This window comes from Homo sapiens, chromosome 4, assembly GCF_000001405.40.
Source record: "Homo sapiens chromosome 4, GRCh38.p14 Primary Assembly".
NCBI classification, from domain to species: Eukaryota; Metazoa; Chordata; class Mammalia; order Primates; family Hominidae; genus Homo; species Homo sapiens.
In genome coordinates, this window is record NC_000004.12 from 5,014,101 (window position 1) to 5,517,616 (window position 503,516).

General features: G+C 43.0%; 2 protein-coding genes, 1 long non-coding RNA gene and 1 pseudogene across 11 annotated transcripts, besides 15 other annotated features; 1 reads left to right on the top strand and 3 right to left on the bottom strand.

Annotated features, from left to right (window-relative positions):
• On the bottom strand, positions 486 to 5,358 carry CYTL1 (cytokine like 1). 2 transcript variants are annotated; one of them, XM_017008299.2, is made up of 5 exons: positions 5,193 to 5,358; positions 4,141 to 4,255; positions 3,035 to 3,079; positions 2,736 to 2,864; positions 486 to 1,134 (listed from the first exon to the last, which is right to left on the bottom strand). In XM_017008299.2, the coding sequence occupies exons 1-5, from the start codon at positions 5,343 to 5,345 to the stop codon at positions 1,112 to 1,114; spliced, it is 465 nt and encodes a 154-aa protein (XP_016863788.1). In that variant the 5' UTR covers positions 5,346 to 5,358; the 3' UTR covers positions 486 to 1,111. The 2 variants fall into 2 exon arrangements, with proteins under 2 accessions (XP_016863788.1, NP_061129.1); NM_018659.3 differs by lacking the exon at positions 4,141 to 4,255.
• STK32B (serine/threonine kinase 32B) lies at positions 5,286 to 486,889 on the top strand. 7 transcript variants are annotated; one of them, XM_047415924.1, is made up of 14 exons: positions 5,286 to 5,535; positions 5,823 to 5,896; positions 16,219 to 16,309; positions 125,805 to 125,860; positions 154,199 to 154,350; positions 317,120 to 317,293; positions 384,107 to 384,144; positions 402,745 to 402,834; positions 432,573 to 432,676; positions 442,707 to 442,823; positions 446,003 to 446,128; positions 452,603 to 452,734; positions 453,906 to 453,970; positions 484,845 to 486,889. In XM_047415924.1, exons 1-14 carry the CDS (start codon positions 5,385 to 5,387, stop codon positions 484,981 to 484,983), a joined length of 1,509 nt encoding a protein of 502 aa, XP_047271880.1. In that variant the 5' UTR covers positions 5,286 to 5,384; the 3' UTR covers positions 484,984 to 486,889. The 7 variants fall into 7 exon arrangements, with proteins under 7 accessions (XP_047271880.1, XP_047271881.1, NP_001293011.1 ...); XM_047415925.1 differs by lacking the exons at positions 5,286 to 5,535; positions 5,823 to 5,896 and adding an exon at positions 6,413 to 8,484; NM_001306082.2 differs by lacking the exons at positions 5,286 to 5,535; positions 5,823 to 5,896; positions 16,219 to 16,309 and adding exons at positions 37,380 to 37,815; positions 126,097 to 126,206.
• Positions 19,515 to 19,564: an enhancer, noted in NCBI's record as "active region_21236". NCBI's record gives its function as "activates an Ori minimal core promoter by ATAC-STARR-seq in GM12878 lymphoblastoid cells {active_cell/tissue: GM12878}" and the evidence as "EXISTENCE:reporter gene assay evidence [ECO:0000049][PMID:35858748]".
• LOC107986256 (uncharacterized) lies at positions 25,522 to 29,607 on the bottom strand. 2 transcript variants are annotated; one of them, XR_007058005.1, is made up of 3 exons: positions 29,488 to 29,607; positions 28,421 to 28,524; positions 25,522 to 25,963 (listed from the first exon to the last, which is right to left on the bottom strand). It is a non-coding gene; the product is annotated as an uncharacterized LOC107986256 (long non-coding RNA). The 2 variants fall into 2 exon arrangements; XR_001741565.2 differs by having other exon boundaries at positions 25,809 to 26,049.
• Positions 28,912 to 29,412: an enhancer, noted in NCBI's record as "H3K27ac-H3K4me1 hESC enhancer chr4:5044739-5045239 (GRCh37/hg19 assembly coordinates)". NCBI's record gives its function as "activates a minimal SCP1, AML or CMV promoter by ChIP-STARR-seq in primed H9 embryonic stem cells {active_cell/tissue: H9 hESC(primed)}" and the evidence as "EXISTENCE:reporter gene assay evidence [ECO:0000049][PMID:30033119]".
• Positions 38,082 to 38,620: an enhancer, noted in NCBI's record as "H3K4me1 hESC enhancer chr4:5053909-5054447 (GRCh37/hg19 assembly coordinates)". NCBI's record gives its function as "activates a minimal SCP1, AML or CMV promoter by ChIP-STARR-seq in naive H9 embryonic stem cells {active_cell/tissue: H9 hESC(naive)}" and the evidence as "EXISTENCE:reporter gene assay evidence [ECO:0000049][PMID:30033119]".
• Positions 53,139 to 53,238: an enhancer, noted in NCBI's record as "active region_21237". NCBI's record gives its function as "activates an Ori minimal core promoter by ATAC-STARR-seq in GM12878 lymphoblastoid cells {active_cell/tissue: GM12878}" and the evidence as "EXISTENCE:reporter gene assay evidence [ECO:0000049][PMID:35858748]".
• Positions 119,162 to 119,456: a silencer, noted in NCBI's record as "tiled region #6927; HepG2 Repressive non-DNase unmatched - State 24:Quies". NCBI's record gives its function as "represses a minimal TATA promoter and a strong SV40 promoter by Sharpr-MPRA in HepG2 cells {active_cell/tissue: HepG2}" and the evidence as "EXISTENCE:reporter gene assay evidence [ECO:0000049][PMID:27701403]".
• Positions 119,921 to 120,519: an enhancer, noted in NCBI's record as "OCT4-NANOG hESC enhancer chr4:5135748-5136346 (GRCh37/hg19 assembly coordinates)". NCBI's record gives its function as "activates a minimal SCP1, AML or CMV promoter by ChIP-STARR-seq in primed H9 embryonic stem cells {active_cell/tissue: H9 hESC(primed)}" and the evidence as "EXISTENCE:reporter gene assay evidence [ECO:0000049][PMID:30033119]".
• Positions 140,054 to 140,555: an enhancer, noted in NCBI's record as "H3K27ac hESC enhancer chr4:5155881-5156382 (GRCh37/hg19 assembly coordinates)". NCBI's record gives its function as "activates a minimal SCP1, AML or CMV promoter by ChIP-STARR-seq in naive H9 embryonic stem cells {active_cell/tissue: H9 hESC(naive)}" and the evidence as "EXISTENCE:reporter gene assay evidence [ECO:0000049][PMID:30033119]".
• Positions 151,246 to 152,445: an enhancer, noted in NCBI's record as "CDK7 strongly-dependent group 2 enhancer chr4:5167073-5168272 (GRCh37/hg19 assembly coordinates)". NCBI's record gives its function as "activates an origin of replication core promoter dependent on BRD2, BRD4, P300/CBP, MED14 and CDK7 cofactors, with strong dependence on CDK7, by STARR-seq in HCT116 cells {active_cell/tissue: HCT116}" and the evidence as "EXISTENCE:reporter gene assay evidence [ECO:0000049][PMID:35650434]".
• Positions 184,737 to 185,237: an enhancer, noted in NCBI's record as "OCT4-NANOG-H3K4me1 hESC enhancer chr4:5200564-5201064 (GRCh37/hg19 assembly coordinates)". NCBI's record gives its function as "activates a minimal SCP1, AML or CMV promoter by ChIP-STARR-seq in naive H9 embryonic stem cells {active_cell/tissue: H9 hESC(naive)}" and the evidence as "EXISTENCE:reporter gene assay evidence [ECO:0000049][PMID:30033119]".
• Positions 191,057 to 191,557: an enhancer, noted in NCBI's record as "H3K4me1 hESC enhancer chr4:5206884-5207384 (GRCh37/hg19 assembly coordinates)". NCBI's record gives its function as "activates a minimal SCP1, AML or CMV promoter by ChIP-STARR-seq in naive H9 embryonic stem cells {active_cell/tissue: H9 hESC(naive)}" and the evidence as "EXISTENCE:reporter gene assay evidence [ECO:0000049][PMID:30033119]".
• Positions 191,558 to 192,058: an enhancer, noted in NCBI's record as "H3K4me1 hESC enhancer chr4:5207385-5207885 (GRCh37/hg19 assembly coordinates)". NCBI's record gives its function as "activates a minimal SCP1, AML or CMV promoter by ChIP-STARR-seq in naive H9 embryonic stem cells {active_cell/tissue: H9 hESC(naive)}" and the evidence as "EXISTENCE:reporter gene assay evidence [ECO:0000049][PMID:30033119]".
• Positions 204,302 to 204,596: a silencer, noted in NCBI's record as "tiled region #9083; K562 Repressive non-DNase unmatched - State 24:Quies". NCBI's record gives its function as "represses a minimal TATA promoter and a strong SV40 promoter by Sharpr-MPRA in K562 cells {active_cell/tissue: K562}" and the evidence as "EXISTENCE:reporter gene assay evidence [ECO:0000049][PMID:27701403]".
• Positions 351,288 to 352,487: an enhancer, noted in NCBI's record as "P300/CBP strongly-dependent group 1 enhancer chr4:5367115-5368314 (GRCh37/hg19 assembly coordinates)". NCBI's record gives its function as "activates an origin of replication core promoter dependent on BRD2, BRD4, P300/CBP, MED14 and CDK7 cofactors, with strong dependence on P300/CBP, by STARR-seq in HCT116 cells {active_cell/tissue: HCT116}" and the evidence as "EXISTENCE:reporter gene assay evidence [ECO:0000049][PMID:35650434]".
• Positions 351,666 to 351,745: an enhancer, noted in NCBI's record as "active region_21238". NCBI's record gives its function as "activates an Ori minimal core promoter by ATAC-STARR-seq in GM12878 lymphoblastoid cells {active_cell/tissue: GM12878}" and the evidence as "EXISTENCE:reporter gene assay evidence [ECO:0000049][PMID:35858748]".
• Positions 351,756 to 351,935: an enhancer, noted in NCBI's record as "active region_21239". NCBI's record gives its function as "activates an Ori minimal core promoter by ATAC-STARR-seq in GM12878 lymphoblastoid cells {active_cell/tissue: GM12878}" and the evidence as "EXISTENCE:reporter gene assay evidence [ECO:0000049][PMID:35858748]".
• RN7SKP275 (RN7SK pseudogene 275) lies at positions 444,481 to 444,781 on the bottom strand (annotated as a pseudogene).

Sequence of the window (503,516 nt, forward strand, 5' to 3'; positions counted from 1 at the left end):
ATTAATTTAACAAGCATGTTTCACCTGCAGAGAGCCGGGGTGGCCACGCTGGGAAGAGTATGGACTTTGGAGTTGCACAGGCTTGGGTTCAATCCAGGCTTCCCCACTTAGCAGCCAGTGGTCTCAGGCAAGTTACTTGACCTACATGAGCCTCAGCCTCCTTCCGTGCCCATCTCCGGGTTTGCTGTGTGGAGTCAATAGTTGATATTTGTGATAAGTGCAGCAAAGCACTGCCTGTGGGTATGATGCAATCTGCTCCCAATGTATATATCCAAAGGAAACATCTGTCCTCAACAGAAATCAGAGCAATCCCCAACACTTAAAGAGCAGACATTCATGCAGGTGGATGAAGCAGAACCAGAGACACTTGAGCTTGACTGAAAGAAGGAGAAAGTTGCATCATGCTTAGAGCAGGAGTTTTCAAGAGAAGTGTGAAAAAAACACAACCCTGACATCCACCTTGGACAGATATAACAGGACACGTGTTTCTCATGTGAAGAGATTCTTTATTTGATTTTCATCACCTTTCAATGAAAGAGTGGGTCCTGTCAGCACTACGTAAAATATATATCTTAAGAGCATTAATTTCTTTTTAAATGAAAGACAGTGAAGAAAGTCTGTGTTAGAAAAAGGCATAATAGAAGCTTGGTTAAATGTAAGCAGGTTTCTATCAAGAAAGAATAAAAGTACCATTACTCCATTAAACCAGTAATAAAAACATACTATTGTGCAAGTTCTCAAAATAGTTGTTCATAAAAGTGAAGCTTGTTAGTCCTTTTCTTCTTTTTAGTGACCAAATCAACATGCTGTGTATCTAACCATCCTGGCAAGACATGAGTCAAGGGAATGAGAAGCATGGTTGCTAACTCTATGCTCAAAGGAGGTTCCTGGGTAGGAATACCAGCCCTGTTTTCCAGAAGGTAGAGAGATACATAACAGTTTCAGATACAACTAACACAAGACCTGTGAGGGTCATGGCTCTGGCCCATTAAGTCTGGGTAGCTGACATAACTGTAGTTCTCTTGGGTTCTTTCTCTGGTCTCAGTTCCCTTAGCGCTGACGATCTGGCAGGACCGTAGTCACTGGGATTGGGTATTCCAAGGCATTGCAGTCATCCAACAGGAATACCAAATCCTGAAAAAGATGTGCAATGAGCAGGAAAGTTACTGAAGGTGGTCACGGAGTCCATATGCAACTGTAGGGCTCTTGGTTATCCTCAAAGGCCATTCAGTTGTTCCTCTTTCTGTAAAAACTTCCCATGCCTTACTCTCCCCAAAAAGGGCTAGTCACTTCTTGCTTCACATTCCAATAAAATTTCATTTCCATAATTTTCACTTCACATTCCAATAAAATTTCATGTTTTATGGAATTCACACATACATTGATTGACTAGATGGATAGATGACTATGGGTGAGGGAGGGAATAAATGAATGAACCTTAGTTGCTGAGCAGCACCCTGGGTCAGGCATTGGAATGACCTCACTTCAATCAATACCACTTCTCATCACACTGTTATCATAATTGTATCAGCTTCCTATCTTCCCCCACAAACCAAAGGGAGCAGGGAGGAGGAGGAAACTGGGTGTGGGGGAAAATTCATAACACATCTTTCATACAGGATCAAGAAATTATAACTTAATAGCTAATTACTGCAGTTTCCAGAGGAGCTTACTCTGGGCTAGGCATGGTGCTAGCAATTCCATATTTAGTCACTCTACTAGGCTTCTTAGGATCAAGGGAGTTACTGCAGTGCCCACACAAGGTAAGGGTGTAATTATTATTATCCACCTCATGAGATGGGCACTACCATGTCCTCAGTTCAGGACTGAGGAAACTGTGCCTCAGAGGAGTGAAGGGACACTGCTGTGATTTGAATGTGGTCCCAAAAGTTTATGTGTTGGAAACTTAATCCCTCTGCCTTTGTAGGTGAATTAATGTAGGCTTTGACTTAATGAATGGATTAATGAGGGCTCTGCCCTTATGAATGGATTAACGTCACTACCTTGGGAGAGGGTTGCTTATTGCAGGGGTGGCTTTGTTAAAAAAGTGAACTCTCTCTGGCTCTTACCCTCTTGCTGAGTGATGACCTCTGCCATGGTATGATGCAGCAAGAAGGCCCTCACCAGATGCCAGCACCATGCTCTTAGACTACCCCCCAGCCTCCTCCATAAGCTAAACAAACATCTTTTTTTAAAAAATAACTGACCCAGTCTGTGGTGTTATGTTATAGCAGCAGAAACAGACTAAGACAGGCACTCCCACTTGGGAAGCAGGGAGATACAGACCCAAGCTCAGGGCTCTCTGATGCTGAAGTCTGTGCCCTGCAATCACATGCCTCTACTTTCCACATTTTAACTATTGCTGATTTTCTGTCCTTTTACCCTCTCCTACCGGAATCCTCTTATCAGAGCACACCTGAACCTCCTCCTGCAGAGTCTCCTCTACCCTGCCTCACTTGGCTCCTGGCAGAGTCTATCTATGTGGCTGGGGTGTGGTCCTGGGGTGTAGCCCCTGCATCAATGCGCAGCTCATGGAGACAAAGGGCCTTGTCCTGAACCCCATCACCCAACAAGGCAACCATGGTTGAGAAAGGGCTTTGTGAACTGAAAGCATCTGCGAAACATCTCTGCTCCTCTTCCTTGTCACCATCTCCTCCCAACTCTCCTCTTTGAAAAGCTCAGAAAGTCTTGGCTGATAGCAAGTAGAAAATAGACTTTCAATGGCATCCACTTACTCTCCTGCAGAACGAGTTCATGATGGTGTACAGCTTCCGTGCTTTGTCCTTCAAGGAATCTACCTGGGCCACTTTCCAACACGGGGGCGAGGCCACAAAGTCCCGCAGCTTGTCCAGCACACAGTAATTCTGGGAGTGGGCAATGGGGAGGGGGCTTGTGGGAGAAGTCAGTAGCAAGAGGAACAGGGACTGAGCTGCATAAGATCTCTCCCTGACTCTGTGCCACACAGCCAGCAGCAGAGGTTCAGACCTGAGTCCCTCAGCCCAAGACCTCCCTCCCCCAGGGAGAACCCTCTTACGTGTATGTCCAGGTACAGCCTGGGCAGGTATCTCACACATGGCTCCTGTGGAAAGGGATAAGGGGTTCTGGGATGCCCACAGGGGCATACCTGGTCACAAAAGTCTCCCTAGTGGCCCTCTCAACAGCCAGACCAGCCCAGATCCCTGGGGCCCTCCCTGATGCTACGACATGCACAGTACTTTCTTGTGTCATACGTCACACTCCTCCAGAAATGGGCGACTGCGCTTCCGGAATTAGACTTTTAGAATACAACTTTTATATCATTTGCTATGAACCAGGGAGCTGTTTTATATGCATACCCATTCAGAAATATACATACACGTATATACATAAAAGCAGTCCTATAACTGTAATATAGAAATAGTGATATATAATACAGTAATACAAGTATACATACAGAGTATATATGTACATCTATAAAACAGTTCTATAACTATTTAGTTATATAACAGTTGTATAAGTTAGTTATATAGTAACTTATATAATAATATACTTATATAATAACTTATATAAGTATATTAGCTATATAACAGTTGTATAACTGCATGTAATTATAGACATTATATATACTTACATAAGTACGATATATGTAATAATACCTATTGTTCTATAGGCATTCTATAGCTAATATGTAGTTGTATATAGTGTATAATATAGTAATATCGAAGTGCATAAATTTGCATACTTTTATATTTCTATATTGGGCTTCCGTTTTTGCGCAGGGCTGAAGGGCAAAAGCCCTCGTGCTCTGCCCTCTCAGTAATCCCCGTGTGACCATGGGCAAGTGCCTTCCTTCAGTCCTCAGTTGTGAAATTAGAGATTTAGAATGCATAATCTTTCCACTTTCTTCCCGCTCTGTGGTTCAGAGCCTCTGAACTTTTTAAACCTTTTAAAATCAGATTCCTTTAAAAGATGATTGCTGTCTATATTCGATAACAAGAAACTTGTGGGTAAATTGTGGTGAAACTGTACAACAAAATGTTAAAACAAAAATGAACTTATTTGATAGTGTCATTAAAAAGTAAGTTGCAAAACTGCTTGTGCTGTTTGACCCAAATTTTGTTTACACACACACACACACACAACACACACGTATTTGAATACCTATATGTAGACAGAAAGCTGAAATATGATCCTCCACAATGCTACGGCAGCAGCTACCTCTAGGTGGTAGAATTACAAGCAAGATTTTTTTTCTTCTTTGTACTTTATTTTCCAACTGTTCTACAAAGTACAATACTTTTATAATTAGGGAAAAAATACATGTTATTTAACTTTTAAAAAGAAAATACCAAGAAGGTGTTAGCTAGGCTTTTGTAAACCCCAACATCTGAGAAACATTATGTTTTGTTTGAAGCATTTGCAAGTGATTAAAAGACACTTTGAAACTTTACAAAAGCTTTTAATGAAGTTTAATGCATTTTGTTTCGACGGAGAAGCAGGCAGAGGCCTGGGTTCTAGTCCCCAAAAGCCCTCCCGGGTCTTCCCCTCTCTGAGTCCCCAGATCTGCCTCTGAAGATCGTGCTCACATCAGCTGGCATCTGTTGAGTACTTGTTCCTGTAGGCTTGGCTCTGTGAGCCCTGCCTGTGTTCACACCTGCCTTTGATCGTCAAAGCCACTCTAAAGGGAGGGGTGCTACTGTCATCCCATTTTACAGACAAGAAAACTGAAAGGCAGAGGCTGAGAAATTTGCCCGGGTCCCTCAGCAGATGAGGGGCGGAGGCCAGTTCTGTGAGCCACCTCTTAGGGCACACTCCTCACTAGGCTAACAAAAGCAATACACAAGCTTCATTCCTCCGTCCTCCTTAACTCTGATGGGGAGCTGTTTTTCTCCCCATCCTCCCACTCCTTTTTTTTTCTTTTTTCTTTTTTTTTTTTTTTTTTTTTTTTACATTTTACAACAGATCCTTTGATATTTGCTAGTAAGTCACAAAAATTGTGTTGTCTTTACTTTTTCTTGTGTTTTGAAGAAAGCAAACCATTGGTATCATATTTAAAAGGAGATGAATAAAACACAAATACTCCTGAGATTTACATTTACTAGAAAAGAAAAATATCCTTTTCTCTCTCTCTCTCTTTTTTTTTTCGTGTAAAGGCAAGGGTTTAAGAACTGGGTCTGCCATGCACCCCTGTCCTGAGCGGGCGGGGGACTCACCGAGGGCTCCGAGACCTGCAGGAGGTTGAAGTCGCGGGTGATCTCCTGGCTCAGGGCCCGCATGCGGGAGTAGCAGGTCGGGGGAGTGGGCCGCGCGGCGGGGGCTCCCGCCAGGAGCAGCAGCAGCACGGGCAGAGGCCCAGGCGTCCTCATGGTGCCAGGCGCTGGTGCAGCCTCGCCGACCGCCCCTTTATGCAGGCTGGGGGTGGTCCAGGGCGGCTCCACGCCTCCACTTCCTGTGGGGCCAGCGCAGGCTGCGGTCCATCCAGGGTGGCAGAGAGGAAGCCAGCACGCCCACCGGGCAGGGTCGGGACAGGAATCCTCTCAGACACGAAAGCCCCAGGTTAAGAGGAGGGGCTGCCTGGAGGAGGGGGTGACAGAGGGTGGCTTTGCCTCCCCCACACTTTCAGCAAGAAATTTCTTTCTGCACAGGGACTTTTCCTGAAAAGGCAGGAACAGCAGATGGAGAGGGGTGGGGGATAAGAGGAGGACAGAGATGGAAGGAGGGGAGGGTCAGAGGAGAGGAGTGGGCAGTCAGGCCTGGGTTTGGATGGCACGGTTTGTCAAAATGGATATAGTGCCAGGAGGGAAAGGGACTAGCAGGGGATGACTGAGCATCCCTCCCTCCAGGCAGCCCGCAGTGGAGCAGGGATGCAGAGCTGCGGTCAGGCCACCGGTGTCCTCGTCCATCAATCGCTAACCAGGTAGGTGAGCCTTGGGCCAGGGCCCCCAGCCTCTCAGAAGCCGTGTGTGTCTCTCGGTCCGGAGGATGGGCTCACTGAGCGGCCGTATGTGTGGGGAGTGTGAGTACCCCCACCCTCTTCTACCTCAAGCTCCCAGCACAGGCCCCGAGGGAGAGCAGACCCTCAGGAAGGGTTAGTTTTCAAGAAGTGCATCTCCCTCAGGGCTAACTTCCCAAGACAGTGGCAGGTAAAGGTCTAGGCTCTCCACTTAGACGCCGTGGGTGCAAAGCAGGGTCACCGCCTTCTGGCTTTGACCTTGGGCAAGTTTCTTCAGTGTTTCCTCCATCTCCTTATCTGTGAGATGAGGCTGGTGAGAGTGGCTCACTCAAAAGGCCATAGTGAGGAATCAACAGGATATAGCATGACTGAGCAAGCCTCATGCCAGGCCCATTGTGTGTTTCCAAGTGATCGGAGCTAATAGCACTGTCTCTGTTAAATCCAGCAATTGTCTCTGTGAGGTAGGTGCCACAGAAAAGAGTCCCATTTTCCAGGTGGGAAAACTGAGGCTCAAGAGTTCCAGCAACTTGCTGGAGGTCACAAAGCTGGAGGCACATGGGTTGGGATGAGACTTCAGGCCCTGTCCTCCTGCCATTCTTCCATCCCACAGGGCAGGATGGGTGAGGAGCAGGACTCTTGCAGGCAGAGATGAGTTGGGGTCCTCAGGCTGCCCAAGATCAGGCAACAAGCAAGAAGGAACTGTCAAAAGGGAGAAGATTCTTCCTTAACACTGAACATGACTTACATACCAGCAGCCACCAGGCCAGCTGCCATTGGGAACGCTATGACCCTCACAGCCAGCCAATGAAGTGAATGGGGTTATTCCCAATTCCCAGGCGAGGAAACTGAGGGCCTCGGGGGATGTGAAGCTGGGAAGAGCAGTGGAGCCCTGGAGCTATGTCTGGACTTTCCTGCCTCCAAAGCTTCCTCCAACAAAGGAGGAAAGGGGAGCATCCTGGGCAAGCTCCACATTCCCAGAACAAAACAACCAAAGATGCAGCCCACAGGGATGGGTGAACCAGAGCATGGCATCCTGGACACAGGGCTGGACTGAGGATCAACCACAGGGATGAAGCCCGGCTCCAGCTTGTCCCCACTGTATTTGCCAGGAGAAATCCCTTCTCGACCTGGCCTCCATTCCCTGTCTGTAAACAGGATAGCATCACGCTGGGCGATGTCTGAGGTTCCTTCCAGCCCCAGTGTTTTATTTATCTAGTTTCTGGTGGTAAAAGCCCTGGGCAGGGACTGTAAGCTGTGCCTTCCTGTTTTGTAGGTGAGAATGTGTTCTCTAAACACCTTTAGCAAGATGACATAGGGACCGCGGCCTTCGGGCAGAACTGTGTGTGCTTGGAGGTGGCAAGTGGAGGCACAGATGTGTTTTCTTCTGGGTGAAGGAGTCTCCACACTCCCTCCATGATAGTGCCTGGGGCATGGGCCTCCCTGGCAGAATAGCTGGCCCCAGCTGGGGACTCTAGGTCTGCTTTAAAATGCTCTAGGGCTTCTGGATGTGCTCAAGGAATGGGCTTAAATTCAGAGCAGGGAAGAAAAACAAGCCCATGGACCAAACAAGTCCTGCACCATTAGATCAAGGAGACATTGCTGTGCTGGAAAACAGGAGTCATTTGTGAGATAAATGTACTGCTGGGAGACTTGACCTTGTTCCACCCGCAATACCGTGTGTGGTTATTCATGGGACTTCTTGGGTAAATCAGCTGAGCTCAGAGCTGCAAAGAGGCTTATAGGCCTTCCCATTGAGCATGAGAATGAATGAGTAAGTGGCTGTAGCCATAAGCTGTCACTGGTACCAACTGAGATATGGTGGATGCTGGGCCCCTGAGGAGTCACAGTCAGTGGGGAGACAAGGAATGAGGCTGTTGTGCACTGGGCCAGGTGCAAGAGAATCGCCACCTCTCACTCTACCAAGCCAGGAGTGGGATGAATGGGAAGAACACCAGAGGAGAGGGTGCCTCGTGCTGATTCCCAGGGCAGGTGGAGACAAGGAGAAACAGCCTGTGCCGAGCCCAACACACACAAGCTTGCCTGCCGAGCCCAATGCATGCCAGTGTGCATCCGGGAATTCTATCTGCTTTCTGGCCCTCTCCAGGGTTCCTCCGCATCCTATGCATGATACATTGACTTGCCTCCTGGCATCTGTCTCCTTTAATGACCATGCCCTTCTCTAGGAGAGAAAGACAGTCTTTCTCATCTGTTTCTCGGCACCCAGCACGCAGCCAGGTAGAGCGGATGACCAGTAAGGTGTGGCTGAATGGACTTGGTGACTACTCGTGTTACTCAGAGATTAAGGCACAAGCCCACTAAGAAACCTACGCAGGACAGCCTGACGTGGCTCCCCACCAGGGGCTCCCTATGAGACGCCGCACTGGATACAGGCTGGTGGACCCCCGCACGTGTGTTCTGTTCTCAAATGTCTCCTTCACCACGAATCACCTGCATCCTCCCACCAGCTCTTTCTCTGCCCCCTTCTGAGGCTCCTTCAGCAGTTGGCTGCTCCGAATATTAAAAATCCAGGCAGGAATTTGCCCACAAATCAGGTAAGCCCTTGTCTCCGCCAAAAGGTCTCTTCTGGTTTTCTTAATGTCTTACATCGGGCACGGACCCCATCATGCAGGAGAGCTGAAGAGTCAGAGTTAACGAGCAGGTGAACATCTCTGAGGTAGATATCGGCCATTGCCTTTGGATGGGTTCTTCATTTGCCAGATGCATGTCTATCTATTTATCGAGAGTCTGTTGTGTGCCAGGCACTGAGATGGGTGAAAAGACAGTGAATGACAGAGTTGCTATCCTCTCGGAGGAGATTGATGAGGGCAGCTGACACTCTGGGTGAGTGGTGTGATGGCAGAAATCCTAGTGTTTCTGGAGCCCCTAACCCATCACTGGCAGCTGCTCCCTATCAGGTGAGAGCTGAGAGGTGACGAATGCAGTGGGGAAGCGGGGTAGGTATGAAGGCATGTGTGTGTGTGTGTGTGTATATGTGTGTGTTTGTGTGTGTCTCTGTGAAAGACAGAGAGTGAGGGAGATTGTAAGATATTGTGCTGCTGGCTTTGAAGATGGGAGAAGAGGCCACAAGCCAAGGAATTCAGGAGGCCTCTAGAATGCAAAGAAAGATTCCTGCCTAGGGCCTCCAAAACGGGCCCAGTTAGACCCCTTCTGAGCCCGGAATTGTAAGATCATAAATTCGTGATGCTTGGAGTCCCTCGGTTTGTGGTGATTTGTTACAGCAGCCACAGGAAACAAGCATACTGTCTCTCTGGGGTTTGGTAGAATAACAGAAATTAATGTGGGAACCTAGAAATTATCCAGATCTACCTGCCTGCTGCTTATCCTTCCTTTACAGTCTCCCTGTCAAGTGCTTGTCCAGAGTCTGCTTGCATACGTCCCTGGACAGGGAGCTCTTTGCCTCTTACAACTTCCTTCCAGTCTCTGGGCAGCTCCAAATTCTTCCCAGGGTGGAGATGAGATGCGATGACACCCTGGTGCAGGCCTTCAAATCCTGTACCTTCTTATGCAGAACGGAGGTGTGGCGATGTTAAGACCATTCTCATTCTTCAATGTCTCTACCTCCACTCCTCCCTGCCCCTCAAAACAGAGTCAACTCTCTTTTGGAGCTACCATCCCCACTTCGTGAACCCTTTTAATGAGAAGTGGCCTCAAGACCCTTCAATTACATCACGATTAACGCCTCTCTGTCTAGAGCCCTATCTCCTCCCGGTGGCCATTTCTAAAGCAGAAATTCAATCTTGCTCCTCCTTGTTTCAAAGTCTCCCTGGCTCCCAGACACAAACCCTGCTGTGTGTCCATGAGTCTTACACTATGTGGGACCCAGACTGGAACACAACCCTTCCTGGGAGATCTGGTCAGAATGAGGCTATCAGTTTTGAGCCTTTCCTATGTCAGTTAGGACTGTAGGCTGTGTGTTACAGAAAATTCAGCATGAGACACCAAAGTCTGGGTTTTCTGGAAAGTGCAATTTGAAAATATAGAGGGAATCTGGAGCTCAGGAATGGTTTGATCCAGGAACTCAATGAAGTCACTAAGGAATTATCTCTTTCTCTGTTCTATATTGTGATAGTGTTTTCATGTGTCATCTTGACTAGGCTACCATCCTCAGTTATTCTAACACTAATCCAGATGTTACTGTGATGGTATTTGTAGATGTAATTAGAGTCCTTATGCAATAAGCTCTATGTAAGGGAGATGATTTTAGATACTCTGGGTAGGCCTGATTTACTCAGTTGGAAGGTCTTAAGAGCACAGCCAAGGCTTCCCTGAGGAAGAAAGAGTTCTGCCTGTGGAGTAGCTTTGTCTGTTCTGGTGATTCCAGTTTGCACTTCCTGAAAGCCTACCCTACTACAATTTTGTACTTGGCCAATGTCCACAATCATGCAAGCCAATTCCTTGTACTAAATCTCTTAATATCTCTCTGCCACTGGTCATGCTTCTTGGGTTGAGCTCTAACTGACACATATACCATTAGCTCCATCCCAAAGCCAGGCCCTGTCCTGAGAAGTAGGGTCTCCCTTGTGACCACTGAAGAAAGTCCTGAGCTTTGTGCTGGAAGCGGACCCTGCCTATGCCCTGTCCAAGCCTCCTCAGCCCTGACATTTAAGGGCAGGTGGGCTAGGCTTCACCTGCCAGCACCACCCTCTGCGACAGGCCTTCCTCTGGCCATAGGTGCCTGTTCTGCCCACGTTAGAGCAAGCCAGAGTATTGGGGACTCTTAATGCCTCCCAGAAGTAGCCCTCAACCGATGATTCATGAAAGTTGGGAAGAGTCTGGCTTCTGGTTAAAAATCTGTATGTCATCCATGGGCAGTTACAACGGCTTTACACAACAGGCCCCCAAGGGGATCGGGGGAGCTGCACCCCCAACCCCAGGCTTGGGACACAGCCAGAGCTTTGCATGCAATCTCTGAAGGGAGTTGCTGTAAAATGCTCAGGCCCCCAGGCTGGCCAAACCCTTTACCTATTTGCCTGGCACCTTCATTCGTGGGTCTCTTTATCTGAGGACTTGGGCCAGGTCCTCCCCAGGCGCCTCTGCAGAGACCTCCGAGTATGGGAGGGGGGAATCCTTGACACCCTTCCCCCTTCTCTGACTCAGGACCCAGCACTTTTCTACTCGGGGCTGTTTCCCTGCCTCCCCCTCCGCCGTGGTCCATAGACCAGCAGGAACCTTTTGTTGGGGCTCCCTCAACAGTGAGACGACCCCCACCTCCACATCTATGCTGGTCCACTTGATCCCCCATAGTGATGTGAGGATGTGAGGAAGCACCCGTCCAGGGGGGAGGTGGAACGGGGGAGCTGGGCTTCCTCTAGTTTGGCCTCTTCCTTAGACCATTGCAGTGAGTGACCAAAGGCTTAACTCTCATTTTTGGCTCTTGCTTTAACTTGGCTGCTTAGACACCTGCAGCTCAGCTCTGTCTCAGCTCAGCTGAGCTCCTAACTCATTGGTGTGTAAATATCCCTACTCCTTTACCCTGTTGGTGGGATAACTCTGAGGTGAATTCTACAGTGTCTCCGAAAGTCCCCCAGCAGGATCAAGCTCTAGGGGTCCACAGTGAGAACTTGCTTGATGGTAATCCATGGATGTATTGGCTTTCTGTCCTTCTCTGTCTCATGTTCCCATTTCTCTACAAGTGTTTTCTGGGCTTGCTCTCAAAGAAACGTCTTGCACTCAAATCCTTGTCTCAGAGTCAGCTTTTGGGGAAACTCAAACTCAGACTATGGTACTGGCCCAACAGAGGAGTCCCCTCTAAACTATGACAAGAACAATGTGATCACACATATTGGCCTAGCCCACTAATGGGCCATGAAGGTGAGACACCCTGGGATGGGGTAAGTGAGGTGGGGCGGAGACATTACCACAATGTGAAGTACGCTTGTCTCTTTCTCTAACACAGCCCAGGGTGGTCCAGGACACCATGTCCCATGACCGACACCTCTCTTAAGCCGCCTCCCTTCCAGGCCTCCACGACTCCCTCCCAGTGCAGACCTTATCCCAGCAGCAGACATACACATGATGAGGAGATCCTTCCAGCAGATACCAAACCTCAGCTGCCCATTGCTTAAGTACCTTCTGTTTTCTTCTTGTGATCTAATATTTTCAGGATCTGAGACTTTTAAAAATCATTTCAGGAGAAAGAGCATTTAACCCTTTCCTGCAAGCTGTTCAGACAGGCATATTCCAATAAGTGATACAGGTAACCAGGGAAATACTCTTGGTTTTCAGTCCTGAGGGGTTATGGGATGTTCCCAGTTGTATTAGTCCAATCTCATGTATTAGTCCAATCCCAAGACTGGGTAATTTATAGGAAAAGAGGTTTAATTGATTCCCAGTTCTGCATGGCTGGGGAGGCCTCAGGAAACTTACAATCACGGCAGAAGGCATCTCTTAGCAAGGTGGCAGGAGAGAGAATAAGAACCGAGCAAAGGGGGAATCCCCTTATAAAACCATCAGATCTTGTGAGAACTCACTCACCATCATGAGAACAGTATAAGGGAAACCACTCCCATGATTCAGTTATCTCCACTTGTTCATGCTCTCGACACATGGGGATTATTACAATTCAAGGGGAGATTTGGGTGGGGACAGAGAGCCAAACCATATCACCAGTGAACTGTAAGAAACAGCAACCTGCTGTTGGCTGTGGCCTCTTGTGACATGGCTGGAACACAGACTATCACCTCTCCTGCCTGCTCCCTGTGTTCCCATCCTGTGCCCACTTGTGATGGAAACCCAGGCTGAAATGGACATCACCATTCTCAAATGTCCTCTGTTGCCCAACCTGCAGCCAATAGCTGTCTTTGACAAGGATTAGAAGAGTCCAGCAGCAGCTTCCATCTTTTTTAGAAAACATTGCACTAGACCACACGAAGAGTCTGAGTGCTAAGGTAAGAGCCTAGCATTGAACACATCAACGCTTGCAAAGAGGCTACCTCTTGTTCCCTCACTTCTGCCTGCATTTGAGGTCAGGAGCCACTAATCAAGCTGACAGCCAGGAGGTGTTGGGGTTGGGGTAGACTGAATACCTAGCCGGACATTGCCTCTGGTGCTCCTGTTGATATTGGTATTCCTTTGGTTAAAAGTAACACATCTTCCCCTGTTTATGTGATGTGTTTTTGAGCTTGTTGCTTTTGCTCTTGGCAAACCCAGGTGGAAAGTTGGCCCACATGGCCCAGAGTGAAGGAATGAACACAAACACCAAGGCTGGGCTTTGCTTTTGGGCAGAGATTATGAAAAGCGATTCATGTTTTAGAAGAGAGATTCCTTCATAAGCCCCCAAAACATGGATTTGAACTTTAATGAGAAACAGCAGGCAGGAGGAGCTGTGTCCCAAACATTGCCCCAGGCCTGGTACACAGAAAGGACTCAGAGAAAGTCCTTCAAGAAGGGTCCCAGCTTGTCCTAGGAGAAAAACTACAGGCTTTGGAGTAATACAGACTTCAGTTTAGATCTCACTTATGTTACCATGCAGCTGTGCAAATGTGGCCATTACTCATCCTCCTTTGATGTGGGGTTTATACCACTTATTGCACAGTTTTTGTGAAGAAGAAATAAACATGAAAAGCTGGAGTGACTGTGGTTTTGGTTTTTGTTCTTTCTGGTTATCAACCCTGTTCCATAATCCCATCTTGGTCTACTTCCTCCCTCCTGTTACAGGAGTGATGATGGGCCCATGGCTCAGGAGGGACTAATCAGTGTCTCTACCTGGTGTTGAAAGATGCACACAGGATGAGAGCTGCCCTCTCATGCCCCTACCATGGCTATGCTGTCGTTGCCAGCAGTTAAGTCTTTTGCTCTGGAGTGTGCAAGACCAGGAGGTACACAAGCAGAGCTGGGAGATGGATGGAGGAAGAGGATCTGAAGGGGCTGCATCCCTGCTTCCAGATCCAGAGGCTGAGACCTGCGTCTCCTTCTTGGACATCATCAGCTGCCCTGCGGTCATTTCTGGCTGCAGAGCTAATGCAGAGTTCCTTCAGCTTGAGCTGATTTCAGTGAGGTTTCTTTCTGTCCCTGGCAAATGAAAGAGTCTGACCAATACAGCATCCAGCAGAGTGCTCGGTGCGGAGCTGGAGTTCTTACAGCAGTTACTTTGTTTTTAGAGACAGGGCCTCCTTCTGTCACAGAGGCTGGAGTGCAGTGGAGCCATCTTAGCTCACTGCAGCCTCAACCTCATGGGCTTAAGTCATCCTCTTGCCTCAGGAGGATCTGGGACTACAGGAGTAGCTGGGACTACAGGGGCTCACCACCACACCCAGCTAACTTAGTTACTTTTCTTGGATGATTTTCTATTTGTGTGAATCCTCAGTGCTGGTCATCAAATATGTTCAGTTCTTTCTCTCCTGGTCCCAGGCCAGGATTGAGTTTCCCTGTCCCCTTGAAGTTACATACAGCAACATAGGTTATTTTATACAAAGTGACGTAAGAGAAAGTGATGGGTTTACTTCCAGGCAGCAGCTGTAAGAGCCTGTGCTTCCTTTTCTACATGCTCTATGATGCTATTGCTTTCTCTCTGCCATGGGACCACCCAAGTTTTGCTTGGGCTTTGCTTTTGGGCAGAGATTATGAAAAGCAATTCATGTGGTTGATGCTCTATCAGCCTCAAACTGCGGTGGAGAAGACCCAGAGTGATGTCCCAGACAATCTGTGGTAAGGACTAGGAGTTGTTTGTTACAGCAGTGTAATCTAGCCCATCCTGACTGTGGCAGGCAGAATTCTACAATGACCCCTGTATTAGTTCACTCTCACACTACCATAAAGAAATACCTGAGACTAGGTAATTTATAAAGAAAAGAGGTTTAATTGGCTTATGGTTCGGTAAGCTATACAGGAAGCATGATGCTGCCATCTGCTCAGCCTCAGGAAACTTACAACCTGGTGGAAGGCAAAGGGGAGCACATCGCATGGCCGGAACAAGAGGCAGGAGGTGCCACACATTTTTAAACAACCGGGTCTCAGGAGAACTCACTATCATGATGACAACATCAAGGGAGATGGTGCTAAACCATTCAGGAGAAACCATCCCCATGATCCAATCACCTTCCACCAGTCCCCACCTCCAACACTAGGGATTACAATTGAACATGAGATTTGGGTGGAGACACAGATCCTAACCATATCATCCCCAATGACCCTTGCAGAACCCCCTCCACTGAGTTGGGGGTAGGCCTATGAATAGGATGAGATCTCTCCTGTGGTTAGGTTAGTTACATGGCAAAGGGATCTTGCAGTTGTAATAAAAGTCACTTGATCAAAAGAGAGATAAGCCAGGTGATCCTAATGCAATCACACAAACACTTTTAAAACAGTAAGTGTTGCAGGCTGGGAGCAGACGAGGGAGTCAGAGAAATTTCAGGTGTGGAAAACATTCAACCCAGTGTTGCTGGCTTGACAGTGGAGGGAGACACAAGAGAACGGATGCTGGTGGCCCTCAGAAGTAGACAGTGGCCCCTGATTGACACCAGCAAGGAAATGGGAACCTGAGACCTAGGGCTGTAAGCAATGGGGCTCTGTTAACAATCTGACACAACCAGGAAAGGTCTGTTAACAACCCATACAGCCTGGAAGCCGGTCCTCCCCGACGGCTCCTGCAGACGAACCCAGGCTGTCCGACACCTTGATTTTGGCCTTGTGAGAGCCAGAGCAGGGAACTCAGCAGACTCCCACCCAGGCGCCCATCTCCAGAGCTGCAAGCTGATAAATGGTATTGTTTAAGCCTTCAAGTTGGTGGTCATTTGTTACACAGTAATATGGTTAAATTTTGTGTTCCCGCCCAAATCTCATCTTGAATTGTAATCCCCATAATCTCCACGTGTCAAGGAAGAGACCAGGTGGAGGTAATTGAATTATGGGAGTGGTTTCCCCATGCTATTCTCATGATAGTGAATGAGTTTTCATGAGATCTGATGGTTTTATAAGGGGCTCTTCCCGCTTTGCTCAGCACTCTCTTTTCTGTGTCCTTGTGAAGAAAGTGCCTTGCTTCCTCTTCACCTTCCACCATGATGGTTAAGTTTCCTGAGGTCTTCCCAGCCATGCTGAACTGTGAGTCAGTGAAACCTCTTTCCTTTATAAATTACCCAGTCTTGAGCAGTTCTTTATAGCAGTGTGAAAATGGACTAATACACACAGCAACTCATTAGAAAACCAATACATGGACTAATGCACTATTATTCGAGGTTATTCACTGAGGTTGATGATTTTTCAAGCTAGTAACACATGTGCCATATTACCCATGCTGCCTTCTAAGGATGTGTCAATTTCTTTATCAGATTTGGGATTTCCTGATAGCAGGAGCTGAGCTGGTCATCTCCGGATCCCCCAGACCTAGCATGGATACTGAATGGAATACTTTTAGAAGATGTGAGTAGCACCTGGTAACATTGTGAAGTTGATGAAACTTTTCTGCCATGCTGTCATATCCTGGCATGATAGTCTGGGTGCCTGGAAACGAACAATAGCTAATGTGGATACAGTGTGAGCCGGGTGTCTGGTGCTTGGGGCACTAGGCACTTTAACCAAAGCAATCCTCATAAAAACCTTACAAGGTAGGAGTTGGTATTATCACAGCCTCAATTCACAGAAGAGGAACCAGAGGGTGGGAAGTTAAGTAACTTGCTCAAGGTCATACCATTAATTAATAGTGGAGCCCAGGTTCAAACCTAGACAGCTAGGTTCAATCTGTGTTCCCAGCCACCACATCTTCCTGCCACTTAAGACGAGGGACTCAATACATATTCACTGAAGGCAAGAAGGAAAAAAAGTAATTTACATGAATGCTAACAAGCTGTGTGTATTAGGTTCTCCTAAGAAAAAGAATGTGTGTATGTATAGACACATGCACACACACACACATCTATACATATACATGGAGAGAGAGAGAGAAGGCTGATTTTAAGTAATTGAGTCAATTAAATAATTGATTTTAAATAATTGTGGAAGCTCAGCAAATCCAAATTTTGCAAGGCAGACTGACAGGCTGGAGACCCAGGGGAGAGGTGATGTTGAAGCTCTAGTCCAAAGGTTATCCAGAGGCTGAATTTTCTTGCTCTTGGTGGGTCTCAGACTTTTTCTGAGCCTTCAACTGATTGGACGAGGCCCACCCACATTATGGAGTGTCATCTGCTTTATTTAAAATGTACTGATTTAAATGTTCATCTCATGTTAAAAACCCCTTCACAGAAACATCTGGAATAATGCTTGACGAAATACCTGAGTACAGACTGTGACCCAGTCAAGCTGACACATGAAATTAACCATCACACTGTCGGACTCTGGGCAAGTGCCTCACTTATCTTTGAACTTTACTTTCCTTGGAAAATGAGGGATGACTTTATTTAGAGGGTTTGAGGCCAGTCTGGGCAACATAGTAAGACATCATCTCTGGTATAAAAAAACAAAACTTAGCTGGGTATGGTGGCATGTGCCTGTGGTCCTAGCTACTGGGGAGGCTGAGGCGGGAGGATCACCTGACTCCAAGAGGTCGAGGCTGGAGTGAGCAGTGATCACATCACTGCACTCCAGTCTAGGAGACTCTGTCTCCAAAAAAAAAAAGATAAATATGTTTGGAGTCTGTTCTCCATTATAAATTTGGTGATTCATTGCTTTTAAGGGGCCAATCATGAGAATGCCAAGTCCTCTTTGCACAGGGATGTAAGAAGCTGCACGTTACAGAGGCCCAAATGTGGGTTCATGGGCAGGTCGGGGTCCCACTTAGCAGGCCTGTGATATCAAGAAGGTGCTTGACACCACGGCCTCAGTCCCCTCCTCAGATCCCTCACCCAGTTGTGGGTGTGAGGATTTAAGTGGAGGCCCAGTTTCAGACAGAGTGGCTGCTCACTCAAGGCTGGTCGCTCTCACCAGATCTGTGTCTATAGAGCACTTAGAAAATTCCCCAACTGGGAAACAGATACCACCTTGCATTACAGACTGTATGTTTTTTACCCTTTGTTTTGCTAATAGAATGCTGAATGATTCACCAAGCAGACTTTTTAAAACAAATTAACAGAATTGACTTAGCTAAACAAATACGTTTTTTGTATCAGTTGCATATACAACGATATATAGGTCCTTTGAAATTAGAACTTGAGACTAGTAGCCAGTTATGACTCCTGAGCTCCTAGAAAGAAAAAAAAAAAAAAACCTGGCCGGGCACAGTGGCTCACACCTGTAATCCCAGCACTTTGGAAGGCCAAGACGGGCGGATCACTTGAGGTCAGGAGTTCGAGAGCAGTCTGGACAACGTGGTGAAACCCCGTCTCTACTAAAATACAAAAATTAGCCGGGCGTGGTGGTGCACAACTGTAGTCCCAGCTACTCAGGAGGCTGAGGTGGGAGAATTGCTTCAACCCGGGAGGCGGAGGTTGCAGGCAGTTAGCCGAGATTGTGCCATTGCACTCCAGCCTGGACGGCAAAGCAAGACTCCATCTCAAAAAAAAAAAAAAAAAAAAAAAAAGAAGAAAGAGAAAGAAAAGAAAAAAACCCCTAAACTGCATTTTCCATCTTTCATGATTTCTGTTATAATGAAAGATGACCAGTTTCTAGAGCTATATTATTTTCCCCCATACCTATGAAAAAAAATTTTATTGTAGTAAAATATGCATAATATAAAATTTATCATTTTGACAATTTTTACAATTTGGTGTTAAATACATTCACATTGTTGTACAACCATCACCACCATCTACCTCTAGAACTTTCTCATCTTCCCAAGCTGAAACTCTGTCCCCATTAACCACTAACTCCCCACTCCTCGCTCCCTCCAGACCCTGGCAAGCACCCTTCTATTTTCTGTCCTTTAGAGGCCCAGTTTGATTTAAAGGTTTAAACTCAAACCAGACAGTTGAACTCTCTGAGCTCACAGACCGGCTCTTTCCCTTCCCAGCTGTGTGACTTTATCTCATTTCTTCATCTATAAAATGGAGGCCACACTTTTACCTCTCACATGGGGCTGAGAGAGGATTAAATGGTCAATATTTCCAAAGGCCCGAGGCTACTGCTGGTGTAAGGTAAGTACTGGAGATTTGCTATTATTATTTATGTAACTTCCAGCCCCACAAACACAGTCCCCAACCACCAAACACCCCACACACTAGCCTATAAGGGCCCCAGGGTCAGCGGCCTCATGGAAGGAAGAGAACGCTGGCGGAATGAGGGAATGAATGATGCCCTTGATTGCCTTTCCACTTACAACACGGTAGGTGATACGGCGTCCACAGCTGCAGCACGGTCACCATAAACAAGCATTTCCCCAGCTGGGCCATGGCCCGTGGAAACCCTGCTTCTCCCTCCAGGTTCCTGTGGACTCCAGCTTCTGGGAAGGTAAGGCTTCCTCCCTTGGGAAGCATTTTGAGTGTTTTGGCCTGTGTCCTTTCAGGAAGCCCCGTAGCCAACACACACCCCAGGGCAGGAAGTGGGTGAGAACAACTTAGACCTTGGACAGAAAGCAATTCGGAAACTGGCTCAGCCTCTTCTCGTTGCTGGCACGGCAAGCAGTGTTAAGTGTGAGCAATTTTTTGTTTTGTTTTGAATTTGAATGGTTCCTTTTTCTCCTTCACGAGGAGGCCATGGTTTCTGAGAGTGGGGCTTGCATGTGGCAAAGAATAAGGATGGCAAGAAGGGCGGAAGCACCCCTGAGCACTGCAGCTGCTACTTCCAGTGCACTCTCTGTTTACAACCGCCCTGGGAGATGAGAAGAAAACCTCCAGATTATACTTGAAACGCTGAGGCTGGAAGAGGTAGACAAGATGTGGCGAAGTCACACAGCTGCCAACTGATGGGCTGGCCTGCTGGATCCCAGAGCCAACATTCTTTGTGGTAGGGGAGGTGTCTAAACCATCTTTTTTTGCTGGGGACATGCAAATACATGGAAACTCACAACGGCTGTGTACTTCTCACAAACTTTCAAAAGGTGTTTTGTGAATTGAGCTAAATTCACTGCTGTGCAGGAGATGTGAGGCCCTAAACATGGTATAAAATTCTGTAACGGACACTTTACAAAAGAAGAAGGAAAGGGAAAAAAGCAGATTGAGAAATGCCACATACGTTTCCAGGCGGGGACATAGATTTCATGCCGTTACACAGCTTTCCTAACTCCATTTCACCTAGCTGGAGCTTTGGACTCTTACGTAAAGTTCCTTATTCATTTGTTCAGCAGAGATTTATTAAGCAGCCACTGCGTCTCTTGCAACTACAGAATCAGTCTTTTGAAAAATGAACCAGAAAATGTATGGAAACTAATCCTGCCTTTCTCACCAAACACACTGTAGGGATAACCTCTCTCATACGTGGGCGTCAAATGTTTACAAAACTTGTGCCTTCCATCTGTCACTTTCCTGCTGGCCGCTGGGCCTCCGGACACACAGTTCCCCTGCCTGCAGCACTCCAAAAATATTCTATGCGCTCCCCTCCCTACAAATATTTGATGAAGGAATAGCAGAAAGAACACATTCTTTCCATGGTTTATATAAGCACCACACTCCTGCCAGGGCTATCTGTCTCAGCTTTTTCCTTTTCACGATGAATCGTACCACAGTTTGTGCCTGATGCTCTGCAGAAATTGATCTTAACACTTAAAAACAACTTTGCCTGTTGGGTACATGTCAGATGTTTTACAGAGTAATCTTCACATTTTCCTGCTTGAGCGATATATTCAGACATCCCCACACTCATTCAGCTGATGGGAATGTTGGTCTCAGCCCTTGAACAAATCAATCAGGTAGGCTGGAGGGGCATCCTGGATTCTTCTCCAGGCTCCATCGTCAGACACTGGTTCAAAATGAATGTTCATGGCAGCCTGGTCATAGAAGTCCTGGGGTAATGTCAGTAGCACTTGATTTACTGGGCTTTTCCCTGCTGGGATCTGCTCCCGGCCACTCCACTGGCCATCAACGACTTCCTTTGAATGGTGCTAACAATGCATTTTCACGGTTAGATGTAGATTTTGTTCTGGAGTCCCAGAAGTACCTCCCTGATGTCTGGAAACCTGTGCCCCATGGATTGGCTCCAATGGGGAGGTATTTTAGAGGAATGTGGAGCCCTGCAGGCCTTGGCTCGCTATGCTTGGTCCAGCCACTTACCAGCAACAGAACTTCAGAACCACGTTGCTTCATAGCATCATGAAGTTTTTAAGCACCACACACCTTTTCCTTTTCATTTTATCCCCAGCACCTGGCAGTGCCTGTTTCATAGTCTGCATGTACATTCATTGAAGACATGAATCTGTGAATCAACTTCTTAGCCTTATTCTCACATATTATAATGGAAAAATAATCTTTCTAGCTTGAGTAAATGATTAAGAAGATGTTTGCAACATGCTTAATTATAGAGCTCGACACATAGTAATTGCTCAGTGAGTGGGTAATGGGCTGGCATATCACACAGCAGGAGAGGCAGGAGGGATGAAAGGGGGACGATATGCTCGACTATGCCTGGCTCCTGAATATTTTGGGTGAAGACCCCCACCCACACATGTGCCTGCACCTAACCATAGGCTGCCCAAAGTGCTGCCCTGGCAGGTGAGGCACTCTGCTCTTTGTCAGAGTCAGGGATTAGGATGGAGTCGCTTCCAGATGAGGAGACGGTGGAGACTGACATTGGAGGCTGGGCGATGGACTTCCCAGCAGAGATGTGCATGCATACTCAACGAGCTGAAGGATCTTTTTAAACATTTGTATTCAAAGTCTGTACAATTAGAATGTATTTTCATCAGAAATGCAAATTAAAGGATCTGTAAATTTTTTTTTTTTTTTTTTGAGGGACGAAGTCTCGCTGTCACCCAGGCTGGAGTGCAGTGGCGCGATCTTGGCTCACTGCAACCTCTGCCTCCCGGGTTCAAGTGATTCTCCTGCCTCAGCCTCTTGAGTAGCTGGGATTACAGGCGCCCGCCACCACACCCGGCTAATTTTTGTATTTTTAGTAGAAACAGAGTTTCGCCATGTTGTTCAGGCTGGTTTTGAACTCCTGGCCTCAGGTGATCCACCGGCCTCGGCCTCCCAAAGTGCTGGGATTACAGGCGTGAGCCATCGTGCCTGGCTAAAAAAAAAACTTTAATGCTTTTTTATCTATGCTTTCAAAAAGTGTAACTTCCTTACCTTTAACAAATACCACTCCTGCCTAGCTCAAAGTTTGTGTAAAGAGAGAATAATACTATAGATGTGAAACCAATCTGAAAGCTGCTGGGTGCAGTGTGCACGGGGACTATGCTTGTTTTGTCCCCCACTGAGTACCCAGCACTGAGCATAGCCCTGACATGTAGTAGGTGCTCCGTGAATACTGGCTGGAAAAAATGCTTCAGTCATCACATTTGCACTGGAAATCATCATCCTCGACACAGCAGGCCCCTTTTGGTTCTGATTATGCAAATTGGGTCCAGGTGTCTCTCTGAAGTCAGAAAATAAACTCCACATTGCAGGCCAGAGTAGAAAATGCTGCCGTTTCTTGCTGAGTCATCAAGGAGGCCTGAGAAGTTAAGATTAGGTTCTGCCAGCAACAGTTCACATGTAGCTAGAAGGAACTAAAGCTTGTGTCACTGGTATATTGAGGCAAAAGCGTCCAAAATTCCACTTGAAACACTGTTTTATAATTACATATTAAATACCAAGGCAAGGGTGGATTTTTTTTTTTTTTTTTTTTTTTTTCGAGATGGAGTCTTGCTCTGTCATCCAGGCTGGAGTGCCGTGGCGTGATCTTGGCTCACTGCAACCTCCGCCTCCTGGGTTCAAGCAATTCTCCTGCCTCAGCCTCCCAAGTAGCTGAGATTACAGGCGCCCACCACCACACCCGGCTAATTTTTGTATTTTTAGTAGAGACGGGGTTTCACCATGTTGGCCAGGCTGGTCTTGAACTCCTGACCTCGTGATCTGCCCACCTCGGCCTCCCAAAGTGCTGGGATTATAGGCATGAGACACTGTGCCCGGCCAAGGGTGGAATTTAAAATTGCACACAACAGCTCTCTGGCAAGAGTGTGGATGCATCCTGTGGAAATTGGCATTTTTGAGGGTCTGGAGCAGGGTGTCTGAGCTATTGACCCTATTGACACTTTGGGAGGGATATTTATTTGTTGTGGGTGGCTGTCTAGTGCACTGTAGGATGCTGAGCAGCACCCCTGGTTTCTATCCACTAGGGCCAGTAGCACCACTTCACGCCATCCTAGTCACGACAATCAAAAATGTCCCCAGACATTGCCAAATGTTTCCTGGGTGGGGGATCACCCCTGTTGAGAAGTACTGGGCAACAGCAATATTTCTCATGCTAACAAATCAGCACCCATTCATTTTTATTAAGCCCCTGGTAGGCGGCAAACACTCTATTGGGTACTTTGATTCAAAGCTCACAGATAGGAAAAATGGTCCCCACTTTACAAATGAAGAAACTGAAAGAAAGTAACTTGTTCAAGTTGAGTGATTGAATAAATTAATGAATGTCTGACAGCTAGTGTGGTCTTGGTCACAACCAGCTCTTCTGGTTCCCTAGCTGGAACCCTGAGCCCTCCAGAACTGATTCACTGCTAATAAATATCAATTACTCTACAGATAAAGGAAGTGGATTTGGACTGAGGGTGCCTGGAGGACTCTGAGAAAGGGCTCTGACAAATGAACTTCCCCAAAGCAAACCCTCTTTCCCGTCTGTGTTAAAGTTGGTGAAGATAAAGATGGTTTTCTAGATAGTGGCTCTGGGGACACACTGAAGACTCAAAGATTAAAATGTCACCATGTTTCAGCCTGTTTCAGCTTCTACTCAGCTATGACACTGCTTTTATTTACCACTGCACTGTTTTCTTCATTGGGCTGTGAGGGTGGGCATGGGGACCTGTTATTCATTTCTGTTCCTGCTGGTGCCTGGCATGTAATGGGCACATGTTTTTTGGGTGAATGAATGGATAACTGAAGGGACGGAAGGGGGAGGGAGTGTGTGTTACCTCTCTTTGCTCCCTCTAAGACCTCCCCACCCGTCCATCCTTGCTTTGCCAGACCCTTGGCTAAGAAAATGCCAGCCAACACTGTGTTCTCAAGTGACTCTCAGTTCTTAGAAACAAAATGATGGAATTTCAGTATTGGAAAAATGCTTAGACATGACCTCATCCCTACCCAAGCTGGTTCATGAATCATCCCCATAAAATTCCTGGCATGCCAATTAAAACCATTCAGCTGTTCATTCATTCTTTCATTTTGCTGAACATTTGTTAGGTACCTATATCGTTCTGGAGGCAAGGAAGGATGACGATGACAATGATGACCTTGGCCTCAACGAGTCTGCATTTGTTTAGATATGGATTAAGCTGATGAACCAAAGGAATCCCCAAATTCAAAACATAGTCATGCATTGCTTAATGACGGGGATACATTCTGAGAAACGTGTGTTGGGCAATTTCAGCATTGTGCAAACATTGCTGCACAAATCATAGAGAATACTTACACAGCCCTAGGTGGTGAAGCCTACTATATGCCTAGGCTGCATGGTCTAGCCTACTGCTACTAGGCTACAAACCTGTGCAGCATGCTACTGTACTGAACACCATAGGCAACTGTAACACAATGCATTTGTTAACACAAAGTATTCGTGTATCTAAATCTATCTAAATACAGAAAAGGGACTATAAAAATAAGGTATAAAATAAACAATAATAAACTTGGATAGGGTACTTACAATGAATGGAGCTTGCAGGACTGGAGAGTTGCTCTGGATGAGTGAGTAGCTGGTGAGTGAATGGGAAGGCCTAGGACATGACTGTATTATACTTTAGATTTCAGAAACTCTGTACACTTTGGCTACACTCAATTTATAAAAACATATTTTATTTCTTTAATAATAAATTAGCCTTAACTTACTATAACTTTTTTTACTTTATGAACTTTTTAATATTTTTAAACTTTTTGACTCTTTTGTAATAACATAGCATAAAACACAAACATACTGTACAGCTATACAAAATTTCTTTCTTTTTTTTTTTTTTTTTTTGAGATGGGATCTTACTCTTTTGCCCAGGTTGGAGTGCAGTGGCATGATCATAGCCCACAGCAGTCTCCAACTCCTGGGCTCAAGTAATCTTCCCACTTCAGCCTTCTGAATAGCTGGGATGGCAGGCATATGCCATCATGCCCAGATATATATATATTTTTTGTATTTTTGGTAGAGATGGGGTCTTGCTATGTCGCTCAGGCTGGTCTTAAACTCCCAGACTCAAGTGATCCTTCTGTGTACCTCAGCCTTCCAAAGTGTTGGGATTACAGGCACGAGGCACCACACTTGGCCACTTTCTGTCTTTATAACCTGAATCTATAAGCGTTTTTCTACTTAAAAATTTCTTTAGAACTTTGTGTTAAAAACTAAGACACAAATACGCACATTAGCCTAGGTCTCACAGGGTCGGGATCATCAATTTCTGCTTCCACATCTTGCTCACTGGACAGTCTTAGGGGCAGTGACATGCATGGAGCTGTCATCTCCTAGGATAACAATGCCTTCTTCTAGAATCCCTCCTGGGGGACCTGCCTGAGGCTGCTTCATAACTAACTTTTTTCTGCATAAATAGGAGGCACACATTTTAAAATAATGATAAAAGTATAGTAAGTACATAAACTTTTAACATAGTCATTTATTATCATTATCAGGTGTTATGTACTGTATGTAATTCTATGTGCTAAATTCTATGATTGACAGTGCAAGGAGGTGTGTTTACACCAGTACCACTGCAAACACGTGAGGAATGCATTGTGCTACGAAGTCATGATGGCTGCCATGTCACCAGGAAATAGGAATGTTGAGCTCTGTGATAATCTTATTGTACATGTGGTCCATTGCTGCCCAAAATGTCATGATGCTGCACACGACTGTTAAGTGGTATCACCAAGACAGTGTCTATCCTCTCTTAACAGTCCAGAGGCAGTAGGCGGTCCAGGTCAGGTAGGCCATTCTGCTACATGAGGACGTCCCACACCACGGCTACTTCCTTGTGGTTGCTCTGCTACTCCCTGGAGTGCCGTCCTCCCCAGCAGGTCTTCAGGTGGTCATCACAGCCTGCAGGAGTGGTAGGAGATGCGGTCGGTGCATGTGTCATTTCTCACATCCTGTTGGCTGGAACTTAATTCCATGGCCACTCCCACCTGCAAAGGCAATTGGAACACCTAGTCCCTAGCCCAGTGGCCATGTGCTCAGCTAACACTGGAGGTGTATGTTCTATTTGTAAAAAGAAAGAAGGGGTAAGTGGATACCATGAACAAGTAGGTGTCTCTGCCACACTGCCCAACTCCTTCATTTTTTTCAGTTTACAGATGGGGAAAATGAGGCCTATAGAAGGGAAGTGACTTCTCTCAGTGCACATGATGAGGCAGTGGCAGTAGAATTTTTTTTTTTTTTTTTTTTTTTTGAGACGAAGTCTCGCTGTGTCGCCAGGCTGGAGAGCAGTGGCACGATCTTGGCTCACTGCAACCTCCGCCTCCTGGGTTCAAGCAATTCTCCTACCTCAGCTTCCCGAGTAGCTGGGATTACAGATGAGTGCCACCATGCCCAGCTAATTTTTGTATTTTTAGTAGAGACAGGGTTTCACCATGTTGGCCAAGATGGTCTCAATCGCTTGACCTCGTAATCTGCCCTCCTTGGCCTCTGAAAGTGCTGGGATTACAGGTGCCACTGCGCCCGGCCAAGCAGTAGAACTTTTAAGGCCTGTCTCCTGCCCTGTAGGCCACACACTGGCTACCTCAATATAGTCAGATGTTGCTTCACCATGGGACATGGTCTGAGATATGCGTTGTCACCACATGCCAAGATGGTACAGTTGACTACATGCCCAGGCTATGTGGTGTAGCCAATAGCTCCTAGGCTACAAACCTGTGCAGCATGAATACCCTAGGCAACTGTAACACATTGGCAAGTATTTGTGTATGCATACACAGAAAAGGTGCAGAAAAATACAGTAGTCTCATCTCATGGGGCCACTGTTGGGTGTGCGGCCCATCCTTGATGGAGACATCGTTATGTGTCATGTGACTGTGTCTAGTGCCTTTTAGTAAGTCATTGTTATCACTTCTGCTACGTATGGTTCCTGCTTTCTGAAAGAGGAGTCTCTTCTCGTTGATAGAAACGATTCTTTACATCACTGCTTCTGAGTCCTTTTCTTCAGGGAAATGGGTGGGTTCATGGAGCCTTTTAAAGAGCTGTGACAGATTTTGACTCTCTTCCTATAAAAATAACCAAATATGTGCAAGCAGACAACACACGCACACACACACAAGTTCAAGTACAGTTTCAGAGTGTTCATGACGACTCCCTTAAGCCCCTAAGAATCCCTATAAACCCAGGCAAGAATACAATGAAATACATTGCACAGATGTTGCGTTTGGCAGCTACGGAGCCTTCCTTCTGACCCAGCCTGGTTCACAGTACAGCTAGAATTCTCCACAGACACTTAATTTGAGGTCACCATGGAGCTACTATGCAAATTATTTTAATGTAAGAACAAGAAGCTCAGAATTGCTGGGCTACCAAGTTCCCAACTATGAAAATGCCTCTAGGGAAGTTTTATAATGCCAAGAAATGCAGACACTCTACATTAGTAGCAATTTATGGACCCCTATTTTGAGTGAGCACTCAACGCACACACACGCACACATAAAGACTCTTAACAATAAAAGACTGCTCTTGAAGTTATTATTTTTAAGTCATTATGGATAATTCGCTATCTGAGTGAGATGACTTTCAACAACAGAACTGGATGTGCAAACTATTTCTTATCTTGGTGTGCCACAAAACAGCCTTTATCTTTTTTTTTTTCTTTACAATGCACAATGCTGCCAAACAGAACATATTGAAATTGAGTGCAAGCAGACGGTATTTACTCTAAGCAAACCAGACTCAAGTTTTAAATAAAATAGGCTTAACATAAACGATAACAAAATCTGATATAGCAGACTCTACAAAATGGCTTGGCACAGAAGACGCCCTGCTCCAGGGAATCACATTAGCTTCTACAGCGTGATCGTGTTACATAAAATTAAATGTTACGGCTTTAGGGTTTATGGCTCCAAATGCAAGTATGGTGATTACTTGATTGTGTTCTCAGCAAGAGGAATAGCAGCCACAAGACTCTACTCATGTACATGTAAGTCAGAAAAAGAATCCCAGTTCATATTTCTGTGCCTACATTTGGGATTTGAGAAGTAACAAGAGTCATGTGCTCAACCCCTTGTTAGAGCCACAGGAGAAGTTCTAAACCATAATTTCCATGATCTCTCCATAGTCTACGTTCTGGGAAAGCCAAGCAGACTCAGCACATATAAGTAGTTGGTTTATATTTTATTGTTTTGCACATAATTAGAAGAACTTTATAAAACTTCATCCATCTGTGAGCCAGGCAAGAGGGCAAGACCTGGAGCTGACTTCATCTGGAGCACAGCTGACCCCCAAGTTCCGCCATTCTCTCTTGAGGAGACTGGATGACACTTAACATAGTGTAGGAAGTAGAAGGAATGTACTTACTTCAAAATAATTCTTCCAGACCGTGTCAGTGTTAGGTGACCAATTCCTTCAGCCATGAAGAGCCATGGCTCGCATTTCTCGGGGCTTGCACCCTCAGCTGTCTGCTAAGGAGACCAAAGGGGAGCGAGGTAGAGTTTCACTTGTCATCCTTTGCATACCTGGAGGCTTCCTGATTGAAAATGAACCTTGCAGGGGAATGGGAGGAAGTCCAGTTTAGGGTGGCCAGGTTAAATGCATGATCCCGTCCCTGACAAAAAGCAATAGAGTAGCCAATAGCTCCTAGGCTACAAACCTGTGCAGCAGGGGCCGGGCGCGGTGGCTCACGCCTGTAATCCCAGCACTTTGGGAGGCCGAGGCGGGTGGATCATGAGGTCAGGAGATCGAGACCATCCTGGCTAACAAGGTGAAACCCCGTCTCTACTAAAAATACAAAAAATTAGCCGGGCGCGGTGGCGGGCGCCTGTAGTCCCAGCTACTCGGGAGGCTGAGGCAGGAGAATGGCGTGAACCCGGGAAGCGGAGCTTGCAGTGAGCCGAGATTGCGCCACTGCAGTCCGCAGTCCGGCCTGGGCGACAGAGCGAGACTCCGTCTCAAAAAAAAAAAAAAAAAAAAAAAACCTGTGCAGCATGAATACCCTAGGCAGTACCTGAGTCTTCACTCAGATACCAGGAGGAGAAAGGAGCTCTTTTCTGTTTTCTTTTAGTAGCAGGCTTTCGATTCCAAATGTTCATTGAGTCTCCCTTGTCTCAATCCTTTCCAATAATACCTGGAAAATTTCTTTCTGTGGATATTAGAGCTCTACTTGCAAGAGTTAAGAACTGGACTCTCTATTTGGAATGACAATGCATACATTTACTTAGTTTTCAAGCATATTTATTATGTATTATTCTGAACTGTGCATATAGTTTTGCTTATATCTCTCATAAATCTAGCTATATGTCTCATAGTCCTTGCAACAAATAATTCCTTTATATAGGACTGGACACCCAGAACACCTGTAAAGCTCCTGCTCTGCTTCCATGATATCTTAGCAGCCTGCTCTCTTAGGAGGTGGTGCATATACTTACTCCAGGCCAGGAGGGCCGTTTTGCTACATGAGGTTGTCCCAGACCATGGCTACTTCCATCTGGTTCCTCTGCTACTCCTCGGAGTGCTGTCCTCTCCAGCAGGGCTTCAGGTGGGCATCACAGCCTACAGGGGCGGAAGGAGAAGCAGTCGGTGCACACGGCATTTCTCACATCCTGTTGGCTGGAACTTAGTCCCATGGCCACTCCCACCTGCAAAGGCAGTTGGAACATGTAGTCCCTATCCCAGTAGGGCTACCTGTCTTCTCGGGCTCCCAGCCCAGTGTCTGACACATAACACAAGCTCAGGGCATGTTGGCTGAAGGAAGAAATGAGAGTAAGGAAGCCTTTCCCAGGCAGCAGTCCAGCCATTGCCTCCACATAGGTTTTTATCAGGTCCGTTTCTTGAGTTGTCTTCATGGCCAATAACAAACACGCACTGATGGTTTACAATTTACCAGGTGCTGGTAATCCTTCTAGGCATTTAATTCTCACAGCTATTCTCGGAGGCAGGTATTCCTTCGCCAAAGGCAGTTGATCCAGCTCTCTCTCAATCCCTGCCTCTGCGAGGGCTCTTCCTTCCCATCCCTTTCTGTCTAAGCTGGCTGCCTTCTCCATCTCCCTGGCCTCTTCCTGTTGGAGTCCTAGGGTTGATCCTTGCATCTCCAAGAAAACCTTCTCCAATCTCAGGGCCTTAAACATCATCAATATGCTCAGGACTCCCAAATTGTAATTCCTATTGTCAACTTCTCTCCTAAACCTCAGACACATCTGCCCAGGGACTGCTACACACCCACCACAGACCCTTTAAATTTAACATGTCCCAGAGGGGACTCCCAATCTCCTCCTTCCCTCCCTTTGCCCTGCCACACCAAAACACAGGGATCCAGCCCCACCCTCAGCCTCCCCTGTCTTCATCCTTCCAGTTGTTCAAGCCAAAAGATTTGAGCTATCTTTGACTCATCTTTTTCCTTCCTCCTTCAACCAACCACCAGGAAATCCGTTTAGGTTTTCCTCTATTCAAAATATGTTCAGGACTGTTTGGGCATGCCGGCTCATGCCTGTCATTTCGGCACTTTGGGAGGCCCAAAGCTGGAGGATTGCTTGAGTCCAGGAGTTTGAGAGCAGCCTGGGAAACACAGTGAGACCCCTGTCTCTACAAACTTAAAATAAAAAGTCAGCCAGGTGTGGTGGTACACACCTGTGGTACCAGCTACTCAGGAAGCTGAGGTGAGAGGATCTCTTGATCCTGGGAGGCTGAGGCTGCAGTGAGCCATGATTGTGCCACTGCACTCCAGCCTCAGTGACAGAGTGAGATCCTGTCTCAAAACAAACACAACCAAAAAACCAAAAGCCCAAAATATGTCCAGGACTAGCCACTTCTCCCTACCACCCCAACCCCCAATGTGCTGATGCCACCAGCATCTCTTGCCTAGCAGTAGTCTCAAAGCCAGTGTTCCCCTTCATACCTTTGCCTTGCCTCAGTCTACTCTCAGCAGAGTTGGAGGGGCCCTTTAAAAAGATGTCTGTCATACTTCCCTGTTCAGAGCCCTCCAGTGTGTGCCCATTTAATTCAGAAGAAAGCCCCGAGTCTTTGAGCCACCTGCCAGGCTCTGCCTGAGCGGGCTCTGTACCTCTCATCTCTTTCATCTGCTCCATCTTCTGCTTCACACATTCTAGCCTCTGTGGCCCCCTGCAGTTCCCAGAGGAAGTCATGTGCCCTCCTGCCTTGGGGTTTTGGCACTGGCTGCTTCCTCTGTCTGCAATACTTTCATTCCTGACATCTGTGCAGCCAACTTCCTCACTGCCTTTTAGAGTTCCTTCTGGTGTCAGCTCAGTGAAGCTTCCCTGACCACTCTGCTTAAAAGTCCAGAGGCGGTTTGATAGAAATAGTATTGAATCTATAGATTACTTTGGGCAGTATGGCCATTTTTATGATATTGATTCTTCCTATCCATGATGATGGAAGGTTTTTCCATTTGTTTGTATCCTCTCTTATTTCCTTGAGCAGTGGTTTGTAGTTCTTCTTGAAGAGATCCTTCATATCCCTTGTTAACTGTATTCCTAGGTACTCTTTGTAGCGATTGTGAATGGGAGTTAATTCATGATTTCGCTCTCTGTGTGCCTATTGTTGGTGTAAAGGAATGCTTACGAATTTTGCACATTGATTTTGTATCCCGAGACTTTGCTGAAGTTGCTTATCAGCTTAAGGAGTTTTGGGGCTGAGATGATGGGGTTTTCTAAATATAGAATCATGTCATCTGCAAGCAGAGACAATTTGACTTCCTCTCTTCCTATTTGAATACCCCTTATGTCTTTCTCTTGCCTGATTGCCCTGGCCAGAACTTCCAACACTATGTTGAATAGGAGTCGAGAACTGTTTTCATCAAACTACCATTAACATTCTTCACAGAATTAGAAAAAACTACTTTAAATATCATATGACATCAAAGAAGACCCTGTATGGCCAAGACAGTCATAAGCAAAAAGAATAAAGCTGGAGACATCATACTACCTGACTTCAAACTATACTACAAGGCTACAGTAACCAAAACAGCATGGTAGTGGTACCAAAACAGACATATAGATATCAGTGGAACAGAAGAAAGACCACAGAAATAACACCACACATCTACAACCACCTAATTTTCGACAAACGTGACAAAAACAAGCAGTGGGGAAAGGATCTCCTATTCAATAAATGGTGCTGGGAAAAGTGGCTAGCTATATGCAGAAAATTGCAACTGGACTCCTTCCATATACCTTATACAAAAATTAACTCAAGATGGATTAAAGACTTAAATGCAAAATCCAAAACTATAAAAACCCTAGAAGAAAACATAGGCTATACCATTCAGGACATAAGCATGGGCAAAGATTTCACGGCTAAAACAACAAAAGCAATTGCAACAAAAGCCAAAATTGACAAATGGGATCTATTTAAATTAGCATCAGAGTGAACAGTCAACCTACAGAATAGGAGAACATTTTTGCAATCTACCCATCTGATAAAAGTCTAATATCCAGAATTTATAAGGAACTTAAATAAATTTACAAGAATAAAACAAACAACCACATAAAAACTGGGCAAAGGATATGAACCGACACTTCTCAAAAGAAGACATTTATGCAGCCATCAAACACATGAAAAAAAACTCAACATCAATGCTCGTTAGAGAAATGCAAATCAAAACCACAATGAGATACCATCTCACACCAGTCAGAAGGGTGATTATTAAAAAGTCAAGAAACAATAGATGCTGGTGAGGCTGTGGAGAAACAGGAGCACTTTTACCCTGTTGGTGAGAATGTAAATTAGTTCAACCATTGTGGAAGACAGTATGGTGATTTCTCAACGATCTAGAGTGAGAAATACCATTTGACCCAGCAGTCAAATTATTGGGTATATACCCAAAGGAATATAAATCATTCTACTATAAGGACACATGCACACATATGTTTACTGCAGCACTGTTTACAATAGCAAAATTGTGGAACCAACCCAAATGCCCAACAATGATAAATGGGATAAAGAAAATGTGGTACATATACACCACGGAATGCTATGCAGCCATAAAAAGGAATGAGATCATGTCCTTTGCAGGGACATGGATGAAGCTGGAAGTCATCATTCTCAGCAAACTAACACAGAAACAGAAAACTAAACACCACATGTTCTCACTCATAAGTGGGAGCTGAACAATGAGAACACATGGACACAGGAAGAAGAACAACATACACCAGGGCCTGTTGGGGGGTGGGGGATGAGGGGAGGGAACCTAGAGGAGGGGTCAATAGGTGCAGCAAACCACCACGGCACATGTCTACTTATGTAACAAACCGACACATTCTGCACATGTATCCCGGAACTTAAAGTAAAATAAAAATAAAAATAAAATAAAAGTCCAGAGGTCTGATTGATGGTTAATAGAGAGGGGCATCTCACAATGTTTCTGACAAAATCTCCATTTCAACACATCTGAAACCATCATTCACTCATTCCATCAACGTATATTTGTAAAGTATCAACTCTGTACCAGTGCTGAGCAAGACCCTGGGGACACACAGCCCTGGCTGCCCTGCAGGGCTCCTGGATGACAGGAAAGCCGGGTAGAAATCAGGGAGCAGTGGCAGGTGGTGAGTCAACGCATGACCTGGAGACAGGAGCTTTGCCACTAGGTAGATGTGGGGGTTGAACAGTGGCCCCCAGTAAAATATGTTGAAGTCCTAACCCCTGGAACTGTATGTGTGATCTTATCTGGGAAAACAGTCTTTGCAAATGGTTAAAGATCTTGAGAAGAGATCATGCTGGGATTATCAGGGTGGGCCCTCAATCCAGTAAGTGTCTTTTCAAGAGACAGAGAAGAAATGACACAGGGAGAGAGGAGGTGGCCATGTGAAGATGGTGGTAGAGACCAGAGTTCTCCAGCCTCCACCCAAGGAATGTTTGGAGCCACCAGATGCTGGAAGAAGCATGGAGACTCTGGAGATTGATTTTGACTTCTGGCCTCCAGAATGGTGAGGGAATAATTTTCTGTTTTTTTTTTTTACTTGTTTGTTTTTTGAGACAAAGTCTCACTCTGTTGCCAGGCTGGAGTGCAGTGACGCAATCTTGGCTCACCGCAACCTCCACCTCCCAGGTTCAAGACATTCTCCTGCCTCAGCCTCCTGAGTAGCTGGGATTACAGGCACATACCACCATGCCTGGCTAATTTTTTTTTTTTTTTTTTTTTGAGATGGAGTCTCACTGTTGTTGCCCAGGCTGGAGTGCGATGGCGCGATCTTGGCTCACTGCAACTCTCTGCAGGTTTCAGCAATTCTCCTGCCTCAGCCTCCCGAGTAGCTGAGGTCACAGGTGCCTGCCACCACGCTTGGCTAATATTTGTATTTTTAGTAGAGATGGGGTTTCACCGTGTTGGCTAAGCTGGTCTCGAACTCCTGAGCTTAGGTAATCCACCCACCTTGGCCTCCCAAAGTTCTGGGATTACAGGTGTGAGCCACCGTGCCTGGCCTAATTTTTGTATTTTTAGTAGAGACAGGGTTTCACCATGTTGGCCAGTCTCGAACTCCTGACCTCAAGTGATCCTCCCACCTAGGCCTCCCAAAGTGCTGGGATTATAGGCGTGAAACGCCACACCTGGCCAATTTCTGCATTGAAATCTTAGGTCTTTGCACTTCTCAACCATTTGAGTTGGCTTAGCCTATTTGTGCCCCAGTCTCCTCCAGAGTGGGGATGGTGACACACCTACCTCTCAGGGTTGCTGTGAGGATGAGAAAATCCATGCAGAGCGCTTGAAGTACCAGAGTCAGGCACATTCTCTATGGATGGGGAGCAGAGAAGTGAAGGGGTTGCCGGAGGTCCTAGCACCCTGCAAAGAGTTAGCACAGAGCTGGACATGCAGAGTTCTCAATACACATGCACGCTGTCACTGAACACTGCACTGCAAGACTAATTCCAGCCGTGTGGAACATCTCCCAGCATCTGCAAAGTGTCCCACTCTCTAGGCCTGGAGAACTTTGCACCAGTAGCCTCCTTTCTTCTTCCAACCCGGTTGATTCCTTGCCCTTCCAGTCTCAGCGCCAGCACCCTCTCTGGCCAATGCCTTCTTTTCTTTTGTTTTTTTTTTTTTGAGACGGAGTCTCACTCTGTCACCCAGGTTGGAGTGCAGTGGCACAATCTCAGCTCACTGCAACCTCCGCCTCCCAGGTTCAAGGGATTCTCCCACCTCAGCCTCCCGAGTAGCCGGGATTACAGGTGGGTGACATTTCTGTCATGCGTGTCCGTGTGAAGAGACCACCAAACAGGCTTTGTGTGAGCAATAAAGCTTTTTAATCACCTCAGTGCAGGCGGGCTGAGTCCGAAAAGAGAGTCAGCGAAGAGAGATATGGGTGGGGCAGTTTTATAGGATTTGGGTAGGTTATGGAAAATTAAAGTCAAAGGGGTTCTCTGGGAGGCAGGGGCGAGGGTCACAAGGTGCTCAGTCGGGAGCTTCTGAGCCAGGAGAAGGAATTTCACAAGGTAATGTCATCAGTTAAGGCAGGAACAGGCCATTTTCACTTCTTTTGTGATTCTTCAGTTGCTTCAGGCCATCTGGATGTATATGTGCAGGTCACAGGGGTTATGATGGCTTAGCTTGGGCTCAGAGGCCTGGCAATCACACCCAGCTAAGTTTTGTTTTTTTAGTACAGATGGGGTTTCTCCATATTGGCCAGGCTAGTCTCAAACTCTTGACTTCAGGTGATCCACCCGCCTCAGCCTCCCAAAGTGCTGGGATTACAGGTGTGAGCCCCCACGCCCGGCCTAGCACAATATCAATATATTCCTCATAACAATGTTAGAAAGGGAAAGTTCTCTTATTAGCACCTTCTGGACTCAGATGAAGAAACTGAGTCCAGAACAGGTTAAGTAATTTATCCAAGTTAACTGGCTAATGAGGGGCAAAGCAGAATGAAACCTGGGTAGAATGAGCCCAGAGCCCATGCCTGTCCACATTCCGCCCTATGCTTCTTGAGCTAGGGGCCAGCTCTGTGTTCAGGGCATTGCCTGCTGCACACTGGCTACTCAGTGTATGCTTGTTGGTGGAATGAAAGGCAAGAAATATTTATTCATCATTTATTATATGCCGGGCACTGTTGCCTGCTTTTATAAATATTACCTGATATAATTCTCACAGACAACCCAAGGAGTTAATATCAATCAGCCCACTTTGCAGATAAGAACTCCAAAGTGGGACACATTGCCAGTAAATGGTAGAGCCAGCTCTGGGTCATGGTGGGTGGGCCTGCCTCAGACCTTCTCAGTTCTTTCCCACTGCCTTTAAGAGATTTTTTGTTTTGTTTTGTTTTGTTTTGTTTCTGTATGAGTCTCCCCGGCTTCCCTCACCCTTCTCCCAAGAAAAAGAAAGAAGGGGAGAGAACTGGAGAGAGAGACCAGGTAGGGGACGGGGACTGGGGGACGAGATAGGATGGAGAGAGTCACAAAGAACCCCTGCTTTCTATCAAAGCACGGACAGTGGTTCCAGGCGCCCAGCAGATGGCAGGATGTAGCCAAAGATTCCCTGCAGTCCCGGAGAGCTGGGCCCGCAGGACTGCAAGGCAGGGGGACCTGCCTGTCCCTCAGGGAGCGTCCTGGGAACCCGCGCTCGCCCCACACGTCTTGGGGCGCATCTGCCGCACCCCTTACTTAGGCACCCGCAACTGTGGCGCGTATCTCCCGATCCAGGCTCCCGCCGCAGGAGCCCAGGGACCCTCATGCTAGCCTCGCCCCTAAATCGGACGCCGATGCCGCCCAATTTTGGGGGAATCCCGAGACTCATGCCCAGCCATTCCCAGGGAGAATGGTTTGGGGCAAACTATGGCTGTCTGGGGCCTCAGTTTCCCCATGTACAATGAAGGGGTCAGATTAGTATCTAATCTTAAGGGGTCAGAAAGTAAACAGATACTTTCATTCATTAAACACTGAGAAAAACCTTAAGAGGAACAGCGTCGGTTGGAGAGCCAGCAGACACTCCACTGCCCATCCCAATATGAATGGGCAAATACAGGCTAGCGGGGAGTCCTGGGACTCCCTTCGCAGCCGGGGCCGACTAACCACAGACCTAAGAGCCCCTCTACCTCTAGACCTCCGTCTACTGCGCTCTAAAATATGAACGATGCTTTCTTACTGCTGGGTTGTCGGAGGCGGATGTGGGATGGTGCTAACAAAGCGCGTAGCCGAGGCCTGGCCATAGTGGGTGCTGACAAACCGCTTACTGCCTGCAGGGACCGAGCTCCCGGCCGAGGGAGGAGGGCCGAGCAGGGATTCAGATTCTTCCGGGCCGATCCCTTTCTCAGCTCCTTCCGCCCTGCCGCCGCCCACTGCGTGCTGCCTTCGTCCGTCCCCTCCTCCCCCGCTCCTTCCCCTCCTTCCCCTGCTCCCGCGCCGCCTCGCGTCTCCCGCCCGCTGTAGCCGGCGAGGAGCGCCGCACGTTGGCCCCGGCGCGAGGAGCTCCCGGGTTCCCGGGCGGGCACTGGAGTAAGGAGCTGCGAGCGCAGCCCGAGGCGGGGCACGGCGGAAGGCGCGGCGAGAGCGGGGTCCCTGCGAGCGCAGTCGGAAGGGCGTCCAGGAGAAGGGGGACGCCGTCCCCGCCCCTGCACGGTGCTCGGCCCCCTCGGGCTCCGCGCGCGGCTACAACCCGGACTGGGCGCGCCCCCGGCATCCCGCATCTCTGCGCGCGTCCCACATCCCGCATCCGGCATCCCAGCGGCCGGGCATGTAGCAGCGGCAGCAACGGCGGAATATGGGCGGGAACCACTCCCACAAGCCCCCCGTGTTTGACGAGAATGAGGAAGGTAAGAGAGCGAGAGGTGCGAATTCCCGCTTCGCGGGGCATCCCCTTCCTCCACCACCCTCGGCCGAGCCCTGCGGGGCACCGCATGCTGCCCGGCGCGGGGACCCAGGCATGGCCACTTCGCCCAGCGAATGCAGTGTGTGCCCGACCCGTGCCAGGCGCGGCGCTTCTGCTGAGGCAACTCCTAGGTACCCAGTGCCGTTTAGTAGTCGGGACGGTGCCTAGCGCGGGACTGGGGAGGCGGCTTCAGAGAGTTGAACCCGAAACCTGCACTTGGGGGTGTGGAAGGGAGGAGTTGACTTCGGAGGCCAGTCGGGATGGTTCTAGGCTCGGGCTCCCCAGGAAACCGAGGTTTCCTTGAGAGCCTGAGGCTGACGGAGGTGGCCTGGAAGGGCGGGTTGCACCGTGTGTCTGTGTGTGTGTGCGCGTGCCCACGACGCATTTGGTCTCGTGCAAGGGCCTGTTGGATGCAGCTCTCCTCAATCACCCAGGACAGAGGGAAACTTTTCTTTGCTAAACTCTGTGGTTCCTAGGAGGGCGTCCTGTTCTGGGCAGCCTCCCCCTGGCGCAGAAGTGGTGTAGGCTGTCCAACCGCATCTCAACTTCCTGGCTGGATCCTTGCGGTTCAGGTCGATAGAGCTCCCTATTTGGACTAGCAGAACCCTCTTTCCAGTGCAGCGTGTCCCTGGAAAACTTACTTCACCTCTCTGAAACATTAGTCCCTTCATCAATGAAATGTGAGTTATGATACCACTAGCTACTTTATAGGGTTGTTTGAAGCTTAACCACTAGTAATCCACGTGAAAAGTGCCTTATAAATGCAAGCAGTACCGAGCTGTGCCGTTTTTTATGTTAAGAGCCCTCTGCCTCTCAAAGCTGGTTTCCTACTGTGCTGACTCGCCAGTCTCCACTGTGCCCCAGGTAAGAGCTGAGACATACTGAGCACTTACTATGTTCCAGCCATGCTAGCACATAGTGTTCACTCCATCCTTTTCATGCCCCTTGAGGTGGCTACCTTAGAAAGGGGTCTGTCCTGGTTACTGCTGGTAAGAAGTAGAGCTGGGCTTGAGGCAGGACAGTCTGCTTTGAAAGCTGTGCCTGTCATCATTACCCAGGGCACTGGCTGTGTGCGTACATCATGGATGGCTTCTAGAACTCCCAAGGCTGTGAGTGCTACTCAGATGCCTGCCTGGACAGCCCTTCTCAAAAAGATAGATGAACACAGTCAAGGTTAAGTGAGCACCTGCTGTGTCAGGCCCACGAGAGCCTTCCTTAAAGGAGTTCCTAGTCTAATGGCCCTGAATGACCGTCCATGGTGATAAGGGCATTGAGAAACCAGTGCAGGGTCTTGGGGGCACAGAGAGGCCCCAGCTTTTCCTGATCTTTAGTCTGGAGCATGTGCAGGTGAGCAGGTAAGGAGCCAGTTGTGGACAGAGGAGAGGTGGGCACAGAGGTAATGGAGGCTCTTGCATGTCCCAGTAAGAGTTTGAACACTATGCAGCATCACCCTCAATTGCACGGGCTTGTGGTTCTAGCCTGGGTCAAAGGTCATGCTTTTGCTAATTTTCCTAGCATCTTTCTCTTTTATTTACAGAGGAAATTTGCCACCCTTATATTGAAAACCGTCTCTGTCATTTATCCCCAGCTTGAAAATATTCATTGGCAAAATAGTTATCTCTGGTGTAGCCAACCTTTTGATTTTCCTGTTCCTGTTCCTTATTCTATAAGCAGATTGGGCCTAAGGTTAACTGCCTGTTTCGGTGCTTGTTAAAATACAAGGTTATGAGGCCGGGCGCGGTGGCTCATGCCTGTAATCCCAGTACTTTGGGAGGCCGAGGTGGACGGATCACCTGAGGTCAGGAGAGGCCTGCCTGGCCAACATGATGAAACCCCGACTCTACTAAAAATACAAAAATTAGCCGGGCATGTTGGCGGGAACCTGTAATCCCAGCTACTCAGGAGGCTGAGGCAGGAGAATCGCTTGAACCCGGGAGGCGGAGGTTGCAGTGAGCTGAGATCGCACCATTGCATTCGAGCCTGGGCACCAAGAGTGAAGCTCCATCTCAAAATAAATAAATAAATAAATAAATATAAATAAATATAAGGTTAGGGCTCTCCTCATTTTGCCATTGCCCAGCCCAGTGAAACATTAACTTGTTTGATTTTGCCAGTATGTCTCTCACACGTTTCCTAGTACAGGTAAAACAGTGTTACTTGCCACCAACCGACTCATTTATTTCGTAGGCATTTACTATTTGTATTTTCTGTACCCACCCCTGTGCTGGGGACCGGGAATATGAGGAGGATGAAGGCAAAGTGTTAACAATTTGCTCCCAGAGCAAGTAAACCACCTGGAAAACACAGGGTGTGTAAGTGCCCTGACGTGGGTGAGCTCAGGCGACTGATATCCTGGAGGAGGGTCCCTAACTCAGAGTGGGGGGAGGGATCTGAAAAGGCCTCCTCTTTTAGACTGGCATCTTGCAGAAATGGCAGGAGTTACCTGGGGGGAAGAAGTGGGTGATAGAAGGGGGAAGGACGTTTCAGAGAAAGGGAAGAGTATGTGCAAAGGCAGATGGTAAAGAGTAAGCCTGGCTCATGTGGGGGGATTGAGGGGGCTTAGTACTCCTGCATTGTGGAGTATGAAGCTGAAAGGCACAAAAGATGAACCCTGAATGCCTGGCCGGCCTTAAAGGGCCCAGTGGCCGTGGTCAGGTGTTTGGACTTGATCTTATAGGCATTTTGGAGTCACTGAAGGGTTTTAAGCAGGGAGTGACATGGTCCAGTGAACAAGCTCTCCCAAACCATAGTCATTGCGTGGTTGAAGGTTGAAGATGCAAACACCTGCCTGACCAGAACAAGTCTGATTTTTAAGTACTTTGATGTTAAACCACAGCTAAATATTTGCCATTGTGTAATTGTGACAGGACCGTCATCCACATTCCTAAGGCAAAAGTTTAACTCATTGTGTGCAAGTGGTCATAGCTGTTCACGCTCACATGATATATAATAAGCAGAGAAAGGATCATGCCACAGATTAATAGGCAGAGTTGCTTTTTTTCCAAGTGTTGCATAAAATAATGGTGGCTTTACTGTGGATGGCATCTAACATTTGGTGAAAAAGGGCACGTTAGCTGAGCCTCCTCCAGTTGCAAATGATGGAAAAGCAACATTAAGTGCTTTTTTGTTCTTAAAAAACAAAAGGTCTCACTCTGTCACCCAGGCTGGAGGGCAGTGGTGGGATCTTAGCTCACTGCAGCCTCAACTTCCCAGGCTCAAGGGGTCCTTCCATCTCAGCCTCCCAAGTAGCTGGGACAATAGGCTTCTACCATTATGCCTGGCTAATTTTTAATTTTTTTTTTTTTTTTTTAGAGTCAAGGTCTCACTCTGTTGCCCGAGCTCACAAAGTGCTTTTAGGGGAATAAATTGGCTCTGGCCATTTCTTGCCTTCTCCATCACTACCATTCTTGTCCAAGCCATGTCACAGCTCTTGCTTGGATTATTACAGTCACCTCCCTAAGTCCTTACATGGTCTGTCCCTACCCCCGTCACTGTCCCCTCAATGCAGCATCCAGAGTGATCCTGTTAAAACATGCCATGGGCCAGATCAGTCCTCTGCTCTGCTCAGCCCACCCTCAAATCCTCCCTCCAGCCCTAGGCACAACTTGCATCGTTAAGAAAATAAAAGCTGAAGTCCTTATAGATGCCCATCAGGTGCTACCCTCTGAGACTGCACCTTCCTCTGTCACTCCTGGCTCACCTGCCTCCTTCCTGCTCGTCTGACATGCCCTGCACCCTCACACCATAGCCCTGGCACCTGCCCCTCTTGCCCGAGGGCATCTCCCCCCCAGCCCACTCTCACTTCCTTCGGGTCTCCAGGAAAATGTTGTTGACTCATTAGACTCTCATTGACCACCCTACTTAAAATGTCATTCCAAATCCTTTTCCTTGCTTTATTTTTTTTTGTGGAAATTATCACCATCTATCATAATATTTATTTTACTTATTTTCTTGGTTATTGTCTGTCTTTCTCCACTCAGTGCAAGTACCTTAAATCAGGGATCCACAACCCCTGGGCCACGGACTGTTATCAGTTCGTGGTCTGTAGGAACTGGGCCATCAGCAGGAGGTGAGTAGCGAGTGAGGGAGCATTAATGCCTGAGTTCTGCCTCCTGTCAGATCAGCAGCCGCATTAGGTTCTCATGGGAGTGCAAATCCTACTGTGAACTGTGCATGTGAGGGATCTAGGTTGTGCACTCCTTATGAGAATCTAACTAACGCCTGATGATCTCAGGTGGAACAGTTTCATCCTGAAACTATCCTCCCTCTGTCCATAGAAAATTTGTCTTCCATGAAACGAATCCCTGGTGCCAAAAAGGTTGGGGACCACTGCCTTCAATACAGGGATCTTATGTGATTGTCTCTTCCTAAGGAATTGCAAGCTCCTTAAGGTAGGAGTTTTGCATAGTTTATTCACTTCTGTATCCTTAAGGCCTAAAATAACACCTGTAACATAATAGATGCCTGGTAATTTTTTGGTGAATAAATGAATGAGTGAATGAATGAAGGTGTCAATCTCATCAGCCATGGCTGGAAGCAGGCTCCCCATAATATCAAGAATCTTCATTCCTGGATTCTGTGCTTTATTCTCAGGCGGGCTCTCTCTTCATGGGGCTCCCGCCCCCTCCATGTTGATAGCTCCAGAACTCTGAGTATGGAAAAGAGAGGAGTATCTTTCTCATAGTAGTTGCAGAAAATGTCCCACGGTTACTTTGATGGGCTCTAACTGAGTCTTGGGTATTCTTGAATCAATTACTGTGAGCAGGGAGATTTGAGGCTCTAATTGGCTGGACTGTGTCACATGCCCACTTTTGGATTCAGGGGGTAGAGTCAGCTCCACTTGAGGCATTTGGAATAAGGATCTATGTGAAGAATTTTCCCAAGGGATATTGGAGTATCAACGGAAAAAGGGCAAGTGGACGCTGGGTGGGCAGATAGAAACAAAAAACATCCATCCCCCCCAACCTGTTATTATTGTGTTCCTTGAAGCACAGATTGGGACCCTTTGGTGTATCCTACTTAATCGTTTGATTCCACATCCACCTTTTGCACTAGACTGCAGCCTCCTAAAGAACAGCACTTAGTTGTTTTCCACCTTTGTGTCTGCAAAGCCTAGAATAAGGCCAATGAGGGCATAGAGCGGCCATTTGTTGAATGGAAGATGAAAACAATCACTTATTGGGGGCCAATTTCTTGCATTCCTTTGGGTTCTGGAGCTATTGAAAAACAAACTGATTTATTTCCAGTAAGGTCATTGGAGACTATGCCTTGGATTTGAGACCAGAATGGCCTTCCTACTCCTGTCCTTCAGTTTTGACCTTGAGACTTGCTTGAGCAGAGAACTGGTTTTTCAGCGTGGACCCTACACTGCCAGTAGCTTGGCAGCTCTTAATCATGGTGCACAGAGAACTCCCAAGAAATTCCCAAAAAGAGATAGGACATAGCTAAATGGCAGCCTGTGGTGATTTCTGACTCTTGCATAGTGTGACTCAGGATGTCACCACTCTTCCCAGTGAGAGAGAAGGCAAAGCTTTTCCCTGCTTCTTTCTAGGTAAGACAAAATTCCTACTTTATGGGATCGTAAAGGGGCCTAGAGCTTGGGGGTTGGCTTTCCAACAGTATGAGCTGAAGTGAATAGGTGTTAGGATAGAGGGAGGATTTATGTTGAGTCTTGAGGGAAGGGTTTAAATGCCTCAAGAGATAAAGGATCAGTATTTTAGCAGGATCAAACAGCATAATCTGGTGCTAAGCCTAGGCATTTTTCTGGGAGAACTGGAAAAAACAGATATTCTTAGCATTACACCATTATCTAAAATCTGGACTTTGAGAAATGGCAGACTGAGATGAAGAAACTGTTCTACAAAGAATGTTGAGGGTCCTAACACCCTAAAGGGATATTCTGGTTTACAGAACAGAGACAACAGTGAGGACACATAGTTTAGGATACCAGAGGAGAATTTCTAGTTCAGAAAGACCTGAATTACATAAGAAGAGAAAAACACACTCTATTAGGCTGAGGTCATTCCCTTAGCTAGAGCCAACCAAGGAAAAGATGGATGTCAACGTTGTTAGCAATCCTGGAGTCTTCTTCTTCTCAGTCCTTGATTTTTGTGACCTCCTTGGAGTACCCTTATGCATTGAAGATTTTGGCCTCTGCTTCATCTCTCACAAGTGCTCCATCTGTGAAGTCATCAATATAAATATCTCATTCTTTCAGTGCGGGACATTATCCTGTTTCAACGTGGGAACATTATCACTGTTCACCAACATCCTGTTCCCCTTTACTTTTCATGCACACACACAAAATTATACCTCCTTGTCCCCTTGAAGTTATGTGAGACCATGTGACTTGTTTTGGTCCATTTGAGCTGAGATGACATATGTCACATCTTGGAGAAAGTATTGAAGACCTAGTGAGTGTCACTTTATATCACTCCATCTTGGAGCAACCACAGTGATCTACATGGTGGAACTTATTTCAGTCTGGTTCCCAGAGTGAGAACAACATGGATCAGAGATCACACTCACTGCTAGCCAGCCTGCACTGAGACATGGCATGAGTGGGACAGACTCTTTTCCCATCTTTTTTTGTTTTGTTTTGTTTGTTTGTTTTTGAGACAGGGTCTCTGGCGCCCAGCTGGAGTGCAGTGGTGTGATTGTGACTCACTGCAGCCTCAACCTCCCCGGCTCAAGCAATCCTCCTGTGTCAGCCTACAAAGTAGACCATAGGAACACACCACCATGCCCTGCTAGTTTATTTATTTATTTTTTATTTATTTTACTTATTTATTTTTTGATATAGAATCTCTCTCTCTGTCTCCCAGGATGGAGTGCAGTGGCGTGGTATCAGCTCACTGCAACCTCTGCCTCCCAGGTTCAAGCGATTCTCATGCCTCAGCCTCCCCAGTACCTGGGATTACAGGCAGGTGCCACCATGCCCAGCTAATTTTTGTATTTTTGGTAGAGATGGGGTTTCACCATGTTGGCCAGGCTGGTCTCGAACTCCTGACCTCAGGTGATCTGCCCACCTTGGCCTCCCAAAGTTCTGAGATTACAGGCGTGAGCCACCACGCCCAGCTGCTTTTTTTTTTTTTTTTTTTTTTTTTTTTTGTAGAGCTGAGGTTTTGGGGTCTGTTGCCCATACTGATCTTGAATTCCTGTGTGCAAGCAATCCTCCCACCTCAGCCTACCAAAGTGCTGAGATTACAGGAGTGAGCTACTGCTCTTTTGCTGTCTTAAGCCACTGAGATTTGGGGCTGCTCATTACCACAGTATAACCACGCCTATCCTGACTGGTACACCTACCCAAACCAGCCCACCCTCAAGGAGAATGCATTCACTATTTTACAATTAAGTATTATATTAGCTGCATTGTTATTGTAGATACCCTTTATTGCACGGAAGATGTTTCCTTCTATCCTGATTTGCTGACAGTTTTTATTGTTAATGGCAGTTGAATGTAAGCAAATACCTTTTTCTGCATCTATTGAGATGATATGTGACTTTTCTTCTTTTTGTGATCAGACAAAGAATTATACTGATTGATTTTTAAATGTTAAATCAACTTTTCATTCTTGGGGTAAACACCACTTCATCATGATGTGATATATTCTTGGATTTGATTTGCCAACGTTTTGTTTATAACTTTTTAATAAGAAGATGTTATAAACCGTACGCCAATACATTCGAAGTGGACAAAATACTCTATAAAAGCACAACTTGCTGAAAATAATACAGGAGAAATTTAAATATCAGAATAGAACTAAATCTGTAATAAAACTTTCCCATGAAGAAAAGTCAAGGCTCAGATATCTTCATAGGTAAATTCTTCCAAACATTAGAAATAATAATAATACTCTACAAACACTATCAGAGAATAGGAAGGAAGAGACATTTTTTAATGGCTTTATTAAGTTTTTGTATCAATGTTATACTGGTCTCATTAAAAGAATTAGGAAGTATACCAAACTTTGGGAGAGTTTGTGAAGGACTGTTATTATTGTTATTATTTTGAGACAGAGTTTCGTTCTTGTTGCCCAGGCTGGAGTGCAAAGGTGTGATCTTGGCTCACCACAACCTCCACCTCCCGGGTTCAAGTGATTCTCCTGCCTCGGCCTCCCGAGTAGCTGGGATTACAGGCATGTGCCCCTACGCCCGGCTAATTTTGTATTTGTAGTGGAGACAGAGTTTTTCCACGTTAGTCAGGCTGGTCTCGAACTCCCAACCTCAGGTGATCTGCCTGCCTCAGCCTCCCTAAGTACTGGGATAACAGGTGTGAGCCACTGTGCCCGGCCAGGACTGTTATTATTGATAAGTTTCAAGTTTATTGACATAACATTATTCATATCCTCTTATTATCTTTTTCAGTGTTTGTAGGATCTGTAGTGATAACTCCTTTTTCAATTCTGATTTTGGTAATTTGTGCTTTCTTTTTCATCTTTTTTGATTGGCCTTTCTTGGTTTATCAGTTTTTAAATTTAAAAATAACTTTTGCTTTAATTTTTATTTGTTTTCTTTTTGATTCACTGATTTTTTAAAAATAGTTTTCTTCTGTACACTTTTTGGTTTAATTTACTGTTCTTTTTCTAGGTTTTTGAGATGGAGCCTTAGATCATTGATTATACTTACGTATTCTACACTTTATTTTTTATTTCACTTAGGAGTTTCCAATGGAATTAGTTTCCTTTGATGAAGTATTCTCTTCATCATTTCTTTTATTGCATGCTTTGTAGTGACAAATTTTTTCACTTTGTACTTGTCTGAAAATGTTTTTATTTAGACTTTACTTATGAGTGAGTCTTTTGCCAGTTATCAAATTCTATGTCAGCAGGTTTTTTTCTTCAGCATTTTGAAGATATGATTTATTGTCTTTTGCCCTCCATTGTTTCTGAGCAAAAGACAGCTGCCAGTTCTATTTTTGCTCCTTTTAAGCTTGTATGTTTTTCTTGCCAAACTGCTTTTAAGAGTTTATATTCCCTTTCAGAAACTTGATGATGTGCATAGGTATGATGATCCGGCCATCTCTGTTTGTTGTTAGTGCTTCTTGAATCTGTATCTTAGTGGCTTTGTTAGTGTTGGAGGATTTTTATTTTGTCATTTAACATTGTTTCTGACATTTTCCCCTTCTCCTTACATTATCAAACTCAAATTGCAAAAGCATTAGACCTTATCACTATGCCCCATCTGGCTTTGACAATACTTCTTTGCTTTTTGTTCTTTTTTCTCTCCTTGTTTTTAGTCTGAATATCTTCTTCTGGCCTATCTCTTTTTTAGTCACTTCAGGTCTGTCTGCTATTAAGTACAGCCATTAACTTCTTAATGTTATTCATTGTGTTTTTAGTTCTAGAATTGTCCGTCGGTTCTCTTTTATGGCTTTCAAATTCCTGCTGAAATTCTCAAAACTTGCCTTTTAATGTCTTAAACATATTAACCAAGTTCATTTGGAAGGTATGTTTGATAACTCCATTATTTGGTAACCCTGTGGGTCTATTTCCATTGTCTATTGTTTCATTATAAGCATGTTTTGTTCTCTAATTTGCCTTTTTGTAAAAAAATTGCATGCTGGGTATTACATAGGAAATAGTATAGAGATAATTTGAGGCTTTGAATGATATTATATTTCCTAGAAAGATTTTCCTTCTGGTCTTTGCAGGCATCTGTGCTATAGGTGATAGGAATCATGCTTCATCTTAAATCCTCACAGAGATTCAAATGGTCTGGAGTCCTGTGAGGGCTGGTCTATGTTTCACACTTACTGCTAGAATGTAGCTCTGTGGTGTTCTTACCAAAGCCTGGGTGTTTACCAAGCCTCCTCCTCTTTGGTAGTTCCTGATGTTCAGTGTTTGTCGCCTCCCTGAAGCCTGCAAGTGCTTCCAAAGCAGCTCCTCAGCTTCTTGGAATCTGCTTTCCTGATTGGCAGGTTCCACTTGCTGTGCCCATTTCTTTGAACTTTCCTTTCTCCTGGATATTTGTCCCAAAGTTCTTTCTTCCCTTGATAGCTCTGTAACTCCTCCAAACAGATTTTTCAAAAGTATATTTTGTACAGTTACAGTTTTACTTAGCAGGAAGGTTGACCAAAAATATTCCAGTCCACCAGAAGCAGAACTCCTCTCCTCAGTATTTATCTGTACACGAGCGCCTTCTGTTTCAAAGGTAAGCTCTCCCTAATCCCCATGCTACCTAAGATCTACTACCCAACTCTCCTCACTTTCATAACAGAGCTTCGTGAAGAAGCAGCCCACACTTGGTGTCTTCACTTTCTCGATGATAACATATTCCTCAAATCACTACATCTAACTTGTCATTTTAATTAAGCAGCTCTCACTAGGGTCATCGTGAGCTTTTTGTTTCTGAAGGCATCAGGTAACTGTAAGTTGTGTCTTTTTGGGACACACACAAAATGAGCCAACTCATGAACCTCACCATCCAACAGAAGAAATAGAGCATGTAGAATTCCCCTGAAGCTCCTTGAATGTCCTCCACTCCCTTTCCCATGTTTTCGAACTCCTAAACATTACAATGTTTAGTTTTGTTGTTGTTGTTGTTGTTTTTTTGAGACGGAGTCTTGCACTGTCGCCCAGGCTGGAGTGCAGTGGCACAATCTCAGCTCCCATTGCAAGCTCCGCCTCCCAGGTTCACGCCATTCTCCTGCCTCAGCCTCCCAAGTAGCTGGGACTACAGGCACCTGCCACCATGCCCCGCTAATTTCTTGTATTTTTAGTAGAGATGGGGTTTCACCATGTTAGCCAGGATGGTCTCGATCTCCTGACCTCGTGATCCGCCCGCCTCAGCCTCCCAAAGTGCTGGGATTACAGGCATGAGCCACCATGCCTGGACAGTTTTTATTGTTTTTGAAATTTATAAAAATGGTAGCATGTTTTATGTGTTTTTGTATAATTTGGTGTTTTCACTCAAGATTACACTTCTAGAATTCATCCTTGCTGCTGTGAGTAGCTGCCATCTATTCATTTTCATTACTGTTCCATTCAGTTACTATAGTGTAACTCATTTATTTTTTCTTCGGACACTGATTGCACTGTACTGCTTCTAGTTTTTTACTATTGTGAACCATACGGCTGTGAACAATTTTGTGTATGTCTCCTGTTGCATATATATCAGATTTCCTCTAGGATATATGCCACAGGAGAGCTGCTAGGTCATAGCACAGGTGTGTGTCCAAATTTCATAAGATGATGGCAAATTGTTTACCAACGTGATCATATTAATTTACACTCTGGCAAGCCATGTGTAGGCATTTCCATTGCTCTACATCAGCACTGTTCTATAGAAATGTGACTCAGTCGACAAATGTGAACCACATATGTAATTTTTAATAATACATTTTATTTAACCAAACATACCCCAAAGATTATCTTTCTTTTTTTTTGTCTTGAGAGAGTCTCGCTCTGTCACCCAGGCTGGAGTGCAGTGGTGCGATCTTGGCTCACTGCAACCTCCACCTCCCAGGCTCTAGTGATTCTTCTGCCTCATCCTCCCGAGTAGCTGGGACTACAGGTGCCCGCCACCATGCCCAGCTAATTTTTGTATTTTTAGTAGAGACGGGGTTTCACCATGTTGGCCAGGCTGGTCTTGAACTCCTGACCTCAAGTGATCCACCAGCCTTGACCTCCCAAAGTGCTGGCCAACTTTCAATGTGTCATTTCAGTGTGTAATAAATACCAAAATTATTGAGATATTTTACATTAGTTTATTCACACTGTGTCTTTGAAATTGAGTGCATATTTTACACTTTCAGCATGTCTTAATCTGGGTTAGCTACAATTAAAGTGTTCAAAAGTCACATGTGGCTATTAGCTAACTTATCGAACAGCATACCTTTATTTCCTCGCCAATATTTATTACTGTTGACTTTTCATATTTGCCAATTGATTGAGCATACAATAGTATTTCATTGTTTTAAATTGCGTTTTTATTGAGGTTGAAGTGTCTTTATATATTCAGTTCCCAGTCATGTTTCTGGTTTTATGAAGTTCCTGTTCATAACTTTGTTAATTTTTTAATTAGTAGTCTGTCTTCTTTGATTGACTTGTGGCTCTTTATATAGTCTACATGACATTTCTTTGTCAGTTATGTGCTGCAAATATTTTATTCTGTTTTGCAATTTCACTTTTCAAGCCTTTTATGATATCTGTTGACATCATAAATGCCTTCATTTTAATTTAGTCATACTTATTAAGCTTTCCTTGTGGTTTCCTTGTGGTTTATATTTTGTGTATAAATATGTATATGCATAAATATGTATATTTATACACAATATATAATATATAAAAACATATATGATATATATTTATTATATATTACATGTAAAGATATATTTATTATAATATATAATTCTGTACTTACATAAACATAATTATATTACATAAATATATACTTATATACATATATAATATATAAATATATACTTATATACATATAATATATAAATATATACTTATATACATATAATATATAAATATATACTTATATACATATAATATATAAATATATACTTATGTTATATACATATATAATATATAAATATATACTTATATACATATATAATATATAAATATATACTTATATACATATATAATATATAAATATATACTTATATACATATATAATATATAAATATATACTTATATACATATATAATATATAAATATATACTTATATACATATATAATATATAAATATATACTTATATACATATATAATATATAAATATATACTTATATACATATATAATATATAAATATATACTTATATACATATATAATATATAAATATATACTTATATACATATATAATATATAAATATATACTTATGTTGTATACATATATAATATATAAATATATAATATATAAATATGCATATATAATTATATAATATATAAAAATATATTTCTCCATAAGAAAACCTTCTCCTCCTTAAGATTTATGCATATTATTTATTGATGCAATATTTCTTCTTAGTTTCAGTGACATTACACCCTCCAAGGTTGCCCCCTGCTTTTCTGGCTGTTCCTTCTCCTTCTTCTTTGCAAGGCTGGCTTCCTGTCACTTGCAACGAAGCCTGGAGTTCAAGACTGAGCAATTGGACCTCTTACTTAGCTTTTTGTACTATCTCCCTGGGTGATCTTGTCAACCCCTGCATGTTCAGTCACTCTGTGTCAGTCAGGGTGCAGTCAGGACCCAGAACCTACACCAGTTTTCAAAAAGGGAAAATGTAATTCCAAGAACTGTCAACCAGTAAAAAGGTTAACTACTAAGTAGAGTCAAAGAGGACTCTAGGAGGTATAGAAGCAGCAACTTCAGCAAAACACCTAGTCTCTCTAGGGCTGAGGAAGAGTGAACACATAAAAGAACTCAGAAACTTAGAAGGTGGCCCCCTTCTCCGTGAAGTCTGTGATTCACATGTCTCTGGAGAAGGCATTGTTGCCACAATAGGCAGCCCACTGAGTGGCTGCAAGTGGTCCATGAGTGCCACTTAGATGAGGGCTACTAGGCCCCCTGGACACCATCCCGCTGAATGCCACATGGAAAATACACTGGAAGAAGGAAGAAAAGTCCTTCTTCTCACTCCGATCTTGCAGTGTCTCGCCTGTGCCTTGATTGGCAATGCCTAGCACGAGGCCAGCTGGAAAAGGAGAAATGTCTACAGGGTCCAGCTCCAACATCACAAATTTGATTTGGAGCTGAGAGTCAATAAATTAATAACTAACATATATTTTTATATGACAGTGACTCAGTAATTTTTTTTGTTTTGAGACAGAGTCTTGCTCTGTTGCCCAGGCTGGAGAGCAGTAGCGTGATCTTGGCTCACTGCAACCTCTGCCTCCCAGTTTCAAGCAATTCTCCTGCCTCAGCCTGCCAAATAGCTGCGATTACAGGCATTCACCACCACACCCATCTAATTCTTGTATTTTTAGTAGTGACAGGGTTTCACTATGTTGGCCAGGCTAGTCTCAAACTCCTGGCCTCAAGTGATCTGCCCGCCTCAGCCTCCCAAAGTGCTGGGATTACAGGTGTGAGCCACCATGCCTGGCCAGACTCAATAATTTTTTACCTTAATTCACATTTCTCCTCGGATTTCCAAACCTCTGGTTTCCTATTTATAATTCCATTTGGATATCTCAAAAGAATTATTATCTCAAATTCAACACAACTTCACCAAACTAATTTTCTTCCAGAATTTCCTAGTTTAGTGTATAGTGTCATTATCCCTTCAGTTACAGAAGACAGCATGTCTCAGGTTTTTCTCTTATCCCCACAAATCCAATTAAGCACCTGGCTATGTTGATTTTATCTCCTAAATAGCTCACAAATCTGCCTGTCTTTCCAGCCACACCAACCTCAGTTCAAACATCACGTTTCATGTGGACTCTCCTGGGCTTCCTGACTGGCCTCCCTGTCTTCTCTTGCACTTTCAGAACATTCCCCACTCAACAGCTAGAAAATAGCTTCAAATCACAAGTATGATCGTGTCGGTTCCTTGCTTAACATTTTTTCAATGGCTTCCATTGCTCTCCGGTCAAAGATTATAACCTGTAATACATCCTTCAGAACCCTGTATGGTCTAAAACCTGCCCAGCTCTCCCAACTCACTGCAAGCTGTGTTCCCCTTCACTGAATGAGTTCAATTAGTCACTGCACTTAAAGTTTTCAGCCAAATCTCTGGCACATGACAACTGTCCCATAAACTTAGCTATTTCTTCCTCTTGTAATCAATGTTATTATTTATACTCTTCAACCACACAGCCATTCTTTCAGTTTTGAAAAAGTTTACTCCTGCCCCAGGACCTTACTGTATGTTGTTCTGTCCCCTGAAACACTCTTTCCATCTTATCCCATTTGACTCAGTCATCTCCCACTTATCTTTCTTCAAGATGCCTTATCTGCTTCCTAGACTGGGTAATTCCTCCTAGAAGGTCCCTGAAATTATCACATGCTCCTTCATAGCATTGAACACAGTTGTAATATTGCATTTACTCTTGTGGCTCTTTCATTAAGTCAGTATATTAGTCTGTTTTCACACTGCTGATAAAGACATACCTGAGACTGGGTAATTTATAAAGGAAAGAAGCTTAATGGACTCACAGTTCCAGTTCCACGTGGCTGAGAAGGCCTCACAATTATGGTGGAAGGCAAAAGGTACATCTTGCATGGCAGCAGGCAAAGAGGAAATGAGAACCAAGTGAAAGGGGTTTCCCTTATAAAACCGTCAGATCTCATGAGACTTATTCACTACCATGAGAAAAGTATGGGGGAACCACCCTCATGATTCATTTATCTCCCACTCGGTCCCTCCCCCAACACATGGGAATTATGGGAGCTACAATTCAAGATGAGATTTGGGTGGGGACACAGCCAAACCATATCAGTCAGTCACCCCCACAAGACCATAGACTCCACAAGGATGGGGTCTGTGGCTCTTGAGGTGTCTCCTGTGGGCCCCACTGCTTTAGAAAGTGTCTATCATTATAGCTGCTGGTTCTTGAGTATCAGAATAGACTAAGGAAAATCACCGTGTAAACTTATAAAGGTTACAGGTTCCTTCCCAGTATCTAAAGGAGAAAGCCTAGGGAAAGGGAAAATAAAATTATACTTAATAAATACCTACTATGGGCCAAACATTTTTATACATAATATGATCTTTATTTTTATTTTTATTTCAATAGCTTTAAGGGTACAAGTGTGTATTAGTCCATTCTCACACTACTATAAAGAAATACCTGAGACTGAGTAATTTATAAATAAAAGAGGTCTAATTGGCTCATGGTTCTGCAGGCTGTACAGGAAGCATGATGGCTTCTAGAGAGGCCTCAGGAAACTTTCTATCATGGCGGAAGGCGAAGGGGAAGCACGCACATCTTACATGGCTGGAGCAGGAGGATAAGAGAGAGGGAGGAGGTGCCACACATTTTTAAACAACCAGATCTCATGAGAACTCTATCATATGAACAGCACCAAAGTGGGAAGTCCTCCCTCATGATCCAATCACCTCCCACCGGATCCCACCTCCAGCACTGGGGATTATAATTCAGCATGAGATTTGGGCAGGGACACAAATCCAAACCATATCAAAGTGGATGAATTGTGTAGGTTACTTTCAATGGCAAAAACCGCAATAACTTTTGCACCAACCTATACAATTCATCCATTGAAAGTTAACTTTCAATGGCAAAAACTGCAATAACTTTTGCAGCAACCTAATATAATGGTGAAGTCTGAAATTTTAGTGCACCAGTCACTGAGGTAGCATACATTGTACCCAATGTGTAGTTTTTCATCCCTCACTCCTTTCCCATTCTTCCCCCGTCTGAGTCTCATGTTCATAATACCACTCTGTAAGCCTTTGCACACCTTAGCTCCCACTTATAAGTGAGAACATACAACATTTGGTTTTCCACTCTTGAGTTACTTCACTTGGAATAATGGCCCCCAGTTCAAGCCAAGTTGCTGATATCTAATGTTTAGAATAACAGTGTGAGAGAGGTTTTGTTAGCTCCATTTTATACCTGGAGATATGGGGATTTCCAAGAGGTTAACTAAGTTGTCTTAGGTGACATAATTGTGGTGCTTGGTCTCACTTCTTTCTGTATAACTGAAAAGCTCTTTCCCTCATGTTGGCCTTTCCTAAGACTCAATAATTTGCATCCCACCTGCAGAATTATTATTATTTTTTTTACCATAGCTGTGTACTACCTGTACTATTGTTTAATACTTTTCTCTATCTTGACCATGACTTTAATAGAATTTTTTTGCAAGGAAACTTTATATTTCTGCTTTAAATTGGAGCCAGATTGTGACTACTATAAATAGAAAATGAGATAAAATAAAAATTAAGACGGATGCAAAACAATGATATTCAGTGTAGTGAGATGTTTTTCATTAACGTATTCATTATTTGCATAGTTACCTTTTGTGTGTGCATGTGTATGTGGCAAGAACACGTAAGACCTACTCCCTTGGCAAATTTCCAGTATATAGTATGTTATTATTAACAACGGTCACCAATGATATTGTTAACCTTTTGTAGACCTTTAGTTTGCAACTTGTTCCATGGATAATTTTGGAATGGATTTGTAAATGTGTGAATGAGCAGTAGTGCTGCATGGCAGTTGTACAGATGCAGGGTTGGAGCTGTGGAGAGGTCTGCAAGGTATGCCCAGCTTAGGGGTTTGTGTTTTAGTTCAAGGTAATGGCAGGTTCTCTTTTTTTTTTTTTTTTTTTTGAGATGGAGTCTCGCTCTGTCGCCCAGGCTGGGGTACAGTGGCACAATCTCGGCTCACTGCAAACTCCACCTCCCAGGTTCACAATGGCAGGTTCTTGAGGGAGTTTGAGCCCCACACTTTCTTTTTGACACTGGAGCTGCAGCATGTGCTCTTTTAGGCAGCTCTCTAAACTACGTTCCACCTTCCAGCCCAGCTTAGAGATAGGCTATGGGCCTTGTGCTTATGTATATCTGAGATGTACCAGGACCCCTGTCCAGGTCCATCATGGAATCTTTCAGCAGGGATGCTCCTGACATAGCACAGTGGTTAAGAGCACAGACTCTGAAGCTGCATTGCCTGGAGTCGAAAGCTGCCTCTGCTACTTCCTAGCTGAGTGATCTGAATAAGTTTCTTCACCTCTCTGACCCTCAGTCTCCTCATGTGTAAAGTGAGGGTTAAATGGTACTTACTTCATACATTGATGTCAGTACTAAATGAGTTAATGTACGTAAAGTGCTTACACAGTCTGGCAGTAATAAGTACTATATAAGATTTATTAAAATTTTATGACTGAAGATTCTATGTGGAGGTCAAAGGCACAGATTTTGGGATCACACAAGTCTGGTTTCAAATCCTGCCTTTTCTGTGTGTGGGCTATGTTACCTTGGGCCAACTACTTATCCTCTCCGAGCCTCAGTTTCTTCTGCTGAAGAATGGGGATGCACTCTGACATGGTCCTTGTGAGGATGGAGTGAGGTAACCATAGGTCAATGGCTTCATCATACAGTGTGCAGCACTTAGGAGGATGCCTGGCTCAACACAGGAGGCACAAAACATGGAGAGAAGGCAGGCAGGGGGCTGCTGTTTATTCAGCCAGAAGAAGGTGGCTCTGGCTTCCTCCCAGCGAACATTCCATCCCAGCTGTCAGGCGGTTCTTTCTCATTTCCATTCTCCTAGGAAACAGCACATTCTGATGGACTCTGCCCTCAAAGCTTCTTTGGCTGAACCCTCGTGCTACCTGTCAGGAAGGCAGAGGCCCGTTCTTAGAAGTCTGACTCTGGCAAGTAGTGTGGAACTGGTGGTTGAGGAGCAGCGTCCTCTTGTCATGTTGTTGCTGCTGATGTGGATCAAGCTGACTTTCGTGTCCTGGAGTGTTGTTTTTGCTGTATTTCTTGGCAGCCCCTATGGAGAGACTGGGGGCTGGAATGGGGACTTAGAGAGGATTAGATAGTGAGCCCCCGTCCTTTAGAAAATATCTGTCATTGTAGGGGCTTGAGGGGAAAACAATAAAAGTCCTTGGATGCCTAATGCTTAGGTTGAATTGTGTCTTCCAAAATAAGACGTGTAGAAGCCCAAACTCTGATTACTTTGGAAATGATCTTACTTGGAGATACAGGATAATCAAATTAAAATGAAGTTGTTAGGGTGGGCCCAATACAATCCAAGTGGTGTCCTTGTGAAGAGGTGAAATTTGGACACAAAGACACAAGTAAGAAAGGATATGGTAAGAGTTCCTTGGCGGTTCCATTCTCTCAGAGCAGCATCGCTCTCTTTCTGTGTTTGAAGCAAGTTATTCTGGTTGGAACAGAACATGCAGCCTTTTAGGGCCATCAGTGTCCTGAGCACCCAGCTGTGGATAAAACCCACTTATTTTGCACTCCCTTTGTATCCGGCGGAACCTCCTGAGTCCACAGAAGGCCGTCCCACAAGAAGGCGTTCCTAGGCATGAAAATGGAGGAATGGTGGATGGGTGCACTGAGCGTATAACCTCTGCTCCTGTACATGCTCCGTGGTAATTGCTTCCAGAGCAAAATCTCAAAGACAAAAGAGCAATAGCAGATCATTAAAACAAGCACCGGGCCCTCCTGAGTGCAGAATGCTGTATGCACAGGTTGCAGGTCCCTGAAGCTGGCTCTATTAGTAGAAGACGAGGAGACACTTAATGGTTTTAATATGGGGAGTGATGTGACCAGGTTTTCAGTTTGCAGTGATCACGCTAGGTGCAGACTGAAGGATGGTTTGGCAGGGGAAGAAATTGGTCGCCAGGAAAACATGTTACTCCACAAGAAAGAGGAGGGCTGCAAATGCCCATACTATTGGCTATGTTTGCATATATGTATACAGTTACTTTTAACCACTATACATTGATGTACATATGAACACAAAAATATGCCTACAGATGCTTTACAAACCTTCCATCTCCTTGATCCTGTGGAAAATGCCAGTGAATTCTCACTTGTAGGAAACAAAGCTTATCAGACTCAATATAATTGTGCTGCAGCAGAATCCTCTACCGTTCATTTAAGTGGTATAAGATATTTATAAATTCCATTTAAAATGTAATTATTTTTAAGCACACTTTCCAAACAAAATCGAAAAGTCATTGCATGTCATATTTAATAAGTTTCAACACAGTTTCTTAACCCTTCTCTCCAGAGTATAATTATGCCATCAATCTTCCTGGAGAATCAAAGGAGCTTAGCAGAACACACCTTTCATGCATTAACCAGAATTATGTTTGCTTAGGATTTGCATTTGAAAGTGATTTGCATTGGCATTTTATTTCTTCCAGAAAATAACAAATGTTTCTGATCTTTCTGAGGTATCATGGTCTTAAACTGTGGCTATAAATCTTTCAGAACTTTTATTTTACCAATTCCTTTAATTTCTGTGATATGATGGGTAGGGAGAGAAACAAAACTATAATTGAGAAACATTTTTCTTTCTTAGCCAGAAAACAAAACACAAGATCAGGCCATGGCATGCAGGTTGCCAATTTGATTTGTTTCTTGTCTTACACCCCCTGGTGACCCTTGTGTGAGATGCCCCAACTCCTCATCTTTCTGGATGCATTTATCTGTTTGTAATTAATGGGAATACGGTGTTAGATTCTGATATAAATTTATGGCTGAAACCTATAGGGCAGAGGTTTTCAAATAGGGTGTTAGTTTGGGATGAGTTTAAAGTAATAGTTATTTAAAATACCACTAGTATATTCTACACTGACAACTCTGTCTTTGTTGTTGTTGTTTGTTTGCAGGCTCAACTTGTACCCTGCAGACTCAAAATTTTAATTGGCAACCCCACATTTACATTGTTACATGGGAATCTGGTAGAAACCTCCAATTGCACTCCTGCTTCTCTTCCTATCCCTAAATGTACCCCTCCTCAGTCTTTCCTACTTCAGCAAGTAGAGATTACATTCCTTCAATTGCTCAGGTTCACACTTTAGAGTCATGCTTGACTTTTCTCTTCTTTGCACATTGCAGAAACCCCCTTACCTGTGCTCTTGTCATTCATGTCCCTTCACTCTCATCTTTCAACCTCATCATTTCAACACCAAGACACTGAGAAATCTAGAACAGGAATCCAAACAGACTCACTGCTGTCATTTGTCTCAGGCTTCCAGTCCCAATTCTGTTTATTTGCAATCATTTGGAGTTTATTCAGACTTATAACTCAGCATTTGATCTACCTTGGTAAACATGCCATCTACACTTGAAAGGAATATATATCCTTCTGTTACTGGTGTACTGTTTCATAAATCTCACTTAGGGTAAGTCTCCCATATCCTTATGGAGTTTTGTTGCTTTTTAAAAAGATAATTACTGAGAAAAAAGTGTTAACATCTTTATGTATGATTGTGAATTTTCTATTATATTTAATTTTGTCAGTGATTATGTATTTTCAAATTATGTTAATAATTATATGCACATTTAGGATTACTTTGCATTCTTGATGAATTGACCCTTTATCATTATAAAGTATTCTCTTTATCTCTGAAAATACTACTTGTTTTGAATTCGACATGGCTGCTGTTAATATGATCACAGCAGCTTTTTAATTTATTTGTATCTTTGAATACAAGCATCACTTTAAATAGCATATAGTTGGGTCTGCCTTTTGTATTTTGCCTGGAAACCTCTGCCTTTTAATTAGAGTATTTGGTATATTTATATTTAATATGATTATTGATGTGGTCAGATTTAATTCTACCACCTTGCTCTCTGTTTTCTATTTGTTTTCTGTGTTCTTTGCTCTATTTTTTCCTTTTTGTGTTTTTTGTTAATCTAATGATTTTTAAAAATTCTATCACAACTATTGGCTTTTAAACTGAAGGTGCTATAGGGATTTACAATATACATCTTTATTTTATCACAGCCTTACTTGCATTATTATGCTACTACAAATGAAAGTTTAAAAACTTATAATAGTATAATTCCATTTTCCCATTTGTTTTCTTATTTTGTAATATATCTTTATTTCTACATGTAATATAAAACTCATGGTATGTGTTATTATTTTTTCTTTAAGTACCAGGTTTTTCTTTAAGAAAAGAAAAATGTTTTGTATTTACCCATGTATATAACGTTTCCAGTGCTCTTAATTACTTCCTATGGATTCAAAGTTTTATCATATATCATTTGTCTTCAGCCTGAATAATTTCTGTTGTGCTTTCAGATAGTACAGGCCTGCTAGGAACAAATATTTTCAGCCTTTATTTAATTAAACATCTTTATTTCACTGTCATTTTTGAAGAATATTTTCACCAGACATAGAATTCTCAGTTGACTTTTTTATTTATTTATTTATTTTAGCAATATCATTCCATTATCTCCTTGACTTTGTTTTTTTCTGAAAAGTCAGCCATTATTCAAACAGTTGTTCTTCTGTAGGTAGTGTGTTTTTTTATTCCTGAATTTTTCTTTATCTTTTATCAGTTTCCCTATGATATATCAAGATGTGGTTTTCTTTCCTTTTATTCTTCTTAGGGTTTGCAGAGCCTTTTGGATTGTGGATTGATATTTTAAATCAAATTGGAAGACTTTCAGCCAATATTTTTTCTATTTTCTACCACATTCTCTCTCTCCTCCCACACATCCCTCCCCCTTTTATTTGTCTCTCTCCTCCTTTTAGAACTTCAGTAACATGTATTTCAGACCACTTGATAGCATTCCACAGACTACCGGAGATTCTGTTCATTTGTAAATATATATATGTGTGTGTGTGTGTGTGTGTGCGCGTGCGTGAAATATATTTCCTTATTTGGCTTCAGTTTGGATACAGTTTTTATTCATCTATCAAGTTCACAGATCCCTTCTGTATTGTCCACCCTTCTCTTTCTAGTCCATGAATTTTAAAATTTGAGATATTATATTTTCTAGTTCTAGGACTTTCATTTTTTTCCCCAAATTTTCTATATTTCTGCTGAAATTCCTCATGCCTTTGTCCACTGTATTTATTTTTTTCCTACAAATTCTTTAAAAATTCTGCTAATTTCAACATCTTAGTCATGTTGGGTCTCTTTCTATGGATGTTGTTTTCTTTACCATGGAACACATTCTTCTGTTTCTTTACATATCTAGTATTTTTCTTTATATGCTAGATATTGTAGATGGTATATTATAGAAGCTAGCATGTGTAAAGCACTAAACACATGTCTGGCACAATAAATATTAGCTAGCATTATCATTTCAGAATGTTTTAATGAATATTACGCTATTTTATTCAATGAACTTTTTATTTCAGATATTGTATCTCTCAGTTATGTGATTTCTACTTGGTTATCTTCCTCTGAGGAGTGTTGAGTTTTATTCCACTAGGAAAATCAATATCTGGAAGTTCATTTTGATCTTCAGATATGTGGTTTCAGACTTTGTTAGAATGGATCTCTTTTGGTTTTGCTTTTCATTCTAGAGTGTATCCTTCACTTCTGGGACTTGGTACTTACTCTTACTACACTTAATTTGAACTTCAAACTCTATGTCTCCAACACTGGGCAGCTACTGAAATCTCTACTAAGCTCTTTCAATTTTTCACCCATTGTTACACTGGGCTCCTTGGAGTTTCACCCCATTCATGCCCATTTCAAGAGACCACCAGGGATTTCAGGGGAGCTTGTATGCACATTTTGGGGCACTGAAATTAATTTTTGTGTATTGTTATTTCTTTAGTATAAATTCTCAACAATGTGATTATTGGAATAAAGGGTGTAAATGTATTTATAATTTATAACTCATAAGACCTTGGCATTCCATTTTTCTTAAGTTTTGTTGCCACTAGTACAGCACAAATGTGATCATTCTGCCATAACTTCTCTTCAAAAACATTTCAACATTGTTGAATTTGTTTTCTTAATTTGGTGGATTTGAAATGAAACCCGAAGGTTTTATTAATGTCCATGACATTGATTCCTTGACAATGTCACTTTTATTCACTTTTTTATATGTCTTCTGTGAAAATCACCTTAAAAATGTTTCTCAATCTTTTTGCTGTGTTTTTGATTTTTTAAAAATATATCTAAGTAGGTTCATAATTCATTTCAGCCATTAACCCTTGTGTCCTCCTTGTGCCCAATTTTATTTTCTCCTCCTTTTAATATTAGTTTATCTTTGGATAAATTGAATCTTAACCAAATTCAATTTTGGTGCAGCATTTTGATTCTTTTATTAAAATACATGCTTATTATAAAAAAATTGAAAAATTTAGGAAACCTGAAAATATTGTCAATAATGGTCATTTTGATAGATTTCTTATTGTTCTCTTTTCAAGAACAGGTTTTTTTCTTTATTCTGCAAATTCACTTTTTATTCTAATTTCCACTTAACAATGTCATATAAATATTCTCCTGTTCTTTCAATAAATATGTATTACTTTGTCTCTACCTTGCACAGTGCAGGGGTCCATGTAATTACATGTTTGCCTGATTGTTTCAGTCAGTTTTTGCTGCATAACATACCAGCCCAAAATTCAGTAGCATATAGCAATAAGCATTTATTTCTTGCTCATGCATCTATGGGACTGCAGCCCTGGCTGGAGATGCTGAATTAACATGGACTAAGTCCTTCTCATGGCAATGGCAGAAGTGCTAAGAGGATAAGCCCAGCTGTACGGGACATTTCACATTTCTGCTTGTATCATGTCTATTACCATTTCATTGGCTGAATAAAGTCACATGACCAAGAGAACCCAAAGTCAAAAGTTGGGGAAGCATACTGTGCTGACGAAGAGTCGATGGCATCCATGTGAATGTAGAGTACGACTAAGGAGGAGTGAAGAATTGGAACAAATAATCCAATCTACCATAATAATAAATTAGTATTATATTTTAACAATTGCATATTATCCTAAGGAGGTACTGTAATTTTCTTCACTTGTCCCCTATTTTGGGGGCATTTAGCTTATTCCTAGTTCCTCTTTCTCATAAACGATGCAAAATTGACCATGTTTGCTTATAAATTTTTTACCTTGCATTCATGATAATTTCCTTACAGTTGTCAATTCCCCAGAGTGGAATTACTAGACAAAAGCATAGGGGCATTTTTAATGTCTTCTGAATCACAATTTGTTGCCCTTTATTGCTGATAAACATTTTTTCTACATTGTTTTTTCACCGACTAGTAAATACTGCATATTCACAAGGCTGATCTATACCAATATAATCTGCATTTCGCATCTTTTCAGCTAATGCTGTGGAAAATGTATGAAAAAGCTGTTGAATTTTAAGTTGATGAACTCTGTACATGGTAATTACAGGTTGAAAAATGGAAATGATGATAAACTTCGCATGTATAAATCTTTGCCACAGTTACAGTGGCCACAATTTCCAGAGTAGATACTGATATCATAGGATCCTTGGACTTTTTTTTATAACTAAGTCTGGATCAAAAGAGAAATATTTATTCCATCATTGTAAAATTTTACTAGGCAGTGAATTTTCTTCCTTTTATATTGTTATGGAAAGTTTAGGTCACTGGGGGAAGAAGTTCAAGGAGGAGAGACAAAGGGAGGCTTCCTTGGTTCAGGCCTCATCATCTGCAGTGATAGGCTCTGGACAGACGATGCTTTTATGTGGAGGACTCCAGATTATCCGAGATACATCCCTGAACTGTAAGCTCCATGTGGGCAAGAACCTTTTCTGCCACATTTCTTTCTGTACATGCAGCAACTAGAAAACTGTGTGGCACTCCTTCCTTTTTATGTAATATTTGTCGAATGAATAAACGAGTCTGCTAGTGTACTGTACATTTAATATGGTCCCCCATGTCAGTTTACCAAAGAGAGATAAAGCGGAATATCAGCAGAAATATTATCCCACTACCTTGTCTATCTCCTTGCTGCACGCAGGCATTTCCTTTTACAGTCCAACCCTCTTGGTGGTGCTTCCTTATCCCCCAGTCTCACCCTAGGCACTCAGATGTCACTGCCGTTGCCACAGTTTCCCCAACCAGCTGTGAGGGCAGACACCCACTGAACTCAAAACAGCTTTGGAATTCTCTTTAAGACACTTCCAGGCAGCTTCTCTGCAGCAATCAGAATGGGTGCTTGAGGTAGAGCCTCTCCCTGGCTGACCCCATTGCACAGCCTTCCTGTGGGTCCACCTCCCCAGCCCTTTTCCCAAGATCTCTTCTCTTCTCCCTTGCAGCCAAGGTTAGATGCTCAAAATACCTCTTACCTATTTCCTAGCCTAAGACACCTGGCAGCTTTATATAACAACTCCAGTACCGTGCAATCCATAGCAAAGAGGCTGCGGGGGAAGGCAGGAAATCAGGTTTCCCTTATAACATCAGGGAGTCTTAGAGCCCTGGAGAATCCCAAACATTTTAACAGTTTCAAGCCTATTTTAGGGCAGACTCTATGGCAGGAGCTTCATCCTGTAGGATGCTTTTGTCTTCAGGTAATAGAAAAGGCAACAAATAATAACTTAAACTGTGAGGATATTTCTTGTGTAATTAACAAGAAGTCCAGAAGGAAGTGGCCCAGGGTGCAATAATGTCATTGAAAACCCTGGTTCTTTCTGTCCTGCTGCACTGTTGTCTGATTATGGGCTTTTTCACACATCTCTTCTCTCAACGTCTTAACATGGCTGCCACAGCTCCCACAAATCCCCATACGATAGTGTCCAGAGCAGGAAGAGCGTAAAGGAGGAAAGGGGCCTTTTCTTCTCTTGCCTCTTTTATAAGGGGGCACAATACTTCCTGGAAGCTATGTGCAGACTTCCCCTTGTAGCTCATTGGTCAAAAGTAGGTCATGTGTCCACACCCTGGACCAATCACTGGCCAAAATGTGCTGGACTTCCATATATGTCCTAGATCAACAAGGATTCACTCTCTAGAACTTTGTCAAAGAAAACCAGGAAGAAATTAGAATGGCTTTAGGGTAGAAAAGCTAGGGTCTGTTAGCCTGAAAAAACAAAAACAAACAAAGACTGAAACAAAACAAACTGACATGATATGAAAAGAGGAAGCTAAAAATTCAAGTAAAATGCAAGGCCACATTATTGTGAAGTTAATATGTGCAAGGTGGGTCTTTGCCACTAGCCAAATATTGATAAGTTCTGGGGGTCTAGAATGTTGGGGATTCAACTACGTCCGAACCTGTCTGAGCTCCAGATTCTGTCTGGCATCTCCTGGTGGCATTTGTTCACTCTGATTTAAGTATTACTTGGGATGCCTCCTTGTTGGATTCAGAGAGAATTTTGGGGACTGATGGAGCACCCTCCATCTACCTGCTTCCCAAGTCAAGGTTGCCAGAGTTTCCCTGCCTGGCCTTGGCCTCCCCTTCTCTCCCCTGCCCACCTTTCCCAGAAGACCCCCTCCACCCTCTATTACTCTTCTCCCAGAAGATCAAACTCTGCCTTTGAGAAGGGGGGGCCAGCACAGGGAAGTGGAGTTATAGTGGAATTGGTGCTAGCACCGGTTTTAGTGTATTTCAGTTTCTGTCACAACAACCCATGAAATTAGAATAACTATCTCTGTTAAAAGTAAAATTGTTTTTTTATATAAAATGAAAGTAAAAATGTTGAAAACGCTGCAGTTAGAAGAAAAAAGCGTTCTCATCACCCAGAGACAATTGTTATGCCTTAGCAATTCCTCTCCAAACTTTTTTTAGTAAGCTTTTTTTACATCCTAGTCATACTGCATTACATTTTGTATTGCCAGAATATGTTTTAAACTCTTAAAAATGTTTAATGGCTGCAGAATACTCCATCATTGGGCCATACAGTAATTTATTTAACTATATTCCTATTGTTGGATGTTTGGGCCCTTTCCAGTGTTTTATTTTTAGAAATAAGAATGTATAAATTGTATACATAAAACTGCACTTTTTGCTGTTTTCTTAGAATAAATTTATTGAAGGAAAATATACAAGGTGAAATTTATAAACATTTTTCTATCAATCTTGACTTTATTCCCAAATTATTATTCATAAAATTTATGCCAGTTCTTGGCTCACTGCATCCTAGCCAGGAAAGAGACATATTTTAAAGTTTTGCTCATTAAGAAGGCAAAATTTCAATCTCATTGGTTTAAATGAGATTCTTGTTGCTTAGAGAGTTAGAAAATTTTCATACATGGTTATTACTATGTGTCTAAAACTGAAATCTTTATCTTCACCCTTAAACAGCTGCTGCCTGCAGTTAATGGAAACTCCATCTTTTGAGAGGCCTAGGTCAAAATTTTGGGGTCATCCTTGATGCTTTGATTACTCTTCCACCCCTCATTTCTCACTCAGTCTACAATGAATCCCTCTGCATGACCCCTACTGTTCCCAGCTGGGCCAGGCCACTGTACTCTTTTGTCTGAGTCACTGCAGTAGTCTGGACTATTGCCATTTGCTACAACATGAATGAAACTGATGGACATTATGCTAAATGTAGTAAGCCAGACACAGAAAGACAAATACTCCATGATCTCACTTATATGTGATCTCTAAAAAAAGCCAAACTCACAAAAGCAGACAGTAGGATGGTAGTTAAGAGAGGTTGGGGGCTGGGGAATATAGGGGGCTGTTGGCTAAAGGGTACAGACTTTCCCATATAAGATCAAACCGTTCTGGAGACCTAATGGTACGGCATGGTGACTAGAGTTACTAATAGTGTATTGTAGCCAGGTCTCAGCACAGAAGCCAGGGTCTTCTCATTACACCATAACTAAGATCATGTTACTCCAGTGCACAGAACCCTCTGTGGCTCCCTATTACTATCAGTGAAGAAGCCCAAGGATCAAATTCTCTAAGGCCCTTTATGATCAGGCCCCCTGCCACCTCTCAGACACCATCGTCTTCTGCTTTCCCCGTCACTCTCTTGTGTATACCAAGGCCATACCTCCCTCAGGACCTTTGATCTCATTGTCTGCTGCTGTCACATTTGCTTTCTTGCTATTCTTTGAACACTCAGGCACTGCTTCAGGACATTTGCACTTGCTGCTCCTCCACCTGCCTGAAATGCTCTTTCCCAGATACTTGCATGACTACTTCTTCCTGGCTTTTTTTAGATCTTTTCTGAAACGTCAGTTTCTCAAGGAGTCCCTCTCTGGTCTTCATTTCTCAGCTTTTCGCTCTTACTGATATTTCACCTTGCACCTAGCTAATATATGCTTTTCTTATTTATCTTAATTGTCATTTACAACCCCACTAAAATTAAGCTATTATAAGGCAGATATTTTTTCCAACTTTATTGAGATAATTGACAAATAAAAATTGTACATATTTAAGGTGTACAATGTGATATTTCAATATACATACACATTGTGAAATGATTATCATAATCATATTAATTAACATATATATCGCCTTACATAGTTACCTTTTTTGTGTATATGGTGGGAAAACTTGAGATCTACTCACTTAGCAAATTTCAAGCCTACAATACATTATTAGTAACTCTAGTAACTCTAGTCACCATGCTGTACCATTAGGTCTCCAGAACGATTTGATTTTATATGGGAAAGTCTGTACCTTTTAGCCAACAGCTCCCTATATTCCCCAGCCCCCAACCCGTCTTGACTACAATCCTACTGTCTGTTTTTGTGAGTTTGGCTTTTTTTAGAGATCACATATAAGTGAGATCATGGAGTATTTGTCTTTCTGTGTCTGGCTTACTGCATTTAGCATAATGTCCATCAGTTTCATTCATGTTGTAGCAAATGGCAATATTTCCTTCTTTTTGTTTTTTAAAGGCTGAATAGTATTTAGGGCTGACTAATACGTTTAATATATATATACATACCAAATTTACTTCATTCATTTTTCCATCAACAGACACATAAGTTGGAGTTCCCTATGTGTAGTGAGTATCTTTTCTCTTGATGCTTTCAAAATTATCTCTTTGTCTTTTATTTTTAATAGTTTGATTGCAATGTGTTTTTGTAAAATCTTGTCTGGGTTCAACTACTTGAAACCTTTAAGCTTCATGTATCTGGATGTCCGTATATCTCCGCATATTTGGAGTGTTTTCAAGCCATTATTTCTTTAAATGAGATTTCTGGCCTTTTCTCTCTCCTTTTTCATCCTGGTATTCCCATATTCCCATAGTCCATCTATTATTTCTGTTGGTGCTTTCCAATACATTCTTTAGGCTTTCTTTATTCCTTTTCATTCTTTTTTTTCTTTTTTCTCCTCTGAATGGATAATTTCAAAAGACCTTTCATCTAGCTCAAAGATTCTTTATTCTTCTTGATCAAGTTAGCTGTTGCTGTTGTCTGTTGTGTTTTTCATTTCGTTCATCATATTCTTCAGTTTCAGAATTCTTCTTTTAAAATATTCTTTCCATCTCTTTGTTAAACTTCTAGTTTTTGTTCATGTATTGTTTTCCTGACGTCATTGAGTTTTCTGTGTTCTCCTATACCTCACTGAGCTTCTTTAAAAACTATTATTTTGAAATCTTTGTCAGACAATGTATGTATCTTCATTTCTTTGGGGTTGGTTAATGGAAAATTATTGTGCTTCTTTGGAAGAATTGTGTTTTCTTAAATTTGTTTGTTTGTTTGTTTCTGGCACCCTTGCCTTTCTGTCTTTGCATTTGAAAAAGCAGTCCCCCCCAGTTTTTAATGTCTCATTTTAGCAGATAAACACCTGTACTAGTCAGCCCAGCTAGGATTTTTTAGGCTTTCTTAGACCTCTTATACAGGTCTGCCTGCTCTACATCTTTTTTTTTTCTCCCTTGGAGGGATTTCTTAAGATTGTGTTCTTAATCCTGCAGATTCAGGCCAGGTACTGAGAGCCTCCCATTTGTTGTCCCGAAGGAGGTATCCTGAAATTCTCAAGTTTTTGTGACTTTTCCCAATCCTACAGAGTCAGGTCAGCTGTCTACATGTGCTCATGAGTCTTCTGCAGAGGTTCACACTTGCACAAGTCCATGGAGGTGCATCCAGGTGGCCAACTTCAGGGCAGGGAGAGAGGGATGAGGCAGATGGAGCATTGTAGGTACCCATGTGCTAATTGAGGAATCCATAGGTGAAGTATTCCAAACAGCCTGTGAGAAGACTTTTTGATGAAGTCTGTGAAGCAGTTAGAAGGAATTGCAGTCCTTTGTTGAGGAGAGAGCCCTGTTGTCATGGGGATTTTTGTCTATCTGATTCACTCCTATATCCGTATCTATTGCCTGCTGGAAATGTAATGACAACTCTAACTTTTTGACAATGAATGAATACATGTGCATTTCCTTTTCAGGGCATTGTCTGCCCAGGTTCTTTGTGGTTTTTTGTTTGGAATACTGATTAAATTTTTTTCTATCATGAAAGTAGTACATGTTCGTAGTAAAAAAAAAAAAATTGGAAAATGTCCAGAAATCACAAAGTTAAAAAACTCCACTACTCTGGTCTTAACTTTGAGTGAGAACCAATGTTAAATTTTGCTTTATTTCCCAGGAAGATTTTTTTTCTCTCCTATGCATAGATATTTTGAAAATGTGTTCATTGTGCAATACAATTCACTTTCCACTTTCCAACTTTCCATTGATTGGTATTTTCCACAAACAATAGCAATTTTTACATAATGTTTTGGTGATTTCAAAATATTACAATAAACGAACACTTTATTTTACCTAGTTTTTGTTGTTGGCTTTGTTATTTCCATTTTATTTGCCACTGTAAGTAGTGTGATGAACATTCTAGTGCATATCACTGTCTCTGTCTTTCAGATAATTTTCTTTAACTTGATTTTCTAAAGTAGAAAATGATTACGAGCAGTTTTAAGGCTCTAACTTTTTTTTCAACTTTAAGACTTTGTTTGGATAGACCTTGGGATGACTAAAATTTAGCTTTAGTTAATAGTTCCTTTTCAAAATAGATTTAGAAATCTATATCCTCTTTGGTTCATGTTGTTTGGGAGATATTTTCATTTTGGTTTATGGAGTGTGTTGAACAAAGTCCACTTGATTGTGGAAGGAAACAGGCTCTTGACTGAGTTGTATTTTCATCTTTGGCTCATTCACATGTTTCTGAAAGACCTTGGGCAAGTTACTCAACTTTTGAGCCTAATTTTCTGAATGTGTCACTTGTTTATAATTACGTCTGCTTTGTTGTAAGGGTTAAATCAGATGGACTTCATATAGCCCCTTACACAGAGACTGGCAAATAGTACATGCTCAATAAATGGACATGGACATTACTGCTATTTTAAACTATTAAAGGCTAGAATTATTCCCAGTATTCAGTATGTACATAAGTAATAATTGGGCCACTGTTTATTCATCTGTGTTTAAATGACAAAAGGAAGAGATAGTATCTATTTTGCTTCCTTAGATATAGACTGCTCTTCTGTTACCTATTTTTTTTTTTTTTGAGACAGAGTCTCACTCTCTTGCCCAGGCTGGAGTGCAGTGGCACAATCTCGGCTCACTGCAACCTCCAACTCCTGGGTTCAAGCAATTGTGCTGCGTTGGCCTCCCAAGTACTGAGGTTAAAAGCACCCGCCACCACATCTGGCTAATTTTTGTATTTTTAGTAGAGATAGGGTTTTTACCTTGTTGGCCAGGCTAGTCTTGAACTCCTGACCTCAGGTGATCCACTGGCCTCAGCCTTGCAATGTGCTGAGATTGCAGGCGTGAGCCACCATGCCCAGTCTGTTACCTGATTTGTTATACTTTCTATGTCTGTTTCTCTCTGCAACACTACTTTTCAGTAATTGCTGTCCCTCCAATCTCTGTATTTAAATCCTGGTAGTTTTCTTGGATAGCTCATATTTTAGATATAATTTGCTTTGGTGAATTAGTGAATGTCTTCAATATTTCCACAAACCTCTCTGTATCATATTTACCCCATTTTGACTTCACTTCTTTGTATTGGAGAACTGGCTGCCACATGTAGCCTTGTCGACTGGCATCTCTGTGTGTGTTTTGCTGAGCGCCTTCTGCCAAACTTCTGTATTACAAAAGACAACAGCATTATTTACAACAGTGAAAGATGGTTAATAACCTAGATAGTTAACATGAGTGGAAATATTCAGTAAATTATGATAATTCCCTAAAATGGAATATTTTGAAGACATGAAAAAAATGATATTTATGAAGAATTTGTAATGGTGATAAAATGATTATAATAAAAATATTTATGGCAGGATTCCAAGTATGGAAAGAAAATAAGATCTTCAGAATGCTTGAGTTAGCTAACAGAAACTGGCTCTGAATGCAAGGTTTTCAGATTTTTATTTTGTATTTCTTTAAATATTTTTGTTTTCAAATATTTCTGTGCTAAGAACAATTTTCTTTCTTTGTTGGAAAAAGTAACTTCTGTAAAAAATTGAGGAAAGCAAATCTGTAAGATGAACTTAGTCCACTTAGTTTTTGTATGGTTTCATAAATTAAAATTATATTTTTAAACTGTCTCAGAGTGGAACTGTTTTTTAAAGACAACCTTTAATGCTTATGCCAGAGGAGACACTAAAATATAGAAGCTCCTTTGTAATGATAATCTGTAGGTTGAACAACAACTCCATGCCCCATTTTTCAATCAATATTTAATGTAGCAAGGGCCTCTGGCATGATTCATGACAGTAAAAGTGTCGAGAAAAGCACAAATCAGTTCCCCAGTTATTAACTGTGCTTTAACTCAGCATTTTCCAGAATGTACTCTGAGACACATTAACTTTCAAGATTCTCTGAACAAATGTTTCTGTGGTCAAATTAAGTTAGGGAAATCCTGCAGTATGGTTTACAGGACAGCCTGGAAGCTAATTGATTAAATTTCTGACTCTGGAAATTACTCGTTGGAAATTTTTACTTAAAATTTCTATGCTTCCGTTTCTTTGTGTATAAAATAGGAAATATGTTGTGTGGTGGTATGAATAACAAATGACATAATAAATGTAAAATGTCTGGCACAGTGCCTGACCCACAATTATCTACTGTAATTATTTTTATACTCTTTCCTCTTCTTGAAGCTGAATAGGATTGACAATATAGCATATTAAGGATTCTGATAAATTGTGCAGTAAGGAGACATGTTTAACTTTATTTAAGGTTAATGTCACAAACATTTCACCATGGGATGCTGTAATGGTTACTTCCCCCATGGAACTGGTGTTCTAGAAAACACACATTGGAAGCATGGCTCCGGATAGTTCTAAGGAAGCACCCTGTAACATGCAGGTGCATTCTCTACTATGTTCAAAACAAACACCAACAGGCCATTAGTGAAAATGGCCGAGTAAGGAACTCTGAAATTCCATAGTTTCATAAAAGCAATAAAAAAGCATTGATAAAATTGTTAGAAGTAACTTTTTTGGAACTCTGGAGATTAACCAAAGGCTTAGACAACCCAAGAGGCACTTATTCAAGAACAGCAGCTGAACTTTGTTGAGAACAGTAAGCTTTGTGGTATTTTAACTTACCCTAGTCTCATTCCCCATTTACTATCTCAGCGATAGCCTTGAAAATAACAACCCATGTGCCTTGTACCAGAGAGAGCAGAAGAGACCTTTTTCATACAGAATTATAATTACTCGGTATGTTTGTTGGCTTTCCGGAAGAAGACTAGCTGGAAAGGCTTTTCTTTATTTTACTCAACTTGGAACTTTCCCAGTGCTACTTGGGAGGAGAAGGGTAATTGTCTAAAACATTTACAGGAAAATGTTCCAGTCACTGCTGCGTGAAGTGATAGATAATAGTTGGTGCAAACAATAGACTAAAAAGCTTTAGAAGAAATGCTGGGAAATAGGGCTCAAAAGCTTCTGTCTATTTCTGGGAATCTATAGGTTCATGTGCATGCCCAGGCTTGTGCACCTGCCTCGAGAAAGACTTGAGGAAGCCCCAGACTTTCACCTCTGCCTAACCTTGAGGGTCTGTGCTAGCAGGAAGTGAAGGCTAAGGCAGAGCTGTCAACTATCTGGCTGAGTGTTGAGGGTGTGCTCTAACAAACACAAAGCTCTTCTGCAAATGATGGAAGATTTCTTGGTTCTAAGAGTTTAAGGAAATCTCTTTATAGTCGTTAGATGACCACTAAGCTAATGGAACAGAAATAAAAGAATGAAGAGAAATGAACAAAGTCTTAGAGACACATGAGGTGCCATCAAGTGTAGCAACCATAATGGCAACCCCAGAAGTAGAAGAAAAAGAGAAAAGAGAAGAAATAATATTTGAAGATAATAATGGTAAAAAGTAATCCAAATGTGACAAAAAACAATAAGCTACACTTCCAAGAAGCTCAGTGAATCCCTAGTAAGATAAACTAAAAAAGAACCACACCGAGATTAATTAAACTGTCACAGTTAAACACAGAATTTTGAAAGCAGCAAGGGAGAAGTGACTCATCAGGTGTAGTAAGATTAACAGCTGATTTCCCATCAAACTCTGTGGAGGCCAGAAGGCAGTGAGATGACATACTCAAAGTGCTGAAAAAATCTACTGTCAATCAAGAATTGTATATCTGAAAAACTATCTTTAAAAATGAAGAAGAAATTAAGACATTTCCAGATAAACAAAAATTGAGTTTGTCACTAGTAGACTTGTCCTGCAACAGATAGTAAAGAGAGTCATTCAGAAATGAAATGTAAGGATAGTATAGAGTAACTCAAAGCTGCATGAAGAAATTAAGAACACCAGTAAAGTTAACTACATGGATAAATGAGACACAGCATAAATGTATTTTTGTTTGCAATTCTTTTTATTCCATGTGTTTTAAAAATTGTATAAAGTTATTAAATCTATATAGATAGGCACATAATAAAGCTATAATATGTGGTAAAAACAGCATAAAGGGGATGAATGAAGAGATATGACAGCATAGATTTTGTATATATTTGAAATTAAGTAGTATTAATAGAAACTGGATTATTATAAATTGAGATGCTAATTATAATACCCAGGGCAATCACTACAAAAAATAATAATGTATATAGAGAGAAACCAAAAAGAAATTACTAATGGTACACTATAGAACATCTATTTAACAAAAAGAAGGCAGTAATAGAGGAATTGACAAATAAAAAGCTATGACTTATAGAAAGCAAATAAAATAGCAAAAATAAATTCTTCCTTAACAGTAGTTATATTAAATGTAAATGGATTAAACTCTCCAATTAAAAGATAGATATTGGCAGAATGGATAAAAAACAGCTATATGCTATCTAGAAGAAACTCATTTTAAATTCCAAGGGACAAATAATTTGATAGATAGATAGATAAATGATAGAAAAAGATATTCCATGCAATAATAAACAAAATAGAAGCAGAGTGGCTAGACTAATATCAAACATAATAGACTTTAAGAAAAAATAATTACTAGAGTAAATAAGGATATTATATAATAATAAAAAGGTCAACCCACCAAGAGGACATAATAATTACAAATATTTATGGATCTCATAATATAGCCCCAAGACGTATGAAGCAAAAAGCGGCAGAATTGAGGGTGGAAATGAACATGTGAACAATAATAGTTGGAGACTTAAATACTCTACTTTCAAAAATGAAAAGAGCAACTAGACAGAATATCATCAAAGAAATCAAAGACTTGAACAATATAAATGAACTATAACTGATGGACATGTATATAACAGTCCACCTAACAACAGCAAAATGCACATTCTACTTAAGTGCTCATGAAACATTTTCCAAGATAGACCAAATGTTTGACCATAAAACAGTCTCAATAAGTTTAAAAATATTTAAATTATACAATGTATGCCTGTGATCGCAACAGAAAAAAGCTAGGAATCAATAATAAAAGGAAAGCTGGAAGATTCACCAATATGTGGAAATTAAACAGCACATTCCTAAATAACCAAAACTAGAAAATAGTTTGAGGTGAATAAAAATGAAAACACAGCATATCAAAACTCATGGTATGCATATATCATAGATTTGTGGGATCTAAAAATCAAAACAATTGAACTCATGGACATAGAGAGTAGAAGGATGGTTACCAGAGGATAATTAATGGGTACAAAAAATAGTTAAAAAGAATGAATGAGGCCTACTATTTGACAGCACAACAGGGTGACTGTAATCAATAATAATTATATGTTTTAAAATAACTAAAAGAATATAATTGGATTTTTAGTAACTCAAAGGATAAATACTTGAGAGGTTGGATATCCCATTCTCCATGATGTGATTATTAATACCTAGTATTTGATCGTACAATAGGATGAGTGCAGTCAAAATAATTTAACCATACATTTTAAAATAACTAAAATAGTATAATTGGATTGTTTGTAACACAAAGGATAACTGTTTGAGAGATGGATACTTCAGTTTCCATGATGTGATTATTATGCATTGCAGCCTGTATCAAGACATCTCATGGATCCCATAAACACATACACCTACTATGTACCCATAAAAATTAAAAGTTATAAAAAACCTTTATGGTATGCAGTGAAAGCAGTGCTCAGAGGGAAATTTATAGTTGAATGTTTACATTAAAAAGACAAGGAAGATCTCAAATCAATAACCTAATCTTTCACTTTAAGAATCTAGACAAAGAAGAACAAACTAAATCCAACACAAGCAGAAGAAAGGAAATGCTACGAATTAGAATGGAAATAAAGGAACTAGAGAAGGTTAAAACATTGAGACAATCAAAAAAGCCAAAAATTTGCTCTTGGAAGAGGTCTACAAAATTGTCAAGCCTTTTACCTAGACTGATTGAGAAAGAAAGATGACTGAAAGTACTAAAATTAGGAATAAAAGTGGGGACATTTCTACTAACCTTACAGAAATAAAAAGGATTGTAAGAGAATATTATGAATAATTGTATGCCAATAAATTAGATAACCAAGATCTAATAGACAAATTTCTTTTTTTTCTTTATTCTAAAAAAAAAACAGGGATACACATGCAGAACATGCAGGTTTGTCACATACGTATACCTGTGCCATGGTGGTTTGCTGCACCTATTGACCCATCCTCTAAGTTCCCTCTCCTCAACCCCATCCCACAACAGGCCCTGGTGTGTGTTGTTCCCTTCTCTGTGTCCATATATTCTCATTGTTCAACTCCCACTTGTGAGTGAGATTATGCGGTGTTTGATTTTCTGTTCTTCTGTTAGTTTGCTGAGGATGATGGCTTCTAGCTTCATCCATGTCCCTGCAAAGGACATGATCTCATTCTTTTTTATGTCTGCCTAGTATTTCATGGTGTATATGTGCCACATTTTCTTTATCCAGTCTATCATTGATGGGCATTTGGGTTGGTTCCATGTCTTTGGTATTGTAGCTAGTGTGTATGTATGTAGTATGTAGCAATAAACCTAGGTGTGCATGTGTCTTTATAGTACAATGATTTATATTCCTTTGAGTATATACCTAGTAATGGGATTGCTGGGTCAAATGGTATTTTTGGTTCCAGATCCCTAAGGAATCACAATACTGTCTTCTACCATGGTTGAACTAATTTGCATTCCCACCAACAGTGTAAAAGCGTTCGTATTTCTCCACAACCTCATCTATTTCTCCACAGCATCTATTGTTTCCTGACTTTTTAATAATCACCATTCTGACTGGCGTGAGATGGTATCTCATTGTGGTTTCGATTTGCATTTCTGTGATGATCAGTGATGTTGAGCTTTTTTTCATATGTTTGGTGGCTGCGTAAATGTTTTCTTTTGAGAAGTGTCTGTTCATGTCTTTTGCCCACTTTTTGATGGGGTTGTTTTTTCTTGTAAATATGTTTAAGTTCCTTGTAAATTCTGGGTATTAGACCTTTGTCAGATAGGGAGATTGCAAAAATTTTCTTCCATTCTATAGGTTGCCTGTTCACTCTGATGCTAGTTTCTTTTGCTGTGCAGAAGCTCTTTAGTTTAATTAGATCCCATTTGTCAATTTTGGCTTTTGTTGCAATTGCTTTTGGTATTTTCATCATGAAGTCTTTGCCCATGACTGTGTCCTGAATAGTATTCCCTAGGTTTTCTTCCAGGGCTTTAATGGTTTTGGGTTTTACATTTAAGTCTTTAATCCATCTTTTTTTTTTTTTTTTTTTTTTCGAGACAGAGTCTCGCTCTGTCACCCAGGCTAGAGTGCAGTGGCACAATCTTGGCTCACTGCAAACTCTGCCTCCCAGGTTCACGCCGTTCTCCTGCCTCAGCCTCCTGAGTAGCTGGGACTACAGGTGCCTGACTAATTTTTTGTATTTTTAGTAGAGACGGGGTTTCACTGTGTTAGCCAGGATGGTCTCGATCTCCTGACCTCGTGATCCACCCTCCTTGGCCTCCCAAAGTGCTGGGATTACAGGCATGAGCTACTACTCCTGGCCTTTAATCCATCTTGAGTTAATTTTTGTATAAGGTGTAAGGAAGGGGTCCAGTTTCCAATTTTCTGCATATGGCTAGCCACTTTTCCAAGCACCATTTGCTGAACAGGAGATCCTTTCCCCATTGCTTGTTTTTGTCCAGTTTGTGGAAGATCAGATGGTTGTAGATGTGTGGTGTTATTTCTGAAGTCTGTGTTCTGCTCTATTGGTCTATATGAAATGGACAAATTTCTAGAAACACAAACACTGCCAAAACTTATTTAAGGACAAATAGAAAATCTAGATAGACTTATAACAAGTAAAAAGATTTTGATAATTTTAGAACTTTTAACAAAGAAAAATTCAGGACCATATAGTTTCATGGGTAAATTCTACAAACATTTAAATGAAAATTAACACCAATCGTTCTCAAATTCGTTGAAAAATATAAAAGGAGGAAACACTTCCTAACTTATTCTGTGATGCCAGTATTACCCTGATATCAATGCCAGATTTCACCTTGGGCAAGTGCTTCTTACTGTTGACTTCAAAAACACAGTAACAAAAAAGTAAAAATAAAAAATATAAATTAGATTTCATCAAAATTAAATATTTTTATGCATCGAAGGACACTATCAAGAAAAGGTAAAAACAACCCACAGAATGGGAGAAGTGATGTAAAAATCATATATTTGATAAGGACCTAATAAACAGAATGCATAAAGAACTCTAAAATTCAACAATAAAAAGACAACCCAATTTTAAAATGAAAAAAGGATTTGAATAAATGTTTCTCAAAAGAATATATACAAATGATCAATAAACACATGAAAAGATGCTCAACATTATTAGTATTTACAAAAATGTAAATCAAACCCACAATGATACACTACTTCATACTCAATAGGATGGAATAATAAAACAGAATAGGAAATATTGGCGATAATGTGGAAATATTGGAATCCTTATACATTGCTAGTGGGAATGTATAATGGTGCAGGGCTGTGGAAACAGCTTGACAGTTCCTAAAAAAATTAAAGATAGAATTACAGTATGATTTAGCAAATCTACTCTTAGGTATATGCTGAAGAGAATTGAAAATAAGTATTCACACAAAAACATGCAGAATTATTCATAATAGCCAACAAGAAGGAGTAGGGCAAATGTTGATCAACTGATGAATGGATAAACATAATGTGGTGTATCCTTAAATGGAATATTTTTGAGCCATAAGAGGAATGAAGTACTGATACATACAGCAACATGGATGAACTTTTAAAACTTTATGTTAAGTGAAAGAAGTCTGCCAGAAAAGGTCACATATTGTATGATTTCATTTATATGGACTGTCTAGAATAAACAAATCCATAGAAATGGAAAGTAGATTAATGGCTGTAGAAGGGAGTGGAATTGAGAGTGACTGCTAACAGGTACAATGCTTCTTGCTGGAGTGAAACGTCCTGGAATTAGATAGAGGTATGGAATTAGATAGAGGTCCTGGAATTAAATAGAGGTATGGTTGCCCAATATTGTTATGCTCAAGTTCAATGAATTGTACACTTTAAAATGGTATACTAGTTTATTCTCACACTGCTATAAAGAAATACCAGAGGCTGGGTGCAGTGGCTCGCGCCTGTAATCCCAGCACTTCGGGAGGCCGAGGCGGGCAGATCACCTGAGGTCAAGAGTTTGAGACCAGCCTGGGCAACATGGTGAAACCCTGTCTTTACTAAAAATACAAGAACTAGCCCAGCGTTGTGGTGGGCACCTGTAGTCCCAGCTACTCGGGAGGCTGAGGCCGGAGAATGGTGTGAACTCGGGAGGCGGAGCTTGCAGTGAGCCTCTGAGATTGCGCCACTGCACTCTAGCCTGGGCGACAGAGCGAGACTCCGTCTCAAAAAAAAAAAAAAAAGAAGAAGAAAACCTGAAACCGGGTAATTTATAAAGACAACAGGTTTAATTGGCTCACGGTTCTGCAGGCTCCACGGGAAACATAGTGGCTTCTGCTTCTGAGGAGTCCGTCTCATCTGGCAGGAGCAGCAGCAAGGGATGGTTGGGGTGCTACACACTTTTAAATGACCCGATCTCGTGAGAACTCACTATCCCGAGAACAGCACCAAGGAGATGGTGCTAAACCATTCATGAGAAACGGCCCTCATGATCCAATCACCTCCCACCCGGTCACACCTCCAACAATGGGAATTTCAATTTGACATGCGATTTGGGTGGGGGACACAGATCCAAACTGTATCACATCGTGAATTTACATTATGTGAATTATATCTCAATAAAAATATTGGAAAAATAATAAAAAGAGGGCAAAGGAAAGAACAATAAATGTGAACAAACACCACATATGGTTGATCCTTGAACAACATGGATTTGAACTGTGCAGGTCCACTTATATGTAGGTATTTTTCAATAAACATATTGGAACAATTTTTGGAGATTTTCAACAATTTGAAAAAAACTTGCAGAAGAAAAACTTGTGTGGCCTAAAAATACTGAAAAAATTAAGAAAAAGATATTTCATGAATACCTAAAATATATGTAGAGACTAGTTGATCACTTACTACCATAAAATGTATACAAATCTATTATAAAAGGTTAACATTTATCAAAACATACACACAGACACAGACTGTACATGGTGCCATTTGAAGTCAAAAGAAACGTAAACAAATATGAAGATGCTGTATTAAATAGTAACTGCATGAAACTTAGTATATATTGTACTACTGTAAAAATTTCATAGCCACCTCCTGTTGCTATTGTGGTGAGCTCAAGTTTTTCGAGTATCTACTCTCAGCAACTATCGCAAGGACAAAAAACCAAACACCGCATGTTCTCACTCATAGGTGGGAATTGAACAATGAGAACACGTGGACACAGGAAGGGGAACATCACACACTGGGGCCTGTTGTGAGGTGGGGGAAGGGGGGAGGGATAGCATTAGGAGATATACCTAATGTTAAATGATGAGTTAATGGGTGCAACACACCAACATGGCACATGTATGCATATGTAACTAACCTGCACGTTGTGCACATGTACCCTAAAACTTAAAGTATAATGAAAAAAAATGCCATGTGATGCTAATAATCTCCAGGTGAGCAGTTTGTTGCCCCTCTAAATGTGTATCACCTGTGAATAGTGATCTCTTGTAGTTCTGGAATATTTTTCATCATGTTTAGTGCAATACTTTGGAAAACACCATGAGACCTATACAAAGTGCTAAGAGTGATGCTGGTGGTGCTTCCAAGAAGCAGAGAAAAGTCCTGACATTACAAGAAAAAGTTGAATTGCTTGATATATACCATAGATTGAGGTCTGCAGGGCGGTTGGTTGCCTGCCATTTCAAGAAAATGAATCCACGATAAAGACCAATGTGAAGCCATTGCTATAGCTACACTGGCAGGCATGAAAACCTTGCACTTTTTGTGAAATACCTCTTTATCTTACATTGAAAGTGCAGCTGTTATATGGGTGCAGGATTGCTACAAGGAAGGCATACCCATAGAGTGTAATGATTCAAGAAAAAGCCGTCACTATATGAAAACTTAAAGCAAAAGGAAGGCGAAGGATCTAAAACCAAAGAATTTAAGGCCAGCAAAGAATGGTTTGACAATTTTAGAAAGAGGTTTAACTTTAAAAATGTCAAGTTAACAGAAGAAGTGCTTCTGCCAACCAAGAGCCAGCAGATGAGTTCTCAGATGCCATTAAGAAAATCACTGGTTGGCATGATAGCTCATGCCTGTAATCCTAGCATTTTGAGAGGCCTAGGTGGGAGGATTGTTTGAGCCCAGGAGTTCAAGTTCAGCTTGAGCAATATAGCCAGATATTGTCTCTACAGAATATTTTAAAAACTAGGTGGGCATGGTGGTGTGCACCTGCAGACCCAGCTACTTGGGAGGCTGAGGCAGGAGGAGTCACTTGAGCCCGGGAGTTCAAGGCTACAATGAGCTGTGTTTGTGTCACTGCACTCCAGCCTAGGTGACAGAGAGAGACCCTGTTGCTATAAAAGAATACAGTATACAATACTTATAACATACAAAATATGTGTTAATCTATGGTTTATGTTGTTGGTAAGGCTGCCAGTCAACAGTAAGCTACTAGTAGTCAAGTTTTTGGGCAGTCAAAAGTTATACACAGACTTTTGACTGTGTAGGGAGTCGGCGCCCCTAACTCCCACATTGTTCTCAAGGGTCAACTTACTTTCTGCCCTCAATGATGTCTGAATCAACAGTGCAATCTTAGGGCAAGTATGGCAGTTCATTAATTCACCCAACCTGCATTACTGCACACTACTAGCTGCCAGGCCCTGCCCTGGGCACTGTGGGCTCAGAGAGGAATGAGATGCGGCTCTTCCTTGAAGAGCTCACTGCCTGGCAGGTGAGTGACGTAAGGTGGTGCTAATGGCACTGAGACCAGGTGCTCCTGTAGGGATTAATTCAGGGGAGCAGCTACAGCTCTGACTGGGAGGAGAGGGCTGTAGGAATGAGGGCTAGGGACATTTTCGTGAGGATTTATTTATGGCTGGGGTTCAGGTTCAGGTGGGTAAGGGCAGGCTGGGAAGAGATCACCCAGACTCCACATGTCAGGCTGGTGGTTTAGACTGTGATGTAATGGTAAGCTTAAGGTGATATGGTTTTAAGCGTATTAATATAAATTACCTTTTAAAAATGTAACGGAGAGGCCAGGTGCAGTGGCTTACACCTGTAATCCCACCACTTTGGAAGGTCGAGGTGGGCGGATCACTTGAGGCCAGGAGTTCAAGACCAGTCTGGCCAACAGGGCGAAACTCTGCCTCTATTAAAACTATAAAAACTAGCCAGGCGTGGTGGCACATGCCTGTAGTCCCAGCTACTTGGGAGGCTGAGGCAGGAGAATTGCTTGAACCTGGAAGGTAGAGGTTGCAGTGAGCCGAGATCATGCCACTGCACTCCAACCTGGGTGACACAGCTTGACTTGGTCTGAAAAACCAATAAACAGAATGTAACAGGGTTCATTTATTAAAATAATACATATTGATCTCTTCTGGGTTCCAGACCTTATACTTGGCTTTGGGTAAATGTTGGAGAGTAAAAGAGACATTGTCACCACCGTCATGACTGACCCTTTGATTGTGTGATTAGAAGTCTCTGTGGCAGCATGGCCCACAATGAGCAACATACGCGATGTGTTTCAGTATCCAATGCCAATGGAGTGGTTAAGTCATTTGGGGACATAATATGATGGAATGTTATTAATCATTCAAAGTAGTGTTCATTGACAATTTTGATGTAATATGTTCAAGATTTAAGTGAAAAAGCTGGTTACACGTGAACTGGAAAAAAATTCTACTGGATATTATATTAGTGATTTCATGGGATGTGGAATTATGAAGATTTTCATTGTCTTCTGTGTCTGTTTCTGTATTTTCTATTAGAGAAATATTTTTCTACAATGAGCATATGCTATAATACTAAAAAAATTGTTGAAAACATTCTAAGAATATTTTCCACAGGGAGCATGTGCTGTAACATAGTAAAAATGTTGTTTAAAACACCATTCTAAGACAGCTAAAACTTTGGGTTTACCCTAAAATATCCTTTTAGAATTTTCAGACAGCTAGGATGAAGTGTAAAGGGAGTAGTATCTCAGTGCTTCAGATTTTCTGCACTTTCCTGTTAAAAAAAATAATAAAATATTCTCTCCTCTCCTGGCATGATTGGCTGTTGGTAACGGTGCAGGAGCCAGCACGTGGTCAACATTTCTGCATCCCCACCGTTGGGAGTGGCCATGCGAGCCAAGGAAATTGATCTCCATGTTTCCCGCACTCCAGATGGCCTTTTGACAACAAAAAGCAAACATTCCAACGGTCACCACACACATCCTCTCAATTAGACTCCCTCCTCCCACCCTGGATCTGTTGGAAGGGCTACATTATTTCTAGATCTTCACTTTGAATTCGAGGTGTGCCTTTGGTCAGCGACAACCTTAGTGGTGTTTTTTCTTTGCTAATTCTTAAGACCTTGGCATCTACGGCACCTGCTGGGGCCAGTCGCGAACACCATGAGGCTTACCTGAGCTTGTAGGAAGGGGGAGGGCGGCGTTTACATTTGTCAGCCCACATTCAGAGACCCCCAAAGAAAGAGCCTGGCTGACTGCCAACCGGCAAAAAGAAAGGAGCAGATATTAACACTCCTAATAACTAAGATCGATTTCCATGGTGTTGGCCATTTTTAAAGGAGGAAAACACTAATGTTTATGGAGCTCCTGCTAAGTGCCAGGCACTCCACATGGAAGCCCATTCAATCATCACAGTGTCCCTAGGAGGTAAGACTATTTATTCTTCCTCTACAGAAGAGGAAATCGAAGCTGAGAAAATAAGAAACTTATCCAACTCACAAGAGGCAGAGGTAGGATTTGCACCCCAATTGGTCCAGTTCTAAAGACTTTGATTCTTCTTCTTGTCCCAACTATTGCTTTATGAACGTGAAAAGTTGTTTATTTAAAATGTACTTTCTTGCCCATGGTATTTTTGTTGTGGAATGGAAAAGGGAACGTAACAGTGGCCATTAACTAAATAGGGAAGCCTGTTTGATTTCTGCCATAAATGGATGTGGACATGCTTCATTCATGTTTATTGAATGAATGAATGATACACTTTAAATGCATATACCTTGAAAATGGCACGAGTGACACTTCTTGTTATTCCTTGTATTGAGTTTACTCTTTGTTCACAGTTTGCTGAGTTTAAATGAATCCATCCAACTTCTTTCTTGCTCAAGAGAACACATTAGCTTCATTTAGAAGGATACTGTTTCAACAGAAATGTCTACACATCAAGAAAGAAAGATCCCCTACTTGTTCCTTGGCAGATTTTAGTGTCTTACCAAACATCTCTCTCTCATGTGTTGTCCTTGATGTTTTAGCTTCCAGACACCAGATAGCCAAGAAGGGGAGCTCAGAAGCTTGGTTCTTTTCATGAAGTGACATGCAAATCTTAGTCTCTAACTTGGGTGACTCCAATCAGACTCTTCAGAAGGGCCATTTTTTATGGTTTCTGAAAGACTTAAAGGTTAACAGGACCCTGATCACTAACTCGTTAATCATGTCGATATGTGATTCAGATGTTTCTTCAGTTGCTAAGTAAGGAGGGCAGTGTATCAGTTAGCTATTGCTGCATAACAAATTGCCCTAAAACCCAATGGCTTAAAACAATAACCTTTTAACATTGCTTAATGTGTCTACAAGTCAGCTGGGGAGTTATGCTAACCTGGGCTAGGCTTAGATCATCTCAGAGGGGTTCACTCCTGTCTCTGCAGTCAGCTGGTTGTTCAGCTAGGTACTGGCCAGTCTATAACAGCCTTGGCCGGGATGGATCATCTGTTCCACGTGATCTCTTACCTGCTAACAGGCTAGCCTGTGCTTGGCCATAGACAGTGGCAGGGTTCCAAGAAACATCACTCGCATTATATTTTATTGGTCAAATCAGGTCTCCAATTCAGCCCAAATGCAAGTAATGCAGAAATAGACCCCATCTCTTGATGTGAGGACCTGAAAAGTTGCATTGCACAGGGTGTGGTATGGAAAGCAGTGAAAAGTGTTAAAGACAGTGATTTGGAGCAGAAGGACTTGTTATGTTTACAGTACTACAGGAAAGGAAACCGGGAGTTGGGCTCTATATGTATTATTCATGTAACAGGAGGACCCTGGGAACAAGTATGCCCTGGGGCTAATCACCACCCCAGCATCTCTTGGCTGAGATTGAAAGTTATTTCCTTGGTTACAAAACCCACTATCAGCAGCAGAGAGTGGGTAGAAATGCTGTCCTAGGAGTTTCTTCATGAGTATGTGGTATGCATGTGTGTGCTAAGCATTTGAAATAAATCTCATGACTGCATGCTTAGAGTGTACCAGTTACTTCTCACAAGAGTTCTTGTAAGGAGGTACTGCTAGCTCCACTTTATAGGTGAGGAGATTGAGACTTCTCAAGGTGAAATCACTACTTAAGGTCACCATAGCTAAATGTACTAAATGTAGGCCATGATTCTAATATCCAGTTTCTGAAACCAAAAACTCTGCCCTCTTCCTGGTCTCCCAGCTGTTCTCTCTTTTACAAGCTGCTTTGTTAGTAGGAATGCAGTTATGTACCCTAGAAACTAAACAGCATGGGGTGATGTATATAACACAGCCTTGTCCTGATGTGATTATGGGATCCAGGGAAAGAAGATGCTATCAGATTCAGCATCTATTGGAATATGTTGAGCACTACTGTATGGAAAGAGGGAATATTAGTATCCTATTGCTGCCATAACAAACTGCCATCTCCAGTGGCTTAAAACAACATACATTTATTTTCTTGCAGTTCTGGAGGTCAGATGTCTACAGTGTGTTTCACTAGGCTAATATCAAGGTGTCAGAAGGGATAGTTCTTTCTGGAGGCTCTAGGGGAGAACCTATTCATTGGTTTTTCCAGTTTCTAGAGGTGCCCACATTCCCTGGCTCATGACCTCCTGTCTTCAAAGCCAGCAATGGCTATTTGAGTTCTTCTCACACCCCATCACGCTGACTCAGACCCTTACAATTCCATGGGGTCCACTCAAATAATCCAGGATAATCTCCCCATCTGAAGGTCAGTGATTGGCAGCCTCAATTCCATCTGCAACCTAAGTCCCCTTTCTCAGGTTCTAGGAACTAGAATGTGGGCATCTTTGGGGACCTTATTCTGCCCACCATAGAGAGATTCTGCTAAACTGACAAACATAGATGAATTGAAGTGTCTACCAGCAAGATTTCTGCAGTCCTCTGTGTGTGTGTGTGTGTGCGCGCGCGCGTATGTGATGTGTTCACAACTAAGTGGAGTAAAAGGCTGCCTGTGAAAAGTGGTGTGGCAGGGTTATGCCCAGGAGTTAGGGGAAGGTCATGGAAGAAGATTGCTTCAAATTTTCAGTGGTGGAAAGGTAGACAGAATCTTTGTGATGGAGGTGGTCTACGAACTGGGCCTCGAAGGACAGATAGGATTTGAAAGAATAAATTTGGTTGGGAGAACATTCTAGGCAGGGGAAATATCCCAGAAGTACAGTTCCTACCAACAGAATGAGTGCTGTACTGTAGGTATATGTGGTGATACCCAGCTCGGCTGCCTTCTAGGGACAGCAGGCACAGGAATGAGAGTTGCGCCCATTCTGCTCATGAGCTCCCGGGTTTCCAAGCGGGACCTGTCTGAGCCAGGGTGGGCAGCCAACACCCAGCTGTTGTCCTGCAGGAACCTGAGCCAGGAGTGACCAGATGCTTGGTTTTCTGAAGAAGCCAGAAATCTGCATCTTTATTTGAGATGTTCGGATTTTAAAAGTTTATGTTTAATTCAGTTCTTTAAAAAAAAAAAAAACACTGAATAGGTCAAATAGAAATCAGAGGGTCTCCATTTGTAACCTCTGAAATGAGGCACAGAGAGGTGGAATGACTTGCCAAGGCCACACAGCAGAGAAGTGATAGAGCCAGCACAGTGAGCAATCCCTCTCGATGCTCCTGATGCTGCTGCAGATTCCACGGCCACCGTGATCCTCCTCTCAGAGATGGACGGGCTCTCGTCTCTGGGCCACAGGAGGTGTTCAGATCAAGAGAGGGTGGCCACTGGCTAGAGAGGCTGCACTGTAGGAGCACTGCTGTGGAAGGACAAGGTTACCCCTCCCTCCCTTCTCCCTCCCTCCCTCCCTTCCTTCCTTCCTCCCCCCAGCTGCCTTTCTTGCCTTCTTCTTCCTTCCTTCCTTCTTTCCTTCCTCCCTCCCTCCTTGCCTTCCTTCCCTCCTTCCTCCTTTCTTCCTTCCTTCCCTTCCTTCATTCCTTCTTTCTTTCCTTCCTTGCCTGCTCTTTTTCTTTTTCTTCTCTCCTTCTTCTCTCTTTCCTTCCTTCCTTTCCTCCTTTCCTCCTTCCTTCCTTCCTCCTCCCTTGCCTGCCTCCCTCCCTTCTTCCTTTCTTCCTTCCTTCCCTGCTTTTTCTTTCTTTCTCTTTCTTTCTTTCTCTCTTTCTCTTTCATTCTTTCTTTCTTTCCTTTCTTACTTTCTTTCTTTCCTTCCTTCCTTTCTTCCTTCCCTCCTTCCCTTCTTCCTTCTCTTCCTCCCTCCTCCCTCCCTCCTCCCTCCCTCCTTCCCTTCTTCCTTCCTTTATTCCTTCCCCTTCCTTCCTTCCTTCCCTCCTTTCCTTCCTTCCTTTCTTTTCTTCCATTCTTTCTTTCCTCTCCTTCCTTCCTTCCTTCCTTCTTCCTTTCTTTTCCTTTTTCCTTTCCTTTCATTTCTTGGATCTCACTCTGTCCCCCAGGCTGGAGTGCAGTGGCACAATCATAGCTCACTGCAGCCTCGAACTCATGGGCTCAAGTAATCCACCTGCCTCAGTCTCCTGAATAGCTGGGACTCTCAGCTAATTAAAAACATTTGTTTGTAGAGATCTGGGGGTCTCACTGTGTTGCCCAAGCTGCTCTCAACTGTGTTGCCCAAGCTGCTCTCAAACTCCTGCCCTCAAGCAATGCTCCTGCCTCAGCCTCCCAAGTTGCTGGAATTAATGGCATGAGCCTGATTCCAGAGGACAAGATTTTTTTCAGCCCTCAGAGATGCTGTCATTGCAGGAATATTTGGGGCACACACGGTGGCTTCCCGGGAGGGTCTGCACTGTTCCGCAGCATGCCTTCGGGGACATTGATTTAGGGATGGATGTACTCTAGTTGTTTCTCTGAAAGAGAGAGGGGAGGGAGAAAAGAAAGGAGAAAGTGGGAAGAGGCAGGAGAAGAAGAAAAATAAAAGAAAATTACTTCTTTTGTCAATGCCTGAAGAAAAGGCATTTGGCTCACAAGAAGGGGATGGGTAATTAAGACCATCATTGATATGAAAGTTCATTGGAAATGCTGTTATTTTTTCAAGAAGGGAATGATAGAAATTATTCCTTTATCATTTTTTCTGATACAATAGAAATTTTATCCCATCTTGTACCCCAATTACAGGCTATAATGACTTAGGCTTCTGAAAGAGTTTTCTTTCTTTGCTATTTTTTTTAACTCAAAGCATTTCTTTAATTTGCATTTCCACCCTCTGGGACTGACTAACAAGCTGTGTGATGACAAAACCGCAACCAAAATTCCTGTCCAATGTGAATTGTAGATTAACACTCAGAAGCGTGCCTTTCAAGCAAACGCATCCTGTCAGTAAAATTCAGTTTTGTAAATATGCCTTGCTCAATGTCATGTGGTAGTTAAAATCCAGGCCTTCAAGTAAGACAGGCCTGAGTTAATTCTTTCCACAGATATTTATTTATAAAGTCATCTTCCATCCTGGTTTGCCTAGGACCATCCTGTTTGTCCATTGTCCCCTCAGGTTCGTGTCCTCTTCTGTTCTCACTTGTGTCCTGGCTCAAACAATAAAGTGTGTGGTCATGCTGTTGATGGTGGCATTGCTGTCAGCCCAGAGATAAGGAGTGAACCAGTCGGATGATCCCTGTCCTTTCCTGGTAGAACCCCCTCATAGCCCTCTGACCTCGGGCAAGTTACTTCACATCACCGTGCCTCAGTTTCCTCATTTGTAAAATGCAGGTAGTTGTATCTGAGAAGTGGCAGAGCAAGTACAGTAAACAATCCTGGGCTCTTGATGATCCTGCAGATTACATGGCCACCATGAGCTCCTCTGAGAGGTGAACAAGCTCCTGCGTCTGCACCACCGGAGGTGTTCAAACCAAGAGAGGGTGGCCATTGGCTAGAGAGGCAGCCCTGTAGGAGCACTGCTGTGAGAGGACAAAGTTCTTTCTTTCCTTCTTCTCCTTCCTTGCTTCCTTCCTTCCTTCCTTCCTTCCTTCCTTCCTTCCTTCCTTCCTTCCTTCCTTCCCTCCCTCCCTCCCTCCCTCCTTCCTTCTTTCTTTCTTTACTTTCTTTCTTTCTTTTTGATGAGTCTTGCCCTCTTTCCCAGGCTGGAGTATGCAGTGGTGTGATCATGGCTCACTGCAACCTCCGCCTCCCGAGTTCAAGCCATTCTCCTGCCTCAGCCTCCCAAGTAGCTGAGATTATAGGCACACACCACCATACCTGGCTAATTTTTTTTTTTGTTTTTAATTTTTAGTAGAGATACGGTTTTACCATTTTGGCCAGGCTGGTCTCGAACTCCTGACCTGAAATGATCTGCCCACCTCAGCCTCCCAAAGTGCTGGGATTACAGGCGTGAGTCACCGCACTCGACCTCTCTCCTCCCCCTCCCTCCCTCCCTCCCTCCCTCCCTTCTTTCCTTCCTTCCTTCCTTCCTCCCTCCCCTCCCCTCCCTTCTCCTCCCCTCCCCCCTCCCCCTCCTCTCCTTTTTGCCCCTTTCCTTTCCTTTTCTTTCTTCCCACCAGCATCCATGTACTGGCTACTTTGACCAGCTCATAGGAGTAGAAATATTCAAATGTACCACTCCAAATGTCTCTACGTTTATGGGGAAATTGTGAGACCTCAGGTGTGATCAAGTAAAATTGCCCTTAGAATCCTTCATGGATTTGGGGATCCATGAATAAAATTACTATTTTGTAAAAGATTTTAAAGAATGAAATGTGTCAAAGACAAGCATAGAAATAATATAACACACACCAGTGTACCCTGCCCTCAGCTTACGAAGTGAAACATAGACACAGTTAAAGCCCCATGTTTGCCACATCCGAATCCTTCTCCCTTCCCAGAGCTTACCTTGAGCATTTCCATGCAGGTTTTTATTCTTCTGCCTAATGTTATATAACCCAGAAGGATATGTCTTATTTTTAAACTCTACCAAACTGAAATTAGATCATTTTGAATCTTGTTTTTCTCACTCCCCATTATTTTTTATGTTTACTCATATGATGCAGTTCATTTAATTTAACTGCTCTACAGTATCACCTGTGATTATGGCATACTTTATTGACTCATTCCCTTATTGATGATGGATGGGAACATTGTTGTTTGGGTTTCCTTGTGCACATCCATGGGAGTTTCTGTAGGGTAGGTACTCTAAATACACGCTGAGAAACGGTAGAATTCCTGGGCCACGGAGTTTGCCCATCTTGGGATTTAGAAGATATTAACAAATTACTCCATAGTGGGGTAATTTGCATGTCACCTACAATTTTAGTAGCTGTCATTTACACAGATGTAGTCCACATGTGAATGATTTAGGACTTCCATTATTTTTGCCAGTACGATGAGTATGAAATGGTATCTCATTACATATTTTTAAAATTGCATTTCCTAATACTAGTGAAATTGAGCCTCCTGTGAAATAGTTAGAGTTCACTCGGATACCTTAAATGGCAAAGGATATTGATCATATTCTTGCCTATTTTTTTCTAATAGGTTGAATTGTTGAGTAGCATCTATAATAAAAGACATCCTTGTCTTATTCCTGACTTTGGTGGAAATGCCTCGAAAGTTTTAACAGTAAGAATGATGTTGCTTGTAGGTTTTTGATATTAACTATTGATATGGTTTGCCTGTGTCCCCACCCAAATTTCATCTTGAATTATAGCTCCCATAATCCCCACATGTCATGGGAGGGGCCAGAAGGAGATAATTGAATCGTGGGGGTGGTTTCCCCCATACTGTTCTCATGATAGTGAGTAAGTCTCACGAGATCTGATGGTTTTATGAAGGAGAGTTTTCCCTGAGCAAACTCTCTTGTCTGCTGCCATGTAAGACATCCCTTTGCTCTTCCATCATCTTCCACCATGATTGTGAAGCCTCCCCAGACATGTGGAACTGTGAGTCCATTAAACCTCTTTCCTTTGTAAATTACCCGGTCTCAGGTGTCTTTATTAGCAGCATAAGAACAGACTAATACAATTATTATCAGATTAAGGAATTTAACTCTATTTCTAGTTTGTTAAGTGTTTCATAAAACATTGTGAATGGATAGTAATTCCAACTTTTAAATGAAATATTACCTACAGCAAAGTGCATAAGGCATAAGTATAAAGCTTGATACATTTTCAGAAAGTGAACATATACATGTAATCAGCAGCCAATCAAAGTACAGAACATTAACAGTATAACTCAGAAGCCCCTTTCATGACTCTGTGTCTTCTTCTCTGAGGTCATTCTTATCACAAATTGTAACACGACTGCTTAGTTTTGCCTGTTTTTGAGCTTTATATAAATAGAATTATGAATGAATATTATTTTGTTCCTGGCTTTGTTTTTTCAACGTGTTTGTAATGTTCATGCATGTTGCATGTAGCTTTAGTTTGTTTATTTCCATTGGAGTTATGTTCCATTGTAGGACTATACTACATTATATTTTTCTATTCTGCTCTCAATATGTATTTGATAATAGAATAGCACTCATTGTTTGAGTATATGCCTAAGAGTGAAATTTCTAGGTCATAGAGTATGCCTGTGCTCAATTATCTAAAGCAGTTGCAGGAATTTACATTTTCACTTGCGACGTAAGAGGGATCCCTTTGCTCCATATCCTTATTGACAATTGTTGTTGTCTGACATTTTAAATTTTAGCTACTGGTAGGTGTGTAATGACATCTCATTGCAGTTTTGATTTACATTTTCTATCATTAATGATGTTGAAGGCTGGGTGCAGTGGCTCATGCCTGTAATCCCAGCACTTTGGGAGGCTGAGGTGGGAGGATTGCATGAGGCCAGAAGTTCAATACTAGCCTGGATACCAGAGCAAGACTCCATCTCTACAAAAATAAAAACTGAAAAACTAAAAAATAATTTTAAAATAATGTTGAATAACTTTTTATATGATTATTTGCATTTAGATATCCTCTTTAGCGAAATACCTATTTAGTCTCTTTTCTAATTTTTCTATTGAGTTTATCTTTCTTGTTGATGAACAGGAGTCCTCTCTATACTCTGGCTATAACTTCTATCACTGAGATTCTGGCTCTGTGATAGAAATATCTGCTCCTATTCTATATTGCGCATTTTTACTCTCTTGCTGGTGTCTTTTTTTTTCTGAGACGGAGTATCGCACTCTCACCCAGGCTGGAGTGTAGTGGCGGGATCTTGGCTCACTGCAAGCTCCGCCTCCCGGGTTCACGCCATTCTCCTGCCTCAGCCTCCCGAGCAGCTGGGACCACAGGCGCCCGCCACCACGCCTGGCTAATTTTTTGTATTTTTAATAGAGACAGGGTTTCACTGTGTTAGCCAGGATGGTCTCGATCTCCTGACCTAGTGATCCACCCGCCTCGGCCACCCAAAGTGCTGGGATTACAGGTGTGAGCCACCACGCCCGGCTGAACAGATGTTCTTTAAGTCAATCTAATGAATTAATTTTTCCTTAATGATTGCTTTGCTTACTTTAACATTGTGAAGATATCACAAATAACAGAAGTATAGCCCTTTTGTATTCATTGCCCATAATGTTGAGTAGCATCAATCATAGAGGATATCCTTGGCCAGGTGTGGTGGCTCATTCCTTTAATCCCAGCACTTTGGGAGGCCGAGGCGGGGGGATCACTTGACATCAAGAGTTCGAGACCAGGCTAGCCAACACGATGAAACCCCACCTCTGCTAAAAAAGAAAAAATTGCTGGGCATGGTGGTGTGTGCCTGTGATCCCAGCTACTTGGGAGGCTGATGCAGGAGAATCACTTGAACCTGGAGGCAGAGGTTGCAGTGAGCCAAGATCACACCACTGCACTCCAGCCTGGATGACAGAGTGAGACTCCATCTCAAAAAAAACTTTTTCTTTTTAATCGTAGAGGACATCCTTGTCTTGTTCTTTATGAAAATGCTTCTAAAGTTTTAACATTTGCAATGATGTTTAAGATTTTTTTTATTGTCAACTATTACCATGTTAAAGAACTTTACTATATTCTCAGTATTCCCCTAGAAAACTTTGGTTTTACTATTTATACTCAGATCTATAACCTACTTGGAATAGATTTTTGCAGAGGTGTGAAATAGAGGTCTTTATCACACTTAATAAAATAAATAATAGTTACTTCATGTCATTCAGTCCATATTCAGATTTCCTCCATTGCCTGAAATATGCCATTTATAGATTGTTTATTGAAATCAAATCCAAAGATAGGTCCATCCATTCTGTTTCTTAGATCCTGCTCCTTAAGTTTCATTGTCTCTTTTAATCTATAATAGTTGTCTCTCTTTAAATATTGCTTTTCCATGCTATTTACTTGTGTAGATGGCCAATTGTCCTGAAAAATGTTTCATTTACTAGATTTTATTATTGCTTCCTTGTGGTGTCTTTTGATTTGTTCCCCTGGCCCTTAAATGTCCTGTTGAATCAAAATTATATGTAAAGTGTGGATTCGATTTAAATTGAATAATTTTCAGCACGAATTCTTCACTTGTGCTATACATTGTATCCAGTGTTGAGTTGTATCACTTTTTGTGATCCTAAAGCAGGAGTCCCCAACCCCCAGGAACCCGGCTGCATAGCAGGAGGTGAGAGGCAGGTGAAGCTTCATCTGTATTTACAGCTGCTCCCCATGACTCTCACATTACCACCTGAGCTCTGCCTCCTGTCACATTAGCTCCGGCATTAGATTTTCATAGGAGCGCAAACCTATATTGTGAACTGTGCATGCAAGAGACCTAGGTTGCAAGCTCCTTATGAGAGTCTAATGCCTGATGATCTGTCACTGTCTCCCATCACCCCAAAATGAGACCATCTAGTTGCAGGAAAATAAGCTCAGGGCTCCCACTGATCATTATGGTGAGTTGTATAATTATTTCATTATATATTACAGTGTAATAATAATAGAAATAAAGTGCACAATGCATGTAATGTGCTTGAGTCATTCCGAAATCATCCTCCCCTTCCCCCGTCTGTGGAAATTGTCTTCCACAAAACTGGTCTCTGGTCCTAAAAGTGTGGGGACCACTGTGCTAAGGGATTGATCAGGGAGTTAGGCAGGGACAATCTTATGAGGGTAAAATCCCTCATCAACTTTCCACCTGGTAATTTTACAAGCCATCAATGACCATTGCTAGAATTGATAATTAACAAGAATTACAAAATGGTAACATTTAATATATCATTCTTTCTATGTTTAGTAAGTGAAAGAACTCTACCTCATCGTCTGCTATTTGATTACCCTGAAATAAAATTCATTCCAGAATGGCAGAATAAATGTTTAAGTATTTCCCTTTATTGACGAAATTTCAAAGAAGTTGGTGTCTTTACAGATTCCAGTGTTATCCAATGAGTTTTTTTCTCTTTTAAAATTGAGGCTCATGTGAACTCATTTTTTTTGTAAATTCTATGCATTTTAATAAATTGCCATCTTATTTTTTATATAAATGTTTATTAAAACGTAGCAAACACACAGATGATTGCACAAATTATTGATCTACAGCTTGAGGTAGTCCTCACAGGGTGAACACACCTTTATAATCACCACTCACATCAATAAATGCAACATTACCAGGCCACAAGAAGTCCCTCTCATACTCTTTTCCATGTAGCCACTCCAGGGTAACCATTGCCCTGATTTTACCACCATTATTTAGCAATTTTCTGGTTTGGAACGTTATAAATGGCAACTTGTGCTGTGTCTTCTTTTGCATCTTATATGTTTCCGAGGATGTGACCTGTACTGATTCACATAGTTGTAAATTATTTTTGCTGCTACATTATATACCAGTGTTAGAATATATTGCAGTCTATCCATTTTGCTTCTGAGGCAATTTGGATTGTTTCCAGTTTGAGGCTAGAATAAATCTCATATATGTCCTGCACATGCTTTTTGATGTACCTACAGTTTTTTGGATATTCATTTTGGAGGGGAATTGCCAGGTCACGTGTAAATTCCCAGTCTTGGTTGGCGCTGTTAAATAGTTTTCTAAAGTGCCCTTCTCATGTTTGGGTGTTGAGGTTATGCTGATCTCATAAAACACGTTGGGAAATATTCCCCTTTTCTGTTTTCTGGAAGAGTTTACTTAATTTTGTCGTTTTTAATATTTCAATGGAAGAGTTCTCCATTGAGGCCATCAGAACTTAAAGATTTATTTGTGGCAATATAGTTAATTTTAGATTCAACTTCCAGGTAGAGGACTATTCATATTTTCTACAATTTTTTTTGTTAAGTGGTCCAGTGACTCGCAGAGTCGGTAGTTCAAGTTCATGTGGCATTCCACCTGTCTTAGACTTCAGTATCACCTGAAAACCTGAAATCTGCCGATGCTGTGAGTCTGTTGACTCCACAAAGTAGGCTCTTTTTTTACCCTCTAAAATCACAAGTAGAAATCATGAGCAAAAACAGGAGAGTGGCTAAAACAATAATTAGGGAAGAATAGTTACGTTACATCTGCAGCACTCATTAGTCTTGAATAATGGAAACCTGAAATGGCAATTTCTATGCAAACACTCCCAAGGCTGGAGGTGCACAAGGCTGCACTCTGTTACTGACCTGCCAAAGCCCACTGCTAAGGAGGATTTTTCTCTCTGCTTCTTAATTGCCATGGTCTCCCCAGCTTCCTTGTCCAGTTAATGCAGACTAAAGCCACATTCTTATCCAGAGCCTTGTCCAGCAACAAAACTATGTGCTTTATTATCCTGTGAGCCCTGACATCTCAGAATCTCAGGATACAAGACCCAGAAGCAACTTTCCAGGTGTCATGCGCAGCTGCCTCATTTTTCTAATGAGAAAACTGACTTAAGAGAAGGGGAAGGCAAATGGCCAGGGCTAGTTATTCATTCATTCATTCATGTATTCATCCAATATTTATTGAACAACTATTTTATGATAGTCACAAAGGACACACACATGGACGAATGCTCTTGCTGAAGACAGACAGTGGAGCTAACAAATGAATACATAAAAATTAGCAAATATGATATGTACTAGGAAAGAAAAATACAGAATGCTGTGATAGAAAATGATAGGCATGTCCACATGAACAGAATTAGGAGCAAGGACCGTGTGATCATCTCAGTAGATGCAGAAAAAGCAGATTGATAAAAAGCTGGATTTTATAAAATCCAGCAGTCCTCCATGATAAGAGCCCTCAACAGGCTAGACATAGATGGAACATAACTCAGGATAATGGGAGCCATGTATGGCAAAGCCACAGCCAGCATCATGTTGAATGAGGAAAAGTTGAAAGCATTTTCCCTATAATCTGGAATAAGACAAGTTCCACTATTCAACATAGTACTAACAGTCCTAGCCAGAGCAATCAGGCAGGAGAGAGAGATAAAAGGTATCCAAATTGGAAAAGATGAAGTCAAATTATCTCAGTTCTCTGACAACATGATCATATACCTCGAAAACCTTGAAGACTCCTCTAGAAGACTCCTAAACCTGATTAGCAACTTCAGTAAAGTCTCAGGATACAAAATTAATGTATGAAAATCAGTAGCCCATTTCTGTATATCAATAACATTCATACCGAGAACCAATCCCGTTTACAATAGCCACAGAAAAAAAAAACCTGGGAATACATTTAATCAAGGAGGTGAAAGAGCTCTATAAGGAGAACTACAAAACACTGATGAAAGAAATTGTAGACAATGCAAACAAATGGAAAAACATCCTATGCTCATGAATTGGAAGGATCAATATCATTAAAATGACCATATAGCTCAAAGTGATATACACATGAAATGCAGCTCCTATTAAATTACCAATGTCATTTTTCACAAAATTAGAAAAAAAAATCCTAAAATTCATATGGAACCAAAAAAAAAAAAAAAAAAGCGCAAATGACCAAAGCACTCCTGAGCAAAATGAACAAATCTAGAGACATCACATTGCTTGATTTCAAATTATACTACCAGGCCATGGTAACTAAAACATCATGGTACTGGCACAAAGATAGACACATGTATCAATGGAATGGAGAACTCAGAAATAAAGCCACATACCTGCAACCAACTTGTCTTGGGCAAAGTTGACAAAAATAAAAAATGGGAAAAAGACATCCTATTCAATAAATGGTGCTGGGAAAACTGGCTGACCATTAAGTGGAAGAGAGAGGCTGGACCCCTATCTCTTACCATATACAAAAGTTAACTCAACATGGATTAAAGACCTAAATGTAAGACCTGAAACTATATTAAGTCCTAGAAGAAAACCTAGGGAAATGCTCTTCTGGACATCAGCCTAGGCAAATAATTTATGACAAAGACCTCAAAAGTAAATGTGACAAAACAAAAAAATAGACAAATGGGACTTAATTAAACTAAAAAGCTTATGCATAGCAAAAGAAATAATCAACAGAATAAACAGACAGCCTACAGAATGGGAGAAAATATTTACAAGTTATGCCCTCAACAAAGGATTAATATCCAGAATCTATAAGGAACTCAAGCAACTCAAGAGGAATAAAATAAACAACACCATTAAAAGCTGGGCAAAAGACATGAAAATACATTTTTGAAAAAAAAAAGAAATATAAGCTTCCACAAACACATAAAAATGCTTAACATCACCAATCATCAGAGAAATACAAATTAAGACCACATTGAGATATCATCTTACATCAGTCAGCATGGCTTTTATTAAAAAGTCAAAAACAACAGATGTTGATGTGGACGTGGAGAAAGGCAAATGCTCATACACTGTTGATGGGAATTCAAATTAGTTCAGCCCTTATGGGAAACAGTATAAAGATTTCTCAAAGAACTAAAAAGAGAATGACCATTTGACTCAACAACTCCACTACTGGGTATCTGCTCAAAGGAAAATAAATTATTACACAAAAAAGACACCTGCACTTGTATGTTTAGTGCAACACTATTTATAATAGCAGAGTCACAGAACCAATCTAAGTGTCCATCAGCAGTTAATCAGATAAAGAAATTGTGGTGTGTGTGTGTGCAATGGAATAGTATACAGCCATAAAAAGGAAAACATCGTGTCCTTTGCAGCCACATAGATGGAGCTGGAGGCTGTTATCCTAAGTGAACTAACACAGAAACAGAAAATTAAATATTACATGTTCTCACTTATAAGTGGGAGCTAAATGAAGGCTACACATGGACATAAAGATGGAGAGAATAGACTCTGGAGACTTCAAAAGGGGTTGGGAAGGGTTGAAAAATTATCTATTGGGTAGAACATCCAATATATGGATGATGGGTACACTAGAAGCCCAACCCCTGTCATTATGCGTCTGATACCCATGTAACAAACAAACACATGTACCCCTGAATCTAAAATTAAAAATAAAGAAAACGATGTGTATGGACCTCCTTGATGATTCTATCTCAGTTTGGGTTTCCTTACAAGCAGATTCTGAGACAAGGATCCATGTGCAAATAGCTTGTTTAAGATGTGGTCCCAGGAAACAGGCAGGAAGAGAAGTGAGACAGGGAAGGGAAAGCAGCAAATAAAGGAGATTTCATCATGCAGGTACCACTGTGGGCATGTGCACACTTTAGTAAGCAGTGCATAACATGTCTTAAAATCATCCTACCCTTTGTTTAAGAGACTTGGGATATTGGCCCACCCATGCCCATCAGTCACCAGGTAAGAGCTGCTCTCAGAGTACTTTAATCCCAGACATTTCTCACCTGCTGTGCAGGGCAGAAGGGGTTCTCACTACAAGAGAATGCCCTACAGCAAAGAGAAGCAGGTGCTTGCAGTCTGTGGATTGAAACAGTAAGGATAGAGGGGAGATGGGTGGGGGTGTCTGCTGTGAGATTGTATTTGTCAGCATTCTCCAGAGAAACAGAGTCAATAGAATGTAGATCTATATAAAAAGAGATTTATTATAAGGAATTGATTCATGTATTCAGGAGACTAAGACATCCCAAGGTCTGCAGTTGGCAAGTTGGAGAGCCAGGAGAGCTGCTGGAGTAGGTCCAATCTGAAAGCCTACAGGCTCGAGACCCAAGAAGAGCTGACATTTCAAAGCTGAGTCCAAAGAGGGCTGATGTCCTGGCTCAAGGCAGTCAGGCAGGAGGAGTTCCCTTCTACTAGAGGAAGGGTCAGCCTTTAGTTCTCTTCAGACCTTTAGCTGATTGGAAGAGGGCCACCCACATAGGGAGTCAGTCTGCCAATTCAAATGTTAATCTCATTTCCAAACACCTTCACTGACACACTCAAGATAATGTTTGATGAAATATCTGGGCACCCCATGTCGCAGTCAAATGGACATGCAAATGAACCATCACAAAGCTAGTACAAGAAAGCTTCTCTGTGGAGGAAAAATCTAAGCTGAGATTGGAAAAATGAACCACAGTGGTTTCACAAAGAGCTGGTGAAGAACATTTCCAAAGAAGGGAAGAGAAGAGCTTGGCTTGCTGTGGGGGTTGACAGATGAATGTGACTGATCAAAGTGAACAAGATTCATGTATTCAAAAGATATTATTGAATACTGACACTGTGCCAGACACTGGGGATAAGAGAATGAGCCAAACAGGCAAATATGCTACTTCTTAAGGGAAGAGACTGACAATAACCAAAGAAGGAAAATGTATAGTAGATGAGATGGAGCCTCTGTCAGCTGGGGTCCTGAGTGCTGTCATCTGGATGTCTGTATTCCCCCAAAATTCTTACATTGAAACCTAATCCCCAATGTGATGGTGTTAGGAGGTGGGGGCCTTTGAGAGGTGATCAGATCTTGAGGGTGGAAACCTCACGAATGGGATTAGTGTCCTTATAAGAGAGGCCCTGTACAGACCCCTCGTCTCTTTCACCATGTGAGGACACAGCAAGAAGATGGCTATCTATGAACCAGGAAGCAAGCCCTCACAAGACGTTGAATCTGCCATGCCTTGATCTTGGATTCCCCAGCCTCTAGACTGTGAGAAATAAACTTCTGTTGTTTATAAGCCACCCAGTCTATGATATTTTGTTATAGCAGTGCAAATAGACCAAGACACCGTGTGAATGCAGCACACAAAGCTTCTTGCTGATCTGTGTGGACATGTAGTATGGGTAAAGAATAAGTACTTCGTGTTATAAGCTATTAAGGTTTTGGGTTTGTTTATTACAGAGCATAACCTAGCCATACTGACTGATGACCTATGTTGTTAAATGGCAAAACTGATCATATCACTCCATTTCTTTAACGTACACACACATTCTTCTACTACTAAAACCCTGTAGGGTTCAACTTTGCCCTCAATATAAGAAATAACAGACTTATCAAAGCCTCCGCAGCCCCTCATGGTCTGCTTCCGCCTACCTGTACTAGTCTATTTTCATGCTGCTGATAAAGATATACCCAAGACTGGGCAATTTAAAAAAGAAAGAGGTTTAATGGACTTACAGTTCCACATGGCCGGGGAGGCCTCACAATCATGGTGGAAGGCAAGGAGGACCGAATCACATCTTACGTGGATGGTGGCAGGCAAAAAGAAAGAGAGCTTATGCAGGGAAACCCGCCCCCCTTTTTAAAAACCATCAGATCTTGTGAGACTTACTATCACGAGAATAGCATGAGAAAGACCTGCTCCCATGATTCAATTACCTCCCACTGGTTCACTCCCACAACAGATTGAAATTGTGGAAATTGTGAAGGATACAATTCAAGATGAGATTTGGGTGGGGACACAGCCAAACCATATCACTACCTCATCAGCATCATGTCTTCAACCACCCCCATTCTCTCCAGGCCAGTCCCAGCTGAACCTGTCACTCTCCTTCCCATCTCAGTGTCTTTGAACTTGCTATTCCTTCTGCTTGGAATAGATTCTCATACTTTCCCCAGTTCCACCCCTCCTGCCCTTCATTCTGACTTTGCCCAACTCCTACACATCCTTCTGGTCTCAGTTTAAAGCTCACTTCTTCAAAGGAACCTTCCTGGACCCAGATGTATTTCCTCCCATAAAACATCTTCTTATAGCACCCCTTCTCCAAATCACAGGTGAAATTGCTGTTTAGTGTCAGGCGTCCTGTTTTCTATCACGCTCACCAAAGACAGATGATGTCTGTCTTATTTCTCCTGGTGTCCCCAGAACATAGCACTGACAGTGACAAAGAATGAGCTCCCAGTAAATATGCATTAGATGAATAAATAAAAGGTCCTTCTGGCACTTTCCCACTAGACTGCTTTAATTAAATGCCAGGTTTTCTTTTAAAGGGAGTCTCGAGTAGAGACATATAACTTACATATAACTTACTTTTGTTCAGTTCAGATCTTTTCAAACAACTCGCTCCCGTCTTCCAATGAAAAGGAGACGTTCATATCCAAGCAGTACATCTTCAGAATGTCCTGTTCCTCCCGCAGGGGCCATGTAGCTATTCAGGAAGCCAGGTAGTGCTCTAACTGGGAGAACCCAGGCTCGTTATTCCACGGGGTGGTGCCATGCTGCATGTCACAGGTTGGAGCCTGTCCTTTGTTCCTCAGCACCCTGCACCCCAAGCCTCTTCCCACACCCTGACCCCATATAATGAACAAGAGCAGGGAGAGAGCCACTGTTCAAACAACTTTGTAAAGTTATGGGCTGCAAGACACCTGCTCGACATGGGGGAGGGCCCCTGGAGACATTCTCTCAGACTCTGTCATCTGTTTGCAAAGATAATAGTGAAATTATGACTTCATTTTGTTGGAAGCTAAAGGATTTGGGCAATTCTCTGTGAGTGTGAGATCTCAAGCTGTCCTGCATTTTTGGTTGAGTGTGCTGTGTTGGCTTATTATCCAAATGTGATTGTCACTCTCTAGATGGGAGGAACTCATTCTCCAACTTGGAACTCTGATGCCCCAAGGGCCTCACACAATGATTTGCACACATTGGATTAGGCCCAAGCCCAGTTCTAATCTCTGCATCAGCATACTTCCCAGAGCCCCTGCCCTGAAAAAAAAGTCAGAGTTTGTGGGGTAGACACACATATGTGAGCTTGAAAAACTGCTTTCCTCCAGCATTACAGGAAACATTTAAATTGGCTCTGTAGGCACTTTAAGTATAACAGGGTGGCACACATGAGCATCTGAACAAAGACAAAGGAGAAAAGCAAAGACAGAAGTGTGTCTGGGGCAAAGCTGGAAATGTGCATCTTAAAAGCCCTCAGCCAGATTTGAGCTTCCTTGAGGGCAACTGGAGAAGTGTAACCTGGGCAGTTATCCACACAGGGAAACCAGTCCCAGTGCAGAGAAGCTCCTGACCCCAGCCCAGGGAGGAGTTTCTCCTAGGGGTGCCACAGGACACGTCCTCAGGAGAGCTGGTGCTTTGCTGGTGGTGGAAACTTGGCAATTCATTTGACTTCTCATTCAATCAAAGACAAGCATCTCTGCTCTTTTTCCCTCCCAGGGCTGCCATGAAGGTCAGATAAAGGTGAAAATGCTTTCTGAACCAGAGAGAACGACACCAGCATGAAACATTATTATCTCTATGAAATTGATAGTATTAATTAACCTTTCCGAGCTTCAGTCATCTTAACTGTAAAATTGGGCATAATCAAAACCTCACCAGGTTTTTGTAAGAATGTAAATCTTCTGCTACGTGGCAGGACTGCTAGTAACCTTAATTCTCTCCCTCCCTGGCTTTCTTTCCTTCCTTAAGTGGGAGAGACAGACCCTCAGACTAGAGAGGGTGAGTGGACCCAAATTAGAGTAACATGGTTTCCATTTATTGACTCTATTAAACACTGCTGGTGCATCAGCTGCTCTATATGCTCACTCAGATGTGTGTGTGCATGCACGCACACACACACACACACGCACACGGGATATTTTCCTACATTACCTGCAAGCAAGGCCAGCTTTATGGGTGTGTGACCTGGGCAGTCACACAGGCTCTGTACTTAGAAGGGCCCCGTGCTTGGTTTAATGCTCTGTCATCACCATCTTACACTTTTTAATAATTTGTTGTCGTTGTACATTTTATTTTTTAATAGAAAAGTAAAATCTGTATATATTTACAGTCTATGGCTTGATGTTTTGATATACCTACATCTGTGGAATAGCTCAATCAAGCTAATTAATATATCTATCAACTCATATACTTATTTTGGGGGGAGTTAGAACACTTAATATCTACTCTTATTTTGATTACTCTATATTTGTAGTATATTTTGAAATCAGGTAGTGTGATGCCTCCAGCTTTGTTCTTCTTGTTCAAGGTTGCTTTAACTAGTTGGGGTCTTTTGTGGTTCCATTTGAATTTTAGGATTCAATTTAGGATTTCTATTTCTGTGAACATTTTTCTTTGGAATTTTGATAGAAATTGCATTGAATCTGCACATCACTTTGGATGGTATGGACATTTTAACAGTATTGACTCTTCCAATCCATTAAAACATTTACTCTTCCATTTGTTTGTGTTTTAATTCCTTTCATCAATGACTTACACAGTTCTCAGTGTACAAATGTTTCACTTCTTTTGTTAAATCTATTCCGAAGTATTTTATTATTTTTGATGCTATTGTAAATAGTATGGTTTTCTAAATTTCTTTTTTGGATAGTTCCTTGTTAGTGTGTAGAAAAACAACTGATTTTTGCATGTTGAGTTTGTATCCTGCAACTTTACGGAATTCATTTGTTAGTTTTAACAGTCTTTTTAGAGTCTTTAGAATTTTCTATATATAAGATATATGTCATGTGAAAACAGAGACAGTTTCATAACTTCCTTTCCAATTTGAATGCATTTTCTTTTTCTTGTCTAATTGCTCCGGCTGGGACCTCCAGCACTAAGATGAATAGCAGTGGTGAGAGTGAGCATCCCTGTCTTGTTTCTGGTCTTAGAGGAAAGAGCCTTCAGCTTTTCATCATTGGGTATGATGTAAGCTGTGGTCTTGTCATATATAACCTTTATTATATTGAGAAGTATTCCTGCTATACCTAATTTGTTGAAAGTTTTTATAAGAATGTTGACTTGTGTCAAATGCTTTTTCTGCATCTGTTTAGATGATCATATGATTTTTTTTTCTCCAGCACTGAATTACATTTATTTAAATTTTTGTCAACTCCAGATGAGAAAAAGTAATTTTCCTTGTACTTGTAATTTGCAGTTCTTTGATTAGTGGGACTAAATATGTGTTGTGTGTTTCATTTTATTGGCTTTTCGTATTTCTTCCTTTGTGGTTGGCCTTATTTTTAGCCTATTTTTTCAATGGGGAGATGAGTTCTTATAATTGGTTTCTAAGACTGCTTTGTATTTTAGGGATATTTACCTCTTGTCATGTTTGCTCCAAATATTTTTTTCTAGCATAACATTTGCTTTTTAAATAAGTTTATATTTTTTGAAGGACTGAAATCTAAAATTGTATATATTATGTAATCAAATACACTAGTTTTTTCTTTCATGTTTCTTTTCTTCTGATATTTTAGATCATATAATTTTATTCTTCATTTTGTTAATGTGTTGTATCATGTTTACAGATTTGTGTATGTTGAACCATCCCAGCATCCCAGGGATAAATCATATTTGATCACAGTGAACAATTCTTTTAATGTGCTGTTGAATTCAGTTTCCTAGAATTTTGTTGAGGATTTTTGCATCTATGTTCCTCAGGGATGTCGGCCTGTAAGTTTATTTTCTTGTAGCGTCCTTGTCTGGCTTTGATATCAGGGTAATGCTGGACTTGTAAAATGAGTTTGGAAGGGTTCCTTTCTCTTCAATTTTTTGGGAACAGTTAGAGAAGGATTGGCCCTAATTCTTCTTTAAATGTTTGGTAGACTCCACCATTGATGCTATAAGGTCCTGTGCTTTTGTTTGCTAGGGGAATTTTTTCTTCCTGATTCGATCTGTCTTCTTGTTATTGGTCTGTTCACATATTTTTTTCTTTATGACTCAGTCTTGGTAGGTAGTGTGTCTTTAGGAATGTATTCATTTCTTCTAGGTAATCCAGTTTTGACTGGCATGTAAGTGTTCATAGTAGTCTCTTATGATCCTTTGTATTTCTGTGGCATCAGTTGTAATGTAGATACACAAACCTTTTCTTGGATTTTCAAAAATACCGAACTCACTCCCGCCCCAGGCCTTTGCCCATGCAGTTTTCTGTGCTGAACGTGAATGAGCTTCTCATCAGGCATGGCTGCAGGCTTCTCTCCTTCTAGGTCTTGTTTCAGAAGCCATGTGCTCAGAGAGTCCTGCCCTGGCCACCTGTGCTGAGCCACCTCCTTTGCATGACTCGCTGGCTGAATCCACCCCCACTTTATCTCCCTCTGCAGAGAGTTGCCACTCACAGTTGTCCTACTTATTTGCTCCTTTCCTCTCTGTCTTCCTGCTCAGAAGGTAAATTCCACAGGGAACTGGGGATCTGGTTAACCCTGGTCACTGCTCTTTCCCCAGCACCGATCCCATGTCTGACCCAGGTGGGCTCTCCATTATGGCAAGTACCTGTTCACCAGTAACTAGGGTGACTTCACACACATTTGGCCAAGGGGCAGCAGAGGACCTGTGTTGTGCTGTCTTCCTCCCATGGCAGCCTCAGCACCATAGACGAGTGCTTCTCAGCCCTTCTTTCCTTATCACCCCCACCCCACACCCAGGAGCCTTTTTGGACGTTTTGTTTTCCTAATTTTCTTCCCTACCTACCATAAAATTTGGATGCCATAGATATACTACATATCTGTTTATGTAATCTGTATGAATCTGTGTTTTCCACATAAAAGGGTAAGGTTATTGTGTCCCCCAAAGCCAGCCTTCACCTTGCTGGGAACGCGGGCTGCAGGCTCTCCTGATGGCTAGCAGATCCCGCACCCTCACAGGCTGGTGGTTTGGCATAATTCCCACAGCGTTTAGCATAATTTCCACAGCGTTTAGCCAGCACTTTCTGTGCCTTGTCCTGTGTGTGAAATTATGTGGACATTAGACAGGGGAAACTTGATATTCTCTTAGCTGGAAGGACTCAAGGAAGGAACTAGAGCACCTCCCACCAACGGGGCTTTAGAAACATTTTAGTACCAGGCCAGAACATTTGCCATTTCCACATGGAAAAGTGGGAAATAGTTTGGCCTTTCTCTTAGCAACCTTCTGAAAATGAATGCCTGGGAGCTGTGCTTGACAGTGGGAAGCATGAGAATTCCAGAAAGCTTTCATGTCATATTTTTTTCCTCTCAAATATTGTCAGTATCTCCAGGCTTCTGTTCTCAAGGTTTATCTCCTTCCAAGAATCTGACAAAACCTGAGCATACGCTCAGCAATTTGTGTTACGACTGGTGCAAAACGTTTTGCTTTTTCTTCCTTCTGCTTCTTAAATCAATTAAATAAGGACACTTTTAGTTCTGAAGGAATGCAGCCAGCTTATAAACATGAGGAAGGACATCATATGTGAGCGACCTAAATTTCACATGCTTTCGTATTCTGAAGCTAATGTGCTGACTAGAGCTACAAGAGTTGCTATTTTTTTGCATAAACTCCATTTTGTAAAAAGTTTTAATAATTTTTCTCTTTTCTACATGCATTTATTTCAATATGCAATCTACGCATAGGCATTCGGGACTCAAGTACATTAGTCCCCCTTATCTGTGGTTTCACTTTCCTCGGTTTCAGTGAACCTTGGTCAACCATGGTCTGAAATATTAAATGGAAAATTTCAGAAATGAACAATTTTTAAGTTTTAAATTGCATGCCCTTCTTCTAAGTAGCGTGATGAAATCTCATGCTGTCCTGCTCAGTTCCACCCAGGACATGAATCTCCCTTTGTCCAGTGGATCCACGCTATAGACACTGCGCCAATGACACTGGTAATCATTGACGTAATCTGCTCCTGACATCTGGCCATCGACATCGTCATGGCTTGATGATCCAGGATCACCTGAATCAGATTGATTGATACAGCAGAAGGCAATAGTAGCCTAGCGCTCTGTCACAGTGCCTACGTCATTCACTTCCCTTCATCTCATCACGTAGGCATTTTATCATCTCATATTGTCACAAGAAGGGAAAGGGGGAGTGCATCACAAGAAGAGATTTTGAAAGAGGGAGAAAGCATTCACATAACGTTTATTACTGTATACTGTTATAATTTTTCCATATTTAGTTATTGTTAATTTCTTACTGTGCTTAACTTATAAATTAAACTTTTTCATAGGGAGGTATGTTATAGGAAAAAAACAGTATATATAGGATTCAGTAGTATCCAAAGTTTCAGGCATCCAGTGGGAATCTTGGAATGTATCTCCCTTGGATAAGGTGGAAATACTGTACAAAATACTTGTGGAGTGAATGTAATGTTTAGAGATGATATGTGTAGTCATGAGAATTTTTGAGATTTCCTGTGTTAGTGACAAATTACAACTAAAAGCCTGATGACCGATTGAAAAGGTATCTGATGCCAAGCTTTTTTCTAAGCACTTTACATATGTGTATGAAATATATAGAGAAAATACATATAGAAAAATATACATAATTTCTATATATTATAAAATAATATAACACTTCATTTAAGAAATTATATTATAAAATTATAATATATTTTCGTTTAAGAATATTTGGTTTTATTTCTTCTTTTTGTTTCAATAGTTTTTGGGGTACAGGTGGATTTTGGTTACATGGATAAGTTCTTTAGTGGTGATTTCTGAGATTTTAGTGCACCCATCACCCCAGCAGTGTACATTCAATCTAGTCATTTACCCAATATCTAGTCTTTTATCCCTCCCCACTTCCAACCTCCTCAAAGTCCATTATATCACTCTTAGGACTTTGCATCCTCAGAGCTTAGCTCCCATTTATAGGTGAGAACAAATGATATTTGGTTTTCCATTCTTGAATTACTTCAAATAATGGCCTCCAGCTCCATCCAAGTTGCTGCAAAATCCATTTTGTTCCTTTCTATGGCTGAGTAGTATTACATGGTGTATATATACCACATTTTCTTTATTCACTCCTTGGTCAATGGGCATTTAGGTTGGTTCCATTTCCTTGCAATGGCAAATTGTAAGCACTTTACATGTATTAAAAGAATTTGGTCCCACAACGACCCTGTTATATAGCTGTTGTTATGATTCTTCTATTAAGGATTAGGGAACAGATCATAAAACTAGTGAAAGAGGAAAAGCTGGCTCCAATTCTGTCTGTGCAATCAGGTCATTATAATAATATTAATGAGAATAGGACCTATCAGCAGTAATCACAATTATGATAGCAATAACACCAAGGGCAAAGGATAACAGCAGGCATAATTTGTTGAGCAGGTTTGATCCACCAGGTAGTGTACTGGACTGGGTGTTAATGACTTCTGAAGGTAAGAGATATTATTGTTTCCACTTCACAGAAATGGAAACAAAGCCTCAGGTCCTAGTGGGTGGAAGGGATGAGGCTGGAGTGGGACCTGCCTGGCACCAAAGTCTGTATTCAGTCTTGCTGTGACAGCTAAGGAGACTGCTGTCCCCAGGGACAGGCCAGGGACAATCATCCTGTTCAGGAGACTTGTCCTGGGCACCACTTGGCTGCCAGCCACAAGTGAGGGGCCAGAAAAGTTGAGGAGAACACAGCCCAGGCCTGTCCATGCAGATCTCACTGTCAGTGGGAAATGGGACAGAAGGGATCAACCTCCATAGAACCATGCAAGAGTGATTGTGTGTTCACAGTGTCCACCCATTCACTCACTCATTCATTCACTCGCTCATTCATTCACTAATTCACATACTCATTCTCTCACTCATTTACTCACTCATTCACTTACTCACCCATTCATTCACTGTTTCACTCACACACTCATTCACTCCTTCATTCACTTATTCACTTCTTCACTCCTTCACTCACTCATTCACTCATTCTTTTACTCATTCACTCGCTTATTCACTCATTCACTCACATTTACTCATTTACTCATTCATTCATTCATTCACTCACCCATTCACTCACCCATTCATGCATTACCTCATTAATTCAGTCACCCATTCACTCATTCATTCACTGATTCATGCACTTGTTCACTCATTCACTCATTCATTCACTCACTCATTCATTCACTCACTCACTCATTCATTCACTCATTAACCTACTTCACTCATTCACTCACTTATCCATTCAGTTGTTAACTCCTTCACTCATTCATTCACACACATTCACTCATTTACTCATTCATTCACTTGCTCCTTCGTTCACTCATTCTTTTACTCACTCATTCACTCACTCACTTGCTCATTCACTCACTCATTCACCCACCCACTCACTCACTTATTCATTCCCTGACTCATTCACTCACTCACTCATTTACTCATTCATTCATTCACTCATTCATTTACTCATTCACTCATTTACTCACTCAGCTGTTCCTTTGCCAACGCTTGGAGGACTTACTGTGTGCAGGTCCTGGCTCTCATTGAGGTTGCTGGGCTGACTGCATCTGGCGTTGGCCTTGCTGGACCACTCCCTTGCTGCACTCTCCTGCCTGGGTTCCATGATACTCTCCCTGGTTCTCTCCCAGCTCTCTGTGCACCCCTTCTCTGCCTGAGTCCCTTCTCCACCTACTTCAGCTGTTGGTGCTCTTCCACCCTCAGCCCCTGCCTTGACTCTCTATTTGCTCCACCTGCACCAGCTCATGCATTTCCTCCTGTGGCTGTGGAGCCCAAATCCCAGCTCCCTTTCTCATTTCTCACTGCTGGGTCCCCTTCTTTATCACCACAGCTGCCTCAAACTCAACAGGACCCAAGCCAACTTCCCCACCTCCCCACAGAGTGGTTCTTCTTTCTCCTGTGGGCTCTGCTCCCTGAGGCCTTGCTGTCCATGTGTCACTCATGCCCCAAGCTGTAGAGACAGAAGGTGTTGCTCCACACTTCTCTGGCTGTGTCCCGTGGTCTTGCTGGTCAGTTTCCCATGTGTCTCTCAAGTTTCCCCCATTTCTTCACTGCCTGGATCCTACATGCCTCCCGGCTGCTATCTCTGCACCCGGCTTCATCTTCCTTGGAGCCTCATGCAGCCGGCACAAATGAGGATTGAAGGAGTTTTTGTCCATAACCCGGGGTCCTGATGACACCCAGCCCCGTGCTTTTCCAATCACAATGCTAGCATCATTGTTATCATATTTGCTTGTTGGGGCTGCTGTAACAAAGTGTCACAGCCTGGGGGGCTTCAACAACAAACATTTATTTCTTGTAGTTCTGGAGGCAACAAGTCTGAGATCAAGGTGTGGGCAGGGTTGATTTCTTCCAAGGCCTCTCTCCTTGGCTTTATACGGCCACCTTCCCTCTGTGTCCTCCACGTGGCCACCCTGGGTGCATCTGTGTTCTTATCACCTCTTTTTACAAGGACTCCAGTCATATTGGATTAGGGCCCCACCTTTTTGACCCATTTAACCTTAATTACCTCCTTAAAGACCACATAAGCAAATCCAGTCACATTCTGAGGTACTGGGGGTTAGGATTCAGCACATGAGTTTTGGGGGGATACAATTTGATCCATGACAACTATGATTACCACCACCACCACCACCATCATCAATCTCCTCATCCTCATGTCATTTCACCTTTTCACCATCCTCCCTCCTGCCTTTTATTGATCACTTAGTATGTGTGGGGCTCTGATCAAAGCCTGTTAGCCTTCTCATGTGTGATCTCATTTACTTTTCACAACACACCTGTGACCTCTGTTTTATTAGAGCAGAGGAGAAGAGAGGTAAGGTAAATTCTCATATCATCTATTCAAAAAGTAGGTCTCTCATGCCCTGGTTTTGCCAAAATGTCAGCATCCTCCCAGTTTGTTGGCCAGGGGAACTATCACAAACCCCATCAGCTTGTTGAGTTCACTCCCTCAAATTACATAATTTTGCTCTCTCACAGAGAAAAAGTCCCGAAATCTCCGGCTGTTCTAAGTTCATCAGATGTCCGAGTGAGCAAAAGGTTTCACTGGGTTGCTGAGAGCTATGTGCTTTCTGCTCTTCTCTGTAAAACCATCGGCATTTTCTTAGTTCTGCAGCCTCCCTGACTCTCTTAGAGGTGGGTGGACATTCCCTTCTTGGCCCCCAGCCCATTGCCTCCTGAGAGTCCCTCTCTTCTCCCACATCTCATGCAGTGTTTCCTAACCCACCAGAAAGTGAGGGCTTGGGTGGCCAGGACTGAGTTTGGTTTGTTCCTGGCTCAGGGCCTGGAATAGAGCCACATCCTCATGGAAGGTCAGAAAGGAAATACAAAAAAACAGAAGATCTTAACTCTACAGGGACACTACAGGTCATAGATATAAAGGGTCTCAATGAGGCTTCCCATTTTATTATTCCAGTTTGTGTTAGGCTACTAAGGGAACAAGACTGTGTGTATGTGTGCACACATGTGTACATGTCTGTGTGCATGCACCTGTATGCATGTGTGTATGTGTGAGCATGCATATAGATGCACGTGTGTGTTTTAGGGGACATCCTTACTCTTTGGTTGTTCATAACAAAGAATTCGTCACCTACTGGGTCCTGTAGGAGGCAGAATGTTAAGATGGCCCGTCATGAACCTTCCCCTCCAATCTTACTCCTGGGTTATGTTCCATTACATTGTGAAGAGGATATTATGCAAGTGGACCTAATCTAATGACAGGAACTCTCTCAAAGCAGACAGAATTCTTCAACTATTAGCAGAAAGGAAAGTAAGGTAGATTTGAAGCGGAAGAGGGATTTGTTGCAGTATACTAGACAAGCCTCTAGGTGCTGAGAAGACTCCCAGCTCACAACCAGCAAAGACACAGGGACCTTAGTCCTACAGCTGCAGGGAACGGAATCCTGCTAATTATCTTAATGATCTGGGAAGCAGATTCTTCCCCAGATGTCCAACAAGAGCAGCTTGGTCAACACCTTGATGTTGGTCTTCTGATACCTTAAACAGAGAACCCTGTTGATCCTGCTCAGGTTTCTGACCTACAGAACAGTGAGTTAGTAAATGCGTGTTGCTGAGAGCTGCTGAATTTTTGATCATTTATTTTGTAGCATAGAAAACTAATACAAAGCTTTCCTATGTGTGGCCTCGGGCTAGGAACTGAGAATGTAGAAATTAATGCAATAGGTCCCTCCAGCCCCCCTCCCTGAGCAGCTTATGGTTAGAGACAGGAATCAAGGGATTCAGGCAGAGTCATGGGGGCAGCTGCAGCAGCACCTGGTGTGGGTGGGCGTGGTGGACCAGAGCAGCCTTACTTGGCCTGAGGCCAGCGATGCAGGGAGATGCCCAGCAGGCTGAGCCTGCTGCTGCACCCACTGTTGGCTTTTGGAAGCTACTGGGCCAAATGCATATGTCTGGGCTCCAGGGTCATCTGGGACACGTCTCCCTGGTTTTCCTCTCTACTCTCATCCCCGCACCTCTGTTCTCTCACTTTCTATCTGCTTCTGCTTTCATCAAGAGGTCTGCTTCCTCCTTCACAGTGAAAATAGCTACTCCCCAACTCCTTGCTTCAAACCCAGTGACTTCACTGCATTTGTAACTCTGCCTCCTGTGGACCTCCCTCTCCCACAGACCCCCACGAAGGGGCTGCCTCTTATTCCCATCTAGGAGAATTGTTCAGTGATCTGCCCCCATCAGATCTACCGGAGGCCCTTGCCTCAACCTAGGTTGAGCTTCACTTTGGCCTGTGATTGTCCAGTTGCCCTGGCACCATTTGTTGAGAAGCCATCCTCCCTCCACTGAATTGCTTCTACACCTCGGTCAAAAGCCAGTTGGGCACATCATGTGGGTCTGGGTTCTCCATTATGTTCCATTCCTCCATATGTCTGTTTGTCTTCTCATACCACCCAGTCTTGAGTACTGGAGCTACAGAGAAGGCCTTACTATTGGATAGAGTGGGTCCTCCACTTCTTTGTTAAAATTGTTTTAGTTCTCCTGTAGCTAAAATTCCCAGCTCCTCTTAGGATAGTCCTTGTGCCCTTTATCTCCATCCCTTCTTGTCATTTTTCTTCTCTCCCTCCATCCCTCCCTTGTTCTCTCCACCTCCTTGTCGGTAATACTACTTAGCAGCCACTCCGGCAAGCCTTCAGGCCCCCACTGCCCTGCAGGCCAGCCCTGCTGAGCGTGGCTGGGCTCGCTCACTTATCTGGGAGTTGGCTGGTTGTCAGATAGTCTAGGGTGTCTTCGCCAGGACAGCTGTGCTACTCACACTGCCCAGTGTCTCACTGTCTAGTGCTGCCTGGGCATCTTCCCATGGCAAAGTAGATGAGCACCTGTGTATGTTGGAGTTGTAGAAATAAAAAGATATTTTGGAAACATCATTTTGTCATTTAGCTCTTCATTCTGGTAGAGTAGAATCAGAGCTGACAGCGCCAGGTGAGATAGCTTTAGTTACTTCTTAAACCAACCCTCAGCAGTGCAACTTAGGACAAATCAGGTGAATAGAAAGTAACATGACTATATCACCTGTAAAGGCCGCCTATCTCTCAACAAATGATTCGACGGGCAGCTCTGTAATATCTAAAACATGGCCATTTCTACTGATAACCCAGTTATCAATTTCCTGATTTTTTTAGGGAATGAATAATACAGGGTCTGGGACCTAATTTGTGGTTTAGAGTCTACTGATATTTTTCAGTTCAATACTGAGCAGCAGAAAGGGGAGTGGTGATAGGTAATAGTTGGGATACTGTCTATTCCCTCTCCTTTTGCACAGATGACAGCATTACTCACATAATGCTCAGAATGCTCAATGCTGAGATAAAGGTGCCATGGACATTGGTGCTGCCTAAGTGCTTTATTCATGAGCCGTGAAGGGAACTTAACCAGACGAGAATAAACAAGCTAGGATCTTGATGCCAATGATTACATTTTTACTTATCTTTCCGTTAAACATAAGCAAACATCTTCCATTAGCTGCCATACAGTTGAGCGTCCCAGAAAATTTAAATGTCCTCGTTGTGTGGAATGGATATTAACCACATTAAGTACTTAAACAACTGACTGCTGGGACAAAATCTTTCCTGGTGAGGTTCACCTGGTGTGAGGGTCTGATAACCAGGCAGCTCTTGAGTGCAGAGGGCAGAGGGAAGAGTTTGGGGCTGTGGTGAATTGACAGAATTAATTGCCCTGATTCTTCATCGGTGGCACAGATGTGGCTCATTCAGTTACATCCAGTCATCATTTATTGAACCTCTTATTCATGTCAGGTGCTGTTTTGGGTGAGCAATTCTCTCAAAATTATGCCCGCCCAGAACCTCAGAATGCGACCATATTTGGAAATAGGGTCTTTGTATATGTAAGTAGTTAAGCAACTTGAGATAAAATCCTGGATTTAGAATGGCCTTATAAGAAGAGAAAACAGAGACAGACACATAAAGGGGAAGGCCATGTGAGGACAGAGGCAGAGGTTGGAGCCATGCAGCTGCAAGTCAGGGAAGGCCAAGGATGGCTGATGATATGGTTTGGCTGTGTTCCCACCCAAATCGCATCTTGAATTATAGCTCCCATACTTCCCACGTGTCGTGGTAGGGACCTCGTGGGAGGTAATTGAATCATGGGGGTGGGTTTTTCCCAGCTGTTCTCGTGATAGTAAATAAGTCTCACGAGATCTGATGGTTTTATAAAGGAGAGTTCCCCTACACGAGCTCTCTTGCCTGTTACCATATAAGATGTGACTTTGCTCCTCAGTCACCTTCCACCATGATTGTGAGGCCTCCCCAGCCATGTGGGACTGTGAGTCAGTTAAACTTCTTTCCTTTATAAATTACCCAGTGTCAGGTATATGTTTATTAGCAGCGTGAAAACAGACTAATACAGCTGGCAACTCCCAGAAGCCAGAAGAGACAAGGACAGATCCTCCCCTAGCACCTTCACAGGGAGCATGGTCCTGAGGACACCTTCCCTTTGGACTTCTGGCCTCCAGAACTGTGAGGCAATGAATTTCTGTTGTTTTAAGCCATGTAATTGGTGGTAGCTTGTTACAACTGTCCTAGGAAACGTATACATTGGGAATGCAGGAAGGAGGTATGCATAAGGCGGTGTTTGCTTTCGAGGAATCGATAGTTTAATTCTTATTGTCTCTCAAACATGTGTTTGATTCTTTTCTTGTCCTGAATTCCACATTTCCACCAGCATCCAAATTATCTTCTGTCCTGAGGTTTTTGCTGTGTAATATTTTCCTGTATGAATTAGGCATATGATTTCCTGAGTGCTTATAGATTCAGTGTTTTTGCTGGTAAGAGTGTGGAGCGAGGGGTAAAAAGAGGTTTTAAGGCTTTACAAAACACATTAATCAACTAGAAAGCAAAGCAGTTTTTAATGAGGCAACAAGAGGTGGTTGCAGCTCAGCTTAGCAAATACTGGCTGTCTACTTCGTACCAGGCAGTGCCTCAGGCACATGGGGAGTAAACAGGGAGTGGAGGAAAAGTCTCTTCTGAACAACTGATCGGCTACTGGCCCTGGCCAGCCAGAATGGATACTGGCCAGGAGCTGAATCTCTCTCTGGCTGCTACCGGCTCAGGATATGAATGTGAATGAGGTGAGAAAGGGAAGCTGTGTGCAGACTGCTCTAATCAGAGCCATGAATGTTAGTATTGACCTGTGAACAGGGTGCAGTTGGAATTTCTGGGGTAAAACGTCACCTTCAGCATTTGAAGCAAAGGACATACACGTAGTTTCTCAGTGTGTATTGCCTGGAGAGCTGTCGATTCCAGCCCTTGTGTAGCCTGTGAGACTGTGGCCTTGAACTAATAGATTATCTGCTGAGAGGCAAAATCGCACACCTAAATAGTCATGTCCATAAGTTATGGGGAAGGCAAGAGACTGATATTTATTGAATGCTTTTCATGTTAGGCAGTGAGCTTTATGGCTTTTATGTTGTTACAAGTAACTCCAATCCACTCAGGAATTTACTTTGGAGTCTAGTGAAAGGAGAGACATTCATTTTATTTTATTATATTTTTCCCCAGTAGCTAGCCAGTTCTTGCCCTGCTCACTGAATAACTCTTCTCTTCTTTATTGGAGTCCAACCTAGGTCTGTTAACGTCCAAAGCTGTTTTCTTCCCTCCACCTTCCTCAAGCTCTGGTGGACATTTTTGTGACTAGGTTTCTGGTAGAATACACATCACTAGAGGTTTTGTCTCTCTTGTTCATTGTAGGCGTCTTATCCTGTGCAATGACTATTTGTTGAATGAATAAACTATGTATTCTTATATCTGGTAGGATGAAACTTTTCTCTTCAAAACTTATTTGGCAGAACATTTGACCTATTCTCACCTATTTATTCTCCTAAGAATAATTTTGTCAATTTTGGGGAACAACCTTGATTATAATTATGTTAAATGTGAACACGAACTTGAGAGGAACTGACATATCTCTTGTGTGCCTCAACCTTTAGTACCTTACCGCATTAATCACCTTAACAACCCTAAGAAGTAGGTATCATTGTGCCTATTTTATCAATGACTATGGTGAGATACTTCCTGAAGATATCCTTAACTCCCTAGGCAGAAGTGACCCTCTCATTGCAAATGTGTACAGCCAGCACTCCTTTGGATTTCTCCCATTCAATATTTATTCATTCACTTGTTCTTTCTTTTTTTATTCAGTAAATATTTATTGAGTGCCTATTATATGCCAGGCACTGTTCTAGGTGCTTGGGATGCTGAAATGAATGAAACAGGCAAAACTCAGTCCTCAAGGAGTTGACATCCCAAAGGAGAGGTGCAGACAATAAACAAGTCAGTAGGAGGACAACAAATATTTCTGATCATGACAATTCCTAAAACAGAAATAAAAAATACAAAAGAAACGGCAGTGAGGTAGGGAGTACCAAGGGAGGTGACCCAAATAGGGTGGTGAGGGAAGACCTCTCACCTTCTCCGGCGGGGGGAGGCCTGGGGGATGGGAAGGAGTCAGCACTGGGGCACCATGACCAGGCGTTCCAGGCAGAGGGACAGCAGGGCAAAGGCTCTATGATAGTAGAGTGCCTGGGCTGTGAGGCACAGCCAGGAGCCATGGGTGGCTGAAACACACTGTGGTGAGAGCAAGGAGAGTGACGGTGGGGAGGTTTGGCGGGAGGGGTGACTGGGTTCTTCTAGGCCATGGTGAGGAGCATGGATCTTATTTCATGCACAATGCCATGCTACTGAAGAATCCAAACCGGGCTTGGGCTGTCGGCTTTGAGAAGGTAGGCAAAAGGCAAAGAAAGTAATCTCTTGGCCTTGGACCTGTGAACAAACTCAGCACCCTGGAACCAATAGGTTCACACCAAGAGGACACCTTCCTGAGAACTGCAGTGGTCTAATCTGTTGTCCAAAATAACCCCTTTCCAAAACCTGAAGTCCCTGGGAGGCCAAATCAGGCATTGGAGAGCAACTTGGTAAACAAAGGGAGGTGAGGCCGCTTGAGCAATGGTTTTTTAAGGCGCTGCTGAGGCCTGACCCATTCCTGCCTGAGGAAATGTCTACCAATCCAGTGGGTTAATCCTTCCTCCACCCTGCCCCACTCATCCCTTCCACTCATACTTCTGTCTTGCTGTTCCTGGAACTCATCTTGCTATTTCATGCCACTGTTGAAGATTTTCCTGAAATCCTTTCTTCTTCTCATCCCCTGGGAAATTTTTGTTATTCCTCATGTATATGCTCAGTGTCTTGTGCTTTTCAAAACTTTCCCTGATGGTCCCAAGAGGATGGAGTGGATTCTTCTCCCTGACCTTGTGCCTGACTCTGCCGCTGCACCCGTCACCCCCTTTTGATGTCTGCCAGGACCTGGGCATGCCTCTGCTAGGCAGAGGATCCTTGGGAGCAGAGCCATCACATCTGAAGTCCTCTACTCCTATCAGGGAACTCAGAAAATTTGAGGAGAACAGACCTAAATCCAGTAATGAGAATGCCCCTTTCACTGCTTCCCACGTGTGCACAGGCTGCACCAGCACTAAGGGCTTGCTCTGCCTCCCCCTTTTCCAGGCTGATGTCTGACCACTCACCCCATCTTTTCAATCAGCTTTCGTCAGGCAGGCTGAGATCGCTGTACAATCACTGAGATCCTGCTTCCCTAGTTACCGTCATGTGGCAATTTTATCTCCACCTGATTACATCTAAGATGCTTTGATTGAAGTTTGAATATTTCCAAACAGCTTAAACAAACATCAACAGACCATATTTTTCGTTCTCCTCCTCAGAACCCTGTAGTACTTTCTCATCATGTTTGAAAAACTTCCTAGAGCCCTTACCCCAGCCTGTGAAGCCCTGCATGGCCAGCTCATGACCTCTCCTCTGACCCTGGCTTTCCCACTTTCTCTCCTTCCTACACAGCAGTCCAGCCATCCTTGCCTGCCTGCTGCTCCTGGGGACTGTCATGCATGTTTTTTGCCAAGGGCCTTTGCACATGCTGTTCTCTCTGCCTGAAATAACCATCCTCCTCATATCAGCATGGCATCTTCTGTCACTTTATTTATGGATCTGCTCTATTATCCTCTTTTTAGAAAGGCTTGCCCTGACCACCCTGTCTAAAATTGCAGCTCCTGCCCCCAACACAATCACTATCACCTTACCTGATGTAGAAGGAAGAATAACTGCTCCTCAAATATAACTGTGTCTTAAATGTTGGAATCTGTATACATTACATGGCAAAAGGGACTTTTTAGATGAGATTAACTGAAGGATTTGAGATGGGGGAGAGCATCCTGGATTGTACAGGTAGCCTTTAATGTAATCAGAGTCCTCATAAGAGGGAGGCATTTGGTTTTCTGTTCCTGTGTTAGTTTGCATGGGGTAATGGCCTCCAGCTCCATCCATCTTGCTGCAAAGAACATGATCTTCCTCTTTTTATGGCTGTGTAGTATTCCTTGGTGTATATGTACCATATTTTCTTTATCCAGTCTATTGTTGATAGACATTTAGGTTGGTTCTAGGTCTTTGCTATTGTGAATAGTGCTGCAGTGGACATTTGTGTGCATATGTCTTTATAGTATGATTTATATTTCTTTGGGTATCACTTATAAGTGGGAGCTGAACAATAAAAACACATGGACATAAAGAGGGGAACAACAAACACTGGGTGGAGGGAGAGGATCAAAAAGCTACCTATTAGGAACTATGCTTACTACCTGGGTGATGACATAATCTATACACCAATGCCCTGTGACATGCAGTTTACCTAAGTAACAAACCTGAACTTGCACCCGGAACCTAAAATAAAAAATAAATAAAAGGGGATGCATAAGGGTGAGAGAAGATGTGACAACCAAAGCAGAAGTCGCAGTAATATGGGATCACAAGCTGAGGAATGTGACACCTCTGGAAGCTGAAAAGACAAGCAGACAGATTTTCCCCAAGATCTTCCAGAAGAAACACAGTCCTGCTGACAGCAGGATTTCAGCCCAGGGAGACTTCCAGGACTGTAAGATAATAAATTGATATTATTTAACCTACCAAGTATATGGCCATTTGTTATAGCAGCACCTGGAAATTCATACACCTGGATTTACTTTCATTCATAGAATTTACCACTTTTTTTTTTTTTTGGGACAGAGTCTTGCTCTGTTACCCAGGCTGGAGTGGAGTGCAGTCGTGTGATCTTGGCTCACTGCAACCTCTGCCTTCTGGGTTCAGGTGATTCTTCTGCCTCAGCCTCCCAAGTAGCTGGGATTACAGGCATGCACCACCACTCCTGGCTAATTTTTGTATTTTTAGGAGAGATGGGGTTTTGCCATGTTGGCTAGGCTGGCTGGAACCCCTGACCTCAAGTGATCCACCTGCCTCAGCCTCCCACAGTGCTGGGATTACAGGCATGAGCCACTGTACCTGGCCAGAATTTACCACTTTCTGCCATTGAATTGCAGATTTGTCTCCTTGCACCAGAAGGTCAGCTCCCCTGTTGTAGGTTCATTGTGTGTTTTGTTCACTGTTGGTTCCCGGTACGTAGTAGAGGGCCTGGAAGGCAACATATACTCAGTCATCATTTCAACAAGTGTATACCCACTCAGTAAAAATGTATTTATTCTCCCCAAAATATTTTTTGAATGAGTGACTAATGGAAGCTTTTCATGATAGATGCCTGCCACAGCTTGGTCAGCCCCCTTTCTGTGTAAACATCAACAATTTCCTGTAGAGAGGGTGATCTCATTTCCCACTCCCTCAGAGAGCTCCCTACCCATACTCCCACTACTCAATGTAGGTCATTCATTCATGCATATATGTCATTATCTTGAGTGAGTACTTAACACAGCACTACCTGCCTGGCACCTGGATTCAGCAATGAACAAGACTGTGGCTCTTTGTTAAGGGGTCATCTGGTTACCTGGATTATTTCTGTACTAAGGAGAGACAAACTCAGAAATAATCGCCATCATTATATGCTGATTATATAATAGTCTTATTCCAAGAAAAATCTTAGAGAGATGTTAGCTCATTGTACAGATGAAGAAACTGAGATTCTGAGATGTTAAGTGACTAGGTTGAAGGCCCATGGCTGGACCAGGGGATTGGGTGGCCACTCTTCAGTGGCTTCTGTTTACTGAGTTGCCCTTTTGCTACGTCACTGTCTATGGCCGTCATCCTGACTTGGGGATGCAGGCATCACTACCTCCATTTTATTAAATGGAAAATCAAGGCTTGGAAGTTAACTTACGTCCTCAGGTTCACACTGACTCAAATAGTGGGGCTGGGTTTAAAACTTTGTTTAAACCTTTGTCCAGGGAACACCAAACCCTCCTTTTCATCCATGGCCTGACTCTCTCCCCATCAACAGATAGGACCTCTCTCTGCTGCAGCCCAATGACCCATACCTCAGATGCTTACAGAATCAGGCAGGAAACAGAGATGCATAAACTGGGCCAGGTGTGACAGTGGTGAATCAGAGAATATTGTGGAAGGGCATCGCAGGCCCAGATTTTTTTGGCAAATCTTCCAATTTCTTGCGGTTTTAACGTGTTCCCCAAAGTTTATGTGTTGGAAACTAAATTTCTAATGAAACAGTGTTGAGAGGAGAGGCCTAATAAAAGGTGATTAGGCCATGAAATCTCTGCCCTTATGAAGGGACTGCTGTCATTATCATGGGAGTAGATTAGTTATCACAAGAGTGAATTACAAAAGCAAGCTTAGCCCCCTCTTGCTCCTTTGTTATCTTGCGCTCTCCTGCCCTTCCTCTGTGGGATGATGCAGAAAGAAGGCCCTCATCAGATGCCAGCACCTTAATTTTGGACTTCTTAGCCTCCAGAACTGTGAAAAAATAATTAAAAATAAATAAATTACCCAGTCTGTGGCATTCTGTGATAGCAACACAAAACAGACTAAGGCATATCAGAAACCAGGATTTGGGGGTGACATTGTCTAATTTTTAAATACTGTAACTTATTCAAAACAATTTTAATCATTGGACTAGCCAGACTAAACACACGCATGACCCACCCATGTGCAAACTTGTGCCCAGCACCAACTCTGCAAGGAATGAGCCGCAGGTTTCAGGTTTTTAGGAGGGCAGGAACGGGATGTTTGCTTACTTTTCTTGCTTGATGCCCACAGTGCTTAAATGCATGTGTTTGTACAGGATGTGGACTGTGGTTTACTTTCCATTAGAGATTGTTTGAAAGAGTTACTAGCCATCTTGAAAGTTCACTCTTGGCTGTTTGAATAAACAGCTTCATGAATATTGCAATGTTGAAAGCGTGCTATGAAATTCATTAGAAATAACTGGTCTAGTGGAAATGAGAAAAGAGCCCACTGGCATGTAAAGTAGGACAACCAGATTTACCCAGTGTGATCAATCACCATCAATAACTAATTAGCACTAATACACTTCCAGATTTATCAGTCGTGGAATATTTTGTCATGATTTAATCAGACCAGTGTTGTATCACAAGGGTGAAATATGAGGAAAAGCCACTAACATAGAATAATATTCATAGCAATACCTAAATGCTTAACCTTTATTAATTAAGATACCATGTACAACACTATGAGGTAGGTGTTGTATTTTACCCATTATATAGGTGTGGAGGCTGATGCACAGAGAGCCTGAGTGACTTCCCCAACATCACCCAGCCACAGCCACTGAGTGTTGGAGTGAGAATCCAAATCCAGGCAGCCTGGCTCCTATGTTGTTGTCCCAAATAACTCTTGTTCTTTGGCCTCTTAGTAAAATGACAGTGGGGCTGGAAATTTAACAATAAAATAGTTAGCATTTACTAAGCCGCTGCTATGTGCCTGGCTTTGAGTATCAGAAAAGAATGTTTCTAGCTTCTAGTAATAGACAACCTGACCCACTGAACAAATAAAATTGTTTTGTTATTTTTCCTAATATATTAAGTCCCAAGGTAAGTGGTTGCTGGCCTGTGTTCAGAGGCTCACAGGAAGGAGTGGCTTCCCTGCATCTGTCTTGATCCTTTGCTCATGTTTTTGGCTTTATAGTCACAAGATGGTTGTTGCAGCTCCAGATATCACGTCCACATTGAAGGCAGGAAGAAGTGGTAGAGTGGAAGGGCTACTCCAGCTCAGTGTGCCCCTTTCCTCACATACACAAAAAATGCTTTCCCAAAAATGTCTCCATCTCATTGATTAGATCTCATTGATTAGATCTGGATCACAAGGTCACTGCTGGCTGCACAGTGGCTGGAAAAGTGGGGAACACAATTGTCCGGATTAATTAGATCGGTAGTTCCCAAAGTGCAGTCCCAGAACCATCAGCACCACCTAGAAACTTCTTAGAAATGCAAATTCTCTAATGCCTCCTTAGAAATTCAGGAGGTGAATTCAGGAGGTGGTACACACTGATCTCTTAACAAGGTTCCAGGTGATTCTGAAAACGCCACTGGATTTGATCAATTATGACTATTGGGGATTATCATTCATTGCCTGGGGCTGGCCACAGTGATCCCTAAGGAGAGCTGGGTTTTTGTTATCAAGAAAGAAGGGAGAATTGAGCCTGGCTGAGCAAATAATGCCGCCAATGTGTTGTTCCATTGTCTTCATGATGCCTGGCAAGGCAGGTGCCACTGTCCTTGTGTTTTTGGCAAGGACACTGACACTCCTTTGCCTTTGCAGCAGTGCGTTTCCCATTTCTACCCTAGTGGTACACTTTTAGCGGTGTAACCCTTTGCAGCTCTAAGAGTCTGGTGGTGAGATACCACTTTTCAAGAATGTACTTCACCTCCAATCCGATCACTCTGCTAGCCCAAGCAGTGCTTGTGGCTTCCTCAGATGGAATGGGTTCCTGTTCAGAAACCAAGGGTGCCAAACTGGTTTTCCCCAGACTGGGTAGTTTTCAAGGATGCAGAACTTCCCGTACTAAAACCAGGAAGATTCCAAGGAAACCAGGACAAGATGGTCACCCAAAGAAACCACTCTTCAACCCTCTCACACCCCCCAGCCAATTCTTCCTACTCTGAGCAAACAACCTCACGTGACAGTATGATTCTAGGACCCATTATTGGCTTGGCATTTTCATTGACTGAAGCCATTTTAATCTGTTCATCAACCAAGTGTTAACTTTTCACTTATTCAAAGTGTCTTCTTTTAGGTGCTATTATGTCAGTGTCAGTGTAGTACACCCCAGGGAGATGCCAAATAAATAGGAACCACAGGCCGTGTGCTCAAAGTCATCTACATCCAATCTAGTCCAAGAAGCAGACAAGCATTCATTAAGTGCCTTTTTGCCCCATACATTGTTAGTTTCCCCAAAGGAGCCCACAATTTTGTAGGGGATATGGATGACATGGGTGAGTGGGAATATTTACAATGTTATAACACTAATTATTAAAGTAATAATGGCTTTTGGCATTTGACCATTTATTCAGTAATTAACACCTCCCTCCAGTTAGGAGACATGACAGAGGAGGAGGTTGATAGAGAACCAAGTCTCACCTCTACAGCGATAAAGCTGTGGCCAAGGAATGTAACTCAGGAAGGCAGTAATCATGCACTCCCTAATGCTGAAGCCTAGAATTAGCTGGACTTTCCCACCTGGCCAATGCTCAATCTGGACCCCACAGACCTCTCCTCATGGCAGCTGGTCCTGAAAAGCTTCTGGCAAGAAGGAGCAGAAGAGAGGCCACTCCCTAAAGTCAGACTCCACAGAGAGGGCACAGTGAGCATCAGTATGCTGGTGCCATTCCTTTTCCAGTTCATCACTCGGATAACTTGCACCACCTTGGATGGGGCAAGAGGCCACGGATGTGTAAGGTATCCCAACTGGAAGAAACCAGAAAAGAGGGAGGGGAATTGCTCCTCACCCCCAACACAGAGCTAGCACTTTTTGAAAGGTTGTAGTGTGCCAGGCATGATTCTGAGCTCTTTATGGAATGTAGGCCCCATTTTCCCTATTTTACAAATGAGATAACTGAGGCACACAGAGGCTAAATGATGCCGCTAATGACAGACTGACTGAATAGAGCTGTATTGTGGACCTGAGCAGACTGGCTCCAGGGAATGTCCTCCCAAACTGTTAGATGTCTACAGAAGGTTCAGAGTTAACTCTAAGGAAAAAAATGGTTAGTTGGGGGTTGGGGAAAAGCTTCCCAAGAGAGCAAGTGCATGAGCTGCGTGTCAAAGGCCAATGAAAAGTTTTTCCCAAAATAAGGTGTGTTGGAGAAATGGTCTTGCAGGCAAGGGAAACAGCAGCATGAAGATATGGTGCTATTCAGGGAACCCGTGATGTTCATTGCTGATTTGAGGACCCGACAGTGGTACCTGCCCCGTGGGGACCTCGGGAGTTTCTCGACAGGACATGTGCATTTCCTAGCATGCTGCTGGTTACATAACAAGCTGCAGTCCAAGCTCATTGCTTTTTTTCCCTCTTCTCTGATCTTTGGTGAATGAGTAAGAAGTGAAAATATGAAATCTCTTTCTTGGCAAGTTATCCTGAAAGGAAATAAATCTAAATCAAAGAACCAAGGTTTTAGTAAGTTAACCATTAACTCCGTCTCTCTATTCTAAGCACGTTAGGCATTCGACCTCACGCTGGATTCTGACTTTGGCTTGGCAGGGACACAACTCAGCATAATTATCCTCCATTGCATAAGTTTAATATACAAGGAACTAATTGTATTCATTTACTTCCTCACATCCTTGCTTCCATTATGTGGTGAACTAATCAATTCACTTCATTTTTTTTTTTGTAAATAACATATCTTTTCTAGTTATTGGAAACTGGCTGTAATTCAATCTAATTCAAAAATATTTACCAAACACTTATTATGTACCAGGAGTTGTGTTTGGCACTATGAATATGGAGATTAGTTCATTCAGTCATTCCTCCTGTTAATGAATATTTATTGAACAGTAACTGTGTACTAAACACTGTGCTGAGTGCTAAGGGTACAACAGAAAAAAATAAACATGGCCCTTGAACTCAGGGAGCTTAGAGTCTAGTAGGGAAAAGTGAACTTAATGAAATATACAAAGGTAAAATTACACAAAGCGATGTATTTTGGGGAAAGTTCCACAGTGCCATGAGAATGTATCGTAGGGAGCCAGACGTAGTCTGGAGGGTGAGGGAAGCCTTCTGAGGATGTAGAGAGAACAAGGGTAGGGCAAGGAGGAGAGCACTCAAGGCCTGGGAGTAGCTGCTCTCACGTGTCTGGCATTCAGTAGGTGATGGGAGTGAGCAGGGAAGGGAGGCAGGAGAAGCAGCTGGAGCCCTGCAGCCCTGGGGAAGGATTTCCTTTTTCCACTGAGAGCAATGGAGGGGACATCGGAGGGGAGGAAGCAGAGGACAAGCAAGATCACTCGGCTCCTCACACATTTTCCTGAGTGGAAGAGTCAGGTGAGGATGTTGGGAGGCCACCATAGTGGTCCAGGAGACAGAAGATGGTGGATTAGACCAGAGCAGTGGCCATAGGGGTAGACAGGTGTGAGACACTGTGCAGAGACAACATGGAGCTACCTGATGAAAGACCGGATGTGGGGTAAGGGGAGAAAGGAGTCAAGGATGAGTCCCAGGTTTTGCACATATAGGACCAGTGAACGTTGAGACCACTCATCCTGCATTCTGCTTTGGATCTGTTGAGTTCATGGTGGCTTTGGAACCTCCATGAGGACCTGAGGGCAGGCATTGACACATACAGCCAAGGCTAGAGACACCTTGGAGAGCCACTGCCAATTAGGTGGTCATTGCAGCCTTTGGAGCCCATGACAAGAGAACAGTTGTAGGACAAAAGGCTTGACAGACTCTAGTGTTTAATGCCTGGGAGGACAAGGCTGAGTGTGCAGAAGGAAGTGAAGCATGAAGGGGAGAATTGAGAGAGTGAACAAGTCAAAGGAGGGGAGGATGTCCATGGGATTTACTGGCAAGGCCGTACATTGTTGACCTGTCTTGGTGTAGGGAAACATGTAGAAGCCAGGCAGAAGTGGGGTAGAGAGTGAAGCAGCAAGACTGCAGAGCCTCATCAAGAAGTGTGGAGTGAAGGGAAGGCTTCAGATGGACAATTTGTGTGCTGGGGAAAAAATGGAATGTGCTGCAAATTCCCCTGTGGATAAGGGTGGACGGCTGCTCTGGCAAGTATAGTGCACCTGACCCAAGAGCCTTTGGAATAGGTGGGTAGGTACATAGGTAAGGATATTCAAGGAGCAATACCAGGTTTAGCAAATCTGACTTGTTTCCTTTTTTGTTTTCTTTTGCAGTCAACTTTGACCATTTTCAGATTCTGCGGGCCATTGGTAAAGGGAGTTTTGGAAAGGTAAGAATATAAATGTCTGGACCACTGGGCTTAAGTATGTGTGTATATTTGTGTGTCTGTGTGTTGGTTGCTGGGCACTGGGAATGTTCTGTTTGACAGTAAGATTTCGACTTGACAAACTTGAAATGTGAAAGGAAGTCTGAATAGTTTCCTTGCGATCTGGTGTAATTTTCTTCTGGAAATTAAATTACCACAACAGCCCTGGTTTAGGTGAATTACAATGGTATTTATTTCAGGATTGCCAATGCCGTTTGTTCCTTGAGAATCTAAGTGAGGAAAGTTGAAAAAAAACCCATAAACATCACAAAGGCAGCTCTTTCCAGCAACATAGACGTTTGTTGTTTTGGTAAGTTCATATTTGTGATCTTTGACTATTTTTTTTGAAAAGGTATAGAAGGCTAGGAGAAGATGGCAGGAGTTTTTAGAAAACAAAAATACTCCCCCCAGTCAAGCTCCAGTCTGTTCCCACATACTCAGAAATTTTTTTTTTTGGCAATAATTGCTTTGAGTACCTATTGAATGCCAGAGATATTCTGTTATGTTTTTTTCACATCTATTGTTATTTCCATTTTACAGATGGAAAAGCTTAGATGTGAAACATAGTCTCTGTAACTCAGAAAGATGGAGCAGGTTACCCTTGGCCACATAGGCGGGAAGTGTCAAAACTGGGATTTGAGCTGAAGGCTGACCAGGAACCTGCTGTTTCAGCAGCCCATACTGTTGATTAGACTATTTAAAACTCATAGAGCTAAACTGAGGCATGTGACTTAAGAAGTTGGATAGACCCAGACAACCTCCCTCCCTCCCTCCTTGCCTAGTTTTATTGATCCAATCCATGCATACTAATTGCATGCAAACTCTGTACCAGGCACTATTTTAGACTCTGTTGATCAGTAGTAACCAAAACAGATCCAAGTGTCTTTTCTCATAGTGCTTATATTTAAAAAATGAGAGAGATGCGAAACAGATAATTGTATACCTTTATGGTACATTAGATAATGATAAGTACATTAAAATACAGTAAGGTAAGGGGAATATGGAGTTATGGGAGAGTAGCAGGGAGAAGTTGCTGTTTTGTAGAGCTGAGCTATCAATAGGGTAGCCACTAACCACATGTGGATATTTAAATTTGAATTAATTAACATTAAGTAAAATGGTAACAATTCAGTTCCACAGCACACTAGCTGCATTTTAAGTGCTCAGTAGCCACGTGTAGCCAGTGGCTACTGTATTGGAAGCTCAGGTTATGACGCATTTCCATATCATAGATGGTTCTGCAGGACAGTGCTCTCATACAGGGTGTCAGGGACGTCCTTGATAATAGCATGACATGTGAGCAGAGACCTGAAGGAAGCAAAGGAGGAAGACAGGCAAGTTCCAGGCAGAGGGAACTTCAAGTGCAAATCCCACGGAAGGGAGTGTGCTCTGTGTCTTTGAGGGGCTTCCAGGCAATGGGAGTGGTGCAAGGTGAGGTCAGTGAAGTCGGCGAGGCCCAGGTCTTAGAGGACTTCTTCCATGTGGTAAAGGCTTTGGCCATTTCACAGAGTGGGAAGAGAAGGCTTGGGGGTTTCTGGGGGAGGAGTTGCATGATCTGTTTGTAGAAGTTCATAGAAGTTCACTTTGGCTACCATGTGGAGAATAGCCTGGGAGGGGCCACAGCAGCAGCGGGGAGCCCTGTGGGGAGAGGAGGTGGTGGCCTGGGGCACATGGCAGTGCTGGGGGTGGTGAGAAATAGTCAGATTTTGGATATATTTTGAAAATGTCACCAAATCAAGTGGTCCATAGGTATAGGGGGTCTCTGCAGTAGCTCAGAGGCTGTCTGATGTCATCACAGGTCTGGACACTTTTCACCCACCCCCTCCACCTTCCTCAGTGGGATGAGATTTTCTCCTCAGGTTTCCTATCTAATGGTTTAGAGGTTGCCGAGTTCTGTGTATCACATCTTCACACAACTGCTCCTCACTTCTGTGACTTTGTTAGAGAAGGACTTCCCCCCTGGAACCTCCCCAACCAACCCGTTTTATTGGCTATAATTGGTCACATGACCACTGCTTCCTACTGAGGGAAGCATCTTCCATCTTCAGCCTGTAGCTGGGAGACGAGCTCTTCCGGTAGAGAAGGGCAGGAGGATAGTTTGGGTGGGCACAGAAAAGTGCCCTTGGGAATGTCCAATACACTAACTATCCTTGTGCTTGCTGCTTGGGGAGCAAAGTTGAGTAAGAAGTGATCCCTACTGACCAGAAACTCATCCTCTTATGGGGTAGATGGTTGTATGGACCAATATATTCAATGGTCAACTCTATTCCTGGGAAAAATCTCTTCTTCCCTGGGGAGTATTTTCTGATGATTTCTGCTTCTCTTTTACTTATGTGGACCTTCTTACAGAAACCTTTCTAAACACGACACATTTGGTATTAATTCACTAACCAGAATGATATTGAGTTGTGCCAAGTTCTGCAACTTTAATTTGTCTTTTCTACACAATCCAGACTTCACTGTAGGCACATGGAGGCACCACAGAGCTTCTTGCCTTTTCAGAATCTCATTCCTGAGTTTTGCTATATGCACATTTAACAGTGTTGGGCATTTATGTTGTCAAGTGAATTGGGTCACTGGATAATTTAACAGACATTCACTGGGCCACTGAAGGGGCCATGTGCTCCATTAGACACTGTTTTCCTGACATGACTTGGAACTTGTTGAGGGCAGAAATCTTTTTTAAAAATCAGACATAAAAAACAGTAAATTATGACACAGTATGTGATGGTTAATTTTATGTATCAACTGGGCTAGGCCGTGGTGCCCAGATGTTTGGTCAAACATCGATCTAGATGTCCCTGCGAAGGTATTTTTTTGGATGAGATTAATGTTTAAATCAGTAGACTTTGAGTTAAGAAGTTGATTCTCCACAATGTGGATGGGCCTCATCCAACCATTTGAAGACTTTAGGAGAAAAAGGCTGACTTCCCTGATGAAGGAGGAATTCTGCCTCCTGGTGGCCTTTGGACTGGAGTTGCAGTATCAACTCTTTTCTGGATTTCCAGCCTGCCAGCATGCCCTGTAAAAGTCAGAAGTCAGATTTGCAAGCCCCTACAGTTGTGTGAACCAGTTCTTTAAAATAAATCTGTTTCTGTCTCTGTCTCTGTCTGTCTGTCTGTCTGTCTGTCTGTCTATCTGTCTGTCTATCTGTCCATATTCTGTTGGTTCTGTATTCTGGAAAACCCTGACTGATACATGGCACAATAGTGGGACAACAAGAGCATGTGCAGGCTCCAGCCCAGGTAGGGAGAAGGAGGGTTCTAGAAAGAGCCAAAGAGAAAAGAGTTCACATGTACAGCAAACTGTTTCACATGAGTTTACTCTTGTCTCCTTGGTGCTTTTGACTCTCTGCAAATGATTATTCAGAAATCATGTTGTATATCTGACAGGTGCCACTTTGGATCCTGGTGAGCCTCCCATGCCTGCTTTTATTCTGGAGCCCACGCATCACACCAGCCCCTCACTTCCTCCTTCTCACACTTCCTTGTGGGTCAGGAAGGGAGGATGTTCAGTTCTCAAGGCTTGGATTGTATGGGTGAAGAGTTGAAGTTTCCCTTGTATGGTGAGAGGAGCCACATGGTCCTGCAGACTGATAAACAGATCTCAGGACCAGTTCACAGACACACCTCTCAGCCCTTCCTCTCGCCTCCACTGTCTTTCCACAGGCCCTTGCTCCTAGCCTGCTGTTCTCTCTGCCTGGCACTCACACTATCCCTTAGAATTCCCTCCCTCCAAACTGGCCAGCATGAGGACCCGGAAGGATCCAGAAGGTGGATCTTAGCAAAGCTTCCCCTTACTTCTGTCCCTGACCTTCCATCATTCATGCTGGCTTCTTCCTCCATTAGCACCCTTCTAAAAAAGTGTCTCCAATCAATAACTTGTATTTTGAATGCCCACTCCAGCCTCCACCAGCCAGGATGTTGTGATGTCAATGACATTTTCCCCCTTGAAGCAAGTTCACCATCTGTACCTCCACCTACTCCCCTGACCCGGCTGGAATTGGGCCTCTACTTTAGAGTGGTTGCCAGAGGAGTGATCGGCTAGTCAGTGTTTATAAGGAGTAGCTCATTCTTACATAACACATTGGGCGGACACAAATTTCCCTTGGGATAGTTACCACCACTGGGAATTCAGCTCAGCAAGTGTTGATGAGAGTGCAAGGCAGTGTGGCGCAACACAGAGAGCAAGCAGCTTGAAAACTGGACAAACAAGGATTCAAATGCCATTCATGCATGCACTTTGAGTCTCTGTGTCTTCACCTGTAAAATAGGCATATTGGTGTCTTCTGCATAGGGCTGTTGTGAGAGGTTAATGAGATGGTATAGTAGAGTGTCTAGCACAGAATCCAACCTGATATTCAATAAATGTTGATTCTTTTGTTGCTTAAGGCTCTCTTTCCCCTACGCAGCAGGGAGTGAGGAAGGGAGACTTTAACTGAATGTGCTTTTTGGCAGTTTGTGGCGTGAAGATTTCTTGCTTGGAGGAGGACCTGTCTGGACACAAATATGGTACTGGGACAGGCAGGGCTGTTGTGTATACTTAAGTTCCCAGAATATCTCACCATGTGACATCTGTCACTGCTGATAAATGGTGGGATAAGGCCTGGCAAGACTCATGATCTTGCATGACACTCATTCTTCTTGGAAACTGTACAGCTCTGGGCTTAGCACTGACATTGTCTTTGTATTTTCTCTAAGTCTGTGTCTTGTCTGGTTATTGGAAGTTTGTGTGGAGTTTATATAAAATCAGGCAGCTTAGGTTCATTTGTTAATTCACTCATTCACTCATCCATCCATCCATCCATCCATCCATCCATCCATCCATCCATCCATCCAACATACGGAGGACCAATTTGCTCTGGGCCCTATTCTAGGTACTGAGGTTACAAAAGTAAACCAGATATGGTGCCTGCCTTTGAGGATCTCTCAGATACATGCAGGAGGCAGAGTAATAAACAGTCAACTATAGTCCACTCTGAAAAGCATGGTAGGGGAGGAACACTCATAGTTTATGGGTGTACAGGGATGGAGTGGAGGATGCCTAATTCAAACTTCAAAAGCTGTGATGCCCTTGCTGTCAAGGGCAGGGTTGACTGCATACCCATATGATTTTTTTCTCATTATTTTAGTATGAAAACATGCAAATACGCAGTGAAGGTGAAAGAATTTTACATTAAGCACCAATGTCTTCCACCTCCATTCCCAATTAACATTCTACCAAACTTATTTTATGAAATACCTATCCTTCTACCCACACATCAATCCATCTTATTTTTTGATGCATTTTATAGCAAATTGCAAATATTTGTACATTTCTCCTTAAATATTTCAGCCTAGAGATTTGCCTGTAGTTTTTCTTTTGATGTAAAATGTACATACAACAGAATGAACACATCTTAAACTTACATTTATTGACTTTTGAGAAATAAATGCATCTGAGTAACCTAAACCCATACCAAAATATAGAATATCACCATCCAAAAGTCCCCTCTTGACCCTTTACTGTCAAAACCTCTCTCAAAGTCAACTACTCCATCCATTATAGATTAGAGTTGCCTGTTCTAAAATTTAGTATAAAATGGGATCATGCAATATATAGTCTTTTGTTTAAAGCTTCATAATGTTTTACATTTTATATAAATTTTTCAGCATAATGTTTTTGAGATTCATTTGTATTGCATTTTTTGCTATTGTTTAAAAAATGGGTTGTTTGTCTTATTTAATTGTGGGATACATATCTGGATACCAGTCTTTTGTCAGACATGAGACTGTTTTCAACCAGACTGGTTTACCTGTTAATTTTATTAGTGGTGTGTTTTGATACATGAAAGTTTTCTATTTCGATAAGATCCAATTTGTTGAGTGCTTTTGCTTTTAGGGCCATTGTTTTATGCCATTTGTATAAGAAAACCTGGCTCACCAAAACATACTCAATTCACAGAGATATTTTTCTATGTTTACTTTCTAAAAGTTTTATAGAGTTAGCTTATAAATTTAGTTCTATACTTCATTTTGATTTGATTTTTTGTGTGGTGTGAGGTAGGGTCAAGTTGTTTTTTTTTTTTTCCCTAGTATGGACATCAGTTTCTTGAAAATGATTTCTTTTGTTTATTGGATTGTGTACGACGATTGTCTAGAGGGACAGAATTAATAGGATATATGTATATATGAAGGGGAGTTTATTAAGGAGAATTGCCTCACATGATCACAAGGTGAAGCCCCACCATAGGCCGTCTGAAAGTTAAGGAGCAAGGAAGACAGTAGTGGCTCAGTTCGAGTCCCAAAACCTCAAAACTAGGGAAACCGAAAATGCAGCCTTCAGTCTGTGACCGAAAGCCTGAGAGCCCCTGGCAAACCACTGGTGTAAGTCCAAGAATCCAAAAGCCGAAGAATTTGAAGTCTGATGTTGTAGGGCAGAAAGCATATCCAGCACAGGAGGAAGATGAAGGCTGGAAGAATCAGCAAGTCAGTTTCTTGCACCTTCTTCTGCCTGCTTTTTCTAGCTGGACTGGCAGCCGATTGGATGGTGCCTACCCGTGTTGCAGGTGGGTCTTCCTGAGGATGGGTCTTCTCTCCCAGTCCACTTAATCAAATGTCAGTCTCTTATGGCAACACCCTCACAGACATACCCAGATACATCCAGAACCAATACTTTGCATCCTTCAATCCAGTCAAGCTGACATTTAATATTAACCATCACAGATTGCTTTGGGGTTCATATGAAAAATTAGATGATTTGTATGTCTTCTTCTGTACTCTCGGTTTTGTACATTTGACCTATTTGTTGATCCTTATGCAAGTACTAGTCTGTCTTAATTACTGCAGGTTTCTGGTGTGTCTTAAAATCAGGTAGTATAAGTCCTCCACATTTATTCTTTTTCAAGATTGTTTTGGATATTCTAGATCATTGATTTTCATACAAATTTTGGAGTTGCTTATCAATTCTACAAAAAACTGTGGAATTACAATTGGTCAAATCTGTATATCAATTTGGAAATAATTATATCTTAAGAGTAGGGAGTCTTCTAATCCATGGACATGGTATATCTCTTTATTTATCTCTATTTTTATTAGGTATTTAAAAGTCTATTTTAGTGATGTTTTGTCATTTTTAGGGTAGAGGCTTTGCCCTTTTTTGCACTAATGTTTTTCCCAAATAGTTGATGAAGTTTTTTGGGGGTACGGGGGACAGGGGGAAGACACTATTGTAATGAAATTGTTTTTAATTTAGTTTTTAATTGTTTACTAGTAGGTATAAAAATACAATAAAATTTTTGTATCTTAATCTCACACCCTGAGACCTTGCTAATTAAATAATTAGTTGTGATAGTTGTTTTGTAGTATTCTGGAGATTTTCTGTCAACAATCATTCTATTTGCTAATAAAAGTAGTTTTACCTATTCTCCCCTTTATTTATGCTTTTTAAATCTTTATTGCAGTAGCTAAAACCCTCGGTACAATATTGAGGAGAAGTGGTGGGAGCAAGCATCATTGTTTTGTTCTTAATTTTAGGGGAAAAAGTGTTCAGTCTTTCTTCATTAAGAACATCTTTACCTGTAAGTTTTTCAGAGATGCTCTTTATCAAATTGAGCAGCTCCTTTTTAGTTGTAGTTTTCTGTAAGTGTTTATCATGTCTTGCTGAATTCTATCAAATACTTTTTGTGCATTGGTTGAAATGATCATATTTTTTCTCCATATTTTGTTACTATGCTAAATTACATTAATTTCCAAATTTTAAACCAACTGTGTATTACTGAGATAAATCCCACTTGAATATGATACCTTATTCTTTTTATGTTTTATTGAATTGGATTTGCCAATATCTTATTAGAGAATTTTACATCACATTCATAAGGAATATTAGTCTGCTTTTTTGTAATATCTTCATCAAATTTGTTTTCAGGGTTATAGTAGTCTCAAAAATGAGTTCAGTCATTTTCCTTCTCTGTTTTCTGAAAGCACTTGTGTAAAGTTGGTGTCACTTCTTTAAATGTTTGATAGGTTTTACAAATGAAGTTATCTGGGTATAGAGTTTTCTTTCTAGTAAGGCTTTTGACTACAAAATTACCTTCTTTAGTAGATATAAGGCACTCAGATTTTGTGTTTTTTCGTATATAACTTTTGGTAAGTTATATTTTTCAAGAAATTAATCAATTTTCTCTATGTTGGCAAATTTGTTGGCACAAAGTAATTCATGATATTATCATAGGATCTTCTTAATTTTTGTAGTGTCTGTGGTTGTAACTTCTCTTTCATTTCTGATATTAGCAGTTTGCCTTCTTTCTCTTATTTTCTTCATCAGTTTATAATCTTAGCTCTTCAAGATAGAACCTTAGGTCATTGATTTTAGACATTTTGTTCTAATATAAGCATTTTAAGCTATAAATTTTCCTCTAAGGACTGCTTAAGTTACACCCCCAAAATTTGATATGTTGTATTTTATTATTTAGTTAATAATATTTTATAATTCCCCTTGTGATTGCTTCTTTGACCCATGAATTATTTAGTTATGTGTTGTTTAACTTCCAAATATTTGGTCTTTGAAGCTTTTTTATTGTTATTGGTTCTAATTTTTTTCATTGTGGTCCAAGAACATACTCTACAATTTCAATTCATTTGTATTAATTGAGACTCATTTTATGCCCAACTTATGATCTACCTTAGTAAACACAGTATACCCACTTGAAAAGGATGTGTATTTAAAAGTTGTTAGGTGTAAGATTCAGTAAATATTAGTCCAGTCAAAGTAGTTAATATTATTCAGAGCTTCCGTGTCATTGCCGATTTTTAAAATCTAGTTGTTTTATTTCTGGACAGTTGTGTAAAATATCCAACTATGATTGTGGAATTATTTCTTCTTCCTTTAAGTCTGTCAATGTTTGCTTCTTATACGTTGAGATTTGTTGTTAGATGCATACATATTTATGATTATTTCCTTATGATGAATTGTCCCTACTATTATAAAATATCCTTCTCTTTTTCTTCTAGTACTCTTTATTTTGAAACTTATTTTCTTTGAGATCAGAGTACCCATTCTAATCTACTTATGCTTATTGCGTTCAGACATTTTTCTTCTTTATTTTCTTAAAACGCTGTGTAAAGTTGGTGTTACTTTTTAAAATGTTTGATAGGATTTACACATGAATTTATATAGCCGTTCTAACCTACTTATGCTTACTGTTTCCATGACATATGTTTTTCTATGCATTTATTTTCATTCTTTGTTTTTATATTTAACATTAATTTCTTGAGGACAGCGTATAGTTAGGTCTTGCTTTAAAAAAATCCATTCTGACAATTCTGCCTTTTAGTTGTATTGTTTAGTTCATGCACAGCTCATGTAACGGTTTGATTTTGGTCTATTGTTGTTTTATTTGTTTTCTTCTTACCTCTTCTTTTTTTCTTGTCTCTGTTCTTTCCTGTAGTGCTGTGGATTAGTTGAATATTTAAAACTATGTTTTAATTTATCTATTGACTTTGTAAGTATACGTTCCAGTATTATGTTTTAAAATTGTTGCTCTAAAGGATTATACTATACATTCTTAATTTATTTTACAGTCTGCTGAGGGTTGATATTTTACACTTTACATAAAATGTGAAAACCTTACAACTGTAGAGGCCCATCTACCACCCTATCTGTCCTTATAGTGTAGGTGTCAAATGTATTGCAGCTTCTTAAATTATAAATCTCTAATACAATGTTATAGTTTTTGCTTTAAAAATATATATGTATAATTAAATAGAAATAATGAATATATTGCTATTAGGTGTAAGATTTTGCTGTTAAAAATTAGGAGGAAAATAGTTTTTGATATTTATTCATATTTTTAAGGAAAATCTAGGTTTCTCTCTGGTATCATTTCCATTCAGCCTGAGGAATTTCCTTTAGTATTTTATGTGGGGCATGTCTCCTCTTAATTTATTCTCTTTATTTTATTTTATCTGAAATATATTTATTTCTCCTTCTTTCTTGAAGAATATTTCTACTGGATACAGATTTTTAGGTTGACAGGTGTTTTTCCTTCCATTACTTTAAAGATTTTGTCTTGTTGTCATCTAACTTTCAGAATTTCTGATGAGAAGTCATTAAACTTTGAATCATTATTGTCCAGTATGTAATGTGTCACTTTTGTCTCCCTCCTTTCAAAAAGTCCCTTAAAATTTGACTTTTAGAAGTTTTCCTATGGTATGCATAGGTGGAAACTCTTGACTTAAAAAAATAGTTTTTCTTGCTTTGTTTAGGTTTCCTATCTTTTCCTTTATTTCAGTCATATTACCTTTTATATCATGTAGCATAGTCATAGCAACTGCTTTATTGTCCTTATGCTAATTACAACATCTGGGTCATCATAAGATTCACTTCCACTGATTATCTGTTCTGTTGAGGATGGGTCCCATTTTCCTGGTTCTATATATTAAGTAGTTTTGTCTTACATCCTGGACATTGTGGGTGTTATTTTGTAGAAACTTTGAATTCTACTGTGTTTTTTAAAAACATATTTTTAACAAGCAGTTAACTTGGTTGGACTTACATTGCATATTCTGCCTCTTTGGCAGGCACATGAATCTCAGTCCATTTTTTTTTTCTTAACTGGACTGCTTTCAGCTTGTTCTATGTCTGTGATCTTTAGGAGTCAGCAGTAGATTTGGTCAGAGGTTATTTACCACATTTGAGGCTCCACTTGGATTTCTCCTCTTGGATACTCTTGGAGTTCTCCTCTTGGATACTCTTGGATTTCTCCTCTTGGATACTCTTGGATTTCTCAGAAAGAGTTGTAGCCCAGTGAAGTTAGGAGGTTTGCCCATAATCTCATGAACAGTGGCTGAACTTAACAAAACAAAAATATTTTAGAGTAGTGTCTCATCTTAATGTTGAGATTTTATGGCTTCAGGAAAATTGAGGCATTCCTTTTCAATCCACGACAAAGTTAGCATCACAAAGAGGCATACCACTTTCCCCCCATGTCATTGAGAGTTTTGTTCCTGAACCTTTTGTGTTCCTTTAGGACATACTACCAAATCTGTTAGTGTGTGGCCTCAAGATTTTCAAATTGACTATAGCCTGTCATCATCCGTTGAAAATTTAATGGATCTTTTGAGAAATATAAGCTTTCTAGAAGGTCTATTTCTAAGTTGCTTTTGGGTTGTAGCAATTTCTTGATGACACGCAAATTCATATAGAATGTACACAAATGTCAAGTATTCAGCACAAGGTTAACCTGCTTTAAGGGAATAAAGCATAGCTTTGTTCAGGTTAAAATGCTAAATAATCACTGCCTTTCATAATAAATGCAGGTGAAGTCTACATGACTATTATTAAAGTTAAGGTGGAGGGAGGCTGGCATAAGATGAAGAAAACCATCCTCCTAATATTGAATGAATATTTTGGCTTTGCTGTCTGTCTTTGGCAGTTTTGATACCTGACATTTATTAAGAGTTTTCCAGAAAGACATTTCATTGTTAAACTATGATAATAGCCTTGGTTATCAGGAAAGAACACATGTGAATTCACAGAAATCTTTTCACTGTCATGCTGGAAGAAGTTGTGCCTCCTAGTGTAGCACCAAAGTAAACAACTGCTGGCAATCCATTGATTTTTAGCAATAATTTACTCACATTTAAAATAACCATTTTATGACTAAATTCTGGGACAGTTGAGGCACACCACATTAATTTCTATATAACCAGTGGAAACAATTTAGATTTTGGAGTCAGGCTGATGCTAATATATGTTAGTGGTGGATACCTAGGAAAGCAAATTAACTTCTCTGCAGCTTAGTGTTCTCATCTGTAAAATGGAAAGGGAATGGAGAACCATAGTACACTGGAGGGGCTACTGTTTTTGACTCTCCAGCATGCTTTTGGATCCCTTTTTCTTATTATAATGACATTCCTTCCCCTTGGAGAACACCGCCCCCTCCTCATGTCACTGTGGTCCCCAATTCACTTGAGATGACCATATGATGTGCCTGTGCCAGCCACATGGACCATATTCAGCCAGACATAGTGCCTGGTCCAAGGTGTCGCCATGTGATCCAAGTCCAACCATTCAGAAACCTTCTGTGGAATCAGAGGTGAAAAACTTGCTCTCAGTTATCATGCACTGTAAGAAAACAGGTCTGCATTTTTTTGGTCATTTTCGTCAGCAATTGATGAAGTGAAGGTTTATCTGTAGAAGAAAAGAATGAAGCTTAAAGCAAAGAATCAGAAACAGATATACGAGGTGGGTGAAGAGATGGCGTTTTGTTGGTGAAGGTTGAGATTAAGGTGAGGCAACTGAGTTAAACATGTGCCTTGCTTTCTAAAATTTTGCAGATGCAGGCTTGACACTTGCTTCCTTGTATTTTGCAACCTGGACACATCACTAGCCTCACCCTGGTCCTGGCTCTGTTGATAACTGTTCTCACTTGGATTCCTCCAGAAGTTGATTTTGAGAGAAAGAATTTAGTGCAAACTGTTTATTTGAAGATGATCCCAGGAAATATTTGTGAGACAGGAGGAGTGAGACAGAGAAAGGAAGGCAGCCAATAAAGGGTTTCTGATCAAGCCACTCACCCCGGTGGGCTTCTGGAGCCTACTTCCATGGAGGATGTCAGGAGACAGTGCAGAGTGTGTGTCTGGTGGCTGTAGATGAAAAGCTAATGCGTGGATACGCAGTTCTCATTCGGTGACAGTGGAGGGCTGCCCGTGCAGCATTGCCTGTCCTGCACCTTTGGCTTGCTCTTTGCAGGCCATTGCAGGTGTCATAGTAAGCCTGAGGTGTGTGGATGTGATGAGAGGGACCTGGGTGGACACAGCAGCACTGCCACCTTCTTATTTTCCTATTCCCATGAATTACCCACTGTCCTTACCAGCTATAGAAACTAACATTGTTTTCTGCTCGGTGAGATCATGTTGGGCTTCCAGTATTTGCCACCTAAAGAGTCCTGACTAATCAGAAACTAACAGTGATGGTCCTGGCAACTGGAGACCCATTGTCTACCTTGTCCCACTAATAGCCCAGTATGATGGATGTTATTATCCCCGTTTTACAAATGATGAATCCGCGTCCTGGAGAGGACCCCACTGCCATGCACAGCCTGTTTTATTTTCAAATGTCCCTCCCAGATACAGAAGTGACGTTGAAACTGGCTTCTATCACAGGCACATCTGCTGGAAACAAGTGGGGTCAGGAGGAAAATGTCCATCAGTGTCCAATGACAGACATTTGGTTTTGGATGCAACAGGGCATAGAGGAAAGGGTACAGGCTTCCAGATTGGGGAGGTCTGGCTCTGGGTCAGAGCCTGCTTCTTCCAGTCATGGAAACTTGGACCAATCATGTGGCTCCTGCAACCCTCCCTTTTGTCTTCTGAGAAAAAGTAATGATTATAATGGATAATGGACTTTAGGTTCTTATGTGAGAATAAGGGGGCAAACAATGTTCAGCCCTCAGCATGGTACCTGGCGTGTGGATGGCCTTTTTCTTTCCTTTTTTTTTTTTAATTTGGTAAACTTCAACATTCATTGGTGGAAAAAAAAAGCTCTAAAGAAAGTAGGGCCTAGAAGGAACTCTCTCGACCTGATAAAAAGCATTTACCAAAAACATACAAAAACATTTTATATAATGCTGAAAGATTAAATGCTTTTCCAAAGTAGAAACAAGGCAAAGATATGACTCTTGCCACACCTATACACATCAACAAATGTCCTAGCTATTACAATAAGAAAATAAAATCATACAGATTTACTATGAATAAACAGAACTGTCTCTATTCACAGACTTATGTTTTTTCTACATGGAAAACATCAAAGAAACTACAAAATGTCTACTAGAATGAAAATATGAGTATAGCAAGCTTGAAGAATACAAAGTCAATATAAAAAACTATGTTTATGCTTTGGAATATTTATTTTTATTAAGATGGCAATTCTCTGCAAACTTATATACAGATTTGATTTTGGTTCTGTAATCAAAGTCACAGAAGATTTTTTATAGTTATCTATACTAGATTCTAAAATTTATATGAAAAGTAAAGGATCTAGAAGAGCTAAAACAATTTTGTAAAACAAGATCAAAGTTGTAGAGGTATATTACCCAATATCAAGATGTACTGTGAACCTACAATGATTGAGACAGTATGTTATTGATGAAAGAATAAGCATGAATAATAATGGAATTTGAGAGTCCTACTAATCTATGGCTGGATGGCCTTTTTCAAATGCCTTCCATGTCTTTTTTTTTTTTTTTTTTTTCATGACAGAGTTTCGCTCTTGTTGCCCAGGCTGGAGTGCAATGGCACGATCTTGGCTCACTGCCACCTCTCCCTCCTGGGTTCAAGTGATTCTGCTGCCTCAGCCTCCCAAGTAGCTGAGATTAGAGGCATGTGCCACCAGGCCCGGTTAATTTTGTATTTTTAGTAGAGATGGCGTTTCACCATGTTGGTCAGGCTGGTCTTGAACTCCTGACCTCAGGTGATCCACCAGCCTCAGCCTCCCAAAGTGCTGGGATTACAGGCGTGAACCACCGAGCTTGACTGGTTTCCATGTCTTCTTGAAGCCAGCATGGCTAGGATTTTACTTGGCTTGGTGGGTTCTAGAAGGATCTGGGTATCCACATGGAGGAACATGCCAGGGAGAAGACCTGGGACTGAGGCCCTTCCTGTGTCTGGTGCTCCTAGTGTCATCCTCACCATCTCTCTCACACAGCAGCGCCAGGCATGGCTTCTGGGCTGCTGATCTGCCTTCTCCATGTGACTGAGATTCCCAAGGGGCTGGGACCTGGTCATGCCCATCCGCACTTAGCTTGGTGCCCAACATGTGGTAAAGGCTCAGTAAGTGCTGGCTTAGTGAGTGCTCGGGTGAGAGAGGGAAGAGGACAGCAACTCTTGGTCTAGACAGCAGCCAGGGATGTGCGCAAATCATGAATTAGCTTGCTTGGTTGCTGCCTCCCTCCCACTCGGGATATGTGCCAGTCCCTCCATGCCAGGCCACAAGGTCATGCAGTCTGGCCTGTGCCTGTTTTTCTGACTCTGCTTTCTATCCTCTCTGTCTTCCTGCTCATTCTGTTCCAGCCCTTCTTCAAGTCTCTTGACCACACTGGAGTTATTTCTACCTCAGAACCTTCACACTTGCTCTTCTCTCCACCTCAGTCACCTTTCCCCCAGGTGTTTGCAAGGCTCACTTATAGCATACAGGGCTCTGCTGAGATGTCCACTCTGTGGCGCCTTCCCAGAATGCCCACCCTCTTCGTCTCCACCTCAACCTTCCATATTTCCTTGCCCTTCTCTTCCCCTTTTCTTTATAGCACCTATAAACTACCTGTGATTCTATTATGTGTTTATTCAGATGTCTTCTTGGTTATGGGTCTCATGCACCAGAACATAAGCTCTTTGAGGGCAGCAATGTTTCCTCTTGTTCGCTGTTTTATCCCTAGCTCCTGCTAAGCAGTATACATGCACACACACACTCACATGCACATATATGTACATATACCTACCTATCATGCAGTTTATAGAGACACACATATGTATATGCATATACATTAGGCATACCCACCGATATGGTTTGGCTCTGTGTCCCCACCCAAATCTCATCTCGAATTGTAATCCCTACCTGTCAAGGGAGGGGCCTGGTGGGAGGTGACTGGTTCCTGGGGGCGGTTTCCCCCATGCTGTTCTCATGATAGTGAATTCTCACGAGAGCTGATGGTTTTAAGGTGTGGCACTTCCTTGCTCTCTTTCTCCTCCTGCCTTGTGAAGAAGGTGCCTGCTTTCCCTTCATCTTTCGCCATGATTGTAAGTTTCCTGAGGCCTCCCTGGCCAAACGGAACTGTGAGTCAATTAAACCTCTTTTCTTTATAAATTACCCAGTCTCAGGTAGTATCTTTATAGCAGTGTGAGAACAGACTAATATACCCACTAAACAGTTCACATATATACACAGTGTCTAAGCAATATGTACACGTGCATATACATATACATAGATATGCATATACATATATACCTCTCTACATAATATATATACCCACTAAACAGTATATATGTACATATACCTATAGATCCACCACAAAACACATACAGTACACATATTCATAGATACACATACATGTATATGCATATACATATATACACTCAATGTATATGTATACACATATACATATACACACTCATATGTATATGTGTATACATATACACATATGCATACACCACTGAAGTGGTCTATATGTACATACACTTACACATATAGCGTATACACATACATTGATCTATGATACAGATAACATATATAATATAAATGCATGAATATTATATAAATAAATAAATATAAATGAATGAAGAACTTAACAATTAACCAATCAACAGATACGATTTTGACACATGGTTTATATTGATTGACTCAGGGTTAGCACGCAGAGGTGAGTTTCTCCCACTCCTCTGCATGCAAATTTACTTCGCACAGACACTCCTCTATTTCCACTCACCCTCGTCCAGCCCCTACTCTTCACTCTCCATTGGCTCCTCTTGACCCCTTTGATGGCTGAGCCAGCAGGAGCGTCCACGGTGAAGTGCTCCACTTTGAGTTAACTCTGTAGTCAGCAGGGCTTCGTTATTTCTGAGGGAAGGAGGAGGATACCTTTGGGAGGACTCTGAGGAGTGAGCTTCGAAAGTGTCTTCTTGGATTGGCACGTGGGCCCTCTGCTTGAAGAGCTGCAGGGTCAAAGTGAAGTAAACGTGGAGTTAATTAAAATTCATGGGATAGCTGGAGGCAGTCTGCACATAAAATGGCAGAAAATGGCACAGTGTTATATGATAATAGCTCTTTATGCCCCTCAAAGGAAGATTCTGGATAAACTTGAGCAAGAGTTGTACAAATGATAATTCCAGACTCCATACCGCCTTATTATGCAATGATGATCATTTCCAGACCCAAGCATATTATTACTTGTCTCATTCCACATGAGAATAAGGAAAGACTCTTTGCAGGCTCTCACAGCTGCATGTGAATTCAGAGTGTGAAAAAAAAAAGATTTGATTAATAGCAGACTAACCAATTTAGTGCCCAGACTGTAACAAATCCATTTGGGAATTAGCAGGAATTCGATTTTAGATGAATGTTTGTAAGGTTCAATGTTCAAAAGCATTTGGCTTATCAGGGTTTTCCTTAAAAATGTATTCTTTTAGAATCTTATTGATCTTTCAAGGTACTGGGTCTCTAAGATAATGGGAGCATGCTGGAATGCCTGGCAGGATACTGAGTTCAACAGTTAATGTTCACGGATCACTGCTCTGCCCTGGTCTTACTCTAGCTACCTGTGAGGATGTAAAAAAAAAAAAAAAAAAAAAGCTGAACAAGGTTCCTGACACTGAAGAACTGACAGTTTAGTAGAAGAAGCAGACTGACATATAAACAATAAGTATGATGATTTCCATTGATGATAGCTGCTCTGCAGAAAATGTGTAGTGCAGTGACCTGCAAGGGTGGGACTGCTTCAGTGGGGGTGAGGGCAACAGAGACAGCCTCTCCGAGAGGAGAAATTTGAGCTAAGACCCAACTGCTGAGAAAGAAATGGGCCACGTGGGGATCTGGGGAAAAGGTCATCACAGACCAAAAGAGCACCAGATGCAAAGGTCCTGAGGCAGGAACAGAGTTAGCAGTGGAGCATGTAGCAGGCTGTGTATCTCCAGTGCCCAGCACTGTGTCTGCCACAAGCGAGGACTTAGAATGTGTGGTTGCTCTTTGTAGGGAACTGAATGAGTTAATTAGCTTAGAGCTTATTAAACAGTTTTGACTGCAAAGGTTGACAGAGCCGAGTTGGAATTCTGGCCCAGCCACATGACTCTGGTCAAGTTGCCTAACTTCTCTGAGCCTCACGTTAGCTGCTATTCCTATGTAGGAATCATCTTTGGAATTCTTAACAATGATGCATTTACTAGAAGCCTTCATTGTTCATGCAGACATCTTCATGAAGGTTGGAATCCATTTCTTTTTAATGAAATATTTATTCATTTCATATGAATTAGGTTGTGTTTGGCTTGAGGCATACTTTGGAGGAATGTGTCAGCTCCTGGGGATCACTTTATTAGGAGCTAAATATCACAGGAAATGCAGGCTCACTCATGAATGGCTTGCAAGCGTCGGCCAGAGTAGATGATCCATTACTGACCAGCTTGGTGGACCTCATTGCTCATCTGCACTTCTCAGCATCTTCTCATAATGACGTCTCCTTCCATCCAGCAGCCAAGTGTTCTCAGGCCCTTTGCCCTTCTACAGAGTGTTTCCCAGCTCCCTTTACCCTGAGGGCACCAAGGGGGCCAGTGGCACAGCGCGGGTCCTGGGGTCCCTGTGCCTTGCCTTGCTGTGAAGTTTCCTGACACTGTGATGTCCTTCAGTGTGGGTGAGCAGGGGCATTCACTTATTTTTAAAGCACACCATCACCTCTCTTTGTTCCCCTCCACCTGCTTCCAGAAAGAGCTCCCCACCCCGAAGGCAAATTCTCCACGTTGTTTGTTTATTCCTTTCCTTATTCATTCGTTCGTAATTGTATACTTAGGATCCTCTTTTAAAACAGCTCCCCAGTGCTCTCAGAACAAAAGTCAACAGTGTTAGTCTGCTCGAGCTGCCACAACAAAGCACTGCAGAGTTGGGGGCGGAACAACAAAACTGATTTTCACAGTTCCGGAGGCTGAAGTCCAAGTCAAGGAATTGGCGGGGTTGGATTCTTCCGAGGCCGCTTTCCTTGGCTTGCAGATGCCATCTTCTCCCTGCGTCCTCACATGGTCATCCCTCTGTGTGTGTCTCTGTCCCGATCCCTCTTCTTACAAGACACAGTCATACTGGATTGGGGCCCACCCAAAGACCTCATTTTACCTTAATTACCTCTTTAAAGCCTCCATGTCCAAATACAGTCGCATCCTGAGGTGCTAGGGGTTAGGACTGCAGCATATGAATTTGGGGGACATACAGCTTAGCCCATGGCACCAACCCTTTAAACATGTCATTCAAGCCATCTGTCACCTACCCCATCACTCACCTCTGTCATCTCATCTCAGTGACATCAGCTGTACAATGTTGCAAGTGAATACCAGCAAGCTTTGGCCAACACGGGCTAGAACTCACTGACAAGCGGCAGGAGGACACTGCTTCTCAGCTCCCCATGGGCAGGGCTGCTTGGCTGGAGCACGGCTGGGACACCGTAGAGCTGTGCTTACCAAGGGGGTGCCCCATGGTGCAGTCTCTCTGTGTACGCTGACTGAGGAAACGTATTTTGGAATCAAGTAACAAGCTGTTTGAGCTTTGTGTGCTCACACTCTTTAAGGGACTACGGAGAAATGCCAAATGCCAGTATGGTGGCTACAGTGGCTCCCTAGGCTGGTAGGAAGTTGAACTGAGGTACTGAATTCTGATCCTGGCTGGCTCATTACCAGATGTTTTACTCGAGGTTCTCTAGTGAAACAGAACCAATGGGGTGTAACTATATATATATATACACACACACATATATATGAATACATATGAATATATATATGAATATATATATGAATATATGATATATATGTATATATGTATATATATGAATATATATGAATGAATATATATGAATATATATATGAATATATATGAATATATATATGAATATATATGAATATATATGAATATATATATGAATGTATATGAATATATATATGAATGTATATGAATATATATATGAATATATATGAATATATATGAATATATATATGAATGTATATGAATATATATATGAATATATGAATGTATATGAATATATATATGAATATATGAATGTTTATGAATATATATATGAATATATATATGTTATTGGAGTTTGATTGATTTCGTTGATAAGATGATTATGGAAGCTGCCAAATGCAAATCTTTAGGATGAACAGTCAGGCTGGAGACGCAGGAAGGAGCTGAGCTGCAGATCAAGTCTGAAGGGCGTCTGCCGCAGAAACCCTTCCTCTCCTGGGAAGTCAGTCTTTTACTTCATTCAGGCCTTCAACAGGTTGGAGGAAGTCCATCCATATTACAGAGGGCAATCCTGTCTTCAAAGTCTACCAATTTAATATCAACCTCACCCCAAAACACCCGCACAGACACATTCAGAATGTTTGACCACATATCTGGGCACCATGGTGCAGCCCAGTTGACACAGAAAACTAACCATCACACCAGACAACCATGAGCCCGTTCCTGAGGCCCTTCTTGGGCCGCTTTGCACATCTCCACAATGTCCTGTGCCCTTCAGAAGAGAGATGGATGCTGATCACACAACCATAATGAACCGCATACTCAGTGCTTACCATGGAGCCTTTATAACTGCCCATTAAGGCAAATACCACTCTTATCCCCATTGTACAGATGAGGAAGTTGAGAAAACTACCAGTGTGTCAACACGTGCCACGGCATGTCTCATCTCTCTGAACTTCCACAGAGGCTGTGCCCTCTCCTGGTAACCCCCTTCCTTCTCCCCCTCCCCACACCTCTGTCCTCATGAGACCAACCCTTGGTGACTGTGCTAAGGTTCAGGTGCTACCTTTTCCGGATTGCCTTTCCCAAATCCCATATCTGGTTTAGGATCCCCCTTCTGGGGTCCCTTAGTCCCATGTGCTCACCTCTCCCGTGTGTTTTCTAAATAGTAATGACTCATTCATTCATTCAGCCACAGTTATCAGCTAGGTGCCTGCTATGTGCCAGACACTGAGGATGATGCAGTGAACGTAAGAGAAAAATCCCTGTTGTCATGGGGTTCACAACTCAGTAGGGGGAGTGGACAATGGATGCACGAAGCAGGAAGCATGTCCTGTGATGGGAGCACAGCAGAGAGGGAGGCTGGGGTGCTGGGGACGGCTTTGCCCCTTCACACAGGGAGGTCAGAGTTGGCTTAGTTGGTAACATGACCTGTGAGCACAGCCTGAAGGAGGCAAGGGCCCAAGACCTGTGGATGCCTGAGAACAGCATGGCAGGTACAGGGAAGGAGCAGAGGTCGCTGTGGGGAGTAGGAGGGGAACTGAGGCCAGCCCACTTAGGGCCTGGGGATCCACAGTGAAGGACTTTGGCCTTTACTCCTACATATTGTCTGATTATCCCATTATACCTCGGGTTCCCAGGGGAGAGTGATGTCCTCATGGCTGACATGGTACCAGGCCCATGGCACGCACCTAATACATGTTTATTGAGTGAAATACTCATCCAAGTAAGTATTTTTCTTGAGACCAACTTTTGATCCCTCCAATGAGACCACCATTGATGAGAGCCCACATGGGATTTATGTGCTGTGAAAAGTCATAATTTGTATATCAGTTGTGGACTCAGCAGCAAGGGACAAAAAACCTGCCTCATGGTGGCTTAAACAAAGAGGGGCTTATTTTTCTCACATAACAAGAAATCTGAAGGCAGGTGGCTCCATGATAGGAGGTTCAGCATCTCTGAGACTTTCTTGGCCTCATGATCACAAGGGGCTGCTGTTGTTCCAGACATTACATCCGTGTTCAAGGTAGGAAGGACAGGAAGAAAGTTGGAGAAGAGAAAAAGGTGAGACCATCTGTAGTTATTCTCTTTTGTACAGAACGCAAGACTTTCCCTAGAAACCTCTAGCAAACTAACATCTCCTTGGCTAGAACTGTGGCTGTTGCTGGCTGTAAGTGTGTATAGAACGGATCACATTGCTTTCTTGAAGTAAATGGTCCTGCTATAAAGGAGAAAAGGGGAGAGTGCATATTGGGTAGTAAAAAGCTTCATCCGCCAAACATAGTCTTCTTTCAGCGAATTATTTGAGCAATATAGTAGCCAGCTTGATCATCTCTTTAGTAACCATATTTAATTGTTTTTCTTCCCCCTACCCCCACCCACCCCAAATCGGTCATTTCCCAGAATCTTGCCCCTGCAAGCATAACCAGCATCTTTTAATGTCACACTGTAGCTGTTTATTCATTCAACAGTATTTACTGAGTGCTTCTCAAGCTGGGGGATGGTAGAGATGGGCAGCACAGAGAAGAACTAGCCCAGTGTCTGCCTCAGGTCCCGTTGATGGGGTAGAGTCAGACCCGCAGCTGCCCAGTAAGCAAGATGAGAAGAGGGCAGCCCAGGCTCACTATGAAAGGATCCTCGAGACTTTGCACCCCATAGTCCTGAGGTTCCAGCACAGCTCTAGCCTCTCTGTTCTGTACTCCTCTGTCCTCCTGGAGCCTGGGTTGCCTGAGCTGCTAACCAGCGATTAGAGCCCTGACCATAAAGGACACTGTGAAGACACCGAACGAGGACTTTCTTGAAGATTGCAGTGAAATCATTCTCAACTCTGGTTGTACTTCAGCCTTCCCTGGGATACATCTAAAAAAATACAAAATCCCAGGGCCTCCTAGAGCTTTGGGTGTGCTGCAGAATCGACATTGTCAGCGCCCGGAATATACTGTAAAGTCAGGACTGTGACCACCGCGTGCAGGTGTGTTGCAGGTTCTCAGTATGCTCCAGCCACCTTCTCCACTGACTCAGGATCCATTCCCAAATTTCTGATGCTCAGTGTGTTTGGCATGCCTTTCTTACAGCAAATCAGCTGAAATCCGTGCTAGCTAGCATTTATTTATTTGTCCCATTAAGTTGTAATTAATAATGATGACATCAGGTCCTAATTGAGTTAGACTAATGAGGAATGTTAATTGGGTGCTTGCCTTTCAGTAGCAGCTTGGGTGGCTTTGGCCAGATTGCTTGCTGTCACCTCATTAACTGTGATTTCCTGTGGAAAAAGGCTCTGAGCAGCCCTGCCAAGGACCCCAAACTTAGGCGAGGTGCCACTTGAGACCTAGCTCTTCTATTTTGAAGTTGAAGGTTCCCAGGACCTGGATAGAGTTTGCTGTTGGTGACAAGTGTTCAGCTTCCTTCTAGAACACCTGTTGTGAGCTTGTGAGGCCAAAATGCTACATCAGTTTCAGCAGATCCCTCAATCACATGGTTGTCATGGGATTTTGAGCAGGGAAGAACGGAAGCCTCTTCCTACACTGTACACATGGAATCACTGAGGACCACTGACCTGCTCTGGGCCATGTGGGACATGATAGACCGAGCATGTATGAAATTCAGCTGCTTTGAGGATTCAGACTTGGAGGTCAGGGCCAGGGAAGCATTGAGGTCAGGCAGTAGCGGGTAAGGAGTGGGACAGGAGAAGGCTTGCAGGGAAGGTATTCCAGGCAGAGTACGTGAAATATGCTAATGTGGAGAGTCATGAGTGAAGGTGACACTTTCACATGTGTGAGCCCCTGAACAGGAACTGAGTTGGCAAGGCCTCTGTCTGCAGGGTGCTTGGAGTCTGACTGCCAGATAAAAACGGGGATTTATAATACAGTGTGTCAAGCCTTACAGTAGAAACAGGATTTATGGCAGCTTAGTGGGAAGGGCACCGCATACAGCTTCAAGGATTAAAGGGAAGTTTCTGAAAGATGTAAATTGGGTGGCAGTAGGTCAGGGAAGGAGGTAACAAGGGCAGGAGAGGTTGGTGATAGAGAAACTCTTCAAAGAAATTCTAAAGAGTTTGAGATAGAGTGAAGGCTGTGTGTGTGTGTGTGTGTGTGTGTGTGTGTGTGTGTGTGTGTAAGAGAGAGAGAGAGATGTTGGAGGGGACAAGGTCTTTGAATGCCAAGACCTTGACCTCAAACATTTTCTGAAGGCAAAAGAATGCCCTTGCAGGCTTTAAGTCTTTGATTTTTCAGACATTCTCACCAGGCAAAAGGATATCTGCAGAGACCAGAGCAGAGGTGGGGTAGCCAGTTTGGAAGCTATCAGTAAATTCTCCCTATTTCTGAAATTCCAAACATTAAACCTTAAACTACCAGAAATCACTGTATTTACAGGGACCCATGGAGAGAGGACACTTTGCGAGAGGCTAAGGGTTTGGTTCCAGGCATCAGTCTACCCCTCACTCCACCAGCCTGTGTTTCCTGCTCCTCCGCATGGGCCACATGCTATGGCTGGCTCTTCCCACTCTGTCCCATGGAGACCCGACTGTGGACCTGGTAGGGCCGGTTCTGTAGACCCATTTCACAGTAGAGGAAACTGAGGACTACAGAGTGTTTGGCCAGGTTATTTAGCCCCTGGTGGGTGGCAGTGGTGGACCCTTATAGATTGTGATAACTTCCTAAACCAGGTAGCTTAAAACAGTGGAAATTTATTATCTTACAGTTTCGAAGGCCAGAAGTCTTGAATCCAGCTGTGGGCAGGGTAGATTCCTTCTAGAGGCTCTGAAGGTGGGTCTGTCCCATGCCATCACCCAGCTTCTGGTGCTGCTGGCCAGCCTCGGCATTCCTTGGCTTGTAGATTCATCACTCCAACCTCTGCATCCGTCCTCACATAGCCTTCCGCCTGGATGTGTCTCCTCCCCTTCTCTTCTCTTCTAAGGACGCTTGTCATTTGGTTTGGGCCCGTCCTAATCCAGGTTGATCTCATCCTGAGATCCTTAACTTAATTACATCTGCAAAGACCCCTATCCAAATAAGAGCACTGTCTTAGTCCGCCTGGGCTGCTATCACACATGCCGCAGACTGGGTGTCTAAAAGAACAAAGATTTATTTCTCCCAGTTCTAGAGGCTGCAAGTCCCACATTAAGGTGGCAGCATGGTCAGATTCTGGAGTGGGCCCTTTTCCAGGTTGCAGGCTGCTAGCTTTACACTGTATTATCACAGGGTGAACAGCAGGATCTCCGATGAGCAGAATGAGGCTCAGAGAGGGTGGGCGACTTGCCTATGGTCACACAGCAAACAGCTGGAATTTAAGCCCTGCTCAGGAGTAGCCCCTGAGCTCAAACTCTCTGTGACTCTGTGACTCCCTGGAAGACCCACCCGTTGGAGACCCACTTGTCTCCACTCAGTGCATTAGATTTAGCTTAGCTCTTTGTTTTTTGTTTTTTTCTCTTTTAGCCTCTATCTCCTGGTCAGGTTAATTAAGCTGTTGTTACCAACCCTTCTTGGTCAGTGAGGAAGCAAGTCCAGAGCGGCTGAGGTTTGTGCACAGCCCCACTCAATCTGCAAGAGGGCTAGGCCCAGAGCCCAGTTTTCCTGACTCCTGGTGTAGCTCTCTTTGCTCTGTGTTCCTGAGAAACAGAATTTTTCTGAGGTGCCTTAGATAGCATGAGGTCTTAGCCCTGAATTTACCGAGGAGGTAGTCAAGGCCCAGATGATGAATGGATGCCAGCCACACTCAGGTCTCTGCATCAAGCTGGCCAAGACCCCTGATCCTTGGCCTCTCTTATTTGCAAATCAAAACTTCCAGGCTGCATCCAATATCCTGTATCAACCGCCTGCTTTTGCTTGTATTGAAAAGTCAAACTTCCAAGCTCTATTGAAATCATGAGTTCTCCTTTGAAAGCCAGTTTTAATTTAATTTTGGAGAGTCTCTTCCAATTCCTAAAATGTCTCTGAGCTGAGGTGAGAGCTGTCCCTTGAAACCCAGAAGCGCCATGGATGTCTTTATCTGAAGGGACGCAGCCCCGGGGACGCTACACAGACTGTCTCCCAGCCTAAGCTTTTCACAGCGATGCAGCCAGCTGACAGCCAGGTCCCAGCCCCGCAGAGGCAGTGCCTGCTGTCTCTTCTGAGAAGGCGAATGAGAAGTGAGAGAGACCACAAATTCTAATTAGTGGGATTATCCTCCCACGACATGTCTGGCTTCAGACATGGGTCTCAGAGCCTGGTGCCCGGGCCTCCAGAAGTCTTTGCTTGGATTCCCACAAAGCCAGGACCCCTGAGGTACGTTTGCACGTCATACCTTTGCCTCCTTGCATTTTATATTCTCACGTTCACTACTGGAAATGGGTGTTCTGTGGGCCTTCGACCTCATGCCGTAAATTTTACTCTGTGGAAAAAACATCTTTTTGGAGATTTCATGCAACGTGCTATCTAATACATTGAGATGCAGTTGACATTTATCGTCCCTCAGTGCCGCCTGGCACTCCCACTTCCTGCTCCTGTTTGGTTTCACCCCAGTGGTGCCGGGTGGGTTTTGCTGACTCAGTTCAGAAATATGCGGAGACTGAGGCCAAGAGAGGCACAAAGAACCAAAGCTGGAGTCGGAAATCAGGCTTCTGCCATCGTCCTGTATCTGCCTTGAATAGATTTGCAACGTGTCAGAGCTGAGTGGGGTCAATTTCCAACAGAAGAGAGGCTGTGACACCAGGAGAAAACCCCGAGTTCCTTCGCTGGGTCCTCAAGCCAACAGCGTTATTGCCGGCGTGTCCCATTTCTCAGGAAGGCCACACTGTGGGTGAAAAGTGACAGCTGGGGAGGCAGAGAGCCTGGGTTTGAGTTGAGCCTCGAGAAAGCACTAAAACCTTTCTAGGCCTCACTTTCCTCTCTCTGTGAAGCGGGGATAGTAATAGTCATTGTCCTTGATGGAACGGTGTCCCACCCCTCCAAATTCAACTCCTCCTGGAACCTCAGAATGTGGCCTTCTTTGGAAATGGCGTCATTTTAAGTGTAATTAGTTAAGATGAAGTCATACTAGATGAGAGTGGGCCTAAGTCTACTCTGACTGGTGTCCTTATAAGAAGATGAATGACACAGAGACGTAGGGGAGGATGCCATGTGACAACAGAGCCTAGGACGGAAGAGCTGCAGCTGCAAGCTAAGGGCACCAGGGGTTGCTGGAGCTGCCCAACTCTGGAAGAGGCAGAGGAGGATCCCCCCAGGAGCCTTCAGAGGGGGCAGGACCCTGCTGACACCTTGGTTTTGGACTCCCAGCCCTCAGAACTATGAGCCAATAAATTTCTGTTGTTTAAATCCCCCAGTTTGAGGTACTGTTACAGCAACCTGAGGAACCCACACAATCCCTTATCGAGGTGTTGGGAAGATTAGCCCATACAATCCTTGCTAACCGTCCAAGGAACCAATACAGTCCCTCCTCGGCGTGTTGGGAAGACTAGCTCATACAATCCTTGCTAACTGTCCAAGGAACCAATACAGTCCCTCCTCGGGGTGTTGGGAAGACTAGCTCATACAATCCTTGCTAACTGTCCATGCCACATGTGCATGTCAGCCCTGCTCACTTTTCCTGCTGTGCTTGCTGTGTCTCCTCGGCTCCACGCCCTCCGTTACAGGATTCCCTTTCCCTCAAAGCCTCTTCCTTCACCCTTACCATCTTCCCATCCTTTAGAGCTTGCCCCCTGGTTTTGATCCTGCGGAGAGCCTTCTCTGACAGCTCCCATCCTCCCACCTTGCCCCCAACTGCCCCCAGGTAAGGCAGTCGCTCAGAAGTCCAGGCCTCATGGATTTGAACCCCCACCCTGCCACTTGGTGGTTTGTTGAACTCTGAACAAGTTAATTAGTACACTTGGGGCTACAGCTCCCTCATGCTTTATCCATAAGGTTCTTATAGGGATTCAGTGAGATGGTCAAGGAGATGATTTGCTCAGTGTCTGACCTGCAGTAAAGTGCTCAATACAGGACCACTGTCATCATAGCTGTCCCCAGCTTCTCCTGTGCTCCCCCAGAACCCATGTGCCTGAGTTTGGGTTTCCCCAGAATCAGGCTCCAAGGCAAAGATTTGAGGACAGGGCATGGGAGAGGCAGAAAGAACACAGAGAAGGGTAGGAAGGAAGACAGCCAGGAAAGGGTGTGCTGTGTTAAGCTTGTTACCCCACTGTGGGGCTAGGCAAACTTACAAACTCCGGGAGCCAGTGTAAACACTGGCATCAGCCTCATCCCAGGTGACGGGCAAGGGAGTGGGGGTACTGATACTCCCGTTTCTAACAGTCGTGGATCGAATGTTGCTCTGAGGACATTAATTCCCTGGCTTGGCTGGTCTGCTACATGGGCAGCAAAGTGGGCCCTACTGGCAAAAGAGAGTCCTCAGGGAGAGAAATGCAGGACTGGTGGATGGAAGTCAGGCAGGTAGGTGCAGAAGTGGGAAAGGTGAGGAGATTCAGGTGGGCACAGACGGAGTCTGCGACACTCGTGCACGCCACACATCTCAGGGTTATAGTCACTGGTGCTTTTTGCATTTATCTATTTTCCTCGTGGGCTGTGAGCCCCTTGAGGGCAGGCCTGCTTCTTCCATCTTCTGTGTTTGCATCTCCTCTTTCAACACTTAGTACATGGCCAGTGCTCATGTCAATGTTTAATAAATGGATGAATCTGGTCCAACTCCTCCATTCTGCAGATGCAGAGAGGTTGTGCCTAACTTAGCAGAGCTGCTCCCCTAGCAGATTTCAAGAACAGGGACGTGAATCCAGAAGTAAAAATGCAGTGCGGGGTGACATTTCTCCTTTGTCTCCCTTTTCGATTGTTGGCCTGACTGTTCTCTCCTTTGGCTGTCGCTCAGGTATGCATCGTGCAGAAGCGAGACACTAAGAAAATGTATGCAATGAAGTACATGAACAAGCAGAAGTGCATCGAGAGGGATGAGGTTCGGAATGTTTTCCGGGAGCTGCAGATCATGCAAGGGCTGGAGCACCCCTTCCTGGTCAATCTGTGGTGAGTGTGGCTCCATCCAGGGCTCCTGTGGGTTCCCCTGTGGGGAGCCAAATGCAAATTCGCCTCTGCTAGAGGGACTCTTCCGCATTGTAAAGGGAAAGGGATGCAATTTTCTGGGTTCAGTTATTCTTAAGTATTTTGTAGAGTACATTTTCTGATGAAGTCTATAGGCATATGTTTCATTTTCATTTTAATTCTGTCCTCTTATCTGATGAATCAGAGTTGAAAATAAATGGAGAAGTGTTTTGCGTATTTGAGAAGATACGTGGAACGTTATAAGAGAATGCCGAAGATAGGCTACTAAAGGGAGTGGGGAGCTCAGTGTTTCAGAAAGTCACAGCCATACAGCTGATGGCAGGAAGGGCAACTGGAAACCAGTATTCTACTTCAGTACAGATGGCTGCCCATCACGGACGTACCAAATTCGGAATTCTCTATCCTGCCCCCAAAACCTGCCATCACCCATGTTTCAGAACTTTCACTCCAACCCGTCCTTGGCTATTATCTTCACTTTAAATGTGCATCCTAGAAACACATCCTGTTGGTGGTTCCCTGCCTCTGTGCTTTTGCGTGTGAAATATCTTCCTAAAACACTCACGTCCCCTTCTCCAGTGTCCCCTAACCAACACCTGTGCATTCCTGGCACCCAGCTTAGGAAACCCTTAGGTCAAGAGCCCTTGAAGACCCACAGGCCAGCTGAGTGCCCCTCGCGACCTCAGTCTTCTCCTGTGTTTGACCTAATGCCATCTTTATCACAGTGAACCCAGGTTATTGGGTTACTTATCTGTCCTCACACAGAAATTGCTTGTTTCTGGGTAGTCTAACACAGTATCTGACACATTGGAGGGACTTAGCAAATGTTTCCTAAGCTGGATTGTGTTGAAGGGGAGAGGGAGGACAGGCCGCTTTAGGAAACAAATTCTGACCATTTCATTCAGCGGATCAGTTGACCCACTGACCTTAAGAGTTGGGATGGCCACCCTGGAGGGGTAAGTCTAGCTTTGCACATACTTGACCACCACTGATTTCAGTTGCCCTGCACACTTAGAAGCACTTTGAACATTGGATGATAGGAGAACAAAGAGGAACACAGATTGTCCCATCTGAGAAAATCAAGGTGTGCGTGCCAGGTGCCACAGACATGGGCATTGCCATGGAGAAAACCCAAACCAAACCTTGTCTGCTGGAGTCTCAGTATCCACCGAGAGTTCTTCGTGTCTCTGTGCAGTGATCTAAAAACTTTGATTGTTTGGGAGAAATAAACCCCGTCATGTTTTGATTGCTATGCAAGGGAATTTTCTAAAGTAAATCTTTAATCCGAACAGCAATATGTGTTCTTGGCAAAATATAGAAAATAAAATACGTCAGAAAACAAAAATTACCCAGAAGCTCTTCAGACTCAGATTAAATTTTGGTGTGTAATTATTTTTATACTCCTTTTCTTGTATTTTTTTTCATATCAATGACATATAACTGTATGTGTTATTGATATATAAACATTCAGAGAAATTTTGTATTCCATTTTCTGAATTAATATCTGGCGGGAGCGCTACCTCCTTGTTACTGCAAACTCTTTGTAAATCATTTTTAATGGCTACATAATATTCCACTAAGGAAAAGCACAATAAGCCATCTAATCGAACCTTCATTCTGTCATGTGGGTTACTTGGGCTGTTTCTAATTATTTTGCCAATGTAAATACTGCTGAGATGATTATCTCTGAACCTGAAGTTTTTCAGGTGGGACTCCTTAAGGTGGACTAAGAAGATCAGATGCCTAGTGGAGCTTGTATGATGTATGTTAAAGGAAAGGAATGTGTTGGAGTAGCCTTTACTTAGGCACCTTTTTTTATTTTTATTTTTATTTTTATTATTATACTTTAAGTTTTAGGGTACATGTGCACAACGTGCAGGTTTGTTACATATGTATACATGTGACTTGTTGGTGTGCTGCACCCATTAACTCGTCATTTAACATTAGGTATATCTCCTAATGCTATCGCTCCCCCGTCCCCCCACCCCACAACAGTCTCTGGAGTGTGATGTTCCCCTTCCTGTGTCCATGTGTTCTCATTGTTCAATACCCACCTATGAGTAAGAACATGCAGTGTGTGGTTTCTTGTCCTCGTGATAGTTTGCTGAGAATGATGGTTTCCAGCTTCATCCATGTCCCTACAAAGGACATGAACTCATCATTTTTAATGGCTGCATAGTATTCCATGGTGTATATGTGCCACATTTTCTTAATCCAGTCTATCATTGTTGGACATTTGGGTTGGTTCCAAGTCTTTGCTATTGTGAATAGTGCCGCAGTAAACATACGTGTGCATGTGTCTTTATAGCAGCATGATTTATAATCCTTTGGGTATATACCCAGTAATGGGATGGCTGGGTCAAATGGTATTTGTAGTTCTAGATCCCTGAGGAATCGCCACATTGACCTCCACAATGGTTGAACTAGTTTACAGTCCCACCAACAGTGTAAAAGTCCTATTTCTCCACATCCTCTCCAGCACCTGTTGTTTCCTGACTTTTTAATGATCTCCATTCTAACTGGTGTGAGATGGTATCTCATTGTGGTTTTGATTTGTATTTCTCTGATGACCAGTGATGATGAGCATTTTTTCATGTGTTTTTTGGCTGCATAAATGTCTTCTTTTGAGAAGTGTCTGTTCATATCCTTTGCCCACTTTTTGATGGGGTTGTTTGTTTTTTTCTTGTAAATTTGTTTGAGTTCATTGTAGATTCTGGATATTAGCCCTTTGTCAGATGAGTAGGTTGCGAAAATTTTCTCCCATTCTGTAGGTTGCCTGTTCACTCTGATGGTGGTTTCTTTTGCTGTGCAGAAGCTCTTTAGTTTAATGAGATCCCATTTGTCAATTTTGGCTTTTGTTGCCATTGCTTTTGGTGTTTTAGACATGAAGTCCTTGCCCATGCCTATGTCCTGAATGGTATTGCCTAGGTTTTCTTCTAGGGTTTTTATGGTTTTAGGTCTAACATGTAAGTCTTTAATCCATCTTGCATTAATTTTTGTATAAGGTACAAGGAAGGTGTCCAGTTTCAGCTTTCTCCATATGGCTAGCCAGTTTTCCCAGCACCATTTATTAAGTAGGGAATCCTTTCCCCATTGCTTGTTTTTCTCAGGTTTGTCAGAGATCAGATAGTTGTAGATACATGGCATTATTTCTGAGGGCTCTATTCTGTTCCATTGGTCTGTATCTCTGTTTTGGTACCAGTTGCATTCTGTCTTGGTTACTGTAGCCTTGTAGTATGGTTTGAAGTCAGGTAGCGTGATGCCTCCAGCTTTGTTCTTTTGGCTTAGGATTGACTTGGCAATGTGGGCTCTGTTTTGGTTCCATATGAACTTTAAAGTAGTTTTTTCCAATTCTGTGAAGAAAGTCATTGGTAGCTTGATGGGGATGGCATTGAATCTATAAATTACCTTGGGCAGTATGGCCATTTTCACGATGTTGATTCTTCCTACCCATGAGCATGGAATGTTCTTCCATTTGTTTGTATCCTCTTTTATTTCATTGAGCAGTGGTTTGTAGTTCTCCTTGAAGAGGTCCTTCACATCCCTTGTAAGCTGGATTCCTAGGTATTTTATTCTCTTTGAAGCAATTGAGAATGGGAGTTAACTCATGATTTGGCTCTCTGTTTGTCTGTTGTTGGTGTATAAGAATGCTTGTGATTTTTGTACATTGATTTTGTATCCTGAGACTTTGCTGAAGTTGCTTATTAGGTTAAGGAGATTTTGGGCTGAGACAATGGGGTTTTCTAGATATACAATCATGTCGTCTGCAAACAGGGACAATTTGACTTCCTCTTTTCCTAATTGAATACCCTTTATTTCCTTCTCCTGCCTGATTGCCCTGGCCAGAACCTCCAACACTATGTTGAATAGGAGTGGTGAGAGAGGGCATCCGTGTCTTGTGCCAGTTTTCAAAGGGAATGCTTCCAGTTTTTGTCCATTCAGTATGATATTGGCTGTGGGTTTGTCATAGATAGCTCTTATTATTTTGAGATATGTCCCATCAATACCTAATTTATTGAGAGTTTTTAGCATGAAGGGTTGTTGAATTTTGTCAAAGGCCTTTTCTGCATCTATTGAGATAACCATGTGGTTTTTGTCTTTGGTTCTGTTTATATGCTGGATTACGTTTATTGATTTTCATATGTTGAACTAGCCTTGCATCCCAGGGATGAACCCCACTTGATCATGGTGGATAAGCTTTTTGATGTGCTGCTGGATTCGGTTTGCCAGTATTTTATTGAGGATTTTTGCATCAAGGTTCATCAAGGATATTGGTCTAAAATTCTCTTTTTTGGTTGTGTCTCTGCCAGGCTTTGGTATCAGGATGATACTGGCCTCATAAAATGAGTTAGGGAGGATTCTGTCTTTTTCTATTGATTGGAATAGTTTCAGAAGGAATGGTACCAGTTCCTCCTTGTACCTCTAGTAGAATTCGGCTGTGAATCCGTCTGGTCCTGGAATTTTTTTAGTTGGTAAGCTATTAATTATTGCCTCAATTTCAGATCCTGTTATTGGTCTATTCAGAGATTCAAATTCTTCTTGATTTAGTCTTGGGAGAGTGTATGTGTCGAGGAATTTATCCATTTCTTCTAGATTTTCTAGTTTATTTGCGTAGAGGTGTTGATAGTATTCTCTGATAGTAGTTTGTATTTCTGTGGGATCGGTGGTGATATCCCCTTTGTCATTTTTATTGTGTCTATTGGATTCTTCTCTCTTTTCTTCTTTATTAGTCTTGCAGTCTATCAATTTTGTTGATCTTTCAAAAAACCAGCTCCTGGATTCATTGATTTTTTGAAGGTTTTTTTGTGTCTCTATTTCCTTCAGTTCTGCTCTGATCTTAGTTATTTCTTGCCTTCTCCTAGCTTTTGAATGTGTTTGATCTTGCTTCTCTAGTTCTTTTAATTGTGATGTTAGCGTGTCAATTTTGGATCTTTCCTGCTTTCTCTTGTGGGCATTTAGTGCTATAAATTTGCCTCTACACACTGCTTTGAATGTGTCCCAGAGATTCTGGTATGTTGTGTCTTTGTTCTCATTGGTTTCAAAGAACATCTTTATTTCTGCCTTCATTTCGTTATGTACCCAGTAGTCATTCAGGAGCAGGTTGTTAAGTTTCCATGTAGTTGAGCGGTTTTGAGTGAGTTTCTTAATCCTGAGTTCTAGTTTGATTGCACTGTGGTCTGAGAGACAGTTTGTTATAGTTTCTGTTCTTTTACATTTGCTGAGGAGTGCTTTACTTCCAACTATGTGGTCAATTTTGGAATAGGTGTGGTGTGGTGCTGAAAAGAATGTATATTCTGTTGATTTGGGGTGGAGAGTTCTGTAGATGTCTATTAGGTCTCCTTGGTGCAGTGCTGAGTTCAATTCCTGGATATCCTTGTTAACTTTTTGTCTCATTGATCTGTCTAATGTTGACAGTGGGATGTTAAAGTCTCCTATTATTATGGTGTGGGAGTCTAAGTCTCTTTGTAGGTCACTAAGGACTTGCTTTATAAATCTGGGTGCTCCTGTATTGGGTGCATATATATTTAGGGTAGTTAGTTCTTGTTGAATTGATCCCTTTACCATTATGTAATGGCCTTCTTTGTCTCTTTTGATCTTTGTTGGTTTAAAGTCTGTTTTATCTGAGACTAGGATTGCAACCCCTGCCTTTTTTTGTTTTCCATTTTCTTGGTCGATCTTCCTCCATCTTTCTATTTTGAGCCTATGTGTGTCTCTGCATGTGAGATGGGTTTCCTGAATACAGGACACTGATGGGTCTTGACTCTTTATCCAGTTTGCCAGTTTGTGTTTTTTAATTGGAGCATTTAGCCCATTTACATTTAAGGTTAATATTGTTATGTGTGAATTTGATCCTGTCATTATGATGTTAGCTGGTTATTTTGCTCGTTAGTTGATGCAGTTTCTTCCTAGCCTCGATGGTCTTTACAATTTGGCATGTTTTTGCAGTGGCTGATACCGGTTGTTCTTTTCCATGTTTAGTGCTTCCTTCAGGAGCTCTTTTAGGGCAGGCCTGGTGGTGACAAAATCTCTCAGCATTTGTTTGTCTGTGAATTATTTTATTTCTCCTTCACTTATGCAGCATAGTTTGGCGGGATATGAAATTCTGGGTTGAAAATTCTTTTATTTAAGAATGTTGAATATTGGCCTCCACTCTCTTCTGGCTTGTAGAGTTTCTGCCGAGAGATCAGCTGGTAGGTTGATGGGCTTCCCTTTGTGGGTAACCCGACCTTTCTCTCTGGCTGCCCTTAACATTTTTTCCTTCATTTCAACTTTGGTGAATCTGACAATTATGTATCTTGGAGTTGCTCTTCTCGAGGAGTATCTTTTTGGCATTCTCTGTGTTTCCTGAATTTGAATGTTGGCCTGCCTTGCTAGATTGGGGAAGTTCTCCTGGATAATATCCTGCAGAGTGTTTTCCAACTTGGTTCCATTTTCCCTGTCACTTTCAGGTACACCAATCAGATGTAGATTTGGTCTTTTCACATAGTCCCATATTTCTTGTAGGCTTTGTTAGTTTCTTTTATTCTTTTTTCTCTAAAGTTCCCTTCTCGCTTCATTTCATTCATTTCATCTTCCATCGCTGATACCCTTTCTTCCCGTTGATTGCAACGGTTACTGAGGCTTGTGCATTCGTCACGTAGTTCTCGTGCCGTGGTTTTCAGCTCCATCAGGTCCTTTAAGGACTTCTCTGCATTGGTTATTCTAGTTAGCCATTCGTCTAATTTTTTTTTTCAAGTTTTTTAACTTCTTTGCCGTTGCTTCAAACTTCCACCTTCAGCTCGGAGTAGTTTGATCTTCTGAAGCCTTCTTCTCTCAACTCGTCAAAGTTATTCTCTGTCCAGCTTTGTTCCATTGCTGGTGAGGAGCTGCGTTCCTTTGGAGGAGAAGAGGCACTCTGATTTTTAGAGTTTCCAGTTTTTCTGCTCTGTTTTTTCCTCATCTTTTTGGTTTTATCTACCTTTGGTCTTTGACGATGGTGATGTACAGATGGGTTTTTGGTGTGGATGTCTTTCTGTTTTTTAGTTTTCCTTCTAACAGTCAGGACCCTCAGCTTTAGGTCTGTTGGAGTTTAATGGAGGTCCACTCCAGACCCCGTTTCCCTGGGTATCAGCAGCAGTGGCTGCAGAACAGCAGGTATTGGTGAACCGCAAATGCTGCTGCCTGATCGTTCCTCTGGAAGTTTTGTCTCAGAGGAGTACCCGGCCGTGTGAGGTGTCAATCTGCCCCTACTGGGGGGTGCCTCCCAGTTAGGCTACTTGGGGATCAGGGACCCACTTGAGGAGGCCGTCTGCCTGTGCTCATATCTCCAGCTGCATGCTGGGAGAACCACTACTCTGTTCAAAGCTGTCAGACAGGGACATTTAAGTCTGCAGAGGTTACTGCTGCCTTTTGTTTGTCTTTGCCCTGCCCCCAGAGGTGGAGCCTACAGAGGCAGGCAGGCCTCCTTGAGCTGTGGTGGGCTCCACCCACTCGAGCTTCCCAGCTGCTTTGTTTACCTACGCAAGCCTTGGCAATGGTGGGCGCCCCTCCCCAAGCCTCGCTGTGGCCTTGCAGTTAGATCTCAGACTGCTGTGCTAGCAATGAGCGAGGCTTTGTGGGTGTAGGACCCTCTGAGCCATGTGCGGGATATAATCTCCTGGTGTGCCGTTTGTTGCGCCCATTGGAAAAGCGTAGTATTAGGGTGGGAGTGACCCGATTTTCCAGGTGCCGGCTGTTACCCCTTTCTTTGTCTGGGAAAGGGAATTCTCTGACCCGTTGCACTTCCCAGGTGAGGCGATGCCTCGCCCTGCTTTGGTTCACGCATGGTGTGCTGCACCCACTGTTCTGCACCCACTGTCCGGCACTCCCCAGTGAGATGAACCCGGTACCTCAGTTCGAAATGCAGAAATCACCGGTCTTCTGCGTTGCTTACATTGGGAGCTGTAGACTGGAGCTGTTCCTATTCGGCCATCATCTTTTTTTTTTTTTTTTTTTTTTAAGATGGAGTTTCACTCTTGTCACCCAGGCTGGAGTGCAATGGTGCAATCTCGGCTCATTGCAACCTCCACCTCCAAGGTTTAAGTGATTCTCCTTCCTCAAACTCCCAAGTAGCTGGGATTACAAGCGCCTGCCACCACACGCAGTTAATTTTTGTGTTCTTAGTAAAGACAGGATTTCACCACATTGGCCAGGCTGGTCTCAAGCTCCTGACCTCAGGTGATCTGCCCACCTCAGCCTCCCAAAGTACTGGGATTACAAGCATGAGTCACTGTGCCCAGCCTTAGGCACCATTTCTTGATCCTCTGTTCATGGTCCTCAAGACACCAACAGATTAGTGACAGATGCCCTTTGGTTACATGACAGGGCTGGGTATATAAGAAAATTATCTGCAAATGTCAGCCTCTGGTGGCTTTTATTTTATTTCTATCATAAGCAAGAAAGGGGTGAGCCTACTGCTTGACTTTGGAGTCACCCCTCAGACTCTCTGGGCCTCAACTTCCTCACTTGTCATAATGACATTATAATGCCTTGTTTACCGCTAGGAGTGTTTTGAGAATTAACTGAAAAGAAGACATGAAAGTATATTTTCTGTAAGTAAAAATATTGTTCACCGTAAGAGGTTATATATGTGTGTATGTGTATTAGTTCACTCTTATACTGCTATAAAGAACTGCCCAAGACTGGGTGATTTATAAAGGAAAGAAGTTTAATTGACTCACAGTTCTGCGTGGCTGGGGAGGCCTCAGGAAACTTATAATCAGGGCAGAAGGCAAAGGAGAAGCCGGCACCTTCTTCACAGGGCAGCAGGATGGAGTGAGTGCCAGTGGGGAAAATGTCAGATGCTTATAAAACTATCAGATCTTATGAGAACTCAGTATCACCAGAACAGCATGGGGGAAACCACCCTCATGATTTAATTGCCTCCCACTAGGTCCCTCCCATGACATGTGGGCATTATAGGGATTACAGTTCACGATGCGACTTGAGTGGGGACACAGCCAAACCATATCATTCTGCCCCTGGTCCCTCCCAGATCTCATGTCCTCACATTTCAAAGCACAATCATGCCTTCCCAACAGTCCCCCAAAGTCTTAACTTATTCCGGCATTAACTCAAAAGTCCAAGTCCAAAGTCTCATCTGCGACAAGGCAAGTCCCTTCCACCTATGAGCCTGTAAAATCAAAAGCAAGTTAATTACTTCCTAGATACAATAGGGTACAGGTATTAGGTAAATATACCCATTCCAAATGGGAGAAATTGGCCAAAACAGGGGGGCTACATGCCCCACACAAGTCCAAAATCCAACAGGGCAGTCATTAAACCTTTAAGTTCCAAAATGATCTCCTTTGACTTCATGCCTCACATCCAGGTCATGATGATGCAAGAGTTGGGCTCCCCAGGCCTTGGGCAGCTCTGCCTCTGTGGCTTTGCAGGGTACAGCCTCCTTCCCAGCTGTTTTCACAGGCTGGCACTGAGTATCTGTGACTTTTCCAGGTGCATGGTCCAATTTGTCAGTGTATCTGCCATTCTGGGGTCTGGAGGACAGTGGCTGTCTTCTTACAGCTCCACTAGGCAGTGCCCCAGTGGGGACTCTGTGTGGGGGCTCTGCTCCCACATTTCCCTTCTGCATTGCCCTAGCAGAGGTTCTCCATAAGGGCTCTGCCCCTGCAGCAGACTTCTGCTTGGAGATCCAAGTGTTTCTATACATCCTCTGAAATCTAGGCAGAGGTTCACAAACCTCAGTTCTTGATTTCTATGCATCCATATGCCCAACACCACATGTAAGCCACCAAGGCTTGGGGCTTGCACCCTCTGAAACAACAGCCTGACCTGAACTTTGGCCTTTCTTAGCTACAGCTGGGACACAGGTCACCAGCTTTCAAGACTGCACAAAAAACAAGGCCCTGGGCCTGGCCCATGAAACTATTTTTCCCCCATAGGCCTCTGGGCCTGTGATGGGAGGGGCTGCTGTGAAGGTCTCTGACATGTCCTGGAGACATTTTCCCCATTGTCTTGGTGATCAGCATTTGGCTCCTCATTACTTATGCAAATTTCTACAGCCGCCTTGAATTTCTTCCCCGAAAATGGGTTTTTCTTTTCTGTCACGTTTTCAGTTTGCACATTTTCCAAACGTTTATGCTCTGCATCCTCTTGAACATTTTGCTGCTTAGAAATTTCTTCTGCCAGATACCCTGAATCATCTCTCTCAAGTTCAAAGTTCCACAGATCTCTAGGGCAAGGGCAACATGCTGACAGTCTCTTTGCTAAAGCATAGCAAGAGTGACCTTTAATCCAGTTCCCAACAGGCCTCTCATCTCCATCTGAGACTACATCAGCCTGGACTTAATTGCCCATATCACTATCAGCATTTTGGGCAAAACCAACAAGTCTCTAGGAGTTTCCAACTTTCCCACATCTTCCTGTCTTCTTCTGAGCCCTCCAATCTGTTGCAACCTCTGCCTGTTGACCAGTTACAAAGTTGCTTCCACATTTTTGGGTGTCCCTATAGCGGTGCCTTACTGCCTCGGTACCAATGTACTGTATTCATCAGTTCTCACGCTGCTATGAAGAAATATCTGAGACTGGATAATTTATAAAGACAAGAGGTTTAACTTACTCTCAGTTCTGCATTGCTGGGGAAGCCTCAGGAAACTTACAATCATTGCAGAAGGCAAAGGAGAAGCAGCCACCTTCTTCACAGGGCAGCAGGATTGAGTGAGTGCCAGTGGGGAAAATGCCAGATGCTTATAAAACCATCAGGTCTTGTGAGAACTCACTCACTCACTATCACGAGAACAGCATAGGGGAAGTTGCCCCATGATTCAAATACATCCCACTGGGTTCCTCCCATGACACATGGGGATTATGGGGATTATAATTCAAGATGAGATTTGGGTGGGGACACAGCCAAACCATATCAGCTATATCAGATAAATAGGTGTATCTATCACTTATTTATATAGTATCCACCTATTATCATATATACATGCCTATATGTATGATGCATAGATGATAAATACATAGATGATAGACAAATGATAGATGATATATTAGATAGATGATACATAAATGATAGACTAGATTAACAGATGATAGATATAGATGATAGATGATTAATAAATAGATGATAGATAAATAGATGATTGATAGGTAGATTGATAGACGATGGCCCTTCAAGCTACAAGTTAAAAGGAGAAAGGTCACCAGATCATTGGTCAGTACTCAGAACTTTGCACACTACAGGGGTCAGGAGTTATTTTGTTATGAAGGAGAAAAACCTAAACTTGCTTAAGCACAAAAGGGAATTGGCTTTTATAACTAAAACATTTAGTCTGAGGGCTGATGTTGGCCTTGCACTGCCTTCTTTTGCTTTCCCCTGTGTTAGCTTTATTTTCAGAGCCACGAGTCACATTGAGCCCTGGCGGGTCCCATTTCTCCTGCCAGCTGAACAGCCCCAGCAGAGGCTGAGGCTTGTGGGCAGTGACAGACCTGGCTCTGGTCACACACCCATTCCTGACACAGTGGAGGACAGTGCAGGAGGTTTGTCCCATTGAGTCTCATGGACAGGCAATGAGGGAAGGGGCTCTCCAGAGGGAAATTCAGAGCTGTTTCCAGAAGAAAACAAGTAGAGTCTGTGTGGCCCCAGGACTGGTGCCTGCTGCCCACATGCCATGTCCTTGTCCAGGAGACTCCATATGAGCCCTGCTCATTTCTCAGAGACAGAAAGCAGGGCCCCAAGCAGTTTGCTATCTTGCCTGAACCATGTGATTTGCAATTCAGACTCAGACAGACTCACCATGTCCTAATGCTTCCAGTTCTTACAGGTGGCTGGCCACTAACATCTCCTGGGCACTTGATATGTGTCTTACTGAACTTCTTTAATTCTCCCAACAGCTATTTTCATTTCCTACCCTTATCCTACCATTTTTGGTCCCATTTTACAGGTGGGACAACTGAGTCATGTCACTAGTAAGTGGAGGAGATGGGACATGAAGCCAGGCTGTCTGGCTTCATGGTCCACTCTGGTCACCTCTCTATCACAGCTGCTGTGATGGGGCCCTGGCCCCTCCCTGCTTGGTACCACACCCTATCTCTTCCCTGATGGATCTCTTCCAGCTGTGCTTCTCTTTGGTGGCCTCTCTCTCCCCAACCAGAAGAGGACACAGTGTGGAATTGCCTGTTGGGGTCATAAGGACACCACCGCTTTATATTAATGATACATCAGCTTTTCATCGCATTACATGGAGGGTGAATTATTGCAGCCTTGGAAACCCTGACTGTACACCTTCTCGTTATTCTTTTTTGCTGACGTGCTCTACAACTGGTAGAGGCAAAGGCCTGCATTGATTAATTTTCATAGCAATTTTTGCCTCTAAAGAACGAATGATTTGTGCTCCTAAGCCTGTGATGACCCAAGTGGAGTTGTCAAGTGCAATATTTTCACTTGTTGTATTGCAAAGCTGTTTTACTCTCTTGGGTTTAAGACAACGAAGGCAAAGGAGAGAGGGAAAGAAAAGCTGCACCCCAGAGAGTGAGGGTGTCCCATGAGTGGGAGCCCTGGTGGGATGGGTGTGGGAGAGGAGGAAAGGTGAGGGGAGAGAAAAGCAGCATGAGTGTTTCAACACTTTGAGGTCTGACCTCCCAGGTTCTCATCCTAGCTCTGCCTCTAGCTGGCTATGATGCTGCTATGGACCAAATTGTGTCCCCCTGCCTCAAATTCATATGTTGAAACCCTAGCCCCCAATGTCACTGTATCTGGAGACAGGATCTGTAAGAGGTAATTACAGCTGAATGAAGTCATAACAGTGAGGCATTAATCTGATAGGACTGTGGTCTTATAAAAAGAAGAGAAAGATGGAGAGTGAGACACACACACACACACACACACACACACACACACACACAGAGATCTCATTAAGGATGCAGCAAGAAAGTTGCCTCTGCTGGCACCCTGAGTTCAGATATCCAGCTTTTAGAACTGTGAGAAATAAATTTCTATTGCTGGAGGCCCCCAATCTATGGTTTTATGTATGGTAACCTAAGGTGACTAATAAAGGTCTCCACTATTACTGCCATTACAGGCATACGTCGGAAATATTGCAGGTTCAGTATCAGAACACAACAAAGCAAATATCACAATAAAGCAAGAAACACAATTTTTTGGTTTGCAGTGTATATAAAAGTTGTTTACGCCATACTGTAGTCGATTAAGTGTGCAATAGAATTATGTCTAAAAAACAAGGTACGTACCATAATTTAAAAATACTTTATTGCTAAAAATGCTAATGATTATCTGAGTCTTCAACAAGTTTTAATCTTTTTGCTGGTGGAGTGTCTTGCCTTGATGTTGACTGATCAGAGCAGTGATTGCTGTGGCAACTTCCTAAAATAAGACAACAAGAAAGTGTGCCACAATGATTAACTCTTCCTTTGACGAAAGATTTCTTTGTAGCATGAGATGCTGTTTGATGGCATTTTACCTGTGGTAGAACTTCTTTCAGAAATACAGTCAATCCTTTAAAACTCTGCTGCTGATTTCTCAACTGAGTTTATGTGATATTCTAAATCCTTTGTTATTGATTCAGAAATATTCATGGCATCTTCATATGGAGCAGCTTCCATCTTCAGAAACTACTTTCTTTGTTCATTCATAAGAATCAACTCCTCACCTGTTCAAGTGTGGTCATGAGATTGCAACAATTCAGTGATATCTTCCAGCTCTACTTCTAATTCTAGTTCTCTTGCTACTTACACCACATCTGCAGTAACTCCCTCCACTGAAGTCTTGAACCTGTCAAAGTCACCCCTGAAGGTTGAGTAAATTTCTTCTAAACTCCTGTTAATGGTGATATTTTGACCGCCCATGAATCACAGATGTTCTTAATGGCATCTAGAATGGCAAATTCTTTCCAGAAGATTTTCAATTTACTTTGCCCAGATCCATCAGCAGAATCATGATCACTGGCAGCTGTAGCCTTACAAAATGTCCTTTTTTTTTCCTTTTTTTTTGTTTTTTGAGACAGAGTCTCGCACTGTTGCCCAGGGTGGAGTGCAGTGATGCGATCTCAGCTCACTGCAACCTCTGCCTCCCGGGTTCAAGAGATTTTCCTGCCTCAGCCTCCTGAGTAGCTGGGACTACAGGTGGCCGCCACCATGCCTGGCTATTTGTATTTTTAGTAGAGATGGGGTTTCACCATGTTGGCCAGGCTGGTCTCGAACTCCTGACCTCAGGTAATCTGCCTGCCTCGGCCTCTCAAAGTGCTGGGATTACAGATGTGAGCCACTGCGCCCAGCCCCAAAATGTACTTCTTAAATAATAAGATGTGAAGGTCAAGATTACTCCTTGATCCATGGGCTGCAGGATAGATGTTATGTTAGCAGGCATGAAAACAACATTCATGTCTTGTACATCTCCATTAGAGCTCTTGAGTGACCAGGTGTATTGTCAACAAGCAGTAATATTTTGAAAGGAATCTTGCTTTCTGAGCAGTAGTATTGTTTTCTCAATAGTGAGCTTAAAATATTTAGAAAACCATTCTGTAATCAGATGTGCTGTCTTCCAGGCTTTGTTGTTCCATTTATAGAATACAAGCAGAATAGATTTAGCAAAATTCTTAAGGACCCTGGGATTTTTTGAATGGTAAGTGAGCATTGGCTTCAACTTAAAGTCACCGACTGCATTAGCCCCTAGCAAGAGTCGGCCTGTTTTTTGAAGCTTTAAAACCAGGCATTGGCCGGGCATGGTGGCTCACGCCTGTAATCCCAGCACATTGGGAACCCGAGGCAGGCAGATCACCTGAGGTCAGGAGTTCAAGACCAGCCTGACCAGCATGGAGAAACCCCATCTCTACTAAAAATACAAAATTAGCTGGGCGTGGTCGTGCATGCCTGTAATCCCACCTACTTGGGAGGCTGAGGCAGGAGAATCGCTTGAACTGAGGAAGCAGGGGTTGCAGTGAGCTGAGATTGCACCACTGCACTCCAGCCTGGGCAAAAAGAGCAAAACTCCATCTCAAAAAAAAAAAAAAATTAAATTAAAAAATAAAATAAAACCGGCCATTGAATTCTTTCTAGATGTTAAAGTCCTAGATGGCATCTACCTCCAATACTTGTACGAAGTGAGATGGGGGATGGCCAGTGAGTGGAGCATTCAGAACACACACAACATTTATTAAGTTCGCCTCCTTATTTAAGTGTAAGGCTGTTTTGTTTAATTGAAAAATCTGTTGTTTGGTGTAGCCACCTTTGTCAATGACCGTAGCAAGATATTCTAAGTAACTTGCTACAGCTTCTCCATCACACTTTCTGCTTCACTTTGCATTTTTATGTCCTGGAAACAGCTTTTTTCCCCTTTAAACCTCCTGAACCAACCTCTGCTACCTTTCAGCTTTTCTTCTGCAGCTTCCTCACCTCTTTCAGCCTTCATAAAATTGAAGAGAGTTGGGAACTTGCTCTGGATTAGGCTTTGGCTTAAGGGGATGTTGTGGCGAGTTTGATTTTCTATCCAGACCACTCAAACTTTCTCCGTATCAGCAGTTAGGCAGTTTCTCTTCTTTATCATTGTTATGTTCACTGGAGTAGCACTTTTAAGTTCCTTCAGTAACTTTTTCTCTGCATTCAGAACTTGGCTAACTGCTCGGCAAAAGAACCCCAGCTTTTAACCTATTTTGGCTTTTCACATGCCTTCCTCACTAAGCTTAATTATTTCTGGCTTTTGATTTAAATTGAGAGACATAGGAATCTTCCTTTCACTTGAGCACTCAGAGGCCATTGTAGTGTTATTGCTTGGCCTAATTTCAGTATTGTTGTGTCTCAGGGAATAGGGAGACCCAAGGGGAGGGAGTGAGGTAGGGGAACAACCAGCGATGGAGCATTCAGAACATGCACAACATTTATTGATTACATTTACCTTCTTATATGGGTGCAGCTCATGATGCCCCAAAACAATTGTAGTAGTAATATCAAAGATTATTGATCACTTTGGGAGGCTGAGGCAGGTGGATCCCTTGAGGTCAGGAGTTCCAAACCAGTCTGGCCAACATGGTGAAACCCTGTCTCTACCAAAAATACAAAAGTTAGCTGGGCGTGGTGGTGCATGCCTGTAATCCCAGCTACTTGGGAGGCTGAGGCAGGAGAATTGCTTGAACCCGGGAGGCAGAGGTTGCAGTGAGCTGAGATCGCACCACTGCATTCCAGCCTGGTGACAGAGCGAGACTGTCTCAAAAAAAAAAAAAGAAGAAGAAGAAGAAAAAGAAAACAAAGATCACTGCCATAACAAATACCATAATAATGAAAAAAGTTGAAATATTCCAAGAATTATCAAAATGTGACAGAGACACAAAGTGAGCACATGCTGTTGGAAAACATGGCACCGATGGATGTGCTTGATGCAGGGTTGCCGTGCACCTCCACTTTGTGAAATATGCAGGATCTGCTAAGTGCTGTCAAGAGAAGCACAGGAAAATGAGGCGTGCCTGTGTTAGCACTTGTCCTTTGAGGCTGGCCTCTGGCTGGTTGAGCACCTGAGGTGAGGTTGCTCCCTGTTTCCGTGTGACTACGTGTTCTCTCCTTCTCCTCCAGCGTCAGACGTGAGGACACGGCCTTTTGGAAAATGTGTCTTGCGTTTTTAGCATTAGACTGTTATCCTGATTGAATGTTAATGGGTCAGTAGTTCATTCATGTGTTCGGACTGCATTTTCAAAATCCATTTCTACTTACCTAATTGGCTGTATTTACTAGACTCACTGTTAATCTGTTTTGTTTAAAACCGGAGGAGGGAGGCATCTGTCCCTGTCTATTGCCTAAACAACCGAGAGAATGAATGAACATTCTCAGGATGAGAACAGATGTCAGAAGTTAGTTTAAATGGCTCTCAGGGCAATGTAGGTTTCTAGAATCATTTTTGAGTTGCAATGGACTGAGTCAGTACACGGATATCTACCTGCCAGTCTAAGCCAAGAAACAATCACTTAAATCAGAGGCTACATTTTAAGTGTTGAGAGCTTTGATTAAAATAAAACTATATTAAGTATTTGAAGGCAGAGCCGATCTGGCTGAAGTAGTGGAGGGCAGGGAAAGGGACGTGGGGGAGGACAGAGACTGGAAGGCATCAGGGAAACCTTTGACAAAGCTTCTCAGCCTTATAAACAATTGCTAGATGCTGAGCAGTGTCATTTCCACAGAAGCAATTGTCCCTAGCCTGAACTGTTGCTATAGGCTCCTAACTACTGTTTCAATGCCCAGCCAGTTACCCATCACCCACGTGCCCTTCACAGGACAGGTCTTATCAAAGCGTAAGTCTGTGCCTACCACGCCTCTGCATAAAATACCACAATGGCTCCCGAAGCCCTCAGAATGAACGTCTTTCTGTGATCTAGCCTGTAACACTATGTACAGTCTCATCCCCTGACACCCACCCCTACTACCATCTTGGGCCATTTTTGTTCTCGTCCATACTAACTGGTTTGTGGGTGATCTGTCATACATCCTACTGTTCTCATCTCTCCAGGCCTCTGCTCAGGCTGTGCCCTCTGCCTGGAACACCGTCTGTTCTTCGGTCACTGCGAGAACTCCTGCTCATCCTCCACAGGAATTCATTCATTAAGTCGCTATTCACTGGGCTCTTATTGGGTACCAGGCACTGTTCCAATTTCTAAGGGTGCAGTGGTGAAGACAGTCAGTATGGCTCCTGTCCTCTTGGAGTTCATAGTCCAGGCCTCACCTCCTCCATCAGCCCTCCTCGGGACACCAGCCCCAGACAGTGGTGCTTTCTCGCAGATCCTGTTATGGCATAAAGGCAGCTCTGTCACGGTTATCTGCTGGGGTGTGTGTTTCCTCCGTGAGCAGTGGGCCGCTTGAGGAAGGGGACCATACCTTATTCATCTCTGTCTCCCTAGCATCTGACGTTCAGTAGATTAATTTATGTAGTGCTGTTAAGGGCCCCTGACATGCCAAATGCTGTGCTAGACCCTGGTGGCAGAACTGTGAGGAAGACAGTTCCTCCCTGTCTTACAGGTGAGAGAAGACAGATGCTAACCAGCAGTCGCTTATCTCGCTTGCTCTCTTCCCTCCATCTGGGATGGTTATCGTGCTTTGGTGTCCTGGGTTAACTTAAAAACTATAGAGATTTCAAACACCCACCATGCCCTGGAGGGTTAAGTGATATCCTGGTCCATCCCCAACACACAGAGATGGAGAATGTCCCTGGGGTTTTCCCAGTTCCAATTAGCGATGTCTTCATCAGTCTCCAGCGCCTCCTCGACATACCCATCCCCATGGTAACACCCATAAATAGAGGGTTAAGAGGCGAGGCTCTCCTATCTAGAGTCCCTCTCTCATTCTTGACTGTTCCAGCATTTGTAGCACCATGGAAACTTCATCTTATGCTTTAAAGATACCAGGTGTGTAATGTTTTCTTTGTAAGTGACATGAGTTTGTTATTCTTCAGGGGGCAGGATTGGCAGCTGTGAGTGTGGGTCACAGGATGCACCTGCCCGCACTCCGACACTCAGGGGGCCTGTGCTGAGCTGTTCAGAGGGCTGCATGAGGAGCCAGAGGACACGCAGTACAAAAACAGGAATTGGGGAAAACACAGCTGGGCTTGGGGGATTGGCTGTGGTGTGTCAGGCAGTTCCTGCAGGTGAGTGAGGGAATCCGTCCAGTAGTCAGAGAAGCCATGGGGTTTACCCAGGGTCACGTGGAAGAGCCAGGATTCTTCCAGACCTGTGGGCTGTGTGTGGGGTACTCCGCTTCTCCCGCACCACAACACAGCACCTTCTTGTGCCCGTTTTCCTGACTGCTCTTCATGCTTTCCCAAGGGTCTTCTGAACCAGGACTCTCTTGGTCCATGGGGAATTAGTAAATTTATCCCACACCTATTCAGTAATAGTAGTACCAGTACCATTTGTCCATCACCTACAGCACATGGCTCTTTGCATATTTTATCTGGATTAATCCTCAGAACCATCGTGCAAGGTGGATGTTACTGTCTCGTTTACAGCTGGAAAAGCTGAAGACTAGTGGATTAAGTTATTTGTGCAAAATATATAGCCAACAAGAGTCAGTACTGGGATTAAAAGCAATGGTGTGCTGGTAAATGCTTAACAACCAGCTCTCCAGGATGGGGTGTGTCGGGGCAGGGTGGCAGGGGCCGGGCGGGGGAGGGGGGGGACAAGCCCTGTTTGCCAATTTCCATGGTGTAAATAGTTTCTCATAATGGTTGATTTCAAACTAACAATATGGTGTCAGCCAGCCTGCAACATTTCTGAAGATTTAGCATTTGATTATGATGAGCTAGTATAAGCCGGCTCCCGCACAACTCTGCCAGACTCAGATCTAACACCAAAGCCTATGCTCTTTCTAAAGCCAACTTCTGTGAGTTAGGCCCAAAGCTAAGCCTCAAAAATAACAAGATGAGTAAGTGATGGATGCTACTCTGAGGGAGAGGAAGGAAGCGTGGTTATTATACTCAACAATGTAGTAGACGTGGAAAATGGCCTTTCCTCTTCCTAGGTGTGTACCCCTTGAAAGCCTCAGTTTCCTCGTGTAGGGCGCGCCTACAGCTCCCTCCCTTTCATGCTTTGTGAGCTTCAAATTAAAGGAGACCCCGTGCATGAAAGCCCTGTGGAAAAGATAATTTGCTGGAGCAGCATACATTATTATTCTTCCTTCTGAGAAAAACCAAAGTGTGAATAATATCCTATAAATTTGCTGGAGAGTTCATCACGTGCATGAAATTGCTAGTGGGAGGTGGCGGCTGTGCAGATGGAGGCCACGATGCTCGATGACCGAGCAATTTTATGTGAAGCTCACATCCCAAAGAGCCGCAGAAATAGCATTCGCATGTAATACATTTTAATGGGAAGTATTCACCTGCTGTAGTGAGCTTAATTAAATTGGAAACTGTGGTGCCCTTGATCCTCAAGTGTTTGAAAGTCACATGGCAGCTCCCCATGGTTTCCCTGACGTCAGGCGCACATGCCCCTTCTCCGACCCACCTCCCACCCCTGCTAGGTCTTTGCACTCACTGTTCTCTCTGCCTGGGTGATTTTCTCTGGAAATCTGCAAGGCATACCCCTTCGCTTCCTTCAGATCTCTGTCTACTGTCAGCTTACATTTCAGGTCTTTCTCGGACCTCTTAAAATTGTAAGCTGCTCCCTACCTTGGCTGTCCCTAACCCACTTCCTGTGTGGCTACACTTTCACCTGGGAACACAATATACATTTTAATTATCTTGTTTATTTTCTATGCCCCTTTCTCCCCCTACACACAACTAGAAGAAAGATGTCTCTCCATGAGGATGATAACTGCCATCTTTTTTTTTTTTTTCTAAGAAGACTTTAAGAAAAACTGGTGTAACATGGACACAGGGCAGGGAACATCACACACTGGGGCCTGTCAGGGGGTGGGGGGCTGGGGGAGGAATAGCGTTAGGAGAAATACCTAATGTAAATGATTAGCCAATGAGTGCAGCAAACCAACATGGCACATGTATACCTATGTAACAAACCTGCACGTTGTGCACGTGTACCCTAGAACTTAAGGTATAATTTAAAAAAAAAAAAGAAAAACAGATGTAAAAGTTCACAGCAAAATTAAGAGGAGATTTCCCATGCACCTGCTGCCCCCACCCATGCAGCACTTCCCCCACCACAGTGGTATAATTTTTACCTTTGATGAACCTACGGTGGCACATCACTATCACCCAGGATCCATGGTATACATTAGGGTCTGCTCTTGGTGTTATACATTCTGTAGGTGTGGACAAATGTATAATGATGTGTATTCACCACTGTAGTGACATACGGAGCAATGTCACTGCTCTAAAACCCTCTGTGATCCACTGATTCATCCCTCGTTCCCCTCCACCCTGGCAACAACTGATCTTTTCAGTGTTTTCAGAGTTGTGCCTTGTCCAGAATGTCACATAATTGGAATCATACAGTGTGTAGACTTTTCAGATTGGCTTCTTTCACTTAGCAATATGCGTTTTAGTTTTCTGTATGTCTTTCATGGCTTGATAGCTCATTTCTTTTTAGTGACAAGTAATATTCCATTATCTGTACATGCTACAGTTTATTTACCTGGTAGCCTACCGAAAGACATCTTAGTTGCTTCCAGGTTTTGGCAAGTGTGAATAAACCTGCTTTAAACATCTGTGTGCAAGTTTTTCTGCAGACGTACATTTTCAACTCCTTTGCATAAATACTAAGGAAAATGATTGCTGGATTGTATAGTAAGAGTAGGCTTAGTTTGGTAAGACATTGCCAATCTGTTTTCCAAAATGGCTGTGCCATTTTGGATTCCCACCAGGGAGGAATGAGAGTTCCTGCTGCTCCCTCCACATCCTCGTCAGCACTTGGAGTTGTCAGTGTTTGGATTTTGTTCACTCCAGTAGGCGTGTAGTGGTATTCCGTTGTTTCAATTTGCATGTCCTCTGCATTTTTACCACTCTATTCCCAGCATTCAGAACCATGGCTGGCATCTAGTAGTTGCTCAGTAAGTAGTTGTCGAATGAACCAATTGAAAGAATAAATGTCCTTGTCTTCCCCACAAATCATATGTGGAGAGCGTACATGATCAGCTCACTTGGTTACTCACTCACACCGACCCACACTGAACTGGAAACCAGAATCAGAATAGAACACGTTAGTCCTCTAAACCCAAAAGAAATGCTTTTGCTAGCCTGTACATTGACTAAAAAACTGGGATTTTGACCTCCATACCTCTGATTCAGGGTAAGTTTGTGAAGGGAAGGAAAGGAAGTAACCTTGTATATGTTGGTGGGTAATGGTGATGATTTTCATAGCTAACATTTATTAAGCACTTATGGGGTATCTGACACTCTGCCAAAATTTCACAGGCATCATCTCATTCGTTCTTCACCAGACCCCTGTTAGGCTGGAACTTTGCTTCTCCATTTTGCAGAGGAGACAATTGAGGCAGAGGGAGGTTAGAAAACCTGTAGAGGAGTGGGCCACGTGCTTGACTAGTGCGATCAGAGTGCCCTGTGCCAGGACACCACACTGCATTTGGTGTCATGGGTTCATTTATTCAACACATTAAGCACCTACTATGTACTGGGCACTGTCCTAAGTACTGGTGATGTATGCAGAGCAAAAGAGTCATAGCTCACCCTGAAGAGTGCCCGCTTTCTCATTCTGGACACGGAGATCGGCAAAACTCAAATCATTATAAACAGAGCTATAATTCAGAATTCCGGCCGGTGTGAATAAGGATGCTCACAGGAAACGCTGAGACTGTGGAGTAAGAGGAACCTTGCCATCCCTTGCAGACATCGGGGCGGCTGTCTGAAGAAGTAGCACCTCTTGGGTTTTGTGACATTGGACACTCGGAGCAGGTCTCCAAGGCAGGTACTATTATAGATGGGGAAACTGAGGCTCAGAGAAGCTAAGTGATTGTCCAGGGCCACATAGTTTGCAGGAAGCGGGCCTGCAATTCATAGCCAGCCTTTGTGACTCCAGAGCCTGCACTCTCTACAACGTAACACTGCCTGCACTTTTCTTCCTGATGCAATCAAAGTTGTTTGAAATTGTGAGGAATTTCAGAGGGAAAACTGAGCCCAGCCAGTGGCATCTTATCTGCTAACTCGAATTTTGACCTTTTCCTTCTCTGGCCCTCTGTTTTCTCTGCTGTGAAGTAAAAACCTTAAACTCTGGTTTTCCCTGGTTTCCATGGTGCCATAGGGGGTCCAGGAAGTTCCTTAGGGTCACTTGGGGGCTAATGGGGTTGAGTTTGTGGACCAGGCCTCTGCCTTGCCTTATCCTGCATTCCTTTTTTTTTTTTGAGACAGAGTCTCGCTCTGTCACCCAGGCTGGAGTGCAGTGGCGCCATCTCGGCTCACTACAAGCTCTGCCTCCCGGGTTCACACCATTCTCCTGCCTCAGACTCCCCAGTAGCTGGGATTACAGGCGCACACCACCACGCCTGGCTAATTTTTGTTGTATTTTTTTAGTAGAGACAGGGTTTCACCATGCTAGCCAGGATGGTCTCAATCTCCTGACCTCGTGATCTGCCCACCTCGGCATCCCAAAGTGCTGGGATTACAGGTGTGAGCCACCGCGCCTTGCCTCCTGCATTCCTTTTTTAACTTGTTGGTGTTCTACATTTGATTTCATTTAAGGAAGGGTTTCTGCTGCTCAAACATTTTGACAGCTGGTAGCCTAGATAGTCTCTCCTGCTCAGCGAGTCTGAAAGTTGACCACCCGCAGCCTGCTTCGTCGGCTGAGAATTGGGCCCAAGCACAGCCAACTTTGATGAGTGGAGATAGATCACTCAGACTATGTGATCAAATCAAAAAAAGAATTACGGGCTTAACAAAATAAATTGCAATTTGTAGAATTGAAGGCAGCACATGAATGGTTAAAGAAAAATGTCCTATTCCAAATCCATATTAACTACTGTGCTCCCAGGTCCATGACCGGCACGGGCTGAGGGAGGGGGAATACAACAGGGGCATGGCACATGCTCCCTGCAACCCCACTCACCTTCCCTGTCCAACCAGAGGCTGCACAGTGCCTCAGGGCATCAGGACTCATGCCCAACTGTAGAGACATAGAAAACAGCACGGAGTGAACATCCATTGCCAGGGAGGCATGCTTCACTGATAAACGGCCGCCTGGGCTTCTATTGTGGAGAACACTTTGAGATGCCAGCACCGAATGACAGGATCAGTTGAAGGATCACATTGCAAGGTCCTGAGTCCAAAATGATGACATTTTCTTAGAAAACCTATCACAAGGGAATGTTGTGGATTTGAGACATTCCTCGTGTTATTGAATTCCCAGCAAGACCCCCGCTGTGTACAACTCCAGGACACCTTGTGCAACACAGCAGCCTGGTCCTCGGGGCCCTGGAAGATCAAGCTCAAGACTTTTCCACCCCAAAGTAATAGTGGTGCTTTATTAATAAAAACATAGCAGAAGGTGCAATTTATTTAGAAGACACTAGCCCCAGGCTGTTCTGAGTTCATAACATTTACACACACACGCTACAGAAAGTCAGATCGCTAACGGAAATAGTGAAGCTGACTCACAGCATCAGTTTAAATGTGATCACAATAGGATATTATTTTTAAATGAAACAATTTTTTTCCAGCTTTATTAAAGTAGGATTGGCCAATAAACATTGTATATATTTATGGCATCCAACGTGATGTTTTGATATGTGTACACACTATGAAATGATTACCACACTCAAGCTGATTAACCCATCCACCACCTCACACAGTCACCTTTTTTGTGTGTGGTGAGAACACCGAGTTCTACTCTCGGCAAATTTCGAGTACACAAGTCGTTCTTACCAGCTGTTGTCACCATGCTGTACATTAGAGCCCAGGGCCGCCGCCTCCTGTAACTAACAGTTTATAGTGCCCTTTGACTGGCATCTCCCCTCCACCCAGCCCCTGGCACCCTCCGTTCCACTCTCTGCTTCTATGAGCATGACCTTTTTAGGAACACACATAGGTGGAAGTGCCCAGTCCGGCCTTCGGATCGCCTCTTCTTCCTCCTGTCGGCAATGGGGGGATGGTCCCCAGTGCCTCCCAGTGCCTTCCCTCCCTGTGGCCCATGAAGAAGAGGAACCCCGGCCACTGCACTTTATAAGGCCTGGCTGCCCATGCCTGGGGGAATGAGGGCAGAGAGTAGGGTGACGAGGTGATAGCTCCGGGGTGGGCCACTGTCCTCTCGTGCCTCCTGAGCTCTCTCTGAACCTGACCCTTAAGAGCATGTTGGAATCCGCTCTCAGCTTGTGTCACTGCTGCTCTGCAGGACTGGGCCTCATCTCCTCTCCCTCGCCCCTCATCCTCCTTGCTCGGCAGATCATGAACCTTCTTCCCCTGCAAATGTGAATGAAAGGGAATGCCGTGAACCGGTACCTCAGCTTAGTAGATGAACACACTGAGGCCCAGAAAGGTGGAGTACTTCCCCCAGGATCCTTAGGCCTTTAGCAGAGGAGTCAGTATTTCAACCTATCTCTGTCTGACTCCAAGCTTGAGCATCTCCCACCATGGACCTTGCCTCCCAGGCGCCGTGGAAGCCTCTGCGTCATGCAGCCTGCAGAGATGGTCAGCAGGGATAACAGGTGTGCCAGTTGCTTCTCCTCCGGCTGTGCTGCATCCTGGAAGAGTCGGTGCCAATGTCCTGGCCCCTGCTCTTGCAGAACAGCCCATAGCCTCAGAGGCTTCTTCACAAGTGAGATTGGGTTTTTATTTCCAGCCACATATGTGAAACTAGAAGAAATATCTTGGAAGGTGATGACACGAGGGCCATTGTTCCCAACAAATGTGCGAGGATTTCAGAGTGTTTGCTGATTCAGAACACAAGTGCGTTTGCGGGATGGTGGACACATTGAACTGAAAGCTTACAGAGACTGCTGCATTCAGGAACCCACATCCTTCAGAGACATCTGTGCTGGGCACCTCCTTCCAGAAGCAGATATCCTTTCCCTACTCCGCTGTCTTGGCAGGGCGTGCGTTCTCATGCTCCTGCACCTCTCAGGCTTGGCTTTGCACATGTTCTATCTGAGCATTCTTAAAGAGGGTCCACAGTTTGTTCATTTCAGGGAGGCCGTCCCAAACCATCTGGACTTGTCCACTCATAGGCCTTCTCCCTCTCTCACTTGCCTGTTTGATTTCAGCACAGCCCCTTTTCATCTCTGATGTTAATGTGTTTTCTTACTTCTTTATAGAAATTTTTTCCATCCTCAGAAAAAAAATGTGAGCTTTCTGAGACCAATGGTCCTGTGTATATTGTTCTCTGCTGTGTTCCCCTAAATAGTATCTGGCACATGTAAGCATTTGATCATATGTATGTTATGTTGAATTAGATATTTGTACTTGGTCCATAGCTTGGGACTTAGTATGTTCAGAAGTTCAGAAAGAACAGGGTGGAAGAAATGAGGAGCCATCTGTCCTCTCATTGGGCGGAGATTCTCAAGGGTAGGGACCTTGCCCTTTGCTCATCCTCATCCTCAGATCCCAACACAAGACAGTGCCCTTTGCATGGGTGATATATTACCCCATAACATGCTGAGTTTACTGTGAAAATGTATGCGCCAGAGCAATTGAAAGATGAACTTCAATGCGTCGATCTTAGGAATTCTCCTTAGTTTTTATTTTTAATTATATTCTCTGTAATTCATAGTAGAATTGTGTATTAGGCAGTTCTCTCACTGCTATAAAGAAATACCTGAGACTGGGTAATTTATAAAGAAAAGAAGTTTAATTGGCTCATGGTTCTGCAGGCTGCACAGAAACTGTAGCTGCTTCTGCTTCTGAGGAGGCCTCAGGAAATTTACAATCATGGTAGAAGGCAAAGCGTTACCAAAGATGTCTTACATGGCAGGAGCAAGATGAAGGAGGAGAAGTGCTACACACTTTTAAACAATCAGATTTCATGAAAACTCATTCACTCACTATCACAAGGACAGCATCTAGGGGTGGTGCTAACCCATTCGTGAGAAGCTGCCCTCATGATCCAATCACCTCCCACCATGCCCTGCCTCCAACATTGGGGATTATAATTGAACATGAGATGTGGATGGGGACACAGATCCAAACCATATCAAAGTGTGTGGTTTTTTTCTTTTTGGGATTGTTTGCTTTTCTAGACAGGGTTGTCTCATTCTGTTTTTTCAGGCTGGAGTGCATTGGCGCAATCGTAGCTCAACTGCAGCCTCCAACTCCTGGGCTCAAGCAGTCCTCCGGCCTCAGACTATATTTTCTTTGTGATTGGCAGGACATGTACCTTTGATTTGCCAATATATTCTTCAAGATAGGGCTATGGCTGTTTGCTCACATAGAAGTAAGGAAATGAGACATTTATAAAATGTATCAGATTTGTGCCTGCTGCCTCCTCCCCTTCCTCCTCCTTAGGCCAGCAACCTGCTGCTCCTGGGCACTTTTCAACCAGTAAAAGAATATTAGAATGGGCCGGGTGCAGTGGCTCATGTCAGTAATCCCAGCACTTTGGGAGGCCAAGGCAGGCAGATCACCTGAGGTCAGTAGTATGAGACCAGCCTGGCTAACATGGTGGAATCCTTTCTGTACTAAAAATATAAAAATTACCCAAGCATGGTGGTGGGTGCCTGTAATTCCAGCTACTTGGGAGACTGAGGCAGGAGAATCGCTTGAACCTGGGAGACGGAGGTTGCAGTGAGCCGAGATCACGCACTCTACTCCAGCCTGGCGACAGAGTGAGACTCCGTCTCAAAGAATATTGGAAAGTGATTACCTGTGTTCTAGATGATAATTCTGTGACGTCCTGGAAAAGAAAGTTGGGAAGGCTTAACAACATCACAGTGACCTCACTTGGTCATATGTGCACCACCTTCCTGTCTGAGAACCACCTGCACTATTATGGACTTGACCTTTTTATCAACTCACTTGAACTGGATTCTTAAAAGTTGTTATGACCAGTGTAAGTAAAAAACAATCTTCAGTTGTCTTACATAGATGGCAACCCTAAACATACATATATATGAAACTTACATGGCATCATTAAATTCTAACCTTACACTGTTACCTGCCAAAGTTATGGCCTGAGACCGGGCCTTTCATTGTTTAAAATGGAGATTGACAGGGAGTAGGAAAGTGTCAAAGACAGGCTAGCTTTAAACTAAGACTTTCTCCTCCATATGATCAAGATGGAAATGCAGGTGGAGAGGGAGGGAGTGGTGTTCTTGCTCTGCGTTCCACAGGCACCTGGGATCGTCTCATGGGTAGCACAGGTGGTGCACAGCCTACATGCTCAATGACACTGAATGCTGAGGGCCTGCGTGGGCTGATGCCACCCCGCGAGGTTCTCTTCTTCTTTCCTTTTCCCTCTCTTTCCTCTCCTCTCTTCTTTCTTCAGTTTTTTTTTTTTTTTTTTTTTTTTTGGTGGTGGGGGGCCCACCTCATAGTTTTGTTCTGAACGTATGTAAAACCACTAACAGAAATATTTTAAAATTCAAGATAAGGGCCGGGGGCAGTGGCTGACGCCTATAATCCCAGCACTTTAGGAGGCCACGGTGCGTAGATCACGAGGTCAGGAGTTTGAGACCAACCTGACCAACATGGTGAAACCCCCTCTGTTCTAAAAATACAAAAATTAGCTGGGCATGGTGGCGCACGCCTATAATCCCAGCTACTCAGGAGGCTGAGGCAGAAGAATTGCTTGAACCCGGGAGGCGGAGGTTGCAGTGAGCTGAGATCGTGCCACTGCTCTCCAGTCTGGGCGGCAGAGCGAGACTCTGTCTCAAAAAAATAAAATAAAATAAAATAAAATAAAATAAAATAAAATAGATAAATATTACTACTAGTGAGAAAACAAAAGGAAGAACACATGTAGGGGATGAAAATTCAGCCAGGAATAAATCCAGATCTAGGTGAGCACAGCACTCCACGGCCCTAGACAGCTGCAGCATTGCTGTTGGTCATGACCATCTGTGGTGCAGTCAGGGTGGGTGCCATGGCAGATATGATGCCCCGTCCTCTCCTTTCAAATCTCTAGAAGCATCAGGTATCCAGCCTGCCAGGACCTCAGTTGGTTTCTTCCAAGCAGGTGGGCTTTAGAAATGGTCTTCACCTTCAGGTCTTTGGGCCCAAGAGCTGTACCAAATTGGGACTCAGAAACTCAGATGTCTGCAGGGGAAGGCAGGTGACAAATGAATGAAGAAGGACAATAGGGAGGGACAATAGGGAGTGATGGAGACTGTGGCTAGCAAAGAGCTCACCTTGGCACATCATCACTCTGTGGGAAGTGTTCAGGGTGGGGTTTGATGTGGAGCTGGTAGGAGGTGCCCAGCTCTGTAGATCACTCATGTCTGGGTGACTCTGTGCTAACTTGTCATCCTCTTGGAATCACTTTGCTGCAGAGCATGACTTGGTTGACTGATGGTTTTCAAGCTGAACTTGATTGGAGTTCCTTTAGCTGCTGCAGCAAGAGTCAGGGAGCATGTGCAGTGGGCACCTCTTACGACCACCCAGTCCTTCAGTCTGTTCCTCATCACTCTGTATCAGTTTTTTTCAGAGCATATGTCACCATTGGGAATTATCTTTTTCATTTATTTGCTTAGTTCCTTATTTATCTCCACTAAAATGAATGCACTATTTCTGGGCTGCCAGATTTCATCACAAAGAATTCATTCAAGAAATATTGGTAGAAGGCATGAATAATTGAATGAATAGTTGAACATAGTCTGCTTTTGCAACAGTTATACCTCTTAACTAGTTCCCTTGTTTGGTACATTGATAATCTTTGGATGCTATCCTTTTATTCATGTTTTCTTAAGAGATTTTTATCTTTGGAAGTGATTTTGAATTTTATCAGAAGCTTTTTGAAAAATTATAAAAATGCTCAGATGTTTAGGTTCCTTGCTCTTCAATTATGGTTAATGACATTATTCAATTTATCAATAGTGAGCCATCCTGCCTGGAATAAGCCCCATTTATGTTTCATGGTAAAACATGTTTTCTGTTGTTTTTTTTTCCAGCAAATAATAATGATAATAATGAAAATATTTAGAATTCACTGCATTTTTTTTTCTGCATGTTAGTTTTTCTTCAAAATGCTTGAAATGTGCTATCTCATGCCATAGAAACTACCCCCTATGATGAACTGTTCTTATTTCATCAGAGTAGGAACTTCACAAAATCTATATAAAGTGAGGGCATGTTGCCTAACAATGGATACTTCTCAAAGTTAGCTATTATTATGATGAGCAAACTTTGTCTGCATCCCTGATTATCTGCATAGAATATAAATGTCTAGATGTCAGCCAACACTCTATCAAAAAACTTTTGAAACATACTGTGAAATTGCATTTCAGAATTTATACCACTTGACACGCCACCTGTGGAAATGCCTCTTTGACCGCCTTTTCACCAACTAATTTGTAATCTGATGGGGCATGGTGGTGGGAAGGTGGTAGCTTATACTTGTTTTAATACGTGTGCCTTTGATTCCCAATAATACTAATAATTTTTTTCAGAGGATTAATGGTCATTTGTTCAACCAATGCTTTCTGCATGAATGTTCGAGTTGGGTACTGAAGGACAAGGGGAGAAAGCTGCTATGCTTCGCCATCTGGGGGAGTTGGTCTGTCTGGTAGGAGAGAAGGGTAGAAATGGACCCCTCTCACTCTCTCTGCAGCATATTTAGGCCCACGGCCCACATGGAATCCTGGTGATCCATGGGGTGGTGATGCCACACTCCCTCTTTAGGCAGGATTTCAAGAGGCAGATAAAGGAGGAAGGCGGCACCTGGCAGACGGCTAGACTTGCACAAAGGTCTGGGAGCTTGGCCTTCATGCTCTACTGCATCCAAACATTGTGTCCTCATGTCACATTTCGGTGGCACTGGTTGTGTGGCAGTCACAATGGCAGTTCTTTGTGTCAGGCTGACTTAAAATCCCTGCTGCGCACAGTGTTTATACAGAGGTGGCTGATCCTGTCTTTCCTTCCTAATTATGTACTTTTGTATGAGGTGCAGTGAAAGGAAACATCAGCCTAAGCCACTCTGACAATTTCCATTTTGTCCACACCCTTCAGGTCTGTACTGAAGGTAATGAGATTTCTGATGAAGCACAACTCATTCCCAGGTTTTGCATGTGGAGGTTAATCTCGGGGAGTCCTAGGCATTACAGAGATCCTTTACAGGACATTATAAAGCAGATTGGTGACCGAGGCTGCCCTTCTCAGCCACAATTCCAGCTAAAGGTACACATAAAATGAGTATTACTTTAATTGAACATGCACGGTGGTTGTTTGTACAGAAGCAAGCCAAGCAAGGCAGGCTTGTGCATCAACATTGTGCAGAAAGTAGAAGGACTAATAAGGTGTAGCCAGGAGTGGTACTGCAGGACCACAGGGACCTATTGTAATGAATATGTTAAGTGCTTGTCATTAGCATATCTTTGTTGCTATGTGACCATGAATTCCTGAATATTTGAAAACCTATTGGTGCCTTATGTGGCTTTGAACTGTTGCCTTCAATCTTGCTTACATTATAAATCAGCTTTGTGAATGCTGTTTTTTTTTTTTTGCATCTCTGAATCACTGCATGTTCCACATTAGTGAAGCCCACCTTGATAAGATTGTATTCTATGTCTTTAAATTAAATTTTCTTTTCACTTCTCTTTGGTTTTCTAATTTGACTAAGGTTTAAAATGTTATTAAGTTAGTTAACCTCACTTTGTGCTTCATAAACTCTGGCCTTTTTGTAGCCTCCAACACCAGATGGTTTCTTATAATTGTCCAGGTCTTTAAATGTGCTGTACATTTTCCTAAATGTTCTCCCACCCCCGCCCACCTGGTGAACCCCCACTTACGCCACAAAACCCTGCCCTCTGCTCGTCTGTGAAGCCTTCCCCACTCCCACCTGAGGAATGCCATTTTTGAATTGAGTGATTGAGGGAAATACTGCTTTTCCTGGGGAACTAGAATGCTTCATACTTTCTGATAATGAATATGTTTGTGTCTGGCTGTGTCAGTCTTCTTCCCTCTGGTTGAATGGAAGCTCAGGGCTAAACCACTTTAGCGAGGTCATGAGGTGCTGTAGGAACAAAGGCCCCACCACAGGCAGCCTGAATGTGACTCTGGGGTCACTAGCTGCCAGGCCTCAGACAATCTGTTAAGTCTCAGTTTCATCATCTGTCAAATGGGAATAACGTCTAGTTCTTACACTCAAAATGTGTGTTATTGAATCAAGCAATGCCCAATTACTCTTAACAGGTTGAAGTATCTCAGTATATACACTGCCTGCTTTGTTTTTGATCTGCACTCTTCTGCTCTTTTTTTTTTTTTTTAATTGCCTTGCTCTCTACTTGACATTATAATTCCTTGGTCCAAAATCTCTATTCTTATTTTTATCCTCATTTTGTTTTCTATATTTACAGTGTAAGCCACCTAAAGTCATTTGCTGAACTGGCCGAGATATACTGAAATAAGTGACTCTATTTTTAAAATGGTGTTGAAAGTCCCCAATGTTGTTTGCCAGGGAGTCGTGGCTCCCAGTTGCTCCCACATGCTCCCCTTCTCCTCCAGGTCCAGGACAGTAGAGCAGGCCCACAGGGATCGTGCGGCAGATGGGAGGGAGAGCACGGCTTTATTAGTATATTGGCAAAACTCTCATGCCTCATTGCACTGTTCTGCCAAAAGCAGGTTTGAAAAACTAGGCTTAGGCTCAAGGCCAAAATGGAAACTTCTTCCTCCAGCTTAAATCTAGTTGCAGGGATCCAGGGACCCAGATGTAGCTATAGAGACAGGAAAAGTCATGGCAAGTGGCCACTGAATGTACTCACCCAAACAGATTTCACCAAGCATCACATCAATGGGGAAGCCTTACAGACTCCAGGTCATGGGTCCCCATTCCTCAGGTTTCCATTAATCTGTGACTAAGGTTCAGGCATCAGTACTTGGAAAGCTCCCCAGATGGTTCCATGATGTAGCCAGGGTTGAAACCTTGAAGCCACTGAGCCCCTCAACAGACAGGTGGTACTTATTGGATGGGCGGAGGAAGCAGAGGCCAGGCCTCTCAGAACCCTGTAAATGAAGAAATAGCTGGCAAGAAAATGCAGCAACAAATGGATTTTTAAAGCAGTTGCCCCACTCAGTAGTAAAACATGGCTCAGCAATGGAAAGTCAGGCTCTGATCAGTTGAATGGGTCTCTCTTCCTTTGTTTTGGGAGATGTGAGTGAATGAGAAGGAGAGAGATCAATTATGTTCTTAGCAATATTCTGGAGTGAGGAGGGGCAAAGGATCTCTCCTGTGCCGAAAGTCAGTGTTGCTCACAGACAGTCCTGTGTCCTTGTCCCTTCTCCTGTTTCTGGGGGTGTAGTGAGCATCCTGCAGCCCCATTTGCCCTGGGAGACCTCAGCCCTGCAGGTTTCCATGGGGCCGGACAGGTTCGCGCAGGACTGCCACAGTATAGGCACAACCGTGGAAGCTTCCAGCTCAGCGTCTTGCTTCAGGAAATGTTTCTTTTGATATCCATACTCAGATCAGTGATTGAGGGATGAGTTGCACTCCCCAGCTAATTGTATCCCACTCTGAAAGAAAGGAGAAGAGCAGAAAAAGGAAGCAAAGTGCTCCGGTTCAGGACATGTATTAGTTTGTTCTCACACTGCTATAAGGAGCTACCTGAGACTGGGTCATTTATAAAGGAAAGAAGTTTAATTGACTCACAGTTACACATGGCTGGGGAGGCATCAGGAAACTTACAATCGTGGCAGAAGGTGAAGGGGGAGCAAGGCACATCTTACATGGTGGCAGTAGGAGAGAGAGCCAAACACTTTTAAACCATCAGATCTCCTAAGAACTCACTCACTGTCTCGAGAATAGAATGGGGTAAACTGGTCCCATGATCAGATCACCTCCTCCCACCAGGTCCCTTTGTCGAAACGTGGGGATTACAATTTGAGATGATATTTGGGTGGGGTCACAGAGCCAAACCATATCATTCTGGCCCTGGCCCCTCCCAAATCTTATGTTTTTCTCACATTTCAAAACACAATCACGCCTTCCCAACAGTCCCCCAAAGTCTTAACTCATTCCAGCATTAACCCAAAAGTCCAAATCCAAAGTCTCATCTGAGACAAGGCAAGTCCCTTCTGTCTATGAGCCTGTAAAATCAAAAGCAAGTTAGTTACTTCCAAGATACAATGAGGGTACAGGCATTAGGTAGATGTTCCTGTTCCAAGTAGGAGAAAATGGCCAAAACAAAGGGGCAACAGGCATGCAAGTCTGAAACCCAGCAGGGCAACCATTAAATCTTAAAGCTCCAACATAGTCTCCTTTCACTCTGTGTCTCACATCCAAGGCATGCTGTTACAAAGGTTGGGCTCCCAAGGCCTTGGGCCGCTCTGCCCCTGTGGCTTTTGAGGGTGTAGTCCCCATGTGACCCCACCCAAATATCATGGCTGCTTTCACAGGCTGGTGTTGAGTGCCTGCAGCTTTTCCAGGTGCACAGTGCTGGCTGTCAGTGGATCTACCATTCTGGAGGAAAGTGGCCCTTTCTCACAGCTCCGCTCGGCAGTGCCCCAGTGGGGACTCTGTGAGAGGGTCTCAACCCCATGTTTCTTCTCTGCATTGATTGCCCTAGTAGAGGTTCTCCATGAGGGCTCCACCACTGCAGCAGACTTCTTTCTGGACACCCAGGCATTTCCATACATCCTCTGAAATCTAGAGAGAGGTTCCCAAATCTCAACTCTTATCTTCTGCACACCCACAGGCCCAATGCCACATATAAGCTACCAAAGCTTGGGGCTGGCACCCTCTAAAGCTGCATGGCAGCCCCAGGTGTCATTGGTTCCATCCCCTCATGTCTGTAATTTCAGGAGTACCCTCTGGGAACTTTGGGTAAAATGTAACTATTGATGTGCATCTTGGAAGTGGATGACTGGGCATGGTGCCACATAAACATGGTGGGTGTCAACAGAAATAGCTTATTTATTAATATTAACCTCAGCTTAGAACACCTCCTGTGGGCAACAATACCTTGGTTTGGGAAGCAAATTCACAGTGTGGAATTATGGAAAGGGCTTGGATGTTGCCAGATGGGAAACCTGAAATGAAATCCCAGCTCTTCATCTTGGAAGCTTTGTGATCTTGGGCAAGTTAACCAACCTCTCTGGCTTCAATTTCACTCTTCTCTAAAAAGATGAAGGTATTTCTTGTTGCTGTAATGAGTAAATAAAATAATGTATAAATAGTGCAGCCTACTTAGGACACAAGTGCTTAACAAAAGAGCATCCCCCATCTCATCTTTCTCAAATGCACCTTTTTAGATTTTCTTTTGATGATTTCCCTCCAGAGGAATTAAATTACTGAAATTTTTGTTTCTGACGTTCATTCATTCATCTTCTCATTCATTCATTTAATAAACAATTTTTGCCCATTCTATTCCCCTTCCCTCAAATGCAGCTCTTTCCCCTCCACACCCACTGTAGCTGTGTCTCCTTTACATGTCTCTTTTTTCAAAAAGCAGCTGACCACCCATTTCCTGGCCCCACCCCTCCCACATTCTTCCAGCACATGCTCCTGTCTCCCTTGTAGTGCTGAGCACTGCTGTGACTGTACAGGGGTTGGGCCCTGCTTTTGATTAGTGCCTGTTTCTTATTGTGAGTTCCAAGAGGACATGTTCCTTTTACTCTGTTATGTCCTCAGTGCCTACCATACTGCCTGATACGGCGCACAGTACTCAATCATTATTCACTGCAACCTAGAAGTTCTCCTTCCTAATTTTGTTGTCATTCCTAATTTTTCTATTCCAACCCAAATGCCTCAGATCATTCCTTTGCTTCCGTGTGCTCACCTCCCCCAGCTTCGTTATGCTTCACCTCCAAGAGCGATCACTTAAACCTACTTCAGGGGCCCGCCCTTGCACTCCTGCAGAGATGCAAGTGCCTGGGAATTCACACACCCCTCCCAGGTGGCCCCATAGCCAGTGACTGGTGGGCCCAGAACTGTGAGAGCCCAGCTGTCTTGCATTGAGGTACGAAGTCATAATGCATTCTCCATAGCACAAAGTCATAATGCATTCTCCAGAGCACCTGGTTTGATCAGGCTGAGGCTGGGTCTTGCTTGACACCACACTGTAGCTTCTTTTCCCTGCTGGTCTTCAGGAAGCACTCCTTAATAAATTGCTTGCAGATGAAGCCTCATCTCAAAGTCTGCATCTGGAAGAACTCAACTAAGAAAGCTGCACTTTCGAAAGAGCAGAATCGTGGGTAGAATTGTATTAATAGATCTCTCGAGCTGGCTGGAGTCCTACAGGTTAACTAGAGATCTCCATGATTCATTTATTGAACATGTGTTCTGTGCTGGGACTGTGCTGGGCTGCAGATGGGGAAACTGAGGCTCAGATAAGGGAAGTGGTTTGTCTGGGGTCACAGAACATGTGAGGGACAGTGACAAGACAACAGAGTGTCCTGGGGTTTTTTGTTTGTTTGTTTTTGTTTTTTAGGTTTTTTTTGTTTGTTTTTGTTTTTTAGGTTTTTTTGTTTTGTTTTGTTTTGTTTTGTTTTGAGACAGAGTCTCACTCTGTTACCCAGGCTGGAGAGCAATGGCATGATCTCGACTCACTGCAATCTCCGCCTCCTGAGTTCAAGTGATTCTTCTGCCTTAGCCTCCTGAGTAGCTGGGACTACAGGTGGCTGCCACCACACCTGGCTAATTTTTGTATTTTTAGTAGAAATGGGGTTTCACCATATTGGCCAGGCTGGTCTTGAACTCCTGACCTTGTGATCTGCCCGCCTCAGCCTCCCAAAGTGCTGTGATTACAGGTGTGAGCCACTGCTCCCGGCGTGTCCTGGGTTTTAAGCAAAATATAGTCTCAGCTCTGGTTCTTCATCCTCCCTTATGGACCACTCGTGGGGAGGGGCTCTCAGGGCTCCTGCCTCTTTGCCTCTTGATGGCTAATTTTTTCTATCAACTTGACTGGTCTACAGATTGCTGCAATAGCTGGCAAAATCATTTCTGGGTGTGTCTGTGAGGGTGTTTCCAAAGCAGATTAGCATTTGAATCAGTAGACTGAGTAAACAAGATTACTCTCCCCAGTGTGGGAAGTCATCATCTAATCCCTGGAGGGCCCGAGTGGAACAAAGAGCAGGAGGAAGAGCACATTTTCCCTCTCTTCTAGAGCAGGGACATCCACCTTCTTCTGCCCTTGGACTTTCAGAGCTCCAGGTCCTCAGACCTTGGGACTGGGACTTATATCATTGCCTCTCCTGGTCCTCAGGCCTTTGGACACCACTGGGACTTATGTCGTTGCCTCTCCTTTGCCCTCAGACTGAATCACAACACTAGCTTTTCTGGTGTCCAGCTTGCAGATGACAATGGTGGGACTATGGAGGCAGTACAATCTCCATAATCCTGTGAGCCAATGTCTATAGTAAATCTCTTGTATCTATGTATCTCTTACTGTTTCTGGTTCTCTGAAGGACCCTAACTAATACACCTCCCCTCCCTCATTCTCTCCAAAGACAAGGCAAGGTCCAGGGCACACAGAGACAGGGAGGAGGGGTTGTTCCAGTTTTCACTGACAGCGCTGTGGGTGTGTGGAGCCTGAGGGCCTCCCTGGCTGGCTTCTCTCAGTCTCCCCAGGCTCTGGCTGTGGCAGATACGGTTTTCCATCTTGGTTGAGCTGTAATTTCAGAGATTTGGGGTTGAAGGGGTAGCAGTGACAGAGGAGTGAGTGAGTGAGGTGGCAGAGGTTGACAGTTCTAGACCAGGCGCGCGCGCGTGTGTGTGTGTGTGTGTGTGTGTGTGTGCATTTAGGATTGTTTGAACTGTGTAAGCCTGGGATTGGGCAATGCCCATGTTCTATACTCTGGGCCTTGGGGAGATATCTGTTCTTGCCTTGGGGGAATTCTCTTTCACCGATTCTCATCTCCCATCCTCCTTGCATCTCAGGTTACTGGGACAAAAGGTTAGGGCAGGATCCTGGGCCAAAGGAATGGAAGATACTTTAATTAGTCCACTTGGGCTGCCTCTACCAAGGTCAAAAGGAATATTCTTGGCACCAGGTGCCCTAGCCCAGTCCAGTCAATGTGGGGCCAAGACTTTCCAGCTGGAAGTTGAACCAAAAATCTTTATAGTACTACACCAACAGATTTGGTCTAGAGTGTCCCCTTTGCTATTTCCTTCTCAAGCCTGTGACAGTGATAGAGAAGTAGTTATGGGTCATAGTCAAATATCTTTCTATGTCATCATACCCAGCAAAAAGGCAAAAACCACAAATAACCCTTAGAAGCTAATGAAAGTGATGACTGTCTTCTCTTAGGATAATTAATCAGAATCTTCCTTTTCACTCCTGATTCCCCTCCACAGTAGGATGGTCCTAGGACAGGCAGTGGCTTCCATGGGAGGGTATTTGCAGGAATATCCCACTAAATATTCAACTTTAAATATCCTCCACTGTTTCCCACTGCTCTGGAGAGCCTCCATACCCCTCGGAAACAATAACGTGGTCAAGAGTTTATGGCGGTTATTGCATGGAGAGATCACAGCAATCCCCCAGTCTTGAGCTAATGACAGAGGCGTGACTTCTTCCAACAACAGTCATTACCTCTCAGTAGTGGTGGCTGCTGGCTGGCGAGAGAGTGCCTGGCAGATGGATAGGCCGATGAATGGAGGCCTCAGTAATTGAAATGACGAATGATGAGTCATGCACACACAAGCAGAGTGGGAGTAGCTGCGGAGGGGGATATGAAAAGGCCCATCTGCAAAACATTTCCATAAACCCAGATCTGTTTCTGCTGAAGTGAGACAGCATCTGCCAGAACCATTCTGCACCCACGAAGACAAAGACACATCCAAGAAGGAGCCTGCCCCGGGGTCTGGGAGAGAACAAGTTCAGGGCTGGGGTTTGGGCCTGGAGCACCTCCATCTTCTCTCCTACTTATGCAAATCATTATTTTCTCTTTAACTCCTTCTGTATCATTCTTCCCACCCAAAGTGCCATTCCAGACTCATCCTGTTCTTGACCCAATTGTTTCTGAACTGCTTTAGATGCTTCTGGGCTTTATTAGTCTTTGTGGGGTCAGCAAACTATGGCTCATGGGCCAAATCTGGAGTGCCATACATTTTAGTAAGTGGAGTCCTGTTGGAACACAGTCACACGCCTTCATTTATGTATCTTGTGTGGCTGCTTCTATGCTGCCATGGCAGTGTGGAACAGCCGGGACAGAGACAGGATGACCCACGAGCCTGAACGAATTCCTTCTGAACTGTATTCCTCTGCATCCACCCTAACACTGTGATATGGTTTGGCTGTGTCCCTACCCAAATCTCATCTTGAATTTTAGCTCCCATAATCCCCATGTGTCATGAGACGGACTCAGTGGGAGCTAATTTAATCATGGAGGCAGGTTTTCCCGTGCTTTTCTCGTGATAGCGAATAAGTTTCATGAGATCTGGTGGTTTTATAGTTTTATAAAAAGCAGTTCCCTTGCACGTGCTCTCTTGCCTGCCACCATGTAAGACGTGACTTTGCTCCTCCTTCACCTTCTGCCATGATTGTGAGGCCTCTCCAGCCATGTGGAACTGTGAGTCCATTAAGCTTCTTTTTCTGTATAAATTACCCAGTCTCAGGTATTTCTTCATAACAGTATGAAAATGGACTAATACACCCTGTGACACCTGTCCCAGTCCGCGAGGGTGGCAGAGACCAGAGAGGGAAAATATTATTTTCTCAAAAATGCAGTCTCAGATGCAGTCTCAGACACTTTCTTAATGCTCCAGCATTTTTTTTCTTAAGAAAGTGTCTGAGACTGCAGCTGAAAAGAAGAAGGGTCCCTCATTGGCAAAGAGGACTGTGATCACTTTTTGCTGCCTGCTTTGAGAGTTCCAAGATGAAGTTGCATGACCTGTGTCATATGTTTGTTTTTTCTCTTCTGGACATTTCAGTTTATTACTTTTATTTTATTTTGCTTTTCCTCTCTTTTTAACATCCACATTTCCTTCTCTGTACATTTATTCACAAAGGAAACATTTTCTGGTTTGATGTTGTGTTACAGGCATGGCTGTATCTATCAGTCAGGATGGGCTAAGCTATGCTGCAGTAAAAAACAACCCCCAGTTTTCAATGGCTTAAAAGAACAGAGGTCTCTTTCTTGTTGGATATACTACAGTGTGTCCAGCCTGGACTGGGAGAAGGCTCTGCTCACCAGGTGATTCAGGATTGTAGGTTGATGGTACCTCTTGAGCCCTGACCATGTGAGGGCCTGAGGGAAAGGGAACTCAGCCCAGAAGTGGCTCACACCCATTTATTTTCCCCATCAGTTAGTTACATGGCTTCCTCCAGCCACAGGGAGTCAGAAAATAAATTTCTACCCCTTGCCTAGAAAGGAAGGAGCGCCGGATATTGCTGAGTAGAATGATTGATCATCAAACACTGGTGCTATGGAAGTAAATAAGAACAAACCATGGTCTGGGCTCTGGAGGAGAACCAAGTCTCATATATGATTTATTGAGTTCTTACTGCATATACAACACTTTGTAGTTGTTATGGCATTTGATCTTCACATTAGTCATGAGAAGTTTTCTAACTTCAATTTCAGGGCAGAAAACTTAGTCCTGGCAAAACTAAATGACTTTATTAACATCACTCAGCTGGTAGGACTTGAAGGCAAAATTCTGGCTTCAAAGTATGAGCTCTGTATGGTACCCCAAGGACTCATATCTCCCTGCTTGAACCTTGGATTTCCACCCATGTCATCCTCAATGCCACTGATAAACACGGTAGTCTCGGGGTCTCTTAGATATTCTGGGTAGGGAAGAATTCAATGATCGCCCCATGGTGGGAAGGGAAAAGATGAGAGATTAATTTGGGTAAATCCATTCTGGCTTGATTCACCCAAATCAAGCCCATCTGGTAGATATGATTATTTTGTCTTGTGTCAGATAAATGATCACGATGCCTGACAAGCAATCTTCATAAAACTTCATTCTTTATAAACCTTTTCCCTGCTCAGTGGGCTTCATCAGTGATTCCTTATTGCCTTCAGGAAGAAGTCTAGTTTTCTTTGATTTTCAAAGTCCTGCCCAGTTGGGCACATGCCCCTCTCATGGCCCCTTTTCCTTGTCCAGTGTGCTCTGTCTGGAGCTTCCATCCCAGCTGCCTCCCCCTCAGCACTTCTGCACATGGAGAGATTCAGGTAACAGAAAATTGTGAGTATGGACTAACATATTAACAGTAGGGTGGGTGAAGAGGGAGAGATATCGGAAGACTTATGTGTCAGGAAATAGAGTTTACATTTCTTTTTTTTCTTTCTTTTGAGACAGGGTCCTGCTCTGTCACCTGTGCTGGAGTGCAGTGTCACAATCACAGCTCACTGCAGCCTCAAAATCACAGGTTCAAGTAATCCTCCCACCTCAGTCTTTCAGGTAGCTGGGACCACAGGCATGTGCCACCATGCCTGGCTAATTTTTTTGTATTTTTTGTAGAGATGGGGTGTTGCTATGTTGCCCAAGCTGTTCTCAAATACTTAGGCTAAAGTGATCTTCCTACCCTGGTCTCCCAGAGTGCTGGGATTATAGGTGAGAGCCACTGTGCCCAGCCTAGAGCTTACGATTTCTTGAATGGGGCAACCAGTGGTCAAAATTCTGAAGACAGTGAAAGGAAGAATAGTGTGCAAGAGAGTAACTCCATGAAATTGCTTTATCCCCTCAACTGAACTGAATTGATAATGATGATGTTAGAATCCCAGCAGCTGCCATCTACACCAAGCACCTCTGTGCTGGTCTCTGTGTTAGATCCCTCATGAACATTATCTCACCTAATTATCATAAAGTGCCTGGGCCTAGGAAGCGTTTATAATACCACCATTGACATTTGAGAAAGTAGGTTGGATACTTTAACAACCTTGTCCAAAACTGCAACATCGAAAAAAAACAGAATCAGGATATGGCCCCCCAACTGTCTACTTCCAAAGCCTAGATTGTTTCCTCTATACCACTGCATCTTCAAGGGCAATAGATTTCCTGTTGCTGACACAGGGATTTAGGTCAAATATGTGAATTTCTAGAGGCCAACTGCCTGATTTGGATGTAACAGCACAATTCCTGGAAGGCTTAAATTGTGCGTCATTGAAGCTCTTCCATTGGAAAGTTGAAATGTCAAACACACACCCACAGCTCAGCACATATGCAATTCAGGAGCCATTTCCTTGAAACTAGCATCTTGTTACAAAGGCATAATGTTGAAGACTGAATCTCCAGCCTGTGTGTGCTACATGTCCTCTTCCCCTTGTCTTTCTCCTCCTCCTCCTCTTTCTTCTTCTTCTTCTCCTCCTCCTCCTCCTCAAGGCTTTCCATATGAGGTCTCTCACCCACTGTTCACACCTTACCCACCTGACCTTCTGCCCTTCCCCATCTCCTCGGGCCATGCACAACAGCCTGGGCCTGGTGTTCCCAGTCTTCTTGCCCTTCTTTGTCCCTTTTCGTCCATCCATCTCTGCACATTCACAGCATAGCTAGTCTTTCATCAGTATCACAGATAATTCATTTTCCTTGAAGACTTTTCTTGTCCTGCCCTCACCGAAGACAAACCTGCACTGTTGTACTTTGTGTCCTCTTATGGTGTGCATTATGAACTCTACTTGTGGGCTTATGTCTGTGATTCCCTTACTAGACTTCAAATTCCATGAAGGCAGGGACCAGGTGTGAAGTCCACTGTTATGAGCCCTGCCCTAGAGAAGGCATTGGCAGGCATTCAAAAACAGATAAATGGGCATTTAATCTATTTTAAAATCTATTCCTTGGAACACTTACAGTATAGTTGCAAAAGTGTTTTCTATCCAAATATTGGTGAAGTAAATTAAGTTTTAGAAATACTTTTTTTTTTTTTTTTGAGACAAAGTCTCCCTCTATGCCCCAGGCTGGAATGCAGTGGTGTGATCACAACTCACTGCAGCCTTGACCTCCTGGGCTCAGGTGATCCTCCCACCTCAGCCCCATGAGTAGCTGGGACTACAGGTATGCACCATCATGCCTAGCTAATTTTTAAATTTGTGTAGAGATGGGGTCTAACTAGGTTGCCTAGGCTGGTCTCAAACTCCTGAGCTCAAATGATCCTCCCACTTTAGCCTCCTAAAGTGCTGGGATTACAGGTGTGAGCTACCATGCCCTACCAGAAATACTTCTTATATCCCCTGTCTTGAAGAGTCCCGTGAATAGTGGCATACCAAAAGCTCTGAGAATTCCTTCAGTAAAGAACTTCATTTTCACTTTTTAAACTAGTAAAAACCAAACTTATTTGTCTATTAGCATGCTTTTCCACAAATACACATTACTCCTCAGAACTCTTCCCTAGGTGTGCTGTAAGAAATTAAGAAGACAAGGCCTTCCTGGTCCAAGGCTAATGGAAAAGATTTGTAATTCTGGGAGAGAGAAATAGGGAAAGAGTGGGATCTTGAGCTTCCTGGCAGTACAGCTACCACTTGGGGAGAAATAGCAGTATCAGGAGCCCCCAGAGGTAGTCTTGTCAACAATGGGATGACCAGAAGAGTTACTTCTACAAGGAAAGAGCCAAACCACTGGAGGTCCCCAGGAGGACCAGGGGGAAAGCACTTGTGTGTGAGTCTGGGACTCTGTCCAGGGAGGTAGGACTAGGGGAGGAGGGGGGATGGAAGCTTATTTGCTTGCGGAATAAGAGGCTGTGAAATGTGGCCCATCTCCTCCCTGCCAGCCTTCTCTCTTCTGTTAACTCACCATGTGCAATGACCCCATGAGGTCAGCATCATCCTCTCTGGGGAAGAAAGAACAAACACAAACAAGCAAACAAACAATCTTGCTTCACAGAGTAAAATGCACATTTGTTCATTTGAAAAGTAAACAAACTCGCATTTTACACTGTGAATCACGCAAGCTCTAAAATGATCAAGCGACAAGTCTCTCTGATTTTGTTTTTACTTCAGTAAATGGGGCTTTTATAGTTCATTTTATAAACTGCTATTTATTGGGTATTTGCCATAGTATTTTATCTTCATGACAACGTTGAGAGTTAAGACTCACCAATGAAAACTGAAGCCGAGGGACTAACGGTAATTCATTCAACACTCGTGCAGCAAATAATTGTTTAGCTCCTACTGTGTGCCAGGTGCTATTACAGAGCAGGACACAGGCGATTTTATTTAATGGTCTTTTTACTTACTAATCTTTATTAAGCATTTACTGTGTGTCAGGGACCGCTCTGATGTTTTATACAGGCCATCATTTTTAATTTTCACAATTAGTAAGCAAGTAGATGTGATTATTATAGACATTTAGAAGGTGGGGAAACAGAGGCATAGCATGCAGAAAAACATGTCTAACATGACACAGCTACCAAAAGTCAGAACCAGGATTCAGACCCGAGCAGTCAAGGTTATTTGTGCAAGTAATATTCAGATGTGACACCTCTCAAAACAAGCAATTTTTCCCTACTGTCTGTGGGCTTACTGTCAGCCTTTTAAAGAGCTCTCAAAATGTAAGTCATGACTTTCTGCACTGAGGTGACTATGTGGATCATGTGAAGGGTACGAAAACCGGAGATAAACCGCAGTCCCCACAAAGGTTTTCCTGCAGAAGCACCCCATGGCTGCTTAATCAAAGCAAACTGGCACCTCGTGAAGTCAGAATGCCCTCCACATCCTGTGATTTCATCCAAACTTTCCAATTTTGTTATGTTAGCAAAGGCCACCAGGCAATTTCTCCCACATTTGTCATCGTCCCTTAAAACATTATATAATTGGAAGTTGCTGTGTTGGTGAGGGTAGGATGACATTTTATGTGCATTCAATTTGGACATAAGTGTCATATTTGCACGAGGTTGGGGCTGCTGGCTGTAAGTATAAAATTTCATGAGTGATGAGTTGGCCTGCAAGAGATCTCGATGAGTGAGAGGAAACACGCTTTTTATGACCCTGGCGGAGATAAATCAATGATCGCAGGCAGAAGGTCGACATCGTTTTTTTAAAATCAAGTGTCTGCTCTCTGCGCTTTCTGGTTCTGTCTCTACAGAATATATTCTCTGCATCCTATGTTCTAAAACTCAGATAAAACCTGATCAGCATGAATTCACTTAGTTGTATTTAAATAATATATACGTACATATAGATAATCTCGAGGAGCTGTTGTGCATTAGCACTGCTGTTTTCAGGACACTTTTAACCCATTATTGCTTTTCACTGTGATTTAATTCTGGGGCTGTTCTTCGATTCCTTCTTTTCCCTCATCCATCACCTCATTGAGTCCAAGAACAAATGCTGTTGGCCCTGACAGCTTCTGATTCTTCTACTCCTGCCACCAAGCTGCCATCAATCCTGTCCTGGGTTATGGTGGAAGCCGACTAATGATCATTTTGCTTTCATCCTTGTCTCATACAGTCTATTCTCCATACAGCTGCTGGGCTGAACTTCAAACAAGCTTAAGTCAGGCCATGCCCCACTTGTTCAAAGCCATCCAGAATGAAATCCAGATTCCTTTCTGTTGGGATTGGAGCCTAATAACTAAAACCCCACTTCCTTTTAGCTTCTCCAGCTTAGACACAGTTGAGAAATAAGACTAGAAGTGAAGCAGATAGAGATCAATCTATCACGTTTATTACTGGTGAAGAGGTTATTGATGAACACGGTTTGGGTGGCTTAGGAAATGGATTTCTTATATGCACCTTGATTAAACTTTTTCCCCTTTAGTAAAAACCTGCTTCTTTAAAATCACAAATACTTCCTTCTTAGCGAAGCTTCTTGTCTCATTTCTGATTGCAGCCCTCCCACCTATACTTAAGCTGTTTGCTCCTTTTTAAGAAGGTTGCCTTTTCCCTTATTGATTTATGGGGGGATTTATATGTGATGAATATCTTCTTGTAGTTTGTAGCTTGTATTTATACTTTATGGTGACTTTTGGTTAAAAAATGTTTCAATGAGATTAAATTACCAATTAAATTAAAGGTAGTGATTTTATGTCTGCTTTGAAAAACCGCTCCCAATCTTGAGGTCGCAGTGATATTTTCCTAAATTTTCTTTGAACAGTTTGAAGCTTGGCTTTTACCTATTTAAATTCAGGATTCTGTGCATGGTATGAGGTTCTGATTTTTGTATATGGTGACTGATATTGTTTGGCTCTGTGACCCCACCCAAATCTCATGTTGAATTGTAATTCTCATGTTGGGGGAGGGACCTGGTGGGAGGTGATTGGATCATGGGGGCGGGTTTCTCCCTTGCTATTCTCATGATAGTGAGTGAGTTCTCATGATATCTGGTTGTTTAAAAGTGTGTAGTGCTTCCTCCTTGGTTCTCTCTCCCCTGCTGCCATGTGTAAATGCGTTTACTTCTCCTTTGCCTTCCGCCATGATTGTAAGTTTCCTGAGGCCTCCCCAGCCATGCCTCCTGTAACAGCTTGTGGAACTGTGAGTCAATTAAACCTCTTTTCTTTATAAATTGCCCAGTCTCGGGTAGTTCTTTATAGCAGTGTGAGAACAGACTAATACAATAATGTGTAGGTCCAGGTTCATTTTGTTACTTATAGACAACTCACTATTCCAGCATGATTTATTGTAGACATTCATGGTCCCCAGGCACCTTCAGTGCCATCTATCATTTCCTTCTCTGGGTGGGTTTGTCTGTTCTGTTCCAATGCTCTATTTGTCCAACCCTGCACTACACACACACTATCTTAATTATTACAATTTGATAATAACACAAGAAACTTAAGAAGTTAAAAATCACTCATGATCTCATAATCTAAGGACTATCTCTGTCTCAATTTCTTTGGCATTTCCTTTTAGTCTTTTGCTTATTTTCAGAAGATACTGTATATACAGATTTGAATTTTCATTTTTCCTTAACATTATATTTTGGCACATATTGTCAAATGCTCCAAATTTTTGTTTTATTGTGAGAGAGGTATGAACAAAGTGTTAAAGTTTTAAGAGGAAGCAAGAGAGCATTTTTATCTTGGGAGAAATCTGAGATTTTGTGTCTCCAGACTATGTATTTTACGTAGGTATTTTCTTGTTGATAAATGAGCTGTGACAATACATGAAAAGAGATGGATCATTGCTTTTAAAAAACCGCACAAAGACATTGGGAATTGATGGATATATTGAAAATCTAAACATTGCTTTTCAAGTTTTTTAGATGGGAGCAAGCCATTTGCTAAATGGGATCTTTATTGAACTATTTCTCTGGGAACAAACAATGACATAAAAATATGTAGAATCCTTTCCCTTCTGCAGTGGGCCCAGAGCTCTGAGAACATAGTGTTTTAACTGGGTTCTAAGTCAGAAAGGAAATTTCTTGGAATCTGCAGGGACAGTGATGTGAACTGCAATTCTCAACAGTTAGTTGATGTGTTGCTTATGGTTGGTTGGGAGTTTAAAGATCTTTAGTCACTTCAATCAGATATCACATCTGATTTTTATCCCTAGTTTTACTGCAGGACTTCCAACATCATTTTGCCTCCAAATGAACCTATTCAGTCAGCTTCAGTTAAGAACTGGAGGGTAAACGCAGAAGGGGCACCTTTCACATGAGAACAATTTCCTTTTGATTTCCAATAGAGGCAGTGTCTCCTCTTTAAGTCTCCTGGAGACAGGGGCTTCTTTGTTCTGTCAAATGGCTTCCTGTTTGGAATTAACTGGGTTTTTTATTTACAGTCATTTATAAAATCCTTATTGCTTGGCTTCTGCTGGGACGAGATGGGGGAGTGTTAATGATTTTTGTCATATTTATGCAACATTAGATGTTGTTTAAACCAAAGCCACTCTGTGCTTTATTATAATCCTTTAAACCCTCAGAGCAGGCAAAATTGTGGAATCTCTAAGAGTCTTAGAGATGGATGGGAACTTAGACACAGCTCACCTTGCCTGACTCAGGACTCCCTTCTCCAGTGTTCAAGTCAATATCCATTGAGTGCTGCCTCTTGGCCAGAAGATGGACCTCCACAATTAGGTGCCTGTGGTGGTCTGCTCACTTTACTCAGTCTGTTTTGTTATAGAACTTTTTTAATTGTGAGAAAATCCTGCCTGTCCCTTATCCAAAGTTGGCCTGCAAAGAATGTCTACCCATTGATTCTAGTTTTGCTTTTTGTGGTTGCAGAGTGAAAGTCTTATCTATTAGACTGTGAGTGCCTTGATATTCTAGACTAGTGGTTCTCAAACCTCAGTGTGCATGAGAATCACCTGGAATGCTTGTTAAAGACCAGATCACTGGACCGCACCTCAGAGTTCCTGATTTAGTGGATCTGGGTTTGGAACTAGCGGACTTGCATTTCTAACAAGTCTCTAGGAAATGCTGATGCTGCTGGTCTGGGGAGCCACACTTTAAGAACTGCTGTTAAAGACCAAGATAATCCCTTTATCTTGGTACCAGGCACTTTGTTAGGGGCCAAGGATGAAGAAACAGACACAGCAGACACAGTGCTTACCCTCATGGAGCGTATGGTCCAGTGGAACTTACTGGACATACAAGCAAAGAAGTGAAGTGTTTGTTATGACAAACAGCAGTTGAGAAGCTCTGAGAATATAAAGTAGGAGAACTTATCTGGCATCAGGGTCTGAGTCAGGGAAGCTTTCTTGCAGAAACCTGAAAAATAGATAGGAGGAGTTTGTACGACTGAAAAGAGGAGGGTGGGCAGGGAGAGAAAGAAGCTCTAATGAGAACAGCATGGATGAGGACACTGCAGAGGGAAGATGGGCAGTGCAGTCTGTACAAGGCACAGAAAGACAGCCAGTGTGATGGATGTGCAGAACACAGCGGGGAAGGCTGAAGGAGCTGGAGGTGCCTTCTGAGCTAGCTTAAGAGGGTTGGGTTTGTACTTCCAGGTTAATAGGAAGCCATTAAAACCCCACCAGGTTTTAAACCAGGTGTGGTGGGTGTGATATGAACAGATTTGTTAGTTTATGAAATAAAGTCTTATTTGGCTCTGTTTCCAGTGACTATCATTGTAAGTATAAGTGCATGGAGGAGCTTAAGTGCTCTTTGCCTTGTGTATAGTGAGTGCTTGATAAATATTAATCACCTCACAAGGTGTGTATGTGAGTGTGTGTTGAACAAGGCAGCATTTTAGGCATCCATGTGTAGGTGTGTGCCAGTGACACAGGAAGTGAATACCTTAGGCTCAGCAAAACCGAACTTATGTGGTAGCATGGACTGCCAATGCTCAGCTTCCTTGAGGCCAATTATGCATTGCCTTGTGGGTAACACCATGGCTCTGGGCCCCTTATACAATACATAATTTGAATTATAGACTAAAATGATTTAGAGGAGGCATAATTTTTCATTATTTCAGGCTTAGAGGCAGGATTATGATTGACTGATGTAATTTAAAGTCCATAAAAATACCACTGACCTGTAGAACTGAAATATTTTCAGTTCTTCCTTGCCAGGAGGTCATTCTGCATTTTATGAGAAAGGAAGTCTGCAGAACAATGAAGGTGAAGGAGGCGGTGGGGGAGGATGCATTAAAAATGACATTGACCACAGATTTTGCTGTTATTGAAGTGATACAGGAATGCCAGTCCCCTTTTAGCTCATTAGCAGTTTTTGGAGAACATTGAGATTTGGAAAGAGAGAATGTACAAGTATGTTTAGGGCATTGGTTAACATATGGTTTCAATTACAAGATTTGGCCTTTGTATTTATGGGGAGTTGCTTAGGGCAGAACAAATATCATAGTCATACAATGTGGCATCCAAGAGCCATCTGACTTATTGTTTTAATAATTTGGAGAACGTAAGATCTCACCAACAGTGGGACTTGTCTCTTAAGTCTAATGTCTGGACTTGGGGAAGAACATTTGTCAGAGTCCCCAGTAGAAAGGGAGGAGGACTTGGGGATTTCTCATTCAGGAAGAGACAGTGGAAGGAACAAAAGTGTCAGCTTCAGTTAGCCCTTCATTTGAATGCTGGCTCTTGTTTATTGAGAAAATTAGTCTACCAGAACTATAGTGTTCTCATGCGGTGAAACTACTATGAACCTCACAGGATTTTGACACATAATGAAAATTATACATAGAAGGCCTCAGGCTTTCTAAGAATTCTTCTTAAAAGCTGTTATTATTATTATTACTCTTGGTATTTTTTTCCTGTATGATGTATCAGTGGGTCAAGTGCCTCATTACCAACCTTTCAGGACTCTTTAAATTGCTTACATCTATACACCTGCCATTCAAGATCCAGTCCTGGAAGTTATGCAGAGACACTTCTGCTGCATGCCACTGGTAACACAGGCTACTGGGCCGGCCAGACTCAAAGGGATAGTAAATTGATTCCATTTCTTGATGTGAGTAGTGGCAAAGAATCTTGCGGCCATCTTTCATCCACCAAGCTGATTTGTAGTTTTAAAAGATCACTCTGACTGTTATGTGGAAGATGGATTGAGATATGAAAGCAAGTAGCCTATTTAGGAAGTTTCTGTGATGGTGCAGGAAAGAATAACATCTTGGAATAGGCTTGTAATGAAGAAATGGAAAGTAGATACATTGCAATATATTTCAGATATATTTAGAGCTGACTAATGGATTGGTTCTTGAGGGTAAGACTGCACATTTCTTTGGCCAATTCCTGTAGTCAGGACTATAGCCTGAAAGGGGGAGGACATGGCTCCGGGACCCTACCGTCAAACTGCGTGCTTGGCTGGTTCTCATTCCAGACATGCTGGCCTCCTCATTCAAGTGCTAATTCCTTTTACAATTTCATAGGAGAGGTGAGGCGAGGTGGATTCCTTTAGCACCCGTTCTTGCTAGTCAGCCTTTCTCTGGAAAAGTTCTAAAAACTTAAACCAGTAACACATTCTTTTTCCTTTAAAATGCAGAGTAGAAGGTGGTTTCCTTGCTGGGCCAAGAAAACGGTCAAGTGTTCTCCTGCTTTTGGCGTGCTCTTGCCAGGCACGTGGCTTCTGGCTCTCCCGGCCGGCCTGGGAGCTGGGACTGGGCACCGCCTGCTCCCCTTTGACTGCCAGGCCCCTACTGGGCCTCAGGTGGCACAGGCCCCACTGAGCTTGTTTTCTCAGCCAGGCAAGGAGACTCATATTCCCAATGCTGCCCTCGGTACTCCAGACCAGCCCCAAATTGTGGGGCCTGGAGAGCCCCCTGGTTCACTTGGGTCCATTGATGGTGGACCTCACTGCTGTGTCTGTTGGCTCTGTGCCTTGTGAATGCTGCGTCTTTTTTCTGATGTCACTTAGCTTCTCCAAGGTGGAGTCTGACCAATGTTTCAACCCACGAGGGCTCTCAGCAGTCTGATTGAAGAATGGTTTTCCCCCTACACCCAGGAGGGGCCACAGTCTTGGGGCAGATGCTGGCCTCTGGAGGCCCTGGGTGGCCAGGCCCCCTCATGGGAAAGGACTGGGCATCCCTTTGGTGTGTGGAATTGGGACCTTCCAACTCCTTCCTGTAGAGGAACCCAGCAAACGTGGGCCTGACAACACTACATTTTTTTCGGGTTATCAGTTTAAAAGTTGGAAGCCCAGAAAAAGAGAAGAGCCTTGAGGAAGGTCAAGCTTTCCTTGTTGTGTTTTGCATGTTACTTAATTCACTCAGCTTGCTGAAGTTGGTGGTGTTTGTGAAGACAGACAGCAGAGGGTCACAGAGGTTGAGAACTTCACCAGGGTCACACAGCAGTGAGTGAGTATCAGGACAATCGGCCCAACTTCCGAGCTGATCCTCTGGGTGCCCTCCTCAGGGCAGTGCCTTTCAGGCCCTATGACCTTGACCCACAGTAAGAAGTCCCTGTTAGGGCTGGACTGGACCAGCACTTGACTGCGTACTTGTCATTGACAGCGGGGCTTCAGGAAGCAACCCCAGCTCACTACTCCACTGTGTGCACTGCCCCAGGATGCTGTCTTGTCTAATTCATTTGTCAGCATACGTTGGCCCTCAGGATCTGCAGGCTTATTTCTGTCACTAGCCGCTTTTTGGAGATTGTTGCTTTGGTGCAGGACTGGTAGGGAGCGGACCCTCTGGAACAGGACAGTGGTTGAAAGAATAAATGTGTCTGCAGGATAATTCATAGCTAAAGGCAGGATGGGAATGAACCCAAGTTTAAGGTTGTACAAACTTGCTGTAATTATAAGGCTGTGGGCACGTTCAATTTTATTGTACACACTAAAGCTTTTAATTTTGTTTGAAAGGAAAAAAAGACTGCAAACTCCAGTCTAAAGGATTTGAGGGATCCCTAATGTAAGTTTAGAGTCCCAACCAGAAGATGTACACCGAGTGTGCCTAGTAACCTTTAGAGCCATAGCATGTTCGAGAACTATCCAGGGTCCTGAAGCATTCACTCCGCTTTACCCATTTATCCATCCAGCAATCTCTGGCTTTGTGCCAGGCACGATGATACATACTAGTAGTATAAAGACCAGAAGGACAGGGTCCCAGCTCTCAATGAGATCACAGTACTTTTGTGATGATTGGCAAGAAATCCTAGGACAGTGTGATGAGTGCTAAGATAGAGAGTAGTAAACAAAGGGGACACCTAGGCCAGCATGAAGAGTTCAGATAAGGCTTCTGGATGAAATTGACCTTTGAACTGAATACTGAAGGATTAATGACAGGTGTCCAGGTTATAAAGAGTCAGGGAGAAGGTATTTCCTCCACAAACAGCTTGCAGTAACAAAATTATAAAATGCAAAAGGTCAAATGACTAGAATTGAGGCTGGAAAGGCAGGGAGAAGGTCACCAAGGACCTTGTATGTGAGCCTTAGGAATTTAGATTTCATCCTGCAGACAATGAGGAGGCACAGAAGGGTTTTAAGTAGGGAGAGAGACATGGGATTATGTCTGCCTTGTTAGCTAGCTCTCCATGGCAGCACAGAATTGAGTGGAGGCAGAAAGAACAGAGGCAGGGAGGTCGTGAGATCTCTGTTGCAGTAATCAACTAAGGTGGTGGCAGTGGGGATGGAAAGTATGAGGAGAATCATTTTCTCCCTCTCCTCTTTATCAAGTTGACTGCTCAGGAATTTCTGCTGAGAATTCTATTCTTTAAGGAACTTACTGGGGAAAGTTGCTACCATCTCTTTCTACCTCTCATAGCCTTATTTGGTTTCTGAGTGATTGAGTATCTAACATAACTTAGTGTCCTTTGCCTTTTAGAAATAATTGTCATATTGAAGTTGAGTGTTCCTCTGAGGGTGCCTGGACCTCTCAGTTCTTCAGAGATGTTCTTCCTGGGAGCAATTGATGTTCTTCTCTCTGTTGCTTCCTCCCTCCCCTAGATTGATGGGTTAAGAATCTGCTCTATAGATCCAATTCTTTTAATGTTCCCACATCCACTTCTGGAAGGCGGTAATAGGTGGCATCTCTACCTTCACAAGTAGAATGAACTATATTCTTCACACCAATTTTACAGCAATAAAATGCACTCAGTATTTTTAATGGGCACGCATTCCTGAGATGTCAAGAAAATAAAATTAGCAGGAGTTGGTGGCCAAATTCCTATAGGATATAGGAGATAGGGAAGAGATGGACTCCTAGATAATACCTCTGTGTAAGGCTTGGAATGATTTTACTGTTTGCTGGGATGGATAATACAGATGCTAATAAAGATAATCTGTCTTTTCAGGGAAGACATATTCAGGTGGGAGAGAAATAACTAACCTCAGATGTGAAATGGGGATATAGCAGATGCTGTCAGTGCTTCATGTCCATGTTCATGGTTGCTTTCATTCCTACTATGGTTTTAGTGTGTGCCCTCAAAAATTCAGGTGTTGTTTGAGACCATCCTAGCCAACATAGTGAAACGCTGTCTCTACTAAAAATACAAAAATTAGCCAGGTGTGGTCGTGTGTGCCTGTAGTCCCAGCTACTCAGGAGACTGAGGCAGGAGAATCACTTGAACCAGGGAGACAGAGGTTGCAGTGAGCCAAGATGATGCCACTGCATTCCAGCCTGGAGACAGAGCAAGACTCTGTCTCAAAAAAAAAAAAAAAAAAAAAATTCAGGTGTTGTTAATGATAGTATTAAGTGGAGCCTTTAAGAGATGATTAGGCCACCAGGTCTCCTCCATCACAAATAGGATTAAGGCCCTTATAAAAGAGGTTTCACACAGTGGTCAGCTAGCTTGAACTTCTGCCTTCTGCTATTTGAGGACCTAGCATTCCACCCCTCTGGAGGATGCAGCATCAAAGTGCCATCTTGGATGAAGAGAGCAGTCCTCACCAGACAAATGAACCTGCCAATGCCTTGGTCTTGGACTTCACAGCCTCCAGAACTGTGACAAAACTAATTTCAGTGTTTCTAAACCACCAAGGCTCAGATATTTTTTTACAGCAGCACAAACAGACCAAGACAGAAATTGGTACCAAGAGTGGGGTGTTACTATGCCAAATACCTAAAAAAGTGGAAGTAGCTTTCAAACTGGGTAATGGGTAGAGGCTGAAACAGTTCTGAAGTGAATACTGTAGAAACTCTACAGTATCCAGAATTGACTATTAAGGGCAATTCTAGGGAGGGCTCAGAATAAGAGAAAAACTGTAGCAACAGCTTCAGTCTTTATAGTGATTACTAAGTGGTCATGATCAGAATGTGGGTAGAAATATGGAGAGTAAAGGCTGTTCTGATGAGTTCTTAAGTGTAGATGAGCAATGTCTTATTGAAAACTGAAGGAAAGACAACGTTTGTTACACAATGACAAAGAACTTGGCTGAATTGTGTCTGTTCCTTGGGACTTCAGGGAAAGCACAACTTAAGAGTGATGAACTAGAATATTTGCTGGAGGAAATCTCTAAGCATCAAAGTGTTCAGAGTGCTGATAACTTCTCTTAATTGATTATAATAAAATGCAAAAAGAACCTATTTAAGGATAGAATTTATAACAGAAATGAAAGCAGAATGTAAAGATTTGGAAAATTCTCAGCCTGGCCATGTATACAGTAAAAAAATGTGGTTAGGAGAACAAAATCAAGGGAATGGTCAAGTGATCATTTGATAAGAAGATTAGTATGGATATAAGGCAGCCAGGTGCTATTCACAAAGATAATAGAAGAATGACCCAGAGATCTTTGGGATAGCCGTACCCATCACAGGCCCAGAGTGCCAGGGCCTTGAGGCAGAGTGGTTTTGAGGGAGAGTCCCAAGGCCCATGTGGGGTCTTAGAGCTCAGGACCATCTCAAGTCTCTGGTTCCCCACATTCTTGTACAGCACTCTTTGGTTACCATAGCCATAGCTTAAGAAGGCCCAGGTGCAGCTTGGACTGCTTCCCAGGAGGGTGCAGATGGTGAGCCTTGGCAGCATCCATGTGGTGCTAATTCTGCAGGTTTGCAGAGTGAACAAGCCATGGAGGCATTACTTTTTCCACCTAGATTTCAAAGAATGTCTCAGAGTCCTGAGACTCAGGCAAAGATCTGCTGCAGGGGCAGAGCTGCTGCAGAGAGCCCCTAATGAGGCAATGCCTAGTGGAATCATGAAGGCAGGTCTCCCCTGAAGCCCCACACCTGTAGAACCACTAGCACACAATGGCAGCCTGCGAGAGCTGTAGACTCTAACCTGTAAGATCTGAGGCATGGGTTGTGCCCAGCAAAGCTATGGGGGTGGGGTCCCCTGCAGCCAGCATGTATAGAAGGGGGACAGGGGTTCAAAGAAGATTATTCTCAGCCAGGCGCGGTGGCTCACACCTGTAATCCCAGCACTTTGGGAGGCTGAGGCGGGCGAATCACGAGGTCAGGAGATCGAGACCATCCTGGTTAACATGGTGAAACCCTGTCTCTACCAAAAATACAAAAACAAAATTAGCCAGGCGTGGTGGTGGACACCTGTAGTCCCAGCTACTTGGGAGGCTGAGGCAGGAGAATGGCGTGAACCTGGGAGGCAGAGCTTGCAGTGAGCCGAGATTGTGCCACTGCATTCCAGCCTGGGAGACAGAGCAAGACTCCGTTTCAAAAAAAAAAAAAAAAAAAGTAACATTATTCTCCAACTTTAAGACTTAATGTTGTTTACCTTTTGGGTTTTGGACTTACTGAGACCTGTTATTCCTTTCCTCTTTCCTATTTCTTCCTTTTGGAATGGGAATGTCTAGCCTATACCTGTCCCACCATTGTATTTTGTAAGCACATAACTTGTTTGATTTCACAGGCTCACAGCCAGAGGAGAATTTGCTTCAGAGTAAATCTCACCTTTGAATCTCACGCATATCTGATTTAGATGATATCTAGAAGAGATTCTTGACTTTGGACTTTAAAGTTGATTCTGGGATGAATTAAGATTTTGGGGGGCTATTGGGATGAAATGATTATATTTTGTACGTGAGAAGAATATGAATTTTGGAGTCCCAGGGGAGGAATACTCTGGTTTAAATGTGTTCTTTCCAAAATTCAGGTGTTGTGAGTGTGATGATATTAAGAGGTGATTAAGGGCTTACATGAGGGCTCCTCATGGGACCTCCCAATGCACTTAGCTCCAGCTTGTCAGAACCTGCATATCTTTTTTGGAGGGCTTCTCTTAGCCTACTAGAATGTTGTTTGATGCATAAAAAGCTGGAATTGCTTCTGGAGACACAAGTATAAATTTGTAAATCCTCCAGCTCTCTTGTAGCCCAATCAAGGATCCTCTGAGAAGTGACTCACTGTCCCCAAGCTCCCCCTTGGGATTTCTCTGGAGACTTGGCTTGATATCACATATTTGCTGCTGGTCTTTTCCTTCCTGGTTCCACTTCTTTACTCCCTGGTGGTTTTCCCAGGAGAGCTTGCTAATAGCTACTGTCAGACGAATCTCAGGCCTACTACTGGGGAATCAAAACAAAGATTGGGAATATCACTAATGTTAATTAATGACATTAATTGTATCAATTCATCATTAATTAATAATATTAATGACAAATAATATATGGTGATGTATTAATCATATCAACTCTGAGTATAAATCATATTAACTTATAGAGTTGATATGATTAATTAATAATACTTATAGAGTTGTGAGGATTAAATACAATGAGGCTTATAAAGCATTTTATTACAACACTTGGCAAATAGTAAAAATTCAGGAATTGTTAGCTAATTTTTATTAAAGTGGGATTTTAGGAATGCCTATTTAAAGTGTTCTCGGTCATTCATGCAGACGTGAAATAGGCATTTTAGAGCAGTGGTTTGCAAAATGTTTGTTCCAAGGACCTCTTATGCTGTTAAAAATTATTGAGGACCTCGAAGAGAATGTTTTTGTAGAATATATCTACCAATAATTACAATTTTATAAATAAAAACTGGGCCAGGCACAGTGGCTCACACCTGTAATCCCAGCACTTTGGGAGGCCAAGACAGGTGGATCACTTGAGGTCAGGAGTTCAAGACCAGCCTAGCTAGCTTGGCAAAACCCCATCTCTACTAAAATTAAAAAAATTAGCCAGCTGCCTATAATCCCAGCTACTCGGGAGGCTGAGGCAGGAGAATCGTTTGAACCCAGGAGGCGGAGGTTGCTGTGAGCCGAGATCACGCCATTGCACTCCAGCCTGGGTGACAGAGTAAGACTCCGTCTCGAAAAAAAATAAAATAAAATAAAACAACTAAATAAAAACTGAGGAATTTTGAGAAATTATTTATTTATAAATGCATTTTAAAATAGCTTCCCCTTATCAGCAGTTTCACTTTCCATGGTTTCAGTTACCTGCAGTCAGCCCGTCTTTATCTTCTGGTTGGGAAGGAGGGCTGCAGGCCCTCCCGGTGGCTGACAGGTTCAGAACCTTAGAGGGCTGGTGATTTGGTGCCATTTTCACAGCATTTAGCCAGCACTTTCTGTGCCTTGTCCTGTGTGCAAAATTCTATGGCCATTAGACAAGAGAAGCTTTATATCCTCTTAGCTGGAAGGGCTCAAGGAAGGAACAAGAGCACCTCTAACCAACGGAGTTTTAGAAATATTGTAGCACCAAACCAGAACATTTTCCATTTCCACATGGAAGAGGGAAATAGTTTGGTCTTTTGCTTAGTAACTCTGAAAATGAGTGCTTAGGAGGTGTGCTGCACAGTGGGAAGCAGGAGAATTTATCCAAAAAGCTTTGGGTTCCTGTTTTTCCCTCTCAAATATGGTCCGTTTCTTCAGACTTCTGTTCTCAAGTTTGTCTCCTTCCAAGAATCTGATAAAACCCAGGCATGTGCTCAGCACTGTGTGTGATAACTCTTAACATTGTTACAAAATGTTCTGCTTTTAAAATCGATTAAATAAGGACATTTTCAGTTGTGAAGGGATGCACTCAGGTTCTAAATGTGAAGAAGAAATATCATGTGTAAGCAAACCAAATCTTAAATGACATGCTTTTATGTTCTGAAGCTAATTGCTGACTAGGGCTACAAAAGTTGCTATTTTTTTGCAGATGCCATTATTTTCTTAAAGTTTTCATAATTTTTCTTTCCTCCACGTTGCATTTGTTTCAGTATGCAGTCATTGTATAATCCTTACACGTGGACATCCAGGACACAAGTATAGTAGCTCCCCATTTTTGCATGGTTTCATTCTCCATGGTTTCAGTTACCCACAGTCAACCATGGTCCAAAAACATTAAATGAAAAATTTCAGAAGTAAATGATTCATAGGTTTTAAATTGCCCACCGTTCGGAAAAGCATGATGAAATCTCATGCCTGCCCCGTCCATCCCACCTGGGACGTGAATTATCCCTTTGTCCACCGTATCTATGCCATCTGTGCTATCTGCTCATTAGTCACTTAGGAGCAGTCTTGGTTAGCAGATCAACTGTCAGAGTTTTTCAATCCTTATTTCCAAGTAGCCCTTACTTAATAACGGCCCCAAAGCACAAGAGAAGTGAAGTTGGCAATTTGGATATGCCAAAAAGAAGCCAAATATATGCCAAAGAGAAATTGTTAATCTCTTACTGGTTCTAATTTATAATGTACACTTTACCAGAGGTGTGTGTGTATAGAAAGAAACCTGGTTATATAGGGTTTGGTAATATCTGCAGTTTCAGGCGTTCAGTGGGGGTCTTGGAACATATACTCCGTGGATAAGGTGGGACTACTGTAACATAATGTTAACAGAAGTAACATTTTAACCAAAAATACTTATTTTTTTCAAAATGAAAATACAGGGAGGAAATGCCATTGTTTGCATTCTTGCAAATCTTTTTAATACCTGTTTTTATTGAAACCAGTATTCTTATATCTGCTTCATCATGCATTCAATTGCAATGTCATGTTTTGGTTGAAATATATGAAGAAAACCTAACTTCTGACAGATACATAGTTGAAGAAGTGAGAAATATTTTAATAGTTTGTTTTTTCATGTCATTTTGAACATTCTTTGATACCACACCAAAACTCAACAAGCAGTATCTTCTTAAAGATTATTTGAGTTACAGAATCCGAAATCATGTCAATGAGATTTCATTCTCTCTCACGTTAAAATCCTTTATTCTGTCTTGAAATTTAAGTGGTTCTTTTACCCACGCATGATTTTTGTAACACAATATATTAGTAATTTGAAAAATAGTCACTGACTTATTTAGACCTTCCACATATTGGCATATTCCATTATAAGATTTTTAAAATTTAATTTATTAATACCACCACTGAACTCATTCGGAAAATCTTTAAATAATTGAAAAGCTGTCTAATTCATATGAGACACAAATTTTCTAAAAGACGAATTTTCACTTGAAAACTCAAAATTTTATTGGCAACAAATACATTCTGATATTTTTCTTGAAATGACAGGCTTCTTTCATTCCTATTCAGGTTTGCAGGTCACACATTCTGTGAAGTAAAAATGAGGTAGCATGCAAAATGTGTCTAGTCCAGCTTACAACTCAATTGCAAAAGTGCTTTCTCCCCCCCTGGAGAGAAGTACTTTATATGTACTTTCTATTTTGTCAGACAGAATATTAAAAAGCATACTCAAAGGATGAAAATTCAGTAATTTTTTATCCTGATTCATCAGTGCCATTCTTAAGTGAAATTGGCTTTTATTTATGAATTTGAGGTAGTGAGAAATCCAATGACTACCTGGAAAGCAGTTTGGTGCCACTGCTTGAATTTGTGCAAAGGAGCCAGCAGTTTCGCCCATCACTGAGTTCACAGTATCTGGGAGAACATTTGTTTTATCATTTATCCTTGGAATAAATGAGATCCAGTATCTGGGAGAACATTTGTTTTATCACTTATTCTTGGAATATTCATGAATAATATTCCAAGAATATTCCAAGAATAAATGATAACTTTGAGATTAAAAAGTTATTCAGCACCTTGAGTATTTCACCACCAATGTGTTTGTGCAAGATATTCACATAAAAGGTCATTGGCGATTAGTTGCTGCTGATACCAGACAAATACAAGCAAAACTGCAAGTCCAGTCATATCTCTTGACTTGTCCATTTGTAAGACAAGAGTGAAATTCTACAATGAGCGATTGAGTCAGTCTTCATGTTTGCAATTAAATCTTTAATTGGAAGGGTTGCTATATGTCAATATCATTGGAAACTGGCCATGCTGCAATTTCTTCTGCTGACTTTTCACGCAACAGGGACACCCACATAAGGCTTCATCAGCCTCAGCCACCCTTTGAGCTTCGTCAGCCAGTGCAATGGATAGCTTATCCTGAATATGCTTCAGTGGCTTCTTCATTTATAGTTTGAAAAGCTGCAATAAAATTTTTTTGTCTTTTATGGATCTTGTTTTTTCTGTATTTAACATAGGGACTTGCCTTGGAGATAGTGCAGTTCAGTTCCAGACCACTGCAATAAAGTGAATATCACAATAAAGAGAATCACAATAATTCTTTGGTTCCCAGGGCATATAAAAGTTATGTTTAGGCCTGGTGCAGTGGCTCACACCTGTAATCCTAGCACTTTGGGAGGCCGAAAAGGGTGGATCACCTGAGGTCAAGAGTTTGAGACCAGCCTGGCCAACATGGCAAACCCTGTCTCTACTAAATATACAAAAATTAGATGGGCATGGTGGTGGGTGCCTGTAATCCCAGCTACTCGGAAGCCTGAGACAGGAGAATTGCTTGAACCCAGGAGTCGGAGGGTGCAGTGAGCCAAGGGCCTGCCATTGCACTCCAGCTTGGGTGACAAGTGCGAAACTCCGTCTCAAAAGAAAAAAAAAGTTATGTTTATACTCTACTGTAGTATATTAAGTGTGCAACAGCAATGTGTCTAAAATAACAATATATATACCTTAATTAAAAATACTTTATTGCTAAAATATACTAACAAAGTCAGCACATGTCTTTGGAAAAATGATGCTGATGGACTTGCTTGACACAGGGTTGCCAGATACTTTCAATTTGTAAAAAAAAAATGCAATATCTGCAAAGAACAATAAAATGAGGTACGTCTATATTTAGTTTTTTTTTTCCTTTTAAACTCTGAAAAAATTGGTCTCAAAATGATGCCACAACTTAAATAGTACCACAGTATTATTCTATAATGCACTGTTTGGGTTATAGCTATACTAGAAGCCCAGACCTCACCACTACGTAATGTATCCATGTAACAAAACTGCATTGGTACCTCTTAAATCTGTATACAAATTCAATGAGATAAATTATTAGTATCTATGATGCTGGAGGAAAGAAAATAGTTTTCTTTGTTTTCTGACCTGGTTTCTTTGGCATAGCTTCCTCTCCTCCAAAGTCAGAACTCCCTGATATGTCAGTTTCACCTTTTCCAGCACAGTTAGACATGGATGATATAGGTTTGGGCTGAGGAAGCACGTATTTTAGATTTTCTAAAGCTAATGAACTATCCTTCAAGGTGAGAAAAATACACTGTAAATAAATGTTTATTTATTTTAAAGTAAAATGTATTAAATTATAGAATAATGGTTTTAGGCAAATTTAAAATTATATATAATTTTCTGGAAGTTATCTTGAAATTATTTCCTAAACGAACACAAAACTAAATGGCAAAATGTGTTTCATTTTTGTGTTTCTAAGTGAGTATAAGGAAAATTATAGAATTTCAAAGGAACAATTTTTGGGGATGATAATGAGATTACAGAGATCAAGTAGTTACACTGAAGATGGCTAATAAGGACACAGTAGAAGTTCTGAGAACAATCTGAGATCATTTTTGAATATGCATGTTTATGCCCCAAACCTACTACTTTATCTTATTTTATTATTATTTTTTAAGATGGAGTCTCGCTCTTGTCGTCCAGGCTGAAGTGCAATGGCGTGATCTTGGCTCACTGCAATGTCCACCACCTCCCAGGCTCAAGTGATTCTCCTGCCTCAGCCTCCCAAAACCTAGTACTTTAGAAAACTCTAGCAAACAGAAGAACACTCAAGCATGCATTCCCTTTTTTTTTTTTTTTTTTTTTTTTTTTTTTTAGTGGAGTCTTGCACCGTCGCCCAGGTTGGAGTGCAGTGGCATGATCTCAGCTCACTGCAACCTCCGCCTTCTGGGTTCAAGCAATTCTCTTGTCTCAGCCTCCAGAGTAGCTGGGACTACAGGCGCCTGCCACCACGCTTGGTTAGTTTTTGTATTTTTAGTAGAGATGGGGTTTCACCATATTAGCCAGGCTGGTATCGAACTCCTAACCTCAGCTGATCCACCCGCTTTGGCCTCCCAAAGTGCTGGCATTACAGATGTGAGCCACCGCACCCGGCCACATTCCACTTTTACAAGACATTGTCCTATGTCATGTGGCCTGTGGAGAACTCCACTCTATACTCACGAGAGTATGAAGGTTTGGGCAAATAAAGTCTTTTTATTATGAAAATCATTTTGAACTTCTGGACACCCTGGAAAGGTCTGGGACAGCCCCAAAAGCCACATTTTGAGTGCTGATATTACCACACTTTGGGCTGGAGATGTGGTGTTGAAGCAGCGCCTGTGTGCATGTACATGTGGAAAACACTCAGTGCAGATGCTGGCATAGAGCACTCAGGAAACCTTAGCTGCTACCGTTACAGAGGGGAGATGAATCCACAGAAAATTTTCCCAGAACAAGAGGGGGTAAGAGAGAATAAGATGAGAAAAGTGCTCTGAATGGAACCTTCAGGACCTTCACTATTTATGGAATGAATTGGATGTCCCAGAGATGGGTGTGAAATTGCCAACAGACAATTTAGAGTCTATGGAAAAGGATACGGACACTTCTGCAGACAGTGACAAGGAAGAAAGTTATAACCTGCAGACGTAGGTATGGCTCAGGTGCCCCAGAGCTCCCCGTGGGGTTGTGCAGTGGCTCACATCACCTGCCAGAGTGAGGACCCCACTGCATGTGAGAAACTCCACATCACTCTCACAAGGATTTTATGCCTTCTTTTGATATCTTGCATCACTCTTGCTGTTACTTGTTTGACATCTGCCTCCTGGAGCTCCAAGAGGGAAGAGATCGTACATGTCTTCTTCTATGCTCTGGCTGCCTTGCCTCCATGCTGTAGACACTCAATAAATATCATTTGGCCAAATGAATGGATGGACTTGACTTTAGAGTAGCTCTTAGCCGGGTGCAGTGGCTCACACCTATAATCTCATCACTCTGGGAGGCTGAGGCGGAAAGATCGCTTGAGGCCAGGAGTTCGAGACCAGCCTGGCCAACGTGGCAAAACCCCATTTCTACTAAAAATACAAAAAAGTAGCCAGGCATGGTGGTGCACACCTGTAATCCCAGCTACTTGGGAGGCTGAGGCAAAAGAATCACTTGAACCTGGGAGGCAGAGGTTGCAGTGAGCCGAGATTGCACCACGGCACTCCAGCCTGGGCAGCAGAGTAAGCCTCTGTCTCAAAAACAGAAACACAAAACAAAACAAACAAAAAACAAAGAAAAGAAAAAGAAAGAGTAGTTCTCAATGGGATAGATGGAATGGTTGGGGTTGGAAAAGAAAAAAACTGATGACCAAGGGCTGAGGACCGATGGTCAGGGAGGAAGCAGAGGATACAAGGGTGACAAATCTTTTCAGAAACCTGACTCTGAAGAGTTGAAGAGAAAGAGATCAATAGCCCAGGAGGATCAAGGGACCACAGCGGGTATTTTTTGAGGTGGGGAGGAAGGATTAGCAGAGCCTTGTGCTGAGATGAAAGAGCCAATCGAGAAAGAGAGGACAAAGATACACAGAAGAAAGGATCCCATAATGAATGGTAAAAATTCCTTCCTTCATTGAGAACATACTAGCCGAGTGCCTGTCATGTGCCAGGGCTTGTGCTGGTTGCTTGGGGTGGAGTGGTGAAGAATAGAGGCACGTCCCTTCCTTTGCTGAGCTGACAGCCCAGCCCAGACATTTCTAAACAGGTGTGCCCTGGACCTTTTTGATAGTGAAGGCTATGGGGTCCTCTCTCAGAATAATGCTTTTAATTTTCTGTAATAGAATGCACAGAATGCAAAGGAAATCGATGATAGTCTATTAGATAACATTATTGAAATATTTAAAAACAAATTTATGATTTAATAATATGTGGACTTTGATTAATGTATTAAATAAGATCTAAGAGCATGGCAAAGTAATAATGACATATTTAGAAATATGTGTAATAACTATAATGTGATAATGAAAATATCTGCACTTTCAACTCTACCGAATCACAGACACTGCTAATGCAACTGTGATTTGTTTCTTTCACAATTGAGGGACACGATAATTTCAGTTGGATGTGAAAAAATACATCTTTATTTTCACTAAATTCCAAGTTAAGGGACTCCTTGAATTCTGTCTAGATACCTAAGGAGTCCAGGTCTAGAATCCCTGATGGGACATGGGATGTACTGCACCTGTTCCCTGGGCCTAGAAGGCAGACCCTTCAGGATGGTCAGGGGTGGTGCCAATGGTCGGTAAGTTGGGGAGCAGTGAGTGAGAGCATTTCCATGTGAAGCTGGAGATGAAGCCATTTGCTGAGTGTTTGCATGGCAGGGATGGTCTGGGTGCTGGACAGCTCTCCTTTGCCCCTTTAGGTCCACTCTACACCTGCTTCCTTCCTGCCCTGTGCCCCACACCAATAGGTTCTGTTTATACCTCCTTCTGTTTGGGACAGGCCAGTGGGAATACCAGCAGGATATTGAGGTGGGAAGGAGAATGGGATTGAGGCACTTATTCCCTAGCTCCTTGCATCTGAAGATCACAGCAGCTTTCTCCACACAGCTCCCTTTGTCCCTGGTAATTGTGCATCCTCTGTTACTAGTCCCAGGTAATGCTGTGCTACTTGTGGTTTCCCTAACTCTGCCCACATCTTTCTAAATAGTCCCTTTGCTAAAATAACCTCAGATTACCTAATATGATGCATCAGTCTGTTTGCTCTCATGACCTTGACTATACAGTTTGGGAGGCTGACAAGGACTTGTGAAGGTTTGGAGTAGCAGCAATGGGGAATGGACAGGTTTATGGGCAGTACCAAGATTTTGAATTAAGTTGGGGACCACTGACTTATGCTAAGGCAAGGTTATGTGGTATTCTCCAGTAGGGTTAACCTAGAGGATGTCATTTACCAATATCATGGGATTGACGTGTGCTGAGGAATTCTGTGGAAGTGTGGCAGAAAGGAAGTCATGAGCAAGAGAACAGTTGACATGATGAACCAAGGACTCTCAGGCAAATAGGATAGCTTGTAAAGAAAGGGGACAGCTGATATACTGGAATATAGCAGAGTGCTTAAAGGACTGGCAGTATCAATGAGGTCCAAGTTCAAGTAGAGGGGACGGAAAGGTATGAGGGAGTTAGAAGGATAGGAGCTGTGAAGAGTTCAAATTTAATATTTCAAGACTGGAGCAATTAAAGTAGATGAAGAATTCCAAAGTGTAGCCAAGGTAGTGGATAGTTGGAGTGAAGGAGAGAAGTTATTACTGGGGATGGGGACATCTAGTAAGCCAGAGGCCAGAGAGGTGGACAAGCCATTCACTTGGGAGGCTGGGGTCACACATGCGGGAGGAGGGACTTGGGATAGAGAGGAAAGCTGAGATCAGGAGGTGAGGTCCATGGAAACAACATGGAGGTTGGCAAGTGGCAGAAACAAGAAGTCATAACAGATAGTGCAGCCAAGCAGTGACGTCTCCAAGAAAAAGGGTCTCTATCAGGAAGGCGGAGGAGCAATACCTGGAAATGAGATGGCCGGAGTGTGCACAAGTGCCCCCTTCTCTGGACCTGATCTAACCTGGTCTTGCTCTCTGGACCTCCCTGGGACTCCCTCTTGCCCTGACCTGGATCTGCCCTGACTCCAGCTAAGTCTGACCTGACTTAGCTGACCTCATGTGATCTGATGAGGTTTGTTCTGTTCTGGACTATCATCCAGGTTCTTGACGTGGTTCATTTACAAATATAAATCATACTTCAGTAGGAAATGAGGTTAGATTATTGGAAGCGTTGTGTAGTACAAGTGGCCGCTCTTTTGAATCAACTCTGCTACTAACTAGCTTATGTACAAGTTAGATACTCTTACTGTTCTTGTTTTTTCTCATCTGTAAATAGGTATAATGAATAATAATTATGTCTGAAATGAGCTATTGTATACCAAGTGCACGTTGCACCTTGCCTGGCACGTAGGAAAAGTTTGGTAAAATGGAAGCTGTTTCTTAACCCCACATCTTTTACAGATACTGGCCTAGACAAGGTTAAGTAACCTTCATGAGGATGGAGACTTGTCTCTCTTGGTCACTGCTCTATTTCCTAGCTCAGTGTCTGGCACATAGAAAGGGCTCAATAAAAAATATTGATTAAATCTGTACCTATCAAAGCTCATAAAATAACTATATAGGCTTATGAACTCATTCCTTTTTATTTCTGTATTATAAGTGGAAAGGATGGATATGGGATAAAATGATTCTTTTCACTCTTACAGACTTTGTTGTTTATTTTTTCTGAGCACGTTTACCTGTGCTTTCGTGTTGGGGCCACAGCAATCCAATGACTTAGCCAGAGAGGATATTCCTATCATCTTTGAATGGGAAGAAATTGGAACAGAAAAGTTGCATTTCTTGCCCAAGGGCACTCAAAGCATAAATGGCTGAGTTGGGTCTCCCAGTTGGGATACATTTTTCTAAGAAATCTTTATGCCCAACGAATTTGAAATAATTTAGAAATACTTTCAGCCCACAGGTTGAATCAAAAGAATGAATGTTAACAACACATAATTAGAAGGAAAGGAGGTGCCCTTCCTGAGAACTTTCCATAAACCAAGCACAGTGCCAGGAATTTTTACATATGACAGTTGAGTTCATTATGATGTTAAGTAAACCAGAACATTTCGTTTCTCAAGCAGTCTTGCCATTGAGTGGGAAATGTGTGGATTTGGAGATGAGATAGACTTAGATTCATCCTTTACTAATGGATCACCTTGGGCAAGAAGCTTAATGTCTACAAACTTCAGTTTTCTGGTCTATAAAATGGTGATTGCACTGCCTGTTGCACATGGTGGTTGTACAAAATGCTGTGTACACTGCACATGTGTGCACACAGCAGGCACTGGGCAGCAGAGTGTGGTGGTCAAGAGCATGTTCTCAGGAATACATGATTTTGAATCCCAGCTCCATCATTTACTGGCTGTAGGACCAGGGGTAAGTTACTCAGCCACACTGTCCTCCATTTCCTCATGTTGGAAAGAGAATGACAATGGCGTGCCACTCCTACTGCTTTGGTGAAGATGAAATGTCTTAATATGTGGCAAGCACTTAGACTAGTACAAGGTATACAGATTATCCAAGATAGCCTGTCGAATTAGCAACTTTATCTGAGGATTTCAGATAATAGAAAGTTACACCTTAGCCAAATATATCAGAAATGTGCCTATCTTTAAAAAATTGGGATCCTACTTTAATAAATCCAAGTTACACCATGACTTGTTAAAGTACTTGTCATTGTGGAATGGAGGCTGCTCAGAACAGTCTGCTCCAGCCTCATTTTGCTAAAAATAGAGTCTTCGATTTGAACCTTTGAACCCAGCAGCACTTCAGATGCTTAGCAAGGCTAATAACGCTTAACAAGGTCTCCTGCACAACTTTCTCCTCCTGAAAGTGGGGATGCAGAAGTGAGGACAGAGAAGCCTGTAGACACATAGGAGAGGAGATGGTCTTTCCAGGGGGAGGCAGCTTCCTGCCCATCACTTACTAGCTCTTTAAAGGAAGCAGGGAAAACTGAGCTTTCCACATGGGGGACCAGCAGGAGGGGATGGGAGGGGATTAGACTTCAGGAAAACAAGGTCTGGCACAGCCAGAGCAGCCAGGAGGGGGTGGGTGTCTGCAGGGGCAGTGTCTGGGAGCATCTGGACTCTTACTGGCATGTCAATTATGGTGCATTGGTGGCAGAGCTGCCTTTCAAGGTAGCATAGCTTGCACGGGGAAAAGACCTAATTCTCAAAAAGCTCACCCTACACTGAGCTCCATGTGTCTCCCAGTCACTCTCACCATGTTCCAGCTTTACTTTTCTGAACTTCACACCTTCCACCTGGCACTCACTCAGATACGTAAAGACCTACAATCAAGCCTCCCCTCCAAGACTCTCCTTTTCCCTAGTGAATAGCCTTTGTTCTTTTTTTTTAAACTTACTTAAAAAACTTAAATACATACAGAAAAGTGCACTTATGATAAGTGTACGGCTTAAAGAATTTTCAAACATTGAACACACTCATGCCCAAACGGGAACAAGAATCAGAACATATTGGCACCCTGAGAAACCCAGGCTGTATTGCCCAAAAATTGCTACTCTTGTGACTTCCAACTGCATCAATTAGCTTTGCCTGCCTTTGTACTTTATATAATGCAATCATACAGTAGGTCTGAGACGTATATAAAGTACACACAGCACCGTGCCTGGCACACAGAACAAAGTGACAAGGGTCTTTGGCTTACTTTGTTCAACAGTGTGTTTGTGAAATTCATCCAGACTGTCACAGGCAGCTGTAGATTGCTTCCATGCGTTGCTATACGGTATTGTGTTGCATGAATACACCACAATTTATTTATTCATTCTACTGTTGATGGGCTTTTGAGTTATTTCCAGTTGGGGGCTATTAAAATTACTGCGGCTAGGGACGTTCTAGTATGCTTTTTGGTGCAAACATATACACCTTTCTGTTGGAGTTACACCCAAATGTAGAATTACTGGGTGGTAGGCTGTGCTTATGTGTAGTTTGAATACATGCTGTCAAACATTTTGCCAAAGCAGCTGTACCAACATCCACTGTTCTTTTCACCATTTGTCACTGATTTTGCTGCACAGGAAGCTCTCTGATGAACTTGGTTTGTAGGAGGAGAAGTGGGGCACACGGAGAAAAAAGATTATCTGGAGCCTCAAGGAGTTTGCCAGGTGGGAGGCTGAAATCCAGCTGGAATTAAGGCTAAAGTCTACAACCCCTGAAAGTCCTGAAAAGGTTGGCTAGGCTGGGTCATGCACCCATCCCTGAGCCACTCCCTGTGATGGGAGGGAGGCACCATCTGATTGGCCAGCTCAGCTCACGCCAGATTCCTACTGCTTTTCCTGGGTGGGACATTGTGATTGACAGCTGCCTGCAGGGGACTGTTGGGTGCATCAGATGAGGGCTTGGATGCGAAAATGCTCAGTGAACAAGGAAAACACTACAGATGTTCATTATTACTGTCATGCTTCCATCTCATTTATTGTTGTGAAGAGTTTTCATACTCGGGAGATTAATGAGAAAGAAACCCAGCTTCTTCAATGAGGTCTCCAGGCCCAGCTGGATTTTATTGTTGGGAAATAAAGAACTGGCAGATGTTTTCTCTGAGTCTTGATCAGAAATATGAAGACAACAAATCTAGGATGAGGGAAATGACTTATTAAAAAGAGAAATGGAAATCTGTGCAGGAAATGAATGTGAGGCTTAATGAGAATGGATCATTGCAAGGTGGTGTGTGTCCACAGAGATGCATATAGCCAGTGCCTTTTCATCAAGAACACACCATGACAAAGCAGCCTCCCCCCATCATGGCCACCTCTACCTGGCGCAGAGTCTGTGTTGGATGTCTCTACTGCCAGGTGTCATGTGTGAGAACGCTGGAGATTGACAGTGAGTTTTCTGGTGAAGGACCTAGGACTGTCCTTTTCCCCATCTGACTATTATTTTTCAAGCTTTATTTGGATGGATAAAATTGAAACAGAATCAGAATACCTTGGCCGGGATCACAGTTGGAGGCCCTTTTTGCCCCCTCTAGATTGTAGTTTTCTTATTTGAAAACGAGAGAGTCTGATTTAAAAATATCCAGGATTGCTCTTACGCTCACATTCTATGATTGTGATTCTTTGATGAACACGTAGGAAGCATAAAAAGTTGTATTTGTTTCCTAGGACTGCCGTAAAAGATGACCACAAACTGGGTGTCTTCAAATAACAGAAATTATGGATTCGCTCACGGTTCTGGAGACCAGAAGTCTAAAACCACGGTGTCAGCAGAGCTGTGCTTTCTCTGAAATCTGTGGGAGAGGCTCCTTCCTTGCCTTCTCCAGCTTCTAGTGGGCGGTTGTAGGAATTCCTTGGCTTGTGATGGGATGACTGTAATGTCTGCCTCCTTGCCTCCTTCTTCATAAGGCCTCTCTGTTTCTTCTCCTTTCTTCTTTTTTTTTTGGTCCCTTATAAGGACACATCTTAGAATCAGGACCCACCCTAATTCAGAATGATCTCATCTCAAGATCCTTAACTTAATTCCATCTGCAAAGACTCTTTTTACATTTTTCAAATAAATTCACCTTCTCAGATTACACATGAACATGACCTCCAGGGAGTCAACATTCAACCCGCTACAGAAGTTTTAAGTGACATCCTCTTAAAGGGATTGTTTAAACTGTGGATGGAAAAATCCATTTGTATCTTTTCGGGCTTAAATTCTGGATTCAAATCTGGCAATTTAAAATTTAGCCGTGAAAAATACAAAGGCCAGCGTTTAGAATCAGATCTGGTAGGTGGGCCGTAATAAATTTTTCATTCATTCATTCCTTCACTCACTCACTCACTCAACAATTGTGTTCTCAGAGTCCACTGCGTGTCAGCACCACAAGGCACAGATAAGCATATGCCAGTGTTCCTGCCCTCAAGGAGTTTAAAGCCCAGTGGGACTATGGATGAGAAAACAATTTAAAAGTAATACATTGAGTTCTGTAACAGCAATTAAAAGAGGTACTATGGAAAGTAGAAGAGGCATTCCTTAATGCTTTTAGAGAGATTTGGGAGGTGTCCAGAAGACACGACATTTATCTTACATTTTGAAGGATGAAGGAGTAGGGATTAATCAGAAAAGCCCTTTGGAGTGGGGATGCATTCCATGCTGCAGGAGCAGTGCATGGGAAGCCCTGAGGTGAGAGCGTAGTGAAGGCTGGTGTTACCGGAGCACAGTGTTCAAGAGGAGGAGAAGGGGGACAGGAGACAGAGAGAGGTGAGCAGGAGTAGGTGTTTGGGTTTCATTCTGGGAGGCCACTGGAGGGTTTGAACTAGCACAGAGAGATATTTTGTAAAGATTTCTCTGGCTGCTGGGCAAATAATGCATGGGTGGGAGTGAGGTTATCCCAGTGGAGGGATCTCTAGGGGAAGCCAAGCAGTCAATAGAATTGGAGGCAGGCAGGAGGTCGGCACCGTCTGTCCAGGTGATTTGTTCTCTACCTGCAGACCCCTGCTTGTGGCCTGAAGGTGAGGGGACAGTTGCAGGGACCAAGATTCAGCCTCTTGGGAGCAGTGTGGCTACAGTGAGGTAATGGGCTCTGGCTCTCCCTAAGCATGCGGGAGATGCTGGGTCTGGAGAGTGAGGCTTACTTCCAGGGCACCCCAGATACTGGCACTGAGTGTGCACCCAACTGATGCTGGGCAAGGCTGAGCCACAAGTGGTGTGCATTCTCAGAAAGTCCAGAGGCATGAGAGGGGTTGTGGAAAGAGACTCAGAGGCAAGTTTACAAGATGGTGTTGGCTGGCAGCTTTAATTATTTATATGGTTATACTAAATAAGAGTCAGAATTTTTTTTTTTTCTGGAATGAATGACTAAAGGTTAAAATCTGGTCCCTGGTCTCCAACTTCATCTGCCAACTTTACATCTGGACCCCAGTAATATGAACTACTTGATCGGTTCCAAATGCATCATGTACACTCTGCACCTTATCTCTGCCATTCCCTCTGTCTGGGACTCTGCATCCTCCGCAAGGTTAACTCACCTGGCCAATCATACAAGGGTTAAATTAACTGTACCTGACTATCATTCTTTCCCATCTCTCTCTCCCTTTTTTTCTCTTTCCCCCCTTCATTTCTCTTCTCTCTCTCTCTCTCTCTCTGTCTCTCTCTCTCTCATATTTTCCTCTTTATCCTTGGGTTTGACATGTTTGACTTCCATGTGCCTAAATATGATTTCTTTGTATTTATTCTCCTTGGGGTTCATGGAATTTTTTTACTCATCTCTTCAAATAGTTCTTCTGTAGTATTCTGTCATCCCCGAGACTCCTACCACACATGTTAAACCAATTGATGTTTTCCCGCCAATCTTGAATCTTTTTTTTTCTGCTTTTTTCACTTGTGTGTGTGTTTCAGTTTGGATACAACTCCTAAGTATTAATCTTTTGTCAGTTAGATACATTGCAAATATGTTCTTCAAGTCTGTGGCTTAACTTTTCACTCTTTTATGATACCTTTTGACATGTAGAAGTTTTAGGGTTCTTTTTTGTTTTGTTTTGTTTTGTTTCAGATGGAGTCTCACTCTGTCACCCAGGATGGAGTGCAGTGGCATGATCTCTGCTCACTGCAACCTCCGCCTCCCGGGTTCAAGCGATTTTTCTGCCTCAGCCTCCCAAAGAGCTGAGACTACAGGCATGTACCACCGCACCCAGCTAATTTTTGTATTTTTAGGAGAGATGTGGTTTCACCATGTTGGCCAGGCTGGTTTTGAACTCCTGACCTCGGGTGATCCAGCCACCTCAGCCTCCCAAAATGCTGGGATTACAGGAGTGAGCCACTGTTCCTGGCTTAATACAGTCAAATGTATCAATTTTCTGCTTTGATGATTGTGCTTCTTTGTGTTTTTCTTCCCTGATCTGCAAATTCTACCTCTGCCATTTGTCTTATTTCCATATTTGTGTGTATCTGAGCTCACTAATCTTTTTATTTGGTCTCTTTGTCTATCCTTCTATCAATAACTCACCATCTTACTAATTTTAGCTTTACAGTAAATTGTAAGTTCTTTTTGTAAGTCCTTCCATCCTGTTCTTCTTCAAGAAGAATCTTCTTATCAGGTTAATTACTGTTTTATTGTACACATTTTTACCTCATCTATTAAAATTATATCATAGTTTTTTTCTTTATTGTGCTAATGTGGTATATTTCACTGGTGGATTTTTTAATATTAAACCAGCTCTGCATATCTGTGGCAATCCCAGCTTGTTCCTGATGTACTATTTTTGTCTGCACTGCTGTTTTTGATTTTCAAGTCATGGATTTATTTTTGTTAATTATGTTTATAAATGAGGCTGCACTTATCTGGGTTTTGGTATCAAGATGATATACCAGTATAATAAAAAGATTTGAGGATCGTTGCCCCATGTACCATTATTTTCGTTTACAAAAACTTATGTAAATTGCATAATAATTTTCTTTAACATCTGTCCCTAAAAAAGGTATTTGTTGTTGGATCTGACCAGCACCTGGAGTGCAAACAACTGAGGGCAACTTTACATAAATTGTTGAGCCAAGATCATGCAGGTGGAATCCATTGGAATTCCAAAACTATAAGGTCGTAGGTAGGTCTGTGGTTATAAATTATTTTATTTTATTTTATTTTATTTATTTTTTTAATTATTATTATACTTTAAGTTTTAGGATACATGTGCACAACATGCAGGTTTGTTACATATGTATACATGTGCCATGTTGGTGTGCTGCACCCATTAACTCATCATTTAGCATTAGGTATATCTCCTAATGCTATCCCTCCCTGCTCCCACCACCCCACAACAGTCCCTGGTGTGTGATGTTCCGCTTCCTGTGTCCATGTGTTCTCATTGTTCAATTCCCACTTATCAGTGAGAACATGCGGTGTTTGGTTTTTTGTCCTCGCGATAGTTTGCTGAGAATGACGGTTTCCAGCTTCATCCATGTCCCTACAAAGGACATGAACTCATCATTTTTTATGGCTGCATAGTATTCCATGGTGTATATGTGCCACATTTTCTTAATCCACTCTATCATTGTTGGACATTTGGGTTGGTTCCAAGTCTTTGCTATTGTGAACAGTGCCACAATAAACATACATGTGCATGTGTCTTTATGGCAGCATGATTTATAACCCTTTGGGTATATACCCAGTAATGGGATGGCTGGGTCAAATGGTATTTGTAGTTCTAGATCCCTGAGGAATTGCCATACTGACATCCACAATGGCTGAATTAGTTTACAGTCCCACCAACAGTGTATAAGTGTTCCTATTTCTCCACATCCTCTTCAGCACCTGTTGTTTACTGACTTTTTAATGATCGCCATTCTAACTGGTGTGAGATGGTATCTCATTGTGGTTTTGATTTGCATTTTTCTGATGGCCAGTGATGATGAGCAGTTTTTCATGTGTTTTTTGGCTGCATAAATGTCTTCTTTTGAGAAGTGTCTGTTCATATCCTTTGCCCACTTTTTGATGGGGTTGTTTGTTTTTTTCCTGTAAATGTGTTTGAGTTCATTGTAGATTCTGGATATTAGCCCTTTGTCAGATGAGTAGGTTGCAAAAATTTTCTCCCATTCTGTGGGTTGCCTGTTCACTCTGATGGTGGTTTCTTTTGCTGTGCAGAAGCTCTTGAGTTTAATTAGATCCCATTTGTCAATTTTGGCTTTTGTTGCCATTGCTTTTGGTGTTTTAGACATGACGTCCTTGCCCATGCCTATGTCCTGAATGGTATTGCCTAGGTTTTCTTCTAGGGTTTTTATGGTTTTAGGTCTAACATGTAAGTCTTTAATCCATCTTGCATTAATTTTTGTATAAGGTGTAAGGAAGGGATCCAGTTTCAGCTTTCTCCATATGGCTAGCCAGTTTTCCCAGCACCATTTATTAAATAGAGAATCCTTTCCCCATTGCTTGTTTTTCTCAGGTTTGTCAAAGATCAGATGGTTGTAGGTATGCGGCATTATTTCTGAGGCCTCTGTTGTGTTCCATTGATCTATATCTCTGTTTTGGTACCAGTTGCATTCTGTCTTGGTTACTGTAGCCTTGTAGTATGGTTTGAAGTCAGGTAGCGTGATGCCTCCAGCTTTGTTCTTTTGGCTTAGGATTGACTTGGTGATGCGGGCTCTTTTTTGGTTCCATATGAACTTTAAAGTAGTTTTTTCCAATTCTGTGAAGAAAGTCGTTGGTAGCTTGATGGGGATGGCATTGAATCTATAAATTACCTTGGGCAGTATGGCCATTTTCACGATATTGATTCTTCCTACCCATGAGCATGGAATGTTCTTCCATTTGTTTGTATCCTCTTTCATTTCATTGAGCAGTGGTTTGTAGTTCTCCTTGAAGAGGTCCTTCATGTCCCTTGTAAGTTGGATTCCTAAGTATTTTATTCTCTTTGAAGCAATTGTGAATGGGAGTTCACTCATGATTTGGCTCTCTGTTTGTCTGTTATTGGTGTATAAGAATGCTTGCGATTTTTGCACGTTGATTCTGTATCCTCAGACTTTGCTGAAGTTGCTCATCAGCTTAAGGAGATTTTGGGCTGAGACGATGGGGTTTTCTAGGTATACAATCATGTCATCTGCAAACAGGGACAATTTGACATCCTCTTTTCCTAATTGAATGCCCCTTATTTCCTTCTCCTGCCTGATTGCCCTGGCCAGAACCTCCAACAGTATGTTGAATAGGAGTGGTGAGAGAGGGTATCCCTGTCTTGTGCCAGTTTTCAAAGGGAATGCTTCCAGTTTTTGTCCATTCAGTATGATATTGCCTGTGGGTTTGTCATAGATAGCTCTTATTATTTTGAGATATGTCCCATCAATACCTAATTTATTGAGAGTTTTTAGCATGAAGGGTTGTTGAATTTTGTCAAAGGCCTTTTCTGCATCTATTGAGATAATCATGTGGTTTTTGTCTTTGGTTCTGTTTATATGCTGGATTATGTTTACTGATGTTCGTATGTTGAACTGGCCTTGCATCCCAGGGATGAAGCCCACTTGATCATGGTGGATAAGCTTTTTGATGTGCTGCTGGATTCAGTTTGCCAGTATTTTATTGAGGATTTTTGCATCAATGTTCATCAAGGATATTGGTCTAAATTTCTCTTTTTTGGTTGTGTCTCTGCTCAGCTTTGGTATCAGGATGATGCTGGCCTCATAAAATGAGTTAGGGAGGATTCTGTCTTTTTCTATTGATTGGAATAGTTTCAGAAGTAATGGTACCAGTTCCTCCGTGTACCTCTGGTAGAATTCAGCTGTGAATCCATCTGGTCCTGGACTTTTTTTGGTTGGTAAGCTATTATTGCCACAATTTCAGAGCCTGTTTATTGGTCTATTCAGAGATTCAACTTCTTCCTGGTTTAGTCTTGGGAGGGTGTATGTGTTGAGGAATTTATCCATTTCTTCTAGATTTTCTAGTTTATTTGTGTAGAGGTGTTTGTAGTATTCTCTGATGGTAGTTTGTATTTCTGTGGGATTGGTGGTGATATGCCCATTGTCATTTTTTATTGCATCTATTTGATTCTTCTCTCTTTTCTTCTTTATTAGTCTTGCTAGTGGTCTATCAATTTTGTTGATCTTTTGAAAAAACTAGCTCCTGGATTCATTGATTATTTGAAGGGTTTTTTGTGTCTCTGTTTCCTTCAGTTCTGCTCTGATCTTAGTTATTTCTTGCCTTCTGCTAGCTTTTGAATGTGTTTGCTCTTGCTTCTCTAGTTCTTTTAATTGTGATGTTAGGGTGTCAATTTTAGATCTTTCCTGCTTTCTCTTGTGGGCATTTACTGCTATAAATTTCCCTCTACACACTGCTTTGAATGTGTCCCAGAGATTCTGGTATGTTGTGTCTTTGTTCTCACTGGTTTCAAAGAACATCTTTATTTCTGCCTTCATTTCATTATGTACCCAGTAGTCATTCAGGAGCAGGTTGTTAAGTTTCCATGTAGTTGAGCGGTTTTGAGTGAGTTTCTGAATCCTGAGTTCTAGTTTGATTGCACTGTGGTCTGAGACACAGTTTGTTATAATTTCTGTTCTTTTGCATTTGCTGAGGAGTGCTTTACTTCCAACTATGTGGTCAATTTTGGAATAGGTGTGGTGCTGAAAAGAATGTGTATTCTGTTGATTTGGGGTGGAGAGTTCTGTAGATGTCTATTAGGTCCGCTTGGTGCAGAGCTGAGTTCAATTCCTGGATATCCTTGTTAACTTTACTTTTCTGTCTCGTTGATCTGTCTAATGTTGACAGTGGGGTGTTAAAGTCTCCCATTATTATTGTGTTGGAGTCCAAGAATCTTTGTAGGTCACTCAGGACTTGCTTTATGAATCTGGGTGCTCCTGTATTGGGTGCATATATATTTAGGATAGTTAGTTCTTCGTGTTGAATTGATCCCTTTACCATTATGTAATGGCCTTCTTTGTCTCTTTTGATCTTGGTTGGTTTAAAGTCTGTTTTATCAGAGACTAGGATTGCAACCCCTGCCTTTTTTTGTTTTCCATTTGCTTGGTAGATCTTCCTCCATCCCTTTACTTTGAGCCTACGTGAGCACGTGAGATGGGTTTCCTGAATACAGGACACTGATGGGTCTTGAGTCTTTATCCAATTTGCCAGTCTGTGTCTTTTAATTGGAGCATTTAGCCCATTTACATTTAAGGTTAATATTGTTATGTGTGAATTTGATCCTGTCATTATGATGTTAGCTGGTTATTTTGCTCGTTAGTTGATGCAGTTTCTTCCTAGCCTCGATGGTCTTTACAATTTGGCATGTTTTCGCAGTGGCTGGTACCAGTTGTTCCTTTCCATGTTTAGTGCTTCCTTCAGGAGCTCTTTTAGGGCAGGCCTGGTGGTGACACAATCTCTCAGCATTTGCTTGTCTGTAAAGTATTTTATTTCTCCTTCACTTATGAAGGTTAGTTTGGTGGGATATGAAATTCTGGGTTGAAAATTCTTTTCTTTAAGAATGTTGAATATTGGCCCCCACTCTCTTCTGGCTTGTAGAGTTTCTGCTGAGAGATCCACTGTTAGTCTGAGGAGCTTCCCTTTGTGGGTAACCCGACCTTTCTCTTTGGCTGCCCTTAACACTTTTTCCTTCATTTCAACTTTGGTGAATCTGACAATTATGTGTCTTGGAGTTGCTCTTCTCGAGGAGTATCTTTGTGGCATTCTCTGTATTTCCTGAATTTGAATGTTGGCCTGCCTTGCTAGATTGGGGAAGTTCTCTTGGATAATATCCTGCAGAGTGTTTTCCAAGTTGGTTCCTTTCTCCCCGTCACTTTCAGGTACACCAATGAGACGTAGATTTGGTCTTTTCACATAGTCCCATATTTCTTGGAAGCTTTGTTCATTTCTTTTTATTCTTTTTTCTCTAAGATTCTCTTCATGCTTCATTTCATGCATTTTGTCTTCCATAGCTGATACCCTTTCTTCCAGTTGATCGCATTGGTTACTGAGGCTTGAGCATTTGTCACGTAGTTCTTGTGCCTTGGTTTTCAGCTCCATCAGCTACTTTAAGGACTTCTCTGCATTGGTTTTTCTAGTTATCCATTTGTCTAACTTTTTTTCAAAGTTTTTAACTTGTTTGCCATTGGTTCAAACTTCCTCCTTTAGCTCGGAGTAGTTTGATCTTCTGCAGCCTTCCTCTCTCAACTTGTCATAGTCATTCTCTGTCCAGCTTTGTTCTGTTGCTGATGAGGAGCTGCGTTCCTTTGGAGGAGGAGAGGTGCTCTGATTTTTAGAGTTTCTGGTTTTTCTGCTCTGTGTCTTCCCTATCTTTGTGGTTTTATCTACCTTTGGTCTTTGATGATGGTGACATACATACGGGTTTTTGGTGTGGATGTCCTTTCTGTTTTTTAGTTTTCCTTCTAACAGTCAGGACCCTCCACTGCAGGTCTGTTGGAGTTTACTGGAGGTCCACTTCAGACCCCGTTTTCCTGGGTATCAGCAGCGGTGGCTGCAGAACAGTGGATATTGGTGAGCCGCAAATGCTGCTGCCTGATCATTCCTCTGGAAGTTTTGTCTCAGAGAAGTACCCGGCTGTATAAGGTGCCGGTCCGCCCCTACTGGGGGGTACCTCCCTGTTAGGCTCCTTAGTGGTCAGGGACCCACTTGAGGAGGTGGTCTGCCCGTTCTCAGATCTCAAGCTGCATGCTGGGAGAACCACTACTCTCTTCAAAGCTGTCAGACAGGGACATTTAAGACTGCAGAGGTTATTGCTGTCTTTTGTTTGTCTGTGCCCTGCCCCCAGAGGTGGAGCCTACAGAGGCAGGCAGGCCTCCTTGAGCTGTGGTCGGCTCCACCCAGTTTGAGCTTCCTGGCCGCTTTTTTTACCTACTCAAGCCTGAGCAATGGTGGGTGCCCCTCCCCCAGCCTCACTGCTGCCTTGCAGTTAGATCTCAGACTGCTGTGCTAGCAATGAGCGAGGCTCCATAGGCGTAGGACCCTCTGAGCCATGTGCAGGATATAATCTCCTGGTGTACCGTTTGTTAAGCCTGTTGGAAGAGCGCAGTGTTAGGGTGGGAGTGACCCGATTTTCCAGGTGCCGTCTGTCATCCCTTTCTTTGACTAGGAAAGGGAATTCCCTGACCCCTTGCACTTCTCGGGTGAGGCGATGCCTCGCCCTGCTTTGGCTCACTCATGGTGTACTGCACCCACTGTCCTGCACCCACTGTCCGGCGCTTCCCTGTGTGATGAACCCTGTACCTCAGTTGGAAATGCAGAAATCACCCATCTTCTGCGTCGCTCATGCTGGGAGCTGTAGACTGGAGCTGTTCCTATTTGGCCATCTTGGCTCCACCCCTTTGATTATAAATTCTTAGGGAAGCCTTTTTTTCTTCCACCCAGAGCCCTAGCCAAGGAGGATCATTTTCTTTTGTGTCTTCTTTTGCTTTTTTTGTTTCTTTTTCCCATACTGCCCTATGTCTGAGTCAGTAGCTCTAAGAATGCCTGGCTTTACAGTCTCAGTTGCAGCTTTTCTTCTTGCATAGACCCAGGGCCTTGGCTCATCTCCTTGGGGTGATTAAAACACATGCCTCTTTTTACTCATATCAGCAAGTCTGCTCAGGGCAGCCATGGGTTAGCTTCAGCTTACCACTCTTATTTTCAACTCTTCATTATTGGCAACCGCAGCTACAGGTGTGTTTATTTCATGCAGCATTTGTACAGTAACATAGTGGGTGTTTTCAGGATATGCAATTTGCCATATTGCTGAGGTCCTAGTGTTCCCATTTTATAAGTGAGAAAATGAGGTTTGGAGTGACATGAAGTACCTGCTCAGTATAACACAGTTGTGAGTGGAGGAGCTGGAACTCAGAGGCCTCCAAGATCCCTGCTCTCTGTAATACATGTTATTTTCTATAGTAACAAATTCAGGCATGTAGATGCCCTAGGCTTTCAGCTTTAGTAATGCCCCAAGGATAGCTGTTTAGCTTTCTAGAGCTCATATGTTACAAAGAAAGGGACCTGAAGACATAATGTGCCCTGATGTGTCTTATGGTAGATGTTCATTATTTTGCTAAGAAAGAAACACGTATTTCCATTTGATTTCTAAACATAGGGCCACCATTGCAAAACTGTACTGGTCAATTTAACTCCTCATGTTAGTCAAATTTGACACCTGGGAGACACTTGTCTTTTTATGCCATGAATATTATTGCTGGACTACTATTCAGTGACTTATTTTAGAGGTTTCCCAAAAGTTGAATATAAAGATACTGTGCCTTACTATTCACAATAGCAAAGACTTGGAACCAACCCAAATGTCCATCAGTGATGGACTGGATTAAGAAAATGTGGCACATATACACCGTGGAATACTATGCAGCCATAAAAAGGGTGAATTCATGTCCTTTTTAGGGATATGGATGAAGCTGGAAAGCATAATTCTCAGCAAACTATCGTGAGGACAAAAAACCAAACACCGCCTGTTCTCACTCATAGGTGGGAATTGAACAATGAGAACACTTGGACGCAGGAAGGGGAACATCACACACTGGGGACTGTTGTGGGGTGGGGGGAGAGGGGAGGAGGGATAGCATTAGGAGATATACCTAATGTAAAGGACGAGTTAATGGGTGCAGCACACCGACATGGCACATGTATACATATGTAACAAACCTGCACATTGTGCACATGTACCCTGGAACTTAAAGTATGATAATAAAAAAATAAAATAAAGATACTATGCCTTTCTGTATCAATACTTTTGCAGTGTGCTAACACCATTGCTCTCCTGCTGCTGTTGCTGCTACAGGCAAGCATTTTACTGAATTTGTGGTTTATGGAAGGTTTCTACCTTCATTAACTCAGTTCTCAAAAGAATTCTGGCCATCAGTTGCTATTACTCAAATATAAGATATATATAGAACGGGGTTCAGAGAAGTTAATTTTATTAAGGTCACACAACTAAGAAGGCTCAAAGTTGAGTGTTAAAAATCTTGTTGAATACATAGATTAGTGAATGAATTATGACAAGGGATCTGATGTCTTCCTGCCTGTCTGTTCTTCCTTCCTTCCTACCTACCTTCCTTCCTTCCTTCCTTCCTTCCTTCCTTCCTTCCTTCCTTCCTTCCTTCCTTCCTTCCTCCCTCCCTTCCTTTAAACTTTTCTTCTCTCCTTCCTTCTTTTCTTTCTTAATTATATAAGCATATGCAAGGGTTAGCAAAAACCCAAAGCATAATAGAACTCATAGTGAAACATAGGTTTAACATTTTTAAAAATAATTTTCTCAGCATAATTTCACTCTTCCTTGATCCAGATATCAAATACAGAGGCAGGTTAAAAGCCCTATTTCCCACGGTCTTAAAAACCCAGATTCTCAGTCTGGCTCTCTCTTAATTTATTGTTTTTGTTTTTCTTTTAGTTTCAGAGGTATACATGCAAGTTTGTTATATAGGTAAATTGCATGTCACAGGGGTTTGGTGTACAGATTATTTCATCACCTATGTAATAAGCACAGTACTCGATAGATGGTTTTTGATCCTCACTCTCCTCCCACCCTCAAGGAGGCGCTGGTTTCAATTGTTCCCTTCTTTGTATCCATGTACACTCAATGTTTAGCTCCTACTTATCAGTGAGAACATGCAGTATTTGGTTTTCTGTTCCTGGGTTAGTTTGCTTAGGGGAATGACCTCCAGTTGCATCCATGTCCCTGCAAAGGACATGATCTCATTCAGTTTTATGGTGGCATACTTTTCCATGGTGTATATGTGCCATATTTTCTTTATCCAGTCTGCTATTGATGGACATTTAGTTGGATTCCATGTCTTTGCTATTGTGAATAGTGCTGCAGTGAACATGCATGTGCCTTTATAATAAAACAAATTATATTCCTTTGAGTATATACCCAAAGGTAGAATTAGTGGAATGAATGGTAATTCTGTTTTAAGTTCTTTTTTTTTTTTTTTTTTTTGAGACAGAATCTCGCTCTGTCACCCAGGCTGGAGTGCACTGATGTGATCTTGGGTCACTGCAACCTCCGCCTCCCGGCTTCAAGAGATTCTCCTACCTCAGCCTCCTGAGTAGCTGGGATTACATGCATGTATCACTACGCTTGGCTAATTTTTGTAGTTTTAGTAGAGAGGAGGTTTCGCCATATTGGCCAGGCTGGTTTCAAACTCCTGACCTCAAGTGATCCACCCGCCTCGGCCTCCCAAAGTGCTAGGATTACAGGCGTGAGCCACCGTGCCCAGCTGTTTTAAGTTCTTTAAGAAATTGCCAAACTACTTTCCACAGTGACTAAACTAATTTACTTTTCTACCAGCAGTGTATAAGCATTCCCTTTTCTCCTCAACCTCTCCAGCAATTGTTATTTTTTGACTTTTTAATAATAGCCATTCTGACTGGTGTGAGATGGCATCTCATTGTGGTTTTCTTTTGCATTTATTTAGTGATGAGTGATGTTGAACATTTTTTCATATGCTTGTTGGTCGTGTGTATGTCTTTTGAAAAGTGTCTGTTCATTTCCTTTGCCCACTTTTTAATGGGGTTGTTTGCTTTTTGTTTGCTAATTTAAGTTCCTTACAGATCCTGGATATTAGACCTTTGTCAGATGCATAGTTTGCAAATATTTTCTCTCATTCTGTAGGTTGTCTTTTTACTCTGTTGATAGTTTCTTTTGCGGGACAGAAGCTCTTTAGTTTAATTAGGTTCCATTTGTCAATTTTGGTTTTGTTGCAATTGCTTTTGGCATCTTCATCATGAAACCTTTTCTAGGCCCAATGTCTAGAATGCTGTTTCCTAGGTTTTCTTCAAGGGCTTTTATAGTTTTAGGTTTTACATTTAAGTCGTTAATCCATCTTGTGTTGGTTTTTGTATATGGTGTAAGGAAAGAGTTAAGTTTCAGTCTTTCTGGAAAGGGTCCAGTTTTAATCTTCTGCATGTGGCTGGTTAGTTATCCCAGCACCATTTGTTGAATAGGGATTCCTTTCCTTACTGCTTGTTTTTGTTGACTTTGTTGAAGGTCAGATGGTTGTAGCTGTGCAGCTTTATTTCTGGGCTCTGTATTCTGTTCCATTGATCTGGTATTTTTGTACCAGTACCATGCTATTTTGTTTACTGTAGCCCTTTAGTATAGTTTGAAGTCAGGTAAGCATGAAGCCTCCAGTTTTGTTCTTTTTGCTTAGTATTCCTTAGTTATTCAGGCTCTCTCTTTTGGTTCCATATGAATTTTATAATTTTTTTAATTCCATGAAGAATGTCATTGGTAGTTTGATAGGAATAGCTTTGAATCTGTAAACTTTTGAGCAGTATGGTCATTTTAACAATATTGATTCTTCCTATCCATGAGCATGGAATATTTTTCCATTTGTTATGTCATCTCTGATTTCTTTCAGCAGTGTTTTGTAATTCACGTTACACAGATCTTTCACCTCCCTGGTTAGCTGTGTTTCTAGGTATTTCATTTTTTTCTCTTAATTTGTTTTGTAACATTTGATAATATGTCAAACTGCATCTGGGCACTAATTTCTTCATCTTGAATGACAGTTCTGTCCTTGCTGCTTCTCAGCAGGTAATGCAGGGGTAGAACAATGTCCATGAAAGCAACTTGAGAAGGTACAGTTGTAAATGGATATGTTTAAGGATTATGTTAAGAAGTTCATATTCCTTGAACTTTTCCAACCTGAAGATCCCCCAACGAGTCTTTGAAGAAATCCAGCTCAAGCAGCAACAACCCCCCATCAGATGTCTCAGTTGAGGAGCTCCTAGGAAGAAAATTTAAAAAGAGTAGTTTCTGTGATGAGATACCTTTTCTATGCTCAGAGTCACTACTTTTTATCCCCTTCCCCACATATAAATATGTGCCAAAGATTTGTCATTATTGGCCATAAAAGCATTATTCAGTGGCTCTCCACCATGTTTTAGGGCCAGTGCTAGACACATTGGATAAAGAACCTCCAATTCTTATAAGAACATTGTGAGATCAATTTCGGTGTTCCTGTTTTACAGGAAAATAAAGCTAAAGCTCATGGCACAATGTCCCATTAGTTGTTCCCATTGAAAGAAGCTGGACCATCAGTGGCACCCATTGGAAATGATTGCCAGTGCTGCTGCACATCATCCCAGAGTGCATTACTGGGAAGGCAGATGATGAGTGGCCCCATCTGCAGGTCTTTATTTCTGTGTCCTCCTCTTGTCCCTTGCAGTTTGGTCAATCTGTTTTTCAGCCTGTCCACTCTATTACACTTAGCCATCCCCTCTACTCTAGGCTGTCATTGTCACTTATTCACTTTTAGGAGAATGAAAAAGGTAAGGAGAAAGATCCTGTGCTGTTTGAAGTCACACCTGAACACAAATCCCAGTAGTACCACTTCTAACCTGCGTGGTCTTAGGCGATCTTTTTAGCCTATGCTTTGGTTTTCCCATCTGCAAACTGGAGGCAGTAGTACCATAGAATCAGCATGAAGGTTACATGCAGTGATTAATAAAGTGCCTGGTGTGTTGCCTGCCATTGAGTAAGGGCTGAGTATGTGCGAGATTCTCTCCCCTTGTCTCACCAGGATTGTTGTAACCCGCTCACTGTGCACCATGTCTCCATTCTATTTGTCTCTTCTAATCCTTCTGCCACCACTGCCAACTTACTCTTCCTAAGGGCTTGTGCTTGCTCTTTGTGGCCCCAAAAGATCTATTAAAATAATTCCAGACCTTTCTTCCTAGGTTGTCAGGATTTACAAAATTTGGCCTCAACTCTTTCCAATGCTGTCTTCAGGAAGCCTCTGGGAAGCCCTCCAGGAGCATTGGGTTGATCCACATGCTCTGTTGCTTCCTGAGTAGAGCTTACATTGCTCCCTCTGTCTAGAGGGAGTTCCCTTCAACTCTGCTTGAAGAAAGCCTACCTGGAACCAAACCTGGGCCTCCAACTAGACAATATATTTGAGACCAGGTGTTGTTCTTGGGCAAAGGCGATTACTTTTTCATCTGAAATTTCCAGAATCTAGCAAAATGTTTAGATTTGTTGTTGTTGTTGTTGTTGTTTAGACAGGGTCTGACTCTGTCACCCAGACTGGAGTGCAGTGGCACGATCTCAGCTCACCGCAACCTCCTTCTCCCAGGCTCAAGCGATTCTCCTGCCTCAGCCTCCGAAATGGCTGGGATTACAGGTGCGTGCCACTACTGCCCAGCCAAGTTTTGTATTTTTAGTAGAGATGAGGTTTCACCATGTTGGACAGGCTGGTCTCAAACTCCTAACCTCAGGTGATCCACCCACCTCGGCCTCCAAAGTGCTGGGATTACAGGCGTGAGACACTGCACCCAGCCTGCAGAGTTTCAGTTTTGCAAGAAGGAAAAGGTCTGGAGATCTGTAGCACAATGTACATAGAGTTAACACTACTGAACTGTACACTTGGAAACATCTAAGATGGTGAATTTTATATGTTTTTGTCACAACTAAAGAGAAAAGGTTAACTGGGGATGGATAATGGTATCTACTCTAAAGTGTTGTTTTGAGCATTACATGAAATAATGTATGTAAAGTGCCAGGCAACAGGCCCCAGACTAGGAACTGCTCAAAAAATTATAGCCACCGTGCGTGGCTAATTTTTGTATTTTTAGTAGAGACAGGGTCTCACCATGTTGGCCAGGCTGGTCTTGAACTCCTGACCTCGTGATCCACCCGCCTCAGCCTCCCAAAGTGTTGGGATTACAGGCGTGAGCCACTGTGCCCAGCTGAATCTTTTTTTGTAGATAAAGGACTACTGAGATATTCTATTTTTGCCTATGTTAGCTTTCGGTAAGGTATGTTTTTCTAGAATTTTTAAATTTATCTATGTTTGCAAATTTATACCTCTTTATTATATTTTTAATGTCTGTAGGCTCTGTAATGTCCCCTTTTCCATTCCTAGTGTTCTTTGTGTTTTTTTCCTATTTTCTTTATCAGTGTTACTGTGGGTTTATCAATTTTATTGGTGGTTTTCAAGAATTTGCTTTTGGGTTTATTGATCTTCTATATTGTTTATTTGTTTTTATTTCATTGATTCCACCCCTTAAAAAATTATGTCCTAACTTGTCATTTTTAATATTCTATTCCTAATTTTTGTATATAAATACTTACATACATACATTGTTGATTTTCAGCATTTTTTTTCTGACAATGCACTTAAGGTGATAATTTTCTTCCCAGCATGGTTTTATGTAAGTTTTAATATGCCATGTATTCATTATAGGTGAGTTCAGATTATTTTCCAATTTCTATAGTAATTTCCACTTCTAATTTTTGAGAAGTGTGTTATAAAATTTCCAAACATTTGGAGATTGTTTAGCTTTTTCTTATTGAGTTCCAGCTTAATTTAACTGTAACTAGAACATAAACTGTACAGTTATAGTGGACTTGGCCAGAGTCAGGTCTTGTTTTCTGGCCTCACAGGTGCTATGTTCTTTGACACAGTTTTTTAGGTTTTACCCATACATTTTGTAAGGTTGTAAAAAATAAAGGATGAGACTCATGAAATAAAGTAGATGTTCTTTGTTTTTCTTTTGAGTTATTCTCAAGCCTCAATAAACTTTCCATATATAGGATTCTTAGCTTATTACTAGTTGGTATCATTCACTAATATATATATATGTTTATTGAGCATCTTATGCACATGAGGCCTTTAACTAGATATTGGGTATTTCACAATGATTAAAATCAGACATCACCCCAGACCTCACAGCCCAGTAGGGCAGACTGATATTAATCAATTAAACAGCAGAATGGTATGTTACTTTAAACTGAGATTAATGGTATGTTACTTTAAACTGAGATAAATGCTCTAAAGGAAATGAACATGCTTCTCTGAGAGCATATAGCAAAGGAATCTTGCCTGCTTGTTCAGGGTTTTGGGGGATCAGGAGGGCAGTTCTCTTACCTATGTATTAAGTTGTCATTGTATGTAGAAAATTTAATGAGATTTGATGTCTAAAAAGATGAATTGCTTGCATCTTGCAAAGCTCTTGTATTATTTTCAGATCATCACAACCATTTGATTTTCTCCTACTGATTAATATGTATCTCATAGGTTTTTTTAAATTTATTTTTTATTTAGGTAACATACATACAGCAAAGTGAATTGGTCTTAACCAGATAGCTCAACACATTTCTTACATACATATGCTTGTCGGTGACAACCACCCAAATCAAGATACGGAACATTATCAGAGGGTCCCTCATGCCTCATTCCCAGTCAATGCCCCACCAAGAGGCTACTACTGCTATTCCAATCTCTAACACAAGCCATCTGCGTAACCTCTTTTTAACTTAATGTGAATGGAATCATATAATAAATACTGTTTTATGTTTGGCTACTTTCACTTAACATAATGTCTTTGAGATTCATAATGTCATTGATATACTATTGTATATAAGTTTAATCTTTTTCATTATTGCCTACTCTTCTACTATATGAATATACTCTATTTAATCATTCTACTGCTGTTGGACAATGGGGTTGGTTTAATTGGGGGATTCTATGAATAAAGCTGCTGTGCACATTCTTATCCATGGTGAACATACGCATGCATGTCCCTTGAGTATTTTATACCTCATAAAGGTGTTGAATGGAGTGACACACACAGAGCCCGTAGCATGTGTGAAGCTGACACATGCCCCAAAGTGCTATATTGACTATACTGAATCTAAATGGTTACTTTGGTTGTCTAATACTCTGAGATTAGAAGAAGGAAATTGTGGGAATTGAGCTGTAGGGGTGATGTTTGATCTCATCAGACCTTCCCATCCATGTTAGAGATGCAGATACTGAGCCTAGAGAGAGGACATGACCTTCCCGGGACCACACAGTTATCAGTGGCCTCTGATCACCACATGGCACTTGCAGATGTTTCATCTCACAAGCTTAGTGTCTTTTAAGCCAGAGACCATCTTTCATAGATGTGTGACATTTACTTCACAGAAAATTTTATCATAGACTAAAAACTATCAAAAGAGTGTTTAAGCTTGGTCTCCCAGGAGAAGGGCTTGAGGTCATCTAAGGAAGTTTTGGTTGTGGGGTATGGATCTGGAAGGAGTTTGGTACTTAAAAGAACACACCCAGAGCAAGCAGTCTTCAAGTAATTCTTCCCCGGCTCTAGCTTTCCACTCTCCCACTGCTTCCCCTGTTGAGTAAATGAGCTATATCCATCAGTGTAAACTCAAAGCATTACTTGCTCTCTGAACCGTCAGCCAGGTTTAAGCACCAGCTGCCCCGTCTGTCTAAATGCTCCTCCACTGCTTTTCTAGCCTTAAGGCCTGAGTCAGACATCCTGTCCCCTGCGAAGTCTTCTCCTGCCTCCTGTCTGAGCCTGAGTGACTGAGTATCTCTCTGTGTGTTCCTGAAGCCTTTTATTAGCTGAACTTGGCTCTGGGCACAAGATGGACTAGGCTTCTTGGATATATGCTCCATGGAACCCTGAACTTCTTAAAAATGAACGATGTCAGGTGTTTTTCTTGTCTCCTTTCCTGGTGAGATGGAGCTGTGAGGATGGATATTGGGGCTGCCTTGACTCCACTAGCTCCTTGACAACTAGCACAGAGCAGGTACCCAGTGAATGAGTAAGTGGATGAATAAGTGAGTGAGTGGATGAATAAGTGGGTGAGGGGATGAATATGTGAGTGAGTGGATGAATAAGTGAATGAGTGGATGAATAAGTGAATGAGTGAATGAATATGTGAGTAAATGAATGAATAAGTGAGTGAATGAATGAATGAGTGAGTGAACAAGTGAACGTGAGGGTGAATGAGTGAGTGGGTGAATGAATGAGCGGGCAACTGAGTGAATGAATGAGTGAGTGCACAGGTGAGTGAGTGAATGAGTGAGTGAGCAAGTGATTATGTGAGTGAATGAATGAGTGAATGATTGAGTGAATGAATGAGTGAATGATGAAGTGAGTGAGTAAATGAGTGAGTGAATGAATGAATGAGTAGATGAGTGAGCAAGTGAATGAGTGAGCAAGTAAGTGGGTGAGTGAATGAGTAAGTGAATGAGTGAATGAGTGAGTGAATGAATGAGTGAATGATTAAGTGAGTGAATGAGTGAGTGATGAGTGGATGGATGCAGAGCACTGTCCAGAACATGGTAGCTCCTCCCCACTCCACCATAACCATCTCACCAGCCACCATCATCAGCCCTATGGGTCTTCTTGCTTCTACCCTTGGGCTCCTGCATCCTCTGCTCACAGCAGCTAAGGAGACACGTTTCCATCATATCACATCACGCTTCTGCCATGATCGCTTCAGTGACTCCCACTTCACTTAAACAATACAGTGGGGGCTGGGCATGGTGGCTCAAGCCTGTGTAATCCCAGCACTTTGGGAGGCCAAGGTGGGTGGATCACCTGAGGTCAGGAGTTTGAGACCAGCCTGGCCAACATGGCAAAACGCTGTCTTTACTAAAAATACAAAAATTAGCTCTGTGTGGCGGCATGGGCCTGTAATCCCAGCTACTCGGGAGGCTGATGTAGGAGAATAGTTTGAGCCTGGGAGGCAGAAGTTTCAGTGAGCCAAGATCGTGCCACTGCACTCCAGCCTGAGAGAAAGAGCAAGACTCCATCTCAAAAAAGAAAAAGAAAAAAAGAAAAAAAACAATACAGCAGGGGAAATGTGGGCTGTGGTCAGACTTCCCGAGTTCAAATCTTACTCCTTTCTGTGACTTGGCTCAGTTACTTCACTCTCTGTGCCTGTGGATGGCTCGCTGAATGTTATGTGGCTCAATTCATAGGAAACACTCAAAACAGCACCTAGCGGATAGTCAGGGACTTCATCGCTATTCATTATTAGTGTTGTGAGGATCAAGTCAGAATAAAACAAAAAATTATAGTGATATTGAGAAGTGACACATCTGAGTTAAACGTGCAGGGGGACAGTGCCTGGGTTCAAGCCCCAGTGTGTCACTTACTGCCCATGTGCCCTTACAGTACATTGGGGTGATAATATTTTGTGCCTCATAGGTTTGGAGACAATTATGAGATTGAATGTCTGAACATAATTTGAACAGTACCTAACATACCCCCAGTTCTCAATAAATGTTGCTGGTGAATGTTCATTTCATTAGGCTCCACAGCCTCTCAGGGCTCACAGAGCCTGTGCCCTGCCTCCCTGTTGCAAGCGTTCCGTGCATAAAGCTAAGCTCTTGGCTGCTCCCAGAACTGCTCCATTCTCCCCAGTGTGAGCCCTCAAACATCAGTGATCCATGATTATCCTCTTCCTTTCCCACCCTACATCTAATCCATGAAGAAATCTTGTCTCCTCCTTCAGCACATCCAGGATCCAGTCACTTCTCAGCATCTCCCCAGCTTCCACCCTGGTTCAAGTCACCATCACCTCTCTCCTGGGTGATTGTAACAGCTTCATGCCTGGTTACCCCAATTGTCCCTTTGCCCCTGTTAGTCAATTCCCAGTGCAGCTGCAGGGGATCCTATTAAAACCTCAGCCAGGTCATGTCATTCCTCTCTTCTCAACCAGCCCCAGGTTCTCCATCTCACTCGGAGGTAAAGCTGAATTTCCAGCAATCGTCTATGAGGCTCCATGTGGTGAGTGCCTGTTATCTCTCCAGCCTCATCTGCTTCACTCACTTCTTTCCAGGCTTGTAAAAGCCTGTTTTTCAGGCACCTGCCTTTGAGCCTGTTGTACCCTCTTCCTAGAATGCTCTGCCCCAGAGTTTTACATGACAACCTCCCTTTCTCCTCCAGTCTTTACTCAACAACATCTTCTCAAGAAAGCCTTCCCTGGCAACCTCATCTAAAATTGCCACCCTCAAAAATTACCCACACACCTCCTCTATTTTTTTCTATAGCAAGAATCAACATTATATATTTATATTTATGTTTACCTTTTTATTTACTGGCTACCTCATTTAGAGTGTAAGCTCCATGAGGACAGGAATTCTTATGTCTGTTTCTTCTCCAAAATGTTCTTGGCACCTAGAGGTATGCTTGGCACACATTAGGTGCTCAGAAAGTTCATGTCACTTGGTGGATATTCACAGAATGCAGGCAGAGGCAGAGTAGCTTTGTGATTTAGAGCCCAGGCTCTGGTATTCGACTGCTAGAATTTGATCCTGGTTCTGCCACCTATTGACTATGGATTTCCGTTAAGTTACTCAACATCTTTGGACCTCAGTTCCCTCATTCTCTCTTTATAAAGCAGAGAGAATAACAGTACTGTGTCACACAGTTACATAAAAATTTAATGAGTTAACATTTATGAAGCACTCATAATATTGCCAGACACACAGTAAATGCTCAGTGAGTGTTATCTTCACTATAATTTTCAAAACCTGTTTCCTTCCTCATTCTTTCTAATAGCCTTTAGGATGCCAGGCAGAAACCATGTGCTGGGATGAGAGCTCTGAGGCCCAACTCTTCCTTTAACAAGATGCACTCTAGTCAGGGAGACAGACGCACCAGACTATTTTAATGCAAAATAATAAGGGGTATATTTAGGAGGGTCTCAGAACACAGAGTTTGGAGCTTATAATCCTGCTCGCAGAGGTCAGGAAGGTTTACTGGAGAAGATGCTGTCTGAACAAGACCTGGGGGTGTGGTAGGTGGGGATGGGGCAAGAGTTTCCACACTGAGGAGCATAAGTGTGCAGAGCTAGGGGAATCTTCCTGAGGGGGGGTCAAGTCATGCCAACCTGCTTCTTATGACTTATCCTCCAATGTGGAAACCATATGCAAACATACACACATACACACACACACACGCACACGTGCACGCACACACACACGGAGCCGTACACACTAAAATTTACAGCTTCACGAGATTTTCTGCAAGATTATATTAAGTGAAAAAGGGAGAAAGCTGCCAAATGCTTCATGCTCTGAGTTTTCCCAACATTGCAAATTAGCAACACCCTTAACAAATGTCCATTAATCTCCCAGCACTGGGCATGTCAAGATTTTCATATGTTAAACAGAAATTTGCTCAGCTTATGACACATACAAGACCCCAGCTGAGCGCTGAGATGATTGAGATGGGGCCAGAAGGAGCACACAGCTAGTGTGGGCAGCAGACAGCTAAACAGGAGATGACAATACAGTAAGATCAGTGCTCGCAGAGACACAGACAGGCCCCTCAGGACGCAAAGGACCCAGCCTTTAACTCTGCCTGGAATGACCGGGGAGGCTTCCTGGAGGAGGCACCATTTGATCTAAAACTTGCTGGGGGAATAGGAGTACACTAGGCTACTAACTTTGAAAGGGCCTTCTGGAAAAGGAGAGAAACATAAGTAAAGGCAGGGACGTGAGAAGTGAATGGCCTATTAGGGAAGGAAAGACATCTGGCACATGTCAGACGGGAGAGGTGGGATACTAATCTGGAGAAGTAGCCTGTGTTGCAAGTTGGTTTCTTAGGAAGCAGACTCTGACATGGAAGTTAGCAAGAAGGAGGTCTACTAAGGGGTGTCTAATTAGGAAGGCCCTAGGGACCAACATCTGGGGAAGGCAACAGAAAGGAAGGGGGCAGAGTTGTTTAGAGGGAGTAGCTGGCCTTGGTGCAGTCTCAGTGAGGCTTCAGTGGACCCCAGGGTGGTCTGAAGCTGGATGGCTCTTCAGAGTTGTCCTGAGTTGAGGTGAGAGGGCCAGGCCTTTATGCACCCATGTCAATCAGCCAATCACTGTGGGCTGCCCAAGGAAGGGGGACACGTTGGTCAAGGCGGCTCTTTAGTGGAGACAACTCCAAACATGGCTGATAGCTGAAGGCTGTCTCCTCTCAGTACCTCCAGCAGCTGGGGGGCGAGCCTGCAGTCCTATAAGGGGGTCCGGGTAGCACATCATGACATCCTTCACTACAGCCTGGCCCTGCTCATGAAGGTGGCTGCTCATTAAGGCTTCGTGCACCAATTATGAGGCTTGCAACTTATCCTGAGGCTGCCGACAGCCATCAAAATTCTATGAACATGGAAAATATATGCATCCAGATTTGTATATTAGAAAGACTTGCTGTGTGTCAGCTAGAGGAGAGACGAAGGAGGCAGCAATACCTGTTAGGAAGCTATTGTGTCAGTCTAGGTGAATGGTGTTGAGGCCCTTAGCAAAGATGGTGGCAATGGGGATATAGAGGATTTGTGGGTAAAGGAGAGTAATGACAATCACCATTTATTAAGACCCTGTCACACATCAGACTCTTTAACCTATTGTTTCTAACCTGCCCAGTAGTTCTGCAGAGTTTGCATTTTTACACATAAATTGAAGATCAGAGAGGTTTAATAACTTGCCTAAGGTTACACAGTAGTAAGGAACTGAACTAGGAATAAACCCCAATTTCATCCTTAAAATTCTGCACTATTTCTTATGAACTACCACCTAGGACAGCTCCCCCAAACACTGGACACTCAGAAAGGTAGTTGTTATTATTATTGTTATTATTATTACTTTATTATTATTACTATGACTACTACTATTGCCAACATTATCTTAATAAAATCAAGGCCCCGGTACCAGATCTGCATTTTATTAGCAGAAGCACTGAGGATTGCTGACAGCTAATGATGATCTTGACAGTATTCGCAGCAGAAATATTCAAATGCAATTAAAAACTGCAAATATAATAATCAAATGTAAATGAGCAGCAGCCAACAATTACTGGTGCATATACAATTAGCACATATGGTAATTTAGCAGGAGGCATAACTCGCTCCATTTCATTGCCTCTAACAAATTGCTGATTCTCCGTCGTGCCTCCCTCCTTCCCCTCATCTTTGCTGCTAACAGTTTCCTCCCCATGTTTGTCCACTCTCTCTGTTGGCAGACACAAGTCTAATTAACTGGACTCTCTTGGAGCCAAAATGCATCCAGTTGCAGCTCAGAGGAAGAGCAGGTCCCATTGCCTGTCTGGAGCTGGCAGGCAGGCATAATTTTAGAATGTAGCATCCTCTCTCCCTTGCTGAAAAATAACTAAGCTTATAAAATAGCTTCCAGTGTGGAATTCTACACAGCCATTAAAAATGGCAGTGTGTGCCGGGCGCAGTGGCTCACACCTGTAATCCCAGCACTTTGGGAGGCCGAGGCAGGCGGATCACAAGGTCAGGAGATCAAGACCATCTGGCTAACATGGTGAAACCCCGTCTCTACTAAAAAAAAAAAAAATTAGCCGGCCGTGGTGGCGGGCGCCTGTAGTCCCAGCTACTCGGGAGGCTGCGGCAGGAGAATGGCGTGAACCTGGGAGATGGAGCTTGCAGTGAGCAGGGATCGTGCCACTGCACTCCAGCCTGGGCGACAGAGCGAGACTCCATCTCAAAAAAAAAAAAAAAATGGCAGTGTGGACTCATATGAAGAGACAGCCACAATATATGGTTAAGTATTAACCAATTTTTTAAAGCATATTAAAACAGCATGTAAATGTGATCTCATTTTCATATTAAATACATAGAGAGGACTTTGCTGGCAGGAAAGACACCATTATAATCATTGCAGAGCTTATCTCTGAGTGATAAATTGTTGGTTGATGTTCATTTAATACTCATTGCTTTTTTGCTATTTTATATGTATTTTTCACAGTAAACATTTATTACATTAATAATGAAAGTAAAATCATTGAGTTGGGTAACACCCACATGGAAGAAGACTTAGCTCAGATATCAACTATCCCCTGAAGCCTCCCCTGATCACCCTCCCACCCATCCCAAAAACTTAAGCATCTCTTGCTCATACCTCTGTTTAGCATCTTATTTTATTGAATTGGCTTGTAGAGCCCTCTTTCCACTAGACTATGAGCTCCTAAAAGACAGCACCCAACACCGGGAGGGACTTAGGTAATGTTTGTGGATATGAATTGGTGCTCTCTAAGGCAGTGAAAAAAGAGGGACCTCTCACTGGAGGACAGCCCACGTGTATCAATGCAGTCCCATATAATTCTTATGTATCATCCGTGCAGTCCCATATAATTCATATGTAGCATCCGGGTGTGTCTGAGGCTTGATTTGGTTTTCACTGGGCCAGTGGTCCCAGCTGATGATAAGATCACATTCTGCCCAGTCTCCTAAAGCCACAGCAGGGGTGTCATCCCATGTGTTCCCATTAGCCTCTCCCTGCAGAACTCTGTGAAATGTTGACAGTCTGTTGGAGCACTGATGTCCATCTCTGTAGTGAAATGCAGAGGATGTTCTACTTATTATCCCCAAAATACAGCTGCCACAGAACTCAGCTCCATCCACCTATGCAAAATCACCTGGCCTGGAAAACCATCACACTGGCTAAGAGTGATCAGGAAAGCATGCCCTTGTGTTGGATGGCTTCATTCTTTTCTTTTCCCTAAACAGTATTTTACATATTATGATACGCAGACATCTTAGTGTCCTGTTTGATTTTGACGTGTGTATTCAATTGATCAGTTTTGAGAAAGGACCAGTTTTGACAAAGGTACTCTTATAACTCACACTCACTTTATAGACTATTTCTATCATCCCCCAAATTTCTCTGATGTAGCCTCCTTGTTAATCCCTATCACTATTATCACTGCCTTCCAGGAAACCACTGTGCTTATTTCTATCACCATACATTGGTTTTGCCTATTCCAGAATTTTGTATGAATGAAAATATTGTGCCTGGCTTCTTTCACAAGCATAATGTTTTTGAGATTCAAGTATATCATTGTATATAGGAGCAGTTTATTTCATTTTATTGTGTAGTATTCCACTGCATGAAAATACTGCAGTTTGATAATTCATTCTTCGATAGATACACATGTGGGTTGTTTTGGGTTTGTACTATTATAAATAAGTCTGCTGTGAACATTCCTGTGTACGTGATTTTGTGAACATATACTTTCATTTCTCTTGAGTAAATACTTAGGAGTGGAATTGTTTGGGTATAGAGTAAGCATATTTGTAGCTTTTAACTGACAAAGAGTTTTCCAAAAGTTATCATAAAATTTTACTAGAGTTCTGGTTACTCCATATCCTTATCAACATTTGCAGTTGTTAGTTTTCTTAATTATAGCCATTCTAGGCAGTGTGCTTTGGTATTTCTTTGTGGTTTTAATTTCCTTTTCTCCAGTGACTACTGATATTGGGCACTTTTAATCTAATTATTAGTATTTATGTATCTTCCTTTGTGAAGTATATGTCTAAGCCTTTTGCCTATTTTTAAAACTTAAAAAAAAAAATTGTTGTGTTGTGACTGGGCGCGGTGGCTCACGCCTGTAATCCCAGCACTTTGGGAGGCTGAGGCGGGCGGATCACGAGGTCGGGGGATCGAGACCATCCTGGCTAACACAATGAAACCCTGTCTCTACTAAAAATAAAAAAAAAATAGCCGGGCATGGTGGCGGGCGCCTGTAGTCCCAGCTGCTCGGGAGGCTGAGGCAGGAGAATGGCGTGAACCCAGGAGGCGGAGCTTGCAGTGAGCCAAGATTGCGCCACTGCACTCCAGCCTGGGCAACAGAGCGAGACTCCATCTCAAACAAAAAAAAAAATTGTTGTGTTATACAAGTCCTTTATATATTCCTGATGAAAGTTCTTTGTCATGAATGTATTTTGTGAATTCTTTATCCCAACATATGGCTTGCTTTTTATTTTATTAGTGACGTCTTGATGCCATTATGAATAAGATTTTAATTTGGATGAACTGCCATTTTTCTTCTTTATGTTCATTGCTTCCTATCCCCTAAGAATTATTACCTACCTCATATCACAAAGGTAGTCTTCTGTGTTCCTTCTAGAAAATATATTTAATAGATCTATTACTGATCTCACATTATCTTTGTCAATGGTGTGAAGTAGCCATTGATATTTTTAATCCCATATAGATAATCAGTTGTTCCAGTCCTAAATGTCAGAAAATCTTTTCCTAATAAATTTCTTTGGTCCTTCGTTAGAATCTGGACAATGGTGCAAAACACCCACCTCAGAATTACACCACCTGACAGGTGAGAACGCGTGGGTGTTTCTACAACTCCTGAGAGTAGCTGAAGGTTGCTCCTTGGAAAGCGTTAATTCTTTAATCCTTTTAACCTGCTGCATACATGGGCTTCTGCAGGTCCAGATAAATGTTCTCAGACACAGAAATGTGATGCCCACATGGAATAAGACTTGGCTCAAATATTGACTACGCCCCGAAGCTTTGCCTGACCACTGCCGCCATCCATCCACCTCCAGTTGGAAGCACCTCAGAGCTAATTGAAATGATGGGGTCCCAGGTTTATGGACAAGCACTGACACATTTGCTGTAGAGAACTACTAATGCAAATATTCCAAACCACACCAAGAACAGCAAGATGTTTCTAAAATATTTGGAGTTATGGTAGTCTCACTTTTATTTGTTGCATATTTATTAACTTAAAATTAAATATGCTAATAAACCTTTCCACATCTTATAACTCAAAATTGACTGTTTTCATTTTCTCCCTGTCATTTTAGTCTTTGGCCTATTTTTATGTAATCTAGTTGTTGTAAACTTTACATTTTTTATCCTCTTTATTTTGGGCTTGATATTCCAAGTGTTTTCCTTGTCATAGCATTGTGTTGATTTTAATAGCACATAATATTCCATAATTTGGATGTACTAAAATGTATTTACTCACTGTCCTATTTTTAGATAATAGGATTAGGTAAGTTTAATATTTGGTGATATATTAAATTATGAGCATCTTTGTACATAAAAATTTTCACTTATTTTGTTTCAGTTCTTTAAGGAAACTTTCTAGGTATTGGTTTCCTGGATGAAAGGGATAGTATACATTTAGTCTCTTAATATACATGTAGTCTCCCAATAATCAAATTCATTAGTAAGTTTAGGATTTAAACCAAGAATGCTACAGTGAATTTTATCAGTGATTTCTCTTATTACCCAATAATAATAACAACAGCATCACCATCATTCGGACACATTTTCTTTGTTTGGATTTTGACAAACAGTATTCCGAACTGGCTCACAGTCTGTCCCTAGAGAAATCAACTTTTTAAGATAGCGCAGTTATAAAACACACTCTGCAAACTGAGCATATAATGTGGGAGTAAAATAAACAGCCCTCTTCAGAGCTGCACAAATGTCTCCAGGGAGTGACTGGGGGTAAAAGGGTTAGGTCTGGTTTCAAAAACAGTATACAAAGATCTTAATTAATGATCTGGGAGATCTCTCAACAACAGCTGGTTAATTAAATTCACACATGGGACTCCATTGAGAGGTGGCGTGAACTCCGGGAAAAGGTGAGGAAATTAGAGAAGGAACTCTGTGAAGTGACCAAGGAACATACAGTGATTCTGAAGATCTGCAGTTTTCTGAATCAACATTTTTTAGTCTCATATTAATTGAGTATTTTACCTCAGCCACTTATCTCTCTTAGCTTGGCTTGCTTAAAGGAGCACTGAGTATGGGATGGGAATCTGGGTGGGGGTCCTTTCTTTTCATCCTGGTGATCTTTAGCAATTCCCCTTGGCCTCTTTGAGATCCAGATTCTTGTGTCTTTGCAGAGAATAGTAGTTGCATTTACTTTGCAAAGTTAAATGAGAGCAAGAGTAGGGAAATGCCTGGTCAACTCCAACATCATTTTAAAGTTGCTCATAATTCCTGTTCAACTCTAGCATCTTTTGCTTGAACCTTGATCATATACTTTAAAATATATTTTTGCCCACTGCAGCACAGGTTAAATAAAGGCCAACCAGAGGGCTCCCCATCTCAAACATCTACACTTTTTGGGGTCTGTGGACCAAGATAGGACCTGGGAGGTGAATTCCTGAATCATAAAACCAGGGTGGCGTGCAATGCTTGGATGGAGGACATTGTACTAAAAATGTGCATTGTTTGCAAAGAGAAAACCACATTTGCAGTCATCTTGTTGAAACTGTGAGTGAGGAGGATCTGAAAGATTCCCAGTGAGCAATGGGTATTCAATGCAAAGAACTGTCCAGTGTCCATTATAGCTGAGTCAGGCTGGGTGCAATGCCATTGACATGCTTTTAAATTCAGTTCAGTCTTTATATTTTTAAAATTGAATAAAAGGAAAAACATTTATTAGTCTGTGACCTTGATGCTTTTACCTGCCCCTCCCCGCTTTCCCTGAGTTTCTCAGCTCAGTGCCTAATTTTCTTACATGGAAGTTTGTTTGTAGCTAAGCTTTGTATCTAGGTAGGGAGAGACTCCTGTATTATCAATCTGAGTAACAACAGCTCCCCTAGGAGAGTGTGGGAAGATGAGAGCATTCTCACATCTCAGGAAAAGAAATGAAAGCTCCAGTAAATTAAGTGACTCGCCCAGGGTCGCGCAGCAAGTCTGGCACACAGTAAGTCAGTCGCACAGCTGGGACGAAAATCAAGTTTATTCATATATTCTGGTTATGCAAGTCTCCTGATGTCTCATCCAGTCTCACAGCCAAAGAGTAGAGAGAGAACAAATTACCCGAGAGTGCGGGGGAAGGAAACTGAAAAATGGTCCCATTTATTATTGTAAATGGCAACCCACTCTAAAGAGACGCTGCTTGTACCATATTTTCTAATGAAAAGAGAATATGTGAATCCTTCATCTGTTCCTCAGCTCCACCATCTCTGGAGGCTGCCCAGAAGTTGACAGCTCTGCTGCCTCTCTTTGGGGGATAGAGAGTAGGGAGGATGGTTACCGACTCTGAGAAGGGCTTGCCAGCGATGCTTGGGGCATGCTCTTGGGAGGTTGCTTTGGACAAGGTACAAGAATAGTTACAGGACAGCAGTTGGTTCAGGAGCCATTCTGTTCTGCTTGCCAGCAGCCTGTGGACTGAAAATGCTCTGCTATTGCAGGGAAAGGTAAGCCAACTTCTCTGAGGTTTGTTGAGCATCATTTTAGAGAGAGGAATGTAAAGAAAGTTTCACTTTGATATTTCTTTGTGTGTTTGGGCACAGTTCTACCACACTCCGCTGCATACCTTTTTCTCTGAGGTGGAAGGTTCAAGCAATCTAACCCCTGCTTCTCTCACCACATGCCAGCCACTCTGGCCTCATTATATACTGCAAATGTGCTAAGCTCATTCCATACTCAGGACTTCAGTGTTTGGAAATGTATCTGCCTCGACCGCTCTGCCCCAGGACCTTTGCGTAGCCGCTTTCTCCTTATCATTCAGCTCAAATCCTTATTTATCAGAGACACATTCCTTGACTAATGTTTGTCCGGCTGTTTTCCCGTCTCCTTTGGTCACTATCATTACCCTGATTTACTAAGCACTATTTGAAGTTGCTTGGTGTGGTGTGTGTGTGTGTGTGTGTGTGTGTGTGTGTGTGTGTGTGTGTGTATAGCAAATATATATGCTTTATGTTGCTTGGCTTTATGTTTTGCTTTATGCTGGTTGGCTGCCACTAGACTGTAATCTCCAAGGATGCAGGGACCTTCTGTCCTGTTCACGATATATTCCTGCACCTGCACATGCCACGGTTGTCAATTTTATTAACATTCCTTTGAAAAACCCCCTCTGCAGCCGAAAGCAGGCTAAGGGCTTCGGCTTCTGGTTGAAATGGGATAATAGGGACCAGATTTACCCTCCTACCTTAAACAAACAAAAAAGGGGGAAAAAACAATAAGCAATAGTTTGGAAGAAACTGGACTGGACATCAAGCAACAGAGGACAGTGATCCCTGAGGGATCGGAAGTAAAAGATGGGAGCTTTAGGATACCCCACATTACTGACTTGAGGGAGTTTTCAGGTTGTGACTCTGGAAGCAGGAACTGAGGAAGAGCCCAGGGGTCTCTCTGAGTAGAAGAGACAGAATTGAGAGTCTGGAAAGACCAAGGCAGCTAGAGTTCATAGATCAGTGTACCAGAGAGCAGAGCATGCACAGAGACCTCGAGAGATATGAAGAGGGCTTGCCTGGAGTATTCGGGTGAGTGCTGATCAGTGGATGTGTGCGAGGACCATCCAAAAGGATTAGTTGTAAGTGATGCTCACACAGGGCTGAGAAAAGTGCCCATGCCCACCAGCCAGACCACAAAACCTCAGAATTCAAGAGGAATTGAGTAGAGAACATAGAAGGGTCTCAGGAATGGGGGGTACTAAGCTTTAGATTAAGTATTACTCCTGCAGTCCTCTCTAACAAAAAGCGAGACTTACAAAGATCAAACTATTTCCAACTAAATAAACTGCACTTCAAATTAAGGCTCAAGATCAGGAACACAAAAAGGTAATATATACAGTGTTTGGCATGCATAGAAGCAAGGCAGTGTGAGGCATTGTGAGGTAATACAGCAATCAACTGAAACAGACAATTTGTTAGAATTAGCAGACAAGGGCGGTTAAGTGGTTATTATAACTGTATTCCTCATGTTCAAAATAGATGAATTTTGTAAAAAAGGCCTAAATCAAACTTCTAGAGATCAAAACTGCAATATTTGTGCTGAAAAATACACTGTATAGAATTCACAGCATATTACATATTATAGAAAAAAATTAGTGAACTTAAACATATAGCAATAAAGGAAATACACCCCAGTTGATTCTATGAGTCTAACATTATGTGATATGAAAACCAAAGATATAAGAAAACTGTAGACTGATATTACTCAGGAACAGATACAAAAATTCTTTACAGTATTTTAGAAATTCAAATTCAACAATAATAAAAGAATAATAGTGAGATTTATACCAGAAATTTAAGGTTGGTTTAACATTTGATACACAGTCAGTGTAATTCAGTATATATACAAACTGAAAGAGAAAAGTCATGTGATCATCTCTATAGAAGCAGAAGAAACATTTGATAAAATCCAACATTCATTCCTGGTAAAAAACTCAAGAAATTTGGAATAGAAGGGATCTTCCTCAACCCAGTTTAGGGCATTGTATTAGTCAGGGTTCTCTAGAGGGACAGAATGAATAGGATAGATGTATATATAAAGAGGAGTTTATTAAGGAGTATTGACTCACACGATTACAGGTGAGGTCCCACAATAGTCCATCTGCAAGCTGAGGAGCAGGGAAGCCAGTTTGAGTCCCAAAGCTGAAGAACTTGGAGTCTGATGCTCGAAGGCAGGAAGCATCCAGCACTGGAGAAAGATGTAGGCCAGAAGACTAAACTAGTCTAGTCTTTCCATGTTCTTCTGCCTGCTTTTATTCAGCACTGTCAGCTGATTAGATGGCGCCCACCCAGATTGAGGGTGGGTCTGCCTTTCCCAGTCCACTGACTCAAAGGCAGATCTCCTTTGGTAACACCCTCACAGACACACCCAGGAACAGTATTTTGCATTCTTCAATCCAATCAAGTTGACACTCAATACTAACCATCACAGGTGTCTACAGAAAAACTACAGATATCATGATACTTAATGGGGAACAATTGAATGCATTCCCCCTGAGATCTGGAACAAATATCCACTCTCACTACTTTCAGTAAACATTGTACTGAAGGGCATAGCTATTTCTGTAAGGCAAGAAAAAGAAATAAAAAGCATTAAGATGGGAAAGGATGAATAAAACTTTATTTGCTGGCAGATGATATGCTTATGTCATTTATCTGAAAAATCAGAGTTTACCAAAAAGATAGTAAAACTAATAAGTGAGTTTATCAGGGTTGCAGACAAGATCAATATATAAAATTTAATTCTGTTTCCATATACTGTCAACAAAATCAAAAACTGAATTTTCTTCCCTCCACACCCCCCGCCCCTCCCGCCCAGAGACAGAGTGCTGTGTCACCCAGGCTGGAGTGCAGGGGTGCGATCTCAGCCCACTGCAACCTCTGCCTCCCAGATTCAAGCAATTCTCCTGCCTCAGCCTCCTGAGTAGCTGGGACTGCAGGTGCATGCCACCATGCCCGGCTAATTTTTGTATTTCTAGTAGAGATGGGGTTTCACCATGTTGGCCAAGCTGGTCTCAAATTCCTGACCTCATGATCCACCCGCCTTGACCTCCCAAAGTGCTGGGATTAACAGGTGTGAGTCACTGTGCCCAGCCTGAGTTTTTTAAGTATCTTTATAATAACAACAGAAATATGAAATAGGGATAGATCTGGATAAACATGTAAAAAAATTAACCTGTACACTGAATACCACAAAACATTACTGAAAGAAGGCTTAAATAAATGGAGATGGATGCCTTATTGATGAGTCTTAAGACTCAATATTGCTTGTAGTATAGTTTGAAGTCAGGTAGTGTGATGCCTCCAGCTTTGTTCTTTTGGCTTAGGATTGACTTGGCGATGCGGGCTCTTTTTTGGTTCCATATGAACTTGAAAGTAGTTTTTTCCAATTCTGTGAAGAAAGTCATTGGTAGCTTGATGGGGATGGCATTGAATCTGTAAATTACCTTGGGCAGTATGGCCATTTTCACGATATTGATTCTTCCTACCCATGAGCATGGAATGTTCTTCCATTTGTTTGTATCCTCTTTTATTTCCTTGAGCAGTGGTTTGTAGTTCTCCTTGAAGAGGTCCTTCACATCCCTTGTAAGTTGGATTCCTAAGTATTTTATTGTCTTTGAAGCATTTGTGAATGGGAGTTCACTCATGATTTGGCTCTCTGTTTGTCTGTAGTTGGTGTATAAGAATGCTTGTGATTTTTGTACATTGATTTTGTATCCTGAGACTTTGCTGAAGTTGCTTATCAGCTTAAGGAGATATTGGGCTGAGACAATGGGGTTTTCTAGATATACAATCATGTCATCTGCAAACAGGGACAATTTGACTTCTTCTTTTCCTAATTGAATACCCTTTATTTCCTTCTCCTGCCTAATTGCCCTGGCCAGAACTTCCAACACTATGTTGAATAGGAGTGGTGAGAGAGGGCATCCCTGTCTTGTGCCAGTTTTCAAAGGGAATGCTTCCAGTTTTTGTCCATTCAGTATGATATTGGCTGTGGGTTTGTCATAGATAGCTCTTATTATTTTGAAATACATCCCATCAATACCTAATTTATTGAGAGTTTTTAGCATGAAGGGTTGTTGAATTTTGTCAAAGGCTTTTTCTGCATCTATTGAGATAATCATGTGGTTTTTGTCTTTGGCTCTGTTTATATGCTCGATTACATTTATTGATTTGTGTATATTGAACCAGCCTTGCATCCCAGGGATGAAGCCCACTTGATCATGGTGGATAAGCTTTTTGATGTGCTGCTGGATTCGGTTTGCCAGTATTTTATTGAGGATTTTTGCATCAATGTTCATCAAGGATATTGGTCTAAAATTCTCTTTTTTGGTTGTGTCTCTGCCCGGCTTTGGTATCAGAATGATGCTGGCCTCATAAAATGAGTTAGGGAGGATTCCCTCTTTTTCTATTGATTGGAATAGTTTCAGAAGGAATGGTACCAGTTCCTCCTTCAAGGCTACAGTAACCAAAACAGCATGGTGCTGGTACCAAAACAGAGATATAGATCAATGGAACAGAACAGAGCCCTCAGAAATAACGCCGCCTACCTACAACTATCTGATCTTTGACAAACCTGAGAAAAACAAGCAATGGGGAAAGGATTCCCTATTTAATAAATGGTGCTGGGAAAACTGGCTAGCCATATGTAGAAAGCTGAAACTGGATCCCTTCCTTACACCTTATACAAAAATCAATTCAAGATGGATTAAAGATTTAAACGTTAGACCTAAAACCATAAAAACCCTAGAAGAAAACCTAGGCATTACCATTCAGGACATAGGCATGGGCAAGGACTTCATGTCCAACACACCAAAAGCAATGGCAACAAAAGACAAAATTGACAAATGGGATCTAATTAAACTAAAGAGCTTCTGCACAGCAAAAGAAACTACCATCAGAGTGAACAGGCAACCTACAAAATGGGAGAAAATTTTCGCAACCTACTCATCTGACAAAGGGCTAATATCCAGAATCTACAATGAACTCAAACACATTTACAAGAAAAAAACAAACAACCCCATCAAAAAGTGGGCGAAGGACATGAACAGACACTTCTCAAAAGAAGACATTTATGCAGCCAAAAAACACATGAAAAAATGCTCATCATCACTAGCCATCAGAGAAATGCAAATCAAAACCACTATGAGATACCATCTCACACCAGTTAGAATGGCAATCATTAAAAAGTCAGGAAACAACAGGTGCTGGAGAGGATGTGGAGAAATAGGAACACTTTTACACTGTTGGTGGGACTGTAAACTAGTTCAACCATTGTGGAAGTCAGTGTGGCGATTCCTCAGGGATCTAGAACTACAAATACCATTTGACCCAGCCATCCCATTACTGGGTATATACCCAAAGGACTATAAATCATGCTGCTATAAAGACACATGCACACGTATGTTTACTGCGGCACTATTCACAATAGCAAAGACTTGGAACCAACCCAAATGTCCAACAATGATAGACTGGATTAAGAAAATGTGGCACATATACACCATGGAATACTATGCAGCCATAAAAAATGATGAGTTCATGTCCTTTGTAGGGACATGGATGAAATTGGAAATCATCATTCTCAGTAAACTATCGCAAGAACAAAAAACCAAACACCACATATTCTCACTCATAGGTGGGAATTGAACAGTGAGATCACATGGACACAGGAAGGGGAATATCACACTCTGGGGACTGTGGTGGGTGGGGGGAGGGGGGAGGGATAGCATTGGAAGATATACCTAATGCTAGATGACGAGTTAGTGGGTGTAGCGCACCAGCATGACACATGTATACATATGTAACTAACCTGCACAATGTGCACATGTACCCTAAAACTTAAAGTATAATAAAAAAAAAGAAACAAAAAAACAAAACAAACAAAAAAAAGACTCAATATTGCTAAGCTGTCAGTTCTTTGCAAATTTATCCATATATTCCACACAATCTCAATCAAAATCCCAGCAAGATTTTATGTAGAAATTGACAAACTATTTCAAAAATATATGTGGAAATGCAAAAGACCTGGAATAGCTAAAACAACTTTAAAAAGTGAACAGAGTTACAAAATTAACCACTTAATTTCAAGTCTTATTATAAATACACAGTAATCAAGACAGTGTAGTATTGGTGCCGAGACACACAAATAGATCAATAGAACAGAATTTTAAAATAGAACCACAAAGATATGATCGATTGATTTTTGACAATGTCTCTGCCCTCATGAAGCTGCCCTTTTAATGGTGGGGGGTAGGGTGGGACAGACCATATTGAGATAAACAAACTGAGAGACAGGACTAGGTGGATTTCCTAGGCTGATTAAGAATCCCTAAGCCTAACTGGGAAGGTGACCACATCCACCTTTAAACACGGGGCTTGCAACTTAGCTCACACCTGACCAATCAGAGAGCTCACTAAAATGCTAATTAGGCAAAAACAGGAGGTAAAGAAATAGCCAATCATCTATTGTCTGAGAGCACAGCGGGAGGGACAAGGATCAGCATATAAACCCCGGCATTGGAGCTGGCAGCAGCGACCCTCTTTGGGTCCCCTCCCTTTTTTTGGGAGCTCTGTTTTCACTCTTTTTCACTCTATTAAATCTTGCAACTGCACTCTTCTGTGTTTGTTACGGCTCGAGCTGAGCTTTCCATCGCCGTCCACCACTGCTGTTTGCCGCGGTTGCAGACCCGCCGCTGACTTTCATCCCTCCAGATCCAGCAGGGTGTCCGCTATGCTCCTGATCCAGCGAGGCGCCCATTGCCACTCCTGATCGGGCTAAAGGCTTGCCATTGTTCATGCACGGCTAAGTGCCTGGGTTCATCCTAATTGAGCTGAACACTAGTCACTGGGTTCCACGGTGCTCTTCCGTGACCCACGACTTCTAACAGAGCTATAACACTCACTGCGTGGCCCAAGATTCCATTCCTTGGAATCCGTGAGGCCAAGAACCCCAGGTCAGAGAACAGGAGGCTTGCCATCATCTTGGAAGTGGCCCACCGCCATTTTGGAAGTGGCCTGCCACCATCTTGGGAGCTTTGGGAGCAAGGACCCCCCCAGTTAACAAAACCAATTATATAATATTAAGTGATGATGTAGATTCAACTTAGTTACATCCTGTCTGGCCTTTTTGTTCCATTATCACAGAGAGAGATAGAACGAATTGATTTTGTTCCAGTTTGGCAGATCTTATTTTATGGTAGATAATTGTTTTCCAGTCGTGATTTTAAGAATCTGCTTTGTTCATTTTATTTAAAACTGCCACTAATCAATTTTGATGCAAATATCTTTTTATCGTGGTTCATGTCTGGGCACTCTCTCACCCAGCCAGGGAAGAGAAGGAGAAGAAGCTCTCAGAGGAGGTGCACCCTCTTTCGGGATCGTTTCCCGTCTTCACCATCCCCTTGAACCTTCTGTGAATCAGTTGCTTGCTAACTCCTGTTCGTGCCTCAGATCTTGGCTTTGATGTTGTCTCGGTGATTGCCATCATTGCACCCCCATCAGTTTCTGCAGCACGTGGTGTGTAGTGAGTGCTTTGGACACCTGGGGGAATGGATGGAGGAATGAATTGGGATTGAAGGCTGAGTTAAAGACGTTCTGGAAGTGTCCTCTGTGAGCAGAACCACCCTGAGAGTGGCGCACACTGAGTACTGCTGGTGGTGCCGAGGTCACTGGTGGGGTGAGGAAGAAGGAGAAGGGGGATGCCAGTGCCCTCTCATGTAAGATTTGTAGTATTTTAAACAGAACCTATTTTGGAGCCATGCATCCAGTCACCTGCTAGGAGACCTACTAGTAGAGACCCCAAGTCATCTCTTTTTGTCAAAGAACAAGATAAGAGCACAGCCAGCCTATATTTTAAAAGACATTTAGGCCGGGCATGGTGGCTCATGCCTGTAACCCCAGCACTTTCGGAGGCCGAGGCAGGCGGATCACCTGAGGTCAGGAGTTCAAGACCAGCCTGGCCAACTTGGAAAAACCCCATCTCTACTAAAAACACAAAAATTAGTCAGGCGTGGTGGTGCACACCTGTAGTCCTGGCTGCTTGGGAGGCTTAGGCAGGAGAATCACTTGAACCCAGGAGGCAGAGGTTTCAGTGAGCCAAGATTGCACCACTGCACTCCAGCCTGGGCAACAGAGTGAGACTCCATCTCAAAAAAAGAAAAAAAAATTCATTTAACCAGGTTTATCACGTTTTCATGTCTTTTAAAAAATTATCCAGACTTGTTAGAATGTGCATCCTACTTTGGGGAGGTCAGCAAGGGGCCCTCTCCTAATATACTGCCCTTGCCATGGAAGGGTTTCATTCTAGACACTTCTTGGGGCTATGACTTCAAGATAGAAAATGTGATGTTTCCAGTGTCTCTTATGTCAAATCCTGAAGGAACTCAAACAAAAGGGTAGTTAATACATCATGTTGCAGATTCTTTGCTGAGAAGAAAACCAAAGGACTGAAAACACAAGCAGATTCTTTTTTTTTTATTTTAATGGAATAGTAATTGTGTCTATTTTTCATAAGGCGTCACGTGTTACGAACTGCTGCCACGTGCATCTTTTCATCACGAGGCTGAGATTTGTTATAATTTTTACAATAGTCATATTACCGAGAGGGGAAATGCCGCTCAGAAACATGATGTGCTTGCCCAGAGAGGCACAGCTGGCCAACGGTGGGGTGCAGTTTCCGCTTCTTCTCTGTCCAAATGCCCAGCCCTTGTTTTTTGCCTCAGCACTGAATTGCCTCCCAGTGAGAGCAAGAGCCTGCAGGGTTTTCCAATTTCCTCATTAATTGAGTCATATAGAGGACACTCTATAAATACGTGTTTAATGCCATTCATTTGGACTGGTTCCCACTGAAGATGAACGCCAGATTTTGGAATGGGCACCAGTTTCTCCAGATGAACTTTTATCTTATGGAGTTCATTCTCCCTGACTCCAAATCCTTATGATACATGTGGGGCATTCGAAAGACAACAGGTTGGTTGGTTTGGGCTTTTTTCTTTGTTTGTTTTCAAAATAGGATATAACAAGCCTGTTTAGTTGTGTGTTTTCTGAAGACAGTGCTGTGGACAGAATGGTGCAGAGAGTCATGCACTTTCTAGCATTGGCTTCAACATGCCTCCTTCATCGGAATCATTATTTGTGCAAGTGCATAACTCACTCTTTCTTTTCAGCAAAGGACAATGGAGAAGCTATTAGAGAACAGGTCATTTCCAGAACAAGAAAGCTGTCTGGAGTATTTTTTTTTTTCAGCCAGCCAATTCATTCTTTTTAAATTGCCTTAGAAGTGTTAGAGCATGATAGTCAGACAGTAGCAATTTTAATGGGGTTTCACTGGATCAGCTAAAATAGACATTGAAAAGTTGAAGTGTCTGATTCTTTGTTTGCTTATGAATGCGCTCCTGGACTCATTGTCTCCATTTGTAACATGCGGATAAAATCTCTTTTCACCTGCCTACCCGGTTGTGATGTGAAAATTAATAGGATGTGTTTTACTCACTAAAAAAAACTAAAAGATATTAAAAGCTGCACTTCATCATTTATAGCTGTGCAGTTCATCTTTGTATGGTTTTCATAGTGTTCAGATTGCCAGATTCTTTAAGAGCCTTTACATTTTATTTTTTCTTTCATATCTGAAATGGTTACATTGACAGATACAGATTTTTTAAAAAATGATATGTTCCTGGCAACCTATAATCTGGTCCTTTGGAATATGCCTTTGACCATCCATAAGAATATTTTGACCCACACTAAACCTGGCCTGTCACTCAGCAGGTGTTCATTATCATTTGTTCAATGAATAAATGAGTGAGTGACCTAGAAACGAAACTGTTTTTAATGCTGCATGTGACACTTTACCAGGTAGCCACCATAAGGCTGCCTAAATGAAAGCAATTGATCAAGAAGCCACACTTTGTTGTACTTATCATTGGCAGATGAGGTGACTCAGGTGACTAATGACAGGCCCCAGGGGTGGCAGGTAGAAGATGACGTGGGAGGTTTTGACTTCTGGCAAGGTGATGGGCTAGTCTATGACATGAAGAGCCTCTCAGTAAAATTGCTGAGGAATGGTGGACAAAATACATTTAAAAATTAAGTACAGAACTGAGCTTGAAAGGAAAACTCTTCATGCACCAGGAAGGAAGGAGGCTTCTGAAAACCAGAGCATTAAGGGTCTGAGCCAATGCTGCAGCTGCCCAGGGGGCAGATCAAGGAGCTGAGCTGGTCTCAGTTATGTTGGGAGTTGGGGTTCAGCGCATATGTGGGCGTAGGAGATGAGACCTTGGGCCCTTGTGAGACAGGGAGTATGAACTGAAACTGCCACATAAACTGGGGACCTTCCAAAGACTGTGCTTTCATTAAAGAGTCAACTAGAACAACAACAAAAATCTGTCCGTCAGCACAAGAGACAATAAGAAGTCTCTAATGGACTCTAGTAAGAAAAAGAAATTCACTTGCGAATTTGAAAACCTAGGCATATACCTCAGAAGTACTGAGGCCTGAATCTATATTACCAATATTGTTACAGAGAGTTATGGTATTAGTCCCTTCTAACACTACTATAAAGACATACCTGAGACTGGGTAATTTATGGATAAAAGAGATTTAATTGTCTCAGTTCCACAGGCTGTACAGGAAGCATGGCTGGGAAGACCTCAGGAAGCTTACAGTTAATGGCAGAAGGGGAAGCAGGAACAATCTTCACATGGCAGAGTAGGGAACAGAGCAAATGGGGAAGCACTACACACTTTTAAACAACCATATCTCATGAGAACACACTCACTATCATGAGAACAGCAAGAAGGAAATCTGCCCCCATGATCCAGTCACCTCCCACTAGGTCCCTACCCCAACACTGACAATTACAATTTGACATGAGATTTGGGTGGGGACACAGAGCCAAACCATATCATTCTGCCCCTGACCCCTCCCAAATCTCATATCCTTCTCACATTTCAAAACCAATCATGCCTTGCCGACAGTCCCCGAAAGTCTTAACTCATTCCAGCACTAACTTGAATGTCAAAGTCCAAAGTCTCATCTGAGACAAGGCAAGTCCCTTCCACCTATAAGCCTGTGAAATCAAAAACAAGTTAGTTACTTCCAAGATACAGTGGGGGTACAGGCATTGGGTAAATGCCCCTATTCCAAAAGGTAGAAATTGGCTAAAACAAAGGGCTACAGGCCCCAAGCCAGTTTGAAACCCAGTAAGGCAGTCATTAAATTTTAAAGCTCCAAAATAATCTTCCTCGACTCCATGATTCACATCCAGGCCACACTGATGCAAAGGACGGGCTTCCAAGGTTTTGAGCAGCCTCTGGCTCTGTGGCTATGGAGGGTACAACCCCCACAGCTGCATCCACAGGCTGGCATTGAGTGCCTATGGCTTTTCCAGGTACACAGTGCAAGCTGTCAGTGATCAACCATTCTGGGGTCTGGAGGATGGTAGCTTTTTCCTCACAGCTCCACTAGGCAGTGCCCCAGTGGGGACTCTGTATTGGAGCTCCAACCCCACATATCCTGTGTGGACTGCCCTAATAGAGGTTCTCCATGAGGGCTCCGCCAGGTGTTGCCATACATCCTCTGACATCTAGGCAGAGGCTCCCAAAGCTCAACTCTTGTGTTTTGTGCACTCGCTGTCTCAACACCACGTGGAAGCCACCGAGGCTGGGGACTTGCACCCTCTGAAGCAACAGCCCAAGCTGTACCTTTGCCCCTTTTAGTCACAGCTGGAACTGGAGTGCCCAGAATACAGGGTGCCATGTCCCAAGGCTGCACAAAGCAGCAAGGCCCTGGGCCTCACTCACAAAACCACATTTTCCTTCTAGGCCTCCAGGCTTGTGATGGAAGGGGCTGCTGTGAAGGTCTCTGAAGTGTCCTGGAGGCATTTTCCTCATTATCTTGGCTAGGAACATTTGGCTCTTCTTTACTTATGCACATTTCTGAGCCTTGATTTCCTCTCCAGAAAATAGGTTTTTCTTTTCTACCACATGGTCAGGCTGCAAATTTTCCAAACTTTTATGCTCTGCTTCCCTTTTAAATATAAGTTCTAGTTTCTGGTCTTTTTTTTGTTCAACATTTCTCTCAAGTTCAAAGTTCCACAAATCTCTAGGGCAGGGCACAATGCTACCATTGTCTTTGCTAAAGCATAGCAAGAGTGACCTTTACTCCAGTTCCCAGTAAGTTCCTCATCTCCATCTGAGACCTCCTCAGCCTGGACTTCACTGTCCATGTCACTATCAGCATCTTGGTCACAAGCATTCAACAAGTCTCTAGGAAGTTCCAAACTTTCCCTCATCTTCCTGACTCTCCCTCGTCTCCCTGTCTTCTTCTGATCCCTCCAAACTGTTGTAAACTCTTCCCATTTTGCAGTTCCAAACCTGCTTGCACATTCTCAGGTATCTTTATAGAAATGCCCCCACCTTTTTGGTACCAATTTTCTGTATTAGTCTATTCTCGCACTGCTATAAAGACATACCTGGCCGAGCGCAGTGGCTTATGCCTGTAATTCTAGCACTTTGGGAGGCCGAGGTGGGTGGGTCACTTGAGGTCAGGAGTTCAAAACCAGCCTGGCCAACATGGTAAAACCACATCTCTACTAAAAACACACAAAAAAATTAGCCAGGCATGGTGGTGGGTGCCTGTAATCCCAGCTACTTGGGAGACTGAGGCAGGAGAATCACTTGAGCCCAGAAGGCAGAGGTTGCAGTGAGCCGACATCGTACCACTGCACTCCAGCCTGGGAGACAGAGTGAGACTCCATCTCAAAAACAAAAGCAAAAACAAAAACGAAACAAAACAAAAAAGACATACCTGAGACTGGGTAATTCATGGAAAAAAACAGGTTTAATTGACTCAGTTCTGAAAGCTGTACAGGAGGCGTGGCTGGGGATGCCTCAGGAAACTTACAGTCATAGTGGAAGGGGAAGGAGAAGCAGACACAATCTTCATATGACAGAGCAGGAGAGAGAGAGGGCAAAGGGGGAAGGGCTGCACACTTAACCAACCAGATCTCATGAGAACTCACTATCATGAGAACAGCAAGGGGGAAATCTGTCCCCATGATCTAGGCACATCCCACCAGGTCCCTCCCCCAATACTGGGAATTACAATTTGACATGAGATTTTGGTGGGGACACAGCCAAACCATATCAGTCACTATGGCATAATAATAACATGATGTCCATTCTCAGCAAACTAACACAGGAGCAGAAAACTGAACACTGCATGTTCTCACTCGTAAGTGGTAGTTGAACAATGAGAACACATGGACAAAGGGAGGGGAACATCACACACCAGGACCTGTTAGGGTTGGGGGCAAAGGGTTGGGAGAGCATTAGGACAAATACCTAATGCGTGCAGGCCCTAAACCCTAGATTACAGGTTGATGGATGCAGCAAACCACCACGGCACATGTATATCTATGTAACAAACCTGCGTGTTCTGTACATGTATCCCAGAACTTAAAATTTAAAAAAGAAGAAATATAATAAGCAAATAAAAAATAATAATACCATGATGTAAATTTTAAATCATGCTAAACTCAGCAACAAAGTTGAGAGATATGCACCATTGTATTAACGCTGTAAAAAAGCAAGACAAGAGTAAGTGCAAAACTCAAATTAGTGTTTCCATCTGGGGGATGGAAGAGGACATAATTGAGGTGAAACACACAAGGTTTAGGTATCATTGAACAGATTCTATTTCTTAAGTTGGATAATGGCTATACCATTTATTTAATTACATTTACAAATCACAGATACATATGTTACATATTTTTTCTATTCTTTGAAATATATTTTTAAAAAATTGATTTACCTATTTTTAATTCATTCTTAATTTTTTTATTAACAAGTCATAATTACATATGCTTATGGGTTATAATGTGAGGTTTTGATATATGTATACAATATGGAATAACTAAGTTAAGCTAACTAACATATCCATCACCTCACCTATCATTTGATGATGAGACATTTGAAATTTACTCTCTTAGTTAGTATAAAGTAGTCCCACTTATCCATGAGGGATGCATTCCAAAACCCCTAGCAGATACCTGAAACTGCAGATAGTTCCAAATCCTATATATATTGTTTTTTACCTATACATGAAACTGGCCCTCTGCATCTGCAGAGGATTGATTCCAGGACTCTTCACAGAGGCCAAAATCTACAGATTCTCAAGTCCCTTATATAAAATGCCACAATATAGTTAGCCTTCCATATCTATGGGTTCTGCATCTGTGGATACAGAGGGCCTACTGTATATACCTATCATGAAGTTTAATTTCTAAATTAGGCACAGTAAGAAATTAACAGTAATAACTAACACTAAGAACAATTATACAATCTACTGTAATAGAAGTTACATGGATGTGATATTTCTCAAAATATCTTACTATGCTGTACTAATGCTTCTTCTTCTTCTTGTGGTGATGTGAGATGATACAAAGTTTTTATGTGATGAGATGAAGTGAGGGGACTGACACAGGCATTGTGAGGTAGCATTTGGCTACTATTGACCTACTAATGAGACAGAAGAAGGATCATCTACTTTAGGTGATCCTGGATTATCAAGCCATGATGATGTCAATGACCAGTGGCTGGGTAGCATATACAGCATAGATATACTGGGCAAGGGGATAATTGATGTCCTAGGCAGGACAGAGCAGGATAGTATGAGATTTCATCACATTACTCAGAACAGCACTCAATTTAGAACTTATGAGTTGTTTATTCCTGGAATTTTCCATTTCATATTTGCAGACCACAGTTGACCGTGGGTAACTGAAACCACAGAAAGCAAAATCATGGATAAGAGGGAAACTACAGTATACAATACATTATGATTTACTGTAGTGCCCTGCTGTTCCATGGGTCTCAAAACCTATCCTTTCTATTTATTTGAAACTTCATACCCTTACATGAACAACTCCCCATCTCCTTCCCTGACCACCCCTCCCTAGCCTCTGATAACCACTCTGTACTTCTATAAATTCATCTTTATTAGATTCCACATATAAGTGAGATCGTGTGGTATTTCCCTCCCTGTGCCTGGCTTATTTCGCTGAGCATAATGTGCTCCAGAGTCATTAATGTTGTCACAAATGATAGGATTTCCTTCTTTTTTTAAAAGGCTAAATAGTATTCCATTGTTTATATTACCCAGTCAGCAGAACAAAAAGGAAAAAAAAAGAATCAAAAAGAACAAAGAAGGCCATGGGAATTATGAGACACCATCAAGATGTTCCTGAAAGAGAAGAAAGAGAAAAAGTCCAAGAAAACATATTTAAGGAAATAATGGCCCCATATTTCCCAAATCTAAGGAACGACAACAAAAACATCCAGGTATAGGAAGCTCAGAGGTTGCCAGTCAAATTTAATCCAAAGAGGAATTCACCAAGAAACTGCATAATCAAATTATCAAAAATTAAACACAAAGAATACTGAAAGCAGCAGGTCATAAGAAACAAATCACATTCAAGGGAGCCCCAAGATGGCTTTCAACAGATTTCTCAGCAGAAACCCTGCAGGCCAGGAGAGAGTGGGATGATATATTCAACGTGCTGAAGGAAACACAATTGTAAATCAGGAGTATTTTACCTGGCAATCTTTAGAAATAATGGAGAAGTAAAAAGTCCTGGGCAAACAAAGCTAAAGGAGTTCATCACCATTAGACCTGCAGAAATTGCTAAAGGGAGTTTTTGTTTGTTTGTTTGTTTTTTAAGCTGAAACAAAAGGCCACTAACTAAAAACAAACCAAAAAAAATGAAAGTGAAAACAAAAACTCAGTGGTATAAGTAATATACTGCCATACTGAGAATTTTCTAATTGTACCATAAAGGTGGTGTGTAAAGCAATTTTATTCCTACTCAGAGGGTTACAACACAAGACTATTCAAAAATTGTCTAGGCGTACAAATTACAAAAACAAATGTAAATTTTGAAATCAAAATTGTAAAAGAGGGAGAGGGAGTGAATGCATAAGTTTTTGTATGTGATTAAAGGCACATTTTTATCATCTTAAATTAGGTTGTTATAAGAATAAAATATTTTATGTAAGCCTCATGGCACCCGCAAAGCAAAAAAACTGTAGTAGCTGCTCAAAACATAAGAAAACCATCAAACCACAAAAGAAGACAGCAAAAGAAGAAGGAAATAGTTTTAAATGGCAACAAGTAAATTGAACAAGATTAAGACAAAAGTAAACTTTAACTCTAAAAACTAGGTTTAAGAGAAGACTTAGGCAGCAATAATAGAAGGGATAGAATACAATGATAATAGAAGGCATAGAATAATAGAAGGAGTGATATAGTAAAACTACTCAAGGGTTCGTATGGTTTTTTTTGTCTTATCAATTACTATGATAAAATGTACATTAATCTATTATAAAAAGTTAAAATGTATTAAAGCTTACACACAAACCCTTACAGACCGTACACGGGGACATTCAAAGTTGATAGACATGTAAACAAATGTAAAGATGTAGTGTGAAATTATAACTGCATAAAACTCACTGTAACACATACTGTATGACGGTAATAATTTTACAGCCACCTTCTGTTGCCAATGCAGTGAGCCCAAGTGTTGCTTCTGCTTAAAACATCATATGATACTAATCATCTCCACGTGAGCAGCTCATCTTTCCAGTAAATTGCGTATCACAGAAAAAGTGATCTCTCGCAGCTCTTGTGTATTTTTCATCATGTTTAGTGCAATACTGTAAACCTTGAATAACACCATGGACCCATACAAAGTGCCACTTGTGGTGCTAGAAACGCTCCCAAGAAACAGAAAAATCATGACATTACAAGAAAAAGTTAAATTGCCTGATAATGTACCACAGCTGCAGCTGTGGTTGCCCACCATTTTAAACAAATTGTTCATCTTATAAACAGAGATGTAAACTTACAGTATCAATATAAAGTACAGTATTGTAAATATATTTTCTCTTAAGATTGTCATAATAGCATTTTAATTTCTCTAGCTTACTTTATTGTAAGATTACAGTACATAATACATATTACATACAAAATATGTGTTAATCAACTGCTCATGTTCTTGGTAAGGCTACCGGTCGACAGTAGGCTCTTAGTAAAGTCTTAAGGCAGTCAAAAATTATACATAGATTTTTGAGTGTGGGGAGGGGGTTGATGCCTTTAATCCCCATGTTGTTTAGGGTCAACTTTATATAAAATGATAAAAATATATCTGTGACCACAATAGTTATAAACATTCTGAACTTACTAAAGAATACCCAAAATCTCAGTTTGAATATTTTAAAAACCTATGTGTAGCCTATTTACAAGTGTCATGATGAAAAGCATGAAGATAGTGAAAGACAGGACATAATAGGATAGAAAAAGATAAACCAAGAAAAGAATTATAGTACAAATTGACTGCACAGCAAAAGGAATTTTTTAGGATCCTGAGAATAACCATAGCAATCATAAGAACAATTCACATTTCTGAACTTGTATGCTCCTCACATAAAATTGAGAAATGTATGAAGGAAAAATTGCCAGAATTACAAGGGAAAGGAACAAATCTAATATTTGGTGAGAGATTTTTAACTCACCTCCCTTATTAGTAGATAGATCAAATGGTAAGTAGCACACAATTTAGAAATTCAAGCTAATGGAGAGAAATACAACTCTGCATGAAACAGTAAAACTGAATGTCAGTAGACATCAAGCTCACTCTGAATTGTGTTCTTCCCAAAATTCTCATGATAAATCGCTAACCCCCTATACCTCAGAATATGACTGTATTTGGAGACAGGTTCTTTAAAGACATAATTAAGTTAAAGTGAGGTCATTAGGACCCTCATCCAATATGACTGATATCCATATAGAAAGAGGAGATTAGGACCCACAGAGACACAGAGGGAGGATCATTATGTGGTGAGAAGACGGCCGTCTACAAGCCAAGGAGAGAGGTCACTCAAACCAACCCTGCCAATGCCATGATCTTGCACTTGCAGCCTCCAGAACTATGAGAAAATAAATTTCTGTCGTTTAAGCCACCTGGCTGTGGTACTTTATTATGGCAGTTCTAGCAAACTAATACACTGTAATCAAAGAAACTCAAAACTACATTAAAAACCATTTTACACCCAACAGATGAGCCACAAAACTAGACTTCTCAATAACTAACAAGTCATCTATAAGATGTGGAGAGTCGGATACTTTAATATAAGTTTTATGGAAGTATAAGATCTATGGAGAAGTGCACAAATGACTGAGTGTACATATTGAGTTTCACCTGGGAACACACTAAGTGTTCTCCATGTAGATCAGTGACACCTCAAAGTCCTGTTGCCCCCTTCCAATTACTATCCTCTTCCTCCAGGACAAACACTGTAGTGATTTTTAATGTTAAAACTTAGTTGTGCTTAGTTTTGAATTTTCTATAAATAGAATCATGTAATGACTTTATCTGGCTTATTTCCCTTAACATAATACCTGTGAGATCTATCCATTTTGTTGCAATGTAGCACTAGTTTTCCACTGTATAATTATAGCACAATTTATTTATGATTCTTCTGTTAATGAACTTTTAATCTGTTGGAATTCAAAATAGGACTGTTTTTGCATTGTTGACCTTTACAAATAATTTTGCTATGAACATTTTTGCATATGTATTTTGGTAAATACAGATGTACTTTTTTTTTTTTTTTTTTTTTGAGACGGAGTTTCGCTCTTTCACCAAGGCTGGAGTGCAGTGACGCGATCTTGGCTCACTGCAACCTCTGCCTTCCAGTTTCAAGCGATTCTCCTGCCTCAGCCTCCCGAGTAGCTGAGATTACAGGCGTCAGCCACCACGCCAGGCTAATTTTTGTATTTTTAGTAGAGACAGGGTTTCACCATGTTGGCCAGGCTGGCCTCTAACTCCTGACCTCGTGTTCCGCCCACCTCGGCCTCCCAAAGTGCTGGGATTACAGGCATGAGCCACCGCGCCCAGCCAGGTGTACACTTTTGTTGGTTATATTCTAAGGAGTGAAATTGTTGGATCTCTGGGCATGTATATGTTCAGCTTTAGTAGATACTGCCAAGTCGTTTCCCAAAGGGTTTGTACCAGTTTACATTCCAGTCAACAGTGAATGAGGCAACAGAATTGATCTTCATCTTCAGCAACTCTTAATATTGTCAGTCACTCTTTCTTTAGCCATTTTCTTGGGTGTAAAGAGGTATCACATTTTCATTTTAATTTGCACTTCTCTGACGTCTAATGAGGCTGAACACCTCTTTATATATTTATATATTTATTGGCCAATTGGACACCCATTTTAAAAGAAACTCTTCAAGCCTTTTGCCCATTTTTTTCAGTTTAAGTCGATGAATATAATTCTAAAGTTTTTTTTATTTTTGAATAGATACATTTATATGCTTCACAATTTAAAAGATGGACATGAGTGTACAGTGAAATGTCTCCTTTTCATCCCTGAAACCAAGCCAACTAGTGTCGTTCCTGCCCCAATCAGTTTCATGAATTTACTTCAAGACCTTTTATGTACATGTAAATAATACATATGGTATTTTCCCCTTTTTATAAAATTCTTTTTTTTTACACAAATGGTAGTATATTAAACATTGTTGTGCATATTGCTTTGTGGAGGAGGTAAAAGTTTTATTGAGATATAAATTCACATGCCATAAAATTCATCATTTTAAAATGTACAATTCAGGAGTTTTTAATATATTCAGAGTTGTGCAATCATTACCACTAACTTCAGAATATTTTTATCTGCCCTAAAAGAAATCTGATCTCCATTAGCAGTCACTGTTGATTCCCTGCTCCTCCTAGCCCCCAGAAACCACTAACCTACTGTTTGTTTCCATAGATTTGCTTGTTCCATAAAAGTTGAATCATACAACATATAACCTATTAAGACTGATTTCTTTCATTCATCATAATGTTTTCAAGATTCACCCATGTTATAGCATGTATCAGTACTTCAATTCTTTTATATGGTCAAATAATCTTCCGTTTTATGGATCTACCATACTTTGTTTATACTTGATGGAGTGTTTCAATTGTTTCCCTATTTTGAGTAATGCTACTGGGAATATTTGGTCCAGGTTTTTGTGTGGGCATGTTTTTCACTTCTCTTAGGTATATATCTAGGAGTGGAAGTGAAGGATGGCATAGTAACTCTTTGTTTAACATGAAGAATTGCCAGACTTTTCTGACTGTTTTTACAGTGGTTAAACCATTTTGCAGTCCCATCAGCGATGCATGGAGGTTCAAATCCTATGTGCACCTGTGTTATTGTCCATCTTTTTCATTTTTACCATCTTAGTGGGTATAAATGATCCCTTATTGTGGTTTCGTGTTAAATGTCCCTGATGATTAATGATGTTGAACATCTTTTCATGGGTTTTTTGGTTATTTTGGTATATTTTGATTGGAAAAATGTCTTTTGAAATTGTTTGCCTATTTTTTAAATTGGTTTATTTGTCTTTTTATTATTGAGTTGTAAGTTTTTAAATCTAATTCTGGATAAACATCTCTTATCAGATATAGAATTTGCAAGTGAGGTTTTTCATTCTCTGGATTGTCTTTCTGCTTTCTTGATAGTGTCCTTTGGAACACAAAAGTTTTTAATTTTAATGACAACCAACTTTCTATTTTTTTCTTTTATCATTTGTGCTTTTGGTGTCCTATCCAAGCTCTTGAAAACCTACACCTATGTTTTGTTCTGAAATAATCTGTCAGCACAAAACAACTATGTTTTAAAGTTTTAGCTTTATGTTTAGGTCTATGATTTATCTTGAGTTTAAAGCAAGTTTTTGTATGGTGGCAGGTAAGAATTCACCTTCATTCGTTGCAAATGAATAAATGGTGTTCCAGCACCATTTGTTGAAAAAACAGTCATATGTCACTTGACAGGGATACATTCTGAGAAAGGTTTCATTGGGCTATTGCAGCACTGTGTGAATATCACAGAGTATACTTGCACAAATTTTGATGATATAGGGTACTACATACCTAGGCTATATGGTATAACCTATTACTTCTAGGTTACAGATATATGTAGGATGTTACTGTACTAAATACCATAGGCAGTTGTAACACAATGGTAAGTATTTATGTATCTAAACATAGAAAAAGCATAAGTGTGGTATAAGAGATGAAAAATGGCACACCTGTATAAGTTACTTACCGTGAATGGAGTTGGCAGGCCTGGAAGTTGCTCTGGGTGAGTCAGTGAGTGAGTGGTGAGTGAATGTGAGGGTCAAGGACATTATTGTACACTTGGACACTACTGCAGACATTGTAAACACTGTACACTTAGGCTACACTAAATTTATTTTATTCTTTTTTTTTGAGACGGAGTCTCGCTGTCTCCCAGCCAATAAATATATAAATATATAAAGAGGTGTTCAGTCTCATTAGATGTCAGAGAAGTGCAAATTAAAATGAAAATGTGATAACTCTTTACACCCAACAAAATGGCTCACTGCAAGCTCCACCTCCCGGGTTCACGCCATTCTCCTGCCTCAGCCTCCCGAGTAGCTGGGAGTACAGGCACCCACCACCATGCCCGGCTAATTTTTTTTTTTTTTTTTTTTTTTTTTTTTTGCTATTTTTAGTAGAGATGGGGTTTCACCATGTTAGCCAGGATGGTCTTGATCTCTTGACCTTGTGATCCGCCTGCCTCGGCCCCCCAAAGTGCTGGGATTACAAGCGTGATGAGCCACCACGCCCGGCCTATTTTATTCTCTTTTTAGAGCTTTTATTTTAGGTTCAGGGATACGTGTGCAGGTTTGTTATATAGGTAAATTGTGTGTCATGAGGTTTTGTTGTACAGATTATTTCATCACCCAGCTAATAAGCATAGTACCCAATAGGTAGTTTTTCAATCTTCACCCTCCTCCCAAACTCCACCGTCAAGTAACCCCCCGTGTCTGTTGTTCCCTTCTTTGTGTTCATAGGTACTATTTATTTAGCTCCCACTTACAAGTGAGAACATGCAGTATATGGTATTCTGTTCCTGGGTTAGTTTCCTGTTGAGGTGGAGCACAGCCACGGACGCCCATCTTCCAAGGCTCACCTTGCTCCCCTAAATTTATTTTAAAATGTTTTACTTTCTTCAATAATAAATCGACGTTAGTATACTGTAACATTTTTAACTTTATAAACTTTTAAATATTTTAAATTTTTTGACTCTTTTGTAATAACACAACGTAAAACACAAACATTTTACAGCTAAACAAAAATGTTTTATTCCTTTATATGCTTATTCTATAATATTTTTTCTATTTCTGCCTACATTTTTAAACTTTTTTGTTAAATACTAAGACACAAACACAAACATTAGCCTAGGCCTGCATAGGGCCAAGATCATCAAGATATCACTGGCTGATAATAATCTTTATCTCCGTTATAATCTCATGGGACCACCGTGGTACATGCAGTCCATTGTTGACTGAAACATTACACAGCACGTGACTGCATTTTTTTAATTACTTAATTTTTTTTAAAATTTTACTTTAAGTTCATACATGTAAACTTTACTTTTACTTTAAGGATACATGTGCTGAATGTGCAGGTTATGAATTAGCAAAAGGAGTATAAGACATTTACACTGAAAACTATAAAACAGCATTGAAAAACTTAAATAAGATATACATAAAGAAAATATTCATGGATCAAAAGATTAAGTATTAGGAATGCAGTACTCTTGAAATTGATCTGTAGATTCAACACAATTATTTTTAAAATTTCAGCTATAATATTTGCCAATATTGCAAGCTGATAGTAAAATTCATACGGAAAGGCAAGAGATACATAATAACCAAAATAATCTAGGCTGCATTCTTTCCCCTATTAGTTTATCTTAGCACTCTGATCAAAATCAATTCATCATAAAGATGTTTGTGTCTGGACTCAATTTTGTTCTACTGATCAATTTTCCTATCCTTATTTATGCCAATGCCACACTGTCTTCGTTACTATAACATTGTAATAAGTTTGAAAGTTTTGTCATTTTTTGAAGGATTATTTTGGTGATTATGTATCTCTTGCATGTCCATAGGAATTTTAATACCAGCCAGCAATTTTGGCAAAACTCATAGCTGAAATTTGGAAAATAATTGTGTTGAATCTGTAGATTAATTTCAAGAGTATCGCATTCCTAATATTTAATCTTTTGATCCATGAATATTTTCATTTATGTATATCTTATTTAATTTTTTCAATGATGTTTTGTAGTTTTCAGTGTAAAAGTCTTGTACTGCTTTCACCAAATGTATTTATAAGAATTTGGATCTTTTAATGCTATTTTAAATAAAATTGTTTTCTGTATTATATTTTCAGATTATTCATTCCTAGTGTGTAGAAATACAGCTGATTTTTTGTATATTAATTATGTTTGCTGCAGCCTTACTAAATTCATGTATTAGTTCTAATAGGTTTCTTTGCAGATTAAAAGAATTACACGCAAATCAAGTAATTTTTCATCAGAGATAGTTTTACTTGCTTTCTAATCTAGATGGCTTTTATTTATTTCTCTTTCCTATTTTCCCTGACTATAGCTTCCAATACAGTGTTGAGTAGAAGTGGTGAGAGCTGGCATCCTTGTTTTGTTCCTGATCTTAAGGGGAAAGCATTCAGTCTTTCTCTATTAAGTCTGATGTGGTTGGGTTTGTTTTTGTTTTTTGTTTGTTTGTTTGTTTTTTCATAGATGCCCTTTATTAAGTTGAGGAAACGCCTTTCTGTCTCTTTTTTTGTTTCTTTTGATTCTGGGGATACGTGTGCAGGTTTGTTACATGAATATATTGCATGATGCTGAGGTTTGGGCTTTGATTGAACCCATCGCCCAGATAGCAAACCTAGTACCCAATAAGTAGTTTTACCACGTTTTCTTTATTCAGTCCACCACTGATAGGCACTTAAGTTGATTCCATGCGATAGGCAGCAAGGTTGATGCCATGTCTTTGTTATTGTGAACAATGCTGCAATAAAAACACGAGTGCAGCGGTCTTTTTTGGTACAACAATTCATTTTACTTTGGGTATATACCCCGTAATGAGATTGCTGGACCACACAGTAATTCTATTTTTAGCTCTTTGAAGAGTCTCCAAATTGCTTTCTATGGGAACTGAACTAATTTACAACCCCAACAACAATGTATGAATGCTTCCTTTTCTCTGGAACCTTGCCAAAATCTATTATTTTTTGACTTTTTATAATAGCCATTCTGACTGATGTGAAATGGTATCTCATTGTGGTTTCAGTTTGCATTTCTCTGATGATTAGTGACATTGAGCAGTTTTTTCATGTTTGTTGGCTGCTTGTATGTGTTCTTCAGAGACGTGTCTATTCATTTCCTTTTCCCACTTTTTAATGGGGCTGTTTTTTTTCTTGTTGATTTGTTTCAGTTCCTTATAGATTCTGAATATTAGTGCTTTATTGGGTGCATAATTTGCAAATATTTTCTCCCATTTTGTACATTGTCTGTTTAATATTTTGCTGTGGTAGTTTCTTTTGCTGTGCAAAAGCTCTTTAGTTTAATTAGGTCACAATTGTCAATTTATTTTTGTTTTTGTTCTCTTTGCTTTTGAGGACTTAGTGATAAACTTTTGCCTAGGCCAATGTCCAGCAGAGTATTTCCTAGGTTTTGCTCTAGGACTTTTTTTCTTTTTTTTTAAATTACACTTTAAGTTCTGGGATACATGTGCAGAATGTCCAGGTTTGCTACATAGATATACATGTGCCATGGTGGTTTGCTGCACCCATCAACCTGTCAGCTAGGTTTTAGCCCTGCATGCATTCAGTATTTCTCCTAATGCTATCCGTTCCCATTGCCCCCTACTCCCTGACAGGCCCTGGTGTGTGATGTTCCCCTCCCTGTGTCCATGTGTTCTCATTGTTCAGCTCCCACTTATAAGTGTGAACATTTGGTGTTTGGTTTTCTGTTTCTGTGTTAGTTTGCTGAGAATGATAGTTTCCAGCTTCATCCGTGTCCCTGCAAAAGACATTAACTCATTCTTTTTTATGGCTGAATAGTATTCCATGGTGTATAAGTACCACATTTTCTTTATCCAGTCTATCATTGTTGGGCTTTTGGGTTGGTTCCAAGTTTTTGCTATTGTAAATAGTGCTGCAAAAAACATGTGTGCATGTGTCTTTATAGTAGAATGATTTATAATCCTTTGGGTATATACCCAGTAATGACATTACTGGGTCAAATGGTATTTTTGGTTCTAGATCCTTCAGGAATCTCCACACTGTCTTCCACAATGGTTTAACTAATTTTCACTCCCACCAACAGTGTAAAAGCGTTCCTATTTCTCCACATCCTCTCCAGCATCTGTTGTTTCCTGACTTTTTAATGATTGCCGTTCTAACAGGCATGAGATGGTATCTCATTGCAGTTTTGATTTGTATTTCTCTAATGACCAGTGATAATGAGCTTTTTTCATACATTTGTGGCCACATAAATGTCTTCTTTTGAGAAGTGTCTGTTCATGTCCTTTGCCCACTTTTTGATGGGGCTGTTTGTTTTTTTCTTGTAAATTTGTTTAAGTTCCTTGTAGATTTTGGGTATTAGCCCTTTGTCAGATGGATAGATTGCAAAAATTTTCTCCCATTCCGTAGGTTGCCTGTTCACTCTGATGATAGTTTCTTTTGCTGTACAGAAGCTCTTTAGTTTAATGAGATCTCATTTGTTCATTTTGGCTTTTGCTGCAGTTGCTCTTAGTGTTTTAGTCATGAAGTCTTTGCCCATGCCTATGTCCTGAATGGTATTGCCTAGGTTTTCTTCTAGGGCTTTTATGGTTTTAGATCTTATGTTTAAGTCTTTAATCCATCTTGAGTTATTTTTCTATAAGGTGTAAGGAAGGGGTCCAGTTTCAGTTTTCTGCATATGCCTAGCCAGTTTTCCCAAAACCATTTATTAAATAGGGAATCCTTTCCCCATTGGTTGTTTTTGTCAAGTTTGTCAAAGATCAGATGGTTGTAGATGGGTGGCATTATTTCTGAGGCCTCTGTTCTGTTCCATTGGTCTATATATCTGTTTTTGTACCAGTACCATGCTGTTTTGGTTACTGTAGCCTTGTAGTATAGTTTGAAGTCAGATAGCATGATGCCTCCAGCTTTGTTCTTTTTGCTTAGGATTGTCTTGGCTGTACAGGCTGTCTTTTGGTTCCATGTGAAATTTAAAGTAGTTTTTTTTCTAAATGGTAGCGTGATGGGAATAGCATTGAATCTATAAATTACTTTGGGCAGTATGGCCATTTTCATGATATTGATTCTTCCTATCCATGACCATGGATTGTTTTTCCATTTGTTTGTGTCCTCTCTTATTGCCTTGAGCAGTGGTTTATAGTTCTCCTTGAAGGATTTCTTTACATCCCTTTTAAGTTGTATTCTTAGGTATTTTATTCTCTTTGTAGCAATTGTGAATGGGAGTTCACTCATGATTTGGCTCTCTGTTTGTCTGTTATTTGTGTATAGGAACGCTTGTAATTTTTCCCATTGATTTTGTATTCTGAGACTTTGCTGAAGTTGCTTATCAGCTCAAGGAGTTTTTGGACTGAGACGATGGGATTTTCTAAATATACAATCATGTCATCTGCAAACAGAGACAATTTGACTTCCTCTATTCCTATCTGAATACCCATTATTTCTTTCTCTTGCCTGATTGCCCTGGCCAGAACTTTTAATGCTGTGTTGTATAGGAGTGGTGAGAGAGGGCATCCTTGTCTTGTGTCAGTTTTCAAAGGGACTACTTCCAGTTTTTGCCCATTCAGTATGATATTGGCTGTGGGTTTGTCATAAATACCTCTCATTATTTTGAGATAGGTTCCATCAATGCCTAGTTTATCGAGTGTTTTTTAGCATGAAGTGGTGTTGAATTTTATAGAAGGCCTTTTCTGCATCTATTGAGATAGTCATGTGGTTTTTGTCATTGGCTATGTTTATGTGATGGATTACATTTATTGTTTTGCATATGTTGAACCAGCCTTGCATCCCAGGGATGAAGCCAACTTAATTGTGGTGGATAAGCTTTTTGATGTGCTGCTGGATTCAGTTTGCCAGTATTTTATTGAGGATTTTTGCATCAATGTTCATCAGGGATATTGGGTTGAAGTTTTCTTATTTTTTTGTTGTGTCTCTGCCAGGTTTTGGTATCAGGATGATGCCTCATAAAACGAGTTATGGAGGAGTCCCTCTTTTTTGATTGTTTGGCATAGTTTCAGAAGGAATGGTACCAGTTCCTTTTTATACCTCTGGTATAATTTGGCTGTGAATCTATATGGTCCTGGACATTTTTTGGTTGGTAGGCTATTAATTACTGCCTCAATTTCAGAACTTGTTGTTGGTCTATTCAGGGATTTGACTCCTTCCTTGTTTTGTCTTGGGAGGGTGTGTGTGTCCTGGAATTTATCCGTTTCTTCTAGATTTTCTAGTTTATTTGCATAGAGGTGTTTATAGTATTCTCTGATGGTAGTTTGTATTTCTGTGGGATCAGTGATGATATCTTCTTTATCATTTTTCATTGTATCTATTTGATTCTTCTCTCTTTTCCTCTTCATTAGTCTGGCTAGCGGGCTATTTTGTTAATCTTTTCAAAAAACCAGCTCCTGGATTTACTGATTTTTCGAAGGATTTTTCATGTCTCTATCTCCTTCATTTCTGCTCTGATCTTAGTTATTTCTTGTCTTCTACTAGCTTTTGAATTTGTTTGCTCTTGGTTCTCTAGTTCTTCTAATTGTGTTATGGTGTCGATTTTAGATCTTTCCCACTTTCTGATGTGGGCATTTAGTCCTATAAATTTCTCTCTAAACACTGCTTTAACTGTCTCCCAGAGATTCTGGCGTGTTGTGTCTTTCTCGTTGGTTTCAATGAAGTTATTTATTTCTGCCTTAATTTCGTTATTTACCCAGTAGTCATTCAAGAGCAGATTGTTCAGTTTCCATGTAGTCGTGTGGTTTTGAGTGAGTTTCTTAATCTGGAGTTCTAATTTGATTGCACTGTGGTGAGTGACTGTTTGTTATGATTTACATTCTTTTGCATTTGCTGAGGAGTGTTTTGCTTCCAATTATGTGGTCAATTTTAGAATAAGTGTGATGTGATGCTGAGAAGAATGTATATTCTGTTGATTTGGGGTGGAGAGTTCTGTAGATGTCTATTAGGTTCACTTGGTCTAGAGCTGAGTTCAAGTCCTGAATATCCTTGTTAATTTTCTGTCTCATTGATCTGTCTAATATGGAAAGTGAGGTGTTAAAGTCTTCCACTGTTATTGTGTGGGAGTCCAAGTCTCTTCATAGGTCTCTAAGAACTTGCTTTATGAATCTGGGTGCTCCTGTATTGGGTGCATATATATTTAGGATAGTTAGCTCTTCTTGTTGCATTGATCCCTTTACCATTATGTAATGCCTTTCTTTGTCTTTTTTGATCTTTGTTGGTTTACAGACTATTTTATCAGAGACTGGGATTGCAACCCCTGCTGTTTTTTGCTTTCCATTTGCTTGGTGAATATCCCTCCATCCCTTTTATTTTGAATCTATATGTGTCTTTGCACGTGAGATGGGTCTCCTGAATCCAGCACACTGATGGATCTTGACTCCTTATCCAATTTGCCAGTCTGTGCCTTGTAATTGGGGCATTTATCCCATTGACATTTAAGGTTAATATTGTTACGTGTGAATTTGATCCTGTCATTATGATGCTAGCTGGTTATTTTGCACATTAGTTGATTCAGTTTCTTCATAGTGTCATTGGTCTTTATATTTTGGTATGTTTTTGCAATTCCTGGTTTGCAGTGGCTGGTACCTGTTTTTACTTTCCATATTTAGTGCTTCCTTCAGGAGCTCTTGTAAGGCAGGCCTGGTGGTGACAAAATCCCTCAGCATTTGCTTGTCTGTAAAGGATTTTATTCCTCCTTTGTTTATGAAGCTTAGTTTGGCTGGATATGAAATTCTGGGTAGAAAATTCTTTTCTTTAAGAATGTTGAATATTGGCCCCACTCTCGTCTGTCTTGTAGGGTTTCCGCAGAGATATCCGCTATTAGTCTGATGGGCTTCCCTTTGTAGGTAACCTGACCTTTCTCTCTGGCTGCCCTTAACATGTCTTCCTTCATTTCAACCTTTGTGAATCTGACGATTGTATGTCTTTGGGTTGCTCTTCTCAAGGAGTATCTTAGTGGTGTTCTCTGTATTTCCTGAATTTGAATGTTGGCCTGTTTTCCTAAGTTGGAGATGTTCTCCTGGATAATAACCTGAAGTGTGTTTTCCAACTTGGTTCCATTCTCCCCATCACTTTCAGGTACACCAATCTGTTGTAGTTTTGGTCTTTTTACATAGTCACATATTTCTTGGTGGCTTTTCATTCTTTTCATTCTTTTTTCTCTAATCTTGTCTTCACGCTTTATTTTATTAAGTTGATCTTCAATCTCTGATCCTTTCTTCCACTTGATTGATTCTGCTATTTATACTTGTATATGCTTCACAAAGTTCTCGTGCTGTGTTTTTCAGCTCTGTCTGGTCATTTATGTTTTTTTTTTTTTTTTTAACTGGTTATTCTAGTTAGCAGTTCCTGTAACCCTTTATCAAGGTTCTTAGCTTCCTTGCATTAGGTTAGAACATGCTCCTTTAGCTTGGAGGAGTTTGTTATTACCCACCTTCTGAAGCCTACTTCTGTCAATTCATCAAACTCATTCTCCATCCAGTGTTGCTCCCTGGCTGGCAAGGAGTTGTGATGCTTTGGGAGAGAAGAGGCATTCTGGTTTTTGGAATTTTCAGCATTTTTGCACTAGTTTTTCCTCATCTTTGTGGATTTATCTACCTTTGATCTTTGATGCTGATGACATTTGGATGAGGCTTTTGCATGGGCATCCTTTTTGTTGATGTCAATGCTATTGCTTTCTGTTTGTTAGTTTTCATTCTGACAGTCAGGCCCCTCTTCTGCAGGTCTGCTGGAGTTTTCTGGAGGTCCACTCCAGACCCCATTTGCCTGGGTATCACCAGCGGAGCCTGCAGAACAGCAAAGATTGCTGCCTGCTCCTTCCCCTGGAAGCTTCCTCCCAGAGGGCCACCGGCCAGATGTCAGCTGGAGCTCTCCTGTATAAGGTGTCTGTCGACCCCTGCTGCGAGGTGTCTCCCAGTCAGGAGGCACAGGGGTTAGGGACTCACTTGAAAAGGCAGTCTGTTCCTTAGGAGAGCTCAAGCACTGTGCTGGAAGATCTGCTGCTGTCTTCAGAGCTGACAGGCAGGAATGTTTAAGTCTGCTGAAGTTGCGCCCATAGCCACCCCTTCCCCCTGGTGCTCTGTCCCAGGGAGATGGAGGTTTTATCTATAGGCCCCTGACTGGAGCTGCTACCTTTCTTTCAGAGTTGCCCTGCCCGGTGAGGAGGAATCTAGAGAGTCAGTCTGGCTGCAGCGGCTTTGCTGTGCTGCAGTGGGTTCCGCTCAGTCTGAACTTTCCTGTGGCTTTGTTTACACTGTGAGGGAAAAACTGCCTACTCAAGCCTCAGTAATGGCAGGTGCCCCTCCCCACCACCAAGTTTGAGCATCACAGGTATTGACTTTAGACTGCTGTGCTGGCAGCAAGAATTTCAAGCCATTGGATCTTAGCTTGCTGGGCTTTGTGGGGGTGGGACCCACTGAGCAAGACCACTTGGCTCCCTCGCTTCAGTCCCCTTTCCAGGGGAGTGAATGGTTCTGTCTCACTGGGGTTCCAGGTGCCACTGGGGTATGCAAAAAAAAAAAAACTCCTGCAGCTAGCTCAGTGTCTGCCCAAACAGCCACCCAGTTTTGTGCTTGAAACCCGGGGCCCTGGTGGTGTAGGCATCTGAGGGAATCTCCTGGTCTGTGGGTTGGAAAAACTATGGGAAAAGCATAGTATCTGGGCCAGATAGCACTGTCGCTCACGGCACAGTCCCTCATGGCTTCCCTTGGCTAGGGGAGGGAGTTACCCAGCCCCTTCTGGGCTTCCTGGGTGAGGCAACATCCCACCCTGCTTCTGCTTGCCCTTCATGGGCTGCACCTACTGTCTAACCAGTTCCAGTGAGATGAACTGGGTACCTCAGTTGGAAATGCAGAAATTACCCACCTTTTGCGTTGGTCTCGCTGGGAGCTGCAGACCAGAGCTGTTCCTATTCAGCCATCTTGCCAGATCCTTCTTTTTATCTTTTTTTAAAATCCTCTTTTAACAGTGAAAAGGGAAGGAAACAGGAAGCACAAAGGAATTTCCTTCCCTCTTCATGGGCCCAGGGCCAGTCCCCAGCAACGTGCTGCAGTAGTGCCCTAGGATTTTTATGGTTTGAGGTCTTACATTTTTTTAATCCATCTTTAGTTAATTTTGTGTATTGTGAGACATGTCAAGTTTTATTCTTCTGCATATGATTACCCAATTTATCCAGCACCATTTATTGAGTAAGGTGTCCTTTCCCCATTGTTTATTTTTGCTTGCTTTGCCAAAGATCAGTTGGTTGTAGGTATGTGGCTTTATTTCTGATTTCCCTAGTCTCTTACATTGGTGTACATGTCTATTTTTGTACCAGAATCATGCTGCTTTTGTTACTGTAGCCTTGTGCTATAGTTTGAAGTCAGGTAATGTGACGTTTCTTGCTTTGTTCTTTTTGCTTAGGATTGCTTTAGTTATCCATTCTTTTTTTGGCTCCATATACCATGTTATGAAATTGGATCAGTAATTTTAAAAACCTGTCAACCAAAAAGAGCCCTGGACCAGATGGATTAACAGCCAAATTCTACCAGATGTATGAAGAAGAGCTGGTACCAATCCACTGAAACTATTCCAAAAATTAAGGAGGATGGATTCCTGACCAACTCATTCTATGAAACTAGTATCATTCTGATACCGAAATCCAGCAAAGATATAACAAAAAAAGGAAGCTACAGGCCGAGATCTCTGATAGACATACATGCCAATATCCTCAATGAAGTACTAACAAACCATATCCGGCAGCACATCAAAAAGTTAATTGGCCATGATCAAGTAGGCTTTATTCATGGGATGCATGGATGATATGCAAATCAATAAATGTGATTCATCACATAAACAGAATTTAAAAACAAACCATATGATCATCTCAATAGATGCAGAAAAAGCATCCAATAAAATTCAACATCCCTTCATGATAAAAACCCTCAACTAACTAGCCATTGAAAGAACACACCTCAAAATAATAGGAGCAGTCTATGACAAATCTACAGCCAACATCATACTGAGCAAGCAAAAGCTGAAAGCATGCCTCCTATGAACTGGAATGAGACAAGAATGCCCACTGTCACCACTACTATTCCACATAGTACTGGAAGTTCCAGCCAGAGCAATCAGGCAAGAGAATGAAAGAAAATGCATCCAAATAGAAAAAGAGGAAGTCAAATTATCTCTCTTTACAGACCACATTATTCTACACTTAGAAAACCCTAAAGATTCTTCCAAAAGACCCCTAACCCTGATAAATGACTTCAGTAATGTTTCAGGATACAAAATAAATGTAAATGTACAAAAATCAGTAGCATTTCTATCCACTAATAACATTCAAGATGAAAACCAAATCAAGAATGCAATTTCATTTACAATAACCACAAAAAGAATAAAATACCTAAGAGTACATCTAACCAAGGAGGTGAAAGATTCCTACAAGGAGAACTACAAAATATTGCTGAAAGAAATCATAGATGACATAAACAAATGGAAAAACATTACATGCTCATGGATTGGAAGAATCGATATTGTTAAAATGTCCATACTGCCCAAAGCTATTTGTAGATTCATTGCAATTTCTATTAAATTACCCCTATTTATTAAATTACCCATCATTCTTCACAAAATTAGGGGGACACCTCCTTCTATTCCTAGTTTGTTGAATATTTTTATCATGAAAGGGTACCAAATTTTATCAAATGCTTTTTCTGAATATATTAAGATGATCATATAAGTTTTATCTTTTATTCTATTAATATTATATTTTAGACTGATTTTCGTATGTTAGACCAACCTTGCATTCCTGGCATAAATCCTACTTGCTCATGATGTATAATGCTTGTATATGTTGCTGGATTCTGTTCCTAGCTTTCGTTGAGGATTTCTGTGTCTGTATTTATGAAGGATATTGATACGTAGTTTTCTTTCTTATGATGTCTTTGGTTTTGGTGTCAGGATAATGCTTGCTAGAAAGCATCGGAAAGTGTTTCCCTCTATTCTATCTTTTGAAAGAATTTGCAGAAGATTGTTATTAGCTCTTCTCTGAATGGTAAAATTAATCAGTGAAGCCATCTGAGTCTGGGCTTTACTCTGTGACTATTTTTAAATTATTATTTATATTACTAATTGAATCTTTTCATTTATGAAAGTCTTTTTCAGATTTTCTATTTCTTCTTGAATAGTGTTGATTGTTTACATATTTCTACTAATTTGTCCGTTTCATCTAGAATGTCTAATTTGTTGGCATAAAATTTCTTATACTGTTCTTTTATAATCCTTTTATTTCTGTAAAGTTGGTAGTAGTGTTTTCTTTTTCATTTCAAATTTAATAATTTGAGTTTCTTTTCTTTCTTTTTTTTTTTTTTGGACAGTCTAGCTAAAGTTTTGTAATTTTTGTCACTTTTCCAAAGAATCAGATTTCAGTTCCATTAGCTTTTTTTTTTTTGAAAACTGTTAGTTTATCTTTTATTTCATTGAAATAGAAAATGCTCTAATCTTTGTCATTTCCTTCGTTTGGGTTTAGTTTAGTTTGTTTTTTTTCTAGTTTCTTAGGGTAGAAGTTATTAAGATCTCTCTTCCCTTTAATTGTAGTGTTTAGTCCATTTATATTATGTAGTTACTGATAAGGTATTATTTATGTAGCCACTTTGTAATTTTTTTATATGTCTTGTGGTTTTTCCCCCATTATTCCTCCATTACTTCTATCCTTTGTGTAATAAAAACATTTTCTAGTATGCTATTTTAATTACTTTGTTCTTTCTTTTACTGTATTTTTGAGTTATTTTCTTACTGGTCACTTTGGGAATAACATTTTTGAGTTAAAACAGTCTGATGTATGTGTGTATGTGTTTTAGCAACTTTTTATTTCCATATAATTTCAAAATTACAAAAATTGTAAAAAAAAAAATCACAAAGAATTATATATGCTTTCAGTGTATCCCCAGATTAACATTTTTCCTCATTTGTTTTATATTCTGTGTGTATGTTTTCAGAGCTAAAATTCCTAATTTTAATTAAGTTTAACATATTAACATATTATTATTATTAGTTCTTTTAACATCCTGTTTAGAAATCTGTCTACCCTAAAGTTATAAAGATCTTCCTTAATGCTTTTTCTAGAAGGTTTATTGTTTTACATTGTACATTTAGATCTACAAGCCTTCTGAAATCGTCTGCATATAATGTGTAGTTTGTACCAAAATTTATTTTTCCCTGTATGGAAACCCAATTAATACAGAACCATTTACTGAAAATATCAATATTTGCCATTGGTTAATATATTCCTTCCCCCTTTATTTTATTAAATTTTAATAGGTTTTGGGGAAACAGTTAGTGTTTGCTTAGATTAAGTTCTTTAGCAGTGATTTCCGAGATTCTGGTGCACCCATCACCTGAGCAGTGTACACTGTACCCGATGTGTAGTCTTTTATTTCTTACTCCCTCCCACCCTTCCCTCAAAGCCCCCGAAGTCCATTGTATCATTCTTATTCCTTTGCATCCTCATAGCTTAGCTCCCACTAATGAGTGAGAACCTATGAAGTTTGGTATTCCATTCCTGAGTTACTTCACTTAGAATAATGGTCTCCGTTACCATCCAGGTTGCTGCAAATGCCACTATTCCATTTCTTTTTATGGCTGAGTAGTATTCTATGGTATATGTGTGTGTGTCTGTGTGTGTGTGTGTTTGTGTGTGTATATATATGTATATGTGGGTGTGTGTGTATATATATGTATGTATGTATATCACTTTTTTTATTCACTAGTTGATTGATGGGCATTTGGGCTGGTTCCATGTTTTCACAATTGGGAATTACGCTGCCGTAAACATGTGTGTGCAGGTATCTTTTTTGTATAATGACTTCTTTTCCTCAGGGTAGATACCCAGGAGGGGGCATTGCTGGATCAAATGGTAGATCTGCTTTTAGTTCTTTAAGGAATCTCCACACTGTTTTCCATACTGGTTGTAGTAGTTTTCATTCCCACCAACAGTGTAAAAGTGTTTCATTTACACCACATCCATGCCAACATCTATTATTTTTTGATTTTTTGATTATGGCCATTCTTGTCAGAGTGATGTGGTATCGCATTGTGGTTTTTATTTACACTTCTGTGATAATTAGTGATGTTGAGCATTTTTTCACATGTTTGTTGGTCATTTGTATATTGTCTCTTTATAATTGTCTATTCATGTCCTCAGCCCACTTTTTGGTGGGATTGTTTGTTTTGTTCTTGCTGATTTGTTTGAGTTCCTTGTAGATTCTGGATATTAGTCCTTTCTCAGATGTATACATTGCAAAGATTTTCTGTCACTCTATGGGTTCTCTGTTTAATCTTCTGATTATTTCTTTTGCTGTGCAGCAGCTTTTAGTTTAATTAATTCCCATCTATTTATCTCTATTTTGTTGCATTTGCTTTTGGGGTTTTGGTCATGAAGTCTACCTAAGCCAATGTCTAGAAGGGATTTTCCAATGTTTTCTTCTAGAATTTGTGTAGTTTCAGGTCTTAGATTTAAGTCTTTTATCCATCTTGAGTTGATTTTTGTATAGGGTGAGAGATGAGGATCCAGTTGCATTCTTTTACATGGACTTGCCATTATCCCAGTACCATTTGTTGAAGAGGTTGTCTTTTCCCCACTTTATGGTTTTGTTTGCCTTGTCAAAGATCAGTTGGCTATAAGTATTTAGCTTTATTTTTGAGTTCTCTATTCTGTTCCATTAGTCTATATGCCTATTTTTATACCAGTACCATGCTGTTTGGGTGACTGTGGCCTTACAGTATAGTATGAAGTCAGATAATGCAGTGCCTCCAGATTTGTTCTTTTGGCTTAGTCTTGCTATGGCTATGCAGGCTCTTTTTTGATTCCATATGAATTTTAGGATTGTTTTCTCTAGCTCTCTGAAAAACGATGGTGATATATTGATGGGAATTGCATTGAATTTGTACATTGCTTTTGACAGTGTGATCGTTTTCACAATGTTGATTATACCCATCTATGAGCATGGGATGTGTTTCCATCTGTGTCATCTATGATTTCTTTCAGAAGTGTTTCTACTTTTCCTTGTAGAGGTCTTTCAGCTCCTTGGTTAGGTACAGTTCTAAGTATTTTATGGTTTTTTTTTTTTTTGCAGCTATTATAAAAGGGATTGAGTTCTTGATTTGATTCTCAGCTTGGTTGCTGTTGGTTTATAACAGAGCTACTGATTTACATACATTAATTTTATATTCAGAAACTTTACTGGATTCATTTACCAGTTCTAGGAGCTTTTTCGATGAGTCTTTAGGGTTTTCTAGGTATACAATCATGTCATCAGCAAACAGCAACAGTTTGACTTCCTCATTACCAATTTGGATGCCCTTTATTTCTTTTTCTTATCTGATTGTTCTGGCTAAGACTTCCAGTACTATGCTGAATAGAAGTGGTGAAAGCGGGCATCCTTGTCTTGTTCCAGTTATCGGGGAGGGGGGGTGCTTTCAACTTTTTTCCCATTCAGTAGAATATTGGCTGTGGGTTTGTCATAGATGGCTTTTATTACCTTAAGGTATGTCCCTTCTATGCTGATTTTGTTGAGGTTTTTAATCATAAAGCATTGATGGATTTTGTCAAATGCTTTTTCTGCATCTATTGAGATGATCATGTGGTTTTTGTTTTTAATTCTGTTCATGTAGTGTATCACATTTATTGACTTACATATGTGAAATCATCCCTGCATCCCTGTTATGAAACCCACTTGATCATGGTGGATTATTTTTTAGATATGCTGTTGGATTCCCTTAGATAATATTTTGTTGAGGATTTTTGCAGCTATGTTCATCAGGGATATTGGTCTGTAGTTTTCTTTTTTTGTTATGTCCTTTTCTGGTTTTGGTATTAGGGTGATACTGGCTTCATAGAATGTTTTGGGGAAGATTGCCTCTTTCTTTATCTTTTGGAATAGTGTCTCAGTAGGATTGGTCCCAATTCTTCTTTGAATGTCTGATAGAAATCAGCTGTGAATTCATTGGCCCTGCACTTTCTTTCCTTGGTAACTTTTTAATTACCATTTCAATCTCACTATGTGTTATCGATCTGTTTAGGGTTTCTATTTCTTCCTGGTTTAATCTAGGAAGCTTGTGTATTTCCAGGAATTTATCTGGAATCTCCAGGAATCTCCTCTAGGTTTTCTAGTTTATGTGTGTAAAGGTGTTCATAGTATCCTTGAATGATCTTTTGTACTTCTGTGGTATCAGTTGTAATACCTCCCATTTCGTTTCTAATTGAGCTTATTTGGATCTCTTTTCTTTTCGTGGTTAACCATACTAATGGTCTATCAATTTTATTCATCGTTTCAAAGAACCAGCTTTTAGTTTCATTTATCTTTTATATTGTTTTTTGTTTGTTTCCATTTTATTTAGTTCTGCTCGGATCTTGGCTATTTCTTTTCCTTTGCTAGGGTTGGGTTTGGTTTTTTCTTGTTTCTCTAGCTCCTTGTCATGTGACCTTAGATTGTCTACTGGTGCTCTTTCAGACTTTTTGATGTAGGCATTTAATGCTATGAGCTTTCCTCTTAGCACCACTTTTGCTGTATCTCAAAGGTTTTGATAGGTTGTATCACTATTATTGTTCAGTTCAAATAATTTTTTAAATTCCCATCTTGATTTCATTGTTGATCCAGTGATCATTCAGGAGCAGGTTATTTAATTTCCATGTATTTGCGTTGTTTTGAGGGTTCCTTTTGGAGTTGGTTTCCAATTTTATTCCACTGCAATCTGAGAGAGTCCTTGCTATAATTTTGACTTTCCTAAATTTGTTGAGGCTTGTTTGTGGTCTATCATGTGGTCTATCTTGGAGAATGTTCCATGTGCTGATGAAAAGAATGTATATTCTGCAGTTGCTGGATAGAATGTTCTGTAAATATTTGTTAAGTCCATTTGTTCTAGGGTACAGTTTAAGTTCATTGTTTCTTTGTGGACTTTCTGTCTTGATGACCTTTCTAGTGCTGTCCGTGGAATATTGAAGTCCCCCATTATTATTGCATTGCTGTCTGTATCATTTCTTAGGTCTAGTAGTAATTGTTTTATGAATTTGGGAACTCCAGCGTTAGGTTCACATATATTTAGGAATGTGATATTTTTCTGTTGGACTGGTCCTTTTATTATTAAATAATGTCCCTCTTTGTCTTTTTTAACTATTGTAGCTTTAATCTTTATCCACCCCTTTACCTTAAGTTTATGTGTGTCCTTGTGTGTCAGATGATTGTCTTGAAGAGAGCAGATACTTGGTTGGTGAGTTCTTATCTATTCTGCCATTCTGTATCTCTTAAATGGAGCATTTAGGCCATTCACATTCAACATTAGCATGGAGACGTGAGGTACTGTTCTATTCATTGTGCTGTTTGTTGCCTGAATACCTTGCTTTTTTGTGTATTGTTGTTTTATAGGTCCTGTGACATTTATGCTTTAAGGAGATTCCATTTTGGTGTATTTTGAGGATTTGTTTCAAGATTTAGAGCTTCTTTAAGCAGTTCTTGTAATGCTGGCTTGGTAGTGGCAAATTCTCTCAGCATTTGTTTGTCTGAAAAAGACTACCTTTCCTTCATTTATGAAGCTTAGTTTTCCTGCACACAAAATTCTTGGCTGAAAACTGTTTTGTTTAAGGAGGCTAAAGATAGGACCCCAATCCCTTCTAGCTTGTATGATTTCTGCTAAGAAATCTGCTGTTAATCTGATAGGTTTTCCTTTATAGGTTGCCTGATGCTCTTGCCTCACAGCTCTTAAGATTATTTTCTTTGTCTTGACTTTAAATAATCTGATGACTATGTTCCTAGGTGATGATCTTTTTGTGATGAATTTTCCAGGTGTTTTTTGAACTTGTTGTATTTGAATGTCTAGATCTTTAACAAGCCTGGGGAAGTTTTCCTTGATTATTGCCTCAAACTTGTTTTCCAAACTTTTAGATTTCACTTCTTCTTTGGAAACAAAAATTATTCTTAGATTTGGTCATTTAACACAATCCCAAACTTCTTGGAGGCTTTGTTCATTTTTTTATCTTTTATTCTTTGTTTTTGTCAGATTGGTTTAATTTGAAAACCTTGTCTTCAATCTCTGAAGTTCTTTCTTCTACTTGTTCAGTTCTATTTCTGAGACTTTCCAGTGCATTTTGCATTTCTCTAATTGTGTTCTTGATTTCCAGAAGTGGTGATTGTTTTTTATTTATGCTACCTATTTCACTGGAGATTTTCCATTCATATGCTCTATCTTTTTTTTTTTTTTTTAGGTTGAACTTCACCTTTCTCTAGTACCTCCTTGATTACTTAATAATTGATCTGCTGAATCCTTCTTCTGGCAATTCATTTGGATCTATTGCTGGTTAGCTAGTGTGATCTTTTGGGAGTGTTAGAGAACCTTGTTTTGTCATATTACCAGAATTACCATATTTTCTGGTTCCTTCTCATTTAGGTAGAGTGTGTCAGAGGGAAGTTATAGGACTCAAGGGCTGCCATTCAGATTCTTTTGTCCCACGGGGGTGCTCTTTTGATGTGGTGCTTTCCCCTTTCCCCTAGGGATGGGGCTTCCTGAGAGCCGAACTGCAGTGATTGTTATTTCTCTTCAGGATGTAGCCACCCAGCAGAACCACCAGGCTCTGGGCTGGTACTGGGAAGTGTCTGCAGAGTTCTATGATGTGATCCATCTTCAGGTTTCTCAGCCGTGGACATGAGCACCTACTCCAGTGGAGGTAGCAGGGGAGTGAAGTGGATTATGTGAGGGTCCTCGGTTGTATTTTTGTTAAGTGTGCTGGTTTTGTGTTGTTTAGCCTCCAGCCAGGAGGTGTCGCTTTCAAGAGTGCATCAGCTGTGATTGTATAGAGAGGATGAGGTGATGGGCAGGGCTAAAGAGCTTTCAAGAGATTATGTCCTTTGTCTTCAGAGTTCTTGGCTGTCCCACAGAGCCTGCAGCATCAGTCCACTTCCTTGAAAAGGTCTGTGGATTCTCTTGGCTTTCTTGGTATGTTCCTCCAGTAGTTCTTGGAACAGAAGTTCACGAGTGGTTCTCCACATGCTACTCTGTCCATCCAAGTGGAAGCTGCAAGTTAGTCCTGCCTCCTATCCACCATTTTCCCCAAGTATGTGACTTTAAGTAATCTACACTCTTCCGATGCCTCAGTTTCTTCCTTAGTAAAATATTTATTTTTGTGTATTCCTCTAGAGTTATTATAAATATTATAGGAGTAAGTGTGTGGTATGTGTCAATCATTCTGTGTGCTTAGCATCAGAAAGTTAGCGTCATTCATTTAGTCACTCATTCATATGTGCCAGGTGCCTTCTTCTAATTAGGTAACCCCATGGATGCAGGGACATGATTCCTTTTACTTAATAATGTATCCAGAGCACCTAAACCAGTGCCTAACGTGTAGTTGGTATTCAGTGAATATTTGTTTAATAAATTATCTTGTATACCTCAACAAAATGAAGGCCATACATGACAAACCCATAGTCAACAACATACTGAACAAGGAAAAGTATAAAGCTTTCCCCTAATATCTGGAACCAGACAAGGATGCCCACTTTCACCACTGTTTATTAAACTTAGTACTAAATGTCCTAGACAGAACAATTATGCAAGAGAAAAAAAATAAAGGGCATCCAAATTGAAAAGGAAGAAGTCAAATTGTCTCTGCTTGTAGATGACATGATCTTATGTATAGAAAACCCTAAAAGCTCCACAAAAAAACTCTTATGGGTGATAAATGAATTCAGTAAAGTTGCAGGTAAAAACCAACATGCAAATGTAATAGCATTTCTATACACCAACAAAAAACTAGTGGGAAAAGAAATTAAGAAAACAATTTCATTTGCAATAGCTACAAAATAATACATATAAATAAATTTAACCAAGGAGGTGAAAGATCTCTACAAGGAAAACTATAAAACAGCGATGAAAGAAAATGAAGAAGACACAGAAAAATGGAAAGTTATCTCATGTTCATGGATTAGAAGAAGTAATATTGTGAAAATGACCATACTACAAAAAGTGACCTACAATGGAATCCTTATCAAAATACCAATGACATTCATCACAGAAATAGAAAAAAAAAATCCTGAAATTTTTATGAAATTACAAAAGATGCTGAATAACCAAAGCAATCCTGAGCAAAAAGAACAAGGTTGGAGGTATCACACTACCAGACTTCAAAGTATACCATAAAACTATAGTAGCCAAAACAGTATGGTGTTGACATGAAACCACATAGACCAATGGAGCAGAATAGAGAATCTAGAAATAAATCCACATATTTACAACCAATGGACTTTTGGCAAAGGTACCAATAACATTTACAGGGGAGAAGGACAGTCTCTTTAATGAATGGTGCCAAAAATACTGAATATTCATTTGCAGAAAATGAACCTAGACACCTATCTCTCATTATATAAAAACCAACTTAAAAGGGATTAAGGATTTAAATGTAATACCTGAATCTGTGAAACTTCTGGAAGAAAATATAGGGGAAATGCTTCAGGACATTGGTCTGAACAACGATTTTTATGGAGAGGATCTCAAAAGCACAGACAACAAAAGCAAAAATAGAAAAATGGGGCTGGGTGTGGTAGCTCATGCTTGTAATCCCAGCACTTTGGGAGGCCAAGGCAAGTGGATCACCTGAGGTCAGGAATTTGAGACCAGCCTGGCCAGCATGGTGAAACCTCATCTCTACTAAAAATACAAAAATTAGCCGGGCGTGGTGGCAAGTTGCTGCAGTCCCAGCTACTCAGGAGGCTGAGGCAGGAGAATCGCTTGAACCCAGGAGGCGGAGACTGCAGTGAGCCCAGATCACGCCACTGCACTCCAGCCTGGGAAACAGAGCAAGACTCCATCTCAAAAATCAAAAAAGAGAAATAAGTTTATGTCAACCTAAAAACCTTCTGTACATCAAAGGAAACAATCAACAGAGTAAATAAACAACCTTCAGAATGGGAGAAAATATTTGCAAATTATTCAACTGACAAGGGGTTAATATTCAGAACATAAAAGTAACTGAAACAACTCAACAGCAAAAAACAAGCAAAGAATCTGATTTAAAAATGGCAAATGAACTTAATAGACATTTGTCAAAAGAAGTCATACAAATGGCAAACGTATGTGAAAAAATGTTCATCATCACTAATCATTAGGGAAATGTAAATCAAAACCACAATGAGAGATCATCTCACCCCATTTATAATGGCTATCATCAAAAAGACAAAAATAACAAATGCTGGCAAGGATGTGGAGAAAAGGGAACTCTAGCACACTGTAGGTGGGAATTCAAATTAGTATAGCCATTATGGAAAACAGTATGGAGGGTCCTAAAAAAATAGAAAAAAAATGAACTATCATACTACCCAACAATCCCACTACTAGGTATATATCCAAAGTAAAAGAAATCAATATGCAGAAGAAGTATCTGCACTCCCACATTTATTGCAGCACTATTCATAATAGCCAAGATATGGCATCAACTTAAGTGTCCACAAATAGATGAATGGATACAGAAAATGTGGTATATGTACATGATAGAGTACTATTTAGCCATAAAAAATGAAATTCTGTCGTTCATGGCAACATGGATGAGCTTGATGAACATTATGTTAGATAAAATAAGCCAGGCACAGTAAAGAAAATGTCACATATTCTCACTCATGTTTACACATGAGCTAAAAATTTGATCTCATAGAAGTAGAGAGTAAAACAGTGGTTACTAATGGTGGGGAAAAGTGGCAGGGAAAATTAGCATGGAGGGAGGATAGCCAAAGCTTTGTTAACAGATACAAAAATACATCTGCCTAGGAGAAATAAGTCCTATGTAGATGTGGTATAGAAAAAATTCTGTACCACTATAGAATTACTTTAGTTAACAACAATTTATTGTATATTTTCACATACCTGGAAGAGCAGATTTTGAATGTTACCAACACAAAGAAATGATAAACCTTTGAGATGATGCTTATGCTAATTACTCTGATTTTTATCATTACACATTGCATACATGTATCAAAATATCACACAGTACCTCGTAAATACGTACAATTACTGTGGGTCAATTAAACATAATAAAAATTAAAAAGAGCAAAATAAACCCAAGGCAAGCTGAAAGAATGAAATAATAAACAGTAGAAATCAATGAAATTGAAAATAGGAGAACAGTAGAGAAAATCAATGAAAGAATAAGCTGATTCTTCAAAAATATTTAAGAAAGTTGATCAAGCTCTAGCAAGACTGACAAACATAAAATGAAAGAAGAACAAATAATGAAAACCAGGAATGAAACAGAGGCTACCAACACAGATTCTGCAGCCATTAAACAGATAAAGAGAATATTGTGAACACATTTTTACTCATAATTTTGATAGCTTAGAAGAAATGGACCAATTCCTCAAAAAGCACAAACTACCAAAATTCAACTAAGGAAAAAATGAACACTCCTATATCTGTTAAATAAATTAAATTCACAATAGCTTCTGAAAATTAAATCAGGCTCAGATGATTTCACAAGAGAATTCTATCAAACGTTTGAGGAAGAATTAGCACCAGTTTTACACAGTTTCTTCTGGAAATGGAAGAGAAGTGCATACTTTTATATATATATATTTTTTTTTAAAGTTTATTCTTATTTTTATGAAAGTAGTAGAATCTTATTTAAAAAAATTATAAACAGTACACAAAAATTTAAGGAAAATAAAATGCCTCCATCCTTCTTCATTCTTCTCTCCATTATATATTTTAACAGAAGTAATCAATGTTAATATTAGGTTGGTAATATATAGTACAATCATCCATATATTGAAATATACTTTATGGGATTGTATACAATTTTTTTCTTTTATGATTCATGATTTTATGTCTACCTCAAGAAATCTTTGCCATCCTAAGATCACAAAGATTTTCTTGTTGTTTTTCTAGAAGCTTTATGGTTTTACCGCTTACGTTTAGTTTTTTTTTTATTTTATTATTAGGTTTCTTTTTTTATTTTGTTATTATACTTTAAGTTTTAGGGTACATGTGCACAATGTGCAGGTAGTTACATATGTATACATGTGCCACGCTGGTGTGCTGCACCCATTAACTCGTCATTTAGCATTAGGTATATCTCCTAATGCTATCCCTCCCCCCTCCCCACACCCCACAACAGTCCCCAGAGTGTGATGTTCCCCTTCCTGCGTCCATGTGTTCTCATTGTTCAATTCCCACCTGTGAGTGAGAACATGCGTGTTTGGTTTTTTGTTCTTCCGATAGTTTACTGAGAGTGATGATTTCCAATTTCATCCATGTCCCTACAAAGGACATGAACTCATCATTTTTTATGGCTGCATAGTATTCCATGGTGTATATGTGCCACATTTTCTTAATCCAGTCTATCATTGTTGGACATTTGGGTTGGTTCCAAGTCTTTGCTATTGTGAATAGTGCCACAATAAACATACGTGTGCATGTGTCTTTATAGCAGCATGATTTATAGTCCTTTGGGTATATACCCAGTAATGGGATGGCTGGGTCAAATGGTGTTTCTAGTTCTAGATCCCTGAGGAATTGCCACAGTGACTTCCACAATGGATGGTTGAACTAGTTTACAGTCCCACCAACAGTGTAAAAGTGTTCCTATTTCTCCATATCCTCTCCAGCACCTGTGCATACTTTTAAATTCATTTTATGAAACTTGTATTATCCTGATAACAAAAGCAGATGAAGACAGTATGATAAAAGAAAGACCAACATAGCTCATGAATATAGATGCAAAAATCTCAACAAAAATATTATTAGGTTGGAGCAAAAGTAATTGTGGTTTTTAAAAACCACAATTACTTTTGCTCCAACCTATTATCAAGTAGAATCCACCAGTGTACAAAAAGAATTACACACCACAACAAATTGAGATTCACTATAGACTTGCAACACTAGTTCGATATTTTTAAGGCAGTCAATGTAATCTACCATGTTCAACAAGCTAAAGAAAAAATCCTATTATTATATCAATTGATGCAGAGAGAGCATCTCTGCATCTAACATCTGTGGTAAACATTCATGATAAAAACTCTCAGGCAACTAGAAAAAGAGGGTAACTTTTTCAATTTATAAGGAACATCACGGTGACAGACTGAATGCTTTCTCCCTAAGATTGGGCACAAGGTAAGGATTTTTGCTTTTACTACTCTTACTTAGTAAACTGCTGGAAGTTCTAGCAACTGCAGTAAGTCAAGAGAAAAATAAGGCATATAGATTAGAAAAGAGAAAATAGAACTGTCTCTATTTTCAGATGGCATAGTTATTTACATTAAAAAACAAAGAATTTATTAAAATTAAAATATCCTGGAACTAAGAAGTACATATGTGTATGTGCGTGTGTGTGCAGTTGTGACAGCAAGGTTGTGGTCTACAACATTCGTGCATAAAGATCAACCTAGAACTGTGACAGCACCATTACAGTATACAGCACTAGCATCCAAAGATTAATCACATTTCTGTATACTGACAACGAACATGTGGAAAGCAACAATTTAGAAATCCCATTTACAGTCATTCCATAGATAATAAACCTAGATATAAATGTAACAAAAACATTTACACTATTTATTTGCTGAAAATCATAAAATGCTGATTACAGAAATCAAATAAGACCTAAATAAGTGGGGAAACACATCCTGTTCATAGATGCAACATAGTAAAGATAACAGTTGTCCTCTAAGTGATTTAATGCAATTGCTATGAAAGTCCAAGAAAAGTTTTTTGCAGACATAGACAAACTTATTTTAAAATTAATGTGAAATGTCACAGGGTCTATAATAGCTAAGCAATTTTGAAAAAAAAATAAAGCAGGAGTCAGCCTACTCAATGTTAAGTTTTATTATGTAACTGTAGTAATCAAGACAATGTGGTATTAGCATAGGAACAGACACATAGATCAATGGAACAGAATTTGAACTACACAAATATGCCCAACTGCAAAGTTTCAAAAGCAATATCATGAAGGAAGGATAGCTTCTTCAACAAATAGTAATTGGACAACTGTAAGCAGAAGAATGAACCATCACCAAACCTCATGCCTTACATATTTTTAAAAAACTCAGCTGGGCACTGTGGCTCACGCCTGTAATCCCAGCACTTTGGGAGGCTGAGGCAGGTGGATCACCTGAGGTCAACAGTTCAAGACCAGCCTGGGCAACACGTTGAAACCCTGTCTCTACTAAAAATACAAAAGTTAGCTGGGCATGGTGACAGGCACCTGTAATGCCAGCTACTCGGGAGGCTGAGGCAGGAGAATCACTTGAACCCAGGAGGCGGAGGTTGCAGTGAGCCGAAATCACGCCATTGCACTCCAGCCTGGGTGATAAGAGCAAGACTCCGTCTTAAACAAAAACTCAAAATGGATCATGGATTGGAGTGTAAAGTGTAAAGCTATAAAACTTTTGAGAAAAAACATCATAGGAGAAAATAGATAGAACCAGTCACATAGCCAACAAAGTAGCAAAACGGGCTGGGAAATTTGCAGGGTATTTTAAAACTTTTTATTAAATGAAGGAGATAAAATAAAAATACAAATTTTATTTTAAAAATATAACATTGATAGAAAAAGAGAAGAATGAAGAGCTAAGTGAAGAGTCTTCAGACTTGACACCAAAAGCATGTATCATAAAAGTGAAAATTGATAAACTGGACCTCATTAAAATTGAAGATTTATGCTCGGCAGAAGACTCTGTGAAGAGGATTAAAAGACAAGCTACAGAGGAGAAGAAAATATTTGCAAACCACATATTTGACAAAGGACTTGTATCTAGACTATATAGTGAGTTCTCAAGTCTCAACAGTAAATTTTTTTAATCCAATTAAAAAATGAGCAAAAGACATGAACAGACATTTCCCAGAAGAGGACATACAAATAAACACATGAAAAAGTGTTCATCTTCCTTCTCCATTAGTGAAATGCAAATTAGCCATTAGGGAAATGCAAATGAGATGTGACTACACACCTGTCAGAATGGCTAGCTTAAAAATAGTGATAACATCAAGTGAAACAAACAGATCTGTATGTATCTTGGATAAATTTTACAAGAATTACTTTAAGAGGGAAGATAAGCCACAAAACAGTAACAATAATACTCAGCAACACTTACTGAGTATTTATATGTCAAACACTGCTTCAAGTAATTAATATGCATAAACTCAATATTATCTAAAACTGTATGTATGTTTATCTGTTTTACAATTTTATATGATTTATGGATGCATATATTGTAAAAGTAAAAAGAAATAAGGAGTATCTCAACATCAAGTACTAATTATTAATACCTCTGGAAAGAGTAGATGAAGGAAGGAATAGATGGAGTAAGGCAATTCTTGAGTATTTTTTCTTTTTCTTTTTCTTTTTTTTTTTTTTTGAGACGGAGTTTCACCCAGACTCCAGTTTCGCCCTGAGACTCCAGTGCCCAGGCTGGAGTGCAGTGGTGCAATCTCAGCTCACTGCAACCTCTGCCTCCTGGGTTCAAGCTATTCTCCTGCCTCAGCCTCCTGAGTAGCTGGAATTACAGGTGCATGCCACCACGCCCAGCTAATTTTTGTATTTTTAGTAGAGATGGGGTTTTGCTGTGTTGGCCAAGCTGATCTCGAACTCCTGACCTCAGGTGATCTGCCTGCCTCGGCCTCCCAAATTGCTGGGAGTATAGGTGTGAGCCACCGGGACTGGCCGAGTATTTTATTTTTTAAAGAGAGCTGACATTAATAAGGCAAAATGTAATGTCTGTTTAGTTTTGATGGAGAATATATATGTGTCTGTTATGCTACTTTCTGTATAAATATATATATATATTTTCAAGTTATATATATATATAACTAAATATATATAACTAAATATATATATAACTAAATATATATATTTAGATATATAATATATATTACATAATATATTATATATACAATATTATATATTGTATATATAATATATTATATAGTATATATAATATATTATATACAATATTATATATAATATATATATTGTATATTATATATTATATACAATATAATATATTATATCATATATTATATATATTATATATATTAATTATATATATAATATATTACATATATAATATATAATATATATTACATATATAATATATAATATATATTACATATATAATATATAATATATATTACATATATAATATATAATATATATTACATATATAATATATAATATATATTACATATATAATATATAATATATATTACATATATAATATATAATATATATTACATATATAATATATAATATATATTACATATATAATATATATTATATATTATATATATAATATATAATATATTATATATATAATATATAATATATATTATATATATAATATAATATAATATATATCATATTATAATATATAATATAATAATATATTATATAATATCTTATATAATATATATTATATCATATATATTATATATATTATATATTATACATATATATTATATATTATATATATTATATATTATATCATATATATTATATATTATATATAATATATTATATATATTATATATTATATATAATATATTATATATATTATATATAATATATAATATATATGATATAATATATATAATATATATAATATATAATATGTATGATATAATATATATAATATATATAATATATAATATATATGATATAATATATAATATATATAATATATAATATATATGATATAATATATTATATATATAATATATATGATATAATATATTATATATTATATATATAATATATATGATATAATATATAATATATATAATACATTATAATATATAATATATATGTATAATATACATATTACATATATATAACATATAATATATATATATAACATATATATATTATATATATAACATATATATATTATATATAACATATATATATTATATATAACATATAACATATATATAATATATAACATATAACATATATATAATATATAATATATAACATATGTATAATATATATTACATATATAATACATATATATAATATATATAATGTATATGTATTATATATATTACATATATATAATATATATAATGTATATGTATTATATATAATACATATATATTACATATATACATAATATATATAATATATATGTATAATATATATATTACATATATATAATATATATTATATATGTATAATATATTTATTATATATATATTACATGTATATATATATATATATATAACTTGAAAAAAATATGTAAGGAGGACATTAGGCTTAACCACTGAAGCAACACTCAGTGAACACTCATGCCCTGGACCAGGCCCTGAGTGGATGCTGGAGGATTCCAGGGAGGTCAGACAAGGTGCCATCTGCAAAGAGCTCCTATTCTTGTTTGGGAGGCTTCTTGGAGAAGGTGACAAGTGATTTCCTTATTTGAAGGATAAACAAAGAGTTAAGAGTTATTGACTTAAAAATCTATTGATGAGCTGCTGTGTTCAGTAGGCATTCATCTAAGTGTTTTGGATAGAACTGTGAAAAATGTAGATCGGCACTTCTCAAAGTGCTGTCCCCATACCAACAGCATCAACATCACCTGAAAATCTGTTAGAATTGCCAAATTTCAGGTTTTGTCCCAGGCCTACCAAGTCAGAAACTCTGAGGTGAGGCCAGCAATCTGTGTTTTCACAAGGTCCCCAGATCCTTCTGAATGCCTGCTGAAGTTTGAGAACCACTGGTAGAGAAAGTCTTGGCTCTCAGGGCTTGCATTTGTGTGTGCTTGTGCACGTGTGTGTGTGTGTGTGCACGCTTGTGTGAATGCATGCACTTGTGTGTGTGATTGGGGGAAAGGGCAGACAGCACACAACAAAACAGGTGAGTAAATGAGATTATTTCATGTAGGGATAAATGTTATGAAGAGAGGTTTATAGGGGCTTAGAAAAAATTTTAGGAAGTCAGAAAGAAGTGGGGCTTCTTAAAACAGGCAGTGAAAGAAGGCCTGCCTGGGGAGTTGTCTTAGGAACTGAGACTAAATGATGAGAAGGAGTGATAGGAAGATGGAGCAGGGAAAAGAACTGTAGGCAAGGAGACTAGCAAGTGCAAAGATCTCAACCCTGGAACAGAAAGAAGAATGAAAGCCAAAATAAATAGATTGAGAAAAAAAAAGTTAGGAGCAAGATAAAATGAAATTGGAGAGTCCTGATCACATAGAGCTTTGTAGGCTAGGTTAAGGGATCCTGAATTTATTCCAGATATATTGGGACATCACTGCAGTGATTTAAATGGTGAATCAGCTAGACCCAGAATCACAGGGTAGGTACTTTCAGACAAGGGAACAGCATAAGAAAAGGTACACAGGTATGAGAGAGAAAGCACATTTGACTAACTCCAAGTCCCTCAGGATGACCAGAGCAAAGAGTTCATTCTGTAGAAGGATGCAGTGGGCTGGATTCATGGCAAAAGCTGTTGAGAATAATAAAAATAGCAAGTATTTTTTTTTTTTGAGACGGAGTCTTGCTCTGTCGCCCACACTGGAGTGCAGTGGCGTGATCTCCACTCACTGCAAGCTCTGCCCCCTGGGTTTATGCCATTCACCTGCCTCAGCCTCCTCAGTATCTGGGACTACAGGTGCCCGCCACCATGCCCAGCTAATTTTTTTGTGTGTATTTTTAGTAGAGATGGGGTTTCACTGTGTTTGCGAGGATGGTCTCGATCTCCTGACCTTGTGATCCACCCGCCTTGGCCTCCCAAAGTGCTGGGATTACAGGCGTGAGCCACCACGCCTGGCTAAAAATAGCAAGTATTTCTCAAGCACTCATTATGTGTCAGTCACTTTTCCAGTCCCTTGACTCATAATAACTCCTGAAATCTTTGAAACACCAGGACGTAAACACCACAATAATTCCTGTATGACTAATGAGGATATGGGGCCCAGAACCTAGGACTTTGCCTCCAGAGCCTGTACACTTCAAAAGGGTTTGTGTGCTCTCCTGAATAGGGCTCATCACTGCTTACCAATGAAGCAATATTGCCTCAACTGCTCTCCTGCCTAAAGCAAAGGTCCTCCAACTAATTGGATATGTAGCTGCCAGAGCAGCTGTTCCAAAACTCAAATCTGACAAGGACTTTCTCCTGTTTCCAAATCCTCAGTGGCTTCCCCTTGTGCAAGAATAAAGTCCAAACTTCTTATCATGACTTACAAAGCCCTTCTTGAAGAGTCTTCTCCTCACTCCCATCTTACCCCTCTCCAGCACGCACCCAGGCATACAGAGCTGGAATCCATGCTCACCACTCCTCTCAGCCTTTGTTCATGCTGTTCCTTATTTCTGGACCATTGTCCTTGCTCTCTGCTCCTCTCTGGTTCTATCAACCAGGGCTCAGCTTCAAGGAAGAGAATACAGTCTTGTTAGTTCAGAAGAAAGAGATTTGTTACAGGGTATGAAATGTCTTCTCAGAATCCCTGGGAGGCAGAAGAGCTGACTCTGGGCTGAAACTCTGAGAGCTCTGCCCAAAGTCACAGGGAGAACTGACCTGCAGAGGATGTGGCTGCCTCTGCTGCGGGTGAGAAGCTGCCTCCCAGAATGAGACCTCAGACCTTGCCCCACTTAGCCATGTCTTATGTGGATGCAACTTACTGAGAAACCTAAATCATGCAGGAACTCTAGCTGCAAGGGAGTCTGTGAAATGAACTTGGCAGATTTCTAGCCTTTGCATTTACAGGAAAGCACACTTGCAGGAGGGTGGAACAGACACTGATGAGCCAATTCAAGTCTCCACTCTACCTAGACGTCTCTTCCCCTTCAGAATCCCTCCCCTTTTTTGATAGGTCCCTCCCCTATGTGTTTCTACACTACCTTATCCTTCCCCTCCTAGAGTACAATGAGCACCTTGAGTAGAGCGGCCACATCTGGTTGATGAATGATTCCCCCTCCCATGATAGGGCCTGGTACATAGTAGGTGTTCAACAAACATTCAGGCATATTCACCCTGCAGAACGCCTCTGCACTTAACATTTTCTTGGTCCAGTGCCTCTTGATTTTCATTACTAAGGCTGCATGGACTGTATTAGGTTGAACCATGTGAAATTGTTATTCCATAGTCAAAATGGTAAGCATTGGCAATTTCACATGGCTTAACCCTGTGTGTATCTATCAGTACTTTTTCAGCTATTGTTTACATTGAAAAAAATTATATTTACAGCCTTGAAACTCAATATAACATTTTTAACAATGTGATATCAGGTCAAGTCTCAAGTTACATTTCAAATACAACTAGTGAAATGTAAGAACCAAGTGTAGTCAGTTTGAAAAATCACATTAAGTATGTATCGCCACAGGGATGTGCGTCTTAGACACTGCTGAGGGTAAACAAGACCATGTTACTGCAAAAGCCCAAAACTAAAACATCATTAACTATATTTAGTGTTTGATCATGAGGATGGAATGGAAACACTTGACATATTAGCAGATGGATATCCTATCTATTTTGTTGTGTTTACATTGTATTTTAAGAAATTGGTTAAGAAATTTGGGTTGAAGAGTGATGCATTGTAATTTTTCCCACTTAAATAATGGGAAATACATTCTTAGTGTCTTCAAACAGAATGACTGGTTTTTAGGAACAGGTCGATTATGTTCAATAGATGATGCATGTATACTGAATGATGAGAAGTGCATCACTGTAGACTCAGAAGAGTATGCACTGTGTAGTTGAAGGGAAGGGTCTTTGAGAGAGTACAAAAGGGCTTTGAAGATGTGGTTGGCAAAAGGATTTCAGAGGGAGGGGGTTGGAGCAAAGCTGAGTGCGACTCTAGGCAAGTTACTCAGCTTCTCTGAACATCAGTTCTGTCACCTCTAAAATAGCCATAATAATGCCTACACCAAAGTGTTGGAAGATTAAGTGAGATCTCCAATGTAAAGAGCTCACATAGAGCAAGGAGCCTCGGTCAATGGTATTAAAAAAAAAGCACTTAGGACCATGGCTACTACATAGGAAGCACTTAGCATATGTGAGTTATCATTTATCCTTTCCCATTCTTTCATTCAATGCCCCTTGTAAGAGAATGCAAGTTATAAATGTCTTTTGGAATTTGGCCCAAGAAGAGCAGTTTGGCTTCATCTTATTTAATCAAGTGGTGAGGGCTGTGTTGGTCATTCCCCATTGCCCTTTGCTTTCTTTCCACTGCTAAGGGAGCAGGAGCTACTGTTTCAGGCTCACTGTCTGTCCCCGTGAACAGTACGTGTGCCTCTCCTTCGTTGTACATTTTTCCCACTATCTCCTCTATCAGTCTTACCTGTCCTTTGTCAGCCACTACAAATTCTTTAGAAGCATGAAGGATATAGATTGAAATAAATAAAACCATGAAGGCACAAGGGCAATATTCTGCATTTATACAGATAGATAGCACTTTACAGTCTGCAAAGCCCCTCCAGTGGGACGGGGGCACCGTGGACCTGAAGCCTGCCTTCACCTCATCACGCGACTGCTCCTGCCCCCAACTGCCTCTGCCTGGAGGTGCTGGATGGCTTTGAGAGGTTCTCATCTTGTCGCCTTGGTCTACGGGAGGCCATTGGAAGCTAACCAGCGTCCTTCGACTTCCTGGGAAGGAGATAGGAGAATCAGTCCAGTGTGAAGAACAATGAGAGCCATCATGTTTGAGTGGCTTCAAGACTCTTGTGCCTCAAGTCAAATTAAAAAAAAAAAAAAAGTGGTGGGAGTGGGGGTGGGGGGTTGGGCTGGCTGAACACAGTGGCTCACACCTGTAATCCCAGCACTTTGGGAGGCCAAGGCAAGAGGATTGGTTGAGGACAGGAGTTCAAGACCAGCCTGGGCAACACAGCAAGATTTTGTCTATGAAAAATAATAATAAGCTTATCATTGTGAATGTTATTAAAGACATGTATCAGGCACAAGTCAGGCTTGATAAGCTCTTTTTTCCTCGTACAATATGAGCTGTCAGAAGGCCGAGCGCTCCATTGTTGGATTTCTGTAGCGTGTGAGGCTATTCTTAGCTCCTCTCTTGCTGGCTGTTACATTTTTAAGAATCGCTAGAGGTGAGCATAGTGAGTGAGACCTCCCCTCCATCTGCTACCCTCGGAGGTCAGATGGAATGGAAAGTGGCCTGAGGAGATGCTCAGCTCATTGCCCCTGCAGTTGCCACACAGTAAAAACACAGGAGATGAGTGTTGTAGACATGTGGTTTGTCCTGGCTGCCAAGATTTTCTGAATCCCACAGAGTCATCTCTGGGCACCCAGTGACTTTTGCCTCAGGAAGAAGAAGTGGAGAAAGGTGGCTGTTTCAAATAGTTCAAGTGGCATTGTGCTGCCTGGAGACTAAGAAAGGTCTAGGGTTTCCTCCAGACTCTTCCTTTCCCTTTCCAGCCCTCCCCTACCTTTAACAACTGCACAAGGTTTGTGGATGCTACACTGTTTGCCAGGCCCTGGGCAAGGTGAGATGGAGAGTCAGTCACTCATCAGGTAAGAGGAGGAGCTGAACCAAGCTTTTCCAACTCCAGATTTCCCCCAGCAACAGGCACTGCCTCCCTCATATGTGTTCACGTGTATTTCATGTGTTATCAGCATGGCTGACCTTTAGTTTGTAAGCAGCCTCCAAGGCTGATGATTGAGTACATGACATGCTTTCCAAGAAAACTGACCTAGTGACCTTGGACCAGTCAACCTCTCTTGTCCTTGGTTTCCTCCATTGGGCAATTGAGGGTGATAATGCCCACGTCCCACGGTTAGTTGGGACAAGTGTTAAGGGATGAGCAGGGGGTCTGTGAAGAGCACCTCTCCTCCCTTCTCGATTTTAGGACTAATTGAGAGACAGGAGTCTGACAGGTGGAGGTGGAAGTATCCACTTCATGCTAACAGTCAGTCAGAGAAACCCACTTTAGATTGGTAGCCAAAACGGCTTGCTACCTCTTGAGTTCTGAAATGGAATCACCTCCGAGGCACAGGAAACGGTGATCACCTGCAAGTCCCCCTCCACCAGCCAGGCCCTGGCTGTTGCAGAGAGCAGACAGGAGTGTAAGCCCACTATGAGCAGGTTCTGAAGCAGAAGGGGAGCCCGAGGGGACTGTGCTGAGCACGGCTGCTTCTTCTGGACTCCCTCATCAGGTCTATCACTTCTGCACCCTGCAAGGGAGGGAGACGGCTATGGGGAGAGACTGGTGAGTCACTCAGGCTAATGGGAGTCCCTGGTCTCTGTGACAAGAAGAGGCCAGAGAAAAAGGAGGTTCCTGTAGGTAGTGACATAAACAGCAGGGCCTAGCACCCTTCCTTCCCCATCAACCCTCTACCCTCTGTCTTTTTTCTGTACAATGCCCCACTTCTGTGTAGACATCATTGACTGACCCAATGTGCCACACAGAATATGGGTGTTTCAGGCGTTTGTGGCTTTTTCATTCCGGAGTGTGTGGAATGCTCCTGGCTATGTGCTAAATGCAGGGGATGGTGCTGAATTAGCTAGGTCCCTGCACTCAGAGTTCACTGGCTGGTGGGGAAAAGAGACCAGAAGAGCAATGGTGACTTGGCCACAAGGAAAGTGCTATAGGGCATCAAGCACAGAGTCTAGGTTCTGGACATGGACTATCTTGGCTCAGTCCCAGCTCTGCTATTCCCTGGCTGTCATCTTGGACATGTTACTTAATCTCTCTGAACCTCATGGTCTTGAGCTATCGAAGGCAGTTTGTAATAACTCCTATCTCAAAGGATTGTTGGGAACATTAAATGAGCGCATATACGTAAAGCACTTAGGCCGGGCACGGCAGCTCACACCTGTAATCCTAGCACTTTGGGAGGCCGATGCAGGAAGATCACTTGAGGTCGGGAGTTCAAGACCAGTCTGGCCAACATGATGAAACCTTGTCACTTTTAAAAATATAAAAGCTAGTCAGGTGTGGTGGCATGGGCCTGTAATCCCAGCTACTGGGGAGGGTGAGGCAGGATAATTGCTTGAACCCAGGAGGCAGAGGTTGCAGTGAGCCAAGATTGCACCACTGCACCCCAGCCTGGGCAACAGAGGGAGACTCCATCTCAAAAAATAAAAATAAGAAAATAAGGCACTTAGAACGGTGTCTGGCACAGAATTTGCACCACATCAGTGTTAACTGTTATTATTATAAGGGACTAGGGGGTCACCTGCCTCAGTTTCCGGGGTTAGGGAAGGCTTCTTAAAGGAGGGAGCGTCAGTCTTAAGCAGGGTTTTTCAACCTCAGCACTGTTGCCATTTTGCAGTAGGTGATTGTGGTGGAGGCCGTCCTGTGCATTGTAGGATATTTAGCAGCATCTCTGGCTCCAACTCACTAGATGACAGCAGCATCCCTCCAAATTGTGACAACAAAAACTGTCTCCACACATTGTCCAATGTTCCCAGGGGAGCAAAACTGCTCTGGGTTTGGGAACCCTGCACTATGCTGAGAAGTGAGTGATGGACAAGAGGACAGAGGTGGTACACCAGGAATAAGGAATATTGTGGGTGAACGTGTGGAATTGTGAGAGTGTGGGTCCATCCAGGGACTTGTCCTAACATGACGGCAAAATCTGGGCTCCCTTATGAAATCTTAAGCCCAGGTGAGCACTCATGTGCCGACTTCTCCCACTAAATCCTTGGCTTCTTGCAAGGACCAAATGCATGGGAGAAGCCTACTGAGTACTTGCTGCTGTGCGTGCGAGCCTGTCTTCGTGAAGTAGTCCCTGAAGAACATTCACCTCGTGCTCTGCTCTAAATTTATCCTGGTATGAAGAAAGTTCATCCGTGAGCATGACGCACAGCCTCATTGCTTTACCCCATGTGGCATTGCTTCTATGAAATTGGATTTTTAATGCCTTCAGCCTACCTTGAAGCACATCATGCAAAAAATTCCTGTTCCACTTATTACTGTGTTTAGAGTTATTTTATGTAGACTCATGGTTCACCACATTACAGAACACCATCTTCATAAGAATCCAGTGGAAGAAATTTCCCACTGATTTCAGTACCAGGACAAAAATCTTGCTTTTCCTAAACAATTGTTTTTTTTTTCCACATCAGCTCTGAATCATGTAGCTGATCATGTTTCTCTTTTTGCTCTGTGTGCTGGGGAGATTTGAGACACATTGATGGGCCATTTCAGGGAAGCATACAGGATCTTGAGGCATAAATTGGGGTATTTTTTCCTGATTCTGTTTTCTTGGATTTCTTTTTTATTCTGTGACTTGATCTTTGTCTTCCTTATTTTTAATTCTATTATGTTATATACATTTCACAAGTCACCTGAATCCTTTCTGGAACAAAGTAGGAAATTAATAATTTTTTAAAAAATAAAACATGGAAAATCGCATTCTTTATGCAGTTCTATTGCAATAGCCAGGCCAGGATTTAGGCCTTCACAGCACACAATTTTCTTTGCTCTTGCAAGGAGAGCCTAATTTTCCAGATTTTTCCATAGGTCAGAGTTACTGTGATAGAGCTTAGCTTTCTTATTTGTGATCTCCATCATTTCCATGACAATGTTCAGCACTATTATGAGAATATAATTCTAATTCTAATACAAGAAGCAAAAGGGACAATGTCACAAAGCTGTAGAATAGTGCAAAACTACAGAGAGATAAATGAAAGGTCATTCTGTGTTCTCCAGTAATAATATTGAGTGTCTCTGGGAATGTAGGGTCTGTGGCCTGGTGAAGAATGTGGATCTGCAGCAAGAAAAAGCCACAACCTGAATTATTGCTTAAAATATTGTTCTCTTAGCATTTTGATTTTCCTCTTTAGAATTCATTCCAGTATGCAAGTTTCCCTCTGAAAATTCATGTTGCTCCTCCAAAGAGTTGTGATGGAATACTGAATGAGATGCCCTTTGACAGTTTAGCTGTGAGTTGAGAGTACAGAACTCGCTGGTTATTAATGCAATGTTTCAATAGTCCATCAACTATTAGAATACAAATTGTGCATCTGTAGTCGGCATATTATGTTTGATTCCTGTGTTTTCTTTTGGGGCATCTATATTCTTCTATCCAGTAGCAAATACATGAAAAGTTGTAACTCAGTTCCAAGTCACAGAAATTCAAAGTAAAGTAGCTTAATTAAAAAAAATAAAAACAGTCATTGCCCATGTAAATATGAAGTTCAGGGATGGATCTTTCTTCTGACTAGGTGGGAGCCAGTACCTCCAACAGTGCCTCTTTCTGCATTTAGCTCCCAGCCCTGCTTCCCTCTCTGCAGGTTCTCTCCCTAGACAGGTCTTATTGACATTTTTTCGTTTTCTAGTGCCTTTAAAAGTTATGTTTATACTACACTGTATTCAGTGTGCAACAGCATTATGTCTAAAAAGTGTACATACTTTCATCTAAAATACTTGTTAGCTACAATGCTAACACTCATCTGAGCCTTCTTTCAACAAGTCACAGTCTTTTTGCAGGTGGAGGGTCTTTCCTCAATGTTGATGGCTGCTTACTGATCAGAGTGGTGGTTGCTGAAGGTTGGGGTGACTGTGAAAATTTCTTAAAATAAGAAAACAATGAAGCTTTCCACGATGATGGAGTCTTCACTTCATGAAATATTTCTCTATAGCAAGTGGTGCTGTTTGATAGCATTTTGCCCACAGTAGAACTTCTTTCAAAAGTGGAGTCAGTCCTCTCAAATCCTACAGCCGCTTTATCAACTAAGCTTATGTAATATTCTAAACCTCTTGTGTCATTTTAACAATGTGTACAGCACCTTCATCAGGAGCAGATTCCATCTCAAGAAGCTCGTTTCTTCCTTATCCTTAGGGGAAACAACTCAACTCCTCATCTCTTAACGTTTTATCGTGAGATGGCAGCAATTTAGTCACATTTTCAGGTTCCACTTCTGATTCTAGTACTTTTGCTACTTTTACCACGTCTGCAGTTCCTTCCTCCACTGAAGTCTTGAACCCCTCATAGTCATCCATGAGGGTTAGAATCCACTTCTTCCAAACTCCTGTTAATGTTAGTACTTTGACCTTTTCTCATGAATCATGAATGTTCTTAATGACAATCTAGTATGGCGAATCCTTTCCAGAAGATTTTCAATTTACTTTGCCCAGATCCATCAAAGCAATCACTATCTATGGCAGTTATAGTCTTACAAAATGCATTTCTTAAATAATAAGTGTCAAAGGTCAAAATTACTTCTTTATCCATTAGCTGCAGGATGGATGTTGTTTTATCATGAAAACAACATTAATCTTGTACATCTCCATCTGAGCTCTTGGGTGACTAAGAGTGGTAATATTTTGAAAGGAATTTTTTTTTGAGAAGTAGGTCTCAGCATTGGGTCTAAAATATTTGGTAAATTTTGCTGTAAACTGGTGTGCTGTCATCTGGGGTTTTTTATTCCACTTATAGAACACAGGCAATAGATTTAGCATAATTCTTAAGGGCCCTGGTATTTTCAAAATGGTAAATGAGCATTGGCTTCAACTTAAAGTGACCAGCTGCTAAAACAAGAGAGCCTCCCTAGTGAGAGAGCCTTTCCTTTGACCCTTTGAAGCCAGGCATTGACTTCTCCTCTCCAGCTATGAAAGTCCTAAATGACATCTACTTCCAATATAAAGCTATTTGCTATTTTATCTACTTTGAAAATCTCCTGTTTGGTGTATTCACCTTCACCAGTGATCTGAGCTAGATCTTCTGGGTAACTTGCTGCAGCTTCTCCATCAACACCTGCTGCTTCACCTTGTGCTTTTATGTTCTGGAGATGGCGTCTTTTCTTTAACCTCATGAACCAACCTTTGCTAGCTTCCAGCTCTTTTTCTGCAACTCCCTCACCTCTCTCAGCATTCATAGAACTGAAGAGAGTTAAGGCCTTGCTCTGGATTAGGATTTGTCTTAAGGGAATGTTGTAGCTGATTTGATCTTCTGTCTAGACCACTAAAATTTCCTCCCTATCAGCAATAAGGCTGTTTGGCTTTCATGTCTTACATGCGTTCATTGGAGTAGCAATTTTTATTTCCTTTGCATTTATAACTTGGCCAACTTTATGTTGTAAGAGTCTAGCTTTCAGCCTATCTTGGCATTTGGCATGTCTTTCTCATTAGGCTTAATCATTTCTAGTACTTGATGTAAACTGAGAGATGTGTGATTCTTCCATTCACTTGAACACTTACAGGCCTTTGTAGAGTTATTAACTGGCCTAATTTCAATATTGTTATGCCTCAGGGAATAGAAAGGCCCAAGGAGAAAGTGAGAGATGGGAAACTACTGGTCAGTGGAGCATGAGAACACATCCAACCTTTATCCATGAAGCTTTGGGTGCTATATGGATGCCATTTGAGGAGCTTCAAAGCAATTGTAATAGTAACATCAAAGACCATTTATCATAGATCACTATAGGAGATATAATAATGTTTGAAATTTTGCAAGAATTACCAAAATGTGACACAGAGATACAAACTGAGCACATGCTATTGGAAAATTGACACTGATAGACTTACTGGAGGCAGGGTTGCCGCAAACCTTCAATTTGTAAGAAAGTGAAGTGCAGTAAAACAAGGTAGTCCTGTGCTTCCCAGCGAGGCTGTATTACTTACATGCTCCTCTCTTTGTTGAGGGGGAGGAGCATGGATGAGGTTATACTGGCCCTGAAACAGATCTGAAGTCCAGCTGGTGGCCGGGCGCGGTGGCTCATGCCTATAATCCCAACACTTTGGGAGGCCAAGAGTGAGAGTGAGAATAATAATTAATAATACCAACAATAATAAAAACTTTCTGGGCAAACAAAAATATTCTAACTGAAACTTCTGGAAATAGTGCCTTGAAACTGTGACAGGAATATTGGGAACGTCCTGGGTACTCTGGGTGCCTCTGCCTAGAAAGGCAGAAGGGCCTTTCAGCACAGAACAGCCTGGGAGAAAGACAGCATCTTCAGCCCTGCACCCTCCACCATCACAGCACTTCCTGTGAGTCTCTGATAGGAGACACTTCATTCCATCCCGTGAGGTTTGTTCCAGTCTCTCATTCCATGAGGAGCAGGGACTGTATCTTACTCCACTCCTGCCCATCCATGTCACCATGGTGACTCCCAAAGGTGGCCCTCCGCTGTTTGTGCAGGTTGTGGGTACTGCGCCATGATCCAGCCTCCCGCCATGGGTCATGCTGTTTCTCTCTCTGTCTGAGTCACACAGCCTGTGCGTTCCTGACCCAGTAAACCCCTCATGGGTAAAGACTTTCCCAATTCCTCCCACCCACCTTCACCTGCTAGAGCACTGGCCTCCTCCTTTCCCACACTCGCCTGCACCCTGGAAAGACTCCTAGAATGCCAGCCCGTGCATTGTCAGTGACTGTCAGCCCAGCCCCTCCCAGGGCACTGTGCACGCCTCCAGGGCGAAGACAGTTTCTTTGTCCCAGTGTCCCCAGCACGTAGCCCAATGCCTATCAGACAGTAGGTGTTCCATAAGCCTCTGGTAAATTCATGATCTGGGGACGCAATAAACAGCCCCCTTCCTTGCCTTAATTCTGAACAATTATGAACAATGGGTAAGATACACAAAGAGGATATGACTTGTGTCCAGCCATCTCCTCTTTCCTGGACCCCAGTCTCTGTAATGGGAGCTGGAGGGGATTTGAGGTCCTTCCAACCCTGGAATTCCCTGTCCTGTAAGCATGTGGTTCTGTTGCCTGTCCTGGGACCAAATCATGCACCAGGCTCCCTCCCCAGGGCTGCACACCCAGGATACTGGAACATAGTGTGGGTGCATTACAGCAACATCCCCACAGTGTATGGTCATCAGGACACTGCAGCGAGTGAGAGTCAGGGGATTTGGGTTCTTGTCCTCACACTTACAATGACTCACCAAGTCCCTTCTTCCCTCTGGGCCTCAGTTTCCTGTTCTGTTAAGTGAGGGGAAGGACCTTGCTGATTCGGTCTAATATCTGAGGATCTAAGACACAGGTCTAAGCTTCCATGATTACATTATGCAATTCTGTGATTAATATTACATGATTCAATTATTATACCCTGTAAGTCTACAATGAACTTGACAACAGTTTGTGATGTGATGCTATACTACAATTGTTTAACAACAATCTCAGATTCTATGTGTTGGCTCTTCAGTCCTTAGAAAGCCCAAATGCATTTTGTTAAATGAATTTGGTACTGTATCAATTTTCTACTGTTTCAAAAACAAAACAAAATACCACCCTAAAACTTAATGGTGTGAAAACACCACCATTTAATCATCTCATGTTCTGTGGGGTAACTGGGCTCAGCTGGGCTGTTCTTCTGCTCCATGTGATATCTGGGGTTGCCATGGAATATCAAAATGCTCAAGGTAGCTCACTCGCATGGCAGGCAGTGGTGCTGGCTGTCACTGGGAACTCAGCTGTGGATCTGGTTTTCCTTCTCTTGGCCTCTCCATGTGGCTTGCATCTGGCTGGGTTCCAAGAGGCAAAAATTAGAAACTGCCCATTCCCTTAAGGCCTAGACTTGGATGTCCCATAACACCACTGCATTCAAGAGTTGCAGAAACAAGCTCCATATGGAGAGCAGCATGCATATGCAGGGAATGGAGGGAATGTTTGGGAGGGGAGTGTGTCTTTGGAGGCTAGCTCCTACGAACAGTGACACCATCTAATTAAAGCACCTGCTAAAAACGGATGAAGAAACATGCTGGAGTCCAGTAGTAGTTAAACTGTCATCTGTCTGCCAGAGCCTGGGAACTAATGCTGGGTACTCCTGCTTGCCTTTGCTATGTAAGAAATGAGGAAACCCCAACAAATGTGGAGGCAGCCTGAGGATTGAAAGCCTTTTCCCCTTCCCCTCCACTCCCATAGCACCATGACTCAGGCAACTCAGTGCCTCTCTCTGAGCCTCAGTTTGCTCTTCTGTAAAATGGAGGCATTGGTCTTGAGGGTGCTGAAGGTGCCTCCACCCCTAATCTTCTCTGTCCTTCTGTGCTCCTAGGTACTCCTTCCAGGATGAGGAGGACATGTTCATGGTGGTGGACCTGCTCCTGGGAGGCGACCTGCGCTACCATCTGCAGCAGAATGTGCATTTCACAGAGGGGACTGTGAAACTCTACATCTGTGAGCTGGCACTGGCCCTGGAGTATCTTCAGAGGTACCACATCATCCACAGGTAACTGGGCTGCTGGCGGGATGCCTGGGACAGAGGGACCATGGGCTAGGGTGTCAGGAGCAGTCTGCAGTAGTGGGGAGAGAATTTTGTCCTTGACATGGTTTAAAAGTGGTAGTGCATGAGGGAAAAAAGCAGAACACTTTTCTTCCTATTTTTTTATGTTTTCTACAACCAGCACCTACATCTCCCATCCTATACCCGTACACTACTGTTTAGAGACATGGCTGGTGGCTGGCCTTATCTTCTCTGCTCCAGTATGCCTAGGGAAGCTGGAACATTCTGTCTCTCCTGTCTCAAGTCAGAAGAGTTACAGGAGCATTATTATACTAGTGAGCTGGGAGTGTGAGGGATTCTACTCTCTTTTTTTCTGTACTTAGAAATCAGTGCTGTGCATCGTGGAGGATTTCTTTCTCTTAGGAAGCCTCAGTGCTGGCTCTGGGCTTTGCATAAAAGCTCTGAGTTTCTGTAGCCTCCTCAGGGACCTTACTTCTCCCTGCTATGCACAGCAGTGCCATGTCCTACACAGGTGAGCAAAGTGACTTTGCCTGCAGAAGCTGGAACTCAATGAGAGGCTTTGGAAAGTGATTGTATCATTCATAAATGTTCTCACTGACCCCAGAAGAGGCAGCTGGTGTGAGAGGCTCCAAATTGGTTTACCCATGGTCTTGCACTGTGCTTAGCTGATATCCTTGTAACTTAACTAATTTTGAAAGATTTGGAAAAGATGAGGACTTGAACTTCTAGGTAAAGATGACAGATTAAGCATATACGTCTAAATTTTTCCCTTGTTAAACTCCATTAAATGACAGTAAGGAATGTTTGAAAAGTGATAAAGTTATGAAGATAGGGAACACTGAAAGGGGACTACAGTCAAAACATGGGGGAAGCTGGGAAGAAAGATGTAGAGTGATCGATGACTTAGGAAACGGGAAACTGAATTTAATGTTGCTACTGGGGAGAGTCAATAACTAATAGATGCTAAAGAATTCCCCAAAAGCTCAGGAATTGGCAGCACCTGGTATCTATGGAATGGGGGCAGTTGGTGAAAAGAGGCTATAATAAGGCGAATTGTTGAAAACTTCTTTTTATTTTTATTTTTGTTTTATTTTATTATTATTATACTTTAAGTTTTAGGGTACATTTGCACAATGTGCAGGTTAGTTACATATGTATACATGTGCCATGCTGGTGTGCTGCACCCAATAACTCGTCATTTAGCATTAGATATATCTCCTAATGCTATCCCTCCCCGCTGCCTCCACCCCACAACAGTCCCCAGAGTGTGATGTTCCCCTTCCTGTGTCCGTGTGTTATCATTGTTCAGTTCCCATCTATGAGTGAGAACATGCGGTGTTTGGTTTTTTGTCCTTGCCATAGTTTACTGAGAATGATGATTTCCAATTTCATCCGTGTCTCAAAAAGGACATGAACTCATCATTTTTTATGGCTGCATAGTATTCCATGGTGTATATGTGCCACATTTTCTTAATCCAGTTTATCATTGTTGGACATTTGGGTTGGTTCCAAGTCTTTGCTATTGTGAATAGTGCCGCAATAAACATAAGTGTGCATGTGTCTTTATAACAGCATGATTTATAGTCGTTTGGGTATATACCCAGTAATGGGATGGCTGGGTCAAATGGTATTTCTAGTTCTGGATCCCTGAGGAATCGCCACACTGACTTCCACAATGGTTGAACTAGTTTACAGTCCCACCAACAGTGTAAAAGTGTTCCTATTTCTCCACATCCTCTCCAGCACCTGTTGTTTCCTGACTTTTTAATGATTGCCATTCTAACTGGTGTGAGATGGTATCTCATTGTGGTTTTGATTTGCATTTCTCTGATGGCCAGTGATGGTGAGCATTTGGCTGCATAAATGTCTTCTTTTGAGAAGTGTCTGTTCATGTCCTTTGCCCACTTTTTGATGGGGTTGTTTTTTTCTTGTAAATTTGTTTGAGTTCATTGTAGATTCTGGATATTAGCCCTTTGTCAGATGAGTAGGTTGGGAAAATGTTCTCCCATTTTGTAGGTTGCCTGTTCACTCTGATGGTAGTTTCTTTGCTGTGCAGAAGCTCTTTAGTTTAATGAGATCCCATTTGTCAATTTTGGCTTTTGTTGCCATTGCTTTTGGTGTTTTAGACATGAAGTCCTTGCCCATGCCTATGTCCTGAATGGTAATGCCTAGGTTTTCTTCTAGAGTTTTTATGGTTTTAGGTCTGACATTTAAGACTTTAATCCTTTTTGAATTAATTTTTGTATAAGGTGTAAGGAAGGGATCCAGTTTCAGCTTTCTCCATATGGCTAGCCAGTTTTCCCAGCACCATTTATTAAATAGGGAATCCTTTCCCCATTGCTTGTTTTTCTCAGGTTTGTCAAAGATCAGATAGTTGTAGATATGCGGCTTATTTCTGAGGGCTCTGTTGTGTTCCATTGATGTATATCTCTCTTTTGGTACCAGTACCGTGCTGTTTTGGTTACTGTAACCTTGTAGTATAGTTTGAAGTCAGGTAGCATGATGCCTCCAGCTTTGTTCTTTTGGCTTAGGATTGACTTGGCGATGCGAGCTCTTTTTTGGTTCCATATGAACTTTAAAGTAGTTTTTTTCCAATTCTGTGAAGAAAGTCATTGGTAGCTTGATGGGGATGGCATAGAATCTATAAATTACCTTGGGCAGTATGGCCATTTTCACGATATTGATTCTTCCTACCCATGAGCATGGAATGTTCTTCCATTTCTTTGTATCCTCTTTTATTTCATTGAGCAGTGGTTTGTAGTTCTCCTTGAAGAGGTCCTTCATGTCCCTTGTAAGTTGGATTCCTAGGTATTTTATTGTCTTTGAAGCAATTGTGAATGGGAATTCACTCATGATTTGGCTCTCTGTTTGTCTGTTATTGGTGTATAAGAATGCTTGTGATTTTTATACATTGATTTTGTATCCTGAGACTTTGCTGAAGTTGCTTATCAGCTTAAGGAGATTTTGGGCTGAGACAATGGGGTTTTCTAGGTATACAATCATGTCATCTGCAAACAGGGACAATTTGACATCCTCTTTTCCTAATTGAATACCCTTTATTTCCTTCTCCTGCCTAATTGCCCTGGCCAGAACTTCCAACACTATGTTAACAGGAGTGGTGAGAGAGGGCATCCGTGTCTTGTGCCAGTTTTCAAAGGGAATGCTTCCAGTTTTTGTCCATTCAGTATGATATTGGCTGTGGGTTTGTCATAGATAGCTCTTATTATTTTGAGATATGTCCCATCAATACCTAATTTATTGAGAGTTTTTAGCCTGAAGGGTTGTTGAATTTTGTCAAAGGCCTTTTCTGCATCTATTGAGATAATCATGTGGTTTTTGTCTTTGGTTCTGTTTATATGCTGGATTACATTTATTGATTTGCGTATATTGAACCAGCCTTGCATCCTGGGGATGAAGCCCACTTGATCATGGTGGATAAGCTTTTTGATGTGCTGCTGGATTCGGTTTGCCAGTATTTTATTGAGGATTTTTGCATCAATGTTCATCAAGGATATTGGTCTAAAATTCTCTTTTTTGGTTGTGTCTCTGCCAGGCTTTGGTATCAGGATGATGCTGGCCTCATAAAATGAGTTAAGGAGGATTCCCTCTTTTTCTATTGATTGGAATAGTTTCAGAAGGAATGGTACCAGTTCCTCCTTGTACCTCTGGTAGAATTCGGCTGTGAATCCATCTGGTCCTGGACTCTTTTTTGTTGGTAAGCTATTGATTATTGCCACAATTTCAGATCCTGTTATTGATCTATTCAGAGATTCATCTTCTTCCTGGTTTAGTCTTGGGAGGGTGTATGTGTCGAGGAATTTATCCATTTCTTCTAGATTTTCTAGTTTATTTGCGTAGAGGTGTTTGTAGTATTCTCTGATGGTAGTTTGTATTTCTGTGGGATCAGTGATGATATCCCCTTTATCATTTTTTATTGCATCTATTTGATTCTTCTCTCTTTTTTTCTTTATTAGTCTTGCTAGCGGTCTATCAGTTTTGTTGATCCTTTCAAAAAAACCAGCTCCTGGATTCATTAATTTTTTCAATGGTTTTTTATGTCTCTCTTTCCTTCAGTTCTGCTCTGATTTTAGTTATTTCTTGCCTTCTGCTAGCTTTTGAATGTGGTTGCTCTTGCTTTTTTAGTTCTTTAAATTGTGATGTTAGGGTGTCAATTTTGGATCTTTCCTGCTTTCTCTTGTGGGCATTTAGTGCTATAAATTTCCCTCTACGCACTGCTTTGAATGTGTCCCAGAGATTCTGGTATGTTGTGTCTTTGTTCTCGTTGGTTTCAAAGAACATCTTTATTTCTGCCTTCATTTCGTTATGTACCCGGTAGTCTTTCAGGAGCAGGTTGTTCATTTTCCATGTAGTTGAGCAGTTTTGAGTGAGTTTCTTAATCCTGAGTTGTAGTTTGATTGCACTGTGATCTGAGAGACAGTTTGTTATAATTTCTATTCTTTTACATTTGCTGAGGAGAGCTTTATTTCCAACTATGTGGTCAATTTTGGAATAGGTGTGGTGTGGTGCTGAAAACTTAAGTAGTATTGAGAACGCAGACCTCTTTCCCAACTCTGCAGAGCCAGGTGGTTGCCCCCTTCCTTACCCGAAAGGAAGACTAAAGGTTATTCTGCTAATGAGGGTAAAATGGAGAGTGCCTGGGCTAAAGGACATCAAGCCTGCCTGGGTTGGGATACTGTACTAACAATGGCAATGTTATCTGAACATAATCATACTAGATGCTGAAATGACACCCACACACCCACCCACACACACACAACTGAGATCAAAGAATGGTGTCTTTATGCCTTCATCCTCTACACAGGGAACTCAAGTGATTTCAATGGGAATGTGACTGAGCCCGAAGGAAAGAGATTGTGCCATCAAAGGTTTTCCAGGACACCTTAAAGTGTAGGTTATAGTAAACAAGCCCTATTCCTTCATTATCAGCTCCCAATTAAGTTAATGACATCATAGGATTATCAGACATCCAGGGAAATCTTCTAACTTGAACATCAGGATCCGAGCAACGAAATAGAAAAAAATAATAAAGCTTAGGTTAAACAGTGACTCTGGAAACATCAAAATAACTATGATCAGTATGTTCAGACGATAAAAGAAGAATTTTGCATGTGTGAAACAAGAAATAGCATTTTTTTTAAATTCATGGAATAAACATCAGTGCTCTTATGAATCAAAATTGTGAAAGCAGAAATTTAAAGAACTCAAAATATATGCTGGAAGATAAAGTCTTTATACTTTTCTGTAAAGTAGAGTAAAAAGACAAAAAGAAAATACGAGACAAAGCAAAGTTAAAGAATCTACAGATTTCAACACAAGAAACAATAAAGAGAAAACATAGAGGAAGAAATCATCAATGAAACAATGAAAGAACAATCTCCCAGACCTGAAATACATGATTTTCTATATTGAGAGAGCCTACGAAGGGCACGGAGCAATGGCTAGAAACAGACACATACCAAAACAAATGTCAGATCTGATAAGCTTCCAGAGAAGAGCCACAGGTCATAGAGGCTGAAGAATCAGAATAGTTTTGAATTTCTTTTGTTTTTGTTTTTGTTTTCTGTTTCTTGAGACAGAGTTTTGCTGTCGTTCAGGCTAGAGTGCACTGGTACGATCATGGCTCACTGCAGCCTCAACCTTCTGGGCTCAAGTGATCCTCCCACCTCAGCCTGCTAAGTAGCTGGGACCATAAGCACACACCACCATCCCTGGCCAATTTTTTTTTTTTTTGTATTTTTTTGTAAAAACAGGGTTTCAGCACGTTACCCGGGGTGGTCTCATACTCCTGAGCTCAAGCAGTCCACCCACCTTGGCCTCTTAAAGTGCTAGGATTATAGGTGTGAGCCACAGTGCCCAGACAGTTTTTAATTTCTTAAATGCTAGAAGGCAGCGCAGACACGCTATTCAACCATGTGTGAGGGTATACATTTTCCCCAGTTCCAGGTCTCAAAAAGTGGTCCTCCCATATACCTTTTCTCAAATACTAGGAAAATGAGATGGACTCCAAAATGAATGAATGAATCAAAGAGGATAAAGAAATGGAATGCAGAAAGCTGGAACTCCAGCAAAGCAGATAGGCGTAGGAAAACTCCAGGATGATGCTGATGGGATATCAGTTGTGCCTCACATGTATACCATGACCAGTTCTGATTAGCATGGATCAGAGACCCCGGGAGAGACTTCTTCAGGAAAAGTGATCTGATAGAATTCCTGATGCACCTGGCCTTGAGAGATTTATTTAGCTGGTAAAGAATCTGAAGTTGAGTTACGAGAGGTTCAGGAAAAAAAAAAACTCAGTAAAAATAACATTATTCATTTTAGGGAAGGAAAACGTTGTACAGGACAACATCTGTGTAGAGTACAGCTTACTAAATGAGTCAGCTCTGTATATAATACCTAATCCTATCACCTAAACCCTGAAAATCTAACCAAAAACTCAATTATACTCTATTGAGAAACTGGGGAAATGGGAAGGATGACTAAGTCTCCTGGGATTGGAGAAAGACGGCTAAATCTTTGTCTTCCCTAGTAGGAAGTCCAGTCTCCAGGGAAAGCCTGGAGTTTGAAAGTGAAGGAGTCATTAGAAGTCTATCATTTAGAGATAAGGAGTTAGATACCAAAATTATAACCTGGAACAGATGAGTGGATAGAGAAGGATAAATGGGGTAGAAAGTGGTAGGATTAATGCTGTTGTAACAAAATGTGTTTGTAAAAGAAAGTGATAGGGATTGTTGTATTGTAACAAAACTTGCAAAACTATTGGCTCTTTGAACTATTTGCATATAACTTTGATACAAATAACAGAAACAAACACAGCAAAATGAAGAGGAGAAGGAGAATAGTAGTAGTAAAGATATTGTTCAGCGTAATACACAACTGTTCATTTACTCAGTCATTCACTAGTTTTTGAATGAATGCAGGCATTCTGGTTCTGGAATCTGTGCTTTTAAGTGCGATGCTGTACTTCCTAAAGAAGGTCACACCAGGGTAGAGTATGCTTCTGTTCCTTGATTGGGCTTCTTTGAAGGTGCTGAAAGAGTTCTTTACAGATCAGTTGTATATGTGTCATTCATGAATTACTGTAGCCATTCATGAACTAGAGTGCAATAGATAGATGATCCATGTGTCCAAATTCCCTGAGACACTAAGTCATGTGGACATTGGTGAGATAAATGCCGATGTTCCAGAGCTGAGCCAGGGATGAACAAGGCAGGAAATGGAACCATTGTGTGACAGCATGGCTGGCTGGAGCCATTTCATTATGATTCACCAGATTTCAGAAAAAATTTTAAGTCATTCTCAAATATTCCTCTGGTAGAGGTCATCTGCTCTTAGATTCCAGATCTACCCTGGGGAAAAGGAGATATCCAGTAATTTATGGGAATGTTTTAAAGTCTACTAGGCAAATGTGTGATGATTAATTTTCTGTGTCAATTTGACTGGGCTAAAGGATGCCCAGAGTGCTGGTGAAACATTACTTCTGAGTGTGTCTGTGAGGATGCTTCCAGAGGAGATCAGCATTTGAATAAGTGAACTGCATGAAGCAGATGGCCCTCCCCAATGTCGTGGGCATCAACGATTCCTCTGAGGGCCTGAATAGAATGAAAAATTAGAGCCATTCACTCTTTCTACTTGACTGAATTATCCATCTTCTCCTGTCCTCAGTCATCACTGCTCCAGGTTTTTGGGCTTTCAGTCTTAGACTGGGACTTACACTAACGGCCTCCAATTTCTCAGGCCTTCATACTTGAATTGAATTACACCACTTGCTGTCCTGGGTCTCCAGCTTGCAGATAGCAGATCATAGGACTTCTCAGCCTCCAAAACCACGGGAGCCGATTCCCATGATAAATCTCTGTTATATATGTATATCTATATTCTATTTCTTTTGTTTTTCTGGAGAACCCTGACTACTGCAGTTGAATTACCTTCCCAATTCTAAAATTATAAAGTTGGCAGAGATTTGAGTCAGCGTTTTTTACCTCCTTTCTTATGGTTCATAAATCCCCCTTTCAATGTGTGTATGTGTAGATTTGAAACTGTGTATCTGAACACAACCATGTGTAAGGATGTATGGAAATGCTGTGCAATGTTTTCCATCAATTCAAGAGCTGAATTTATGAATCCTCCACTGCGTATGTACCAGACACTTTCAATGCCGTATTTATACCCTCAGATGAGTGTTGCTTCTTTCAAAGTAGCCACACTCGGAAGTGGAGGAATTATCCCACAAATGCAAGCCTGGGTTGGATTGCCAAGGATATTTATCTTCCATCTCATTGGGCTTAGGTGGGCTACTAAACTCTGCTCAACTTTTTGGACCTCGATTTTCTAATCTGAAAAATGCTCCTGATTAAACCTACTTCTTGGGCTGTTATGCAAATTTTATGAGAAAATGTTCATAAAGAATTTATCTGTGCCTGGCTTCTTTTAGACGCCTCATACTTATTTCCTCTGTCTGGGGGAACTGGCCTTGAAATCTGATGTTCAGTGTTTCCTATATACTCTGGGTGACGAAACTCCATCCTTTGAGGATGGTGTTATAGATCTTTAGAAAACAAAAGATATTTTAGGGCATAGCCTAGTGACTTCAATAGTGCCCAAGCAGGGAAATGCCACTGTCAGTCCAAAACAAATTGTTTTAAAGCAATTAGAAGATTGACTTTTCATAGCATTTGAATTGGCCCTTCATACTTTAAACGCCCATCTGGGCCAGGCTGTGTACCAGCTCCTGGGAAGAAAATGATGAATGAGACTCAACTTTCTGGGTGGAACAGGCATCCCCACAAATGATTGCAGCCAAGGATGATGACCATGACAGAGCACTACACAGCACCAGTGGGAGCTTCAAGGAGGGGTGCCCAGCCAGCCTGAATTGGGGAGTGGGGCAGGGGCCGAGTTGGCAAGTAAGGCTTCCTCTGCCACAGTCGGTCTGTGATTTGTAGGATAATTAGGAATTAGAACTAGGAAAAGGAATGCAGAAGGCACTGGGCAGAAGGGCCCAAACTTGAGAGGCCCCAGGTGGGTGGAGCCTGTATTGCAAGGGTCAAGGGTGGTAGGGAGCACACCCTAACAGACCCTGCTTTTCTCATTTATTGATGGGTTAAAGCTTGGGAGTGACATGGTCTAACTTGTCATTGAGAATGATCTTTCTGAAGGTCCTAGAAGTGCATCCCAAGATGGATCTTCATCCAAGGCAGGATTCCTTGGCTAGGTATCCAGAGTATACAAAACTAAATAAATAACAACAGTGACAATGAATCAAGTTTATTAAACAATGAATCAAGTTTATTAAAATGTGTTGACACTACTTTAAACTATATACATATACATACATGTGTTTGCATATGTGTATATATGCACATGGGGTATATGCATGTGTATGTACACATATATATAAATATAAACACCCACACATATATAATAGACACACTCACATACATGCACATATACAAATATCTCATTTAATCCTCACAGCAATAAAATGAGCTAGGTAGTATAATGACCCCATTTTGCAGAGAGATTGGGTGATTTGCCCCAGGACACACAGCTGGCAGGTCATGGAACCCTGGCTTTGAAACAAGGCGTTCAAATCCCAGATCTCATGCTGATGACCACTGAGCATACAGCTCCCTTATTGTTCAAATTGCACTGAACTGTTTACAGAATGCTCATAGAGTGAGTGCCTGCATATATTAACATACAAATGAGCACATATGGATTTCATCGACTCCTCACATCCGCCCCAGAGGAAGGCACTGTTACCATGGTGTGGATGAGGCAGCAGGCATTTCTGGGAGCTAAGCCTCTAACCCAAGGTCACACAGCTAGTTAGCAGTGGAAATGGAGCTTTTAACTGGAACGTGACTTGTAGTAAAAGGCTCTCTCCACTACACCTTGTTGCCTCCCCAGATGCAAAAGCAAAAGTAGGGTTATGTCCTGTTCACAGTCACATCCGCTAATTATTCATGGATACCCAAAACAGGAAACAGATGCTCACTTCTTCACCGAGTGTCCCTGACCACATTTTATCTAGCTAGGTTCTCACTTTATTCCTCATCACATACTTTCCCAAAGCATTTTGTCTACTTTCTTCCTGGCATGTAATCCTAATTGATAATGATTTCGTCGGTAACTTACTTCTAGGCAACCAAGGAATAAATTTGCTATATTAGGCTGTTCTTGCATCGCTGTAAAGAAATACATGAGACTGAGTAATTTATAAAGAAAAGAAGTTTATAAAGAAAAGAGGCTTAATTAGCTCATGGTTCTGCGGGCTGCACGGGAAGCATGCTGCTGGCATCTGTTCGGCTTCTGGGGAGGCCTCAGGAAACCTGCAGTCATGGTGGAAGGTAAAGGGGGAGCAGGCACATTACATGGCCAGAGCAGGAGCAAAGGAGACAGGGGAGGTGCTATACACTTTTTTTTAAAAATACTTTAAATTCTAGGGTACATGTGCACAACCTTCAGGTTTGTTATATATGTATACATGTGCCATGTTGGTGTGCTGCATCCATTAACTCATCATTTACATTAGGTATTTCTCCTAATGCTATCCCTCCCCTCTCCCCCTACTCCATGACAGGCCCCAGTGTGTGATGGCAAAAGTCAGGAAACAACAGGTGCTGGAGAGGATGTGGAGATATAGGAACGGTTCTACACTGTTGGTGGGAGTGTAAACCAGTTCAACCATTATGGAAGACAGTGTGGCGATTCCTCAAGGATCTAGAACTAGAAACACCACTGGGTCGCCAGTGATCTCATTACCAGGTATTTACCCAAAGGTTTATAAATCATGCTACTATAAAGACACATGCACACGTATGTTTATTGTGTCACTATTCACAACAGCAAAGACTTGGAACCAACCCAAATATCCATCAATGGTAGACTGGATTAAGAAAATGTGGCACATATACACCATGGAATACTATGCAGCCATAAAAAAGGATGAGTTCATGTCCTTTGTAGGGACGTAAATGAAGCTGGAAACCATCATTCTGAGCAAACTATCGCAAGGATAGAAAACCAAACACCTTGTTTTCTCACTCATGGTTGGGAACTGAACAATGAGAACACTTGGCCATACACTTTTAAACAAGCAGGTCTCGTGATAATTTACTGACTATCAAAAGGACAGCACCAAGGAGATGGTGCTAAACCATTCATGAGAAATCTCTCCCCAGGATCCAATCACCTCCCAGCAGGCCCCACCTCCAACACTGGAAATTACATATCAACATGGGATTTGGGCAGGGATGCACATCCAAACTATATCACCTGCCTAGTCTGTAAATTCTCTAAGGGCAGGCACTTTTTCTACCTTGTTCATCTTCGTATCTTCAACACCTGATATAATGCCTGGCACATAGTAAGTGCTTTAGAACTATTTGTTAAATCAGTGAAGAAATAATAAAGTAAGAGCCTACCTTACTTGAAATTACTTGACAATAGAAGTTCACATTTAATAAATCAATATTGATATCCTGAACTGCTTCCTAGAACTTCTCTGACCAAATATTCTTTTTTCTTTTTTATACTTTAAGTTTTAGGGTACATGTGCACAACATGCAGGTTTGTTACATATATATACATGTGCCATGTTGGTGTGCTGCACCCGTTAACTTGTCATTTAACGTTAGGTATATCTCCTAATGCTATCCCTCCCCCCTCCCCCACCCCACAACAGGCACCAGTGTGTGATATTCCCCTTCCTGTGTCCGTGTGTTCTCATTGTTCAATTCCCACCTATGAGTGAGAACATGTGGTGTTTGGTTTTTTGTCCTTGCAATAGTTTGCTGAGAATGATGGTTTCCAGCTTCATCCATGTCCCTACAAAGGACATGACCTCATCATTTTTTATGGCTGCATAGTATTCCATGGTGTATATGTGCCACATTTTCTTCATCCAGTCTATCATTGTTGGACATTTGGGTTGGTTCACAAGTCTTTGCTATTGTGAATAGTGCCGCAGTAAACATACGTATGCATGTGTCTTTATAGTAGCATGATTTATAATCCTTTGGCTATATACCCAGTAATGGGATGGCTGGGTCAAATGGTATTTCTAGTTCTAGATCCCTGAGGAATCGCCACACTGACTTCCACAATGGTTGAACTAGTTTACACTCCCACCAACATAATTCAAGATGGATTAAAGATTTAAATGTTAGACCTAAAACTATAAAAACCCTAGAAGAAAACCTAGGCAATACCATTCAGGACATAGGCATGGGCAAGGACTTCATGTCTAAAACACCAAAAGCAATGGCAACACAAGCCAAAATTGACAAATGGGATCTAATTAAAGAGCTTCTGCACAGCAAAAGAAACTATCATTAGAGTGAATAGGCAACCTACAAATATTCTTTGATATATGGGAAGCTAGCTCCTGAAAAGTTTGTGAGGGAGGGGTGCAAAGTAGCCTATCACAAGCATGACATGCCTTTGAAGTCTTATATGTTATGTTAAAAATTTCTCTTAAGTTTTGCATTCTACTCCGTTATGTAGTCATGATTCTTTTAATATATAAAGTAGTGCTTAAAGCTATGATTCATAGGAAAATAGAGCAAATGAACAATGAAGGCTGTTCAGAGTCTCCACGGTCCATAGGCAGTGCTGTTGGATTGCATCCATCAGTTTGGGGAAGATGAGCTGATTCGAAGAGAACTCATGCCTCCTGTGAAGTGCAGGACCCCGGTAATTCCTTCCTTTCTCTGGCCTCTTAAAATCCAATTCAGAGTCACATAAATATGAAGCTATAAACAGCAACCATTTGTTCACTGTTTTGAATAAAGCACTGATCTAAATACTAATCAAAGTGGGTTTGGTACATTTTCAGGCTTTTTTGATTAAAATTTTTACCAGTAGCATTACCTACATGAAATTGTATCTGAAATGCCTGAAACCTATTACATAGTGTCTCTTACTATCTTGGGAAACATCTTCCAGTGAAGTCCGATGACCTATGATGCACTGTATTTTGCTCCTGACTCTGAATTTGCATCCCATGTAAATTAACTAACAGTTTCAGTACTGATGACCCACTCACTTCATCAGACTCACAGTCTTCTTTTACAAGGCAGGAACCTTGACATGTATAAGAAAACCTTTGCCTTGGAGTTGCTGATTCCAGTCTTGGGAAAATATCTGCTTATTAAATCAGTTATTTATGAAGGCTTCTTTATTATTGAAGTGAATTATGAACCTTATCTGAGTTTTTTGTTTTTTCCATTTTTTTCTTTTTGGCAAACTTTGTCAGAATTTTTTTTTTTTGTCTTTTAATCATTAAGAGCAGTAATAGATTAATTCCAAAACACTAGCCAACACCTTTCTTTAGTTAAAACAGTTTTATCTATGCAAGCATTCAAAGACACTTCGCATTTCTCAAGGCCAAGTGCTGTGGCTTACACTTGGGGAGGCCAAGGTGGGAGGATCACTCAAGCCCAAAAGTTCAAGACCAGCCTGGGCAACATGGCAAAAACCCATCTCTACAAGGCTACGTGGGAGGCTGAGATGGGAGGATCACCTGAGTCTGGGATGTTGAGGCTACAGTGAGCCGTGATAGTGCTGCTGCACTCCAGCCTGGGTGACAGTTGAAAAAGATTAAATAATATAATTAAAAAAAAAAAGAAAACAAAAACACTTCCCATTTCTCTACAAAACTGTCTAAAAGATAAGTATAGAAATGCTAATTTTTATACAATTTATCATTTTTATCATCTTATTGAATTCAATAAGAAAATTTTAAAGTAAATTCTTTTTTTTGCTATGACAGTATAACTGGGTTTAAGCCCAGATATTATTTTAAGTAGATAATATGTGTACATGTTATAAAATTTAAAAGATTCAAATGTTATAAATGAAAAGTTATAATTCTCCTTTTTTTTTTTTTTTAGCATTTTCATGAATTTAAAGCAGATGCTTCAAACTCTGTCTTTAAATTCCTCGTTCCTGTTCCCATGGACCACTTAATTTTAAAATGTTAACTCACTAAAAGGCAAATAAACGATACACTAAAAGCACATGCATGTTTGAAATATGTTTTTGGAAATTAGAAAACAAAATTGTTTATGAGACATTAGACCATAATGATAACCAACATTTCTGAGCATTTTGCATGTGCCTGGTTCTGTGTTAAATCTTCTGCAGGTGTTGGGTTCACCTAGTCCTATCAGTAGTCCCATTTTACAGGTGAGACCACAGTGTCTCCTGGAGGGTGAATAACTTGCCTAAGGGCAAACAGGAAGTGGCCACCCCAAGTCACCAAGCTTGAGGGCCTAAGCTCATACTATCTCTATTCTGATAACCTATGGTAATCAAGTTCTTCAACAACACGTATCCATAGAATTGATCTGCTATCCAAGCTTTCGTGATGGAAACGTCACATGGATGACTCTCATGGAAAAATGAAATTCTTTTGCTTTTGCTTGTGTATGAAAATAAATATGTATTTTTAGTGACACTATTCAACATCCTCCCTCCCTGAAGTTCTTGGCATTCCCTGTCATATTGTGGGACAGTGGCCCTTTCCCATTGAGTTTGCATGAACTGATGGGAATATCATTTGTGTTCCTATATTGAAATGCTTGTGGGTGTATGGTTGTTATTTTCACATACAGATTTTGAGCTTGTGCCTCCTGAATCCTGGAAAGGCAAACTATCTTAACTCCTGATATTTTGACAAAATTTTCTGTGTCTGTCTTAGAAAACTAATTGCAGAATGGGGCTGGGGTAGTGGTTCCCGTTTGCCAATACTACCTTGCTGAGAAATCAGGTGTGTTCAAGCTGTGGGGACAAGAATTATACCAAGTAGCAAGTGTGATCAGGCTTCTGGTCCTAAGACCTTTTTGACAAAGGCTCATCGCTCATTTAATAGCAGTGTACATGAAGGAATGTAAGAGTCCAGATTTTCTCAAACAGTGGCTTTAGTGGCTTAAATTGGGCCTTGGGCAGTATCCCACCCTCTCTGGGTCCAAGTCTGGGTTCCTTCTGATGAGCAGTGGAGTTTGTAAACAAACAAACCCAAACCTCTGACTTAGTTCCCCAGAACAGTGGGACATAGGAGCAAGACTGTGAAGCCGACAAAACCCAGATTGCATAATTGATGCAGGGAGGGATTGGGGTCACCCTGTGTGTAGACAGGGTCCAGGCCTGGCCACTCACCGCTGTAAAGAGCAGTGCTAAGAGCCTTTACATCTTGTTCTAGCTCAGAGACCGTGGGTAAGTCAGTGACTGCTCTGGACATGATTTTGCTACTCTATTAACAAGGAGGAGTGCTCACCTCCCACAGAGCTGTTGAGGGATTGAATAAGCTGAAATAAGTGTCAGTCACTGTATTAGTCCATTTTCACACTGTTATAAAGAAATATCCAAGACTGGGTAGTTTAGAAAGAAAGAAGGTTTAATTGACTCACGGTTCTTCATGGCCGGGTAGGCCTCAGGAAACTTACAATCATGGTGGAAAGGGAAGCAAGCATGTCTTAGATGGTGGCAAGTAAGAGAGAGCACATGTGAAGGAGGAACTGTCAAACACTTATAAAACCATCAGATCCTGTGAGAACCCACGTACTATCATGAGAACAGCATGAGAGAAACTGCCCCTGTGATCTGGTCACCTCCCACTAGGTCCCTCCCTATACATGTGGGGATTATGGGGATTACAATGTGAGGACATGAGATTTGGGTGGGGACACAGAGCCAAACCATATCAGTCACCATAAAAAGTGTTCACCAAATGCAGCTCATTTGTCTTGGGGAGCTGGAAAGCTCTACAGTTAGAAGCTGGATTCAGCTAAGAACAGAGCCTGACTCTTAGATTTGGCTAAAGACAGCTGGCACCTTTGTTGTGAGTTCAGGCACATCATCTAATCTCCCTGAAGCTTTGGTTTATTTTCTATAAATAAAAATACTATCTACAGTGAACATAAACATGATCTCCCCAAAATATCCACATTTTAATACCTAGAACCTGGGAATATGCTGTGTTATACAGCAAAGGGAAATTGTGGTGCAGATTGAATTAGGGTGGCTCATCTGCCATTATTGAGATGGAGGAGATTATCCTGGATTATTTTAGTAGAGCTTATGTACTCAAAGAGCCTTAAAACTGAAAGAGTGGTGTTTCAAGATTGCTGACTACATACATTTGGTAATCACCTCATCCATGGAGAGTGATATGGTTTGGCTCTGTGTCCCCACCCAAATCTCATCTTGAATTGTAATCCCCACATGTCAAAGAAGGGGCCTGGTGGGAGATGACTGGATCATGGGGGTGGATTTCCTCCTTGCTGTTCTCATGATATTGAGTGAGTTCTCACAAGATCTGATAGTTTAAAAGTGTTTGGCACTTCCCTCTTTGCTCTCTTTCTCCTGTTCTGCCATGGTAAGACATGCCTTGCTTCTCCTCACCTTCCACCATGATTGTAAGTTTCCTAAGTCCTCCCCAGCCATGCAGAACTATGAGTCAATTAAGCCTCTTTTCTTAAAAAAATAAATTACCCAGTCTTAAGTAGTTCTTTATAGCAGCATGATAATGGAATAAGACAGAGAGGAAACAAAATAATGAGTACATAACCACTCTGAGTAGATCATCTAAGAGAGAATACAGGAGTTCAACAGAAAAGTGATGGGAAGCACCAAAAGCAAGGAAGGAGAGGGAAGCAGGACAACCCATTTGGCTGGGATAGGCTGTTAGGAGAGGTTCCCTAATGCTGGAAAATAAAAAGTGAGAGACCCCTCAGGGGTCCAGATTCCCACAACAGATTCCTACAGTCCTAGCCATGGGAGAGCCCCTCAATCTTTCTGGCCCCTGAGACTAACATAAGGAACTGCATGGAGACTGTGGGAAGGCACTGCTCCAGAGAGGGAGTCCATTCTGTGTCCCACACCTTCTTCCCAGTCCTAAGCAGCTGCAGCAGGCTGCCATTTTGAGAGCCCAGCCACACCAGACTGCATTCTTCCCTAGGGCCCAACACCCCTTGCGCTTTTGCATCTCTGGAATCCCATGGACATTCCCCACCCATAGCCGTTGCTTTAGGAACCAAGGAGGGAGCAACTGGCAGTGACACCACCCGACCTCTAGTAGAGGGGTGACTGCACATTTTTATGTGCTGTGAGGACAAATTCCCACCCACTGCTGCAGGGTGCTGTGGGGCTGAAGTGCAAGCAAAGTGCACACCCCCAAGTTGCCTGATTACAGCTGCTGCCGCTAACAGCATCCCCACACTACTCAGTAACAGAGCTTTGGCACAGCCACTGCCACCTTCACCTGAGCATTCCACCAGAGGCCTGAGGATCACCACAACCCTGCCTACAATAGGCAGTGTCTGCATGCACCATCAGGGGGCCTGAGGACAGTTTTGCCTTTCACAGCTTCACCCCTCACCAGTACCTGAGCATGCAGCCAAGGGACCTGGGGGAATCATCATCCAACCCAGTCCACCACTGATGGCACCTTAACACTCCTTCCAGAGTCTGAGGTCAGGCCCAGTCAGCCTGCCACTACCATCACAGCAGGTACCCACCCACATGTGCCACCTGTAGGTCTGAGGGCTGGCCTGCCCAGCCCATCACTGCCACTACAAATACCAGCATGGACTGCTTGGGTTCCAAAGGGTTGTTCTACCATTGTGACTACCCATCATTCATGTCATGCCTGCTACTCAGGAGCTTGAGAACCCACCAAACTTCCTGGCCCACTACTGCCATTCTTAGCACCTGAGAAAGCCACCTAGAGGTCCAAGAGCTGGCCTGCCTGGAACAAATAAAGCCAGTGCCAGTATATGCCACCCTGGGGCCCAAGGACAGGCACATGCACTCCATCACTGCCACCAATGTGGCCCAAAGACTGGCCCACCTTGTATCCCAGTGCCCAGCAAAACTTCAGCAGAGCCTCCGTAAACAACAACATACTAAGCCACCAAGGAAACAACAGACACTATCAATGCTGTTTTATACCTGAAGAAACCATACAGAGACTACACTGCTGCACCCACCCAGAACCAAAGCCAAATTTCTCTACACTGCCAACACAATATACACATCTTTAGGAAAAAGTCTTCCCCTATGAAAGCAAATTCAAAAAATTGAAAAAAGTGACTATTATGCCAGATGCACAGGTAACAATGTAAGGACACAGGAAACATGAAAAAGCAAGGAAATATGAAACCCCAAAGGAACACAGTAATTATCTGGCAACACAGATCCCAATCAAAAACAAATGTATTGAATCCTAAAAAAAGAATTCAAAATATTGACACTAAAGTTCAGTGAGATAAAAGAGAATATTGAAAAGCAATGCAAAGAAATTAGAAAAGCAACTCAGGATATGCCTGAGAAATCTACCAAAGAAATAGATATAAAAAACAACCAAGCAGAAATTCTGGAACTGAAGAATTCATTTAATAAAATACAAAATACATTCAGAGGCTTCAGTAATAGACTAGATCAAGAAGGGGAAAGAACTTGAAGACAGATCTTTTGAAATAAACTAGTCAGACAAAAATAAAGATAAAAGAATAAAAAATAATGAGCAAAGCCTATGTGACATATGGGACACCATAAATCAATTGGATATTCAAATTTTCAGTGTCCCAGAAGGAGAATAGAGAAGGAAGGGAAATAAAACCTATTTAATGAAAATTCTCCAAGTCTAGCAAGACATTTAGACATCCAGATACAAGAAGTTCAAAGGTCCTGGCATAGATACAATTCAAAAAGGTTTACTCCATGGCACATTCTAGTCAAAATGTCAAAAGTCAAAGAAATTAAAAACAGCAAGAGAACAGCATCTAGTCACTTATAAAGGACTTCCCATCAGGTTAATAGCAGATTTTTCAGAAAAAAATATTTAAAACTGCAAGTCAAGGATGCTACACTCAAAGTTGTCTTTCATAAATAAAGGAGAAATAAAGTCTTTCCCAGACAAGCAAAAGCTGAGATAATTCATCAGCATTAGACCAGCCCTACAAGAAATGCTTGAGGGAACCCTACCCCTGGGAGTGAAAGAATGATAACTCCCACCATGAAAACACACAAAAATATGAAAACCACTGGTAAAACAACACACAAACAAAAAATGGGAAAACTCAAATGTTACCAGTAGAGAATACCACCAAAACGCAATGATAAACAATAAAATAGGAACAAAGGATATACAAAATAACTAGAAATCAATTAATTAAATGACAGGAATATACCCTCACATATCAATAATAACATTGAATGTAAATGGATTAAACTTTCTACTTAAAATATATAGACTGGATGAGTGGATTTAAAAGCATGACCCAACTATATCCTGCCTACCAGAAATGTATCTCATCTGTAAAGACACATATAGACTGAAAGTAAAAGGATAGAAAAAGATATTCCATGCAAAGAAAAACCAAAAATAAGCAGGAGTAGCTCTACTATATCAGATAAAATAGACTTTAAGTCAAAAACTTAAAAAGAGATAAAGAAGGTCAATATATAATGATAAAGGGCTTAATATAAACATATATGCACCCAATGGTGGAGCACCCAGATATATAAAGCAAATTTTATTAGATCTAAAGGGAAAGATAGACTCCAGTACAATAACAGTTGGGGACTTTAATATCCCACTTGCAGCATTAGACATATCACTTAGACTGAAAATTAACAACAACAACAACAACAACCACGAAACACACTGGTTTTATACTCCACATAAGACCAAAAGGACCTACCAGACATTTAAGACCATTTCATCCAACAGCTACAGAATACATCAGTACATGAAACATTCTCCAGGCTAGACCATATGTTAGGTCTCAACAAATTTTTAAAAATTGAAATTATGTCAAATGTTTTCTCAGGCATCAATGGAATAAAACTAGAAATCAATACCAAGAGGAACTTTGGAAACTATACAAATGCATGGAAATTAAACAACATGCCCCTGAATAACCACTAGTTCAAGAAAGAAGTTAAGGAGAAAGTCAAAATACTTCTTAAAACAAATGAAAACCAAGACACACATGCCAAAACGAATGGGATACAGAAAAAGCAGTGCTAAGAGGGAAGTTTATAACAATAAATGTCTGCCTACATCAAAAGAGTAGAAAGATTTCAAATAAACAAATGATTTACCTCAAGGAATTAGAAAAAGAAGAACAAACCAAATTCAAAATTAATAAAAGGACAAAATAATAAAGATCAGGGCAGAGCTAAATAAATGAAATAGGGACTAAACAAATACAAATGATCAACAAAAAAGAAAGTTGGTTTTTTGAAAAGATAAAATTGATATGTCACCAGCTTGACTAAATAAGAAAAAAGAGAGAAACCCAAATAAAATCAGAAATGACAAAGAAGACATTACAACTGATAACACAGAAATACGAAAGATCATCAGATACCATGATGAACAATTATGCACTAACAAACTAAAAAACCTAAAGGAGATAAATTTCTGAAGACATACAACCTACCAAGATTAAATCAGGAAGAAATGGAAAACCTGGGCAGACCAACAGCAAGTAATGATATTGAATTAGTAATAAAAAGTCTCTCAAAAAAGAAAAGTCCAGGACCAGATGGCTTCACTGCCAAATTATACCAAACTTCCAAAGAGCTAACAAAGTTTTCCTTAAACTATTCTAGAAAAGTGAAGAGAAAGAAACTCTCCCTAACATATTCTATGAGGACAGCATTACCTTGATACCAAAACCAGACAAGGATACAGCAACAAAAGAAAAGTATAGGCCAATATTCCTGATGACCTTAGACGTAAAAATTCTCAAGAAAATACTTGCAAACCAAATCCAGCAACACATCAAAAATTAATCCACATGATCAAGTAGAATTTATCTCAGGAACACAAGGATGGTTCAACATATGCAAATCGGTAAATTTAGTACATCACATCAACAAAATTAAGGAGGAAAAACAAATGATCATCTAAATAGATGCAGGAAAAGAATTTGATAAAATTCAATATCCTTTCATGATAAAATCTCTCAATAGACTAGGCATAGAAGAAACATCCCTCAACAAAATAAAGGCCATATGTGACAAAACCCCAGCTAACATCATACTGAATGGGGCAAAGCTGAAATCCTTTCCCCTAGGAACTGGAATCAGACAAGAATGCCACTTTTACCACTCCTATTCAACATAGTACTGAAAATCATGACCAAAGCAATCAGAAAAGAGAAAGAAATAAAAAAAAAAAAAACGTCCAAACTAAAAAAGAAGTCATTTGTCCCTCTTTGCTGATGATATGATATGATATCTAGAAAAACCGAAAGACTGCACCAAAATACTCTTAGATCTGATAAATCGAGTAAAGTGGCTAGATACAAAATCATCATACAAAAATCATCAGTTTCGATTCATCAATAATTAACTAGCTAATATTGTTAAAATGACCATACTACCCAAAGCAATCTACAGATTCACAGCAATCTCTATGAAAATACCAACATCATTTTTCACAGGAATAGAAAAAACAATCCGAAATTCATAGGGAACCACAAAAGAGCCCAAATAGCCAACGCAATCCTAAGCATAAAGGACAAAGCTTGAGGCATCAAAATAACTGACTTCAGAATATCATAAGGCTATTATAACCAAAACAGTATATTTTTGGCATGAAAATAGACACATAGATCAATGGGAAAAAAATAGAAAATACAGAAATAAATCCACATATTTAAGGTAACTGATTTTTGACCAAGATGCCAAGAACGTACCTGGGGAAACAACACCCTCTTCAATAAATGGTGCTAGGAGAACTGTATATCATATGCAGAAGAATGAAACTGGACTCATCTCTCACCATATACAAAAAACAACTCAAGGTGGATTAAAGACTTATATGTAAGACAATAAACTATAAAACTACTGGAAGAAAACAAGGAAAACAATTCAGGATATTGCTCTAGGCAAAGATTTGATGACTAAGACCTCAAGCACAGACAATGGAAATGAAAATAGACAAATGGTACTATATTAAACTAAAAAGCTTCTTCACAACAAAGGAAGCAATTAATACAGTGAAGAGGCAACATTTTGAATGGGAGAAAATATTTGTAAACTATTCATCTGACAAAGGACTAATATCCAGAGTATACAAGGAACTCAACAGTAAAAAAAAAAAATAAAAATAAAAAGTGGGCAAATGACATGAATAGATATTTCTCAAAAGAAGACATAAAAATGACCAACAGGTATATGAAAAACTGCTCAACATCACTAATCATCAGGGAAATGAAAATCAAAAGAACAAGAAGATATTATCTTACCCCAGTTAGAATGACTACTACTAAAAGGACAAAATAATAGCAGATGCTGGTGAGGATGTAAAGAAAAGAGACCTCTGATACACTGTTGGTGGGAATGTAATTCAGTACAACTACCATGGAAAACAGTATGGAGATTTCCAAAAAACTAGAACTACCATCTGATCCAGGAATCCCACTACTGGGTGTTTATGAAAAGGAAATGAATCAGTATATCAAAGGGATACAGGCATGCCAATATTTATTGCCACACTATTCACAATTGCGAAGATACGGAATCAACCTAAGTGTCCATTGGCAGACAAATGGATAAAGAAAATGTGATACATAGACACACTGGAATTCTATTCAGCCGTGAAACAGAATGAAATCATGTCATTTGCAGCAACATGGATGGAACTGGAAGTCATTATGTTAAGTGAAATAAGCCAGACACACAAGGACAAATTGTGAGTGTTCTTACTCATGTGCAAGAGCTGAAAATATTGATCCCATGGAGATAGAAAGTAGAATGGTAGATGCCAGAGGCTGGAGAGGGTATGTAGATTGCAGGGGGTGAAGAAAAATAGATCTATGTGTACAATTTTAGATGGAGTCTCACTCTGTGGCCCAGGCTGGACTGCAGTGGCGCCATCTCAGCTCCCTGCAACCTCCACCTCCTGGGTTCAAGGGATTCTCCTGCCTCAGTCTCCTGAGTAGCTGGGATTACAGGCATATGCCACCACATCCAGCTAATTTTTATGTTTTTAGTACAGACAAGGTTTTGCCATGTTGGCCAGGCTGGTCTCAAACTCCTGACTTCAGGTGATCCGCCCACCTTGACCTCTCAAAGTGCTGGGATTACAGGCGTGACCACCACGCCTGGCCCCAATGGAAGGTGTGAGTTCTAATGCTCCATAGCAGAGAAGGGTGACTCGTTAGCAACATTATATTGTATATTTCAAAGTAGCTAGGAGCTTGAACTTAAATTGTTCCCTTAAAACTTAAAATACTTAAAATACTTCATATTTCTCATAGAAATGATAAATACTCAAGGTGATGGATATCCCAAATATTCTGACTTGAACATTACATATTCTATGCACATTAAAAAATTGTATGTACCCCATAAATAGGTCAAATATGTATAAATTAAATTTTTAAAAATTAATATAAAAACTAAAAAATAAAGTGAAAGAGGGAGGCAGAAGTGGGTGTCAAACTGATGCAACATGAGAAAGACTCAAACCTTAATCCGCTGTAGCTGGCTTTGATGATTTCATGAGCCAAGAAATGCAGACACCTCTAGAACCTGGAAGAGGGAGGGAAACATTCTCCCTAAGAGCCTCCAGAAGGGACACAGCCCTGACAAAACCTTGACTTTCCATGCTGTTCTTCTGACCTCCAGATACATTTTGTTGTTTCTATCCGTGAAGTTTGGAGTAATTTGTTAAAGCAGCAACAGGAAACGAATCCTCTACCCCACAGGGATGTTGAGAAAACAAACTGAAATAACGTGTGATGCATGTTTAAGCTTAGTACCTAGTGAGTGATCAAAAATGTGAGCCACTGTGAAAATGCCCACTGCTATTATCGTTATAATATATGAGGACCTTATATATAAGCCTGCCCCGTGCCCATCTCTCCAGACTTGACTCTTGCAACCCTCGTCTGGCTCCATGCACAGACCCTAGTAGTCTACATGCCCAGACTACCTCCATTTCTTCCAAGTTCATATGTTTTCTACCTCTCTTCTTCCTTTGCATGATTATCTCTCTTTAAGAAATGCTTTTATTTGTTCTATCCACCTGGTTAACTTTTTCTTATCTGTCAGAACTTATGATGAGATTCTGAAGGCACTGGCAGAATTTATCAACCTTGACATTATTGATATTTTGGACCAGATAATCCCTTGTTATGGGGGCTGTCCTGTGCACTGTGGGATGTTTAGGTGGAGCTGTGGCTTCCCCACCCTAGATGCCTGAAGCATCTCCCACTCCTTTCCCCCAAGTTGTGATAATCAAAAATATCTCCACACATCATCAAATGTGCTCCAGAGAGTGATATCACCCCTGGAGGAGAATCACTACATTAAGAAGATATGATACCTGAATCCTTCCCTGAACCACAGCTATGCAACCTCTCAACTTCCTTGAGGAACACAATCCTACAGAAACCTCAAGCACCACTTTATTTATAGCTGAGCTGGAGCCCTAAACCTTGATGAAGACATTTCTAGGAGCAGCAGTGGAGGACAGGGAACCTCATTCTGCTGAGCTAGTTAGGACTCAGCACCTTCAGACCAGAGGCCAAATGTACCCAGGAGGATGCCACTGAGAGAGGCAGGCACTGGGATTGGCTGGTTCCATGTCAAGCACTGAGCAGACCCACACCCTGGCTGTGACCACCTCCCTGGGCAGGGCTGCAATGTGAGAAATAGATCAGGGAGGAGGTGGCTTTATATCTGACTGCATGGAAGGGAGAGACAGATGAGAGACACCTTTCTTGCCTTCTGGTAGCATTCCTCAGCCTGTGGCAGCATCACTCTGATTTCTACCTCCATCCTCACATGACCCCATCCTCCCTGTCTTCCTGTCTCAAATATCTCTTTCCCTTAAAACAGCACCAGTCATTGGATTTAGGACCCACCCTAAATCCAGGATGATTTCATCTCCAGATACCTAATTTAATTACATCTTCAAATACGCTATGTCCAAATAAGGTCACATTCACAGACAGCAGGGTTAGGACTGGGACATAGATTTGGGAAGACACCATTCAGCCCACTACAATCATGTTCTGGCTCCAGGACTACTGCTTTGCGAAGATTCCCGAGTGCCCCAGGAAGAGCTGGGTGGACCCCTCTTTGAGCCTTGTTATGCGCTACATTCACCCCTTCACTAGGGCTTCCCTGCAGTCGCTTATTGTGTATATGACACATCCAAATTTGCAACCAGGCGGTCCTTCTGGAATTACCTCTATTTCCTGGTTACCTATTATAGGTCTCAGCACACGGTAGGTGTTTAATAAGTGTATATTGCTGGGCGCGGTGGCTCACGCCTGTAATCCCAGCACTTTGGGAAACCGAGGCAGGTGTATCACCTGGGGTCAGGAGTTCGAGACCAGTCTGGCCAACATGGTGAAAACCCATCTCCACTGAAAATACAAAAAATTAGCCAGACGTGGTGGCACACACCTGTAGTCCCAGCTACTCAGGAGGCTGAGGCAGGGGAATCACTTGAACCCAGGAGGTAGAGGCTGCAGTGAGCCGAGATCGTGCCATTGCACTCCAGCCTGGGCAACAAGAGTGAAACTCTCTCTCTCATATGTGTATATATATATATATACACACACACACACACACATATATACACACACACATATATACACACATATACACACACACACGTATACACACACACACACACACACACATATATATACACACACCTTGAGTGAAGGCTTGAGGCCCCAGGAATTGAAAGGATTTGCTCACACAGCAAGTTCTTTCTGCCCTGGCAGGCTCTGAAGTAAACCAAATGGCAGGTTCACATTCAGTCAGTCACATTTAATTGGAATGTACTGTGTTCTAGACAGCGCAGTAGAAACTACAATGGATAAATACACGGTCCCTTTCTTCAAAACCCAGACACTGTGAGTACGCTTTGAGCACTACCATGTGCCTGCCATGGGGCTCACAGTTGGCCTAGGGAGGCAGGTGTGTGATGACAACTACAGTTGATTTGGGAGGTGCCAGGTCAGAGTACAGAACACCAAGGAGCAAGGATAAAATCTGGCATCAAGGATCAACCAGGCTTTTAGGAGATGATGACCCAGATTGGGTTTTGCATTTTGAGGGAAGGGGATGTTTCCTAAGACAAAACATTCTAAAAAAAAAAATGTTCTCTGGGCAGTCTGAACATATATTTACTAATGGCAGTAAAAACTGTTACAGCCCTTTTGGAATGACATCTGGCCATAAGAATCAAGTACTTTTTAAATATTCACACATTCTGACCTGCTAGTTTCACTTTCTGGTGTTAGTATGTTGTCTATCACATACTAAGCCTCAATAAGATCAATAATGAGATAGTAATAATTAGTAAACAGGGGGAAAACTGATAACCTATTTTTGTATCCCAGATAGCTCCCCACCACACCTCCCATCACTGTACCAAAAATAAATTGCCAATTGTCATCTGGTTAAAGAACGACTTAAGCAGTACTCTTTCATTACCCTGTGGTTCAGGGGTCATATCAACTAGAAAGAAGTATTCAGACGAAAAAAAATGGAAGACATGCAGATGTGTCATTTAGGATGAAAATTCCAATTCAATTTAAGGCACAACTTAGTCATTTCTGGGCACAGAGCTTTGGTTTCCCTTATGTCACAGGCTAGCATTTTGAGAATTTATGGTTCTGTGATGACAGAAAAGTGAGATACAAGAGAATCCAATTTATTCCCTAAAGGGATTGTTCCATCTCCTAGGTATAAATTGCACCCGCAATTGGGTGGAGAGTGTTTATGTTAGATAATAAATTTTGGAAATAGGGACTTGGGTCGTAAGTTAACGTCAGAGAAACTGGAATGAAATCTGAGAGCAGAATATGAAAGCAGGAAACAAATCTTTAAAAGGATCCAATAAATTAGAAACTGTTTTACAGAAGATGTTCAAAAGCAAGACGATGAATGTGGCATCAGTAAATCGGGTCAGCATTTTGGAAATGTCAGCACAAAGTGAGAACAGTAAGATGGTTAAAGCTTTATTCCCGTGTTCTCCCTCCAGCTCTGAATCTCTTCCCCAAGTGGAATCTTTCATTCGTTAATCTAGGCACTCAATACACAATAATGGGAACGTTTCAAAGCTTGGGCATTAAGAACAAAGACATTAAGATGGAAAAAAAAACCCTCTACCCTTGAGAGGCTTCAATCCTTGTGGAAGGAGATCATTGGATATTGATAATAGCAGATAGCATATTTGGGCTGTTACCTCCAGGACATGCCAGGACACATTCACACACATGCACACACACACACACACACACAGGCACACAAAGGCACACAGTTGCATATATTTATATCATGTTACAATCCAGTGCAGCCTCCCTTTCCCCATCTTGAAAGTGAGGAAAATGTAGGGCTAGAAAAGGTATGAATAATAACAGAGACAGGTAGTGACAAAGTGCTCTGAGACTTCTAAGGAGTGGGTTAACACATATACTTTATGTTTTGCCTGGGCTCATACAGAAGCTGAGCTTTGAAGTCTGAATAGGATTTTGATAGGTACAGATGGTGGAGAACATTTTTTCAGGAGGAGGAATTAACACAGGAAAGGGGTTGGCAGATTCATTGATCAGCAAATGTTCTACGTGGGCTCACTTCAAGTCTTCTTGTGCAGGACCTTGAGTGCAAGGTTATTAAATGTGTGCTTTATCTTGTAATAATTGCCATAAGCATTTTTGAAACCGTTCCTTAAAGTCAGATTGGGGTTAAGAGCAGGAAATTAAAGAGGAAAATGGTGTATTTTTCCATATTTATAGGTTGGTGATACTACCCATGGAACTTGCTGTTCTATTCCTCATGCTCAACCTGACAGCTTGTGCAGTCTTGGAAAAGCTGAGCTATTCATTCATCCACTCACTCATCTACCCATCCATCCACCCATCCACCCATCCATCCACTCATCCAACCACTCATCCAACCCTCCCTCCCTCCCTCCCTCCCTCCCTCCCTCCATCCACCTGTGCACTCAATAGTGATGTACCAAGCACCTACATCATGCCAGTCTAATGATGCAGCAGTGAACTAATGATCAAGTTTCTGCCATCTTAGTGCATATGTTCTAGTGGAGGGAGGCAAACAACAAAGAAAAATCTGTGTATGTAACATGTCAGGCAGTGATAAGTGCTGTGAAATACTATAGGAGCACAGAAAGGGCCACAGGAGGGGGTCTGTTTTGCTGCTGTATTACAGAGACCAGAGAAAGACCTCTCTGATACAGGGACATGTGAGTAAAGAGCTGGAGGAACTGAGGGGTGAGGTGGCAACATTTCCAGGCGGAGGTATGGAGGCTCCAAGAGGAAGTGTGCTTGGTTGCCTCAGGAACAGCGAGCAGACCAGTGCAGCTGGAGCAACATGAATATTGGGAGAGTGGTAGGAGGCCAGGCCAGGGGGAAAGGTGAGACATGAGGTAATAGGGACTTATCAGCCTCTGCTTTTACTCTGAGAGAGTGGAAAGCTATTGCCAGTTTTCAGCAGTGAAGAAACATGGTTCAATCTATGCTTTCGATAGAGGAGCACACTGGCTGCTTTTTAGAGGATCATTCAGGCTGCTGTGTGGAAGATGGACTACAGGCAGGAGGAGAGTGAAGCAGCCTTTCTACCTACAGGTGATGAGAAGGCAAGGCTCTTGCTGGAGATCAGAGGAATATTCCAATGGAAGCTCAGATAACCCGCCGTATACCTCTTTTGGCCAAACCAGCCACAGTTCAGTTGCCTGGAAAGACAGACTCAAAGAACACTTGTCCATTTCAAAAATTCCATTGTGAAGTGCCAGACCCAGTGCCACGTTCTGGGATGACAGAATTAGGGCACAACCATGCCAACCTGAAAAGCACTCCATGGGGGCAGAACCATGCCAGCCTTCAAAGTACTCCATGCCCAGCAGGGAAAAGACTAGATACGCTCACAGATTACAATAACAACGAAGACAGTGCCAAGTGCTTTGAGAGGGAAAGCCCTATGTCAAGAGAATGTCACTGGACCAGCCAGAGGAGGGAGTGCAGGTGAGATCAGACACCCTTTGTAGAATAGACCGTGTGTGCGCTCTACTGTGAGGGGCTGGTTGTTGTCTGATAATTGGAGATGTGGGGTGTTGGGGCCATTACTGATGCAAGAGGTACACAGCATGTTTTATGGTTTTATAGCTGGGAGAGAATGAAGCTGGAAAGCTGGAATAAAGATGTGGGGTTTTTAAAAGTTAGCTGGGCATGGTGGCACATGCCTGTAATCCCAGCTACTCGGGAGGCTGAGGCAGGAGAATCGCTTGAACCAGGGAGGTGGAGGACGCAGTGAACCGAGATTGTGCCATTGCACTCCAGCCTGGGCAACAAGAGCAAAACTCCGTCTCAAACAAACAAAAACAACAACAACAAAAACAAAAGCTGTGGTAAAATACACATAACAGATAATTTAGCACCTTAACAGTTTTTAAGAGTATTAAGTCCATTGTCAATGCTGTGCAACCAATCTCCAGAACTCCTCATTTTGCAAAACCGAAATTCTGTATCCACTAAACAATTCACTCCTCTACCCAGTCCCTGGTAACTGCCATTCTACTCTGTCTCTATGATTTTGACTATGGGTACTAGGTACTTCATATAAGTAGAATCATACAGTCTTCGTCCTTTTGTGACTGGCTTCTTTCACTTAACATAATATCTGCAAGGTTCATATATGTTGTAGCATGTGTACATCTATGCAGCATGTAGAATGATATTGCATTGTATGGTTGTATCACATTTTGTTTATCCATTCGTTGGTCAATGGACACTTGGCTTGCTCCCACCTTTTGGCTATTGTGAATAATACTGCTGTAAACTTAAATGTACAGATATCTCTTTGACACCCTGCTTTCAGTTCTTCTGGGTATATATTCACAAGTGGAATTGCTGGATCATATAGTAATTCTATTTTAATTTTCTATTTTTATTTTTGATTTTATTTATGGTGTCATCCAGGCTGGAGTGCAGTGGCATGATCGTGGCTCGCTGCAGCCTCGACCTCCCAGTCTCAAGCAACACCCGCACCTCAGCATCCCAAGTATCTGCGACCATAGGTGTGTGCCATCATGCCCAGCTAATTTTTCTATAGAGATGGGGTCTCACTATGTTGCCCAGGCTGGTCTCAAACTCCTGGGCTGAAGTGATCCTCCGACCAAGGATCAATGGCATAGGCCATATTGCTTGGCCTATTTCAATTTTTTTTGAAGAACGTCTGGACTAGAATTCTGTAATAAAGAGCTTAAACTGGACTAGAATTCTATAATAAAGAGCTTAAACTGCTGGACTAAGGAATTCTGATTTTATTATATAGGCCATGGGAAAGCAATGGTGTACTCTGGGAAGACATACATAGCGGGTATTCTAGGAGGGTAAAGATTTAGGTCGGGGTAGATCATTAGGAGATGGCTACAAATATTAATATCATGTGATACACATATAAAACATAATGTCAAAATCAGCATTGCAGTTTGGAAGATGCTAACCATTAGAATTAACCTTTCATATTCATACTAATTGAGGTTGCTTCCTTTTTTCACCACCATGAAACGAACTTGAAAATTATAAATGTTTTGGTGCAGAAACTAAATTTATCTCTGGAATAGTAAACAAGCTTACTTTAATGTATGAGAGACTTCATCATCATCAAGATGTATAGAACACATTTTTAAGCAATAAAAATTGTATGTTGGGAGCGAGGAACTCTCCGTGGTGCTGAAAATAGACATTTTACTTGTGTTCCTCGATTTAAAGTTGGAATCGCAGATATGAAGGCACAAATAAGTCATAGACAGTCAGCTAAGCCCCAGACATTGAATGAATAAATTTCAGCCTTTATGCACTCATGATCTATTTGTAAATTGTCAAGTGCCCCAATTCTTCCTCTCCCATTCCAACATCCACTGAAATTCAAAACCCTCCTGGTTCACCTCTCTGCCTCAATGCATCACCATCTCTCATTTGGGCTAATTGATGCGCCTTTGGATAACTAAGGGTACAGGTAGAAGACAGAAACCACCATGAGTCTTTGAAACAGAGGGCACTTTGTACAAGAAATTAGTGACACAGATGCCTTTCTTCTGTATTGTGGAGCAAATGGGATGATGGAACAGCCCTGAGATTAGCAGCAGCCAGGTCCCTGCAGTGGAAACTAGACCTTCAGAAGACCTGCTTGGTGAAAGCCTGACAGCCACCACGGAGGCAGGGGCTGTTTGATAAAAGCTGGAAAAACAGCAATGGAAGAGATGCATTTCTTCCAGAGGCATACCCAAAGAAGGCTGGGGTGAATACCCTGAATCCTCCCCAATTTCCACTCTCTAGTCTTCCATCTGTGCCTTCCCTGAGGCAAAGGCACCTGGACACTGGAGATCTGATCACTACCAGGCACATGACTAGTATAACCTTGTCTCTATGGTTATACTTAGTGCTTTCATCAATTCAACCTCCATACTGCCTGGGTGATTTCCCAAAAACTTTGTTGTGTTGTCACTCCAAACTCAGGCATTATGCCCTGCATGACAGCTACCATGACTTCACAGGAAACACATTGGAGATCTCAGTGCTTTGCCCTCTCTGCTGCCAAAGCATCTCACATACAACCACATTCCTGCCATCTTCACTTAACACATTTCTTCCACTAGGTTTCTGTCCCATGTTCTCATCATCAATATATCCCCAAAGCCTAACACGGTGCCTATCAGGAATGTTTAAAGGGTGAGCATAGAATGCAGTCATGAAAGTATACAAATTTTATAAATACATCTTTTATATAGATGTTTCAACAGTTTGAATTTTAACTTTAAAGGGTCTTGCATCATTTAATTTAATTTATGCACCTATTATTTCGCTTTGGCTATATTTTATGATTCCACTTTTTTTAGAGGTGTAGAAAATAAAGATTCAGAAGCTATGACTTGCCAAGGCCACAGGGTGATCCAGGGTTGGCACCAGATCCTGCCACTGATGTGTGACTGAGAGTCCAAAGCCTTGATGAGCTGTGTCCTGTGGGTTCTGGGCAGATTTTAACCATTAAAGGCAGACTCCAGACTTGGTGCCAGGTTCATGTCTTAGCTCAGTTACTAAGCCTGACATTGCTTTTTTTTAGAAATTACAGGGCTTGTCAAAGGCTGAGGCTTTTAGGCCACAATAGAATGACTTTTAGATCAAGACTATGAAGATCAGCTGGAGCAAACATGCTCTAATCAGCCAAAGAATTATGGGTGGAGAAAAGCATTTTTGAGCCTTTGTATTGTGACTATTTTTTGTTTTCTTTATTAATAGACGTGCTTGCTAATTGTGACACATGTCCTCTTACCTATGGGGGTTCTGCTGTGTGAGAGATTTTCCTTTGAAGTGTTTACCCATTATTTGCCATAGAAGAATCCAATTTTCATTGCTAATTAAATAATCTTAGTTACCGAGAAGGAAAACTCCCTCCTGGCATATTCAGATGAAATCAGCAGTTTCAAAATATGTATTCTCTCTCTATCCCTACTAAGTAGGTTAAGGTTCTGTCAATATTTACATAAACTAATGAATTATGAGAGATATATTGATCCATCCCCCTGCTGGAGGCATCCTTTTGAAAAAAAAATCAAACCATATCACTTTGCTTCTTAAAAACATTCACTGACCCCCCCCACTGTCCACAGGACAAAGTCTTAATGCCTTAGCACTGTCATTCAAATCCTTCAAGATTTGACCCCCTTAATTCTCACTTTTCCCACTGGTGCTTTAAGCTGCCAGGGTACAGCATCTTGTCATAATTGTTTGCACAAAAATTCAGAATGATAGAAACCCAAATCAAGCCAGTTTAAGAAAAAATAATTTTATTTTAGAAATAAAGTTCAGCATATCTGTTATTATTATTATTGGGCCTCAGTGAAAGAGAGAGAGAGAAGGGGAAAGAGACAGATCCTGCTTTGCAGGTCCCTGCTAGCTTCATTTGTCAAACATGCACTCTTCAGTGGGCTGGCAACATGCCTGCCAGCAAACCCCCACTGCCTGTGTCCAGCTGGGCCATTACAGTGGAAGGGGGTTTCTCTTTCACCAAATTCATATACCAACCCAAGAGAAGACTCTGATTGGTTATTTTTGAGTCGCACAACTAGCCAAGAGAAAATTCTGATTGGTTCTGCCTGAGTCACGTGACTATCCCTGAATGAGTTGAACCACGTACCACCTGTCTGGTGGGCTGTGCCCCAGGGACAGCCCCTCTAGAATCATATTCAGTAGGGAGAGGGATCCCCAAAGGAGCTAGAAGAAGAGAGCAGGAAATCATGCTAAGCAGAAGAAAAATGCTACTCCAGTCCCAACCCACACATATACCTTCAGGCCTCCATGTGTTCACAATGGTCTTTCAGCCTGAATGTCTCACTTCTAGCATTCTAGCAACCCTGCCTGGAAAAAAATGTTATTATTATTAATTATTATTTAGATGGAGTTTTTGCTCTTGTTGCCCAGGCTGGAGTGCAATGGTGCAATCTCGGCCCACTGCAACCTCTACCTCCTGGGTCCAAGCGATTCTCCTGCCTCAGCATCCCGAGTAGCTGGGATTACAGGCATCCACCACCACACCCGGCTAATTTTTGTATTTTTAGTGGAGATGGGGTTTCACCATGTTGGCCTGGCTGGTCTCAAACTCCTGACCTCAGGTGATCCACCCACCTCGGCCCCCCCAAAGTGCTGGGATTACAGGCATGAGCCACAGCATCGGGCCAAAAAATATTATCTCTTTAGTAAGCCTTACCAAATTCTACTGAACAATGTAATTACTTCCCCTTCTATGTTTTCACGGAACTTTGGCATACTTCTGTAATAGAAAAGATTTATTTACGTATCTGCCTCCTCCACCAGACCAAGGGTTTACTCATTTGAACTGTTTGGTGCATTTTGCACTCTTCACTGTGTCACACAGTGCCTGGCACACAGTAGGTTCTTGGTGTGTCCAGAGGAAGTGAGGGAATTGAGCAATTAGAACCTCTAACATTTCTCTAAAGGAAACTAAATATAACCTCTTTTTATTCTTATTGTAGAAGTCTGTCAATGTTCTCACCATTCATTCTGTTCACCTGCATTCTTAAAAAGCTGCATATCAAATAACACTCTGTTTTACAGCAGTGAAATTAGAGTCTGGGCTGGAGAGGAAACTTTCATGTTTGCAAACCTTCAACCCCACCAGTTGCATGAAAGTACAAAGAGTTTCTATTGAAAGTGGAAGCAGGTGGCATTCTCAACATTTTAACACCCATTTTCCCGTGGAGCATTGAAAAGTTAACTTGGGAGCTTGTCTTTGCTGTTGATGTTACTCATTTTTCAAAAGGGACTGATGAGTGAGTCACTGGGGAGAGGAAGTTACAAACGCGAGCGTGCATGTGTTTGCATGTCACAAAGGTATGCTGTTAACAATCAGGCCGAGGGCGTGGGATTTTAAAGGGCAGCGTGAGAAAGGACTTGATTTAGAGATTGTGACTCAGCACTCCACACTCCTCAGTGTTTACAGATGTGCCTGAAGAGTTGATGGGCAACTCACAGTTGCGCAGACTCTGGATACTTCCTCCTGCCGTGTATTTATTTCTGTAGGATGCATGCCTACCTGGAACCTACTTACAAAAGAAACTAGGCCAACCTGTCAATGGAAAGAGAGCAGGAGAGGTGGTGAGCCAAGGGCCCTTGATCCCCCACCTATTGGCTGTGCTCCGAGCAGAAAGTGGCCTCAATCCCCTGGGCCTTGATAGAGTTGGCATCCCTAAAAATGGGGATGGGGATGACAGCCTCAGAATTGCTGTGAGGGTTGAAGCAATAAAGGGAAAGAGTGCTGAGACTTGGGTGTGTTCCTTCACAGTTCATTCTGTTTGCTCGCACCTTCTTCCTCTTACCTTCCCAAAGGGTTTGACAAGGAGGAAAAATTAAAACAGAGTGGAATATTTATGAAGTAAAGCTTGAGCTTGGAGCTTGGCTCTGCCACTTGATCTCTGAGTCACAGGAACAAGCTTATTAATCTCCTGGATACTCATTTTTTTCCGTTGCTGACAGTGGAGATGAGACAAGATAACACAGAAGATTCTGGATGCTTTGGAGGTGCCAAGGCAACACCCATGAGGGAAAAATGTGCACAGCAACCCTACCGAGGAGGGCAAGAGGCACGGGTGGCCCAGTCACCCGGCCCAGGCGATGACTCAAATGGCTTATTAATGGGCTCTTTGCAAACATCACATTGAGTGAAAGCCCTGGGCATTTCACAAAAGCAGACATGGGTCAAAATCCTGACCTTGTCTTTGTTGAGCTTGATGCCAGATTCCTTGACTACTGAGTTTGGAAAGCAAATCTGAGTAAACGATATCAGTAGTGGCCCTGATGGTAGCTGCCATCCGTTGCGTACCCAGTGTGTTACAGGGTTCTACTGGGTGCATCCTGTGTACCTTCTCATATAGTCCCCACCACTACCTGGTTTGTTGCATTCTTAGCCACACCCCTCCCATTTAGCAGCTATGAGCATTAAGGCCCAGAAAAGTTAAGTAGGTTGTAGAAGATTAAAATGATAGTAAGTAGTGAAGGGAGTTTAAACTCACATCTGCCAACTCCAGTGTCCTCCACCTCCCCTTCTCTCCATGTTTAGATTTTAATTGCAGAAGAAAAAAAAGAAAAACTTCTTTTTCTCCTGGAAAGAATTCACATTTCCCCCTAGAACTAAGCTAAAATAGAAATGTAACACACGGGCCTTTCGTAAGACATTGAAGTTGCTCTTGTCACCGTCCAGTGAAAGGTCGGTTAGCCTCATGGTTTGGAAATACCACAGGGCAGCTCCAGGATAGTTCTTTATGCCTTTTGATTTGTCAAACAGAAGAGGAAAGATGCTTAAATGTGTGGTTGCACAGACAGAACTGGAGCAAAAGGGTGAACGTGACGGGGATGGTGGGTGGACTCTGCATCAGGTAGAGAAGGGTTTTGAGCTATCCATTCCTGTAGCCAACACTCTTTCGAGACTGCAGCTTGCTCCTTATTGACCACATGTTAGTGGAGGCTGGGGGGTCGCTGAGTAGGATGCTGTAGAAAGGACGGGTATGTGAATGGAGCATAGGGCTGGAAGGCCAGCAGACTCAACTGCCTCAATGCTAAAGCTCCCTCTGGCTTGTTGATATCAACCCAGTCAAGCCACCCATAGGGCTGCTAAACCCTGCTGAGTACAGGTCAACTTTTAAAAGAAGAATGTGCGCATGGCCAGTTTATTATGTGATCTCTGCCACTGGTCTATTTAAATAAAATAGTCTTTATTTTTATTGTATCCTTTCCCGTTTGTGCCATGGCAAATGTCTTTTCTCTGCTGGACAGCAGAGCCCATCTTGGGTGGATTCCATTATATTCCAGAAAACTTTAATAATTACAAGTCCAATCTAGTCCAGTTTAAAACTCCAATCTCATATAAGATTCAGACCTCTCCCTGTCCACATCGCCGCCCAGGGGTGGCTTAAGGAACCTGAGGTGGGGAGGGGGCTTCACTGCTCCGTCGTTTCTTTTCCCTCTGTCTCTTACCTTGAAATGTGAGTGTGGAGGTCAGGGTCTGCCTCTGAGATACCCACCCCCGATTTCTACCTCTTCTGGGTTTCTTGCATCTCTAATGTGTAAGTCAAAGAGGGGAGAGATGGAAAGGAAATGGAAAGCAAAACCCATGTTCGTCCTTTTGCTGTTGGGTGACTGGATTTTGACATCCTCTACCCGGAGGTGTCCCAATAGTAATCACAATGGCAAACTCACCACTTGTTAGGTCTGCCTCTAAGGGCTTTGCTTTCAGTAACTCACTAATCCTCACACAACGTCATGAGTTAGGTCTACTATTATTCCTAATTATAAATAATAAGGGCTTTGCTTTCAGTAACTCACTAATCCTCACACAACGTCATGAGTTAGGTCTACTATTATTCCTAATTATAAATGATAAGGGCTTTGCTTTCAGTAACTCACTAATCCTCACACAACGTCATGAGTTAGGTCTACTATTATTCCTAATTATAAATGATAAGGGCTTTGCTTTCAGTAACTCACTAATCCTCACAACAACGTCATGAGTTAGGTCTACTATTATTCCTAATTATAAATGAGAGCACTCAGGTACAGAGAGGCACTGCAATGTGCCCAAGGTCATAGGGGATGTAAACCCAGGTAGCCTTGGTGGTCGATGGCCTCATCTCTCATGAGTCATGAGTGAGTTCTTAAGAGGGCTGGCAGGGACTGCTTGGCATGAGTATTCCAGGGTGAACCCTCCATCTTCCACCTTCCTGCAGTTCCTGTCCTCTGAAAAACACCCCAGAAATCCACTGCTGGTGTCCTCTTGCCTGGGGACACTGTGCAAGCCCAGCTAAATGCTTTCATATGCTCCGCAGGAAGCTCATTCATCCTTGCCATGCCAGATGCTGGGGCAGAGGAGGGGTTGCTTTCCCACTCTCCTCTTCTCTTCCTTGCTGTGGCAAAGATGGCTACTGTCCTCCAGCAGCTGTCCTTCCCATGGTCTGTAGTATTAGAATTGTAGCTGGGCATGTGGACACAGAGCTGTCCACATCGCACCCCACAATCCCTGCCTCCCTTGCATTAGCTGTGATTGTGTGACTGGGTCCTAGCCAATGAGGTGTGAGCGGAAACATGGCAAGGCAGCTTCTAAGAACTCCTTGAAGATCTGGCTGACACTTACTCTTCGCCTCTCCTCCCACTCTTCTTCCATCTCGCTGCTTGGATTGGAGATATGAGGCCCAGAGCTTCATCCTAGTGGGTAGAGAACCACACCCTAAGCATGGCAGAGTGAGCCTGGTTCCCCCAAAGATTTCACAGTGCCCAGCTGAGGGACCAGCTCCAAATCATTTACCTCTAGATTTCTACATGAGAGAGACATAAATTTCTTCCTTTAGTTAAGCCACAGTCATCTAGGAGCCAAAACTAATTCTTGCTCATCTGTCTACATCTCATTTTCATTCTTTCTTCTGCTGCTTAGATCAGCAGAGGGCAGGCAGCAGGCTCACTGCCCAAGAAACCATGCAGCCAGGGGACAGAATGCAAATCATCAGTTCTTGCAGGCAGCTCTGATGTCTACCTGTGGGACTCTTTAGCCCCTCTCTTGGCTTCAGAAGGTGGGCGTCCTCATGGGCAGGGGAAGAAAAGGTATAGCTCCTTCTTCATGCTGACACATCATGCCTGCTTGTTTCTGCTCTACCCTCATGGTCTTTGTATTAATACATGAGAGTTTGGGGTGAGGGGTGAATGGTTGCCAGGCATCAGACCAATTGTGCCAAGATTTGATGCATCCCTTCCTTGAGCCTGGTGGCCAGGCAACATGAGGATTTCAATCATGATCCTATTAGGTGCAGTTTCCAGATACAGGCTAAGAGTAATCATCAAGGTAGCTATCAAAGAGTATATTTTTTTTGTTTGTTTGTTTGTTTTTTTTTGAGACGGCGTCTTGCTCTGTCGCCCAGGCTGGAGTGCAGTGGCACGATTTCTGCTCACTGCAAGCTCCGCCTCCTGGGTTCATGCCATTCTCCTGCCTCAGCCTCCCGAGTAGCTGGGACTACAGGCGCCACCATCACGCCCGGCTAATTTTTTGTATTTTTAGTAGAGACGGGGTTTCACCATTTTGGTCAGGCTGTCTCGAACTCCTGACCTCAGGTGATCCGCCTGCCTCGGCCTCCCAAAGTGCTGGGATTACAGGCGTGAGCCACCACGCCCGACCCTCAAAGAGTATATTAAGCAGAATTATATGGAGCAATTCATCATATAATTATATGGAGCAATTCACCAGGCTGCAAGCTCCTTGCAGACATCTTGTTCGCTGTGGTATTATCATTGGCTGACTTGGTACCTGCCACATTGGAGCTGCACCATATTTGTGAATGAATAAACACATCAATGAATATATTCTTTAGAAACTCTTTGGAGAGAGGTAAATCCTAAAGAGTGACTAATGACATCAATGGGTAAAGATGGTTGTGAAGAGAGTGAGTCAGAGGTTTGTTTACACTTCTGTAATGATGAACAATCTTATTCAAGCAAATGGGAGCCCCACGTCAAGCCCAGTGTTCAGTGTGTAAAAGAAGCTTCTGGGCTTGGATGCTTCCAAGAAGCAGGTGACACAGAGCAAAGTCACTGGACTTCACTGCCACAGAACGTGGGTTGGAGCCCTAGTGTTGCTATGTACTGGCCATGGGACCTCAAATGAGGTTTTCACCTCATCTGTTAAAAAAAATTGTTTAAAAAAATTATTCTGACAGCCGGGCATAGTGGCTCATGCCTGTAATCCCAGCACTTTGGGAGGCTGAGGTGGATGGATTGCTTGAGCCCAGGAGTAATCCCATCTCTACAAAAAATAAAAATAAAAAAAATTAGCCAGATGTGGTGGTGCATGCCTGTAGTCCCAGCTACTCAGGAGGCTGAGATGGATGGATCACTTGAGCCTAGGAGGTCGAGGCTACAGTAAGCCATGATCATGCCACTGCACTCCAGCCTAGGTGACGAAGCAAGACACTATCTAAATATATATATATGTGTGTGTGTGTATATATATATATATGTATATATATGTGTATATATATGTATATATATGTGTGTGTGTGTGTATATATTCTAACACTTGTTAAAATGGTAGGGAAGACTTTATTCAGGACTATTGCAGTGAGTGTAAAGTTTATCACAATGTTGCAGAGAAATGGAATTTAGCTCAGAATCACAGCAAAGACAGCTGGGATTACAGCCAATGAGCAGAAGGAGGGATCAGTAGATGGAAAATGACTAAGAGGAGACATCAAGGTAGGGAGCTTCTTGATAAACTGACTTAACAGGATTCCTGCTAAAGACAGGCCAAGGGCTTATACATCAAAGGTAGGGGAGGAGGAATTGGATCAGATATGGAGGGTGATCCAATATCAAAGGTGAGGGTTTCTTGCTAAAGTGACTTAGCAGGAATCTTGCTAAAACTGGATTTAGCAAACCAAAGATGGGTCTCGAGGATGAGGCCTAGGAGAAAAGCAGGTTCAGGGGAGCCTGTCTAAAGTTTGGTTAAGGAGAGAGTCTTTGTCATTCCTGAGCCTGATTCTTGTCTTATTTCCCTCGCGCGGTTGTTGTAAAGACAACACCAGGCCCAGCCGGCTGAAGGGGAGGTGGGAGGCTGGAATCCAGCCCTGGCTGTGCTCTGCGTGCCAAGCAAACATTTGCCAAAGGGGCCAGATCATAAATATTTCAGGCTTGCATACCACAGGGTCTTTGTCAAAATTACTCAACCCTGCCACTGCAACAAGAAAGCAGCCGTAATAAACAGTGCATCTGTGAACAGCATTGACTGAGTTCCAATGAAACTGTATTTCCAAAATCAAGACTTGAGCCCCAGGACAGAGTTTGCTGACCTCTCTCTCTGGAGGGAGTCTTTTCCCAATTCAGACAAAAGTACTGTGTAAGCTCATTTCCCAGGTGGTGGCAATACCCCATGGGGCTGAAAGCACCTCCATGCAGAACACACACAGGTGACTGCAGAGATGTCCTTCTGGGCACAAGCCACTTCTCTCCAGCCCTGGAAACAGGCCAGGATGTGGGCTGCATTGGTCACACTCATGCCTGCAGGCAGGCGAGCAGATACAGCAGATGGCACAGAAGGGACAAACACTATAACCTTAGCCAACAGCTGAGCAACCCCTTGGAGGAGAATGCATACCTGCAGTCAGAAGGGCTTACATGTGAGAAAGTAAAGTCAAAGGATTGGGGACCGTGGCAAGCAGCAACAGAACAGTAAATGTGGAAACAGAGAGTCAGGTGCAGATTCTGATGAATGTCTGACCCATGAGTGAAGGAGGAGCAGCACCTTTTGAATCATGCTGTAGCTCTGGGTACTTCCCTGGGTCCTGCCATCTCTGTCCAGCCGGGCTGTAGGTGGACTTGGTTAATTTACCGAAAATGCCATGATGGTGCTGTCATTCTTTTTGCAGGAGCCCTGAAGCTTCAGGTAGCCCAGGACTCCCGACCTCTCACTCCCTTAGCACACATTCACATTCGAGACACGGCCATTACTATTCAATATTACCATCCTATTAAGGAAAGTGTCAGTAATCTAATATTTCATCATACACTAGACCAAAAATTTCAGAATGTTTAAAAAGGAGAAGATGACAACTCTGTTCCCATCTTTTCTGGGTCAGTGGACTATTTAATAAAATTTCAGCTCTACCTGTATCATTACAGTAATAACTGCATCTACACACTTCGAGCTCGTGGCCTCAGCAGGAGAAAGTTGGGGGGGGGGGCGGTTATTTCAGACTAATAGGTCCAGCTCTTCCTTTCTGCCACGCATCAGTATTTCTTTCTTGAATTCAGATTGATTTTTGCAAGGGATTTTATGCTATGGAGCATGAAAGCCTAGTTTTCTGCCATGAGCCCAATAAAGTTTATGATTGGGTTCAGCATGGTTGAGCCTCTTCAGGACATAAGACCCATGACCCAAATGAGGAATCCTCATTTCATTCATTTGAAGTCAATAAAGATTGAATATTGAATATATGTCAAGTATTTCATTCACAGCAGTTGGGAGTCGTGATTGGAATTGCTGTGGGGTCAGCCTATAAAGCCAGAAAAAGCTTTGTGGAGGGTGGGGAGGGGAGAAAGCTTTGAAACTGTGATTTGGCCTCAAGTGGGACTCAAACAGAAAACAGAGTAAGGAAAGGATGCTCTGGTTTCTAGGCACTCATGCATATAGCTCGCCCAGCTATATTAGGATTCTCCAGAGAAACAGAACCAATAGGATATGTGTGTAGGAAGGAAGGTTTACCATGAGGAATTGGCTCAGATGACTGTGGAGACTGGCAAGTCCCAAGATCTGCAGTGGGAGCCAGCAGGTTCAACACCCATGTGATCCAATGGTGTAGTTTCTGCCTGAAAGCTGGCAGATTCAAGACCCAAGAGAAACCCCCATGTTTCAGTTTGAGTCCGAAGGTAGTAAAAAGCCAATATCTCAGTTTTAAGGTAGTCAGGCAGAAAAAACTCCCTTTTTCTCAGGGGAAGATCAGACCTTTTGTTCTAGCCAGGCCTTCAACTGATCGGACAAGGCCCACCCCCTCTTAAGGGAGGCAACCTGCTTTACCCAGTCCACCAATTTAATTATGAATCTCATCCAAACACCTGGGAATCACTGGGAGCAGACACCTGCATAGCAGCCCACACACCTTTGTGTCCCCCTTATCTCCCATCTGCAGGGCCCCTAGGAAATATCTCAGGAATCCGCCTCTCTCCCCATCCCACCGATTTTGTCCCAGATCTTGACTGATGCAGTCTTCTCTGCCATTCTCACTCCACACAGCAAAGTGCTGTCTCTGCAATCTGAGTATGTGGGTCCCCCATGATCATGCTTCCAAGATGGTTTCAACCTTTGTGATTTCTGCTCTATCTACACACCAACAAATACTACCTACTGTAATTGAATTGTGTTCCCCCAAAAGTAATGTCCACCTGAGACCTCAAAAATGCAACCTTAATTGAAAATAGGATCTTTGCCGGTAAGAATAAGGATGAGGTCATACTGGATTACAGTGAGCCCTAAATCCAATGACTGATGTCTTTATAAGAGACAGAAGAGGAAATGCAGAGGGGAGAAGGCCATGTGAAATGGAAGCAGGGAAGTGAGTGATGCAGCCACAAGCCAAGGAATGCCAGGAACCACCAGAAACTGAAAGAGGCAAGAAGAGTTCTCCCTTAGAACTTCAGGGTAACACCTTGACTTTGAAATTCTGGCCTTTGTATTTTGAAGCCACTCAGTCATGGTCATTTGTTACAGAAGCCCTAGGAAACTAATTCTCTATCTTCATGATTTTTGCTTTATCTGGAAATCATCTGTACTACTATTTGAATAACATTCTATAATAGACAAAATGCTTTTTGCTAAGATAAGTGTGTTTCAAAAAGACGCTTCACATCAGTCCCTTAAAGAGGAAAGAGTTTGTCATAAATATAAGGACTAATAATAGAATGGATTGATGTCTTAGCCCATTCAGGCTGCTGTGACACAATACCTTAGACTGGTTCATTGATAAACAACAGAAATCTATTTCTCACAACTCTGGAGGGAGGAAGTCCAAGACTGAAGAATCAGTGTCTGGCGAGGGCCTGCTCCCCATAGAAGATGCTTCTGTATGTCCTTAAGTGGTAGAAAGGGCAAGGCACCTCCCTTCAGCGTCTTTTATAAGGGTATTAATCCATTCACGAGGGTGGAGTCTTCACAGCTTAATCATCTCCTAAAGGTTCCACCTCTTATACTATTGCATTGAGGCTCATGTTTCAACATATGAATATTGACGGGGGCGGGGGGGGAACACCAACGTTCAAACCACAGCAGTGAGCATAAAAATAAATACAGTGAGACCAGAAAAATGCTGTTAAGTGCCAGCTAACACCACTGCCTGCCAAGGGTGCCTGACAATGTCTGTTCTTTCTTCCCTAAAAGCGGAGATTAGCAAGCGTCCAAAGTTAAGGAGATACTAGAGTCCAATTGAGACTCCTCTTTGAGGTAATTAGAAGGATTGAGTAGGAATTTCTAGAGAAGAACCTTCTCCTCCCATGAGCCAAGGAACCAATGAACCCGAGTGAGGTCAATGTGAGCGCCTGTAAGTCCCCTCCCACCCCTGGTGGTCTCACCATCTGGCTTCTGAAACTCCAGGCGCCCAGCCTGCCATGCACACCCTTCCGTGATCTTGCCACCCCAACTGCTGTCCAGCCTCGTCCCCCACTCTGTCTGCTGCATCCACCCCCAGTCCTTCCAGCTCACTTGCAATTTCACAGCCATGCCCTTCTGCTATTCCCCACCATGCCTGTACACAGCCTGCTCCTAGAGCCCCCACACTGACCCAGGAACACACAGACCCCTCTGCTTCCACGGTGCTCTCTGCCCCAAACTCCAATAATTTGGATAGTAGACTTGTTGATAAATCTGCTATTTTTCTTTATCATTTTTCTCTTATTTTTCCATCTCTGGGACTTTTTACCCTGCTTTCTGAGAAATTTTCTTGACTTCATCTTCCAAACATTTCTATGAATTTTTTTTCAGTTCACATATACTTGATTTCCAAGAGCTCTTTCTTGTCCTAAAATTACTTCTTTTTCATCACATCTTCTGTGTTTTAAGAACACAATATCTTCTCCTACCTCTCTGAGGATATTAATTCGAGTTATTGTGAAGTTTCCTCTTTGCTGCCTTTGTTTCTGTTTCCTCTGAGGTCCTTTTCTCCCTTTGTTTTGGCCTCTGTTTTTTGAAGGTTTTCCTCAAATGTCTACTGATGACTGTTCCTCAGTATTAAGAATGAGACGGTAGAAAGTTGATGGGTCAGTCTGGGGCGGGGAGTGCTCCACAATGGAGAATCAAGCAGCAAGAGCCTGGAGGGCAGGTTCCTCTGTGGGATGATGAGGAGGGCAGGGAAGGAAGTAGGGGTTGGAGACACCACTCACAGTTCAGACCTTGGCTTACTCCCCTACCCACTTACAGCCTATGCCCACCTCCACCCTCATCTCTGCATGTCCCAGCACCACAGGACTGCAGAGTAGATTTGTGAGTCCAACACTCTGGACGCAGAGTTCCCACTATCCAGCCCCCAGCACACCCCATCTTCAGTGGTCCCCTCCCCTTCTAGGTCTGGAGATTTTCCAGGTCCTGTGGGGGTGCTCTGCTTTGCTGGCATCCCCTCTGAGAGCCCAAAAATCAGAGTTCCTCCACTCCGCCGGACCAGGTTCTCCATCTGCTTTTGCTTTTTAAACACGTGCTATAGGAGTTCCTCCTTTGTCCCTGTGGATTTATGCTTCCTTTATTCTTTTACAGTCTTGCTGGGGGACTCATTCATCGCCAAATAAATATTTACTGTATGGCAGGTGCTCAGATAGCACTGAGCAAAAATACAAAAATATCTACCTGCCAGGACACTTTCTCTCTCTCTCTTTCTCTCTCTCTCTCCCCTGCCCCCCTCTCTCCCTCTCATTGCTCCCATTTTGGCCTAGGCGTCCACCTGCCAGACAGCAGGTTGGAGAGGATCCGCTCAGAGCACTGGCAAGACCCAGGGACCATGGACCCTACCCATCTTAGAAAGGCCAACACTTACTGAGATTTACCTCTTTCCTCCTCCATAAGGGCACACGGATCCCTGGAAACTGTCAGAAATAGGGTGATTTGTCAGCATCAGGATGATGGAAATGAGGCTGGAGGGAGCAGAGGACCCCCAGGATATTAAGCCCCATTTCAGGTCGTTGGTCAGACTTCGTGTCCACACCTCCACCCCGCACTCTCCAATGCCAAATAGACAGGTCACCACCATGTTAGAAATTCTACAGTGGCTTCTCTTCAAAAAGCCTAGCCTCCTGGGCCAGTTCTCCCCACATCCCCTCTGGCCCCATGCTCTGCCCTCGGCCTGCCCCAGCCTCCACCTCTGCCATACCCACCTGCTCTCCTGTTTGATGGTGCCCTGCAGTCTGCCCAGGGCCTCTGCCCCTGCTTCAATTTCTGGTTAGTTCCCAGCTCCAGAAAGTCCCCTCTGAGCCCTCCCTACCAAGAAGGGTCCGACTGCTACACCCCTGCCCCCAGCTCTCCCCACAGCCACCAGAGCTTCCTGGCAGCTCTCTGCACTTCATCCTGAGGACTGCAGTGCTCTATCTATGGCCAAAGGAGTCTTGATTCTAGAGGGAGTCATTGGACTTTTATATGGTATGGTGCGGTGCATCTAGAAATATTCTTTAAAAATACCCAACCCCAACGCTAACATTTCTCCATTAAAAATTCACACTTTTAAATTGAGGCACAGCAAAGAGTCTCAAATTAAAAATAACAGCAAAAGGGGTGAAATATTAAGAACTTACCTTCAAAGGGATTAGCTTCCCACATTGTGTTCCAGGCTGGCAGATGGTTAGAGAAATGGTTCCCAATTTCAGATTCAGGAAACTCTTTCTCCATGTCTGTCTTATCACAACACCTATAAGCGCCTTCTTACTCTTTTTGTCAATTCTTTTTCTTTCACTTAATGCACTTATTTTAAAGGAGGACTTTATATCAGTATCCTCAGTGGCAAACCAATCTCACCTGCTTTCCACAAAAGATATCCAGTGATATGGTTCGCCTCTATGTCCCGACCCCAATCTCATCTCAAATTGTCATCCCCATAATCCCCACGTGTCAAGGGAGGACCCAGGTAGGAGGTGATTGGATCATGGGGGTGTCTTCTCCCATGTTGTTCTGGTGATAGTGAGTGAGGTCTCATGGGATCTGATGGTTTTATAAGGCAGTTTTCTTTGCTCTTGCTCACTCTCTCTTGCCAGCCACCATGTAAGACATGCCTCTTCCCCATCTGCCATGATTGTCAGTTTCCTGAGGCTTCCTCAGCCATTTGGAGCTGTGAGTCAATTAAACCTCTCTTCTTTATGAATTACCCAGTCTCTGGTATGTCTTCATAGCAGTGTGAAAATGGACTAATACAACCATAAAAAATAAATAAAAACAAAATAGTAGTACCAAATTCTGGTTAGACTGGGTGCCCACCAAGGATTTGAGATGGATTCTACTCTCGCTTTGTATTAAAAAGGGTAGTGGGAATTAGCAAATGTTACTGAGATGTTAAAGACGTAATAGTACCAAGTTGAGACATTCTTCCTGACATAATTAGGAAAATTAAAAAGAACTGAAAAAGGAGTAACTGCCTCCCCGTCTGTCTGAGTGTTCATTCATGTCCAGTCCAGTAGCGCCCACTGGTGACAGCAGGCACTTTATGAAAGACAGACGTTAGAGGGGAGGGAAGACAGGCAAGGAGGGAACTGATGAGCGGGGACAAGGATGACAGTCCATGGTAACGGTTTTCACACTTGAGGCTGCAGATCCATCACTTGGATCTGCAAAAGGCAGACCAGTAGCCAAGCTCCTAGAGATTCTGAAGCCCTGTGCCTGGGTCGTAGCCCTGGACTTTGCATTTTATTTTATTTTTTTCCTTTATGACGTGAGTTAAATCATTTACAATTATCATGATTCCTGATACATTTGAACTTGTTTATTTCTAATTCCTATGCCCTTTATCTTTCTGTTTTCTTCTTTTTTTGCATTCTATAGTATTGATAGGGTTTGTTATGCCCTTTGTCTTCTCCACTGGTTTGGAAGCCCTTTTTTTCTAATTTTTATGGGTACATAGTAGGTGTGTATATGTATGGGGTACATGAGATGTTTTGATACAGACATGCAGTGTGAAATAAGCACATCGTGGAGAATGGACTCTGCATTTTAGTCAGCACACCTGCTGCTGGTTGGTGGAAATGTCTTTGAGAAACGCTGGCTGGGTAGATGAGTTTGTGACGGGGAGGGTTTCTTGGAGCCCCATCCCGAAGACTCGGGCTTCACTGCTGACTGGGGCTTGTGATCCTGGCACGCTGCTGCCATCCTTGCAGCATTAAAGGCGTCATCTGCAAAAGGGGTGACAATTCTACCCTGCCTCTGTGAGACCCCAGGAGATGGCTGACAAAAAGCTCTGTGGAGAGAGGTCAGGCCCTGGCTGTGCTGATGGTGAGCTCTGAAAGAGATTCCAGGGTCAACACTAAGGTCAGGGAGAAGGGAGCACCAAGGAGAGAAATCCCAGAATTTAGCCCTGAATGAGGCTGCCCCCTCCCTACCTGTTGGTCAGTGATAATGATGAGGTTGGTAGTAGCGAATGACTGGGCATCTACTGTATTCCTTAGGAGACTGTCGGCGGAGCTGGACTGGAACCCAGGTCTCCAAAGCCCGTGGCATCGGCCTTTGTGCTACCCCTGGCTGCCCTTCCCCACATTGCCTTTCTTTCCAGAACTTTCACCAGGGCCCCCTTGTATCCAGCACATGGCCCACACTCTCCAGCAGCCTTGTCTCTGTGCTGACTGCGTGCTCCCCTCCTTGATTTCAGGAAACACAGCTCCTCCCGGGCTCTCTATTCCCCAGGAGGTGTCCAGAGCAGGAGGCTCCCCCACTCTGGTACCCTACGGTCCATGGGATTCCCATCTCTCCACATAAAAGTCCTGTGAGAGAGTGCTATGGGATGGATTGTGCCCACCACCCCCAATTCATACATTGAAGCCCTAACCCCCAGTACCCCAGAATGTGATTGCATTTGGAGATAGGTCTTTACAGAGGTTATTAAGTTAAAGTGAGGTCATTAGGATGGGCCCTAATACATAAAATATGCCTGGTGTCCTTACGACAAGAGGCCATTAGAACACAGACACACACAAAGGGAAGACTGTGGGAGGACGCAAGGCAAAGATGGCCACCTGCAAGTCAAGGAAAAGGGCCTCAGAAGGAACCAACCCTGCCAACACCTTGATCATGGACTTTTGGACTCTAGAATGGTGAGAAAGAAAAGTCTGTTGTTTAAGCCCCCGGTTCGTGGTGTTTTGATATAGCAGCATTCTGTTCTTCTCCTGCTGCACTTGATAAAACTTTGGGATCACCTTGCTTTGGGATCACCTTAGCGATGACTGCCAAGCTGGGAACAGTTCAGAGCAGCTTAAGGCTATGGCACTGTGACTCCCAGGGCTGCAGCTGTAGCTACCACCGTCAGAGACAGGCCCTGAGGAAAACCACTGCCTCGATCACGGGGCTATGCTCACTGTGCAGAGCATCTCCCCAGCCCACTGCTTGCTTCTCAGGGGCAATTTGAATATGTTTATTATTCTGGTGAAGCCGCTCCTAACCAGACCCATCCTGCAGCTGGCTGTAAGCTATTTCATTATCTCTTCACTTAGCAGATAAAAAAGAAAATGGAACTGAACATGCTATGTCAGAGCAACCCCATCCCCATGGCCACGCACACCCTGATCTATTTAATCCAGGCCCTCGCTTCCCTCCCAGCCCTCCTCCCGAATCTCTCCAACGCTACCCAAGAGAATGCAAAAGGCCAGGCTTCTGCATTTAAAATTATACTATGAAATAGAAGAGCATTACTCTGAAGAGGTACAGGAATTTTCCTGATGCTATGTCTAATTTTGTGAACAGATATTTTGTTCACAGGACAAGAATCCTGTCCAAGCACCACACTAATGGGACCTTGAGCCAGCAACTTCTTGCTAAGCCCCTGATGGTGTGCAAAGCAGGAAGTGCAAGTCCCACCCCATAGGAGCAGCTGGGACTGAGTACCCATGACACGCAGATGCCTTTACCAGGGTGGCTGGTGGCACAAGGCCCCACATGAAGGAGGGTCCGTGTTTGATTTAATGCCCGGTACTTGCCATCGTGAAATCCTTAAAGCTTTGAACAAAGGGCCCTGCATTTTCTTTTTGCACTGGACTCCACCCATTTTGTAGCTGACACTGCTGTTACCTACAATCATGCAGTCCTTACAACAGCCTACAAGTAGAGCTTAGATCTTCATGGTGTGGTAAAGAAATTGAGACTCAGAGGAGGGAAGGCGCCTGTTCAAGGTCCTGCAGCTCATCATAGTTGTCAGTGCCAACGTCATCATTATCCTCTCCAGCAGCCCACCCGTCCTCCCAACTCTCTGGCCCACCGCCTGGGAAGCAATTTGCAGAGCAGTTACACAGTGTAAATGACCACGCTGATCATTTGTTTTCCTCCCATTCCTTGTCTTTCCCTACTGGAATGTAATCTCCATGCAAGTAAGAACTTGCCTGAGTTTCGTCCACTGTATTTTAAGTAGACAGTAGTGCCTGGCACACAGTAAGCTGTGAAAATGTGATAGAATGAATGGAAATAGATGATTTCCCAAGACTCCCTGGTTAGGAACTGTGCTGTGACCTTGGGTCCTTTATCTTCATTATTCTTTAGTTCTACACCTCAAGGAAGAACTGCTGTCCCTGTTTGATGGATGAGGAAGCTAGACTTAGAGCATTTAAGTCTCCAGGTCAGATTGTTAATAAGAGACAGAGCCAGGCTTAGAAACCAGGTCTCTCTGATGCTGTTGGAGGGAGCATTTTCTCATGGTATCTTCAGCTGAGCACCAACCAAGACAGCAGCTGCCCTCTCATCTGCAGCACTAACACAGTAACAATCCCCACAGCCCCAAGGGGCTTTCGATTGAATGAGATCATGCCCGTGCAGTAGCCAGTTCAGTGTGGCATGGAAAATGTGGTCAGCACATGCTAGGGGCTGGCCATCTTTGTCCCTCCACCATCCTATATGGGACTCTGTTTACTTCTTGCCTTCGCTACCCAGAGGTGTGGATTCAGGAAATAGCACATGGATTATTTGTAATACATTTCTTTTTCTGAAAGTGGCTCTGCCATATCTGCCCCCACCTTGCTCCCACCCTGTGTCCTTGGGGCCCTGTAAAGATGGTAATGGGTTCTGGAAGCAGCTGTCTGGGTTTTTAATCCTGGCTCTTCCATCACTTACTAGTTGAGTGTGGTAGTCAAGATTCTCCAGAGAAACAGAACCAACAGGATGTGTGCGTATGAAGGAGGGAGGGAAGGAAGGAGGGAAAGAGATTTATTTTAAGAAATTGGCTTATGCGATCATGGAGGTATAAGTTCAAAATCTGCAGACAGGCCAGCCAGCAGGAGACTCAGGAAAGAGCTGATGTTGCAGTTCAAATCCAAAGGCCATCTGCTGGCACGATTCCCCCTTGCTTGCGAGAGGCCAGTTTCTGTTCTGTTAAGGCCTCTGACTGGTTGGATGAGCCTGCCTGCATTATGGAGGGCAATGCGCTTTACTCAAAGTCAACTGACTTAAATGTTAATCTTACCCAAAAATACTCCCACTGAAACATGCAGAAGAATGTTTGCACAAATATCTGGGTACTGTGGCCCTGTCAACGTTAACTCATAAAGTTAACCATCCCGCTGGTGACCCTGGGAAAGTCACTCAAATTCCTTGAGCATAAGACTCCTTAGCTATAAAATAAACAAAATGAGTCAGCATATCCTACACCACAGAAAACTGCTATGAGAATCAAATGAAATAATACATGTAAAGTGCTGTGAACGGTGCCGGATAATACAGCCACAATGTCGCCTTGGGGTCATCTGCATTCCTCCAAGGGCAATTGGCTCCTTCCCTCTCATCTGTGTCCTCCTTCCCCTTGGGTGGCAGGAATGCAGGGAGATGTGAAAAGGTCCCCTGGTCCCTCTCTGTGGTCAGGGGTCCCGCTCTGTGGTCTTCCTAAAGAGCAAAATTCCCAAGAGTTCTCAGTAAAAAGACCCCAGCTTTTATTCCCAGTCTCAGTTTTACTGCTTTCTGTAAGACTCTGTCTGGTATTTCTCTTCTCCCGAGCAAGGTTTTCTTATTTGGAAATTGATCATGTTTAAATGTTTGATGTATTCATTAAGCTTTCACCATATGCCAAGCCTGGACTCATTCTTTTTTATGCAACATTGCATTTAATTCTCACAACAGCCGTTACAGACAGACATGATTAGCTCACTTTACAGATGAGGAAACTGAGGCTCAGAGAGGTCAGGAACCTGGGGCTATTGCTTCATACAGAGTTAAGGTCCCTTCCAGTGTCAACAGCCAGGGCTCTCTGACTCTTATGCGTTTTGGCAGCATGTCCCCTTGGAGGATACTCACAGAGAGATTGGGCCCTAAAAATAGCAATTCTTAAAATATTAATTCACCGGAAAGGTCTCCACGTCGACTCTGCTTTCAAACCAGGGCTCCCACATTTCTAGTAAAATCAGGAAAGAGAAATCTCTGGTTTTGTGGGGCCACCCTGGGCCCTGCAGTCAGCCGTGGGTAGGTGAGTGTGGGTGTCCGGGCCTGGAGGGTGCGTATTTTTCAGCTGATCTGTGCCCACCGCGCCAGCTTGTCTGACTCCCACATACGTATTCATGCTGTGCCTCAAGAGGTGATGCTCCTGCCCTCCCCTGTCACACGAGGCAAACTGAACATGCCTGGCTCCTGGTTCCACCTACCCCTGGGACTCAACAGCTGTGACAGTCATCCCAACCGGCTCCCAGAGGAATCCGAGCTGACCACTGGAGCTTCATGTTTTAATGAGGCTATGCCTATGTGCCAGAGGTTGGCGACTAAGAATTCCAAACAAAATCCTCCCCTGAACGAGCCCAGGACTCGTAGCATCCCATTGTGAGCCAGCTCAGATGATCTTTCTTGCCCAGAAGCAGAGCAGGCCTCTCAATCCTCAGGAGGCATTGGAACTGCACAGGGGCTTATGGGAAATGGAGGTACCCAGCCCTGCCACAGAGGTGGAGGCTGTGACCAGCCTGGGGTGCTGCACTGGTAATAGGGACCCTTGTTTCTGAAACCACTAGGCAGTGGACTCACCCTGAAAAGACAGGTGATGAGGCATCAGCAGGGGCAGGGCCATCCTGAGTCCTGGACCTCTGGGGCTGTGTCTGATTCATCCATTCAACTATCCACGCAGCTCTTTACTGAATGTTTTTGTGTCAGACTCTGTTGTAAGTCCTTGTGATACAGCAGTGGGGGGATAAAGTCTCTGCTGTCATAGTTTTATATCCTAATGGGGAGAGAGACACAACACGTGGATACAGTGTCAGGCATGATAAGGGCATGGAGAGAAATGAAGGAGGGGAGGTGATAGGGAGCGCTGGGGAGCTGGGCGATCATCACAGGGAGAGAGGGAGGGGTCCTGTGCACATCTAGGGAATGGGCCTTCCAGGCCAGGTAACAGCAAGGCAGAGGCCATAGCGGGGGACAATGCTTGGCTCAGCAGACCAGTGCAGCCAGACGAAGTGAGTGGAAGGAGGATGGAGGGGGTAGGCCCAGCTCATCAGGGCCCTGGAAGCCTTTGAGAGTACCTGGGTTTTACTCTACGGAGAAGTCCCGAGAAGGGTGTGGGCAAAGGCTGACAGCTCTGCCCTGGTGAGCATGGGCTGGAGAGGAAAGGGAAGATGCAGGAACTCTGGAGGGGAAAATGCTCTGCAGGTAGAAGCAGCAGGGTTTGCTATTCAGGCAGATGTGGGGTGTGGACAGTGTAGTCAATGGTGACACCGAGACTTGGGGAGTAAAAGGTGCTGGAGGTTTGAAAAGAGAGAGAATGCCCTCTAAAATGGAGAATGAATGAACAAGGAGGATATCCCAGGGTTGGGGCAGGTCAAAGAACCCACAGAGACACTGTTAGGGATTGGGGATTTAGAGGGAAACTCAATTCCCTGGTTGTATTTTTCTGCAGCCACGTTCAGCTGGGTGGGCGCAGTGCGGAGTCATCAGGAAGTAGAAATTAACCAGGCTTTGGGTTCCGCCAGGTGAACAGTCAAGGGAGTCGAGGATGTGGGAAGGCGTGACTTCAGTGAGAGACCATGGAGTGTGGGCTGGGGAAGTCGGTGATGACCCTGATGGATAGCAAGGAGGTAAAAGGTGGGTGGATTGTGGGTGCCCGTGGGACTGAAGAATTGCAGGAAACAGAAGGAAGGGGCTGTGACGATTCCAGAGTGGGATGTTTGAGGAGACAGGAGAGGCCAGGTGTGGCCATGGAGTGAGTGGCGGAGGCAGGTGGAGATCGAGATCCTAGGAGAAAGAGGAGTCAAGAACTTAAGAGGCCAGATGCCCAGTCACACGGTTGTTGCCATCACCAAGGTCATTGCTGGAACTGTGTTGCAGATGGCAACAGTGACCAGGAGTGAAACCCTCGAGTCGTGGTGGGACTTTTCCGAGCGTCCACAGGTGACTGCAACAAGGAAGGAAGAGACGGGTGACGTGATGGCCCCAGCTCTAAAGATGGTAGGGGTTGGGTAGGAAGGAGCAAGGGTGAGGCTTTCCCTCCTGGCCAGAGCTAGAGGGAATGGGGGAGAAGAACAGGAGGGTTTAGATTAAGGCAAGAGGGTGGGGGAAATGTTTGAAGAGAGGGACCTGATGCTGACTGTGAATTCCGAGGGGACAGAAGAAGGTCTGGGTGTCAGGGCAGGTGAGGGAAGAAGTCAGATGGGGGGATGTGCCTGTGTTTAGGACAGGATTCCAGGAGACAAGAGTGGCTTCGAAGCCCCGTGCCCATGTAAAGGGATAAAGGGCATGGTCCCAAGGTGGGTGACCATGCTGAGGTTGTGAGTGTTGGAGGGAGGGGGGTTTTGGCGTTTGGCTGGGGGTTCTGGCTCCCTCTGCTCCCACAAGTGGAGATGGCTACATCAGGAAAGGCAGTGTTTCCAGAGGCCAGGCATGCTCCGGCAAGATTACTAGGTTGGAATTTTATCACCTGGGAAATGAAATGACCACACTCCTCCCAGGGCTGCTGTGAAGACAGGTGTGGTGTGTAACCCTTCTCCTCTGCAAAGATCTCCAGGTCGTTTGTTGCACTTAGAGCAGAGATCTAAGGCTCCTGCACTCAGTCCATCCTCATGGAACCTACACAGCCTCCTGTGCTGCTCCACCTCTCCTGGCCTATGGCCCCCACACACACCCTCAACACACAGCCACAGCCACAGCCTCGCCCACAGTCCCACCCACAGCTCCACTTAAAGCCCCCACCCACAGCTCCACCTACAACCTCACCCACAGATCCACCCCTAGCTATACCCACATTCCCCACCCACAGCCCCACCCACAGCCCCCACTCACAGCTCCACCCACAGCCCCCACTCACAGCTCCACCCACAGCCCCCACCCATGGCCCCACCCACGGCTCCACTCACAGCCCCTACCCAGAGCCCCCACCCACACCCACAGCCCCACCCATAGCCCCTACCCAGATTTCCCATGCAGAGCTCCACCCACAGGCCCCACCCACAGCTCTTGGCCCACAGTTCCTGGCCTTTGTACTCCCTGGACTCTTCCCAGCCGTCTGTCTCTCACACAGCACCCTCACTCTCCCCCTCTATTTCCCTCAGCGTATCATATTATGCAGTTTTATCTTTGACTGTCTCTTGTTTTCTTAGCTCCTGGGTAAGCTCCAGAAGGCAGGTCTCAGTAAGTATATGTTGAATGCTGGAAAGAGCTCCCGGCTGGTGTGAGTCCAGAGCCCATGCATAGTGCAGGGTGGAAATGGTGGGCCAGAGGGAGGGGGAGTGGGAACCATGGTAGAAGCAGGAAAAGGTAATTCTTGATGGTCCAAGAGCACTGGCCATGGAGAAAGATTGATCCAGACCTGAGCCCAGTTTGAAGTGCACATATTTGTAATTTGACCTAGTAACTGAACATCTCTCAGCCTCATTGTCTTCATCTGTAAGGAGAGGGAGAAACACAATTATTTCTTAGATCCCTTTTGGCTCTAAAATACCTTTCCCAATGACCCAGATAAAATCCACACTGTCAAGTTTACAAGAGTCAGGAAAGCAAATTTCAAATCCCAGCTCTGGCACTAATTTCCCAGACAACTCGAAGGAAGTTACTTAACTCATCTAAACGTAGGTCCCCTCATCTGGAAAATGACCAGGTCGTTCCGGGTGGTGGCTGGACCCTCCATTGGGTCCAACTCTCGGATTCCAATAGAAGTCACGTGGATAGAGTCGGATTCAGCCTTGATACGAACTTGAGATCTTTCCCGCATTGTCCTCAGAAAGCTGGATGAGGAACATGAGGCCGTGGCCTGAGCGTCTTCACAGAAATAGGAAGCTCTCGAAGAGTCGCAGCATCTCACAGGCCCAGCCACTTGGAGCCCGCTGGGAAGGCTGGATCCAGGAGGAAAATGAGAGACCACGTGATCGTGGCAAGATGCACACTGCTGAACGTGAATGACATCAGACGAGAGCTGGGCGGTGGCCCCTGGGAAAGCTGGGGGTCACAATTAACTATGATTAACTGTCAGCAGGAAGCGCTCGAGGATCCCAGCCTGGACCAGGGCCTGAGCCCCAAGCCAGGACCTGACGCTGATTGGCCTTGTACGGAAGCCTGGGCCTCTCTGGTTGCCTCATGACAAATTTACAGACGGGATAATGCCACCAGTGTCTGTTGAACACCTGCTGGATGCTGGATGCTGTGCCAGGGCTGCAAATCTAGGAATGGGCCCTGATTCGATGGAACTCAGCACCTACTGGGAAGGACAAGCCTCAGTCAGATAATCACACAAGCACATATACCCTGTGCTCACTGCCAGGCCAGTGACATGCAGTGAGGTACAGGGAAAACTCAGACTGCAACCTGGTGCACCCAGGGCTTGAAGGAGGGCTTCTCAGAGAGAGTGATGCCCAAACTGAGAGGTGACGGGTGCAGAGGAGTTGACCAGGCAGAGATTGGGGCCTGGAGGAGGGCACTCCAGCCGTGCATGCAGACACAGGACCCTGGTGTATTTGAAGCATGCACAGGTCGGTCAAGCGACTCTGCCCCTAACATCTCTGCCCCACCCAGAGGATGGAAATGGAAGAGCACCAGATGGGCATCAGAGGAGCTGGCATGCTTCTGCCACTGTTTTGTTTTTTTATTCGTTTGTTTGTTTTGAGACAGAGTTTTCTTTTGTTACCCAGGCTGGAGTGCAATGGCACAACCTTGGCTCACCGCAACCTCCGCCTCCTGGGTTCAAGTGATTCTCCTGCCTCAGCCTCCCGAGTAGCCAGGATTACAGGCTCCTGCCACATGCCCGGCTAATTTTTGTATTTTTAGTAAAGACGGGGTTTCACCATGTTGGCCAGGCTGGTCTCAAACTCCTGACCTCAGGTGATCCCGCCCGCCTCAGCCTCCCAAAGTACTGGGATTAGAGGCATGAGCCACCACTCCCGGCCACTTCTGCCACTTTTTAACTATGACCATGGAGAAGTCGCTTCACCTCTCCAGGCTGCAGTTTCTTCATCCATCAAAAAGAAGATAATGCTGGGTCTCTAGGGCTGGCAGGTGGATTAAATAAATCACAGTATGGGAAGGGGCTTTGTGAACTGCAAAACTGCACAAATGTGACAAATGGTCATCATCATTTTGGCGTCCACTCCTCCATGTTTCTTTCTGCCACCTCCTTTTCCTTCTAAACTCCCTGCTAAGTAGGGATGGGTGCAGGGGATGGGAGAACTAATCATCACTTATTGGGCAACTTCTATATCCTAGGAACTGAGTAAGTCCTTGACATACAGTATTTCATTTTATTCCCATTTTACAGATGAGAACAACTGAGACCCACACAGTATTGGAGTAAGGATTTGAACTGCTGTTCATGTGTGAGGGGCTTCAGAACATGACACATACTCACAGGCTGCCTTGCAGTCACTGCAGGACCGTAGGACCCCAGCTCTCCACACCCTTCTATTGTTTTCCATATGCTACTACCATGGCTCCAGCCTTGGGGAGCTCAGGGTCTGGTGAAGCAGGCTGACTCACGGATCTATCATTTCAATTTAGTGTTCTAGTTGGAAGTAGAAAGAAAGAAAACTGAGATGGGTGGGTCTGTGTTGGCTGCGTGGACCAAGAAGGTCCAAGCTTCTTAAGAAGATGACTCCCTCATTGGGCCAAGGGAGGGATGTCACGGGGCTCACCCATTCATGAAGGAATTAATTGACCCTGGTGCATCCTTGCACATGTTTGTGAATCCCAAAACCTTTGAAATCTCCCTGAGATATACTTGGGAGTAATTAGCTGAATGCAATTGCCTTAGTAGCCAAGTTAACATCCAGGCCCCATGGAGTGGCACAGCTTTTGAACTGAATTAATCATTGTCATCCAGGCTGATGTTTGTTCTTTGCAGGATTAAAAAAAAATCAGCAACCCCCAAGCATGGCTTGACTGGATGCATTTTCTCTCCCAAAGGACAAAGCAAGAAGGAAATGATTTGAGTAGCAGCATGGGGTTTTACAATAGATATAAGACAGAACTACATTATTAGGCTGTGTGTACATTTAAAAAATTGTTTCCATGCCTTCAAATTAAGTCACGGATCTCTAACTGGTATATCCTGGCTGTCCCACATACGGACTCCATGATGACTCCTCTCACCTTGGTTTCATTGTCCAGTAAAATAAGGGTAACAATACTGCCTACCTGTGTTTGTCTGCTAAAGCTGCCATACAAAATACCACAGGCTGGGCAGCTTAAACAACAGAAATTAATCATCTTACGGTTCTGAAAGCTGGAAGTCCAGGATAAGGGTGCCAGCAGGTTTCGTTTCCTCTGAGGCCTTACTCCTTGGCTTGCAGATGGCTGCCTTCTTGCTGCTCTTCACAAGACCGTTCCTCTGCACACAGGGCCCTGATGTCTCCCCATGCATCCTACTCTCCTCTTCTTATAAGGACACCAGTCAGATTGGATTTGAGTCTACTCTAATGTCCCTACTTTACGTTAATCACCTCTTGAAAGGCCCTGTCTCCCAACTATGGTTGCATTCAGAGACACTGGGAATAGGGACCTCCACAAAGGAATTTGGAGGAACACGATTCAATCCATCACACTACCTGGAAGGGCTGTGCAATAGACTGAAAATGCCCCCCCCAAAGATGCCACATCCTAATCCTTATAATCTGTGCCTGTGTCACCTTACAGGGCAAAAGGGACTTTGCAGATGTGATTTAGGTAAGGATCAAGATGTGGGAAGAGTCTCCTGGATTATCCAGGTGGGCCCAATGGAATCACAAGGCTCCTGCCAATGAGCAGATAGTAGGGTCGGAGAAGCAGTAGGAGATGCAGCTGCAGGAGCAGAGGTGGGAGTGCCGCAAGGGGGTGCCAGCAGTCAGGGAACCTGGGCAGCCTCCAGAACCTACAAAGGCAAAGAACAGAGCTCCTCTGTGGGCTCCAGAAGGAAGGGACACAGCCGGTTTACTCTTTGCCCCTGAGGTTCACTTTGGACTTCCACCCTCCAGAACTGTGAGAGAATGAAGGTGTGTTGTTTGGACTCACTCCATTTGTAGTGGTTGTTACTGCAGTGGTGAGGGAGTCCCTGATATGGGTAGTTGTGAGGATTACACAAGGAGCACATGCCAAGTGCCTGGAACAGTCATTGGCAGAGAAGACACACTCAGTAGGGCTCAGCTCTGCTGGCCATGGCCCAGCCACAGCCATCCCAGTTATAATGGGCGTTTGGGTAGAGTGTCCATCGACAGGAGCTGCAGAATTTCCCCTTTCACATTAATGCTTCCTGTCCCATTTGTCAGGGTGAAGTCAAGGTCCCAGAGGGTTGAGGACCCTGGGAGCTTCACAAGCTTCAAAGTTGGAGGAGGCCGTGTTCAGCCCTTATGTAAGGTCTTTCATTTTTTCATATTTTCAGTAACCCTTTTCTGAATAGCAGCCTGGCCCTGCTCAGAGGGCTGGTGCTCTCCTGGTCCCTCTGTCTCTGTCTTCAGGTGGCCTTCTCCTCTGTGTGTACCTGGTCTCCTGGCAGCAGGGAGTAAATGGACAATGTCAAGCTGTACAGTATCAGGACATAGGAAAGCAGGGAGGTGCACGGGGTCAGAGGAGGTCTTTAAGTAGCACAGACTGGATGGCTTTAATCAACAGAAGTGTATTCTTTTACAGTTCAGGAGGGGAGGCCAGAAGTCCAATATCAAGATGTTGGTACAATTGGTTCTCCTGGAAGCTCTGAGAGAGAAGTCCCCTGCCTCTCTCCCAGTTTCCAGTGGTCTCAGGCAATCTGTGCTATGCCATGGGCTGGTAGATGTGTCACTCCACACGCTACCTCTGTCCTTATGTGGCCTTCTCTGTGTCTACCTGTGTCTCTTTTCTATCTTTTTTTTTTTTTTTTTTTGAGACGGAATCTCACTCTGTTGCCCACGCTGGAGTGCAATGGTGCGATCTCGGCTCACTCTGCCTCCTAGGTTCACACCATTCTCCTGCCTTGGCCTCCAGAGTAGCTGGGACTACAGGCACCCGCCACCACACCTGGCTAATTTTTTTGTATTTTTAGTAGAGATGGGGTTTCACCATGTTAGCCAGGATGGTCTCGATCTCCTTAACCTCATGATCTACCTGCCTTGGCCTCCTAAAGTGCTGGAATTACAGGTGTGAGCCACGGTGCCTGGCCTGTTTTCTCTCTTCATATAAAGACACCAGTCACTGGATTTAGGGCTCAGCCTAATCCAGGACAACTTCTGTTAACTTAGATGCAAGACAGAACTACCTTACTAGCCAAGTAACAGTTTTCTGGCAAAGACGCTATTTGCTGGCACATATAGACACACACTTTCCTGCAAAGACAGTATTTCTAAATAAGATCACATTCTTAGGTACCTGGGTAGACATGAATTTTGCAACCCTTGACAATATCCCAGGAGAAGATTGCAACTGAGCTGTATCCTGAAACCTGGGTCAGAGTTCAGTAGGGAAAAGGATGTGGCATCCAGAGATAAGGCCAGGGAAAGACCGAGGCACCCAGAGCACCCAAGATGGTCTGGCCTGGCTGGGCCACAGGGTGCAGAGGTCAAGCCTACTGGCCAGATCAGGAAATGCCTGAAGGCCTTTGGAATCTGGCCATTGGATCAGTGCTTTCTAAACACTTGACCACGAATGGGCCTGGGACACGTGACAACTGTGCTTCCATCTAAAATTGTGTCTTTGTGACTCTTCTGGGCTAGAATGGCTCCCTCTGCCTCCCCTCTCATGCATGTATGATGGTAGCACTTGGCGGTTATCATTAATGACCTTAGTTGTCAGATTTTAAAGTGGACAAGCACATCTCAGTGTTCACTTTTCATCTCTGAGATTATATTGGAACATCAAATCTGGAGTCTCGCACCAGCACCATAGGCACCACAGGGCCATTAGGAGGATTTATGTAGAGAAGGGACAGGGTCAGATTTGTGCTTTGTAAGGATATTTGAATCATATTAAAAAAGAAATGCAATCTTGCATGTGGATGGTGTAATAAATGATAAGTTTCCTGAAATGTGAATAACATAATTTTTTAAAATCAAATCAGAACAAGCATGATGGCTCACGCCTGTAATCCCAACACTTTGGGAGGCCGAGGCGGGTGGATCACTTGAGGTCAGGAGTTTGAGACCAGCATGGTGATACGCCGTCTCTACTAAAAATACAAAATTTAGTCAGGTGTGGTGGTGCACGCCTGTAATCCCAGCTACTTGGGAAGCTGAGGCATGAGAATCACTGGAATTCAGGAGGCGGAGGTTGTAATGAGCCAAGATCATGCCATTGCAGTCCAGCCTGGGTGACAAAGCGAGACTCCATCTCAAAAAATAATAATTAATTAATTTAAAAATCAAATCAGATCTTTATTATAAGCATGTTCCTCAGATTATTACTGCCTACTTTAGAATTCTGGGAACCCCAATTTATTCCTAATTTATTTTTTTTCATTTCCCCACCCACAGAGAGAGAACATTGATCTAGAGACCAACATGAGAGTAGGTCTTACCTCTACCGGTGTTTGACCTTTGACAAATCACAAGGAGGAACCAGACATACCACTGACCCTCTGTAAATAGTTCTCTCTTTATCAGTAAAATAGGAGTAGCAATACCTATCTCTAAGAGTTGTGTCAAGATAATGACATATGGAGTGCCTCCCCAGCACCTGGTAACAAATAGCCACACTGCACATGGCTAAATCCACATAACACACTTCAGATTGTCCCTGACACACAACCAACACTCAATAAAGTTTAGCTGTTAATACTGTCAGGACTGCTATTAACACTGAAGCACCGTGTTGGGGGCTGCTGTTTGTACTTGGTCCCCATGTCCACAGGAAGCAGGAGACAGAAGGGAGAAAGAAGTAATGTTTAATGAGTAGAGATGATGTGTTGTCATTTCTTAATTGTCACTCAGTTTCTAGGAGAATGATCCATGCCAATACAATGACAGATTCTAAGCATCCTATCCCACATCAGCTTGCTGATGGATGGGTGCCAAGTCCCATTCAAGTTGGCTAAGGCATAGGTCAACAGCCAAGGTGAAGCCCTCCCATTCCTCCCCAACCCCCAGTAAATGCCTTTGGTCATCCTTCCCTAGTGCCTGTTCTGTTGGCTCAACCTCCTACTGAAATGTCTTTGCCCCACTCTGTTATTATTCATAATCGCACCTTTCCATGTGCCTGGCCCTGTGCTGGTTGCTGTCATAAGAACCATCTCATCCAATCCTCACTGTAGCCATTAGAGAGGGCATTATTATCCAACTTATAAGTGAGGAAGCTAATGTTCATTGTCTTAGTCCATTCTCATGTTGTTATAAAGAAATACTGGAGACTGTTGTTTATAAAGAAAAGAGGTTTCATTGACTCATGGTTCTGAAGGCAGTACAGGAAGCATGGCAGCATCTGCTTGGATTCTTGGGAGGCCTCAGGAAACTTACGATGGTGGCAAAAGGCAAAGTGGAAGCAGGCATGTCTTACATGGCGGGAGCAGGAGCAAGAGAGACAGTGGGGGAGGTGCTACACACTTTTAAACAACCACAACTCACTATCATGACAATAGCACCAAGAGGATGGTGCTAAACCATTCAGGAGAAACCACCCCCATGATCCAATCACCTCCTACCAGGCCCCTCCTCCAACACTGGGGATTACAATTCGACATGAGATTTGGGCGGGAACACAGATCCAAACCCTATCACTCACCCAGGGCAGCGTTCTCCTGTCTGCATGGCCAGCAAGAGGCAGACTCAGGACTGGATCTCAAGTCTCTCTTCTCTGTCCTTTGCTACCTCCCTCTCCCTCTTGCATGCATATGGATAGCATATTCCCTTCACTAGTTGTAAAATAGCCGCAGATTTTTACTTCGCTTAGTCTAGCTTTCCCCTCCAGGTTTTTGTATTTCTCTTTACTGCTGCATAAGATTGCCAGCATAGAATATTGAGAAGCCCCCTGCCAAAAGACACATGCAGAAACATCCTGGTGGCCCTGCTTTGCAGTCTGTGCATGGGTACCTCTGGATCAGAGCCATTTCTATGCTGTTTTTTAAAATATCCCAGCTGACATTTTATGCTTTGTTTTATTTGAGGGCTGGGGAATAATTCAAGAGCAGCACCGGGTTTTATAGCCCTGCATGCGTACTTTCCATCAAAGTGTCATTTTGCCCAACTCTGAAATTATGGGTCTGTCCTCAGGAAACATCGTCACCGCCTTCCCATCCATGCAATGCTCCTGATGCCCTTTCTGAACGTTCAAACCCGTTTTCAACAGGATGACGCGCTGGAGCTGAGATACGATCAATGTGAAAAATAGAGCTGGAGGAAACGGTCCTGAAACTGGCTAAACTAAAGGCTCTGCTAAGATGCTTTACCCATAAAATGCTATTCTTATTAAATCCCAAGTGATTCAGATTCTCCATCTCCTCCACGCTGCTTTGCAGGCATCTGCCCAGCAGTCTCCTGTGAAAGAGACCTAATTTGCTAAAGGCTCAAGAATCTGCCAGTCTGCCTCTGAGTTCTCCCTAGCTCCTTTTGAAAGAGCAATGACAGTCCCATCACTGTGACTTATTTCAGCACTTCTTCCACACTGCACTGGGACTGTGTGAAGTGCTGAACAAATGTCATCTCATTGTACACTCAGCAACAGTGAGATGGCTGTTGCTGTTCCCATTTCCCAAATGAGGAAAACAAGGCTGAGAGTAAGTGGCCCAAGATCATATAGCTAGAGAATTAGTTTTCTATTGTTGTGAAACTAATTACCACTAACTTAACAACTTAAAATAACTCACATTTATTTTCCCTCCATTTCCGTGGCCCAGGAGTCCAGGTGGGCTTAACTGGATCATCTGCATAGGATCTCACAAAACTACAATCCACATGCCCACCGGGCTGCACTCCTTTCTGGAACATGGGGTGGGGTTCTCTCCCAGGCTCTTGTGGTTGTTGGCAGATTTCAGCTCTTATGGCTGCAGGACTGGGGTCCCGTTTTCTTGCTACATATAGGCCAGCGGTCACTCTTCCTCCCAGGGACAGCTACATTCCCCACCGTGTGGCTGGCTCCACACAGCAGCTCATGTCTTGAGCTCTCACTCCAGTCTGCCAAGACAGAGTCATATAATGTAACATAATCCCGGGACTGCCATCCCACCAAGTTTGCCCTGTAACATAACTGAATTAAGGGGGTGACACCCATCACCTTTGTCAGCTTCCATGGCTAGGACCACGTCACAGGTGAGATCATTTATTCTCTCATCCTCCTACTTCCTCATCTGCAAAATGAGAACTTGCTCACTACATGATGCACAGCTGGCCTTTTCTTGCTATTCAGATGTCAACCCAATGTCACCACTTCTTAAAGGTCTTCCTGACCATCTACCAAAACTAGGGTCCCTCTATTAGTCTTTTTTCTAGACTCTGGTTTGCCTTCTTCACCTGCCACAACTTACAATCCTGCCATTGATTCATGTGCCTTCTGGTGTGCCTCTCTTCCTAGAATGCAAGCTCCATTCAGTTGGGTCTGTCTTGTTCACGACGTGTCCTTCATGACCGCAAAGGGGACACCCCCGTAAATGCTTGAGATTCCACTCTGTGCTAAGAGCCAACACAGAAGCAATGTGTGTTATGTATCAGGTATTTAATCCACACAGCAAAGGAAACTGAAGCAGAGGCAGAGATCATGCAGGTAGTCAAAAGTGAGACTGGAGTTGGAACACAGACTGTCTAGATCATGGGCTGAATTCTCCCAAACAGAACAGCCCCTTTCCTTGGCTCTGTGGGGTCTAGGGACCAAGGTGGCCACATCCGTGCCCCATTCTGTTCTCAGGATATGAGACAATGTGCGCCGGTGCAATGTGGATGTGGGGGCGTGGCCAGGCCCTGGGCTTGTCCAAGGCCATGCTGTCATTAATGGGGCCCTAGCTGCCCTTTGAGGTTTGCCCTCAACTCTATCAGCTCTCCTTCCACCGTGCCAGTTGTGTTAGCTTCCGGGGACTGCCACAGCAAATTACTGCAAAATCGGTGGCTTAAAACAATACAAATTTATTCTCTCATAATTCCGGCCAGAAGTCCAAAATCAAAGAGGAGTCATGGCTGTGCTTCCTCTGGAGGTTCAGGAGAGAATCCGCCCCTGGCCTGTTCCAGCTCCAGGTGGCTCCAGGCGTTTCTGGTTCATGGCTGCATCACTCCAGTATCTGCTTCCATCTCCCCATGGCCTTCTTCTCTCCTGTGCCTGCATCCAAATCCCTCCCCCTACTTTCCTCCTATAAAGACATGAGTCTTTAGAGTCCTCCCTAAATCCAGGATGATTCATCTTGAGATCCTTAAGTAATTACCTCTGCAAAGACTCCATTTCCATATAGGGTCCCATTCTGAAGTTCTGGGTGGACATGAATTTTGAAGGGACACCATTCAACCCAGTACGCCAGATCACATCTTCTTGGGTCTGTCACCCCACCCTCACCTCACCTGTGTCCTGACTCTAACTCTATCTTTAGGCTGTGGCCCTTGTAGGCATTTTGTAGCTCACATTCCCTGGGCCACAGCCATCTCCTCCCTGGTCCCCACACCACACATTAAATCATCTCAGTCCCGGTGATACCTTAAGAGATAAGCTTGAACATTTGCTGCTGTGTTTTCATTCTTGACATGTATTTTATTATCTCTTTTCTCATCTTTTGTTGAGAAACCCTGCTGGGAGCCACCCTGGGCAGGGACCAAGCATTTGCTGACTTCATCCGCACTTGACTCTAGGTCTTCTGCCTTTTGTTTTAATTTTATAAGTTCTCAAGTTCATCCCTCCCATGTGGCTCCCTACGGGTCTCTGCGGTAATCTCTTTGTTCACAGTGGAGGCTTTGTGACCTCGGCAGCAGGGGCCCACGTACTCAATGCTCCTCGGTACTCATGGGTTTGAAAAGTCACAATGAAAATAAAAATTTAAATGTATAGGTTGAGCGCTTCTTTCATCCCCAAACCCGTAGATATTGCATTGCATTACTACAAATTACCACAGTGTGTTTTCAGGTAGAATTAATATTTGATAAACTCAGGAGCAGTTGCTCTTTATTTTGAAGAAAGCTATCATTAGTCTCAGTAGATTTGACATTAGTTATAAATGAGTGAAAATTTATGCATTTGTAAAATCTATGGTTTTAATGCAGAGCTTCGCCAAGTGTGTACACGTCAATAATAAGTAAGCTGGGGTTGAAGTTGTTCTTCTCTCACTTTCATTCCTCCATCCTTATACTCAGTGGTGTTTCACGTGTGTCTACCACTGTGTCGGGCGCTGTGCTAGGTACAGGCATGTGGACGTAAAGAAAGCAAAGCCTCAGCCTTCAGAATGTTTCACTTGGAATTGAGAGGCCTTTTGCTATAATGGTGATGTAGAGAAGACCTTTCCAGAAACTCCTCTGCCCAGATTTTGTCCCATGTGGGTCACTATGTTACCCTTAAAAGAGGTCAGCAAACTTTCTCCATAAAGGGCAGATAATCAACATTTTAGGCTTTGACGACCACATTAATCTCTGTTGCGTGCTCCTCTGTGTGTCTGTGGGTGTGTGTACGTGTATATGTTGTTTTGTTTTTACAGTGCTTTAAAGATGTTAAAGTGATTCTTAGCTCCCAGGCCATACAAAAACTGGCCCAGGGCTGGATTTGGCCAAGAGCCGTAGTTTGCCCATCTCTGACCATGACAACTTCCAAACCCTCATTGAGCTCGAGTGGATGCCATGACACCTGCAGGGAACCCTGGTGGGATGGCTCAGCTACCTCAAGGTGGGCAGGTGCTTCCCCTTGCTGGTGCTGATCACATGCTTAGTGAGCAGTCACTGCTGTTACCATTACAGCTGGAGCTGAGAGGCTAAAAATTAAGAATATTCAGGAAAAAATATTCAAACAATCTACTTGCACTTCCAGGAAAGAGAAGAGGCGATAAGAACACAGGTGTCCCATTATCTTACCAATTATTCTCCCACTCCATGTCTGAGGCTTCAGGTCAGGGAGAGGTGAGCAGCCTGGGTGTTCCAGCATTTGTCCTGATGTGGTGCTTGTCTATGTGCTCATCTGTGGGCTCAGGAACCACATTGCCAGCTTCTTTGTTTTCTTTTACAGAGACATCAAGCCAGACAATATCCTGCTGGATGAACACGGTAAGCCTGCTACTAATCCTTTACAGGGACTCTCAGTGGAAAGTTTGAGGCACTGGGAAATAGTGCGGGGGTGGGGGTTGGGTCTTGCTGAGTTGGACATTAGCATTGGCTAGAAACCTTCTCTTGTTTCAATCCTGGTGGATCAACATCTGTGTAAATTTCTGGTCCATGTCCTGCCGTGGTAAGTTGAATCAAAGTTATTTAAACTGTTCGCATCTGAAGTCATTGCTGTTCATATCCCCGTGTGAGGAGGACAGGGCCGCCGTGAGGATGAGCCCGGGGTTCCAACCCCAACTCCCTCACCTATGAACGTGTGGCTTCAGAAGTCACCCACCTCTCTGAGCCTCAGTGTAATTTTCTGTAAACTGGGGAGAAGGCACCTCCCTTGCAGGGTGTTCATGAGGGTGAAATGAGAGTACACACTCATTTCTAGCAAGCAGAGCTTAATACTTGATAATCCACTAAGCATTTACTCATCTATCGGCTATGTCAGGCTTCTCAAAATTTCCTTTATGTGCACACAGATCTCCTAGGCATCTTCTCAAACTGATTTAGTAAGTCTGAGATGGGACTAGACTCTGCAAAGTCCAGAGTCTGCAAAGCTCCCAGGTGGCTGATGCTGCTGGTCCATGGACCACACCTTGAGTAGCAAGGCACCAAGTCAGTGGCTCTCCAACTCTGGCCTTACCAGAATTACCTGGGGGACCTGGTAAAAATCAGAGGTCAGGCCCGGTCCTGCTTCAGCAAGCCTGGGCTCCTGTGTTCTGGATCCTGTGTCCTGTGTTGGGATGGAATGCCCACAAAGTTTAAGAACCATGAGCCTAGGGCTCAGATCAAGAATGCTCAGTGGACTTGACAATCAATTGTGGCTGATGCCAACAGGAGACTTACAGCCTTCAAAACTAAATTCACTGGCATTGCTTCAGGGGCCCGTCTCTCAGGGCCTAACATGGGGTTGGCTGGAGGGAGCAGGTGCGAATTCTTCTGAAGTAGGGATTCTCATCCCTGCTGAGGCCTTCAGGGATGAATGAGTCACATTTTCTACGCAGCTCCCCCACCCTCCTTCCCCACCTCTGCAGGCTGAGGTCATGGTTCTATCTCAGAGCTCCTCTCGAACCTTCCATGAGCCAGCAGCATAGCTTGGGGCATCCTAACCTCATAGTGTGCATCCCTATGTACAGGAGTGGTGGATGGGACCATTTGCATCTCTGCATCAGATGCTGGAACCAGACTAAGTGCTTTGGGGGCAGTAGGATTGAACTCACTGTGCTCCTGAATGGAAGGTCAGCAGCAGCCCCAAGATGCCTGGGGCATGGACAGAGCTGAGGATCCAAATCAAGGCTGGAAAGGAAGCGAAAGCAACGTCTCCAGTTTGTATCTAAAAGTCAGGATCTTCAGATGTGGCACTCAGCTGAGCCCCCAGCCAGCTGAATGTCCTTGGGCCAGTGGCTGTACCTCCGTGTCTCAGCCTTCCCAGCAGCGATGCAGAAGTAATTGACCCACCTTGCAGGGTGGTGAATGTCTCATCTCGGGTGAGACTCGAAGGTCAGCCACCCATCACAGTATGCAAGCGCTCGGGAAGGGGTAGATAACTCGCCCTCTTCCTGTCCCCTTTCTCTGCTCAGGGCCAGGCAAGGTCAAATCACAGAAGCAGGGTAAAGAGGTGAGAAAACACAGAGGCTGGTTCTGCTTAGCTGTCTGGAAAGCAGGGGTCTGGAAGGCTGGGTTCCAGGCAGCATCCTCAAGGCTCTGTCCTATTAAGAGAGACCGCTAGGGGGAGACTTCCTGGCCCTGCAAAGCGGTCCAGAAGCAAAATTCAGACAGAAACATCAATAGCAATAAGCTAGCCATTGCACTGATGAGGAAAAGTGACACAGAGAGTATGGGGGTAACCCAGGACTGCCTGGCTTCATAGTTCTGGCTCCATCCTCACAGACCTTGGCCACAGCTCCCCTGAAGCTGCTGCACAAAAGATATAGGCAGGCGGGCTGCTCCCAGGCAGCCTCCCCTAGGTTTTCTCTTTCCTGCCTTTTGGATTTCCATCCATCCCATTCCGCCTCCCTTTCTGTACCCATTCTCAGCCTCCACCTCAGCCTTCCCCACATTCTTTCTGCATCTCGTTCTGCCCCCTTGAGCTCCTCATCTTTTTCCACCCCCTGCTTGGCCTTCACAGTGTCCCAGCCCTGCCTTCTGGCTATGCAGCACCCCACACACTCCCCAAGTGCCCCTGCATCCAGTCTTCTCCCTCTCCAGCCTCCCATTTCATCGAAAAGTCTCTGCTAGCTGGTGGGACAGAGCGTTGAATATAATATTTCATACTGTGAGGTGAATGGCTGATAACCCTTCCCCACTCCAACACTCAATGAGTGGCTTTGCAGGTGGTACAGAAAAGAAATTTAGGAGCAGGGAATTCCGCTCAGAAAAAGAAGAGTCTCCTTTCTGGGGAGAGAAGAGAAAGAGAGAATTCTATGCCCATGGCCCTCCTTTACCTGCTCTTCTGAGGGGAGCTGATCGGCTTTTTGAGCAGAGCCTGAAGCTGGCCATTCTTGCCTTTGTCTTTCCCTCAGTAAACATCTCTTGAGCACCTGCTGTGTGCCAAGTTCTGGTTAACAGAATGATGAACAAGGCAAACAGGGTCCCAACGCTGATGGGTTTCATGGTGTTGGGGAGAGTGTGGGGAAGCTCAGGAGAGGTCGGGCAGAGGGGAGAGGGAAAGGTGTGTGCGGGGTTGTCTTAGAGGCAGCCGCATGACAGTGGGATCCTGAAGGCATGACAAGGCCAAACAGAGGAAGGTGCCTGGATGGACAGGTGGTAGAGACAGTGGGGCAGAACTGCAGAAACAAGAGGGGAATGGCTGTTTGAGGAATACAACAGCAGTTTATTTTGTAGGTTTATAACATTTAAAATTAATCTTATGCCTTCAAAACCTTCACTGTGAAACATGACCTAGCCATAAGATGAGCAGGACAGTATGTGTTCCTAAATGAGTCCTAAGGGCACCCCATTCGTGCTGGCATCTACTTGCACCTTTTGTAAACTGCATGACAAAACCTTTTACAAACCAATAACTGTGTATTGCTATTTCAAGAGTTCCATCATTGGTTGCATTGAATACTTTCTCAGAGAACAAGTTGGTCAGTTGTGTTTCAAATGAAATATAAACATAATTAAACAAATGCATTAATATTTTATTAATGATGTCCAAAATCTGCTAGTTACACAAAATCCAAGCATCTCTCACAAGCTTCTCTGCTCCCCTAGTGTCTGCCTTACTTTCTGATCTTTCAGGGTTTTATGTCTTGGAATGGACACTTTCATTCTGCTCTGAGATTTGAGGTCTCTGAGCCAGCTGCAAAAGCAGAGAGATACCACGCATTGAGGTAAAATAGAGTGAAAGAAGATACAGCATCTCAGAACAAGGCAGGGAAAAGAGCTGAGTGCATTTTAGGCTGAGGATCATAAGATCAAGACAATGGGGAATTTAAAGACATAGAGGGAGGGGGGAAGCAATTGTATTGATTTTCTATTGGTACAATAAAGCTGGGTAATGAACCACATAACTTAAATCGCATAAACAAAAAACATCCCGTTAGCTCACAGCATCCTGGGGTTGAGGGACTCTAGGCTGGGCTTGGCTGATCTTGGCTGGGCTTGCTCCTAAGACCAAGGTTGGGTAGGCAGGACTGTTGATGTTGGCTAAACCCACTCCAATGTCTGAGGCTCAACTGGCTGTCAGCCGATCCCCTCTGGCCTTGGCTGGCTGGCCGGGTGACTCAGCCCTGCTCCTTGAGCTTATCCCCTGCAAGTTCATCTGCATGGTCTGCTCATGGCCATAGCAGGAGCAAGAGCAGGAGAGCCCAGCCACTCAAGCCTCCACCTGTGTCGTGTTTGCCACCAATGCAGGAGACAAAGCGAGTCACTTGGCCAAACCTAGAGTCAGAGAGACTAGACATTGCAAAGGCACATGGCAATGGGGTGATCCAGAGAGGGGTGAACAATTGAGGCCATTAATGCAGTTGCCTAACAGGAGGGTGATGGAAGAGGCCAGTGGAAATGGAATGGATGGAGCCACAGGCACAGGCCGGTGGGTTAGTGCTTTCCACATGGGAGGTGGACTTCCCCAAAGGTGGGCAAGGAGAGAAGAGTGAGAGACAGAAGGAAAGAGGCTGTATTTTGCACTTAAGTGCCACTGAGGGCCCTGGTTCAAAGGTCATTTATGATGACCATAAAGAATGTAGTCTTCGTCCTCTTTGGGAAGTGGTTCGCTTGTTGCACACCTGCCATGGCCAGGCATTGTGTCCAGTGACCACAGAAGGCAGAGTCCCTGTGGCCGAGGAACTCATGGTCTGGGGTGACTGTTCTCTGTCCTGGTGGCACATCACCTGGGTCCTAAGACCCCACCTTGAGAAGCTCTCATTTGATTCCTCTTACAGGACAGAGTGCTGAGTAGTGGGATCTTTTACAGTTCCCAGGTGGATCTAATCTGCAGCCAAGGCTGTGGGAGGAGTGGAAATGTAAACAATTGATGATGACCCGTTGGGGTCAAGGCCAGGACAGAGCAAGCATGGGGCTGTGGGGCAGCAGAAGGTGGCTGAGGCCAGGAGAGTAGTGCAGGAGGGCTTCCTGGAGGAAGGGACATGTACATTGGATTCTGAAGCATGCCGGAGGTCAGTAGGCATTCCAGAGGTACACACTCATTTCTTGTGGCCGTGGGATGGGTACAGTGGGATTCAGAAACCTGACCTGGATCTTCAGCAGCTGGCAATGCAGCAGCCGCGTGGTCAGAGTGGATTTGTTTTCTTTATTTAATATTCCATTTCTTGTATTTTCTGTATTCTGAAGCTTTGGCCTCTGGAGCCTTGCTAAGCTGATGGACTGCCCTGCCCAGGGCTGGCCAATCCTAGGGCTGGTAAACAACCTGCCCCAAGGCACACTTTTCAGATGCCAACCAACCAATCCAGAGCCATACCCCCAACACCTCCTTTATCCGCTCTCCTAGGAATTTTATGTTCCAGGCCCCTCCTCACTTCCTCTAATTCCCCTAGGTACCAGACAACTAGAGACAGCCCCTAAAACCCAGAGCACACTGAAATTACTCAGACCAGTCAATCATAAGTCTGCTAACCTTGCCTCACCCATTCCTTCCCATGGAAACCACAATAAAGGCTCTGGCCCACATTTCCCCACTCCCCATCCTCCTGAGCGGCCCTGATGCTTCCCTGTCTCCCCTGCCCATGACATAGCCTGCGCCCTATTCTTGGGAACTGTAACAAACTATCAGTCATCTCCTGATCTGGTGGCCTTATTGTACCTCACATTTTCTATTAATACACTGTATTTTATAACACTCATTAACTGAACTCGTTTCAAAGAATTGCCTTTCCATCTGTTGCTAACATATTTGTTGATAAATGTGATGAGTGCTCCCCAAAATGGCCATGGCCATCCATGTCAGCACCCACTTTTCTCTTGTCAAAGCATTGTATGTGCTACCCCCAGCATGCCAGGAGGAAGAGACTCCAGGAAATTAAAAAATTAGGCATGTACTGCTTGTGAAGCATCAGATTTGGGGACTGTAGCAGTTGAGAAGGAAGGGAGAGGAAGCCACTCATACAAGATGGAAGACTGAGATGTTTCTGTTAAGCCTGAGGAGCCAGTGGTGGATGTCTTGGAACCATATGGGTCCCAAGACTGTAAGGATAAGTACATAGTAATGCACTTTAAAGCTGTTCTACGTGTCCTGGGGAAGATTGTAGTGAGATTCTTTCCAGCGAGCTGCCAGAAATGGGGTTTCTGCTGCAGCACTGTGCCAGGGGAGGGTATTAAAGTCCTACAGACATGGTATGTGAGACACTGAGGACACCAGCAAATGGCCCCTGTATTTTCTAGGGCTACCATAACAAAGCCCCACAACTGACAGGCTTAAGCAACAGAAACGTATTGTCTCACAGTTCTGGAGGCTGGAAGTTCAGGATCACGGTGTCAGCATGGCCCTGCTTCCTCTGAAGTGGGTGGGAAAGGCTCTTCTCCAGGGCCCTCTTCCAGCTCTGGCAGCTTCTTGGCTTGTGGCAGCATAACTCTGCTCTTCACATGGCATTTTCCCTGTGTGCGTGTCGGCGTCCAAATTTCTCCTTTTGATAAGGACACTCATCATACTGAATTTGGGGCCCAGCCCATTTCAATATGACTTCATCATAATGTGTGTATATAAGCAAGTATTAGTTATCCCTCAATCAACTGTTATACATTTGCATACAAATCAGTCCCACACGAATATCGACCACTACTGAAAATCCTTAACATTACATAGTACATTCATTCATTCACTAGACATAGCACATTTCAGTCAAATCCAACCTCATCAACATGGATATCCTCTTCCATATTTTGGTCTCTTAATCTACCAACCTCCGAGAAATCATCATCCCACTCAGGCGTGTTACCCTCCTCGCTCCGGGCCCATAACACTTGGGAGCATAATGACCTCATCATCTGTGATGACCTTATTTCCAGATAAGGCCACATTCTATGGTAATGGGAATTTGGACTTTGGTATGTGAATTTTGGAGGAAAAGGGACTCAATTAAATTCATAACACCCCTGTGTTCTCTGTATGCGATTTTTTTTTTTTTTTTTTTTTGAGATGGAGTCTCGTTCTGTCACCGAGACTGGAGTGCGGCGGTGCCATCTCGGCTCACTGCAAGCTCCGTCTCCCAGGTTCATGCCATTCTCTGGCCTCAGCCTCCTAAGTAGCTGGGACTACAGGCGCCCACCACCACACCTGGCTAAGTTTTTGTATTTTTGGTAGAGACAGGGTTTCACCGTGTTAGCCAGGATGGTCTCAATCTCTTGACCTCATGATCCACCCACCTTGGCCTCCCAAAGTGGGGATTTTCACAAATAAGAAATAGGCTAGGATGTGTGTGAGACCTAGTAAGGGCTTCCTAGCACGGGACCCAGATAGAGGCAGATTCACCACCGAGATCCCCAACCCTGCCTGTGTGGAGTGAGGGACTGCCCAAGTCAGACCAAGAGCTTGGAGGACCAGGAGAGAGGTCCCATTCCTGGTAAGAGGAACCTGGGCAGAGCCAAGCTAAGTAGGGCCAGTTTGCTCACCCTAAATTCACCCGTCACATCATCACTTCACCTCCCTTGGTGAGGGAGTGCTATGGTCTGAATGTTTGTGTCCCCACAAAATTCAAAGGTTGAAACTGTAATCCCCAAGGTGATGGTGTTAGGAGGTGCGGCTGTGTTAGTCCATTCTCACACTGCTGTGAAGAACTACCTGAGAGTGGGTAATTTATGAAGAAAAGAGGTTTAATTGACTCACAATTCCACAGGCTGTTCAGGAGGCATGGCTGGGGAGGCCTCAGGAAAGTTATAATCATGGCAGAAGGTGAAGGGGAAGCAAGCACGTCTTCACATGGCTGGCAGGAGTCAGGGGAAGTGCTACACACTTTTATAAACAACAAGATCTTGTGATAACTAATTCATTATTATGAGAACAGCAAAAGAGAAATCCACCCTTAGGATCCAATCACCTCCCACCAGGCCCCTCTTCCAACACTGGGGATTACAATTAGACATGAGATTTGGACAGAAACACAGACACACACCGTATTATTTCACCTTCTGCCCTTCCCAGATATCATGTTCTTCTCACATTTCAAAATACAATCATGCCTTCCCAACAGTCCTCCAAAGTCTTAACTCATTTGAGCATTAACTCAAAAGTCCAAAGTCTCATCTGAGACAATACCAGTAACTTCCACCTATGAGTCTGTAAAATCAAAAACAAGTTAGTTACTTCCAAGGTACAATGGGCATTACAGGCATTGGGTAAATACAACTGTTCCAAAAGGGAGAGATCAGCTAAAACAAAGGAGCCTCATGCAAGTCCAAAACCCAGCAGGGCAGTCATTAAATCTTAAAGCTCCAAAATAATCTTTGACTCCATATCTCACATCCAGGCCACACTGATGCAAGGGGTGGGTTCCCAAGGCCTTGGGCATCTCTGCCCGTGTTGCTCTGCATGGTACAGCCCCCTCGGCTGCCTTCACAGGTTGGCATTGAGTGATTGTGGCTTTTCTAGGTGCACGGTGCAAGCTGTTGGAGGGTATACCATTCTGGGGGTTGGATAATGGTGGGCCCTCTTCTCACAACTCCACTAGGCAGTGCCCCAGTGGGGACTTTCTGTGGGGGCTCCAACCCCACATTTCCCCTTCACCCTTCCCTAGTAGAATTTCTCAACGAGGGCCCCACCCCTGCAGCAGACTTCTACCTGGACATCCAGACATTTCCATACATTCTCTGAAATCTAGGTGGAGGCTCCCAAGCCTCAGCTCTTACCCTCTGAACACCCACAGGTTTAACATCACATGGAAACTGCCAAGGCTTATGGCTTGCACCCTTTGGAGCAGTGGCCTGAGATGTATCTAAGGCCTTTTAACTATGGCTGGAGCTGGAGTGGCTGGGATGCAGGGAGCAGTGTCTCGAGGTTAGGCAGGGCAGCAGAGCCCTGGACCTGGCAGCAGAACCAGTTTTTCCTTTTAGGCCTCCAGGCCTATGATGGGAGGGACTGCTGCAGAGGTCTCTGGAATGCCTTTGAGGCATTTTCCCCATTGTCTTGGCTGTTAACATTCAGCTCCCTTTTACTCATACAAATTTCTGCAGCCAGCTTTAAACCCTCCCAAGAAAATGGGTTTTTCTTTTCTACCACATGGCCAGGCTGCATTTTCCAAACTTTTACATTCTGCTTCCCATTTACATATAAGTTCCATTTCCAGGTCACTTTTTTACTCATGAATATAAACATAGGCTGTTAGAGGCAGCCAAGCCACATCTTGAACATTTTGCTGCTTAGAAATTTCTTTTACCAGATGCCATAAATCATCACTCTCAAGTTCAAAATTCCACATATCTCTAGGGCCTCCAACCTCTTTGCCAACACATAAAAAAAGTGACCTTTGCTCCAGTTCCCAATAGGTTCCTCATCTCCATCTGACACTACCTCAGCCTGGACTTCATTGTTCATATCACTCTGCATTTTGGTCACAATTTAACAAGTTTCTAGGGAGTTCCAAAATTTCCCTCATCTTCCTGTCTTCATCTGAGCCCTCCGCACTCTTCCAACCTCTGCCAGTTACCCAGTTCCAAAGTCGCTTACATATTTTCAGGAGTCTTTATAGCAGTGTCCCACTACTGGTACCAATTTTCTATATTAGTTTGTTGTCACACTGCTATAAAGAACTACCTGAGACTAGGTAATTTATGAAGAAGAGGTTTAATTGACTCACAGTTCCACAGGCTGTACAGGAGTCATGGTTGGTGAGGCCTCAGGGAACTTATAATCATGGCGGAAGGTGAAGGGGAAGTAAGTAGGTCCTCACATGGATGGCAGGAGTTTGGGGGGTGGGGGAGAAGTGCTACACACTTTTATAAAACAGTCAGATCTTGTGGGAACTCACTCACTAGTACAAAAACAGCAAGGGGGAAATCCAACCCCATAATCCAATCACCTCCCACCAGGTCCCTCTTCCAACACTGGTGATTACAATTGTCCCTCTTCCAACACTGATGATTACAATCAGACATGAGATTTGGGTGGGAACACAGACGTAAACCGTATCAGAGGCCTTTGAGAGGTGATTAGGTCATGAGGGTGGAACCTGCATGAATGGGATAAGTGCCCTTATTAAAGGGACCCCAGAAAGTTCCCTCACCCTTTCCACCATGTGAGAACACAGCAAGAAGTTGCCACCTCTGAACCAGGAAGCAGGCCCTCCACAGACACCAAATCTGTCAGGGCCTTGATCTTGGACTTCCCAGCCTCCAGAACTGTGAGAAACACATGTCTGTTGTTAATCAGTCTATGACATTCTGTTACAGCAGCCCAAACGGACTGAGATGGGGAGTGAAGGGCTGGAAAGAAGCTAATAAGGTACTTAGGACTAATCCTTCTGGTATGGTTTGGATCTGTGTCTTCCCCCAAATCTCATGTCAAATGGTAATCTCCAGTGTTGGAGGTGGGGCCTGGTGGGAGTTGATGAGAGCCTGGGGGTGTTCTCATGAATGACTGAGTTCTTGTGAGCTCTGGTTGTTTAAATGCAGGTAGCACCTACCCCCGTCTCTCTTCCTCCTGCTCCATCCATGTGACTTGTCTGCCTCCCCTTCGCCTTTCACCATGATTGTACATTTTCTGAGGCCTCTCCAGAAACCAAGGAGGTGCCACTATGCCTGCTGCACAGCCTGTAGAACCATGAGCCACCAGTTAAACCCCTTTTCTTTATAAATTACCTAGACTCAGGTATCCTTTTATAGCAATGCGAGAACAAACTAATGCACCCTCCTCGTGGAAATTGAAAGTGAAGGACAATCCTTCCCTCCTATATTGCTGCTAACACTAGGTCCGATTCCAGCTCGGCCTGGTAAGAATAATCTTAATTATGCACTGTTCCCAGGACAGTATTTGATACTGATCTGGAGAAACATGTGACCTAGCCCCTGTCTTCATGAGGCACACCTGTCTGGAAAAGAGCCCCATATGATGGAATGAGTTAGGAGCAGAGTAGAGGAAGCAGTGGTCTTGCCACCCCATGACCCAGGGTGGAGGCAGTGCCATCCGTGGGCAGCTGCCTATTCTTAGTTCATTTTACTTGTCGGAGCTTCATTGCCCTCAAGAGAGAATGGCTTAAAGAAATAGGAAGACAATGGGGCTCAGAGTGAAACCTACCTGGGGCTTGAATTCTGGCTGCAGGAGCTTGGGTGAGACAGTCACTTTCTCAACTGTTTACACCACGGATGGGATGACTAGACAATGTTCAGACAGGCCCTGCCCCAGCGAACTCCTCCATCTATTGAGATTGTTCTGCCCCCAAAAAGATGGCCTCTGCTTGGCTTTCATGAAGTCTCACCTGAGTGCATCTCATCAGCAGAATCGAAATCTCGGCCAGAACCCTTGCTGCAAGAGAGTTAGAAAATGCATTTTCCCCCTTCTGGCTCTTGTGATACAGGAGGTAGCAAAGAAAGGAGTGGGAGAGGATGCTAAGTGTGAGAATCTAGTGTCCAGCATGGTGCCTCCTGGAGTCATTGCAAGGAGTAGATCATAGTAGGGAAAGCGTTGCAAAAACTTCTCCAAAGTGTTACTAATTGTGATTAATATGATTCATAAAATCACATGCTCAATACTGTGAGATAGAAAGGAAGTGTATTAGTCAGGGAGCCTTGGCTCTGCAGCACTAATGAACGTCAGAAGCTACTGGCTTGACATTAAGAATCATGGACATAGAGAAATGGTGGAATAACACTAAAAATTTCTGAGCTCTCTCAAAAGCCTTGGACTGCATGCTTTCCATGCAGCATCAGCTCAAACTGGGGGCACATGCCTGGCAGGCTTTATGGAATCACAGGGCATGGGGGCACCAGAATTAGCTGGGGATGGAAGTGTCCTTCCCAAATCTCAGCGAAAGAGCTCAGTAAAGCCCAGAAATGTTGCATTTCTTGTCACTGGTTGTTGTTTTCCACTCTTCACCTGTGCATGGGGGCAGCCTGGAGCAGACAGATGATTTTTTAAGGCCCTGCATTCCTACCCCACGACCAAGGTACAGAAGGAAGCCAAATTAAATGGAACAGAAAAAAAATCAAAGGCTCATTTTATTCTTTATCAGGCAAAGACATGTGCTGAAAACATAGTCTTCCTACTGTCATAAGCCAAAAGAAGCTTGGATAAGCTAGTGCCATGGAATTTGATTGGGCTTCTTTTTTCCTTTTACCATTGTCCTGTGATAAGTTTGCTGTGATCTCCATGAAGATAAATGAGAAGAAAAGAATAGTTCTGTGTGGTGCCCAGAGTGTTTGATCCTGTGTTGAACAGTGGCAGCCAATGTTACAATCAGCGCCCACGGCTCCAAAGTGCAATTATTATTAGCAGAGAGCCAGGGTTGCTGGAAACGGCTGGAGCCTACCAGGGGAGGGAGCTGAAGGGCCCACAGCCCTGATTCTCATCTCTTTTGGGCTTCAGCTGCTTCTTTGAAGCAGCACCACTTTAACCTCTGGCTTAGGCATAATTTGGGTCCTGTAAACCAGCTGAGATGGGGAGAGATGTTCACCTGAGATTTATTCCGAATTCAAGAATGATGAAAGTGAAACCAGCCAGAGAATACTTGAAAGCAGATGACCGTGTGTAGTTTCCCTTTCATCCTAACTCTTGGTCTTCCTTCCTCTAGAGGGAGCAATATTTGCACCCACTCCCAGGAATTTCTAGGGAAGCATGGCACCCATAAAAGTGTTCATAAAAAGAGCAAGGCCTGCCCCTACAAGCAGACGTCCTCTTCTCCCAGGCTGTGGTCTTGGAGGTCCCAGTAAGACTGCTATACCAGGCTACAGCCAGGCTCGAATTCCTTTGATAAACACCACGTGGGGTTATTCCATCAGGTTGCTGCAGTATTAAAAATCAAGAGTTAAAATGGAATGTTGTCAATACTCCTCTGACTATTATGATATCCCTACAAACAATAAGGAATGAAGAAAGGTGATAGGATTTGACTGCTCAAAGGTCTCTTTCATTTCTGGGTAGTTTATAAATAATAGAAGTTTATTTCACACAGTTCTGGGGGCTTGGAAGTCCAAGATCGTGGGCAGATTCAGTGTCTGGTGAGGGCTGCTCTCTGCTTCCAAGTTGATATCTTGTAGTTGCGTCCTCTCATGGCAGAAGATGGAAGATCAAAACGGTGAATGCAGTGTGAGGCCTGTTTCATGAGGTGAATAATCCAGTCACCTCCTAAAGGCCCCATCTCTTTTTTTTTTTTTTTGAGATGGTGTCTCACTCTGTCACCCAGGCTGGAGTGCAGTGGTGCTATCTCAGCTCACTGCAAGCTCCGTTTCCTGGGTTCATGCCATTCTTCTGCCCCAGCTTCCCAAGTAACTGGGACTACAGGTGCCCGCCACCATGCCCAGCTAATTTTTTGTATTTTTAGTAGAGATGGGGTTTCACTGTGTTAGCCAGGATGGTCTCAATCTCCTGACCTCGTGATCTGCCCACCTCGGCCTCCCAAAGTGCTGGGATTACAGGCGTGAGCCACTGTGCCCGGCCAGGGCCCCATCTCTTAATGTAGTTGGTCCTCTGTATCCATGGGTTCAGTTCAACCAGCCGTGGATAAAAAGTGGTCAAAAATGATTTCGTAGCAGACAAAAAGTAACAATGAAACAATAAAAAATAATACAAATACAAACAATATATACAACTAAAAATAGCTACTTGCATAGCCTTTCCATTGTATTAGGCATTATAATTAATCTAGAGATGATTTAAAGTGTGTGGGAGGTTGTATGCAGGTTAAATGAAGTACTAAGACATTTTATATAAAAGGCTTGACTGTCCATAGATTATAGTATTCCTGTGGTGTCCTGGAACCAGTTCCCCATGTGAATACTGAGGCATGGCTGTAACTTATTTGATTAAGTTTCAACATATGAATTTTGACAAATACATTTGAACCATAGGAGCCTCCACCAAGAACCCAACCATGCTGGCACCCTGATCTCAGACTACTGGACTTTGCAACTGTGGGAAAGAAATGGCTGTTGTTTAACTCACCCAGTTAAGAGCATTTTGTTGTAGCAGCCCAAACTGACTAAGACATAGAGATACCACTCTCTGTGGTAGTGCATTTCCTGGTAGTGGAAGTATGAGCGCAAAAACTAGAGTAGAAAAAGCTAGTCTATCAATCGTGTAAGTCCTGGGGTCAGTTTTGAAGAATTAGTGAAAATCTACCAAGAAGTCAAGAGGGAAGAACATTCCAAGGGGTGTCAAAGGGTTGGAAATGAGATGAATTTCCATGTGTTCAAAGAAAGAAGAGATGCATGTCTGGAGTACAGGATACGTAAACAGGCCTGGGAGCACGGTTATTGATTATCGATACTCCATTAGCATTTGTATTAATGGGTCATACACAATGTCCTGATCTCCTTCTCTTTGATTTTTGGATGTTTTCAGTTTATGGAAAGTAAACCAGTTCGTATTTTCACATTCTATAGTAAACTTTCATTCTCCTGAGAAGGAACTCATAGGAAATCTTGTTGGGCACTAATTTTCACTTTCCTACATCTTCGGTTGCCCATTAGATGAGGCCCACTGGGAAGTCACAGCTCATCAGTTAGCATAGCCAGGGGAAAGCAGAAGTGGAATCCTGCTGTCTGTCGTGCAGGGTGTTGCCCACTGTACCTGAATTCCTGGGTGGAAGCAGCATGTCTGTTCCAGAGCAACCCTGAAGGCCAGGAGGTAACGAGATCAGGACTGTTTGACCCAGCTCTGTAGGAGGAGAGTGGGACGGGGAAAGCTCCACTCTGGCTTCTGCATATATCAGCCTTGAGACCTTGGCCCCAACACTAGTGACTGGAACCTCAGGTTATTATTCTGTAAAGACAAGGTTAGTAATACCCTCCTCTCAGTAGCACTTGAAGGATTAAGATGAGATTTGACACCTATTCTGCACCAGTTATTAACCCTAAATAACAGTGGCTTAAAGGAGCCAGGGGTTGCATTTTCCCCCTCTTTATGAGTTTCCCTGCTTTGGTCCTTGCCCCTGTAATCCATTCACAGCAGCTGAAAGAGTATTCAAAATTGAGTCCGATCATATCAAAACCCTCTCACTTGGAGTAAAGCCACCATCCTGTCTCAGCCCAGAAGGTCTGACACATTTTTCCCTTCCCTTCCTGAGCTCCTTTCCTACTCCTTCCCTTTTTCTCCCTGGCATCTTTGCTGGTTCCCCACACAGCCCTTGTGCTGACATTCCCCTCTGTCAGCTGCCCTCTTCCTCCAGAAACCCTGTTGACAGCTTGCTTTCCTCTTCTTCAGATCTTTGCTCAAATGTCATGTTCTCAGTTCCTAACCATCCTGTTAAGCCCTATAACTACCCCACAAGGCCCTATTAATATTATCCCCTTCTTACAGTTGAGGAATCTGAGGCTTTCAGAGCTTAAATAACCTGTCTAAGTCACATAGTCAGTAAGGGTCTGCATCAGTTGGGATACTAGCAGTAGCAAGGAACAAAGAGCCCAACTTAAACAGTCCTAGATAGTAAAGGGTATTTTTTAGCTGAAGTTCAGTGGAATCAGGCTTCAGGCAGGCTTTGATCAGGCTCTGGCACCATTTCTCTGCTATACTTGAAGCTCTGCCTTCTCCATGGACAGCCTACATCTTTATGCTGTTTTTCCTTGTGGTCGCAAATAGCTTCTGCAGTTCTAGGGAATCATATCCATGCATGACACTGTCCAAAGACAAAGGATATCATTTTGGGTAGCTCCTGAAAATTGGAAAATTATAAGAGAAACAACACTTAAAACAAAATTAACATTATTTGCATTTTTAAAACTTCTTTATAGCAAAAGGCACTATAAACAAAGTCAAAACACAAACAATAGGCTAGGAGAAAATATTTGCAATACACATAGCAGAGAAAAGGGCAAATGTATCTTGAAGACAAGGAGCTCCCAGTGAAAACTGACCAAGGGTCTGAGAGGCTGATCACATGGGAAACGGGCAGCCTCCTCTGCAGCGAGGTAACATTTCTCACCATATAACTTGCAAAACAAAACCACTGATAACAACTAGTGCTGGCAAAGTGCAGAGAAATACACATGCTCATATTCTGTTTATAGTGCCATCAATTATAACTTTTTGGAACATAATATGCGTACCCTTGGTCCCAGCAATCCCACTTCTGGGGATTTACTCAAAATAAAAGTACTAACATGTAAAGATATATTCAGGAATTCTTGTCACATATTCTATAGTAACAAGACAAACAATTAAGCAAGCAAAATTGGAAACAACCTGAATACCCATAATAGGGAATTGCTGAATAAATGATACATTGTATGATACAGACATCCTATGGAATACTGTGTAACTATAGGTCCATGGCTTCTTATCTGAAACCCTTGGGGCAGATATGTTTTCATAATTTAGAATTTTTTTCAGATGTAAAAATTCATTTATATTAAATAACATATATGATAATAATATAAAATAACGTGTTTAACACAATATGTAATAATATCTTAAATAATATATTTTTATACTATGTAATACTCCATACAGGTTTGGAGGAACACCTTGTAATCAAATACATTAATATTTCTACCGCAAAACGTGGATATTCATCCAAAATGGAATAAATAAAACTAAAAAAGAATGTTTCGGGTCAAATCTTACCACCAAAATAATTGTGGAAAAAATTGGACTTAGAATGGAGGATAAAGGATTGTGGATGTCATAGATAGACCTATGTATACTAGCTTGGGGGACATTGGGGAGCACTGTGGGTATATATTCTTAGGCACACTCCATGATACATGGCTAAATTCAAAAGTAATTTTTAGAGTGACCCATGCAGTATGATCTCATTTGGTTTGCAAGAACAAACCAAAGCCCCCATATATATGGATATACATTTGCATAAGCAAAGAGAAATCATATATACATTTGCATAAGCAAAGAGAAATCATGGAGGAGCCAGATGAATTGTGTGATTGATTACATGGGGGTGGGAGAGACATTGAGGGGCTTAAAGGGGTAACCCAAAAACATGTCTGTATTCTTTCACTTATTTTAATGAGCTGGCATCACTTTCATAATGAAAATACCAAACTTTTGAAAGAGGGAGAAGGCGCAAGAAAACCAAACAAAAACCATATTTGAAGGCTTCATAGTCCTCTTCCAATGCTGACATGTGTCACTCTGTTTGGAACTGTGTGGGTGTGGGGTACAGCAGTGACTACAACATACACTCACCTTCACATGCCTCAAAGTGCAAAACAGTAATGAGTTTGCTTTCTTGTTGGTATTAGAAATAAGGGAATAGGAGGGTGCAGGAGATAGATTTGTCCTGGCTGGAGAAGATGGGTTTTGAGCCACTCCTCGGCAGGATAATAATGCTAAAAGCAAACACTTATGAGAAGCTTCTCTACTTTCTGCATGTCACCATCACTCTAACCGTTTCATGTGTATAAACTCCCTGATTTCTGCGACAGCCTTCTGAGATGGGTATTTTATTATCATCATCCCATTTTATAGGTGAGGAAACTGAAGCCCAGGGAGATTAAATTATTTGCCCAAGGTTATACAGCTACTCCCAACAAAGCTGAGGCCCAAACCAAGGCAGTCTGGCTCAGAGTGTGTGCACCCAACTACTACTACACACTGCCACTTTTCAGACAGGACCATGGATGGTTGAATAGAGACATACTCATCGCAGCCACAGGGAGGGGCCTGAGGAAGCCCCAGAGGCTAAAGTAGCCTGGGTATGTTCTAGGAATGTTGCCTAGGTAGGAATACTGTGCATCCCAGCAAAGACCTGGTTGGGTGACTTCAGCTTCATCCACAAGTATCTGAAGAGTATTATGGATCCTCACTGAATAAATACCTTGCTGCTGCATCTCACCTAGGATCACTGGACAGATAGTTGGCTGAGCAGCTTGCTCACATGTCAGTGCTGGCAGTTGAGTCTGAGATTAGAGGGTGGTATGTTAAACTGCTGGTGCTTTTTTTGTCCACTGTAGCCGATCACATCAGGCATGCCCCTCCCATATGTAGTCCCATGGGCTTCTCAGCATGCCTCAATGCACCTGCTCCAGAATGTGTTTTCCCATCTCTTGGTGATGCCTTCCAAGTCCCTCAAAGTCAATTTTGCATGTGCCACCCATCTATGCATTTAAGTCCCACATGCCAAATGCCACTCTTAGGTTTGGTGAAAATCCAGCCAGCCATTTTCACATGATGTGATGACAGACAAATAGAGAGAAATGTAATTGCAGTTATAACTATTATCCAAGGCTTTCTGAGCTGGAGTCTTATATGTACCAAATTCCCCAAAAAGCAAGTACTGACCAAAATTTCCCAAAAAACAAGTACTGACCATTTGGGTGTTTCCTTCCTCCCTGTCCCCTTCCTTCCTTCTCTTCTGTTTCCCTCTTTTATCTGCACATCACTTAGTTTCCTTCCCTTCTTCTCTTTCCCTTTTCCTTCCTTGTCATGTTTCTTGAACACCTACTTTGTAGGTGCACCCAGCCTATCCATGCCCATCTGCTGCCATCACTTCATCCTGGATGGAAGGTGGTCTCAACACCACAGCCTTCTCCCTACTAAATTCCTCAATTACAGTACTAAGGTCTCCAATGACCATAGCGGACAAACAGCAGAACAAACAGTGTCCTCTGGGTGGGAGAATCCTCTTCACCTACCCCCGCCCCAGCCATAGCCCACCTACAGTTTTCCTGAGAGAAGGCGTCTGGAGTGACCTGTCTCAGTTATTTCTAGGAGCTTTAATTCTCCACATCAGTGTCTCCAAACTTTTAATTCATAAAAAATGTATCCTGCCCCTCAATATATTTATGTAAAAATAATATGCATAAGTTACCAAATGAATTTACATTCTGAAACATGCACACAAAATAAACATTTTTAAAGTATCAGATACGATAGTATTATAAATAGAAGTTCTAATGTTTTCTTCACGGTATCTCACCTTGCAAACCACAGCTTTAAATAACCCAGCTGCCTGCAGCCCACGCTAACTGGAGTTTCTGTTTCTGTATTTGCAGGACATGTTCACATTACAGACTTCAACATAGCGACGGTAGTGAAAGGAGCAGAAAGGGCTTCCTCCATGGCTGGCACCAAGCCCTACATGGGTGAGTGTTCCAGGCCCCTTCTTTTCATGTGATCGGGCTCACTGCCTAAGACTCAGCATCCTTCTCTTGTTTCATCTGCCACTGCCCGCTGCCACATACCCTCCCATGCTCACATGAGGTTCCACAGTTCCCAGTAGATACAATGCTCCCTCGAAGCTCTGGACCTTTTCCAAGCTGTCTCCTCTGCTAGACAACCCCTCTCCTCTTGGTTTTCTAGAGAACTCCTGCTCAGCCAGAGAGCCATGGCTCAGGCTTGAGAGGGTGGCAAACAAAACAAGTATTTTCTTTTCCATTTATGTTCAGTATTTTCCAGAATTTAACTTGGTGGTGGTCATTCTAGGTCTACATTCTTAGGCACACAGTGTTCTTTCAATGTGTAGTTTTAAATGGTTTTTTAAGGAATTTTTATGGGATTATTGTTTTTAGTTTGCATTCTGTTCTCTTGTTTTTATCTTCTTGGTTATGGATGCCTCTTATCTGAATGCTGGATCTTCTTTGCCAATCTTCAGCATTTGTCAGTGTCCCTCAAATCTTTATTACCTCTTCCTTCATTTCTTTAAAAATGTTCTCATTGTTATATTTCTCTTCTCCCAAGGCATTATCTATTGTGTTTATTTGTTTTGTGTGTTTTCTACTGAAGTCTTCATTTCTGAAATCATTTTCCCTTTATTTCTTTCTCCCTAAGTTCTCCCACCTGATTTCTGAGTTTTTTATTCTAATTAATGTTGTTTTTCAGGTCTTATATAATTTTGTTAATATCTTTATTACGTGTTAATTCTGAATGTCTATATTGTTATCAATTACTGTGTAACAAACTGTGTCAAAACATAGTGGTTTAAGACAATCACAACGTTATTTCTCACAATTCTTTTGGTTGACCAAGTGGTTTTTCCTCAGGTTTGGCTGGGCTCACTCATGAAGACGCATTCAACTGGTAGGTCAGCTGGGAGCTAGGTTCAGCTAGGACAGCTGAGATGAACATATCATTCTTTCTCTATGTGGTCTTTCATCATCAAAGTGGCTAGAGTGAGCTTCCTCACATGCAGTTTCAAGATGGTAGAGCCAGTTCTCCCATGCTTCTCAGGACTCTGCCTGCTTCACATTTCCTGGTGTTCTGTTGGCCAAGGCAAGTCACATAGCCAACCACGTGGAAGGGAACTGCATGGAGCATGGCTATCAGAAGGCTGATGCACTGGGGAACCATTAATGAAACAACCCATCACTGTGTCTTTTAACTCTTTTGAAACGTAGGCTATAGTTTCATTCTGTTTTATCAGCACATCTTTCTGTGTGTTTTTATTGCAATGATGTTATTCTGCTCTTCATTCTCCTTTTACTTATAATAACTTGGTATGGAATTTGACTTTGATACTTTTCTGTTGCTCTTTTGTTTCAGTAATTGTTGATGATTATTAATATATCATATGCATGAGTTTTATGCCTAGATAATCCCCATTTACCATTGCAAATGATATAAGAAATACATGTTTAAGGCTAGAAAATGTAATCAGTGCTGCACAAAGGTGCACAAACATTTAAAGCCCATATTTCTCCATACCTTTCTTCCAATGGTTACTGCTATTAATGTTTTTCTTTTATTTTCCTTTTTCAAATGGAAGAAGGAGGCCTTAGGAAGCATAGAATCTGATAACTGGATGAAGCATTTATAGGCGGTACCTAACCAGAGGTACAACTTTTGCCGCAGAAAACTAACCACTGGGATGAGGAGTCCACCATCTTGGCTGAACTCTCTGCTGCTGTCTGTCATTCAGCAGTGAAAATGCCCTGTTCCCAGTTTGGCCTCACTTAACTCTGGCCAGGTTGTGCCTTATAAGGCACTGTATATTGAATTAAACAACCAAAATCTTTCTTCCCTGACCGCATAAACAGTGCCTAAAACCGCCTGGAGGAGTTAGAGTTGCACATGGGTATTGCAGTGGGGGAGGAGGCTTAGTTTGGACATGGTGGAGGGTTTGAATTCCACATGGCCTGAGGAAGAAGAGACCTCCCTGAGCCCTTGGCAAAGCCTAAATTCCAATCTATCTTCATGAACACTAGGTTTTTGGGGATCGGCTATAACTTTCTTATTGTCTTCCTTACAGATATAAAAAGAAATGACTATTTCCCTGGAAGGATAAATTCCACCTTTAGACTTGAGATCAAAATAGAGCCAGCTGAGGGGCCTCCAGCAAGAGAGAGGGGTAGAAATTGCTCATTTTATGTGAACTTTGTTTTTCTAAACTTTTAGAAGATGGTGTGGTTCAGGATAGCGTTCCTAACTTAACAGACCTATCTGTTGTATTGTTTGGTGAAGTGTCAAAATCTAAGGCAGCTTGCTATCCAGGTTTCCTGGCTTTGTTCTCCTCTCCCATTTTTATCTGGAGTTCTTCTTTCCTTTGTCTGTAGGGTCTCTGTCCTGAGGCAGTTTGGTTCTACTTCACACAGTTTTTCCTTGGGGCTTTTTCCTGGAAGGAGTTGTGGCTGGGTGGATTATAGACTTTTGATGTCCCAGACTCTTCAGTCTCCTTCAGAATTTATCAAGAGCCCTTTCAATGCCCCTGATACTAGACTGTACAAACTCCTACCAGCTTCAGCCGCTGTTCTCAAAGTCGTTGTCTGTGTTTCCCAGTGAATACCTGCTGAGTATTTTGGAGTTCTTTGTTTTCTGGTCCATAGAATGCTGCTTTGTTGCTTCTCTTGGTTTCTTTCCGTGTAGAAATCACTACCATGCGCTTCTTGTCACTGTTGTGTTTTGCTGCTACCCACCTGTATTTTGAGGGTTGTAAGGAGAACTTATTTTTGTAGCAAATGCATCCATGAGTTTTTGGTTTAGTGATCTATTTGCTCTGTTTTATATGCAGATTTGGGGAGATTCAAAATCTATACCATCATATCCCTAGAATCCACTACTCATGTCATTAATCTTTGATTTATTAAATAAATAGAATAAATGAAGTTTGACTATAAATACCTGCAATGGTATAAATAATAGGCAACTTGTTTTTGGGTATTTACTATATGTCAGGTACCGAGCTAAGTGCTTTCCACCTATAATTTCATTTAACATGAAGACAGGCACATTAACTATAACCTATAACTTCTTTTAATGCCCTCGAACATGAAATAGACACAAGTATTTCTTTCCATTTTAGAGTTAAGGAAATGGAGGCTTAGGAGGTTGGGTGACTTCCCCATGTTGACATTGTTGGCAAGAGTCAGACCCAGGTCAATGTGACTCCAAAACCCAAGCTCTGAAGTACATCTCAACCTGGACTCCCATGACAGCAACTCCTTTTTAGCAAAAATACCAGCAGATATCCATATAAGTGAATTCATTCACTTATAAGTAGTCTTCATGGGAGCCTGAACACTTACTCCAACAAGGCTTTTTTTGTTGACGACCTTTCTGAGATCGCTTTCTGGAAGGACCTGGAGCTGGGGCAAGTCTGACCAAAGAGGTCACTGCCTTGAGATTCAAGAGAGATCAACTGGGCGAGATTCAGCAACTGATGGGATGGAGAATGGGGGCAACGGCAACTTCTCGGGTCTCTGGATTGTGCAGCAGAGTGGTGCTCACTCTGTAGGGGACCCAGCAAGAGCAGTAGGTTTGTGAAGTGGCATGATGCAGACTGGACATGTGGATGGAGAACCTGCCAGCACTGAGATGCAGCACAGCCATGGAAGTGGACAGGATCCCCCAAGGAGGATGCAGGAAGGCAGAGAACCGATTCTGAGGCTCAAGAATGCTGTGCTGGAAGGGGCACGTGGAGGCTGAGGGGGACATCCCACAGGGGAGTGCTGAGAAGAGAGATGCCAGGTAAGGGCAGCAGCTCCCATTAGAAGCCTCCTCTGTATTCCTACCGATTCGTTCTGACTGCTTTCATGCTGTTTCCGAAAAGCAAATTGATGTCAAGGAGTGTAGATCCTGGACCACTGGAGAAGTTCGAGACAGTTTTTTTGTTTTGTTTTGTTTTGTTTTTTTAAGACAGAGTTTCACTCTTGTCACCCAAGCTAGAGTATAATGGCATGATCTTGGCTCACTGCAACCTCTGCCTCCCAGGTTCAGGCGATTCTCCTGCCTCAGCCTCCCAAGTAGCTGGGATTACAGGCACATGCCACCATGCCTGGCTAATTTTTGTATCTTGTTTTTGTTTTTGTTTTTGTTTTTGTTTTGAGACAGAGTCTTGCTCTGTTGCCCAGCCTGGAGTGCAGTGGCGTGATCTCTGCTCACTGCAAACTCCACCTCCTGGGTTCATGCCATTCTCCTGCCTTAGCCTCCCAAGTAGCTGGGACTACAGGCACCCGCCACCACGCCTGGCTATTTTTTTTGTATTTTTAGTAGAGACGGGGTTTCACTGTGTTAGCCAGGATGGTCTCAATCTCCTGACCTCGTGATCCACCAGCCTCGGCCTCCCAAAGTGCTGGGATTACAGGCATGAGCCACCATGCCTGGCTAATTTTTGCATTTTTAGTAGAGACAAGGTTTTACCACGTTGGCCAGGCTGGTCTTGAACTCCTGACATCAGGTGATCCATCTGCCTCAGCCTCCCAAAGTGCTGGGACTGCAGGCATGAGCCACCACACCTGGCCAAGTTCAAGGCAGTTTTCTACCAGCCCTGATGTCTCTGCCTGCATGTGGCACCATGCCTAACAGACTCACTCGAGCCTCCTCAAAGGCTCTACTGGGGCTTCCTGACCTTGCTCCTGCCTCACACTGTCTGAGGCAGCCCAGTCCAGGTTCTTGGTCTCCAGGAAAGCAGAGCCATGGGGACCCAGCTGGGCACTCTCCTCCATGGCCCTGCTTTCAAAAGGGAGAAGAAATCTGACCTGTATTGGGACCTCGCTACCTGCCTGTCTTCACATTTAATCCTCAGAAGATTCACATGACGTTTCTACATCTCTTATTTTATGTGTGAGGAACCAGAGGTCTGGAGAGGTTAATTAACCTGCCCAGGGCCACACAGCTGGTCAGTGAAGGAGCCAGAATTTGAAGCCAAGTCTATTTTGATCTGAAGTCTATGCTTTTGCTACTACACCAAGCTGCCTTTTTGACACTGAGCTCCTGAATTATAAAGACGACTTTCTCAGCCAAGAAATAAGTTCATTGTCCCAGCTGTATGTGAGAGTCGGGGTTACTGATGGAAAAAGCTTTTCCAATTAGAAAAGCTTCAGGCCTGACTTAATGGCCAAATGTACAGAAGAGATTTTTATAGGCTTTAGAGGACACAGCTGATTTTCCTAATGGTTGTATTTTCAGACACTGTAGTTGGGGAATAGTACCAGGCAGTGGGAGTTTAGTGGGGAAGGTGGAGTTAAGGGAGAGCTCTCTCAATAAAGTCAAATCTTGCAGCTCCTGGGGCTGTAAATTCCTAATGCCAAGTGGCAGGTTTGTTTATTTCACTCACTTGAGCTGTTCAGTTCAAAGGCCCAGTAACAAGTTCCCAGAATGTTCCCAACACAGATTCAGAAAATGGGCTGATGAGTAAGCTCCCAGAGGTAACTCACAAAAGATGATCCCGGAAGAAAAATTTGCATAGGGCTGAATTTTCATTAATTGAAAGAGCAGATGGAATTTGCAATTGGAGAAAAAAAAAGATCTCTCTAAAATGTGCCAGATTAGAAGTCAGAATGTTCCAGCAGCCACGTGGGGCTTCAGAGTTTATTAATTTGAGGTGAAATGAAGAGCAAGGCATTGATTCAGTAAACATTTACTGAGTGTTTAGGAGGTACAGGGCTTAGTTAGGCACTGGGGCTGCAGAGCGGGGTACTGCTCTCCCAGTCCTCACACAGATTGTATGAACATAGTTGTACACAGGGCACAGTCAAGGAGGACGATGGTGTGGCTATTGGAAGGAGGTGCTTCTGGCATGAAGAGGGGGAGATGAGATCTTTTTGGACAGTTTTAAGACAGTTTCCTGGAGAAGGTGACAATCTGAATTAGACTTTAAGGATGTGCTCTGCTGGGTAACGATAGAGAGAGGGCATTTAGGCAGACGGAACAACCCATACAAAGGCATTGGGGAGTGAAGCACCATTGTGTGAAGGGAGAACTTGGCAGCTCCATTGTTTTGCAGCTTCTGGGACAAGAGGAGGTGGGGAGGGAGAGAGCAGACAGGGCAAAGCACAGGAGTCTTGAATGCTGTGGTGAGAGCCTAGGGAACCAGTGGAAGGTTCAGTGCTGGAGACCACTATGATCAGACTCATAGGATTAGGGCCTCAAGGGTGGTGACCTTGGAGAAACCGATGAGTAACAGGAAAGCATTAGGGGTCAGGCTCAAGGGGGATGGTCCAGGTGAAGTGTGGGCTTCAGCATGAGGCAGCTGGGTGTCTTCCACTCAGTGGCTGAGTGAACCTGGGTGATTCTCATTACCAGACATGGTGCACATAAAGCACTTACCATGATGAACACTCAGGAAATGTTGGCCACTGAGCCACAGGACCTCTCAGAATCCTCGTCTGAGAAATGGGATTAATGGTTTATGCAGTCAGCCTCAGGAGGTTGCTTTGAGGATTTATTGACATTAATTATAGAAGGCATATAGCATAATGCCTGATGAAAGGTAACTACTCACAACCAGTAGCCAATATTAATGTGGTTGTTCTGATTGCTAATAGTTCGATAATTATTTAGTGTATGCTAAATACTGGGAACACAGAGCCAAATCCAACATTCCCCTGCCTTATGGAGCTCACACTCTAGTTGCAGAAACAGACTAACGAAATCCCAGTTCACTGCAGGGGCTGGGTTGGCCAGGGGATGGTGGGTGCACTAGGGAGATGATGGGGCTGTTGCATTGTCAGTGCTCACCAAATGTCAGTTCCCTTCCCCCAGGACACTGCAGTGAGTCCAGAGGGGTGGTGGTGGTGATGGAAGCAGAGGCCTGTCTGCAGTGCAGGAGGCGCAGCCAGGGCTCCATGCTCCACAGAGCCAATAGGAGCCAGGAGCAGGTGGAAGCCCCGCCGCCCCCTTGTGAGTTGGAGAGGCGGGATTCCTGCCCTCCTGGGTGCAGCTGTAGATACTCAGCTGCAGCTGCAGACCTGGGCATCCCTGTGCTCTCAGGGAAACCCCACTCCCCCCGTAGGCTCAGGGGCACCTGTTCCTGCTGCCTGGACTCGCCCTGCTCCTGGTACCCACTCTGATTTCAGAGTGGGGTTGTGGCCAAGCCTGGGTACATACCAGCCAGGTATGCACATGCTCAGGGCAGCACTGACATGCCAGCCCCCTGCTACCTTGGCCCCCTTTGGACATTGGGCACCAACAAGCATGAGAGAGAGGCTGAAGGGGTGCTGAGGGTGGCTCAGAATTGGCCTGCAGGAGCCCATCAGCACAAACAGCCTGGCCCCCATGAACAGTGGCAGGAGGCAGACAGGCTACTAGGTGGAAATGAGTGGGTCCCCATGAAGCCCCACTTTCAAGCCAGGGATGGTCTGAAGCCTGGGGGCTGGGTCACCAGTTCCACTGACCGGAGTGAGAACTTGTGATGCTTTTTCCAGGCCCACCCATGGCCACCCATGGACTAATCAGCACATACTTCCTCCCCTCTGAAGCCCATAAAAACCCCAAACTGAGCCAGACTGGGGCAGATGTTGGGAAAACCTGCCTGCGGAGAGGAGCTACCTGCTGTGGGTCTCCACCCAGCTGAGAGCTGAACAGACATCTGCACAATCTGCCCGTGGAAAGGAGCTACCCACTTCAGGTCTCCTGAGAGCTGTACTGTAGCTCAATAAAGCACCTCTTTGCGTTGCTTACCCTCCAGTTGTCCATGTACCTCATTCTTCCTGGACACAGGACAAGAACTTGGGACCTGCTGAATGGTGGGAGTGAAAGAGCTGTAACACAAACAGGGCTGAAATATGCCCCCTGCTCACCACGTTGTGAACACAAGAAGGAGAGAAGGGAGAAGGAGAGAAGAGCTGTAGCCCTACAGGGAGCCCAGACTTAGGAGCTCCCCAAGCCAGGGCTGTGATGCCCTCTTTGGGGCTCTGCATTTCCTGGCATCTCCAAGCTTCTGGGCACCACCAAGTTCCCCAGTGGCCACAGTGGAAGCCACTTGCGGTATGCCTGGTCCAGACGCAGCCTTGGAGGGAGCCGGCGCTCGTGCCAGTGCCTGGAGCTGTTCACCCCGCCACAGCCAGGATGCCTAGCTGTGTGCAGTGGCCGGACCCCATGCTCGCTTGCTCACACAACCCTCATGGCTCTGTGCCTGGCTTGCCCTTGGCAGGTTTGGGATCTGGACCAGTAGCACAAGCTGAGTGCAGCCTGCCAGGCCAAGTGAGCAGAATGAGCCATTCAGGCCCAAGCAAAATGCAGGTGAAGGTGCCACCAGCCACAGAAATTTCTGGTTGGTGAAGCAACACCCCAAGGATCCTGTGACAGTGGGGCCACCATGGCAGTGCTGTGCACTCTTTGTAGATATTATTGAGGCCAGGGAAAGTGAAGTTTGCTTCCCAGAGAAAGTGGCAAAGCTGGCATTTGGCCCTAGGTCAGTGAGGCTCCACTGTCCATTATCTTTCCTGAGAACCATTCATTCATTCATTCATTCATTCAGCAGAGATTTGCTGAGCACCTTCTACATGCTAGGCACTGTTCTATGGACTGAAAACACATGTGTGAATAAAACATAAGTATTCCTACCCTCATTGGTTTGGCTGTTTGTGAGGGAGACAGTCAGTTTAAAAATCACCAAACTGATAAATATGGAGTTTGAGATGCTTAGTTTTGAGGAATAATTTTCATGCAGTAAAATGTACTCTTTTAGTGTATAGCTCTCTGAATTCAGACAAACACATACAGTCATAGATAAACACCACCACTATAAAGATATAGATGGGTTCCATCACCCCCACAAAAGTTCCTCATTCCCAGTCCCTGGCAACCAGCAATTGATTTTCTACCCCTATGATTCTGCCTATTCCAGAAAGTCATATAAATGAGATCATATTGTATACAGCCTTTTGAATGTGGCTTTTTCACTTAGAATGATGTATTTGAGATTTACTCATGACGTGTGTATCAGTAGTCCCTTCCTGTTGCTGGATATACATACACGTGTTTATCTGTTCATCAGTTGAGGGGCACCTGAGTTGTTTACAGTTTTACATATTTATGAATAAAGCCATTATGGACATTTGCATACAGGTTTTATATGAGCTTAAATTTCCATTTCTCTGGAATAATTACCTAGAAGTGAGATTGCTGGATCATTTGGTAAGAAACTGCCAAACTGGTTTCTAGAATGGCTGGACCTCTTTCCATTCCCACAAGCAGCGAATGAGAGACCCGGTTGTTCTGTGTCCTTGCCAGTACTTGGTATCGTCCCATCGTTGAGGTCATTAGGCATTCTAATAGGTCAGTCGTGATTTCAGTTTGCAAATCCCTGGTAACTAATGGTGTTGAGCATCTTTTTGCTTGCCTGTTTGCCATCCATATATTTTCTGTGTGGAATATATGTTCAAATCATTTGCCTGTTAATTTATTGGATTATTTTGGCCGGGTGTGGTGGCTCATGCCTGTAATCTCAGCACTTAGGGAGGCTGAGTCAGGTAGGTCACTTGAGACCAGGATTTCAAGACCAGCCTGGCCAACATGGAGAAACCCTGTCTCTACTAAAAAATACAAAAAATTAACTGGGTGTGGTGGTGTGCACCTGTAATCCCACTTACTCAGGAGTCTGAAGGCCAGGAGGCGGAGGTTGCAATGAGCCAAGATCGCATCACTGCACTCCAGCCTGTGCAACAGGGCGAGACTCCATCTAAACAAAAAAAAAAAAAAAAAAAAAAGGAAAAGAAAAAAACACTTACTGGATTATTTTATTTCATTTTGAGAGTTTTAAAATATATCCTGGATAGAATTCCTTTATCAGATATATATTCTAAAAATATTTTCTCCAAGTCAGTGGCTTGTCTTTCTATTATCTTAAAAGAGTCTTCTTAAATTCATTTTTATTTGTTTTACTATTCAGGTGAAGCAGTGGGACTGCTAAAGGAACAAAGAAATCTGTTACCACTTGTGATCAATTAGTTATAAACACCACTATACTTAGACCAATTTAACAGTCTTTTTTAAAAGCTGAAGTTTTAAATTATGATGTCAACTATAAGGTTTTTGCAGTTCTTTATAAGGTGAAGAAGTTCCCTTCTACTTCCAATTTATTCGGTTTTTTAAAATCGTAAATGCATGTTGAATTTGGTCACATAGCATTTCTAAATCTGTCGAGATAATCCTGTGGTTTCTCTTCTATAGTCTGTTGAAATACTGCTGACTGACTTTGAAATGTTGAACCAGCCTTACCTTCCCAGAAGAAACCCTGTTTGATCATAACGTAGTATCTTTTACATATAATCCTTGAATCAATGTACTAATATCTTGTTCATAATATTTACATCTAGGTTCTTGAGGAATTTTTGTCTGTAGTTCTATTTTCTTGTAACAACTTGGTGTGGCTTTGGTATTAGAGTAATGCTGGCAACGTAGTTGAGAAGTGTTTCCTCCCCTTCTATTTTCTAAAAAAAATATGCCCAAGATTGGTATTATTTCTACACATATTTTGTAGAATTATGCAGTGAAGATATTTGGGCCTGGAGTTTTCTTTGAGGGAAAGTTTTTCACTGTGGATTCAATTTCTTTAACAGACATGGGACTATTCTGTTTATCTATTTCTTCAAGAACTAAGTAAATTTAAATAAGATTTGGTAGTTTATGTCTTTCAAGGAATTTCCCTAGTTCATCTAACTTTTCAAATGTTAGGGCATACAGTTATGTGTAATATCCCCTTATTATCCTTTTAATGAGTGTAAATTCTGTAGTGATGTCCCCTCTTTCAGTCCTGAATTGGTAATTGATGTTTTCTCTCTGGTTTTCCTGGTCATTCAGAGTACAGGTTTATCAAATGTATTGATCTTTTTAAAGAACCAGTTTTTGCTTTATTGATTTTCTCTATTATTTTTCTATTTTTTATTTTAATTTCTTCTCTCTTATCTCTTATGCCCTCCTTCTCTCTGCTTACTTTGAATTTAATTTATTCTTCTTATTCTAGTCTCTTAAGGTGGAAGTTTAGGTAATTTGAGACTTGTCTTATTTTCCTCCATAAGCATTTAATGCTATAAATTTTGTTTTAAGTCCAGCTTCAGCTGTATCCCACAAATTTAGATATATTGTGCTTTTAATTTCATTCAGTTAAAAACATTTCTAGGCCAGGCGTGATGGCTTATACCTGTAATCCCAGCAGTTTGGGAGGCCGACGCGGGCGGATCACAAGGTCAGGAGATCAAGATCATCCTGGTTAACACAGTGAAACCCCGTCTCTACTAAAAAATATAAAAAATTAGCCAGGCATAGTGGTGGGTGCCTGTAGTCCCAACTACTCGGGAGGCTGAGGCAGGAGAATGGCGTGAACCCGGGAGGTGGAGCTTGCAGTGAGCCGAGATAGCACCACTGCACTCTAGCCTGGGCAACAAAGTGAGACTCTGTCTAAAAAAAACAAAACAAACAAACAAAAAAACATTTTTCTGACAGTATTTGGGAATTTTTAATATATCTTTCATTGATGTTCAGTTTAATTCTGTCATGATCAGAGAAAATATTTTGTATGACTTCTTTTCTAAAAACTGGTGAAGTTTAATTTATGGTCTAGATATGATCTATCTTGGTTAATATTACATGCAAACTTGCAAAAATATGTATTGTCTTCTTTGGTCCTGTGTTCTATAAATGTCAATTAGGTCAAGTTATTTGATAACATTGCTCAGGTTTTGTATGTATTTTTGTTGATTTTTTGTCTACTTCTTATATCAATTACTAAGATGTAAGTGTTGGAATTCCCAGCTATGATTGTAAATTTCTCTGTTTTTCCTTGCTTTTCATTTAGGATCATTACGTCTTCTTGATAAATTGCCCCATTTATCATTATATAATGTCATTCTTATTCCTTGTTCTAAAGTCTGCTTTGCCTGATATTAATACAGCCACTTCAGCTTTCCTTTGGTTAGTGTTTACATGACATATCCAGTGGTTTGCTGGTAAATGTCTAACAGCTAGTTCTCTGGTAAAGAATAAACAAATCCCCCTAATTTATAGATTTTGATTTCCATGATATAAGGACTCCACCATGGCTGATTTCAAGTTAGCAATGAGACATCATCAAACACAGAGTTGGGAAGAGATGCTAACAGTATGCTCTTGTGAGCCAGTATAACCCTACTCTAGTACATCGCTGATAATATCTTTTTCTATCCTTTTATTTCTAACCTATCTCTTTGTCTTTATTTTTAAAGTACATTTCTTGTAGGCAATCTTTTAAATCCAGTCTAACAGTATCTGTCTTTTCATTGATATTTAGACCACTTATATTTAATATAATTATTGAGGTAATTTTATTTAAATCTATCATCTTGCCTTTTCTTGTATTTGTTTCATTTGGTCTTTGTTCCTCTTTTTCTTCCTTATTTTGGATTAGTTGATCCTTACTTATGATTCCACTTTAACTTCTCCATTGGCTTAGTTTTTATACCTCTTTAAAAAACAATATACATCTTCAATTAATCAGAAAATACCTTAAATCTGTTACAGCATGTGTAATCTTATAATATACCCAAATTCATTCTATTCATCTCTTTTTACTATAAATATATGTCATTGAATTTATTTTTGCTTCAAATAGTCAATTATATTTTGCAGTGGTTAAAAATAAAAAAAAACTTTGCATTTACCTTCTTTTTGCTATTTTCATATTCTTTCTTTGTGTAGCTTCAATTTTCTAGCTGTTATTATATTCATTCTACCTGGAGGACTTCCTTTAACAATTTTGACTATTAAAATCTACTGGTAATGAATTCTTTCTTTTTTTGGTTTGCTTATATAAGGAAAAGAATCTTTATTTCCTTATATTGTTACAAGATATTTTAACTGGATACAGAACTCTGGGTTAAGAGGGTGGTTTTTTTTTCCTTAGTCACTTAAATATTGCCACTCCATTGCTTCTTATTTGTAGTATTCCTGACAGCAAATCTGCTGTAATTCCTATCCCTGTTCCTCTGTAGGTAACATGCTTTTTTCCTTCAGCTGACTCCAAGATTTTCTCCCTCTTTTTGATTTTAGATATGATGTACCAAGGCATATTGGATTTGTTTTCTTTTTGATATTTACTCTGGTTGGTGTTTTCTGAGCTTTTTGGATATGTGGTTTGATTACTCATCATATTTAGAAAATTCTTGGTCATTATCTCTGCAAATATATATATTTTTGACCCATTCTCTCTCTACTCTGCTTCTGGGATTTCAAAACCCGAAGTGAGATGTTTGATATTTTCCCTCACAATATTTACATGCCCTCTTCTCCCCATCCCCCACCACACTGTTGTCTCTTAGTGTTTCACTTCAGGCAATTTCTTTTGACCTATCTTCAAGTCTATTGATAAACCTATTGGAAGCATTCTTTATCTCTGGCACTATGTTTTTGCATTTGTTTGTTTTTAGCATTTCCATCTGCTTTTATAGTTTCTGTCTTTCTATTGAAATCCCCGTCTGTTAACGCATGCTGTCCGCCTTTCCACTAAAGCCTTTGAAATGTTTTAAATTCCTTGTTTGTTAGGTCTGACATCTAGTTCATATCTGAGTATGATTCTGTTAATTTCTTTGTCTCTTCACAATGAGTTTTTGTTTTTTTGTCCTGTGTCTGATAATTTTTTATTAAAATCTTTGCATGATGTAAAGGAAAATGTTTATGCCTGGAAATGGACATGTTTCTTTTACTACTATGCTTTTAGTTTTCTTTGGAGGAGGAGGTAGCATTGAGTCAATCTAATTAGTAGTTGAGCTTGACTTGAGTTTTGTTGTTCTGTGGTTATTTTCAAAATACCAGCTTTAGAGTTGGGTTTTAGTGTGGTTACCAAAGTGTTTTCCTCAATGTTCCTGTTCCACCTTTGACTTAGGGTTTCTCTGTGAATCTGTGCCTTAAATAGGGTCTCTCTCTGTGCTCCTGTTCTCTAGCAATAGGCTTCTGTTTCTAGTTCCTTGACACTTGCTGATGTGGCAGAGGGTGGGGAGAGTAAATGTTTTCTGCTGCTTTGGTTCAACCTGTCTTAGGTAGGCTCTGTGTCAATGGGTCTTGGGGATCTTAGGGGTGATCCTATCTTTCTCCCAGCAATAGGAAACCACTAATGGTCTGATCCCAGGATCATGGTAGGGAAATGAAACTGCATTTGCTAAGGCCCTGAGGCAAAAGAAGCTTGGCCCATGGAACCAAAAGAAAACTAGTGTGACCTGAGCAAAGTCAGCAAGAAAGATAAACCTTGAGAAGTGTGTAGGGCCAGATCATGTATTACCTGTGTGCTACATTATAGCTTTTGGTTTTTTATAGCAAGTTCAATGGAAAATTCTAAATAACATTAATTGCCTTGGATAAATAGAGAATTTGGAATCCTTTAAGAGAGTGGTACTGGATAAACTAACTTTTCTGTCATCCCATACGCTATTTAGAAGTTCATCTCAAGTTTCACATATTGACTGTAAAATGCACTGATTCTAATTCTGTGCTTCCAGTTAGAACATCATTTCTCCATGAAAACTTCCAAAAGTCCTTTTTTTTTTTATTTACTAGTTGAATTGAACACATTTAACATGAAGTAGCTTTCTGATACTGGTGCATCATTTATTTCTGCCCTTTATCAGAGCTTACGTATTTACTCATTAGCCAATTAAACATTGTTTCCTCTCCTTCTTCCTATGCATAACTCTGAAATACTAATGGTCAACAGCTGAGCGGTTTCTTGCATACTTTAGTGAAATGAGCTTTCTATTGCTAGCAATGCTACTAGCATCTCCCCAAAAAGAGAAATTATCAGACTGATGCAGTGGTTTCATGTTATCTCAAATTAATATGTAAGCGTGTGACACCTGAGTTCATTTGACTAGCCAAGAGCCAAAGAAATATAAATTACCCCCCAAAGGATTAAGAGAGAGGCCAGGCATGCTACTTATCTCTTCTTTCCACAGCTTCTTGGCACACTTTAATGCAATGAATTATGACAGAGCTCTTGAATCATTACCTTGATGAGTTGGGCTTCCATTTATGCATTCATTTCATTGTCCATTCAGTAATAATGAATTACTGTAACAAAAACTAGCTTACATCTGTTGAGAACTTACTTTGTGTCAATCTCTGAAGTAAATGCGTCAATAAGTTGTCTCATTATGGGGTAAGGGCTAGTATTATTCCATGGAATCTGAAACTCAAAAGTTAAATGCTTGCCCAGTGACAAACAGCCAGCAAAGGTAGCCGTTGAGATTCAAAGCCAGAACTCTGTGACTTAAGTTCTTTGCCACTATGATGCATTAAGCATCTACTTCTAGATCAACTACATGCTAATCCCTTTGAATCTGGAGCTGACTTAGTCATGTTTCTGCCTTCAGAGAGCTACCCAGTGGGGGAGATGGACATGTAACTATTAATTAAAATATAGCATGATAAGGAACTAGCAAAGGTTTGGTAAGAATCTAGACCGTAGATCGATGTATTAATAGTTTGCCAAGAGAGAGGGTAAGATGGGAAACAGGAATAGCAAGGAACTTGATGAACATTCCATGGTGAAATGTGGTCTGAGTCTTGAAGTATGAATAGGAGTTCATGAATAGGAGTTCATGAATATGAATATGAAAAGCAGGGTAAAGTCATTGATGATTCAAAATATAGTATATCCTATTCTTTGAACCTGGCACAATGGGTGTAATAAGAATAGTGGCCAAATATGATGGTGCCTGGGGCCTGTTTTTAGGAAGTTTTCATGCTAAAAAGCTTGAACTTCATTCATAGTAAATAGCAAACTTGGAATGATTTTGAGCAAGTAGTTTGAACATGTGAATAATAACAATAATACTAGATACCATTTATTGAGCACTTACTATGTGCTTAATCAAGATATACATAGCCGTTTTCTCTTCACAATAAGATTTTGTAGCAGACATTGTTATTCCTTCTTACAGATGAGTAAACTGAGGTACATATAAGAGGTTAAGCAGCTTCCCCAAGGTCATTGTGCCAGTAAGCATGGGAGCTGAGGTTCAGTTGCAGGCCTGAGTAATTACCACTTTCATAACCCCTTTGTTTCACTGATTCTACTACTTACAAGTCTCTCAGGGGCAGCTGGAGTTGGGATTAAAGAGCCCCAGGCTGGAGACAGGCAAGTGGTTGAGGGAGCAAAAATGAGACCAGACAGAGATGAAAAAGGACCAGAGTAGAGGATAGAAAGGAGGATAGAGAGGAAGTTTCTGGAAGGGAAAATAAGTCTTGGTGACCAATCAAATGGTCAAATACAAAGGCGGAAAGAGTCCTAGAGTCGAAGTTGACTCCCAGGTTTCTGACTGTGCTGCTGAAAAGACCCTTGCGGCTGAGACTGAGAACCCAGGAGAAGGGGCAGTTTGAAAGCTTGCTTCAGACAGGTTGAGTTGTGCCCATGGGACCTGTAGGTGTAAGTGTCCGGTGGGTGTTAGCTACCCAGATCTGGCCATCCTGCCAGCCAGGATGTGGAAACTGGAGACATGGTCTTGCCTTGAAGAAAGTATCAGTGGGTAGGAGACTTGGGTTCTAGTCCCAGCTGGGCCAGAAGTCATTTAACTCCTCCATTCGGACTTGGCTTCCTTGTCTATAACATTTAAGGGAGGAAGGAAATTACCTTGAAGGCCCCCTCTAGGCCAAAATTTAGTAATTCTGTGTTCCCAGTCAAGAAGAGAGCAAACACCTGTGGAAACAGATCCTGGAAGGCTGTCAGCTCGCAGGCTAGATGTTGAATAGCATTTCACACTCCACTGCAAATATCAAAACCTTCAGCAATATTCACAGAGCTCACTGCAGCAGGCTAATAATTATACTTCAGGAGGTGATTGTATGCTTTCCATATTTTTAGTCTAATGAGGGAGTAAACTCTGTGTGGTTAGTGAGGGGGCAAATCCCACCACATGCACATCTACATTTCTGAGGGAAAGAAAGGCGATGTCTCATTTCACGCCCCATGTTCCTGCTTTTCTGGAAGGCCCGTTATATGATGCCCTAATGCTCCTTGGCATCAAAACTCACTTTTCATTTCAAACTTTCATTGGCGGAATTGCTCAACCACTGGTAGAGATGGTTAGCAGTAGGTGAGGCTGATCTTTCCAGGCCATTGCAGGGCAGCCAGAGTTCCCTGGTGCCCAGTGTCCGCCCAGTGTATTTTGGACTCACAAGAATCCATAAAGCATGCACCATGCACCCCATGCAGTGAAAGACAATGGGCAAGAAAGCAGGCACTGTCAGGGAATGTGAATCAAGATCCAGTTTCAAGAGGATTTTATATCATTTTTATTAATAGCAAAACCATATTTATTATCCTTCTTTTATCTACTAATTCAATTGGAACCAAAACTAATAGATGACTAATTCAATTGCAACCAAAACTAAGAGTGTTTATGAACGTCAGGAAATTTTGGAATATAAAACATAGAGAGTATATGCTATATGTGTGCATGTATGTGTGTGTGTGTGTGTGTGTGTATATATATATATATATATGATTTTTATATTCAGCATGTTTATAAAGATGGCATAATTGCTGGAAAATGTATGGCCTTTGAAGGAGACAGAACTAGGTTGTCATCATTCTGGTTGATCTTGGGGAATGGAACTGGGTTCAAATAAGCCTTAGTAGCTGTGTCACCTCAGATGTGGTACCCACTCTCTCCAAGCCTTTGCTTCCCGAAATGGAGGTAGTACCCACCTGACAAGGTCCTTGTGAGATAACACATAGACACTCATGAGATAACACATAGACACTGAGCACAGTCCCTAGCATCTAGAAGTGCTCTCTAAACATTAGCTTTTCCAAGACATGAATAGCATATGTAAAGAATTAAGAAGAGCTTCTGGCACACAGTAGACTCAATAAATGGCCCCCCTAAGATCGCAACTATTGGCATTGTCAGTAAAGCCACTATTCGTAATAATAGTGGAACAGCTGTATTGAGCCCTGGCCTTAAAGTTATAAGACTGACATTCTGGTCTGGGCTCCTTCACTCATCTCCATGGCCCTGAACATAGCCCCTAATCTCTGTGGGCCTCAGCTTCTTCATCCATGGCCTATGGTGCTTCAAGGATGGGAAGACTGACATGTGGAGGCATCTGTTCCCCACAAAGCCCTGCACGAATGCTGTGGACATGATGGCAGTTACAGTTGGCATTTCCAATGGCTGATAAATAGATTCAGGGTTGGCCATTCCCCTTACCAAAACATTGGAAGAAGCTTTAGTTGTTGTTGTTGTTTCATGGAAGGCCTTGGGGAATTGTATTCATTTATAATCTAAGCAGGTGTAACTGGTCTTTGGACCCTGGACTACCTTTCTGGGCATAACCACAGCCTACCACGATTATCTGCTTGATCTGTTGTTTGCTGTCCCGGTGAGCCAGGGCTGCCCCTAGAGCTGCCTTTATCACACACGTGCCCCAGGGGGTCCTCAGTCCCAGCCTTTTCTGTGTCGTCCCAGAGCAACTCGCTCCTTCCTCTGCAAGAATCCTGAGCAGCTAGCTCAAAGCCCATGCTATAAAGATGAATCAGTACTCTTAAAACAAGACTTTGCACAGAGCAGATGCTCCTTAAAGATTAACTGTTTTAATTAGCAGGATGTAAAGAGCTTAGACAGTGCTTGGCACACAACAAGGGCAATAGAAGTGTTTGCTATTTTTATTATGACTGTTTATTTATTTAGTCAGTTAACAAATTTTTCCTGCATATCTTCTTGGTACCAGGCAGGGGATGAGGCACCAGAGAGAACACAACACTCTCTGCCCTCAAGGAGCTTGGAGTCAAGAGAAAAGGGAGACAACTAAGCAAAAATGCATGAGGAGATGAAGAGCATGGGGGAAATGAGGAAGCCCCTGTCTAGCCTGGGCAGGAGGGAGATGGTAAGGAAGTGATAATAGCAGAGGCCTATTCTGAGGAGTCCACTGTACCTGTGAAGAGCCTTGTCTGGCACATGGTAGGTTCCTGGAGGACGAAACCCTAGGGCTGCACCTTCTGTGAGTTGGGAAAGAGTGTCAGGAACAGAGACAGAGACAGGGTGTTCCAGGAACAGCACGCAGCATGGAGCCAGGGTGGCCATGGGCAAGCAGGGCGGCACAAGACAGCTTGGGGCCTCAGTGCTGGGCCGTGGATTTGAACTGCCCTCTGGGCCAGACTGGTCCCCAGCCCTAGTACCTTGTGTTCCACCAAAAATTAAAAATAGGAAAGATTCCAGGATCAAGTCAAATACATTTCCAAGCCATGCCTGCTACTGAGTTGGGCCCCTGTGAACATCACCAAAGCACATCAGCACACGAAAGGCTCTGAGGATGATGGTAGAACACAGCAATATTGATGTCATAATCCCTATGCCACCAAAATGATGTCATTGGCTGCTCAGAATCCCAGCACTTAGATGCGAGAGAACTACACAGGTTTAGAGCTGAAAGGACATGGATCCAGTGGCATTGCAAGGAACACAGTTTATGAAACAGCCACCGTGATGGGAAGATCTTTTAGCAGGGAATACCATCATCTGTGGCATGTCAGAAAACTGACTCTCTGGTCAGCAGTGAGAAGGACAGATTGGAGGTCTCTCTGGGTCCAGAGGCCCAGCTGGGAAGCTATGCTGCTCCTAGGGGACTAGAAGGGAAAACAAGCATCAGAACATGAGCAGCATGTGAGCAAAGCTGAGGAAGGGAGGGTACACGCGCTATTAGGAGTTAGAATCACGCAGAATTGGCAGCTGAATATCACTGTGACAGTCATGGGAATTCCCTGAACCTAGGAGTCAGGACCAAGAATTCTAGACTTGACCTCAGGGGTACTACTGGGTGGTTGAGGCAAGCTACTCTTCCTCCTCAGGCCCAGTGTCCAATTCTAATAAGGAGGTGTGGAGAACACGATGAGTTTCAAGGGACCCTTCAGCCCTGCGATGTTGACATCTCGAGATGCTGTGAGCTGTTTCCACCTCTGTTGCAAACATCAGTGAGCCAGACAAGCCCTATGGCATCAGGGTGAAAGAGCCAGTCCACACATTTATTAAGTGCCTTCTGTATACTGGGCTGAGCACCAGGTCCTGGGAGGGAAGGAAGGAGGGTGGAAGGGTGCACCAGGGCACCAATCCCCAGATAACTCAATTACTCCTGGCGGTTGCCCAGTACACGGGAAAGGACCCTGGAGTCAGAAAACCAAGAGGTGCTAATCCCAGCTCTGCTGTGCTAACTGGGTGACCTTGGCAAGTTCCTTACCCCTTGTATTCATTTATTGTGTCTGCAAAACAAATTACTACGAACTGAGTGGCCTGAAACAATAGAAGTTCATTTTCCCACAGTTGTGGAGGCTGAAAGTCCAATATCAAGGGGCCAGCAGGGCCATGTGCCCTCAGAAGCCACGGGAGGATTCTTTCTGCCTCTTTGAGCTTCCAGTAGCTCCAGGCGTTCCTTGGCTTGTGGCCGCATTGCCCTGATCTGCCTTTGTCTTCACATGGCCGTCTTCTCTGTGTCTCAGATCTTTCCTTTCTCTTATAAAGACATCAGTTGTTGGATTTAGGGCCCAATCTAAATCCAGGATGATTTTATCTTGAGATACTTGATTACATTTACAAAGACCTTATTTTCAAATATGGCCCTATTCACAGGTCCCAGGAGTTAGGACTTGAACATAGCTTTTAGGGGGCAATGATTCGGCCCACTACATCTCCAAATGCCTCTGCCTCCTCATCAGAAAAATGAAGATCATAGTAGCATTTATCCTGTTGGGTGGTTGGGAGAATTAAAGAGGTAATATAGTCCTTAACATGGCACCTGACAAATCACGGTTGCTATTGTTCAGATATGTGGTTCACACCTGTCCTTCCAGCTCTAAACCTGTGTAGTTCTCTCACGTCTAAGTGCTGGGATTCTGAACAGCCAATGACATCATTTTGGTGGCATAGGGATTATGATATCAATATTGTTGTGTTCTACCATCAGCTCCAAGTGTGTGGGGGAGGAGGGAATGTCACCTTCTCTAGGACTGCAGACATTTGTCGCTTGTCTGATCATGACAGCCAGGACAGGATCACTCTGCTGCTGCTTCTACCCTGAGTTCTGAATGGACTTGGGGCTGCCAGGCATGACAAGGTTTGATGGGGAACACCTCGGCACACACAGCCATTCTGCACTGCTGGGTGCACCCTGCGCTATTGGAGCTTGTGGGCTGGCCCAGCATGAAGGGACTCCTTTTCTCTCAAGCCCTCAGGACTGAGAAGAGGAACAGGCACACACTCTGGTGCAGGGAAGGAAGTCCCTGTAGGCTGAAGCCCAGCTTCGGGCTCAGTGGTGGGATCCAGGTGGGATTCGGAATAGCACAGATCAGTGCCCAGCATGTACTAGGAAAGCATTAAATATTCACTCATCCGATGCTTAATGAACAAGTGTGATCACTGACTTTGGAGTCAGGATGATCTATCACCGATAGGAAGAGGCAGACAAAAAGATGCTGAAAATACAAAACACACAGAATTTGGAGACTGATCGTTCATGAGGCTGAGGAGGATGGCATTTAGGAGGGTTCCCAGATTTCTGGTTTGGGTAACTGATGGACGATGGGGAGGCCAAGCATGGCAGAGGAAGCGGAGGTTGGAGTGATTTGACTTTTTTTGTTTTTGTTTTTGTTTTTATACTTTAAGTTTTAGGGTACATGTGCACATTGTGCAGGTTAGTTACATATGTATACATGTGCCATGCTGGTGCGCTGCACCCACTAACTCGTCATCTAGCATTGGGTATATCTCCCGATGCTATCCCTCCTCCCTCCCCACACCCCACAACAGTTCCCAGAGTATGATATTCCCCTTCCTGTGTCCATGTGATCTCATTGTTCAATTCCCACCTATGAGTGACAATATGCGGTGTTTGGTTTTTTGTTCTTGGGATAATTTACTGAGAATGATGATTTCCAATTTCATCCATGTCCCTACAAAGGACATGAACTCATCATTTTTTATGGCTGCATAGTATTCCATGGTGTGTATGTGCCACATTTTCTTAATCCAGTCTATCATTGTTGGACATTTGGGTTGGTTCCAAGTCTTTGCTATTGTGAATAATGCCGCAATAAACATATGTGTGCATGTGTCTTTATAGCAGCATGATTTATAGTCCTTTGGGTATATACCCAGTAATGGGATGGCTGGGTCAAATGGTATTTCTAGTTCTAGATCCCTGAGGAATCGCCACACTGACTTCCACAATGGTTGAACTAGTTTACAGTCCCACCAACAGTGTGAAAGTGTTCCTATTTCTCCACATCCTCTCCAGCACCTGTTGTTTCCTGACTTTTTAATGATTGCCATTCTAACTGGTGTGAGATGGTATTTCATTGTGGTTTGGATTTGCATTTCTCTGATGGCCAGTGATGATGAGCATTTTTTCATGTGTTTTTTGGCTGCATAAATGTCTTCTTTTGAGAAATGTCTGTTCATGTCCTTCGCCCACTTTTTGATGGGGTTGTTTGTTTTTTTCTTGTAAATTTGTTTGAGTTCATTGTAGATTCTGGATATTAGCCCTTTGTCAGATGAGTAGGTTGTGAAATTTTTCTCCCATTTTGTAGGTTGCCTGTTCACTCTGATGGTAGTTTCTTTTGCTGTGCAGAAGCTCTTTAGTTTAATTAGATCCCATTTGTCAATTTTGGCTTTTGTTGCCATTGCTTTTGCTGTTTTAGACATGAAGTCCTTGCCCTTGCCTATGTCCTGAATGGTAATTCCCAAGTTTTCTTCTAGGGTTTATATGGTTTTAGGTCTAACGTTTAAGTCTTTAATCCATCTTGAATTGATTTTTGTATAAGGTGTAAGGAAGGGATCCAGTTTCAGCTTTCTCCATATGGCTAGCCAGTTTTCCCAGCACCATTTATTAAATAGGGAATCCTTTCCCCATTGCTTGTTTTTCTCAGGTTTGTCAAAGATCAGATAGTTGTAGATATGCGGCATTATTTCTAAGGGCTCTGTTGTGTTCCATTGATCTATATCTCTGTTTTGGTACAAGTACCATGCTGTTTTGGTTACTGTAGTCTTGTAGTATAGTTTGAAGTCAGGTAGTGTGATGCCTCCAGCTTTGTTCTTTTGGCTTAGGATTGACTTGGCGATGCGGGCTCTTTTTTGGTTCCATATGAACTTTAAAGTAGTTTTTTCCAATTCTGTGAAGAAAGTCTTTGGTAGCTTGATGGGGATGGCATTGAATCTGTAAACTACCTTGGGCAGTATGGCCATTTTCACGATATTGATTCTTCCTACCCATGAGCATGGAATGTTCTTCCATTTCTTTGTATCCTCTTTTATTTCCTTGAGCAGTGGCTTGTAGTTCTCCTTGAAGAGGTCCTACACATCCCTTGTAAGTTGGATTCCTAGGTATTTTATTCTCTTTGAAGCAATTGTGAATGGGAGTTCACTCATGATTTGGCACTCTGTTTGTCTGTTGTTGGTGTGTAAGAATGCTTGTGATTTTTGTACATTGATTTTGTATCCTGAGACTTTGCTGAAGTTGCTTATCAGCTTAAGGAGATTTTGGGCTGAGACAATGGGGTTTTCTAGATATACAATCATGTCATCTGCAAACAGAGACAATTTGTCTTTCTCTTTTCCTAATTGAATACCCTTTATTTCCTTCTCCTGCCTAATTACCCTGGCCAGAACCTCCAACACTATGTTGAATAAGAGTGGTGAGAGAGGGCATCCCTGTCTTGTGCTAGTTTTCAAAGGAAATGCTTCCAGTTTTTGCCCATTCAGTATGATATTGGCTGTGGGTTTGTCATAGATAGCTCTTATTATTTTGAAATATGTCCCATCATTACCTAATTTATTGAGAGTTTTTAGCATGAAGGGTTGTTGAATTTTGTCAAAGGCCTTTTCTGCATCTATTGAGATAATCATGTGGTTTTTGTCTTTAGTTCTGTTTATATGCTGGATTACATTTATTGATTTGTGTATATTGAACCAGCCTTGCATCCCAGGGATGAAGCCCACTTGATCATGGTGGATAAGCTTTTTGATGTGCTGCTGGATTCGTTTTGCCAGTATTTTATTGAGGATTTTTGCATCAATGTTCATCAAGGATATTGGTCTAAAATTCTCTTTTTTGGTTGTGTCTCTGCCTGGCTTTGGTATCAGGATGATGCTGGCCTCATAAAATGAGTTAGGGAGGATTCCCTCTTTTTCTATTGATTGGAATAGTTTCAGAAGGAATGGTACCAGTTCCTCCTTGTACCTCTGGTAGAATTTGGCTGTGAATCCATCTGGTCCTGGACTCTTTTTGGTTGGTAAGCTATTGATTATTGCCACAACTTCAGCTCCTGTTATTGGTCTATTCAGAGATTCAACTTCTTCCTGGTTTAGTCTTGGGAGAGTGTATGTGTCCAGGAATTTATCCATTTCTTCTAGATTTTCTAGTTTATTTGCGTAGAGGTGTTTGTAGTATTCTCTGATGGTAGTTTGTATTTCTGTGGGATCAGTGGTGATATCCCCTTTATCATTTTTTATTGCATCTATTTGATTCTTCTCTTTTTTTCTTTATTAGTCTTGCTAGCAGTCTATCTATTTTGTTGATCCTTTCAAAAAACCAGCTCCTGGATTCATTAATTTTTTGAAGGGTTTTTTGTGTCTCTATTTCCTTCAGTTCTGCTCTGGTTTTAGTTATTTCTTGCCTTCTGCTAGCTTTTGAATGTGTTTGCTCTTGCTTCTGTAGTTCTTTTAATTGTGATGTTAGGGTGTCAATTTTGGATCTTTCCTGCTTTCTCTTGTGGGCATTTAGTGCTATAAATTTCCCTCTACACACTGCTTTGAATGTGTCCCAGAGATTCTGGTATGTTGTGTCTTTGTTCTCGTTGGTTTCAAAGAACATCTTTATTTCTGCCTTCATTTCGTTATGTACCCAGTAGTCATTCAGGAGCAGGTTGTTCAGTTTCCATGTAGTTGAGCAGTTTTGAGTGAGATTCTTAATCCTGAGTTCTAGTTTGATTGCACTGTGGTCTGAGAGATAGTTTGTTATAATTTCTGTTCTTTTACATTTGCTGAGGAGAGCTTTACTTCCAAGTATGTGGTCAATTTTGGAATAGGTGTGGTGTGGTGCTGAAAAAAATGTATATTCTGTTGATTTGGGGTGGAGAGTTCTGTAGATGTCTATTAGGTCCGCTTGGTGCAGAGCTGAGTTCAATTCCTGGGTATCCTTGTTGACTTTCTGTCTCGTTGATCTGTCTAATGTTGACAGTGGGGTGTTAAAGTCTCCCATTATTAATGTGTGGGAGTCTAAGTCTCTTTGTAGGTCACTCAGGACTTGCTTCATGAATCTTGGTGCTCCTGTATTGGTTGCATATATATTTAGAATAGTTAGCTCTTCTTGTTGAATTGATCCCTTTACCATTATGTAATGGTCTTCTTTGTCTCTTTTGATCTTTGTTGGTTTAAAGTCTGTTTTATCAGAGACTAGGATTGCAACCCCTGCCTTTTTTTGTTTTCCACTGGCTTGGTAGATCTTCCTCCATCCTTTTATTTTGAGCCTATGTGTGTCTCTGCACGTGAGATGGATTTCCTGAATACAGCACACTGATGGGTCTTGACTCTTTATCCAATTTGCCAGTCTGTGTCTTTTAATTGGAGCATTTAGTCCATTTACATTTAAAGTTAATATTGTTATGTGTGAATTTGATCCTGTCATGATGATGTTAGCTGGTTATTTTGCTCGTTAGTTGATGCAGTTTCTTCCTAGTCTTGATGGTCTTTACATTTTGGCATGATTTTGCAGTGGCTGGTACCGGTTGTTCCTTTCCATGTTTAGTTCTTCCTTCAGGAGCTCTTGTAAGGCAGGCCTGGTGGTGACACAATCTCTCAGCATTTGCTTGTCTGTAAAGGATTTTATTTCTCCTTCACTGATGAAGCTTAGTTTGGCTGGATATGAAATTCTGGGTTGAAAATTCTTTTCTTTAAGAATGTTGAATATTGGCCCCCACTCTCTTCTGGCTTGTAGGGTGTCTGCCGAGAGATCCGCTGTTAGTCTGATGGGCTTCCCTTTGAGGGTAACCCGACCTTTCTCTCTGGCTGCCCTTAACATTTTTTCCTTCATTTCAACTTTGGTGAATCTGACAATTATGTGTCTTGGAGTTGCTCTTCTCGAGGAGTATCTTGGTGGCATTCTCTGTATTTCCTGAATCTGAACGTTGGCCTGCCTTGCTAGATTGGGGAAGTTCTCCTGGATAATATCCTGCAGAGTGTTTTCCAACTTGGTTCCATTCTCCCCATCACTTTCAGGTACACCAATCAGACGTAGATTTGGTCTTTTCACATAGTCCCATATTTCTTGGAGGCTTTGCTCGTTTCTTTTTATTCTTTTTTCTCTAAACTTCCCTTCTCGCTTCATTTCATTCATTTCATCTTCCATTGCTGATACCCTTTTTCCAGTTGATCGCATCGGCTCCTGAGGCTTCTGCATTCTTCACGTAGTTCTCGAGCCTTGGTTTTCAGCTCCATCAGCTCCTTTAAGCACTCCTCTGTATTGGTTATTCTAGTTATACATTCTTCTACATTTTTTTCAAAGTTTTCAACTTCTTTGCCTTTGGTTTGAATGTCCTCCCATAGCTCAGAGTAATTTGATCGTCTGAAGCCTTCTCTCAGCTTGTCAAAGTCATTCTCCATCCAGCTTTGTTCCGTTGCTGGTGAGGAACTGCATTCCTTTGGAGGAGGAGAGGCGCTCTGCTTTTTAGAGTTTCCAGTTTTTCTGTTCTGTTTTTTCCCCATCTTTGTGGTTTTATCTACTTTTGGTCTTTGATGATGGTGATGTACAGATGGGTTTTTGGTGTGGATGTCCTTTCTGTTTATTAGTTTTCCTTCTAACAGACAGGACCCTCAGCTGCAGGTCTGTTGGAATACCCTGCCATGTGAGGTGTCAGTGTGCCCCTGCTGGGGGGTGCCTGCCAGTCAGGCTGCTCGGTGGTCAGGGGTCAGGCACCCACTTGAGGAGGCAGTCTGCCAGTTCTCAGATCTCCAGCTGCGTGCTGGGAGAACCACTGCTCTCTTCAAAGCTGTCAGACAGGGACATTTAAGTCTGCAGAGGTTACTACTGTCTTTTTGTTTGTCTGTGCCCTGCCCCCAGAGGTGGAGCCTACAGAGGCAGGCAGGCCTCCTTGAGCTGTGGTGGGCTCCGCCCAGTTGGAGCTTCCGGGCTGCTTTGTTTACCTAATCAAGCCTGGGCAATGGCGGGCGCCCCTCCCCCAGCCTCGCTGCCGCCTTGCAGTTTGATCTCAGACTGCTGTGCTAGCAATCAGCGAGACTCCGTGGGTGTAGGACCCTCCAAGTCAGGTGCGGGATATAATCTTGTGGTGCACCGTTTTTTAAGCCCGTCGGAAAAGCGCAGTATTTGGGTGGGAGTGACCCGATTTTCCAGGTGCCGTCCGTCACCCCTTTCTTTGACTCGGAAAGGGAACTCCCTGACCCCTTGCGCTTCCCAAGTGAGGCAATGCCTCGCCCTGCTTTGGCTCGCGCACTGTGCGCACACCCACTGACCTGCGCCCACTGTCTGGCACTCCCTAGTGAGATGAACCCGGTACCTCAGATGGAAATGCAGAAATCACCCGTCTTCTGCGTCGCTCACACTGGGAGCTGTTGACCGGAGCTGTTCCTATTCGGCCATCTTGGCTCCTCCCCCCGCCTTGGGCATTCTTAAGGATCATGATTTGACTGTTAGTAATGCCTAATGTTCATGGAGCACTCACTACGGGCCAGGCATCCTGCTAAACTCTTAGTATAGATTATCTTATTTAATCTACTTAATCCTCACAACAGCCCAATGAATAAACCATTATTATTATCTACATTCTACACAACTGAGGCAGAGAGAAGGTAAGTCACTTATCACTAACAGGTAACTCCAGCAGCACCAGTGGTCTTCCTGTTTCCCAGGGCACAATGTCAGTTCCTTTGTAAGGACCAAATAATCTAAGGGACATGTTCTCAAATTCCCAAGTGCACCATTCCACTATGTGGCACTGAGTATGTAGTTTGTGCTGAACGAAATGTTGAGACGAACCTTACTTCAAACAGGAATTCAGCAGACCTGTAAGGTGCATCTCAGCTTTGCATTTCCTGGCTGTGTGACCTCTTCATACTGCTGGCCCTCTCTGAACCTCCCCTGTAAAACATGTCCCCGGAGGCTGTTGTGAAGAGGAAAGGAGAGCCCGTGGGTGAAAGTGCACTTAGAAAATGTGAAGCAAATGGAGAATATCGCCAGGGGGCAGCTAGAATGTGGCTGCTGGTCAGATTCAAGTGTGTAGCTGCCCAGCCAGCGCCCCCAGGTCAACTCATCCTGGATCTTGTTTCCATGCCGAGTGAATGCCCATCTAGAAACTGAGTTGAGACAGCTTTAATCACAACAGTATGTGGCTCCCCGGGGCAGATTTCGGCTGCTCTGACAACTGTAAAATGGACTTATGCCTGCAAATTAATTTACTAGAAATAATGAACATTTCACAAAATGTTCCTGGAAGCCCACATAGACAATTAGACCCTACAATGCACTCCGGGCCTAGTGAGGTGGAGGTGAGGCACTGAGATAACCCACCACTCAGCCCCTTGGAGAGTGATCAGAGACAAGGACCCCAGGACAAATGCAGCACCCTGAAGAATAAGGGTCCACCACTCTTGGGCCTCCATCCCCTTCGCTGTATTTTTTCTATTGAGGTGAAATTCACATAAGATAAAATTAGCCATTTTAAAGTGAACAATTCAGTAGCATTCAGTACATTCACAATGTTTTATGAGCACCGCCTCTGTCTAGTTCCAACCCATTTGTTTTCAGCAACCCCAAAGGAAAACCGGTACCCATGAAGGAGGTGCACCCACCCTCCCTTCCCCACCCACAGCCCCTAGCAACTTCCAATCTGCTTTCTGTCTTGTGGATTTACTCATTGTGGGTATTTCATGTTAGATGTCACCTATGCTAAAATATAGTTGTCCCTGAGATAGGCCCCAGGCACAGAGCTCTAAGTGTCCATTTCTCAAGGTTCTCAACCCCCTGGGGGTTCTGTTCCTCTTCCTCACTCTGGGTTTACCCCACCCGTTCTCCCAGCAAACATACTCCACCAATCCACCCCCTCCAGGGGCATGTCTTCCCTTTCGCCAAGTGGACGGCCCTTCCATGCCCCCTCAGGGCATCCCATCTGCATTCCACCCGGTAGTGTCACGCCAGTGCTTCCTGTGATGCCTGTAACTTGTTCTCAGACAGCTCATGGCTTACTGAGGGTACAAACCACATGGCATAGTGAAAAAAGTACAGGTTTTACTGTCCAAGAAAGCTAGATTTCTGACCGGATGCGATGGCTCACGCCTGTAATCCCAGCACTTTGGGAGGCTGAGGCGGGCAGATCACCTGAGGCCAAGAGTTCGAGACCAGCCTGGCCAACAAGGTGAAACCCCATCCCTACTAAAAATATCACAATTAGCCAGGCATGGTGGCAGGTGCCTGTAATCTCAGCTGCTCGGCAGGCTGAGGAAGGAGAATCGCTTGAACTAAGGCACAGAGGAGCCGACATTGCGCCATTATGTGCCAGCCTGGGCAGCAGAGCAAAACTCTATCTCAAAAAAAAACAAAAAAAAAAAAAACAAGCTCAATTTCTCTCCTTGTCCCCTCTCTAAGGGGTGGTGGCCATAAACTGGGATACACAATGATGTTCTCCTTGTCCTCTCGTTGGCAGCTCCAGAAGTATTCCAGGTGTACATGGACAGAGGCCCCGGATACTCGTACCCTGTCGACTGGTGGTCCCTGGGCATCACAGCCTATGAGCTGCTGCGGGGCTGGGTAAGACAGGCACCTGTGCGGTACACACGAGGGGCTGTGCAGTGGGGGCTCACGTTGTACCTGGACGGGCAGAGTCGGCAGGGCCCGCGGTGCAGGAAGGAGCACTGGGGGAGTCACTGCCCCCCAGGTTTCAGTCCTGATGCCTGTGTGCCGCCTATGAACGCCCTGAACTTCTGGTCCAACCCACTCATTGTACAGATGGGAAAGAGGCATTCAGTGGGGGAGGGTCTTACACAAAGGCCCACAGCGGATCAGTGACAAGTCAAACATCAAAGCGCCTTGGCCTCGTGGTTTCAAACACTGTCCTCTTTGAACCCACAACACAAGGTCTTCATGTCTGATTTTCTAGCTGATTGGAAAATCTTTAAAGGTGAAGACCATGCTTCTTTTTTCTCTTTGTTTCACATCTTCCCTGAATATCTAACTCAGTGTCCTATAAAAATGGGACATTCAATCAATACGTATTTGTATTTTATTGCATTTAAATTTACAAGCTGAAGATGATTAATGGGGCTATTTGGTGGCTGTAATAACACATTTTTTTGTTTGAGCAGAAAGTATTATGTCTAGGCCAGGCACAGTGGCTCAGCACTGTAATCCCAGCACTTTGGGAGGCTGAGGTGGGAGGATTGCTTGAGCCCAGGAATTTGAGACCAGCCTGGGAAACATAGGGAAATTACATCTCTACAAATAATAATAATTTAAAAAAAATAGCTGAGCGTGGTGGCACTCGCTTGTAGTCTCAGCTACTTGGGAGGCTGAGGCAGGAGAATCACTTGAGCCTGGGAGGTCAAGGCTGCAGTGAGCCATGATGGCACCACTGCACTCTAGCCTAGGTGACAGAGTGAGGCCCTGTCTCAGAAAAAGAAAGTACTTTGACTAAAATTCATTTTGAGGTGTTATTTCTTTGCACAAGTATCATTTGAAAAGGATGTCACTTCACCATGTCTCAGGACCATGGTTTCCTCATTGTTATAACGGGGATAATAAGATCCTTTCTGTCTATTTAGCGGAGCTGGAGTTTTAGGATTCCTGTGTTCCTGGACTGTGGGAGACATGGTTTGCCTGAGACTCATCTCCATAGCACCAGTGCCCAGCACAGAGCTGACAGAAGCAAAGAGCCAGATTCTCCCACAGGCTACAGTTTTAATGTTGTTTCAGTCATTTACATACATGCATATTCATGCCCATAGGAGGTGCCTTCCTTGAGGGCATGATGGTGTCTTATTCACTGTGGGTGTCCCATTGCATGGTTGTAATGGGTGTTGACTGAATGTTTGTTGAATGAATGAGTGATGAGAGCAGTTTGTACACCATGAACGCTGTGAGTGCAAATAAGTATTATTTGTCACCCTGTAGTTAAGCAACAATTTTCTGCTCTTGATCTCAGTTATTTCCCCTGAATTCCTCAAAAACATAATTATTATACATTGCATTCTTAGAATTCAAAGAAAATATGAGCTTGTTCACTGAATGAAAAGAATTAATGTCCCGCAGATTTACCTGTGAGCTGCTGCGGGGCTGCATAAGACAGGTGCCTGTGTGGTGTTCCTGCTCGGTTCGTTTCCTGTTAGCTGTTTCCTTTGATATATATACTCAGAGGAGGAATATGAGGGTCCACGATGTCGTAGGAACCAGAACACACCGGCATCCGCCAGAGGCTGTTAATCTTATGTAATCAATCACAGCAATGACCTTGGCGAGCATTTGCCCTAAACGTGACTGGGCTCCTGCCAACAGAAAAGATATTGGCAGTCATTCCTCATGGGTCAGTGCAATCAAAGATGATAGCTTGGCAAAAAGCCTCAAGGATGGAGTGGTCCTTGCTGATTCACAAATAAACTATTTTATTTTATTTTTTAATTCTTCTGAGTTTTCTGCTGAAAGATCCAGATGCTATTTTCAAGGATGGTGCTTCTTGGAAGAGGAAGAAGCAAATGATGGGGGATCCAGGCCTTTGGCATGGAGACAAAGTAATGGAATGAAAGAACACCACCTGTTACGTACTACTGTAAATCTTTCTCCCAGATATATTTGACTGGCTGCTTCTTTGACCCAAAGGACAACAGGTTTATGCAAATAATTTATTCTCTGTTTTTCATACTGGAAACCGTTGATTTAGTCAAAAAGCTGTGCTGAAAAACACTCATATTTATCCATGGACTACGTAAATTTAGGAGTTATCCCCCCTCTTGGAATTCCTCAGTGATGTCAATGACAACATCCTTGGGTAGGATCCAGGGAGCTCCTTTCGTCCAAAAGAGGAAAGAAAGTCATAGTGGAGGCTAGGCACGGTGACTCAGATCTGTAATCCCAGTTCTTTGGGAGGCCGAGGAGGGCGGATCACCTGAGGTCGGAGATCGAAACAAGCCTTGCCAATATGGTGAAACCCTGCCTCTACTAAAAATACAAAAAAATTATCCTGGCATGGTGGCGGGTGCCTGTAATCGCAGCTAGTCGAGAGTCTGAGGCAGGAGAATTGCTTGAACCCGGGAAGCGGAGGTTGCAGTGAGCCAAGATCGTGCCACTGCACTCTAGCCTGGGTGTGACAGAGCAAGACTCTGTCTCACATAAAAAGGTTATAGTGGGAATTCCCAATGTTGTTCTAGGATCTTAAAGTTGGAATGCATTGAAAATAATGGGTGGAAAATTGATATTAATATGGCTTGTTAGCCAGGGACCCAGGAAAACAGCTGTTTCTCCTCATGAGGAGCCAAGCATGCTTTATGGACAGCAGAGGGACCAAGTCCTGTTGGCAGGTTTGAGACCACAGTGCAGACCAGGGTTCTCCAACCCCTGGGGCTGGGTACTGGCCTGTGGCCTGTTAGGAACTGGCCGCACAGCAGAGCAGGGGGTGAAGGTGAATGGCAAGTGAGCCAGGGAAGCTTCCTCTGTATTTAGAGCTGCTCCCCGTCACTCACATCACCACCTGAGCTCCACCTCCTGTCAGGTCAGCAGTAGCATTAGACTCTCATGGGAGTGCAAACCCTCTTGTGAACTGTGCATGCGAGGGACCTAGGGTGCGTGCACCTTATGAGAATCTAATGCCTGATGATCTGTCACTGTCTCCCATCACCCCCAGATGCGACTGCCTAGTTGTAGGAAAACCAGCTCAGGGCTCCCACTGATTCTACATTATGGTGAGTTGTATAATTATTTAATTATATATTACAATATCATAATAATAAAGTGTAGAATAAATGTAATGCACTTGGATCACCCTGAAACCATCCCCGCAACCCTAGTCCATGGAAAAAAATGTCTTCCACAAAACCAGTCCCTGGTGCCAAAAATATTGGGAATCACTGATGCAGAGAACCCTGTGCTTTTGGTTGGAGCTTGTAGGCTAGACAAGAGACCTAAGTAGGATCCAACTTCTCTCTGACCCAAACTAGAATCTTAGTTCTTACCCTGGCAGGCATGCTGATTGAAAGAAAAAGGCCCAAGTAGGGGCCACTCCCCAGAATTCCTTTTGGTGCCCCAGTCACCCTGGCACTCTGACTACTGCCTCTCCAGAGAACACTATGGAAAGAGATATGAGGAGATCTCCCTTCCCCTGACCATATCCACAGAGAAGAGATGGACAGATCTTTAGCCACCCATTGTCCCAACAAACCTCAAAGTCTCTCTGACAGGTGAGCACCCATCTGTTCATTGATTATCCTCAGGATCCAGGGAGCGTTGTACCTCCAGAAAGAATCTTTTTCACTCTTGAACAGCTGTAATGGCTAGAAATTATTTTCCCCTTACTCAGTCGAAAGCTGCTTCCTTATAATAGAGAAAAATAACCTTTAGAGGAATCTCACAGGTTCAAACCCTGGCTCTAACCAGGTACCCCATCTGGGATCCTAAGCAAGGCTTTTAAACAGACTGAATATTCAGAATCCGTTTGTATTAACAAGAAGAAATTAGTAATTATATCTACCCAATAGGATTGCTTTGAGAATTAAATGATTCTGATTATGTTAATTACCCAGCTCCAAGACTGATGAATGGCTGGCACTCAGGAAACATCCCCCTATTACTTCTACCCTGGGAGGAACTGCTGGAAAGCCTGTGTCCTTCCCAATTTAGCATCTTCAAGCACTAGAGGCAGGCACTGAGAGCAGAGGCTGGATCACACCTGCTTGCTGACCATTAGCAAGTAAGGCCAATGGGCTTCATGAGCAGAGATGGGTTCCCATCCACACTCTGTGCTTCTTGGTGTTGTGATTTGGGCTAAGTCACTTAACTTCATCTGAGCCCTGGCTTCCTCATTCACAAAAGAAGGTTTATCAGGCCCACCTGCAGGGTCATGTGAGATTACATGAGAAAATGTAATCAGGGCATAGGCGGTGTCTGGCACACAGGAGATGTGCGGATTATTGTGCAAATAAGTAAATACACACACAACGATGATTCCACAAGACAGGTAGATGCAGGTAAAGCTCTGCTGACTTAGGTTTAGAGGAGCAGGGGAGAATTTCAGGGGGAGAAGACATTGAAGTTCGGTCACATATGAATGGCTGGAAGGAATAATGTGAGCGCAGGTAGAGAAGTGGAAGCTAGGGCTGATTCAACAAACATTTTGGCCTACCCACCTGTCAGAAGGATAGTGAGGGGACAGTCTATAAAGGACCTGAGGCCAGCTGGAGGCATTTGGCTTTACTCTGTAGGTAATGTGGTACTATCCATGGTACCTAAGCAGAGAAGTGACAGCACAGTGGTCATATTATACATAGAACCACATATGTCTGGGTTCAAATCCTGACTTTGCCACCTAGACTCTCAATGGTCTTCAGTGAGCCTGTTTCTTATCTATAAAATGGGGAGAACAGTAGTACAGGCCCGTGGTACAGGTTTCTCCACCTCGGCACTATGGACATTTGAGGCCAGATGATTTTTTGTGGTGCGGGACTGTCCTGTGCATTGTTAGGATGTCCAGCAATATCACTGGCCTCCACCCATCAGATGCCAGCAGAACTCCCCACCCAGTTATGACAATCCAAAATGACTCCAAACATTGCCACATATCCCCTGGGGGACAGTTGTCCCTGATTGAGAACCACTGCCATAGAACAACCAGGAGGACTAAGTGGGATCCTGCAGGTGAGGCCATTAGCACAATGCATTGCACCCCCATGGAGTGGGATTTCAAGGAACCCTCGCCCCTTTCACATCACCTAGGACTTCTACCCTGGGAGGACCTGCTTGAAAGCCTGCATCCTTCCCACTTTAGCACCCTTCAACCACTAGAGACAGGCACGGAGAGCAGAGGCTGGATCATACCTGTTTGCTGACCATTAGCATGTAAGGCCTATGGGCTTCATGAGCAGAGATGTGTTCCCATCCACATTCTGTGCTTCTTGGTGCCCACTCCATGGGGACATGAGGACTTTACCCTCTTTGCTCACCCATCAACCACCTCCCTGACCTGGTGTTAGCCTTGCCTTTGACCCCAGTCAGCACTTCTCCTTAGGAATGGGTAGACAGAGAAGGTTGAGGGTACAGAGAGGCCAGCGAGTGGAGGGAGGTTGCCCAGAGCTCCGCCGAGAGGTGAGAGAGCGGCACTGAGTACCGCTGGATGTACAAGGCGTGGGTGGGCTGAACCTGGAGAAACAGGACCAGGTAACCTCACCAAGGGAGCCAGTAGAGCACTGTGCCAGGAGTCACAAGCCTGGGAGGTAATGGAGTCTGTGATCTCCATTCAAAGGAGGAGGAAGGACCTTTGTGAATTGTTCAGTGTTTTCAAGCTGTGCTTCTCAGACTCTAGGACCCTGCAGAGATGATTCAACGGTTCCAGGGGCAGGGAAAGTGTTTCTCTGGGGTTTGGAGGTTTAAATTGCCTAAGGAACTGTTTTTCACTTTCATCTGTTCTGTGTTTGGGATTTTGAGTAAAAAGATTTTGGGAAAAAAAAATTGGATTAGATGGTCTCCAAGGCCCAGCTCAACTTTAACAGTGAAAATGACAGACATCCGGCAATTCTTTTCCTCTGTCTTCTATTTTTTGGTAAATTGGCAAAATTTTTTTTAGAAACCGAGTTTCCTGGAATAGAGACATACCCACACTCCATAATAAGTATATCCAATGTCCCACTGCTAAAATTGCTTTTACCAGCAGTACATGGAATTACTTTACCTTATAAATACCACCTGGTATTCTGACACAGCATATCCTAAGGCCAGCGAGTGAGAGAACTCAGCATCAGTACAAGCAGACAGGATATTGATCTTAATATTTGCCAGTCATCTTATAAAAGAACCTACGTTTCTCTACAACCACTCAAACAGATGACGGCTGAACCTGGTGCCTAAAGCTGTGGAACTTGTTTTAGTCATCATGTTCCGAACTCATTTCTAAATGTATTTCCTGCACTGGCTTCCTAGTGCATTGGAGTTATTATTATCATCATTGTTTTTGTAATTGGTCCGGTTGCCTCCAGAAGGAGAGAGAATTACAGAGATTAGGGAGAGAGAGAGAGAGAGAGAGTAGCTCATGTGGAGGTCCAGTGGAATAGCAGAATTGATGAGCACCTTGAATGACCAATAAGGAAACAGGGAATGAAATGTAAATGATAAGAAAACATTTACATTTGTTTCTGGCTGGTGTTCAAGTTGGGTGCTTGGATTCTGGGTCTCTGGTGGCAATGCAGAAAGACCAGGGGATGAGAATCGGGGACATTGGGAAAGTCTCTTTTCATCTCCCAGCCTCAGTTTCCTGACGTTTGAAATGAGGGATGAAGTGCCCCATCATTGTCCAGGGTCTTTGCACCTCCTTTTCAGGGTAGGGGTGGGACTGTTTTGGGCAGAACTGTTTATTGAAAAGCAAAAAAGACAGGAAGGAGCAATTATAAATAGTCCAAAACGGCTGGGTGCAGTGGCTTACGTCTGTAATCCCAGCACTCTGGGAGGCTGAGACGGGCAGATCACCTGAGGTGAGGAGTTCGAGACCAACCTGGCCAACATGGTAAAACCCGGTCTCTACTAAAAATAAAAAAGATTAGTGGGGCATGGTGACGCGTGCCTGTAATCCCAGCTACTTGGGAGACTGAGGCAGGAGAATCGCTTGAACCTGGCAGGTGGAGGTTGCAGTGAGCCGAGATCATACCATTGCACTCCAGTCTAGGCGACAAGAGTGAAACTCCATCTAAAAAAAAAGAAGTCCAAAACTGAACTCAGCCCCAGCTCATCTCCCAGTGGTAGCCCTGAGCTCTGGGTCTCCTGTCCCTGCCCCTGTGGAAATTATAGAGAACTGCCCTTCCGCAAACATGCCCAGCAGCCCCATAGATTCCCTCCCCAGCACTCATTCCACCCCCGACCTCTCTTTATTGCCCATCTCTCTCCAAGACAGTGAGCTCAGTGCAGGAGGGACCATGTCTGTCCCGCTCATGCCGGGCCCCATCTACAGAGGTCACCAGTTCATCACAGGAGCAGAGTCAAAGTCAGCCACCTCCTGGAGTGAGAGCTCTGTAGGGCTGCTGTTCATTACCTGTGATGGCCGTAACTAAGATCCACACACTGGGTGGCTTAAACAGAAATTATTCTCTCACAGTTCTGAAGGCCAGAAGTCTGAGATGAAGTGGTTGGCAGGGCTTGTTCCTCCTGAGGCTGAGGGAAGGACCTATTCCAGGCCTCTCTGCTTGGCTTGTGGATGGCTGTCTTGTTCACATCGTCTTTCCTCTATGTGTCTTTCTGTGCCATAAAGTCCCCCTTTTATACGGACTCAGGTCACGTAGAATTAGGACCAACTCTAATGACTCGATTGGATTACTTCTAGAAAGAGCCTATGTCCAAATAAGGTCACATTCTGAGGTCCTGGGGGCTAGGACTTTAGCATATGAATTTGGGGGACACAATTTCCCCTGTAGCAGCAGTGGTCAGAGGTGAGCCTTGGCAATTCACACTGCCTGGCCTTTCACCTCAGTGCCCAGCTCCAGGATATAGTGCCTCGGTTTTGTCTTCTGTGAAATGGTCATGTTAACAGTCACCAGCTCATAAAGATTCTATGAGCTTTGTGTCACGTAAGGGGCATTTTCAGTTAAGATCGGCTCTCATCATTCTAACTATGGTAGTTGTTTCTGGTGAAGTGCGAAGGGATCTCACACACGCAATGATGGGCAGAAAATGCTCGTTCATGGAAGTAACTTTCCCATTAGATTAAAAAAAATTGAAGAAAGATTTTTTAAGTGTTAGTGTATCAAGTTAACTAGACTTTCTAGAGAGCCCACGGGTTTTGGTTTTGCTCTGCCTATTATACGGTGAAATGGACAGGTCCTCACTCAATTAACAGATAAGAGAGAAGGTGCCACTCAGGAAAAAAAGCTCCCTTCTGGGTGTGCACATCTGAGGGGGCAGAGGCGCACCCCTGAGGGCCAACATCTTCTCCAGGGCCTCCTGTTTGGTAAAGATAAAGGTGTCCCTTCACTCCAGGGAACTGTAGCCCTACCAAGGATCGGGACCCCTCGCCCCTTTGGGCGGGCGCCTTCTGTCTGCAGCAGCCCTGTGGGAATTGCCGTTCCATGAGGTTGGAGCCAGGACCTTAAGTGCCGCAGTGTTACCCACACAACATGTAGGCTCGATCACGTGGTGGTGACAGTCCAATGACCACAACCTGGGAGGGTGGCCAGTAAGGTCAGTGCAAGCGGATCATGCTTCTACATATGCCGCATGCATAGGAAATCAGCTCCTCCCCTGGCGGGGTTTTCAGCATGGAGATAAGGGGAGTTCATTCCCAACTCTGGCATCTCCAGATCCTACTGGTTTGCAGGGCTGGGCTTCTTGGAACTTTTCCGAAGCAAGAACTCAAGGTGCAGCCAGTACAAGTGAGTGTTTTTTCACAGTGTGTACCTGGAAACCCCAAACCCAGGGACCAAGGTGGCAGTGGGATCCCAGTATGGCGTCTGACTCAGGGTCAGCGTTCGCTCAGCACCTGCGGAGGGACTGAGACGTTCACTGTCGCCATGCTCTGGGACCCTGCTCGATGACAGACACTACTGGGGCCCCGAGAACACAGAAATGAGCGTGGTCAAATTCCCCCTTTGAGCAGCCCACAGCTTCGTGGAGGAGACAGACAGCACTAATTTTACTGGCACATATTAATGGCAGTCAACTTCATATGGGTTAATCACGAATTCATCGCTCAGATTTCTCCAGGATCAGTTTGTTGTACCACCACACGTGCCAGGGAAACTGTTGTTTTTGTCATCCCAAGACATGTGGCCATGATACCAACCTGAAAACATCTTGGACCGCAGTTCAGCTGGAGAGGCTCTGGGAGATAATGTTCATGGGGGTTGGGGCAGGGGGAGCGGGGACCGGGAGTGCACTGCTGCTCAGAAGCACTCCAAGCCTTGTCCCCAGGGTCACAGTCAAGAAAATCTTCCCAAGCTTTGAGAGGGGCTTAGAAGCAAGAAACTGCACATGGCAATGTTGAGAAAACATGGTCAGGAGGCTTCATTTTCTACCAAGTTCAGAAACTGGGGGAGAGCAGAGCTTACACATCCTCACTGTAGGGAGGGGAGGACAGGTGAGAAGTCAGGGGACGAGGCTGGGGTCCTCCCATCCCTCAGCCCAACCACACCCAGACACTGGCCATCTCAGCTCTGTCCACCCCATGGGCCAGTTCGGCCCGGACAGGGAAAGTGGCGGCCAAGGCCCAGCAAGTGGGGGCTATGACTGGAGGTGTCCGTGGGTGCCTGGTGGACGGCAAGAGTCAGCCCGCAAGCCTGTGACTGGAGCAGGGACTCTGGTGTTAAGCTGCTGACAGTGAGTCCTGCCTCTGGCATTTGTGGGCTGTGTGACCTCGGTGAGCCACCCCTAACATGCTGTGGCCACAGCAGCAGCACCCACCTGCCAGGTCCTGCACTGCCCCCTGGGCCTGGTTACTGTTGGCACTTGGGTTCGGGCCACCTGCTCTGCCGTGAAAGAGAAGCACCCACTGTTACTTGAAGAGGAAGAATAAACCATCCCTCATAATCATACAATCTTAAAATGCGGACGGTGCCTTCCAATGGCTCTCTCTCTGATTCTGGCTGTTGTTCTTTGATTGCAGAGGCCGTACGAAATCCACTCGGTCACGCCCATCGATGAAATCCTCAACATGTTCAAGGTGGAGCGTGTCCACTACTCCTCCACGTGGTGCAAGGGGATGGTGGCCCTGCTGAGGAAGGTAAGGGGGCAGCTTCCAGCCTGCCCCGCCAGGGAGCTACGGTGAGTGTAGAAACAGCCATATCAGCAAACGAAGGGGTGAGAATACAAATGGCATACTCGGGGTAGAGATGATCAAATCAGCTGCGCTCAAATGCCAAATGCCGTGGAATAAACGCTGTTATGGGGGTGCGTGCAGATCAGCACACCTCGGAGGACTGTGGCGGCTCTGACCGCAAGCCCCTAGGCTCTTGTCACTCTGCTACGAGCTCCTAATAAACGGAAATAATGCATGTGGGGTTTTTTTTTTCTTTTTTTTTTTTTTTTTTTAATATACGGAGTCTCACTCTGTCGCCCAGGCTGGAGTGCAGTGGCGCAGTCTCGACTCACTGCAAGCTCCGCCTCCCGGGTTCACGCCATTTTCCTGCCTCAGCCTCCTGAGTAGCTGGGACTACAGGCACCCGCCAACACGCCCGGCTAATTTTTTGTATTTTTAGTAGAGACGGGGTTTCACCATGTTAGCCAGGATGGTCTCAATCTCCTGACCTTGTGATCCGCCAGCCTCGGCCTCCCAAAGTGCTGGGATTACAGGCGTGAGCCACCGTGCCCAGCCTGCATGTGGGTTTTTTAAATCTGCTGCACATGGTCTTTTCACTCAATGACCTTTAAGAAATTGGGTATCTCGGCTGGGCGCAGTGTCTCACGCCTGTAATTCCAGCACTTTGGGAGGCTGAGGTGGGTGGATCACATGAGGTCAGGAGTTCGAGACCAGCCTGGCCAGCATGGAGAAACCCCGTCTCTCTAAAAATACAAAAGTAGCCACCTACAAAAGTAGGTGGCACATGCCTGTAATCCCAGCTACTTGGAGGCTGAGGCAGGTGAATCACTTGAACCTGGGAGGTGGAGGTTGTGGTGAGCCAAGATCGCACCATTGCACTCCAGCCTGGGCAACAAGAGCAAAACTCTGAAAGAAGCGAGGCGAGGCGGAAGGGAGGGAGGGAGGGATGGAGGGAGAGAGGAAGGAAGGAGGGAGGGAGGGAAGGAAGGAAGGAAGGAAGGAAAGGAAAGAAGGAAGGAAGGAAGGAATCAATCTCCTTGACTTTCTGCAGGAACTGTTGCTATTAGACTAAAGCAGTGGTTCCCAAGGTATGGGCCTAGGACCAGCCAGCATCAGTGTCATGTGGGAGCCTGTTAGAAACGCACATCCTCAGGCTCCACCCAGACCTGAATCAGACACCTGGGGTGGGCCCCACTGTCTGTGTCTCCATGAGCTCTCCAGGTGGTTCTGGTGTGCACTCCAGTCCGACATGGGCGGGAGATCTTGGTGCCCTGCCTTTAAGGCTCCCTTCACATCCTCCACGATGCATGGAGCTGAGTCTTGCATGGAGCTGAGTCTTGTGTGAGGTTGGCACCCAGTTGTTTTTAAAGGAATGATGACAATAGCAGCCAGCACTGTTTAGGGTCCTGCGTTCTGGGCCATACGATGGCTCTTCTCCCTTACTCCTCCCAAGCCCTGTGAGCAGGGAAAGTGTCACTATCCCAGTACCAGAGATGAGAAAGCTGAGGCATAGGAAACCAAAATCATTCAACCAATGCCACAGAGCTATTAAAAGGCAGAAGCAGGATTTTGATCCAAACTCTCCTAACTTCAGGTCCCAGCTTTTAATCCCTACATGGCTATAATGGCTTGTTGAATTATTAATCTGTTAAATTACTTTAAAGGAAATCCACCACCTGGTTCTTGAGAGCTTGTTTGGAGGCTCTAGCAGGGCAGCACAGCTACTCATATACCCTTGACCGAAGACCGATCCTCCTCTATTGGGGATGGTCATCCTCTTTGACTGGGTGCACAGCTTTCGGAGGGATGCACATGGAGTCGTGAGAGAGCAAGGGGACACCTGCCTAGCCAGCCAGATTAGCCGAAGCAACCCTGGCAATCAATGGCATGACAGGTGTCGCAGCCAGATCACTCTCGCATCCCGTCACCTGGTTCTTATAAGTCAGTGTCTCTTAACCCTGACTGCTCATTAGAACCATGTGGAAGCCTTACATACCACCAATGCCTGCACCTCCCAGCCCACCCAAGTGACTCAGAATCTGGCCCTCAGGTCTGGACATCAGCATGTTTTCAGAACAGCTGCCCTGAACAGTGAACTTCCACATGGTATTGAAGTGGAACCTGCTTAAGTTGGCACCCACTGTTTTGGGACAGCCCCTAAAGAGTGGCAGCCATGATCAGCAGATGCAACCCCTGCTAGCTATCCCTGTGGGCTGTGACTGCAGCCACTCAATGGGCATAGGTGGGAGATTTCTGCAGTGACAGGTGTGTGTGAACTGGCAGGGGGCTCTGACTTCCAGCTCCACCTGTGGACCCTGGTGTGCCCCCCCCCCCCACCTTTCTAAGTATGTGCCAGGTCCTTACCAGTCCCATTTGGTCTCATCCTACCATGAGCTGGAAGTGGAGAAGTCTCCATTATTCCCCCTGCTTTCAGGGAGGCAATGAGCCCAGGGCACCCAGCAGCTCGCCCAAGGTCACAGCTGTTAAATGACAGTCCCGGGGCCAGGCCTCTGTCTTTTCATTCTTGGCCCCTGTGCCTTTTCAGTAGATAAGCTACAGGGTTTTGGCAAGTTGGGAGGCCCGCTGGGATGCCAGGTCATAGTCTTCAGCTGTTCTTATGCTACCTCACTCCTTATTAGCTGAAACTCAATTAGAAGAGAAGCTAAAAAGTGTCCCCTTGGCTACAAATGAGGCCACTTCATTAGGTCACAGAGATCACCTCGTAGCTGTCCAGGTATAAATTTTATTACAATTTGGTGCCTCCCATTACCAAGTTGGAAATCCTAAGATGAGGCAGCTAATTCTTTCTATTTGTAATTGGATGCTTCTCCAGACATCAGAGAGGCAGCCTGTTACAGGCTCCAGTCCCAGAAAGAAACATGGGGGCTGAAAGTCTGGTCCCTGCCCTAACAGTCCCTCACTGGATGACCTTGCAGAAGCAGCCTGACCTCTCAGTTTCTCCCTGGCTATAAAGAGATGAGTGCAGATGGCGCTTCCAACAACAGTGACCCAGACGGGGCACAACATCAATAGAGCGTGAAGAGCAGAGGCACATTAATTGCCCTGAGACCCCCTCCTTCAGAGTCCCCGCTAACCTTGAGGGATGCCCAATTCATGGAAACTCATTTGCCCTCTAACTGCAGCTCCTGACCAAGGATCCTGAGAGCCGCGTGTCCAGCCTTCATGACATACAGAGCGTGCCCTACTTGGCCGACATGAACTGGGACGCGGTGTTCAAGAAGGCACTGATGCCCGGCTTTGTGCCCAATGTGAGTGGAAGTCCCACCTGATGTCATGCCACCCCTCTGCAGGGTCCCCGCCTTGGTGCAAAGCAAGACTTTGGCAGCTGGCTAGTGAGCCCTCTGCTGGCCACTTCCACCTGAGCACCAAGGGCTTATGTCTTGCTGGAATTCAGGGTGAACTTGGGCCTGATTTCCAGGGTCCCAGCCGTACAGCTTCCCTCCTTGTGGTAGGTCCTTTGGGGGTGCCAAGCCTTCTCTCTGTCACTGAATCCCACCTCCAGGTGCTCAGGTCCAGGTGTGGGGATAGCAGGCTGATCTACCCTTCTGCCTCCACAGAGCTGACTGCCGAGTAGAGGAAGACAGGCAATGACCTACCCCGACAGGGCAGTCAGCACTTGTTGCACAAGCTCGGAAGAGGGAGAGGTGGGATGGGAGGGGCAGAGGCAGGGGCTTCTTTTAGGAAGGGTCGGCAGAGACCTAGAGGTAAAGTGAGGGAACCAGGACTGCAGGGATGGGCACTGAGCCTTCCAGGCAAAGGGATCGACAAGATCACACTCTTGAAGGCAGCAGAAAGCCTGGGTTTCAAAGAACAATTTTATAGCATTTAAGGGAATAAACCAGAGGGAATATAATAGGAAATGGGGCCAGGAGGGAACACATGCCACACCAAAAAGGCTTCCAGAGGCCACGGTCAAAGTTTTAGGTTTTGTCCCCCAGAAACTGGAGTGTTTAAGGCAGGGAAGTGAAAGCATTGGATTTACATTTTAAAGGAGGGTTCTGGCAGGAGCTGGAGGCTCCTGGGTCCTCCAGGACAGACGCTGAAAGTTTGGACCTGCCTGGAAGCCTCCTGTGGTCCCTTCCTGTTGAGCAGTTGCATTTCTCCTAGAGGGAATTGCAGAGAGCACCTGAGGAATAGTGACAATTGGGATGGAAATCCTGGGTGACATTCCAGTTCAGCCACCTCTGCCATCTGTGACCTAGGAGAGCACACCCCACCCGCTCACCTGTCCTTGCCCTGCCCGGTAGCAGTGGTGTGAGCAGGAAAGAGACAACATTTGCTCTTTGTTGTTGCCTGTTCCAGCCCCGTATTATGTGAATGGAGGTGGAGACTCCAGCCTGGAAGGCAAGAGATTTCTAGGCTGGTTCCTGGGGAGCCTCAGACGTCCCTGGCTAGTGTTTCATGTCAGATTATTTTAAAGACTTCCGTCACTCCTTTTGGTGCAAAAATAATGTCTCCCCACATCAGTTTCTCCAAGAGTGCCAGGCTTCCAGACCTTTTTCACAAACCGTGGTAGCAGCGCACACGCACGTTTCTGAACACAGACCCTCCCCAGCCTGCCCAGTGTTCACCACTGAATCCAACCGAAGCCAAGCCTGGCTGATGCTCATCTGTTCCCGTCCTCTCCCTGTGAGCAGCGTTGCATCCCCACCTGCTTAGCCAGTTCACCTGGTCCAGGGCTGGCCCTGCTCTCCCCTGAGCCCACCTTTCTCCCCACTTCCCTCGCAGGCAGGGCTCCAGACAGGCTATGGAATGGCAGGTCGCACAGGGCTTCGTCCTTCATTCTTCCAGGCCTGGCCATGTGCCGTTCCCACTGCCTGGACCTCCTTCTGCCCGCCCAGACCTGCCTAACCTTAGGGAATCTGCCCGGCTGGAAGGCTTCCTTGACCCCAGAGTGGACATGGTGCTGCCTCTGAGTTCAGAAAGCTCCCTGGCTCTTCAGACACCCCTCGGACTGCTGTGGGAACAGGCCATGGGGACAAAGTGTCCAGGGCAGGCTTAGCATAGAGTGGCTGTTCAGGTAGAGCTCTCTGCTGTTCTCCCAATATAATTATTTTAGGGTTTCACTTGGCCAACTGGGAGCTCTGTGTGCCTGTGTGGGTATGTGTGGAAGTGTGTCTGTGTGTATGCCTGTGCATCTGTGTGTGCATGCCAGTGCATTTGTGTGTACCCATGTGTCTGTGTGTCTGTACGTCTGTATGTCTGTGTGCATGCCCGTGGTGTGTGTGCCTATATGTCTATGTGTGCCTGTGTATCTGCGTGTGTGTGCCTCTGTTTTTGTGTCTGTATGTGTGTGTGTGTATGTGTCTGTGTGTGTGTACCTGCTTGTGTGTCTGTGTGTCTGTATGTCTATATGTGTCCGTGTGCCTGTGTGTGTGCCTATATGTCTGTGTGTGCCTGTGCATCTGTGTGTGTGTGTGCATCTGTGTGTGTGTGTGGTGTGCAAGTGTGCCTTGGGGCCGGCAGGGGCAGCTGCGGGGGCAATGGCTCAATGCTGGGGGCAGGCAGTCTGCATCCCATTTCCCACCCTATTCCGCTGGCCAATGAGAAAGTGAAAAGCACAGACCTTACTGTCACCATCTGTGTCCCCCAAACACCTACACCCACCAGCACTGTGCTGCACAGGAGCTGGACCCCTGGGAAGAAAACAGCCCCAGGGCTGCCAGGGAGCTTACAGACAACAGTGCACAGCCCCCACTGCGGGTCGACCTTTGGGGAGGGACCACTCTGGGATGGGGGACTGTCCTTTGCCTTGTACAGTGTTGAGCAGCACCCCGGGACTGTACTCATGAGATGCCAGTAGCATCCCCTCTGTTGTGCAAACAAAAATGTCTCCAGACATTGCCAAGCATCCCCTGAGGATAAAGTTGTTCCCAGTTGACAACCACAAGGGTAGGGTTTTGTGGAGCCATAAGCCAATAAACCTACAAAGACAGAAAATAAACCACAGGGCAGGGCCCTCGGAAGGAGACCCGCAGGCTCTGCTGAGCCGGGAGTAAAGGTTTGGGTCTCTTCTGCCGTCTCTGTGACCTCAGGCGGCTGCACCCTAGTTCTTCACAGATCCGATGAGAAACCAGGACCCTCACAGAGCCTGGGGAGTAGAGCCCGGAGGCTTCCAAAGCCTCTGCTCTGCGCGCATTCCCGTGGCTGACTTCCTTCCTAATGCACATTTTGGACAGTCCAGAGAAATATGCCCGCCTTCTTCACAGGCTCTGATCTGCCAAACTCAGGGTGAGACTGGCGAAGGCTAAGAATCTCGATGCAGTCCTGCACATCAGGCACAAATTGCCTAATTAGCACTTCCTCGAGTGCTGTCTGAGCCTTCCCTGAGGCTGTGTGCTGGGATGCCCTGGGGGGCATCTGGGGTCAGCCTGTGGCTTTGCCATATTGTGTGCCTGAGCCTGTTGGCAGGTGCCTGCCTTTGCAGCACCCTGGCCTGCTGCTCCTCCTCAGCCCCTCTCCTGCACACACCCACACACTGATGCACACTCACACACTCAGTCACACTCACACATAGACACACATGCACACTCATTCCCCCACACACATATGCACACGTGCCCCCACACACAGTCTCACACACATACCTACTCATCCTACACAAGCACATGCATTCACATATATACTCACCCACACACACCTTCACACACATGCACACTCCCATACAAACACACACACACACAAGCAAGCCCCCTACCACATGCCCACCTACAGGGCAGTGAGCCTCAGCCCCACCCACAGGTCTGTAGCCTCCCCTCTGGCTGTGCTGTCTCCTAGCTGGAACCTTGCACAGGCCGCTTTCTCTTCCGGGGATCCCTTCCTCTCCTTGTCCACAAGGCAGTCTCCTACCCCTCCTTCAAGACAGCATAAAGCAAGGACTGGCCCAGTTGCCAGTCTCAGCAGAAGCCTTCTGTATTAGGCCATTCTTGCATTGCTATAAAGGAATAACTGAGGTTGGGTAATTTATAAAGAAGAGAGGCTTAACTGGCTTACAGTCCTGCGGGCTGTACAGGAAGCATGGCACCTGCATCAGCTTTGCTTCTGGGGAGGCATCAGGGAGCTTCCAGTCAGGGCGGAAGGTGAAGCAAGAGCAGGTGTGTCACGTGGCAGGAGCAGGAACAGCAGTGGGGGTGGGGGGTGCCACACGCTCTTAAACTACCAGATGTCTCACCAGAGCTCACTCACTATTGTGAGGACAGCACCTAGCCATGAGGGATCCGTCCCCATGAACCAAACACCTCCCACCAGGCCCCACCTCCCAAACTGGGAATTACATCTCAACATGAGATTTGCAGGGGACAGGCAAGTTATGTCACCTTCTGAAGGAAAGACAAGCCCAAGCTTGGCCTCCTCTGGGACATTCCCAGCCAGCGCCACCACCTCCCTGCACAGAGCAGGCCTCAGCCTCTCCTGCAACCCTCTGCACGAGTGCCTAGGGATACATCAGTGGTGAGAACACTCTGTCGCAGTGCGCCTGCCATCCTGCTGGGAGCTTCGGAGGGTGAGGGCCGCGAAGTGTTGGCTGACCTCTCTCTGCCTGAGCCAGACCCCAGAACAATGGGTGACAATAGAAGGCACTAGAAGGCCTAAGTGTGTGCTTGTCACGTGAATGAACGAATGATGATGGCCAACAGGTCTGAGCGTGTTCTGTGTACCTGCCATTGTTCTGATAACTTTGTGTGACTTATCTTGTGTCAGCTTCACACCAGTCCTGGGCAGTGGATCCTGTTAATGGCATTCTCAGCAAGGTTAGGCAACTTGCCCAAGATTTCTCAGTGAGAAATTGAGAGTTTGAATTCAGATGGTCTAGATCCAGAACCTGCATTTTTATGAATGAATGAATGAGTGGCAGGCAAAACAAGGCAGAGCCTGCATATTTATGAACGAATGAATGAATGAATGAGTGGCAGGTAAAACAGGTCTGGAGAGACCTGGGCCTGAGATTCAACTTGCTCCTTAGGGGAGGGCAACTTCTGGAGGACAGATGTGTGAAATCAGGGAAGGTGATCATAGTTGAGTTCCAGGAGTTGGTGATGATGGACAAAGCCCAGTGCCAGGCAGGGGAAGGGAGAGGCCATTGGTACCGCGAACCCAAGGAGGGTCCACAGCAGGTCACAACAGAAAGGATGAGGCCCAGCCTCTAGGACTGAGAAAGCAAGGGGCAAAGGACATAGGACTCCACTCCATTAGCCCACGAATGACACAGTGACAACAACTCGGTAACATTTATTGGGCAACTCCTGTGTGGCAGGGGCTGGGCTAGGAGCTTTTCTTGCATTTTCTCATGTCAGCCTCACAGACTTGCACTAGTGCCCTCATCTTACAATATGGAAACTGAGGCCCATAGAGGTTTAGGGAGTTCCTGGGAGTTAGGGAAGCCAGGACTTTCCCCAGTTCTGTCTGCAAAGTCCCTGTCTTCCTCCTGCCCCCAGGTCATGGCAAAGGCACTGGCTGGCATCAAGCAGATTAGGGAGCATGGCCAAGACAAGTTCAGCTTTAGGTAGCAAGACCCTTTCTTGTAAATTGGGTTCAAGGCCAGGAATCCTAGGGAGGTGAGGGGACAGCAGAGAAGCAGAGGGAATGGCCAGTTGTGGAACGGCCACCATGGTCAGGCATCCACCGTTCTGGAAGCTTGGCAAACTCTTATCATCTGATCCCTCAACAAACTCTGAGCCTGCCATATTTCACAATGATGAGGAAACTGAGGCAGAGAGAGGTTATGAATCTCCCTCAGCATCACGCAGGTAAAAGGAGAGGACACAGGGCCCAGTGGCAAGGCTGGCTGACCTCAAGGCTGTGCCTCGCCTCTCTCCTTCTTGGCCAGGTCACAGCAGGCCCAGGTCCTAACAGGCCCAGGGACCACCACTGTAGGGAGGACTTGCTTCATGCCTGGCCCTACTTGGAGTACTTTATAGATATTATATTATTAATTCCCTATATGGGAATTATTGTTACCCAAACTTTACAGCTAATGAACTGAGTCCCAAGGAAGTCATGAAACTTACAAGATCAGGAAGTAGCAGAACTGGGATTTTTCCCCTGTGCGCGCCAAAGCTGCTGTTATAGCCACCGGGCTGCATTGCCTTTGGGGACCGGCACCTGGGGCCATCATCTGGGCTACAGCTGAGGAATGAAAGTGGCTACCAGGAATCTGGGTCCAAGGCCCAGAAGTCAGGGAGACCTAAATTCCTCCTGACCACAGCGGGAGGAGCCCCTGGCCAGGAGCAGGGCCAGGCCGGAGGGTCAGCTGACTCTAGCTGCCAGGGGGCGGGAGGCGGGGGTACGGAGCAGGGAACCAGGGCAGGAAGTTGGGCAGATTTTGAGCTGAAATTGTATTCTTAAGTTATTTAGAATGATTTTTATAAAAAAGATAGTAATGACAGGACAATGTGCATAGGATAAAATAATAAGTGAAAAAATCAGATTCGAAAACTGAACTCAGCCTAGTATGAAAAACAGGCATAGAAAGGGGCCTAAGGAAATACCTGGATGTTAACAGGAGTGCGGTTGCCCCAGGGGGACTATGTGTAAATATATGATGTGTACAGTGAGAACGTGTTGCTTTTTATCATCAGAAAACAGAAACAAAGGTAACCCGTGTATCCAACAAGAGTAAGTTCATCATTACTTGTTGAATGAATGAATGGTTGAATTAATGAAAAGAAAATTCAGTGATGGGTGGAACGCAGACAGACCATGTTTTCTTTTCTACTCCCCTTTAGAAAGGGAGGTTGAACTGCGATCCCACATTTGAGCTTGAAGAGATGATTCTAGAATCCAAGCCACTTCACAAAAAGAAGAAGCGATTGGCAAAGAACAGATCCAGGGATGGCACAAAGGACAGCTGCCCGCTGGTGAGTGCTTCGTGGGAGCCGTTCCGGGAGAGAAATCCTGTGCTCATAGGGAAATGACTGAGCCAGGCCACTGTTTAGCAAAAAGGGGACATTTCAATCCTCCCTTCCAATTTCCTTATTTTGCAGTAAATAAAATGCTACTATCAAACAAGTAGGGGGAAAGAGTGAAGTAAGGCATTCACACTCCTGGCATTCCTTGAGCGCTATTCCTACAGCAGGAAGCTTGTGTAGCTCTAAGGCAGGGGGAGGGACCCAGCGGTCCCACTGCGCCCTTGAGAAAGATTTTGTACCGCAGAGGCCCCCAGGGCTGCACGATGACTTTTGTGGGTCCTGGGCACTTTGCCTCTGTGGGCCTCTGTATTCGTTTCCTGGGGCTGCCACAAGCTAGGTGGCTTAAAACAACCCACATTGATTCTCTCACGGTTCTGGAGGCCAGAAATCCAAACTCAAGGTCTCCGCAGAGCCCAGCTCTCTCCAAAGGCTATAGGGGAGGGGCCGTCCTTGGCTCCCCAGGCTTCGAGTGGCGGCCGGCCCCCTTGTCCTTCGCTGGCTCGCAGCTGCATGGTTCCAGTCTCTCCCTCCGTCACTGCATGGCCTTATTCTCTGTGTCTTCGCATGTCTTCATATGGCCTTCATATAAGGACCCCAGTCATTGGTCTTAGGGCCTACCTAATTCACTGTGACTTCATCTTAACTGGATTACATCTGTAAAGGTTCTATTTCCAAATAACGTCATGTTTATAAGTACTGGGGGGCTGGGACTCAAGATACCTTTCAGAGGACACAATTCAACACACAACACCCCCCTCCCCTATGCAAGTGGAGCCCCTGGCATCATGGTTGTGAATTTCTGGTTTTCCATGCCCCTCACGTGGGCCTTAAGTGGTCAGGAAAATAAGCTCATGAATTTCAGCCCATATTCCATTCTAACATGGCTTTTAAGTTGGATTTCATGGCTTAACGTGGAGAAAAGCATCTTTGTCCACCAGGCTACCTTTGGACACAGCCACCCATGCAGTCAGGGTCAGCCCCAGACACTTAGCTTGGCTTGTCCCGGTCCCAAGCATCTGAGGTTTCCATCTAGGTCAGTCTGCCGTCCTGTGATGCTCCATTACCGCGCGTCCCCGGACCGTGCTTTGTCATTTAGTCACCCCTCTGTGCTCTTTGACAGAATGGACACCTGCAGCACTGTTTGGAGACTGTCCGGGAGGAATTCATCATATTCAACAGAGAGAAGTAAGTCCTTCATACTGTCCCCCTTGGGCAAAGCCTGTCCTAAGTGACCCAAGGTCCTCCTGGCAGAATCACAGTCCCTGCCCCCCAAACCGGCCTTGACGACAAAAGGGAAGGTATCGCTGAGGTGAGACACAGGGCTCTGGTGGGGGGTGAAACTCCTGGATTTTGAATTAGACAGGGCTCCGATCCTGCCTCTGCTGTGTGGCCTGAGCCAGTCTCTGGGAGCTCCCATGAGAATGGGGAGGCTGCAGCAGCCCTGAGCGGGCACACAGGAACACAGGCGGAGAGGCAGGCTCACTGTGATGAAAAGTAAGAGCGCTGGGGTCAAGTTGCCTGGGGCCAAGTCCTGGCTCTGCCACTGCAGAGTGACCTTGCCCTGCCTGAGCCTCCTGGTCAGCATCAGCCCAGTGGAGAGGCCTCCTTAAGACGCGGGGCTGTGAGAATTAAATGAGGCTGTGGTCCCGCAGCACCTGGTATGGAAGGGGTTCTCAACACGGCAAGGTAATGACGATTGTTACTAATATTTACTTGGGTAAGGTCGGTGGGGGATGCTGGAACCTCAGCAGCCTGGGATGGGAAAAGAGACACAGGGAATCTGGGAGGGGCTAGGTGGGGTGTGCCCTGGCCATGGGACTGCCCTCTAAGGGGCTGGTCAACAAAGCAGGCAGACACCTCAGGCTCGGTTCCAGCCAATGATAATATCTAGAGGAGGCCGGGCGCGGTGGCTCACACCTGTAATTCTAGCATTTTGGGAGGCTGAGGCGGGCAGATCACGAGGTCAGGATATCGAGACCACGGTGAAACCCCGTCTCTTCTAAAAATACAAAAAGTTAGCTGTGCGCAGTGGCGGGCACCTGTAGTCCCAGCTACTCGGGAGGCTGAGGCAGGAGAATGGTGTGAACCCGGGAGGCAGAGCTTGCAGTGAGCCGAGATCGCGCACACTGCACTCCAGCCTGGGCGACAGAGCAAGACTCCGTCTCAAAAAAAAAAAAAAAAATTATCTAGGGGATTTGTGGCTGTGGCTGACTTGTCAGAGCTGGGGCTCCAGCAGGGGCAGCCGATGAGCCCCATTGGACCCACACTAAGCCAAGCTTTGGGTTGGTGGAGGCAAATCAGAGATGCTTCCTGCCCTCCAGGAGATTCAAATATTGATTGACTCAAAAAATCATTGATTACAGGCCCTTATGCAATCCCCAGTATTCAACCGTTTTGGCTTTCAGCAGATGCTAACAGCGCAGGAAACACGTGCTAAGGCCAAGGGCCACCCAGGGCAGTGCATGTCACAGCAGACACCTGGCTCAGCCTGGGTGGTTGGGGAAGTTCTCTAGGTGGCGTGCTGGGCCAAGTCCTAAGGGACATGTAGGGGAAAACGCGGCATTCCAGGAGTAGGAAAAGTGCACAGAGAAGGAAGACAGCATGGCTGCCGCAGGGCCTAGAGAGTGAGGAGAGGTGAGGGATGGGGCAGGGATGGGTGTTTGGGTTCCAGCCATGGGCCAGTGGGCAGGACAGGGCCCCAGTCCCAGTCGATGCTGGGGAGGCAAAGGAGGCAGCAGCCTTTCACTGACCCTGAGTGGCTATAGCTCTGAGGGCCAATGGGTGCCCAGATCAGCACAGACACACACACCAGGCTTGGGCAGCAAGCCTCACCTGCTAGAGGACCACATGTTGGGGTCTCCCAGCTCTGGCCAACAACACAGGAAGGGCCTCTGCAGCCACAGCCCATCAGACTTGGGGAAGACGGGGGCTGATGTCGTGAGTGGTTTCGGAGCTTATCCCAATTTGCCTGTGGTCCTGCCTGCTCTGAGGCTCATGGCCCTTCCCCCAGACTTAGAAACCCAGACCCAGGAACTTCTGCTCAAAGAGCATCAGTGATCTTGGGCTCAGGCAGCCTTCATTCTCTGTGTGTGGGCCGTGGAGTCCAATGAGAGCAGCTGCTGGCAAACGTGAGCCTGCAAAAAGCTAAGCTGTGTGGGACCCAAGCAGACAGCAATCTCATTTCACCTTTTGCTGTGTGCCAGAACATGCTTCAATTTGGATTCTTCCTTTTAAAAGGAAGTGAGAATGAGACATCCTTCCCTGTGTCATTTAGGAGTTGCGTCTGCTGCTTTTAGCAGAAACCTCACTATATAGGAGCTTCAGCCGAGTAGATGTTTTCTTCCTCACGTGTAAATGGGAATTGATGAGGGAAATGCAGTTGGCCTGTGGACACCCCTGAGATTTGCAGTCAGCCTATGGACACCATTGAGATTTGGCATCGGGGATTGGAAGTGAGGCTGGCATAGTTTACCGGAGTCAGCAAAATAAAGAAAGAGGGCAGACGTCATGTGTTCCTGACAATGGGGAGCCACAGAGAGCATGGCTATGGGGGAAGCTGTTGGCTGAGGTCTGAGCTGTAGTTCTTCTTCTTCATCCTGTCTCTGCTTACCTAAGTGCTTCCTCTGCGGCCCTGATGGCTGATAGGCTTCCTGTCACAGCAGGCGTGCAGGCTTACTGCCATATAAAGGTGTCCAGGAGAGGGTTTTGCTGTGTCCCCCAAGATGCATCAGCCGACCCCATCCCCACCTCATCTTGTGGGAAGAGAGCCATGCTCCATCTACCCACAGTCCTCCCTTGCTGCAGTTTCTCAGCAGTAAAAAAAATGCCTATGAGAAGTTGATTCATGACTCATGATTGCCTCAAAACAAGCATTTTTACTTTAAACCAAGAAAAAAGTGAGACCTGTTTATCCTTCACTTCTGTCTGGAATCCCATGTTAGAGGCACTGCTGGCACTTGAGTAGCTGGAAAATTAAATCGAGCACCTTCTTCCCCACTTGAGCAGTGTAGTGAGTCGAGGGCTGGTCAGGGGGAGCCAAGCATCAAGCCAGGCTTGTCGTCATGCTCCGCCTGGACCACGTCCCCGGTCCCCAGCAGTTCCGCCTCCTTTCAATCTCTGCAGACCTGGCCATCAGCCTGACACCAGTTGCTCCTGCAGAATATGCAGGGGCATGCAGGATCCCTGCACAGTGGGGGCTGCAAAGATAAATCACACATCACACAGGAGGGCCACAGTCCCAGGGGGACAATCAGAATTGTCTGAGGGCCTGTTAGCATCTAGAGATACTGCACCTGCTGCAGGTTGCATGGTGTCCCTCAAAAAGATATGTCGAAGCCCTAAGCCCCCCTACTTCAGAATGTGACCTTATTTGGAAATAGGGTGGGTGCAGATGTAATGAGTTATGATGAGGTCAGACTGGAGTAGGGTGGGTGCCTAATCCAACATGACTGGTGTCTGTCCTGACAAGAGAAGAGGTGCAGGCATGGGGAGAAGGCCACGGGAAGATTGTAGTGATGCAGGTACAAGCCAACGAGCACCCAGCATTGGCGGCCATCCAGCGCTGGGAGGAAGGACTGGAGCGGATTCTCCCTCAGAGCCCTCAGAAGGAGCCAACCCTGCCCACACCTTGATTTCAGACTCTAGCCTCTAGAGCTATGGGGAATACATTTCTGTTGTTTAAAGCCACCCAGTTGGTGGTAACTTAGTTACGGCCACCCAGAGAAACTAATACAGCCAATACAGCTCCCTAATCCATTCCTTCCCAACCAGAAGCTGAGAGAGTAAGCATGGGGACCAGCGTTTTAATATGTCCCACAAGCGATTCTGATGCTAAACAGTTTGGAATCTTGCGCAGGAGACCAGGGTGTCTAAGTGGTGCATCCTCTAGTGGGTTCTGAGTTGAGTCATAAGGACCCGTCTAAAGCTGCAAACCCTCCCAGCTCTGACTCCCTTGCCCTTAGGGGTTCATCTGCAACTCCTACATTCAATGTGTCTTGAACATAGATTCCTGCTATACATGGTTTTAGCAAAAGCCTACTGGCTGCGGGATGCTCCCGGGGGCCTTAACTTCCCTGCACAGCTGACTTCCTCTTGCATAGGCCACGTATGCTTCCTCAGCTACAGAAAGCTCTTGGGGAGAGAGACGGTTCCTGCAACTCCCACTGTGGTAGAGCACCCATCATCTGCACCAAGCAGCAAGTAGGAGCTGAGAGGACATGGGCAGGGCATCCACTGTGTCAGCCCTGCAGGACAAATGCATTCAGTCATTTGACAGCTAAATCATAATCCTGGACTGGGCCTCACACAGAAGTGAGTCTTCAGGACTCGTGTCCTCAGGATGCCCATAGCCTGCAGCGGGGAGGATTACCAAACAGTGCGGTGTGTGCCGTGAATCAGACACACAGGGGCCACTGTGGGGACAGGAGGAGGTGCCCTGGGGCTAACCTCTCTGGACCTTTGTTTCGAAACAGAGAACAAAATTAAAATTAGCGCTGCCTACTTTTTTGGAAATGCAGCTTATTATTGGCTAATGGTCTCAGCTGGCAAAAGGCCACTGAGCCAGGTGGAGCATCTGCTTCCAGGGCTGGTCAGGGCTTTGAAGGCCTTGGCAGCTGAGACTTCCATTGGGTTGAGAAATGCACCAGGGGGCCCATCCTCCTATTCTTGGCCAAAGATCTGAGCAGGGCTGATTTTTCCAAGAGGTCTTTTCAATAGCATTTGACATTTTGCAGAATAAGAAGCTCCTGGTGAGGAAGGAATTTAAGGGGCATTTTCTATCTTTGCTATCTCTTGAAGAAACAGAAACATTTAAAATCATATAAAAGCTACCCCTGGAGTCCTTGAAAATATCACATTTAAAAAATCTACTATTGCATTTGTTACACCAAATAATACTATGAACACTAATAACAATCATCATTTGTATGTGACTTTATGGTTTTAGATCATGTTCCTTTAATCTAGGGTTTCTCAACCTTGGCACTGACTGTTGACATCAATTCTTGGTTGTGAGGGCCATCCTGTGCCTTGCAGGATACTTAAATAATCTCTGCCCTCTACCTACTAGATACCAGTAACACCTTCAGACAGTGACAATCAAAAATGTCTCCAGATATTGCCAAACGTTCCCTGGCAGGCAAAATCACCCCCAGTTGAGAGCCAGTGCTTTAGTCCTTACTTATCACATTTCCCTAAAAGAAATATCATTGGTATTCTCAAGGTCTTGCAATATGAAGAACTTGAACTCTAATCTCCCGTCTCCTAGTTCCCAGGCTCTTTCTGCTAGCTGTGCTTTCATCCAGTTGTTTGGCAGATGTTTATTGAGCATCTCCCTGGGGTCAGGTACAGGGATACTGCTGGGAGCAAGGCCCCTGCTCTCAATGGAGCTCACAGCCTGGTGGCACGAGCTTTCAGACGTGCAGGAAGGATTGCTTTGCACAAGTGGGTGGCCTTGAGGGTTCTCTCCAATGCACCCAATGGGCAGTGGCAGGCGTGGCATAGATGGTCATGAGAGCTCCCTTTTATTGGGTGTTCACTCTGTGCCATTTAGTCTGTACATCCGTCCTCTGAGCTGGTTATGCTTATTCCCCCCCATTTCACAGGTTAGGAAGTACAGGCCCAGAGTGGATTAAGGGCACACAGCCAAGAGGTGGCAGAGCCGGGGTTCCACAGAGACAGTGTGGCTCCAGAGCCCCAGGCTGAATCAAAATAGCCCCTGGCCATGTACATTAAATGTTGGGCAAGGAATTGTCACTCTCCCTGTAGACACCTTCTGTTGGCGAACCCAGACGTTTCAGGTGCAAGATTATACAAATTAACATGACCACAATGCATCCTCCTTACCCCTCCTCAGACCACACAATGGCAGCAAACCCAGCGCATTTGCTGTGGATGGAGGGTGCCCTGACTAAGTCCGCAGCAGGGTAGACAGTCAAAAGATATTTAAAGACCGGACACGGTGGTTCACACCTGTAATCCCAGCACTTTGGGAGGCCGAGGCAGGTGGATCACCTGAGGTCAGGAGTTTGAGACCAGACTGGCCAACATGGTGAAGCCCCATCTCTAGTAAAATACAAAAATTAGTCTGGTGTGGTGGTACATACCTGTAATCCCAGCTACTTGGGAGGCTAAGTCAGGAGAATCACTTGAACCCGGGAGGCAGAAGTTGCAGTGAGCCAAGACCGCGCCACTGCACTCCAGCCTGGGAGACAGAGCGAGACTCTGTCTCAAAAAAAAAGAAAAAAAATTAATGTTGGCTGACTTCATCTGCTTAGGTGGCCTCCCTGGAGAACTCTGGCCTTGGAGGATCCCAGCAATATGATAGGGACCCTCCAGCATGGCCTGGAGCCCTCGTGAGCCAGCGCCAATGAGGCACAAGGGGTGCAATCCATCACAGGCTTCAGAATCTGATGGGCCTGGGTCAAGTCTTGGTCTTGCTGCTCATGGTGCTGTGACCCCAGTGAAGCTCCAGCCTCTCTGAGCCTCGGACTTCTCATCTGTGCCATCAAGGGGCTGAACAGATGTCAATGATTCTTTGACTTTACCAAGGTCTGTGCCATCTGCGAAGTGCTTTGACATTTCTCGTATCTCTTCAGCAACCCAACTAGTAAGAAAAGGAAAGGTTAGTCCTTGTATTAATCTGCAAAATGGAGAAAACCCTTTGCACTTAGTCCCTTCCCCACAAACCTCACTGCTGGGAAGTAGCAAACTTCAAAACTCTAGGCCTCCCAAAGTGAAGGCCAGCACATGTAGGTTCTGTCCAGTCTTTGAATTAAACATTGTGGTTCAAACTTAATAGAAAAGGCAGTTAACAGTGAAGACCACCTTCTGTGTGCTGGCCATGGGGGAGCTACCTGCACCCATTTTCTCATTCCATTCTCCTTGAGATTGTATCCGTAGGTATTTTTATTCCCGTTTCACAGTCAGCTAAACTGATTAAAACATAATTCTGACTTGAATGGTGTCTCTGAAACTCAGAAGTCTAGAGGGTTTACTGCCCAATGAGGTGGAGGGGAGGGAAGAGCTCAGGCGATTGAGCAAGGCAGGGCCGAGCTTCCTGGGAACCTTGATACAGCAGAGCAAATGCCTTTCGAATGACTGGGGAGAATCAGCTCAGTGACCTGACGCAGCGGGAGGAATTCCAGCCAGAGATGAAGGTAGTCTAAAAGGCTGTGTGGATTGCAGAATCTTAATAGTGCCACAAAACTCACAATCAAGACACTGCATGGGAATTAGGGCCCGGTTTAAAAAGTGTGGCCAGGCACGGTGGCTCACACCTGTAATCCTAGCACTTTGGGAGGCTGAGGCTGGCGAATCACGAGGTCAGGAGTTCAAGACCAGCCTGGCCAACATGGTGAAACCCCCATCTATACTAAAAATACAAAGAAACATTAGCTGGGTGTGGTGGCAGGCGCCTGTAATCCCAGCCACTCAGGAGGCTGAGGCAGGAGAATCGCTTGAACCCGAGAGGCGGAGGTTGCAGTGAGCCGAGATCACACCACTGCACTCCAGCCTGGGTGACAGTGCAAGACTCCATCTCAAAAAAAAAAAAAAAAAAAGCGTGACTGGCTTGGGAGGCTGAGGTGGGCAGATCACTTGAGGTCAGGAGTTCAAAACCAACCTGGCCAACATGGTGAAACCCTGTCTTTACTAAAAATACAAAAATTAGGCAAGCGTGGTGGTGCACGCCTGTAGTTCAGCTACCCAGGAGGCTGAGGCAGGAGAATTGCTTGAACCTGGAAAGCAGAGGTTGCAGCGAGCCAAGATCACGCCACTGCACTCCAGCCTGGGCAACAGAGCAATACTCCGTTCCAAAAAAAAAAAAGTGTGACCGATTCTGACAAATCTCAGCCAATAAAAGATGTGGAAAATAAAAAAAAAAAGACATAGAAAATACTATCATTTTTAAGTGTATTGAAAAGCTGTTATGTGCCGTGTACTGTGCTTGGTTGGCATTTTATATATATTCACACTTGATCTACAATTAATCCTCACCACAATCTTTTTGTTTGTTTTTTTAAATTTTTTTGAAATGGAGTTTTGCTCGTCGCCCAGGCTGGAGTGCAATGCCGCAATCTTGGCTCACTGCAACCTCCGCCTCCCAGGTTCAAGCGATTCTCCTGCCTCAGCCTCCCAAGTAGCTGGGATTACAGGCACCCGCCACCACACCCAGCTAATTTTTGTATTTTTTTTTTAGTAGAGATGGGGTTTCGCCACGTTGGCCAAGCTGGTCTCGATCTCCTGACCTCAGGTGATCTGCCCACCTCGGCCTCCCAAAGTGCTGGGATTACAGGTGTGAGCCACTGCACCCGGCCTCACAATCTTGATTTATAAGTCTTAATGTCTGGAAAGAATAAGTCATCCGTCTGAGGTCACTGGTAAAGTGTTTTAGCTAGAGTGGGGATTCCACACATAGGTCTGAGGGATTCTCAAGCCCATTTTCTGTTTCACTATCCCCCTTCTAATGCTCACTTTTAATTTTTTAAAAATACAGAAACTGTAATTACAATATCCAAGTGAAGTAAAGGAGTGGTACTGCTGGGAAAGTATATAAAATACAGAATACAAACACTGAGGTGTTCTGAAATAAGCACACAGGGGCAACTAGTAACTTCTCTTATGGGTCCTTAAAGTTGATTTCCACTGCTTAATCTAGCTATCACACACCCTGGCTTCTTATGAAAAAGCCTTAGACTCTGCCTGAGAACCCTGTGTTGTGAGTTGAATTGTGTCCTCCTAAAGGATATGTTGGAGACCTGTCGCCTAGCACCTGTGAAGATGACCTGTCACCTGGCACCTGTGAAAATGACCTTATTTGGAAACAGGGTTTTTGCAGAAGTATTAAGTTTATGAGTGAATATGACCTTATTTGGAAACAGAGTCTTTGCAGAAGTATTCAATTTATGAAGAGGTCACACTAGATTAGGGTAGGCACTAAATCCAATGGCACATAGGGAAGAAGGCCATGTGCAGGTGCAGGGAGAGACAGAAGAGAGGCTGCCACAACCCAAGGGATGCCGCCACCAGATTGGTGGCTACCACCAGAAACTGGAAGAGACAAGGAAGGACTTCCCCCTGCAACCCTCTAAGGAAGTGTGGCCCAGCCAACACCTTGATTTCTAACTTTCTGGTCTCTAGAACAAAGCGAGACTATATTTCTGTTGTTTTTAAGCCACCAAGTTTGCGGAAATTTGCTAAGCAGAGCAAGGAAACAAATATACCTTCCAGGAACTTAAAAGGCTCCCCGATGGGTAGTGCTGTCTCACCGTGTAACCCTCGATTTCTCCTCAAAATTCAAACAAAACGTTAAGCATGGCTATTATTATCAGTGAGGTGTTCTGAAATAAGCACACAGGGGCAACTAGTAACTTCTCTTATGGGTCCTTAAAGTTCATTTTCACTACTTAATCTAGCTGTTATCACACACCCTGGCTTCTTATGAAAAAGCCTTAGAGTCTCTGCCTGAGACCTCTGTGTTGAATTGAATTGTGTCCTCTCAAATGGCCTAAAACCCTCAAATGCCTCATTTTCTGTCTAGAGACACAGTCTAGAGGTCCTGATGGGAGCTCTGGCTCAGAATGGCTCAGAGTCCATTATTCACCACCCACCAGCATCCGGATCCCCAGATCCCCTCTCTGAGTCCATAACCAGGTACAAATGCACAGTTTCAGTGACTTAACAACAACCAAGTGTGTTCCTTGTTCACGCTGTATGTCCATGGCAGGTCAGCTTGGAGTGCAGCTCCTACATCTTCCTGCTGCTTCTCACTCCACTCCATATGGCAGTGATCATGACAGAGGGAAGAGCCCTCTGGAGAGTTTTGCCCTTGGGAATTACACGCTCCAGCCTGATGGTAGCACGCAGCACTTCCATTCATGCTCACTGGCCGGAACTAGTCACGTGGCCTCACTTAACACCAAGGGAGCCCAGAACTTCAATCCTGCCGTGTGCTGGGAACAGGGGCCAGAGTGTGTGGTGAGGACCCCTAGTGACTGCCCATCCGTCAGACCCCCAGTGCAGGTCCTTCCAGTGCCCCCACCCACACCAAGAAGGACCCAGCAAACCTCACCCTTAAGCCAGCTGAGGCGGAAAAGCTCAGCCTCACCTCCGAGTCTAGGGAGAAATCAACTGGTACCAGTGCCCAGAATGGGGCCGTGGAAAGAATGCTTAGCTGGGAAGAGGGGAAGAGCAGAGTTCTGCATCTGAACTCTCAACTCCCCTCTGAAAAGCCATGTGACCTACTACCAGTTGCCCATCCATTCTCACCCTAAAAATGGGCCTGGTTCACTTTTCTCCCAAAGGATGGGATGTAGGTATTAAATGAGAAGTTGTGGAATGAAGAGACAACAAATAGGGAAAATCAATCCCCCATGACTCAGAAACCAGAGACTGCTGCCCTTCAGTTCTGTCAGAGCGGTCTCATTTGCAAAGGGGCGGAGAGAGGGAGAGGAGACGATGGTAAGAGAATCCCTTGCGTTTTGCATTTTCTGCATTTAGCACCCAGGGTTTGGCTGAATCCAACCAAAGACTCCCTCAAATGTGTGTTGCTTCAGGCAACAGCTGATAAGACTGGCAGAACTTTAATGCTTCTGGCCAAAGGCTGTTATTGAATTACAGAGATCAGAATTGCCTACAAGGTAATCTCCCAATAACTGTTGAGGTTTAAAAGTGGAACTGCCAGTTATATTGAGTTTTTACTTAGAAAAGAGAAATCTCCGGGAGACTGGAAAGATGTTGTATTAGAGTCCCAGAGAAAACACTCCAAGGATAATTTACTTACAAAGAATCGTTTACATGGAGTGGGTAGAGACGCCACAGAGGCTCTGCAGTACCTTGGGGCTCCATAGAAGCCAAGGTGTTACTCCCCGGAGGCTGGAGGAGATGAGGGGATGGAGAGCCTCAATCACCGGGCTGCCTTGACTGGAGCAGTGACCTCCAATGTTCCTAGCAACCCCAGGCGGCAGTGCAGGGAGGAAGCTAGGGAACCAGTGCCCACACTTGGCATCCCTTGCTCTCTATGATTTCTGCTGGGGCTTCCCATTGGCCACGCCCAGCTGGCAGCCCACAGGCATGGGCACCTAGGCTATGGCTCCTCCAAGTCAGACTCCCAGGCTGACAAGAGTTGGAGGTGGTGCAAAGCGGATCCAGGGGGAGGCAGGAGACAGTTAATCCCGGGGAGTTTTTTCTTTTTCTTTGTTCTTGTTTTTTGTTGGTTTTTGTTTGTTTGTTTTTGTTTTTGTTTTTTTTTTTTTTTAGATGGAGTCCTGTTCTGTCACCCAGGCTGGAGTGAAGTGGCATGATCTCGGCTCACTGCAACCTCCGCCTCCCGGGCTCAAGCAATTCTCCTGCCTTAGCCTCCCAAGTAGCTGGGATTACAGGCGCCCACCACCACGCCCAGCTAATTTTGTATTTTTAGTAGAGGCAGGGTTTCACCATGTTGGTCAGGCTGGTCTCAAATTCCCGACCTCAGGTGATCCACCCACCTCACCCTCCCAAAGTGCTGGGATTACAGGCGTGAGCCACCATGCCCGGCCTAGTCTAGGGGAATTCTAAGAATTGGAGGAATATTCCATGAGAAAGAAACTGGAATCATCCAAATATTTAATAGTTCCAGAAAGCAGACCTAAGGCCAGTGGAGGTGGAGTGGAGATGGAGCTCTCAGGCAGCAGATTTCTCCATTTCAATTCTATGTGAAGGAAAAGTTTCTCAGGACTTGAGCTATTCCCAGATGGGATGGGCTGCCTTGGGAGGTGGCAGCAGGGCTTGGGTAACACTGGCTGGGTCTCTTCCAGGGATTCTAGAGAAGGGATTCTTGCAGGGTATGCACGATGGAACTGAATGACTTTTGCTTTTTTCTCTTTCAATATCCACCCCCCATTTCCAACTCAATTACCATTATTCAATTTGGTATGTGTCCTCCCACAGCTTTCCAGTAATTTCAACTCTGTGTTTGCGGTTTTTTGGGGTTTTGTTTTGGGGCGTTTCTTTTTTAACTACAGAGAGGCAGGATATGTAAATGGCTAAAAGCACACACTCTGGAACCAGACTGCCTGGGTACAAATCCTGATTTTAGCTTTGTGGCCTTAGACTTCAAACTACTGCCTCAGCTTTCTAATTGTAAAATGGGGTATTAATATGTACTTCATAGGATTGTCGTAAGAACAAATGGCACACATGTTAAGCATTTAACAGCCTCGGTGACAGTCAGCACTACCCAATGTTTCCTAGTAATATTAATTATTTACAAAATTATCAGACCGATATAGTGCCATTCAATTAAGTATTGTGTCAGACATTATCTTCTTTTCATTTTTTAAATCAACACACACTGTTCACAAAAAGAGTCAAACTCTGTAAAATATTTCAAGAGGTTTATTCTGAGCCAAATATGAGTGACCGTGGCCCATGACACAGCCCTCAGGAGGTCCTGAGAACATATATGTGCCCAAGGTGGTCGGGGTACAGCTTGGTTTTAAACATTTTAGGGAGGAATGAGACATCAATCAAATACATTTAAGAAATACATTGGTTTGGTTCAGAAAGGCAGGACAACTCAAAGCAGGGTTGGTGGGGGAGCTTTCAGGCTATAGGTAAATTTAAACATTTTCTGGTTAACAATTAGTTGAGTTTATCTGAAGACTTGGGATCAATGGAAAAGAATGTTTAGGTTAAGATAAAGGATTGTGGAGACCACGTTTTTTTTTTCTTTCATTATACTTTAAGTTTTAGGGTACATGTGCACAACGTGCAGGTTAGTTACATTTGTGTACATGTGCCATGTTGGTGTGCTGCACCCATTAACTCGTCATTTAACATTAGGTATATCTCCTAATGCTATCCCTCCCCCCTCCACCCACCCCACAACAGGCCCCAGTGTGTAATGTTCCCCTTCCTGTGTCCATGTGTTCTCATTGTTCAATTCCCACCTATCAGTGATAACATGCGGTGTTTGGTGTTTTGTCCTTGCGATAGTTTGCTGAGAATGATGGTTTCCAGCTTCATCCATGTCCCTACAAGGGACATGAACTCATCATTTTTTATGGCTGCATAGTATTCTATGGTGTATATGTGCCACATTCCTTTAATCCAGTCTATCATTGTTGGACATTTGGCTTGGTTCCAAGTCGTTGCTATTGTGAACAGTGCCACAATAAACATACGTGTGCATGTGTCTTTAAAGCAGCATGATTTATAATCCTTTTGGTATATACCCAGAAGTGGAATTGCTGGGTCAAATGTTATTTCTAGTTCTAGATCCCTGAGGAATCGCGACACTGACTTGCACAATGGTTGAACTAGTTTACAGTGCCACCAACAGTGTAAAAGTGTTCCTATTTCTCCACATCCTCTCCAGCATCTGTTGTTTCCTGACTTTTTAATGATTGCCATTCTAACTGGTGTGAGATGGTATCTCATTGTGGTTTTGATTTGCATTTCTCTGATGGCCAGAGCTGATGAGCATTTTTTCATGTGTCTTTTGGCTGCATAAAAGTCTTCTTTTGAGAAGTGTCTGTTCATATCCTTTGCCCACTTTTTGATAGGGTTGTTTGTTTTTTTTCTTGTAAATTTGTTTGAGTTCATTGTAGATTCTGAATATTAGCCCATTGTCAGATGAGTAGATTGCAAAAATTTTCTCCCATTCTCTAGGTTGCCTGTTCACTCTGGTGGTAGTTTCTTTTGCTGTGCAGAAGCTCTTTAGTTTAATTAGATGCCATTTGTCAATTTTGGCTTTTGTTGCCATTGCTTTTGGTGTTTTAGACATGAAGTCCTTGCCCATGCCTATGTCCTGAATGGTATTGCCTAGTTTTTCTTCTAGGGTTTTTATGGTTTTAGGTCTAACATTTAAGTCTTTAATCCATCTTGAATTAATTTTTGTATAAGGTGTAAGGAAGGGATCCAGTTTCGGCTTTCTACATATGGCTAGCCAGTTTTCCCAGCACCATTTATTAAATAGGGAATCATTTCCCCATTTCTTGTTTTTGTCAGGTTTGTCAAAGATCCGATGGTTGTAGATATGCGGCATTATTTCTGAGGGCTCTGTTCTGTTCCATTGGTCTGTATCTCTGTTTTGGTACCAGTACCATGCTGTTTTGGTTACTGTAGTCTTGTAGTACAGTTTGAAGTCAGGTAGTGTGATGCCTCCAGCTTTGTTCTTTTGGCCTAGGATTGACTTGGCAATGTGGGCTCTATTTTGGTTCCATATGAACTTTAAAGTAGTTTTTTCCAATTCTGAGAAGAAAGTCATTGGTAGCTTGATGGGGATGGCATTGAATCTATAAATTACCTTGGGCAGTATGGCCATTTTCACGATATTGATTCTTCCTACCCATGAATATGGAATGTTCTTCCATTTGTTTGTATCCTCTTTTATTTCGTTGAGCAGTGGTTTGTAGTTCTTCTTGAAGAGGTTCTTCACATCCCTTGTAAGTTGGATTTCTAGGTATTTTATTCTCTTTGAAGCAATTGTGAATGGGAGTTCACTCATGATTTGGCTCTCTGTTTGTCTGTTATTGGTGTATTAGAATGCTTGTGATTTTTGTACATTGATTTTGTATCCTGAGACTTTGCTGAAGTTGCTTATCAGCTTAAGGAGATTTTGGGCTGAGATGATGAGGTTTTCTAGATATACAATCATGTCATCTGCCAACAGGGACAATTTGACTTCCTCTTTTCCTAATTGAATACCCTTTTATTTCTTTATCCTGCCTGATTGCCCTGGCCAGAACTTCCAACACTATATTGAATAGGAGTAGTGAGAGAGGGCATCCCTATCTTTTGCCAGTTTTCAAAGGGAATGCTTCCAGTTTTTCCCTATTCAGTATGATATTGGCTGTGGGTTTGTCATAGATAGCTCTTATTATTTTGAGATATGTCCCATCAATACCTAATTCATTAAGAGTTTTCAGGATGAAACGTTGCTGAATTTTGTCAAAGGCCTTTTCTGCATCTATTGAGATAATCATGTGGTTTTTGTCTTTGGTTCTGTTTATATGCTGGATTACATTTATTGATTTGCATATGTTGAACCAGCCTTGCATCCCAGGGATGTAGCCCACTTGATCATGGTGGATAAGCTTTTTGATGTGCTGCTGGATTCGGTTTGCCAGTATTTTACTGAGGATTTTTGCATCAATGTTCATCAAGGATATTGGTCTAAAATTCTCTTTTTTGGTTGTGTCTCTTCCCGGCTTTGGTATCAGGATGATGCTGGACTCATAAAATGAGTTAGGGAGGATTCCCTCTTTTTCTATTGATTGGAATAGTTTCAGAAGGAATGGTACCAGTTCCTCCTTGTACCTCTGGTAGAATTTGGCTGTGAATCCATCTGGTCCTGGACTCTTTTTGGTTGGTAAGCTATTGATTATTGCCTCAATTTCAGAGCCTGTTATTGGTCTATTCAGAGATTCAACTTCTTCCTGGTTTAGTCTTGGGAGAGTGTATGTGTCCAGGAATTTATCCATTTCTTCTAGATTTTCTAGTTTATTTGCGTAGAGGTGTTTATAGTGTTCTCTGATGGTAGCTTGTATTTCTGTGGGATCGGTGGTGATATCCCCTTTATCATTTTTTATTGCATCTATTTGATCCTTCTCTCTTTTCTTCTTTATTAGTCTTGCTAGCAGTCTATCAATTTTGTTGACCTTTTCCAAAAACCAGCTCCTGGATTCATTGATTTTTTGAAGGTTTTTTTGTGTCTCTATTTCCTTCAGTTCTGCTCTGATCTTAGTTATTTCTTGCCTTCTGCTAGCTTTTGAATGTGTTTGCTCTTGCTTTTCTAGTTCTTTTAATTGTGATGTTAGGGTATCAATTTTAGATCTTTCCTGCTTTCTCTTGTGGACATTTAGTGCTATGAACTTCCCTCTACACACTGCTTTGAATGTGTCCTAGAGATTCTGGTATGTTGTGTCTTTGTTCTCGTTGGTTTCAAAGAACATCTTTATTTCTGCCTTCATTTCGTTGTGTACCCAGCAGTCATTCAGGAGCAGGTTGTTCAGTTTCTATGTAGCTGAGCGGTTTTGAGTGAGTTTCTTAATTCTGAGTTCTAGTTTGATTGCACTGTGGTCTGAGAGACAGTTTGTTATAATTTCTGTTCTTTTACATTTGCTGAGGAGTGCTTTACTTCCAACTATGTGGTCAATTTTGGAATAGGTGTGGTGTGATGTGGAAAAGAATGTATATTCTGTTGATTTGGGGTGGAGAGTTCTGTAGATGTCTATTAGGTCCACTTGGTGCAGAGCTGAGTTCAATTCCTGGATATCCTTCTTAACTTTGTGTCTCATTGATCTGTCTAATGTTGACAGTGGGGTGTTAAAGTCTCCCATTATTATTGTGTTGGTGTCTCAGTCTCTTTGTAGGTCTCTAAGGACTTGCTCTATGAATCTGGGTACTCCTGTATTGGGTGCATATATATTTAGGATAGTTAGCTCTTCTTGTTGAATTGATCCCTTTACCATTATGTAATGGCCTTCTTTGTCTCTTTTGATCTTTGTTGGTTTAAAGTCTGTTTTATCAGAGACTAGGATTGCAACCTCTGCCTTTTTTTGTTTTCCATTTGCTTGGTAGATCTTCCTCCATCCCTTTATTTTGAGCCTATGTGTGTCTCTGCACGTGAGATGGGTTTCCTGAATACAGCACACGGATAGGTCTTGACTCTTTATCCAGTTTGCCAGTCTGTCTCTTTTAATTGGAGCATTTAGCCCATTTACATTTCAGGTTAATATTGTTACGTGTGAATTTGATCCTGTCATTATGATGTTAGCTGGTTATTTTGCTCGTTAGTTGATGCAGTTTCTTCCTAGCCTCGATGGTCTTTACAATTTGGCATGTTTTTGCAGTGGCTGGTACCAGTTGTTCCTTTCCATGTTTAGTGCTTGCTTCAGGAGCTCTTTTAGGGCAGGCCTGGTGGTGACAAAATCTCTCAGCATTTGCTTGTCTGTAAAGTATTTTATTTCTCCTTCACTTATGAAGCATAGTTTGGCTGGATATGAAATTCTGGGTTGAAAATTCTTTTCTTTAAGAATGTTGATTATTGGCCCCCACTCTCTTTTGGCTTGTAGAGTTTCTGCCTAGCGATCAGCTGTTAGTCTGATGGGCTTCCCTTTGTGGGTAACCCGACCTTTCTCTCTGGCTGCCCTTCCCATTTTTTCCTTCATTTCAACTTTGATGAATCTGACAGTTATGTGTCTTGGAGTTGCTCTTCTCGTGGAGTATCTTGGTGGCGTTCTCTGTATTTCCTGAATCTGAATGTTGGCCTGTCTTGCTACACTGAAGAAGTTCTCCTGGATAATATCCTGCAGAGTGTTTTCCAACTTGGTTCCATTCTCCCCGTCACTTTCAGGTACACCAATCAGATGTAGATTTGGTATTTTCACAAAGTCTCATATTTCTTGGAGGCTTTCTCGTTTCTTTTTATTCTTTTTTCTCTGAACTTCTCTTCTCGATTCTTTTCATTCATTTCATCTTCCATCACTGATACCCTTTCTTCCAGTTGATCGAATCGGCTACTGAGGCTTGTGCATTCGTCATGTAGTTCTCGTGCCATGGTTTTCAGCTCTATCAGGTCCTTTAAGGACTTCTCTGTATTGGTTATTCTACTTAGCCATTCGTCTAATTTTTTTCAAGGTTTTTAACTTCTTTGCCATGGGCTCAAACTTCCTCCTTTAGCTCGGAGTTGTTTGATCTTCTGAAGCCTTCTTCTCTCAACTTGTCAAAGTCATTCTCCCTCCAGCTTTGTTCCGTTGCTGGTGAGGAGCTGCGTTCCTTTGGAGGAGGAGAGGCACTCTGCTTTTTAGAGTTTCTAGTTTTTCTGCTCTGTTTTTTCCCCATCTTTGTGGTTTTATCTACCTTTGGTCTTTGATGATGGTGATGTACAGATGGGGTTTTGGTGTGGATGTACTTTCTGTTTGTTAGTTTTCCTTCTAACAGTCAGGACCTTCAGCTGCAGGTCTGTTGGAGTTTGCTGGAGGTCCACTCCAGACCCTGTTTGCCTGGGTATCAGCAGCGAAGGCTGCAGAACAGTGGATATTGGTGAACAGCAAATGTTGCTGCCTGATCATTCCTCTGGAAGTTTTGTCTCAGGGGAGTACCTGGCCGTGTGAGGTGTCAGTCTGCCCCTACTGCGGGGTGCCTCCCAGTTAGGCTACTCGGGGATCAGGGACCCACTTGAGGAGGCAGTCTGTCCGTTCTCAGATCTCCAGCTGCGTGCTGGGAGGACCACTACTTTCGGGGAAGCTGTCAGACAGGAACATTTAAGTCTGCAGAGGATTCTGCTGCCTTTTGTTTGGCTATGCCCATGCCCCCAGAGGTGGAGTCTCAGAGGCAGGCTGGCCTCCTTGAGCCGTAGTGGGCTCCACCCAGTTCGAGCTTCCCAGCCTCTTTGTTTACCTACTCAAGCCTTGGCAATGGCGGGCGCCCCACCCCCAACCTCGCTGCAGCCTTGCAGTTTGATTTCAGACTGCTGTGGTAGCAATGAGCGAGGCTCCGTGGGTGTAGGATCCTCCCAGCCAGGCGCGGGATGTAATTGCTGGTGTGCCGTTTGCTAAGACCGTTGTAAAAGCAGTATTAGGGTGGGAGGGACCTGATTTTCCAGGTGCCATCTGTCACCCCTTTCTTTGACTAGGAAAGGGAATTCCCTGACTTCTTGCGCTTCCAAGGTGAGGCGATGCCTCGCCCTGCTTTGGCTCACGCTCGGTGCGCTGCACCCACTGTCCTGCACCCACTGTCCAACACTCCCCAGTGAGATGAACCTGGTACCTCAGTTGGAAATGCAGAAATCACCTGTCTTCTGCGTCGCTCATGCTGGGAGCTGTAGACTGGGAGCTGTACACTGGAGCAGTTCCTATTTAGGGGACTGGAGCTGGCTCCACCCCCCTAAAATGTTTTATTTGGGAGGAAAGAATTGCAATTCAGGGCATACATTGCAGATTGGCTGGTCTTTAAGTATGTCCAAAGAACAAAGAGAAGGTTAGAGGTTTCATAAGAAGGAGAAATATTACATATTGCTCTTTGAGAAGTTTCACTGGCACCAGTAAGATGTTGAGCAGTTAGCAAGTTCTGATTGGTAAGTAATAGCAGTGGGCAAAACCAGTCTTAGAATTGCAGCAGGTCATTTACTGTATTTCAGTTGGGTATGACAAGAATGACCCAGTTCATATGATCAGTTTTTACAAGTTCCCTTTTTGGTCAAGCTGTTTCTCTGAAAGTGTTGTTGATCAACCATGCTGTAGTTAGGCTTAATTATCCCTCAGCACCAGAATGGATCTGTCCCAGTTGTCTCTGTCCCATGTTGCAGGGAAGATATGTGGGTCTTTGTCAGGGACCCAAACCACAGTAAAGTAACAAAAAGGCCAGAAGGAAAAATCTTCCCAGAATGGGTTTGACTGTGGTCTAGTATTGATTTCCATCTAATTAGTCCATGGGCATGAGCAGTCATCTGGAAGTGTTGAGTTAACATTATCCTGTTAGGAGACTTGGCATCACAAAGATTGGAGAGGCAGTAAGAGCAAAGTTTAAAAATTATAATACAATTATAATATGATAAATGATTAACAACAACACAATACAATTAGTTTGTACAATGATTTTGAACTCACAGCCGAAGCCTAAGGGCAACAAACTAAAATCTAAAGACTGTGGAGGAAACTGGGTGAGACGTGTTGTAGCCATTGAGTCACATTTTATGACTGGGTTGACTTAAAGAAGAAAATGTCAACTGACAAAAGAAATCACCAATACAACTTGACCAAAAAGCTGTGCTAGGGTTATCGTCAAAATAGCCTAGAGCAATTACGTATTGTAAAATGTGAATTACAGCATTATCCTGCCAAATGAAAAAGGTAGCATCGAGGAGGGGAGGAGTCTTATTCTGATATGGAGTCTCGTTCTGACACCTTAGGATAAGCTGTTTACAGTGTGGAAAACACCCCCTTCTTATTTTGGTTTGCAGTTTAAATGTCTCTGGTTATGGCATCAGGAAGCTTGGTGAACCTTCTTTGTGGCCCACACATGAGGCATGAAACCTGCTCCTTAAAATTTATCTAGTTTCAATGTATCAGGCTTTAGGAACAAAGCAAGTCTCATTTTAGTAATTTTATTTAAAAAAGAGAGTTGAATTTGAAGAATTCTAATTTAGGACCTAGGCTGGTCTATAGGCAGATAACAAGAATTCATAAACAATGTACAGAGTTACAACCTGATAACCCTATTCTTATATGGTCAGACCAGCCTGACCAACATGGTGAAACACTGTCTCTACTAAAAATACAAAAATTAGCTAGGTATGGGGCACATTCCCGTAATCCCAGCTACTCAGGAGGCTGAGGCTGGAGAATCACTTGAACCCGGGAGGCAGAGGTTGCAGTGAGCTGAGATCACGCCACTGCACTCCAGCCTGGGTGACAGAGTGAGACTCCGTCTGAAAAAGAAAACAAAATCAATGTAAGATTTTATGGTGTAATGGTGAGCACTCTGGACTTGGAATCCAGAATTAACAAACAGAACATCCTGCAATTTTATTAAGAGCAGATCAATATTTCAAAAACATTTTTTATTTAAATATAGGGAACTTTTTTTTTAGTTTTTTACTAATGTATTTTGAATGTCAAAACTCAGTTGTTAGAAAGGTTATCATAAATAATTACCTTTTAATTGTAGTCAACTTGATCACACACATTACTTTCATAAATTTCCCTTTCACAAGCCTTTCTGTGACTCACATAGACCATGCATGACATGCCTTAAATATTCTGCTTTGTCTTCTGCCTCCTCCTTAAATAACTCAGTCATTTTATTTGAGGACAAAAATTTACCACACAAGATTCTTTCTCATTCAAAATTAGTCTCTTTTCTTTGCAACCTTCCTTAGCAAAAATTTATCTTCATATCTATAACTTTCTTCACATCTTTCTCTCCTACTTACCAGTTCTTTTATATCTTGTTTCTATTTTCTTGCTAGATTTATATTTTAAAACCACCTCTAAATAGCCTCTGAATTAGACAAAACATTTTTTTCTCAATAAAGAATATATTTTATGTCTGTCTTATAATTCTTATTAAAAACTTCATATTTTTATATTTTATATACAGAATGTTATATGTTAATTAAAATTTTTAACTCTCAGTAACCTTGAATTTTAGTAAAACTCTAGGACTCAAGATCTTTAATTGTCTGTCATGTATCAATATTTTGAACGAGAACCAGTTTATAATTTGAAGTCGTAATTGAAAATGACCCAGACATTTAATGAGTACCTATTAATTAAACATAACCTTAAGATTTCAAATCACATGAAAAGTTTATTCATAGACATTTGTCCAATTTACGTTTATCTGCTTTATTAATTTTTAATAGCTTACCTAAATTACCTATGAGAATTGAGATATTAGACAAAGCTAATCATCATTTCAAGTTTTTTCTCTATTAATAATTTTTTAGCCTGTAAATATCAATTGTTTACCTAAGCAAGAACCCTAAAGTTAAATGCATGGTTTCCTGTCCATAACTCAGAAAATATGGCTGTTTTGATTAAATTAGCAATACTTAATTAATTCTATTCATCAAGTAATTGCAGGAAGATCATTTTGTTTTAGGCTGGGTTCATAGCCTTATGATCTGAAAACATAGAAAAAGCAAAATATAAAACTGTCTGATAAGTAAACCCAGGCAAAAAAACGTATGTAGACAATTATGAAGACATTTTAAATTTTATTTCATTAACAACAATTTTATTTTATTTTATTTATTTTTTATTATTTTTTTTGAGATGGAGTCTTGCTTTCTCACCAGGCTGGAGTGCTGCAGCACAATCTTGGCTCACTGCAACCTCCGCCTCCCAGGTTCAAGCGATTCCCCTGCCTCAACCAACTAGTTTACCAAAGATTTACTTACGTGACATGAACTTTATAAAATGGGTTAATTACTGTATATTTTATATGAGTGCTCATTTATTGAAATCAATCAAAATACAATTTCTTAAGAGATTTCTGGCTGGCTACATCAGATTTTATTATGTAAACAGAAGATACAGTGTAATACATGTATATATACATAAATACATCTAGACAGACATATATACATACAAATGAAGATCTTGTAGTTTTTATTTTAGAATTTTGTCATTGGATAGTAATACAAACTCACTGGTTTACAATTGATGGTTGGACCCAAATTATTTTTTGAAAAAAATGAGATAAGGCTAAATTTTAAGATCTTTTTGTTGTTTTAAGTAGGCATTTTTTTTTTTTTTCTAGACAGTCTCACTCTGCCACCCAGGCTGGAGTGCAGTGGCATGATCTTGGCTCACTGAAACCTCTACCTCCCGGGTTCAAGCAATTCTCCTGCCTCAGCCTCCCGAGTAGCTGGGATTACAGGTGTGTGCCACCATGCCCAGCTAATTTTTGTATTTTTAGTAGAGATGGGGTTTCACCTTGTTGGCAAGGCTGGCCTTGAACTCCTGACCTCAGGTGATCCACCCACCTCAGCCTCCCAAAGTGCTGGGATTACAGGTTTGAGCCACCACGCCTGGCCTGTTAGGCAGTCTTATGAAGGCTGTCAACCAAATTTGGGGTAAGGCAGTTTGACTAGGTTGCCAATATACTGAATTGGACAAAGAATAATGTGACTAAATTATGTCAGGAGGCCTAAAAGATAAGTTATTTTATTATAGCAGAGCCTCGTCTTTTTTTTTAATTTTTTAAATTTTTTTATTATTATACTTTAAGTTTTAGGGTACATGTGCACAAAGTGCAGGTTAGTTACATGTGTATACATGTGCCATTTTGGTTGCTGCACCCATTAACTCGTCATTTAGCATTAGGTATATCTCCTAAAGCTATCCCTCCCCAACTCTCCACCCCACAACAGTCTCCAGAGTGTGATGTTCCCCTTCCTGTGTCCATGTGTTCTCATTGTTCAATTCCCAACTACGAGTGAGAATATGCGGTGTTTGGTTTTTTGTTCTTGCGATAGTTTACTGAGAATGATGATTTCCAATTTCATCCATGTCCCTACAAAGGACATGAACTCATCATTTTTTATGGCTGCATAGTATTCCATGGTGTATATGTGACACATTTTCTTAATCCAGTCTATCATTGTTGGACATTTGGGTTGGTTCTAAGTCTTTGCTATTGTGAATAGTGCCATAATAAACAGACGTGTGCATGTGTCTTTATAGCAGCATGATTTATAGTCCTTTGGGTATATACCCAGTAATGGGATGGCTGGGTCAAATGGTATTTCCAGTTCTAGATTGCTGAAGAATCACCACACTGACTTCCACAATGGTTGAACTAGTTTACAGTCCCACCAACAGTGTAAAAGTGTTCCTATTTCTCCACATCCTCTCCAGCACCTGTTGTTTCCTGACTTTTTAATGATTGCCATTCTAACTAACTGGTGTGAGATGGTATCTCATTGTGGTTTTGATTTGCATTTCTCTGATGGCCAGTGATGGTGAGCATTTTTTCATGTGTTTTTTGGCTGCATAAATGTCTTCTTTTGAGAAGTGTCTGTTCATGTCCTTCACCCACTTTTTGATGGGGTTGTCTGATTTTTTCTTGTAAATTTGTTTGAGTTCATTGTAGATTCTGGATATTAGCCCTTTGTCAGATGAGTAGGTTGTGAAAATTTTCTCCCATTTTGTAGGTTGCCTGTTCACTCTGATGGTAGTTTCTTTTGCTGTGCAGAAGCTCTTTAGTTTAATGAGATCCCATTTGTCAATTTTGGCTTTTGTTGCCATTGCTTTTGGTGTTTTAGACATGAAGTCCTTGCCCATGCCTATATCCTGAATGGTAATGCCTAGGTTTTCTTCTAGGGTTTTTATGGTTTTAGGTCTAACATTTAAGTCTTTAATCCACCTTGAATTAATTTTTGTATAAGGTGTAAGGAAGGGATCCAGTTTCAGCTTTCTCCATATGGCTAGCCAGTTTTCCCAGCACCATTTATTAAATAGGGAATCCTTTCCCCATTGCTTGTTTTTCTCAGGTTTGTCAAAGATCAGATGGTTGTAGATATGCGGAGTTATTTCTGAGGGCTCTGTTGTGTTCCATTGATGTATATCTCTCTTTTGGTACCAGTACCATGCTGTTTTGGTTACTGTAGCCTTGTAGTATAGTTTGAAGTCAGGTAGCGTGATGCCTCCAGCTTTGTTCTTTTGGCTTAGGATTGACTTGGCAATGCGGGCTCTTTTTTGGTTCCATATGAACTTTAAAGTAGTTTTTTCCAATTCTGTGAGGAAAGTCATTGGTAGCTTGATGGGGATGGCATTGAATCTATAAATTACCTTGGGCAGTATGGCCATTTTCATGATGTTGATTCTTCCTACCCATGAGCATGGAATGTTCTTCCATTTCTTTGTATCCTCTTTTATTTCATTGAGCAGTGGCTTGTAGTTCTCCTTGAAGAGGTCCTTCACATCCCTTGTAAGTTGGATTCCTAGGTATTTTATTCTCTTTGAAGCAATTGTGAATGGGAGTTCACTCATGATTTGGCTGTTTGTCTGGTATTGGTGTATAAGAATGCTTGTGATTTTTGTACACTGATTTTGTATCCTGAGACTTTGCTGAAGTTGCTTATCAGCTTAAGGAGATTTTGGGCTGAGACAATGGGGTTTTCTAGATATACAATCATGTCGTCTGCAAAGAGGGACAATTTGACTTCCTCTTTTCCTAATTGAATACCCTTTATTTCCTTCTCCTGCCTAATTGCCCTGGCCAGAACTTCCAACACTATGTTGAATAGGAGTGGTGAGAGAGGGCATCCCTGTCTTGTGCCAGTTTTCAAAGGGAATGCTTCCAGTTTTTGCCCATTCAGTATGATATTGGCTGTGGGTTTGTCATAGATAGCTCTTACTATTTTGAGATACGTCCCATCAATACCAAATTTCTTGAGAGTTTTTAGCATGAAGGGTTGTTGAATTTTGTCAAAGGCCTTTTCTGCATCTGTTGAGATAATCATGTGGTTTTTGTCTTTGGTTCTGTTTATATGCTGGATTACATTTATTGATTTGCGTATATTGAACCAGCCTTGCATCCCAGGGATGAAGCCCACTTGATCATGGTGGATAAGCTTTTTGATGTGCTGCTGGATTCGGTTTGCCAGTATTATTTTATTGAGGATTTTTGCATCAATGTTCATCAAGGATATTGGTCTAAAATTCTCTTTTATGGTTGTGTCTCTGCCTGGCTTTGGTATCAGGATGATGCTGGCCTCATAAAATGAGTTAGGGAGGATTCCCTCTTTTTCTATTGATTGGAATAGTTTCAGAAGGAATGGTACTAGTTCCTCCTTGTACCTCTGATAGAATTCGGCTGTGAATCCATCTGGTCCTGGACTCTTTTTTCTTGGTAAGCTATTGATTATTGCCACAATTTCAGAGCCTGTTATTGGTCTATTCAGAGATTCAACTTCTTCCTGGTTTAGTCTTGGGAGGGTGTATGTGTTGAGGAATTCATCCATTTCTTCTAGATTTTCTAGTTTATTTGCGTAGAGGTGTTTGTAGTATTCTCTGATGGTAGTTTGTATTTCTGTGGGATCGGTGGTGATATCCTTTTATCATTTTTTATTGCGTGTATTTGATTCTTCTCTCTTTTCTTCTTTATTAGTCTTCCTAGCAGTCTATCAATTTTGTTGATCCTTTCAAAAAACCAGCTCCTGGATTCATTAATTTTTGAAGGGTTTTTTTGTGTCTCTATTTCCTTCAGTTCTGCTCTGATTTTAGTTATTTCTTGCCTTCTGCTAGCTTTTGGATGTGTTTGCTCTTGCTTCTCTAGTTCTTTTAATGGTGATGTCAGGGTGTCAATTTTGGATCTTTCCTGCTTTCTCTTGTGGGCATTTAGTGCTATAAATTTCCCTCTACACACTGCTTTGAATGTGTCCCAGAGATTCTGGTATGTTGTGTCTTTGTTCTCATTGGTTTCAAAGAACATCTTTATTTCTGCCTTCATTTCGTTATGTACCCAGTAGTCATTCAGGAGCAGGTTGTTCAGTTTCCATGTAGTTGAGTGGTTTTGCGTTAGTTTCTTAATCCTGAGTTCTAGTTTGATAGCACTGTGGTCTGAGAGACAGTTTGTTATAATTTCTGATCTTCTACATTTGCTGAGGAGAGCTTTACTTCCAAGTATGTGGTCAATTTTGGAATAGGTGTGGTGTGGTGCTGAAAAAAATGTATATTCTGTTGATTTGGGGTGGAGAGTTCTGTAGATGTCTATTAGGTCCACTTGGTGCAGAGCTGAGTTCAATTCCTGGGTATCTTTGTTAACTTTCTGTCTCGTTGATCTGTCTAATGTTGACAGTGGGGTGTTAAAGTCTCCCATTATTATTGTGTTGGAGTCTAAGTATCTTTGTGGGTCACTCAGGACTTGCTTTATGAATCTGGGTGCTCCTGTATTGGGTGCACATATATTTAGGATAGTTAGCTCTTCTTGTTGAATTGATCCCTTTACCATTATGTAATGGCCTTGTCTCTTTTGATCTTTGTTGGTTTAAAGTCTGTTTTATCAGAGATTGGGATTGCAACCCCTGCCTTTTTTTGTTTTCCATTTGCTTGGTAGATTTTCCTCCATCCCTTTATTTTGAGCCTATGTGTGTCTCTGCACATGAGATGGGTTTCCTGAATACAGCACATGGATGGCTCTTGACTCTTTATCCAGTTTGCCAGTCTGTGTCTTTTAATTGGAGCATTTAGCCCATTTACATTTAAGGTTAATATTGTTATGTGTGAATTTGATCCTGTCATGATGATGTTAGCTGGTTATTTTGCTCGTTAGTTGATGCAGTTTCTTCCTAGCCTCGATGGTCTTTACATTTTGGCATGATGTTGCAGTGGCTGCTACCAGTTGTTCCTTTCCATGTTTAGTGCTTGCTTCAGGAGCTCTTTTAGGGCAGGCCTGATGGTGACAAAATCTCTCAGCGTTTGCTTGTCTGTAAAGTATTTTATTTCTCCTTCACTTTTGAAGCTTAGTTTGGCGGGATATGAAATTCTGGGTTGAAAATTCTTTTCTTTAAGAATGTTGGATATTGGCCCCCACTCTCTTCTGGCTTGTAGAGTTTCTGCCTAGCGATCAGCTGTTAGTCTGATGGGCTTCCCTTTGTGGGTAACCCGACCTTTCTCTCTGGCTGCCCTTAACATTTTTTCCTTCATTTCAACTTTGGTGAATCTGACAATTATGTGTCTTGGAGTTGCTCTTCTCGAGGAGTATCTTTGTGGCATTCTCTGTATTTCGTGAATCTGAATGTTGGCCTGCCTTGCTAGATTGGGGAAGTTCTCCTGGATAATATCCTGCAGAGTGTTTTCCAACTTGGTTCCGTTTTCCCTGTCACTTTCAGGTACACCAATCAGACGTAGATTTGGTCTTTTCACATAGTCCCATATTTCTTGGAGGCTTTGTTCGTTTCTTTTTATTCTTTTTTCTCTAAACTTCCCTTCTCACTTCATTTCATTCAGTTCATGTTCCATCGCTGATACCATTTCTTCCAGTTGATCTCATTGGCTCCTGAGGCTTCTGCATTCTTCATGTAGTTCTCGAGCCTTGGCTTTCAGCTCCATCAGCTCCTTTAAGCACTTCTCTCTATTGGTTATTCTAGTTATACATTCGTCTGAATTTTTTTCAAAGTTTTCAACTTCTTTGCCTTCAGTTTGAATTTCCTCCTGTAGCTCGCAGTAGCTTGATCGTCTGAAGCCTTCTTCTCTCAACTCGTCAAAGTCATTCTCCCTCCAGCTTTGTTCCGTTGCTGGTGAGGAGCTGCATTCCTTTGGAGGAGGAGAGGCACTCTGCTTTTTAGAGTTTCCAGTTTTTCTGCTCTGTTTTTTCCCCATCTTTGTGGTTTTATCTACTTTTGGTCTTTGATGATGGTGATGTACAGATGGGTTTTTGGTGTGGATGTCCTTTCTGTTTGTTAGTTTTCCTTCTAACAGACAGGACCCTCAGCTGCAGATCTGTTGGAGTTTGCTAGAGGTCCACTCCAGACCCTGTTTGCCTGGGTACCAGCAGTGGTGGCTGCAGAACAGCGGGTTTTCCTGAACTGCGAATGCTGCTCTCTGATCGTTCCTCTGGAAATTTTGTCTCAGTGGAGTACCCGGCCGTGTGATGTGTCAGTCTGCCCCTACTGGGGGGTGCCTCCCGGTTAGGCTGCTCGGGGGCAGGGGTCAGGGACCCACTTGAGGAGGCAGTCTGCCTGTTCTCAGATCTCCAGCTGCATGCTGGGAGAACCACTGCTCTCTTCAAAGCTGTCAGACAGGGACATTTAAGTCTGCAGAGGTTACTGCTGTCTTTTTGTTTGTCTGTGCCCTGCCCCCAGAGGTGGAGCCTACAGAGGCAGGCAAGCCTCCTTGAGCTGTGGTGGGCTCCATCCAGTTCCAGCTTCCAGGCCACTTTGTTTACCTAAGCAAGCCTGGGCAATGGCGGGCGCCCCTCCACCAGCCTCGCTGCCGCCTTGCAGTTTGATCTCAGACTGCTGTGCTAGCAATCAGCGAGACTCCGTGGGCATAGGACCCTCCGAGCCAGGTGCGGGATATCTCCTGGTGCACCGTTTTTTAAGCCCTTCGGAAAAGCGCAGTATTGGGGTGGGAGTGACCCGATTTTCCAGGTGCCATCTGTCACCCCTTTCTTTGACTAGGAAAGGGAACTCCCTGACCCCTTGCGCTTCCCGAGTGAGGCAATGCCTTGCCCTGCACCCACTGTCCTGTGCCCACTGTCTGGCACTCCCTAGTGAGATGAACCCGGTACCTCAGATGGAAATGCAGAAATCACCCATCTTCTGCGTCGCTCACACTGGGAGCTGTAGACCGGAGCTGTTCCTTTTCGGCCATCTTGGCCCCAGGCCCATTTTCCTGGTCTTAAGTCTCTGTCCTTGAAGATCAAAATGTTGCCGTTCCTTTTCAGTATGAAGAGAATGTCTTTAACATGGAAATTTTTTCTTTGCTTTAAAAAAAAAAAAAACAGCATGAAGATCAAAGTGATTTTATTTCATTTCTGCTGGTTTGCAAGTGTTCTTCATAGATATTATGTCAGACTAGCTAAGGAGTTTTAGAGAAGTTTTGAACAAAGAGGGTTTAGCTTAGAGAACGATAAAGAAAAGAAATTGTGAGGATGGGGAGAGCTCTGGAGAGAAAAGAGTTTCAACTAGTTTTAAGATGGTATATTGTAGTGAGGCAGTCTTTGAGTTTTCAACAATTTTTTTTTAGCCTCAAGATATCAATGAGCTATCATATCTTATTTGAAATCCACGATTTTATAGTCATGGTATTTTAATGCAGTTTTAAGAACGCAGACTCTTTAAATAATCCCTGCAGTATTTGAACATGTTAGCAGCTGGAATCCCAGAAAATATGTTGGCATGCCTTTGAACTTTGAGAGCCCCATTCTGTGAATGTTCTGGTCTAATGTCAAATACACAAAAGCCAATTAAACACAAGTGCTGAATGCAAAAAGTCCAAATAAATGCAAACACAGACAGAAAATAAACTATATATTTACTAAGAAGGATGATAAGCCACCTCTTCAACTGAGGGTAAGAGGAAATATCCCATCACCAAGGCCTCAACCCGAAGGGAGCCTCCCAGCTCTGTCCTCTGGTTCCTGCCCAGTCCACTAGGATGATGCATTTTAACCATGACCACCTTTCCCAGTTGCCCTACCTGGAGAGCTGCAAGCCTTGGGGGCAGAGGAACTGCCCACCTTGGTCCTGGGCCTTTGCATGAAGGGTTGGGGGAAGGAATGACCAATTCGCTGTCTTATGAAACACAGTGTTGCTGCTGGTATTTCAGTGTTATCTGAAGGACTTACTCAAGTACCAGCATTGTTGCAAACACTAGGCATTCCCACTGTGCGCACACACACACACTCATACACACAACTGTGACCTGTCTAAGGGCATAGACTGTTGTAGTCATCTTAGGATAACCCTCAGGACCCTGCATATAAGCAGCATACACAGAGGCTTGCTGGGTGAAACAGCTCTTTCATTTAAATCAAGACAACAGGTGTTGACAACCTGCTCTGCACTCTGTTGGAAAGAAACATACTAGTTTTAAAATTCAGGCTAAAACCTCTTTTTCAGAACAAGGTAGAACTAATAGTAATTATTATTATTCCCAGCCCTATACTAGATATTTTACATGTATTCTCTATGATCCCCTTAGCCTCCTGCAAAGTGAACAATAGAATCCCTAGTTTTACATAAGAAAGCTGAGGCTAAAAAGATAAAGTGACTTGACTAACATAACTCAAGTAGACAGTGTTGAGAGCCAGGATGTGAGTTGAGTTCTTCCCTGCTCTAAAAATTCTCACTGCCTCCTTAAACGTCTCCATTCCGTTCTTGCTGCCACCATCCACATGCAATGACAGCTGTGGTATAGCGAATGAACTTTAACTTGAAGATCAGAAACAGAGGGATATTGACATCTTCCAACATGTGAAAGGTGACCAAGTGGCCCACTGCTAGGAAATGCAATGTTCGGAATCATACCCCCTCAACATAGTTTGTAATAGGATATTTTGTAAGTCTGTGTTTAACAACTGTTTGGATATTTACTGGTGGGATTCTTTGATTAGTGCCTGTCTCCCCTTTTGTCATTGAGCTCCTTGAGGACAAAGAATATGACTGTTTGGCTTGCCAGAGGATCCCCTGCTCCTAGGCATGGTGGCTGGTACACTCGTGAGCATTTAATACATGTATACTGAATGAATGATACCTGGGACTCACCACCTTTACCGACTGTGAGCTTGGGAAATATAAATATATGGTATATACAAAAATATAAATATGTGATCTCAAGTAAACATCACAAGGAAATACAAGATGGGAATTATTATCTCCATTCTGTAGACAGAGAAATTACTATGCATTAAGTAACTCACCCAAGTGCACCTGAGCTGCGCTTTGATCCGAGGCCCATCTGGCTACAGTGCACAGCACCGTGGATGCCTTAATGATCAATCTTCCCAGGTAGGGGAAGGTTTGAGCTGAAGGCTCCACAGTTGCCCTGCCTGCCCAGTGTGTCTCCTGGATGTGCCTCCACAACCCCATGCCGCACCACTAACTCAGATCTGTGCTTGTTTGCAGGCTCAGGAGGCAGCAGGGACAGGGCAGCCAGCTCTTGGACACCGACAGCCGAGGGGGAGGCCAGGCCCAAAGCAAGCTCCAGGACGGGTGCAACAACAACCTCCTCACCCACACCTGCACCCGTGGCTGCAGCAGCTGAGCCCACACTTGTTGCTGCTCAACAGGACTGCACTCGTCTCTGCCCTGCCCACCCAGAGCCCCTCTTTGTGCCCTGATGGTCCCTGTCTCACCCCTGAAAACATCAGATGCAGAAAAAGCCCTGGACTTGGAGCTGGGAAGCCTGGGTTCTGGTCCCATCTCCATGACTGATTCACGTGTGACCTCAGACAAGTCACGCCCTCTCTGTGCCTCCGTTTTCTGCATCTGCCAAAGGGGTTAAACACTTCTGCCCCACTTCAAATTACAAGATTATGGGGAGAACCCAATTAGGTAGGAAACATGAAAAACCTTTGATATTTATAAAATCATTTTTACGTGCAAAATATAACCTTAATATTTGAAGTGACCCCCATTCCCCAAAGCAATCAAACCGTCATGACTTTGCAATTTGGCACATCCTAGCTTGTTAGAGGGCACTTCCGAAAAACACAGCCCTGACAGCAAAATAAAGGTCTGATATGTTGGCCCCTTCTATGGAAACAACGCTGCCAAATCCTGGAGCAAAACCTGAAGTGTCTTCATGTGCATTCTCTGGCAGGCCACAGTCCTGAGCTTGTAAGATGGTGCAGCATGCAGACCAGACTTGTCCCCAAGGTCTCAGCGCTGCGGTCTCACTCCTCCCCTCATTTAAGAAGACTATCCTTACCTTTTAGTTTCAGCAGTCCTCACCACCACCATATCCCCAGTGCTGGGATGGCACACAGGTGTCCATTCAGATGAGAGTTGGGTCGCTGAGCATTGGTTACTCCTGCAGAGTGTAATCAGCACCCCATCCAACTGGCCCGAAAGCCCAGACCTGCAGCAGAACTCTCCAACTCTCTATCAGCTTTCAGGGTTTTCTCTCCTGGGAAGGGTGTAAAATCAGCTTGTCAGATTCTTCTTACAGAGAGTATCCAATCGGTATTGGTGGAGCGGCTCCCTATTTATACAATAGGAAGCATGGGTGCTTAGAAAGTTTATTTCAGGAGGAAAATGGGTTCACACAAAAAGCAAACTACATTCTGGTCTGCTCAGGGAGAAGCTTGCCTTTGAACTGGAAGATGTTGGGATGAGCAGGGAAAGCTTAGACTTTGGAGTCAGGTTTGTGTTCAGAATCCAGCCCTGCTGGCTACTAACTAACTGGGAGACCTTAGGCAAAGCATGCAATCGCTCTGAATGGCAGTTTCCTCATTTTTAAACAGGGATAATAAAACTAATATTGCAGGGGAGTTACAGGGTTAAATAAGATCCTGTGTGTAACCCCAAGCATTGGATGACTCATAGAATGGCCTTTTTTGTCAGCATAATCGTCATCATTATTTAGATACTTTCTTCCTTCACTCACCCAGCAGGTCAGTTTTCTGTGCAAACAAACCTGTTTAGGATTCTTCCAAATGTTCTTCCTGGGGTCTTTGATATTTGTTTGTTACATCCTGCTGAAGTTCGACTGTGTTTTTATTTTTTCATCCAACTTCCATTTTTCACTTTTTACATGATTACTCAATCCTTGGGGCTGTCCATGTCATCTCTTAGATTTCTTAAAAGACATTTTAATGTATGGTTAGGTTTTATATTTTTATTTTTTAAAAAAGAAATAGTCAGTGTTTTCCTCCTTTCAACCGAGACTATTTCTGGATTGTGTGCTCCTCGTCAGTTGACTTGTTTTGCACACTTTTCTTTACTTCATGTCCCCATCAACAACCGTCCTGCTCCCCACCTCCCCCAGGAAATAAGGGGCCTGCTCCTCTCCCTACTGTGACCCTGGAGGCTCTTAAGATGATGATGGTTTTTTTTATTGGGCTGAGTTCACGAATTAGGGGCAGGAGCTGGAAGTCGCCCTAGGAACACCAGATTTCCTGGTTCTGTTCAAGTTGGCATTTCTTGTTTGGAATAAACTATTTCTTGGACATTCCTTCTCACCACTTTGTTCTTAATTCAGGGTTGGGTGGGATGGGCCACGTTCCTCTTAGCGTGAAGAGACTCAAGTTTAATTAGAAACACAAAAATGGGCATGGTTGGTGGTGTGGACACCAAGCCAATGATGGAATCACTTTGATTGGTGGTATGGACACCAAGCCACAGATGAAATCAAACTTAGCTTGGCAATTCAAGGCTCTATCTAACTTGATCACAATCTACATGATTATTGTTACTATTTTGTATTTCCTAAGGTACCATCTATTCACTAAGGAAAAAGTACAGAAAATTCTTCATCCAGAGAAAGACACTCTTTAACATTCCCTCAAATTACCACTCAAACCTTTATACAGCACACACACAGGTGCAAATGAACCAGTATTTTCCTTTCCATACAGACTTCTTGATTTTCCACTTTCCTGCTTTCATTTGTCCTGTCCTCTCTACTGGGGATGCCTTTCAGCTCTCGTCGACACATGTTAAAATTCCCCTTTCTCAAAGGCCAATTCCATTTCTCCCATGATGTCTTCTGGGGCTTATGGCACCACCCACCCAAGCTAGACGCCACCTCCTCCAGGAACTCTCGGGCACACTTGCTGTCACTCACGGCTCTGCTTGCTGACAACTGCACCATCGCGTTACTCTCACCCATGCCTCACCCTCCTTACCTTTAGGCTCCCTCAAAGAAGCCGGGTCAGATTCATGTCCATCTCCTCATCCCATCCTCCTGTCCTGACAGTGCCTGGCTCCTAAGGAGCAATCAACAAACTCTCTGTCTAGGGGCGACTTACTTTTGGCACCCTCCTGTCTTCCACTTGGCTCCACGGTCACTTCCCAGAGCTTTTTCCTCTGCAGGTCCCAGTGTTTTCTCAGGGGTTACCCTCCAGTGGCGTGCCCAGTCCCCATTCACCCCCTTCAGAACCACCTTTCCGTGATCTCCAAGTTCCAAATGAGTTTCACCCTTCCCTCATCCGAACCCCGACTCCCAGTACTGGCAAGAAAGCAATCTGATTAAAGAAATCCATTCCCATGCAAGAATTTGTGTTAGGGTTTACCTTATGAGTGGAAATTCAGGTGCATCAGGGCCAGCTGTAGACCAGTGGGTGCACCAGGACATGCTGACAATACCAAGTCAGGGTCCACGCTGTGAGTAGCAAGGATCTAGAACTTCTGCCTGTGGCCAAACCAGCCATGCCTGTTGATTTCTGTATAGTCTATGGTTGTTCTCTTGCTACAACTGCAGTGCTGAGCAGCTGCAACAGAGACCCTGTGGCCCACAATGCTGAAAATATTTACCACCTGGCCCTTTAGAGAACAAGTTGCAGAGCCCTGATCTAGAAGACACATCTGGGACACTAAGTGCATAGATGGCAGATGCACATTTGCTTTGCTCACCTGCAAAAGCCAGGGGGTCCCAGAGCTTGGCAGTTCAGCCCTGTGGGTTCCCAGGGGGAAGAATTTGCAGGGGAATGTATGGTTGATTTGCCCTCACCAGTTGACCCTTGAGCTTTTTCCACACTGGAGCTTTAACCAATAACATTTCCCAGGTCAGTATTATTGAGTCTCTGTATTAGTCCGTTCTCACATTGCTATAAGGAACTATCTAAGGCTGGGTAATTTATAAAAAAAAAGAGATTTAATTGACTCACAGTTCCATAGGCTGTACAGGAAGCCTGGCTGGGGAGGCCTCAGAAAACTTAGAATCATGGCAGAAGGCAAAGGGGAAGCAGGCATGTCTTACATGGCTGGAGAAAAAGGAAGAAAGAGTAAAGGGGGAGGTGCTACATACTTTTAAACAACCAGATCTTGTGAGAGAACTCACTATCAGGAGAACCACCCCCATGATCCAATCACCTCTTGCCAGGCTCCTCCCCCAATATTGGGAATTACAATTTCAAATGAGATTTGGGGCCCGGTCCCGTGGCTTACGCCTATAATCCCAGCAATTTGGGAGGCCAAGGTGGGCAGATCACCTGAGGTCAGGAGTTCGAGACCAGCCTAGCCAACATGGTAAAACCTCATCTGTACCAAAAATACAAAAAAATTAGCCGAGAGTGGTGGCGCATGCCTGTAATCCCAGCTACGCAGGAGGCTGAGGCAGGAGAATTGCTTGAACTCAGGGGATGGACATGGCAGTGAGCCGAGATCACGCCACTGCACTCCAGCCTGGGTGACAGAGTGAGATTTCATCTCAAATAAATAAATAAATAAATAAGATTTGGGTGGGACATAAATCCAAATCATATCAGTCACCCTCTTCTTGTGACCCTCCTCCCATGTAACCAGGCCCTCCCAGAAGTCCTCTACACAATCTCTGCTTCTTGTAGTTTGGTTTCCACAGCACTTGTCACACTGCCCAGCTGATGGTTTTGTGTCCCACTTCTCCCCCTGGCAGGCTGTGGGCTCCACAGGGTGAGCTATGCACAGGCGGCCCCCAGCACAGAGCAGCCTCAAGGCGGGTCCTCAGTCGATATAGAAGTTGCACAGACATGCTCACCCCAGCCCCCAACTTGAGCCACGTTTAGCAAACAGCTGTCACTTTGATGATTCAGCCCATGCACTGTGCCTCTCCTGTGGCATCATTTGCTATCTGTCCCCTTTCCTCTCCCAATCTCAAACATGAAATCACAGCACAGTCTCTTCCATGTTTAATTAGCGACTGCCACAAAGAACAGATATCTGTTTCTTCCTGGGTGATCACAGACAAACATGATTAATGCATTTCCCTCTCGGTGTCTCTGCATTTCATATCCCCTGCCTCTCTCAGCACATGTTTTCTAATTCTTTCCACCCAGCAGGGAGAGTGGCAAGTCACACATGAGCCTTTCTCAGGCAGCATAGCTGCCATCCTTGCATCATCCTAACTCTAAAAATCGATTTGTGCAACCACCTTCTGTGCTTAATAGCATTTTCTAAATAGAAATTAATTTCACACATTGCTTTAGTCTGAATGTTTGTGTCCTTCTAAATTCATATGTTGACATGTCAACCTCCAGGGTGATGATATTGAGAAGTAGGGTCTTCGGGAGGTGATTGGGCTATGAGGGTGGAGCCCTCATAAACAGAATAGTGCCCTAAGAGGTGTCAGAGCGCTTTCTGGCTCCTTCTACCATGTGAGGACGCAGGGAAAAGGTACCAAAAAGTGGATCCTGCCAAGACACCAAATCAGCCATAATCCTGGACTTCCCAGTCCCCAGTACTGTGAGAAGCAAATTTCTGCTGTTTGTAAACTACTCAGTTTATGATATTTTGTTATAGCAGCCTAAACAGACTAAGACACACATCATATTTGTAATCAATTCTTGACAATTAAGAGTGTGGTTGGGAAGTTCTCTAACAGAGTTTTGGCTAAGACCAAGAGAAATCTGAGTCCTGCCTGATCAATCAGCTTTCTCCATCTTTCTCAAAGCTCTCTTCTGTTCCCCACCACCACACCATGTTCCCAAGAGAGTTAAGGAAACCACAAAATAGGAATCAAAAAGACTATATCAATATTAAAGCCCCAACATATAACCCTGCTAGAAGGTCAAGTCAAAGCAAGAAGCACAGTATCAAAACCTTAGCAAGACCCTGGAATCTTCCCAAAATTTTACCTTGGCACCAGCAGACTCAAGGGTGCCAAGCACAGCAGCCCAATCCATTAGTAATACTGGCCCCATCAATGGCTCAGGTTCAGACCTGTCAGAAGGGACATTTCTCTTTCATTGTGGGAGAAATGAGTAAGGGTGCAGACATGCCTGGCAGAGGAAAATGTGCAGAGATTCCCTTTTTCTTTGTATTACTAAGCTGTCAGAGTCCTACTCTCTCACAGAAACCAAAATCAAATAAACCCAGAATGTATTCACTTGCCTTCTAGACATCTTCTTCCATAGAATTTCCCCACTCACTCTTTGTGGTCATGACAAGAATATATTGGCGGATATGCTCTTCTATATGATATTTTATGTCTATACCTCTGAAGTATTAGGCCCAGAGCCCTCCAAGCCTCCATCTTGGAGGGCTCTGGATGTTACTAAGGTCTTGACACTGGCCCACCTGCCCACACAATAACAGGGCAACCCAGACAGGGGAGCTACCTTGGTGTGCTCAATGAACACCTCCTTTGTCAAGACCGGCACGTTGGAAAAGAGATGATGGAGGATGCATTCCAAGCAAAGAAGACCAACAGACAAAGGGCCCTGAGTTCAGAGTTACCCTCAGTTCTTCCAAGAACAGTAAGGAGGCCAAGGTGCTGGAACTTAGTGAATTGAGTGAAAAGTGGTACAGAGACAGCCGCTCAGCCAAGCATGACCAGATTATGGAAATCCTAGGGAACCCTGGGGAAGAGTTTGGATTTGTGTGATGAGATGCCTTTGAACTGTTTAGGGAGGGGAGTGGCTACTGTGTAGACAAAAGACAAAGGGGTAGGGGTAGTGACAAGTGTAGAAACTGGGAGGATACCAGTTGGATGGATGATACAGCAATCCAGGAGAGATGCCATGGTGGGGTGGCTCGGCGGGGAACCCTGAAGATGTAGATGGATCAGTGATATAGAGCACATCACAGTGACCTACCACTACATCATAGTGGCTCTCAAATAGATGGATTTGAGACATTTCTAGAGAACCTGAAGGTTGGATTCGGGTGATAAAGAAAAGAAGCAGGACTTTAGAGTCAGACTGACCTGACTGTGTTACCTTGGACCAGTAATTTGAGATTTCTGAGTCCCAGTAATAATATGTTAGAAAACCAGCATGCAGATTAAATAAAATCATGTATTTAGAGCTCCTATTGCCTGACATGCAATATATACTCTGTGAGACGTATCCTCTCCTCTCCTTCATCTCTCTTGCAAGAGCAATAAAAGCTTTAGAAGCTTTGGGTTGAGCTCTTTTCTCCCATCTGCTTCTCTTCTTAGGGAGTTGGCTTTCCCTCTGCCCAACACCCATACCCTGCCTCTTCTTCCCCTTCAGCCCCTGATTCCCACACTTTACCTCTCAGATAAAAACATCAGCCTTGTTGAAAGGAGATCCTAGTAAGAGTCTCTGCTGTGGTCTTCTGAAAAGATTGCTTGTTGGCAAGAGGATTTTTCTAAAGGTGTACTGTATCTATTTGCTTTGTGCTACAAGCAATGGAAAACCCAAGTCCGACTGCCTTACAGGAGGATAAGTGTTATCCCACTTAATAAAGAGTCCAGCCAGGCACAGTGGCTCAACCCTTGTAACCTCAGCATGTTGGGAGGCCTAGGCAAGAGGATCCCTTGAGGCCAGGAGTTCGAGACCACCCTGGGCAAAAAATTAAGACCCCATCTCTACATAAAAAATTTAAAAATTAGCCGGACACAGCAGCATGCATCTGTAGTTTCAGTTGCTTGGGAGGCCGAGGCAGGAAGATCACTTGAGCATAGGAGATTGAGGCTGCAGTGAGCTATGATCACGCCACTGCACTCCAGGCTTGGCAACAGAGCAAGACCTGATCTCTAAACAAACAAACAAACAACAACAACAAAACAATGAGTCCAGGGGAGGGAAAATCCATGGCACAGAATGGGGTTTAGATCAACATCATGGGAGCCCAGGTTGGTCCATCTCACTGCGGTGATGTCCTTAATGTGCTGGCATTGTCTTCAAGCTGGCAGCACCCGTGGTTTTAGGTGGTGCCACAGATATGCACATACTATCCAGACACAAGAGCACTCAGGGGACATAGAAGGGGCTCTGCCCTCCTATGGATTTCTCTCAAAGAAGAGAAGTTTGTCCCAGAGTGCCCCAGACTTTCCCTCGTAACTCACTGGTCAAATTTGGGTCACATGCCCATCCTGAACCAATCATAGGCATGGGGATTGGGATTGCTATGCTTGGTTTATGCCAATTATAATCCACTCTCTTAACCAGGAGATGGGCTCCCCTTCCCCTGTGTGATGTGGAAATGGAGATGCACATGGCCAACACTGAAGTTCTGTAAGGAAAGAGGAGAAGACATGTTGGCTAAACACATAGCTCTTAACAGGGGGAAACTGAGACTTCATTGGATTTGACAGAAATCATTACAGTTCTGTTAGCAATGGTCCCCACATAGACCTTTCTAATTTTGATTTACCAAAGAGAGACAAAAGGCACAGAAATTATAACTTTGTGTTTTCTTATTGTTTCATCCCATAAAATCCCCTTCTGTGAACACAATTAGCTCATAGTCGTTTATGCTCTATGGTGACTATAACTTGCCAGGCTTCAGCACATCAGAGGTGGAGGACACATGAAGAGCTTGGACAAAGGGAAACTGGTATTTATTGAGAACCAACAACATGCTGGGCCCTGGGCCACGTGCTCGGCCTGGATCATCTCATTTGATCCTCAGATTTCTGCAAGGTCAATATTGTTATCCCCTTTTAACAAAGGAGGAAACTCAGACCCATTCTCTCATACCACAGAGTAGCTTTCTGTGCATGATGAATTGAAAAAGTGCCCGCAGTGGGTCTCTAATCCTAAAAATTAGTTACCTAGAGAGAGAGAAAGACTGTCTACTGTGTCTTCCATGTCCAAAGTCTCAGAAAATGCACTCATTACCCAACTTGGTTGAGGAAACAATCCATCTACCAATCAGGAGTTGCCAGGGGGATGTGTACAGGGAAAAGCATGGTAGTCATCCTGGAACCCTATGGGCTGGACTCAGAGACTCACTTCTAACAAACAGAGCATGGAAAAGGAAAGCAAGTAATGTTACAGTGGAGAAACGCAGCAGACCCCACCTAACCAAGTGATCAAAGATATCACTGACAGAAAAAGTCACGTTGATATCATCTATCCCCTGAAAAGATATGATGGGAAGGGCACTTCCGTTCTGTCATACATTTCCAAAACATCCACAACTTCAGCCTGTTAATGAAAACACATCAGATAAACCTCAATTGAAGAACATTTTACAAAATACCTGACCATCACTCACCAAAAGTATCAAAATCATGAGAGATAAGACAACAAAACAAGAAATTACACAGATGACAAGAAACGAAGGATACCTGACAGTTAAATGTGATGAGGTGCCCTGCATTGGATCATGCCACAGAGAAAGTGCATTAGTAGAAAAACTGGTGAAATCCATATGAGTCTATAATTTAGTTCACAGGAATGTCTCAATGATAATTTCTTAGTTTTGACAAATGTGCCATGGTTATGTAAGATGCTGGAATTAGGGGGAGGTGAGTGAAGGGTATATAAGAACTCCTTTGTGCAATCTCTGGAGCTGTTTGATAAAACTGAAATTATTTTAAAATAAAAAGTTTTTGAAAAATGTCTGCAGAGCTGCCTGGCATCAGCCCCCCTGACACCTTTCCCTCTACCCTCACCCAAGCAGTAGCATCATTTTTTTCTAAGACTGACCTTGGAATTCTGCTTTCTAAAGAAACAGAAAGATACTCCTGAGAAGGGCAAACTTTCTAATTGTAGGTATTGGTGGAGCTCACATGTGCAAGGAGAAGCATCACCCCTTCTGTCTGTCCTGGTCTGTACAGACTGACATCAAGCCTGCTGGCTGAGAGCCCCATCCCCAGGTGGAAAACTCAGTCAACCTTCCCCTTGTTGGGGAAGCTGAGAGACCATACACAGCCACACAAGCATGGCAGAACCCATGGGGCCACCTACGTTCATCAGCTTGGTCCTTTATTGATCAATTGAAAGCACAGGCCAGGATCACCCAGGCACTGGGGGGAATCAGTAGCACAAAAGAAAGGGAGCAGGCAAGATACACACAGAGAAGCTCTCCACAAAGGACATAGTAGATATGGGGAAGAGAAGAGAACTTTAACAGATTGAATTCATCTCCTCAAAAAGATATGAGAAGACATTGCAGCTATAAAACAACAGAACAAACTACTCTGAAAAAGAATGAAAGAATATGAAGGAATTTTTGAAAGGTGATGGCTATCCTGAGTATATGGAGAAAACAGAGACCACACAAATTATATGGATGTATTAAATTATCACTTGTACCCAAAGACTGTATACATCTATTATGCATCAGTAAAAGTTTTTTCAATTATTGTCAAGATAGAAAATTCAATAAAAGAGCTGAAGGAATAAGTAGGAGAAATCCCACAGAACTTCAATCATCTCAGTAAACAGAGAAAAAGCTTCTGATAAAATCCAACATCCCTTCATGACACAAACTCTCAATATCCTGGGGATTGAAGGAATATACCTCAAAATAATAAGGGGCCATCTATGACAAAGCCACAGCCAACATCATACCGAAAGGGCAAAAGCTCAAACAATTCCCTTTGAGAAATGGAACAAGACAAGGATGCCCACTCTCACTACTCCTGTTCAGCACAGTACTGGAAGTCCTAGCCACAGCAATCAGGCAAGAGAAAGAAACAAAAGGCATCCAAATAGCAAAGTTATCTCCCTTTGCTGATGACATGATTCTATACCTAGAAAATCCTGAAGACTCTGCCAGAAAGCTCCTAGAATTGATAAGTCAATTTAGTAAAGTTTCAGCATACAAAATCAATGTAAAAAATCAGTAGCATTTCTATACAGCAACAATGTCCAGGCTGAGTGCCAAATCAAGAACATGGCCTCACTTATAATACCCACAAAGAAAATGAAATACCTAGAAATACAGCTAACAAAGGAGGTAAAAGATCTCTTCAAGGAGAACTACAAAACACTTCTGAAAGAAATCAGAGACCACACAAATAAATGGAAAAACATTCCATGTGCATGAGTTGGAAGACTCAGTATAAATATGGCCATACTGCCAAAAGCAATGTATAGATTCAATGCTATTCCTATCAAACTACCAACATCATTATTCACAGAATTAGGAAAAAAACTATTCTAAAATTTATATGGAACCAAAAAAGAGCCCGAAGAGCCAAAAGCAATCCTAAGCAAAAAGAACAAAGCTGGAGGCATTACACTATTTGACCTCAAACTATACTATAAAGCCACAGTAACCAAAACAGCTTGGTACTGGTACAAAAACAGACACATAGGCCAATGGAGCAAAATGGCAAACTCAGAAATAAAACTGCACAAGTACAACCATCTCATCTTCAAGAATGCTGACAAAAAGAAGCAATGACAAAAGGACTCCCTATTCAATAAATGGTGCTGGGATAACTGTCAACCCATATGCAGAAGATTAAAACCCCCTACCTTTTACTATATAAAAAAATTAACTCAAAAGACATTAAAGATTTAAATGTAAAACCTCAAACTGTAAAAATCCTGGAAGATAACCTAGAAAATATCTTCTCGACACCGGTCTTGGCAAATAAGTTTTGGCTAAGTCCCCAAAAGCAATTGCAGTGAAAACAAAAATAGACAAGTGGCACCTAATTAAACTAAAGAGCTTCTGCACAGTAAGAGAAACTATTAAAATAGCAAACAGACAACCTACAGAATGGGAGAAAATATTCACAGACTATACATCCAACAAAAGCCTGATATTCAGAGTTCATAGGGAAATTAAATCAATAAGCAAAAAATATAAAGCCCCCCCCCCCCAAAATGGGCAAAGAACATGAAGGGACACTTCTTAAAAGACGACATACAGCCAGAAAACATATGAAAAAATGCTCAGCATCACGAATCATCAGAGAAATGCAAATCAAAACCTCAATGAGATACCATCTCACACCAGTCAGAATGGCTAGTATTAAAAGGCCAGGCAACAACAGTTGCTGGTGAGGCTGCAGCAGAAAGGGAATGCTTATTCACTGTTGGTGGGAATGTAAATTAGTACATCCACTGTGGGAAGCAGTCTGGAGATTTCTCAAAACAAACAAGCAACAGACAAACAAACTGAAAACAGAGCTACATTCAACCCAGCAATCCCATTACTGGGTGTATACCCAAAAGAAAACAAATCATTCTACCAAAAAGATACTTGCACTCATATATTCACTGTTGTGCTATTCACAATAGCAAGGACATGGAATCAACCCAGATGCTCATCAATGGTAGACTGGATAAAGAAAATGTGGTATAGGCTGGGCACGGTGGCTTGTGCCTGTAATCTCAGCACTTCGGGAGGATGAGGCAGGTGGATCACTTGAGGTCAGGAGTTTGAGACCAGCCTGGCCAACATGAAGAAACCTCATATCTACTAAAAATACAAAAATTAGCTGGGCATGGTGGCTCACACCTGTAATCCCAGCTACGCCGGACGCTGGGGCGCGAGAATGGCTTGAATCTGGGAGGTGGATGTTGCAGTGAGCCAAGACTGTGTCACTGCACTCCAAACTAGGAGACAGAGAAAAATTCTGTCTCTAAAAAAAAGAAAGAAAAAAGAAAAGGTGCTACATATACACCGTGGAATACCACACCATGCAGACATAAAAAAGAATGAAATCATGTTCTTTGTAGCAACATGGATGGAGCTGGAGGCCCTAATCCTAAACAAATTAATGCAAGAACAGAAAACCAAATACTGCATGTTCTCACTTATATGTAGTAGCTAAGCACTGAGCACACATGGACATAAATATGGGGAAAACAGACACTGTGGACCACTACAGGGTGGAGGAGTGGATGAATTAAAGAAAAAACTACCTCTTGGGTACAATGCTCACTACCAGAGTGAAGGGATCCATGCTCCAAACCCCAGGATCATACAATATTCCTATGTAACAGATTAGCAAATATGCTCCCTGTATCTAAAATAAAAGCTGAAATAAAAAAGGGACTATGAGAAAAATCTGATTGGGAAATTGAGACACAGAAGATCAATAATATTAATAATAACAGTGAGGTGTATTGAGTGTTCACTATATGCTAAGCAGTGTACTAAGCACTTTGCACACACATACACACAAAATTTTCACAACCCAATGAGACACATGAAGTCAGGATTTCTATTTTATAGAAAAGGAAACTGAGGCACAGAGATGAGGAATGACTTTCCTTCACACAGCTAGTGAAGGAAAACACCAGATCTCAAACCTAGGCCTAAGCCACTTTCCTACTCTGCTACTCCCACCAGTGGCTTCATCTCCAAGTAGTCTAACCAAACTACTTGGCTCAGTACATGTATTAGTCATTTCCATACTGCTATGAAGAAATACCAGAGACTGGGCAATTTATAAAGAAAAGAGGTTTAATGGACTCACAGCTCCATATGGCTGGGGAGGTCTCACAATCATGGTGAAAGGTGAATGAGGAGCAAAGGCACATCTTACATGGTGGGAAGCAAGAAAGCATGTGCAGAACTGCCCTTTACAAAACCATCTGATCTCATGAGACTTACTCACTATCATGAGAACACCATGGGAAAGGCCCACCCCCATGATTCAATTACCTCCCACCAGATCCCTCCCACAACACATGGGGATTATAGGAGCTACAATTCAAGATGAGATTTGGGTGGGGACACAGTCAAACCGTATCATTCCACTTCTGGCCCTTGCAAAATCTCATGTCTTCACATTTCAAAACCAATCATGCCTTCCCAACAGTCCCCAAAAATCTTGACTTGTTTCAGCATTAACTCAAAAGTCCACAGTCCAAACTCTCATCTAAGATGAGTCAAGTCCCTTCTGCCTATGAGCCTGTATGATCAAAAGGAAGTTAGTTACTTCCTAGATACAATGGGGGTACAGGCACTGGTTAAATACGCCCATTCCAAACGGGAGAAATTGGCCAAAATGAAGGGCCTACAGGCCTCATGCAAGTCCAAAATCCAGTGGGACAGTCAAATCTTAAAGCTCCAAATAATCTACTTTGACTCCATGTCACACATCCAGGTCACACTGATGCAAGAGGTGGGTTCCCACAGTCTTGGGCAGCTCTGGTCCTGTGGCTTTGCAGGGTACAGCTCTCCTCCTGGCTGCTTTCACAGGCTGGCGTTAAGTGTCTATGGCTTTTCCAGGTGCAAGGTGCAAGCTGTTGGTGAATCTACCATTCTGGGGTCTGGAGGACAGTGGCCCTCTTCTCACAGCTCCCAAGGCAGTGTCCCAGTGGGGACTGTGCGGGGGCTCCCACCCACCATTACCCTTCTGCAACTGCCCTAGCAGAGGTTCTCCATGAGGACCCTGCCCCTGCAGCACACCTCTCTCTGGACATCCAGGTGTTTCCATACATCCTCTGAAATCTAGGTGGAGGTTCCCAAACCTAAATTCCTAACTTCTGTGCATGCAAAGGCTCAGCACCATGTGGAAGCCACCAAGGCTTGGGGTTTGCATCCTCTGAAGCAATGGCCTGAGCTATATGTTGCCTCCTTTTAGCCTTGGCTGGGATGCAGGGCACCAAGTCCTGAGACTGCACAAAGCAGCAATGCCCTAGGCCTGGCCCAGGAAACCATTTTTCCCTCCTAGTCCTCTGGGTCTGTGATGGGAGGCATGAAGGTCTCTGACATGCCCTGGAGACATTTTTCCCATTGTCTTGCTGATTAACATTGGGATCCACATTACTTATGCAAATTTCTGCAGTGGGCTTGAATTTCTCCCCAGAAAATGGGTTTTTCTTTTCTTCTGCATCTTCAGGCTGCAAATATTTCAAAGTTTTATGCTTTGCTTCCTCCTGAATACTTTGCTGCTTAGAAATGTCTTCCTCCAGATATCCTAAATCATCTCTCTCAAATTCTAAGTTCCACAGGTCTCTAGGGCAGGGGCAAAATGCCACCAGTCTCTTTGCATAGCAAGAGTGACCTCTACTCCAGTTCCCAACAAGTTTCTCATCTCCATCTGAGACCACCTCAGCCTGGACTTTTTGGTCAAAACCATTCAACAAGTCACTAGGAAGCTCCAAACTTCCCCACATCTTCCTGTCTTCATCTGAGCCCTCCAAACTGTTCTAGCATCTGCCTGTTACCCAGTTCCTAAGTTACTTCCACATTTCTGGGTATCTTAATAGCAGTGCCCCCACTCTACTGGCACCAACTTACTGTATCAGTCCATTTTTATACTGCTATGAAGAAATTCCTGAGACTAGGTAATTTATAAAGAAAAAGAGGTTTCATGAACTCACAGATCCACATGGCTGGAGAGGCCTCACAATCATGGCAGAAGGTAAAGGAGGAGCAAAGGCATGTCTTACATTATGGCAGACAAGGGAGCATGTGCAGGGGAATTGCCCTTTATAAAACCATCAGTTCTCGTGAGAACTAACTCACTGTCATGAGAACGGCATGGGAAAACCCGCCCCCATGATTTAATTGCCTCCAATCGCGTTCATCCCACAACATGTGGGGATTATGGGAGCTACAATTCAAGCTGAGATTTCGGTGGGGACACAGCCAAACCATATCAGTAAAAAATTATATTCATATAAACATAACATTGCAAAAGTTTTTAATGGCTTAAAAATTTTAGAATCAAACCACGGACAAAGCACAGATGCTTTCCTTGTATTCAGTAAAGAGGATGTGCTTGTAAGGTAGCTGATGGAAGTCAGGAGTGGGGGTATGGAGTAAAGAGAAAGAATTGGCAATGTGCTAACCAACTCATTTTTCACAATGGGAGTCCACAGGCACGCTTTCAAAGTGATGAAATAAGAAATAGAGTTTATTATCATCCCCATTATATTATGATGATTATATCTTGTTAGTGTTGTTATACTGACTTTATAAAGTTAATGGGGGCAGATCTAGATTTTGAATGGCTGGAGCCTATATAACTTGGGGTTTCTCTTTAAAGAACATGAGTACATACTGCAAATTCGAAATTAGGTCCAGAACATTGGAAGGAGCCTGAGAAATTAAAGGTCCTGAAGCTGAAACTACTTTCTATTTACAGTCAGTCTACCTCTAGTTTCAATTAGAAACCAAATGAAGAAAACTAAAAAAAATGTAGGAGGAAAGGGAATGTAGATTACAGAGCAAGTTCCTTTTCAATGTAAAGAATAAGTAAATAATATCAAAAAAGTATGTATATATAATTATCAAAGCACACAGATATGAATATATAAAACTGGATGATAATCAGAAAAAAATAAAAGCAGAAACAGTTAAACGGTATTTCTGCTGCAAGACTCATCTGGAGGTGGTGTAGTGGCAATGGGGAGATTTTATTTTTCACTTCATCCCATTCAGAACTGCTGTGGGAAAAACTCCCCTCCATCCTCTTAAGGGCCTGGCTGAGTTCCACAATTAAACTGACAGAAGATAGGCTAACACAAGTTTTGTATGGCCTGGGAAACTTCATAAAGAAACAGAGACCCACAGAAGCAGTTGCAGTCAGTTACAAGATTGAACAAAGAATAGCAAACTGTGAACATGTGATAAAGCAAAACGTCCTGGGCTAGGGTGGTTAATTGGGTAAAGTAGCCAGGATGGCAAGGGTTAGTTTAACAAAGCTTGTTTGTACAGAATTCCTTCAGCCTCGGCCGAGTGCGGTGGCTCACGCCTGTAATCCCAGCACTTTGGGAGGCCAAGACAGGCGGATCACGAGGTCAGGAGATCGAGACCATCCTGGCTAACATGGTGAAACCCCGTCTCTACTAAATAAAATACAAAAAATTAGCCAGGCGTGGTGGCGGGCGCCTGCAGTCCCAGCTACTCGGGAGGCTGAGGCAGGAGAATGGTGTGAACCCAGGAGGTGGAGCTTGCAGTGAGCTGAGATCACACCACTGCACTCCAGCCTGGGCGACAGAGCGAGACGCGAGACTCCTTCTCAAAAAAAAAAAACAAAAAAAAAAAAACAAAAAAAACAAAAAAGAATTCCTTCAGCTTCACCTATCTTGTCCTTCATGATAAGAATTTTGCCTCTTCTCTAGTGTAGGGAGGACATTTTTCACATGGGCATCTCATCTTCTGCTTTTAAGTTTTGGAGTCAAGAGGGCAGTGGTTGAGATGTCTAGATGTTGGGTTCAAAGAATCTCCAACTGGAGTGGGACAGGCAGTGACCATCTGGCAGGTTTCCCTGGTTGGCTGTTTGCATGTTGAAATGGTTGTTCATGTATGAGCTGTTACAGTGACTTCTCTGAAGTCTGTATCAAAGTGTCCAGTTTCAGCTTACAGGAATTCCAGAAAAGGACAGTTTTAACTTTTAGTGATTCCAAGTCAGAAGAGTGGGAGAAAATTGGAAATAGTAGTTTGGATACTAATAGCCAGATACTGGAGGAAACTAGAAGAATTTAGAATCTAGTCACTATTAGAGATAAATAAAAACCTCAAAAACAATGAGTAGGACTAATGTATCCATCTAATAATGGATACTGTATAGTTTTCTTCTGAAATATAATTTTTTCTCTCTAAAATTGAGACACCCAGGTGGGAGGGGGGTCCCTGGAAAAATTCCAACTGGCCTGTGCACTGGGAATGTGCACTGGGGTGGAGCCACAGAAGTTCATGCCCTTTGCAGCGGGGAGGAGCCCGGCCCATCCTCTTCCTGTTTGGGACCTGGGATTCAAGCTGCGAGGTGGGAAGTACACAAGAGAAACTCTGGCCGTACACGAGAGAAACTCTGGCCTTACAGAGAGTCCCTGTTTCCCCCTTTTTTTTCTTTTCACCCAATAAAACCCTGCCCTGCTCACCCTTCAATTTGTCTGCAAACTTAAATTTTCACGGCCATGTGATAAGATCCCCTGTCTTTAGCTGAACTAAGGAGAAGTCCTGCAACAGAGTCACCACATTTTTACCAAAGGTAATCAACATAAAGCTGATTTGTTAGTCAAATAATGTATTCTCATTAAACTTGGCCTGATTATTTACATAAGTGCAGCAAGAATAGTGATGGATCATTTAGGCTTTTTAAAAAGTCTACTTTGCTGGAATCTCAGATTGTACATTTAAAAGCATCTAAAGGACAGGAAGCCAAGTCCAGGACTTAGCATTAGACTTCATCTGTGATACCTGTAGATTTGGTGAATTCCTCTCTTCTCGAGGTTCCCAAAATATCCTGAGGGCTTGGGGCCTGTCAGAAAGTGACATTCCTTACTCAGCTATAAAGCCAAGAGCCTTTTAAAGCCAGGTACCAGGCCAGCTTTTCCAAGAAAGCTTTATAAGCATTGGCTCCATAAAGTCAACCTTAGTTCCTTAAAGTCATCTAGTCATATCTGGAAATGTGATATTCCAGTCAAAGCCTTAATAATATAACCTATGTTTCCAATTATGTCCTGTTATAATGAGAACAGATTCTTACTGAACTCATGTAGGCAACCACATTGCCATGAAAATAAGAATACTCACTGACAGTTTCTAAATTTGGGAAGGATCTGGTAGGAAAAAAAGATAAATGGCTCTTTTATGTTTACTAAGGTATGCCTTACTAACTTGCTATAAGCTATACATTGTTAAGAGAAAAAAAGAAAACTTTTGTTAAATCTGTAAAGCATGATGTTAAAGAATCATCAGTGTTTTAGACAAAAGTCATAAAAAGTTATCTTCATCAGTTTGTTTAGTCCCATGTAATTAACTCTTATTCTGCTGGATTTTGTGATAGTACTTCCAAGAACCCATCGGTTTCTTCATTGGAGTTCTGGAAATTCTTACCCCGTCTGGCTATACGGTCTTAAAGTTACTAGAAAACTGTGTTTTAGAGTACTTGTCAGGGGCTTTTTCTATGACTCTGTTTGAAACAGTAGCAACTTTAGCCAGTAGCTGATTGTAAATGCCTTCAGGAAGAATCAAAATAAACAATAGCTGTCTGTGAATAACGAAAGACTCAAAATGGCCATGGTTAAGGATCTGATAAGAGTT

Excerpts from the sequence above, each read along its gene's own strand:
- CYTL1 (XM_017008299.2), bottom strand. The coding sequence starts at position 5,345 with ATGAGGACGCCTGGGCCTCTGCCCGTGCTGCTGCTGCTCCTGGCGGGA. Across the intron at positions 3,080-4,140 it reads AGCTTTCTGTCTACATATAG|GAGCCATGTGTGAGATACCT; the intron begins GTATTCAAATAC and ends CCCTTTCCACAG. Across the intron at positions 2,865-3,034 it reads GGCTGTACCTGGACATACAC|AATTACTGTGTGCTGGACAA; the intron begins GTAAGAGGGTTC and ends GCCCACTCCCAG.
- STK32B (XM_047415924.1), top strand. The coding sequence starts at position 5,385 with ATGCAGGCTGGGGGTGGTCCAGGGCGGCTCCACGCCTCCACTTCCTGT. Across the intron at positions 125,861-154,198 it reads GTAAAGGGAGTTTTGGAAAG|GTATGCATCGTGCAGAAGCG; the intron begins GTAAGAATATAA and ends GCTGTCGCTCAG. Across the intron at positions 452,735-453,905 it reads CAAAGGACAGCTGCCCGCTG|AATGGACACCTGCAGCACTG; the intron begins GTGAGTGCTTCG and ends GCTCTTTGACAG.